General features: G+C 38.6%; 1 protein-coding gene and 1 long non-coding RNA gene across 8 annotated transcripts; one reads left to right on the plus strand and one right to left on the minus strand.

Annotated features, from left to right (window-relative positions):
• Window positions 1-251,068: 251,068 nt before the first annotated feature.
• Window positions 251,069-339,631, minus strand: LOC148216746 (uncharacterized). Of its 2 annotated transcripts, XR_015794966.1 has the most exons (4): window positions 339,474-339,631; window positions 326,690-327,144; window positions 322,726-322,926; window positions 251,069-251,295 (listed from the first exon to the last, which is right to left on the minus strand). It is a non-coding gene; the product is annotated as an uncharacterized LOC148216746 (long non-coding RNA). The 2 variants fall into 2 exon arrangements; XR_015794965.1 differs by lacking the exon at window positions 251,069-251,295 and having other exon boundaries at window positions 315,524-322,926.
• Window positions 335,498-478,863, plus strand: ADAMTS9 (ADAM metallopeptidase with thrombospondin type 1 motif 9). Of its 6 annotated transcripts, none has more exons than XM_025170168.2 (40): window positions 335,507-336,702; window positions 337,737-338,149; window positions 341,647-341,809; window positions 357,933-358,216; window positions 359,457-359,540; window positions 362,805-362,929; window positions 364,542-364,582; window positions 364,693-364,798; window positions 365,807-365,953; window positions 368,132-368,273; window positions 372,057-372,164; window positions 378,118-378,263; window positions 382,558-382,739; window positions 383,870-384,006; window positions 386,404-386,521; window positions 386,786-386,881; window positions 392,032-392,195; window positions 392,322-392,451; window positions 397,548-397,674; window positions 404,586-404,796; window positions 407,579-407,743; window positions 408,234-408,398; window positions 410,790-410,909; window positions 412,610-412,705; window positions 412,836-413,003; window positions 413,561-413,842; window positions 415,467-415,628; window positions 417,511-417,687; window positions 444,771-444,938; window positions 452,046-452,219; window positions 460,450-460,620; window positions 461,021-461,215; window positions 464,674-464,806; window positions 465,889-465,983; window positions 466,390-466,484; window positions 466,581-466,714; window positions 467,713-467,804; window positions 469,105-469,209; window positions 471,498-471,592; window positions 474,497-478,863. In XM_025170168.2, the coding sequence occupies exons 1-39, from the start codon at window positions 336,573-336,575 to the stop codon at window positions 471,585-471,587; spliced, it is 5,841 nt and encodes a 1,946-aa protein (XP_025025936.1). In that variant the 5' UTR covers window positions 335,507-336,572; the 3' UTR covers window positions 471,588-471,592; window positions 474,497-478,863. The 6 variants fall into 6 exon arrangements, 5 of the variants coding, with proteins under 5 accessions (XP_087990522.1, XP_025025937.1, XP_025025936.1 ...); XM_088134395.1 differs by having other exon boundaries at window positions 368,132-368,258; window positions 372,060-372,164; XM_007433677.3 differs by having other exon boundaries at window positions 335,508-336,702; window positions 372,060-372,164.
• The last annotated feature ends 8,724 nt before the right edge of the window (window positions 478,864-487,587 follow it).

The following is a 487,587-nucleotide window of genomic DNA, read 5'->3' on the forward strand; positions in this document are numbered from 1 at the left end:
CCGATTTTTGGCTGAAACTGTGTAATAACTTGATTTATAGATAGCTGTTTATATACAAAAATCTGGGAAAGGAAAGAAGCATAGGAGACTCTATACACAAAAGTAAAGTATTGGAGCACTCAGTAAAGAAGTCAATAGGTTAATAGCACTAAGCCTGGGGATTAGGAAGTTGGATAAAATAGGCATAGGAGTAGGAAATAGTTAGGTTTACAATTTATGTTAGGAAAACTAAAGTTCTACTTGTGTAACTGTTGAGCAGAAAATAAGTCCTTGTAAGAGAGTAACACAGTCCTATTTGTCATCCTGCTTGCATAGGTGCAATCTGGAAAAAATGGCCCATAAGAGATGGTTACTCAGAAGCCAACCCTATTTAGTGTCCTGAGGATTGCATTTATATCTGTTAATGTTTCTGAATAGAATTATTCACTGCATGAACCAGATTTTTGTCTGACCAAATCTGACCTGAGACCAAGGCCCTGAAATGAATGTTAATATTAGGGTTTCTTCAGGCCTTCCCATAGATAGGGACATAGGGAATGTTAGACTACATACAAGGCGTTATTTTCTTTTTGGAATAATAGGAAATATGGGGTACCAGTGAACATCTCTTCTTGTAGCCATGACCTCACCTTTTGATTGATTTCTTTGTAATGGGATTACCCGAGCTTTATTTCATTTTAAAATTTAAAATGCATGGAGAATTTCTAGAAATAAAAGATTGCCCCCCAAATAAAGGTCTGCCACTTTTATCTCCAGTAATGCCTTATACCATGGAAGCATTCTTATGGTGGGAAACAAGAAGGGCAAATCCCACTGACATTGTCTGCAAAATGGAATTGTAGGGATGCAAACTAGAAGGTTGAGGATATCTGGGGAAAACTGAGCAGAGAGTATTATGGGGATACAAGGGCCGGAGCCAAGTCCTCTTTCAATGATCACAATTGGGACCAGCAACTCAGTCATTAAGTGAAGTGGTCGCTAAGTGAAACCAAGACTGGGCTTCTGATCTTACTTCAGCTTCCTTTGCTTTGCAGACCTGTGAAGGTTGTAAATGCAAGGATTGGTTGCAAAGTTAATTTTTCATCAACATCCTAACTGCAAATGGTCACTAAATGAGGCAGTCACTAAACAAGGACTGCCTGTAAGAGGTGAAAGTGGAAAAACTTGGGTTAGAATGAGGAAGACTAGAAAGACCAAGAGGAAAATTTAAAGATGTTACAAAGCAATCAGACCCTAGTGAGGGATATGTTTTAGGTTTTTATGAACAGAGTTTTGGGGATGGTAAAAGGGGGGAAATAGGCAGAAACAAGTAACTAATAGATTTGTGTACTGAGAATGTGTAGCATAAGACCCTGAAAGACAAATATGTATTTTCTGAGGACACACATGTAGGTTTACATTTTGGGGCTCAAATCCCACATCTGCTATTAAGATATTAAGATTTATAGGTAATTTTTCTATATTTTAGTATACCCCAATGTGTCTTATCTGCAAAGAAAGTTTCTTATAGAGCAGAAAACTTTCCCCAGTATAATAGTTTTGTGTACTGTGACTCAGACCCCATCCTTGCCTAGTGTTCAATTCTTTTGGTCAAGTTATATATATTTTAATTTCTGTGAAAATTAAAATATACCCACCATGCCAGCCATTTTATGAATGAACATTCTGGTTTAAAAAAGGGTCAAGGTGCCAAGGATATTTTTCCAAAATTTCCAGTGAATCTATCTAAACAAGTTGGAGATCCATAAAACTAAATCAGATTTGGTGTACATCAGGTACATATTTGTTCAGTTATTCCACGGTGAATTTGAATACACAGCAAAATGTCTGGTTTTTGAGATGATTAATGTCCTGATACCAAATCATGGTAAGAAGAAATGAAAAGCAATCACCAGACTGGAAGACACAAAGACTCTGATTATGGGCCACCCATAATCTAACTGGCTACTCTGGAAAAGAGCATCTTCACTAGAAAAAACTTGGATCCTATGCAACACACTTCTTATTAGACCAGAGAAGCAAGGAGAATAAAAGAAAAAACAAAACTTTTGGGGAAAACCATGAAGAAATAGAGATGAAAACCTCTGAGTCTCATATCTGTTACATATCTCTCCTAAGAAAACAAGAAAAAGATTTTCTTGGAGTAGAAGTAAATAAAGCAAATTTGATTAGTAATTTGTTTTCTATTATCTGAAGAAACAAACAATAACAATACATGCTTCTTAATACGTATCTGTATTAAGAAACAAAATGTAACTCATTTCATTTTCTCAAAGCTTGAACAATTTGTACAGCATCAGTCTTTTCAGGGGAAAAAGTTCATGTGAAAAAGGAAAATATGTCACCCAAAGCAATACTTGTGTGCTCAGCTTTTCAAGCAGTTGTACACAGCCAATCCTCAATATCTTTAGTTAGAAGCAAGTTGTTGCACTGAATTACATGGGACTTAAGGTGAGCAAAATATACACAGAGTTGCAGCTTCACAGTCCTATCCACATTTATTTAGAAACCGCTTTCACTATATCTAGTGGCATTTGTTCCCTGATAACTGCATTGAGAACAGCACTTTCTGTTTGTAATGTTAGAGAAGCCAAGCTCAGCTTCCTATCCAAAGATGATTTAGTAGCTATGGCCTGGATTCATTTTGAGAACATGATAGAATTCCTTGGAACATGTGTATAGTCTTATTTTTATTACAGAGTCATCCAACTTTTTCTTCCCCTCAGAATGAAAGAGAACATCTTCTGCTTTTTAGAATCACCCGGCATGACTACATCTCTTTATTTGAAAATTGCTTGATTTTGATATTTATCCTGATTTATTCCAAAGAAGGAAGTTGATTTAAAATATTTCTAATAATGTTAAACTAAGCCTTGGCCTCTGTATTTGGGAGGAGGTCCCTTTTTATAGGGAGTAAAAGAATTTTTATAACAGTTCTTTTGGGATGCAGTTGGGGAGAGGTACATGAATGTTACTTTGCAGAATGTGGCTGATTTTTTAATCTTTATAAAAGCCTCAGTGTGTACATGTTGACCTAGGTCTTGCAGGTGGTTCTTCTACAGAATGATTGCCCCACCATGCAGGATTGTGTGTTCATTTGACCAACACTGCCTGGAAAAGACACAAGACACAAGCAGAGAGAAAGGTAAAGTGATTTCCCCATCCTGCCCTCCCCACTGAGAATTGAAATATTTTTCTCATCCTTCTTTTTTGTGTGTTCTGCTTTTTATTCATCCTTCCCTGTCTTCATGAATGGAATGAAGAAAGGGGCATGAACAAATTAGCACAACACTAACAATAATACTAGTAATAACAATACTTGGGGGTGGGGGTTGATGATCTATATCTATACAGAAAATATGAAAAGGCAACACATCCTCCTTTTCTCTTTTTCACTTACAAAATTGGCAGATACAGTAGATGAGGGGCCATGATAGGTTGAGAAACCCACTTCAAGAATGCTAGAAAATATTTGGCTATGATTCAAAATATCTCTAGATTTTGAGTAGATTGAGTAGAGCATTCAGATTTTGAACTTTTTCTCCATAAAAAATCATCTACCACCCCCTAATTAAGGGCTGGATATATCTACTATATATTAATTCTAAATTATATATTTGGAGTTGTATCATGGAGTCTAGTTTTTGAATAAGTAGCTGGAATCTTGACACTTTGAACAAAATGCATAAAATCAACTCAGCCTTTCCATTCCTGCTGCCAAGCTTCTGGTAGCTATATTTGGTAACTATTGTCTCTAATCAGGAAGAAAGAAACAGATTTTCCACATGTTTGTCAACTCAAAATGGAAAGTAGCATATCCTGTGCAGAAATCCAAAATGCTGCTGCTTGTGGAAAGATGCTATCCCTGTTCATAAAATGCCAGGTCTTCTGAAAATACTATGCAGAGATGGGAGAAGACAGAGAAGAAGGGGGAAAAAGAAGATTCATTTTTCCTTGACTGCAGGATGCAATAAAGAATTGTTATTGTGAAACTGGACTACTAAGGGAAGCATCAAAATTAGACTTTTAAAAATCAGTTTATGTATTTTAAAATAATAGTTATTTCTAGCACCATCTAGGATCAGCTGAGCAGATTCATGATCACAAACTTTCCTAGCCTGCAAATGTAATAAAAGAGTTCTCACTCTTCTTCTATAGGTTTATTTGAACAAATCTTCCAAGTGCTGAATTCTGTGCTAATAGGACTAATGATGATTCTGAAGCTTAAGGAGAAGAGAGGGGCGATCCATCAGATAGGCTGAATGTAAGTTCAGTATTCAAAAACCAGATGGCCCTATTGGAATATTCAGACTATCAGGGCCATGTTCCAGTCAGGCCACCTGGTTCAATGATAAACCTCTGGGCTAATATCAAATATAGTACATGAACTATACTTGTATGGCTTATCCCAAAGTGACACCCAAGTGACTGGAAGCGCCAGGAACCTCTGTGAGGTACAATGAACACACTTGGACTGACATCTACTGGAAAGGGCCCACAACCGAAAGCTGTGATCAGTGGAACAAAATTGGCCTGGTGCACAAACCATAAGAGACCAGGCTTACTTGTTCTCTAACTCTTTATCTGAGGAGTATATATATTTAATACAAAAATCATTATCAACTTTTGCAATGATACATTTCAGAATAGAATCTAGTCAAATGTATTCTCCTACATTATAATCATTATTGTACTTTTATTATTTGTATTTGCTGCATATCTCTTTATATGTTTATCGAATCTTTATTCTTTTATTCTTTTCTGAATAAAGAAATAGCCTCTTCCAAATTCCCCTCACTTTATGTGTCTGTAATATGCCATTTTTTAAATTACACAATTGTCAATGCTTCCAATGTGATTCCAATTTGTATTTGTTATTAAGGTACTATCCCCATGATGTTATTCCATTAAGTTGTATTCTTTGACATCACCCATCCCACTGGGGTCAGCTGGGTCTTGATCCAATTCCCTGCTTTATAACATTTTTTAAAAATCATTATAGACTCTAGAGGAATCATAGTAATCATGACATAAAATAAGTCCTCACAGGAAACAGTAACTTGAAAAGAAAAGAAAAGAAGCCAAAAAAAGGAATGAAAGATCAAGATCTCACAATATAAATATAAACAGTTGGGTCCCACAATAGGACCGATGCTTGTAATCTGAAGTTAAGGGGTGAGATGTTTAAATTTAATGAAAGAACCAAAGGGCTTAATTGAGATTATTTAAGGTTTTTCTTTTTCCTCCTTTTTTTAAAGGTACAGTAACAAACTTTCAAAGAATTTGTCCACATTGGCTGGATAGACATTAAATGATGACATTATGTCATTAAATGATGGTGTCAGTATAAAATGAAATATTGAGGCAAAAGAATCAGATTATCATGGATCTACTGATGAAATCTGAGCTGTCTATAACTATTCAAGGAACTGATCTTGGAGAGATGACAGCTCAGACCCTTAAACTTAATGTGTAACTGCTATGAAAAGGACTCACTGGGAATGGAAAATGAAAACAAAACTATTAGTATATGATAGTCCGATCCAGCTGGGCTCCTCTTGTGATCTTAGGCTAAGCAGGAGAAGGAAACAAGAACAAGGAAAGGTGGCTGGTGTGGGTCTTCCGGGCTGTGTGGCCGTGTTCTTGAAGTTTTGTTTCCTAACGTTTCGCCAGCACCTGTGACCGGCATCTTCAGAGGGCAGGAGCACAGACAGGAGCAGTTCTCTCTCGGGCACAGAGAGAACTGCTCCTGTCTGTGCTCCTGCACTCTGAAGATGCCAGTCACAGGTGCTGGTGAAACGTTAGGAAACAAAACTTCAAGAACACGGCCACACAGCCCGGAAGATCCACACCAGCCATCGTATGCCGGCCGTGAAAGCCTTCGACAATACAAAGAACAAGGAAAATTTGCAAAAGCATTCATGAAAACTAGGATATTAAGGAGGGATTTTATATAAGTGCAAGAGGAGTATGACAGAACGAGGAAGTTATTTTGCTTCCTTAAAATCAAAGTTGCATTGATCCATAGAGTTCAGGATAGGAGATATTTATAGATGTTAATTTCATGTACATATTTTTTGCTTAATTATCCTTAGGCTCCAGTTTTCAAGATCAATTTCATTCAAAGAATCTAACTTCTGAATACTTATCAATTAGCATACAGTATTCCATATTATTACTGTCTTCATCACTATTATTATTGGGTCTATTACTGGAATTTCTGCTTCCAAATCTAGAATCTCCACCTTTGAAATCCCCTTGCTGATGGTCTAGATTGGTAATAATCCATTTGTTTTCCAGGGTTTTCCCCTCATTTTTGTTCATCCTCCAGTCACATTGCAGTTTCTTGCTCTGGCTGCCTAGCAGAAGGGCCTGAGTCCTGAGCTCAATTGCCACCTGATGCCCAGAAGCCATAGCATCAGATTCAGCCCTGGTTGACCCAGGTGATGGCCAATTCAGTCTGGAAAACTGGTTTCTAGTTTTTACCATTGCAAATGCATTGTGAGATACCCTTAGCCCTGGAGCCTAAGAATGGCATGAGTGACCTTCCAAGAGCTAAAAAAAAAATTGATTGTTATTCCAATTATAATTGGACCTCTTGTTGCAGTACCCAAAGAATTCATGCAATTTTAAACTTACTGGACTTGACAGCACTAATTTTGCAAAAATTACTGGAAACAGCATACATACAGTGGAACCTCGGTTTACGAACTTAATTCGTTCCATGACTCTGGCCGCAACCCGAATTGGTCGCACCCCGAAGCAAATTTCCCTATAAGGTTCAATGTAATTACCATTAATCCGTTCTGGCGTGGAGGACAGGGAGGCGGCTATTGCTTGGAGGGAAAGTCCCCCTCCCTACGACCACATGTCAGGTGGAAAAATGGCTGCGGACCGTGTCACGGGAGGGAAAATGGCCGCGTATCCTGTTCATACCCCGAGGCGGAGTTCGCAAACCGAAGCAAAATTTTGTGGCCAGAGCTGGTCGTAACCCAAACAGTTCGTTAACAGAAGCGTTTGTAACCCGAGGTTCTACTGTATTACATTTTAGGACCCAACCAAGTCAACACCCAGCCAATTAGACCGTGATACTCATTTGGACAAAAATAACAGCAACAACCACAACAACATCAACAGCAATAATAATAAGGTCCCACCTTTTGTCGGGAAGTTCAAGGTGGAATCTGTCTAATTCTATCCCTCCAACAACAACCCTTTTTCTGCAAGAGAGTTATTGGATCTTCTTGGTCTAGGTCGGCAGCTTATTTACTTAATTATTACTTAAGTAGAAGTACACTTTTCATAGATGATTTTTTTATATAAAAAAACCTTTGACTAAATATCATGGAGAAAATCCATGGTTGCTAGGAGTTGAAAATGACTTGATGGCACCTAACCAATCAATCAATGACAAAATAATACTTAATTTAAAAAGTTATTACTAAAGTTATTTCCAAAACCCACTTTACTAATTTATTTGTTTCTTATCCTCTAACATTAGAACAAAAACATACAGGACATTTTTAAATAAAGGAAGCCAGTATAAAGGGATAACTATTCCCTCAATGTCAACTCCACTGACTCCAACTTTTCTTCATCCATGAAAAATAAAATAATCATTTTAATGTTTACAGGATTGATCTGTTACTGCTACAGCTGTTGACACAACAGAATTAAATCTGCCACCAAATTTATGAAGGCGTTTACTTTTCTGGCACAATTCTGCTGCTTCCTAATCTTTGGAGTATACCAACCACTTGGATAGCATTAACATTAATCTTACTCAGATTGATATGAAATAACAGCTTGCTAAGAATGTTGCCTGGGTTCACACAACATGCTTTCCTAGTGTTACCTTAACTGTGAGCCACATGCTAGGCTGAAATGAGGTTTTAGTTTTTTAGATCAATATAGCATGTAAATACAGAAGAAAGGTAGGGATTTATATTCATTTAATCTAGCTAGAAATGTCCATGTCATGTTAATATTATGAAACTATACTTAATCTTAATAATTCAGGTGACATTTCATAATTATCTGGAGATTTTTCCTTCCCGTGTGAGCAGGACTATCAGCAGGAAGGGGCCAAAAAGTTAAGATGGCAGTCATCACTATGTAATCAAAGGCCTGTCCCTTTAATGTACAAGTGACACATAGCACACACACATGAAATAGTGGGGCTTTGATTGTGTGGTCAAGGCTGCCATTTTGAGTTTTGTCTACTCTTTCTGTGGATGCTTCTCCATGGGATTGCTATTTGAGGTTGACTTTATGCTTAAGCTTGTCACGACTTTATTCCGCATTCCCACTGTTTGTAATAATCATTTTATATTTCCAACTCCTGTGATTTTCTCATGTAAAAAATTAATAAAACACTGGAAATGTTTGTTCTGAACCACGGACAAGGGTTGCTAAACCCTGGGAGATGCAGGCAAACTATCATCTTACATGAGGAGAATCTAGATTTTGTTTACCACTTTCCAATTCCCATACATACAGCATATATAAGGTATTTAACCCCTGAGAATTTAAAATCAAAGATATGGGCTCTCTTCCATCAGAGACAAACCCCTCTAACCAGCTTTGTGTATGTTCTTTATTAATATAAATCTATGATCTTCCACCATGGCTCTCTTAAAAACAAGAAGCAAGAAGAGGCAGAATAACATCATGGATCTTTTTTTATGTGGGAAAAATCTAGCACTTAGTTTCTACTTGCTCGACCGTCAAACATACCCAAGTTGTGACTGGATCAGGAAAATAATCAGTAAGGGAGAACTGCTTTTATAACTCAAGGCAGGTCCTTTAAAGGGACAGGTCAGTGCATTTCAACTCCAGCCAAGTGTTCAGAAAGATGGCAGACAATTATTGATGGACATATATTTTTGAGGTATGTGCCCTTTGTTGATAGCTTCACCCTGCCCCTTTGAAGAAAGGAAATGCCACCTATCAGTCTGCTGAAACTAAACATGTATCTTTGGATCTCCAGATGAATTATTTTGTGTTTAAAATGTGGGGGCTTGCCTTAAGAATAACAGAGAGCTTAAAAGCAGCGTTTTTAAGGCCACTTTGTTCCTCAACAAAGGAAGATGCTTTTTTTAAAAAAATCACTGATAACAAATTTCATTAGTTCACAGTCAGTGCCACAGATGACTGTCTTGTGCCATGCCAAGGTCTTAATATAAAAAGGCTGAGAGATTAAATAGAGCAGTAAACTGTCAATTTTGACTCTTAAATTATGGAGAGCTTTGAAGTCTGAGGTTTCCCTCTCCCCATTATACTGTGCACAAAAGAAATTCTCGTCTTCTGAAGCAGAACTTTTAATGTTATTTTAATTTCAATTAACATTTTTCCCCTTTCTTTCAGTTTTCTCCCATTCATCAAAATTCTTAAAGGCAGCTGCCTAGGAATGTGAAAGACTTGACATTTAGCACTTATTAATATTAACTTGCATCTTCTCAAAATTCTTTTCTGGTTCTGATCAGATTTTTTCCCCTCTACTCTGACTGGAAGAGCAATTCTGCATCCACCGTAAGTAATCATAGCCCTTTATATGGATTATAGCATGGTTTCTTCCAATTAAAGGGTGACACTTCTGCTTTGCTTTATGGAACAGGGATCTTAATCCATGTCATGTTTTATCCATGGCCTTTTTTAAAAAAGTAGCATGAAAACCCATCTTATGCCCATCTCTACACATAATTTATTTTTTTAAATGCAGATACTTACAGCTATTCTGTCATCATAGTTCCAAACTTAATCCCTCTTGAAACTGGCCTTTATTTAATAACTTGATCAAAAAACCCTTTCTGACGTTTGTTCTACAGGCCCTACCAAGCTTCCTACACAGGATAATTGTTAGAAAAGCAGGAGACTGAGCCTGGAAGTTTTTTTTTTTTTTAATCCATTCAATCATGTCTGATTCTTGGAGACTGCCTGGACAAATCCCTGCAGTTCTCTTGGCAAGGTTTTTCAGAAGTGGTTTGCCATTGCCTCCTTCCTAGGGCTGAGAGAAAGTGACAGGCCCAAAGTCGCCCAGCTGGCTTTGTGTCTAGGTGGGACTAGAACTCACCATCTCCCAGTTTCTAGCCTGATGCCTCAACCATTATACCAAACTGGCTCTCGTGAAGTACACATGAAGCACATACGAAGGAGTACCACTATGCATAATGTGTATGTTGCATCATTGGTATGACATGGAATCTCTGAAGTGTCCTGGTCTCCAGCTTTCTCTTTTGTGTCTATGAGTATTCACTTGGCCCTCCCCCCTTATTTATGCTGGCAAGTAGGCTTATTCAATATCAGAGTCGCACTGGAACCTCTGTGCTGTGTTTAAACCCATGAAAGCATGAGGGACAGGCTGGTCCTTCCCCATCTTCTCTCCAAAAAGTTCACTGCCCTGCGTAGGCTTCCCCCCATAGTACTGACGCTCTAAAGGAATCCATTGCTACCAACAGTTCTTTTATTAGCATACAAGAAGATGGCTGCTTCATCCCTTCCCCAAATGCAAGAGCCAAATTGCTGCAAAATAAGTGCACTCATAACCCAGAGAGTGCTACAGGGTGGGGAAACCACTAGTCTCTCTTTCTGCTTTCTCAGGGGCTCACTCATCTGTATAATGGGCCACTCCTATCGCAGGAGGACATAGGAGTGTTGCTAGGACAAATATGAGTTCCAGTGAGACTTGCCTTATTTTGCAGGTGCTAATATGATGCAGGTACAGGTATATAGGCAGATATCTGGATAGGTGCTTAGATTCCTACACCAATGTTGGAAGATATGCTGTACTGGTGTGTTCTCACCAGCCTTCCTCTTTGCAAACCTTCATACTGAGAGGAAGACATGTCTTTTCATAACAAGCTTCTTGTTTTTTTGGATTTCTGTCAACATAAATGGGGGTGAGGGAGGGCTGGAATGACTCTTGGCATTTGAAATACATTTTTATTATTCTCCTCCCCTCTGCCTCCTCAGGTTATTGGAACATCAGATGTTACAACCACAGCTTCAAAGAATTATGCACAGACTACATCTGGTTATAATAATGCGAACAAAAACAATATAACAAGACAAAGTAGAGCATGAACAACTTGCTTACTACAGGGACACATCAACCCAAAGGTTGTTTTGCTTTGTTAACATTTTTTTAATGTAGAAAGGGAAAGGGGTCTTTGCACAAAGTGGTCCTTCTGTAAATCTTGTATTCTTCTTTTCTGTAGCCACTAATTTCTGATTTAAATTCCAAGAAAAAGTCCAACATTGGAATAAGTAAAAGACTAGAAAGTATTTTTTTAATGTATTAATTTTCTGTAATGTCTCTTTTCCTCATGGCAGATAAAAAAAAATTACAGTCCAAGAGGATAAAAGCAACCAGCGGGCAAGTGCAGTCAGAAGGCAGCCTAGGTTCAATAGTTCTCTCTCCAAGCAAGTATGCAGAATTAATCATGGGAGAGTGTAATCCTATGGACCTTTGGCTTTGCTTACAAAATAGTAGCTATGAAGTCCCAGGGATGCTTTAATTCAGAAATGTGATTCGAAAGTGATTCAGCTGAATCTCCAAATCAGACAGTTCACATCAGACTAAGGAGTCAAACAGAATTGTCAAGTTGGATGTCTTTCCAAAAATTTGATCCAGAAAAGCAAATCTACTTGATTTTCCAACTCAATTCAAATTGGAGCAAATCAACGAGCTGAATCAAAGCAATGATTTGAATCAGATCAAATTGTTCCATACACCTTAATAGCTATTTCAATTTAACAACCATAGTTGGCATAGTATGTGAATTCAGCTGATTGTATAAGTTATTTTATTAAATTATTTCCATAATTCCAACAGACTTCCAACAGACTGTGAGTTCCAACAGACTCACTTGCTAGCTAGATCCAACCCTCTTCCATCCACTTTCAGCAGCTCCTCCCTCCACACTTCCCTAGAAAACTTTAAATGTCTCCAGGCCCATTTCTTGTAAACCTTCTCCCTATTTCCACCCTCAAAATTCCAGCCTGTGTTGGGGAGCTAAATACTGTTAGCTCCACCTGCTGCTCTTCAGAGAGAGCGAATACCTACTTCAGGAAAAAAGTTGCTTTACTAAGAGGTGTTCTATCTCAACCAGTTTCTCAACCTTGACAACTGTAAGATGTGTGGACTTCAACTCCCAGAATTCCCCAGCCAGCCATGAGGTCATGCTGCCTGGAGAATTCTGGGAGTTGAAGTCTATACATCTTAAAGTTGTCAAGGTTGAGAAACACTGATCTAAATGTTTGACTGATACAGGAAATTTTGAAAGGAAGTACTAATAAGAGAGCTGGAATTGGTGTTGTACACAGCTTGGATATGCAAAAGCTTTTCTCCCAGGTACAATTTTTCCTTTGTGGCTAAAGGAACTGAGGTGCTAATAAAATTACATAAGCATGCCTATAGAATAGAATGGAAGAATTTATCTTCCTTCTCTTAATATAATGAAATGTAATACTTAGAGGGAAAATGTTACTGGTTACCAGTAGGCTTCTGGGTGCAATTCAAAGTGCTGGTTTTTATGTATAAATCCTTCATGGCATAGGGCCTGGTTATCTAAAGGACTGTCTGTATTCATGGCTTCTGCTTGGTTGGTATGGTTGGGCAGAGTTGACATGCCTCATGTCCCATCCATAAGGCAGTGTCACCTGTTGGCAACCTAGGAAGCCAGCCTTCTCTGTCATAGCACCTGTCTTCTGGAACACTACCCCCCCCCCCAAGATACATCTGACCCCTACCCTGGCCATGTTCAAAAGAGCTCTGAAAACCTGGCTTTTTCCTGAGTTAGAGTGAGGGGCAGGTCCTGCATATTTGATTGCCTTTATTGGATGCTTTTCTTCTGGTGTTCGGGTGTAGTAGTTTTTTGAATTGTATTGTATGATTGTTTTTAGTGTATGCCATTCAGAGTCATTGCAGAGTTGTGTCAGCCCCACTAGGTAAACCAGACTAGGAAATCAACTCCACAGGAAAGTTAAAACTACTTTTATTGAGATTATCTATAGTAACATAATCTTGCGGAGGTCTTCTTATACCCTAGTGAAACAGGGAGTCATCTGCCTGAGCTGCTTTCAAATGATGTCTTGTTGGTCTAAATTTAAAGAATGTAGCTAATAGTTGATGTATATTTCTGTCAATGACATCTTCCTTACTCTCTACAAGCTGGATAGTTTTATAAATTTCTAAAACAAATACATGATAAATCAGATGACACAGTTGTATGCACCATTTTTGAGTTGTAGGCTGCATTGCAAAATTAGAAAGATGTGATTATTAGTGTATTCAGTCTTCTCTTTATCTGTATATAGGTCAAGGAAGTGTGAAAAAGGTAGGATCCCAATTAGGTTACTTCAAAAGAAGTTATATCTGTTAGTAGAACTTAGAAAATACTTCTGTATTCTAATGCAATATTGTCAAATTAACCACACATTTAAGGAGTATCACAGCTATTTAAAATGGCTGATAATTAGCCATGTTACTTAATTTGGGGTAATTTTTTTGTGTTCTCAAATATATTATGTGAACTCTGAAATAATTGATTTTGCCTTAGAGCTTGTAAAAAAGTAAAGTGCCTTTTTGAGTACAGCTTCAAAAGGACACTGGGTTCACATACTTCCTTTTCTACTCACTTTCGGAAATTGCTTCTTAACTGCTTTTCAGCCATAAGGAAGCTTTGGATCAACATGTTTGACAGCACTGGGTGAATTTCCTTCAATCCTTAGTGAAAGAAGTTATAGATAAAAGTTTAAGGACTTTAAAAAATTGGGGGAGGGAAATAAACAGCAAAGGGGTGAATAGAACTTTGATTTTGGAAAGTTACAAATGGACTAAGGGTCCAGATGGGTTTGAAATAGGATTTTGGAATTAATTATAAGACTGCTTCCCATGGGAAAATGCTTTTGTTTTGACTTCTCTTTAAAAAAAAAAAATGATAGGATGAGACTTTGGAGGTTGGACACTAGAGGGAACCAGAAGGAACTAAGTTTACAATTAAAGGGAGGGAAAACACTTAAATGTTACTTACTAACACAGAATGAAGCAAAACATTTTAACACTGGACATATTGAAGGATATTTTTGAACAATGGATCCAGAAGTTAATTTTAGGAGTGTCTGCTTCCATAAATAGACTGTGTTTAAAAGATGTTGTGAAAGAGGAAGTTTTACATGACAAGATTGAGACTGATCTGAAAATGGATTTAAAAATGACAGGCTACAAGAATGATATGGAAAAAGATGCTGTACTGGACATACAAAAGAAACTGGCTGATGTCTTAATAATTAAAAGGGATATACAAATAACAAACCAAGAGGGTTACCTGGATAATTTTTCTAAACTGGATTTGCAGAAGAAAATTCTTAAAGCTTTGAAGAATTTTGTGAGAAGGGACAAAGAAAGAAGAAAGAAAGAAAGAAAGAAAGAAAGAAAGAAAGAAAGAAAGAAAGAAAGAAAGAAAGAAAGAAAGAAAGAAAGAAAAATATTGGATGGATTCTCAGTGATGGAACAGTGGCAGAAAAATAAATCTTTCAAACTGGAAATAATTATGAATGAGTAGAGCTAAACTGTTCTTATCCAGAAAGGAGCACAAATACAGAACAGATACAGGTGATATTGTTTAAAAAGCTGGATCTTCCTGGAGAAGAGGAAGCAATGCCAGATTTAACAGTGCAACTAAGCTGAAATCCTGAAATTTAAAAAGCAGTGCAGAAGGCCAATAACGGGGATGCTAACTTTACCTCCTGAGAGAGGTTATTCCAGTGTATAGGGTCACAACTGAGAAGCATTGTCCGTGGACCTCTGCCCCTTCACTTCACATCCTGGGGGACTATGGAAAGATTTTGCCAGGCTGCATGACTATGTGGATTGGCCAGGTCACTTTTATGTGGGATAGGCAGTCCTAGAAGTACCATGAACACACCCCCAGGGCATGGAAATTGAACTTCCTAGAACTAATAGCTGAAGGGACTACCAAACGATCTGGATTACAAGGCCTAGGTGCTCAGGAAGAAGTCCCACCAGGCATCAGGACCCCCAGTATGTGAACAGGAACTTCAATTTGTTCCTATTGCCCAACTTAATACTTGGGCATTCATGACCTACCACTCCTGGAATGGAGACTCTGGTCAGAGGCAAAGTATCTCTCACACTTTGGGACAGCAAAAATCATGAGTGGAACCCAACGATTAAAAGAGTGGATCTTCAAGAGGGTCACATCACCTCCCTTACCAATCCAGTTTCCATAATGCATGCCAAGTCGAGTCTACTTACCCATAATTAGATTGTGAATGAAGAAGCCCTTAGTATAAATGGACCTGGCATTCACCATGGGCAGGTCAAGATCAGGGTCATAACGATCCAAGTACCTGGACCAAGGGCTGGAGCATTCTGGGAACCAGCACTAAATTGTTAATCTCCTTTTCTCCGCAATGCTCCCCACCATATCTCCCACATGCAAATGACATAACTAGCAAAACATTAGGTCTGTGACAGGTGGCCATGCTTTGCCTCAACTAGTCATTTTCTCCACAAAGGTGACACAAATCATCTTGTGAAGGTGCGGTAATATCTAATTCAACTCACTGAGCCTTTTTGCATCACTCCTTAACTCCAGCACATCCAGGAGCTAGAAGAGACTTCTCTGATTGCACTGCATCTAATAACTCACTGGATTTAATAGAAGATGTTTCAGAAACAACGCTAAGCAAAACAATGCCCAACGGCTTTAATTTTCTCTTTAGAAGTAGGGAATAATATTGCTTTGTGATCAACTTGGAGGGTATGCTTCACTTGATGCTTCATCCAACTGAAACATTTCTCTGAAGATTTGCACCTTTTATTCCAGAAGTTTCTGTGGTGTCCTTTTGTTTTTCTCAGATCTGAATTATGGTGATTTGGGAGGATGTCAATATGGAGAGTCAAAGAACTAATGGTGCTTGTAAGGGTGATGGTACATTTTAATTAAAAATTTTAGGGCTTCTGCTCCAGTAACTGTTTTATATTTAGTATTGGTAGGAGAGTCTTTCCATTATGATTATTTTTCTTCTCTAGTGAAACAGCACTATGCCACTACAAAGTTAAAAAGAAAATAAATCTGTAATTCCATTTCTCTCTCTCCTCCTCCTCCTCCTCCTCCTCCTCCTCCTCCTCCTCATTAGTCCTGGTAGAAAAAAAAGTGATAGATTAAGCAAGGAGTAATTTACCTCTAATTCCCTAGGAGCAATGCTTGGCAAAGAAGGGCAACAGGTGTGAAGAGGAAGTCACGAGTTACTACTGCGAGAAGATAGACCTTTGGGCCTGAAAATAGACCTTACCTGCTAAGTCACCTGTGAATATGGTCTAATTTGGCTTCAAATGGTATTTTTGCTTAGTATGCATTCCATTTAGGCTGCCAAGTCCATCGTCCTCCTCCTCAGGACAGGAAACCGAATTAAATGATCGCTGACAGATAGTAGTCCAGCCTCTGCTTGAAAACATCCACACAGGAGGATTTTACCATCTCCCTCAGTCATTAGTTCCACTTGCACTCTTTTGCAGATTAGCAAAAAGTTTTGAGCTTTTTCCGCTCAGAAACTATAATCACAAATTCCTGCCTTTATTGCATTCCTTCCATAATATTCCCTCCTGCTCGGTAGCAGATCTGGCCTTGTATTATATGTAGCATTCAACCAATTTTAATTCCACTTTGATGTGATTCTAGAAAAGCTATGCCTTAGTTGCTCTAAAGCACCCTTAAATATTTTTGAACGGTTTGAAAGGCGGAAATTATTTAGTAAAAATCCGTCTTCTACCCTCTTTCAAAAAACACACATTTTCATTTCATAGCAATTTGACTGCAATCTAGACAACAGAGATTTTTGTGAATGCCATTTGTGCATTACAGCTTCTGGCAACATTATTTAAATTGTAGCCTAGCGTGCAGGTTTCCAGTTGTGGCTTTCAGAAGTCTCCATTACATTTAACCTATATTCTGCAAAAAGGAACCTTTGCTTTAGGCTACAAGCAATAGTTGCTTTGTATAAAACTATATGAGGGGAGAAATACACACACACACACCCACACACATTCTAGGTAGGTATTTAAAAAGTGACAATGGACTTTTGCACCGCTGGACAATAATTTCTAGTTATTACTCTTTTGTAGAAAATGTCTCTGTGCTTTGATAAATAATTCATTTCCAGCCCATTTATCTATATTAGTTTAAGCTGTGTTCCTCAGAGGAAGAGAGAATTTCTTTTGTAAGATAATGTTAAAAGAGACAAAATCTATTCAGCCCAGCATAAAGGATCTTGAGTGGGAGATAAGATTAGATTACGCTTGACCAAGATCAGTAAATTTTAAACAGAAGCCCAGAAAGAGTTATGTAGGTGAAAGGCGAACACGAAAGAAGGAATACAAGCTGGCGGCTAATGAATTAAGACGACAAGGGGAAGAATCGGAGACAGCTGATCTTACGAGACAGAACAGCTCTCCTGTGACCAGTTAGATGAAAACAGCGACAAGGGCACCCTCTCTTTGCCTGAAGGAAGCACTGTTTAGAATGCAGCAATTCTCCATGTGGGTGAAGAACAACAACATACACAACCCACATTTTTAATTTTTTTTTTTTTTAAAGCACACTGCAGTCTTTAAGAGCTCCTCTTGCGTTATACATTGTGTGCAATCTCTGCAGTCTGTCCACACTCATCTTTTTTTCTCACCAAAGTTTTATTCCAGGATTCCTCAACCTTGGGAATTTTAAAATGTGTGGAAGGGCTGGCTGGGGAATTCTGGGAGTTGAAGTCCACACCTCTTAAAGTTCCCAAGGTTGAGAAACACTGGTTTATTCCATCAGGGCTAGAATTCTGTGTGTAATGAGGGCACTGTCAGTGGCTCAGAAAACTCTAATGGCTGGCTGGGGAATTTGGGAGTTGAAGTCCACACCTCTTAAAGTTCCCAAGGTTAAGAAACACTGATTTATCCCATCAGGGCTAGAATACTTTGTGTAATGAGGGCACTGTCCGTGGGTCAGAAAACTGTAATGAACAGACTCCAGTATAAACAAAATGCCCAGCAGAAAATCCTCTGTGCATCTCCTGTCAAGTGCCTTTACTAAGGGCATCTGCGTGATGTAAGCCTTCTTCATAGAATTTATACTTCCCAAGACATCTGCATGCTCTTCCAAGATGTAAAAGTTATTCTTCAGCAACTTCCTGACTTTACCTATCTAAAAACAATCAGAGTTTATCTTCTTGGTAAAGACAACAATGCAAATAATTTTCATTCAATTTAGCCAAGAAATAAACAAGTTATCCACAGTTTCTTAAAAATAAAACAGGTATAGGTTTTAGAGCACAACCACTGCTCACATGTTTTGATTTTTATTTTTTTTTCAGGCTGTAACCCCTCAGATGGCTTTTTCCCCTTAGTAAAAAGCAACTACGTTATATCTGTTTGTTGATTTTGCTATGATATAGAGATTCACAAAGCTTCAGATTTCCCAAAGGAAGACTTGGATTTGGAGTTGAGTGAAATCACGTGGCCTCTGAAGTGATCTAAACAATTGGTTTATTTTCAAAATCACCAAAGAAAGGCTTAATCTGAATCTTGCAGCTGGCTCTTGGTTCTAGAACAGTGTTTCTCAATCTCAGCAACTTTAAGATGGGTGGACTATAACTCCCAAAATTTCCACACTGTTCTAGACAGAAAATCTCTATAGTGTAAGTACTACAAATCCCAGGAGACACTGCAGCAGATAGGAAGGGGAAAGCCTTAAGAGTAGGGAAGGAGGCAAAGTGGAGAAGTGAGGGCTGTGCTTAAAATGGTTATCTAAAAAAGACTTCTAAGTAGTAACTAACTCTGAAGTCTACCTTAAAACCTCTCTAACAAAGGACACAACAGTCTTAATTCTGAATATATTTTAATCCTCTATCTACAGAATGAATCTCAAAGAGGATAGCCGAAAACATAAAATAGGCAAGGCTAGCCCTGTTGTGAGACAAATGAGCTCTCTTCCTCAGGAAGGGAATCAGCTGGGGCAGCAGATGGCAGCCAGAATCCCCATCCATTGCTGAGAAAACCATGATCCTTTATTCAGGGGAATCTGCAGTAGGGCAGATACACTAAGAGCCATGCTAACTCTACTGTCTCTGGTATGCCTGCCTGATGCCCCATTCTGAAGTCCTCAGGGCAAGCTGATCACTGCAGAAAACCATGCCAGCTTTGATGATGAATCTTTTTATCTCAGATGGTGGGACACTACTAAAAGTGACAGTTCTTTTATGCTCATGCTATGAGACATGGATTGTGAAGACCCAACAGTTTTTAAATGATGATATAATCTAAGAATATTGCTTAATGAAATGAACAGTATAAGGGCTGGGGAGTCCCCTTTCTTGTAGGGTTTCAAGTCAAGAATCAACAGCCAGTTAGTAGTTGTAGATGAATTTGTAATCTGATATGTTTCTTTAAAATCCTGGAATGAGTCCTGTTAAACTCAGTTGGTCCTGTTTCTGAGTAGACATGCACTGGGTTACATTGCAGTCTTGCATGGAAGATGCTTTATGGAAAGGAAAGTCTCCTTCAGAACAAGGAATTTGATTAAACAAATTCCTAGTAGTCTAGGATTCTATGAAAATCTTCCTTGGCTGCTGCGTATTTTAATTTTTGTATTTATGATGGAAATGTGTTTTGTTTTTAATTTTAAGATTTTCACTGCTCAGAGTCACTGGCTGAGATGGGTGGCCATACAAATGGAAGAAATAAATGAGTAGAGTCAGTAAATTCATTCCTGTGACAAAAAAGGAATGGCAGAAGTTTACAAATGGTACTCCTTCATGGAAACAATGAACACCATCCAGCAGACATGCTAACACAATATGACAATATTAATTCAAATTCATTAAAGTTGGCTTCAGGATGCGTGAATGTGAACCTTCTACAATTTAAGTATGCTAAAGCCACTGTTCTTTTGCTCACCAGTTTCTAGGGGGGAAACGGTAATTGGTTATACTGAGCAGAGGCTACTGAACCTGTCCTAAGTGATTTTAGAGAGACATCTTGTCTATTAAAGGGTTGGGGAGAAGAGAAGAAAAAAGTGACCAACTGACTCTCCAGATAATAGGTAAAAACAAGTACTGGCAGAACTGTCAGCTTTTTTCTCTGTCTTCTGCAGTTTTAGGCATCTAAGACTGCAAATTTGTTTTCTCCTGAAAATATTAATGGATGAATTAATTTATTAAAGGAAAAGGAGTAATGATACAGATTATGTGACCAAAGGGTACCATTCACTTGATGCATCTGTTCCTCAATATGATGACCAATGGTACAGAATAATTCCTTCCTTCCTTCCTTCCTTCCTTCCTTCCTTCCTTCCTTCCTTCCTTCCTTCCTTCCTTCCTTCCTTCCTTCCTTCCTTCCTTCCTTCCTTCCTTCCTTCCTGATGGGTGTCTGAAGGCTCCTGCTGCTTTGTCAAACAATGAAAACAGCATTGCACTGTTATGTCAAAAGCTCCACCCTCTTTAGATGTCCATGTGACATCACAATGCACATACATCAGGGATGGGACTTGGGTCCCATCAGCATGACTCTGCTTTTGACTGCCCTGTTTGACCCCTCCTGCAGATGCTGCTGGTGGGGTTCATATGCTGCTCCAATCCAGTGGGACTCTGAGCAGCCTACATTTCCTTCTTTCAGTGAGAAGATTAAAATCACAAAAAGACAACCACCAACAATGCATAAAATTACAAAGCAAACTATGGCCACCAAGGAATAGTAAATATCTGTACAGTATATACATAGAGAAGAATAGAGAGAAAGGAATTGGTAGGAAGAAATTCAGATAATACTGAATTTGATCTGAACACTGAGTAGGGTCTTCAGGTGGGAAGAGCTCAACCAATATACCCTCTCTGAAAGAGTAATGCATGCCAAATGAGTAATCCATTAGCAGGGCTTTGGTAATGACGTGCTTTAGCAACACCCAGTGAACATTTGGGATAAAAATAAATGATATTCCAAGAATCTTCATCTCATAAATAGTGATAAATGCATATATATGTATCTCAATGTATTGTTCTCTGAAAATTGTAATGTCAGCCACAAAAATGTTACTTTAGCCACCATTAAGATGAATATATTGCCTAGGATATTATATTTATTCCAGACAATTCCAATTCGTCTAGGGAAAGAGTTCTTTGATGACTTAAATAAAATCGTATTGAAATACATCTGGCAGGGTAAAAAAGCAAGAATAAAGCTTAAACTACTACAAGACGCAAGAGTAAGAGGTGGGTTTGCCTTGCCTAACTGGGAATTATATTATCAGGCGACAAATTTGATGTGGGTAAAGGATTGGATAACTTTAAGAAATAACAGATTATTGACCTTAGAGGGACATGGCCTGTTGTTGGACTGGCATGCTTTCCTATGGTATAAGGGAACGAAAACACAGGGCTATTTTAGAAGGCATTATATTCGAGAGGCATTGTTTTTAAACTGGGAGAAGACAAGAAGACAATATTATTTAAAAGTTCCACGATGGATATCCACTATCGAAGCCTTCTCTTATCCAACAACATATAAAAAGGAACAAACAGTTAGATATACTGAGATATTGAATGAAAAGGGTGAACTTAAAACTATGCAAGCGTTGGAAGAACAAGGTATAAAAATGAATTGGTTTTCATATTTGCAAATACAATCTAGATTTGATAAAGATTTTAAAGCAGAAGGTATCTATGATGAGCTGACTGTTCTAGATAAAATTTTGATGGGTACTGATGAAAAGGTGATTAAAAAACTTTATGGACATTTACTAGAATTTAAAATGGAGGAAGAACAGGTCAAAGAAACAATGATTGCATGGGGGAAAAATTTTGGACATGGAATTGATTTAGAGAAGTGGCAAAAACTATGGTCTCAAAACTATAAAATGACAATGTCAACTGCATATAAAGAAAACTTGTATGATGTTTTACAGGTGGCATTTACCCCCAGCGAGGATCGCAAGAATGTATAAGAACAAGTCCGATAAATGTTGGAAGTGTCATCAGATACCCGGTTCATATTACCATATGTGGTGGACATGCCCAGAAGCCAAAAGATATTGGATTAAAATCCACACATGGTTGGAAAAAATGACAAAACAACATATAGACTTTAAACCAGAGACATTTTTACTGGGAATTATATCGGAAACATATAGTAAAGAACTGAAATATCTGATTGTAAATGTTTTGACAGCGGCTAGAATTGTATTTGCTAAGAATTGGAAGAATGAAAAAATACCTATGCAGGAAGAAGTTATTAAGAAAATTATGGAATGTGCTGAGATGAGTAAATTGACATTTGAAATTAGAGAGCAAGAAGACAAACAATTTTATATGATATGGGATTTGTTTTATCAATGGTTGGATGAAAAGATATAGTAATGTAATAGATTAGGAAATTATATAATAGAAACTTGATAAATTGATATAAATTACTATATATATATATATAATCAATGGATAAAAATGATACAAATCTTATAATGAAAGCTGGTGTTATAGATAGACTAGTAACAAATGAATAATAATTGATAACTGATAAATATATAAATATATGTTGGATAGATAATATGAGACTCTATATAAATGGTGAGTGAAGACTATGGAAGGATGGCACAAATGATTGGTAACTGGCTGACACACGGTTTAAGATGGAAGATGTTTTTTATGTTTTTTATGCTCTTGTTTGTTTATGTAAGTTTGTGTTTGTTGTAAAAAATTTAAAAAGGGGAAAAAAGGTTACTTTAGTGAATTTTTGCCTTAAGCTCTTAAAGTAAAGGTAGGATATGAATCTAACTTCTGCTACTACTAACAGATTGCTCATCAATGGTTCCTCATCAAACAGGATGCCACTAGGTTCAGTCCTGTGTCTTGCACTCTTCAACATTTTTATTAATGACTTAGATTAAAAGTGGAAGGAATATTTATCAAATTTGCAGTTGACATGAAACTGGGTGGGATAGTTACTACTTTAGAAGACAGAAATAACATTGAAAGCTATCTTTATAAGTTAGAGAGAGAGGCTGAAAATACCAGAATGAAATTTTACAGGGAGATATACAAATTCTTCACTTAGGACACATAAACAAATGCCCAGGCATCAAACAGTGGATAACTGCCCTGAAAGTAAGATGATCTTTGAGGAACAGTTGATTACAAACTGAAGATGAGTGAGCAGTGTGATGTGGCTGCAAAAAAGGCATAGGCAGTTGTAGGTTGCATTAAAAATAATAGAGTTTCTACATCACAGGAAACGATTACTTCACCTTCCATTTTACTTCCCATTCTGGCCACCACATTTTTCAGGTTCAGCCAAATTGTAACATGTTCAGTGAGGATGATCAGCCATTAAAAACGAGAGCGGTGCAATAATCAGGACTCAGAGGAGAAAAGGTTTGGAACATGTCTTGGGCATAAAGAAGCTGTGCCTTTTTCTGCATTCACATGGGTGCCACTGCATGATCCAAAGATGTTTAATTTAAGGAGGTGCTGACAGGTGAAATGGGTGGTCTGAATCATCTTTTCTCCTTTGAATCTGAATCACTACACAGCCTGATTTGAAACAGTCCTATGAAGAGAGATTGAAAGAACCCGGATTGCTTAGCTTTGAGAAAAGAAACTTAGATAGGGTATGGTAGAACTCTTCAAATATATGAAAAGATGTTGCACAGAAGAATGCTAAAACCTGTTCTTTATCACCCCAAAGGGCAGAACAAGTTGACTATTAAGAAAAAAAATTCTAATAGAGGACTTTGACAGTGGAACCAATTGGCTTCCACTTCCTCAGATGTCTTCAAGCAGAGGCCAGACAGCCATCTGCCATGGATGTTTTAATTTGGATTCCCGTGCAGAACAGGCAATTGGATTTTTTGGCCTGAATGGCCTCTTCAAACCCTATAAATTTATGACTATGTGATAGCACAACAATTCAGTAAAAAAAAAAAAAAAAGTCCAATAAAAATCATATATACAAGGCAGGGAGAATTCAACAAGCTTGAGGTAATCACAGGTTTTGCAGTAATACCCAAGCATAGAGGTCCTCCCCACCCAAAACAAGGACCCAAAGCAAAGAGAAAATACTTAATGACAATTCAAAAAAAAATGTTGAGTGTTTTTGCTTTTTGTTTTTGCAAGGGGAATGGAAAATTGCAAGGAAGGTAGCATATTCTGGAAAGGACATGCCAGGTTGACTATCTGCCTAATACAAGATTTGAATATTGTTGTTAGTCTCAATTGTTATTTAGTATTGCTAAAAAGTATGATTCAGTAATGATGTTTGTAGGACAGCTAGGCTCCAATTTAACATGGAAGAGTAGCCAAATGTCTTACTTATTTCTACTCCCATTTGGGGGAGGGGGTATTCTTACCATTCCCTTCTGACATGAAGACCTGTGTTCTTCCCCCATGTGCATACCGATAATGTGTTCCCTAATTACTACTAACGTCTATTAACTCTAGTTGTTTTTAAACAGGAACAATTATATATATACTGTAGAATGATCACACTTATTACGTTACAGTTAAGATTTATATCTTCACTAGCCATGTAAATCACCACTTCCAGATGTTATTAAGAAAGCAAGCACTCGGGAGGAACTCTGGATAAGCTCTATCCTGTGCCTAGAGACTGTTGGCATGTTGCTTAATTTATTATTTCCCGATCTATCCTTTCCAAGAATCTGTATTGTGTTGATCCTCTGTGCAGTGGATTATGGAGCACAGTAAAAAAACAAAAACAAAAACAAAAAAAAACAGCAGAAAGATGGAAGAACATGGTGCCACAAGGGATTTTCTTCTGAGTTTTCTTTTAAGCACACCCACATGCATAAATAATTTTTCCCCACCCAGTAATAGCTCAAGGTTTCTGAAGAGGGAAAGATGGAATTATTAAAAAACTGAACATATTTTATTTTTAATCACAGCTAGGATTAAAAATAAAACAAGAATAAACAGGAAACTTTAGGAAAAACAGGAATAAACAAGAAACAGACTTTGGGTCAGTAGCCAAGTAGTAGTTAGAAAAGGGATGGAGAAACCAAGCAGATATGCTGAAGTGGGAAATGCTGAGACTGATACTTGACCCCCTTGTGCATTCAGTGCTTCATATACTGCCTTTTCTTCTTTAGACTTTTCATGGCTCTTCAGTTCCATCCAATCACAGTTGTCTTGGTCTTCCCAGTCTTCTTCATTCTTCTTTCATATACCTGATTTGCAGTTTGGTCCTTCCTTCTCCTCCCCCTTGCCATTTATATATAACTTGCAATCATTCACTTGATTTTCCCTGTGAAACTCAGCTACTTTGGTCTTTGATACAATCATTTTTTATTCATACTCCTCAATGCATCATATAGTTTATGTAACATTCACTGCAAATCATTTGGTTTTTCAGACATGTACCCAATAATCAAACCTCTACCATCGCCACAAGCATTCCTACAATTATCACACATCCTTGTCTTATTCCCTGCTCAGTACTGAGCCACTCCACTTATTCTCATTCACTTAATTCCATCATATGTGACTTATCACATTCAGCAGATGTCAACTCCATATTTGCACAAAACACTCTATAGTTCAAGCCTTATCGATCAGGCTTTCAAAAGCCTTTCAAAATTCAAAAGATTTTTTTCTCATAGCCATACCTGCTGAAGAGGAAAAACCTGGTCTGTATACCTCCTGCCCAGCTCAAACTCACATTGCATGTCCCAGAATTTGCTCATTGTCTCTTCTTATGCACGTTCAATCATACTTCTGCCAAACATCTTCCCAAGCATACTTAACAATTTAATCCCCCTAGTTTTTGCATTCACTTTTGCTAGCTTTCCCTTTTGCAGAAGAGCAATATCAAATTTCTTCCAGTCATCAAGCACAAATGCAGTCTTCCCATGCATATTTAACAAGTCGCACAGCCACTCCATGAGCAAACTGCATACTTAATCTAACATTTCTCCAGTTACATTAATTACACCCACTTCCAAAACATTTTTTCAGTTCCAGAAATTTTCTCTTCCTCTTTCAATCTTCATCAGCTCACGTTGACTGTATTCTTTAAAACTGTTTTTTCTCTCTCTATGCATATTATACAATATCTTTTTTCATCCACAGCATCTGTTAGTTCATCATTTCAAAAGTATGCTTTATCATACTTCCCATTAGCATAACTCCACACACTTCCCTGGCAGTCTGTAAGATAATTCTTTTCAATCTATTTCAGACTGTTGCCATATCCTCTCTCCTTATATCCATTTTCCATTTATTCTGTTGAGTGATTAATCTATCTTTTAATACATTTTTCATACAGGACTTAGGAATTTGAGGAAATATCATTGAGTGTGGGCAACAGGCAAAAGACCTGTTCATTATTCCTTGAAATGATATTATAAATACCTATGGATTCTCTTAACCTAGTGCAAATACCAAGGTTTTTTTAGTGGAAAGAAATTAAAATAGATGGTTATATTCCTGAATATTGCCTTGAAGTGTTAACAAATGATGCGGTCCATATTCTTGCTGATTAAATTCTATCTTCAGTTTCAAGTGCCATTTCTTCACTGTGTCCTCCTCCCCCCCCCTTTTTTTTTTCTTTTAAAAATGGCATTTGTAATTTTGCTTTCAGCTACATTGTCATGTCTGTGGCAAGGAATGCAAGGAACCCATTTTTACATGTAACAAATGCTTAATGTTCCTTACTGACATCTAAGGTTTGATATGGTATCTTTCCTAATGAACAGTATTTTTCAAAGCTTCGGTATCAAGCTACCAGTTTGTCTCAATTCAAATTGGTGACATCTAGTCATTAAATTTCATCAAACGGGTTTTTCTGGCTGAGGATGCCTAGCATATTAGACTGTGCATCCCAAATGTATTTAAATAAACAAACAAATGAAGAAACCTGTTTTTCAAAGCAGAAGCGGCCACATCCATAGGTCTTTTGATCCATAAGACCTCTGTGATAAATGCGACAATATAAACATGACTATAAGGACATCTTTGCCCTCCTAAAGACAGAACAATCTATGTAATATATTGGCATTCTGCTTTTTCTCCAAGGATAGGAAGATTAACAGTATTTATTGGCTTATCCTGTTTTCCTGTCCTCATTTTTCAGGTAGTTGAGAGAAACTGCAATAGAATACAGAGGTTACAACAATTAAATGAGCAACATGAAGCATGGTTATTCCCAAACTGAAACATTCTGTGTGTGCATGGGAGTGTTCCTGAGAGCAGGAATCTGACCTGAGCAGGGATTAGTGAAGTGAATGTTATAATGGAAAGGAGATTATCTACAGGAAATACAGTACCTAACTAGCTCTATTCTCCCAGGAGGACAGCCCAACACCATGTGCTCTGTATACATGTGTGTTTGTGTGTGTGTCTGTATGCGTGTGTGTGCCTGGGAAGAAAGGCAGAAAAAAGTCACCTCAGATTAGCAATCTCTTAGACAAATGAATTTCACTGCAGAAAAGTAAAGTAGCCATGACTTCTACTACACATAAAAGAGTCTTCACTTTGAAGGATGTTAAGATCTGAAAATGGTAGTAATTCCATGTTTGGTTCCTTCCTATCAGCAAGTAGTATGTTCTTTTTAGTTTCAGTTGCTTTATCTCTGAAGGCAACTAATGCTTATTAAAGTATCATTCAATTATTAATTTTGAACAAATAAAAAGCCTTCATATCAAGAGGATGATCAATCTAATTTCATCTGTGGACCACAAAACTGCAGCTGTTGTCCATCCTGTTCTCCTGAAAAGATCATTTAGCTGCTTTGGGTCTGCAAAACTGAAAGGAAGCACATTTGGCCTTTGTCACAACCAGGGCACCAAAGATGTTTTGGGGCGTAATTTCTGCATACTAAGAAGAACATAATGATAAGAGTAGAACCATGGAGACCTTGGGGTTCTCTGAGCTTGGTTGTTTTCTTCCAAATGTTACCTGGCTAGGTAACATCTTCAGTGCTAGAATGGAATGCGGTTTGCTCTCTGTTTATATGCTGTGCATTCCCTGCCAGTGTTGGTGGGGGTGGGGGTTTTGTTTTATTTTTTCCCTCTGGTAGTTCCTTGATTAGGGTATTGTTTACTGCTTGATTTTATGTCTGGTGGTAATCTTGGTGTTAATCTCTGCCTATCTGGATGATGATTGCTGATGAGGAGATGTTCTGGTCTTTTGTTTTCCTTTCTATTGTCTCTTTTGAATAGTGTGTAGATGTTGTTTATCTCTATGTGCCTGTTGATGGCTGCCTTGTCTGAATAACAAGCTTCCAGGAATTCCCTCGCATTTTTGGATTTAGTTTGGTCTAAGATGCTGACAGTTTCCCAGTTGAAACTATGGTTAAGTCTGTGTTGTGAGATTAAGGAGTTTTCATCACATCTTCTGACTGCTAGTTGGTGTTCATGGATGTGCTCTGCAAGCCTTCTGCCTGTCTGTCCTACATAGTGGTTGTTACAAGAGTAGAACCAGTTTAGCAATGTTCATCTTCTGACTAGAAATAGAACTACAACAGGCTTTGCTCCCACTAATATCTTTTGGGCATTTCTCATCAGAAGAGAATATCTGAATGCTGATAGGTAATGACATTAATTAGGCATTGGGTTTAGTTTTGCTAGAAGGAGGTCCTTGTTAAGACTATGAGAAACTCAGGGGTTAGATATTCATCTAAGCCCTATCCTCTTACCACTGTCGTCTTGTTGCAGCCCACATCAATGTAACTTTTTCCTCCATTTTCCTCCCCACCCTAAATTAAAAGAAGGAAAATCACAGTGCAAATTCCACCCCATTTGTACTTGTGCTGTGATGTCATACAACATGAGATTGCAATGCAGATTTCATCATGTTGACAACATCTTGATTTGCTGCAGATGCCCTTGGTCAACAGTCCAGTAAATGGGAATTTGTACAGAAACTCCCCAAACTAAAATAAATGTTGGAATTAACTTAGTAGTTTCCTTAATAAGTGAATGAAACCTATTGAGCAGTCTGATCATTTCAAATGTTGAATCATACTTTTGGATGGAGCAATCTCCTTCCCCTCTGTCAGACCTGGGGAAAATCACAACCCTTGTCCTCCCCCCCTTAAACAAAGGTTCTGGCTAAAAGGCCACTAAGAATGCCAAGAACCCGCTGCAGGTCAGTGTCTTCTCCAGGCTGAGCTTCCTAACTATGGAAACACTCTAAAGCAGGATTTGCTGGTCACTACACATTCATGATCACTAATAGTGTAGTAGTTAGAAATATTTTCTCTCTTTAGTTGCAATATCTTAGAGAATACTTCACAGGCAATGAAATCTGATTCCTTTTCCTCTCCAGGTTCATAGTGTATGATTAGCAATCAGTGGTATCTCAACTCGTTTGGCTGTTAACAGAACATACATTTTAGCTCCAATGCATTTATCTTTCTTATAAGGGGTGGGCTACACTCCTCTGCTGCTGTCAAAGTTGGTATTTACCAGACTCTTTTCCAAGAATGGGTCAATGAGTCAAAGTAGTTGGTAATTTTTTAGGAGTTCTTTCCAGTGCTTATTTTGGGGAAGAGATTATAAACATCATAGAAATTGCTTCTATTTACATTAACTTCTTTGCTGCAAGAAATATATGCTCTAATTCCCAATTTTTTTAGGATTAGCTATTACATGGATTAGCTATTACATCAAATGCACATTATGTTCCTTCAAATATAATTGAAACAAGCTGTCCTGCACAGTTCCACTTCCTCCACCTCTTTTTTAAAAAACATATTTACTAAATACTGTTCATTTCATAAGCCTATATAGATAACATGCTTTGTTATCCTTTGCTTCTCCTTTGCTTCAAAATGGGGTATGATTTGTAGTAATCGAATGGTAAAGAACTTCTGGGTCAATAAAAAGGCAACTGAATGGCAGTGATAGGTCAAGTGTGTGGCCATTCATGGTGATGAGGTAGAAAGCACATTTGGAAGTACCTGTTCCCAGCTCACACTTCATTTTCCAGTCATACTCTCTTTGGATTTTGTTTTAATTTTGGTGAAAAGCCACTTCCCCACTGCCTTATTCATCAGTTCCTTTAATGTTAGCCCTCTCAAGTCTGCTAATCTGATGGCCTCATGATTTCCAGATATCCTTTGAAATAATTATCTTCGCTTTAACATTTCAGAACATTTGACACTTTGCCAGGGTTTGCCCAAACCCTTTTGTGTTCCTTGACCTTGCCTGCATTCACTCATATCATAAGTTTTGTAAATAAATATTTACAACCTACCACAGAATTATTGGTAGTTTCAAATATTAGTGAATTAATCAGGTCTCAAGGTTTTTTGTGTTAAAGCAGAGTATACAAGCACATGGAAGTTATTCACTGAAAGTTTGAAAATGAATTGAAAATTTGTAAATTCATTGATTTACAAATGACAGGTTGCAAATGACACGGAAAAAGATGTTACACTGGACCTACAAAAGAAACCGGATGATGTCTTAATTATTAAAAGGGACATACAAACAATAAACCAAGAGTGAGAGCTGGATAATTTTTCTATACTGGACTTACAAAGGAGACTTATTAAAGCTTTGAAGAATCATGTGAGAAGGGACAAAAACATGAAAAGAAATAAATTTCTACAACATTATTTGAATGGACTAAAGATTAAGATTGTTAGAAGTAAAAGGAAAGACTATAAAGTTGATTTATTTGATCAAGATTAAAACAAATATTTTATTTCTGGTAACCCGTAATGGACTTTTGCTGACACCAGGATTGAAATGACGATGCTTTATGGATTTGTTTATAGGTAAGAGATGGGATAGAGGAAGAAGAGATCATTTGTTGTAATTTAAGAGGAAGTGAAAAGTTATTGAAATTGTTTATATTTGTTGTGATGAAGGTTGGAAGTCACTTCTTTATATATTTCTTTTCTTTTTCTTTACTATTGTCAGGTTAAGCCCAAAGAACTCCACAAGACAGTACAGTTACAGTTCTATTGCATTTATTAGCTTCCACCTACAAGACAGAATCTCACCAGACTGAATCTAAACTTCCCAAGCCAGCAAGCAAACACTGCGAATTCCTTAGGGTGGTGCCGGTCTCATCTTCTTCACCTTCCCACACTCATTCTGGGGGCTAAGGAAATGCTTATCGCCCCGAGCGCAGCCTTCGCCATACCATTCCATCACAATTATATACGTACTTTTCTTTCTTCTTTCTATTCTTTACATCTTTTCTTTTTTCCCTTTGTACCTTTTACTCTTTCTATTTTTCTATCTTTTTTTTAGTTTGTATTACATACAATTACTTACTATTGTAATTATAATCTTTAATAAAATTAGTTATTCATGCAAAGATTATATTCAGAAGAGAGTCTTACTCCACAAAGTCAACTATCAGCAAATCCTGAAGTACATCATCTCATGAGGCAGCCAGGCACTTCCTAGGTGATGGCAGTACTTGTAGTATTAAAGTTGCAGTCTTTCCCTGGAAGCTGGGAGTGCCAAGAGATATCCTACATTGTACGGGGTCTGGTAACATGGTTTGTACAAAATATCTGTGGTAAGAATGACAACACATGTTCGTAAAAGAAGTGTACAACAAAGTGTTGTAGTAGGCATGTGATCTCCTAGATTGATACATACATCCCTACTTAGAAGCACATTTTTCTGAACTCAAAGGTTTTTAATTTTAAAATCTGTAGTAATGTATAATAAAAAAAAAGATTTGACCCTTTTTCCTATGCCAGATTGACTTCATGGGGAAACCCAACTTTAAAAATTGGGGAAAAGATGGTGATATGGAAACATTGGATAGAAGTGGGGATATTGACTTTGGACCAACTAATAGATGATGAAGATGAACTTTTAACATATTCTGTGTTAAGAGATAAATATCATCTATCAGATGAAACCCAATATCAATATATCTACAGTTACAACATTTGTTAACAATATTGTTTGGACTAGCAGCATTTTCAGCTTCTGAGATATCTGAAATCTTGGAACATCTTCTGAACTTCTGAGATATCTGAAATCTTAGAACAACTTGTTAAAGCCTTTAAAACTAAAAAAAAAACAAAAAACCCTACCATTAGTTTTTATAGATATTTGTTATCAATAAATCAATTTGATATGCAGATGTTAAGAAATGAGTGGGATAAAGAATTAGAGGTTCCTATATTGTTTAGACAATGGGAGAGTGTTTTAACTTCTATAGCAAGAGTGGCAGTGGTCCTCAAATTATGACTTATACAACAAAAAATAATATTTAGAATTTATTGGACTTCATTATGTTTGCATAGAAAAGGATTGTCAAAACAGCATTCTGTTGGAGATGTAATATGGATAATGCTTTTTTAAACATATGTTTCTACAATGTCCTATACTTGCCAAGTTTTGGGAGAAAGTAGTAGACTATATAAATATGATTGTGTGACAAAAGCTAACATTTTCAGAGGATAATATTCTTTTGAACTATATATCTAATACATGGAACTTGACAACTGAACAGTGTAAATGGATTCTCTGTGCCCTTACTGCAGCCAAAAGACTGATGCTGCAGTATTGGAAAGATGAATGTATGGCCCCATTCACTCAATGGATTGAAAACCTGATTGCACTTGCTATTTACGAGCGGAATGCCTATAGACCTAGACTTTGTATGGACAAGTCTAATGAAATATGGGACTCATTTATACAAAATACAGCAGGTTAAAAAAAATGATAGTGATATAAATGTATTAGAAATAAATACCTGTTGCATTAGATGAGTATATATAGAATTGTAATTGTTTACTGTTATAATAACACATTAACATGTTTTTTTCTTTGTCGTATTTCTTTCACTTTTTTGTTAAAGCACTTAAAAAAAAAAAGGATTGCACTGTAGGTGATTAAACAAATCCACCTCATTGCCAAACTCTCCCTCTCTCCCCCCCTCCCCCACAACAAGGTAAAATACTTCAGTTAATGATTATTTAACTCAGAATACTACATCCATGTGCACACAAATATTTTAAATATTGAACAAATAAACTACAGAGTTAATACTGTTCTTTCTCTCCTTTTATCTTTTCAATATACACACAGATGGCAGGTGAAACTGCAGCTAATATAAGACAGATAAGGACAGTGAAGGAAACATTCATCAGGCAGGTTATTGACTGTTTGATAGAAATTATTAGCAGGCTAGTATCGATGAGTTGTGTTTTGCATCATCAGCAGTCCCTGAGAGTTGTTGCTCAGCTTGAGAAAAGTATGTCTGCACGTATAGCTGGTGGCTCATTAGCAATTTAACTGATTACAAACAGAATGCAAATAAATGCAAAGTCAGTTCAGTGCAGAAGGACAGGCAATGCTGACAAAGATCAAGAAAACAAGGTCTCAGGGCCTTTTATTTCCCATAAATTCATCTTATAAAGACTTTCTATAAGAATGGGATAGGGGTCACTCTTATTCTTTTGATGTGCAAGGAGCCACACCCCAGAAAGTAAGGAAGGCTAATACAATAACTAAATTTGATTGAGGCTTATTCAGTGACACTAATGAATAGAGATTAATATTTGAGACAGAAAGAATTGGCTCTGTGTGTGCATGTGTACATGCACCAATATTTATTATACAATAGAAAGTTGCATAGGTCTTGTAGTTCAAAATTGTTGACGCTCACTGACTGGTTCTCCATACTTCTGGGTGGTTGTTCCAGTCCTACACAGAGAAATTACTGAGCTATTTTATTTCCCCCCGCCAGAAGCTCTCTTTAGGCATGAGGCTGAACCTGTATTGAGTGACTGGAGTTAAACATGCTGCCTCTATTAGGTTCACTGATTAAATGGAAAGCCATCCTTTTTTTTTTTTTAATGCAGGCTCCTTCAGATGTCCCAATTTAATGTGAGATGGCCAGGAGGAGTTTAACCCATGCTACCACATCACTGTATTCCCTTTAGCCTCTTTGCAAAGAGAGCTAGAATAACTTTCTGTGCATTTGCCATCCATGACTACTTGTGTGTCATCCTTAAATTGATACTTTGAAAAGAAAACCTGCATTTTATCTTTTTTTCTAAATCCAGATAGATCAGGAATATGTTTCTAATTTATAAGGAAAAAAGTAACATGCATCTTCTGTTTCGGGGGGAAAAAAAACTGGGGGGAGGGCTTCCCAAATAGCCAGGCTAAATGAGTTATCTAATTCATGCATTATCTAATTAGATAACTCACCAATGACTTCCAGCATAAACATTTAGTCCTAATCACCCTTTGTGATGCTTATCGTCTAAGTCTGCATCTTGTTTTGTTACTTTAAAGATTGCCCTTGAGCTTTTTAGAGTTTGTTGTATTTGGCTTGCAAGGATGTTGGAAAGACAACTTAGGTTTTTATTCTACATGTATTCAGTTAATATTATGTTCCACTGAATACCTGAGAAAAGCTGCAAGGGTTGCATGATGAAACTATGAAGTGAAATATATTTGGATTCATACAATGCAGCCTTTAAAAACCTGGAGCAAAATTAAAAGTAGCATAGCTTAGATGTTCTCTAACATCTCTAACAACCCTTGCAGCTTTTCTCAGGTATTCAGTGGAACATAATATTAACTGAATACATGTAGAATAAAAACCTAAGTTGTCTTTCCATCATCCTTGCAAGCCAAATACAACAAACTCTAAAAAGCTCAAGGGCATCTTGGGTCAAAATACTGTAGGCTGTTTTTGCTTTCTGGTGCGTCAGTTAGATTCACATAGTCCCATGTCTGGAATCCTTGCGAAGTGAACAAGTGAAGGGGACAGGACAGAGAGAGCTCTAACTCTGTCCTCCCATGCCTTAGCTCAGTTGGGAACACAGTAATTCCTGTTGGATCAAACCAAAGACCATCTAGTCCAGCATCCTGTCTCCCACAACAGCCAATCAGATTCTTTCCACTAAGTCCAAAATCAGGGAACAAAGGCAATAATCCTTGTTGCACTTTGCCCACCAGCAACTACTGTTGAGAGGTATATTGGGCATCGATATTCAGTTTAAATTATAGCAATTGATAGAGTGTCCCTCCTCTGTGGATTTATCTGATCTTTTATTAGCACAGAGAAACATTTCATTTTGTTGGTCTTAAATCATTCCCCCTCCCAGTCACCTGATCTATAGCAATATTTAAGGTTCAAACCTGCTCCTATATGGCACATCACAAGTTGAATGCTTGCCTGCTTTTAGTACAAGGGAACCTGATTTTACATGATCCATTTTTTCAGTTAATCAGAACACAGTAGATTTTATGTCAGTTAATTTATGAACATCTCTATATTACTGGTAAGCCAGACTACAGAATATATTAGGTTAGTCTTATCTGACCTGGGTGCCCTCCAGATATGTGGACAAAACCCTAGAACTCCCCAACCAACCCAGCTATTGCTGAGAATTTGGGAAAGTGTCCAAGGTGGGAAGGTTGTATTAGAGACTTCTGTTTGGGCATTTGGAAATCAGGTTGATTTTGCTTGACCACTTCAGGTGCCAATGACTGGGTTTTGAGATGAATGCAATTCATTTGATTTACAATTTACAAATTGTAAATACTGATTTACAATTCCCTTTCTTTCTCAATCAGGTGAACTGCCTGTACTGTTTGTAATGTTAGTTTCTATGAGGTTTTTTTATAGAGTTGGATGAATATTACTAGCTTGTAGAATCTTCTGCGAGGATGAAGGCTGATAAATCTGAGACACATTTTATGAAAGGTGAGAATATGGGTTTTAAATTCACATGCCTATTTCAATATATAACGAAAGCATCATCAGTATATGCAGTGTTTTAACGGGGAGAGAATAGATTAACTAATTCTCTTGTAATATTTGGGTGGTGGTAGAGGTAACCGTTAATGAAAATGGCATACATCTTTCCTTAGGTAAGTAACTTGAAACATTTTATTCTAATAGGCTTTAGCTCAGGGAGATATGACTGATGAAAATAATACTTTGTTTACAATTTTATTTTAGAAATCTATGCCAATTATTTGATCAACTCTGGGTGGCATACAATCTAAAAATATTAATATAATCCCTAAATAATATCCCACAATTTCCCAGAAAACTCAACCTAATCAACCCCTAAATAAAAACAATACATAGCCTACAATGGCCACCCAGTTGCCATTGCTTTGTGTGTCAAATGCCCACTTAAAAAGAAATGTCTTCATTGCACCAGGAGCAAAGGGTCTAGATAGAGCTCTCTATGCATTACGTTCCCTAATGATGGGGCAACCACCATAAAGTCCTGCTTCTGGTCTACTCTCTTTCCACCTCTGGTGGAAGAGGGACTTAACAGACTGTTTTTCAAGTGTGAGTTCTGTTCATTTCGTATCAAAATCACAGAAATCATATCCTGTCTTGATAAGCTAAATAGATGATTCATCTTTCTGTGCATTCAATAAGTGACTTAGCAGTTAAATTAGTAGGAGAAGGCTACACAGGCAGGACCTGTTCATGGCATTTAGCTGTCTGAATCAAAGGCCAAGATCTTAACTCCATTTCATGTCCATCTACCTAAGCCAACTGCTGAATTTTGCTACACTGCTGGCAATGAGGTAAGATCTTTTCCCTAAGCCACAGAAAACAGGCTAGCTTAGCATGACAAGTTGTATGGTACACCCCGCTCTATTCTCCAAGGCAAGGAATAGCAGAAGTGGTTCAAAAGGACTAGCCAGGAAATACGTTGTCACTGCTTTTCACTAGAATATGTAGACAATATTTTAAGGTAACCCTAATTGGAATTTTCCTACTCATTTACTGGGTTCCTGATTGATTTATATTTCAAATTGAGTCACCACCCGTCTCAAAGAGCAACTCTGGGCAATTTACAACAATAAGAATAAAAACAATTTAAAATACCATAAAAACAGTGTTCAGAAACAAATAATTTAATCAAAGAAATTGGTGATATATAATAAGCTATCGACTTTTATTTATTTCTTATTTAGCAAAGTATGTACTTACTTTGCGAGTACAAGTAAGCCAATTAGAGACAGATGCTTACAGTCTAAAATAACAATGCTTATTTTAAAGAGTTACTTGTTATTTTAAAGAGTTGCTTCAATAAAAAAAAAAATCTGCAGTAAATTGGGTTATTTTTATTGTTGATTAAGCATGCCTGTGATCTTGTATTGTTGCTCAACTGTTTTGGCCTCCTGTATATGTTGTAATTCTTGCAGAATCACTGTAGTTGAGGAATTTCAGAAAAGCAAGCAGGAGAAAAACCTACTCCAAACTCTGGTGTCTTTTGTTGATCAGTCAAAAAGACCCAGTGCTGCTTCTCTGAGTTTTCTGTCCTCCTAGTGGGGAGAAGAAAAAGGAAGATGTAGTCTATTCTTCCTGCAAGAAGCAAGCTGAAAGGAAAAGCTTAAGAGTATCGGTCTTCCAATCAAGTGAAAATTGAGCAGAAACAAAGAGAGGTCCCTTGACTGGTATCTTACTCTTAATGCCTCCAGTGGTCAATAGGATAAAACATGATGTAATGCTTCTGGGGCTACATATTACTTTACTCTGCCTAGAGGCAGGACTAACTTCCCACATAGATAAGCCCCACCATCATCAGGACTACTCGCTACCTTCCTCCTCTTATCCAACAATGCATTCTTGTGAATGAATTTTCTGCATGGTTGGCAAGGAGCTTCTATGACAGTAGTTGCATGCGCAAGATTCATTCCTGCAAGGGTTCAGCAGGCATTCATCCAGAGATGTTGGCTTGGCATGTGGTTTTACCGGTGACCACGGCCAACCAACACAGCCCCTTCACTGCATGGATGTTCTTTGTGAGTTTCTCCACCACCACCTAAATTCACTTAGAACAGATTTTTATGGGCAAGATGCTTTCATGGTCACTTCACATTCTTCTCTTGAGCCAAAGAAAGAGTTCCAGAATTTGTTCTTCTATAGTTAAGTTGATTTTAACAATGCTACTTCAACCCTGGACTTCAAAGCTTGTTCTCACATCATCGGTCACTAACTGATGAAGATGATCAAATGTTTGTAGGAACCATTACAAAAATTACAAAAATGTTTTGCTCCTATATGGAATATGCAAATCTCTCTGATAGCTACAAGTAAACCTTCATGTGAAAATATGTGAAAGAAGCTACTGCTGGGGGCAGAGGGGAATCGAACTGTTTCTATAGTAAAACTCAACAAGGTTGTGCAGTGCATACCTGTATCTTAGCAACAGGTACATATATGGAATGTTTATTCGGCATAATGTGCAACTGTTTGACTAATGGATGAAATCAGTTTCATGTTGATGTATCACATAAGACCCATGCACATTTACATTTTTACCCCTTTCAATTATCTCCCTTTTGTAAATGAATTTTTAATAAAGAGGGAGAAAATGTGTGCGTGAGAAAGTACATTTAAACATCCAGAATCTTATAAATATGTTACACATGTGCAGACCTATTTCTGAAAATGAGAAAATCCAGGGACTGCTCTCAGTTTCCTTTTCAGTTCTGATTCCAGCACAGACTAGAACTCACCACACTATCGATCTGCTGCCATGTGCCTCCCCACGAATGTATATCTATTACTGGGCATTTAGTAAGGTTATTCCCTGAAACTACGAATATTTTGCTATGAAAGATGACACCAAGGAACCTAGAGTTGAGAATATGCAGTAGTCTGTAATCAACCAAAGCTGGGGATGAGGAGCTAAAGAATCACCAATAAGGAGCAGAACTGATGTCAATACTTGGGACTAAGAGCAACCCTCTGGGAGAAATGGGTGGCATATAAATTTAATAAATAAATAAAGCCAGAAGTCAGAGGCATGGCACAAGACCAGAAGCCAGAAGATCAGTGTGAAGGACAAGCCAAAAAATACAAGGAATGCATTAGAGCCAGGAAGTCTTGGTTGCTTTGGCAACAAAGGAGCAACACAAGCAAGAACTCCATTTATAGTGCTTCTTCTGCAGGATAAACTAGAGTCCTCAATCTTTCAATTTCCTCACAAGTAAGTGGTTGAAGAAACTGAATATATAACAGAGACTGAGTTTGTGGTCAAACTATACCTTGGTTGCAAAACATTTCCCAAGTGCTGTTGTAATCTAAGGATACTTGGATTGTATCCCACCTGGACAAGGACAGCATAATTAAATATCTGTTTCTAAAACACATAAAATACATAGTTTGTATTTTTAAAAAAGACCGTGCACTTTCAAGTGTCTTTTGCTTCCTCATTTTCACTCCCTCATTTGCCACATCACCATCTTCTTTACCAGGAAGCTACTGTATAACTGGGTTAGAAAAATCAGCTGTTGGTTTTATGGTTGGAGAAGGGTGTGGGGATTCATAGTTTAAATTCACCACATAAAAAATTTATTTGACTGTTCTTTAAACATATTTTTGTCATTTTGGAAGCAAGGCGACAGGGGTTTAGTCGTCTCCTCAGGCATTTTGAAGTAGGCATATTATAGGCACATTTTTTTTTGTCTGGTTGGCCCATAAAGTCTGTGGAGAGAGAGAGGGAGAGAGCTAACATCGTCCTGTTATGACTCATTTCTTTATAAATAGCCCTTTGTCCAGTTGCAGCTGTGGGCCCCATTGTCTCTCCTTCCCTTCTGCTCCCAAAATCTGTAACAGGCAGGTGATTCCCCTTTTCTATGCCCTGAAAATTGACCTGAAAAGAAATACACATGAACCATAGGGCTGAGGGTTTTTTTGGTTTTTTTGCCCTAGGCTTAAATCTGATCCAGAGTTTCCCAGTGTGGATGACCAGAATCACAAAGGCCAAAGATTCTTAGGGGGAGAATAAGGCCACCGATGCATAAGAATGGATGGAAATTTATATTTGTACTTTAAGGGTTAGGGTTAGGGTTAGGGTTAGGGAATATGTGAGCTGAAATGTCAGTCACCTTTTGAAGTTTGCAGTTTTCTGAATGTCGCTATACAGTTCTCCAGTCAAAAATGCAAACAGAACTATGTATATTAGGAGAAAGTATGTACAAAAAATATTAGTGATAATAACACACAAGATGCCTGATATTATGGAAAACAAATTTGTATATTTGACAAAATGGTATCAAAGTTTTATGCATTTCCATCTGAAAGAATGGAAAAATAAGAAACTAGGAGGAATCCAAGCAGACGTTTTCCCTTCTCAACTGAAGACTAAGTTTCTTCTAGCTCTAATTGGATTGGCTCAGAAATATGCCAAACAATTTCCTCAAAAATTGGGAAAGAGCTCCGTTTATTTTTGAACTGAATTCAGACTTTTAAATCTCTGTGCTGCTTTTCCTGCTCCCTCTTCTACACACTTCCTTCCCTTTTCCCATGCCTCTGAGCCCAGGAACGGGGAGGCAGAAGCAAGAGAAGACTCTTCCCTTTTCTTACTCTGGTAGATGTCAAGATGCTCCATAGCAGCAAGGCCTTGTGTTTTATTATTATTATTATTATTATTATTATTATTATTATTATTATTATTTTGTTTTGTTTTTCTTTCAAGGACTTCAAAAGCAGAGCAGAGCATAACATTTCTTAGGGTGTTACCAGTATTCTAGATATGGGAGTGTGAAGAGAGAAATCTGCCTTTTTTCATGATTCCCTCTGAAAAAGAGAAGCAACAGGTTGGTATTAAAAGCTGGGAGGAGGTGAAGGTAAAGGATTTTGTTTGCATCAGCAGTAGGAAGTGAGAAGTTGGAACAATTCTTCAGACTAAAATATGAGCTAAAAAGTAATTTAAGGGTCATAATGTTCAACTCATGTTTGAAGAAAACAGTAATCAAATAAACCCATGAACCTCAAGTAGTTGCATAAGATCTGGCATTCCAAGGCAAGAAATGGCTGAGTCCCAGGACTGATGTTCAGTATCAGGTATCTACACTGTAGTACGTGAAGGAATAAGATAGCTGTACAGTTGACAGAAAGTACAATGACTAGAAAACCAGAATGACATATGAGTTAGGGTTAGAATACCATAAAGACAAACTGTAGCCATCTGCAGGTTAGGGCAAGGGGGGTGGGGCAAACTACTAAGTGTATATCATGGTGCAACTCTTCCCTTATGTCTTGCAGTTGATATCACAACACAAGTATGAAAGGATGGAGCTTGAGTTGGTTGGGAATAAATGCCTGTCTGACACCCCCCAACCTCCCTCAAGTTTGAGCACAGCTCCTGGTAACTACATGGATATAATTCATAGCTTTTTGGCAACAGTATGGAAGTGGTTTGCCATTGCTTTCTTCCAAGTTAGTTTTTCAACACCTCAGTCCAACCTACAGCCTGAGATTTCCTGGTTGTCTCCCATCAAAGGACAAAACAAGTCTGACCCTGCTTAGCTTTTTTGAAGTCAGCTAGGTACATGCAGTAGTTACAATAGATACTTTAAAAATGACGTTCAGATGTGCTCTTTGGAGGGTCCCAGATTTCTAGACTTTTGATATTAGCTGAGAAAACAGTGCTTTGAACACATGTTGTGTTCAGTATGGATGTTTTCACTATAGTTTTAATGTTTTTTCTTTTTAAATTGGATTGTTTTCTGCCATTTTCTATCCCATTCTAATCTCAAGTTTTAAATATGCTCATTTAAAGCAGATTAAAATATTCAATTATTATTTTGTTTTAGTGGAGTAGTTGTGGAGCATGAATTCCCAAAATTTCATTCACATTCAGGAGGAAAATCAATAAAATATATGAAAAATTCACTTGGGAAATTGCAACTCATATTAAGATCTTTTCAATATTATATTTCCACCTCAATTTATTGCCTGAAGTGGTAAAATTGACAATAACATCTAATCTGAGTTCTGTATCCAGTAATATTAAATGGCTCTGGAAGAGCTAGTGGAAGCATCTGTGCTAGACATAAATAATTACATATACTCTCAAGGGAAGTAAACTAACTAATTAAACTATGAGAATTATTTGCAGTGCAGAATAAAGTCAAGCTCTTTCCAGTGGTGCTGAATATAGCATCTCAGTAAGTTGCCCCCCCATCAATATGGTGCAAAAAAATGTAAAAACAAAGTTTGAAAGAGCTTATATTGATTAAAATAAAGAGTTATACTCACCATAATGCACATAAAGCATAAAAAGTATTTTATATCCTGCTAAGAATTATATACAAGATACTGTTTATGGGAGACCTTTAGTTATTCATTCAGAAATCCTTGTATAAACTTATCCTATAACTTGAGGCTTCTCTGAAAAGAACTTCTCCAGAGAGGTTCTACCAAATCATCTTCCACCATTACTGCTATTACCCACCTACCATCACATGCCACAGGGCTTGTTGTCACAGGGCTGGAGCACTGTGGTTTTCCTATAATGAAAAGGCTTGTAATGATTGCCCATACTTTCCTGGCCCTGTATAATCTCTCAGCAGTATTTGATATCAGTTATGGTATCTTTCTGGAGCTTGGGAGTTGGACACTGTGTACATTGGTTCTCCTCCTTTCTCTGGGGTCAGTGTCTGTCACAGTGTTGGTGGCGGAGGAGAAACTGAGTCCAAGGCCCTTGTGTTACAGGGCTCAGCACTCTCCCCACTCTTATTTAATATCTACATGTGGCTACCAGGTGAGATCATTGTCAGCACAGGATCAACTATAAATAGCATGCAGGTGTTACTTATTCCAAAGCATACTATCAAGAAACCCCTGTCATAAAATCCCTGTGATTCAACTGTCACACCCTTAAACATGCTACAAGGGGTAGTAACAACTGCACCACAAATAATACAAAGAGCCTTAGTTTCAGTCAAATCAAATCTACACAAAATTGCCTTTGAGGCTGAGGAAAACACCTAGCAACCATATTCTAGCAAAGACCTAAGAAAAGCAGGATATCTATCATTAAAAGAGACTCCCAATCTGCCTCCATTGAGTCCCAGCAATACAATGCTACAATTGAAGATTTACATGGTTTACACCTATCCTCAACATATTGAACATATCAAAAATTATACCCAAGCATTTAAAATGAGTAACCAATCAAATTGGAGAACTATACAAAAACAATTCAGGAGCTTCCAAAACCTTCCCCCACATAGAGACCATCCCTAGAGTCTTATTTTGAGAAAACCTAAAACCCCAAGCATTCCCCCATTGTTTCAAATTACAAAGAGCAGTATTCAGTAATCCTACCACTTCCCTCAAATTCCCACTCCTAATCCAAATTGCACAATCATTTGTAAACATACTACAATTTACCCCTTGAGGCAAAACCTGAGGTAAATCACTATTATATTAAACAAAGAAGGACTTAACACTACTCTGAGGAATACCATTAGTCACATCCTGGAGGTTAAAAATAGAATTCTGCACCCTAACTCAACTCCATCTTCCACTAAGAAAGGACCATCATAAAAATCTCCCCTGAATTTCCCACTGATATTTACACAGCAAACCCTCATGCTAAACTCTATCATATGCCTTTTCCAAATCCAAGAATACCACATTCACAAAACCCTTGGTACAGAAGGCTCTCAAAATATCCATTTCCAATCTCACCACATGATCCAATGTACAATGCCCCCTCCTGAAAACCACATTGAAAATCCATAAGCAAACCATGCTTATCAAAGAACGCCATGAACAGTTTGTTCAACACACGTTCCATAACTTTACATAAACAAAAAGTCAAGGCAATTGGTCGATAGGATTCCAGAACTGACCAATTCTTGCCAGGCTTACCCACTGGGATAACAATAGCCCCTTCCCAGAATTAGGCAAAATGCCCCTCTCCCATACCGTATTATAAAACCTCACCAAAATTTTAAAAGATTCCTCAGGCAAATGTCCCAGAAACTCATAACTAAGCTCATCTTCCCCAGGAGAAGACTTTGAACCTAAACCAAAGCTTTCTAAACCTCCCAAAGGCAAAGAAAGAAAGAAAGAAAGAAAGAAAGAAAGAAAGAAAGAAAGAAAGAAAGAAAGAAAGAAAGAAAGAAAGAAAGAAAGAAAAGAAAGTCCAGATCTAGGATCAGTCTTCCAAAAAACCTCTTTATGCAGGTCAGAAAAACTCCTGATATTCTATAAAACTAGCCGACCAATTCTCCACACTACTTACACATTGAAAAACAGTTGCCAACTAACATCTCTTAACCATCTTTTCATTCACTGAATGAATGCCCCAAAGGAAGACCTACCCTCCTCCCACCTTCCCAAAACAGCAAACTGCAGCTCTACCAAACCACTATGCATCCTTTGTCCTTAGACCATCCTTTGTCCGACTGAGAGTCTCTGTCCATTTCCCCAACTGGACACCATCCCTTCCCTTGTCATCCCTGAACCCTCTCCCCCTTATCATCCTCTTCCTCAATGTCTTGTTCCATCCCCCTTCCCCTGCAACGTTCTGTCTCCCTCCTGGCCCTCTTTTAAATTTAAATCTCTGCCTGCTACATATGACCCAACTGCCCTCTATCTCCTCTCCTCTTGTTTCCTCAGAAGCTTGGAGAGTCTTATGCTCTTTCCCTTAAGTTCTTAACATAAATACAGAAAAACAGATGGAGGGAGGATAGTACAGTGAAAAATAGGCTGTTTAAAGGAACAGGCACTTTACCTAGATAAGTCTCTAGAAGTCTCTGCTGGATTAGAATGTAAACAGGTATAAGTGAATGTAACCTAATTTCTTCTACCTCTGGTTAAGAAGCTCAGGAGGACATTTGGCTTGAAATTAAATAACAAGGAAGGAGACTGATAAAGATTTTTTGTCTCTGAATCTTCCAGAGAAAGAGCAACAGGAGGGAGAAGAATATAAAGCCCGTTCCATGTTGGGGAAGTAAATTTTCTTGAATGTTAAGAAGCAGTTGATTGTATCCAGAATTATAGGCTTAGAAATTAATTTGGTAGACTTGTGTTAGAGTCTGAATCTTATTTCAGAAAACCTTCTTTAAGTATCCCTTAATACTTAGCAAAACTATCCTTATAATCTAAACAAAAACGATAAAGAAAACTATCTCAGCATCTGTTTGCTCAAACCGCGATGCATGTATGCACGCATCTGTAATATGCAATAGAATGTGGTTCCCTAGCTTTAGATATTTCCTGTTTTAGTCTGCTGTTTGCTTTTTTTGTGTTTACTTTTTAAAGTTTTTACTATTTGTATGTTATTCTTTGTACAGATTTATTGTAAAACATTTTGGGCGCTCGTGAAATATAGGGACAATTTAAGAACACATAGAATAAAATAAGCAAATGTATACTGTTGTGTGCACGAAAAGGGATGCAATTTGTTCAGTTTCCCTTCTAGTATAAATTTACTGAATTTGCTCTTCCCCTATAAAGACAAACACTGACATTCAGTGTCTCTATTCCTCAGAATCCTCATGAATCACAGTTTGCCAAACAAGAAAAAAATGCATTATACAAGTGAGTAAATTTGAAGAAAGTGTATATAAATATATACAAAAATGCATTATATTTGTCTTTTTGTCTTATCCCACATAACTCTCCTTCTTGAAAGGTGGTCCACAATTTGTAAGTTTGCCCTAATAAAAGACTGCCTGCCCTATTGTGGATTTTGGCACTTCTGTCATAATTTATGGATCAGATAGTAAGCTGTCCTTCCTTCCTTCCTTCCTTCCTTCCTTCCTTCCTTCCTTCCTTCCTTCCTTCCTTCCTTCTCTCTAATTTTTCTTAAACAATTTATTAAGCATGGATTTTCCTGTGCACTTGTTAACATAGTGAACAAACTGTGTGTTCCATAGAGGGTGATGACTCAATCCGGGAAAGCAATAAACTGACAATTCTAAGAATGTAGTAGATAACAAAGTAACTGCTTTGTATAACAAATTGTGTGGAAGACTAGGCCATAAAAACTTTTTTTGTCCCAGCATTTCCAAAAAAACCTGCTCTGAGAAATTTATTAAGCACTTAGAAGGTTTTTTAGAAGACGTTTCTTTTTCTGAAAAAAGGTTTAGTTTGAGACTTTGGAAGAGCCTTAGGCTGTAATTTTAAACTTGTTTCCTAAGAAGTAAGCCCCTTTAAACACACACGAACTTCCAAGTAAGTATGAATATGATTGGGGTCTACCCTGCCCAAATGTGCTAGATACTGCTTGAACAAATTTTGTGAGCACGAGTTCTTTCTGAAAAAAGGGGAAGGTCTCTTGTTTCTGAGGGAATATTAAGCACTAGAATCAATGCATACATTAAAACAAATATTGTTTAAAAAGTAACATGAGTGCCACTTAACTCTGTGCAGGCTGAAATGTCTTTATTAGGGTTGGGCATGCTTTGAACATTGTTCAGAAGTGTTTTGGTTCTTGTACAAGTACATTTGCTCTCTGCTATTTTTAAAGCAGATAGACTTTTTCCACACAAGTCTGAAGAAAGTTGTCACTTCTATAAGAAAGCCGTTCATGTTACTCTTGAGGATACATCTGCATACATCCTTACCATATGCAAAAAGGAATCTAGATAAATTGCTCCAAGTTAATTATTAATCTTTAAACTGCATTAAGTATTCCACTTTTTTAACTGAAAAAGGGAGGATCTGTCATTGTTGATGCAACAGTTTTACAGGAGATGGAACTAGATCTCCATGTCTTGCAAACCTGGCATTCATACATGACAAAAACCGGTGAGAAGGCAATCTGTTTTGCTGCTTGCCCATTCATATTTTCCTAGTTAACTTCAGAGGTGTTCTTTATAGAAGGAGAATCATGGACACCACATTTCAGTTAAATCACTAGTTATATAACTTGTATTAGTTGCCATTAATAATAAAGAAAAGGAAAATATTTTTAAAAAACTGACATTAACAATTTCCTATTTGTTCCGTGTCACATATCAGGATTCAGTCTGTAGGAAGCAATCTCTAGATGTGTAGAACCCTACTGGAGTTGGAAAAATGAATCTTTGCATCTTTGCAATGTTGTGGATAAGTTGGTACCATCTTTTCTCTCTGAGATGAGAGCTTTTTATAAGACTCTTATTTACTTATTTCTGAAAACTGCAAGAAGAAGCACCACCTGTGAAGTCCATAAAGTTTCCATTTTGTGCATGCAGTAGCACTTTTCCAGACTGGTTCTTATTTTGGTTTATGCATCAGCTTGAAATCAGCCCATGTACAGAAATTCACTGTTCTTTCTAACTCCTTGAGTTCTGGTTGCCTGTTGACATTGCTCACCCATATAGGAAAAACTGGGAGTTCCCGAGGCAATCTCTTCATTATTACACTGTTAGCATAGTTAATGACTCAAATGTTATTTAGAACCAAGTCAGATCTCCTATCAAAAATTGCTTAGTGCCCCAATTCCTGAAAAACTGTAGTCAAGTGCTCCTCAAACTATATACTTTTTCAGAATTTTAAAGTTTAAATCCAAGGCTATGCATCTCTGAAAAACATGCAATTTCTCTGGCTTTTTGCTATGACCACGGTTTTAATATAGAATTAGATTTAATTATTCTACCTGCACTGCTAAGTCATGCTGCCTACTATCAATACATTTATCCCAAACTTTCTAGCTTAAATAGATTTTCTCTCCCAGTCTTGAATGTCAAACTATTCTGGGTCACTGAAATTATTGGTATTATGTTCTGAAGGAGGTGCATAACTTGTTAATGCTTTGTGGTTCAGTTTTGGATACATTTTCTGCTTTGTGGAAATACTAGAAATAGGCTAGTATTGACTTCAATACAGAAAAAATAAGGTTCAGCTATACTGTAGAATGAGCCGATCTCAAACTAAATGAGTCTATAAGAATATTATAAGTCAAAGAAAGTATTTACAACTAGAGTTTGGCATGTAAGAAAGGCTTTCTCTGGTTTTTCTTTTTCTTGTTCTTTTCCTGATGTCAAAGCATTGTTCTGGGAGGCAAGAGAGAACAATGAAAGATCAAAAGTGGGAAATACATAACATGTTGCTTGAATCAAGTATGATTAATAGCCTCTTGCAAACCTTTAACTGCAATACTAATGATGGGGGGGGGGAATTGCCTACCCCATATTTCTTTTAAGTTTGAATTTTAAAAACCAGCATTTCTCCATATTTGAATACTTACTCCTTTATTTCTATCCCAGTTCATCTCAGAACATAACAATATTTTTAGTCCGCAGTAAGTCTATAAATATATTTCTTCCCCCACCCTGCTGCTTTGGATGTCTGTGGCATTTTTTCACTCTAGATGAATATGTGGTTTGTTAAACCAACTTTTCCTGTCTGTGTAAGATCACCAAATGGAGTCCTTATAGTATCCAGTTCTAATTGTACTTCTGAATCAATTTAGCTAGACATTTGAAGTTCTGATACTAGTGTTCATTTTCTTCTCTATACCTTTTTGTGGTGGGTCCCAACGCTAGTTCATTTGGATCCTTAAAACGTTTACAGATGAAAACAGGAAAGACAAAAAGGAAACACTTTTCCGCACAGCATTAACTTCAGAAATCAGTGCCATAAGATATGATAATTGCCTTGGGGGTAGATGATATAAAATGGGATCAAATAATTTATTGGACTGGGGTTATTAATGTTTACTCATGATGGCTTTATGCAATAGGCCAAACAGTGGGGTACCTTCTCCATCCCAGTCTCTTGCCATAATTTCCAGCCAGTGAGTAGGGCAGGGGGCTTAGAAGCTGAAGTATAACACATTGGGAGAGAAACAGGTTGGACAACACAGCAAATGGTAGTTATCACGTGACTATTTCTGTTACAAATTGATAGCCTCTGATCCTGGCTGGTCAGAAGCTAGAATTGTGTGACTATATTTTATTATACAAATTAATTCCTCCTTGAAAGTTTGACAAATGCTGATGCCAACATTGGAAGTATTATTTTTTTCCTGTTAAGATATCACATATGCATGAACACTCAGCCCAGTATTCTTTGTTACTGAAAAGGTCACATCTATTCGCCTCTGATAAATAGGCAAAAAGATTCTAATAAAATAAAATAGAGTTAAGCATCATGAAAAGTTATTGTTTGTTGTATTAAGGAATAACCCTAATTATTGGCATACCTAATAGCAAAGAATTAAGTGAATATACTAAGATGTTGGATTTAAAGATGTAATGAATTATTTTAGTGTTGGAGCAAATATAACCTGTACAATATGAGACATTTGATATGTGTTGCATCTTTTTTTATTCTTCTTTGCCTATGATGAAATGTTGCGGGGGGGGGGACACTTCTGTTGGTGGTCTAGGGCTTTATTGGTTATAACAGTAATGCAAGCTTTGATTTCTTGCCCTACTTTTGAATCAGTAATTATCTTTTTATTTCAATCCTACCATATTTTCTTCCCAGAAAAAATGTGTATAAATCCCTCTCTTTTTCAAAGCAATGTTTGTCCTCACTTAATTCATGACTTGTCTACAAAACCATCAACATTTTAGCTCAAATGTTTGCAGATTGTGTCCTTTTTATTTAAAATCAAAGAATAAATCTTAATCAGTGATAAATAGCTCTATTCTATATATTAGTTTGTGGGTGTGTAATAACAAGGAAGAAGCTCGAAGCAAGGCTTTGTGTAACTAGGTCAGATACACATGCTGTATTTCCTCTAGATAATTTAAAGGGAAAAAATGTTCCATTAACATTTGTGCCACATTTGTATCTGATCAACAGCTGTTGTCAACCCTAATCCTTTGGTTTAGCAAACAAAGCAAAGGTGGGGGCAGTGGGGAGGAATCTCCCAATGAGCATTACGCTAATGCAAATGTATTGAATGAATCAGGATTGCAGAAACAGTTGACCTGCTCAGAAAGAAAGAACTTCAGCAAAGGTATCACTGGACAGAAAGAAGGAGAACTACATTAATGAAGTTGTATTCCCTATATACTACTGTGAATGGCTTTATAATATGGGTATTGGGTTTCACATGCTGATCTTGTGAATCTGTTTAGACTAGCAGCATTCAGCAGATCTGTGTAAGATTCAGTATGCTTCTGTGAGTTATCCCTCTTTTTGAAACCTCCAATGAAAAGAATAGATTAACATTCATGGTCAGAAATGATCCAAGGCTCAACTCCCTGCCCTGGAGAGTCTGCTTACTAATTCTGGAGGATATGAATGAATTATGTTATCTTTAGCCTACCCCAGCTCATCGGGAAGGTAACCTCTGCTTATCTTTTCTTGTTTTGCATCAAAAGTTGTGTTTTCTAACCTCTGCCAGCAAAAATGGTACTGATTGTCCATCTGTTGCACTTTGTTTCATAACTGACCATGCCTCTGCTTCAATTAGCTAGTGTGTGCAGGCCCCCTCCTATCTATTCCTGGTCACTGCACTCCACTGCCATTCTGTCCTGGGCTGCTGGGCTATTGCACCAATGAACCTGGATTAGAGTCCAGCAGCATTTTCAGCTTGTTGAAATTCTCTTAAGGGCTTGCCAAACCAAAGACTGGAAGATGACATCTGTTTGGAATGTGTGCATGGGCTGAGATGAATTTGACAGAAGTTTCCCCTTCTAACTCAAATGGCAAACAAGACTAATGAACGATGAAACAGTGCTGTTTGGCCACCACCCCTGGTCCACCTGTGGACTAATGAAATTCTCATCATGAGCAAGCCACTACTGCATTAAGGTGGATTAGATGGTAAGGTCCCTTCCAACTGAAGGATTCAATCTGCCTATGACTGCCTAATATTGTTTGCTCATGCAGATGAAACTCACATGTCCTTAGAGACCTCCCCATGAAAAGGAAAGTGATTGGCTTCCTTTTCATAACATGGGTGGGAGCAGTAAAGAAGTAAGGGACACAATTAATTGAGGGGGAGTGATAACCATCATCCAGACAGAATACACAACCAACATTGTCACCCAAAATTGGGGCTGTGATTTCTTAACTCAGATTCAGTTCCAGCAGGTATCAGCATGGGAGACAAGCAGCTTAAGGCTGCCATGCAGAAGAGCCCACAATGGTAAATGTTCCATTTGGAATTACTACAGAGGCTCAATTATTGTGGTGCAAGTCTGCCCACCTGGCGTAAACTTTCCAGAATTGTAGCTTAATAATAGATGGGATAAGGGCATGATAACTCCAGATTTGCTACATGTCAGACAGGATCCATGGAGCCTGGAGACACATGCATTCTGTTTCATCTAACCTGTAAATTATATAGGCTGTCAGCACACGGTGTATTTTATTCTTACCTTTACCTCCACAACAAAGAAGACTTGCGGAGCTCTTCTTGACAGACATGCTAGGATGAAACCTTCTAGGTACCCTACCCATGGAGAGCACCCTTGCATTCTGCCCATGTGGTCTGCTTCTTAGTCAGTCTCCTCCTGGGTGCAGAGCCAGATGTTGTTGATAATGGGAAAGACAAATTGTGACTTTTTATATACATAAAATTGAAGGCACAAGGCCACAAAGCATAGGGTAAGCCTAAGAATGCCATTTATTTAATTTGTTGATTGACTGATCGATTACCTGACCGTCTGCCCTATGCGAGTCCAGGGCATCTGCTAAGAACCACACCACTTCAGGGTGCCCTCTGCTATTCTCTGGAGCTCTGGGTGTTGTAGTTCTTCTTCTGGGTTTGTGCTGCCCTCTTCAGACATGCAAGTAGCAATAAGAACCGAGGCAATGGGGCATCCTTTTCTAGCCCCCCACTCCAATGCTCACCTTTTGGGCACTTTTGAACTGAAAGTGAGAAAAAACAGTGAGTGGGCAGTAGTATCTCAGAGAGAAGAGGGCACCATTAAGCCCCTGTTGGCCCAGGACCTCCTATATGTCAGAAGTCAGCAAAATGTGTAAGGAGACGGGGTATTCATAAGTGCCTGTGATCCATTAAGAAAGGCTGAACACATACAAATAGGAAGAAGGTCTTTTAAATACAGATTGCAGACTCCCTGCTTCCTTTCTTTCTAAGAGCTGCATGGAAAACTTAGCCAGTTAGATAGGAGTGTTGACTGTTGAGGCAGTAATGTTTTCTGCAGCAGGAGTTAATGTATATGTTAAAGCACATTTCCTGGGCTGAATAGGAGAGTGGAGTATGTTTTCCTGTTTAACTGAAATAATGTAGGGAGGCAATATCACTGAATCCATTTCTCTTACATTTGCTTTAAAAAAATGACAGGATCAGGGGTTGAGAGTTAGGGGGAAAAAGCTTGATTCTAACCTTTTTCTGGAAATGGTACAATTTTAAAATAATAATCATTACGAAGTGGAAGCCTTTGCTAGTTGGTACTATCAGATCCATTACAAGGGCATTTTTTATGAACGGTGAGGAGAGTAAGTCATCTCCTCAGGGCATACAATGAGGGGAATTCCATTAGAGGCAGGGAAATGATTTGAGCTTCCTCTGAGCAAGAAGCCAGAATGTTAACAATGGACTTCTATGCGTCTAGACCCTCAATGTGCTGAATCACTTTATTTGAGCTTTAACTGCAATTAGAGTATTGTGTTACTCTGGGAAATGGCCTTCTTTTGTCTGGAATGGAAAGTACTGAAAGGCAAGTCCTCTTCCCCTTAAGGATTCAGAATTCTTCTACATCCTGGTAATTTATGTTGGCTTGAGTAACAGCCTGCGTCCAGAATTGCTCTCCCAAGGCCAGGTCCTGGAACACCAGATCTGATGGGAAGAAGTACCAAAACATTTTCCCAGGTAATAACAAAAATATCACAGCTAGCCTGATCAGAACTCAGCCCTGCTAAATTCAGTGGGATATACTCTCAGGAAAACAACCTGAGAAATAATCTGTATGTTTAACAGCACCACATGTCTTTGAATTTGGAGGCCACTCCCATACATTTTTGCCTGAATCATTGTTTCTCCCCAGTTTCAGGGATTCCTGTGCTCCTACGGGATGTGCTGATGAATTAAACATAGCAAACCAACCACTAAACTTAAATTACCAATGTACTGAAAAGACCAGCTATCCATGCATTCACTAAACAATACTTTGAAGCTGACAAGGGGAATCTGTTTGTGATAAGTTGGTGGGTATAGCCAGATAGAGGTGAAAGTTCTCTCCAGCAGCCCCAGCTAGGGAACTTCCTTCCTGTGGAGCCATGGCTAACTTGAAGTTATTAAATTTTAAATGGCAACTAAAAATGTATTTTTTCACCTACTAATGTGCCCTTGGACTTTACTGTCAAGTCTAGGGCTGTATTCTTAGAGTTCTGGCTGGCTGTATTCTTAGAGTTCTCACTTGATTGTTTTATATAAATAATGTAATTTTGCTTTGTTATGATGCACACTGTTCTGGACCCCTTTGTGAGACCAATAATAATAACAACTACTACTACTTCAACAATAAGTTATGAATTCTATACAGCCGTCCTGCTTTCTTTGATAGGGCCACATTAAAAAAGAGAAAGATGGAGAGAGAAATAATAAAGTTCTGGACAATTAAGAAGCCACCAATATAAATGAAAGCATACATGATTAGCAGTTATCCAAAGAGCATCATTGTGGATAAACAGCTTAGCAAATCCTCTGGAAGAGTTCCCTGGCTAATTGACCTTTCCGTTTTTTAGAACTGAACCATCCAGAGTGGAAATTATGCTATCTCAAAATATTTGCAGAAACAGGTAGAATAGGATCTGCCAATCAAGTGTCTTCCCTTGGGCAGACATGGCAAATATGAAAATCAGGTAAAAAGAGGGATCATTCATTCTAGTCCCAGAAGGTTTTTAATTTTAATGCTCTTTTACTTTTTCCATTTGAAATGTCCAAATTAATATGGACAGCTCAGTGACAGGCCTGTAGGGTCTCCTCAGTACAGCCTAATGGTTTCATAAGGATTGAAGTGGCTAGCATGGTTTTGGAGGTTTCAAGTAATTCTACTTTCTTTAGAAAAATCTGGCACAAAGAATGGAGTTGTTGCACTCATCCCTTAAAACTTGCCAAGAGGTGGAACTTGTCATATGAGCAGACCTTGAATATTCACTATTCATTATTGCCAACAATTGCAGAAAAAATCTAAACACATTAACTTTAAAAGATTTTCTACTGTATGAACACACCACAGTACCTTATGCTGAATCAGGGCATTGTTCTATAATGTGGATGCTGAATAGTCTGGGTCCTCCAGGATTTCAGGCAGAAGTCAGCCCAGTCCTAAACTGGGGTGGCTGAACCTTGTTTATGTAAAACACATATACTTCCAAAGGAACCTTGACTTTTTCTGGCACTATGATCAGAAATCATCATACATGTCTTCTGCACAATGCTGTGTGAATAAATGTTACGATCTAATCACAATTGTATGATATTTGAACTCTGTTTCTTGAGAAGTATATCTTCTAAGAAATATGTTGCTAAATTAAATAATTAAACCCACTCCCCTAGTGACTTGAGGAACCAACAGAGGTTTTGAACTCATGTCTATCATAATCTTTGATCTTTACATTATCAGAGGGGGGTAGAAGTTTACATTTGCTGACTACGGAACATCCCATTCTTACCATCAATATAAATATCCCATCTATTCAATAAAAACATCTATTTTGGCTTCACCTTTCGCCTAAACCATTCTCAGGCTTTCTACACTCTTTTTATGGGTGCTAGACAATGCTGCCATAGGAATATTTATTTCCAAGAAAAGAAAATAATGGATTAATGAAGGCACTTTTCAACAGCAATGCTGAGTCAGTAGGAATAAAGTGATCTAAATAGCACTTTTTAGCCAACACAGCAAAAAAATCAAACAAAGAAAAAAGAAAAAGAGGATAAACCCACATTTAGCTATAAATTAAATACAACTGTGGTCTTGTGATTCCTGTTTATTGGTCACAGACCTCTTAAAACATTTTAGTTATCTACATTTCTTTGCAAATTGGACAACTATGATAAACAAAGCTGGACCTGGAAAACATCTCAAATTTAATGGCTGGGGTGCTATTTGATATGAAATATCATATGGATTAGAAGAAATGCCACTTTTTAATGTTCCCTGTGAAGATGCTGGGGGGTATTTTGAAATTAATTAAACCCACAGCTTTTCTAGAAAAACAGTTTTGATCCCCTTGCCCTTCATCTTTCCTTGAGAATAATTTAAACAATAATCGAGGTCAGGACTGGGGAACCTCTTGCCCTCCAGTTGTGGTTGGGGGCCAGCTCTCAAAATACCAGGGCGGCAGGGCTAACAGCTAGGGATTATGAGAGTGTTCTTGCTTGTATTCTTAAGGAAAACTTGGAAAAACGTGCCCTTCTCTCCAAATTTCCTAGGAGGCATTCCTGTATATTGCCTTACCTTTAAATTTGAAAAAGCAGTAAACAGCAACAAGGGTTCACTGGGGAAAAAGAGACTGTGCTGGTCCTTCGTTAAGTGAAATGGCACTGTTGGATATATTCTAGACCAGCTTTCTTCCTGGGGGGTAATTTGATCTGTAGTCAATTTTCTTTTCTGTCTCAATTGAAATGGGAGGCAGAAAAAATTACAATCTGTATACCCAGATAATAATTCCTGAAGTATTCCCTTGTAACAATGCTAGCATTATACTGCTTGTAATCCAATAGACATTATTTCATAGCATGGTCTCATAGCATCGGACACATGTCAGAAATCTGCTTTGTATATTACATGGTTACAAATTCTACATAAAATGAAATAGGGACTCTTTAATTGAGTACTACAGGTAGTCCTCACTTAATGATGGTAACTGGGACCATAATTTCCATTGGTTGTAAAGCACGACATCACATGACTGCACCACTTAACAACTGCAGTTCCAGCAGTTCCCAGTTACCATTATTAAATGAGGACCATGCAAGTTGTTAAGCCAGGACCTCATGTGATTGCAGCTTCCAGTTTCCTGCTGGCTTCCCCATTGGTTTTGCTTGTGGGAAGCTGGCAGGGAAGGTTGCAAATCGCAATCACATGACCACGGGATGCTGCAATGGTCAGAAATCTGGGTTGGTTGCTGAGTGCCCAGATCATGATCAGGTGACCATGGGGGTGCTGTGATGGCTGGAACTTCGAGGACCAGTCATAAATACCACCCATTTAGTGCCATCGTACGTTCGAATGGTCACTGAACAAGTAGTTGTTAAACGAGGACCACCTGTATACAAAAACTATGAGAAATAATGGATGATTATAAGATTATGTGCCGTTAAGTCAGTGTCAATTTTTAGTGATCATACAGATAGACCTACTCCAGGATGAGAAAGAATTAGAAATCCACATTTTATGTACATTGATATATAGTTGTTCAGTAAATACTCTAGATTTGCATGATAATATGTTCAGAACTTGCTAACTAATTATATTGCTTTAAGGACACCAAAGCCACCAAATCTTTGGCTTAAATATAAAATGGAATTTATAACAGAAATCAGACTAAACTGGAATTTAAACGAGGACCACCTGTATACAAAAACTATGAGAAATAATGGATGATTATAAGATTATGTGCCGTTAAGTCAGTGTCAATTTTTAGTGATCATACAGATAGACCTACTCCAGGATGAGAAAGAATTAGAAATCCACATTTTATGTACATTGATATATAGTTGTTCAGTAAATACTCTAGATTTGCATGATAATATGTTCAGAACTTGCTAACTAATTATATTGCTTTAAGGACACCAAAGCCACCAAATCTTTGGCTTAAATATAAAATGGAATTTATAACAGAAATCAGACTAATCTGGAATCTAGTCCAAAAATCAGAGATATTTTACAGAAACTGGAGTTATGAAATGTACTACTTTGATTAAATAGTGAATTATGAACATAATGAGGTTTCATGATTACTTCTGAGACCTAAGAGGACATGGCTCTTAAATCTCAACAAAGAGACCACCAAATGCACATTGGAAATGAAGTTATTTTTCTACTCTCCAGAATTTGTTTTTCCTAGACAAATGGTTTATTAAGTCTGGGTTTAATTTCTCAGCATTGTGTGATCAGTGATGTTTGAAGGATGGAATAAGTAATGGCTCCCAACACTGAAATTCATTCTGGGACAGAAATGTTTTTTTTTTCTTTTTAACTTGCTTTAATAGTGGTCATGAGAACATAAGCAGTGCCCTGCTGGAAAAGACCCCTGGTCCATCTTGTCTAGCAATCTGTTTTCACAGTGGCCAACCTACTGCACAAGTATCCCAGCAAATGGCCTTCAGAGGCAGTCACGTGAATCCTCATGACTTCCATTAATCAGTCCAACCCTTTTTTTTAAGCCAGCCAAGCTGGTACCCACTTTCCAAAGTTTAATTACCTGTTGTGTAAAAAAAATCCTTTTGTCTGTCCTGATTCTTCCAGTATTCAATTCGAGGAGTCCTTGGGGTTCTCTGAGCTTGGTTGTTTTCTTGCAAACATTTCGCTACCCAGCTAGGTAACATCTTCAGTGCTGAGTGGAGTGGGTTTGCTCTCTGTTTATGTACAGTAGCTTGCCATGCCAGTGTTGGTGGGGGTGTGGTTTGTTTGTTTGCTTGTTTTCCCTCCTTGGTAATTCCTTGATTAGGGTATTATTTACTGCTTGGTTGTTTGTCTGGTGTTAATCTCTGTTTATGTGGGTGATTGCTGGCAAGGAGATGTTCTGGTCTTTTGTTTCCTTTCTATTGTCTCTTTTGAATAGTGTGTAGATGCTGTTTATCTCTATGTATGTGTTAATGGCTGCCTTGTCTGAATACCAAGCTTCCAGGAATTCCCTCGCATTTTTGGATTTAGCTTGGTCTAAGATGCTGACAGTTTCCCAGTTGAAACTATGGTTAAGTCTGTCCGTGTGTTGTGAGATTAAGGAGTTTTCATCATGTCTTCTGACTGCTAGTTGATGTTCATGGATGCACTCGGCTAGCCTTCTGCCTGTCTGTCCTACATAGTGGTTGTTACAGTCCTTACACTGTATGTTGTAGATGACTCCTATTTTTTCTTCTTGGGCTACTGGGTCTTTTGGTTTACTTAAGATGTTTTGGATGGCTTTAGTTGGTTTGTGTGCTACAGAGTTGTTGTTTTCTTCCTTCCACTAGAGAGAAAGAAAACAACAACACACTACTTTTCCTGGATATCCACATTAGCAGAGGAAATGAGGGAAAATTAGAAACACAAGTCTATTGGAAAACAACCCACACCAACCAACTACTCCATTACCAAAGTAACAACCCAATTGCCACAAAGTCCATCTTCAAGTATGTGATAGAACTGCTTCGAAATCTTCTTACACTTATAAAAGACAATGCTATGCGAGTGGAGAGCAGTCTTAGGTTCTGAAAGTCATCTTCTGGTGAGGGAGGCTGCTGTCAGGTCCTGCTTGTGCTGATGAGGAATGACCAAGGAAGGTGTTGGGTGGAGGATTCAACTGTTAAACTGCAATGGGTAATTTCTGCTGATTGGCAACAGATTCCTTTTGCCTCACACTGGCAATGTTCAAAAGCTTTCTTTATGGCCATTTACATTTATTTCAACAGATGCAGCACCTGGTTGATTCTGGTTTTACCTTGATTTATTTGTTTGTTCATTTATGTAGCCAACCATCTCACAACAAAAACATAATGCAAAAATAGAAACCTAAATCAATAATAATAATAATAATAATAATAATAATAATAATAATAATTCACCTTTTTTTTTTTTAAGGCAGAATCATAGATTTGGGCCTTTCAGAGTGTTGGATTGAGTGGCCACTATATATATTTGGAATAGCAGGGCAGAAAAGGTTTAACATAAAAATAAATCTAAAAAGCATGGGAACTTTTAGTTAAAAGATGTGTAGTGCAGCTGAGGGATATGGAATGAGGAAAAAGCAATGTGATAGCACTACCCAAAATTTAAATAGTTGACAATCTTAGTTTAAAAGCCAAATTTCTAGCCATGTTGGATACGAAAATGCATATGAAGGAATTAATCCAGCTGATATTCACAGACGATTCCAGTATTCGGACCTTGAAGCTTCTATGCCTTGGATAGCTACATGCCTGCCCTCCCCCACCTCCCAAACTCTCAATTCATGTTCTCCCAATGAAGTCTCTATCACTCCTTTTGGGTTAAACTGAAAAGTATGTTGAATCTCATATATATATATATATATATACACACACACACACATATATACATACACACACACATATACACATACTGTATATACTGTACACGTGCTCCTATTCTCCCATTATTCTGGCTCTTCCCTTTTGCAATCAACAGCTATAAATTTTCAAACTGTGACCACCTTTGCTGAATCCACAGAGGTGAAGAGAAGCAGAGAAATAATTCATCACTGAGGTTGATCATGTGCAGATAGCACTGGAAGAATTGTATTTAAAAAAGTATTTGGACAGATAAATGGCCAAGTCAACATAATTTATGTTCACAAATCACAGAAAAGAATAACACCATAGAAAATAAGACCTGCAATTGGAAAACAGACATTATTCATGGCTGAGACATGCTTTAGCAAGCTGAGTTGTGGAAAGGTTGAACCCAAGCATCCAACAAAGAAAAAAAATATTCCTTTTTAAAAGGGGGGGGACATTTACAAAAGCTAAGAAGAGAAGTGTGTACCATGTTTCCTCCAATTTAGCATCCATTTTGGCATTGGATGTAGAGAATTTTGCTCTATCAGTGGATGATATGAAATGAAGGATTGAAAGATGGTGGGAGAGGTTGGCCATTTGGTATAGTTTTGTTCACACACATTATATTTTTAAACGTAATATCCATCAGCATCTCAAGAAAAACATTGCTAGAAAAATCATGCAGAACTTTTGTCTGCCATTAGAATATACACACAGAGATCCAACAAATGCTTTTTGTATGGCCTCTACCTGTCTTCTGAATCACTTCTAATTTTAAGTTGAAATCAAACATAGCAGAGAAAGTGACTTGGGAGCATTGCCCAATGAAAGGAAATGGATGGGGTTGAAGGATCATGGTTTCTGGGGATACTCATGTGCTGATTGGGTCACACCTATTTTCTCTCTTCTTTCACTCATTTGTGCCTCACAGACATTTCATAAAATACGTATAAAAGTAGTGTCTGCTTGTGCACTGAATCAAATATAAAAGAGGTTATGTAGAGTGGGCGATATAAAGAGAACCTCGCTGTGATTGCTCCAAATTGTAGCACTGTGAGTTATTAAGGGCAAACTTGTTTTGTGGATTAGGACTGGCTAGTAAAATGTAGCTGGTGCTTGTAAGGATTCTAGAAGGTATGGCCATATTGGGGGTAATACAAATTTTAAAATGGAAGTAGAGTAGAATCTGGTATGTGGGAGAAAATTCCAGTTTACTCAGTCAGAACATTTCTGAGTAAACGTGTACAGAATTTTATTTAACAACAGCAGCTTTGAGGCCATATGAAAAGTCACTGTAAGAGGTTTCACTTAGAAAGTTTGTGTTTAGGGAATTTTATTCACTATAATATGAGTTGGTTCTTTCAGCCCTACCTCAAGGAACGCATGTTTTTCTTTGAGATCCTTTCATGAATCAGGCTCTGGACTATAATATTAACAAGGGATTTTCTCTGTGTTTTGCCAGTAGCTTGGAAATATAGTGCCTTTCTTTGGGGGGAGGGGGAAAAACAAAAAGCAAAAAAAGCCCATTGCTTCCAGATGCAGAAAACCGAAGCATGATGTATAGTACAAAATGTGAACTTGGGTTTTTATGACCAATTATGTTTTCCTCAGTAGAGAAATGGTCATGGTGAACGTCATTGTTTAAAAAGCAGTGGCGTGGAAGAGGAAGAGGAAGGAAATTGTTCATCAGAGTGTTACTGGAATTCTCAGTAACTTATTTACTTACTTACTTTGGGAAGAACAAGAAATGATATAGAAGCTACAGTAAAACACATACACACACATACATATTCATGCACATAGTACATTATAATGTGGTGAACCCAGCCATTTATGTTTCAGAATGTTATGTGAACAGAACCATTATATCTAATTGAATAAACCATGATTTAAACAAACTGTGTTACAACACAATATGTGCAACCAGCTATAATATGGGTTCCAACGGTATCAGCCAAACAATGCAACAGAGACACAACCTATCCAACTTTAATTTCCTGTGTGTAAGACTTATAGGCAACTGTAACAATGTGTTGTAAACCCTAAATTCACCCAATCTTTCAGGGATTTACAAGAAATAACATGGGATATTGGCTTTTTTGGTATTAAATGGCAACATTCTAAGTCTGATCAGGAATACATTGGGCTTTGATCATCAGGGCAGGTCCAAGACATTTTGCTGCTTGAGGTAGAGGTTGTATAAAGCCCTTCCCATTGCATGTCTAGGCTCAAAAATTCACAAGAATGATGATTGAACAAGGAAAAATTGAGTCCTTTGGATTGTGGCACCAGAGAAAATTGATGAGAATACATTGGATTACATAAACATATTGGATAATCAATATTGGGTGAAGTAAAACCAGATGGTTCAATGGAAGCTAATAATAAAGCAAAAGCTTAAACATTTAGGACATATAATACAAAGACGAGAGTCATTCGAGAAGACTCTGAGGTTTTGAAAAATGGAGGGTGATCCAAAAAGAGGGTGACAGAAGACAAAGTGGCTAGATACTATCACTAATGATACCAGCATGGGCTCATGCCCAGAGAAGCTGTTGCTCATAGACAGTCCTAGAGAAATTATGGTCATCAAGTCACAAAGATTCAGGAATGACTGAACAATTTTACAAGAATAACATGGCACACTCAGTGGACTGACAATTGAGCTTACTTCAGGTCTGGCAACAGGAGAGATCCTAAATAACAACTGAGAGTAATAGACTAGTTTACAAGGTAGGAAGGCTATGTTGCATATTCAGCCTGCTCAAGGAAGTGGAATGACTTGGGGGGGGGGTCCTCAGGAGTAAAAGATGGAGGTGTTTGTGGTTGCATCTTGGAATACACAAAATGCGGAGCAGATGTAAAGAATGAACATGGCTTGTTTTAGGAAAAAAGTTATGAAGATTAAAATCCTTGGTAACCAAAAGAAAGCCTGTGCTGTTTCTCTCCTACCCTTCACCATTTAAACCAGGAAGGAAGAAATAGCAACTGCAGCCGTGATAATCAGCATAAATGTTCTGTAGCTGGCAAAATGAGCATTAGTAACAGAAAAGGAGGAAAAATGTACTTTAATTAGTCATCTCTGCATGGTACAAAGGGATTAAAGAATTAATGTACAGTCAATCAGAGATAAGTATGTTACCAGAGCTCATCAATTCTCCCCCCCGCCCACTTCTGTATCTCTTAGCAATACATGCCCAGTCATCCTAAATAAATTTGACTAATCTAATCATATTCTACTGCAAGTATAGGACTAAAATAATGATTCAAAACCAAGTCAGTATTTGGGCCCCAGTTCAGAAGACTCTGGGATGTGCTGAAAGGTGTGTGCTCCTCATTACATGAGACAGATTAACATTCTGCCATGCATCCAAGTGGGTGGACAAACTTCCCTGACTGATATGAAAGGGCCAAGTCAGGCAGTTATGAATGCCTTATCAAGCTTCTGGAAGGTGGTGTTTTCTCTCCCGTTCAGAATAGCTTTTGAGAATCCAATATGTTATATCCCTGAGTGGAAATCTAAATCTACACTTAGATTGCATTTGATAAAACATGTGTATGAATATTCTAGCACATGCAGGTTTGTGTGAAAATTGCTTTTTAACAGCTCTGCTTTCTTCCAGTATTCAAATATATGTTCAGTCAAGGTAAAGATGGAACACGATAATGAGGAGCCCTATGGCTGGAAAACAGGTGCAAGTACTAAGACATGGATCTTGAGGACAGAATTTGTGGGTACAGAGGACAGAGATTGTGGGTACAAAGATCAATAGTAAAGCACATATTTTGCCTGCAAATGCCCCAGGAATCTTAATCAGAAGGATACAGTAGCAGATTAGGATTAGGTAGAAAGCAACATTAAAGTCATTTCAGGTGGGATGTCATCCTTTTGCCCCAAGAGTCAGGGAGAAGTAACGTGAGAGACCTAGCACAGATATCTTGTGCTGGAACTGAAAGTGGGGGCAGGATGACCCTTCTTCTTGGAAAAACTAAATTGCTCTCAGTTCTGGTCCCCTGCTTCCAAAGTAGCTGAACCTTTGCTTAAGTGTTTGCACCTCTGAAACTTCTCATTGCTCAGAAGCCAAAGATTGATTGATTGATTGATTAATTGATTTATATTTCAGATTTGCTAATGCCTGTCTCACTACAGAGCAACTCTGGGCAGTTTACAGTAAAAAATAGTAATTAAAATAGAATAAATAGTAATTAAAAACACATTACAAAAGGTCCCTATGTGAATAATAAATAGCATCCAAGAAGCTGATGTTAACTAAGAATAGACTCAGGGAGTGTCTTCAAGGGAAGCATCTTCAAGGGGCCAGCCATCCCCAGGGTTGGTTGTATCTCCTCTCGCCCCACACGATTTGGCAGACCCAAGTCTTCACCCCTTTCTGAAAGGCCAGGAGACTGGGCGCCTGCCTCACCTCTGGGTGAAGAGTGTTCCACAGGGCGGGGGCAACTGCAGAGAAGGCTCTCCTCCTGGGCCCGCCAGTTGACATTCCTTCATAGACAGGGTCCGCAACATACGTTCTCTGCCTGACTGGGTGGGGTGGGTCAACACAATGGGGATGAGATGATCTGTCAGATATGCCCATTGTAGCAGTATGTTCATACATGGAAGAACGGAAATTATATTTTGAGAAAGGAAGATTGTATCAAATTCTAGACTGCCTTTCCTATCTGGAATTTTTCCATTGAGTCCATCAGGCTCCACTTTTTAAAGTTTTAACATTTTGTTTTTTGGAAAGGAGGGTGCTTAAATTCATCATAAGAAAGATTTTTGCTGACTGAAGGCACTTGCTTTTGGTGTTTAATTTTATCCTAATCATGGCCTTCTACAGTTTCTTCCCATCATATACATCATCTCTTCTGTAATTTTTTCAATGGCATGAAAAAAAGCAGAATTTCACTGATGTACTGTAGTAGATGGAAGCAACATTAAGAAATGATAGCTTACTGGACATTTAATCAGAAAAAAAAAATTGAGGAAAATTTGCCAAATTTCATCAAAGTTTTAATATATTTTTTAAAGGGCAACTGTGTCTAAATTTCATTCCAGCTAGTTTCATCCCAGCATCCTTTGTCCCCATCAGAATCAGTGAGAGAATTTTGTTTGCATAATATTCAATATATACCATATTCATGAATACCATTATCACTCTTCTGCTACTGGTGCTTCCTTCGGGGGGGGGGGGAGACAGAGAGAGAGAGAGAGAGAAAGATTTCTGTTTATTCATCAAAATGATAATGTATACAAATAGTTATGATTTAAGCTTATAGAAATAAAAGTGAATGTTGGAATGTGTGTCAACTTTAATTGTAATCTGGGAAGAAAGACTAGCTAGATTGGTCATAAGAAATGTGAAAAGCAAAACATTTCAGCTTCCATCTTCTTCCAAGGTTCTGAAGTCTGGTTCATACTCACTATAGCAGTTACAAAAATTTAACAACTACAGAGTATTTCACGATGTGGCATTTGTTATGAGGGAGTTCATAAGATGTTAAAGTTATCTGTTAATAGATTGGAAACTAAAATACTGGATCAACTGGGGTAGAGTCCAGGTAACTATAACAATGAGGAATATTCTCTATTTATCTCTGTATTGGATGGTACTTGGATTCTACACCTAATAAAATACAGGCAATCCTTGTTTAGTGACTGTCTCATTTAGTGACTGTCTGCAGTTATGATGGTGATGAAAAAGTAACTTTATGTCCAATCTTTGCATTTACAACCTTTGCAGGTCTGCAAAGGAAAGGAAAGCTGAAGTAAATTCATAAGCACAGTTGTAGTTTCACTTAGTGACCACTTCACTTAACAACCAAGTTGCCAGTCCAAATTGTGGTCACTTAATGAGGACTATCTTTATACCTTCTTCCTTTTAGGCAGAGTGTAGTGTTTTGAGAGTCAGCAAACCTAGATCACTTTTTTGCAGTATTCCTCCCCAATGAACATGTGAACACCACTGAAATCCTTGGTCCTCCTTTTATTATGATGATATCCTTAGCTTAAAAAGTAGCTCGTTTATTTGTAGAGATGAAGGCCATTTTTAATTTAATAAAATAGAGTGTGCTGCCAAAGATCACTATTCCTTCCTGCAACAAATAATGTAAGCTTTTTGGCTCTGATCTGATCTGTAAGGGTGACCTTTTTTCGAACCATGAAATCAAAGCCTTATGACTCCCTGAAGCCTCCACCATGTGTTTGATCAAAATTATTCAGTACAAAGATTCAAGCTTTGAGTTGCTGGCAAACTCTAGCTAGCAGTAATATGAATACTTTGCTGTATGATTTTGAGGTTATCAAGATGTTGTTTTTTCACCTACTATCTCTGAGAAGGGAATTCTTTACCTTTGTCCTGTTAGATCTCTTTGAATAACCTTTTTTTTTTCCATGAACAAGGAAGGCTGAACATGGCCCTTGAAGGTCAGGAGGTGGAAAAGACCAGGACAACAACTAAATTTTATTTAAGTCGGGTGTTTTCCTTCAATGTGCTTTCCATTTCCAGATGACTGACTATAGGTGCCTATCTCAAATTTGGTTTTGGGTTTTATCCTTGCTTTTATTTGTGCTTATCAAGAATATTGTTTTGGATTTAAATATTATGGTGGGATTTCTTTTTCTTGTTCTTTAATGTTATACATCACCCAGAAACCTTTGGAAATTGGGGCAGGTTATATAAAATTAGCTACTTAATTAAAAAAAAATGTTATGATTGATCACCTGTACTTAAGCATTTCTCACTTCCATTGCATTAAAGTTCCAATTCAGTAGCAACATTTTCAGGGGAAACTGGCAGCATTTTGCAGCCCTGGGCCTTAGGATGTACATCCCACCCTACATATGAATTGTAACTGAGGTTTACCGGATAATCACTCTGTGGTGAGATGGGCGGTGACAAATTTGAAATATATATATATAAATAAATAAATAAATAAATAAATAAATTTGTTGTGTTTGCCATTTCAGCATTTTAAAGTACCTTTATATCCAAATCTTGGCTGTCCACAATATTCTCAGGAGTCTTCTCCAATTATATCCAAATACTTGTTTTTATGAATGAAAAGGGTTTATGTGTGTGCATGTCTGTACATACATGCATGCATATATGAAGCTGTTCTTACTGGACGGATGGAAAGAGAGTGCAATGTGGCAAGAATGTAAATTATGGTACTGCAGGAGTCAAGTAGATACCTGTCTTAAGCCTTAAAACCTTGGGTTGAGGGCCTTCTTGCAGATACTGAACACTTAGTCTTGGACTATAATTCCAATAGGAAGAGGAAATGGGAGAACATTCAGAAGAATCCTTCTTCTGAAGCTAGTGAAGCACCAATATTCTTCAAGACAAGAATCTGGACTTTCTCTTTGGAGTTCATATGGACAGTAATTTCATTCCTTCCTTCCTTGAAATCTAGTGGCTAAGAGTTGTTGTGTAGGGGTATCTGCAGGAGGGGTCCCCAAAAAAATCAAGGTGTGGCAGCGATTCATGCAGTGAAACCCTGCCCTTTTTTAATGTGACTTTTTTCCCACCTGCCTTGCAAATATCCCTGTTATTGTATTTGAATCTCTAAAATATAGTTTGTCCCAGTAGTTGCTTTGCAAATTATGGCTTTATAAACTCAAAAAAGTTGTATACCATTTCTACAAAAGCCAGCAGAGTATTGTATAATAAAATGAAAAAGAAAGTTAAACAGCCTAAAACTTGAAAAAAGTTTAACAGTTCTTGCAAGAGAAACACTGCTTAATGAAGATAGGCAGCAATGGCTACACTGCAAAGGAGGAGATTGCAACTATTTTATTATTTAATATTCATATGACACAGACACACTCACGTGTATATATCCCATTTTATGTCATGCATTTGCTGGAATGAGTAAGCTGATGTAAAGCATATAAAATACAATGATAAAGCATGTGTATTACAACAATGGCCATAAGTAATTCAGCTGGATTGTCATGAACTCTCAGATGCCTGAGGTATATAGAATAATAGATAAATAGAATAAATAAATAATATTTATAGATAAAAAATAATAGGTAAATAGAAACATTTTCAGCTCCTTACAAACAATGGCTTTAATGAACAGGAGAGTTTATTGTGCTGGACAGTTTAGGTACGGGAATATCAAACAGAACTGGCACTTTGCTGAACCAGGAAGCAAAGAGCCTCCACGTGCCACCATATTTCTAGGAAATACCCATCTCCCTCCTCCTCTGCCACTTGATGGCTGGAAGTAATTCTTCTTCAGTATCTGACATTGGGTAGCTCTTTGTCCTCTGGAAGTTCCATCACTGTAGCAAGCTCATCAACCTTGGTTTCTTAAGCCTGTTGACTTGCTGTACTCCTGCACTTGCTGCAAGATATAAAGGACCTTAGGATGATGACTGAAACCTGATCTACATGAAGAAGAAATGTCCTTTTAAAAATAAGAAAGAGAAAAAGAGTATTTTGTGATGAATGTCATGTCGCTTCAAGGATCATAGTAGATGACATAACCAAATTGCAAACCAAGTGATCTATTGGTGCCTTTCACAATGAAATGGTCCCACGCCAAATAATTGATCAAAAAACAGAATTCTGAGTTAAATGGAGTCATTCTCTTTCTGCCCAGACTACAAGTTCAGAAAGGATTGACATGTTCTGGGTCTCCTAACTAAAAGCATGTCATCTTGTGGGATCTTCTTTGTTGCTGTACCTGCCCTTTGGACAGGCATCTGCCCCAAGACTTTAAAAGACCCTTGAAGACCTGGCTCTTCCCACAGGCATTGGAGCCAGGATGATGAGTAAATCTGCCAAGCAGTGTGTACTTGGAGTTTGTCTTCCCCCAGTGAGGCATTTTTATTGCTGTGATTGCTTGTTTTCCCTATGTTGATGTTTGTAAATCTTTTGTAAGCCGCCCAGAGTCACTTGGAGAGTGGACAGCCTTAGAATTTGAAGAAATAAATTAACCCACAGATTTCCAGGCAGTCTCTCTTCATGTTTTTGACATGCTGGCGAGCCTTATCCCCCCCCCGTTTCCCCATCTGCATCCCTCCAGGACCTGAAGGACCAATTTCTGAAGAGGGGAGCCCTCTGGAGGCTGCTTCTGAGATTTTGTACCCTGTTTACCCTCATGGGAGAGAATGTGTAAAAAAAAACCTTTTTAAAAAACGCTTCCATAAGGAAATGTGACTTCTGACAAAAAGCCTTTTACATCCGCAAAACGTTTTGGCATGTCCTGATTAATTACCATCCAACAGAACATTGCACGTTTCTCTTCAAAATGGCTTGGCACCACACACTTTACCACACTGTAAAAAAGTTTGGATACAGAACTCAAAGTATCTGCCACACCCTTCTTTTGAACTGCAGTCTCAGTTAAGAAAACCCCCAGCTACATGCCAACCATGAGGCTGTGCATTTGGTTCAAAACTAATCTAAAAAACGACAGGTTGACTTATATTCAGCTTTCTCATGTTAGCACAGAAGAATGAAAAGCCATAGGAAAAATATGGAAAACAACTTACATTTGCTTGGCCAATTATGCACAGCTGTTGTTGAATTGAGGGGGAAAATGCTTGGAACATGCCAAAAAAGAGGCAGTGAATAAGATGAAGGAAAGAGAACTTATTGGCATTGAATGTGTTCCTTCCAGCCACTTGAGAAGACCAGTGAAGTTCTTTGTAGGAGAAGGACTGATTTGTATTATTTTATTAACTAAAATTGGACTATAAGCATTTTATGTTTGAAAAAATTATGTGTGGTTTCAGTTGGTTTCAGGAACAGGCTATGCTGATGACTGTTTATTCAAGATCTGTTTTATTCACTTTTTGAAGATATTAATGCTGTGCAACTCTTGGCTGATCTATAAATCTAAGCAGCTTGGTCCTTGTTAGTCCAGGGCCATAGGCTAGACTTACTGCTTTTCAAAAACAAACAAATCATCCCACAAGAAGGCAATGATATGCCACTTCTGTATCTTGCCAAAATATGACATATAAGGCACTAGAAGTCAAACTTTTGAAAACGTTTTCATCATCATCACCATCATCATCTCAGATGAGATTTTGGTATTGCTATGTAATTGGGCCAAAGGAATCTGCCCTGGAAATCTGCCATTCTGTCATTGCATATGCAACATTAAAAATGTCTACTAGAATTTCCCATGAGAAAAAGCCTCAATCTTTCCCAAATATACACGCATAAGCAATAAATCATATATCCAAGATCGTTTCATGGTTTAACTCTGATAAATCACCTCAGGAGTTCAGTAATAAAAGTCCTTGAACTTACTGTTAAAACAGAGCATAAACAACTGTGTTTCCTTCAAGCTGCTAATGGATCTACAGTTTTTAAACTGCTAGGGAACACCATGGGGTATTATCCTATTGGGACTGTTGATGAGAACATCCAGGGTATTTTCACATTTCCTTGGAAAATAATTTATCAAACACTAGAAAAATGTGGTCCTAGAAAATTACGGGGCTCATGTGCAAGGACTGTAGCTCAGTAGAAGCTCAGAGTACCTTCATTTCATGTCTAAAATCCCAGGTCCAACCTCTGCCATCCCAGAGGGAACAGAAAATGTATTTCCTGACATTTTGCAGAGTTGCTGCCAGTAACTGTTGATAGTTGTGTCATAGAAATGATATGATATGAGAAATTCTGTGGGAGAGTTCAGAGTTGCCTTGGAAGATACGTTAATGTGGATTAGACATTTGGAACCCACTGGCTCAACTGCAGCCAGAAGACTACATGGAGTAGGGATAGACAACTAAAGGCTCTAGGACCACATATGTGCCATCTTAAAATTGCAGGAAAAGGCTTCACAAAATAAATTATATATATGTAACATAGTTTTTCCCCATAATTTTACCTTTTTAATTATACTAATATCAGTTTCAGATTTGATCCTGGGGTCATTCTTTTTGTCCTTGCAGCCGTGGAACAGCACTCAAAGACTGAGGGTAGTCCTTGGCCCCACAACTTTGCACATTCAAAGCTGGAGTGTAAATAATCAGTTTCCCTGGCAAAAAATCATAGTGTGGGGATGGAACACTTCTCTGAGGGTAGAAAGCTCCAGAATCAATCCCCAGCCATCTCGAGATAGGGCTGGGAGAGTCTCCTAGCACTTTGTTGCTCAGAACTATTTACTCGATGAGCAATGGTGGTGATCTTTGATTCTTCAGTGTTTTGAGACAGTTTTGGGGAAAAAGGAAAAGAGTAATTTTTTTGACCTCAGTCCACAGAGTTCAAAGGGTTGAGCAAGACAAGACCTTTCAACCTTGACTAATATCTAGCCAAGTTTCAAGATATGAAACTCCCTAAAAGGAAAAAAAAATGAAAATAGACATTCAATTCACATGTATTTTAAAAGAGAAACTTAGAATGCTTCAAAGAAAGTGGTCTTATTACATTTTTATTCTACCTAATGGAGAAACACCTTTCCAAGTGACTTGGGCTGTAAATCTGAGAGCCACAGTTTCTCCCATTACGCCCAGCTTGCAGAAGAAGTGGGGGAAACATCTCTTCATAAATCTAAAGAAATCCAACACTTCACCTGCTTAGGGTCATGTTGCTCATTGTACCCAGAGTGCATTTATCTGGCTTGAAAAAGAAAGAGGCTAAAAATAAAGAAAGGAATGAAGGCTTAATATTCTGGCTCAGTCCCATACAGGCTTGAGCTTCTCCATTTCACTGCTGTCAGCTCCTTTGTTTCCCCTTCCCTTCCCTCCATCCCACACGTGAGGCAAAGTATCCAGCTAGCAGAGACATCCTGATTAATTTCACCACCTCACTGATTTCCTAACAATGTGTTTTGTCAGGGGAGCTGAGCTGAATTTCAAATCAGATGGGTCTGGAATTTGCTGCTTTGTCTGCTACAGGACAGATGATTATATACGGCCCTAATGAATTTCTGGCTCTGCATCACCTCAGGAGCCTCTTAGAAGAACCATTTTGCCTTCATCTGGTATCTGTAACTTTCCAAATGTGATCTATCACAACCCCGGGGCTCAATCCAGCCCTGAGCACATGCTGCTGTGGCCAGAGCTAGATGTGGAAAATTCTGTGAGATGGGCAGCAACTGTGCTAATCAGCTGTCTGGTGAAGCCAAAATGTTCATGAAGGCCAGAGGACTGACTCCAGATCATTGATCCCCCTTTCAAGCCAGAATGATTGCCTATTATCCAACAAAGGCTGCACATATTTATTTTTTAATGTATGTAATAGCTCATGGCATGCAAGACCAAGCTGGTAAATGATGTTGGTGAGATGTTAGCTTCAGCAGTCTGATTCAGTGGTTCTGAATCAAACACTTTGAGACTTTGTGGCCCATGGAATGGGGAGGAACACTCATTAGGTCAAGGGTTCTCAAACAGTGTGGGTTCTTGAACAACTTAGAAGGAGGGGGCATAATTAAAAAACAAACAAACAAACCTTCAGGCAGAGCTTGAACACTGTCAAAATTCACTCCTGGCTTCATTCCACCTGGGCAAGCCTGCAAAGTCTGAGAACTGTTGCAATTTATAGACTAAGATGATTAAAAATAAGTCATATTTATTTTTTGCACACCCCTTACCCTAATGAAATCCTCAGTTCACACTAATCTATTATGGGAGGAGGGAGTCAGCACAAAATTTGAGAAGCCCTGCATTAGGTCCAAAATGGATTTTTGTGAGGGTCAATACAGAATGGATAAAACATTATCTATCTTCTTGGTTGATCAGTAACTCAAGAAAAAGCAGCATTTCAGGATGAGCTAAAGCAGAGGGATGCCAAAACAAATAAGTAGGATATATCAGCCCAAGTTTTCCCAGGTCCTTGTAACAGAATTCCAACAAATCAGGATACAGTTCACTGAGGTGCTCCTTAATATGGTGATATGCCCCCTGAGGATAAATTTTCAATAAGTTACCCATGATAAGTGAAAGCCCTGGAGGCAGTCTGGGCTGCTGAGATGTCATTGCCCTTTTCTTGCTGGCTGCGTGCGTATGCTGCTGATTCAGAAATTTCAGGTCAAGTGTGGGAATGTTTAGGCTAGGAACCAATTTGCTTGATCACATTCCTCATTAGGCTGCAAGATGGGCTTCCTAACTGAGAAGCAGAATGACTCCTTCTCTCCCCTTCAACCTCCATATGTCTGTGCTATTGATTTATAGAAATAATGCCACAACCATGATTATTTTCTCTGTTTTCTTCCTATATATGTATGTATACACACACATACACAAACATATCCATAAATACAAGTACACGCTCCACATAGACATAGACATGAAATATATACAAACATACATGCCTGCATAGCGACTCTGTTCTTTTCAATTTCATATGCTATGTCTGGAGTGTTGAGTTCATAATACATGATAATGACTCCCAGAAAAAAAGAAAAAAAAGAAAGGCATGTGGTGCCTTTCTTCTAGAGGTCCATTTCTTCAAACATCCTTCCTTACTGTCAGCCGTTTGTTTGGGGAATAGGTTCCCTTCTATATTTTTATGCTGGTGCTTTTACTCAGAAATAAAAGCTGCTCAGATGAAGGGATAGCCTCTTACGTTATTCCCAAACTATGGAATGCTGTCCCCCAGGAATTGCTTTGGGCCCCCATTTTTTTCCATTCTCAGGAAAGGAATTAAGAGTTCCTTCAGCCAGGCCTTTTCCGTTATGCTAAGAAGGTTCTTACTGATTTTAAACTTGTTTATATTTTATCTTAAGCTTCTGAATACCCTCAAGCAGAAATGTGGGCTATGAATTGAATTAATTAAACAATCAACATCCAGCCCCCAAAAATAAATAATTGATTCAATTTCAGACTTGCCTTTTTACTCAGCCGAAGGCTCCAGAATGTCTTTGCATGGAACTTAGAGACACGAGAGCTTTAACGTGAATCTTTCAACAACATTTAGCCTGCATTTGAGAAACAGCTCCAAATCCATCTGGCAGTTTGTGACCTACTAAACAGCTGACTGCAGAATTGCATTTTGTTTTATCCTTTGATTTTCTGTGGCTGCTGAAACAGCTCTTCTTCTTGCCTTTTTTTTTTTTAATTGACCTTTTTTAGTAGAGGAAAACAAATCCTCATTTTGATAACACCATCTGCCCTGGTTTCTCAAGACTCACTGTAATAACTTCAGTGAAGCCACACTAAAGGAAGTGAGTAAAGACTTGGGATTTCCTCATTCCATGTTCCAGGGCTTTATCCTGAGTCTCCCTCTTCTCATATGTAAGAATGTACCTATGTGGAACTGGTATACAAGGAAACTCCACTGAAACGTCTCAGCTTTGTACAAGAACATGACCATACCAAGAGGTTCTCACTGGATTCCTTAGGAAGGCTACAACACAGAAAATGTGAAAAGACACTTTCTCATGGAAAATGCAGACAGATATAATTCTACTGCTTCCCCCCACTAACACACTTTTTAAACTGGTCAAGTGATACAGTTGTTTTTTAAATGAACGTTGTCCTTCTTTTAGAATTGGTTCTTGGGTTTGGTATCCGCCATTCAAGTCAAACTTTTGAAACTTCAGATTCATTCAAATATGTTTATTAGCCATGTAGTACTTTTATCAAGGCAATTGTTAGCTACCTGATGCACAAACCTTATTTAATTTATTTTATTCCCAAAACAAAACAGGGGGATCAAGAGTGACTGGGGGATTGTTGAGCGGGGGGTGTTGATACAGTCCAAATATTGGACTGACATCCAATATAATGCATGTGATTTTGTGACAGAGATAGAAAATTGTTTGCTATAACTGATTACTTAGCAGAAGCATAACAGTAATTCATGACTAATGCTACATTCCCTAGTCACATGCACCAAAGATGGCTTCCAAGGGGAAGAGGGAGGTGAGGAATCCTGCAGATCTTCAGCTGCCTGAAAGTTCTCAGGTGTTTGAGTAAGACCTTCTGGTCTGGAAAGATGTCGCTACATTCCAGCCTACTGACAAACTGTGTTCATCCATGCTTGCCTTGTCACTTGAAATGATTTAATCGGCTTGTGACTTTTAATTGCCTTGTGACTTTTCTGATTTAATTAGAAATAACTACAGCTTATCAAACTAGGGGTGCCTGAGTAGGTGACTGGTGTGACTGCTGAGTCTGCAATCCATAGTCTAGCTTTGAATGGGTGTTAGAGATTCTGTTCTACCTTCTTAGAGCTTTCGAAGCCTCTTGAAGCCACACAACCAGAGATGCCTTCCATTAAAGAACTTTCTTCTGTAAAGGAAAGCCTCTCTAATCTGCCTTCAAATTATTTTGGACAAATCTTTACATTGGGCTCAAAAGTGAGTTGAAAAATTAATGCTGATCATATGGGAGACTATCTCATCTGATTTAAATTTCAGATTCATTGCCCTTGGCCACCTAAAAGAGTCTCCAGTTACTTGTTCAGAAGTTCATAGTCCACTGAATTAATTAGTAAAATGGAAAGGCAGAGTAGTGTGTCATCTACTACATGTATGGATGAAATGTTAATTCAAACCTATAGATGACTGAGGACTGGGGAGAAATTTCTTCTTATTAAGTGTATATACCTGAATTTATACTCAAATTAGTACAGAATTTTAATCCCAGACCCATAGTTTCCTGAATTACAACATGAAGCTGGATAATAAAAATGTCTTAATATTGATATGTTGGGTTTAAAAAAATCTCCCAAGATAATTGCTTGTAAAAATGTATGTAGGAGGAAGTATGCACACAGAAATATATACAGTGAGGAAAAGTACATTTAAAATATATATACATTGAGAGAAATGGGCAGGAACATGCATACAGATTTTTGTGTCAACTTTTTAAAAAAAGAAATCACCAATACATGCAACTGCATTGAGAAGCTGAGTTTCTGGAAAACGATTAAATCCTGGCTTGTTGTGAGGGTCCTGAAAGTACAGCTACTGTAATATGAGCAGTAAGCCCCTTCCATGACTTTATGTTGGACTCAAAATTATTTCCCATATAAAAACAATGCAGGGCTGGATATAATTGGAGATCATTTCTAACTTTCACATAGCATTGGTATGTATTAATGAATATGTTTGGTGTCCTGCTTATATGTACATTTCTTATGTTCTTTTCTATTTTCCATTCAAATCAGAAGGTTAAAATTGAACATCTGCCAAGAGAAATTGTCCCAATTTTCTTAGAAATCAGTATTTTAAAAAATTGTGAAAGCAAACCAGGAAAGGCAATAAATGGGAGCGTGATGCAAGAGATGCATATTACTACTAGTGATAGTAGCAATATGTGGAATTGAGATGAGGGATTTAAAACAACCTTCCCCAGATTAAAGGAATACTACAAGATTAAGAACCAAACCCAAACTTCTATGAAGTTCCATGCTAAATTGTAATGAGTTTATTCAACCATAAGCCTTCCTTTTTAGCAGCAGCCCAGACCTGAAACCAAGCCCCCCTTCCAAATTTCTCTTGCAAAGAAAACAGAGAAATCATGATAACTGGGAAAGCCTGGTACTGAATGAAGAGTGATGGAGTTCTCTTCTTCAAGAATTCTTATGATGATGTTCATATGGTAGAATGTTCTATCACGTTGTTTCCCCCTAACTTGGGTTCAATGGGAAACTTGTTTTTCCTGTGTTCCCTATATGAAATAAGTCTCCCATGTATGTTCTGGAGGGCCCATGCTTTTAATGTGAGGCAGTACTAGCCATACTTCTGGACAAGCATCTCTATTTACTGCTGGAACTATGCAATACATCTGAGCTATGCATAGAATGAAATGGGAGGAAAGCACAGCTGTGAGGATTACAATGTACCCCATGACAGGTTTTAATACTGCAAAGAAAATGTGGCAACTGAAAATACAGATTTGGAGAAAGCAGCTGGAAAGTTATTTCCCGTTGCTAATCGTGAAACACAAAGAGCCTTCTGTAGAGTGGAGGGTGCTGTGTCTCATCCTAACATTAATTTGCTTTCCATTAAGATATTTATGACAGCATCAAGAATGCTAAATAATGGACAGTAAATGAAAACAAGGGGTTCCAAATAAAGAATGCTGACCTGTCATCTAAATACCTCGAATTCTTTCCCAGATGGACAAAAGTTCTGTAAAGACTTAGGGTGAAAACAACGATTTATACTTGGTTTAACTGGATGTGGGTTGCCTTAACAACTTCCACTAAGGCACATTCCAGCATTTATGAATCCCCACAGCTATGTGTGCTAACGTTAGTGACCACATAGGTCTCATTTCTGTCACATTGCTGCAAGAGCAATCTCCAATGTCCTTCCTCAACTCACAACTTCCCATATTTGCTTATTTAATAAAAAGGAGAATCTTCTTTCAAAGTCAAAGACAACTCATGCTTCCTGTTCCTTTTGTGATGAGAAACAGCCCAGAATGGGGCCACAAGCTTTAATGGGAACCCATGTGTATCTTTTACAGTACTAATATGGTCCTGATATCCATCCTCTAATTTCACCAAAGTTTTTTCTTCCCCCAGCAGAATTCAAGACAGATGTTTTGCATATGTCCTTTATGTGGACTTCCCCTAGGCCTTTTATTAGCCACTGTCAGAAGAGAGTTGGACTAAGACGACCTTTGGTCTGATCCAACAAGTTCTCTCAGACACTAGTGGGAGGAGATTGGCAGAAAGTGAATACCCCACTGCTCCTTTCCTTGACAGTCTCTGAGGAACTGAGGTTGCTAGAAATCTCCCATGAATTGGAACATTTTCAAAGAAAGTATTTTACCCAGATTTTCAGCCATATCTCTCAGCTCTCTACCCCCAAGGGAGATTGTTTAGAGGGCTATCAAGGAGGAAGAGAGCAAAAGTGTCAAATTGCCCAGACTCTTTTTGGCCAGCGCTTCTCCGTATACAAGCTAAAACAAATTTTCTAGGCATAGAAAAACAAAAGCCTATATTTTGTTTTGTTAGTAAACAAAAAGTCTATGTAGAAATTTTAGGCAAAGCCATTGCCCACACTGAATTGTCCACCATGTATCTTCATTTACAGGAAAACAGAACACCCCTTCAGAAACCAGTTTCTTTTTGCTGGTCAAAAACATGGGCTAAAAATTTCCTAAGCCTGGTCTCTTCCGATATTTTTTTTCCCTTCTTCCTAGTGTTTTTCCCACATGTGCAGGGTCCACTTAATTTTGGATCAACCAAATGTTGATCCATTGGTTGTGACAAGAATTGACTGATCAGCTTGTTGCCCGAACCTGAGGTTGTGGGCACCGAGTATGTGACTGGCCCAAAGTCACCCAGCCAGCTTTCATGCCTAGAAACTTACAGTCTTCTGGTTTCTAACCTAGAGCTTTAACCACTAGATCAAACTGGCTCTCTCCCTTCAGATAAATGAAGTTTCAATATTGTGGCTAAACTAATGATTTCCAACACTGTTTCTCAACCTCAGCAACTTTAAGATGTGCGGACTTCAACCCCCAGAATTCCCCACTGGCTGGCTGGGGAATTCTGGGAGTTGCAGTCCACACATCTTAAAGTTGCTGAGGTTGAGAAACACTGATTTACCTATTTATACCTATTTATCAGAGGTGAAATCTCATGTCCCAATATCTCACTTTATAATTAAATGTTCCTTTGCAACGTTAAGCCTACTACTCTGCAAAACAGGTGAGGTATTTCTGTTTTCAAATATCCCATGTACACTAAGATCCCTTTTCTTCTAGCAGAAGGAAAATGATCAAAACAATTTTGTAGCAATATTATTATTATTATTATTATTATTATTATTATTATTATTATTATTATTATTATTCCAATTTTTATAGCCGCCCATCTCACCACAGGCAATTCTGGGCGATGTACAAAAAAGCTAAAAACAGTAAATAAATACACTAAAAATATAAAAAGCAAAATAAAACAAAGAATAAAAGGATGTTAAAAATAAGGGGGCCACCTCATTAATTCCCCCATCCCCTGGGGTCCCCAGGCCTGCTGGCATAACCAAGCTTCACAAGCCAAATTTCTCCTCATCCAGAGGCTTCTTGGGAAGATTCTGTTTTTGGACTTGATTTCAGCTGCCAGTCAAATTCTCTTGGCCAAGTGGTTTTTTCCAAGGTCTCTCACCTTGCTTGCTTTGCATATCTCAGTATGGCAGACTCAGAACATGGTTGAATCCAATGCCTCTTTCTTTCCAAATGGGCTTCACGGCTGCTTTGACCAGTACCATGAATCAAACAACTAATCTAGGTCTTTTCTATCTGTATCTAGTTTTAGAGCACATACTCTCCAAACAGGAAGCCTCACCAACCATTATTAGTACCTCCAGTGAAAAAGGTAAGGTAGTCAATGATGGGAAAGTCCTCTGCCCGAGAATATAGAAAGCAGCTGCCAGTCAGAGCAATGTGTTACCTAGACAAATATTTTTTTTTCCTGGAAGAAGATAAGGTAGCTTCTATGCTGCATGACTGGTCCATCTAGATGATGCTACGAACTCCTAACTTTCTCTCTCTTTTTCCCTTTCTCTTATTCTAATAATTGTGGAGGGAAAATTTGGTTCATATCTGAATGTGGAGGTATGGACTTTCAGACTTTCAAACCATAGGGGATGTACAGTACATAGGAGATAATTGCAAAGAAAAAAGATAGATATACGAAAATGTTTAGAACACTCCCATTGCAGGCATTTCTCTGTACTCTAGCTGTAGAACCTTATGAAATACTTTATAGATACACACTGTGTAAAAAAATCTATTGAGGCCTATTTCCTCATTTATGTGTAGACTGCCATTCCCACGTGTCCTGTTTCACTTTCTATTCCCAAGGAATTTTCAACTCCTGGGAATGTTGTCCATCTTTTTTTCCTCATCACCTCTGCCAGGTTTATAAATAGAAGATGCCTGTGATTCTCTGGTACTGCATGCAATATTTCACTATGGAAATCCATCAGCTGTTCACCTGAATCCTGCACCTCTTCAACCAACCCCAAAGGGATGCTTTTCACTGAAGCCTGAGTCAGCTTTGATCCCATAGAGCAACAGCTCGAGCAATGTTATCAAGCCACTGTTGTTTCAAGTACGGATCTTCTGTTTTAATTGTCCCTTCGGGATTATTTTGAAGCCCTTCATTTGCTGTTTGCATACTTTGCATTTTGCAAAGGATATTGCTCCTATTTCTTCATTTGGGTTCCATCACAGCAGTTCACAATGCCTCTCAAGAAAAGAAAAAGAAAAAAAACCCCACTAACACCACCATTACACACTCCTCTGAGCTGGGTTTACTTTTCATTAGAGAAGAGACTCAGTTTATGTTTAGGATTGGACAAATCCAAGGAGTGAAGAGGAGGCATATATATAGTCCCCATGACTAGATACCTATTGTATTTCTTTTCTTTATGAACAAGATAGCAAATCTTTCTTAACAGGAGTCTTTATGCTGCCTAAATAATATGTCTACGTTGTACATACCATTACTCTGTGAATAAGCAGATTTGTTTTTTAAGTGCATTCTGAAAGAAAGGAATATTACTCAGAGTACTTTTTTGTTTTTGTTAACACTACAACCCTAGGTTTTGTTTTTATTAACATTACCACACAGTTAGTCTTTTTTAATAAAAACTTTATTAAAACTAACCAAAACTAATATTAAGAATAAAAATTAAGAAAAAAAGAAAAATAATAAAAAGAAAAAGTGGAAAAAAGAAAAACAACAAAAAAGAATTGACTTCCAGCCCATCCCACAGCCAATATAAATAACAATATAGTGTACATCAAATTCTTGCTCTAGATTTACCACATAACTTCCATTATTTCTATTAACCCATGTTATTTCTAATCATCAAACCTATACAATATAATTTCATTTTTGTATATCCCACAAAAAGTTTTAAAAAATCCAATTAACACTAAAATTACCCAGTGACTTATCCCAAATCAAAACTATCAATTTCACCATCTCAGTCAACTTCATCAACCTCAGAAACCATTATTTCACTATAGATAATATCTTTTTTTCCCACCTCAATGCATTTAAAAACCTTGCTGCTGTTATCATATATAGAAAATAAAATTATAAATAATATCATATCCTTCCACCTTTATACATATACAAATCTTTCTACTATTGTCAGATATAAGAACAAAAATTCCATAGACTTAATAACAAATATATCCTAACCTTAGTGAACTCTATACCAGAATCCTTAAAACATTGTCATTCAGTCCTGGTCATAAAAACAAATCCCATTAATAACTACCAAGAGCCTCAACTTATATGTTAACCATAGTCCAATAAGTTCACTTTGTAAACCTTCTGGTTACTTTTAAAAAGCTTAAACCTTAGTCCTTTCTTATAATGTCCCACCAGTTGGTTCCCCAACATCTTTTTGTCTTCTTGCAGGGACATCTCTAATATTTTCTCTTCATCTCTTTCAAGGAATGGCCTCACTGATGCAATACATTCCTTTTGCAAATCCAAAGTAAAACATCTTTCCTGATCACTCTTCTCCATTATTTGTATGTCCCTTTGAACATTTTAACCTCAATTAATTCCATTTGTATTTCCATTCTAACATCTTTTTCCATATCATCCCTTGGCCATCTTAAATCCATGTTTAAATCCACAACTTCGTTATTCATATAACCTTCATAATCCAACATTTTTTAAAACTCCAATTACACATTCGATTGCGTCTTCACCTTTTTTCCAGAGTTATTCATCTTGTCCACTTTTCCTCTAGCTTTTTTTCAAGGTACTTAAATCTAGCTCCTAGTTCATCAAACATTGACTGGAGTAGACTTAAAGGAGTTATTTTATTTTTTAGCGGCTGCTCCAAGGGGCCTCTTTAGCCATTTCTTCTTATTTTTTTTTCTTTCCATTTAGACAAGTAAAATGTATAGCCAGATATAGTTAATTACAAGCAAAAGTAAACTGCAGTTCAAACCTCTAGTGATTTTCTAGCTGAAATTGCAGGTGTGTGCGTTTGTTTCAAAGAGATCACACAGGAATCAAGTTACGGTCTAGCTCTGTTTCTAAAGCCCTACCAATCAGCAGACAGAACTGAACAAGACATGAAACTTTCCCATAGAAAGGACAAGCTCTGTTGCTGCAGAAAATGAGTTTTGTGAAAAAAATAAACTTTTAAGAAATAAATCTTCCTTTTTCACTATAAGTAAATTTTAAGTCTATTTTAAATCCCACTTTTCATCCAGCTTTTTGCAAATTAATCAACTTCATTTAAAACTCTATTTCTTCATTTAAAAATATAGTCCCAAAAATAAGGATAAGCCCCAAGAGATGTGTCCATTAAGGCTGCACCACAGCGGCTAACAAGGATGGTTCCCCTGCCTCCCAGCCACTCGAGTTGAGAGCTGTTCACAGAGGCTTCAGTCTGCAATTAGGTTTCGAGGAACGGCTGTCGGGAGACCAAATGGGTCAATTTCCTCCCTTCTTCCTTTATCCAGAGCAAGTTGGATGGCCAGTGCTTGCTGCTAGCCACCAATCCAGCTGTAGTGTCATCTCTCCCTGTTGTGGAGAGGAGTCACCATGTTCCCACCAGAAGTGACCATATAATTTGTCCTCCTTAATTTCATTCCATGTCTTAACATAATTATTTTGAAATAACATACAATTCATATTTGTCATAATAATGCCCAAATATTTTACTTTTTTTCTCAATCTTTAAACCAGTTTTCTCCATCAGTTCTATTTGATCTTCTATTTTCATTTTTTTTTTGCTAACATCTTCATCTTCTGATTATTAATCTTAAAACCTGCTAGCATACCAAAGTCCTTTAATTTTCCCATTAATTTTTCTACTCCCTCTAATGGATCCTCCAAAACTACCACCAGGTCATCAGCAAATGCCCTTAATTTATACATTTCTTTTTTAATCTTAATCCCACGATTCTCTCATTTTACCTTATGTCTCTATTCAGTGCCTCAAGAACTAAAATGAACAAGAGTGGAAACAGCGAGCATCCTTGTCTTGTCCTTTTTTGAATCTCACAAGGTGTTGTTAATTCTCTATTAACAATTATTTGTGCTTTCTATGAGATATAAATCAATCTTACCCATTTAATAAAATTATCTCCAAGGTTCATATCTTCCAGAATTCTAAACAAGAAAATCCAGTTCAAATTATCAAAGACCTTTTCTGCATCTAAGAAGATCAATGCAGCTTGTTTTTCATTGTGTTGCTCCAAATACTTCAGAATATCCAACACATTTCTAATATTATCTATTGTCTTTTAGGTAAAAACCCACATTGATCTTCATGAATAAAGTCCTGTAAAATTATTTTCAACCTTTCAGCCAAAATCCTTGTAAACAATTTATAGTCATTATTCAGTAAAGGTATTGGTTAATAATTCCTTTTTAAAGTCAGGTCCTGGGCCTCTTTGTCTGTCTGTCTGTCTGTCTGTCTGTCTGTCTGTCTGTCTGTCTGTCTGTCTGTCTATCTATCTATCTATCTATCTATCTATCTATCTATCTATCTATCTATCTATCTATCAATCATCACATTTATATAGCCACCCATCTCACACAAAGTGACTAATGCTATACTGGCCTCTTTCCAGCTGTCAGGAATCTTTCCATTCTGTAAAATAATATTCATTGTTTGTTGTAAAGGTTGTAAAAGTTTGTCCTCACAAGATTTATAGTAAGAGACTGGCAGACCATCTGGGCCAGGTGCCTTTCCTGTTTTAGTCTTTTTAATAGCTTTACAAACTTCCTTTATTGTTATAGGTCCATTCAAAATTGATTCTTTGTAATCTTTGGTAAATTCCGTTTATGTAAATGTTCATCCACTTTTTCCAAGGAAATTTCTTGACCTTCATATAAAGTAGAATAATAGTGGTGAAACACTTTTCACATATTTGCATTATCTCTTATTACAGTATTTCCTTCTTGTAACTTTAGTATCACTTTCTTTTCTTTTTCTTTTCACAGTTTATATGCCAACCATTTCCCTGGTTTATTTGCAAATTCAAAATGTCTTTGTTTTGAAAAATTCATCTTTATTTCCATCTCTCTCACTGTTAACATAGATAATTGCCTCTGTAGAACTTAATATGGTGGGTAATAGTTGTCCTCTATGGGGACTTCTTTTAACTTTTCTTCCTTTTTTTATCTCATCCAAAATCATTTATATTTTCTCTTGCCTTTTCTTTTTAAATTCACTGTTACCTTCTATATAATACCCTCTTATAAAAGCTTTGCTTGCACTGCAAACAGTTCTTACTTCTGTGCCTTTATTAAGATTATTGTCAAAAAATTATTTTAACTTTTTTGCAGTCCTCCACTACCATTTCCTTTTGCCGCATCTATTTCAATCTCCATCTGAAAGAGCCATTTTTCCTTTTAAAAGTTAAAGTCCCTGGGTAGTGGTCTGAGAAAATCTTTGGTAATATCTCCAGTTTATGAACATTAGTAGCCAAAGCCTTAGAAAGCCAAATCATATCTATTCTTGAAAAAAGATCTATGTCTTTCAGAAAAATAAGTATATTCTTTTGAGTCACCATTTTTATATCTCCACACATCAACAAGCTCCAAATTGCCCATTATATCAAAGAAAATGTTTGGTAGTTTGCCTTGTGTATTTTAAATATTTTTCTCAGAAGTTCTCTCTTTTTGTAGGGAAACCACCCCATTCCAATCTCCCAGGAGATACCAATTTTCATACAGAAAGTCCAATAGTTTATCCTCTATAAAATGCTGTTTTATCTTTATTTGGGGCTTATTTCCAATATCAAAGTCTTAGCCCTCTGTAGCTTAACTTCCACCCCAACATATCTGCCATAATCATCAGTCAATATAAGTTTTGGATATAGTTGAGAATTTATATACAAAACAACTCCATTTATTTTTTTCATTCTTGCTGAAATAAATTCTTCACCCAAATTTTTGTGACTCAAATATTTTATATCCTTATTCTTGATATGTTTTTCTTGTAAGCAAATCACATCTTGCTTCAACTTTTTCAAATAATATTTTTTTCCTCTTTTGAGGAGCATTTCCTCTATTTATATTCCATGCTAAGCCTTTATAATCCATAGTTATGCCAAGATTTTAGAAAAATCAATACCTGTAGTGCCCAACGTAGTAGCATCTTCCGTATCCTATTGTATCTGTTGTGGCATTTGTTTAGTCATATCTGTCGTCACTTCCATTTGTATTTCCTCCAATTCTTTGAATTTTCCCAAGAAATTTCTTACTTTCTGCAGAGTTCAGTCTGCATCTCTGCTGTTTAAAAGTAAATTCACCCCTTCCAATTTATACCATCTAAATGGAATCTTTTTCTATTTGAGTTTGTCTGTCAGAAAAAAATACTCTTTTCTCTTGCGCAGTATTCTAATTGGAATTTCCTTAAGTACAATTATATCTGTATTATCAATCCTCAATCTCGTATTAAAATGCTGCTGCAAAATTTGATCTCTAGTCATTCTGACAAAGTGCACAAGGACATCCCTTGGAACATTTTTTAATTTTGCAAATCATGTATTGCTCCTATAAACCTTATCAATCTCTGCCTCTGTGTCATCTTCATTCCAATCCCAAAAGTTAGACACAGATTTACAACTTTTTCTCTGACATCTTCCCCAAGGTATTCTGGAATTGCTTTAAATTTTAAACAAAATTCTTTTTCTCTCAGTTCCAGTAATGCCAAGTCATCCAAATCTCTGTGTTTATAACTTCTGTCTTACTTTCTAAAACTTCCACTTTCTCATTATTTTGTTTTACATCTCCAGCCGATTGTCCTTCAGATTCTTCAAACTTAACTTTTTTTCATATCCTTTTTTATCCCTGCAAATCCTTCTTCCCTTTCCTTTTTAAAAGCATCCAAACTATTGGCAACTAATAGAAGAGAATATATGTAGCTCAGAGTTGAAGTGGAGTCCTTGGGGTTCTCTGAGCTTGGTTGTTTTCTTGCAAACATTTCATTACCCAGCTAGGTAACATCTTCAGTGCTAGAATGGAGTGGGGTTTGCTGTCTGTTTATATACAGTAGTTTTCCCTGCCAGTGTTGGTGGGGGTGGGTTTTTTTTTTTTCCCCTCCTTGGTAATTCCTTGATTGGGGTATTGTTTACTGCTTCATTGTTTGTCTGGTGGTAATCTTGGTGGTAATCTCTGCTTATCTGGGTGGTGATTGCTGGTGAGGAGATGTTCTGGTCTTTTGTTTCCTTATTACTGTTTCTTTTAAAATAGTTTGCCATTGACATGCTTGAGGATCTTTTTCTCAACTTCCCAATTTGTCATACAGCCTTGCTAGTTTCTCAAGCAAGTATTAATATGTTTCAATTCTGTTTAGCCTTTCTGAGATCATTAGGAGACATCAACATTTATTTTGTGGTGGGAGGAGAGGTATTCAGGATTCACATACCCAACTCCACAATTGGGTGGCTCCAAACTGAATTCATCCCAGATTTTGGGCAACATAGGAGTTAGGCTGTTTGTAACATTATTGGAGAGTTACTGATACAGAATAGGAAAAATAATGAAAGTTAATTTTTAGAGGCAGGATTAAAGTAGTAACTCAATAGAGTGGTGTGGAATGGTAAAGGAGGGATTTCAGAAAAAGACTGGAATGTTAGAGTAAGATTAGAATTAAAACTCTTTTGCTAAAGATGAAGTAATACACACAGTTATAGGATTCTCTTTCTCTGTCCAAACTCTTCAAACTGTTCCTGGTCAGCTGAATGAATTACAGTTAAAACTAATAAAGATGCCTCAGCAGAAAATGTTTGCAGACCTGCTTTCATTCTTTCCGAAGCTTTCTGAAATGTTAAGCACATATAAAGTTTAAGCACAGTCTTAAATTTGATTCTGATCACTTCTGAGGGAAGAATGTTTTAATGCTGGAGCCAAAGAATCTCCCTGAAGCCCTGTGATTCAATTTGGAATTCAGCCAGGTCCAATATGAACCCCTAATATAGATTATGGATGTAAAACCTGAACTTTTGACTGGGTTACTGGAATAAATACACTTCTGGATTCAATGCAAGAAGCTGGTTTTATCAATATAAATGTGTCACTGACTTGGCCTCATATTTCTCAAGAAGTACCTCTTTTATATTATTCTGTCATGCAAGCTTTGATCTTCTTAGGCCCTAATCCAAATTCCAATTTCATATAAAGCAAAGATCTGTCAGGGTGAAATACAGGTTCATCATATTAATTGCCCTGAATTTGCCCCTCCCCCCAGTCTGCAAAGTCATATTTATTGGCCTTCTGGATAGAGTGAAAAACCTTTTTCAATAGCTCTGTTTTATCTTGGTTCCTCTCTTCTATTTGTCCCTCTATGGCACTTTGTGTGCTGGAAAAAATGCTAAAAAATGGACATTATGTGTGTGTGTGTGTGTGTGTGTGTGTGTGTGTGAACCTTTGAATAAATGTTGATTCCTAGGGGAAAGGGAAATATAGGTGGGTGCTTTGAATCATGGGTTAAACCACCTATCAAGTTGCCCAAACAACAGGTTGCAGGTATAGAGGTGCTCTCTAACTGTTACTTAGCAGCCAGGCAATTTCTAAACACTTGTCTAGATGGCTAATCTGTGCCCAAAATTGTAGAGGACTTCAGAGATGGCTTTGAAGAAAATATGTGGCAACTATTAGGAAAATAGGGACTTTGCCTGGGACAGCAGGAGAGCATGAGAAACAAACTCAAGATTGCCCCACCTTGACTATCTTTTGTATAAAAGGGAGAGAAGGAAAAATGCATGTTGGGATACACACACACAGACACGTACATGAAGAATTTTTTCCATAGAATAAATGAGAAATCAAAAGAAAGAGACAGAAAAAAAATGAAATTAATAAAGAGAAAACTAAAATGTTAACCAAAAATATTAGGATGGAAAATCAAAAAGAATTGATTGGAAAAACTGGGTTTCAGATTGAGAAAAAGGTAAAATATCTGGGTATTACTATGTCCAATATGAATTGTATGTTATTTCAGAATAATTATGTTAAGGTATGGAATGAAATTAAGAAAGATTTATTAAGGTGGGAAAAGTTGCAATTATCATTGTTTGGAAGAATTTCTGCAATAAAAATGAATGCATTACCAAGAATGATGTTTCTATTTCAAACAATACCAGTTTTGAAGAATGATGCACCTTTGAAACAATGGGAAAAAGATTTATCTAAATTTGTATGGCAGAGCAAGAAGCCAAGGGTTAAATATGAAATTCTGCAAGATGCAAAAGACAGAAGAGGACTAGGATTATCTGACTTTAAATTGTATTTTGCAGCTTGTTTAGTTTGAACGAAAGAATGGGTCTTGCTGAGAAATAAAAGGATGTTAGAATTGGAAGCTCATGATCTGAAGTTTGGTTGGCATGGGTTTTTATAGTACAATAAAGTTAAAGTTAATTAACTTTAATTGTGGGGAGATGGGTGGGGACAAGTCTACTAAATAAATAAATTAATAAATAAATAAAGTGGATTTTAAAAATTTTTATGAAAGTATGGAACAAATATAAACCCAGATTGTGCCCGAAGATATCTTTATTGACCTTAGCACGGGAAGCATTCTATTGAAGAGAAATAGCAGACAGGGAGAAATTACTAACATAGCAAGACTTACTAATACAGGAGGATGGAGAAATTAACATGAAGTCAAGAAAACAATTGACTGCAGAAGGATATCGATTTCAGTGGTTTTCACATACTCATTTAAGAGAAAGGTTTAATATGGATAAAAAGATAATTGGAATTGAAAAATAAAACAGAATTTGAAATCAAATTATGTACATATGATGAACATGTAATAGCCAAAATGTATAAATTTTTGTTAAGATTTGAAACAGAAGAACGGGTTAAAGATTGCATGACAAAATGGGCTACTAAATTTAGACATACAGTAGCTTATCAGGTTTTCAAGATTCTGTTATTGTAGCTTATATCAATGAACTAGAGTTTTAGTATTTCTGGTGGTAATCTAACTGAGAGATCACAAATGCAGAGGACAAAGGGCATGAGGTGAAGTGAGGCAGAACAACGACAATACAAAACCTCCAATTTGATTTGCCCTGCAAGAGAACAGCAATGCACATAAAAAAGGGCAGGGCTAAATTTGCAACTAGTCATTTTTGGGCCCCTTCCCCCCATAAACACCTGTTTTAATAGGAAATAATTTATCATAGCCTTCCTTAATACTGTATATGCCCCCGAATTGGACTATAGCTTGCATAATAAATAACTGACTGGCTACAGATGAAGGAACCTGGAGCATAGTGCTATATGTAGGTAAGGAAGGCTGATTTATAACCAAAAGCAGTGAAAACAATAATCTTTGCCATTTTATGGAAAGTTGCAGAAATGTGCAAATGAATACACTATGAAACAAAGTGTTGGATCCCTAAGCAGAATACTGAAACCGAATAAATAGGTAATTTATTTAGGGGGAGTAATCTTGGTATAAACATCATATAAGTGCACACAGTTCATGGTTATTTATATGCTCGTCTGCTATAAAGTTTGCAAATACTTCCCAAACTGTGCAGAAAATTATGAAAAAGGAGAATTTATACAAAAAATCTTGTATAAGGTACTTAGATATGATATCTGATTTGGTTCTTTCCCCCCCACCCTTCACTTTGTTTTCATTTCATTTCTTTGACTAGAAAGTGGTGGCATTTTACTTGGTACCTCTTTATATTTTATACAAGGTGCAAAACGTAAAAACCATGAGAGATCCTAATTCTACATATGCGTATTTATAAATACATCTTTCAAGTGGCATATTACCCAGTTCAAGCATATATGACTGAAACCCTAATAAAATAGCACAAAACTTCATTACCTTTTCAGTTTAACCACCTGAAATGGTCAGCTATACAAACAGCCATGTCACGTCACCCCTGATCCTAGAAAGTATGGCAGATACACAATTACAAGTTAACAAAACCCTCAACAAAGCCTCTTGTTATACATGAGCTATGAACACATGAGTTGTGTTTGGGTAGTTATATTTCAGCTTAATAAGACAAAATGTAAAAAAAAAAAAAAAAATCTTGGGGACTTGCATACAGTTGTTCCTCCCGTCTCCTTCCCCCCCCCTTTTTTTTTGCAGTAGTAAGCCTATAAAAAGTCTTCCGTCAAGATCATTTCCTATTATGTCTGAAATGGGGAACTATATTTGGGTTTTTTAAAGCAGGCCAGCGAATGAGATCATTGTCAAATTGTGTTACTTGTTTGGAAACTTCTGACCAGACTTTTCTGCTATTGCATAAATGAAAACTGCAGATAAGTGTAGTTTCAATTTGCATGAAGAGGTGAAGGAGGGGAGGAGGAGTAAAGTGGTGTGCAGGAACACAGATCTCAATTTATTGTGCTAACCATCTGAATACAACAAGAGGTGTGTCGAGAGCTATTTTTCTATAAGAAAATAACATATTTTTACTGAGCTGTTAAATCTGAAAGTCTAAAGTAGATGACATTAGTCAGTTAACTGGGGAAGTCATCCTGGTCAAAGCCCAAAAACTAATCTAATTTGTCTCTATTGGGGACTAAGGATGTCTGAAAGTGTAATTCAGATGTTTGAGCCTTGGCTTTAAGCACAAGAGTGAGGAAATACATTCAGAATACATATTCAAATACATTTTTGTAAGGATTTTTTTTTAAAAAAACAGAAATTAATATGGGAACTGAATGGAATGAACCTATAAATGAATATATATGTGATGCTGACAGAGGTGGTAAATAGAACGATTTGTCTGTCTCTAGCAGATACCCCAAATTATCAGCCTATGCATTTTTCCTACAAAGGCTGCCATGTCAATAGGGGATATGCTGTACGTGGTCATGTGAAGATGACTAATTCTTTTATTTTATTTTTCCTTTCTTATCTTTTCTTCTTTTTTCCCCCTTTTTTTCCTTTTTACATTTACCTTACTATGTATTTTTCTTTGCATGTATTTCTTATTATATATTTAAAATATTTTAATAAAAACTATTAAAAAAACAAATTATATATCTCTTTACTGCCTACTTAGTTCTCTGTAAGAACTTGTAATCATTGTAATTGTAATCATACCATCTACACAATGGGAAAACTAATCATATAAAAACAGTTTATTCATTTGTTACTTAGATGTTAAGTCTTTGGATTCCTTTTTCCATGAAGTAAAATGAACTTTATGATTTTGTCAGCCAAAAGGGATTCTTTATCCATTTGTTCTCTGCTGTGAAGGATTTCATAACACAAAAGTATTAAATGGAGGTGATTGTGACTGTCCCAGAGCAAATGATTGATTAATTGATGTATTAGGCCACCCAAAGCATAATTTATGACTCTGAGTGGAATATGGTAATAACATCTTCATACCCCACAAGAAAATTAAAACCCAACAAGTATGAAACTAGTATAAGAAGCCACAACCCTGCATACATAGTATTTATGTACTATGATATCACTGTCTTACAAATTGGAAATATACCACAGTTGTTTTTAATTCCTGATAATGACAATGACATCTTCAAGGTATCTTTTCACCCTCAAGGAATTGCGTACTGCTTAGCATCTCCTCTGGACTGAGAACAGGGGATATACTGTTATATTTTTGTGAGATTCCTTTAAATCTGTGCCCCTTTTTCTGCTCAGAATTCAAAATCCACCTTGTCAGCTAATGAATCAAGTTCAAAGATTGGCTTCAGATTACAATAAGTCTTTGACTTCTGAAAAAGTAAAGCTATAAACAAATGCTTCACATAGGATTAGATTTATGGCTCATTTTTGGATATCGGTTCTTGGTGGAGTTAAAGGCATTTTCCATGTATTTTAGCTTGGCATGCAAAGAGAACATTTGGATACTACTGCAATAGAACACACTCAAATGACAGACTACAAGGTATTTTAAAGACAAAGTTGGTAACTGCATTTTTTTTAACTCAAAAGTAAGCGTGGGCAACTTGATTCAGCTTAGTGTTGGTGGCTGGATGAAAGGTCCTACTCCATTGCCCTCCATTGCACATTAAGTTTCTTTTATACTCTGTAGAATGGCAAAATCTAAATTGTCTGGCAAAGCTCAGTTCCATTTGGAAGTACAAACAGACCTACTGTAGAATAAAACAAAAAAAAAAGGCATAGTTGTTAGTTTAACTATGAAATCCAGTGCCCTCGAATATGGTGATATTGATGGCCACCAATTTAGGTGGCTTTAAAAGGGGACAGGACAAATGCATGGAAGACTAGGCTATCAATGCTTGCTTGCTTACTTCCTTACAATGCTCCTCCATCAGTTCAAGATAGCATGCTTGAAATACCATTGGAAAGCAAAAGTGGATGAGAATGATCCCCCAAAATGGTACCCATTGTGTGAATTTCAGGATGCATTTGATTAGCACAGAGTGATACAGAAGGCTGACTAAATTGTTTTTACAGTTTATAAACTGCCCAAAGTCACTTCCTCGTGAGATGAGCGGGGTCCAAATTTGAAATGTAAAATAAAATAAAATATAAAATATAAATGGGCCATTGACTTTTCTTATGTTTTTATATATTTCTGCTAATGCCCATATTTAAAACATGTCCCAGCACTGAGCTTTACCAGGAATGTTGCTAAGAGTACAAGCCGAAAAAGATAACTTCAGTAAAAAAGATACAGAATCAAATAGGTTAGCTTTTCTCTAAGCACATCCTCAGGGAGCAGTGAGATGGCCCATAGCAGCATTATACTTTGAAAAACCTAGGTTTAATCACCTTTTAGTTCCAGTTTAAATGATCAGGAACAAGTACTCTAAGAATTTCTGCCTGAGTTCCTGATGGATTTTAATCATGTGTTTATTCATTTATTATTAAACAAATTATATAGCTGCCCATCTACCAAAAGGAACTGAGGGTGGCAAACAAAATAAAAACACAATACAATAAGACAACCATTTAAAACAATGAAATGCACAGCGGCCCTGATAAAAATTCACATTCATCCACCAGCCACCCTGTGCTAGCTCTAACAAAACCCTGGCCCCAGTGCCTGGAGGAAAAGCCAGAACTTCAATGCCTTCCGGAAAGCCAACAGGGTCTGGGCCGTCCACATCTCTTGGGGAGAGGCTGTTCCATAAGCCAGACACCATTACACAAAAGGCATGCTTCTGAGACCCCACCAGGCAACACTGCTTCACCAAGGGGAACCTGGCACATACCCACCTTGCCAGATCTAGTAGGACAGGCAGAAATCATCGGGGATTGGCAGTTTCACAAGCAGCCTGGACCCATGTCACGTAAGACTTAAAAGATGACAACCAGCCCCTTCAATTGTACCTGGAAGTCTCCTGGGAGCCAGTGCAACTTGTACAGCAGTGCTGTTACGTAGCCATACTGAAGTGCATTCATTAGTGCCAATGCCGCTTTTCAATGGCAGCCCCATGTAGAACATACTGCTGTTGAGAGATGATTGAGCCTTGAGTCACCTCATGAGCAGTGCCCCTCAATCTAGGAAAGGGCACAGCTGGTGCACTAGATGTAACTACAAAGGATCTCCTGGCCACAGATGCCACCTGCTCTTTGAGGAGGACCCCCAGACTGCATACCAGTTCTGACTAGGGGAAGTGTCACCCCAGCCAGAGTTAAAGATGTCACATCACCAGATACCAGGGACTCTAAAACCAATGGTGTGCTGATAAATGTATAATAATCAGCTTGATGGTTCTCTTGCTGCTGCTGCGCCGCTCCACGAACCATCAACCAGCTGATTGGTGCCCTAGGCATTGCATCTCAGCTTTGCTTTCAACAGGCTAGCAAAATTCCAGAAAATTTAACAATCAGCCCTCGTAAGCCAGTACATGCTGGCTCCAGCACACCACTGCCTAAAACCCACAGCCACTTGGTCTTGGGGTCTTGGTCAGGGTTGATCTGAAGCCGATTCTTCCCTATCCAGGCTAATACAGCCTCCAGGCACTAGGAAAACACCTTGACAGCATCACTTGAGCGACCCTGGGCAGAGGTGTACAGCTGAATATCATCAGCACATTGATGGTATTTAACCCCATGCCAATGGATGACTTCACCCAGCTGTTTCATGTAGATGTTAAATAGGAGCAGGGAGAGAGTTGAGCCCTCCATAAAGTAGGGGCCTAAGGCTAGACCTCTTCCTCCGCTAACAACACTGATTGGAACCAGCCTTGGAGGAAGGAGAATCACTGAAGAACAGTGCTTCCTACTCCCAACCCACTCAGCCAGTGCAGAAGGATACCCTGATTGATAGTATTGAAAGCCACTGAGATCAAGTAGGGCCAGGATGAATAAACCACCCCCATCCTGAGCCTGCCAGAGGTCAACCACATGCAATATTCATGCTGCCTCAGTGCTATATCCTGGCCTGAAACCTGATTGTAGAGGTCCAGTGCTATTCAGCACTGTACAGGCCCACAGTCTGACTGATTAGAAGGTTGCCTCATATGTTCAGCCCTGAATCTTGGTTTATTTCATCAAGTCCAACCCTCAAAAATTGGCAAAGGCATCAAATGTCATTGATGACCCTGATGACAAAAATCACAGCAAGATGTTTTGAAGGGCCCTTCCCAGCCAATTATATTTAGGAGAACAATTATAAAACTGTGACCCAGTTGTGACATTAAAACCAGATGTCTTTTCCTTTGTTTCTTTCTTGGACATAGCAAAATAGTATCATTCCAGTAATATTTTGCCTTAGGAAAATGTGCTATGTTTTTAAATAAAATATAGTTTTCGAACAGTTTTATGGCTATGCTAAGCATGTGCATATCAATTCATTGCTTTATATAAATCTTTTTTATCACTTACAATTTTGCAAAATTGTTCCACATTTATCTGGATGTGTGATAATGCCATCATTCTGGATAATCAATAGTTTAGGGTTGGACAAGATGTGGCCATGAGTCACATGCAGTCCACAATATTTTGAGGGCCTCTGGAACCCCCCAGGATTGCACAGCAAGCTACTGAATCATGGTGGAACAGTATTTAGCTTTCTCCAAAAGAAACAACAAAGAATATACTGTATGTATGTTAAGCTTAATTTACTGCTTTAAAAATAAACCCATTCCCCATCAAATAAAAAGAGTCCCAGTTTCACCTCCCATTCTGATGGAATCACTTCATCCTTATCTTCTCTTGTGGCTCTTGGAAGACTCTTGAATATATGGTTTCTAGCCAGAAAAGTTGTGGGTGCCACTGCAATAAATGTCCAATAAACATATATACAACAAACTGAAATCAATATTTGCCTTTCTCTGTCTGATTTGAACAGAGTCTAGATTGGCGGCGGGGGGGGGGGGGAGCGGCATATGTAGCCCTAGTGAGGCCAGTAATGATGTTCAATTGTTCTTAAAAATGATTCTTTCCCTTTTCAATCAATGCACATGTGCTGGAAAAATGATTGTTAATAATGCCAATCACATCACCCATAACTGGCCACGTAAGGTCATCTCTCCTTTGCCAGCTCCAAGTTCTAAGGTTTTTTTTAGGTTTTAATTTTTATAGGTTGATTGCTCCACTGCTCTGGCAATGGCTGAAATTTCTGGAAGGTTTGGATTCACTCAGGTCACATTTTAATGTGAATTTACCCAATTTCACACTTCCAGACTAACACATGAACTCAAACCTGGTTATTCTTTCAAATGTAAATGCCTCTCAATATTGCTATTTCAAATGTGTGCAGAAAAGGTGATTTTTAGGGAAAGGCTGTACAAAAAAGTACACTGATATTATGTGAGAGCAGAGTACTTGGAAAAATGTGTATATTTGATGAAGAAGGAGAACAGCTCATCTTGTGGTGCTCTGGATTTTTGCAGCCCAAATCTGATAGTCATAGTTCATCTTCACCCTAAATGACTCTGAAGACAAGATAGGAAGGAAATTAATGAGTCTCAGAATCATATGAAAAATAGCTCTTCTCTAAACACTTTCCGAATGAGGTGAAGTCCAGTTCAGTCTGATAATAGCTGGGGAAGTGCTTTGCAGAGCAAACAGATCCATTAAACAACCCACAACTGTATCCAGTGGCCCCCCCCCCTTTTCGTTTTTGCTGTTCAGCTACAAGGAGTTTTCCCAATGGAAACAGCAATTATTACATTTTAACTCCTCTGGTCTTTTATTTCTTTGCTTTCCTGGAACTTTCATCTGTGTTCCTGAATTAAAACCATACTAATTAGGCACTCCACATCCAATAAAAATAAAGCAACAGGAGGAGGAGGAGGAGGAGGGGAAAAAAGAGAAAAAGAAATTCCTCTGTTCTCTTTTTAGTTCATCTACTTTAGCCAAATTCAGAAATAATTCCCAACAGTCGAGGTTAACCTGGGTCATTTAATCCCTCAAAAGCTCAGTTTGTATTTCAGAACAGGAATATAGTATTGATTCTCATATACTGCAAATAAAATATGATTCATACAACTTCAGAGATATTTCAATATTTCAAGGAAAAAAGCTAAGAAACTATGTTATAAATAGACTTTTTTTAACCTCTCATACAGCACCTGATGAAATCAAGGGAAAGCTGGTTGGGCAACCGATCACAGCTTCGGAGTAGATAGTCAGTCAGTACAGAGGAAGGATTTGTTTATGTACCCTGATCCAATGTTTCTGTATGCTTAAGGTTTACACATTGTTCAGGATGCATAGCAGCCAATGACTGTATAGTCCAATGCTTCAACCTTAAAGAAAACCTACAGATCACACATCCAGAGCAAGTTGCATGCAAGACGTAAGTATATTTATTAACTTATGTCTTTGAAATTTTTATAGCCTGATTACTATCATCAGATACTCTAGATGCATGAAAACAATGCATAAAAGCAAGATAAATGATAAAACTAAGTAAAATAATGAATACATTACTTTAAAACCGACAGTAATGAACAAGCAAAACTGACAGAGGAACTTAGAGACAAAAGGCACAGTCGGGCTGTGGACACTAAGCTCCCAATGCAAGAATAAAAAACCAGGTCTTCACTGGGTGCCTGAGGACAGATAATGCAGCACCTGTGGGTCCTTCGGGGAAGGTCATTTCAAAGCCAGAGGCCACAATAGAGAAGGACCTCTCAGATGACCCTGCATTTTATTTTATTCACTTTATGTTATTATTTTATTTTATTTGCCAAATTTATATGGCTGCCCATCTCACACAAAGTGACTCTGGGCAGCATACAATAAAACCTATAATTAAAACATTTTACAAAACCAATTAAAACCAATATAAAACAATAAACTTGAATAAAACAAGACCACAAGAGGGAAGGAAGTGGACAGTCCTCTCAACGGTCAATGCCACCACCTGTCAACTAGATCCATGTCCCTTCTGGTTGGTTAAAGCTTCCTGGGAGGTGACATGTGGGCAAGTCCAGGCAATGATGAATTCATCCTTGAGGGAGGGGGTGTTTCCAGCTGCCTTTAAAGAGGTGCTGGTGCACCCCTCCTCAAGAAGCCATCACTGGATCCCACCATACTGGACAATTTTTGTCCGGTCTCCCACCTCCCCTTTTTAGAGAAGGTGGTTGAGAAGATAGTGGCATTGCAGCTCCAGAGGATCGTGGATTATCTGGACCCTTTTCAGTCAGTTTTCAGGCCCAGATACGGGACAGAAACGGCATTGGTCACGCTCATGGATGATCTCTGGTGGGAGTGGGATGGGGGTAGTGCATCCATCCTTGCTCTTCTTGACCTCTCAGTGGCTTTTGATACTATCAACCATGGTATACTTTGGGGTAGACTTGGGGAGTTGGGAGTGGGTGGCACGGTTTTACGCTGGTTCTTTTCCTTCCTCCAAGGTCAATCCCAATTGGTGTTGATTGGGGGTGAGAGGTTCAGCTTGCGGCTCCTCCTTTCTGGGGTGTCCCAGGGTTCGGTACTCTCTCCACTCCTTTTTAACATCTACATGAAACCACTGGGTGAGATTATCCGTCACCATGGGATAAGGTATCATCAATATGCTGATGATACCCAGTTATACAGTACATCCCCATCCCGGGTACGGTGAGTGATGCCATGACCACCCTTTCATGGTACCTGGAGGCTGTGGAGGTCTGCATGGGGTGCAACAGGCTTGAACCCTGGTAAGATGGAATGGCTATGGATTGGAGGCCCCTCTGTATCCAAGAATTTACCATCTTTGGTTTTGGACAGGGTTGCACTGCCCAGATGGATCTGGTACGTAATCTGGGGGTCCTCCTGGACTCACGACTCCTGCTCAAGGAGGTGGCAGTCGTGGCCAGGATAGCCTTTGCCAACCTTCATGTGGTATGCCAGTTATGCCCCTTCCTGGATCAGGTGGCTCTCCAGTCAGTCACTCATGCCCTGGTCATCTCTCGGCTAGACTATTGCAATGTGCTGTACGTGGGGTGACCTTTGAAGAGTAACTGGAAGCTACAGATGGTCCAAAATGTGGCTGTGTGGATAATTTTGAGTGCCCCAAAAATGGCACATATAAAACACCTTTACTGCACGAGCTGCATTGGGTCCTAGTCTGCTTCCGGGTCCAATTCAAAGTGTTGGTTATCACCTTTAAAGCCCTACATGGCATGGGTCCAGGTTACCTGAGGGACCATCTCACCCCTGTCAGATCAACCCATCCCACCTGGTCAGGGAGAAAGGGCATGTTGCGGGTTCCATCAGTGAGAGAATGGCAACTGGCAGGGCCCAGGAGCAGAGCCTTCTCTGCTGTTGCTCCTGCCCTTTGGAATATTCTGCCCCCAGAGTTGCGGCAGGCCCCTACCCTACCAACCTTCTGGAAAAAATTGAAGACCTAGTTCTGCCAGCTTGCGTGGAGGGATAACAACTCTACCCAATACTGGGGGTGTCTAGCGCCTCGATGACACTCCCTGAGTGATTGCCAGTTATTTTGGGTCTTTTTATTTTTTATTTATTATTGTAATGTTGTAATTTTAATTGATTTTAATTGTTTTGTAAACTGCCCAGAGTCATTTAACGAGATGGGCGGTGACAAATTCGATAAATTAAAAAAAAAACATATAACTTAAAACAAAGCCAACATGCAGGCTTCCTATTACCAGGGGATCCCCAGGCTTGCTGGAAAAACAACAACAACATTCTGAGGGCTTTCCAGAAGGCCATCAGGCATGGGGCCCATGTCAGGAGGGATGATGTTCCAGAGGGTGGATGTCATGGCAGAAAAGGCTTGCCTCCGAGGTCCTGTCAGATGGAACTCTTTCACAGATGGGACCCACAGCATGCCTTTACCTGATGGGATAGGTAGATGTAATTGGGAAGAGGCAGTCCCTCAGGTAACCAAGCCCCATGCCATGTAGGCTTTAAATGTCAAAAACAGCACCCTGAATTGGACTTGGAAGTAAACTGGTAACCATTGCAGCTCATGGAGCAGAGATGCAATGTGTGTCCTTCTAGGGGCACACATAACTTCCCATGCCATTGCATTTTGCACCAGCTGAAGCTTCTGGGTACTCTTCATGGGCAGTCCCATGTAGAGTGCATTACAATAGTCTATTCGGGAGATGACCAAGGCATGAGTAACTGTGAGCAGAACCTCACAGTCTAGGAACAGGTGCAACTGGTGCACCACACAAAATTGTGCAAAGGCCCTCCTGGCTATGACTGCCACCTGTTCCTCGAGGTGCATAATGCATTTCTCCTAGCTGTAAGATAGATGCTCAGGAGTCCTTCAGGGCAGATCTTAACATCCAAAGAGAGACACTTTCTTCAGTAAACTATTAAGGGTTATTATTACTGAAGCTTTGTGGGAGCCATTAGAAGCATCTGACCATCTCTGAACGTTAAGGCTAATTCCTAACTTCTAAATTCCTTGGGTTTAAACTGAATACTTAATCTTGCCATTTTTCCCTCTGAGTAATGGTAAGCTGATCTTTCTTTTCCTGTACTCATCTGTACATAGTTGTTGCCTGCTTATGTTCTCTGCACTCCTGCTCTGGGATTCTCTAGCTATTAATGAAACTTTGACAGCAGCTGCTGGAACTGGCAAAGCTGGATGCACTCCAGGCCTCCAATGCTATCTAGTCATCAAGATGAATCTAGACGTACACCATGGTTGCTCACTTGCTCTTTCTCAACCAGAAAATGAATGAATGAATGAATGAATGAATGAATGAATGAATGAATGAATGAATGAATGAATGAATGAATACAGGCAGTCCCTGGGTTAAGAACAAGATCCGTTCCGAAGTCTGTCTTTAACCTGAATTTGTATATAAGTCGGAACTTGTACTTATGAATGGGTTACCTATTATTAAAAATGGTGCATAGTGTTCTCCTTCCTCAAGCCAACAAACTGCTGAAGTTGCACAATGTTTTTGTGAACCGCTGAAGCTGCACGTTTTTAATATACAACCTGTTTTCAGCAGTGTGGTTCACGAAAACATCGCATGGCTTCAATGGTTTGTCGGCTTGAGGAAGGAGAATGCCGTCCACCATTTTTAGTAATAGACAGCCTGTTTGTAAGTACAAGTTGTCTGTAAGTCAGATATTCTTATCCCAGGGACTGCCTGTATATCCAGTTCCTGAAGAGCCTCCAAACCAAAGTGCTTCTATCTCATCAGAGTTCAGCTTCATACTCTTTCTCCCAGCCAAACCACAAAGAGTTCGGTTGGCATGGTTTGGTTGATGTGCTGGGCATAAATTATAACCCCTTCTCTGCAACTAAATTATTGTCATGGGGGGATTTTTTTTAATCAGGAAAACTTTAGATACTATCAAAGTAGGCCCATGGCAAGAATGATGTTGGTTTCTAAAACAAGGGGCATGTTTTGGTCAATATTTCAGGCACAACTGCTCTGCAGTGGATTAAGGAGATCTCAGAAGCTCCTCCATACCATTCTCACAAGCAGTGGGATTTTATGGAGGTTTGTCTTTAAAGAATAGTTTTATGTACATTCATTCACCATCTCCGCCATCCATACAAATGTAACAGCATTTCTCATAACTGGTATTTGGGCAAACATGGAATACGACTTGTCTTTCTGATGAGCAAAATAAATAATTCAAAGTATAAACATATTTGAATTTCAATTTAAAGGGGGAAATTATTAATTTCAAAGATGACAGTAATGCAGTAAAAATGTGCTAAATGGGGAAAACATTTCTCTGTTCAAAAGTGATTTGAATTCTAAGCTCAAGCATTTCTCATTTGAAATGTTCCCTAAAAGAATTAAGAATAGATTCCAGCTGACAGCCACTTTTTATAGAGTTTTGGTTATAGGACATATGATGTTTTCAGTTATAAGTCTTAGTTCACAGGAAAAAAAAAATGAGTATATTTAGGGGATCATACATGATTAAACAGAGAGAGAGTTGAACTAAACTGTAAAAATATGTAAAAGAACTCATGGGATTTTTATTTTAATGGACAGAAGCAAATAACTTCAAAATCCACAGCTTCCTTATTAAAAGAACGTTAGCATAATCACACGTTGCCCGTATATGATCAGAGAATAGAATGTTAGTCGAAGAAGATATGCAGATATTTCAACATTTAATGACATAGAGAGAGATCAAAACTGTAAACAAAGGAATATGGTGTACTCTTGTGAATCTATAATATAAATCTGTTGTTTATAATATAAATCTGATGCTTAACATTTTAACATTACAGAAGAAACCATAATATATTTGATAATACATTCTCCTTATCTCCTTGGACATGATTTGCTCAAAATTAACTACTTCCAATTCCACTGATTTCAGGGTAAGAGTTAGGTTCATGTTCCAACCTTAAAAATCCATAGGGCTATAATTAATTCACATATTGATCTGAGCTTAGACTGCAGGCATCTCCTTCTGGACACCGGTATGCATCTTTTTCTAGGATCTCTCAAACTGAGCATGTTGAGCAACATACAATCTGAGGATGTTGACCATACATACAATATGCTCAACTGGGCAATATGCACACTGCCTATCTGTTCTGTGCCATAGAAGCCAGGAAGAACAAATTTATACAAAGAGACTTTATGATAGTAGTGACAGCTCTTCCAAGGATGTTGCAGAGCCATCTGTTGCACAACCATGCCAGCTTGCTTCAGATTTTCTCAGTTCTCTGCTAAGGCAACATATTCCCATAGTTTAGCCTCTAGACTGAGAGCTATCTATAGTTCTCATCGCTACTTCAGAAAAAACTAGCTTTACTTTGACAGCCTATAAAGACTGCTTGACTTTTTCCACATTTCCTAAGAGTCTGTCTTAAATGATTAGGCAGGATGGACATAGTAACAGCTAATAACCAGGCACTGTCACTTTAAAGCATTACAAACATAAGTGGTCCAAAGTTCAGGTTAAAAGTCAACTGAAGTCTACCCAAATGATGGTGGCTGGCATCATTCCCAAATCTCCCACTACATCATAATGGTTGAATTTTCTAGGCCAAATTGTGTGCGTGTGTGTGTCTGTGTGTGTGTGTGTGTGTCTATCCAGGAAAAGCTATGTGTTCTGATCCAGATTCAGCTAGAGATAGACACTTGAGCCTAATGACTCTAAAAAAGGCTGCAATCTATTGGCTTGAACATTAAAACTGATTAACTGTCAACGGAGCATTGCCTATTTATTCATGATCCAATGGTTACATTTGTTCTGATTAGGGATTAAAGCAAATCCACTCAGAATTCTAAAAGGGGACAATTTGGATGTTTTGCTCATACACAATTATGGGCATGAGTGATGCTAACAGCAACAAATTCCACTGAGCATTCCATCCTACCCCAACAACAACAGAAAAACATGTTGGGAGACAAGAGAGGTGTTGACTTGTATGGAGGGCTGCATTTGAAGAGAGAAGGCTAGGCTAAGCTAGCTAGACAGTTCCAATTTTATTTGTTAATGTTGAGGCAGAAGCATATACGCACTGAATTTAATGTCTCCCGTGCATCTGAAGATTCCAGGAAAAGTTTGATCGTATGATCTTGCCTTTACTTACACTTAAGGCTGCAGTTATATGAAAGTTAATCTAAGAATATCTTATTAAGCATAACACCTAATTCTGACTAAATATGTGTAGCATAGATGAAGAAAATATGACCTTCTGATGTCACTTGAACCACAACTCTTAGTATCTCTCACCATCATCCATGCTGGCTGAAGTTTCAACACCCAGTGGAAAGTGCCAGGTTCCTTACCCTGAATGTACAGGTGTATAGTATCGTAGAGCTGTGCAGCACCTGTGTGCACCTTCATGAAAAAGCAGGACCTTTTGCTGAGTTTGTGAAGCTGCCCTCCAGAGCCGCCACATAATCCTGAGAAAAGATATTTGGCTCAAGCAATTCCAGATGCATGCTACATTTGTGTCCTTGAATGTTTTGAAGGATCTATTTGCCTTCAAATCTGAAGCACCGCATAGACTTATTCTGTGCAGCACCTGGTCCACTGCAATTTCTCCAGTCCAGGAATTTCTAATAGATGTTCATCACAACTCAGTTCAGCTGGAGTTAAGACCATAGGAAGTGGTTATGATGGCTGATGTTCAAAGCACTAGTCATGTCTTGGATCAAGTTTACTTATTTATTTATTCTTGCAATAGCCACTATAAAAAGCTATTCTCTGTGATGTGGTACTATTTATCTAGTCAGTATCATGAACTGCCTTCCTCCCTTGCATAACTTGAGTACTGGTAACATAATCAGTTTGTTGAACCATGTGTACATTCAAATACTTTAGAGCTTGTGCCATTGTGTAAAGAATTCTAAGATAATTTTAGTGTAGACCAATTTTAGTTTAAACTTTGCAAAACCATGGAGCAACAAATTAATGAGGAATGTTTATAAATGTTTCTTTTTTTAATGGAAAAAGTGAGATTAAACATGTTCTAATAATGCTCATTATTTTCCCTGATGTTTTATACAAAGATTATAAATCTTAATAGGATGCATGAACATGGATAGATATGTTTGGAGTGAGATTTATTAAAGAAAATTTTAAAGTAGGGATGACATTTGGCCTATTTTAGTATTTGATCATTGGTGTAGTAAGTGCTGAAAATCCATTTTCACAAAACGATGCTGAAAGTAAAGAAGTAGAACCTTTGCTACCCACTTCACTTAAAAGCTCTTCTCTGTGAACTCCATCCAAAACGTTTTTAGGGATTTTTTTCAGTTGTTTCAATGTGAGAAGAAATCTGCCAATATCTCCCTTTTAGTCATTCAGAAGGGACTTTATTTAGCTAGTGAAGTTGAATGGATCCAAAGCTTAGAAGAAACTTGTTTTGATTTTTGGGGCTAGTTCTTTGGGATAGAGGAGTGTACTTTTAAAACACTGATTATGCAACAAACATCTCTCAGATTAACAACCAAAGAGATAATGGTGAGAAAAGGGTGTTAAGAAAAATATACTATATCTTTTAATATACTGAAGAATAAACAAGTAATACAAGGACAGCTAAGCAGTGCATATACATCCTAGAGGGGAGAAATACTTTTTCCTCTAAAGTAAGCAAACCAACTTTGCCACAGAACGCGATCAGATCTAATTATTCCTTCCTAAAATACCTGCACGCTTCATTGAAATGTTGTCTCAGTTCCTTCAGCTCAAGGAAATGAAAATTGTTTTCATCAAAATAAAGAATAAACAGCTGCCTTGCTGAAGATATTAGGAGCTGGTGGTGTTCAGAGGAAGCTGATAAAGAAGCTGGACTGAGGACAGCTTCACTTCTCTGTGAAAGCAACTTCAGGTTCATGCTGGCTGGAGGATTGTTCTCAGCAAGAAATAATATAAAAGGATGAGCTTTTCAGCTTGCTAAAGTAACATCCTGGACACCCCATATCCCTGGTTATTTAGTTCTTACTTGGTGTGCTCCTTAAACCTAATTTGTCTCTGTTCTTCACCAACTCTTTGGACCAGATCATGACTCCTGGCTTCTTGTTCATTCCTGACTTGCATTGTAATCTTGAGCTTTGGATGTCTCCTGGTTCCTGGCTTCCTTCTGACTCTTCTCCAGTCCCAACCAGACAACTGTCAGCCCTTTGAGGTGGGCAAGGTCAATAAGCAGAAGCAGCAGGGATTCCAGGAATGGTCTTTATTGTTGTAGAGTTCCTCTCTGCCCCTTCTTATACTACACAAAATCAAGGTGAGGTTATTTTGAGTTTCTTTCTCACACTTTCTCACTTCTCAGGACAGAGTTATCATTTTTTCTCCCTTAACAGCTCATTACTCTCTTCCCAAGGCCAGCCCTACATGGCAGGCTGGGGAATTCTGGGAGTTGAAGTCCACACATCTTCATGTGGGCAAGGTTGAGAAACACTGCACTATGGGATGGGTGGCTCCCTGTACATTGTGTTTTGCTTGATTTTGCAGGCATAAACAGATACATCAAAGAGATATTTAGGGCAGAGATAGGCACCCCCAGGTTCCAGAGCTATAGGTGGCCTACAAACATCTCTTTTATGATCCTGGGAGTACGCTTCTTCCACGATTGCCAAAATCATGGCTTGGATTCCTGCCATATTAAATTGGAAACAACATTATAACCTCCCTAATCATCTGCATGTAGTTAAATTAAAAAGAGGGGGGACTTCAAAACTTAGGAAGAAGCAAGCAAACAAAACCGTAGCCTTGCCCATTGTGCACTCTCCTTCTGCTCCCTGCAGCTCTCTGGACAAGAAAATATTCGTGTGACCCCTGGCTACCAGAACATAGCCTACCTTCGATTGAAAATACCAGTTCACCCTGTCCGTATATAAGAAGTAACTGTTTATTGTATGACCCCCCCCATTTCTTTCACAAATAATCCCATATTTGCTTCCCCAAACTATAAGCAAGGTTCAGGTGTTGGCTTCATAGTCTAACCTGCCTCTGATATTTGTATAGAGTGATTTCGTTTTTAATCTTAGTTTGCAGAGGTGTGCTAATGGCATTACATGTAAAAACAATCACACAGCAGCTGTGGTTTGTTAGGTGGAAGGCAGTTATATCCTGTTGCATAAACGTATTTATAACTTGGCTCGTTGGTTGATTCTATAAGGTTTTGATGAGCAGATATTGTGAGTTGCTCGCTGTTGGTTCACCCTGCAGTGTCTTGTTACAGGACAGCCCAATCTGAGCAGATCTGTGACAGCAATAATAAGAACGAAGTTGTACTATGACCTTTGCTGGAGAAAAAGGATTTTTCCCCCTTTTTTGCAAACTTATTACAATACTCAATTTTGTAATATTAGGAAGATCCAGTGAAAGTCAGTGACAGCTGTATTGCAGAAACTGCCAAAGGCTCTTCTTGCTGGCTCATTTCCATAAGTCCTGTTACTACACGTTCCATCCTGAGCAGCAATATTGGCAAACATCAAAATTTGCACAAAGTTCAGATTAGTTCATTGCAGCAGAAGTTGGCTCTCCTACTTCTCCAACTGACTTGAAGTGAGTTTTTAAACTACGTGTTTAACTTTTAGAAAAGATACAACAATTGAGGTAAGCTTTCATTTCCTACTGAACTCAGAACACAAATGGGGCAAATGGGAATTATCCTCAGAAAAAAAAAGTGTCCTGGAAATAGACATGCTGAATATTGCCTATCTCACTACCCTACCTCAAACCCCCAAAATTCCTCATTCTGTGCAAATGATGAAAGGAGCTGGATTGCATCAACATTCATCTGGGTTGATGGCAGGTACTTCCTTTTCCTTTTAATTTTCTGCAAATTCCATAGGAAAGCTGATTTAATAGGAAGCCTCTAAATGTGGTTGGAATGCAAATAAATAAGAACATGGGCTAAGTTTATGAGGCAGGAAGCTCTTCATACAGGGTGCTGACATGGGACATTCTTTACCCTTTGCACTAACTATGCCTCAGAAAGCAGTGGAGGGAACAGGAAAACCATGGTGCTGGTCTCAAACAGAAATAGGCAAGATATATCAAACTGAGGGCTGCAGCAAGTCAGAAAGGAAGGCAAGTCTTAGGGGTGTGCATAAAGGAGGGGAAAATTGTTTCAAGTTCAAAATAAAATAGCCCAGAGCATATAGTGTTCTGAACTTAGAGTATAGCTCAAGAATATGGGGTGCTTTGTTCCAATCTCAGAGCATTTAAAAAGAGTGTTTCTGAGTAGAGACTGTTTTGAGTGTAGAAAAAGTTTTGCACATTTCCTAGCAAGCCCCTATCCAATATTTGTTTTAAAGTCCCCTAAAGTTAAATTCCTATAGCCTTTGATGCCTTGCACAAATTTTTTCAAACATTCATTGAAGCACAAATAATTAAAATTCAGCTTGCTCTTCAGATTATTGGCTTTGTTGCAAATGGATCTTGAATGAACAGAAAGAGAATTCCTTTGCCTGTGAAGATGGTGAGCAGATCTAAAGAGCTTTCTAATTCCTATTCAAAATGCTTTGCAATCATTTCTGATCCTGCCTTCATACATGCATCATCATCATCATCATCATCATCATCATTTTGCCTGAAGCATTCAGGAAAACTAATCTACGCATATTTACTCAGGACTTACTTTGAAGTATATGTGCATAGGCTTGCAGTTTCTGGATTGCTAGGTGTGCATAGAAGAAAATGGAATAAATTATGTTACATCTTCCCAGACCTAGCTACCATTTTTAAAAACTATCTATGGAACCTTTGCATTCCATTTTGTCCTAAATAGGCAAATTCCAGGCAATTTGGCCATCCAGATGTGGGGAAAGTGATGACGGTTGGAAACCACTGCAACTTCTTTTTTACTTTCTGTACCGTTCCTTTCTATTTCTTCTTAGCAAAAAGGATTATCAGCAAAATTTGAACTTAGTCATTTTATTGTATTTTATTTCCATGTACAGCAATATTGTGCTGGGAGACAAAGAAAAAAGAAAAGTCAAATCACAGGAGAAGCTCTGCAGAATGAAGAGAAATTTAAAATATGCAACTGGTGGGGAAGGAAGGAACCATCTTCCTGTTCTTTCTGCACATAATGGTATTAAGGTAAATGTAGCCAATGCATTCACTTTGCAGCTAACATGGTAAGTAATTGAACCCATTCCTGCCATTTGTACTTAGAAATAAATCCTGGCTCTTAAAAAAAAAAAAAAAAAGGACTGCCTTTCCTCTTTTACTGCCCCTTAGGCCTGGCACTTCCTTTTAATCTGCCTATGGAAACCTTTTCCTCTCTGTTCAATGAAAAATACCAGCTACAGATTTTTCTCAGTGCATTGATTTGCTTAACTTTCATGAAGAAACCATTTTCATATTAAATGTTTCATGTGGCTAGCTTTTGAGATCAGGGGATGGGAAACCTATGATCCTGCAGGAGTTACTGATCCAAAATTCCCAGCCTGCCTCATAACTAGCCATGATGGCAGGGGGGATTCTGGGAATTCTAAATCAGCAAGATCCAGGGGACTACAAGTTCCCTATTCCTGTTTTTAAAATAATTAGCATCTGCTGGAGGACGTGGGGCTGGAGAAATGACCAGGATTGGGAAAGGAGACTCAACCTTTCCTTCCTCTGCTATGAAAATGCAGTTGTAAATTATTTCTGTGCTGTTGTCAGGATAATAATATAGTCAGGTGTTCCTGCACACATCCCATGAAAATCCTTTCCCAGGTTCCATTTGCATTCTGCTACGATGCTGTCCATGGGGGCAAGTAAATCATCGTGCTGCCCAGAGTTTTCTTACAGCAGCAGCAGCAGCAGCAGCAGCAGCAACTAAGGGGGTATTTCTGGAGCTGCTCCTTGCTCCCTCCATGTTCTTTAAACACTGCTGTCTGGGGTGGGATGCCTCACTAGAAAGGGGAGAAATATAATATAACAAATTAAAAAGCACTGACTTGTCTCTGTGTATGTTTGTGTGTGTGTGTGTGTGTGTCTACCTATCTATGGGGAAAACTACCCTCTCCCTAACTTACTTCAACATAAGTTAATTCTTGGCAGAAAACAACAGGAACAACAAATAAGGCAAGTGAATACATTTTTACATGTTCTTGAGGAAAATGCTAGCAAAAAACAATTTAAGCAGCTTAAAATGAGGCTCAGCTGGGCAGCCAGGCAATTCGCCCATGGTTAGTTTGGTTGTGAGAAAAACTCATTTTAAAAAACCCAAGCGTCTGGCATAATGTGAGTTTGACACCCAAGACCTGCCTCTCGTGCAGCTACACCCCAAAGCGTACTTAATGCTTCATTGTTTGATTTCACGTGATAGCTCAGCTGATTTCCACAGAATGAGAAAGTTTTGTTTGCGTAATGAAATAAGCCAATGAGAGGCCTACTACCAAACCGCTCTGAGAAAGGAGCAGAGACTCTCCCCCCCTGAAAAAAATCCAAATGGTTTTCAGTGCTCTGGCATGTTCACTCTGGTGTATATGCTTTAAATGATTGAGTCCCCTTGAAATTAGGTAAAATGTCAGTTGCCCTCTGAACTCCCTGTCCCACAGTATACACAACCTGACTGAACAAAATCCTTTCACATGAATGCAACTTTAGAACCGCATGGGAGACTGTTTATATAGAGTGGTAATTAATGTCATGGGCCAGCAATTTATTCTTTTTGGTATTAGCTCAGTTTTGCTTCTTCTTGGCATAGAATGAGAGAAGCAAAACGATTTCCCCTTCCCATTATTTATAAGACTGACCTTCTAGTTATTACAGAGGCAACATTCTCACTGGATTCTATAAGTGTTTTCTTTTAGGTCACAATTCTTCACTTTAATCCATTCTTCCCTTTATATTAAATTAGAGGTGCACAGTTTTCCCTACATCTGTACACATCCCCCTCAGAAATCTTGAATGCAGCCAAGTTTCTAGTTTCTCTCCAAATGTTACCACTGAACAGGAATTTTTCAATGTGACAGAAGGGGAGTATTATTGTATCAATGGGAGAGAATCATATTAATTGAATTTAACGGATTGAACTTATTGTAATCACATTTACATTAAACTGAATCAAATCTAGGTTTTGTCTGCTTGAAAATCAAGTCTAATTCTCAGCATGAAACTGTTGGCCTTAATTGCAGGAGCAATTCAGCAGAAACTAAATCAGTTGCCTTAGATGGAAGGTAGCTTAGATCTTCATGGCACTATGGCTTCATGTAATGATTATTACTTGGAAGTAAATTTCAGTTAGGGAGATTTGCATGCAAATGTCTTTTATAAGCAAAGCTTATAGCTCAATTCGATTTTTAAACATCTCTGTTGAATGGGACTTCAGCCAGAACTAGGGGTGCTTCTAGAAAAAAGTCTTCTCATGAAATCAAGCTTGATTCATTCACGTTTTACCTAGACAAGGTCCAGATTATATATTCCAGTAGTAATCCTGCCATGTTTTTACACTGCTTTTTCTACCTTTTTGCTCATCCACAATATACAGGTTTAGTAGAATTTAAAAAAAGAGAAAAAAGCTGTCCAATACTTCCAGATTGATAGCTCCTAGCATTTTTAATTAGTAGCATGAAGAACTGTCTGGTCAGGAACACAACATCTAATAAAAGATGAAGATACCCCAGAGTGTGAATTCTGGAAAACAGAAATCTTCAGGTCAAAGGGAGTGCAGGAGAGTTGGGAACATAATGGTCAGAAATAAGGTGCTAGAAGTATGGTTGCACTCCATTCCAATAAGAAGAAAAAATGGAATCCAGCTTAGGAAGCTATTATGAAACCATGGAGAGATTTTGGTTAAGCTAAGAGTTGAAAGGGACATGTATAGAACCAGGAAGATACTTATAATCACCAAGAAAAAGTACCAGCAGGTAGCTAATATCTGCATGAAGTAAATCAGAAAAGCTAAAGTGCAAAAGGAATTTAAGCTTGCAAGGGAAGCTAAAACCAACAAAGGGCCTTTGGGACTATGTCAGTCATAAGCAGAAGAAGAGGCAGGCTGCTTTGAGAAAATGATAGGCAAATGATTAGCAAGTAACAGGGAGAGGGCAGAGCTCCTCCACTCTTCTTTCCTTTGATCTTCTCCCCAAAGAAGAACTGGATTCAAGTGAACAACTGACAGAAGGAAGGACTAGTTAAGCATAGAGGTGGTTAGGGAGCACTTAGCTACAAGTACATGAATGAGTTTAAGAGCATTTCTTACCTTCTACCTCCCCCTAGTCCATCCAGGAAGGCAACTTCTCTCCTTCTTTCCCTGCCAGGCATCAAAAATTGTGCTTTCTAATGCCGCTGCCAACAGAACTGCCCAGTTGCTATGCTTCATCTTATTGCAGGCAAAACACTCCACTCCAGCTGGCTACAGTGTACTGCAGGAACATTCCCAGTTGTGTGATCACCAATCATTGCCCTCCACTGCCATGTTTTTTTTAACAGGCTTATCAGTGGAATAGTAAAAGGCTGGTACAGTGTTGCTGTTGTTATTATTATTAACAAGTTCACTGATAGAACAGTGGAACAGTAAAAAGGTGGATCTTTAAAAAAAAAAAAACACAAGTGAAATTGGCAAGAATTCTGCCACTTTAGCCTTTTAGTCCAAGTGACAGGAAGAATGTACTGTTAGCCTGTTGTTTCTGCTTTCTTCTTTACAACTTCATTGATACAACTGTGAAACATTTCTTTCTTTTTTTGACAGGTGAAACAGACAAGAGCCATTTTCCTTTTCTAGCTCAAGTGGCTGAAGGAACAGTAAAACTGTAGCTCTTCCTTTCCCTTTTTTTCTTTTTCACAAGCTCCCTAGTGAGAGAATTAAAAGGCAGATTTTTCTTTTTCCTTTTTTTAACCAGGTGAAATTGGCAACAGTTCTGCCACCTTCAGCCCAAGAGACAGGAAAAATGGTCAAACTGTGCTCTCTTTTTCACCCATTCACCAGTCGATAAACCAGATGTTGAGCCTGAAGGGGAATCTAAGTGGGGACTTATACAAAAGGTTTATCAGTTAAAACCACATGTCTGTAAAGACCTGCCTACCAAAAGCGAGCTATTGGTGCTTAGTTATCCAGCATGGGCAGGAAGAGTAAAAAATCACAAATCAGGGGCCTGGTCAATGTGGTCCAGACAGAACATCAGGTCATCACTGTCATCAAAGTGGGGGAAGAGGTTGAGATTTAGAAAGGGATTTCTTAATCTGCCTTAATTTGCAGTCAGTTTATGAACAGGGGTCAAGCAGCTTAAGGAGGCAATGTGGAAAAGCCGTAAGTCTCCAGGATCAGATTGATTACACCTGAGAGTCTTGAAGGAGCTTGTGGATGTCATCATGGAGCAGAGCCCTTTCTGTGAGTCTTGAGAAATCATGGAGAACAGGCATAATGCCAGAGGAACAGAGAGGAACAGATTTTATCCTAACTTCAAAAAGGGGAAAAAGAGGATCTGGGGAGCTATAGACTAATCAGATTGACTCAGTATTGGGCAAAACTCTGGAAAATATTAAGCATTTGGTTTGTGAATATTTAGAAAATAATGCATTGCTTAGCAAGAGTCAGCAATTTATCAAGGACAACTCATGACAAACCAACCCAATTTCCTTTTTAAATAGTGTGACCAGTTCAGTTGCTCACAGAATGAAATGAACATAGTATACCTTAACCTCAGCAAAGCATCTGACAAAGTCTGCCATGAAATTCTAGTACAGAAAATGGCAAAATGTGGACTGTATTATCCTATCATTAGAGAGATAGAGCACTGGTTGAACAATCATACCAGACAAATATACGTCAAGGATTTGACCACAAGCTGGAAGGAGATGTGAGTGGCATACCAAAAGACTCCAGTCTAGGTCCTGTTTTGTTCAAGTAATTAATAAATGACTTATTTAAGGACTTAGAAAATGTAATTCTCAGATTTGTGGACAACATGAAGATAGAGAGAATAGCAAACACCATATAGGAGAGTATCCACATTCAGGAGAATCGTGACAAACTGGAACAATGGACAGAAACCAATTAGATTAATTTTGAATGGGAAAAATACAAAATCTTTCATCTGGGTAAGAAATATCAAAGTAATTAATATAAGATGGGGAAGACTTTCCTGGGCAGCCGTACTTGGGGAAAGAATTTGGGAACATGAGCCAAGAGTGTGTTGCTATTACTGTAAAAAAAGCAAATGGAATCCTAGACTGCATCAGTAGAAACATGGAGTCAAAATCAAGATGAATCATTGTTCCTCTCTATTCTGCATTGGTCATATCACACCTAGAATATTGCATCCCAGTTCTGGGCAGTTGTGTTTTAGGAAGAAAATTAACAAACTGGAATGTGTCCAGAGAATAACAACCAAGATGGGATGGAGACATGTAGAATTGGGATAGTCTTCTTCAGTGTAGTTCCAGAAGACAAAATAAGAAACAATTCTTAAAATTACACAGAAGCAGATTTTGACTGGACATCAGGAAGAATTTCCAACAGTATACGTTGTTCAACAATGGTACAGACTTTCTCTGAACTGAAGTATTTAAACAGAGGCTGGATGGCCATCGGACAGGGATGCTGTTGTTACAGATTCCTGCACTGGACATGGAGTTGGATGAAATGATATCTCCCCCCCCATTTATTGTGTTGTTATAAATTTCAATACATTATTTTATTTCAGTACAATGATATACAACAAGGAACAGGTGGCAGTCGTGGCCAGGAGGGCCTTTGCTCAACTCTGTGTGGTGTGCCAGTTATGCCCTTTCCTGGATCAGGAGGCTCTCCAGTCAGTCACTCATGCCCTGGTCATCTCTCGGCTAGACTATTGCAATGCACTCTACAATGAGGCTACCCTTGAAGAGTATCTGGAAGCTACAGTTGTTTCAAAATGCAGCCATGTGGACAGTCTTGGGTGCCCATATAACACCTTTACTGCATGAGCTGCATTGGGTCCCAGTTTGCTTCTGGGTCCAATTCAAAGTGTTGGTTATTACCTTTAAAGCCCTACTTGGCATGGGTCCAGGTTACCTGAGGGACCATCTCACCCCATTACATCAACCCGTCCCACCCAGTCAGGCAGAGAGGGCATGTTGCAGGTTCCATCAGTGAGAGAATGTTGGCTGGCAAGCCCAGGAGGAGAGCCTTCTCTGCTGTTGCCCCCACCCTTTGGAATATTCTCCCCCCAGCTTTTGGAAAGGATTAAAGACCTGGCTCTGCCAGCTTGCATGGGGTGACAAGAATCTTACCCAATCCTGGAGGTGGCTGGTGCCTTGATGATGCTCCCCGAGTTACTGCCAGTTTTAACATCTATCCTTGGATTATATTTATTTTCTATTTATTTAGGATTATTTTATATTGTAATTTTGATTTTAACAGCTTTGCAAACCACCCATTTTTAAATGGTTTTTAATGATATGGGCAGTGACAAATTTGATATATAAATAAATAAACAAACAAAGCTGTAAGGTGTCTGTAGCCAAATTGGTGCTCATAGAACAAAAACATGAACTGTAATGACATGAAGTTTCCAAGTTTTTTTTAAAAAACATAGTGAAATTGGGTAAAAGTTAAACCTCTTCAAAGGTAACTGAAATCTTCACTACCCTTGAATTTCTGCTGTCTTTGAATAGGACATTTTTTACCACTGTGAATATTGCCAGACTTGAGTTAGCTCATAGCTCATGAAACTCACCATGTCTACATCTGGTAGCAGTGCTGAGCAGAAGAGACGGTGAAAATGGTGGGAGCAGAGCAGAAAGGGAACATCTATCATTAACAAGAGGGACTGACCCTTGCTTCAGGAATATGTTTTTGCTTTACTCTGTGGCAATGTTCTTACTTCAGAAATCAAAGCCAGCTGTTAGACTAACACCAGGGAGACTCAGGATCCAGTTTACTCTTAGCCATGGAAGATCATTGGGTGATTGAGGCAGATACTATCTCTCAGCCTAACTACTGCACAGGGGTGTTATGGAGTAAAATTGTAGAAGGAAGCGCTATGTATGACATCATGAGCTCCAGGAGCAAAGTCAGGATGTAAAGCTACCTATCACAATCAATCAATCAATCAATCACTACTTGTAATTACTTAAAACCATCCCAGCTGAGGGGAAGAATTTGCATAAATGTTAATGGAGTCTTACTTCTTAACCTCAGCCAGTTCTTAGAGCAAGAGTAATTGCAAGCTAAAGGCCTGGAGGTGAATCCCTGGCTTTCCACTGTGGGTGGGGGTGGGGTAGTGGTATATTTTGTGTTGCCTATATGTCTGAGAACAATCTGGAGATTAGGAGAACAGCACTAAATGGATAACATCTTGGGGAGCTGGTAAACCTTAGTGGGAATGGATCATGCTTCATAGTAGTACTCTTTGCAGGGGGAAAGTATTCAAATTTACTTTATATCAGGTTTTGCCTTGTATCAGAAAAAAATTAAGTTTTTTGTTAGCATGTAAAAGCTTTTTGAAAAACTTCACTCCTTTCTCCATTCTCTAACTGAATACAAAACCTTAAATTGTTGGTCCTTCATGTCACTCATCAGTTATGCAGAATTGAAGGAAGAAGAAAAGAGAAAATTAGAGGATCATTTGTGGTTAGAACAATCAAGCTCAAATGGTGATTTGTCCCATTTTAAGCCTCAACTATATGTTATTCTAACAGTTACAACCTTGCTGAGCCAATTTTCTTGTGAACCAGTAATCAACATGTTATTTTCACGGCTATCAGACTTTTTGAAAATGACATGATGGCTAAGATCTTCAACATGTGTGATACAAATTGGTACACCCTCCAAACCATAACTTAATTTGAGATGGTTCTGCTGCTTTACAACAAAGGCAGAGCAAAGAAATCACTCAGTGAATCAATCAACCAATTATCTCTTTGTGCTCTGCATCACAATCACATGTGAATAATATTCAAACATAGGATGTACTCTTTTGCTGTCACACCTCTGCACTGAGGTTTGAGTCATTAGACTTCTTTGGGCTATCAAATCTCAATTACAAAAATCCAGATAACCACTAGATGGCAAGAAAGGGTTTCTGTATCTCTTTGCTGGTGGACTTTTGGAGAATTTGGTAGTACTAAGGTTTCCTACATAGTTGGCCTTAATCTCTGAACACCAAACATGCTAATTGGAGTTAGAGGCCATAGGGAAATTCTGTGAAGTTCATTCATGGTAATAAGTTAAATGAATGTGTGTGTGGGGAGAAGAGGCAAATGTGCCACCAAAATGTTGGAATATATACATCTTGAGACAGGTTGTGATTAGCCTATAGTTGTAACATTTTGTGTAAACAACAGACTTGAGAAAAGTACCAGTTTGGGGTAGTGGTTAAGGCATCAGGCTAGAAACTGGGAGGCCATGAATTCTAGTCCTGCCTTAGGCACAAAGCCAGCTGGGTGACCTTGGGCCAGTCCACCTCTCTCAGCCCTAGGAAGAAGACAAGGGCAAACCACTTCTGAAATCTTGCCAAGAAAACTGCAGGGACTTGTCCAGGCAGTCGCCAGAAGTCAAAAAACTTGAAATACCCCTTGTCTCTGAGGTATTTGTCTCTGAACCTGCCTGAAGTTACCACCTAGCATATCTCAGAATCTGCTTCTTCCTAATAAAATGCTTTGGCCCATTAAATTAGTAGCAGGGGTTCAAGGATTCCTTAACATCTGAATGACAGCAAGGAAGTCCCTCATGGGCTACCCCAGCCTCCTAGAATCAATTGCCAACTGAGATGGATCTGAGGCATCCATGAACATTTTTAAAGAAAGGTTCCACTTCTCATCTCCCTCATTTTGTTTGTGAGGATTGAAACATTTTCTGGGACCCTTCAGTTTAGTCTCATTTCTTTGTAGTTTGTTCAGTAGATCAGAGTTGTGGCTTGTTTTACTAAGGGCATGGATGCTTTTAGGATAATTTTCCTGTAACTTTATTGCAAACTATTTAGGTTTTAAGTGGTCAACAATGTGGTAAGTAAACAAATGGGAGCCATCTGCAGGAGAGGTTAAATCTGTGGCTTGAATGTCTTACTTTAGTAAGGACATAGCTGTTTTTAAGATTATTTCCCAATATTTTCAACTATTCGTGGTTTCACAATGGACTGCCAACAGCTTTTGCACACCAGTTCAAAATATTGAGAACATTTATGGCCCTTTGAGTACAGTCTTTCTGTACAATGCCCTGGCACAGTCAAGATTCTCATCTGAGGAACAACATATTGAAGGACTAATTTGTTTCTTTTTTTTGCAATATGAAATACAGTGTCAAATATATATTTTATTTCTAATTTGTTGCATACAAAATCCAGCTAAACCACAAGGAAATGCACATTAGTGCTGTATTTCTGTGAACAGGACAGAGTTATCCTCATGGAATAGCTTCCTTGTTTTTTTTGTTATCTCCCAAGTTTCCTAACTCTCCTCGCCACCCAAAAAAATCTGTTTTTGTGGATTGGGAAAAGTTTAGGAATGATGGTAAAATTGGTCATATTATATTATTGATTGAGACAAATGACAAGATGGCAGGTCCTTGTTGACTTCAATAAAGATGACTGTGCTTGCAATTGGATCCTACTTCATCTCACTGGAGGGCAGTTACTCTAAATCAGTGTTTCTCAAGCTTGAAGATGTGTGGACTTCAACTCCCAGAATTCCCTAGCCAGCATGCCAAGGCTGAAAAACATTGCTCTAAATACAACCCTATCCTCCACTGGCCAAGAAGTTGCTGCTGCCCCCTTGAGAGTCCTCTGCATCTACCACAGAATCATACCTCAGCCTAATGAAAGGGCCGTTCCAGAAATCTTTGTGATATGGTAGAGGGAGTTTCTAGACAGAAGGGAAATGGCAGAAACTGCTTCCTCCTGACCTGAATGGAAAAGCAACCTTGGTTCTCCCTCTTGCAATCTGCTGCAACAGAAGTTCATAAAAGATGATTCAAAAGTGCAAAGTTGTTGGTGAGTACTTCAGAAAATGGCTTTGCACACACATTCTTGAATTCAAATACAAATGTGTAAAAAGCCTTGATGTACCAGGAACAAAACAGAGTCAAGTTACAATAGGATATTTTGATTTTCTTTCAACTCCAAAGGACTTTTATTAACACCATCATAGTTAGGTTTCAGGGTTACTCAGATCTAGAAATCCAAAATTAAAGCACGAGTCAGGAAAGGAGATGGTATAAATGAGGTCCCAGTGATGCAAATTGATTATGTATCATCAAGTTGTTTCCGATGTCTAGTGACTACATATTTTTTCTCCATGACGATTTATCCCTAGCAATGGAGGCGAATATGAAATGTTTGCAAGAAAAGAACCAAGCTCAGAGAATCCCAAGGACTCCACGATTTATCCCTAACCTGTTATTCCAAGTCTCTCAGTGGTGCACTCATTGCTATTGTAACTTGATGGTTGTCCTCTTCCTCTCTTGCCTTCCTCCTTTCCTAGCATTAGAGCCTTTTCCAGAGAGCTGGTCTTCACATAATGTGTCCAAAGTAGGATCATTTGAGCCTGGTCATTTGTGCCTCAAGTAAGAATTCTTGGTTGATTTGTTTGATGATCCATCAGTTTGTTTTCTTGGCTGTCCACAGAAACAGAAGTCTTCTCCAACTTCTCCAAAGTTCAAAGGCATCAATACCCTTCCTTTCCTGCTTCTTTAAAGTCCAACCTTCATTTTTATAGAGTGTCACAGGGAATACCATGGCTTGCATGATTCTGATCATTGTAGGTATAGATACATCACATTTGAAAATCTTTTCCAAGGCCTTCATGGCTGCTCTACCAAGTGCTAATCTGCAATGTAGCTCCACCATAGTCTCTGCAACTAAAAGGGCATTCCTGCCCATTCACAATTCCCAACCTTAACCTACTTTGCCACCTGTGAATGGGGCAGAATGAAGGAGGGGGGTACATTTTGTCTCAGTGCTAGGCAGCATATGATATTCCTGCTATTCCCTAATGCCTGAGGCAGTACTAAATTGGATCTGTTACAATATATTTTCACCCAGCTATAAGCAGCAATAAATTGGCTATGTTATAATATACTGTAGATGCCAACTACAACAGCAGAAAAAAGTCCTGTAGTTTGGTTTCTGTAATACTTGCAGTGATTTCTATAGCTACTGTATTCTCCATTTCAAGTAAGCAGCAAGAGAATAGTTTAGCTCTTACAGTTTTGCAGCAACAAGATGTTGTAACCACCAGTCAGCTTCATCAATGCATTAAAAAAAAGGGCAGGGTAAAATTCTGATGGTGGTGGTGATGATGATGATGATGACGGGGAAGAGTCTCAGCTTCTGTTCCTGATGATGTACGCCTCTCCCAAGTACATTTCTTGAATGAACAAGGAACAAGGCTGTCCTCAAGTATCCATTCCAACAGTTAAAGTAAAACATTTTTAAAAATAAGAACCTATTTTATTTTTCTAAAAACATTAAAGTAAAACGTGCCTTTTGCTTTCACCCATCATGTGTAAGATTGCTTCATAGTGAGGAATTTAGGATCTTTTTGCCACAAGAGTGTACCCTCTGCCTCTACCACTTGGCAGCCTATGTTCTTTACTGTTTTACAGGTATGTTTTTATGCATAACATGAGGTGGCTGAAAAGGGCTCAGCCCTTACTCATTCAAGCCAAGATCTAACAACCATGGATGTTCATAGAGGGGGAACAAATGAGGAAAAGTATGTTGCAAAGTTGCAATGCAGACCTCGCCCTTTTTGTATTTGCATCATAACATCACACACAAGTATGACAAGGGCAGAGCTCTTTTTGTGACATTTCAATGCATGTATCATCACTTAGACCAAGCAGACATCCATGCTTGCAAAGCCTCTGTCATGACTATGGTACACTTTAGGGGCCATTGAGTTACTATCTGTTTTCCCTCTTGATTTACTACCTTACTGAAATCTGCTTTGCAATTTCTTGAAGATCTTTCTCTTCAAAAGAGGCTTGTGTGTTTCTGTTTCATTCTCGGGTGTGAGATAATTTCTTCTGAATTTCTGTTGGCGGTATTATTTACTGAGGCGAGTGACAGAGCATTCCCTCTCCTGGTGGTGGTATTTTCTGTTACAGCTCCTTCTGCCTCTCTGCAGCTGTCTGGGTAGCCCATGCTTCCCAAGCTAAGAAAGTCCAATAGGAGGCCTTCCCTTATGAATTCTTCCCTTGGGATTGAGAAATGAAGCATTGGAAATTAAGGGGGCTGGAGAGATAACAATACAATGAAAACCAGAACATTCACCTGCACCCTTAGGCATCTTTGTAACTTGCAACTTAAGTGCAAGAACACCAAATGCCACCCATGAGAATTTCATCACAATTCTCTCCTTCTTTTAAGAGAAATTTTGAAGGAAAATTCTCTTTGATGAAACTGAATGAGTAGGAGAATTTACCTCTATTGCATGGAGACTTTTTGCCATTGATAGATCATATATCAGACTTGTGTCCTGGAGTTTCTCTCTCTCACACACACACACACAATTTAAGTATCTCTCAAGACCGATGTGAGACTAAGGGTCCTTTCCCCATTCGTAGATAAGCATAGCACAGACATCTAGCAATATCTTTTTTCTGCCACATCCACATAATTTCATCACCAGCTGATGGGTCGCCCCAGCTAATCCAGTAAGCTGCCCCCTTACCCAGCTTCAATCAGGGGCAACCTCTGTTAAGTTTTGTCACTATTACCTTGGAGGGAACTCAGCTGACTGAGAACAGTGGCAATCAAGGCAGGACAGAGACTGGCAATCAGAGAAGCAAATTTCATGCCAGCGTAGTTTTCTTTTGACTTAAGGATAGATAGAGAACAACTCAGCCATGGGGAAAGGCCCTAAAAGGTCTCCTTTTTCAGTGGAAGGATAAACATGTACAGTAACAGGTAAAATGGGTTGGGGTAGATTGAGATAGCACTGTATACGCAGGAGGTTCTCCTTTCTTGTTAATTATTGCCTATAATATTGCTTTACTGCAAGAGCTGTAATGAATTCATAGTTAACAGCTTACACATGTAGCAAGGCTATCAAACTTTGTCAGGTGTTATTCCACAACATTCACTCCTACTCTGTCAATAGCTAACTGGAGAAGTAAGTGAAAAGTGCAGGCATTCAAATGGTAAACTTAGGACCTTCCCTGTGCATAAAAGATGACCACTAATCAAAAGAGTGCTGTATAACTGGCCTCATGAGATAAGAATGTAAGGACTGATTCCCATCAAATAATTTGGGTCTAATGGGCAAGATACTGAAATCAGTGGACTTTAATGCCCAGCTGTAGAAAATATCTCATGGATATTTTCATGCATCCTAAATAGCCTCTAAGTTGGAGAAACAATAAGCCCATAGACTCAAATGTGAAATAATGAAAATAAAATATGGACTCTATGACGCTCATGGTCAGAGTAACTCCGCATCAGTGGATGAATGCAATCAACAAGGTGAAAATTTAATGGAAGCACTCGATAAACTGGTAGCAGAAAATATTAAGCCAAGAGGAATGGATTCTCCCATAACCCTGATTGTCAGATCTGATATAAATGAACTATAACATTCCATTGATTTAGTCTTATTAAAATGTACAGTGTATTTAATAGCTAAAATTATTAGAAAGGAGATTCTGGATGAATATTAAGCATTTCTAGCAGATAAGAACTGTTAAATAGGAGAGCATGTTGTCTAGAATCATGGTGATTCCCCTCTCTAAAGATTTTCAGATAAGGGCTGATGATGAGGTCACTTGTTGAAGATGATTTAGTAGATTCCTGAACTGAGCAGGGGATTTGGATTAGATAACTTTTAATATCCCTTCCAGCTCCTACAGAAAATCCTCAATTTTATAGACCTTGATCAGACTTTGGAATTTAAGATAATAAAGCACTTCATTCTGTTGGATGTCCATTGTGTGGTGATACGGTTTGGAGAAAGTTCATACATTTGACATACATTATGAATATTTTTTATATGTTACATACATTTTATATATTCCAGTCACCATTTAATGGTCATTCAGCTCTAATGGACATCCCCTTCCTTCCAATTTATCCATTAAATCAAGCATTAGCTGTTTTTTTATGATTCTGTTATTTTGCAGCCATTTGGGCACATAATCAAGAGATGCCTAGAAGGCTTCGGGTGGCCCAAACTGTAGCCCCCCCGCCCCTTCACCACCTAGAAGAAGACATAGAGAAGAGGGAGACAAAATTAAAATCAATACTGTCCAGACTCACTGAATACCCTACCCCTCCATTAAAGAGTGAGTGTTCAAAGATAGAAGTAATCTTTCGGAACAGAAACAACAGCGTCCCCCTAGCTCTGAGAGTACTACTAACGGGAAGCAGCCCTAAATTAAATATTTGGTACCAGTGGGAGTAGCGATTAAATGCATACTGTATACAGTCAGGTCCAGAAATATTGGGACATCGACACAATTCTAACATCTTTGGCTCTGTACACCACCACAATGGATTTGGAATGAAACAAACACAATGTGCCTTAACTGCAGACTGTCAGCTTTAATTTAATCCAACTCAGGTGAACGGTGTAGGAATTACAACAGTTTGCATATGTACCTCCCGCTTGTTAAGGGACCAAAAGTAATGGGACAGAATAATAATCATAAATCAAACTTTCCCTTTTTAATACTTGGTTGCAAATCCGTTGCAGTCAATCACAGCCTGAAGCCTGGAACGCATAGACATCACCAGACGCTGGGTTTCATCCCTGGTGATGCCCTGCCAGGCCTCTACTGCAACTGTCTTCAGTTCCTGCTTGTTCTTGGGGCATTTTCCCTTCAGTTTTGTCTTCAGCAAGTGAAATGCATGCTCAATGGGATTCAGGTCAGGTGATTGACTTGGCCATTGCATAACATTCCACTTCTGTCCCTTCAAAAACTCTTTGGTTGCTTTTGCAGTATGCTTTGGGTCATTGTCCATCTGTACTGTGAAGCGCCGTCCAATGAGTTCTGCAGCATTTGGCTGAATGTGAGCAGATAATATTGCCCGAAACACTGCAGAATTCATCCTGCTGCTTTTGTCAGCAGTCACATCATCAATAAATACAAGAGAACCAGTTCCATTGGCAGCCATACATGCCCACGCCATGACACTACCACCACCATGCTTCACTGATGAGGTGGTATGCTTAGGATCATGAGCAGTTCCTTTCCTTCTCCATACTCTTCTCTTCCCATCACTCTGGTACAAGTTGATCTTGGTCTCATCTGTCCATAGGATGTTGTTCCAGAACTGTGAAGGCTTTTTTAAATGTCGTTTGGCAAACTCTAATCTGGCTTTCCTGTTTTTGAGGCTCACCAATGGTTTACATTTTGTGGTGAACCCTCTGTATTTACTCTGGTGAAGTCTTCTTTTGATTGTTGACTTTGACACACATACACCTACCTCCTGGAGAGTGTTCTTGATCTGGCCAACTGTTGTGAACGGTGTTTTCTTTACCAGGGAAAGGATTCTTCGGTCATCCATCACAGTTGTTTTCCGTTGTCTCCCGGGTCTTTTGGTGTTGCTGAGTTCACCGGTGCGTTCCTTCTTTTTGAGAATGTTCCAAACAGTTGTTTTGGCCACGCCTAATGTTCTTGCTATCTCTCTGATGGGTTTGTCTTGTTTCTTCAGCCTAATGATGGCTTGCTTCACTGATAGTGACAGCTCTTTGGATCTCATCTTGAGAGTTGACAGCAACAGATTCCAAATGCAAATAGCACACTTGAAATGAACTCTGGGCCTTTTATCTGCACATTGTAATTGGGGTACTGAGGGAATATCACACACCTGGCCATGGAACAGCTGAGAAGCCAATTGTCCCATTACTTTTGGTCCCTTAACAAGTGGGGGGCACATATGCAAACTGTTGTAATTCCTACACCGTTCACCTGAGTTGGATGTACATACCCTCAAATTAAAGCTGACAGTCTGCAGTTAAGGCACATTGTGTTTGTTTCATTCCAAATCCATTGTGGTGGTGTATAGAGCCAAAGATGTTAGAATTGTGTCGATGTCCCAATATTTCTGGACCTGACTGTATTATTGGTGATTTCCAACACTTCCCCTCCCCATTACAAAAGCAATGCCGGAAAAATACCTTTCTGGTGGTAATCTCAGGTTGTAAATAATAGAAACTGGCCCTTATTTGTGATGAATCCTTTGTACTGATATGACTGGCCTTCACAATAATTCCAGATCCTTTGTGTGACCTGTATCTCATTTCAGGCTGTGTTTAAATGGGTTTAATGGGAAATTTCTCTATCGGCTTCCTCTCTCTTCTAATCAGACAGTCACAGATAAACTAAATAGATTGTGTTTCTAAAGGTTCTGGCAATTTCTTCTGGAGTTTGAAACATTTATGTTAACTGCTTTGCTGGAATCTTTCCAGGTTGCTGATTTTCAAACATCTTATTTGAAAGTTCTGTTTGAAGTTTGGATTCAGTGCTCCAGAAGCCAGCCTTCATTAAAGCCATATATACAAAGAAAATATTAGGGTTCCTTTTGCTAGACACAAGTTTTCTCTGGATATGACTGAAGTTAAGGAATATTTTTATGTTGTACATGGACATGTAGACTCATAATATGTGTGCAATAGTTAACGGAGTGGTTTCCCCCCCCCCCTTATGAGTTCTTCATAAAAGTTTGAGAGATCTTGCTATTGGCCTTAGAAAAGGAAATCGGGAGAAAAATGAAGATAAATTCCAGTAAGCTATTCCTATTAAAGTTCTATCCCTATGTGTTGCCTTGGGGCAATCCCTCTTAAGACTTGACAAAAGTGGTTGATATGATATATTCAGGTGAGGTTTTTGAAAGGAGCTAAGATGGCCCAGGAAGCATCACTGAAGGATAGAAAAAGATCACTCATCCTTATTTCCTTCATCTGCTAGTTCGGTGCCTATGTAAAGGAGAAGAAATGGGATATATTGCAGCTTGAGTTAGAGAAAAATCAAGATGTAGTCAGAGAACTGAGCTGGAATTTCCCATGGATACAAACTGACCCCCCCCCCCCCCCAGTAGTCTGCTGGGTGGGGGTATCAAAGAATTTTAGAATATATGTTGGAATTTTTCAAATTATGCCTCCATCTATCTTTAACTTTTATACTTGTACAAAAATGCACTTTATTGCAAAGCATTAATAAGTTTTCAGTGCCCTCATTTCAAAGCCCACTTAGGCACAGCACCTCTGAAACTTCTCACTGCTTGGAGAATTGAGGTATGTAACACAACCAAGATGCAATCTTATGCCTTCTTATTTGGGCAATATCTGGGTAGCAGTTTTAGGATCAAGGTATAAATCGATACTTCTTCCTTTTGAACATCTGTAATAAGCTAGCTGTCCATTAAAAGTGGTCCAGATTTTTTTTTTTTTAGACAACAAAAAGTTTATAAAGTTAAAATGGTTAAAGCACATGATAAGAACATAAGACATATGCTGGATCACATCATTTGTATTACCATTCTTATAGTTTCACAGCAGTCAACAAGATGACATGTGAAGCCTAAATGCAGAACATGAGTACTAGACCAACCTCTCGTACACATTCTCCAGCTAATTGTATACAGAGGTATATCTCCACTGATACTGGGAGCAGTATGTAGGTGTCAGGTTTAGCCCAAGGAACTCCAAGAGACAATGCAGAATCAGTTCAGCTATGTTTATTAGCTACAACCTCTAGCAATAATCTTCCCAGACTAAAACCCCAGCTCCCAAGCCAGCCGGCCACAACACCATGAATTCCTCAGGGAGGTGCCAGCCTCATCCTCTTGTAGTTCCCACACTCTTTTGATGAACTAAGAACACGCTTATCTCCCTGAGCCTGGCCTTCATAATTCCATTCCATCGCAGTAGGTGTCATATTAGCATCCACTGAGATAATTGTAGATAATTCAGTTTTAGTTCAAGACAACTGATTTTTAAAAACTGATTTTTTCTTTCATTCCCTGATAGTAACACAGATAGATATTCAACCAGTTAACCAGAAGCTGAATCCATCCTAGTCGAAAAACAAAACAGCAAGATAAAGGGAGATGTTCTTGGGAGTCAGACTTAAAAGTGATTAAATAAGTGATGCTTGAAATAAAATATGGGCTATGTGAGCGCAATGCTGACATTTCAGTTAAGTCGTGAGTCAGATGTGAAAAAGTATAGTTAGACAAAAGAGGCATAAGGGGAATCGTTAGATTGCTTTCATGCAAACCCCATATTTGTGGGTGTCTTAAATTGTCCCAGGGACCTCTCTTGCTCAGTCTTGCCCAAATCAATGTTTCTGGTAGTGTAGAGACAGGTGCTTGCCCATTTTTCCTTTATCCCCTTGTCTGCAGGCTTTTCCATTATCTATTCAAAGTAGCACCAACAGTATATTTGTGAGTCCAAAGGCAAGAGTTATTGCCATCCCATTAATAATAAGAAGAATAGTATAGCTGTGCAAGAGCGAAGAACAGCAGGCTGCTTCAGTCTGTTCCTTAAATACATTCATCTCGGCTTTGTGCACTGTAGCTGCAGAGACAGTTCTATCCTATTTATGAAGACATCTGTGAATGTTATTAAGTGTTCATAAAAATCAGTTCAAAAGAAAATTTCATATACACCCCAGAACTTGTCCAGGTAAATGCTAGAGAAGTCTCTTGAAGGCTAACTTTGGAGCAAGTCCAGCTGAAGTCCCAAGAAGAAATATAAATGCAACCAAGGATGCAAGAAAGGGTCTTCTTCAACCAGTGTTCTCCCAAAAACATATTCTGCGCTTTGAATCATTCTTGTTTACTTTTTTTCCCCCAAGGAAGAAGAAAACATAGGTGAGGGATGGGGTTTTCTGCACATAAACTCATTATTATGTGGACAATGGATGTGAGTGTATACATATTCTGTTTTCCCTCATCTCTCCAGCAGTCTGCAGTTTGGGGTGTACAAGTAACATAAACAGTTCTGCCAAAAATGGTCCACTGGAGTGTTATAAATTGCCTGCTTCTTATAGAACAAAACTCTAAAGAATTTGATATTCTGGCTATAGGAAGCAACGGGGATGTGTAAAAAGCCCTTTGCTGTCTTGTTTTCATTCCCAGGGTCAACAAAAGTAGGTAGGTTGATAGATCAGATGGATTGCTCCTTGCCATCCAACCTAAAAAAATTGGCCAAAGGGTTTAGAAAAAAGGTGGAAAAATATGAGAAAGTTTCATGGGTGAAGAAAACTTTGGAAACAGGATGATAGACCTTCACCCAAAATAACTTCAGGCACAAAGTGGGGTGGGAATGAGGAGGATCACGTGGCTTCATTGCAGTGAATGGTGCCACAACATGTAACACAAACAAAGCTCCATTTCAGAGCATATTCCAATTCTAAGGACATGATTAGCTGAGGATACAATTGCATTTCTATGGCAAGAAAATATTGCAATCTGTGCTTGGAAAAGTGATAGCCCAAACTGTAAGCACTTTGTTGTGGGAGAAAACATCTGGATCTCATGCTATAACTAAGCAATGACTGCACATTTTTCAGTCTATAAACTGTTCCTGGAGTCCAAATGATAATGCTGACAGCCCATTATTTTAGGATGGAAGTGTGTACAAGCGATAAAGAGGCTTTCAAGTGAAGAAATGCAGGTTATTCTGCGGTATCATTCTTAAAACGATACTGTCCATATCTGGTTCTAAACCCAGTTGGAAAGAGGTCACACTGATTTTAACTGGATTTACTCTCAAGTAAGTGCAGTTAAATTAGTCACAAGTGAAGATGAAGAACTTGTACCTCTTCCAAAGTGGAGTCTGGTCTTATTTCCTTTGCTTCTGTTTTTACTTATACACTGTGCTATGTTAATAGCTATCTTATGATACTTTGCTTTGCCAACCCAAGGCAGATATGTACATGAAAGATCTGGAACTTTGGGGTACTTCTCTGTCTTGTTCCTTTATCTGAAGTATCTTGACAGGAGAATCGAATTCATCTTATTGTCTCTAGGACATTGTAATTCCATGAAGAGCCAAAGTTGGTGTCACTCTAGAATCTGTCACCTTCTGAATAGCCACTCCATCTTCCTTGGGTTGGATCTGAGCCTGTTTCTTCCCATTTAGGCTCTGACAGCCTCCAGGCACTAGATTAGAGCATTTACGGCATCTCCCATTCGACCCAAGATGGAGATGTATAGCTGGGTATCATCAGCATATTGATGATAGCTCAATCCTTTTGACAAATGACCTCTCCCATCTGCTTCACACAGATGTTAAACAGGATAGGGAGAGAACCACAACCTGGAGCATACCATATTAGAGTGTTCCCTGCAAGCACACATTAGACCCACACACTTAGAAAAGAGTAGAACCACCATAAAATGATGCCTCCAACTCTCAACCTTACTGATGATTCCGTGGTATGCCGTAACCTTGCTTAGAGGTCTAGCAGGACAAGGATGGTTACACTCACACCAGACATACCTAAGCACAAGTCATCAGTAAGAATGATAATTCAGTTTTTAATCCCATATGATGGCCTGAATCTTTACCTTAATCTGCTTCCTCTAGATCTTTCGGTAGTTATTGGCCCTCTCCTTTCTCCACAAGCTCCCTCAAGAAGGGGAGGTTGGTTAAAATAGGATAATTTTCCATCTCCATTGGATCCAGGACAGGATCCCTGAGGAGGAAGCAGACCAATGCCTTTTTTAAGGTCATTGGGACCACTCCATTCTGCAAGAGGCCATCAACTACAACCTGAATCCAACTCCCAGTTCTCTCCCTGGTTGCTTTAACTAATCAAGAATGATGGGGTCAAATTCACAAGTGCAGAGCTCACATCACAGAGGACTCTGTCCAATTCCTGGAAATTCACAAGCTCAAAACATTCTCAGTGAATCTTCTCTGTAGACATTACCTAATTCTTCAGTAAGTTACAGAATCCCTCTTTTGTTACTTGAGTTGAGTTAGCACCATGCCTTGGTGTAACCCCAAGGCACAGACTGAAGTACTGCCTTGGAGAAGTCTGCCCTTTCACATGTGCCTAGAAAGGAGATGCGAGTTCCAGTGGGGAGAGACCTAAGTATTATTAAAAGACTTGCAAATACACACACACACACACACGCACACACACATAAGGAATTTAATTACAGATGATTATATAATGTTTATTTCCAGCCCTACAAGTGCTTTGTGATAGGGTGTCTGAAAAATCTCTGACTGTTGTCCCTCCCCATAATAAACATAGAGGCTGTGATTAAGAAATCATAGATCAGTCTATTTTTTGTCAATGTCCATTTCCTTTGAGATTATTCATAAGACTTCCTATTTAATTTTAATATCAGACTTTTAAAAACAAAATATGCATAATGTTAACTACATTTGTTTGAACATATTTGCTTCTAAAGTGCTTTTCTAATCATTTTATGGAGAGCAGTACTTTCCATTGGCATTCTTGATGCTGGACAGGGATGCATAACTCATGGCCTTGGGCCATATCACATGTGACCCACAGTCTTTCCAAAAGTTAGAGGTGGATTAAACACGGGGGAGGAATTGTATAAGCTGTATTTAATTTAATTTAAATTACAGCTCAACTTTGTCCTTTGACCTTTCCCACTCATGTTTGTACCCAGCGCTTCAGGCCAAGATCACATGCCATCCAGCAGCCCAAACCAGGGTGCCACGCTCTTGATGTACAGTCAACTTCCTTGGATGGTTGTTGAAGACTGCCCAACATTGCTGGAGGAGGCTATCAGTGTGGGCACACTCTTAACTTGCAATGGGAGCTAAATCTTAGCTATCTGATGTTGCCTCCCAACAATCTACATGATATTTGGCACAAAAGGAATTAATCTTGCCTTTTATATGTAGATATTTTGAATTTTAGGTCAAGCTAAATGCAAATAAATAATAAGACAGCATTTCTGCATCCTATCTTAAAAATGAATGGATGGATAATTTCTCTCCCCCTCCTTCTCATTTTCCAACTCCTTATAGTAAACTGAACTGTTGACCTATCTATTTAATTTCCACATTTTCCACTAATACTATTTAAAATGATCTCTGGTGTTGTGAATTCTCACGCATTTGATGAAAAAGGAACTGATTTTTTTTTTAAAAAAAAAGCATTTTGCTTTTTTGGCTTCATTGCCTCATTAGGAAGATTTATGATCAGAAGCTGAGCAGGAAAACTTCCTTAAATTATGCTAAAGTTCTAATGATAAAACCTCTGGGAGGTCATGAACATGGAGCTTTAATACTCTTTCAGAACCATCTGGTGTTAGATTACATGCAAGAAAAGAACACATTCTGGCAGGAATATTAATCTCCATTAACCTAAAATGCAAGCCAATATAATTATGGTGAGGAAAAGACTCCTATTAGATTTGAGCTAAATTGCTTTATAAAATTACAGAGATCCTATAAGTTGGAGTTGCAAACAAAGAATACATATTTATTGTATTTTGATTTGCTAAAATAATTTAATTCATGCCATCTTTAAAGCTGGACTTAAGCAGGATCAACTTTTGCTAAAAATATAATCTCAGGAAATATACCTTCCCTCTTACAAATATTCAGGATGATTTGAATTAATCTGGTTAAACGATACAGCCAATGAGCCAAATCTATCTGTCTAGTTTTATCTGGAAGCCTATTCAGAGTGAGGACAATACTTACTTTCTTTATTCTAATTTGGTTTTGACAAATTAAACAATCATCTTCGTGTAGCCAAATCCAGTTATGGAAGATGATGACACCATTTTTGCTTTTTCATAATTAATGAATCATGAGTCTCCATGACAATTAATTATCAAAAAGCAATAATAATCTCTGCAAACCAACCATGAGAAACTGTTCACTTCTTTTAACTGGTAAAAAGGACTCTTCTCAACATTGAAATAATATTGTTAACTTATTAATTAAATAGCAGTGGTGCAAGGATACTGCTTCTTCTGACACTCCAAGCAACTAGGAAATTGTCTGATTATAGACCAATTCTTGAAAAGTCTCATCAGAATTTGCACGTAACAGTTTTGTCAAAATCAAAAGGCACCAATCAATACTGAAACTGGCTAATTGAGTCCAAAATCTATTCCTTGCAATGCAGTCAAATGCGGCATGAAAGTAAACAAATGTAACCTACAAGTTTTGATTTACTTTGCACTGCACAGTCATTAATCAAGTAGGCCAATACCTAAAACTATTATCTAAGGTTGAATGCCCAGCTCTAAAATTAGCTTGTTCTTTCAAAATATTGGAAGAATCCAGTTCTCCCAATTATGCAATAATATTCTACATATAATTTTTCAGCAATATTTATAATCTTGATTGCTCTATAATTAGATGGAAAATTGCAAATCCACTTCTAAAAAAATAGGAGCAATACTTGCATTCTACTTTGTAGAAAATTAAGCCTATAAATAGTTATTATAGTTAAACAACTTCACAAGTTTGGACTTCATTTATCATTACACTTAAATATCTTCTCAGTAATGAAGAATTCTCTTGGGCTTTGCAGCAAGACAAGGTATTAATCAAGGTTTTCACCTCTGTATGAGACAGCAGGCCAAGGATCAGTGGCTCCAAGATTTATACGAGATTGAAAACAATCCTAGATAATTTATGTGAAATAAAATTGGTAAAATGTTACTCCCAATCAGACTGGAGAGGATTTCTGATTAAAATATCTCTACAAATAACTCCACATATTCTTCCAATATGCAAAATAGCATCCTTGAATATACTGTATTTCAGATATCGGAAAACATTTTGTTCATTCAGACAAATGTTTTATTTTAGCCTGGTTCTTCTTGCTCCTGCCCTGAACCAAGAATAATTTAAGGCAATTTAAAAAGTATGAATTAATGATTCAGTCAAATCAATCAATCTATAAGTCAGGCATGTATCATAATTATTCTGGGCTCTGAGTCCGTGGAGTTTTAATATGTATTGGCTTTATCTGTAGATGTAATATTGTTCATAATGTTCTATGTGGTGGTCCATTGGTTTGGATAATAACTGTATGTAAGATCAAATTAGTTATTGGCTTAGGCCACAATTCATCCAGGAAACATTTTCCGAAACTTGTAGTAGCAAACATACAGTTGAAATGCTCTTCCACTTCAACTTACTTGGTGATAATTCCTATGGGCCAGAGCTCTGTCTAATGCTCTTCTTTCAGTGTTCAATGAAATAGTGGAGCAACACCCAACTCACAGGCAATAGCATAGAAGCAGCTGAAAGGAGTTGTCCTATTGATAGAATGCCTGCATCCATATGCTTTGAACTCGTCTTTTTGCATGGACAGATGCTCATCTGCATCTGGCACTACAGTAAACGGCTTTGCATCTTAAAAACTCCTTGGGGCACTTGCAATGAATGAAAGGAGCCCAGGGGAAGGAGAGTTCAGGGTAGCTCTTTGCTCAGAATCAAACAATAATATGGATTATGGTGCGTTCAGGTTTTTTCCTCATTTCAGATGAGCTTGAGAGGTGCCCTGTATGACTTCTAAGACACAAGGAACAGCTAAAATAGATTGTGTTCCGTGGTGTCCCCTCAAATAGGGTGAAAAATAGTGTGGAGCTAAGATGGATACCTATCCCTTGAGTGAAGGGTATTCTTGAACCTGTGGAGGCAAGACTATGATGTGATTCTTTTATGTCTTATGAGCATCGGTAGTCCTAGAGAGCCAGATTCAGCACTTTGAGTGTTTTGGGCCCTAATGTACAGCACATTCATACTGTGTCCAGTTCCATGGGCTGACCGCTCTTTTAACTCACAGCGAAGCTCTTCATCTTTCAGAATCCTATTGTATAAGGTGGGAGCCAAGCTCATACACCCTTTCCTGATCTGGAGGGCTGCTAGCACGTATTGTTAACAATATCTTGGTTTTTCTTCCTTCTTTATCATTATCATTATCGTTTAAAAGTATATGCCATCCAGCTCCCGGCAACACTAGCAGTGAAACATTGATTCTGATTGATTTATCTTTACAGTTAGAACCAGGACAGTCTGTTCCCTAATGCTTTTACTATAAATATGCACACATCACCCTTTTTTATCTGGCTCTTTTCACATACGCGCACACACACACAAACAGGTTTTTTTTTTTTTAATTATCTTTTCTCTAAAGGAATCTTGAAAGGGAGAGAAGTGGGGCCAGCAACAAAAGGAAGTGCATTAACAGGAACAAAAATGAAAGAGGGCAAAGGGCGGGAAGTTGCTAAGAGACCATGTCAACCCAAAGCAGGGAATTAATGTTAAATATCAAAGTAACTACTGGGAATGGCATGTTTTCTTAGAAGGTTTTTAAATACTAAAATGAGAATCTGCAAATGGAATCTGCTCTGCTTAAAGAACAAAACGGTGCTTTCTAATGTTTAGATTAGTTGGCTCTACATCCTACCTTTTAAGAGTGCCCTTATGGAAACAAGCACAAGAATCGGCCACTCTTTATATAAACTATTTGTGCTCGGAAGCAACGTAGCTAGAGAGTAGAATGAATATATAAATAAAGACAACTTATATAAGAGAAAGAAATAGGCATGGGAACATAAGGAAGATTATATTGTATTGATCCGTCTTAACCCAGTTTATCTTCTTTCTTTTGTTTACTATCTTCCGATGATGATGATGATGATGGAGGAGGAGGAAACAGCCTCCAAAGTGACTTCTGGACCCATGTACTTATTCTTAATTTGGAGGACAGGAAAGCAAAACTCGTTGCCTTAAACCACATGCTTCACAGTTAGAAACTTAATGGGAAGACTCTCAATGTCTGTGAGAAAAACACGTTGAAGAAATCTCCATCTGCTGTGGATCTTTCAAAATGTTCACCTTGTAGGGGTAAATAAGGTAATCCATTTGCATTTGTATGAATGTATTTCCTTTTGAATCCATACTAGTACCAGTTAAAGCATTTAACTTCCCAAACCAAGCATAGTACTTCCCTTATCTGTTCATAGAGTACATTTTCTCTGCAGCTGTGAGTATATTGGGTATTTGCTGCCATTCTCATGACACGTGCCATAACCCTGCTAGTGGGTATCATAAGGCATGGTAAATCTGGGGTTATAATGTATAAGCATCATGTTTGATGTCACCATTTTCTCTGCTTCTGTGAAAACTTGCTCACACTGTTTTATCCACTGCCGTGCCCTGCCCACCAATAAAATGTTCAAGTGATGTAGCATGTTGGCTAAATTTGGCAGGAATCTGTTATAACAACTAATCATAAAAAGAATCATAGCTTGTGACACATCTTGTGAACTTTGAGCACGCACAACTATTTGAATTTTCTCTGCATGTTTATATAGTCCTTGTGCATTAGTAGTGTGAGTGTTGTGACATGCTTGTAGGACATAGTTGCCAATCACTTAACACTGAGTTGAGGTTCTGCAGATGCATCTTACCATCTTCAACCATGTCACCTAAATAGAACTGAATGCCTAGACATTCTTGCAGTAATTGGTCCAAGGCTCTTTGCCAAACCCCTGGTGCAAATGCCACACCAAAACAAGTCTTTTATATTGATATAACCCTTTCTGTGTATTTATGGTGAAAAACATCCTGCAGTCTCCCTCAGTTTTGCAACCGAGAATAAGTCTCTGGCAGGTCTGTTTGACTGAAACGTTGTCTCCAGCAATGCTAACAAAAATGTCCTCCATTCTAGACATGGGGTATTGCTTATCCTGTGGTAGCAAATTAATGGTAACTTTAAAATTACCAGTTCCATTCTTTTTTGCTACAGGAACCCCAGGTGTAGATTGAGCTCCAGTGAACTTTTGAAAGAATTCCTTCAGGTTTCACCTAATTCAGCTCAGTTTCTACCTTTTTGCATATGGTATATGGAAGCGAACATATGTTGCAAAACTTGGATATGGTGTTCTCCTGGATCACTGTTATACTTTTGATGGAGTTCAGTGTGCCAGTGCTACAGGCACATCACCATCCAATAATTTTCCAGTTTACTCTTGATGATCTATACAATAGGACACGTAGTCACAGTCTGCTGATGGAACTTCAATCCAACATCAACTTCCTCTGACAATCACAATCCCAGAGGGCCTGTCCATCTGTTTTTACAACATATAGCATACCTTACTACTTATATTTCACCTTTTATGTTACAGATTTCTAGGTTAGGTATTTCTGTTTCATTTTCCTTATCCAATTCTTCATCTATCTAATGCCCCATTGCATTCCTTTTTGTTTATCTTTAGCAGATGGTTTGCCTTTCTTCTCTAAATGTGGCCTACTTTATAGCATTTTCTGAAGTTTCTGCATTAACTGATGCCTGTGAACCTCTGCTGCAATGATAGCACAGTTCATGGTGACCTGTTACTCTCTATACTGTAAGCTTATTCACATTTTGCTTTTATCCCCAATGCAGATCTATAGATTCTCTAGCAGCAGTTTCCATGGAGATAGCAATGTCAAATGCTTTCTTAAATCTTAAATCTACCTCTCTTAAGAGTCTTTTTTGAACACTTTCTCTGAAAATTCCACAGCCAATCTCTCAATGAATCGTTTAGCCCTTTACCACATGTGAAATGTTAAGGTATCTTTTTAAGTTCAGATGGGCATACCACAATGGATTCTTCTTCTTTTTCTCTGCCCTTGTGTAACCTGAAATGCTCTACAATCAGTAATTGTTTTGGAACCAAATGTTCTGCATTAGTTTTACTACTTCTGCAAAGCTGAATTTTGAGGGGTCTTGCAGAGCAGTTTATCTTCTCAATAAACGATATGCTTTGTTCTCATAACACTCAGTAAAGCAGGCACCTTTTATTCCAGCAAAATCTTATTTGATTTAAAAAGTTGTTTGAGATTCTCTGTTTATAATGCCTGCTGGCCTGTGATACTATCAAACACACTACTTTCCCCAATAAAGCCAGCTGTCCTGCAGTGCCCTTTTTCTCTTTGTCTTTACTCACTATAAGTATCATTGCCCTGTCTCCCTCTCTGGAGAAAAAGCAAAGCTTGAGATGTTTTGCCTTTTTTTTTTTTTTTGACTGTACTTTCATCACTACCGTTCTGCCTTTTCTACTGATCAAACATAAACAAAAGATACTTAAGTGAGGAGTAAGTTTTTCCAGTGCTTGCTTACTGATATTTCTGCAAGAATTAAACTCTGGTGAGTCTGCAAGAGTTACAACATATAAAAGCAGCTAATGGTATTCAAGCAGCAATACAAGATCATAGGCATGTTTAATTCATCAACAACAGTAATAACCCAATACACTGCATTTACTAGCTTTAGACCTACCCTTGACAGATTCCTCATTCTCTGCTAAGAATAAAGACCTATTTATGATCAGTTTTGGCACACAGTGGCCAGTAGGCAAGAAGTGCAACCAAAGCCCAGTTTTACCCCAAGCAGGCTTATGCCAATCTATGCAAGCTAAGATCTCAAATCTAAAGACTACCTTGTAAACCAACATAGTGTTGCCTGCACCCCAACAACTAGGAGGTACATGCAGTATACTGACAGTTGTTGTTTTTTTGCCTGTATTTTACATTATCTTGCTTGAAACGGAATGCCATGATAGATATATCTATATGTACTTTTGTCTCTCTTCCACATTGACTTTGCAGAATAGAAAGAACAAGCATTCTAGAAAGCTAATATAGCTAAGAAAGGACACAGAACTCACTTTCAGTAGGCCACTTGTAAAGGGACTGAGAACTACATTGGCCATCTCATTAAAGGGCAGAGGAATACAGAACTTGGAAGAGAATAGGACTCAAAGGGAAAGGATTTTTAAAAAATGGGAGAAGAAGAAACATAGCTTTGTTAGTTTGCTATCTAAAGGGAAGAGGACAAAATCTCTCATCTACTCAATCTCATCAACTTGAGAAAGTTACTGGCTAGAAATTTTGGGACTCATAAATATAGAACATCATACTGAGGATTACTATCTTGGCAATTCTTGTTCTTTCTTCCTATTCTCCTCAGTGCTAATTGCCACATTTGTACTTCTGCATGTCTGATTAAACTGTTCTGCTCCATCTTAGCATTAAACCAGTCAGTTCTCTGTTGGGAATTCTCTTTTAGCTCCAGTGACTTTGGCAAAAAATAAATTAGTAGTGACAGAAATATGTAACATAAATTACTGTTACTTCCTGTGAACCCAAGAAAGTTCACAGGCTTTAGTGGACCTTATTTTTCCTTCTCAATTTTCTCTAATACTTAGCAATTTAAGTAACTAGCTTAGTTTTGCTTCCATAAGCTTCCTTCTTTCTTCCTTTCCTTTCCTTTCCTTTCTTCCTTTCCTTTCCTTTCCTTTCCTTTCCTTTCCTTTCCTTTCCTTTCCTTTCCTTCTTTCTTTCTTTCTTCCTTCCTTTCTTCCTTCCTTTCTTCCTTCCAGATTATCTTCTTTTCATTAACAAACAGTATCTTATATTGAGCAAGAGAGTGTTCTAATGAAATCAAGCAACGTGGAAGTACTGCACAGTGATGAACCAAAGCTCTTCAAGGTTACAATATAAATAGCTCTAGTAGATGGGAAATGTTTGCCCATCTTAGCCATAAATTAAGTCAGCTGGCAGGATTGCAGGTAGATTGATTCTGTCAAGCAGCGGAAGAATCTATGTACTCAACTCCTGCTTTGATCCCAATGCCTAGGCATTGCTTTTTCTTGATAAAATGCTCTGTCAGGAGGAACCCCAGACCATCAATAAAGCGAACAGAATGACAAGCAAGAGAAATGAAGCCTACCAAAGAAAGGAATTTCAGATTGCAATGGATAATTATTCTGGGGAGAGCATAAAACAGGCTTATCTGTAAACTGGCCTTTCTGTAGGAGATGTAGACAACCTCACACTGTGGAGCATCTGTAGACAGTGCTTTGAAGATTAGGCTCTCATTATTTAAGTAATTGCAGTGGTGTAGTTTCATGCAAACTTAGATTTGGGTATCCATAAATGTAATGGTAATGACCAGCATGCTGTGAAAACTTCTACGCTTGCCCCATTTTTCTTCTGCCATTTAACAGATTTTTTCCCAAGGCAGTGAGTATGCCATGTAAGTTTTTAAATGCATCATCTAAATGTTGAGATTTCAATTAAATCTCAAGCATTGTTTAACATCACACTTCTGCAGTCTGTTTGGATTGCTACTCACTAATACTGTAATCCAAGCACAAATCACGCATATAAATAGGTAAACCTTTAAGGCTACATTAATATTAAAGTCTGCATTTTAATCCTCATCTAGTTATCTGGAAAGGCCCTAAAACAATCTCTTTGTGTTAAACAGAAATGGAAAGCAGAAGATGCCCCTGGAAATCGATCCCCACACCTCACTCTATCCTAGTTTCTATGGAGTTTCTTTAAGCAGCACACATTTTGTGCAAGAAAAGTGCAAATTCTTCCCATCTGGAAAAAGCTTGAGTAGGTCGAAGTCCTGGAAACAGAAGCCATTGATGTAAATGAATACAGGCAGGCCGGCTACCAACACCTATGCTCTAAAGCAGAAGCACCTATTTATGCTGAACTGCAAGAAATGCAGTAAGTTCCTAATTTTTCCAGTGGATGGTTGTTTTTCATCAAAATTCCCTCAGCTGTTTTCCACCTGGCATACCTGGTAGTCATATGAAAGAGTCTCTGAGCTATCTTGGGCTAAACTCTGTGTCCTGCTAGGTTCCTGCCAGCAGGGCAAAATGAGGGAAGCATAGAACTATATTCCACCTCCATCCTTCCCTGGCCTTCTATTTTATTTTTTAAAATACATTTCCTCTCATTGAAACAAAAGGTCCTGACAGCAGGTCATAAAGGAATGCTTGGTCCAGGGCTGGGGTAGCTTTGGAACCAGATTGTCTCAACTGCCAGAAATCCTAACAAGCTAGATCAGTGTTTCTCAGCCTTGGGCACTTGAAGATGTGTGGACTTCAACTCCCAGAATTCCCCAGCCAGCCATGCTGGCTGGGGAATTCTGGGAGTTGAAGTCCACATATCTTCAAGTGCCCAAGGCTGAGAAACACTGATCTAGATGTTATTTCTACTATATCCATATCAAACCCAAGGACATTCTTTTTGATAAAGATCCAACCCTGGAAACAACAGGACACAAAAGTTTTGAAGAGGTTGGAAAGGGTTTCAGCATTGGACTGTTCTCTCCAAATTCAGAGTTTCTCTCTGCTTTCAGACAGAAATCTTCCTTCTCCTCTTCTTCCTGCTAGCAGATTTGCAGCCTCCATCACTGAGACCTATTCCTATCCACCACTCTGAAGCAACTGGCAAGGTTGTGACATCAGCATTGCCTAAAAACATAACACCAAGCTGGTTTCTGCAGCAGCTTGACGTTGCTGTTGTCATCAGCAAAACGGGCCTTCCTGAGGACGAGGAAAAGAGTTGCCTTTTTGTACAGAAGGGAGAAAATGGAAAGAAAATATACATGCACAGAAGGGCGTGTGTACCAGAACCTAAGCTGCAATCCAAGTCCTGCCTTAAGTAGGGACAAAGCATGTATATTTGGCAGCAGCTGTGCCTCTGTGTGTTGCACGTAAACTGTGTTCCTGCAGGACCACACAAGCTCATGGCAGCTCTTAAAATCCCAGCCGCACAGCCCTGAAGCAGCTGCGAAGTCACATGACCCAGGAGCACCTGGAGCTCTTACTAGAGAGCTAAGACTTTCTCCATTTAGGTAGGGAATCTCTGCATGCTCGGATTTCTGATGCAAAGATTCACAACTTCCATCTTCCATCTGCTTTCCTCAGATTGAATAGAATTCATATAGAGAATCAGCATTTAATAAGCAGGTCTGCCTGCAAGTACGTACATGAAATAATAGTAAATATGCATCATAACACAACGTGGGTCATCAAAGAGCGTGCAACCCACTTGGTTTCTCCTCTTGTGAAAAGCAGGCTGCAACAAGGTGAAGAGTATTTAATTAATTAGCATTATTGATTCTTCTGTCCTATGTATGGAATTTTATCTGTTCAATTAACTGTTCAGAAAGAAACCCTCACTTTGCCTTTGCCTGGGAAAGTGACTCATCCTATAAACATTTTTCAACTCAAGGAATTCTGTTTTTCAATATTAAGTTCCAAATTGTCAACAATATAGGAAAATTAATTGTGATTATGGGCAGGTAGATGTTGGTAGTTGTGTGGAAGTGTAAAGTCTCTGTATTTATATTTCGGAAGAGAAATATTACAGTGAAAAAACAAAGACCTCATTTTATTCCTGCCATGAGAGAAATAAAACTTTTTTTGCATGGGGAACACCCTATATGAAACTCTTTCTTCATTCATAAATGAACATACAAAGAGCCTTGTGAGATAAGGGGAGGGGGAAAAAAATCTGAAATGTCTTTCTGCAGCAATGTCAGCCAAATGCAAGATAAATGTGCACGTACATATGACCTTAAAAATGCGTTCTTAGATTTGATTCATATATCTCACTAAGCTATAATATTATATGTTCAGTTTTTGGTGCACCTAAGCCCTGTGATTTTCAAATCATAGTCTGTGGCTCATGTTGTGTAAACTCAGCTAGCTCTAATTTTCTCAAAAGACTACGCGAGACAAACTTTGTAACGTTGCTCTTGCACAGCATCTGGTAAATTGACCTTATGCTGGGAGGCCTGAATAAACTGAAACACATCTCCCTGCCCCCAACTCCTGGCATCTCCCTTGGAATTATTTTATTACTATGTGCTGAAAACGGTCACTTTTATCATATGACCATATTGTCATTAAGAGGGGACAAAAAAATCAAGATGGTGTCCATAACCATACGCTCAACACTCTACTCCTCTTTTACTTTGAGATATAGAAGAGGAGTGGGTCTTTGATTGCCTGGTCATCTTGACTTTTTAACACCTCCCCCCCCCCCAAAGGATACCCATAGTCATTAGGAAGGTGAATTCAACTGCCAGTTTTTATTTTATTTTATTTTATTTTATTTTATTTTATTTTATTTTATCTGTTGGTTAGACTTGGCACAGCAGAATAAAGAATGTTATTTGATTAGGTAAAGTAATATCAAGCCTCCCCAAAGAGTCTTCCTTTCACTTATTGTCCACATTCTACAAAGGAAGGAGCAAAAAGATGAGCCTACCTAACAATGTCCAAGCAGGAAGCCCAGATCATATGGCTCAAACCATTTTCACTGCATTAAATTTTGCACATGTTCTGAAATCTAAAATCGTATTGAAAGAGGTGATATGTATCTTATTTAGGCTGACATTATTGAATTTATTTGGAATTCTGAGTTTGTGACTGCTGCCTTCCCTTGTTTTTCCATTATTTTCCCTTCTCTAATAAACTCTTTTGTATATCTAGAGATGTAGTTTCTTTGGTGTAATCAAATGAAACAAAATCTTTCCTCATGTGGAAGAATGCCCACTCTCCCTTGTGTTTTAGGATTAGCCAACAGTTAAGTTTTTTATGACTGGATTTTGAACGGAAAGATCCAAAGGATTCTCTTTTTATTTCTCCTAGAGCTGGGTAGAAGGAAGAAGGCCTTGGTGGAAAAACTAAGAATTCTCCAGCAGAATATATTAAGATATTTCAAAAAGTTCAGCCCCTCTGGTGTTAACCCTTAGAAGTTGTTTTCTTTCCTTGGGGAACCCTTACAAGAAGGGAGCTAACAGTGAACTTTAACATACATTCCCTTTCACCTCGTAACATTATGTTGAAACAAACCATAACACAACTAAAAATGTGAACTACGTTTTAATTAGTACTCTCTTGCTAAACTTGAAGACTAGCCCTGAAAGGGGACCCTCCCCGCTTCAGGTAGAAAATTATGGATTGTCCTACAAGGACTTAGATCAATATGCCAGGATGTTTATCCCAAGGCCCCCCATCAGTATTAGTCAGCTGGAGAGAAGGGATGCACCATTGTTACACCAGGTATCAGAATGTCTCAAGCCATCTTTTACAACTTTTCAAGTGGTTGGTAAGGGACTGCCATTGTTAGCAGAGAAGCTGGTTTCACATGCTGCTATTAGGATCAAACTGCACCTAACTTGGAGGCCAGGGCCCTGCTTAATCAAACAGCTGCTCTTCTCCAACTTTGAAAAGATGTTTTCTTGACAAGCTGTCCCAAGTAATTTTTCCCTGTAAGGTTTCACATGCTTAATTCTAGTAGCCTTAGCAGGTGGCTCTCCTTGTCTGAGCCAGACCTAGGTACTACTCGTTGGGTGATTACCAGGGAATGCCAAGGCTGTAGGCTATAACAGGATTTTAAAAGAATCCCAGAAGAATAGCAGATCATTTCCTTATTGTTGCCAAGAAAACTGCATGGAATTGCCAATGAAATCATCAGCCCAATTTAGAGGAATCAAGCATAATTCAAAAAAGACATTACTGTATTTATTTTTTTTTTTTTTAGGAGTAACAGAATATCATTTGAATTAACATTAAACATTTTGGCTATGTTCACATTTATTTTTTACTCACTTTTGCATCATGGTCCCCTCAGGGCACTTATTGTCCTGGGGCTCCTCAAACCATGGACATCTCTTGCTCCAATTCCTTTTCTCCACTCTAATTTTTCTCTTTATTCTGTGGCCCTGCCTAAGCTATAGAAGAACGGGCCTCTGTCTTGGCAACTGCAAGTGATATTGTTCCTTAGAAGTGATATATAAATGGAAGAGCTCATTACTGAAGAATAAGGGAAGTCTACAGAGGACACATGGTCAATTTAGTGGCTAAGAATAAGATTTCTAAAGTCTTCTCCTCCTTAACCTCAACCGACTCTGGGGTAAGTTCTAAATGAACTGAATTTTGAAAAGCAATTTAAAATGAGCTTTAAAAGCCATTGAAAATATTGTGAGAAGGAGCCTTTATTTTTTAAAGAGTGGAGGCTTTCATGTGTAATTATGTCTGCTATTCAAACATTTACCCCCTCTAACTATAAGAGTTAGCCAATTGGTATCCTGCCCACTTGGCATGGTCAGGAAATCAACATGTCTAGTTTTGCAAGTTAACACGGTGAGTCATTGTTGAAATCCAAGTTAAATAAAAGAGACACCAAACATATGGTGCCTTTATATAATAATCAGAAGGAAATCATACAGCCCAGGATGTACTGAAAATGTACCTCCGGTGAAAATATAAAGGGACTTCCTTTCTCAGTTCCAACTGCATTTATTCTCATCTCACCTTTTTCAAAGTGGTTGTGTTTATTTTTTTTCAGAAAGAGCCATCTTGGTTTTTTACAGCAAAATTACGGAAGAATTTTGTGGCACTGTGTAGGTGAAGAAATGATAGGATGGCATAGATATGTATATAGACTTATAAGTATATACTTAATCAAAAAGGGGAAAATACTTTGAATGAAAAGCAAAAGGTACCAACTTAAATTCTCTCTTTTAAGGAGTTGCAAAGGTTTTCTTGCTTAGGTTTGTCTTACCTTTATTAATGTCTGTATCTGTCAGCCCTCCAAGGTAGACCAAACTTGGAAATCAAAGACACACAAGCTAATACTACTTTTATTATAAGGTTGCAATAACAGAATCTTGCAATTCTGAATGTGTTTCCCCCCTTCCTCCCTTTTTCTTCATGAGAACTAGAGAGGGTCATGTCTGAGATGCTCTCTCAGGTTACAGTTTCTGGCCTCGACTCAGATTTCTTTTATCTGACCGTTGTCTTGGTTGCAGCTCTTCCTCCTGTACCTCAAGGTTATTCCCATTATAATGTCATATTAGATAGTAAATACTGAAACCTGAAGTCCCTCGTCCATCTGTGCTATTCTGTACCGGATAATTTTGTGTTGCCTCCATGTGTCCTTGATCCCATCTATGCACTAACTCACATTTATCTGACCAACATCTATGTTAGGATTTAAAGGGAGAGCAGCAGTCAATAAACTCTTCTGGCAAAACTGTATGAGATGTCTCACAGAACACTAAAATCTTGTTGGATCTGGTGAGCTCAGGATATTTTATTATTTTTAATTAGTTGGATGCACAGGGGCTATTTAGGGAGTAACAGAAAATCTGGTGCCAAGGTCATAGTAAAGATGCATAGAGGTAGTCCTCAGTTAATGACTGCTCGTTCAGCAACCATTTGAAGTTACGATGGCACTGAAAGCATGGTACTTACAACTGATCCTTGAAGTTCCAGCTATCCCATGAAGAAGCAGTAAGACAGGGAGAATAATTAGTGTATTTTGAAACACTCAAAACCTTATTTTTCCTATGAAAAAATGTCTGAGTGATAAAATTTGCCCAGTACAACTACTTAATGTTCTAAATCTGTCCCTTTCCACCAGCAATAGATCCTTCAGCAACCTGTATCAGCCCAGATTCCACCTGGACCCTGCTGTGGGAATAGCCTGGCCCACCTAAAAATAGCATTTCAAAAGTTGCTTGCTTTTGAAAAGTTAGTATATCTGAGTATTTTATCATTTTTCAAGTATGAAAGATTTCATTCTTAGCATACTTTGCAATTGGCTAACTGGAACAACTGAAATTTTTATACTGTTTATCAGATATGAACTCAGATATAACTATAAAATACCACAGCTATAAAACCCAGCAAAAGTTAGTGGAATGCATTGGTATATAAACAGTATATATAACCTGATGGCCCAGCAGCAGTACAAAATATTTTAAGTGACGCAAGGTATTTTAAAAATATTGTTTGTATCCTCAGATAACAGTTTCTTATAAACTATTATGATTAAAAATTATCACTTTTCATATCTAGAGAGAGAGATTGATATAGTGGGTATGTCTGCCTATCTACCTATCTATCTATCTATCTATTTATCTAGAGATAGAAAGATAGAAAGATAGATAGATAGATAGAAAGAAAGATAGAAAGATAGAAAGATAGAAAGATAGATGATAGGATATAGAGAGAGGGGGAGAGTGATAGATATAAAATCTTCATTGACAAAGCACTGTTAAAAGAGATAGCAAACTGCATTTTATTTAACTGTAATAAAATTACATTCTTAGAAAGCACAACAAAAGCAGAGTTATTTAAATAATATATTTAACCTATTTTCTGCAATATTTTTGTAAAAATGAAAGCTGCTCAAATCAGTGCTTTCTACAAAATTGACCTTAGTTCTAATATTTCCAGTACTTTTATGCAAGTAAGAAAGGGGAGAAAAGGATTACTTTTTTTCACCAAATTAATTAATGCAATGTGGAAAAAAGGCAGGCAGATAGGCAGATAGGAACTCAGTACTTATTCGGCATCTTTTTTGGTGCAAATGAGAGGAATCAAACTGTTTTTCCCCAAAGAAAGACTCAGGCATGACTCTACTCAGCACTGTTCTCCAGACTTCCTGGAGTCATGGGGGCTCCAACACTGGATGTTTTCAAGCAAAGTTTAGACAGCCACTTGTCTGGGGTGGTCTGAAGATTCCTGCCTTGGGTGGGGATCAGACTAGAACAGTTCCAAGTACCTTTCAAGATGATGATGCTATGATTTTGTAACACCACCTCCTTCCCAATTGTTACTGTAGTTTTTATGAATAGGGTTGTGCCAATCTTTGAAGGGGCACCACTTTGATGAAGGTCCATATGAAGGGCCCCTTTGAAAGTCCCTTGCAAAGTCAAAATATTTCAGAGGTGTCTAAAATGAAAAAGAGAAATTCTCAAAATGTGAGGGGTGGTGATGATGATGATTACAGTGTTACAAAGTTACTTAATGAGAGACGATGCAAGTAATAAAAGAGTGATCCCATGGTTCCTATGCTGCTTGTGTGTGCAAAAACAGCATGTCTGTACCTTTGACCATCGTTTTACTATTGGAATGCTGCATCATGAAGTCAAATGAGCCATTTCTAGCTCAGAAATGTAAAAGAGCAGAATTGTTAAATAATGTCAAGGACGTATCTGGCACAGGAAGAAGAATGAAAACAAGAAAGCAGTGCTAAAAATGTTCAAACAAAATCTTAGCAGGGTAGGAGAAACCCAAAATTAGTACTGTTGCTCTTACTACAGTCATTTTTTATTTTTCATAAAGTGCTTAATATTATTAGGAACTATAACATGTTAAAACAGAGGAAGCAACCTCTACAGAATTACAGTGCAAGATCTCTTTAGGCATTCCTTTGGCCCAATGGTGGGATTTGAACCATTTTATAAATGGGTTTAAAACCCACCTTCCACTTTCTTCATGTGTTCAGCTGGAGTGGAGCTCCACTGCTGGCTTGAGTACAGCTGTCTACATAATCAAAAATCCTAACAAAGATGGGCTCCAAATTATTTCCCCAGCAGTACTCATGTTCAAGCAGTACTCATGTTCAAGCAGAATCATCATGAGTAGTCAATTTGTCTAGTCAATTTGAAGTGCTCCGCATGTTCAGGACTGAAAAGAAGACACATTTAGGAGGAAAGGACAATCAGTAAGAAGGAAGGTCCATCAAAATAAGGAAAGGGAGTTGGATGTCAAGAGCACAGACATTCCAATAATAAGGGATGAGGGATACAAGAAGTGACCTTTTAGTTCCCACCAAAGGATGGAAACAAACAGGCTTAACTTTGGATGAATTTTAAAATGTTGTGCCAATAAAGCAAAGGATGCAAATAGGTTGAAAAAGAAAAGTACAGTGTACAGAGGAATAAGGCTATGGAAACAGCAAAGTAAAGAAACATAAAATGAAGACAAGAGAAAGGAAGCCAATAAAGAGAGTTAGATGTAAGAACATTGTAACTAAAACAAAGCAAGCAGCAACTCACAGAAGACCCTTAAAATAAGAAGGAAATTCTTTCCAGTGTTATGTCTGTCTATCTATGAAGTGGAAACCACTGGTGAAACAGATAACCTTTCTCAGCTGCCTCCCACCCTATTCCTCCCCAAATCTATTTTAATTTACAATCTACCCAGACAATCATTGATATTGGGAAGATTAAAAATGTAGTAAGTGAGTAACTAAATAATAATAATAATAATAATAATAATAATAATAATAATAATAATTAATAATAATTTGGGGATGTCCAAATTTCACTGGGTGGAGAAGAACATTGGAAGTCATACTGGACAAACGGATGTCCATTCACGTAATAGTGGATATAGATCAGGAAGATCAATAAAGAAGAATGTTACAAGAAAGTGTGGGAAATATTAAGAGAATGAAAGGAAGGAGCAAATTCTAGATATGGCTATCAATGGAAAACAAGTTTTGGCAAGGCACAGAGAGAAAAGGAATGAGAGGAATTTAAAACAGAACCTGGCAACGCTATCAAGAACAGATAGCAGACGATGGCTGAAAAATAGGATGGGGAAAAAACCCAAGTTCAGCAAATATAATTCAGAGTGAAATCCTATATGGAGAAAAGCTTGTCAGAGGGGATTCTATTCCTGCACAATATAGTCCCATAGCTCTTCAACCTATACTTGCACTTATACAAATCAGAAGTAACATTCTGAGATACCATTATCATGGTAACATGTGAAGTTCCGTCATCTTCAGTTATCAAGGAATTATTTACAATATTTTTGTATTAAAATTCTGTGCTGAACTGAATCCCTTATTCCTGCAGTTCTTAATTTTGATTCATGTCAATTTTTAACCTTTTTAATGTTTGTATCTTTTTTTTTTTTAAATGTATTTTAGTAATCATTCTTTAAAAATTCCTGACTACAAAATGTGGCTTGGAAATTTGGCAAGAAATCTTTTCGAAGGGAAAACGCTGAAGATATATTGGTGCTAATTCCCTTCAACAGCTCTTTCGAACGTTGTGAATTGTCCATCCTTTGAGAACCTAAACTATGCTCATTCTTTCTTTGGCAGACTGAGAACTTGCTGGATTTTTAGGAAGAATCAGAACTCAGTGACAATCCTTAGTAACCTGACTAATTAGGAACCAGCAAATATTAGACTTAAAAGCTAAACACTAATATCCTTATTATCTGATGTAAGAGCAATTCAGGACACTCATAGGCATGCAGATGCACTCACTCCAGAATCCACGAAGGAATAGAAGTATTTCCATTTTATTCTCCATTGGACTACTTCTTTGAAACATAATCCAAAATGACAACTCTTCCGGGGGGATAATGGATATGATTTTGTTTGCCCAACATTCTCACTTGGCTTGCAAAAGAACATCACAGAACTTTCTGAGAATTCCAAAAGATCGGTGATCTCTACTGATAGTAACACAGATTTTTCCAGGACTGATAAATGATGCTCTACTTTCTAAATGATCTTTAAAGCAGAGCTGACCCAAACTCTCTCAGAAGACTTACAATTCCTTAGAAGATTATACATTTTTGTGATGCTTGCTATCTATGTTGTAGGTAAATTTATAATTTAAAGAAAAAGAAACAAGAATTTACATCTATGAAACACATTTCCACTGCTTATTACTAATTTTTATGAGAGTTAAATGGGAATGTTGAATCCCTTGGTGTGGGGGCATAATTGTATACATGCCTATATTCCAATACTATAGATTCAGTCTCTGAATGTCTGGATCTTATCAATTTAATGTTGTGATCTTTCTCAGCTTATTTAAATGGCCAAGAACCACCGTTTCCCCATGGAGGTCATTTCCTTATTTTCACTGAATTTAAACCATTGGATAAGTGTCGATAATGTGCCTATTCTAAAAGCACATAGATATCTATTTTGGTACAAATAACAGCTATTGAGTTTCTTAATGGCCTTGTGCAATCCACTAAGCAATTAGAGATTATTCTGTGAACAAGTGCTTCTTGAAGATGTAATAAAAACACGGGCCTTACAAACATTAATGGTTTTCTTCATACTGATGTTATGGTCTGTAATAAATAATTATTTAGTGAAGCTGTTCTAAAAAGTCTGTGTTCATAGGTTAGGCATCAGAACTTGAAGTACTGCAAGGCTGGAGTTTTGACTGGAGTTCCACAGTTGTAAGTCCCACTGAATCAGTGGTATTTCTTTCCAGGGAATCATGGATGTGATTGTGCTGTAAGATCATTTTATGTAGCAGTTGATTTTCAGAGTTAAATGTTCCTGGCTACTAAGTAATGAAAGAAAAAAAAATAGATCCTTGGAATTATTAGACTCCTTTGGAGCCTAATTGTGCACAGACAATTGAATGGCCCCAACCGCTTTATGATTCTATAGACACAATACATTTAACCTGGTTATTAAATAATCTATTTTTAGGCTAACCAAAAAGGCTGTGTTCTCAGTAATGTTGTGGTCATAAAATAAGCAAAGAAAAAGCTTTAACCCAAAGTTAGCCAGGCTAAACATTCGGGGAGTTACTTAAATGTAACATTACATGAACATAGGCTATGTCTCTCAAGATGTTATTATTTTCTAGAAGTACTATTAAACGCCACTAAAACTGTGATCCCATACTTACTGAACTGAGTGGACTTACTGTCAAATAAAGCCCAGAAACCAGAACCAAATATACAAGAACGGCCATATGTGGGTTTCAAATCTCTGGACAACCACTAGAGAGAAACCCACACTCCACAACATCTGTTGCCATCTAGTGGCCATGCAGAGTTTTGCAGCTCAATAATGGTGGCCTCATGTAAAATATATTTCAAAAATGGCGTTCTGTTTCAGAAAACAAAAATGTATATATTTTTTTTTCCTTATGGAAAAACCGTTTTGAAAGACAGCCTATACATAAAGGAAAAATTGGGGGGTGGGAGCTCTTATTTCTGACAACTGCAAGAAATTCCTAAACCATACTTCGTGGCAGGGAATAGGGAGGACTAACCCTGATTCTTTCTGGACTGCTTTTGTCAGCCATCAAAGCCCCATGGAATACTTTTCAACACAAAGAAGGAAATGGAGTGGGGGTGTTAAATAGCTGATAATTGACAAACCGAAACGTTCCCGAGTTGTGGACAGATTCTTGTCAAAATGTCTCACTGAATCCTTATGGGACTTTCCACCAAACGAAACCTTTCAAGTTAGCAGGATGTATCCTTCTATTTTCTCAGCTTGTTTTTCAACCAGCAGAAATGCACAGCTCCTAGGTGGCAACCACAAGGCTAATTCTGTGTTGCAGGTGAGCAATTTGGCACTGATGTGTTCCTCATGGCTGACTTGCTTCTTCAATTTTTTTCCACCTATTTCCCTTTAGAAGGAAGAAATGTGAACACTGGATGATGGCAGTGGCTTCAGTGTTAATGTTAACAGTGGCAGGTGGCAAAGTCAGCATCTGTCCAAAAGTGTGTTAAACAATTGCTTTATTCTGGGACTCTTGTTATACGTAAATCAAAAAGAACAAAAGCCCCAGGAGTTATTATTATTTTTAAGGGTGGTATTAGGACAAATGTACAGATAAGGTGTAAAAAGAGTGCTTGGCAGTAAGCCCTAAACATTCAGTCAAAAGCAGGCTTTATAAATACTCATCTTTATAAACACTTATATATTCTGTGTTGGGAATATGCTTATGTTGCCCTTGGCCAGCCACATACAGCCCTTTATATATTCCACAAAGCTTCCATGTTACTGTCAATTCCACCCTGGTCAAAAAAAAAAAAAAAAAAAGGTATGCATCTATGCTTAGAGAAATATGTTCCTCCCTTTGTCATTATATCAGAATCCAGGATCATCCCATGATTCCGGGCTGACAGAAGGACTTATGCTCCATGTTTTATTACATTGTGGAGTTTATTGCCTCAAGATATGGTGAAGACCACCAACCTGGACAGATTTAAAGGTGAAATAAATTCAGAAAGGATGACTAACTATACCTCCATGATTAAAGTTGTTTGCTTCACAATACTAACTTTGAAGGGGGGGGGCTAGTTGGACGTGAGAGAGTTACTTTATTTCTATCTGGTTTTGAGCTTCCCAGAAGCACTGGATTATTCATGGTGGGAAGCAGAATGCTTGCCTTTGGTCAGTTCCAGTTAAGCTGTTCTTATATCACCAAGTTCTTACAATAAGCTATGTTAGTACTTTACACAATCAATGACATGCAAGCCAGAATTTTGTGAAGAGTTTAGTTCCATGGTTTCAGGGAAGGACTTCAGAAATCAAAAATTGGTTGTCCTGCAACCAATATAAAAACATAAGCAGAGAAGGAAATAAATACCCTATGGATGATGGATTGTAACATAATTCCTTATTTAAATAACTTTTACTAGGACTAGACTGGCAATCCAACTGAATAAGTTCAAAGCATATTATGGTATAGAAAAGTAGAATGCATCTTTGGATGCAATTACACACTAATGGAAAGTTATACTTCTGTGCTAGCCCTACCAATAGAACTGGAAGTTCAACTCTACTGTTATCACTCTGAATATGGGTTTAAGGCTGACCACTCCAGTATACATTCTTGGGTCAAAATGTCCTATTAAATTCTGCACAATTGCATTAGTTTTAAGAGTCCAGTCAATTGTGGTGGATAAATGCAATCAATTAATAAAATCTCTCAACAGTTAGTGTTGCAGGTACAGCTGGAGGGGATTCAGAAGCAAGCATTCACTGCTGGAGCTTCCCTCTTGTGGAGCTCACTATCTTCAGAAATAAGAATAGCATCCTCATCACTGACATTTAGAAAGCTTTTGAAGACCTGGCTGCTTAAATGCGCATTCAGTGACTGAGGACATAACAATGTGCCTAATATGTGCAGTGGGTGGGTGTGCTGCTTATTTTGGTTTGCGAGTATTATGCTTATGGGTTATTTTTGTTATGATATGTATAAATATTATTTATATTTTCTGTGAGTTGTTGGATAATATTGTTATTTACTTTTGTAAACCAGTTAGTTTCATTTGACTGAAGCAGCATAAAAGCACTGTACCAGCCTGTTCCTGCTTCCTTTGATAATTCAGTCACTAAAACAATGATAATTTTGATGCTTATTATAGCCCACTGATGAATCTTTTTTATAAACTGTTCTTGGAGTGCCTCAGTTCTGTTTGGCCTTGAATCTTGAATCGCCATCTTGAATTGAACCCTGTCTACAGGGGTGATGAAGAGTCTGTGAGATCCATACAGTTGTATATCATATACTGAACAGCTGTATGTTCCAGAATCAGATGGCTCTGAAGTGTTAAGTAACTCAAATCTTGAACTGAAAACTCCAGTTGAATTATGCCCTTCTTGAATCTTGTGAATCTCCAATACGGATCAAGTTAGACCACATGCTCAAAGGACAACTCCTCAAAAATATGAGTATTCAGTCCCCTGACCATCTTAGTTGCCACTCCTGGCTCCTGTTTCAGTTTCTCTTAATCTTTCTTAAACTTTAGTGCCAAGAACTGGACCCAATATGCAAGTAATGGGCTGAGCCATGATAATATAGTGAACCATGTACTGTGCCATCAGTGTTGTGGCTCCTGTGGAAGCATTGAAAGACTGCTTGCTGCAGAGAATCACACAGTTTTCATAAAGACTTTTGAAAAAATTTTGGCTTTTCAGGAGAGAAGTTGCGGACTACTGATCATGTGCTGAGATCTATTTCAGAATCTATTACCAGAACAAGGCTTATTATTTCCCATGAACTAGAAACTATACTTTTGTGGAAGCAGCCTAGAAAGCATTTGCCTTTTCAGCCATGTCACCCTACTGACCTATATTCTTATATATCCAAGATCCTTCTCATACACAGCATTAATAAGTCAGATGTTTTCCATCCTGTTCCTGTGCATTTGATTTCTTTTTCCTAAGTGTGCTTTTCTTTCCCCAAGTTAGGGTTTGACTACCAACTCATCTCCCTTGGTTAGGATCCAGTCAAGGGTAGCTTATCCCCTTGTGACTTTCTCCATCCTTGGAAGGAGAAGCTTGTGATCCGGACAGGTAAGGAATTTACTGGAAAGATCATGCATGGCAGAGTTTATCTCCCTCATCACTACTACTTCATAATTCTTTCTGCAGCTTGTTTTAGGAATGCAACATCTTCTTCATTGGGTGGTCAGCAGTGGGAAACAACCGCAGGACTGCTTTTATCCTTTCCATTCATTTCAACATAGTTGTTCACAACAATGTCAGCAAGTTAATTCCCTTGGATTTCTCTGCAGATGTAAATATTTTTAACATGCCATATGACTCCTTTTCCCTTTCTGTTTCCTCTATTCCTTTTGAAGGAATAGTGTTGCAATGATACAGTGAAACCCAAAGGGATTCAGAAATTAACATGTGCCTTTCAATCTCAGCCCGGTAAGTTAAATAGAAATGAAATCAACTGAAAAATGTAACCTAATGTGTGTGTTTTTAAAACCATTAACAGATGATAACACAAGGTATCAATATATGTTACTCACAAAGCATTATAAATTAACTGCCTTTTTCTCCATCTGTGACAGTCACCTTCCCTCACTTGCATTTAAAAAAAAAACCACATCACCAACTTTTGTAATATAAGCTTTAGCTGTCACAGTGGAGAGAAAACACACCAATTATATGCAAGTCTGATCTTTTGCAGCCATGCCCTGTCAATAAAAGGAGTTTTCCCCTTTTGAATATATGGGGAGAAGTAAGATAATGAACTTTCCTGGGAGTGAAAGAAATGTAAGAGTTGACTAGTCTTCCAGCTGTGCTTTCTATAATTCAACATAAACAGTGAATACACAGTCCTAATAACTGGTTTCTCTCACTGAAGGAGGTAAGTGAATTAGTCATTCTAGTGCTAATTGTTCTCCTATTTCTTAAGTTTCTGAGTCAGCAGGACGAATCAAGAGGAGTGCAAGAGAGAAAAATAATTTCTGGTCAGCCATTTTTATGCTCCAGCAAATCTGGAGAATGACACAGTCGCCAACAGATTGGAAGAGGTCAGTCTACATTCCAATACCAAAAAAAGGAGACTTAACAGAGTGTGCAAACTATTGTACAATATCCTTAGTTTGACATGCTACCAAAATAATGCTTAGGATCATCCAATGCAGATTAGAGCCCTACATGGAATAGGAGATGCCAGATGTTCAAGCTGACTTTAGAAAAGGCCGAGGAACCCAAAACATTATTGATAATGCACACTGGATAATTGAGAAAGCCAAAGAATATCAAAAAGATGTCACTATGTGCTTCATTGATTATAGAAAGGCCTTTGATTGTGTCAGTCATGTCAAGCTGTGGAAAGTGCTCAGAAAAATGGGAATCCCAGAACATCTCATTGCCCTCATGAGAAACCTATATACTGGTCAGAAAGCCACAGTATGGACAGAACATAGTGAAACAGCCTGGCTCCAGGCTGGCAAAGGAGTGAGGCAAGGATCTATACTCTCCCCTTATTTATTCAACCTACTATATGCTGAATATACTGTATATTAAGGGAAGCTGGATTGGAAGAAGATGATAAAATATTATTTTAAAATTGGAGGAAGAGACATCAGTAACTTGTGCTATGCTGATGACACTACCTTGATAGTTGAAAATGAAAAGGATCTGCAAGTCCCAGTACTAAAAGTCAAGGAGCTTTTAGTAGAGAATTCTGCAAGCCATGGTATTCCCTGTGACACTCTATGGAAGCAAAAATTGGACTTGGAAGAACCAAAATACAAAGAATATTGACCCTTCTGAACTTTGGTGTTGGAAAAGACTCCTGAGAATACTGTGGACAGCCAAGAAAACAAACCAAAGGATCATCAAACAAATCAACCCAGAGTTCTCACTCAAGGCACAAATGACCAGGCTCAAATAATCCTACTTTGGACACATTATGTGAAGACCTAGCTCTCTGGAGAAGGCTCTAATGCTGGGAAAAGTGGAAGGAAAGAGAAGAGGACCACCACCAGCAAGGTGGACTCAGTTACAGTGGTGATGGGTGCATCACTGGAAGAACTGAAGGACCAGGTTAGGAATAGATCATCATGGAGAAAATCTATCAAGAGTCAACAACACCTTGATGGAATGTAATCAATCAATCATGTTCATTTTTTTCCTATGCCAGTGGTTATAAGACAGGAGTGAGCATTCTGAATGGACCTTACACTGGGAGCTTGGAAGAAATCTACATTATCTAATAGAGGTTTTGCTTGGTACAGACAGATCTGATGGCATCTACAGAAATTCAGTCTATATAAAAACTACTGTGAGAGACCAGTCTAACTGGAAGACTGAAATGGTGTCAGAGTCATGATGAGGCTGTTTACAGCATACTAGTGCTATAAGATTTCACTCATTTTTGTTAAAACTATTAAGTGGACTTATTCAACTTGTTGAATGCTCTTTTCAGGAGAAGTTATTTAAGAACTGGGCATTTAGTTAATAGGGTGGCAGCTTTGCTTGCCCTGCTTTATTTAAATAAATAGAATAGAAGCCTGGAAAGCTTCTGAGCCCATTTTTCAAGCAGAAATAAAAACCACCAGGAGCAGTGAAGTAAAAGCAATTTAAACCTGTCTCTGCATTCCAGCAAAGTTTACCAACAGTGCAAATATTTCTGCCATATCAAGTTGATTCTTCTCCAACAAAAGTCATTCCAAGCTAATGGGGGTGGGAAAAATATTTCAGGCACCTTAAAAATTTAATAATAGAAATAATATATACAATCAATAAATCATATTTAAAATAGCCTTTTCTTTCTCTCCATTCTTCCCTGCCCCCAGAACCTCTATCTGTATTTACTTGCTGGAATTTTTTTTTTACCCTACTTCTTTGCAGATGGTAAGTAGAGATAAATGAAATTTTTACAAATGTTTGCCTGGATACAGATTAAACTTGTTTGGTCTTATAATGAGCCAGGAAATTAGCTGTTTCAAATACACTACTGAACCCTTTTAACAATATGCTCAATCTAAGAAAAGAATTGAGCATTTCAGATGAAGCACTTTAGCTAGAAGAAACCTGAGTATTTGTTAAGTATCAATGAAGTGAACTCACTTGACACCAAAAATTCACTATTCCAAAGATGTATACCTGCCAGATCCAGGAGACAATGCACAGGCTAAACCTTTCAAAATTTACTTTCCTGAGTTAGCAAGCTATTTATCTCAGCAGGAGATAATATCTGATACATTCACCTTGATTTGCTTGGAAGCAGATCCACAGATTTTCATATTTAAAAAGGCTTAGATTTTCATGCTATAAAATGGGATCCTAATTTCCTCTCTCCTTCCTGAAAGATCTTTATTCATAAGTGTCAAGTATGCTATCTTTATCCTGTAAAATCTTTTGTGGTCTGTAACATGCATGCAATATTTCTATTAGCACTATTACCAATAAGAATAGGTCACATTTTCTACCGGCATCTATATTTTACTGGGAGTTTTTAATAAATTATTCATTTTTTAGAAACACTCCATTCTTTTCAGTTCATGATTATGTAGCACAAGTAGGACAGTTTTTATATCATATTATCATGCCAAAAATGTGCAATGGGTAATGTTTACCAATATCAAAATGCCTTTCCCCCAGTTGTCATAAAATAATGCCAGCTTTCCCCACAAACATTTGAGAATTCAATTTCTGCAAACCTACTATATAGAAAGCCAGTTTGGTGTTGTGGTTAAGGCAGCAGGCTAGAAACTGGGAGACCGGGAATTCTAGTCCTGCCTGAGGCACAAAGTCAGCTGGGTGACCTTGGGCCAGTCATTCTCTCTCGGCCCTAGAAAGTAGGCAATGGCAAGCCACTTCTGAAATCTTGCCAAGAAAATTGCAGGGTCTTGTCCAGGCAATCACCAGGAGTCAAGGCTGACTAGAAGGTACAGGCACTATGTTTATACCTAATAGAATCCCTATTAAGGGAAATATTAATTTTTAGAGGGGGCAGTTAAGTATGCCAATACCCTGGGACTACTCTGAAATGTCTCAGTTGTATAAAATGTACATCAGCATATAAATAATCAAGTGACTGTTCTACAAAGATGGTTGCAAGGACATGGATGGAAAGAATAGATTTATCTCACTGCCAGCACACAGAATGGCTTACATTCCTTGTATCCTTGTTTGTTCATGTGTGTATGAGAGAGAGAGGGAGGGAGGGAGGGAGGGAGCAGAGTGTTGAAGTTGGATGTGGTTAATTTAGACTAATCTACACTAAATTGTAAACTTCACTATGTGGCTAAAAGCAAATCACTTCACTTCCAGCCTAGAGTGTATCATAAGGATGTGGTGAACTTAAAATGCTAACTCAGAATATCTTGGAAATTGGTAGGCTGAGAAATATGATTGTTTTGATTAGGGTGAGGTCAAAGATACATAAAAATTATCCTCTAAGTACAGAAAGGGTGCATTGTTTTTTATTATATTGGGGTTTAGGAGATCCTTACACTGTAATTCAATTCTCAGAGAGTTTGTCACCAAAGAGTTGGAGCAAAGAATGTGTCTGAGTCTTACAAAACTAGCAGGCTTTATCCCAATGTAGTTGAGGATATGACAGATTCAAAGAATCAAGGTGAAGGAGAGAGACATGACTACACAGGTTTGAATGAAGCAGGGAATAGGTTTCTTGAAAATATATATAGATCAAGAGGAGACTTACTTAGTGAAGTATTAAGCTATGAATGCCATGCTTCCCTTTTGGCGGGGGTGGGGGCTAGGTTAAGAAGTGGGAATGGATCAACCTGTTTTATTTCTATATAACAACTTATTTTTTCCCAGTACATTCATTCTGTCTATTTTCATCCACCACTTTGAAAATATTTTAAGTTTACACAAAAAATATTGATGCATTTTTGTGGAAATATTGTTACATATTTTCTGCTATTGTATATGCTTTTGCAAGCAATTTGCCTTCTTTTTCCTACAGAGGTAACTGGAGAGCAAAAGTGAAATGAAAGATACTGTAATTATGTTCTCATTCACATGTTCATTTTGGAAGTGTGAATTAGCTCAGCTCCTGTTTAAATGAATGTCCTGCAGAAATATTCTCCTGCATTTTAACTGCCAGTTCTAATTCCATTTTATACCTCCAAAGTCCTGAGGGAGAATTTGTCACACTGTAACCTCACAACAACCTCACAAAAATAGATATATTAGAGAGAGGGGAAAAAAAGACTTTACTTCAAGGTGCAAGTCAGAGATGGGATTCCTCAATGTCAAATAGGTTGCGAATGGCAGAATCAGTGCAAGTACGTTGGTGCAGGGTAGATACATTTCCCTTCATGTCTTTGTTTTGGTTCTCATTCAGAAAGAAAATTTGCTTTCAAGGGTCCTCTCAAAAGAAGAAATTAAATGACCTATAGCAGGACTTGGATAGTGTCACCCTTTTGATCCTGTTGGCTCTCTCAACAAGCCTTGATACTATCAGTGTTAATAGCCTTGCAAGGATACCACTGGGGGGTTGCAAGTGAGAGGCAGTTGTTCCATTCCTTCTGTAGTAGGCAGTTCCAGTTGGTAATAGTAAAGGTTGAGCCTTACGGGCTTCCTCTCCTGCATATTGTTTCATGTAAGTTGAAAAGGCTGGAGAGATCGCCTGTCAACATGGGATGAGATATCATCAGCATCCTGTTTATCCAGTTTATTTATTTATTTTAATTAGATTTCAAGCTGCCTGACTCCTCAGTGACTCTGGGCAGCTTACAATTTTTTAAAGAATAGATAAAGCAACAAATATCAAAGAACACAGCTGACTAGAAGGCAATATCACAAAAACCCAGAACAAAACCATGGGGCTCCATAACCATCTTATCCCAAAGCCTGGGAGAACAACTAAGTTTTTAATTGTTTTCAGAAAGTCATTAAGGTGGAAGCAACTCCCCTGGGTCCTGTAAGGTGATATTATTTTATCAGTGGGACTTGATTTCACCAGACAGGTGGAAACATTTGGAGATAATGTATATCTGCACTCTGGGCGGAGCAGGAGATATGATTGAAAATTGGACTTGGTGTAGATGGGGAAAAACAAGCTAAAGCTCAATCCAAAAAAATGGAGTGGCTGTGGATCCACAAGTCATCAGATTCCAGGTTATTTCTACCTTTGGCTCTGGGTGGGGCTCTTTCAAAAAGCAGGTCCAGAATGTGAAGTGGTTCCTGCTAGAAGAACAGATGGAACCCATAGCCGAGATAGCCTTTGCTGGTGCATCTGCTGTGACATCTCTTGAAATGAGAGCCACTAGCAAACGTCACTCATTAATCACGTCAGATTTGGACTACTTTGGGTTAAAGTACATGGGGCTTTCTCTGAATAGCATTTGTAAGCTACAATTGGTGCAAAATGCAGCTGTCTACCTGATAACCATTACAGTCATATAGGGCTTGGAGCCTGGGTATCTTCAAGGTCATCTACTCTAAGTAGAATCTGCATACCAGGTATGACCTAGCAGAGCCCACACCTGTGGAAGGAAAGATATGAAGCTTCTATGAGAGGTCACCTGTCAATATGGACCTGAGCGTTCTATCTTATTGCTGTCATCTTCTTGAAGAGCTTCTCTTCAGAGATGAGCGGTGTTCAGCAAAGCGGTTAAAATTATTTTTCCATGGAATCTTCATTCTTCATGACTGAAGAATGGGGTGCACTGATTTATGACAAAGTTTATCCTGGTAACTAAGAAGTGGATGCTGTTGTGATGTGGGTTATGTTATTATTTATTGACAAAGTGACTTGGATAAGAATTGAGTTTTGCTATTTTTTTTTAATTTTGCTGTATAATTCCAGTAGCACATAAGCCTGAGAAATAAATTAATAATTAAGTGAAATTCTCATGGGTAGAGAATGACATTCTTATTCTTGAATGTGAGAGAATGGCCTGCCTTTCATTATACAAACATCTTGATCTATGAACATCACAGAGTTGAGTTAAATCCCAGGGGAAGACCTCATCTGGGAATTTCTGCTGGGCTTTTGCAAACTGAGAAATATGGACAGCTAGGGAAATCTGAGAATAACGGAAGGTGCTGCAATAGATGACAATAGCAGCAATAGCACCTTCTCCCATAAATTAGATTTGAGGGTGTTTTAGCTATTCTCTTGCAACCCTTTCTGAATTCTTCTGGAAGGAAGAACAGCACGGAAAACAAACAAATATATTTCCAGCAATAAAACCACTGAAAAAACACCACCAAGAGAGTAAATAAATTCTCGAGCACCCTGAGAATGAACTAGAGAAACAGGTGCCTTTTTCTCAATCAAAGAAAGCCTCTGAGAAATTGCAAGAAAGATTTTTGCATTGCTTTAATGTGAATATGAACCAACTAAATTTAACCCAAGAAGGAAATGAATTTTGGGTGGTCCAGTTGTGTTAACTATCAGCAGTGAAGAACAATGTTATTTTGGATGACCTTTTACATCAAAATGGTATCTCAGGACTTCCCCCACCTCCTCAGTATTGCCTTTTTAAAATTTTGATCTTCCTTCAGGAACATCTGTAATTTTTTCAGTTCACTTTAACAGTATTTGAGAAAGCTTGTAGCTGGATGATTTTCAAGTCCCTTCTAGGTTTACAGGTGAATAAGATGCTGCCAGTGTTAAAGGAAAGGAAGGAGAAAAGGCCACTCTATATTGTTGGATGTGAGAATAGAAGTTTAATACCTTTTGATCAGTTCTTAAGTGATATGGTATTTTGTGTAAGAAGGACTAACGAAGAAATAAGAGAAGAAGGAAGTATTTATTGTCCATAACAATAACTCTCTTGGCTATTCCATTCTTGGTATCTTTGGGTTTGAATTGCTGATTTTTTTTAATTGTTAGGTTTTCTATGATTGTTTTTGTTTTTTATTCTACACTGCCCAGAGTCACAATTCTGTGAGATGAGTGGCTATATAAAATAGATGTGTGTGTGTGAGAGAGAGAGGAGAGAGAGAGAATGTTCAGAAGCATCACAAGCTTTGCAGAAATACAAAAGCATTTTGTTAAAAAGCATAACTTTGCCAGTACAGACTACCCAGTGAGACATTAGCATGATTACTGACCATGGAATGTAGTTTCTCAGAAAGAAAAATGAAAAATGAAGGAGAAATGGAAAATGGGGACAAAAGGTGGAAAGGAGTATGCTAAGGGGAGGCATGGTTACTCAGAACTCTAAACATTAATTTCACTTAAGTGAAGATAAACTCCATTTTGTTGCATTCTCAACTGTACCAACTAAAATGATTAATATTTATTTATTAATGATTTTAAGTGGTTTCTTAAATAATGGTGGGGGCTGCTTTAGCTGTAAAATGGAATACAACTATTTTAAATAAATAAACCATTACCCTGATCCCTTTACTAAAATCTGCCACTCTGAATATATTGATATGGGAATACGGTCCCATTTCCTCTACTGCAGACAAGGAAATCATAGAAGAAATGTAGTAACCATCATTGTAAGCAAAAGGATGTCATGGTGCATGGATATAATCCCCCAAATGAGACAATGATCTTATTTTTAGGCCAAGGTGAGCCAATCAATACTACGTTGGTCTAAGAACAGATCCACACTTTTTACTTGGCCCATTGCTATTATCAACAGCTTACTACTTCCTGCATGCAGGAATGGAGATCAAATGCACCTGGACCTGTGTTTTCTGACTTCAGTTCAGAACCATTGTTTTCTAATGGGAGCCACCTTAAACTCGTTAGATTGTCCTCACTACTTCATTCCAGTCTGCGAGCAGCCCCAGCTCCTGGTGCCTCCCTTCCCCTTCAGTGGCTAGTTGTTGCCCTGGGTGGCCATTTTGTTCCAGATGGCTATGTTTTCTGCTGATTGGCAGTTGCTGGTTTTTCTATAACCTTGGGTTGGTTTGCCAGCAAACTGTCTTCAACCCTAAAAGCTCATGTTCCATCTTCCAGTGGGCAGTCCTTCTGTTTCTGCCCAGGCTAGATGAAGCATACTTCCCTTGCTTTCCCAATCTCTGCCCCACAGTACTGCAAAATTTCCTTTCTCTATTATTAACAGCATTTTTAAGTTGCGGTGTAGGAACTGGCTTTGTTTCTATGAAGCTGAACCTTCAGTTATTTCTCGCTACATGGTTTCCACAGACCTACAAAGGAATATAGAAATGAAAGAACAATCTGTTCCCTATTGCTTTGATTATTGTAGCATCAGAACAATTATGGTACCTTAAGAGTAAAAAGAAAGAAAGGGTCTGCATTAGTGCCAAAGGAGGCAATGTGGGAAGCAGGGTGAAGGCATCCCTGTGTGCAAACTTCTGAGAAAGCAAAGAACAGGCACAGGGACTAGTGTGGAGGGAACGATCTCTAAAGAAAAAGGTGGGCATTGTCCATGCAGGACCTGGCCAAGAAGCCTTGCCTTCCCTGTATGGATGGGAAGAGCAAGAAACGGGAATAACCAATCAGATCTTGCAGTGGCCGTAGTTTAGACTGAGCGCCAACCGAATCCTGTTGCCAACCCACTGCAATTCAAACTAGATCTTCTGAAGTTGGTTTAGAGACATCCAGGAGTAGTATGGGAAACAAACAGCTTAGGCTGCAGTGTGGAATTGCCCAAAGTCTTTGCTTTAACCAGAGGGAGCAGAAGTTGAACAGTTGTACGGCAACTTGCAACATCTTATTGATACAACACCAAAAAAACCAAACCAAACCAAAACAAAACTCCATACTAATTAGAGGAAACTGGAATGTAAAAGTTGGAAGTTAAAAAGCTTCTGAAATAACTGGAAAATGCATTTATTATACTGATTTATATAGTTGACCATCTTGCACTTGTGACTCTGGATGGTGAACATAGAATAAAGCTAACAGAACAAAAATAATAAAAATAATAAATAAATAAATAATAAAAATGTAGCCTTAGTTTATGAAACAAAACAAGAGATAAAATAATAATGCTCTACCAAGAATATTCAATACTTCTTTTCCCAACAAGCCAAAAGTTGATTCTATACACTGGATGGACATCAATGAAATCAAATTGACTACATGCTCTACAAGCAAAGAATAACAATGGAGATTTTCTGTTCCGTGAGCAGAAACAGGACTTGGTGCTGACTGTGGCTCAGAATACAAATTCTTTTCTGCAAAAGTACAGCTATAACTAAAGAAAACAAATACAATTATCAGACCAACAAAATATAATATCAGCAGTAATCAATATGGTCATGTGATAAAGTCAAACAATAGATTTAATGGCTTAGATTTAATAAATACAATGCCTCAAAAAGTATGTGTGGGGGTGGGGGAAAGAAGGAACAGAGCCCTCATTATAAACAGGAACTAGGAGGAGAGGGGGTGTGAGAGAGAGAGAGAGAGAGAGTCAACTGATGTAGAGAAGCTTCAGAGCAAAGGAGAACCTAGAAGGAGAAAAGCACCAGGGAGAAGAAGGCCCCAACAGCAGCGCAGCTTCTTGGGTGATCAGTCTGAGTGGATTCAGAAGCCCCAAAGAATTTGTAAGAATTTTTTCTTTGTAAGAGAGGAGAGGTAATAAGTGTGTACCAGAAGAGCGTGTAAATTATAGCAACCAAAATTAAGAGGAATGGCCAAGTGCAGAAGCAGCAGCTTCCACAGAAACTCACCAGTTTTGTCAGAATGAGTAAAACTGCAGCAAGGAAGCTTGTGTCATGTGATGGTGGGACACTGCTGACATGATCGCCTTTGCCCATGCCCCTTGAATGCTTCTGTTGAGAAGGGGCCTGGCTGAGGTGTGCATGTGTAGACTTGTCAGAAGCTGGACAGCAATGGGCAGCACTTCAGCAAACTGCAGGCTTAAAAGACCTAGGCAAGAGAACCTGGGAAGGAAGAAAGTTGAGGGGGAGGGAACTTTTTTGTTTCTTCCAACCTTTTGTTATGCAGGGTCTATTAAGAGCAGTGATAGCTGCTGGTTCAGAAGGCTTAAGAAGAAGCCAAGAGGTAGCTGGGTGGTTCTCCAGAAGTTTGAGAGGAAAAAGAAGTTGGCGGGAGAATCATAATGTATCCAGTGACTCAGCTACAAAGAATCTACAGAGCCAAACCCAAGGCAGAAGAGAAGAGATTCCTGGATGACCTTAGAAGGTGCATGCAGGCTAAGAGGAAGGAATGACATTCCTTTAAAAGGGAGACGTTGTAGGAAGAAAGCAGTGTTAGTCTATGGTGGCAACAAATCAGGAGTCTGTTTTTTGTTTTTGTTTTGTTTTCAAAAGCTTATGCCTTTTAATCAAATTTCTTAGTCAGTAAAGGTACTACCAGGGTCCTGATTTTTTTCCAAAAGGAAGCAGTTGTTTCTTGAAATAAATACATAAAATTTCATGAGAGGTTCTATAGAGAAGCCGAGATAGCAATCAATGATCAGTCCTACAGCCCTGATACTTTGAAAGAGAAATGCTGAAAGTAGCCAGCAAGTGATTAAAAAGGGGTGGGGAGGGGAGGATTAGGTATTTAAGAGTAGAGTAATGAAGTAAAGAAAGAGTTAGTAAAAGAGACATATGGAAAAGGAGTTATGCTTACTTAAGAAGCAGAACCCAGTATGAGTAGAGAAAGAAGCTAACAGGCATCCTGAAGTTATGTCTAAAGCTTAACTAAAGAAATAAAGTTAGAATTAGTTACTAAGCTTATAAGTAAATATATAAGGTAGATTTCTAAAAGTATAGAAAGTATACATGTAGTACATCAGAATTCACAATCTGGCTTGCATAAGCATCTAGTTTGTTTTGTATGTGTGTGTGCACTCTTTTGTAATAAAATATGTGTGTCTGGCCTGGTTGCCGCCATTCCTTAAAAAGGACCTACGACATCTTGATAACTGGTGAAACCCTAGTAGGAGACACAGGCTGATAAAGGTCCTAGCACTCCCAGACCCAATGCCTGAGGGAAAAAACACAGGTCTTTAATACCTTCCAAAAGTCAGGCAGAGTTGGGGCCAGCAGGATCTTGAGGACAGTGCTGTTCTAAAGAATGGGGGCACAGCTACAGAGAAGACCTGTCTCCTGGGTCCTGCGAGACGATATTGCCTTAGGGATGGAGCCAGAGAATGCCAATCCTGTCAAATCTTACTGGATAGGCAGAAATAATTGAAGATAGGCAGTCCTGGACCTGCACCATGAAAGGCTTTATAGATAAGGAATTGTACCCAGAAGCAAACCGGTAACTAGTGGAGCTCACAAAGTAGAGGTGCTACATGGGCACACTGAGATACGCCTATTGCTTTTATGGTTTTTGCTTTGATCATGTTTGGTTTTATATAATGTTGTGAGTCATTCAGAGTTGTGGCGTTAAGATGGGCGGACAATATGAGTCTAATAAATAAATAAATAAATAAATAAACAAACCACCCAAGCCACTGCATTCTGGACTGAAGCTTTCAAGTGGTCACCAAGGCAGCCCCATGTAGAGCACATTGCAGTAATCAACCTACAAGCTTTCTAAGGTATGAGAGGCCATGAACAGGGCTTCCTGATCCAGAAGTGGGCACAACTGATGCATACGATGAAGCTGTACAAAGGCTCTCTGAGCCATGGCTGCCACCTGCTCTTTGAGCAGGAGCACTGAGTCTAAGACGATAATCAAATTGTATACCAGGTCTGTTTGAGGAAGTGCTACCCTATCCAAAACCAAAGATGAAAAAATCTCCAGATCCAGAGGATCCCACAATCCACAGCAACTCAGTCTTCAGAGAATGGAATCTGAGCCTGTTCTCCCTCATCCAGATCCCTACAGCCTCCAGACACCAAGACAGAACCTTGATGGCATCACTTGGAGGCCCTGCAGTTGAGACATAATTGATTATCATCAGATGGTATTTAATCCTATCCAACAGATGACCTCACTCAGCTGCCTCATGGGGAGTGGGAAGAGAACTGAATCCTGAGGCATCTCACAAAGTTATATCAAGATGGGCTTGTGAGAGATAGAAAAAAACCAACAGCCAGCCTGGATAGTACTGAGCCTAAACAGACTTGAAACAATAATAACTGTACAGAGAAGCTGCAGTAGTAAGAAGAAGCCAGCAATAGAAGGACTATAGCTAACTTCCCAGATGATGGCGGAGAGCATCAGAAGCTGGTCTAGGTTGTCAGAGTGGGAAGCAAACAAACAGAGGGCACTGGAGCTGTGCGATAGGAATGGACGAAAAGAAGGATTGAAGACAACGTGTGGAGCAGCTCCACTGGGATAGCACTGGGGGAAGAGAGTCAGAGGGGCTAGACCACTCAGAAAAGCTCTGGAGTTGGTGGTAGTAAGACAGCCGGGGCAAGGGAAGAGGAAAAAGACCATCTAAGAGTCATCAGTAAAGGCTTGCAACACTGGGAGGGACATGTTGACAGCCCCAGGAGGAGTGTGCTGCCTGCCTTACACCAGAGGAGACTGTCAGGAGGTGGGCATTGGTTGTGTGGGGGCATCTGCTTAAGGGAGATATGGGGAGCTTACATAGGTTAAAGGGGCAGAGATTAAGTGAATTGGCTTCAAAGTGCAAACTGAAGCAGGAAAATAAAAAACAGAAGTTCCAATCTTTGAGGAAAAGCCATGTTTGTATTCTGAACTTCAGACTGAGGAAGTGAAAGGAAAACATACAAAAAAGCTTGGAAGATTAGGAGCTGTTGAGGAACAAAAATATCTCAGTTTTTGGAAGCGAAGTTCCAGCCCTAACAGAGAATTCAGACATTTGGAGGCAGGTACAAACCTTCCTGAAAAAGAAATATGTAAAGGAGCTCAATTCTAACACCAGCCTGGGAGAAAAGGCAGGAAATCTGAGTAGCCAAACTAAGCTCAAAGTAATTAGACCAGTTGTTAAAATAACAAAAAAGCTGAAGGGAGAGTTAGGGAAATTGCCTTAGGGAAGGCAGATTTTTAACAGGTAACAGATTAGAGTTACAAAAGTAACTTAGCAAAAATAAGGAAAGCAAAGTTAGACTAAAGTTAAAGAGTGATAAAGTTAAGGATAAGAAGAAAGCACTTTATACAGACTATGGGTAATAAAGCAGATTAAGTATTTTAGAAAATAGGTTGACAGAGGTAAGAGTTAATTATAACTGAGGAGGAAAATGGAATCCAGGGACAAATGAGTTATAGCCATGTAAGAGATTTAAGAATTTAAGTAGATATAGGTAATAGAGAGGATATGGGACAGAAAAATATTGAGAAACCCATCACAAACAAGTTCAAACTTGAAAATTGGTCCCTCTCAACTCTTATAAAAAAATAGGCCATAGTTAGTAATGCAAAGAAATGGAGGGCAAAAATTGAACGGCAAAGATGATTACAGTAATCAAGAGAAAATTGTATGCAAAGATGGAGTGATAAAAGATGCAGAAAGCAAAGTTCTGCTGGAGAAAGAAAACGTAAAGAAGAGATTATACAAACATACAGAAGACCTATACAAAAACAATCCCCAAATCAATGAGGTGTTTGAAGGTTTGATCCCCAGATATTCTGGAAAGTGAAGTTAAATGGCCACTAGAAAATATTGCTAACAACAATACAGCAGGTAGTGAAGAAAGACCAGCAGTGCAAATATATCGCACTGATGATAAAGGTATATATTATCAAAGCGGTGGTTTTTCCGGTTGTAACATATGACTGTGAAAGTTGGACCAGAAAGGCTGAATGAAGAAAAATGGATGCCTCTGGACTGCAGTGCTGGAGAAAATAGTTGAAAATATTTTGGACTCAAAAAAGAAGAAGAAATCATTCAATATTAGATGAAGTAAGCCTGGACTATTCACTGGCAGTACTAAAAATGAACATAAAGTGTAAATACTTTGGACTCATAATGAGAGAGCAAGAGTCATTGGAGGAGACTCCGATGCTTGGAAAAATCAAAGGTAATTGAAAAAAGAGGTTAGGAGAATACAGAATGGCGAGATGAATCAAGATCTCAATGAATCATTTACTGACAGACACTTGATGCCTATCAAGTTACAAAAAATCAGAAGTGACTGAATGACTGAGAAGCAATCACAAAATTCTGTTAGATGTAATAGAACTCACTTCTGAGCAAGCATGCATTGGACTGCATTGTGACTAACCGTAAGTACAAACTGTCAAAAGCATAAAAGAGGCACTGCCCCAGGCTCCCTGATACCTCTTGGTTCAAACAAATATGCCAAATCCAGTGAAAAAGCTATTTACAAATATAAGCTCATTTCCATTTATGGTGTAACAGATTATTTCCTCATCCCAATGGAACCTTCATGTTTTAAGTCAGGATGATGATATTCTTTTCCAGAAAACATGCAAAGAAAAACATCCTGCTTACACCGTAAGTTCTAAAGGTTCTTGTTGGATCAACAGCATATCCAGAGTTGGCCTGTGAATTGGTCCCCTCTTTCTAAAGTAAGACAAATATCTCCCCTTGAGGTTAAATAGCAAGGGAGGAGATTGCTGTATGTGTTTGTATTTTGAATCTTCCCAAGAGCAGAGCAGGCTATGGAGAAGAACAAGACGTTGAGACCATTCCAAACTGTGGAATGTAATCTTCCATAATTCAGGAAGTGATCCAATGCTAAAACTTGTAGAAACTACACTGGAGGCTTGGTTTTACATTAAATCTGCTGAAAGCCTTGCCCAATTCTTTTGAGGTCATTTTTCTCAGAGGTTTACGCTTCATTTTGGGGATGGGACTCTATTGATACTTTGTTTACACTTGTTGTGGGCATCCAGAAGAGTTGTTGCTTTCATCAGATAAAAAATGAGTGCTGCCCTTTTTGCACATGTGATGTCACAAGTTCACATACAGTAGGATGGAGCTTGAACTCTTATGCCATGATGCTGCTTTCATTATTCTGACCACTTTATTCCCCCCATCACTTCAGTGGCACTGACCCTTGCTATTGAATCCTAATTCTTTTTTCCTCCTAATCTTATCACCCATCCATGTTTTTTAGCAGTAGTATTTGGTTTAAATGGACATTTTGGTGTCTTAGCAGAAGACCTGTAATCTAGCAATATTAGGGGTACCATATCTCTACTGCCAAAATCCAGAAAGCCACTATTTCTTCTAATGGTCCTCTGGATTCTTGGGATTTCTCATTTAGCAAAAAGGAGAACGAAGGGGTTTTTTTGGCCTTGTTCCTAAAACCCAGGTTGTGGGGAAAGAAAAGAAGGCAATGGCAGTGAATACCAGTTGAAGGCAAATAGCTGTTGCATTATCCTAGGCTGACCTGGTTGAGGGAGGGAGGCCTGTAAATGAGGGATGTTCCTTTCAGAGGGATGCACAATCACTAAACAGAAGACAAGCATATACAGTGGTACCTCGGTTCACGAACTTAATTCATTCCATGATTCTGGTCACGAACTGAATCAAATTTCCCCATAAGGTTCAATGTAAATAAGGTTAATCCATTCCGACCCCTACAAACGTGGTCGTTAACCGAATTGGTCGCCAACTGAATCAAATTTTCCCATAAGGTTCAATGTAAATAAGGTTAATCCATTCTGAACCATATGTATTATTTTTTAACCACAAAAATATGAAACAAAGTACAGTATAATACAGTATGAAGAGAGAGAACACTAACCTTGCTTGAGGCGACACCAAAAAGCTTCACAGCAAGTGTCTATCTGCGACCGTGATCTCACCTAGAGGAAGCCACGACCACGTGTCAGAGCAGGGAAGATGGCCGCGGGTCGTGTTCATCACCCAATGCGGAGTTCGCAAATGGAAGCAAAATTTTGCGAACTCTGCTGTTCACGAACCGAATTGTTTGCGAACAGAAGCATTCGTGAACCGAGGTATTACTATATTTTAAAGGTAAAACATATCCCATTTCTCATTCCTTTGACTTTTGTGGTCCTTTAAATGTTTATTCAAAAGAGTTATTGACATGAGCAGTGCAATATTACCAGACCACAATTTCCTGTATAGATTATTGTTGAGGTTTTTTTTAATATGTTCCATTGTTTTCTTATGGCTTCACATTACTTACTTTGTTTCCTTTCTTATGATGCATGCATGCATGCATGCATGCATACATACATACATACATACATACAGAGGTCTCTCTGCTTAGTATCTGTCTGGTAGCTGTAAGCTTGATTTTTCACTTTAGAATGAGGTGCTGTTGTGTTTAGGGTGAACCTCTGAGCTCTAGCAGACTGCATTTTCTGTTTTGTTTTCTCTAATCTTTCAGGAAGATGTTTCTTTCCCCTTATGGATGGATCTATTATTGATGGCTTCACTGTTGATCTGTCACTGTATAATATCTGTCAAATGAACTTTTCAACAGCTTGAGAACCTCAAGGGAAAAAAATGAACAATTCTTCTGTTTCTAAAAACATGTTTGGTACTGCCTTTAGTCATCTTTTGTTGATGTCTCATTTACATCTGAAGGGAATTGCCTTCTGCAGAATAACTGTTGGGATATTTCTAATCCTATTATACGTTATATTTTATAACTACTCCCATTAGGATGAGCAAAACTATCTTTGGAACAGACATGAGTTATTCTTTGGAAGAACCCATGGGTCTAAATGCAGCTTATGATTAGTTATTTTATTGCTTCCAAACACAGATATCTGCAGCAAATCAAAATGATATGTCTTGATGCAAATCTTGCCCTTATATGCTTACACCCTGACTTCTCGTGCAAGTATGTAAGTCATGGTATCATGAGATCATGATGCATATTTTCTCAGTTACTCCCAAGGATACCCATGCTTCGGATCACATGTTTTACTCATGAGAGTTGTTTTTACGGACTTTATGGCACATCAAGTCAGTAAAACTATCAAACCTTCATCAAACTTCCTACAGTTGGAAGAAAAGTATTTTCTTTGAAATTGCAGTGGAGCACAGTTACAACTCTTTGTCCAGCACATGATGTATTATCCTATCTGCCAAAAAACAAACAAACAAACAAACAAACATGTGATTGCTATAATGTGATTAGCTCTGCACATCATTAGGCCCTATAATCAGACTCTTGTACTATAGCAGGACTGAGCAGACTTTTGTCACGTAACTTTTGGGGAGGGGACTATTATATGTAGGAGGGGAAGGGGAGAAAGGGGAGATCAGAAACAGTGGCTGGACAATCACTGAGTCAGGTCAAGTCCTAGGGGCTGCATTGTACAACCTGCTAAACTTTGTTAGTTTTAATTATTGTGCATGGCTGGGTTGGTTTATGATCCAATGTCAGGCAATCTTGCAAAATTGATTATTTCAGTACCCAATTTATATATGGGGTGCAAACCCAACCCATGAGAGTTAGTTACAGACAGCCACCAAGAACAAAATTTCTCTGTGTCACAAAGAAGCTAATTAATATAAGAAGTATAAAAAGTTACCTTGATATAAGTTTAATTAAGGTTAAACAGATGAATTCTAGCACAGCTGTTTCACAATGAATTGATTTTGAGTTCCTGAGAAGTAGAAAGGAACAACAATGGAGTTGTAGCTCTTTGATAGGAAGATCTTTTGTTTGTTACTATTTCTTTAGGAATTTTGGCCCTCCTTGCCTTAGGCCAGTGTTTCTCAACCTCAGGAACTTTAAGATGTGTAGACTTCAACTCCCAGAATTTCCCAGTCCTCATGCTGGCTGGGGAATTCTGCGAGTTGAAGTCCACACATCTTAAAGATGCCAAGGTTGAGAAGCACTGTCTTAGATCATAGAAAGCGCATATATCTTACCACACACTAATAGAGTTGGAAGTATTGTTTTGACCATGACTTCTGCTATCTGTGTCCCACCAGTTGTCTTTTCCCACAATCCTAACACCCTCTTTTTATTTACTTTTCCACCCTTGTACAATTTCAGTTAACCACTGGGTGACTGTGAAGTACATTTGTTCAGCTAAAAAGCTTTAGAGAGACAAGATGCATTTATACCAGACACTATTGTAGTGTAGTTTAAAGGGTGAATTATCTCATCCCATGATGGATGGCACTCCCAGTTTAACAAAAGAGAAAGAGTTACAGCTTTTTCTCTGTTTTATCCATTAGTTCCTGGCTACTTCTGCCAAACCAACCTTTCTATTTCCTAGAAAAAAAGTGATATGTAACTAGATATCAATAGCTGTACACTGGAGATTAAAACTCCTCTAGCAGAAAGGCCAATTTATCTTGTAGCTTTAAATAAAACAATCGCCAAATAGTATTTCTTGGAAATGGTTTGACCTGTGAAAAATAAACTAGATCTATTGGTCATATATCATGCAATACAGTAGATAGTGTTCTGTGGCACAGGTGGGGAACCACTGGTGCTCCAGATATTGTTGAACTACAACTCCCAGAAGCCGTCACCTTGCTGGATGGAATTGCTACCTATTATGATTCACTGATACTGAAAGACCACATCTTCTTCACAAATGATTAGCCTTGGACTATAATTATTAAACTGTGGGGTCCTTGGGGTTCTCTGAGTTTGGTTGTTTTCTTGCAAATGTTTCGTTCCCCAGCTAGGTAACATCTTCAGTTGCCTAGTTACTGCTATCATTGAAGATGTTACCTAGCTGGGTAAAGAAAACTTTGCAAGAAAACAATCAAGCTCAGAGAACCGCAAGGACTCCATAGTTCAACCCTGAGCTACACATATTCTCTTCTGTTAGTAGTTATTAAAACTGTATTTTACAAGATTTTCCTGCATAGTATATGTTGCAATATATCCCATGTTCTGATATTACCATGAACCATAGACACACAAACAGTTGTTGGTGTTATGGGATACAAAAATACAGTGTCAAGAGATGTGATCATTATAGATGTTTCTTTAGCAAAAACATGGAATAATTCACACAATTCAGTGGGTGATTTTAGTTCAATCATCAACACTTAATGTAGTATTGCTTACAGGACTTTTCTGAAGATAAAATGGGGTGACTTCCTGAGATTCTTGGGAAAATGGATGACAATAATGTAATAAATAAAGATGCAATTATTCTGAAGGCAATTCTAGAAAATGTGTAATGCTGCTGTAAACTGTTGCAAATTAGGTCAACTGTCTGGACTGCTTTAGAAACAATGGATTTTGTCCATTATTTGGAGGTAAAGTCCAAACTAAAATGTTGTCCATTATATCCAAAGTCTGTCAGATAGCCAGTCCATAAAACTGAGGTTCAGTCTATAAAGATAGACAAGTGAGAGGATCCTGAAGCTGTGCTTCAGAGAGCAGGCAATCCAACCTAGTATGCTGGAGGCACCTAGCCTAAAGCCACCTACCAGCCACTCAGTACCAGGAAGATCAGATTTTCACTGAGCCCTATTAACAGGACCTTTTGAAAAGGAAAAAGTAGGGTTAGGTTACAGAAAACCTGGCCGTTGAATACATGCTATTTTTCTCCAAATTCCTTAGGGCAGGTCTTCCTTGATTTTTCTTCTAACCATCTGTTAATGCAGTGGGAAGGTGGCTACCTGTTTTCCTGATAAAGTAGGAATGTGCGTAAATTCCCAATCTGTGATATTTTGCAGACAGCTGTCTTCTTTCCCAGGCTCTGAGAAGCTGATTACACCCATTGATGATTAGCTATTCTTTTGTGCTGCTTGCCTTGTCTTGATCACTGGCAAGTGATGAGAGAATTTAATGGTATATGTCAGAGCAACCCAACCTGAAGCCTCCCCAGTGTCTGGAGATTTGTCCCCTGATGGCTATGTTGGGTGAGTAAGAGGGGGTTGGACTGGAAGCCGCCCAGCTCTCAGCCCACCATCGCTGTCCAGGCTGACGAACACTGCAGGAGAAGGTTCTTCTCAGCCTTCTCTTGTAGTCTGAGCTTTACGGAAGAAGGCTAAGTAGCATGCCAGGTCAGAACAATGTGAAGCAAAATCGTTTTGCTTCATTCTTAAAAGCAAGGGGGCCACATTGTTTTATAAAGCAGCATTCAGAAAGTGATTCATTCAGTGTTTCATCAAAGAAGTTTCACACTGTCCTACTCTGAACCCTTGATGTTCCGTTTACAAAGATGAAGATCCAGTCCACATAAGGACTGGTGGAAATTAAAAATAGGGATGAATCGAGAAAGGTCCAGGACCACACTGCCCATGCCTTTCAGGGCCTGAACCAGAGGCTGGAGAGCTAAGTCAGGAAGGCTTGTCAACAAACTACACTGCAATAGCCCAGGTGAAACACCATCAAAGCACAAACTAACTGCTGAGCCAGCTCAACAGTATGAAACAGACAGAACTGTTGGATACTCAGAAGGTGAAAATTAGAGTGGTTATATTGATTAAAGCCTTTAAAGAAATTTTCTCCTAAATAACAGCTCCCAAATCTCATATCACCGCAGATGCTGGCAGCTGGCTGCCCTGAACAGTAAAAGAAGCAAGAGGAGGGGGAAAAAGGACGATTCATATGAAAGACAATAATTGGTTCCGCTGTTAGGGAATTTTTTCTTACATTCTATCAGACCTGTCTTTCAGCACTCCGGAACACAGAAGAGCATCCTCTAGCACATCTTCAGATATTGAAAGGCACTAAGCCAGAAATAGATATAGAGGCTCCTTCCTTCATTAATGCTAAGCTTTCTTCAAAAACTGAACAAATCAAAGCTGCTTCTAAGGTGAAACAGTAATATCTTAGATGGATTCTGTTTTGATAGTTGTTTAATTTTACTGGGCTTTATTTTGATTAGCATGGATGTAATTAATAACAGAATCAGCCATTTGTCACACTTTGAAAGCTACATCTTTAACAGGACTGGGCAATGGGAATTAAAAGTGCGTTACTTATAAAAACATTAGGCCACAACAGACTGCATAAAATATTACAGTTCAATATTACAATTCAGTTATCGTTTGTTGTGCCCAACAAATTCCATTTACTAATGCGAACAGTTCAGCAGCGCGAAGAAAATAATTCCAGCCCAACAAAGACATGCATAGGCTACAGCTCCAGCAACACACTTTTTTTTTAACTTGAAAAGAAACCCCTACTTTGTGGGATGCCTCAGGGTTCGGTGCTTTCGCCGCTCCTATTTAACATCTACATGAAACCGTTGGGTGAGATCATCCGGCACCATGGGGTGAGGTATCATCAGTATGCTGATAATACCCAATTATACATCTCCATCCCAGGTGTCTTAAGTGATGCTGTGACTGCCCTCTCGCAGTGCCTGGAGGCTGTGGGGGCCTGAATGGGGGACAACAGGCTTCGACTGAACCCTGGTAAGACGGAGTGGCTGTGGGTACGGGGAGCCTCAAGATCTAGGAATTTGTCATCTTTGGTTCTTGACGGGGTCGCACTACCCCAGACAGACCCGGTGTGTAATCTGGGGGTCCTCCTGGACTCACGACTCCTGGTCGAAGAGCTGGTGGCAGTTGTGGCTAGGAGGGCCTTTGCACGACTTCGTGTTGTGTGGCAGTTACACCCCTTCCTGGATCAGGAGGCCCTCCGCACAGTCACTCATGCCCTGGTCACCTCCGGGCTGGACTACTATAACACGCTCTACATGGGGCTACCCTTGAAGAGTATCTGGAAGCTACAGCTGGTGCAGAATGCGGCGGCAGAGACAGTTCTCAGTGCTCCTAGGAGGGCACATATAACACTGCTGTTGCGTGAGCTGCATTGGTTGCCAGTTTGTTTCCAGGTCCAATTCAAGGTGTTGGTCATCACCTTTAAAGCCCTTTATGGCACAGGACCAGATTATCTGAGGAACCATCTCGCCCCGGTTATTTCAGCCTGTCCCACTCAGTCCAGCAGAAGGGGCAGGTTGCAGACCCCACTGGTCAAGGAATTTCGATTGGTGGGGTCTAGGCAGAGGGCCTTTTCTGCTGTGGCTCCCACCCTATGGAACATCTTGCCTCCCGAGGTCCGGTGTGCCCCCTCCCTCCTGGCCTTCAGAAAAGGGGTTAAATCCTGGCTCTGCCAGAAGGCCTGGGGACCGTATGGGGGCTCGCATCTGTGGAGATGGCTGGTGGGGTGATGGGGTTGGTTCCCCCCCCCCAGCATCTTGAAGGTTTTAGGGCTAAAAATTACTGGGGGGGGGGGTTAGGACATTTTTAATGTATGTTTCTATTTTAATTATTTATGGATTTTAGCCATTGTTGGAGGGATTGGTGTTTTTTCCTTTTTGTTATTGTGAGCCGCCCAAAGTCACCCATTGGGAGAGATGGGCGGCATACAAGTTTAACAATAAAATAAATAAAAATAAAAAATATTTAACTTTCAATTCTTATGAAAAAGACAGTGTTTAATTCAGAGAAAGCACATAGGAAGAATAGAGTTTTCTTTTCTTTTTTTCCTTTTAAAAAATCAAGACCATTTTGTAATTTCTATTACGAAAAATGAGTGATGTCAGAACTCAGAAATCTACCTTTTTCCTGCCTCCATGCTGCTGTAGTCCACTAAAAATCATTTGATGTCAGGAAGCTTCCACTGATACCAAGAGAAACTTATTTTCTAGGATTAATCAAAACATATGATGGAAATGTCATCAGTATTGAGGGGGAGGGTAAAAACCTCTTTTTGCTTTTCATTCTTTTTTTTAGGTAAATTTTTATTAAGAATTTTAATTACAGTAGTAAAAACTAATACAAACTAAACTTAGAGAAAGAAGAGAATGAAAAGAAAGAATAAAAAGTGCAGGAAAAAAAGAAGAAAAGGGAAAAGAAAATAATAAGGAAAAAGAAAAATATATAAAAAAGTGACTTGATCACAAGTATAAACAAATTTCACCCCCTATAAAGTTAAACAGATACGTCTTCATCCCATATCCCATCCCTTATCTATAAGCAAATCCATAAAACATCAACTTTTCAATCCTGGTGTCAGCAAAAAGTCCATAAATGGTTGCTAGAACACTGCAAAAAACCCAAAATCTTATTTCAACCTTGATAAAATAAACCAACTTTATATTCCTTCCTTTTACTTCTAACAGTCTTAATCTTTAATCCAGTCAAATATTGTTGTAAGGTTTAATTTTTCTTCAATTCTTCTTTATCCCATTGCACAATCCACTTTTGGTACTACATCTGCTTGTCAGATAAAATTTGTTCCACATCTGTCATTCCTTCATTAACATCTTTTAGACATAGTCTATCCACAGAAGCAGACATCATTATTGACAGTGTTGATATTGTAGTTACTAATTTCGGGCTCCATTTTTCAAAGATCTCCTTTAATATTTCTGATGTTATAATGTTTTGTGTCATTTTGTAAGTTCCAGTATTAATTGACATCAAAAACAGGTTTGTATTTTTTTTTCTTCTGCTTAGAATCTGTAGTCCCCTCTAGTGTCCAGTTTCTAAAATCATAATTTATCTTTGTTATGACTTGAAATAACCAGGATGGCCAAAAGTCTGTTTCCCACAAGAAGCTGTTTATTTTTTATAGTTAATTCCAAATCTTATAGTAAAAGTAAATATTCCAAATTTATCTGGACCCTTAATACATTTATAGCTTCCTTAGATCAAAATCTTATTTATCTTTTTGCTGTTTATTTCAAATTCTTTACATTCTTGGGGGCGGGGGTTAGGATTAGGGTTAGGATTGCCTTAAAGATTTGGAGAATATTTGGCAGACACACAAAGGTGCAAAAGAAGGAAATCTTTTCTGTGATATGGATGCAGCCTGATTTTACTGATGAGAATTGCCAGAATGGCAGAGAAAAAAAAAATCAAATTCCAGGAAAAAGTCAGTCCCAGTTCGAAGGAGAGCTTCTTCTAACAAGCTTCTTTTCTTCCTTGCAAGTGATACAAAATGTTCATCAAAGATGGAACCAATTCAGCGAATACATTAACATTTAGGTAATGATTTTGTGCTTGCTCTCTTGAAAGCTGTCAGCAGGCTGGCACACAGACGCAGGTATTTCTTACTCAATAAGGTGAGGATGCAAATGAAAAGCGAAAGTGCCATTTGCTCTTGGACTCTAATTATAAAGCAAAGGATAACTGATTACCATGAGACAAAGATTAACATTAGCCTTGTTACAAAGAGGTCCCTTAAAGCCTGTGAGGAGGAATTAATCACAGCCAAGGCATCAGGCTTGCAAATCAGAGATTGTCTTAAATGGGCAAAAAATGTCATCCTCAAGCTGGAGCAGGCGATGGGCTTTTCAGAAATCTACCTTGTGAAAAAGCTGCATCCATTCTCTTTGCTTATGGGAGGTTCTTTTTCTTACCAAAGAAATTTAACAAGGATCAAATTGATTCAACAGTGCAATGGGTGTGTATGAATGATAAAAATGAATTTACAAAAGAAAAAGAAAAAGTTCTATATACTGTACGTCTGCCCTTCGAGGTAAGCGAAGTCAAGAAACAGACCCATAAAGATTCCAGGAATGTTATTTTATTAAAGTTCTTGAAAGCCTGTCCAAGTTTCTCTCTACCTCATCTTATGTTAAACAAGATTAAGGTGGGGTTATTTTGAGTTTCTTTCCCATGCTTCTTTCAATCTCTGGATTGAGTAATTCCTTGTTCAAGTTCCTCCTTGGGCCCATTGATTTTCCAAAACTGAATATTCAAATCTTTATTCCAAAGATCATATTTATGTCAATAATATGTCCTACCTTCTCCATGGACAGCTCTAAATTCCTCTAAATATACTCATCCATCTTTTCATTTTTACAATGTAAAGACATTTTAACTATCAACAAAGGACACATCTCTTGAATTTATTCTTTGACATCTGGAACATTGTTTCCTTTCTAGATACATAGGATAATTTTCTTAGCCAGGTTCAATATACCTAGAGTTCTTCATAAAATGTCAAATTCCATAGTTTTGGAGTGCAGTTTAGTACCACAGTTATTTTTTATCTACTATGTTTTTCCCAATGTTGTATTAACTTCTGTAATGACTTGATACCAAATAGAAGCCATAAAAGAACATGCCCAAATCATATGAGTCTGAGATCCCTCATTTTTTTGCAAAAAAATAAATCAATTAAAATCTGATAATGTACTTTTTTTAAAAAATGCAGAGTCCAATAAACACAAAAATAAGGTTTTCTGATGAATTAACCTCATCTCTAAGTGATGTGTACTAAATGTTTCTTAAAACTTGGGCCCATTGATTTTCCAAAACTGAATATTCAAATCTGTTATTCCAAAGATCATATTTATGTCAATATTAACTTTTATAATCTTTTTTTAGTTTATTATAGAAATAAATTGTTGTTTTACTTCAAGTATAGCATCTCTTAATCATCCAAATATTTCAGGTGCCTCTGAAGTATTTGGGCCATATTGTTTTAAGAATATAAGTTTTAATTGTATATCTGTCTTCATCTGTTTAGTCATATCCAACTTTCAGAAACTATAGATTAGCTCTCACCATTTTTTCCAGTGTTTTACAACTTTGTTTGATGTTTTTAGGTTTGCATCCATATCTTGTTTTATGGTGTCTATCTGGCATGTTCTCTTCTGGCCTCATTTTCTAGTACCTCCAACCATTCCTGGCATGATTGATGTTTCTAAGGAATTTGATTGCATGACGTGGCCAAAATAAGAAAGTGTTATCTTGGTAATCTTAGCTCCCAGGATATTTCTGGGTTGATGCAGACTAAAAATCATGATTTTTACTTTCCCAGGTGTGCACGATAGTTGTCTCCAAACCCATAATTCAAAGAATTCTAGTTTCCTTCTTTGCTTTTTTTACTGTCCAACTTTCACAAGCATAGATAGTTACAGGAAAAACAATAGCATTTACTATTTTGCACTTTGTATTAAGATTGAGTTCCTTGTTTTTCCAGATCTTCTCCACCCTTGTCATTGCAGAGTGCCCAAGTGATATCTATATTTAATTTTGGCTCCAATGTCTCCTATTTAGCTAATTTTAGAACAAAGTTCTAAAAAAAGTCCTGGACTGATTCAATTTCTTCATTGTTGATCGTTATCTCCAAGTCACCATTTCCAGCTGTGATCACTGCTTTAATTTTCTTGATGTATAGTGCCAAGCAAATGATTCAGGTCAATTTATTAAAATAGCTGTTACTGATCACCTGAAGTTTTAATCCCTTGCTTTGCCCAAGACTTCCAATAAAACATTTTCCCCATCTTAAAAGTAGATTTATTCTACAGTGTCCATTTTTCATGCAAATCCAGGTCAAAATTTAATTGCTTCCCCATTAATGCCCAAATATATCTATTGATTTTCAAAGCTGAGAAGGTCATCCTTTGCTTATTGTAAATTGAGCCAAGAACTTGTCAAGATTTCAATAGTCACACATTTGTTCTCTTAAACAAACTCAGGGGATCATAACTTTTTTTAAAAAAATCATTCTACATGAATATGGATGTTAAAAGCCCAGTTGAAAATCTGGTACATTAATGCCACCAACCAAGACAACCTCAAGTAACAAAAACCTTCTAAATAATTTATTGTTTAAAAATGTCTAATAGGGATTAACATCATAATCCCTGTTAAGATATACATCAATCTAGAGATTATATTCATTCTGATTACATTACTTTTATCCTATAGGCTCAAGGATGATTTATATCCAGTACAATTCTATCTATGCATTTAGACATTCAATGTATTTTGAGGTACTTCAGAGGAAATATAGTCCCAAATATTGTATATATATATCCATGCAATTAAAAAAAATAGTTCTTACAGTAATCTATAATTATTTTTTATCATAAACAGTGATATTGTTGCACTATTTCAATAAGCTGTGGTAGTGATATTGAATAATTATCCAAATGTCATTAGCGTACACCTCATAAGAAAAGCTGTAAGAGTATTATTTATAAGTGTATGAGACATATGAACTAGCCATTTCCAAATGTTGCTGTCTCATACAGCACAAATGTCTGTAAGGAAAGATTTGTGTTGCTGATGTTGATTTCACAGGCAGGACTAGTCAGCATGTGCTACATCAGAGCACTCTTTCCCCCAGCATATTAAGAGAACATGTGAGACATTGTTTCTTCTGAATAGGGCCCAGCTTTTTCCTGTATAGTGTCCTCTACATATATTGGGATCTATAAATCTCAGAAGATTCTCATGGAGCCATTGGCCATAGTAATTCTGGATAAGGAATTGGAATTGTACTGAGTCAGTATTTTGAAGGATAGATGTTCACAGTTCATGAATGAGAAGGAAGGAAGGAAGGAAGGAAGGAAGGAAGGAAGGAAGGAAGGAAGGAAGGAAGGAAGGAAGGAAGGAAGGACCCAAATCAAGAACATTTCATTAGATTGAACTTATATGTACATTAAATTTAATCATAGTTACATGTACAGTATATTTACATTTTGTTCCAATTGACACACTTCTCTTAACAGCTCTCAAATGCATCACATTCATTTTCAACCATCTGTTCAGCCAAGGCACATAACAAAAGCCCTGCTGGATCCAGTTAGTGGCCTCTTTAGTTCAAAATTCTGAGGCATATAGTAGCCAACAAGATACATGTGACTTCCATTGTTACTCCTTAGCAAGTGATATTGAAAGTATGCTGCAACTGTGATTTCACAGGTCATAAACAGCTGTCAAGATTTGAAGCATGATTGCTTGATCTTTAAAGCAACCTAAATTGGAGGCCATCACCATATCTGATGGCAATGAATTCTACAGTTTACACGCTGTGCCAAGAAGTACTCCTTTTATCTGGTCTTTCCATCGAAGTGATGATTAGTTCATTCATTGGGACACAGTGACTTTTTTCACAACACAAATGTTGATGGTGGTAAAAGAACACTGTACAGTAGTGCACTCACAAATAGACAGTGATCAATTCCTATTTCTTACTTTCCTGGAAACGGAGCACCAAGTTGGGACTAATTTCATGTACAAATGAAGCTGAACTTGGGATTTTAGACCATTGAAGGGGTATAAATAATGTCCTGTGTCTTTTGGTTCTACTCCAACTTCCAAATCTTCTTCTGAAAGCCTGGATTGTAAAAAGCTATGGGTCTTCAATCTCATCTGTCAGTAGGAAGGAATGATGTGAGTTGAAGTTCATTGACACTGATAGCTGCAGAATCCTTATAATTAATTCTGCATTGAATCTACTTGCAGTACAAATATTTATAACCAGGCTGTGTACATATTTAAAAAAAAACATAAAAACAAAAGCCATTAAAAGCCATTAAAAACCAACCGGATTAGTTGGTGCTGTTAGTTCAAAGAGAGCAGGCTGCCTGTTGGGAAGAAAGAATTGGCTGGAATCCAGTTCAGCCCTCTCCCAAATACATAACTACCATTTAAGGAAAGAGGCATCACAGGGGCAATTATTTACAAAAGTGGGAATATAAATTTCAAGAGGGCAAGATGGGGGTGAGGAGGTGGTTTGGTTTCATATTAAGCCTGAAAAACCAGGTCCATGTAAAAGACAAATATTCAAAATTACCAGCATAATTTTATAAAAACAATAGAAATATTTAAATGCATAAAGCTGCACTTTACAAATATAAAAATAATATTAAAAGACTGTGTCAGAGGTGGGCAAAAGTAATACACATAATTTCCTCATTCAGAAGAGTTTACTGAAAACCTGCCATTTCTTGTTAGATTTACTTACCGCTGAAAATTGCGGTATTCATTGGCTGTCTACTATAACACAATTAGCACTGAACTCTGAAACTCAGTCTGGATAGCCCCTTCTATTTTCTACCATTGGCACTGAATAAGATTCTCCCAGTCCCAGGAGTGTTTGCTGTTGGCAGTTAAAATAAACTAATAGCCAACTATTGATCTGACAAAAAAAGCTGAGTTTACAAATTGCACTAAACTTTAATGTAGCTTTTTTTTTTATTTTGGCTTAGCACACTGAACTCAACCATTGTTCATTTTGAACCACAATGTGAAACAAATAATGACTTAACACAATGTGCAATCCCAAATCAGTGCAAGGTAGAAAGAAAGAACATATGACATACTTTGGGATGATAATAGTAAGTCAAAAGGCTAAGTGATCCAGGAATCATTTAGAAATGGCTAAGTGATCCAGAAATCATTTAGGCTTCTTTAAAAAACAAAACAAAACTTTGTACTGAAGGCTATTTCATAAAATTCTTTTATGCTACTCACTTTTCAAGTTGATTCCATAATTTTTCCCACTTTTTGTTCACCCCTTCTGTCTCTGTCCACCTATTCCTGTCTCTGTCCACCAGTGACAGGAGTTTCAAATCACTCCTTCTGTTCACTTGGCTTGGCTTATTTAAATCAATACATACAATTTTATTTTCATCTGCACAAAGGATTAAATCCATCTCTTTTTTTAAATAGATTTTCCCGAGTATTAGATAAATATTGATTTCCAGTAATATTCTCCGGTCATGTTGCCCTTCATTCATTTCACCCCACGTGATACTAATGGGTTAGTACAATTAATTCACTGATCATACTCACACATTGCTCGTAGATGACCTTTGCCAAAAGTATACATTTTGGAGGAGGATTTTTGAATTTTGAATTGAATTTGTCCCAAATGAAGGGCTGATTTAAGCATGAAATGAGCAGCATTTCTACCCACCTCTATTTGATTGCTAATGTATGTCATTGCCCTATTAAAACTCAAGATACACCAAGAAAACCATTGGTTCTATATAGCTGTGTAGCAAGGAGAAGATGGAGGTACCTCTCACTGATAGAGCTCCTTAACCTGGGTTCCAGGGTGCCTGATTATAACAATTCCCCTAGGCAAAAGGATTGCACCTGGACATCTCTTCTTGAATAGGGAGATCTCCAGTTCACTTGGAATCTTGATGGAGCTGAAGAGGAAATCCTTCTTTCTCAGGATTTAAGAAACGAGATTTCTCTCGTTTTAAACGAGTGGACTCAGTTTTCCTCTTTTTACCAGGCTAAAGAGATATTGGAATGCATGATGTTGGATTATAAACCTACTGGAATAGTCAAGGAAAAAAAGGATGCTTATTTTAATAAAGGCTATAAAGTAAGCTTGGCAAAAGCAGTTCGTGTTACTGACTCTGAAACCTCTAGACCAAAGTTAGCACTCAGTAATGCTTAAACAGTTTAAGCAAACCGACAAAAAGATACAGAGAGTCGGAGGAGGTACAAAAGTACCCCAAATGAAGCAGGCAGCTCTGAAAGAATGCCTCGTGTGACTAAATACTGTCTTTAGCTTACTGATTCCAGTTCTCCCAGGACTTTTTAAGTAACTTTATGCAGTGCTTTGGATCCCAAACAGAAAAGGTGCTTCAGAGGCAGTGTGGCAAGTACTGTATGAGCGCTTCCATAAAGAGGCAGCGTCTTTCCCTTGGCTCATAAGGTAGGTATGCCATTCCAGGAAAATATGCATTACATGAGTTACAAAGCACCTTCAGGGTGCAGCAAAGTACTTGAGGATGGGTGTATGTGCATTGGCAGTGCTTGGTTAATCCAAATGCATGTATTCCTCAGATTGAACAGCTACCCTGTGAACCAGAGAATGATGTAGAAGGCACCAACTGACGCAGCGTGCACTCCCATTCTGCAGCATCTTTATGGCTTTATATCTGAAGCATTCCACATTCCTACTTTGAGGCTTTAGCCTTGGATTCTTATTCAGGATTGAATTCATTTGAAATTTGTTTTCTTCAGGCCCTGGGTAAAGAAGCTTCTAACTTCATCTCGCCCTAAATCCCATCTTTCTTCCTCTTATTGGAGAGGACCATGACTGTGTTTAGACAGCCTTTAAAAGACTGCAGCTAGCCAGTAGGTTAATCAGAATTATGAGTCCCTTAATCTGCTACAGGTTGCTAAAGTAAATTCCAAAAGAAATATTTTGTTTCCTAAGGATGCAAACTTCCGTTATTTTTCTTATGTAAATTTCCCTGATGCAGACTTTTTTTATATAGAAAACTAAATTCTGTGTGATTCCTGATCCTGCCAACTTATGCCAATCATAATACTCAGATCCCCCTATTTTCTATGAACTTTCACATAGCTCTTATTAGCTTCTATGTGCATTTTTACTTTAATCTCAGTATTAGAGTTTGTAAGTAATGTCCTCTGATGAAGCCTCCTTTTAAAATGCAAAATAACCTGCTTGTATTTTTTGTTATTGAACATATTCTGGCTTTATTGATGTAAAGTTCCCAAATGAAAGCTCTTTTTTCCCCCAGTTAAGCTTATAACCAAGGCACCATAAGTTTATTTTATGTTTATTTATGTTAACATAACTTTATTATTTTAGAAAATTCTGGCAGACTAGAATAATACTACAATTATCACCAGCAGTAAAACAGATAGAATTTCTACTGATCCATACATCCCTAAAATACATTATACTGTACAAAACTTTATGCCAAAATAAAAGCTAATCTTTTAGGATTGTGAGTGTTTTGAAAATGATTCAAAATAAGTACTTCAGACCTCATACAAGAGGGAGCACAGCATCATATCTTTGCTGTTCACTAAAGCAGTCATGTCTTTTTTCTGGTTCCACACAAGTCCAGCAAAGATGCCTTTGCTTTAATGAACTGAATCGTTAAAGAAGTGAATCTTTTTTTCACATAAGCCTAACAAAAGATTTGTATGCTTTACTGAACACCAGAAACAAGCTGTACTTATGCAATATCTGAAGCACTTCTAGATAATTTTTGAAGCATGTCTAGATATGCAACACTGTGATAAACCAGTGACAATATATCACAACTTTACCCATTCTGATATCCTCCAGATGTTTAGGGACTGCTGTTCCTGAATTCCCAGATTCAGCATTGAGCATCTTTTTCAAAGGATAGATTGACATCACTTTAAACAAGTATAAATATCAATCTGTACCATTCAAAATTCAACCAGTTCTGATACTAAATTCTGCATATTGCACATCTATTATTATTTAACTGGTGTATTTCTCCCAGGTTTCTCTCATGAGCTAGATGGCTTCCACTGGGCCCTGCAAGCAGGAACATAAATAAAAACACCTTTCATTCAGAGAAAGCCTTAGAAAGTGAGAGCATTCATATAGAGTATGGCTTGCCATCAAAAACAAAACTTTCTAGATTTGCTGAGAATCCCCAGTGTGACATCATGAAATGGAAGGAATCTGCTAGGTGCTATACCATCTGTTATAGATCAAAGGAGTTGTGGAGAAAGTTAAGAAAATGAGAGAGGTGGGGGAAGTTTAATAGTTGGCCTGAAAAAAGGAGGTGAGTTGTTTAGGAGCAATGATATCCCCCAGTACTTTCATATGCCTAAATTGTAGATAGATTTTTCTACTATAATCACCACAAGCAATTGTGTCTCAACTCAACCCAATTTTGTACCAGTTAGATTGAACAGCCTCCCCCCAACTCCTGCTACCCTGCCTCATTGTGGTGGCAGTGGGGCTGTTCCTGGGAGGGATGAGCAAAGAAAGAGTGTCCGCCAAGAGTATATACTCTCACCAGGGTCATCAGAGGCATGAGTCCACTGGAGTTGGGTGGCCAATAAATTTAAAAAAATAAGTAAGTAAGTAAGTAAATAAATAAATAAATAAATAAATAAATATAAATATAAATATCATCCCAGCCAGCCAACTAAAACAACAGAAAACTGTATAGGTAGTAATAGTATAGGAACATGCTGGAGCTATGGATGATGACAACAGCAAAGGCTTCATATTGTGCAAAAGAATGCAATGGTAAACCACTCCTATATTTTACCAAGCAAATATATGGATAGACAATATAAAGTGATTGAAGGTATAGATGGACTCCTCAGGCTTATGCTGTTCAACATGCTACTGAGGAAGACCTGAGAATCTTATGGAGTATTAATTTTTTTTATATTTCAAATTTGGACACCACCCATCTCATGAGGAAATGACTTTGGGCAGTTTACAATAAAAACAACAAATAAATATTAATTAAAATACAATAAAAATAGTATAAAAATGCAATAAAACCAATACATAAATAATAATATCTTCCAAGGTGCTGGTGATCAAAAAGATATTAACATACGGGAGCATCTTCAGGGTGCTAGCCACCCCCAGGGTTGGTTGCCCTTTTTCTCACCCCATGCAAGTTGGCAGAGCCAGGTCTTGACTGCTTTCTGGAAGGTCAAGAGAGTTGGGGCCTGCCTCACCTCTGGGGGAAGGGTATTCCATAGGGCAGGGGCCATGGCAGAGAAGGCTCTCCTTCTGGGCCCTGCCAGCCAACATTCTTTCATTGACAGGGTCTGCAGCATACCCTCCCTCCCTGACCGGTGGGACAGGTTGATATAAGGGGGTGAGACGGTCCCTCAGGTAACCTGGTCCCATGCCACATAGGGCTTTGAAGGTGATAATCAACACCTTGCATTGGACCCAGAAGCAAAGTGGGATCCAATGCAGCTTGTGCAACAAAGGTGTGACATGTGCCATCTTTGGGGCACCCAAATTGCTTGTGCAGCTGCATATTGAACGAGCTGTAGCTTCTGGATACTCTTCAAGGGTCACCCTATGTAGAGCGCATATTAATGATCTTTAAAACATAGCTAGATTTAAGCCCTTGGGACATCATGTTGCTAATGTTGCCATGAAGAAAAAGAAAATCCAAAGCTGCAAAGATAGGATTACAGTGGAATATGGAATGTAAGAATGAAAACTGCAGAGTAGAAGATGAAATGAATCTGCTACATGTCCACATCTTAGGTTTTGGGGAATTGAAATGGACTACAATTGGACATTGTCAGTCAGAAGATCTTATCGTTTGTTACTCCAGACACAAAAAACAAAGAAAGAATGGCATTGTGCTGTATAATACAGTATCTCCTTATTTAGTCAACGTATATGCTGAATATACATTGTGGAGGACTGCATTGGAAAAGGATGAGCATGGTGTTAAAACTGGGGGGAAACAATATTTTTCACTATGCTGATGCCACTACTCTGAAAGGCAAATGGCCTGCAAGTTTTAGTAGTAAAGTCAAGGAGCACAGTGAAGAAATGGAGTAAGATTAAATCTACAGAAGACCAAACTAATGACAACAGATCCAGTAACTACCTTTAGAATTGACAATGGAGATACTGAAATGATGGGTAGCTTCTACCTTTTAGAATCAACAATTAAAGAAAAGAACCAACAGGCATGCTGCAGTCTAGCCCCTGGTAGAGTAACGATGAAGGCTTTAGAAAATATATTCAAATAGTGTGATCTCTCTGTACCTACAACAGTCAAAATTATGCAGGCCTCCACACTGGCCTTTCTTCTGTGAAAAGCCCCAAACATTATAGTCTTTTCCCCTGGATTAGTTACTATAACTTCTTGGATATTTGGGGTTGCCATTTTCAAGCTTGACCTTATTGTTTAATAGTGACCGAATGAAACTGCTCACTGTTCCAAATGCAATGACATTATAGACTTACCTAAAGGCAGTTTTAATTTTATACAGACAAACTCATTTATAACTGAGTTGTTTGTTTGTTTGTTTGTTTGTTTGTTTTTAATAGCATCTACTCTGCTATTTCTTCTGTGAAAAGCCCCAAGCCTTGTAGTCTTTTTCCTGGATGGGTTAAGTCATGTAGTAGTCATGAAGCTTGAGGAGTGATCCTCTTGCAATTGGTGAAGAATGGAAAACAGAGTGAGAACAAATACAGGTATTTGTCAGGCCCAGCCCAAGAACAATGGTGAAATTGTCCAGTCGAGTACAGTTCCTTTATTTGCTTACACCATATAGATAGAATCTTATCACACTAAATCTATACTACAGCAACTAGTGGATACACCCTGGGAGATTCTAGGGAGTCGCTATCCTGAACCTCTTTCACTTCCCACGCTGCACCTCCAGACTGTGTTGTCTTCTGTCTCATTTCCCTTCCTGGAATGCACCCCCTCCCTCCTGATCTCCCACATCACTCTCCTCCTCATAGATACATTCCATTGCAAGTCCTCAGTTTAAGAACAAGTTCCATCCCCAAGGTCTGTCCTTAAGCTGAATTTGCATGTATGCTGGAACAGTATTATTGCATAATACTGTATTATTGTGTAATGAACTCGAACCATTGCGTATTTAACTCAAATTTTGCTACAGTAGGCTCCATTCTTAATTATGGGTCATCCGTAACCCCATCATTCTTAACCTGGGGACTGCCTGTATACAATTTTCAGAGGAGAGGGATATATATACAGTGGAATATCTCAAGGATGTACATTGGGAAGAAAATATTATTGGTTTTAATAGCATCCTTGACACTGCTATATAATCATGCTGGCAATCTCTTGGACACGGTGGTACCTTTCTGGATCTGTAATTTACATATATACTCTACTTTTTAAATGTAATTGTGGTCTGGGGAACCAATGAACAGATTGGAGAGATTTAACCCTCTTGACTTTTCTTTTAAGCTTCCATTGTGTCTACTTCTATTAGGGAAGCATCCACGTTTGATATTAGTGTAATAGTGTTAGGCTTTTAAAACACTATTTTCTCCTTATGTTCACATTATATTTGATAGCGTTGTGATCAAGATTTTGAGCTGGTTGAACAATACACCGATTTTACACTAGGATCTGTGAGGCTACTTAGAATTATGTCCAGGGTTTCTTCACCTTTGATTAGTTCCTCAGTCAACCTTCTTTGTCAAACACATTTATGAATGTAATGGCAAGCCTATAAACCAGTGTTTTTCAACCTCAGCAAATTTAAGATGTCTGGGCTTCAACTTCCAGAATTCCCCAGCTAGCTATGCTGGCTGGAGAATTCTGGGAGTTGAAGTCCAGACATCATAAAGTTGCCAAGGTTGAGAAACACTGCTATAAACAATAACAGAAAGCTTGTAGGATTGTGTATGTATATGTGAGTGAGGGTGAATAATAATAAAAGCTCCAAGTACAGCAAGCTTGACAATCCAATTCTTTAATGCAGTTAAGACCAACAAGGATACATGAACTCAAGCAGTTTCTTTGCAGTGCAATTATTCCCAAAAAACCCAAATGTATAGAACCCTTGGCATAGGATTTCACTAGGAAAAAGGAAAGTAGAGCAAGGGGAGGGATTCCCTTGAATGGGCACATCATTTTTTTTCCCCACTGTTGGTGAATAGAACTTCGTATTTTCCCTGTGCCCCTCCCCAAGCAATGATAGAATCAAGAATTAATTAGCACCAAGACAGATATTCACAGCTGTCTATAAGATGTTAGAGATTCTCTGACATCAACTTCGTATGCTATTATGATATCAGCAGGTCCATTTAGTTCTTTCATTCTTTGGGGTCTTTTCTTTCTTTCTTTCTTTCTTTCTTTCTTTCTTTCTTTCTTTCTTTCTTTCTTTCTTTCTTTCTTTCTTTCTTTCTTTCCTCTTGCTCTCTCTTTCTTTTTACATTGTGCTCTGCTAGAATGAGTGAAATGAAAAATACTACCTGGTTGCTGAGATCAGCAGGTGATGTCCTCCTGCCAGAAGTTCCACTACCAGTAATAAAGAAAAGGGCCTCTTCTGTGTGGCTCCCAGGCTATGTCATGTGCTCCTTAAGGGGGTGCCTGGGCTCACATCCTCTCAGTATCTCTTCCCCCAAGCTTTTAATTCTAAATTATTGTAATGACTGACCTTAATTTGGTTTTCATTTTAATTGCATGACTTTTGTTTTGTTTCAGACTTTGCCATTTTTATTGCTGAAAGGAGCCTAGAGTGTGGGCATCAGTTAAAAATGGGGGGAGGGAAGGAATCATGTCAATGAGAAATAAATAAATAAATAAAATGTGCCACACATATAACAAATCTACATCTAGCCCTTGAACCTAATGCACACAAATTCCAGGCAAAATGCCTCATCCCCCAGCCTCCTTAAGCACTGACCCCTTGTGCCCAGCCCCACTGATGTTTTCCTTCCTTCACAGCTTCTTGGAGAGCAAGTATGGCTTGCTGGTAACATCAATGCACACAGCTTCCTATCCTTTCTGGCAAATTCTTCTAGGCCCATTTAGGATTCAGGGCCTTCCTGAAAAAAGGAAAAAGAATAGCTGAAGCAAGACTCCACTTTACAGGTACCCAAGATAGAAAAAACTTTAACCATTCAGTGGAATAGTCCTTTCCCTAGCAAAGTATCCGGTAATGCTAATATTTATTTTTCCTCAGTTTTTACAGTAAACATCGCAGAATCGTCACTGCTAGTGTTCTTGGGCAAATTTACAAGAGACCTTTGAATCCCTTCCCTCCTTCTCTTTATATAAATCTGCATATAAAAAGAAATCTATCCTGTTTAATGTTATGTTGTCTCACAACAATACTCCATCTGCTTAGTGTAGCTAGAATGAAGCCATTATATTCCTCATCAAGTTACAGAATGGAGTAACCTTCAAATTATGCCTATTCAGGCTTGGAAGAAAAAACTGGTGAGGTAATTAATCCATGAACCCAAAACAGATTTACTCTGGATTCTAGTTTCACAACCAAATAACAACACTCATAATGTATGAAATCTGCAGTTTTCAGGGCCATTTTTGAATTATTTTAACAGAAGCTGGTCTAACTAGAAAAGATTTAAAAGGAAAAAGCATATTAAAAACATATTCTTTCTTTTGTTATGACATTTCCATTTAATTTGTCTTTTACTTAACAATAATATGTTATTCAATAATTTCAACAATTCCTTCAGAATAAGGTGGAAGCATAATATTGTTTTACTCCTGCAACAACCCAGAAAATTAGAATATAAATATAAGCTGTGATCGGCAAAGACTTTGTTCAATCTCATATCCTATGATGGCTATACTACTCAGATAGTCCAGGAACCCATAGTTGGCCTTTATAGTTCACATCAAATTTATGGTAAGTCCACATTGTACCCTAAGTTGTTTGTCTCCCATGCTGCTCCTGTATGTTTCTAATGTAAATTTCAGAAATTCCAGTCTAGATTGCATTGGGTTGGCAATGGAGTCGGGGTGGTGTTCAGTCCGGACTATGAGCACCACAAGCCCTGATCTTTGTCCTTCTCATGCAGATAAAGAAGGCAAGCCTTACTGGCTGGGTCCTATGTGGACCACTCTACCAGTGCCCAACTTTTCCTTTTATGGATTGGTCCTTTCTCACCAGTCCCTGTAGGTTTCCTTTGCTTTCCCAGATGTTTGCACACATGGATGCCTTCACCCCCTTTTCCCACATTATTCCATTAATGCAGATCCTTTCTATTTTTTCTTCTTCTTCTGGCACTATTGCAGCTCTGATGCTACAATGATCAAAGCAACAGAGAACAGATTGTTCTTTCATTCCTATACAGTATTGCTCTGTAGGTCCATGGAAATTTTGTAGCAAGGAAGAACTGATAGTTCACCTTCATAGAAGCAAAGTAGCAAAGTTCCTGTGTTGCAACTTTAAAAAAATAAAGGGAAGAGGAACTTTGCAGTGCAGTGGGCAGGGGGTGGGAAAGCAAGGAGACAGAAATGGAAAGGGTGCCCACTGGCAGAGGTCAGGGTTGAATGGAACATGAGCTTCTAGGGTTGAGGACAGTTCATTGACTTAATAGGCTATCAATCAATCAATTGCAAGATTATACAAAACCCAGCAAGACAAAATGGCTGCCCAGACCAATGATCAGCTGCTGTAGGGAGGGTGCATGTCAGCTGGAGCTGCTACTCGGATGTAATGAAGGGCAAAAGACCATGCCCATTTGTACCATCAAGGACTTTAGATGGCTGGGTCAGAAAACAGCAGTATTGAATCAAAGCTGGAATACCTGGGCACAGTGTACATTTGCAATGGGCTGGGAGTGGAGAAGGATGATGTCACCCATTCCTATATTCTGGAAGTGGTGAGTGGCCTATGCTTGCAATGGGCCAAACAGAAGCTGCAGATCTGCCCTTAGAGTGGGAGAGATGCATCCATGTAGACATTCCAAAAGTCCCAATTATTTTAATCTCTTTTCTGAATGATTTTTACTTGCAGTTTTATGTGCTGCCATAACAAACATAACCAGCTCATTCTCATTGCACAGGTCAATCTTGCATAGAGCTACCTGCAATTTAGAAGGCTTCATCCATTTAAGAAGAAGTGACTATGCCAACAAATGTTATCCAAGTTTGACAACATTTTCAAAAAAAGAGGAGAATCAATTGTTCATTTCCCCATATGAATCATAGTGGAGACATATGAAGCTTAAACATTGCTTTAGACCCAAGGCAAAACATGTTGCACAGACTGTCCAAATCAGTCAGCCCATTTTCCAAGGAGCCAAAGCAGAAACTTAGTTGAGAATTTTCAAGGGATGAACCCCTCTGGGAGAAGAAAGCATCACAGACAGAGATGAGTGTTCATAAATAAATACAGAAAGAAACTTGGAAAGGCAGCCATTCAGTTAGCAGTCTATAGAATTAGAAAGCTGGAAGGGACCACAAGGATTGTCAGAATCCTAATTTCTGGAATTTGACTGCATCAATTTTAAAGACAAATCTCTTGGCATTGTGAGTATCTTGAAAAGAGAGAGCAGGCAGTGTTTCTTCTGGATTCCTCCATTAAAGAGAATCCAGCAGTGTTTCTTCTGGATTCCTCCATTACAATAGTTCAAAAACCTGGGAGTAGAGTTTGGTCGTGGTGGAAATAATGTAATAATATACAATCCTATGCATCTTTTCTGTATCATGTTCAGTGTTACGCTATTATTTGGCATACAATTTGTTTCACAAACATCTTTATGCAATATAATAGCCTCTAAATTTAAATAAGGGCGCTTTTTTATGCTATGAATGGAAATGGATGCAATTTGGAAAATGTGACTATTAGAATATGGAAATCAAAAGTATACTAGTGGGGTTTATGAAATTGGCTCAAGAAACAGCAGCTTTTAAAACGATCTGCTTAATGTCATGGTCCATAAAAGCTCTGAGTGATGATGCAACGGTCTGCATAAAAGAAAACTTTGGAAATTATAGATCTATGAGTTTTCTTAAGACTTGTTGTTCAAATCAATCAACAATCCTTCTTGAAAACACACATTTGGCAGCATGGTCTCAGAGCCACAGCTGTGTTCCTGGTATCTGAAACTGCTTCCAAGTCTTCTTTATGCCTAATTTTATTGTGCCCTCTCAGTAACCCAAAGATCTCATTCACACAAAAAGGTTAGCCTCATGTAATTTTAAAACTGCAATTTCCTTTTTTTCTTTCTTTGAGATCTAGCCCAAGGCAATTAAAATATTTCTAGAAGAAAAGTGTTTCTAAAGCTTTTCCTCATCCATTTTTTTTTACAATGTCACCTAGCCCAGGGTTCCTCAACCTCAGCAACTTTAAGATGGGTGGACTTCAACTCCCAGAATTCTGCTGGCTGGGGAATTCTGGGAGTTGAAGTCCACCCATCTTAAAGTTGCTGAGGTTGAGGAACCCTGACCTAGCAGGATCTAGGAGATGTACCTTCTCTGCTGCAGTGCCTGCCCTGTGGAATATAATCCCGCCCCCCCCCCCCCATGATTTGGATTGCCCTGACCCTGTGGATCTTTTGCAAAGCCACAAAAACTTGCTTTTCCCCCTGGCCATTGGGGCAAAGTGCTGGATGAGCCCATGAAATGATTGGATTGGAATATGCTGTGGTTGGCCTCAGTATTCTGTGTTGGGCAATTGAGTATTATGTTTATGGTTCCTTTTTCTAACCATATGGAAGCCACTGAGAGTTGCTGTTGTGAATTGGGTGGCTATTTAAATCACATACATACATACTTCTTAGAGAATGGTTAAATTGAAGTGTGGGTCAGATTCAAGGAAGTCTGGACATACATACATGGGAAATTCCCATCTAATGCAAACTGAGGTAGAAGATCAGGCTAAAACAGAAAAAAAAAAAGTTGATGGAGCTGTGTATTTTTTTTAACTGTAACACTCATCCAGTTAGGGTGTTCTAGATCAGCACATATGGAGTACTACTAGCAGTTTTTATAGATAACTCAGAGCAGCAAACATACCTAACACTTCTTCCTCCTCCTATTTTCCCCACAGCAACCACCCTGTGAGGTGAGTTGGCCTGAGAGAGAGTGACTGGCTCAAAGTCATCCAGCTGGTTCTTTATGCCTAAGGCAGGACTAGAACTCACAGCCTCCTGGTTTCTAGTCTGGTGCCTTCACCACTAGACCAAACTAGCTGTGTTTAGCAACGCTTGTGGCATCTCTCGTACGGAACTGCTGAATGTCCCATTTCTAGATGAATTTGAGAAATGTGAAGCCACCCACAAGGCCCACCTTGGTCCCTCAGAACATTAATCCACTTCTTAACCTTTGTGCTTGATCCCTCTGGCACAGGGAGAGAACAATTCTAATCTGCCTTCCTGAAGTTGATGCTTTTCAGATGTATTGGACTTCAAGTCCCATACTCCTTTCAGATGGGGAAAAGTTGTTCTATAATCTTCTAAAGGAAATGATACTTCATGCAATCAATGACAGCTTTCTAAGCCTCCTGTATTGAAACTTTGTGGGGTCTTTGTATCGGTCATCTTCTTTGCTTTCCTGTGGCAAGGACAAAGAGCAACAGGTACAATCTTTAGTTGAACCCTGTCTTAACATCTTGCTGTCAGAAACACTCTCTATATTGTTGACTCTCATTGCTGTTTGTTTTGCAGTTGGCTAACAAAATGTGTCATCCTTGTGATGAATATTGTGTAGATGAATATTTTGATGGTGCTGATTGATAGAGAAGGAGCCAATGACATGTCTATATTGTCTTTCCTCCAAATTTCCAGGCACTTCCCTCATGTTAATGGCACCTGGATATGGGTCTGAGCTGGTAATCTATTTACCTGAAAAGGACATTATGAATTTTGCCTATTATGGTGATATCATGAGACTCTGAAGTTTTAACAACCAATCACAGTGTATTTTGTAGTAGGGAAAGAAGCAGGTTTAGGCTGTATACATCATGGCCTGTGGAATAAAAGTCATAACTTAAGCATGTGAATCATGTGAACAGGAAATAAAATTGAAGCTAGTAGTGTGCATCTCCCAATTCATAAAAGGCTGGCTTTATGCATCTACTTCAAATGTATGTTTCCTTAGTTTCAGCAGGAATTCTGGGCCTCTTGCCTCCTACTAAATTGAGTCTTTGCTCTGAAGCAGCCATGGACTCCATTTAGCAACACAAGAAGGGAATGATTGTTCGTGGACTTCCTGCTCAGGGGGTTTCCTGAAGAAGATGAGTGGCCCCTGTAGAAAATATGCTGGCTTTTGGTGTGGTCCAGAAAAGCTGTTCTTCTGTTCTTGGTGCTTTCCTCATATTCAACTTGAGCATGTTTTTCCTGTTCCAAGGAGTCACTGTCCCCAAAGACAGGCCATAACTGAAGTATAGTTCATTTCAAGAGAATGGAATGAATCAAGAGTGCTGCCAAACAAGAGGAGGTCCTGAGCAAGTGCCGTATATTCCACACGAACATCCTATCTATCCTCCCCCCCCCCATTTTTATCTAGTCCAGTTCTTCATTTCTATTCTCATTATGCCTCCTCCTCCTCCTCCTCCTCCTCCTCCTCCTCCTCCTCCACAACTGCCATAATCACTCTTCCTATCCCTACTTTTGCTTGACCCACATTCTCCTGTTGATTCTTCTGTCTCCTGCTCTTCCCAGGGCTGCTTCACTCCTATCGCACCCTGCTCATTCTCCCAGCATCACTACCATTGCAAGAGACCAAGAGGAGAGCTCTTGGAGCACATCTGAGCTCTAAGATATGCAGCTTCTTGTACAATGCACAGATCCTCTTCTGAGAGTTATTTTTATTTAATTTTTTAAAAGGTATGTAAAAGAACTTGATTTGGGGGTCCTCTGGCAGTGCCACTGAACTGTACAGGTGAAACAGGGCCAATGCAAAAGCTAAACCCTAACTGTCAAGAAACAGTCCTGTGATGGTAATCTTTTCCCTCCTGGTCTGATATCCAAACATCAGATCAGTATACTTGATTTTGTCCTTTAAGATCATAAGCAAAAAACACTTTAATCCTTCAGTCATAAAGAATTGTATTAATACAGCTTTCAAAAGGCTAAAAGATGTATTTAATACAATCCTCCCACCATCCCCTTTCTCTTCATATATCAGCTATCTTGGCAGGTGTCACCATCTAGGAGGAAAAGCACTACACAGTACTGAATTTGTGGTTTGCTTCCTGACTCTTGTTAAAATAGGGGAAATAATACAAATGCAATTCCAAGTTTACTGAAGCCAGTTGGGTGACTTTGGGCCAGTCACTCTCTCTCAGCCCTAGGAAGAAGGCAATGGCAAACCACTTCTGAAATATTTTGGCAAGAAAACTGCAGGGACTAGTCCAGGCAGTCACCAGGAGTCAAGATAGGTCCTGTAGGCCAGTCCCAATATATTTTATTACTTCTATTGTTTAATTTTGTTTTTCAGAGAAAATGTTACTGTATTTAGGAAGGTTCAAAGATCATCGGTTAAACGAGTAAGGAAGTGTTTAGAAGAAAATGAAAAGCGTTTAGAAGAAAATTTGAACATTTGATGTCATTTGTATAATAAATTGTCTATGGGATAATTTATACACCCTTTTTCACTTGGGTACCTCATTCCCTCTGTTTCCAATATTCAGGCTGTAAGTAGTTTGGTTAGGTAGCTGAAATAGCAATACCCGCACTAAAGACAGAGAAAGCTACCCGCTCTGGTGGGCCGGAGGATACGGTTGCTTGCACACTTCAGTGAGAAATGAGTGACAGACACATGTCATGTTGCTGAATGTGGTTTTGTGGTGAAACTGGGGGTCCCAGGGAATCGGAGACATTCTGGGATGGCTTCGCAGTGGTTGACATTTTGCCCCCTCCACGTGGTTGTATATTTTAGCTTTTTTATAATATTGGGGGTTTTTTTATAATGATTTTTTATATTTTTATAATGATCATTTTTATGTATCTGTGGGTTTTTTGGATTGTCGTATGCTGCCCAGAGTCGCTTTTAGTGAGAAGGGTGGCTGTATAAATGGGATTAAGAAAACCAAATTAATAAAATAAACTCTGTGAAGATATAGTTCCAAAGGAGAGGGACAGTCACCAAAGCCTTTCTGGGTCCCCTGCAGCTGATCAGTAAGGGGTCCTTTTGCTGTTCTTTTGTAGGAATCTGCTGAAAGCGTCTGCAGTGGAATATAAAGAAAAGATGCAAGCGACTTAAAAATTATTAGCAGATGAATATGCCCTTCATGGTTTCAGGCAACACCAGATTTATTCCAACTTTATGCTGCTAGCTCAGCCTCTTAATGGAGAGCCTGTAACGGATTTCACTCTCCCAAGTTAGTCACAGGTTCTGAACTGCCCTGGAGTTTTCCTGTCTAAAAGAAAATAAAACAGAGAAAAATATTTACACTCTATAGAACTAAAACCAAAGACAAAAACAAATGCACACCCTGAATTAGAACACACACATATATACAAACAAGCCTTCCTTGCTTCATCAGGCCAGAATGCAAACTCAAGTGAAATCTTTTGATGTTCCTTACACAGATGTTGCGGCCAAGATCTTCCATGGCGATGCGAAACGAAAAGGAATTGAACTACAGGAAGTTGTGGAGACCACAAGTATCTGATACTGCAGATTGAAGCTGCAGTTGACAAAGACAAAACAGAAAGGAAGAGATGAAACCTTCTGATGAAAATGTGGAAATCTGTGCTCAATAAATATCCACTGAAGGAGCAACTGTACTGCCTGAGGGACATATCGCAGAAGCACCTACCCACAGAGATGTTTTGAAAGGGCTGCAGCCCATTATGAATGGGCAGTTTTTCTTTCTGAAGATGATTTGTCTGTTGTAGCAGATGATCAGTTGCAATACAAAAGTTCAAAACATCCTTGATGGTGCCAGTGTTTCCTATGTACCCACATGGGAATGGTATAAAATTGCTATCATAATCTGGACAAAAGCTAGAGTAGAAATTGAATTCCAGGTTTAAAAGAGGAGCATTGGCCATCTTCCTGATTTTATCATTAATTATCATTCATTTATCTATACATTTAACATTGCAAATCCCTCAAAGTTCAAACTGCTTCAAAAGTGTTCAACAAACAAAATAGTTTAAACAAATAAACCAACAAAGGCAAGTAAAATACTCTTCCCTTATTGTCCATGCTTTACAACATCTCATGTAGCAATAAGAGCTATGCAGTGACCCAATATTTCTACAAGCAGAGATGTAGGGAATAAATTTAATTATAAATAAAATAAAAGAAGCTGGTTACCTATAGCAGCCTTCCTCAGTCAGTAATCCATATATGTTAGACTACCATTCTCATAATACCCAAACATATGGATAATGAGATCTTTGTAGTCCTCCATGCTTTCTAAACTCTTACAACAGCCCACCATGCTCTAAACATGGGGGGACAGAAAGAAAGAAAGAAAGAAAGAAAGAAAGAAAGAAAGAAAGAAAGAAAGAAAGAAAGAAAGAAAGAAAGAAAGAAAGAAAATGCTGTTGAGGTTTTTAGCTTATTCTTGGAAAATCTTTTGTGTTTAGCCTCAAGCTCTAGTAGATATGATTTAGAACCCACTCCTTGCCTTGTAGAACATGAATGAGAAAATGCTAGTTATACAATACAAATGAGCAGAAACTTTATTCAAGGAGTCTTTACCAGAAACCAGATTTCAACATAAAGCAATAGAATAAAAGCAGGAAAGGATGTGATGCGCATGCAGTTTCTGATCCCAGAGAATTTTTTACTGAAGGATGGTACAGAAATTTCTAGCACTAAATAAATTGAAAATTAAACAATTGATGCGTATTTGGCATTAGCATGTACAAGAAATATTACAAAGATTAAAGCTATGGCAAATCTCAAAATACATATTCCAAAGTAGCACACAGAAGATGTGGACTAGGATGATGTAAATAAAACCTACACTGCTAAGATCATTTTTATGATTTTTATTGATTATTAAATAACATTTATTTATGTACTTACTTGCTTATTTAATAAAATTTACATACCACTTCCCAGTGTTATAAATCATGAAGTGGTAAACAGTCAATTAAAATGCAAACAATAGATTAAAACATTCTTAAACAGTATGAAATAACCTCACCATAAAGAATGAAAAGGGAAATAAGGGGAACAAAAATAATACCCAACAGGGAATCCCTGGGTGAAAAGAGAGGTCTTTAAGTAAAGTCTTTCTCAAACTGAGCTCAATTTCTATTGAAGGCACATCCATGTCCATGTTGTTTTCTTAGCCACAGCTCTGAGGTTTTCTAGTTGTTTCCATTCCAGATACTAACCAAGTCTGATGATGGTTAGTTTTCTTGAGATCAATCAAGATCAGTTAGGAGCTACCACCAGCTGAAGTTATTACAGGTGGTTCAGGAGGGGAAAGCATTGAATATGAGTTGTTGGCCATAAAGTTTAACACTTCCAATTATGATACTGCAGAGTTTTGGATATATCCTCCCTGCCATTAAAAGGAGAATTGTGAGGTCATGTAGGTTAATCCCATCTATACTGAGCCTACTGCCTCTCATGTTCTGCCTTTCATTTCAGCTCTTGATAAAAGTCTGAAAATCTTCTAAGGTTTTGGACAACACAACCTAACTAGTTGTCTCCTTTCTTCCTCTCATCCATACCAAGGCTTAGCCATAGGAAAAATGTGTCCCACATGATTTGCTTCTTCTTATTTTTGAAAGTAAAGAAATAATTTCATAATTGATCCAGTGCATTTTACTACTGTTATGTATCTCCATGAATGCATACCATTCAATTCCAACATAGTTCAGTATCAAATCAAGTGTGCATAGTATTCATATTTGTTTTTAAAGAAAATATGGAGAATGAAGAATGAATGAGCTCAGTCTACTGTCTTCGGTTGATGTGCCATCTACTGTGTAATCATATCCCCATTACCTACATGCTCAGCCATCATTGGAAAAGTCTCCATCTACATACTGATTTCCACAAGTCCCTTCCATATAAAAGCAAACCTGGGTGGTTGAGCTCCATGTGTTTACATCATCCCAGCAGGAGTGTTTTCCCATATTTATTAAATGTGTGAATTGGGCCATTTCCCCTCTTGTAGGGAAAATTCCAATCCATCCAGAATTGTGGATACTCTAGAAATGTTTCCACTAATGGTGGGGGGCATAGGGACAATTCATGGAGTTCAGCAACCATGCTAAAAACCTTCATATTATCTCCAAAACTTGTATCAGTTTCCCCCATAATGGGTTCCCTTCAGTTGAGTAAACTTCCAGTAATGAACCTACTAGATAGGATGAGAAGCAACTTGTTTAAAGGCTCTTTCCATTTTTTCTCATGCCTGGACATTCTTTCTCTCTGTTCTAATTATGGCATTGGTGTTCCTTGTCAATCTAAGTGAGCTCTTGAGGGAGCTCTTGAGCCTAATTGGACCTACCACTTTTTGATTGTTCACTGATCCTTTTTCTCTGGATTCCTGTTTCACTGCCTTGAAAGAAAAAGCAAATAAAGTGAAGTTGCTAGTCTTCTAAAGCAGTCTAATCTCTAACAATGACCTACAATATTAGCATTTAAGAGCTGAGCTCTCTCTTGGCACAGAGTTTTCCCATCCCAGCCTGTAAACAGTAAACAACATATGAGATGATTGTATATTTCTCTGCCATGCAATGGCAGAGAAACAGTAGTGTCCATGGAAAGGAGAAAGTAACTTGAATGGTGGCCATGGGCATGAGAACAGATGATGTATGGAATATTATGGGTTTCAGGAGAAAGGAGGAGGGTAGATGTTGCAGATCTGTTAAATGTTCCCTCTAATATCCCTTGCTTGGTTGCCTAACAGACGTAACTTCTGGCCATGTGATGCTGGCCAGATTAGGTCAGAAAGCCAACCTGGCATTTAGTGTAGAGACATGGGGGAGTGCATTGGGAGGACTTGGCATGACACAGTTGCATCCACCTGGTTATTCCATATAAGATCAGCATGGAACAAAAATTAAGATGGGTGGTTGATATAAGCCATAGAGATTCCATTTTTCTCACTAGGAAATGTCTCTCCCATGGCCTGTATCTTCATCTGGACCAAATGAGCAGACGGATGCCATTAATGATGGCATGGGCCACCTTATTGCCCAACTCTGTCCCTGCCTGAGGTGGCAAAAGTAGTAGTCTTGGGAATGGTGTTAAAAGGCTTCAACGTTAATCTTGAGGTTGATATGAGCAGCCAGCTTGGATTTTCATTACCTCCAGGGGGCTGTCTGTCTGTTTAGTTGCTGGTCTAATCTACACTATAAAGCAAGGCATAACTTGATTTAGAATTTATATGAGAGTCGGCTATGCTGGTCTATGACCACAGTAAAGATGGGATTGGACTGGATTACATGAATTGGAGTTTGAGACAGTGGTTATGCAGTACTTCCACTCTTATTTGAAGGGTACACTAGCTCCTTGGCAGTCAAGGGATCCTCTTATCACCAATGTTATTTAATGTCTGTAAGAAGATGCTGATGAGGTCATCAGGGGATTTAAAATTAGATGTCAGAAGGATGCTGATGGTACACAGCTCTGTTTTTCTTTAACTTCTGAATCAGGAAAATCTAGGCAAAAGCAAAGCCAGGGCTTGGCCATGGTTGTGGACTAAACAAGAATGATTAATGCGAAGGTGAGAAATGGAGCAAAGAACAATTAAGGAAGAAATGTCCAGAAATATCCCCACTTTCCAATCTGCACCCATTATCCTTTCCTTAGCTGTTTTCTCCTATCAGCGGAGTGGTATTCAGGAATTCTGTGCTGCTGTGGCTACTTCCAGCCAATCAGCTGAAGTTATCCCATCCTCTCTCCAATTTCTTTTTTAAACTGATTTAACATTGTGCCTTCATTATGCTGTTTTTCCTACCTGTTATGTTCTTTTACAAATTTTGGAGTTTCCTGAAACCTATAGCTATCTTCTGCGTGCATTCTGTTGGTTTGGCTACGAAAAGATTGACCCTCTTATGTTTTACTTGGCATTAGAGGACAGAATGATATACAAGTTAAACTGCTTTCTGCTGGGGTTATGATGGTTGTTGCAGGACACAGATTCTTGGTGAGGTTTCTTTCAGTAGCAGAGGAATATGTAATGGCTTTTAAAAAAGTAGAAAAAGGAAAGTTTCAAGGACACTCTTAACAATGTTTGGATTTGATCTTGAAATTTGAAGCTGGCAGGTTGCTAATGAGTTTTCCATCTATATGTTTGGTACCATGGAAATATGAAGGCTGTGTATGTGTGTGTTTGTGGGTACATATACATGCATACATACACACCCACACACCTCTGAAGGTCCTTCTATTATTATTGGGAAAAGCATGTGATGAAATTGGCAAATGTTAAACTCAGTGAACAGAAATGCTACAGGCCTGGTGTATTTTCAGACCTGCTGTTTTAAATTCTCAACAATATAAAGCCATTGCAAACCAGCTGTATCTGATGTAGGAAGGACAAACTTATTGGTGTCATACAAAAAAAACTTGCCTATTTAATTTCTCAGTAGTGACCTTCTGGTAATAAAAGACATTCTTTTCAAGGATGGAAGGAAGGATCCCTCACTGAATTAAAGAACACCCAGCAGCCTCTCTGATCTAAGATGGTACATTTATTTGAGAAGGGTCTAACCAGTTTGCAATACTAGATAAACTTTCTTGTGTTCCTTAATCACTTCAGCCATCAAAGACCTATCTACTGCTCTGTATTACAACTCATCCCATTTGGATGCTTAAAAGCCACGTTCAAACATTTGGAAGATTCTGTTTATAGTCAGCAGGAACGTCCATTGATAGCTAATTCTTTTCAGATGGAATTTCAACTGTGCACAATTTTTGCAAAGCTAGCAATGATGTTTTCAGGAAAATGGATTAAACAGGAAACACATGGACACAAAAAATGTGTGTGGTTTTTCTGCCCAGATCATTATCTTCTCTGACCTTTCATTATGGAAATCCCTGAGCTTGATCATATTTGGTTGTCACTGTAGACTAATTCATAAATACTAGATAATGATTCAATGGTATATGGATGGATTACATACAACTGTACAAAGGCTTCAGTTCACGTGGTCCCATTCCCCTGTATCTTTCCCTGTTACCAGGAATGAGGATTTAAACTGATTCCATTTCAACGTCTACAATTCCTAGCTTATTGTTATGAAAAAACAGGAATTCTGGCCTATGATAGGGATGGACAGCCTCCTTCTGACTATACACCTGAATTTCGATGGCACAATTTCCAAAAATTGGTTATAAATAGTGGGTAGTGGGGAATAGTTGGGGAATATGCTGTAGATAGATATAGATATATAAATGGAACACACGAGCCATCTTGAGTTTTGCTCCATCAGCTCATAAAGCAATTAAGAATCTTCTAATGGAACATTTTGAGGGGGACCCTTCCTCTGAGCTCAAAACAGTACACATTTCCCATTTCATACACAACCCTACTTTTGACTAAACTAAGCTAATAAACACAGTTGAAAATGAAAAACAATTTCCCCAGCTCTACCCTTCAAAACCCTGGGAGAAGGAAAAAAGTCCCAGTTCCATCTATCTAGTATTATTACCTGTCCCTCCTGATCCATTGCACCCCTTGGCCATCAAAACATCATCTACCCTGTCTTCAAACAAATCTGTTCAAATCTCTATCTTCCGACAGTAGGGTGGCTATGCTTCTAAGCTAGCAAACTAACTAAAAGATAAAATGATGAAAACAATTGGCCTAACTTTTTGCCTTTGCTTATTACATGAATAGAAATACCCCAAACCAAATAGAAACCAGAAATACCAGATTATAACTGAAACACAATAGGTTGAATCTTTTTATCTCAAGATTATGTGGAATCTGATTTATTGGGTTTGCACATCACACTAGCCTAAGGGAGGCTAAATGGGGTCAGACAGTTTGTTGCTCAGCATGCCTAGGGAACCCATGTAATTTAGTTTGTTAACCCAGGTTTGGGGGTTTAACGTGTATGAAACCACCCACTGGGGAGCTCTAACCACCCATCTCTTCTCTTTAATCCTAACTGTGGTATTGACTTCTCTTGCAGATTTACTGTTAAGTAGTGTTGGAACATTTATGATGCAAAATAGTGTGAACCCTCTAAAATGCAAAACCATCTAACCAGCCAAAACACTGGATAATGGCAACATTTAAGTATTCTTAATTTATAGGGTTTTGTCTATCTAAATCTGCAATCCTATGCTCACATCCCTGGGAATGAGCCTACTGAACACAGAGGCACATACCTGTGAGTAAACATGAACAGAATCGGACTCCACATCCTTTGTTCCAGAGAAGGCCCTAAACCATCCTGCACCCCATGGAGCTTACATCTGAGTCAATATGTGTAAGATGACATAGTAGTTACCTTAATACCCAATGAATATTTCTTTATTATGGTATTTAGACCAGGGTTGCAACCTAGCACAAATGGTAGCAAACGTAATATATCCACTGAGATGCAGAGCTTAAGCGCATCTAGCATTATGTTGCCTGTGTCTTCTTTGGCATAAAGAATTCTCCCCTCCTTTAATATAATTTATTCAAAGACTGCAATCTGTTCCTATTTCCCTGAGCTGTCTTTAGGCCAAAACTGACATTACCAGTTGCTCATAAAACAAAACTCTGGTTCTTGCAATAGTCTGTCTAGTTTAGAAGAAAAACCTACAGTTTTTGTGATATCCCCCATATTCCCTGCTGATCTTTTGGAGGCAACAGGAGTATCTCTTAAAAGTGGGAATGGAATGAATAGAAGGCCAAAGGAAAGATAGCGAGGCGGAGTAGAAAGGGTCCTGTCTGGAAAACAGACAGCTATCAGGCAACCGGGCTGTCTGGCCATGAGATAACAAGATCTTGCAGTGTCTGTGTAGAGGTGGAGGTAAAGCTAGTCCTTCATCACAGCAAATGCTTTTCTCAGTGACTCATATCTTAACTATCCAAATAAGTCCAAGAGGGTGTCTTGTGCTTGCATTTATAGTTTCTCTCCCCTGCTGTGAATTTATAACCTTTAAAAACAGCAGTTAGTTCCATCCAAGGAAGCTTTAAAAATAAAAATTGAGCCCGGGATCTCAGCTGCCCTTCTCCCTTCCTCCCCCCAAATTTACTTTCTTGGCTCCAGCGCAAGGCCATCTTGCGGCCATCTTGATCTGCAAGTAAACATGATCCTTTTGCTTATCTCTTCACGGTTCCTTAGATTTTTTTTCCCCCCAGAAGTTGAAAAGAAAACGAGAAAGAAAAAAAAAAATCAAAAGGAAGGAAGAACAGATAGATGAATAAGAAGTGAAAGACTTCCTCTCTCTACCTCTGTATAATTTGAGCATGAGATCTAGAGAAGAAAGATCTTTTGTGATAGTCAAAATGCTTTCATAGATTTGTTATGAAGTATCCTGGCTTACCTACTTAAACATGTGATATTTGAAGCACTTATGTACACTGACTCATTGACGCATGTACATTTAAGAACAATTTTTCCAGGAACTGGAACCAATCACAGCACCCTCGCCACATATTCAATAGTAAAGCAGCACCAGGTTTACATAATTCTGAAAAGAATGGAGAGATTGCCAATCTGCAGAGGTCCCCCCGCCCAAAGACTGAGAGCTATTCATGGAGTATAAGTGTAACCTAGACACACTCACTAAAAAAATCATTCACGCACAGAGGCTGTACAATTATTTTATTTTCATTATTATCAGAATAGCTTCTGAGGCAAAATCTTCTCTAAGTAATGGATAGTGTGCTTGTAAGTTTCCCAAGGCATCTAACTAGCCTGGGTGGGAACACAATGCTGCCCACGGTAACATATACTCTGCAATAGTTTATCTAAATGTGAAGCCAGTCAAAAGATGTGCTTTTTGGAATGTTTACTTCCTAATGGATATACTTATTCTGAGCGCAAATAGCTGTAGCTGAAACCCCTCCAGCAGTGCATGCTATGAAGAGAGGAAGTTCTGAGGACATTGAACAGAAACAGTGTGCTGGGTAGGCTCTAGTTCACCTTCACCCATGGAAACCCATGGGTGATTTGAGGCCAGTCACTCTCTCTTTGCCCAACCTATTTCACACAATTTTTGTGAGGAAAAATGGGGGCAGGGTGTACTTGGTAGGCCAGCCTTGAGCCCCTGAAGGAAAGATGTGTTTTAAATGGAACTAACAAGCAAATGTATAACTTAGGTAGAGTCACGAAGGCAAGTCCACTCCTCAGGATTTATAATTCAGGGTTATAATTGTACTTAGAAGTTAGTCTTGTCAAAGATATTATTTTCCATTAAGTAGGTATAGATTTACAGCTAAGGTGCCTACACATCTGAGGACAAGTGGTTAAAACGTGAAGCTTTTGCCCAGTTACCCCAAACCACAATAGAAATGTCTCCTCATCTTATCTTATCTCCAGTGCAAGTGTTAATGGGCATGACTTAAGTCAGCTTGGAGTCCTTAGCTGTACGGGTGCAAAAATAGCGTTTTCCCCCTTCCACCAACAATATCCAAAGGCAGCCACCCATTACTTCAGAGATAAAATCAGGTGATCAGTCCTGGGAGGGATCTGAGTGGTGGTTTCAGGCTTTATGCAGGCTTGACCTCTACCCTCTGGTCCCTGGACAGCCTGTTTGCAGCTATATGGCTCTTGTTTCTGTAAAGAGCTGGACAGAACAGGGCCATGCCAGTAAACCATCGAAATTGCACAATAGGGCTAAACTGCTCAATTAGCAGGACTAACAGTTCTTTACCTCAATGACTCCTACAATTTAGTGGAAGGCTCAAAAAACAATAGCAGCAATAACAACAACAGCCAAGGACATGGCATATCAGTGGAACAGTGTTAACAGCCTATCTCCTCCCACTGTTACCTTCTGGATAGAACACGGTGATATTTGGAAGGTGGGATCTGTTGCCTATATAAAAAAAGGGAACGAGAGGAAGAGCAACAGATTTAGACACAAGTAAAGTAGCTGCTTGTGTCTAAACCCCTTTCATGACTCTGCTGTTCTCCCCCTTTCCCCCTACCAAATCCACCTTGGGTTTTGAGTGAATGGAGTACAAGAGAAGAGGCAAAGGAAGGAGGCTAGACATGATAGACCTACCTCATTTCTGCTCTGGTGGCATGACTAGCTTTGGGCAGAAAAAGGATGTCAAAGCCCAAGATAACAACTGATTGCTTTGGTAAACAGAACAGAGGCAATAGGCATGGGGTTCCAGGGGAGTACAGTAAAAAAAAGCCAAGTTGGCCACTGCAACCATGCTAAGTTCCACCTCTTTTTTCCATGTATCACATGTAGAAACAGGGGCAAGGGTCAACATCCCAATTCAAACTTGGTCTGAATTAATTGAATTAATTTGGGTTATTAATTTGATCTGAACTGCAAACCTGACCCCTTCGCTGCTCAGCCCCTAACTCCAAGTGGCAGATGTTGGGTGTATATTCTCCCAGAAGTTCTCACTGAGTTTTTTGTTGTCCCCAACATTAGCAGACAGAGGTACGTACACTACACAACATATTGTGGTGCACCTAAGCTAGAATTGTTCTGATTTAAGACTTTAATCCATTGTCAGAAACCAGCTGTCTTCTGCATATGAAATTAGGAAAGAAGACCATCTTGCATCTTGCCTTAGGTAATGAAACATTTTGGGCTAGTCCAGAAGAGAAGGCCAATGAGTCAATAAAATCAGGGGCTGTGAGTGTTTTGATGAGTTGACTTATTCAAGCAGGCACATCTCCCCCCCCCCCCCTTCCCTGCCAGACTCAGTGGAAGACATAGGGGTACTTTAATGAGTAGTAGAAAGATGCTCTGCTCAGGTCATTGGAAGTCCAGACCCCTTTTTCTTAATCATTTTTGAAATATGTGCAACTGTATGAAACGTATCACCTGTTTTCAACCTACGAGGAAGCCCACTGTGCCAATATGGCTTTAACAACCAACCAGCAAACATATCTCAAGAAAATCAACACACTCTATGGCAGGACTGGATGAACCCTTGATTTGGTTTGGAAACGTTTCTGATCAGTGTTTACATTTCCTAAGCATTTAGCCCTTACTTTCGGAGGGCTGTATACATTTGCAGGCCCCTTTGCTCCAAGTAAAAGCTTGATGTATTGTACACATTCTTTGTTGTTTTCAGAGCTGACGCTCCCACATGTAGCCAGCTGTCTCCAAAGCAGCTTGGAGATTCAGCTGCTTTGCAAACCAGCAGAAAAGCTGTCCTTAAGCTCTTAAGGGCCAACTGCTGCCTTACATTATTAGCATTCTTCCGTAGAGTCCTTTTCACAATAAAGAGTGTGTACAGATAATCCTCATGCTCATCTCTTCCATGTCATCCTGCTGCCTCAGTCTTTTTTTTAAATCAAGAAATAGGACCTAGCACTAAAAGCCAAGACTTATTTGTTAAGCTTATATCTTACATTTCCCCCAACAACATCTTTAGCTGATCTAAAATAGGGAACAAAATAATAGCAGTGGTGGTGGTGTTACCTAAAAAAACGAATAAATGCATAAAAAGAAGTAAACTAAAATAGATTCAAAAGAGCACAATAACATGTGACTAGTGCTTATACACATAGTATAGTCAGCCTCACAGGCTAAAATTATTGTTCTGGCAGAAAGGCATTGCAGAAAGAGATAGACCAGCTTTTGTTATCAAAGAGCATTAGAGCTGGGGAGCCACCACCAAGATGGCCTTGTCTTGAGTCTCAAATGCTTCAGGTACTACATGACAGTATGAATATCATGCAAATTTTCTGTAAGAAATTGCAAGTGGAAATGGACTGTTGGTAATGTGGGCATCATTGGCTCCCTGTGAGATTTCTGGTCAATAGTCTGGTTGTAACAATAGATTTTAAATACTTTTCAAAAGCACTTTTTTTCAAACGTGGTTTCCTTATAATGATGAATTCTCAAACTGTAAAGGTAACAAATCACAGGAATTATTGGTCTTCTGTTTAAGGCAGTCTTCCCTAATCTGGTATATTCCAGATGAATTGGACTTCAATTCTCATAATACCTAGATAGGTTGGAGAAATGGAAGTCCCTAACATCTGGAAGGCACCATTGGGGAAAGGTGAGTTATAATTATCAGTAAGCCCCTGGGAGAATCATAAATGAAAAGATTACTGTACAATTGTTCTGACTTTTTCTGTTTTTGTTTTGTTTTGTTTTTTTAAGTGAAGACAATGAGATCATTTATTTCACCCTGTTTCACTTGTTCTGTCATTAAATGCTGAATGAAAGTCTGCGCCTCCTTTTGTATCTGCTCAAAATGTGTTTTACAAGCACGCTGCTTTGCACTGCCAAGTAATACTCCAGGGTCCCCTGAAGTAAAATAATCATTCAGAAAAATACTATACTTTTGCAGCTGGATTCCTATTTTGTTTTGCAAATCAGAAACAAACACTTGACGCAACTAACAAAAAGCAAAAACACTGCACATTTATATTAGTGCCCAGAGATTATGGACCTGATGCAAGACAGTGAAGAATGATGTGTGAGATTCAGCAAGGATATATGGAACTTTTGTATTGTGGGGCTAAGAGAATGAACGTTGAACCTATTGGATCAGTCTGCTGAAACTGAAATACTGGGGAGGAAACAGAAATGGGTGAAAGAAATTAGTATAGTGAAAGGTAAGATGGTTTTCCAGGAAGGCATACTGTATATCTTTGTCTTCTCTGCTTCTTTATAACTTGTACTAAGTAGCAACAAGAGGAAATTCTTGGGTCAGGATCTGAAGACATATGATATGGCAAACTGTTTTGCTGCTAAGCTGTGCTGTTTCTGGATGGGAAACTGACAGACTGAAATCTGTAAGTCAATGCCATGAGATACACAGAAGGAAGAGGGGGTGCAAATACATGATATAAATGCACTCCTCAGTAACATTTAGAGTTTGGTATGTCATATCCCCTTGCGGTACCTTGCTGGTTTATGTACTAATATCTTTCTTCAGGCACCTCTGCTCAATTCTGCAGGGATGATTGCAAGTAAAATAATCTACTTTGCCACTTCTTGTTTTTGTTCTTTGGGTAGATGCCTTTTGCAACGATTAGAGCATGTGTGGATATGTCTTAGGGCATTCCCCCTCTGCTAAGTTAAAGTGCTATCTATCCACCCTGGAACGAGCAGAAAATTACATTGGCAAAAAATTTGCTGTCTCCATTGACGATCCCGAGGCTTCCTCTATTATAAATTTCAGTATTTATCTAGCCTATCCTGCTCCATCTGGCATCCTTAACTTTCTGAAGGAAGCAATTCAAGACATCTAGAGGGCATCAGCTGGGGAAGGTGATCCAATCTCCTTAGAAGCCATTTTTGTATGAGCAGCTCCTACTGTGATCCATAGAAGTTATTTAGCTGGTTCAGTCCAATAAGAACCAGTAGTGAAACTTCTTCTAAGCCAGGGGGGCTCTCTGCTCAGCCTTCAGTGGGACTGTCAGGCAGTTCACTTCAAAGAGTGAAGGGACAGTAATACAACTCCCAAAAAGGTGACTGGCACTGCCAGCCCAGAAGCATCAGGGATTAAGCACAAGGTGGGCACCATCCTCCACTGCCCAGACAGCTAAGGAGGAGGAAGGGACCCTGCCCCCCCACAACACACACACACACTGTATGAAGCCATCTCTCAATATATTCATCTAATTGACCCAATCTCCTGCTATCAGGCTTGCCCCATCTGCTCAGGAACTGGTTGTTGCTGAATGTAGCAAACCCCTTTGCAGAGAGCAGTGGCCTGGACAGGGGTGAAACAACTGTAGAAGCAAAACAGTTTAATCATTTAAGAGTTACCCAATAAATTGTTATCCCGCACAATTTAACTCAACACAAAAAATGCCCTCCGTTCAGCTTTCCAAATGTGCCATCTAGTTCTCTCTCTGTATTATATCAAAGCTAATGTGTTGTCAATTAGTTGGGTGGCTTCTAGAGGTTTTGAGTAACTTAGGGATAAAACAAATGACTTGTTAAACAAAGATGCACAGCCTTGTCTAAGACTCTTAAATATGAAAAATAGCAGTTTAAATATCACATTGACATAGCTTCCGTTGTTTAATTCCACAAGCTTTCTAATAGCAAACATTAATGGAAGTTACCAGAGCAATTCTACAAGCATTTTTCTGTTTCTGGCCATCAATACACATCTTGTTTTATGAACTAAGGTTGTGTGTTAGAAACTTCTTGAATTAAAATTGTCCTGTATGAATGCCAATACTCACAAAGAGTTAGAATAAGAATCTGATGGGAAAAAATGACATTGATTTGATTGATTTCTGGTTGATTTCTAAATAATTCATTGATTTAAGTAAACATCAAGGAACACTGACTTGATAGTTGAGTTCATAGCATATAATCAAATCTTTCTGGACCATGCTGCTATTTGAGCAATTATCTGCCAACTTATTTTTCCTTCTTTCCCCTCTGTTACATATTAAAAGGCGTAATATTTATAGCAGAAAACGTCAGAAATCTAGAAGAGATTTTGTCAGGGCCCTCCTGAGGAGTTTTTCAGGGTTCCAGTTCTGCCATGCCTTCCTGTCAGATGGAGAACTTGTCTCCCTGAAGAGGCACCTGTATGTTATCAGCAAGGCAAACCACAGGCCTTGCATTTCATTTGGAGGGCCCTCTGAATGGGGGATGGGAATAGCAAAATAGCAAATACTATGGCATGGATCACCTTACTCCTTGCATCTGATGGAAGAGAAGATAACTATTCTTCAATACAACAAACCTTTGGCACTAGAACAAAGAAATCCCTATAAAGTGGGGGGGGGGATTAGATGAGGGGAAGGGTGAAAGCAAAAAGAATGGCAATTACGTTTTGTTAGTGTTTACACAATATAGATATCATGGTTCAATTAATATCAGAGCATTTTTCAAAGAAGCAATTATTATTTTCATGTATAAATCATGGGAGGTATGCAGCAATCACCTCACTTTTTGTGGGTTTTGCAAATTAAGGTTTGCTTGTGTCCTGGCTGTGTAATCCTATCTGATCTCAACCTTCTCCACAGATTGCATACCATTATGATTATGCATTTGCCTCTCCCAGGCTGCCAAAATTGCATACAGTACAGCATTTGCAATTTGACCTCTCGCACAAGCTGTACAATGGAGTTGATTCCTTGCTCCCCACCCCTTAAAACACACACACACACACAGAGGCCCTTGTTCTTCCCTTTCCGTGGCTAATGTCACTCATGGTTGTTCCAAGAACAGTTTGGCCTACATGAGATATGCCAGTTGCGGAGAATGCTAAATCATGTATTGTAGGGTCTGTTATCTTTAAGTAACAGACTACAAGGTAGAGCTGGTATTTGACCTGATGGTTGAGACAGCCAATAGAGATGCCTTATTATAATCCTCATAGATTATAAAGCACATTTTTCCTCTACTGTATGTTTTACACTATTAGTTATGAATAGCTTTTTAAAGAGATACAATAGACCCACTGTATTCAAACACCTGTTTGAGGGCCTCCTTTACATTAGATTCAAGATGCCAAAGGTCATCAGTCATAATTATTTTTAAACAAAACACTCTTAGTTCACAAAAGCCAGACCATGAATCATGAAAGACATAAGAGTAATGGAGAAATATAAATTAAAATCTGGCTTAAGAAAGGGAGCTTTCACCTTGGGTCCAAAATGTTTCAACTGATCCCAGGAGAAATATGAATGCCAAATCAATATGAGAAATTCAGCCTCCACTTCTCTGCTTCTAGACAGTCCTGGATTAACTGTTATGGTAAAGATGCTGTAAGTCCCAGGCCTCATTCTCAAGGTCCCTTAGTTAACCATTTCCCAGATTTTTAAGAGAGCATGCATACAAGTGTCTAGCCCTGCAGAATCCAATATATATGATTGCTTTTGGAGAAAGAAGCCTGCTCCCAATTTTCATAGTGTTTAGTCGATGATGTCTCAACCATAATGCTTGACAATCCCAGAAGCTATGGTTAAAAACAGCAGTGTAGATAAATTTAGAGTGACCACTTGTCTGCAGAAAGACTTTCTGGTTCATTTTAAACCCAGGTTTTGGGCAGCTCTTCTTGAATTGCAAATACTATTCAGAGAAAACAATTAAAGCACACAGAATATTGGCAGTATTTGGGCAGGAGCTCCCAAAACAGCAGCAACAACAATTCAGGCCTTTCTAGTTAGAATTTCTTTCATATCATTTTATTTCTCATTTTGTAGACTTTTAAAATTGTCTTGCACCATTTCAGCATGGCCATACAAAACTGCAGGTGCCAGGAGAGTGTGGTATAAAAATATGATGGACAGATGGATAGATGGATGGATGGATGGATGGATGGATGGATGGATGGACGGACAGACAGACAGACAGACAGTAATGTAACTTCTGGGGAAGGTACACAAGTCCTACAGTCTAGCCAACTATTATTATACCAGTATCGGTGAAGATAAAAAATGAGAGATTATATTCTAGTTTATATTTCGACTGCAGACAAAGGATTAGTTGTTTGTTTCTAAGAATGCATAGAAGATGGTTTCTACTTAGAGAGGTAGTTTTAGAAAGATGTTAAATTACGCTTTAAATACAATAATACTCCTTGAGTGTGTATTTGGGAGGTCCATTACAGTCCTTTAGTTTCTGGGATTAACTTGTTCTTGATGTGGTCCTGCTTCCAGGTTGCTATGACATCATGCTGCAATAACAAAATTCCCAAGTGGTAGAAAATGCCTGCTCAGAGATAGGTTGAAGACCTTATTGGCTTGTTCCCTGTCTTCCTGTCAACACTGCAAAGCAAATTCCAGGTGCCAGTTGATGAAGACCCTTTACTGGGTTGCTTTATTGCCCTATTTGAGAAACCTACCGTACTCTTGTGGATTTAAGTAGCTACCCAATGAAGTAAGCTAGCGTTTGCAGATCCACCAGCAAAGGCCAGAGTTGTACTGTATGGAACCTTATTTGACCATCTATATGGTCTGATTTTTGATAATGAAGCTCAAGCTCAGATACTTTGGTCACCTCATGCGAAGAGAGGACTCTTTGGAGAAGACCCTGATGCCGGGAAAGATGGAAGGCAAAAGGAGAAGAGGACGGCAGAGGATGAGATGGTTAGATAGCATCACCGAAGCAATGAGCATGAAACTGAGCAAACTCAGGGAGGCAGTGAAGGACCGGAAGGCCTGGTGCGATATGGTTCATGGGGTCACGAAGAGTTGGACACGACTTAATGACTGAACAACAACAACATGGTCTGATTTTCAAGTTTCATCCTTGCCTGATTCTTGTGAATATTTAAAGACCAACTGCTAATGCCTATGAACTCTGCCCTTCTCACTTTGTGTAAGTGGGGAACCACTACGAAGTTATCTTAAGATGAACATGACAGGCAAGTTGAGACTGATTGGAGGAGGTGGTTCTGCAAGTGGGTCAGTGGCAAGCCATGTAGGGCTTCAAAGATTAAATCCAACACTTTAAACTGCAGTTGGAAGCTCCATTGTTAGGTGCCAGCAGGCTGCCACAATCTGGACAAATTGAAGCTTCTGCATGGCTCACACAGGCAGTCCCCTTTACAGCACATTGCAGGAATTTAATACACACACACATATAAACAACTCATCTTACTCAGACTTATGGACTTATGTCTTGGGATAAAACCTAAATTTCCTTTTAGGGAAAAAAATGCAGATACATCTCCTTTTATGACACAATTAAAAAACAGGCCTGAAAGTAAGTTTCTCATCCTCCTTGTTTAAAACAATCTATAAGAAATATTATATAAAGTTAATTATAACTTCAAAAAATAAAATATAATTTCTGGCTAGTTTCATATTTTTTGCTCACTTGACCCAAGGAGATGCAAAACGATTGAAAAATCATCCATTTAGCAATAAAAAAGTGGAAGCATTCTGTTGTTGCCCTTCAATGGACAGTGAATGGTAGAAAATGTCTCTAGAGTAAAAAAAAAAAAATGTGGAGGGACTTAATTTTCATATATATATAAAATCCTTCAGCGAAATAGTTCCCAAAGGTGTTCACAATAAGAAACAAATTAACTGTAATAAAATCAAGTCTCTGGAATCAAAAATACCAGATAGACTAGATAGGGTTCCAATATAATGTTTTGTTATATGGTTTGCTTAATTTTGGTTTATGACTTAGTCATGCAATATGGGAATCCAGTATAGTGAATAAAATAATTTATGAAGTCCAGAATGTTGGTTGCTGTGTTCTCTATTAAACCATAATATATCTTTCTCACTACTAAAATATTTCATCCACCCTGGATCATGGTTCTCTGAGCAAGGCACAGTTGATTAAAAAAATCAATTAAAGCAAATCACAACTTGTTAACATGTTAATTTGCTTGAGCAAACAGCCAGACCTTAAATTCTCAGCATGCTATCAGGTACTGTGCACTAACTGACAAGACTTCCAATAAGGAAAAATCTTTATAGATGCTTTCTGCATATGGTTCTATGCACTGTAGTCAGACAGCAAATGTGTGTATATTAAAATAATGAGATTGGCATGCGATTTCATGGGACACTAGCAGTATTTGGCACCATTACATAAGTGATATTACATTAGATGTCATAGAAATATCAAATACAAACTTAGATAATAGGCTGCAGATTTATATGTTATGATTTAATGTCCTGAATGAAATTATTTAAATTTTCTGAAAGCAAGAATAAGAAGATAAAAGAGACAGGAAAAAAATCCTTTGTCACAACAATATGGAACAGAGTACATTAGTGTGGTTTTAAATCTCTGTGACTGAACTGGTGCATATTTTTAAAAAAAATAATAATTCAATGATGCTTCCTGAAAGAACAGATTTTGTCTTTAACATTCAGAACAGCAGTATTTTTTAAATTACTCAATAATAGGACATTAAAAAGGAAGATGTAGGATACAAAGAAGAAAGCTTTGAAACAGAACATTAGATTCCATTTGAAGGAATAGTTTGGTTCAGTGTTCATTTGTGTGCTGTAATACAAGGCAAGTACAATTCTGTTCTTGCATGTTACTGTTATCTCTTCAGTTGTGTGAAGCTGTTGAAGGACAGCCAAAATATTACTTGATAGAATAATCCTAATCATTCATTCATTCCTTAACAGATTGTGTCAAAACAGTCAAAACAGCAGTGACAGACCAATGAAATGACCAGAACGATACCAAAAGTATCCAAACAGTATGGATATTCAGAAGTATGAAGAGGATATAGTATGTACCCAAAACATGAACAATCATTTTAGTAATCTTCAGGTGGTCCAACGTATTTAAGTTCTAGTAGTTTAACTTTCCTCAAAAGAAGAGTGAATTTTTTTAAATAGATTTCTTGAGCCAAAAGAAATGTCAATTTCTCTGCCTTAGAAGGAAAAATTTCCCATAAAAGAAGACACAACTTAAAATAATCTATCAATTAAATATCAGTATATGACATTTTATAGTGTCCAGAAATATGCTACAGCTTCCTGCACTGGGAACTTTCCTCCTGTGCAAAAGGAAATTGAAAAGAGTAGGATTTCATTTGGCACCAAATTCCAAGAAGAAATGGTCAGTCCACTTCCCTACAGATCCTTCCTCACAGATATTTGCAAATATTTCTTAAAAAAAAAAATCCATAGCAATAAAATGTGTTCCTTGAACACAAAACTTCTATACATTTCTTTCTGCAGTAAACCTTTCTGCGACAGCATGTTTAAAACCATAACATGCAATAAAACAGTGATAGAACAACAATAAAATCAAGCTAATAATTAAAAGCACGGATGCCACAGCAGAAGTTTTAACTCAATGGGTGGGTTCATCCATCTTGGTAAGGCATGGATTTGTTTTAACCATGGTTTGCAGAATAAGCCACAAGCTCTGGGTGGCTAGTGTTAAGCCACAACCCATAGTTTACAAATCACAATGGCTGGTTTCATACATGGTGTAATCCACCTTAAATGCAACCAGACATTGTCCAAGGAAAGAGATAGGACTTGAAGGCCTGTAACGATGGGATCTGGCATTTATCAGTTTAGAATAGAACTTCACAAGTTGGAGCCTTCCCTATTCTTGGATTCACATAATTGCTTTCACAGAGCAGCCTAATCAGCTAGTGAATTATACCGAATTTCAATTTAAAAATGTGAAACTACATTTTTATTTTATGTATTTATTGTTTATTTATTAAGGCCACCCAGCTCCAAAAAGACTACATTTTGGAGTCAGTTACATTTGAAATCATACACCATTAGACTCAATTACAAGAGAAAATAGGAGAAAGCCCAAGAAATGATAAATAATGAAAAAGCACTAAATATGTAGAAAAGCTGATAATGGACACCTCTTTTGCTGTCCAGCAGACTCTGTGCCATAATCTACTATTTCATTTTTTAAATACAGTTTTATTTAAACAAATTTAAAAGGAAGATGATACGCTGGAAAGCAAAGTACCAGGTTTCAGAATGATTTTTTTTTTTCCAAAGAATGCCCTTGGATTCCTTATCAGCTGTTCTTAGGTATTCTTAGAACATGAAAAATGGTAATTAGCTCTTACACAGTTTGTAAATATGCCCCCTGCAAAGAAAGAAAGAAAAATCAAGGTAAGTCAGCATCTTGGGGAGGTGGCAGGAAACAATTAATCAGTTTGCTTTTTGATAAATTGTGATTGGACAGCTATGATTCTGGCAGCCATTTTTATGAATAGGCAAGCAACTAGTTACTCAGAGCACTCAAAATATGCTCTTTGCTGCCAAAAAATTGGGCACCTCAGGATAAGGGCATACAGCAAATACCACAGAAAAATCTTCATCTGTTTCTGGAGAGCCCCTACTCTCACACAAATGGCCTTGCTAACTTTTAACAGGTTGGCCTTTCAAAATTCTGTAACCTTAATTGAAGATGCTCTTTTCAGCAAGTCCTCATTATTAGATTTTAAATTTCAGGATGGCTTGAGGCAGGAGTCATACAGAAGGAGGTATTTGTTGGGATAATCAGAATCTAGACCATACAGGGTTCTGGCACTGGTTGATATCAGACTGTGGACAAGAATGTGGAGAAGTGCCACCAAGCAGCTGTTTTTTCTTTCTTTCTTTTTTTCCTGTTAAAATATTTGGAAAGGAGCAAGACACATTTGCATGGGGAAAAAAAATTGCGATGAGAATAAAGAAACTGTTTATGGGTTACATAGAAATATATAGATTTATAACTAAAGGCAAAGATATACCCTTCTGCAGACTGCCTCTACCAAGTTCCTGAATGTAAACTTGATAACACTCAGCACTAACAGAGAATGTTATACCAAATCTAATCCACTGAGAAAAAGAATTCCATTTGGTGCTTTCAGGTTCAACATATTTTCAGGAGAAAACTTGACTACAGTATCATTTAATACTTCTCATAGAAAAGAAAAGAGGAAAAAAAGAATAAAAGGAATAGTTACTGCAGATCTCCTGATTTATTGTGAAGCAAGATCCACCACAAGCCCAAACAAAAGGAGGATCAGATAGTTGCAACCTGATTCCTAAAAGAGATGTACCTGTCACGTTAAAAAGGGAAAATGTAGTAGTGATCTGATCCTTCTCCTCTTAAAGGAATGAGGTCAAGTTTCCAGCCTCTTGAGTAATCAAGTGACTTAGATTTTCAGTTACAATTCCTACAGTCATTTGCCATAGGCTAGAGTCTAAATATCATTTAAAAAAAATAGACCCATTAAAGGAATTCCATATAAAATTGCTTGACTCAATCCACTGGAAATTTCCTTTGGCCTCCTTGCTTCCAGAATCTATGTTCCTTAGCTTTTATGCCTTCTACTTATTTGGCAGTTCATTCCAGTTAACCTCATTGCCTTCCTATCATTCAAATAGCTGTATTTTAATCTGAAGTGAATCTTAAATATTATGGATAATTATATTGACCCTTCCAATCAACAGATTTATGCCTTTGTTCTGCTACATAGAAGAATATGAATTGTTTGTGGGAGACAGTGAATCATAAAATATGGCTTCATATAGGGCTCCCATGTATTGGTGTTTAATTCAACCCCTAATTTCTCAATTTTCAGAATGGCAACTTGTCAAGAATCAATCACACATCAGTGCAAGTTTATAATTGTGGAACTTAGCCACATTGTTAAAACATTTTCTATAAATAGTTATCAGCACATAAGTTATTGTTGCAGAATATTGGTTTCTACATGACAAAACTATGAATGCTCTTCAGATACTCTCCTTTGACATTTTTCCAATTAAATTTTTTAAAAAAACTTGCTACTCCTGAACAATCTGTGAAACTCAATGCTTTCTAAATGTTATTTCTGTCTGTCTTACTGCTTTTCATTCCCCATCTCTGTTATAGTGTAGAGAATAATTTTTAAAAGGATAGGCATACATACGTAGATCTTACTAAAACCAGACCTTGGTGATGCATTGCATCCTGAATAGATGAGATCCAAAAGTGATCAAATTATGGAGTCAGCAGATTAGAGATCATGAAATGAGGTAGTTCTATGAGAGCCAGTTTGGTGTAGCGGCTAAGGTGCTGAACTACAAACTGGGAGACAATGAATTATAGTCCTCCCTTAAGCATGAAAGCACTCTCTCTCAGCCCAACCCACCTAAGAGGGTTGTTGTAGAAGATAGGAGGCAAGAATATTATGAATACAACCTTGATTTTACAAAATAAAAGCAAGATATATTAATCATAATCATAATAAAAACACAACAACACAGAGACCAATATTATTCCATGGACTCTAAGACACCTAACTAATAAGCAGGAAAATGCCATGTCAAGGTTCATATAATTCAAGCAGATGAGATCAAATGTTATTTTCACATGAGCATCACTGAACACATCAGTCTAATTCATTTGGAAGCCACCAGGTTGGGGAAGACAGTTTATTTATTTTGCTAAATAGGCTGGAAGCCACTTTCCACATTCATATTTCTCTTGTAAAGTGATAATGCAGCCATTATCTCATGGTGGAAATTAATTTAGGGAATCAGACCTGATTATTCTATCTGACCATAAACTCCATGCACAGTATGATAAACTCATTAATATGTAACGTGTGATAGAATTACAGAAAGGTCTACTATGTTATTAACTGTATATAACTGTATAGAGAGAGCAAACCCCATCCCATTTTAGCACTGAAGGTGTTACCTAGCTGGGTAATGAAACGTTTGCAAGAAAAGAACCAAGCTCAGAGAACCCCAAGGACTCCACAGTTCAACCCTGAGCTACACATATTCACCTCCATTGCTAACACATATTCGCCTCCATTATTAACTGTATAAATGTAGTTCACCATATATATGTGATTCTTCAGTTTCCATGGTAGCTAAACAAAAAAAGCAAAAACAAAAAACAAAACCAAAGTTACCTTGCTTCTCTCTGGATTTCTTCCCGCAGTTACTGGATTTCCTGCTCTTTATTCAAACCCTTGATTTACATCCAGATTCACAATAGGCTACAGCATTCCAAATGATGCTGATTCACGCACATCAGGAGTGGACAACTCATGACATGCAGGCTATGTAAGGCCCTAGAAATTATACTGCTGAATTTTGGCAACAACCTGCTGAGAAAGAGAAGCGTGTGTTTCTGCTATTTTTTCAGCAAGAAAAATGTAAACAGTGTGAAAAGATCCTATTGAGGGGATCATTGGCATAGATCTTTATAACTGAGTCCAATAAAAGTCTGTGGCAGATCTTTTTTACCTCCAAATGAGATCCGTGAGGACTTTCCTCCAAGTTGTCAAGCCACTGTCCCACCCTGCACTGTTTCTGCAGTTTTCCTTGGGAAAACCATAATGATTTTATACAAAATATATTTTGTTCTGCCCTATATTGATAATATTACTATATCAAGATCAGGTTGATATAGTAATATGATCAATATAGGGCAGAACCAAATGTATTTTGTTGATTGTATGAACATCTACATCAAAATATGAGGTAACTGTGTGACCCATGATCATGAGGTGATGGGTGATGACATGGAGATTGAAGAAGTGGTCCTTAGGATGTTTTATGTTATGTCACAAAATATGTCTCAGGCATATGCTGAGATGCAGCCTGCTAGACCATCTACCTCCACCATCTAAAAACCTTTTGGTCTTACCTTTGGCAAATATACATAGGTAAGATATGCCCACCTGTTATCTCTTGTGGTCACCAGGATCCACAAACCAAACACCTCTTGGGGAAATGAATATATTTGAAGTTAAGATGGCTGGTATTAATACATACGGCTTCCTCTTTGTCTTCTAATTCAGATTAACTAGATCACATTGGACTGGGTTCCCAGGCAAAAACCTTTGCCAGCTCTCTCTCCAAACAATCTTGAATGTTTGTGAGGGATAAAGCACTAGATTTGGATAAATGTGGGTGTTTATGAATTATAATCACTTGTTTTGGATGGCTTGTCAAAATCAGCCACCTATAAAGGTCCAAGGGGTTACAGAAGGGGCTCCAGGCACACCAGCACACTGCACGGCCACTGCTCTCCTTTCCGGATGGGCCTTACTCAACAACGATTCTCAGTTTGTGAATCACATGTGTATGTACAAGGCTAAAGCATAAAATCCTTTAAAACATAAAACATATGTAGGCTCAATAACTTTAAAATAAATTTTCCTTTCTTGCATTTTGCCATAAGGCATGCTGTACCTCCTGTTACAAGAATCTCTCAACAGAGTAGCAGTTCTAAAACTTGCCTGATATATAGAACACCTTTTTTCTTTCCTTAACCTACCCACTTTACTGATATACTGTATGTATGTATGTATGTATGTGTGTATATATACACACACACACACACACACACACACACACACACTACATGTACATGTATAAATATCAACAGATATACAGTACATGTATATCCACCAGTGCACCATTTAATCATCCCTTGCTTTTCCAGTTACTTGAAGTAGACAAGTTTCACCCCACTGCACCCCATTCAACAAAACAACAACAACAAAAACACATTTTTGCCAGGTTTCAAACCACAAGCATCCTCCATAGCAGGCCAATGCACTATGCTACTGCAACGCCATTGGTAATAGCGACTGCAGCAGAGATTATGGACCCAGGTAGGAGACATTCCTGCATTTGTGCAGTAGCCAATCAAACTGCAGGGAGTTGCACAGAAGAACGTGATGTTCAGCAGGCAAACTGAGCAGTGGTGCTTGAGCCACCAACAGCTGGAAAACACTACTGTCAGTACGGAACAGGAAAACATGGGTGAAGGTTGTATTGACCGAGGGCTGGTGGTGAGTAGAGGACAGCAACATCTTGCCCTCCAGAAATGATTGGCGGCCCATACTTGCAACAGTAGTACAGATATCCCCTTAGTTACATAGTGTGCTGTTGATAATATTTATGTTATTATCAACAGCACACTATGTAACTAAGGGGATATCTGTACTGAAGAATATCTGAAGAAAGCCATAAATGGACTGTCTGGAGAATCCCCAGAAGATAAGCTAGCTGGAAAGCAGTGGAAAGCTGGCAAGGGGAATGTTAGCAGATATCACATACTGGCAGAGGAGGGCATTAGCATCAGAGTATCCCACTAAACAGGTGAAAAGAAGAAAAGAAACTAGTTTGATTTGTCCTGACTTTTTTTTTTTGTATGATTAATATGAAGAAATCAGCAACTGGACTTATTATTTTGAGATAAACATTGATCTGCTATTTTTGTAGACCAAATTGCTTTTCAGCAACATAAGACTCCACCTCCTACTTCTAAGTCTGACCTCATATTTCATCCTACGATTGTGAGCTAGGAGATTCTCCTAGTTTGTTTCACATGTTATGTGAAGCAAATAATGTTCCCCAAAGCTTTGGTAGGTTGGCTAATGTAAGTCTCCTTAACCCCCCCCCCCCTCCAGGTATCCTAACAGCAGGCAGCATTTAACAGATAAACCTGTTGCCTTTATTTAATCTCACAGAAAGTAGCATTTGCTAAATTGTGCATGTGGTTCTGTTCTTTAAGATACAGGAGCAACTGGAGGGAGAGGGCAGAAGTAGAGAATCCTAATTAATGTGTAGGAAAACAGGAAGAACAGTGGAAGGACTGTGAGTCACACTAGATTGCTTCTTGTTCATTGCAGGGTTTCTCTACAAGTTATTTGCCTGATGAAAACAGTTAAGTTGTAAACATGTACTCCCTATGAAATCCATTGACACAAGAATCTTTTTGGAGTTCGGTGGCCCATTACAAGCTGCAAACCTTTCTGTGCTTGTCTAGAAGCATGTCGTACTGAACACACTGTGACTTCTTTCTGAGTATAGATACGTGGCATTGTATTGCTAAGACCAATTGCTTAGTCATATAAGAAATGCTGGAATGAATTCAGACTCGTGTATACAGTATGTTGCCTCCCTGTTAGAACTGCTAAGCATCCTTTTCTCAGCTTGAGAAATGGAATGAAAAGACACCGTTCACACAATTAATCTGCTGCATAATCTAGCCATAACTTTTCCTGTAACCAATCTCACCTGTCATGTTTATTGACATATAAGTTGCATTTAGCAAACATGATTAAAAGCATTAATTAAAATTTTGCCCTTGTAGGTGCAGCTTGTTGTCTTGTTTCTTAATTGGCATGACTAGAATAGAAACTGACTTTGAGAACCAGCATGGTGCAGCTGTTGGTATGCTAGAAAAAAAAGAGAGACCTGTATTCAGGTCTGTAGAAATCATGGAGGATTTAATTCACTCTATGGCCATGTGCCTAATCTATCTCACAGGGCTGTTACAAAATCACTGCGCTATCATGCTAATAAAAAGCATGTAATCTTATGAGGAAGACACTGAAAAACAGGCCATGCTTAATTCAATGTCCAGGAACCCATAAATGTACACAATAGAACTTGCTTGTACTTATTGGAGTACTAGAGATCTGTTTTATTCTTTTAGAAAGTTACTCCAAATTAGGTTTAAACCGAAGTAGAAAGATAGCATGAGGTAAAATGGAATACAAGGGGACCTCGGTGATGTTACTTGGAGATTTGTAAGAAGTAAATGGACAGTTCTGGGGGAAGTGACTAAGACCCATCTCCCTGTATCAGCATGAATGAAAGATAGCACACTTGCACAAGAATTTCTGTTTAGGCTGATGAAGCAAATGGTTGTGAGGAGCTTAATAACTCTGGTGTGGTATAAATAAGCTTAGGACTGCCAAATAAACAAACAAATAAATGTTGTAAAAAAGACACATCCAATGTTATTGTAAACTTAGTGCTTACACAAATACATAACTGGAATGAATTCATGAATGCATCAATTCACTGATCTGAAAAAGATGCTCTTATTCAGTCATTGTTCCATAGGTTATCTTCACAGATATCAAGGCTACATAAGGCATCCAGGCACTCTCTCATTCATTTTGAGACCTGTTATGCTTCAATTTGACCATACTCTCATATAGAATATGTTCCAAAATCCTATGTGTGATATCAGGATCCTTAGGCACTGCTTAGAGTTATTCATGTCAGAAGTAGTATAAGGCTCTAGTTTGTCTGGTACTGTGAATGCCCCTTGATCAAGGTTATTCCTAGGACATCACCAAGTTGAAGAGGGACTTCAACATGTCCTACATGGATCTTTTTCTGTGTTACATTTTCCAAAATATCCAAAGCATTCCTCCACCCAGAAAAAAAGCCAGTGGGAACAACAATTTCAGCCATCTATGGCACATAATATTTGGACAATGTTAGACAGTAAGCAGTATTTCCCAATACAACAAAGACAGATTTTCCTTCCTAGAATTGTCACCATGAAGGAAAAATCAGGAGCCACCTGCTCCTCAAAGTTGTGAATCACCTATTGTAGGGGGAGCAGCTGGCCTTTTAAATCACAAGCCAACCTTATGTGCTCAGAGGGAGTCACCTGACCCCTGAGAGCCAATAAAGGAAAAGGAAGTTCTGGCAGGTTGGGGGTGGGAGTGATCTTAGGCAAGGCTGGAAATTGAGTTGTTCAGCTATATAGTTAGTCCTTGTTTAGTGACTGCCTCACTTAAGGAACATTTGCAGTGATGAAAAAATAACTTTATGGCCAGTCCTTGCATGTACAATTTTTGTGAGTCTGTAAAGCAAAGGAAAGCTGAAGTAAGATCACAAGCACAGTCATGGTTAGTGACTGCTTTGCTTAACAACTGAGTTGCTGGTCCCAAATATGGTTGCTCAACAAGGGCTACTTGTAGCTAGAATTGTGTTAGGATTGTATTTTATCTTTTTTTTCAAACTGTGTGCTGTGTATAGAACCCAATCTTCTTTTGATACCTGTGGAAGAGCAGGCTACTGAAGAACAATTGCATGCACCTGTATTACCTCCTTCCCTTCCTCTTTGAGCTTCTCCCCAATGTCAGCATGGCAGAGTTGCTTATAAAAGCTGCCAGCTTGAAACAGGTGGAGGAGGAGATAGGAGGAGTTGTGTATTCTGGAAGCAACAATAACAAACAGAAAGGAGCCAAATAAAAGAACATTTTTTTTTTCTTCTTCACAGAGACTGGATGGTCCACAAGAAAAGAAATATAGAGGCAGAGGAAGGAAAACTGCAAGTATAAAAGCACAACATGGAAATTGCAAGTATTCTACATGCTGGCCAGTAACAGAGAAGAAAAAAGCAAAAGAAGATTCCAGAGAGAGGAATTAAGGCAGAACAGCGTGTGTAAGAAGAAAATATTGTTATAGCTATATGATGGCGTGCTTCTGGTGAATCTTTTGAGTCTGAGTCAATCCAATTGGGTACAGTTTAAAAAGAACCTGTGACAAACCTTTAATCAAGATGATTTTTGTTTCAATCCACAAATTGACTGGATTATTATTACCATTAGACCACAATCCAAATCTACTCCATTTTGGGGGGATTCAGTCTTAATCTGTTCTTCCCCATCCAGGCCCTGACAGCCTTCAGGCACTGTAGGCACTTCTCCTACAGTTCAGCCCAGGACTGAGATGTACAACTGGATATGATCAGCATATTAACTATACTGACCCTATCCCGAACATTTGTCTCTACGAACCGTGTTTAAAAAAGTTGTTGAAAAAAACGTATTAATCAACAATGCCACCTTTTTTTCACATTTTAACTGAGAAGTCGTTATGTCGACACTTTCAATAAAACAAAATGTAACTAATTAATTAGAAATGAACATCAAAAAGACAAAGACCTTGTGCTTAAAACCATCCTATTATCCAAGTTCTTCAACAGTCACTTCTAAAAATTCTTCACAGGTTCTCAGTCAAAAGACCTTCCTAAGATTATACGATTACCAGGCCTCTCCAGAAAGCATCAGAAAAGAAAGAAATCTGTACTTTTTAAATTATTTAAGTTGGTTCTAAGTACATTGGGTTTTTTAAACAATGAGAGAGAAAGAGCGAGAGTGAGAGAGAGCAGATTCTTTGCTTATGTTCTTAAGTTTAGAAAGTAAAACCTTGATTTAATAGAGCTCCATTTAGTGGGCTTTGGATATAACAGAATTTCCACCAGGATATCCCCCTAAAATAATGGACAAATCCATCACATCTGAAGTAGTCCAGATGAGGCAATTATGTTATATTTACAATGTTTGCACTACTGTATATACTCACGGATAAGCCGAGAATTTTAGGTGCCAAAATACACCCCAAAAATCAGGTTCAGCTTATCTGTGGATGGCCTTATCTGTGAATATATACAGTAATACTTTTTAAAGGTACCTATATTTCTCGCACATACTTGTGGATAAGCCCATCTGCGACCCTCCATTTTTAACCAATATCATGAAAAATGTGGGTCAGCTTATCCACAGGTGGCACATTTTTCATGGTATTTTGGTTAAAAAATCAAGGATTGGCTTATCCACAGATGGGCTTACATGCGAGTGTATGCGGTAATTTGCATCACTTGGATAGTAGTGGCATTATACAAACGGCACAGATGTGAGTGAAGTTCTTTCAGGTTTTAGTGAATATTCCAGAGTAATGGATAGTCCTTCTTCAAATGGTCAGATAAATTAAGGTTCTGCTGGAACTACAACCAGCATCTGTTCTTATGGGAAAGTTGTTTTTTCAGAGAACAACATACAACATCTGGTCTTTGTTTCACCTAGATTTCATGGTTATGAACTATCCAAAATTGCCATGAGCAATATCCATGTTAGTGATTCTATTTAATCCTTAATAGTGTAAAGATTACAGTTAAATAAGTAATCATTAATTGTACCCTTGAATGGCCCCTTGTCAAATAAGCCTTGGCCTCTTTCAGTTATATGATTATGTTTGTATGGCATTTTGTTTAATATTATAGAATGACAAGTATTCTCTTGATCTCTTTCCAAATAAAAATCTTAGTAATATATAACTTTGGGTTTGCTATATGCTATCTTTAATTCTATCCTCCACCCAGTCCTAAAATTCTGTGCCAATTCTTTAATTAAAAAAGCTTGTGCAGCAAGAACATAGTTAAGCCATGTTGCACGTACATGAATCAATGTGCAGTTAGGGAGGATTTAATAAAGGTAGCTGACAAGGTGATTGTTAAATAATATGTATGCATCATCACAACTCAAATACATGGAGTCTTTAATTGTTTTTTGGCATCCAAGGAAAGGGGGAGGGGAAATGCTGAGCTAATAGACAACATGTAATCCATCTGTGTTTGTTTTGGTGCATCCTGGATTTGTGGAAGATATTGGCAAGAATTGTTGCCTGGGGTACAGTGACCTTTGCACACCCAGTGAAGTAATAGCTCACGAGACTAACAGCGTGTAAAACAAGAAGGCTGCTTGTCTTTAGACGATGACCTGGATCACTTCAAGCATGTGGGAAAAATGTGTTCAGATAAAAGCAACAACACCGTTAGCACTTTTAATTATACCTAGCTTACTGGGGTATTATCCAGCAAGCAAAGTTCACATCATTGAAAACCTTATCAGCTGCCATTCAGTGAATGGCCTGGCTAGCAATATCATTGGTAGAGTTTTCTGGGCACATTCATTCATGTTGTTTGTCTGTCCATTCAGCTGGATCTTAATCCCAAACCACAATAGCAGTTTCATTCAGTTCTTCATTATCACACGGTGCTTAAATCACTTCCTTGTCAGAACAGCCTGGTTTTTATGTGCTGGGTTATTTGGCACAAGTTTCCGATACAGCTGGCTGTTACTTAAATAACTCTATGCCAAAACAATCCAGGAGGAACCTAAGGTGCTCTTTCAATTTTTATAACCTTGTGACTGCCTGTTATGGGTCACTTCACATACTCTGTTTTTAGTTTTGTTTAGGATATGAGGGCCCTATTTTGTCCATCTCCTTTAGCAACAAAATATCTTGGGCTGGGCCAAGATTTCCTACTTCCTTAAACTGAATGTATATTCAGTGAACAGACTCCAACAATATGCAGAACTATGGTTTTCTTAACTATGATTTGTTAAATCACTGGCTATGTTCACTCAGTACAATGGATTATAAATCAGATATGTAGTGTAACCACAAAGCCTGTCCAGCCAGGCCTTCTTTACTAAACAATCCTGCCCTCATTTCCATTCACTTATCTTCCAGGTTGCAAGATAAGAATAGAAGTCAGCACATTCTCTGCGATGGAGGAAGAGAGCTGTATGAGCTGTTGACTTTCTAATTCTGTCCATAGATCCCATTCCAGTGAGTTATAAGAGTTAGATCTATCTGAAAAAGAAACCATTGCCAAATTACTTACTGGAGCAGTCTGCTTGTTTATTGTATAGTTGTCCATTTTCTGCTGCTTCAGCGGCTTGGATGAAGTCTGTTGCAGAATGGACACCCTGTCTCTTTTTCCTTTTCCCCGTTCTTAAATCCTGGATTATAATATTAATAGATAATGGCTGGATAGCAACTTAATGGTTCCAGGTCTTTGTAGTGTCAGCTAAATGTACCCTGGGCTGCTGGTCAATGTGATTTCAGAAGTCAGCACAGAGAAGTGGGAGTTGTTGTCTTTTTCCTTACTCATTACCAGCCCAACCAAATGGCAACCTAACTGTTTTAGAGATGTAGGTCACTCTAGGAGCCTCTGGGACAACTGTCTCTTCCCATTTTTCCACGGTATTTGCAGCCCATAACACAGTGCCGATCGTGGTGAAGGTAAGAAAAAGTGAAAGAGAAAAAGACAAAGAAAAATTGTACTTCCTTGTGAGTTGGGCGGTGTCTAAATTCAAAATATAAATAAATATAAATAAATAAATCTCCTTTCCTCACTGGTTGCTAAGACTTCCTCCGTTCCTTCCCTCCTTGACATAAAAGAGATGAAAATGCTGACCTGCCTGTGATGATATGGCTGTTTTCAATATGAGATTGATTTCAAAAGCATATCATAGTCCTTGGGTTTTTTGTTTTTTTTTTGGTGGTGGTGGTGGGGAGAGAATAGAACAATTATGAATTAAATGGGGAAAAAAATGTTTGGAAAGATTGCCCATCTGTAGCCCAGACTTTTCTTAAGCTTCCACGATGACATCCTCTGATGGTTGAGTGCCTTTTAGTTTGGAAGCTAAAAGGTTCCATTACAAATGAACTAGCCATTTTCAGGGTCATGTATTCTGAATGCTTGTGGGGAAAGATATCCAGTCTACTCATAAACTGTACATATTTAATATTGTGGCTACAAAGCTTGTAACCTGGGATGAAATGAGATACAAAACTTCATACTGTGCGCCAGTTGCGCCTGTTTCTAGATCGAGGGACCCTACTCAAAGTCACTCATGGCCTGGTCACCTCCCAATGTACTATACATGGGGCTGCCCTTGAAGAGTATCCAAAAACTTCAGCTAGTACAAAATGCAGCAATGCAAGCAGTTATGTATGAGTGTTTCTGGTAGAATGCACATTACACCTCTGCTTTGTGAGCTACATTGGTTACTGGTTTGTTTCCAGGGACCTTTAAAGCCCTTCATGGCATAGGACCAGGCTATTTGAGGGACTGCCTCTCCCAGATTTCATCTACCTGTCCCACCAGATCCACCAGAGAGGGCATGTTACAGGCTCCGTCATCTATGGAACTACATTTGGCAGGCCTTATGTGGTGGGCTTTTTCTGCAGTGGTGCCCACATTGTGGAATCGTCTCCCCCCTGAGATGAGATTGGCCTCATCACTTCTGATCTTCCAAAAGTCCCTCAAGACCTGGTTATGTCAGCAGGCCTGGGGACCTCAGTGGACGGGTGAACTAATGAGATGATTCCATAATGATTAACATCTCCCTGTCTATTTTTTTTTTTTTTTTGGTATTAGCTCTGTTTTTATAGGGTTTAATATTTTTTTAATAATTAATAATGTAAATGGTTTTAGGTATTTATTAATTGTTTTAGTTATATTGTACACTGCCCAGAGTCATGGTTTTGTGAGATGGGCAGCTTTATAAATTAGACAAATAAATAAATACACACATTTAGAATAACCAAAAAAACCCTCACCTACCGTGAAATTAGCAAACTATTTCCAAGAGTGCCCAACGAGATATTTTTAGGGATCATAAAGTAATATGAAGGCTTCCTACAAAGCATGTCTATGGAATCCTCTCTCTTTCTGAACTCTGCATTCCCAAGCAGACACAAGAAGATTAGACACATAGTTTTACTTCAGAGAATTAGGAAATTATACATACAGAGAGTTCTGCATGTAGCATCTGAAAAGAAACTTGTATATGAATGTTGATCTTCAGGTTCAAATTCTGGGCTGCTCACTCCTGCTTTTTCAAGTTAACAGACATATGGCTACTCTTTTCTCAGCCTTGAAGCTCTCTGTCAGATGTTTCTTGCTTACAAAATGGTTCTTTCTGGATGTATAACCATGTATAATCAATCCACTACATATATAATCATCATTTTAAATCATCAAAACCAATAGTGATATTCCCATTTGTTTGTTTCTTTGACTGATTATGTGCCATCAAGTTGGTGTTGGCTGTTAGTGGCCACACAGATAGATTTTCTCCAAGATGATCTGTCTCCAGTTTGCTCCTTCAGGTTTTCCAATGGTGTGTGCATCACCATTGTAATTGAACCCATCCACCTTGCTGCTGATTGCCCCCCCTTTTTTTTTTCGTATTTCCTTCTATCTTTCCCAACATTATACACTTCTCAAGAGTGCTAGATCTTCATATCATGTGTTCAGAATAATGTGATGATAACTTGGTCATTTGTGCCTTGAGTAAGGATTCTGGATTGATTTATTATATGACCCATTTGTTTCTTTTTTGCTGTCCATGGTATTCTTAGGAGTCTTCTCCAACACCATAGTTTAAAAGGATCAATATTTCTATCCTGCTTCTTCAAAGTCCAACTTTTGCTTCCATAAAGTGTCACAGAGAGAACTATTGCCTGCACAACATTGATCTTGGTAGATATCGTCACAACATGACCTCAGACTATCTTTTCCAAGGTCTTCATTGGTACTCTATCAAATGCTCGTCTGCAGTGTATTTCATTACTGCTGGTTCTTTTAGTGTTGAAGATTGATCCTAAAGGGCAGAAGCTTTTCACTTCAGTATCTTCATTATCCATTCTAGGACTGGTTGCTGTACCCATGTCAACAGATATGAGTAACAATATACATCAAATTCTTACTCTGTTTACAACATGACTTCCATTATTTCTATTAACCCATATTATTTCTAATCATCAAATCCATACAGCATAATTTCATTTTTTTCTGCTTCCCACAAAAAGTCCAAAAAAGGTTTCCAGTTAGCATTAAAATTACACAATGTCTTGTCTCGAATCAAAGCCATCAATTTTGCCATCTCAGCCAATTCCATCAGCTTCACCATCCATTCTTGCATTGTAGGTAATATCTTCTCTTTCCACTTCTGTGCATATAAAAGCCTTGCTGCTGTTATCATACGTAAAAGCAAAGTTCCATAAGTCCTTAACTTGTTCATCTTCTGTCTCTAATTTCAATAAAAGTTCATACATCTTTGCAATAGTATGTTCATCATTAATACATAATTCAACTTTGAATTCCATACTGCCGTGTTCAAAACCATGTCCTTCTATCTATTTTGAATCTTTCTTGTAATTGTAGATAGGAAAACCACTGACACATATATCTTTCTGATATCAAATCTTCTTTTGTCTTTAATTATTTAGAATCCCTTTGAGAAAATTCCAATATTTCACCATAAGTTAACCATTTATGTTTAGTTATCATTTCTCTTCTATAGAAAGCTTCTTGTGGTGACAACCATAAAGGAATGTTCGGAGACAACCTAAGTTTATATCTATTCCATATTCTCAATATGGCATGTCTAATAAAATGATTTTTAAAATCAACATTATCTTTAACTTTATCATACCATAAATAGCCATGCCTCCCAAATCTTAGGTCATGCCCCTCTAGCTCCGATAACCTCCTATTTCTCTGGACTGTGTCTTCTTGACCTTCAAGGACAATGAGATGTTCTGGCATTTCAATTTCCCTAAGCATATTCCACAGTTCAACAGAGTTGACATAATTGAAGGCCTTTCTGTAATCAATGAAGCATATATTGACTTATTTTTGGCATTCTTTGGCTTTCTCAATTATCCAACATGCATCAGCAATAATGTATTTTGTTCCTTGGCCTTGTCTAAAGCCAGCTTGAACATCTGGCATCTTCCTTTCCATGTAGGGCTCTGTGTTTGATGATCCTAAGCATTATTTTGCCAGCATGTGACCTCTCCACATGAACTAGAATAACTTCCTTGCATTGATCTTCCTTTTCTCCAGATGCCCTCCAGATATTTTCAACTATAGTTTTGACAATCTCTGATTATGTGTCATTTTGCTTGAAATTATGGGAGAAATAATAAAAACAAAAACCATTGGGGGAGTACCATTTGAAGATGATTGACATATTTTATTTTACAGTGTATAAAAAGAATGGAATATAAGAAGTTTGTACTTCCCTGAGGGAAAGAAGTTGAAATCCATATATGAATAATTTTCTTTTTAGTGAAAGAGAATATATTATACCCTTTTGTTGCTATTTGTAGCATTTCAATTAGAGAATAAGGTATCTTTTCTTGGAATCAATCTCAATATGTTCACATTCACATATGTGAGAGGTACAAATTGCTTTTCAACTGAAAATGTATCCAGTGGGGCTCTTCATCATGTAGACTTTGCATATACACAGTTAATCATGCAGATTAAATAATTAGGAACAGAACCTGAATGAGTAATGTAATTGGAAAATGTTTACCTGATTATGGATATTTTTTACATTTTACCATTTCAAAGGCAGTGTGAGTTTTGACCCCAGGGATGAGAGCTTTTCAAGGATCAATGTGGTCCATATGCTTGATTAATTGTTTATCAGAATGTTGCATGGAATTGAGTTTCCCAGAACACCAGTTCATAAGAGTAGGCAGTCAAAAGAGAAAAGAACAATTAAGATCACACCTGACAGTGAAGCAGAAGATGGGGAGGAATTTAGGAGTCCAGAAAAAGAAAGACTCATTTAAGAAAAATCCAGCATATCCATGTTTTGTTCTTTGGGTTCATTATGTTACTGACTGGGAGTAATCATGTGCCTCTCTACATTTTTTACTGTGTACGATCTGATCTACGGGATCTGGCCATCAACTTGAGGCACTACCTCAGTGTCAGCCCACTTCTGTCCCTACAGGGACATCCATGGGGGGTCACCAACATCAAAAGGGCAGACACAACCAGGCAAATATTGCATCTCCTTTTTTAGATATAATGCATGCAATACACATTAAAAAGACGTAGGGCTTTGATTGCCCAGTCAAGCTCATTATGTTGATGACATTAACCATCCCCTGTGGACACCCCCATATCCCTATCCAAACATAGGATATCATGTATCATTCATTTATTTAATTTTTAGGCCATGCCTAAATTTTTAGGTTCAATGACACTTGCATCCATGACATGCTTTTCTGAATGGCTTTCTGTTAAGGTTCTGGTAGTCATAGGAAATTTGCTTGTTTATATTTCAAATTTCTAGGCCACCCAACTTCCACTAAATGGGCCCAGTTGTTCCTGCCTTAATGCACAATAGACATTTAGAGCTGCCAGTTCTTCTCCACTGTTTTTAAGCCACGTTTTTTCATGGTTTTCAGCATGGACAGTTACAGATCATTCAGAAGACTTTACTTTTTTTCCATAAAGTATGAAAATAAAGCAGACTTTTAAAGCATGACAAAATAAGAAGCATCTGTATTCAAGAATTCAGCACTGGCCATGCTTTAAAAGTTGACAAGGAGAAGGTTCCTCCTTTCTCTCCACATTAACAACTTTTTTCATTCTTAATAATTGATTATTCCTCTCAGCCCGTCTTCATTTTAACACCCCGGGAACCTAATGAAGTTAGTGCAGCCAGAAGGCAGAGAAGGCTGATTAAGATATTTGTCAAATGGCTCCAATAATTATATAACTAATTGCTGTAAATATTTATTGCAGTGATCAGTAAAGTGGATGCCCACAAACAAGCACTCTAAAGAACCACTATTCCTTCATAATAATAAACAGCAGCTATTTGACTGCATGTTGTGAAACAGTGTCTGATAGCTTAACCAATGAAGAAATGCCTCTGTTTTCTCCTGAATTCCTTAAAATAATTCTCACTTTGTTTTTCTTTTCTTTTTGTAAAAACTATTTTCTAAAAATCCTTATTACTTTGAAGACTCTGGTTAATATGTCTTTTCTTGTCACATTTCCCAAGTTTCCCTGCACCAAATTCCCTGCAATTTAGCCTGTACTGCACGTTGAAGTACTGCAAATATAACATAAAAAGAATATCTCATCCTAAGAAGATTCTCAATTTTCATTGCTGCAGTTCATCTTCAGAAAATAGCATTTCATTCAATGGTTTTATCCCCTTCTTTCTTGTCCACTTATTTGAGGCCTTTTTGGGGGCCTGGAAAGATAAATTAGTGCAATTTAGCCTGCCATTGTTTGTAGCAGTTAGGTTTTTTAATTACCACTGATGTAATCCCAGGAAACCAGGCTGTGATTCTTCAACAGCGATTAATGACCACTGTGGTAGCAAAGGGCTGAGAGGCAAGCTAGAGACAGGTTAAACTCTCTGAAGTGCTTGTTAATCCTCAAACAACAGCTCAATACAGCTATTAACATGTTTGGCCATTTCAGAGGTCCTTTCAAATGGGTGCAGTGGTGGGAAATGGCTAGCAGTAATTGCTTTGTACAGCATTTGCCTTGAGCTTTGAAGAAAGGCCACTTCAAAGTGAAGGCACCTCACTCCTTTGTCTTGTGACTTCTTGTCAATCGCATGAGCTCTAAAGGGACTTATCTGTGGTTTTATGAACACTGGGGCTGTCAGTATCCCCAAACACTGGATGAACTCTAGCAGTAAATTGTTTCCAGAAAATCCTTGCCTCAGCTTGTTTCCATAGTGTTAACTTTCAGCTTTGCATTTTTGCTGACCAAGACTTTGATTACCAACTAAGCATCTATGGCTAGAAGCACCAAGCGTGCTTGTTTAAGAGAACCCAATTTATTCATAGATAAAAGATGCCACCAGGGCTGATTAGACAACAGCATCATAGCTGTTTCTTCTTCACCTTCTCAGCACATGATCAGTAATCACATTCATTTATTTAATGGTCTACCACATGTATAAAGTTTTTGGGACGTTTGGGAAGGGGGTAAGCAATATGTTCAAAGTGCATATATAAAAGCCAATCTGTTCAATTAAAATAGACTGTGTAAATATTAAAATTATGTTTATTTGACATTGATATAAGACATGTAAAATATAAATGCTTATTTTTAGAGGAGACAACACAGCATTCTTACAATGTTGCCGCATATGGATCCTCCAAAAAAGGCATTTCCAAAGCTTAAAGCTAGCTAGCTCTCTTCCCACCCCAGCAATTTTCTCCAAAACCCTTATAAGTAAATGTGTTATGAAAATACAGAACAAACATTAGAGAACTTTGGAAGAAGTCAAAGTCATCTACATTAGAAGTAGAAGGAATTGACCAAGAGTTCCCTTCCCTTCCCTTCCCTTCCCTTCCCTTCCCTTCCCTTCCCTTCCCTTCCCTTCCCTTCCCTTCCCTTCCCCTCCTTCCCCTTCTCTTTCCCTTTCCTCTTCCCTTTCCCTTTCCCTTTCCCTCCCCTTCCCTCCCCTTCCCTCCCCTTCCCTTCCCTTCCCTTCCCTTCCCTTCCCTTCCCTTCCCTTCCCTTCCCTTCCCTTCCCTTCCCTTTCCCTTTCCCTTTCCCTTCCCATTTCCATTTCCATTTCCATTTCCATTTCCATTTCCATTTCCATTTCCATTTCCATTTCCATTCCCCTCCCCTCCCCTCCCCTCCCCTCCCCTCCCCTCCCCTCCCCTCCTCTTTCTTTCTTTCTTTCTTTCTTTCTTTCTTTCTTTCTTTCTTTCTTTCTTTCTTTCTTTCTTTCTTTCTCTATCTCCAATTAGATCAGGAATGGGTAACACTGGGATAGTATAGCCTACCTTTAGTCCATGGCCAATCAACACTGCCAGTGCATTGGCCATAGGAAAATGTGCAAATTTATTTCTTAAGCACCGAATCCAGTTTTATGACATAGAATTTAATTAACACATGGTTCTTAGATATCTGTTTATAGAATGAAGAGTAGCTTACTACTCTTGAATAAGAAATGTTTAGCCTGATTGCATGGCTATTAGACATAACATAGCACTGCCAATTTGTTCATTTCTCTTCCCACTGTAGACCATCTTTCTCCTGCAATCTAGCTTGGAAAGAATTTATTATCCAAATGACCTTGGCTTTTTACATAATCTTTCTGTCAATTCTGCCTCATGTGTTCCTTTATACTCCACCTCCCATGAGACTACTGTGGGAAAAGAAATATAGTATGTCATAACCTGAGTAGAACAATGTTGCTATGAAAAATTATACTTTAAAGAGTTACCAATATAAATGATCTCTGGAAAGATGCTAAGATACAGTATAAACATTCTCGATCAGTTTATGCTCCTTGTGTGAATGCTGTAGATATTAGCCAGCATCAGCAGCCTACAGAAATCTGAACTTGGGACCAAATATCACATGTGCAGTAAGTTTAAAAATGGCATACATCCATCTAATGTTTTCCTTTCTTGTGTTTTCAAGCAAGTTTAATCATCAAGCAGTGCTAGGTTTTTTTCCCCCCACTAATGTGTTGCAAATGTGTTAATGCAGTTGCAAAGTCCATTGTAAAAAGCACCTTGAAGGCTTTGATTGAGTTCAAAGGTTTTTTCAAGGTTGGTTCTGGTTCATTGTATTAAACTGTAGCAACTAAACCCACCTATGATCTCTGTCCTTACAGCAGGTCAGTGAACTTTAGAGCATTTCTCAGCCAATTCTGACCTGGCTTTGGAATCGATACACTTTTGGAATCTTGGAGAATGCTTTGTAACTAGGAGATATTCCGATAAGAGTAAATATTTATTTATTTCCTCAGTTTATAAGCTACCTCAGTTAATGAAATGATTCTAGGCAACATACAATACATGAAAACACAAAAACAAAGTAAAAGAAACAAAACCCCTAAACAAAAGACAAGTTAAACATGTTTGTCTAGTTTTGAAACCTTCAGGTTTGTGAAGATGCCTTCTAAGGTAAAATCTTTCCTTCAACCTGTTGGTTTGGATACTGCTTGCCAATATGTGGCATTTGTAAAAGAAAATATTATACTAGCTGCTTTTGTTTTAGCTGCTGCATTTGCTGTCACAAAAATACTTCCACCATTCTCTTTGCTTGGAAATGCTATAAAGTTTTTCTTAGTTTGATTTTTTGGCTAGGTCTCCTGGTTGATGCTTAAGAAGATTTTGCCTTGTGGAGGCACCTCACACTACTTTAATGCAACAGAGCATGTCCTTAACTAGCTGCTCTACTGTATAGTTGCAAATAGTACACAAAAGCCATTGTTGTTGAGCAAAGCATGCCCTCTACTCTACTGATTAGAAACAGGGCACTACTTGCCTTGTGGAGGCCTTTGAAGATGACACTTTGCTCAAATCTCCTAGATACAAAGTGTCCCAGAGAAGAGTTGCACAGCCCTCTTAAGCCCCCCACGCCCACCCCAGTCCCACTGTGCTGCTTCATCAAGGTGGAGGAGTGTTTCTGGGAGGAATGAGGGGAAAATGTTGGAAATGTATGACAGGAGTATCCCAGCAGGGTCATCCAAGACATGAAGGTCATCCCAGCTACCTGGCTAAAACAAACAGGTATCTGTATTGTACAGCAGTGATGTACTGTAGGAAGATGCTGGAATGATCACTTTAGTGACAATGGTAAAGACAGCAATTCATACTACACAGGAAAAGGCATGCCTATATTTTACCAAGAAAACCATAGGGATAGACAATATAAAGAGACAGATGGTATAGTGCCAGAAGATGGCCCCCTCAGGTCAGGTGGCACTCAACAAGTACTTAGGAAAAGCTGAGGATGGTGTTTACAACACAACACGGCAACATTCAAGCCTTTGGAATGTCTAGTCACTGATGTTGCCATTCAGGGAAAGAAAATCTGAAGTTGCAAAGACAAAATTACAGTGGGAGCATGGAATGTAGTAAACATGAACATGGGAAGCTCAACACCATGAAGGATGAAATCAGTCAACTACACATTGACATCTCAGGCATCAGCAAATTGAAATGGACTGGAATTGAACATTTTCACTCAGATGATTTACTATTCAGGACATGAAAAACAAACAGTGTTGCTTCTATAGTCAGTAAGGAAATAGCAAAGACATACTTGGGTACAATGCAGTCAATGACCAAATAATATCAGTTAAGGTTTGTGGAAACTCTTTAATATGATGATTGTCCAAGTTCTAACCACTGATGCAGAAGAAAAGGAGATTGACAAATGTTATGGTCGAGTTCAATCTGAAATCAACAGAACATGCAGGCATGATAAGCTGCTTGAGGTTGGAGTCTGGAATGCCAAAGTTGGAAATATTAAGGAGGAAAACAGATGGAATGTATGGCCTGGGAAACAGAAATTAAGATAAAAAATGACATCAATTTCTGCCAAGCCAATTATTTCTTCATTGCTAACACAGTCTTCCAACAACCAAAGCAGCACCTGTATACATGTACATCAGAAGATGTAAGACACAGAAATTAAATCAATTGCATTATTGGTTGAAAGAGGTGGAAATTTTCAGTTATTAGCAGCAAAAATGCGGTCATCGGCTCACTGTAGAACAGATCACAAACTAATTATGTGCAAGTTCCAAGACAATCTAAAGTGGAACAAGAAAGAACCAATTTCCACAATATGATCTTGAGCATATACCCACAATTTTTAAAGATAGCATCAAAAATTGCTTTGGAATTCTGAATCTCACTGATAGGGAACTAGAAGAACTGTGGAATGAAATCAAAGAAGTTGTTAAGGATGAATATGAAAAGAAACTGCCAAAGATCAACAAACAGAAGAAAGCAAACTGGATGTCAGAACAAACCATGGAAATTGCCAAGGAGAGAAGAGAAACCAAGCCAAGAAAAACAAAGATCTCAAGAAGAAACTTAACAAAAAAAATTCAGAGAACAGTGAGAAGAGACAGGAGGCAGTATTACAACAATTTCTGTAAAGACATCAAAAATGGAAACAGACACAGAAAAACAAGGAAAACCTTCCGAAAGGTCTCCAAACTCAAAAGGAGGTTCCAACCTTGAATTGGTATGCTAAAAGAAACCAATGGACAGATAGTAATTGATTCAAAGAACATTAAACAAAAGTGGAAGGAGGATACAGAAATTCTATACAGTAGAGATGTCAACATACAAGATTCCATACTTATAAGAACCTCTAGTACTAGAAGATGAAGTTAGATAGCACTCTGGTCATTACCATGTTGGAAGGCTACTGGAATGATGAAATAGCTATAGAAATATAGTAAGCACAGAAGACAAATTGTAAAGGTTCTCACCAAATTATGCCAGCAAGTTTGGAGAAAAACACAGTAATCAACAGATTGGATACCATACCGAAAAAGGTATTACATACCTTTTACATACCAATATCAAAAAAGGAGACTTAACAGAGTGTGCAAACTACCATACAAAATCCTTAATTTCACATGGTAGCAAAATACTATTTAGAATCGTCCAACCCAGATTAAAGTCCTACATGGAAAGGTTCGTGCCTGATGTTCAAGTTGGCTTTAGCAACTGATTTGATTAAGGAAGGAGTAATTAAAGGTGAAATCTTCGCCATTTGCTTACTGTTCATATTTTTGGGGAGAGTTTAGTTTACACATTGTCCACTGACCATAGAGTCTGTACAATAGAATGAATGACATGTTTTCATTTCTATTCTGAGTAGTCTATATGGTCAAAAGGCCTTGTAGGATGAATGTGACTTCTTGAGTAATCTGTCCCTTGCTTTGCAAGGCTGATTAACTACAGAAACCACTTAACATTATTTCTGACTTAATGATCAATAAGCCTTGGAAAAAGATGACCATTCAGGAAATTGTAATCAGCTGCAATATCAGTATGTTGTCAAAGACAGAGAAGTGGAAGGGAATGGAGAAACTGCAGGCACCTATGACACATGTCCCTTCCTCATACAGATTGTTAGATACTGTATATATATATATATATATTTAATTAAAAATAATAATAAAAATGGTGCCGATATTATACCATGGTCTTATCAAGATAATTTCACTTGATGTAGCCATCTCTGGAGCAGGAAAGAAACAGAATAAATAAACAAAATAACCATCTGGAATAGCTGACTCTTTTTCATTTATGCTAACAACCAGAACATACCTTAATTGCAAGAGAGAAACTTATGAGCATTATTACATATTACAAACATGTGCCTCTTAGTCATACTCATAATCAGTAGCATCTGGCTGCAGCCAATGGCTTTCTTTCAAAAGGTGCTGAAGTTGTCTGGTTAACTGATCCATAGGCACAAGCCCTGGTGCTATTCAGTTATCCATTACCTGTAGCAATGGATAAGCTACTTAGTTCAGCACATGTTTACAGAGAAGGAATGGCTAGTGGATAACTCTTATAAACCACATATCAAGGACGAGAATCTATACCCCTTGACCACCCGCAGCCCCAGCTCTCATTCTGCATACCCAAGGTCATCCCAAGGCCACCATCAAAATAGTAGGATATTTGTATGGTTCAATTATTCACATACAGCAAGATTTGGTTCCGTACCTTGGCAATGATCTCAAATAGCAGTCCTGATAAATCCTCAGATTGGTAAAGAAACAAGTTGGGCAGAGGGAAAATATTGGTTTCAGGTCTGATTTGCAGGCTCCAGCTCCTCTTTTTATCTAAAGAGACAGGTTAAAAGAGAGATCTTTTTATCTGAAGAGACAGATTATCTCTTCAGAAAGCATAAGCTTCTCTGTAAATATGTGAAACTTACCTCTAAACACCACTTGCTGGTCATGTACATAAAACAGTCTTGCATTAAAGGGTTTGGAGCCTCAAACCTAAATCTGGGTCTACTTTCTGATGTGTGGAATGGCTGAAGGGACTGGACAGAGATGGTGGGGTGGGGAAAAGGAGGCCAAAGGAGAAACTGGCACCTTCCAGATATGATGACTATTTCAGCAATTCCAAATTCAAAGTTTTCATTATGACTCTGTTTATTTTGAATGTCCTAATGATAGTCCAGTGTCAAAGTCCTCTCTGAATGCAGATATATGATAGTTGATTTTAGAGAATGATATCATTTATCATTTATCAGACAAGAAGAAGTCAAATATTAAAGAAATAATGAAGAAACTGTCAGTGCAATAGGCAGTACTCTTGAACTTTGCCAAAGAATGAGAAGTTTTAATACTCATTTATTTTAGACATGCTTAGAATTTTAAAACAATGTTTGTATTAGTTATTTTTATGAATAATAGATGCTATTCTTGGTACTGGTATTTTCTACTAATATTTTATATATTTAGCATATATTTAATTTTTTTTTTTTTTTTTATCTGCGCTCAGTCGTTACCGACTCTGCAGTGACTGGTTGGACGAGTCCTTGCAGTTTTCAAGGCAAGGTGTTTCGGAAGTGGTTTGCCAGTGCCTCCTTCCTAGAGCAGAGCCCAGCTGGTGAGCACAGGAGGTGGGGTTTCGGTTGCTTTGCGCCCTTTTTTGTGCTTACTGGCAACTGCTCCCAACTCCTTTTGCAAGGCGCCACCAGCATTTTTCCTCCCACTGGAGTGAGAGTCCCCATTTATCTACTCACATGAGTTTTCAAACTGTTGGGTTGACAGGAACTGGGGAGGAAACAGGAGCTCACTCTGCTAACGCAAAGGTTGGACTCGAACCGCTGAAGCGTCGACCATTTCTGGCCGGCAACTTTCAGCGTCATTAAGCCGCTGCGCCACCGCGTCCCCCATATATTTAATATTGTAGCCTAATTATCCTGTTGTCAGGATAAAATGACTTTCATTTTCCTTGAACTTTCAAGGAAAAAAGTCAGGATCTAAATGCAATATATATATATATATATATATATTATTATTATATTAAATTCATCCCCACCCATCTCCCCCCAATGGGGAACTCTGGGCAACTCACAACTCATTAAAAACAATAAATAAATATACAATTAAAAGCCTAGACACCCAGTTACAAAAGATGAAGGAAAAAGTCCAGGAGGCCGATGGTTCAGGGCAGCAACCCCAGGCCTCTAAGGGACTGGCCAACCCCACACTTGATGACTTCCCTCCCTGCCCCAGGCCAGATGGAAGAGCCAGGTCTTCAAATCCCTCTGAAAGTCCAGGAGTGAGGGGGCCAATCTCACCTCCAGGGGCAAAATATTCCAAAGAGTGGGGGTTACAGCAGAGAAGGCCCGCCTTCTGGATCCCACTAGTTGGAGCACTTTTGCCAAGGGGTCCAGAGCATGCCCTCTCTGTGTGATCGGGTGGGACGGGTTGAAGTCATAGGTAAGAGGTGGTCCCTCAGGTAACCTGGTCCCATGCCATGTAGGGCTTTAAAGGTGATAACCAACACTTTGAATTGGACCTGGAAGCAAACCAGTATCCAAAGCAGCTTGTGGAGCAACGGTGTTATGTGAGTCCTTCGGGCCCCAAAAATAGCTCACGTGGTTGCATTCTGAGCCAGCTGAAGCTTCCAGATATTCTTCAAGGGTAGCCCCATGTAGAGCGCATTGCAGTAGTCTATCTGGGAGATAACAAGGGCATGAGTGACCATTCGAAGGGCATCCCGATCCAGGAAAGGGCGTAACTGGTGCACAACCCGAAGTTGTGCAAAGGCCCTCCTGGCCACAGCTACCACCTGCTCTTTGAGCCATGAGTCCAGGAGGACCCCCAGATTACGCACTGGGTCTGTCTGGGGCAGTGCTACCCCATCCAGCACCAAAGATACAGAGGAGCCATTAACCCACAGCCACTCCATCTTACCAGGGTTCAGGTGAAGCTTGTTGTTCCCCATCCTGCCCTTACAGCCTTCAGGCACCATAAGTGCCTGGGCATCACTTACCTCACCTGGGATGGAGATGTATAATTGAGTATCATCAGCATACTGATGATACCTCATCCCATGATGGCAGATGATCTCACCCAGCGGTTTCATATAGATGTTGAAAACGAGTAGAGAGAGAACAGAACGCTCTGGCACCCCACAAAGGAGGGGCCGAGGATGGGACCTCTTGCTCCCTATCACCACTGATTGGGATTGACCCTGAAGAACGGAGGTGAACCAGCACAAGACCGTGCCGCCCACCCCCAATTCCCTGAGTCATCCCAACAGGATACCGTGGTCGACAGTATTGAAAGCCACTGAGAGTTCAAGGAGAGCAAGGATGGTTGCACTTCCACCACCCCACTCCCGCCAGAGATCATCCATAAGTGCGACCAATGCCATTTCCATTCTATAACCGGGCCTGAAACCTGACTGAAAAGGGTCCAGATAATCTGTTTCCTCCAGAACCCTTTGGCGCTGTGATGCCACCACTTTCTTGACCACCTTCCCCAAAAAGGGGAGGTGGGAGACTAGATGGAAATTGTCCAGTACAAAAGGATCCAGGGAGGGTTTCTTGAGGAGGGGGTGTACCAGTGCCTCTTTAAAGGCAACTGGAAACACCCCCTCCTGCAAGGATGTATTAACTGTTGCCTGGATCCAACTGCATGTCACTTCCTGAGCTGCTTTCACCAGCCAGGAGGGGCATGGGTCCAGATGACAAGTGGTGGCCTTCACAGTCTGGAGGATCCTGTCCACTTCCTCAGGAACAACAGGATCACACTGTTCCCAGATAACTGGGTAAAAATGATCCCCTGGTATCTCCCCAGACCCCATGCCACACTTGGAGTCTAACTTGGAACGAATCTGAGCGATTTTATCTACAGATGCTCTGAAAATACCTCCATGCAGCCCTGCAAATGAATCCACAGATCCCCCCTACCAAGAAGGGATCTAGTGATCCCAAACAGGGCCGCCGGGTGGCACTCTGAGGATGCAATAAGGGCGGAGAAGTATTAGCACTTTGCCACTCTTATCGCCACAGTGTAGGCCTTGATAGCAGCTCTAACCTGTGTTCGGTCGGATTCGGTCTTTGTTTTCCTCCAGTGGAGCTCTAGACATCTCTTAACCCTCTTCAGCACCCTCAACTCCTCCATAAACCACAGGGAGTGTCAGGGTTGATGTGGCAAGAGTGGTGGAATAGGCATGATAGGGAGGCAGCTTGGGGCAGCCAAGGCCCCAGCTGCCTCCCTATTCCAAGCAGCAGCCAAGGCTGCTGCAGGAATACCCCCCAGCTCCCTCTGAAACCCTGACAGGTCCATCAGGCACCAGGGGCGGACCAATCACATGGGTCCTGCCTCCCTGTGGAGGGGGGTGGCATAGGAGAAACCCAGGGTCACCAGGACATGATCTGACCATGACAACAGGGAAAGCTGTAAATCTCCCCTCAGATCACTTTGCCATTGCTCTGACAAGAAGACCAAATCCGGCATGTGTCCACTGTCTCAGGTTGGGTCGCACACAATTTGAGACAGGCCCATGGCTGCCATGGTAGCTATGAACTCCTGAGCCACCTCTGAGGTCTGTCCCAGGGACGGCAAGTTGAAGTCCCCCAGAACCATAAGCCTGGGGAACTCCACCACTGGCCCCGAGACGGCCTCCAGCAGCTCAGGCAGGGAGGTTGCCACGCTGCAGGGAGGCTGGAACAATAGCAGCACTCCCAACTGTTCACAGGAGCCCAACCTAAGGAACTGTCTCACAGCTGGAGAGCTGTGGAGCAATGCCCCTGAAGGCTACCAGAGACTCTCGGATGACGACAGCCACCCCTCCTCCCCTGCCCTGGCATCTCAGCTGGTGCCACACCGTGAACCCAGCTGGGCACATTTCTGAGAGGTGCACCCCCCCTCGGGCCCCAGCCAGGTCTTGGTAATACATGCCAGGTCCGCCCCCTCCTCGGTGATCAAGTCACATATGAGGGGGGCCTTGTTTTTAACCAACCTGGCATTAAGCAGCAGCAGCCGGAGGCCAGGGCCCCTATGAACCTGCTGACCAGGGCCTGGAAGCGAGCAAGGAGGGCTGGAACATGCCACCAATAACCGGTAACCAGTAATATTTGTATGCATATGTGCTACAGCTTATTGCAGTTCAATATAATGCAGATTTTTATTTTGTTTTATTGCAAGGAAGGGAGGGAGGGAGGGAGGGAGAGAGAAAGGAAAAGACAGAGAAAAGAAACAACAAAATCACACTATGTTAGATATAAGAAATCCTTCAGTCTAATTTTTAAACATGTTTGACCACTTGGAATAATACTGATCAGCTTTCTCATTACATGGATAGAGAATCCGTTTGTAAGCAGAAAGCAAACACACATTGGCCATCCAAAATTGTAAACCTAAGGTCATATTGTTTTTCCAAAAGCAATCTTTTTTGCTGCCACTCATGCTTGATGAATCAGTGATTCTTCAGATAGTGAAAAGTTCCAAAGTTTTTCATATTTAATCCAAAACTACATTCACGTCTGTAAACTATATTAATCTTTGTAACAACATGTTGAGAAACTTATGGAAATTTAAATCAAATGGGACAATAGTAGAACAAGCTCATATCATATGACTCAGTGTCCTCTTATTCATTTTACACTTTTAATGTAATAAAGTTGACAACCAACCTTCTCTAAACATTACCCAGGGTATCTAGTAAGTACAAAAAAATAACCTTTTGTTGAATTAATCTCCTCCTCCATGCTTAGTTTTTGCAGAGCTTTAGAACTTGGCTATTTGAAAAGGCCTTCAGGGCATGTCTGTTAGGGGCTGTACCCTTTGGATGGTGCTTTTATTAGAGTATTGTGTTTGTCTCTTGTTGTTTCTATTGTGTTTAATGCATTGCCTTTTCTTGTAAGCCACTCAGAGCCGATCTGAGATAGAGCAATATAAAAATCCGAGTAATAAAAATAAAATAAAATCGTGGGATCATAAACAAAAACCTTTAGTACCCATAGCCATTGATTTGTTAATATAGGATATTCCAGCTCTTTGTTCCATGCAAACACCCCCCCATAGAATTAGAATCATCTAAAACACATTCCAATAATGTGGGAGTTTTAGATGGTACGAATGCATCTGGATTACATTGTGAAATCAATAGAGGTTTTAATGGAATATGCCACCATTTTGCAATTTATCTGGACCACATTTAACATTACACAAGTTATCTTCTTGCGATAACTGAAATGGTTTACAAATTTGATTTGGCAGCTGACCAAACATGTGGCCTCCTTTTTATTTTAATGAAAGATGAAAATAGGTAATGGGACAAGTAAAGTTGTTTAAATCACCACCCTGTCCAATAATATTTTGGAGGAGCTGAATTAAAAAATTGGATTCTGCTGAGCTTCTTGGATTTGGATTCTCAGAATTACAGAGTCTGCATATGGCTCCAGGACTTCAGATGTGTGCAAGATGACAAACTGCACTGTGTTACTGGCAGACTGGAGGCGTCTATCCTTAGCCAGCCAGTGGGAATGGGCAAAGGAAGGACGTCCCTCAAACTTGGATGTGCTTATTGCACATCCAAAAGCTCTGACAAGTTACAGACTGAAGTGGGCCAGCAATGACCTCTTCTGATGTGATCGGCTTAAAGTGTTTTATCTCGTAATAGCACTCCTCCTCTCAGAAGTCTTGCTGAAAATATGTTGCCATCAAGCATGAAGCATCGAGTAAACCAGTTTCACAAGAACCTCCTGTTCTGTGCAATCAAATGGGGCTGATTTCTAGCTTGCTGTTATCTGTTCCTCGTAACCATGTTTTTCATAGTTACGGCAGTTACAGTACACGTTTTCATGTGGTTTTCACTTTGCTCTAGTAAATAGATTAAAAAAATGTTAACGGTGCTCATGTAGGTTTTATTCACTGACAAGGCAAACTCAGAAGGAAAATAGGGATCTTCCCTCACCTCCTGGCACTGTAGGGCTAATAAGACAGACTCCAGAGTTCAAGGAGGTCAAGACTAAAAAATAAAGGCAATGTTGGAGTGAAGGACAAAAAATACAGTTCCATTTCATGAATAGGACTGTTTTTCCATGTATCTGGCCATTTGTAGTGATACATTCAGTGGCAACATAAATCAAGATTCTGATATTAAGCACAAAAAAGGTAAAACTGAGCAATATCTATTTACTGTATTGAGATCCATATATAACAGGGGTAGGCAATCTATGGCACTCCAAATGTTGCTGAACTACAACTCCCAACATCCCCCATTATCTGCTACACTAGCTGAGGCTCCTGGGAGTATCAATATCTGGAATTACACAAGTTAATTTCCTCAGATATCAGTGAACTCAGGTTATGTTCATGATTATTTTGTTAGTTGTATATAACTACTTCTTCAGGAGCTCAGGGTGGCACCAACTGTACTCTTCCTTCTTCCAAAGTTTCCCAACAACATCCACATGGGGTAGGTTGGGCTGAAAGAATGTGGCTGGTAAAAAGAGAGTCAGTGAGCTTCCACGGCTGAGGATATACTTGGACGAGGATATCCCCAATCCTCATAAAATACTTTAACCATACCACCAGATTTGCTTTCATTTGGGTTTGGTTATATAGCCAGCATGGAGACATTGTGAAATAAAAAATAATATTAGCATGCTTTAAGAGCATTTGCAATGCTAGAAAAAAAGTTTTAAAAAATTAACATGAAAGGAGGAAGGAAAAGATCCAAAATGACTTGATACTAGTCCAGAAATCTTGCATTTGCTTCTGGTTGCCCAGCTTCTGACATTCAGATTCCTTGGAAATACTACTTTTGACACATCTGGAGGGTACCACATTTGGGAAGCTAGCCCAGAAATTCTTGAGAAGTTCCTGGTATTGACATATTAACTTCATTTAGGGCCAGACACGCTTTTCGTATCTTAAAAGTAGCAGAAGTGAAAGATCATTAGGGACAGTTTTTTTGGATGACAGTTCTCTAATGTCTTTCCCTGACGTAATGTTAACCTTATGGCAATACTTTTCCTTTTTGTCTACAGTTGATCTCTTTGCCTCATGTTCTTAGCAGGATGGCTCCGCCTCAGGAAAGAGACAATCATATAGAAAATGTATAACATTTTCTTTCTTCTTCTCATGCTTGTCTGTGCAAAATCTGAAAAGTACTTCACAAGACAAATATCTTTTTCTGAGCCGTTTTTGCTATGCACGGGTATGGAGGTGTTTATTGTCTCTGTCAGATTTGATTGGGAGCATTTGAAATAAAAGTGAGGTGGGGGAAAAGATAAAATATCATACCTTGTTATGAAATGTTAAGTTTTCAACACAAGGTAAATTATGCTTGTCATATCAACAATGAGCATGCTGCAACTAAGACCTAACCGAAGTATGGAACACATGTGACTATCTTTTAACTCCCAGAACTACACACACCCTTCTCTCTGGATGATTGGGTCATAAACATTTAAGACTTCTGGAGGATCAGGCCAATTGTCCATCTATTTCCAGCATCCTGTTTCTCACTATAGCCAACAGGTGTGTCTGAGGTATCTACAAGGAGGAGACAATAGACTTCTGTTTTGCTCACTGGCAATTGGTATTCAGTGATGAACTCCCCTAGCTTGACTACTTGTGGCAGTCATAATTAGTAACTGTTGAAAGACTTCATGTATGTATGCGTGACAACATCTGATTACCATCTTATCTAAGCCACTCTAGGTGGTGTATTTTTCTAATAAACTTTGAGAAGTACTCCAGACCAGCAACCATCACAATTGTGTATCTGAGTTAAACTTTTATTTCTTTGCCTTCAGTGAATCTATGACTGACATCTTAATAATTATTTAGAACTTGAACATCTTTCTTGGATTTGGATGGAGAAGAGAATAGGAGTTGGTGATTCTGAGTCTCAAAATTCTGAATCTCATGTATTAATAATATAGGAAGCAAGATGGTTCTGACTGAATAATGAACAAGCTGTCAAATAGCTATCTCCCAGTGCCATCTTGTGAAACAACTTTTCCAAGAAAGTATGGGGTCTTCTGAATCTGTGCCTATTGTCTTCCTTTTACTTGGTTTAGAAGACATTGTGGTTTATAGGATTGAAAATTGTTGAAAAGTAAGGCAGAACCAATAGAGACATTGGTATTCAAAGTGGTCTCTATCCTTTAACCAAGACTGAAACTAGATTGAAATGGATCTATATAATTCATCTAGAAACTCCTCCGGCTAAGAATCCCATCATCATCAGTCTGGAGACAGAATGGTAAAGGACTACCAGCTCCACAGAAACAATAATAGGATAAATTTGCCACCACTAAAGCCTCCTGCAGAGACAGATGAGAGTAGACATACAGTTTAACATGGGGAAGCACAAGAAGCAGATGCCTCTTCTTGGATGTCTGCAATAAGAAGATAAAGTAGCAATAGCTTTACTTCTCACCCCAGTAGAGACTCAAATGGTTATGAATAAACCATATTTCAGTGGAAATGTGTGCAAAGCTTGATAGGAAATATATTACCCATGTATACAATATCCCAAGGTGTGAGAAACTTAAGATGAAGATGTAGCTACTAACTTTCATAAATGTATATATTATATTATTGTGTTGGTAGTGCTTTGGGTTTAAAGAAGACACACTGTTGTGAAATTCATCTGTGGACACAGAGGTGCTTCTGTAGTCCCAGCCTAGAAGTGCAGAGTCTAGCAGAATGGGTGCATTGAAATTCCATTGTTGTAGTAATTGAGGGTATTATTCTGTGACGCTGCTTACGGTTTTCTATCAGTTTTTGGCAGTGCCTATCTCCAAAGCCAGTGCAGGCTTCATAGCACAGGGCTCTCCAGCAGGTTCTGTCAGCAGCAGCAGCTTCTAGTTCTCTTGGCTGGATGTCACAGTGGCATAGGGTTTCTTTCACAACGTCTTTGTAGTGCTTGCAGGGTCAACCTCGAGGTCTCTTCCCAGACTCCAGTACACTATAGAGCAACTGGTGAGGCATGTGGTAGTCATCCATTCTGATGACATGTCCTACCCACCACACCTGGGTTCTGATAATCAGGGACTCAATGCTGGTGGACTCTGCATGATCCAAGACCTCCAGGTTGGAGACACAGTCTTGTCAACGAATGCCAAGGATGGAACGGAGAGCATGCATGTGAAATTTCTCCAGTTGTTTGATGTGCCTTTGGTACAGAGTCCAAGTGTCACATCCATATAGGAGAGAAGGGAAAGCCACAGCTCTATAGACTTTCAGCTTTGTGGAGATATGGATGTGGTATTGACTGAACACTCTAGTCTGCAGCCGCCCCAGTGCCTGGCTGGCCTTGCTGATCCTGGAGTCAACCTCTTTGTCCAAAGACCCATCTCTCAAGACGATGTTTTCCAAGTATTTGAAGCTGTTTACATTTGTCAGCATCAACTGTAGATCACTGTCTTTGTGTACTAGGAGTGCACAGTCATCAGCAAAGAAGGTTTCTTGAATGACTATATGGAGGCACTTCGTCTGAGCATTCAAGTGACAGTCAAAGAGAGATCTGTCCAATCAGTACCTGATGTATACTCCCCCTTTCAGAACCTGGACAGCATGTGACAACATACAAGAAAAAACAGATTGAACTGGACTGGGGCTAGAACACAACCCTATTTTACCCCATTGGAAATGGCAAATGCAGCTGATGTATCACCATTGTAAAGAACCTGTCCTGTCATTCTGTCATGGAAAAAAAAAATCCCCTCTCACCCCTATGGATGGTATGTGTCTTCCTCAATCTTGGGTCCTCTACCAGAGGCCTGGGAGTTTGAGGGTTCTGCGCAGTATCTTAGCCGTTCCTAGCACTGCACTCTTCTGGACAGAGAGCTCTGATGCCATTCCTGGGATATGTCGGAGCCACTCTCCCAGTTTAGGAGTCACAGCCCTGAGTGTTCCTACCAGCATTGGGACCACTTTGGCCTTTACCTTCCACATCCTCTCTAGTTCCCCCTTCAGGCCCTGGTACTTCTCCAGCTTCTCATACTCCTTCTTCCTGATGTTGCTGTCACTTGGCACTGCTACATCTATCACCATCACTGTCTTCTGGTCGTTGTCTACTACCACGATGTCTGGTTGATTGGCCAGTGCCTGCCTGTCCATCTGGATCTGGAAGTCCCACAGGATCTTAGCCTTGTTATTCTCCACAATCTTCTGTGGAATCTTCCATATGGACTTGGGAGGGTCTAGCCCATACACTGTGCAGATGTTCCTGTACACAATGCCAGCTACTTTATTATGCTGTTCAGTATATGCTGTTCCTGCCTGCATCTTACACCCTGCCATTATGTGTCTGAGGCCTCTGAGGCCTCTGTGCACAGTCTGCACCTTGGGTCCTGTCTAGTGTGGTAGACCCCTGCATCTATGGATCCTCCTAGGCCTTGAGTCTCGGGCAACTGCTCTATCTATGAGCAGCTGATGTTTTGAGCCTCTGGTGTTGTTCCCAATGCCCTTTTGAGCTGTGCTCATGTACTGGCAAGCGAAGAACAGATTGAACTGGATTGGGGCAAGAACACAACCCCATTTTACTCCACTGGAAATGGCAAATGCAGCTGATGTATCACTATTGTAAAGAACCTGTCCTGTCATTCTGTCATGGAATATATATGTTCCATGACTATATACAGTAGTCCAGGGAAGGGTAGCACTTCTGGTGGAGGGGCCTGCCTTGACATTTTTAGGGCTACTCATTCACCTTTCGTCCCCACCTGGCGCTCAGCAATCACCTGTGGCTCCAAGTAGCTATAATATGTGCAGCAGCCACACTCCGGTAAACCACCTCGGCAGACGGGCCAAACCAGATGAGGATAGCCAACGGGTCTTCAACTTTTGGTAAGATAGGGGTCTTGTCTATCCCAGCATGTGAAGTCTGGTCCTGGCACACTGAGTGGAGGAGACTGATCAACAGTCCAACGGCCAAGAAGGCAGGCCCAGCAGGCTTTGTGGAGTGCTAAGAGCATGTCAAGACACTTAGACATTTATTTATTTATTTATTTATTTTTCAAATTTGTCACTGCCCATCTCACTGCAGAGTGACATCCTGGTCATCCACAGCAGCAGGAGATATCTCCAGCTATAACGATTCTCCCTGCCACTGGATTAAGGTCCCTTATGCCGAGACAGTGGGACTGCCCCTGTGCAACAGCGGTTCCATTAAAATTCCATCATGTACAGGTTTCTGTTGTGGAATTCATCTCCATCTACAACTCATCTGCAAATCATCTCAGTCCTCCTCTAATTTGTTGAGCCCTGCAGCAATGGGGAGTGGAAAAACAACAGGTGAAGATGACTGTTGGCAGTTGTAGTCACAAACTTGCAAGCAGGAGGCCCTTGGACCAATTATTGTATTTACTCAAGAATGAGCATAGGAACTCTATACAAGTGGAACTCAGTGCATGGAGTGTGGAACCTCATTGTGCTGTAGATTACTGTCCCTTTAAAAAGAAAGACTGCTGAAATTTAATGCCCTATTGAATCCCTTGCAGTGTCTGGGGCCAACTAATCTACCTTTGGACCTGAACAAATTGTTTATCATTTTAAAGGGCTATATGAACTTTCCCCTTCATGGATCACTGCCTTGTCGTGGTGAAGGGGCTTGCGTAACTCAGTGAAGTCATGAGCTATACCGTGCAGGGCCACCCAAGACAGACAGGTCATGATAGAGAGTTCTGACAAAATGTGGTCCACTGGAGAAGGAAATGGCAACCCACTCCAGTATCCTTGCCAAGAAAACCCCATGGACAATGTTAAAAGGCTAAAAGATATGACGCCGGAAGATGAGCCCCTCAGGTCGGAAGGTGTCCAATATGCTACTGGGGAAGAGCGGAGGGCAATTCCAAGTAGCTCCAGAAAGAGTGAAGCGGCTGGGCCAAAGCCGAAAGGACGTTCAGCTGTGGATGTATCTGGAAGCGAAAAGAAGGTCCGATGCTGTAAAGAACAATATTGTATAGGTACCTGGAATGTAAGATCTATGAACCAAGGCAAGCTGGATGTGGTCAAGCATGAGATGACAAGACTGAACATCGACATCTTGGGAATCAGCGAACTGAAATGGACGGGAATGGGTGAATTTAATTCGGGTGACCATTATATCTACTACTGTGGGCAAGAAACCCTTAGAAGAAATGGAGTTGCACTCATAGTCAATAAGAGAGTCGGAAAGGCAGTAATGGGGTACAACCTCAAAAACGACAGAATGATCTCAGTGCGTATCCAAAGCAAACCATTCAATATCACAGTCATCCAAGTCTATGCCCCAACCACTGATGGTGAAGAAGCTGAGGTTGACCACTTCTATGAAGACCTACAACATCTTCTAGAACTAGCACCAAAAAAAGATGTCCTTTTCATCATAAGGGATTGGAATGCTAAAGTAGGAAGTCAAGGAGTAATCGGAATAACAGGCAAGTTTGGCCTTGGAGTACAAAATGAAGCAGGGCAAAGGCTAATAGAGTTCTGTCAAGAGAACAAGCTAGTCATAGCAAACACTCTTTTCCAACAACACAAGAGACGACTCTACACATGGACATCACCAGATGGTCAATACCGAAACCAGATTGATTATATACTTTGCAGCCAAAGATGGAGAAGCTCTATACAGACAGCAAAAACAAGACGAGGAGCTGACTGTGGCTCAGATCATGAGCTTCTTACTGCAAAATTTAGGCTTAAATTGAAGAATGTAGAGAAAACCACTAGACCACTCAGGTATGACTTAGATCATATTCCTTGTGAGTACACAGTGAAGGTGATGAATAGATTTAGAGGATTAGATTTGGTAGACAGAGTGCCTGAAGAACTATGGACGGAGGTCGGTAACATTGTACAGGAGGCAGCAACTAAAACCATCCCAAAGAAAAAGAAATGCAAGAAAGCAAAATGGCTGTCTGATGAGGCTTTACAAATAGCTGTGGAAAGAAGGAATGCGAAAAGCAAGGGTGAAAGGGAAAGATATAAGCAACTGAATGCAGATTTCCAGAGAATAGCAAGGAGAGATAAGAAGGCCTTCTTAAATGAACAATGCAAAGAAATCGAGGAAAACAATAGAATGGGGAAGACTAGAGATCTCTACAAGAAAATTGGAGATATGAAAGGAACGTTTAGTGCAAAGATGGGCATGATAAAGGACAAAAAAGGCAGGGACCTAACAGAAGCAGAAGAGATTAAGAAGAGGTGGCAAGAATACACAGAAGAACTATACAAGAAAGATCTTAATGTCCCTGATGTCCACGCTGGTGTGATCACTGACCTTGAGCCAGACATCCTAGAGAGTGAAGTCAAGTGGGCCTTAGGAAGCATTGCTAACAACAAAGCTAGTGGAGATGACAGTATTCCAGCTGAGTTCATTAAAATACTAAAAGACGATGGTGTTAAAGTGCTACACTCAATATGCCAGCAAGTTTGGAAAATGCAACAGTGGCCACGGGATTGGAAAAGGTCAGTTTATGTTCCAGTTCCAAAGAAGGGCAACGCCAAAGAATGCTCAAACTATCGCACAATTGCACTCATTTCACATGCTAGCAAGGTAATGCTCAAAATCCTACAAGCTAGGCTTCAGCAATACATGAACCGAGAACTACCGGATGTACAAGCTGGGTTTCGAAGAGGCAGAGGAACTAGAGATCAAATCGCCAACATTCGCTGGATCATGGAGAAAGCACAAGAGTTCCAGAAAAATATCTACTTCTGCTTCATTGACTATGCAAAAGCCTTTGATTGTGTGGATCACAACAAACTGTGGCAAATTCTTAAAGAGATGGGAGTACCAGACCACCTTACCTGTCTCCTGAGAAATCTGTATGCGGGCCAAGAAGCAACAGTTAGAACCGGTCATGGAACAACCGATTGGTTCAAAATAGAGAAAGGTGTACGACAAGGCTGTATACTGTCACCCTGCTTATTTAACCTATATGCAGAGTACATCATGAGAAATGCCAGGCTGGAAGAATCACAAACCGGAATTAAGATTGCAGGGAGAATCATCAATAACCTCAGATATGCAGACGATACCACCCTAATGGCAGAAAGTGAAGAAGAACTAAAGAGCCTCTTGATGAGGGTGAAAGAGGAGAGTGCGAAAGCTGGCTTGAAACTCAACATTAAAAAAACTAAGATCATGGCATCTGGACCCATCAATTCCTGGCAAATAGAAGGGGTAGAAATGGAAGCAGTAACAGACTTCATTTATTTGGGCTCCAAGATCACCGCAGACGGAGACTGCAGCCATGAAATTAAAAGACGCTTGCTCCTTGGGAGGAAAGCCATGGCAAGCCTAGATAGCATATTAAAAAGCAGGGACATCACCTTGCCGACAAAGATCCGCATAGTCAAAGCTATGGTTTTTCGAGTAGTAATGTATGGCTGTGAGAGCTGGACCATAAAGAAGGCGGAGCGCCGAAGAATTGATGCCTTTGAACTGTGGTGCTGGAGAAGACCCTTGAGAGTCCCCTGGACTGCTAGGAGGTCAAACCAGTCAATATTAAAGGAAATCAACCCTGATTGCTCATTGGAAGGATCGATAATGAAGCTCAAGCTCAGATACTTTGGTCACCTAATGCGAAGAGAGATCTCTTTGGAGAAGACCCTGATGCTGGGAAAGATTGAAGGCAAAAGGAGAAGAGGACGGCAGAGGATGAGATGGTTAGATAGCATCACTGAAGCAATGAGCATGAAACTGAGCAAAGTCAGGGAGGCAGTGAAGGACCGGAAGGCCTGGCGCAATATGGTTCATGGGGTCACAAAGAGTCGGACACAACTTAACGACTAAACAACATATGAACTTTAGACTGATTTTTTAAAATGTGCTACTGAGTTAACATTTCAAAAATCATAACTAAAGAGAGGCGTACAGGCTAAATATATTCAGTTGGGAGTCACAGAGATCTACCATACCTTGGCTGCAAAATTTTCAGAAAACCATGAGATAGCAGAAAGGAGATACAGAAAACTCTAAAACTTTGCTGCCATACAATGGCTGCCTGGATTTTTGCAGCTCAGCTATTGTGAGATTAGTGAAAAGGAGGCAGAAGAAGAGTATGGATGGCCAGGCCGTGCGGAAGACTAAATCCAAAATGCAAAATTGATTTGGAGGGTATGTGAACACACATGTAACACCTGTTGTCAACACCTTAACCCAGCTGCCTCTTTTCCTGGGCTTCTGCAGCTGCCTTCCACAGCTGGTGCATGATTCCCGGAAAAGACATGCTTGGTTTAAAACATTCCCAACGAGGGCTATGTGAGTGCACAGTCATTCTCCAAATCACACTCTGGTCTTTGGATCTCTGCACTGCCCTAGTGAGACTGTTGAAAAAAACTCATTTGTATGTCAAGATCCACTGAGTTGAAGGGGACAGAGGGGTGAATGTGCCAATTTCATATCCCAATGTCTGTACACAAGAAGCAATCTTAGAGCCATATATACATTAGTCTCCTTTACTGACTTTTTCATGCAGCAGAAAGCAGCTGTACAGAACTACTGAATTAGGGTAGCTAATGTGAGTTTGCATAAGGTTTTTTCATATCAGAAATGTCCTGGATTTCTTCAGTAGCAATACAGCTTTAGTCCAGCAGCAGAACCATGTCTGGCCCTCTCATTCCTTCATCCTGGAATGAGATTGGTTTAGGATATGGTACTCAGAATTAGTGCACAATGTGTGTGGGGAGCTCAGAATGCAGATCTTTAAGGAATGGGATCACTACCTGCCCCTCCCTCAAAGGAGGTCAAGCTTTGCATAAAATTCTTGTCCCTCCTTCTTTCTTCCCTTCCAAAGGAGGGACTTCGAAAAAAATGACAAAATTTGAAACACTTTTACAGAAGTAAGATCACCTTTAGGGTGTGTGTGTGTGTGTGTGTGTGTGTTTATATATATATATATATATATATATATATATATATATATATATTGTTATTGAACTATGATATGGAGATGGAACAAATTAAAAGTATGATGAGGTGGATGCAAAACCTCAAAGGAATAATCAGAGTATAACAATAGGAAGATTTAGGGAAAATGAATAAAATTTTATTTTATTTTATTTTTAGTATTTATGTATTTATTTTATTTTATTTTATTTTTAGTATTTATGTATTTATTTTATTTTATTTTATTTTATTTTTAGTATTTATGTATTTATTTTATTTTATTTTATTTTATTGTGAGAGTCAGTTTGGTGTAGTGGTTAAGTACTTTCCTCCCAGAAAGCAGAAGAGTGTGAGTTCTAGTCCCACTTCGAGCTGGGTGACTTTGGGCCAGTCCCTCTCTCTCAGCCCAACTCACCTCATAGGGTTGTTGTTGTGGGGAAAATAGGAGGAGGAAGGAATATTAGGTATGTCTGCTGCCTTGACTTGTATATGAAAAAAAAAAGTGGGATAAAAATACTTTTTTTAAAAAACCTCCAAATTATAATTTAAGGGAAAATTGATACAAAATGTTTTATAGATGGTACATAATCCCATCAACAATTACCAAGCTAGACAAATCATATAATAATAAATAATAACAAAGAAGGACCATTTTATCATATGTGGTAGTTATGTAAAAAACCTCAAAAGTACTGAAAAGAAATACATCAAAATATTCAGAAGATCTTAAAAATAAAATGTGAACTGAAACCACAGATATTTTTTATTAGGTGTAATCCCAGAAAACATATGTGAAAAAAATACCATAATTTATTAAAAGATATACTGCAAGAACAAATTTGACACAACTTTGGAAAAAAGGAACCTTACCAACAACATCAGATTGGGAGACCAAAACTGGAGTACGTGCAACCGTGGTAAAATTGACAGTATATATCCATAATAGAAGCCTAACCAAATTTAAGTAAGAATGGCTCTCTTATATTCAAAACATTACAGATCAGGGCAAATTTAGGTATTTGGAATAAAGCTTTTAGGAAAAGAGTTATGAGACTAAACACAAATAATAGATGAAAGAACTTAAATAGATTCTAGCAACAATCTTTAATATTCAGTGCAAAGTATAAGTATCTAGGTTGTGGAAACAAAGGGAAGGGAAGGGAAGGGGAGAATGTGTCACTATAAAGTTTTAAATTTATGTTTAGAAGCTGTTCCTCTTTGTTTTACTCTACTGTCACTATCTAATGTAGATTTTTTCCTTTGTATTTTACTATTTTAATATTTGTAAGAAAATTGCATAAAACTAGCAAATGCAGTTTTATATTTGCAGATGTTAAGTTAGGTAAATTGTGACTCTCTAAATAAAAATAATTCATCCCACTATCACGTGGGCCCATGTGACTGGACCAGGCAACACTGTCTGCCCAGGTATTAATGGGAAACTGGAGCATCCTTGCTCCTGTTTCGCCTAGATTTCTATCTTTAAATGGCTCCACAGGGAGGAAAAGCAAACCAATTTTGGGTGAGTTAAAAAAAAAAAACTTGGATGGAAGACGATGAAGATATTCCAAGGCTGTGAATTAAACTCACCAGTCGAGAAAACATCTTGGAAGTGTAGGATACTTCCTTCCCATTTTACATAAAAGAGGTCTTTTTTATTTTTAAAGTAAATGGATATTATAGAATAACATATACAGTAGATTACAGCTATGCAGCAACTTAGACTTGAAGGGGAAATGTTGTTTCAGTGCACATGTGAATGGCTCACATCACATCTGTTGACACGTCCTTAAATCAAACACTTCTTTTCCTAGGGTAACCATGCAAGCCGAAGAAAAGACACAACTTTTTTAAGGAGTTGCCGACAAACACAACATGCTTGCCCATGCTTGCTCTATATCCCCTTTTCTGTTTCCAGTCTGGATCACTGCATAGCTCAAATAAAGATTACTGTGTCTTTCAGAACCAGAAAACAGACCTTTTCCATGAGTGCACTGTTGTGTCTCCCAAGGAAGGAATTTTACAGGCCCAAGTGGTGTGACCTTTTTGCAGGCACAGCTCTTGTGTTGAACTGACCTGGTTCTGCTAGAAGATAAGTTTTCTTCTTTTTATTACCTTCTGCAAACAGAAAGATAAACATTTCAGCTGGTTACTAAGCAAAACAGTGGGCTTGGTGTTGTTCTCACTCTTAACAAAGGTCTCTTTTTTTTTCCTTTGTTCTCCTACAACAAGGGTCTTCTTTCTTAATCAAGATCTGACTTCTGAAACCAACCAAATGGACATGCAGTTTGTTCAGAATTAGATCTCACCGAGTTCCATGAAGCTTGCATCTGGGCAAGTATGCATATTATTGCAGTCATAAATGCCTTAAAAATAAATGAACCCTAAACTGGTTGGACTCATGGTACATCTCAAGCTTTGCATGCAGGAAGGGCTGGATAATCTCCTGCTTTAAACACCCAGAGAGCAACTATCATTCAGTGTTGAGAAGACTGGAACAAATGGGGCCATGCTCCCCCTAAATGTAATGCATTTTCCTACGTTCTTCGTAGTTAAAAGATTGCATGTGAATCGATAGTTTTATTCCTCTTTGAATCTAAAACAACAACAACAACAACAACAACCCTTTGTTCTGATGTGCTGCAAAGATCTATACCTTGAGGCTTCATTTGTATTTTTTCATTTACATTCAAATCACTGACAGGCATCTAATGTAGCCTTTTCAGTGGCCACGGCTTATAACAATCCCTTCATACGCATATACTACAAAATATACATCGTCCAAGCCCAGAACTGTCCTTACATTTGGCCTGCTCTGATTCTCCTCAATGTTGCATCCTTGCAGTATGGATGGTCAGCAGTGCTTCTGGTGCATTTTCTTAACTTTCTTCTTGGGCAGCAAATATTTTGGCCCTGTGCAAACCTAATTTCCCCCTGCCCACTTTAAGCTCCGAGTTAAAGGAAAGCAGATGGCAAATTCATTAATCTCAGTTCAGCCTTTTCCCTCTCCCAAATATTTTTTGAAAGGGAAGAGAAAATCTTTCCCGTTCTTGGTGCAGCTACAGCTCCCAGATCAATTAATATAAGCCCTTTAAATACAGCCAACAAAAATATGATAATTAATATTCGTGCTGGCCAGAAAAAAATCTGGCATTTTCTTCTATTGGTTGTCATTCAGTTTCATGAAAAAATGTCATTTAGAAATGTATAAAGAAGAGCCCCTGAGGATACTGATGGCATCTGGGCAAGTTTTATGTGGAAGAGGCCCACTCTCTTTAAGGAACCTCAGGTTTTGGAAGACTCTAAGAGAGAAGCCAGGATCTTGAAAGGGACCAGGACATGGTTTGGGATCCAGTTCCACATGGGTTGTGCTCCATGTGCCATCTCCAACATTTTGTTCCAGTGGATGTTTTCAAATTATCCTCAGGGCCAGACTTGGAATTTCTTCCAGGATTCCAAAAGTGACACTACCAGGACATGGATAACTATTGCTAGATCGAACAGCATTCCCCAAACTATGTAACTTTCCTCAGAACATCACTGCAATCCAAGCATAGTCCCATACAATGACAGTTAACCATGACAGAACTTAGTATACCAACGTTATGGGCTGGCCACAACGTACGAATTAGCTCAGTGTGTAGAATCAGAAATGGTTGGAAATATAGGGAATCCATCCTTAATAGATGAGAATATCTGTAGCTCAGGGTTGAACTGTGGAGTCCTTGGTGCTCTCTGGGCTTGGTTGTTTGCTTGGAGACATTTCATTACCTGACTAAGTAACATTATCAGGGCTAGTGAGTTTGGGGTTTGCTCCCTGTTTATATACAGCTTATATACTCAGTTTATATTTTTATATACAGTTTTACATACAGTTTATATATCCCCTGTTTATACAGGGAGCAAACCCCACACTCACTAGCACTAGTGATGTTACCTCGTTGAGTAATGAAACATCTGTAAGCAAACAACCAAGCTCAGAGAGCACCAAGGACTCCACAACCCCCCTCTAAGTAAACAACACATCTATGGATAACTGTCCCATTAAAAACAGATCTGTAGCAGGAGCATGTGCTAAATTAGCAGCAGGCAGCTTTTCTTTGGTGCAATTTCATGTAACCAGCAACTTAGTTTCAAATCTGCTATGGAAAATAAAATCAATTCAGGCCTTCAGTAAGAACTGTGTCTTTTCTCTTACAGCCCTTTGCTTAGCAAAGGGAGAAGAGTGCATCAAAATGAGAAAGAAGAGGATTCAGAGAGAGAATGCATGCCCCCAGCTACTTTGGATGTATAGTTCTGGCCCCTTCCACCACTGGAGCGCAGAACCAACAAATTATTCCTCAAAGAACACAGTTCATATCAGAAGAAAGGTCAAGTCCTGTTTCTAAATCCAGAGGGAAAGTGCAGCACCTTAAGAAGGCTTAGACATTCTGAACATAATCCATAAACATGGGGGTTTTTTCCCTTGAGCTGCCTAGCTCAAATGAGGTCATCAAGGAAAGCCATGATCTGTTTAAACAGTTTGGTATATATGGTTTCAGCATGGAAAAACCTGACCAAAGTAGATATACAAAATCACTCCAGAGATCTTTTTTAAAAGTGAAAAACTGTTTCCTGCACTCCCACCCCCACCCTCCCAGGATAGGAGGAGACCTACAAATAATACATGATCATTGAAAATGGAACTAGTCCATCTTTCCCCAACCTACCACCCTCCAGACAAGTTCAACTTCCATAATTCAGAACCATAGGAATTAAGAAAACCTACTGATCTGGATAACATCAGTTTAAGAAAAGTTGGGGAACTTCAATGGGAAGCTCACACTTCAGCTCAACTCTGTTTATTTCTCAGAAAATATTATTTGTGATGTAATGGTTAAGGATCTGGACTAGATCCAGGGCTTTAAATCCTCCTTCGGCTATGAAAGCTCACTGGGTGACCTTTCAGGGTGGTTATTGTGGGGAAAAATTGGAGGAGGCAGAGCTATGAATACCACCTTGAATTCCTGGAAGGAAGACAGGTTATAAATCTAACTAACTAAATCTAGCTAACAACAGAAAGCAGAAGCGTTGGAATAAATGGGCAATTTTCTTCAACAAGCACCAGTCTTGGGGATTATTTGTTCACTCAGAGTCCCTTTAGTTAGGACCAACACGAAGTTCTGATAACATACAGTGGAAAATTAAGGAAGAATTCAGAGAATCTGAAGGGGATTTTACTTTTTCACAGAAATGTATACTGATGGTGTCAAGCTTCCCATCAAAATCTTGACTGAAATTCTCAGACAGACATCTTACATGGCAAGGCATGGCTGCTCAGCTTAATTCTACCACTGTTTCTCTGACATGCAACATGACACGGCTGGATAAAAATCTTTATTGCATATCAGGATGAAGCCACTTCAACAGTTGATTGTCCTCTGACAGAGTGAGAATGCAAACTCCCTCTTCTATCCCAGGGCAGTTTAAGCTATTGCATTTACTTTCTGCTTCATTTCAACAGATGCTTTATTGTGTGCTTCAGTATTTCATAGAATCAAAGTTGAACAGTTGTTGATATACAGACATCTCTGCCCTGGAGACTGCTGTCTGTAACCAAAAATGAGACCTGGGGGTAGCTCAGCGGACATGTTGGCTTAGGATGTGGCAACTGTGAAAATTCCATTCTAGATAGTTACAAAATATATAACATTAAATTACAATTTTTTAAAAAAATAAAATCAATTCAGGCCTTCAGTAAGAACTGTGTCTTTTCTCTTACAACCCTTTGCCAACATTGTAAAGCCCTAATATGTACCTAAGGTATGTCTACAGCTGGAATACTGTATACAGTTCTGGTTGCTATATTTGGAAAGAGATATAATAGAGCTGGAAAAAATACAGAAGAGGGCAACTAAAATAATTAGGAGACATGAACACTTTCTGTACAAGAAAAGGCTAGAATGCTTGAGATCTTTATCATGAGGAAAGATGTTATTGAGGTGTATAAAATCATGCATCTCTCAAAACACTGATTAAACATTATGATGGTTACTATTGATCAATTTAATTATTTTAAAATTGTACACATTTCCATCTTAACTGATTCAAATAAATCAAGAAGTCTGCAGGCAAAAAACAAAAACTCTGACCTATTCTCTTATGCACAAACTCTAGTCCCATATACAGAAAAGGTAGTCATATGGAGCAGAAAGAAGTGGTCTGGGTAAAGGAGTTGTTGCTACTGGGGAGACAAAAATTGGCAAGACATTGGGGGCTGCACATGACAAGTCACATTTGACTCCCAGACAAGAATATGCTCCTGTAGACTGAATCAGAGGTGTGTACTGAATGTAGAACCATGCCCCACTCTTCCCACCAGAGATCCAAGGTAGCATAACCAAAATCTGGTGGCAAAATGCTCAATTTGCAATGGCACAGGATTGGGTGTTTTTGGTTTTTTTTTTGGCCAACAAGGACGGAAATGGAAGCAAGACATGTTTGGGAGCAAAAGTGTACCAATTTCCACCCTTTAAACCTCCCCAATCATACCCAGAAATTGTGCTAGCCATGGGCTAGATGGTCAAATAGAGATGATAAAAAGCAAAGAGACCTTGCTTTGGAGACAGGTAACCAAAGAAACTAAAATATTGTTCATTTCCAACCCGATTGAACATAAATTGAGGAACAATGGGAGTTGCAGTATTGACATGGTCACAGTTACCAGCCCCTGAAATAAATAGATTCCTCTCCTTTCTCTGTATCATATCTTTTCATCAATATACTTGTTATAAAAAAAAGTTCTATGTCAGATTTTCCGGTCTTTTGCCATAAAAGCTTTTCATATTACCCAAATATTGTCCTTTCCAACAAAATGTATTCGTGAAGATTGCTATTTGCCCAGGTGGGTGGGTAAAATATTAAAGTAGAGAAAATAAACAGAGAAATGCTGTTCAGCTTAGTATGATAGAACCCTGTGCCTAACTAAAGCTCTCAAAAATTGCTGCAATATTATTACATTTCTACTGTTGCAGGAATAGACACAGTGGTGCTAGTATTTGTCTCTGTTCTTCCATGTGATCCTGAATATCTAATTTCTTGAGCTGGCTTTATTTCTGTTTTATAGCTTTTCACTTCATTGCCCTTGTCTTATGTTTCCCTCTGTCTGTTCATGCGTTAAGGCATTCCTAGCTGCAAACACTGTATGTGATTTCGATGCAATTGAGTAGTTCCATGGGAACCATCTCTATAGGTGTCTTTCACTATGAATGTGTCTTTTCTCTATATAATTGCAAGCTCTAAACCAAACAGCCTAAGTGAAGCATCAGGGTTTTTTCTTTATCTGTGGCCAGCCACAGAAGGTTGGGTGTGCCTATTACATCACCAGGATTCATCAGCACCTGGAGACCTCTGACCTGCGTGCCAAGGAAGAAAGCCTCCCCATCATGTTCAAAAGTCCTGTTGCATTGGGGGAGGGGGGACAGGTGATAGAAGAGGGGAGGGTTTCACAGTATAGCACCTGCACAAAAAAAGGTCCGGGCTCAATTTCTGACACCTCCCAGTAAGGTTGGGAAAACTTCCATCTGAGAAGGTAGGGAGCTGCTACTTCTAACCCCCAGTTCTAGCCTGGTTGGACCTGGATCAAAAGCCCTTTCTTCTTTTGCAATAGGTTTTCAGAATACCTGTCGATATGTACCACAGAAGCTACAGTTTACTTTACTAAAAGCATGTACCAAAAAGCTACATGCTTTTGAACAGGTGCCATATGTTTAGTAATAAACGACATGATTTTTCTTTAAAAAAAAAAAGTTAAGTAGCCATCCTACAGCCTCTATGACAGTGTTTCTCAACCTTGGGAACTTCAAGATGTGTGGACTTCATGCTGGCTGGGGAATTCTGGGAATTGAAGTCCACACATCTTAAAGTTGCCAAGGTTGAGAAACACTGCTCTAAGATGTCACACAAGAGGAGTTCCCTCTCCAAGGTCCAGAGCAAGACCTCTGTAATCCCTCCTGGCCCCTTAGGAGCTTCCAGTGCCAGTTCTTCTTGAGGTGAGAAAGAAGGCATGTGGGGTCATGCTGCTTATTGTTTGAAAGACAGGAGACAAATGTTAAAGGGGACTGACCTTGAGACTTTTTCCATTGAAAATAGTTCTTGGAACAGTTCACACTTTGCAGAAATAATACAGTCAAGCTTCCACTTCTTACAACCTAAAAGCAATGGAATTAAAGAAAGAAGGGCCGTGCACCTCCAGAAGACTTTGAAAGGGCTCAAAGCAGCCATACCAAGCCTTGGAGCAGTGGTTGAGGCATTACAGCTTCAAGGAAGGGCATTTGTTCACAAGCAAAGAGCTCTATTGCGCAGGGCTTGGATTAAAAAGAGAAGTGCCCTCAAGAGCTGGGATGAGCAGAGCACATGTAATAGCATCACCAATGCTTGGGAGCAGCAGTTTTAAGATCCTTGGGAGGAATCTGGCTCCTGCTTCTATGGTGAAAAGCTGGCCATTGACCCACAGTGCTAGAATCAGCACCCACAAAACCAGCCATGTTGAATGGCTTTACAGCTGGGACCATGACTGGGTGGCACAGAGGGCATCAACTACTATATGTTTGTGGCTGATTTGCAAAGCAGTGGAAGAAGGGAAATTTCCCCTCTTGATTTTCTTCTGCAGTCCCTCCACCCTGACTCTTCCCCCTGCCCCCCCCCCCGCCTGTCAGGGGAAGAGATCCAGGGGTTATGCACCGGGAAAGGTTTAATGCACATCACCTGTCCAGCACACTGCTTCTCCCCTGCTGATGCCCCATTTCTCCCCCTCCCTGGCCACTTTGCTTGTAAGGAACGAGAGTGTGATGGAGGAATTGGCTGCCAAGCATGCTGTGCCACATTGGGGGTCAGCCATGGGTAAACAATCTCACCGGCTTTGTGAGGGGATTTTTCTGAATGAAACGGTGAGTTTCAAAGCAGCTGCCAGGGAGCTATAGCAACCGCAGGATCTTCGTATGGCTTCACTTCCAATGCTCGCATCCGGACAATCAGCAAAGGAGGAATGGGGTGGGGGGGAGCGCAGCAGACTCCTGAAGCACAACTTTTGCTACTGTAGCTCCCAACCTGTATGGACTTCCTGAACCTTCTCTTTCTCCAAAGCTGCTGGTTGATGGTAACATCAGTCAGCAGGAGTGTCTGGAGGGTTTGGTGAAAAAAGTCAAGAGGGAGGCCATGATGGTGCAATTGAAGTGGAGTTTTGGACTGTGCTGCCACGGCTGCCATCTTGACTTTTTCACCAAACCCTCCAGACACTCCTGCTGGTTAATCAATTAAATTCTATGATGAACATATTTAAAAAATTATTTTATGTATTCATTTTGTTTTATATTATGCCTGCCCTCCAGTAGCTCAGGCAACATAGGCACCATCACCCCCTTCCATTTTTTCCTCACAACTTTGTGAAGCAGGTTAGGCTGAAAGGTGTAGCTCAACACCTTATTTTCTGTACTATATCAAATGACTCTACTGTCCAGAATGGGGGACATTATTATCCAAAGCAAAATATGGGGCCGGGAGGGTGGAATTTGAATTTATTTATTTATTCAGATTTATTCTCTAGGTTTTTTAATGTAATTCACCAATTTTAAAAATGTGTGTTAGGGAAAACCTGCAAAAAAATGTGTATATCCAGTGAAAATACTATGCAGTACTAAACGTATTATATTAGGAAAAATGTCTTATTTTATGCAAAATTTCTAATAAACATGCTGGTAAACACACACAATTTTTTTTTTTCAAATTTTAGTGGCAAACTTAACAACAAATCTAGGACTAATGTATGGATACCATAAACCAATCTTACAAGAAACCAAAATTGCCAGATTTAACTATTCCTGCTGCATCCTGCCCTCTTCAGAGCCACACCATGTTTCTGCTATGTCTGGCTGAAAATGCAGGCTTCACACGTACCATGGACCTCAGGGAAATAACAACAACCTGGTGAAATCATCATCATCATCATTAAGAGCTATCTCACTAATAAATAGCAGTTGTAAAAACTTACATTCTGTTATAGACGTTGTTGTTGTTAAGAAATTGTGTGTGTTTACCAGCATGTTTATTAGAAATTTTGCATAAAATAAGACATTTTTCCTAATATAATACGTTTAGTACTGCATAGTATTTTCACTGGATATACACATTTTTTTGCAGGTTTTCCCTAACACACATTTTTAAAATTGGTGAATTACATTAAAAAACCTAGTCAAGAAAGCAAGATCCAGGAAGAAAATAGTAACAGGGCACAGTCAAAGGAACAAGGTTAGTGATTGCTTATAGTTATTGCTTTCAGACTTTTGCTGGGTTCACATATCACTCTAATGTTTAACCATGGGTTCTTGATTCACATATCACTATTTAACCATGGGTTCTTGAATAACCTACCATTGGTTGGATTCATCAACCTAAGTCATGGTTCACCTTATAACGTCAGCTAGAAGATTTATAGCCTGAACACACAGATTGGGTTCAGGCATTGCAGTAAATTGCTTAACCATGGTTTACTGAATAAGCTATTGAAACCTGGATTCAGTCAAAGCCAAGCAGATCTCTTTATATGTTCATATGTTGTTTAAACTAGACTTCAAAATCCTCCGCAAGGACCATCGTGATCCTGAAAATCTTATCATAATAACTGTTCTTCTCAAGTTGCAAATTATGGTTTGTTTGGGTTTGGCTTTGTATGTTTTCTGAAATTAAGCAATTATGGGTTTGTCAACAAATCATTAACAAGGAAATCATGGTTTAGTATAATTTGGGAATTTAATCAATCTTCTGACACAATTTTTCCCAGTAAATTCTGAATTTAAAAAATAATGAGGAAGCCAATGGGGGGGGTGGAATCTAACAGTGTCACTTTGTCTTTAAAAAGATTACAGTCCAGTTATGATTTATATAGATAGATCTCATAAGGGCATGGTTCTCTCATAGCAATTCATTTATCATCATTATTATAGGTGACATAGGATATATATTATTAATATATCATGACAAATTTGCTTTAGTCTCTGCTGCCTTTCATTTTTCCTTCCTTTTTATATTTTGCCCTCTTCAGTTTTCAGCCACTAATCCCCTCTCAAAATCCCATTTATCATGTATTATTTCTGCTGCTTGCTTGCTTGCTTTCTTGCACTGCTTCAGACTTTAACCCACTGCAGATTTAGATGTTTTCCTCTTGCTCATTAAGATGTTATTTCCAAGCTCTTCTGTTTAGTTTTGCTTCTCCTTTAAGAACCCACATCATTTTGTGCACAAAGATGGGCCAACAAAGTTAGGTGAAGCTATGTGTCTGCCTCAAGTTGCACATTTTAGGCAACATTTTTTTAGCTCAATCCTCGGTAGCCAAAATGGTAAGACACAACTTAATTGAAATTAGGTTGGCACATCTGTGTTGAATCCAAATCTAGTCCAGAGGGCCAGAAAATGATGGGGGTGGAGGGAGATGGACTTCTATTGCATTAGCAGTGTTCCTCAACTTTGGCAGCTTGAAGATGTGTGGACTTCAACTCCCAGAATTCCCTAGCCAGCATAGAATTTCCAGCAATTCTGGGAGTTGAAGTCCACACATCTTCAAGCTGCCAAGGTTGAGGAACACTGGGATTAGGATTTAGAATCTTCTCAATAAGACATAACTCTTTGGTGCTATTGTAGTTTTTCCCTAGTCTGTCTTAAACTGAGAAAAGTTGCAACTTGACATCTCCTTTGCTTTCCTGTTCTAGGGGTACCATATTGGGGCTGTAAACATTCAGAAGACAGCTAGATAGCAGCAAAGAGACTTTTCTGCATCTTTCTGTTTTTGCAGCCCAGGTGAGGTAGCCATAGTTGTTTCTCCCCTCCTCTTCAACAGATTTTTCAGCCAGCCCAAGTGAATTGTGAGTTATTTTAACCCAGCCAAGTCAGCCCCTTTTGAAAAGCATGACTGCATCTTACTTGGTTGTTGTGCTGCAGTTTTGCTGCCAGATATGGGGAGACAGACTTCTGGGAGGTTTCCACCTCAGATGCCAAAATCACTTGGTTGGCTCTGTACTGTACACTTCGATTTAGGGAGCAAATGTGTGTATATGTGCATGTACTTTCAAGCCGGTGTTGACTCCTGGTGACCACATGGACTAGTCCCTGCAGTTTTCTTGGCAAGACTTCAGAACCGGTTTGCCATTGCCTGTTTCCTAGGGCTGAGAGAGAGGGACTGGCCCAAGGTCACCCAGCTGGCTTTGTGCCTAAGGCAAGACTAGAACTCACCATCTCCCAGTTTCTAGCCTGATGCCTTCACCACTACACCAAATGAGGGGAGCAAATGAGGGGCACAAAATATATCCCTACCCTATTAACCTTTGGCACTTCATTCCTCTTGTCCCCTGATTTCTTTTCCTTGGGTTTGAACTTTAGCACAGCTCTCTGCCTTCTAACTTTGCACATTGCTTTGGTTTAGCAGCAGGTATGAATAGTATATCATGATGAAGAAACTTCTTTTTCTCTGAGTTTAAATACCAGATTTGGTGGCACTTACCCAAGCATAACTGAAAGTAAGGCTGCAGTCCGCTCACACAGATACCCTTGGAATTTGGGAGCTCAAGATATCCTTTTCGCATTTCACTGAGATCAGGCTCTGATGAGAGGAGCACACTTCCTGAAGTGCTTATTTAACACAACAGGAGAGAAGCAGTCAAGCAGCACTGAGCACATGGTTTTACATGGTGGGAAGAAAAAGAGAAAAAGGAAAAAGCAGGCAATAAATTGGAGGGTAGTTTTAACTGAAGTCTTATGGTGCTTTTACTACACACTTTGTGGAAGAAAGGCAGCAAAGTAGATGGCCTTCAAGCTTAATGCAGAAATCAGCAAAGGAAAGGGAGATACAGATACAGTATCATTTTTCACCATCAGAGCCCCCAGGGTCCAGAGACACAATTGACAAAATCAGTCTCAAGGTAGAGGGGCCTCAGCTCTCAGTTGTGGCAAAGAAGACAATGTTATCTCTAAAGTTGTTGGATGTGGTTACCATGGTAGGCACAGTGAGATACAGCCTTCTTTTATTCTTCCTTTCCTTTCCTTTCCTTTCCTTTCCTTTCCTTTCCTTTCCTTTCCTTTCCTTTCCTTTCCTTTCCTTTCCTTTCCTTTCCTTTCCTTTCCTTTCCTTTCCTTGCCTTCCCTTGCCTTTCCTTGCCTTTCCTTGCCTTTCCTTGCCTTCCCTTGCCTTCTCTTCCCTTCCCTTCCCTTCCCTTCCCTTCCCTTCCCTTCTTCTATAGAAATGACTTCATCAGTGGGTGATATTACCAATGATAGGCTGCATAGAATTCATAGAACTCATGAATGGTCTTAAGTTGAAACCATTCCTCAGAAACTATTCAGGAGCAGATGAATGAGGGGAACTACTCCAAGGATATTCCTGGGACATATAGAGAGACCACAGGGAGAAAGGCATTGCTTGCAGGACAGTGGTAGAGTACATAGTTTTCATGAAGTTACAGCTTCAGTTGCTTGTAAATCTCCAGTTTAAAGAATTGGTATCACGTAATGGAAAAGTCCTCTTCTTCATGAAGTAGGACATTACTGAGCTAGATGGCCTGATCTGCCATGTTCCCCATATTTAATCACAAATTAGTCAGCCACATATCAGGCTAGAGTGTTGTGCAAATCTGGACTATTCAGTTAATTTATAATAGATTGCGCCACCCCAGGAGTCTGGTTAAAGGAGTAGACCATTTTTAAGGAAAGCATGGATAAGCATATCATGAGAACAATCCAGCAGCAGTCTTGCCGAGTTCCAGACAATATCCTAAAGAGTTATCTTAAAATATCAATTCAATAAAAGCTTATCTATACTGGCTTATTTTTATTACTCAGAGGACTTCAGTCTGGGGAAAGGACAAGAATGTGAGTTCATACATTATGCTGAACCATTGTTTGCTGAACAAAGTAGAGTGGCTCGATTCATACAGCACACTAAACTATAAACCATGATTTGCAAACCAATAATGCCATATTCATGCAACTTTCTGAACCAAAACCCAGTGAAGCACATAGTGATTTAACAGAGGGTATGAACCCATTTGTAATGTACCTTTGCATATAATTTCAGACATACTCTTGTGCTTCTCACTTGGAAGTGAGTTCTACACATGGGTAACTGTTGAAAAACATTGGACAAAGCTAGAGACACCACCCCTGTTTCCCCCCAAATTTCAATAGCTTGTGAGAAAGGGCAGTGTTTAGTTCATAAACTGCTAAATACTAAAGTTAAAATCATACAGACAGTCCCAAGGAGCTGCATGGACTGGGGAAAATCTGTTCTGCACACATTCAGAATCATGTTTTTCTTCCTTATGTTTCTAGTCTTTCTAGGATTTGATTTCACAGATGTGGTCAAGGTAAGATTAGACTAAGACTGGGGAAACTTAGTTTCAAATCTCTACTCAATCATGGAAGCCCACTGGGTGATTATGGGCCAGTCACTTTCTATCATGCCATCTCACTTCCCAATGTCATTATGGGGTTAAGTTTAAAAAAAACTGTACTTATTTAAGTAAACTCCTGGAAATATAAGGGGGAGATGTGGCTGTCAGTCTAAAAAAAGGTTGTTAAACCGGGTATAAAATAACCCCCCCCCCGCATTCACAATACAAACCACAATTCAGGGTTTCTTTGGAACCACGTGTGCATGCTAGAGAGTGAAAGACTGAGAAAGAATATGTGAACTCAGCACATAGGATTTTTCTCTTTCATAGTGAAAATATATTACCTTCTTTATATAAATATGAACAGAGCAAGATAAACATTGAAATTGGCATGGCAACTAAGGAAAATACTGGGAGGTCAACTGAGACATAGATGCAGAGTTAGATGATAAATCTGTCTTTGTGTCACAGTTTGAAGTAACAAACCCTACATGATCCTCCCACTGCTATCAGACAGACATTTTTGAAAAACCACTTGTGCAGACATGCTTTTATATGCTTACATTACCCAATGTCAATATATCATGTTTTGTCCTTCTATCTGTTACAAAAGTGAAATAAGCCAATGATAGTTTAACCCTTGCCAGGGGACATTCAAATTTAATTTTAATTCCTCTCCATCTGTTTTAAAATACTCTGGTGCCATAGATGTACTTCCTGAGACATATGGCTGAGCTGAAGCCTTGTTTTATTATGTTATTAAAGGGACTATAAACCAAGCCCTGAAGATCACAACTAGAAGGAAATAAGCAGGTAAACAAACATGTCTGTAAACCATTTCTGGCCACTGGAAAGTGAATAAAGTTTCAAGAGTGGCAAGATGTTGTGATGGTTGTCATTGTGCAACAGAAATATAGTGTACCACTCATGCTAACCACTGGCACTGAATCCATTCCCTTTAGGATGACATTTATTTTTATGAGCATTACATAAACAATCAACATGCACCACTGATTTTATTTGTTCCCTTGCTGCCTTCAACAATGATCATAGTTTTGCCATGAAGTAAGATTTGAATTATCTCTAGCTTTATGATGGCATCTATGTTGATTGCTCACGTTTGGTTGTTAATTTGGCCATACATTTTATTTGTGGATAGATGCTGTCAGGCTGATTACATAGAAGCAGAAGAGCAGCTAGCATAAGAGCCCTTCATTTTGAGATCATTTATTTAGCTAGTTTAAGGTCTTGGCCTATTGCAGATAGTGGAATGAGTCTTCAGAAAAAAGGACAGAAACTGCCAATAAGGAATTTTCTTTGAGACATAAATTATAATTTCTCCAATACCAGGCAAAGTTACCAATTTATTCTTTTGGCCTGTATATGAAAAGATGTCAGCTTAGAAAGCCTTTTGGAAGAGCAGAAGAAACAAAATGAAGTCCAATTGACCTAGTATGCTGGGAAGGCTCATTTTATACTTTTGGGTTTGTTTTTTTTTGATACAAAAAAAAATAAGGCTGCACATTATAACTTTTCATTACTCAACAAAAATCACAATTCTGCTTAACTCCTTTACTTGTGAACTCCATTACTGTAATTGTATAAAACTCTTTGATTAATTCGGTTGCTTTGACTAACAGGAACACAAAGCACTTGTTCCCATACTATGAACTGTGACTAGTAGGAAATAATTCAACCAGTCAAGAGGACATGTTCATAGGTTGTAACATAAGGAAGTGTAAACTAAAAAAAGGAAAGGAAAGAGACAAAGAGCAGGTGAGAATCTACTGATCTTGTGTAGTCTTGATTTTTCAAAGTATTAACATAAGAGTCCTAACACCAGACAGGCTTGAATTGATACTAAAGATGTACCTGAAGTAATATCCTTTAGTAAATAATGCTGAAGCATCTCTTTCAAAGACTTAAGTGGGAGTCCATATTCTAAAGGGTATTACTGTATTCTGTCAGTGTTGTCCAGATGGCACAAGCACTGCTCTTATATGTGCACACATAAGTACATTTATTTGCTTGATTACTTTCTGTTTCCCTGAATTCTACCATCTGCTCTCTGAATCTTCCTTGGTTATTAAAAGCATCTGACTCTGGATTATCAGACTGGATCTTGGAGTTGGGTGGAGTCTTCTATTTTTCTAAAACACACCGTTCAATCCTGTTTAAAGAAAATAAATGTAGGCTCAGTAGGTTTGAATAGTGAAATGATACTATCAAACTCCTCATTTCTAGATAAAATGCTAAACAGAGCTTCATCTCCAGATGGTTTAGGGGGATAATGATTGTTCATATTCATTCCAGTTCTGGCCACTGGACTGAACTTGAATCATTGCCTTACTGCATGACCTTGACTGGGCGATGGGCAGAAAGCAAAGAACCTTGTCTTGCTGGAACAAAGCTTGGAAACCAGATGTTATGGGGAATAGTGTTCTTTTTGAGGAAAGAGACCAGTTGTGGAGCTATTTACTGCCCATGGGGCTGTCACGTTTGCAGTGCCTCAAGTCACTGTCCCTACTGTGTGCTACTATCTATTAGAGCTGTGTGAGCTTTGAAAATGTTCAGAAGAGTGGCAGAGACAACTAACTAAAATTATATGGTCTAATAAAAGAGTGAGGATCTAGCTTAAGATTTTATAAGACTTGAAAGAATAAAATGGATTAGCAGGACCAAATTTCAAACTATATTATTAAATTAGCTGCTTCATTTGGATTACTGACCAGGTTATATCACTTTATGGTTGGATTTTGCTTCCAACAAGGGAGCAGGACTTGCATAAACACCTTTGATTTCATGCAAATAGTAAAATGCCCAGGAGCTCCCAGGAGTCGACTTTTTCTAGACACCTTTAAGAAAGCCTTAATAATCCATCCTTTGAGCCTGCTCTTTAAAAAATTTTTGTAGCTTAAATGGTTCTGAGTTTATATTGACTTTAGTCTGTTATTACTAAAGTCAATATAAATAGTCTGTTATTACTATTACTGTTTTAATGGATTTAAACGATCTAAATATCTTGAGCCATTCAGGGCAGGTGGCATGTTATTATTGTTGGTCACACAGTCAGCCAGATGTTTAGACTGGATCTGGCATTTTTATCCACCTATCAAGTCCTTCCCAAGGACCTGGGATAGACAGATGTTGTTGTTTGATGGTGTTAAAAGTATCGTCTCATGATGTAAGCTGTTCCAAGTAAAGCTACCTTTTGCAATTGACTGATGGTGATTTTTGTCAATGCCGATGGTCTTCAAGTGGTGCTCCAGATGTTTTTGGATTGTACCTAAGGCACCTAATACTATCTTTGCTTTCTTTTGCCACAGTTGTTCTACTTCTATTTGCAGGTGTTTGTATTTTGTGATTTTGTCCAGTTCTTTCTTTTCTATTTTGCTGTCTCAGGTATTACAATGTCGACAATCTAGACTTTTTGTCTAAGTCTGGGGTGTTGTGTGGCAGATGCTTCTCTGTTTGAATTCTAAAGTCCCAGAGCACTTTAGCTTCATTTTCTGTTACTTTGTCTGTTTTGTGGTCCCACCAGTTCTTGCTTGCAGGCAGATGGCATTTCTTGCAGATATTCCAATGCATCTGTGTTGCTACTTTGTCATGCCTTGTTTGTAGTCAGTCTGTGTGATATTCTTGCAACAGCAAACTAGGTGGTCCACTGTTTCTTCAGCTTCTTTGCAGAGGCAGCATTTGTTGTCTGTTGCTGTCTTCTCAATTTTGGCTTTATACACATTTGTTCTTAAGGCTTGGTCTTGTGCAGTCAGAATTAGCCCCTCTATCTCTTTTTTTAACTTTCCTGCTGTTAGCCATTACCAGGTCTTGTTGTTACCTGCTTTCCCTGCTAGTTTTTTTTTTTTTTTAATGTACTAGTCATGTAATACTTTGCTTTGCCATGTCTCTTTTCTATTCTTCATTTGGTCTTTCTTATAGGCCAGTTTGGTCTGTTCAATATTCAGTAAGCCTTCATGGTGTACTAGCTTCAGTGCATCTTCTTCACTGTCCTTCAAATATTCTTTTAATGCCCCTTTTGCTTCTTCAACTGTCTGGTGTACTTGCAACATTCCATGCCCACCTATGCTTCTTGGTAAACAGAGTCTGTCAACATTGCTGTGTGGATGAAGGGCATGATTCATTGTCATTTTTTTTCTGGTCTTCCTATCCAGGGCTTCTAGTTCTGCTTTAATTCAGTCTCCTATTCCAGCTGTATAACTAATGACTGAACTTGCCCAGGTATTAATTGCTTTGATGGTATTTCCTCCACTGAGTTTGGACTTTAAGATCTTCTTCACTCTCATGATGTATTCACTACTAACCTTCTTCTTGACTTCAATGTCCTTGATGTTGTCAGCCTGAAGGATTTCCAGGTATTTGTAGTGATCTTCTTCATCTAGACTTTTGATGATTCTTGATGTTATTTCCATAGGGTATTTTGATTCCTTCAGCTTTCATTATTTTTACCCTGTTGATTGTAAGGGTGGCACATTTGTCCAGCCCAAGCTCCATTGCAATATCTTGGCTGTATGTTTGGACAGTGTTAAGCAGTGATTCTATCCCAGGTGGTGTTTTTCCATTCACCTTCATACTGTCTTTGAAAAGGAGGTGGGATAGCCTGGCAGATGTTTTTGATGTTTGAATACTGACTTGTTCAGTATTGTTGACAAAGAAATCAATGCAATGACAAAGAGTAGTGGTGATAGTGAGTCTCCTTGAAAGATTCCTCTCTTGATATTAACCTCTCCCAGTCTATCACTGTTGACCAGCAACCACTGATCTTTGCATAAAGCTTCTGATGTTTCTACTGACTCCCGTTATTTCTAGGCTCTTGATTATCCAATCACGTGGCAGGGAATCAAATGCCTTCTTGTATCAATCCAAGCTACATTCAAGTTGTCTTCCTTCTCTTGCAGTTTTCCAAATCATCTTGTCAATTAGGAGCTGATTTTTTTCTTCCTCTGCTGTTTGGGAAGTTTCCTTTCTCCTCAGGTGAAAAGAGTTTGTTTTCAACTAGATGCTGTTGGACTGCATCAGCTACAACACCAATTAGCAATTTGAAAGTTGTTGGTAAGCAGGTAATTGGCCTGTAGTTGCCTGGTGCTGCGCCTTTTGTTGGATCTTTCATTATCAGGTAGGTTTTGCCAGATGTTAACCGATCTTCAATTTCACCTCCTTGCAGTATGTTTTTAAACTGCATAGCAATGAGTGGGTGCACAGCAGTCAGATGTCTGAACCAAAAACCATGCAGTTCATCTTCACCTGATGCTGACCAATTCATGATCTTCCTTGCCCTTTTCTCCACCATTTCTGCTGTTATTACAAGTTCTTTCATTTCAGCTTTTTTATTCTTATCTACCTCCTTTATCCAAGCTGCATTCTTGTTGTAGTTCTTTGGGTTGTCCCATAGCTGTGCCCATAAAAGCACTGTTTCTTCTTTGTCAGGTGTTGACTGGTTCATTGCAGCCTCTCCACTGATGGACTGGTAGAAACATTTTGGATTTGACTGAAATTGGAGAGTCTGCCTATAGCGTACAATTCGAACTTTGTATCTGCTGATCTTCTTGGCTATGGCTGTTATTTGCTGCTTTATTATTTCCAGTGCTTCCTTGATCTTCCTTGTGTCTAGGTGATATTTGTTGATCAGGTATTCTTTGGGGTTTTTTTCTTTAGCTTCTTTTCTTTCATCTGTTCTAGCTTGCTTGCATCTGATCTTAGCATGCTGATCTTATTTTGTATATTATTATTATTTTACCAGGCACAATTTAAATGGTTGGTATTAACCTTAAAACCCTAATTGGCTTGGCATACAACCCTCTGACGGAAGCATCTCTCCATTAGAACCCTGTACAGGTTTTAAGATCTGCAGAAGCAGCCCATCTGAGAATGTCCCCACCATCAGAATGTTTCTCCTTTGTTGCTCCCAGGCTGTGCAATGCATGATTCCCTTGGACATTGGGCTTAGAACCCATTATCTCAGCAGTGAGACAGTTGGTAAAGATGCGTGTCTTTCACCAGGGATTTAATTAGTCAATGGATTTAATTAATATATTGATTAGTATTAGCCGTGTTGTTTTTTTAAAACATAATTTTGTAATTGTATTGTGTTTTCATAATGTTGAGTGCCTTCAGTGCTCATCTGAGTAGAAACATGGGCTAGAAGGCAAATAAATAATTGAAAAAAGGAGTGATTTTTGGGGGGTTGGCCCCTTATCTCACTAACTCATGATAATTGATTATTGTCTGTGTGTGTGTGTGTGTAGCATATGTGTGTGTACATACATACATACATACATGCACATCCCTCCCCCATCAATTATAATGAATATATACATGTTATTAATTGTTTGGCTTTTTAAAAACACATTTATTATGAGCTGCTTTGGGAGGGAGAGAAGAAATATAAAGGGATAAGTACAACTGATGTCTGTCTGATCTAATGGTATAATAAAGCAGCTAGAGCTGAGTGGGCAGGTCCAGGGAAAAGCCAGAAAAAGTGCTCTTCCTCAAATGCATTGAATAGAAATGGCCTTTTACAATTGTCTTGACAAGTTGGCAACCAAGAAAGTTCTCCTAACTTCTCCATTAGAAATAAAACAAGTCACCTTTCAGCAAATTGAATTAAAATTGGTAAGAAAAAGAAAATGCAGGTTTAAATTTCACTTCGTACTTCTGAACCTGTGTGGTGATTGGTACCACACAGGGAAGTCTGTATCAGGATGTAGGTACCTAAAAATCAAGAGTAAACACAGCTTTCATTTTTAATTTCCCTTTGAAGCCCACCATGAAGAGAAACTATTTTTGCATCTTTGTTAACAACACCCTAACTGTCTGGAATTTCTTAACACCCAAATAGCCACATTCATCTGGAAAACGGGACTGTGACCTTGTTGTAAAAAAAAAAAAATAGTGAACTATCCAGATGGTATATGAATCACTAGCCGTTTTAGGATGATTGCATTTATTATTTAAGATTTCCATGTGCTTTTCTCTTTTAGCCTTCTTTCCTGGGAAATATGAAACTTTGACGCATTAGAGGAGTGAATGATATATCGAGTGACTTTTGAGCACTGTCCCACAGACAGGGATTACTTTAAAAGTTTGGTCCTCCAGAGTATTTGCTCCTTACTGCTGCAAAATGTCATCCATACGGCCAGGAAGCTGTTATCCTGTCAAATATGCAGAATCCGAGCCAGCAGGATACAATTCAATGGATCCCTTAGCCAGCGTTGGAAAATGAATTGAATTTGTGACCCAAAACATAGGCAGTATATAGATGACCATTCAAATACAGCTGTTGTACTTGGAACTTGTCACAGAGCTCTAATTTGGTACAAAAAAAGTCTTGTGTCCTTTAAAAAACACACTGGTTGTTTGTCTCTAAATTTTTACCAAGCCTACACCAAAGTGGTTGATAAGGATGATTCCTGCACATTCTTCAAGCCTTGTGTAATGTTTCAGTTGGGAGGGTTTTTTGTCAATGTAAGGTTTCCCTTTCCAAGGGCTGGTTTTATCACTTCCGCTTCCATGAGGTATCTGAGAAATTCAGAAAGGTTTCAAGTATGCTTTGTGAAGTATTTGCCAAGAAACTAAGTTGTGCCTGTTTGCTGGGTATAGGGGGCGAAATCTTTTGCATGCTGAGATTTTATCCATGCTTGTCAAAAGCTTCACAGGGTTGTTTATTAAGTACAGTAGCATAAAAGCAAAGAACATGAATACCTGTATATACTTTCACCACCGCAGCTGTTGAGGGTGACTTTCTTTCTTCAAAGAATTATCTGTGAATTTGGGATGTGTGCAGCAATGTCCACAGGGGGAGCCAGAAAAGTTAAGATGGCGGTCACAATAGCATGCTCAAAGGCCTGCCCTTTTTTAATGTGCATGTGGGCAGAGCTGTCATCGCATGGTTATGACTATCACCTTGACTGTTTTACCCCCCTCTCTCACTCCCTGCCAATGCATACCCCTCGGTATGGGCATTTACATTTGCTGAGAATAATAGAAGACACTGGAATGGACTATGGAAATGCATTTGGCCCTTATTCTCCCAGTATTCAGGAAAATTGAATACCATTGATTCTAACTGTATTGTTTTATTTATTTATTTATTTATTTATTTATTTATTTATTTATTGAGAGAGAGAGAGAGAGAGAGAGAGAGAGAGAGAGAGAGAGTTTGCACTTTAAATTCCCCAAATGTGAATAGAAAGCCTGACCCAAATGTAGGACTGATCCAAAGGAAGGAATTCCTCAGCTATAGATTTTGGACTGTTTTCATAGAAGACCATGGCTATGATTTCTTGTGTTCCTTCATTCTTCCAGTGCCACCAGTTTTACAGTGACAACAGCAGGATTTTTAAACTTTTTGGCCAACTGGCAGCCACCATCCCCAAATTCAATAATGTCTGACCTGGCAGAAGGGCCAGGAATAATTTTGCTTCAGAAAGATATTCATTACTGCTCTTTAATTTGTATTAACAACAAAATGAAAGTTTTTTTTTCATCTTGCAACTCACTCATTAGCTATCTGAACTGAGATTCTAGCAATACTTTCCACACTTTACTAATTTTATTAATTTAATACATTGGTGATATGTTTGAGCTTTATTGTTATAGAAAGGTAGAAGTTCTGCAGCTTCTCATGCTTCCTGATCTGAAAAACCTTTGTAGAAAAAGTCCCCTCATAATGCTTTTTCTTGGATTCATCTAAAATGAAGAAGCCAGGAGTCAAATGATTGTACAACTTTTTATTTATTTATTTATTTAATAAATTTGTATGCTGCTCATCTCCCCCAATGAGTGACTTTGGGTGGCTCACAATTAGGGTAAAACCCACAAACAGTTAAAAAAGATATACCCACATTAATTAATTAAAAGTCAGGCTATATAAAACAAACCCTATACATAAAAACTGAAAACATTCAAGATGATGGGGGAAGGTAAAATCAGTTATTATATAAAATTATATAAAATTATTTTTAAAATAATATTATTTAAATAAATAATAAATTAAATTAAATTATATAAAAATATATAAACATATATAAAATTATATACAAATAAATAAATTAAATTAAAAGTAAATAATAAATTAATTAAATTAAAAATAAATAATAAATTAATTAAATTAAAAATAATAAAATTATTATATAAAATTATTATATAAAATTATATAAAAGCAATGAAAGCAAGACACATACAGAGCTAAACAACGCAGTGCTGCTTTGCTTTCCATGGCCTCCCTGAAGCAACCTGCCATCGTAATATAGAAAAGCCGGTCTCTCTACCTCAGTGCCTTCAACTGAAGGCTGGCTTCTCTGGTGTGCCTGGCTGTATGGTTTTAGTGGACAAGTTTTCTGTGCACACACACTAACCAAGACCAACAAAGAAGCTACTTTGACTTGAGCAGTCCCTTTGGTGTGGCTGCTCAAGTCAAAGTAGAAGTGGGGCACAGCTTCATGTTGTGCTGAGTTGAAGGGGCACTTGGATAAAGACTCTGTCAAAAAGAAGAAGCTTTTTGAGGCTTTTCACAGGCTTAACTAGCCAGCCACAGGCCTTTTCCACAAGGAAGGTGTATCAGAATCTTTCACCGTACCCATAAATATTTCACTTACATTTTTCTTCCTAACTGAATGTAAGTCAGAATAGATCATTGGCACAGGACTAGCTGGCACCAGATACTGTACATGCATAGGATCATAAGCAGCACTCCTTACTTCACAATGAAATGTTCTGGATTTATGGTACTGTGGAACCCTTGGCTCCCATTTTACTAGTAACAGATAACTTCTCCTACCAACTTGCCTGAAATCTGCAGAATCATTGCAAGGTTGGAATAAAAAAATAGTAACTGAGTTTAAGTGACTGTCGTGATTTAGAAATAATATTTCTTTATTCATTTTGTCAACAGTTGGAAATGATACATTTCCAGAAATAAGTTTCTTGAACAGATCATACCCAAGTTTTCTTCATTTGCTCCCAATTCCTATGGACTACTTTCCTGATCAGTTTCTCTGAACCTTCCGAAATTCTAATTTCCATTCATTTTAGCAGCATAAGCAATTTCCTTACAAGTTACTGTAATTAGCCTTCCTCTAATGTTTTTAAAATGCTGCAAGTGCTGACAGGCAATAGTCTCATTTTTATTGACTTTGTAAACACTGAGTTGCTAAGAAATAGGCAGTTGAAAAGAGCTAGGTGAAAAGAAAATACTGTAGATGTAATGAGGTTATGTCTAACCCATATTTGCAATTTAATATACTCTCTAAGGTGGGCAGCAATAAATTTAAAGTCATGAAGTAAATATGCAATTTCATGTACATAGAGAGAACTATTCAAAAATCAAGAAGTTATAAAATACCAGAATTAGAGTAAATTAAGCAGACAGGGCTGACAGGCTTGAAATACCCATGTTTTCCCATGATATTTACTAGGGAAAAAATAGCCAGAGGTGCTGAATCCTAAAACTTTTTACATGGAAACAGAGCCTTTCTGAATTAGAGTAGAAGATGATGAATAGGTGGTGGAGGAATCCAAAACATTTCCATTCTTCTATTGTCCTCTCTTGTGTTCTAAACTTTGTAGTTAGACTTGTTGATTATCCCTGCACTGGAAGAAAGTTATTTACATTTAATCTTCTTGGGAATTGCACTGTGTTTACATGTGTTTTATTCTAATTGTAGCCTCTTCTAGAAATCTATAGTGTAACAGACCAATGTGTCTAGCCTTTTTGCAAGCAAAGGCCCAACTCCGCCTTCGCTTTCAGCAAAGCTTGGTAACTCTGGATCTTTACCGATTTGGCCATATACTGAATGAATGAACGAACAAACAAACAAACTTGGGCTATTTTTTTTTTTTGCATCTTTTAACATACAGTACAGACATAATATAGAGTGGCCCCATGCTTCTTTTTAGACACATTCCCATATTTAAATGTATATCGATATTTTAAATGCATACAAAATTTATATTCAGCTTGTTAGAAGCATGGCACTCCAACCAAGTAATGATCAACAGACATATAGAGTTAAATCCTGATTATGGATTTCAAAAGACATAACCAACTACCTTAGCATTAGGCATCAGCTCAACACAGAACATCATGCCCTCCATCATACGGGAATCAGACAACACCTAGATAAACTAAAGCCATCCCTTTATCAGCATAATAACCCAAACCCAACTACAGTATCAACAATCAGAGCAAAAGAACAATACCTCCTATATTACATCACACCAATATCAACATCACTAATCAAACAGGAAGCAACCATCACACAGATAAGACAGAACTATTGTCTTATCAGCCAAATAAATAACTTACCAACAAAAAGGCTTCAATGACTTGCAAAACCGGACCATTCTTCCAAGCATGTGCAAAACAAGCAAGACAAAAGGATATAAAACCCCTGCCAACAATAAACTACACTTCTCCAAAACTCCTGAACTGATTATGTTACCTAGGAGGGTAATGGAACATCTGCAATCCAAAAACCAAGCTGAGAGAACTTCACCAACGCAGCATACCAACCCTGAGCAACACATATACACCACTACCATATTCAGCTTCAACTATCTCCTAATTTCATCAATAGAAGACAAACTGCAGGTGGTTTCCAACAATTCCTTTCCCAGATTCTGTGTAGAGATGGCCCAGTCAGTCTTGTTTCTAGTCCAGAGCATGTTCCTAATTCTGCATTAATGTGTATTTCACCCCAAAACACTACATTTAAATACATAATTGCAATACATATTTTGAAACATGTCTACTCTTAAAACAGATATTTGAGAAATATGAAAACCATGGATAATAAAGTTATGATTTCTACAACTGGCCCAGGAAGCAGACTTGTCTTCATGTATTTGCAAAGGTTGGATTCTTCAAACATCCATATTATCCTAGTCATGCCTAGCTGGACTGAGGACCACCAGGCATGAAAGAATGAACCAGAATCTATATACATAACAATCCCCAAAGACAATGGAATATTTCTGGTTTAATAGAAAAATATGTCAACAACTTCTCTGTTCTTATAATTATTTCTGTCCTTTGTTTGTCTATTTCCAAGTGTGCTTAATGCATTGGTGTATTTTTTAAAATTTTTATTTTTTTCAGACACTGATGTGCAAAATGTTAGGCTATTCCAGAAAGCAAAATTGTGTTAATATGTGATTCATTTTTTTTGGCAGCTGATGACAACACTGCAACTTAAAACCTCTTCATTTTCACTGTTGTTCTTTTTTTATTGCCTTTGTTTCAACTCATTACAGACACCCCAGTGAAAAAGATTGGGTGGCCTTCTGTCAAATGTTTGAAGATTACATATTGTGTATTGTCTTCATGAAAGAAAAAGCTGTATGATTTCTATTTAAAAAATCATTCAAAGTTGTGATTATAGTTGAAAGGAAGTTCTGTTGAAATTTGTGGATTTATTTCCAAATCAATATGTTGGAGAGAGACACTGAGAGGGGAAGATACACACAGGCTTTCTCTGCTAGAAGGATGAAGAGGAGAGATGAAAGCAAGTTGGTAATAGCTAAAGCAATCCTAGTTCGCATAGGCCGTCCCTCTTGGACCGAAGGATAGAAACTTCTGTACCCCAGTAGAAAGGTATCAATTTCCTCCTGTGCTGGCCCAAAATTTTGTTATCTGAGACAGAGCAAGGCTGTCTTCTCCATCTTGGCACTTGCCTTATGGAACAGCTTCCCCCTTGAGATCTGGGGACCCAGAAGGCCAGAAGACTTGGCTTTTCCCCAAGTATTGGGTTGGGATGTCAGGGGAGACCAATGTGCATATGTTTGTTTTGTAAATTTGTGATATGGAGCCTCAGGGTTTTTTTAGACAATGAGAATGCAAAATTGTTCCATTTCTCTGTGGCTTAAGTTTCTCACTTTCTTTGTAATTCATGATGTTCAAAGAAAACTATCAATCTTTATGGTTCCCAGCAGCTAAAGATGTTCCTAAGCATGCTCAGAAGCATCGTTTCCAGTTAAGGAGGGTCCAACAAAGTGTCCCTTTTCTCTAGCGCAGTGTTTTTCAACCTTGGCAACTTTAAGATGTGTGGACTTCAACTCCCAGAATTCCCCAGCCAGCATGCTCTAGTGTGTTCTGCTTTGCACAGCTGCTTACTTTCCCTCTTCTCTAAGGTTCTGGTTTTGTGGCTTGGTAAGTGGACAGGAGACTCAAGAGATAGAGCAGCATTTATTTTTTCACACTCTCTCACAGAATACTTGGAGGAAGTGAATGGATCCCTTTTTTTTAATTGTCTCCAGGAAAATGCAATGGGTATGAATGATGAGGAGTCCCCTTGTGGCTATTTAAGACTGGTTTGGGTAATACTGATTTGTTTGGATTCTCTCTCCTGCAGAGTCTTCAGAGGTAATGTGTTCTTAGCTTGTGCTTTCGACTTGTTCCAGTGATACGGCTTGAATCAGTGCAATGAATCACCCTACACAGCCTTCTATATTAGCATTAATTTAGCAGCTTCTATCCTCCTTGTGTTCTCTTCCCTGCCTGATTTCACTCCTTTGATTAAAATAGCAATTCACCCCAGGAAAGGGTACCTGAAATTAATTTCTTCCAGAATATGTTCCTTCCGTTCATTAATTTAGCAGGTTTATGCCATTCTTGGAACTCAGATTTCTGCTTCATGGCCAAAGCAGCACAGAAAGCCATTTTGAAAATAGTCTCCTAATCCATTAGCTGCAGTATCTCCTACATTAGGTACAGAGCATTAGGAAGTCCTTTTTCATTCTGGGACAGGATTGTACGCTGGAACATTTTCTAAACGGAAATATTGAAGCAAAAAGTGGGATGGGGCAGGAAAAATCCTCAATAAATGGATGCTGAGGTGTACACTGGCTGGATTTGTAAGTTATATAAAGCCATGTTTTGCATAACTATGGTTTACTAAACAAGTCACAACTGGCTGGATTTATACAACATACTAAGCTATAAAATATGTTTTATAAATCACAATAGCTGAATATGCACAGGTGGCTCATGAGGCCTCTGCAAGTAGGCAGATTAAAATATTAGACATGTTTTAAAATGGCCAGATCTCACAGACTTACAAATCTTGCGAGACTTTTGCATACTCATTCAAAATCTTACAAGACTGTTGGCAAGAACTCTGAAATCTCACATTAACTGGTGATCTTGTGAACTTATCATTTTTATTCAAAAATAATTATTGTTTAATCAATTCTGAGGTCTCAAGGAAACCTCTGAGGGTTCATACATGCCATGTTACTGGCCCTAAGACCCACAGATACTGATAGAGCAGTTCATGTACAGGAAAACATTGGAAACCGGCCAAAGGAACCATGTTATAACTTAGCAAGATCCTGTGCAGCAAGTTAACCTTTAGCCTGTTTATAGAGGTAGTAAGAAAGTCTTTCTCAAAATTATCAGCCAGGACTGGGGCCTGGGGGTGGGGGAGGGGGAAAGGTGCCAGAAAGGAAATGAATTTAGTTTTCTACTCTAGGATATTGCAACTTAAACATCTGGAGTTAAATTATGCATTTTTGAACCTGTTGATGGAATTTACAGCATCTTATGGTGTAGATTATAGGAGTAGTCTGGAATATGTGAGTCCTGCATGCTTCAACAAACATGTAGCATTGGGTGCTGTTCAAAACCTTTTCAGAACTGGTACAGAGTATTGGACTGTCTATTTCTATATTGGAAACTCCAAACTATTGTATCCGTGCTATAACCTTAGCCACCAGGTACAGCCATTTTCAACCTCAAAATCTTCCACGTTGAACTGTGGGCTTCAAATCCCAGAATTCCCCAACTAGCATGGCCTTTGCTGAGAATCCTGAGAGTTGAGTCCACACCTCATTTGGAACTAAGTTATGGATGAAGAACTGATGACCTGCAATCCAGATTCAGCCCTCTGAATCTTCATTTTAATCTTGCAGTCTCCCTTTCTGACCTCTCCAGCATAGCAGCTATGTTTCAAAAACAGAGAAATGCTCCCTTTTCAAATCTAATTGCTGAGATGGGTTTGGGGATCCATCGATATTATAGCTGAGAAAAGTATGTGTAGTAAGAGTTTGATTTCAGAGTGTTTAAGCACTGGTCTTTTGATACTGGAATTTCACTTTAATGTAAAACATTCAGCCCAGTATTAGCCAGATTTGTTAAAACTACAATTTTCATAATCCTCTAGCCAAGATAGCTATTGCTTAGGATGAGTGAAAGGACGAAGGTATGCATCTGTATTGACTCCAGTTCATCAGATAATGCCCAGTTGTTGTGGCATTATAGCTGTCAAGCCTTTCACAGTAAATGGGCTTGTTCTGGTTTAATTTTTTTTTTTTTCAGTACACGGTGTTGTTTGCAGACTTTTTCTTTGAGGCTATTGCTTACAATGCCTATTAATCAATGAAACAGAAAATTGGAGAGGATAGGATTATTTGAGATTGGAACTCAGGCCCAAATCTTCAACTTCTAACCTCCTTACCAGCCTTGGTGGGTGATCGCTCTGCTAGAATCTGTAGCATATGCCCACAGCAGTCTCCCACCCAGTAGACATATGCTTTCCACATGATCAGAGAATATGCAGGGTGCAGAACCTTCATATTTTGCCAATCTGGGTCTAATTTGGACCATGTATAAATATACTTACATAGCAGTCACGCTATAATTAATAGGAACAATCTCTGTAACACTTTCAGTGTTTAGAGGCCTTTTCAGTCTAACTGAATTCATCTTACTGACAATTTAGTGAAGAAGATCATTACACTATCTCTTTTCCATGTGGGAAATGAATGTGTAAAACAATGCAGAAAATAAGAAATGAAGGCAAGGCTACAACCACAAACCCTTAAGAGTATAGATTCCTATTGCAGATGCTAATGCTCAGGTAACTGCTCTGTAGAAATGGAAACTGGTCTATATTTAATACATTCTGATTTCGTTAAACCATGCCCACAATCTGGAGACCTCTTTTATGCAGTCATTAATGATGTATGTGTTTTATGATAAAGACACATTGCTCTGTCTACAGCAAAATTAGGATGATTTGGAGAAAGTCAGGAAAATGCTTGAAAAAAAGAAAGGGCATTTTGGTGGAGTGAATCAAATATAAATTCTAGCAATAATCTGCTAACAGTTCAGAAGTTCAGGAGGGAAATAGGATTTTTCTTTTCATTAGAATACATCTGCACAACTTTTGACCCACTAAGCTAAATACACTTGACTAAGTATCTTGAGGGCCAAGCAAGAAGGTTCAGCAATATGCAGAAAACTTTGCATTTACAACAGGACGATAAAATGCAGGGTCCACACAGACAGTGGGTACCTTTTAAAAAGGGGCAGCGGCCTATAAATCTTCTTGATAACACAGGCAGTTTTGTCCCTAGGTATAAACTGCTGAAGGATTATCTGACGGTATAAGAAGTTTAAGTTTGTTGTTTAATTGTATTTATTTATGCAAATTTGTCTACCAACTCAATCCTCATGGTCTCTAGGTGGTTCACAGATACTAAAATAGCAAGAATAAAAATATGTTTTTATGACAAGTAATTAAAATTATTAAAATTATAATTTAAAAATATAACAAGAAATTAAAAATATATCATATAGACATATATTAAATATTTCATAAATAAGAAAGTTGGGAATCTGAGAATTGGACTGAACTATAGGTACAGGCAATCCACTATCCCTAAAAGAAACTCAAAGAATCTTTCTCTCTTTCTCTCTCTCTCTCTCCCCCACCCAATCCTCTCAAAAAGAAAAGTTTTTATGACACTCATGATATTTGCCTTAGAGTTCTTCCAATGTTTGTTTGAGAAGGTAAAATGTTTGCATGACTTGAACTTCACTTGGGTGAAATCTAGGAACTCCCTAGAAATGCTACTAGTCTTTTACAAGCCTACCTCAATTCCTTTTGAAATTTTCAGATATATAACAGGACTGTGCATGCTTCAGAAATGCTTCAGAAGTGCTTTGGACCTCATAGTATAATAGCATCTCTTTGCTATTCATTAAAGCAGCCCAACCTTTTTCAGGCTTCCATGGGCACCTGAAAAAATCATGCCACTGCTTTTAGAATCACATTAACTTCAATCATTTGGCTCCTTAAAGCAACACCATCTTTTTTCTTCAAGTGAATATTGAAGTACTTCTTCCAAACTCTTTTCACAAAGTGCACAGCCATGATACCTAGCACACTGAGGAATTCCACCTGCCCAAAATTTTCTTATTTTCTTTAGGCGAACCTTCAGTGGCATAACTTTTCTATTTTTGCTCCCTTCCCACAACTGAAGAGGCAGGAAAGTTGTTAAACTATGTAAAGTATGAACTATGGCAAGCTATAGTTCATACTTATCAAGCTATGTTACATTTCTTCACAAGCTATCAAGTCCAGTTTTAAAATATGAAAATTGAGGGATAGGAAGCTATTCAGGTTCTTTAACAGATCGCTATGCTCAGGTACATCTTACAAAATTTGGAAGACTTTCCAATTCCTGCTGAACCTTAACATGCGTTTAGGATGTTCTGCATGTTCTGCAACTACAATTCCTCCTTGGCTCTTTAGCAAAATAGCCAGGATTTCCCCTGCATCTTTGGAGATCTGCAGAAAAGGCTTTGATTTGCCTGTTCCTCCATTCTTGAAAACATAGACAGGAGAGTAAGCAAAGGGGGTCCATCCATCATGGGTGGCCATCATCCAGATTTGCTCCCTAACAAGGCTCTTCACTCTATAGCTGTAGCATTTTGGAGAGGTAAAATTATGATGTGACCTAGACTGTGAGGTGACTTACATGTGAGAAGAACTTGGGTGTACTAGTGGTTCACAGGCTCAATATATCCCAATACTGTAATGCACCATCCACTGGGGATGGTGTAGTGAATTATGCCAGTAAAGCATGTTTTCAGTGGAGGACTTCTGTGGGTAGCAGTTAATCTGCATGTGAATGGTTATACACCTCACTTACCAACCGCTTGTTCAGTGACCATTCAAAGTTACGATGGTGCTAAAAAAGGAGATTTACAACCGGTCCTCAAAGTTGCAGCCGTCGCAGCATCCCCGTGGCCACGATTGTGATTCTGCCTCTTGGCAACCAGTGAACATTTACAATGGTTGCAGCATTCTACGGTCATGTGATCTCCATTTGCAACCTTCACAGCTGGCTTCCGACAAGCAAAATCAATGAGGAAGCCAGCAGGAAGTCGCAAGTCGTAATCATGTGATGTCATGCTTAACATCCATAGTGATTTGCTTAACAACCTCAGCCAGAATTGATTGTAAGTTGACACAGTGTTGTTTCATTTTATGACTGCATTGCTTAGCGATGGAGTTGCCAGTCCCAATTGCAGTTGGTAAGTGAGGACTATCTGTATTTTTTGATAGATCCATAGATGTGCTTTTTTGTCTGTATGCCTATTGATTGTGCCATAGTCAGAGTGTGGTGCTTCTAAGAATTCTCTTGTATTTTTTTATCCAGCTTGTTCTAAAATTTCTACTGTTTCCCACTTGAAGTTATGTCCTAAGGTATCTATGTGAACAGAGATTAGTGGGTTCATATATTCTGATTGTTAGTTGGCGCTGGTGCATACATTCTGCTAGTCTTCTCCTTTTTGTCCTATGTAGTGGTAATCATAGTCTTTGCATTTTATTTTGCATATGATTTGTATGATTTTTATTTTGCCTTGTTTTGGAACTGAGTCTTTGAGTTTGCACAGAACATTTTGCATGGACTTTCTACAGTTATTCAAAATATCAGAGTATCCTGTTGGGGGATTCTGAAAAGGTTTTGACCTAAAGGAGGGTTATTCTTTGATAGGGTGTAATCCTTGAGTTATATTCAGTTGGTACTTATGTACTTTTTCAGGAATTTGCATGGGTGTCCGCTGCATTGAAAGATGTCTTATAAGGCATTTATTTCTACTTTTATAGTTCTAGTATCCTGTAGTGTATCATAGCTCATCTTAATAGGGTTTTTACTGTCCTCTTCTTCTGTGCTTTTGGGTTGTTACTGTTGCAATTCAGGATCTGGTTCGTGAGGGTTGTTTTCCTGTGAACCTGGGTTTATTCTGTATCATTTTCTCTGTGCATCTAGGAAAAATGGCTGGCTGTTATTTTATTCTTTGTGAATTTGATTCCATCAAATGTGTCATTGATTAGATTATATGTGTTTTCTAATTATTCTTTTTTACTATGATGCACCTGTTGTCTATATAGCATATCTATCTTTTGGAAGGCTATAGTTTCTAGTCATTGGATTATAGCTTCTGCTATATGAGTCTCAAACTCCTTAGAGAAAAGATGGGTTAGACTTTTATTTTAGTTAACATTATTATATATTATATTTTTATACATATTATATTAGATTATATCTTTAGGGCACTTTTGGGTACAGATCTTTCCCAAAGCACACTATTATAATATACTAATTTGTGGTATACAGTCATATCAACGATAAAAAATAATGAAGAACTACTTGGTTCTTTCTTTCACAGGTTGACACCATCAGTCAACTTTGCTGAATGACCATCCCCATCAGCTTCCTCACTGAGTTGTCAACCCGCAGAGAGAGATGGGAAATATGATTTGTTTGTTTATTTATTTATCAAATGTGTATAGCTGCACATCTCACAAGAAGTGACTCTGGGTAGCATACAATAATCAAATAAAAATAATGCATATATAAAAACAAGCATTTAAAAATATAAAAAGTCAACATTAAAAGTAGAGATTAATTAAAACTAAAATATATACAGTGTATATGATCTCTTATTTATTTATTTATTTATATATCACATTTATATAGCTGCCCACCTCACAGAAAACGACTCTGGGCTGTGTACAGAAATTAAATAAAATAACAAATAGATAAAAGCAATCATTATAAAAGATCAAAAAGTGATTATTAAAATACAACATCATCAAAAAGTTTACAAATTTTAAATTTTAATATATACAAACCCCATGGTGAGAGAAAAGATGAATCGTAGTGGAGCCATCTAAGAATGTCTCCAGTTCCCAAAGACCCCCAGGCCTGATGACACAACCAGGTCTTGAGGGCTTCCTAAACGACAACAGGGAAGGGGCGAGCCTAATTTCAGGGGAGATTGTTCCACAAGGAGGGAGCCATGGCAGAGAAGGACCGCTTCCTGGGACCCACCAAAGGCAACTCCCTGGTTGTTGGAACTCATAGCATACCTTCCCTGCCAGATCTAATGGGACAGGCTGATGTGATCGGGGAGAGGTGGTCCCTCAGATAACCTGACAATCTCTTCCTTCCAGAACTATCTTTATTTTTTTATTATTTTCCTTCTTCATCCTCTTTTCTTTTCCATGTTTTAGTATATAAATCTGCAGGCAGATGCTGCCTTCTTTTGTGAATGGTAGGTAAGGTACTTTGAAAAGCTTTTCAGCTGAAGAGTCAGGTAGAAGTGCTTCTGACAGGACTTCAGGGATGTTGTTCAACATAGTCCTCCATACCCTCACAATAATCTTGCGACCCTCACATCTAGACTTAGAATAAGAAGTCAAGCAAAGCTATTATGATTTGAATCCAGCAATCTTAGGTCATAACGTTACACTTCCCTATACTGCACAGGCTTCTAGGATTTGCTACTTGCTTGGGGTTCTTGGGTTTTAGATGTTATTGCCTGAGATGTCTGCACTTGGTTTTAGCACATCATTTATGTGCACCCCATAAGGCTGATAAAAAAGAAGATTCTTTGTTTATGAATAGAATTTTAAAAATGATTGTGGGTTTATCTGAACAAGATAGGGCTTTTGCATAGCTTATGTATGAGATAATGTGCTGTTTGACAGGACAAAGCTCGTTATGACAAATTTAGTTTACTTTATCATGATTTTACAAAAAATTCCAGACATCATTCTGATAGAGATTAAATTGACCTCCCGCACTAGCACATGGCACTCTGACCTTAGCTCTGGATTCAAGAAATTGCTTTTGGATGTTCAAAGCCAATTGAGTAAGGCTATCTAGTCAGCAAGTTAAAAGCTAGTCAGCACAAGAGATTTGTTAGAAGTATCACAATATCCTTCATTTAATATTACCGTTTTACTTTGATAACTATGTTGATCTATGTAGTCATGCCTCTTGGTACAAAAACTGTAAACACTGAAATTAACAATGGAAATATGATGAAATGGAAAGCAAAGAAATTAATGGAGCTGGGCAGAGGCCTTTCCCAATTCCTCTACCTGGGCCACATGGGTCACACCAAGTAGATTTTAGAAGAGTCCTAAACAAGGTGCCACAAGTGGGCTGCCCACCCCCTCATTTGCCCTCTTCCTCTGGATCCAATCCACAGAGCCACCAGAGAGAGAATATAAAGCAGATGGAGGAATGATTCTTCCCATTCTCAACATGCTTTGCCTGCTTGAACAGGCACATGGAGAGTAACAGCAATAGTGACCTGGAACATGACTAAAAGGCTCCAGAGACTGCCAGTGACAGGATCATGTTATGCACCCTGTCACTGGCATCCAACCTGCTATTGGATCTGGTGGTGAGGGAGAAAATATTGTTAGTACCAAAGTAGTTGTTAGTACTGATAGAGCTGGCAGAGTCACACTGATAGAAAGAATCCCCAAACACAACCTCTTTATACAGATGCGTTTAAATTTCATGATGAGTCTAAATGACATACTATATTAAGTGTGAAAGGGGGGAGCTGTCTGTTGAAGTGGCTGAATCCTCATTCCAGTTTAAGCAAATTTTATGGGTAAGGTGGGCAGGAGAAAATATTTCATGGAAAGCCTTTAAAAGACCGCTGAGAACATAGAGAACATAACAGTTCAGCTAGATCAGGCAAGGAATCAACCTTGTTCAAGATTCTGTGTCACACAATGGCCGATTACTCTTTCATTATCAGTCCTCAGGAGCTGGTATTAAAGCACACTCCATCTGGCTCAGAAGATAATACACAGCCATCAAGACTCATGACTACTGATAACTTGATCCTCATGAATTTGCTTAGTCTCATTTTTAAAGCATCTAAATTGGCAACCGTCACTGCATCTGATGGCTGTGGATTCCACACTTACTATTCATTATTTTAGGAATTCTTCCTTTTATCACTCCTGAATCTCTGCCACATCTAGTTTCAAAGGATATTCCAAGGAGATACATGCATAATTTTATCTACTCCTTTCATGTCAATCTTTATCCATTTTAATTTTTTTTAGCTAAAAAGCTCCAAATATGAATAAGTTGGTATGCAATTTTGGGGTCCTCTTGGACTCATGGATCCTGCTCAAGGAGCAGGTAGCAGCCATGGCTAGGAGGGCCTTTGCACAGATCCATCTTGTGTGACAACTGTGCCCATTTCTGGATTAGCAGGTACTGCTCAAGGTCACCCATGCCTTAGTTACCTCCCATTTGGATTCCTGCAACATGCAACACACGATACATGGGCAGCACTTGAAAAGCATTCAGAAGCTGCAATGAGTCCAGCATGTGGCAGATTGGGCAGTTTGGGTTGTGTCACAATATGCTTATGCAACATTGCTGGTTTATGAACTACACCAGCTTCTGGGTGCAATTCAAGGTGCTGGTTATTACCCACAGAACCCTACATGGCACAGGGCCAGGTTATTTGCAAGATTACCTGTCTCCAATTGTTTCTGCTCATCCCACCAGATCTGACAGGGTGGGAATGTTCTGGGTCCCTTCGATGAAGCTGTGCCATCTAGTTGTGCCTACACACATACACACACTCACACACACACAGATCCAGATGGTCCTAATCCTGTTAGCCTTCCATAAGGTTTGAAAGACCTGGCTTTTCCCCCAGCATTAGGCCAGGATGTTATATGAGTCCGGCTGGTTTGTCCATGGTATGATATTTAACTTGCAAGATGAAAGGGATTCCTTAGACCTCCATTATATCTGATTGTTATAATTGTTTTTAGTTATTTGGGATTATTATTGCTTTTCATTTTTAATTTACTGTTAGTCTCCCAGAGTTAACATTAGTGAGATGGGTGATATATTAATTGTTTTATATGAATGTATGTATAACTAACTGCTCAATCAATCAATCAATCAAATAAATAAATAAATAATAATTCTCCAAAGAAGAACTGATCCAGTTATCTTTTCTGCATCTTCTCCAGCAACATAGCACCCTTTAAAAAAAAGTTTTTACAGCTTGCTTCACTTAAACCAGATTATGCTATGAAGTACATTTCTAATATAGAGATACAATCCTTTTGCCAGTAAGTATTGAGCACAGTATAGAATCCCTTCTCCTGTTTGTGCTGCCATATTGGATCAGGCTAAGTGTTAATTTTTTAAGTTGTAACATTGCAAGAATGTTTTGTGTGTGCAAGTTGTAATAAAAGGTTTTAATTAAGGCTACTCAATTAGAAGACACATTCTCTAAGGCCATAATGTAGTGTTTTCATTAACTAAATTATGGACTTATCCATAACTGATCTTAAACATTCAAAACCACAGATCTGATCGTACTTCATTAAGAGATTTTTGAAATCAATTCCTTGTGGAAGAAAAAGGAGAAAAAAAAATCTAGGGGCCACCTTATGATTGATCTGATTGTTCTGAGCCTGCTAGTTATTATCCATAATTGCTTTTCTTATCTAGCTCAATAGCTCTGATTAAGACCAACCCATTTTCCATTTTCTTATTTGCTGTTACAATAGAAGACTAATAGACCGAATTTTTTTCCAATCAGATTCTACACCAAATCAGTATGAATGATCAACAGGAAATTCGAAGTGGGGTGTCATCAGTATGCTGATGGTGTCCAACACTGTATTTTGTCTACCTATTCTGGAGTAGTAGTTCCATTTCTTAAATGGAACCAGACCAAAGAACTGTAGCTAGCTGTATGAAAACTAGAGCCACAACATCAACAACAAGAATAACCACTGATGTTATTTTTAGGCAAGAAGGAAGGAATAACAGGGTCTGGAAAGAATAGAATGACTTGGTATATTTGTGGTCAAAAACTCTGCCAGTCTGGCATTTATATTTTACCAGCTGTGCCTTATTTGTTAGCTCTTACTATTTCAAGAAAAAGCCTTCAAGGACATTTAAAAAAAAATCTTTAAAGTTTAACCACTGTGATGACCCTTCCATTGGACTCTTTAGCTGGGAGACAGTGCAAAGCTTACTTTCTACAAGCTATTAGAAATTGCTGACATATTCAGCTTCTGTTGCATCACCTACTTTGACTGCTAGGCACAATTCAGTGTCAGGATGCTATTATGTATCTTTAAAACTGTATGTGCCTCAACTCAGCCTAACTTAAGAAGTTCATTACTCTGGGGATAGCAATACAGGTATTCCTCATTTAGCAACAGCCTCGTGCAGCGACTGTTTACAGTTACAATGATGATGAAAAAGTAACTTTGCAACCAATCCATACATTTACAATCTTTGCAGGTCTGTAAAGCAAAGGAAAGCTGAAGGTAAGCACAGCTGCAGTTTCACTTAGTGACTGCTTCACTTAATGACCAAGTTGCCAGTCCCAATTGTGGCTATTAAATGAGGATTACCTGTATCACTCGTTTTGATATATATCCTGAATGGGTGACTGTATATCCTGCATATACCTTCTAGTTTGTGGTGTGAGAGTATGTTGGTTTGCAAATTTTATTTATTTATTTATTTATTTATTCATTCATTCATTCATTCATTCATTCATTCATTCATTCATTCATTCATTCATCAAATTGATATGGCCACCCATCTCATGAAAACGTTACTCTGGGCGGCATACAATAAAACTATAAAACAGTTAACATATAAAGAATAAGTATTATTTTAAAAAAAATAAAAATCAGAAAGGCTAAGAGAGGACAGCAGATGTTAACAACAATGGAGCCACCTCAGTACCTTGCCAGTCCCCTGGGGCCCCCAGGCCTGTTGGCAAAACCAGGTTTTGAGGGACTTCTGGAAAATCAAAAGGGATGGAGCCAGCCTCACTTTGCCAAGATGGGGGGATGTTGCATAAGGCGGGCACCACAGCAGAGAAGGCCCGCTTCCTGGGACCTGCCAAGTATAGATTCCTAGCAGATGGGACCCGTGATATGCCTCTTCTGGATCCTATCTTGCATAGAATATTGTGAGCAAGCTTAGAGTAAAAATGGACTTGTGTTAAACTGGCCAGTATATGCCAAAACTGACTGGTACTGTCCTTACCATTAGTAAGGAATGTTGCATTTGGTGCTGGTACAAGTAAAACTGTACACCTCCTCTATTTTATTAAGGATTCATCCACACATTTCCCTTAACTGCAGCATGAAGATGTCTCATTATTAGTTCTTTCAGAACATGTGCTCAGGCTGGAATCTTCTTTTTCTTATTGCAAGTCTTTTATTTCTTTGGCTTAGTATTTTTTTTATTCCTTTTCTGTGTTCTGAATGGCTGCTTGTCCTCATTTGTGAAGATACAAAGAAGGAGGAGGAAGAAGGAAAAGATGAGGAGGGGGAGGTAAAATTGTTGAGGCAGAATTTTGTGTGTGTAGTTTTTATAATCTGTGCATGTATATACACATGTATTTATGACTTTAAATGTCTGCATTCTGTCTTATTATGCTGTTTATTAGGATTTGTTAAAACCCACCTTGGGTTCACATGCAGCAATGAATTAACAAACAACTCTGTTTTGTAGAAATTCTCAAATGATGTATCAGAGATGTAGGTCAAGGAGACATTATTTTAAATCATGGTCATCTAATTCAGTCATCTAATAAAATGTTCTCCAATCCTTCCTCCAACTATTGGAGATATAAGGCAGCAGTTGCAAATTGAGATGATTAGAATTTGGAATCTCATTTTCTCTTAAAAGTCTATTTGTCTGCTTATTTGCAAGTGGAGAAGCAAGCCTATACCAGTACATTGGAAAAGCAAGTCTTTGCCCAAGTTCCACACACTCATATTTTATAAACCTCTCTCCTCCCTTGGCAAGTTTATACTATAGATTGCTGGGATTCCCTCTAATCTGAGGCTCCTTCCACAAAGCTAGTATCCTCACTCTTCTGCAGCAGTTTTGTGGGCTGTGCTCCATCCTCCTAGGGAGACAGCCAGCAGTCCTCCTAGCTGGCCAATGGAAAAGCATATAAGTTGGCCACAAGCCAGCAGCCTGTCCTTACACTCACTCTCCCCTTGCCCCATTTGCTTTTGGTGGTAAGGAAAAAAAGGGGCCACAAAAAGTCCAGCAGGCCACTGTGTCAGGAGTGGAGAAGCACTGAAGGTCATGGAAGAGTCATCACAACACTTTGGCTACCAGAGGGAGAGGGAAATCCGAGAATCTGAGGTGCAGAACAAAGTAGAACCTCTGCAGCTGCTGCTTCACAGAATTTCATCCAGAACAGGAGATGAACTGATACACCAGCCTAAAGCCCACCCAATCTCAATCTCGGGCTTTGTGAGTAGAAGGACCTGAAAACACACTGCCAACAAGTTATGGAATGAGTTCTTTCCCAATTAAATTTAGTTCAGTCCTGCTGATAACTTACTTCCATGATCACTCTATTAATACACACACACACACACACACACACACACACACAATCATATACAAGATAGAAGAAAAGGAGAATGCAGAGAAACTAAGACAGAAGGAAGAAGAAGCACCCAGTGATGAGGCTGGTAAATATAACAATGGACAAAGCCTTAAAGCAGAAACTGTATTGAAAAGTGAGGCACCTGGACACTTAACAAAAACTTGTGTAAAGCAGATTAGAAAAGGATGTTTTTCATCTCTTTAAACCACTCTTCTCTAGTGAAATGCCCCCAGATGAATAGGGCTCTGATGGCTGGGAATTACAGGAACTGGTCCAGTATACCTAGAGTGGGCCAAGCTGGGGAAAGCTATCATCATCACAAGAGACAAATTGCTTTTAGACTGATGTAATATTATTCTATTTATTGTTATGGTTCAAGTTTCAATGAGGTTAAAATGACATCAACAGATATATTAGTTAAGTAATCAGTGAATAAGCCCAATTGTTTCTGGACTGAAACTTTGTGGTTAGAAACTAGATTTTGAAATGCCATTTTTCTTTATTTTTGTCACTTCCCAGAGGAAGTGGGATTGAGATTTTCAGGCCAATTTTTTCTTATTGGGGAATGAATGTTCATTTTAAGACAAGACACCCAGTGTGATGTAATAGTTACAGGGTTGGACTATGACTAAGGAAAGCTAAGTTGAAGTCCACCCTCCCTTACTGGATGGCATTTGGCCGGCCCCTATCTTTCAGCCTACAGGGTGTTTGTTATGGGAATAAGTTGAAGATGGAGCGCTATGTATATATTTTAAGAATCTAGAGGGAAGGTATGATATAAATCAATCATCAGAGAAACCAACAAACCAAAAAATAAAGATGTGGCAAGACTATTTGGGCCTTAACACATGCATTTTTTGTATGTTCCTACTGAAAATTGGTGTGAAAATGCACCCTCATTATTCAGTAATTTGTCATCAAATATTGACAATGTAGTTTTGCAGTATTCAAGAGCTACATATGATTCCTGAGTCCTGGATTGCTGAATCCTGTCTAATTCAATATTGGTAAGTAGATAGTTATTTTTATATTCAAAGATTAGGCATCCCCACATGTGTGCAAGTGAGATGGTTGGAGCTCGCAAGGTGGAAAATAGGAGCCTGGAATCAGAGAAGACTATTGTGTAAACACAGAGCAGGTGCCATCAACAACTCAACCCAAGAAACCAGCAGCAAGCAATCGCTTCAACAAAGGACCAGAGAAAGATGTTCAGGAGTTAAACTTTGGGACATGGACACCCACAGAAAGACACATCTGGCTAGATTGTTAGTCTCTGTAGAAGCTGGTCATTGCTACTACTAGGGCTGTACAGCATCCATAATAAAGGTTTCTTTTCTACTCAAGCCAACTCCTTTGAGACTTCTTGAGTGCAGTTTGAATTCTCAGAGAGAAAGAATTACTTCATTGGCCTGGATATAACCTCTAACAAGAAAGCAGGAAGGAACGTAATTACTGAGCACTCATTTTGAGTAACAGCAAGCAATAACCACACTTTTTAAAAAATGCAATATTTCTTAGAAAAGCCATTGAGGATGCAAATAAGAGGAAATGGTGACATTTTTCATGCCCTACCATCTCCTAGGGGCTTCTAAGAGCAATATGCCTCATAAGACTTCATTCCATAGTCCTGTGAATTAGGATAATAAAATAATAAACTATCATTATCATCAGGATTTCTACTAAAATGTATGAAGCTTTTTACATATCTTCAAATGATGCAATGTTTTACAAATATGATATGAAATATTATAAATTTAATATGAAAAACCACATATATAACCATTTTCTTAAAATAATAATCAAGAATGTAACATAACCATGGTTATGGAAATAAAATCCTAAAAGTAATAAGTGTAAGACATAATACATATTCAAACTGACTATAATAAACTTTTAAGTTTGGCACATTTCAACAAGTTGATAAAAAAAACCCAATGAATTCAAAGCGGTACAGAATCAGGACATGATACTGTGGGAAGTGAGGTGGCATGTATCACCACCCACATATCTCCAGATTCTGAAGCCCCATTCAGATGTCAATAACACCATGTGAGTGCTCTTCATAAGCTCTGCCCCCTGCCAAGGTAGCTCAAATGGACTTGTGCCTACAGCATGATTCTCTGCAGAACCTAAGGTTCCATGGCTTAATGCAAGGTTCAGAGTAGCATGGAAGCCAATGTACGTAGAGTCTTACATGTACAGTCTTTCTTCCTTCAGATGTCATTTGAGCAATATTGCAGGGGATGATATAAACTCAAGATAACTGACTCACTCTTTTTCTTTTATGAATGAAAAAATGCAAATTGCCATCCCCAATGAGTTCACAGCTACAGTGTTAAACTCTTCACACAAGCACACTACTTGTGAAGAACATTCTTGCAAAATAACGTTGCTGATATATCACTGGAACTGACTCTCTAATAATGTACACTTACAACTTGCTGAAAATGAACTGCTCGTAGCCCCCATATATAATACATTGTTCACTGCATGGCAAACTATTTTCCCAAGTATCCCTATCAGAGAGCTTAAAACCAAAACTCAGAAGTATAGAATTTGTAGTGAAATCTGATACTTCAGCCTGTGAGGTCTATGAAGTGACTTTCAGCATGTGAAATCATTATCAGGAGAATAAAATTCCAAAGGCATGTCAGCTGACATCAGCCAAAATGAAAATAAGAGTGGGAATAGGTTTAACCTTTTCTTATTTATCCAGTTGTGTAGCCTTTTCCTTGTTCACCTACAAATTGGCTCCAGTGGGGCAAACCTGTGAGCAGAGGAAGCCCAGGGGTAGGGTGGAGGGGAGATACATAAAGAGAAGGCACAGCCCCAAGTCTTTCTGGAGACTGAAGGAGCTTTAAATCTAACAGACTCAAAGCTAATTCCATTGTATCGCTGTATGATCATGCCCGTGTCCCATGGAATAACCCACTTTGGGATGTAACTCTTGCTATCACCAGCAATCAGCAGAGCTGAAATTAGATTTCAACCCATGGAAATGTCTACAGACATACTTTGGCGTGGACGCAGAAAACATTTTGCCTCCGGCAAAGGGCCAGTTCTAACCTCCTTTGAGTGGCCATCCCATGGCATTAGCATCACTCTGTACGTCGCTGGTTAATTAGCAATTCTAGTTTTAGCTCAGTTTCACATTTATCTACTATGTCTGCTTTTTTTACCTATGTATCAGCAGTAGCTAGCAGGAGTTGGCAGCTCCTTCCTTGTAGCAGATTAAGGCAGAAGCTGATAGTTTGCACATTAGCACAAAGCACTTCCATGGAAATTCAGAAGTCCAATATCATACTTCAGTTCTAAATGTACAACAATATAGTCACACAGGTATTTTGACCTAAGCAGTTTAATTATTAACTCTGTGTTAACAATGCAGGTCATAATATAAATTTGATTAATAAATAAACATAAGTCAGTAGGACTGGGTTTGTGGATCTCCTATGACAGGGTTTCTCAACCTTATTAACTTGAAGATGTGTGGACTTCAACTCCCAGAATTCCCCAGCCAGCCATGCTGGCTGGGGAATTCTGGGAGTTGAAGTCCACACATCTTAAAGTGGCAGAAGTTGAGAAACCCTGTCCTATGTCCTCTAGGTCCCATCCTATGTTAGTAGCTTCTAGAAGGTCAGCCTGATTGCAGTTTCCCATTTTTTCCAGTGTGACACTAAATCAGAAGCATGTAAAAATGTAGCTATATCTACCTCTCTGTCCTGCTTCAGATGGAGGAGCTGGGACAGTAGGCTGGACAACCATCATCAGTAGACCCTAGCAGGGCAATGAGACCCTCACAATTTCTTGGAGATACCAGCTGCTGACATCAGACCTGATACTCATTAAGGGATTCAGATTGGTGATACCTTGTAAATACTATAAGCCTGTAAGGTTTCAGGCTTTTTCAGAGCCTGGTTTATGTTGAGTATGCATGTTCAGGGAGGCCGGACTTTCTCGCAGGAGGCCCAGTGACTCATAACGAAGCAAATCCAGACATGTTGCTATGCTTGGGGAAGATAATGGAATTTGCAGAGATGGCCAAATTGACTTCCTTGATGAGAGAAAAGACAATATTCATGTTTATTGCTGACTGGAAGCCCCTTCTTGACTTTTGCATGAAACGGGGAAAAAAATGAACTCATGACTTACAGTTGTGATGATTAGGAAAAAAGAGATAATAGAAAAGAGAGAGTTTGTTTTTGTAATCATAGAGTAAGAATTAATTTTGTATTTGTACTTATAATTGCTGTAAAGAAAATCGGAAGCGACTTCTATTTTTTCTTTCTTTCTTTCTTTCTGGCTTTTCCTTTGCTCTTTTTCCCTTTTCTTTTTACTTTCTATTAGTTCTTGTTAGTTTTTATGTTCTGTTTAAAATCCTTAATAAAAAATTATAAACAAACAAACAAACATGCTATGTTCACATTTTCTTCCTCTCCTCTCATCTCCGCCCCACGTTTCTGCTGTTCTTCTAAACTGTTTACATAAATAACTGCGGCCAGGCCTTGGCTTCTGAGCGCTCTTGAGCTGCAGCCTTTGAGGATTCAATCCAGCTTGAAAATGCAGGTCACCCTGACTTCCTCACTTTAGAAAGCAACTGAGAAGGGCAGTGAACTTGAAACAATGAAGATGAGGGCATTGTGCTAGAACTGCAAAAGTAGATTCATTTCCAGTGCAAAGAAAAAAGTCAATAATTTTGTCAGCATCTGTATCTCCTGCCTTCAATTATTTTGTCAAGCAATGACATCTAATTACTTACAGGATGCACCGTGCCTTATTTGGTGTCAGTACAATATATATTCCTCATCCATTCACAAATCGCAGACCCTGGTTTGGAGTCTAACCTCACTCTTACCCTCCTTCTATCATGCATTAATTATTCTACTTCTCCACCTATTGTATTCCCATATAACTGTTTCCACCATATATAGGAATATAAGGAGCTACCTTATATTATTTGCTGGCTGGGGAATTCTGGGAGTTGAAGTCCACACGTATTAAAGTTGCCAAGACTGAGAAACCCTGATCTATCTACTGAATCTACCTACTCAGCTAGTACAAGCTACCTTGACTTGTGATGACGCTTCAGTTTCTCAGTCAGATTCCTTTACTACCATATTGCCCACATTTGATATTTGAGCCTGACTGACTCATAATCCATTCTGCTGAGTTCTTCATCTTCCTTCCTTGGAAAACTCAGCTGATTTTCTTCTAGCTCTCAATAGAGTTCACATGGTAAACCTTCCATTTTGCAAACTGCATTGGTGAAATTCAGTTGAACCTGAGACCATTTCCCTACTTTTGGAAACTCTAGTCTCCCTCTGCTTCCTAGTTAGTCAGTTTCAAACTTGCTGTAAAAACCTACTGGATTTTCCATATTTATGTAAGTAGCATGAACCAAACTTGCCTCCTCCCAAAAGTTAGAGTTAGTTAAGCCATTACTCTGTCTCCCTACATAAAAGCTCTACACTTTACAACACAGTTGCAGCTATTGGAAAAACACTGGCCAAAAAAGGACAGATCATCACTACAGTTTTCACTGTAGCGTGCCAAAATAATGATGTCTTAGGTCAGGCAACTTTTCCTTCATAAGAAACTGCTCGTATTTTTTGCAAATCAGTCAGATAAATGGACACAACATGTACTGAAAATACAGGGGAGGGAGGACTTATAGTTTGTTTTTCCCTTTCTTGTGTAGACCAGTTGTGAGAGCAGTTGTGTAACTTCAGGAGCTCTAATAGCTCCTACATTAACATTTTTACACTCTTCTATTGGACCACTGGAGGGATGATGAGTTCATAGTTCATGGTCCCTGCTTGTTCTCCACATGCTAAGGTTGGCAGGAGTGAAGGCAAACACACAGCCAGCTTCAAAACATGTTGGAAGGACTGAGAACCTTTAACTGGAGAGATCAGGGACTGAATTCAATCTAAAAACCAAGTGTGTTTTATGGATACTCAGTCTGACAAAGAAAGCATATTTCCCTGCATATTCAAATACAACCTCAACCAGGGTCCTTCATTCCATAGATATTTCCAAATGGAAAACTGGTTGAATTCTTATCTTTGAAACTGAGATGTAAATGCAGGCACCTCAAAGACTGAGGGTAGGGGTGGGGTGGGGAGAGAGTTTTATGATGGGCAGGCATAATGCTGAGAAGGCCCACCTCTGAGTTCATCTCACAATGGCATTCTGCAGTTCTTGGTGCACACAGGATGATCACACTAGTCAATCTTAATGATCAGCCTGATGCGTAATGGTGAAAGCACTCTGTCAGATATCCCAGGCCCAAGTTGTGAAAGGCCTTATATGGCAAGACACTGCCAAACTACCCCCCCCCCTTTATTTATTTTGAATGAATGCCACATCATTCAGAACAGGCAATATCCCCAGTTCCCATATCTATGGATGAGCTGTGCACAAGGTCAGAATCCACTCTCAGTGTATTGGCCCTCATGTACCCCAGTACTGGAGCTAGCACTGATTTAGAGCATGCACAACCTCTTGTGTGTTAGATCCGATGGACAAGGAAATCTGAGTATCATCCCAAAACCAGAACTTAATCTGGAGAAAAGGTCAGAGTCCTCCAAGAACGTCTGCAGCTACACAGACTTCACACTGTGAAGCATTTTGCCCCAAAGGGGGCATTTCTGACTGGGAATTAGTTGGCAAAGTCCTCTAGAGTAAATGGACAAATCTGGTCTGATACAAAAGTTTTTTGGGTTTGTTTTTTTTTTTTTTTCATTATTGCAATATTTATTGCATTTATATCCCATTTCTCTCTCTGGGAGCTCAAGGTGATATACATGAGTCACCACTTCAGTTTTTACAGACTGAAAATGTTTTTTACATGATAACCTAATTATTTAAGTATGCACAAAAATGTTTCCATATTTTTATTATATTTTTATTTAACGTTTTTGAGAAAAGAGAAAAAAAAGACCAACAAGAAAAAAAAGAGGCAAAAAGAAAAAAAATTAAAACATAAAGTGAATAAACAGGGAATTTATAAGCATCATAGAATTAGGTAAGAATTTTCAATATTTAATTAGTCAGACATAACTGAATATATTATATTGTTTTAAAAACTGCAGGTCGCGGTAAAAATCCATATAATATAGAAATATCATCAGCAATAATCAGCATAGTAGAAATCATAAAGTAAGATTAGGAATTATGGTAATTTCTATACAAACAGTGAAAGATCTATCCTTGTTTAGCAAACCATTAAAAATTAAAATATGAAGATTTTATGTTAAGAGAAACCCAAATTTTGGATGTGGTACAAGTCCATATGTAGAATTCTAAACGAAAAATGGTTTCCAAAGTGAAGCAAATTCTGTGTCAGATTTATTTTTCAAAAATATAGCTATTTTGGACATCAAAGCGTACTCACACATTTAATTAGCCATTCTTCCACAGAAGGAACTGTACGTACTTTCTAATAAAAAGTTTAAAGAATCCTTGCAACAGTTACCATGCACAAAGCTAGTTCAGTATTCTTTATGGGGATATAAGGTTTAGCAATATTTAATTAAAAAGTAGCAGCCTGGAAAGGAAATTCAGCTTTTAGAATTTGTTTCATTCTATTATAATTTTTTTCCCCAAAAGGGTTGAGCTTTACAACATTGCTACCAAATATGGAAGAATAATCTAACTTCATCTTTACATTTCCAACAATTTTTTTGAAAATGAACTGTCCATTTTAGCAATCAATACTGGAACAATATGCCAGGACAAAAAAAAATTATACAAGTTTTCTCTAAGTGTAAATTTGGTGTGTACATACTGTATGTTCAAGCTCACCTCCCTATCATGTTTTTGTTCTCTAATATATTCAGTTAAATTGCGCATTTTGCTATTTCTTTGTTTGGTGGTTGTGAGCCAGCCAGAGTCATTGGGAGTCAGGCAGCATACACATTCCATAAATTATGGTTGGTTGCCCAGTCAGCCAGATGTTTAGACTGCATTTGGCATTTTTATCCACCTATCGAGTCCTTCCCAAGGACCTGGGACACACAGATATTGTTGTTTGATGGTGTTAAGGGTATCGTCACAGGATATAAGCTGTTCCAGGTAAAGCTGTCTTTTGCATTTGACTAATGGTGAATTTGTCAATGCTGATGGTCTTCAAGTGGTGTTCCAGATATCTTGGGACTGCACCTAAGGCACCTATTACTATTGGTACTACCTTTGCTTTCTTTTGCCATAGTCCTTCTACTTCAATTTGCAGGTCTCAATTCTTTCTCTTCTCTTCTACTCTGTCCAGGTATTGCAATGTCCACTATCCAGACTTTTTTGTCTTTCTTATCAACAGTTGTTAAGTCTGGGGTGTTATGTGGCAGATGCCTGTCTATTTGAATTCTAAAGTCTCAGAGTCTTCATTTTCTATTACTTCATCTGTTTTGTGGTCCCACCAGTTCTTGCTTGCAGGCAAATGGTATTTCTTGCAGATATTCCAATGCACCATTGTTGCTACTTTGTCATGCATGAGTCTGTCAATGTCGCTCCATGGGTGAAGGGCATGATTTATTGTTATTATTTTTCTGGTCTTCCTATCCAGGGCTTTTAGTTCAGTTTGAGTCCAGTACACTATTCCAGCTGTGTATCTAATGACTGGAATTGCCCAGGTGTTAATCGCCTTGATAGTATTTCTGCCACTCAGTTTGGACTTTAAGATCTTCTTTACTCTTCTGATGTAATCACTACTAACCTTCTTCTTGACTTCAGTGTGCTTGATGTTGTCAGCCTGAAGGATTTCCAGGTATTTGTAGTGATCTTCTTCATCCAGATTTTTGATGTTATTTCCATAGGGCATCTTGATTCCTTCAGTTTTCACTATTTTTCCCCTGTTGATGGTAAGGGTGGCACATTTGTCCAGTCCAAGCTCCATTGCAATATCTTGGCTGTATATTTGGACAGTGTTGAGCACTGATTCTATTTCAGATGGTGTTTTTCCATACAGCTTCAGATCATCTATGTAAAGGAAGTGGAATAACCCGTCAAATGTTTTTGATGTTTGATAACCATGGCCTGATTTGTTCAGTATTGTTGACAGAGGAATCAATGCAATGACAAACAGCAGTGGTGATAGTGAATCTCCTTGAAAGATTCCTCTATTGATGTTAATTTCTCCAGTCTATCACCGCTGCCCCACAACTGTGTCTTCAACTGTGCCATTGATCTTTGTACAAAGCTTCTGATGTTTCTACTGACTCCTGGAATTTCTAGGCTCTTGATTATCCAATCATGTGGCAGGGAGTCAAATGTCTTTTTGTAATCAATCCAAGTTACGTTCAAGTTGGTCTTCCTTCTCTTAGAGTTTTACAAAATCATCTTGTCAGTTAAGAGCTGATCTTTTGTCCCTCTGCTGTTTGGGCGGTTTCCTTTCTGCTTAGATAGAAAGAGCTTGTTTTCAACTAGATGCTGTTGGAGTGCATCAGCTACAACACCAGTTAACAATTTGAAAGTTGTTGGCAAGCAGGTAATTGGGCTGTAGTTGCCTGGTGCTGCCCCTTTTGCTGGATCTTTCATTATCAGGTAGGTTTTGCCAGATGTTAACCAATCTTCAATTTCACCTCCTTGGAGTATATTGTTAAACTGCTTGGTGCAGAGCAATCAGATGTTTCAACCAAAACCATGCAGTTCATCTTCACCTGGTGTTGACCAATTCTTGATCTTCCTTGCCCTTTTCTCCACCATTTCTGCTGTTGTTACAAGTTCTTTCATTTCAGCTTCTTTTTATTCTTATCTATCTCCTTTATCCAAGCTGCTTTGTTGATATATTTCTTTGGGTTGTCCCATAGTTGCACCCAGAACTGCACTGTTTCTTGTTTGTCAGGTGTTGACTGGTTCATTGCAGCCTCTCCATTGATGGATTGGTAGAAATGTTTCCGATTTGACTGAAACTGGAAATTCTGCCTATAGTGTACAATTTGGGCTTTGTACCTGCTGATCTTCTTTGCTATGGCTGTTATTTGATGCTTTATTACTTCCAGTGCTTCCTTGATCTTCCTCGTTTCTAGGTGATATTTGTTGATCAGGTATTCTTTGATCTTTTTATTCTTCAGCTTCTTTTCTTTCATCTGTTCTAGCTTGCTTGCATCTGATCTTAGCATGCTGATCTTATTTTCCAACCTCATCTTCCATTTTGGTGATGCACTGTTTGGCTTTTTTTCTTGTTTGTTGATTTTGCATCCAAGGTATTCAGTTATAACTGCAGCTGTGCTGTACATCAGTTGGTTTGTTTCTTGCAATGAGCTGGCCTTATATTTGATATTACAATATTGGCATCATTTAATACTTTTGCTAGCTTTTTCTTTGTAACAAGCATCAATGCAGGCAACCTTATTCTGTTGTTTTTGTGCTGTTCTAGATACTTAGTTATTTTTTGTTTAGATTCCTGTTGTTTTTTAGTTAGAGGGCTTTGTTCTTTCTGAGAAGAAGGCTCTACTATCTGAGCTACTTCTGGCAAGGCTTCGATTTCTTTGCCTGGGTGGACCTTTGCAGTTCTTCCAATTCTACTTCTGTGAATACTTTATTTCGTGTTATAAATCGATGTTGATCTGCTAGCCTCTGTTCTGTTATTTCTGATTCTGGATGTTGTTCTTTCCAGAACTGGTGCATTCATTTCAGATATCCTCTTCTTGTTGGATTTGATTTGTAATAGCAAACCATTATTTCTTTGTTTTCAGTCTTTGTATATTTGCAATAAGTAAACAACTTTTCTTCAGTAGTTCTGCAGCTGCTGGCCCTGGTTGCTCAGCCAACAGTCCTGAGGCCTGTAGCCCACTTGTCACCAGATGTCCAGGAACTAGAACACCTACTGCGGTCCTTGTTGACCCAAATGATGACTAATCCGGTATAGGTTTCCGTAAATTATGTCTTATCATATTGTTTATTGGAGAGACACTGTTTATCTGGCTCCTATGATGAGACCTGCCCAGTATGGTTGAACCTCTGGCATAGCTCTCATCCTCAGAAATGCAAGCCCCACAATCACATCAAGGTAGTACCTCACTGGGGGTCATAAATAATAATAATAATTATTATTATTATTTGCATTTTTCTCCATACTTTTTCTATAATGAACTACATTGCAATGTTGATCTATGCAGATTTTTAAGTTGACTATAGGTTTGGGAAGTTCAATGTGTAATTTCACATCTAAAAAATGAAATAAATGTTTTTTCTCCCCAGCTTTACTTATTATTGTGTGTACCATACTTGCCCAAGGCTGGAGAGATTGATTTTTTTTTCTATGTTCCTTCTCTGCAAATAGATTTAAAAATATGCTCATATATCATAGTCTAAACAAAAGTTTTCAAAATATATTCTTAATTCCCTTATAATTATTTGGTTTACTGTATTTCCTTAAGCTGTTCCCAGATATAAGCCATTGTTAAGCTATGTCCTCATTTTTTTTTAAAGTTTATTTTTCATCTTCAGAACTGTATTATTATATCATCAGTGTAAAATTAGGGCTAAATAAGTGGAGTTTATCTTGGCTTGACTTTTGACAGTGCTACCCAATTCTCTGAAGCCTCTGTCATTTAGAAATTATTTATCTAACTGACAGCTGACATTCTTGTAGTTTTGAATAGAGGTGTGGGTTCTTGTTAGACATACACAATATAAATTGTATACAGTATTGCACTTTAGAATGGGACCTGGCCTGCATCAAATTCAAACAAGAAGGAATGCTTTGGAACTGGAAGAGAAGTACAAATAAAGCACGTTTTGACTCATTAAAGTGATAGCTATGGTCTCTTTTCCAGGGTGGCATGACCGTTCCGGGGAGAGCTTACATGGTACCTGTTCTGAAACAAATCTACTTCAGATTATTCTAAGGATTTTCTATTTATAACATCAATAATGCTTACACTGGTTAAGTTAGATCAATATTATCATCTACATATTGTATCAAGGTATTCATAACCACCACACTGTGTCAGTTAAAATGTTGGACTTGGGGCAAGGAACCTAGGTTCAAGACCTCATTCAACCATGGACAATCAAATGACTGGCCCTCACTCTCTCTAGTACTATCTACCTCACAGTGTTGTTTGAGGGATAACATGAGAGGACAATCCTAGGTATACCAGCTTGGACATGATGACTTGCACCAGCTATCTGTTATATCATTGTTAGTATATATTCCTTTCAGCTGAAGATATCATGGACTGAATCTGGAAGTTTTACAAGTACACATTCTAACAAGTTGTTCCAGGCTCTCACAATCTGTTGACTGAGTTAAAAGCAAGATTCAACTTTGTCGACTCTATACATAGATAGATAGATGATAAATGATAGATAATCCCATCTTTACCCAGAAGTAAACTTTATTATTTGTAATTTGGCTTCCAGTGGTCAGTGTAGGATGATATTAGGAAAAAAAAAACCCAATAAAAATGAAAGCAGGCAAAAGGATAATTACATGTATAACACAATAAAGAACAGCTGTGACTATCTTGTCATACAGCCGTAAAGATAATACTGAAAGTTTGTTTAGCACAATAGTGTGAGAGAAAATGCATGGAATTAAGGTGGTTTAGAGTTGGAAGAAGATGGGACAATGCCAAAAAAGAGAGTTCAAAACATGTACATTTTTGTGTTTAAATTTAATGAAAGAATAGAGTAACTGAAACATTATAAAAGAAAGAAAACAGATTTATTACAAAAAAGATAAAGCTGAACAGTTGTGTAGTCATAAAACAGAAACAGGAAATTTAAAAAACCACTAAAAAGAATTATTGAGTTGATGTAGAATAATAATGATTCCATGTGTCTTTATGTGTGGAAAGAGAGAGTTCATCAGTTTTCATATTGGATGTTTAAAATATGTGTGTTCGTACAGCTCAAGTACTTCATTTGCCAAGAGAGTTAGGTACCGTGTCATACAACATGTTGGAGATGTCACTGTCCTTTTAAGAAAGAGTCCAACATTGCTGCAAAAATACATGAGGTGGTGGTTGTTGCTGCTGTTGTTGTTTTAAACTTAGTTTTATGTAACATTTCCAAATACTACAATACACATTATCTGTAGGAACCAATTTAAAAACTCTTCTTGAGCATGCAGTAGATTCCAATACAGGAATGTATTATGCAATGACAAATTGATAATAGTCATGACTGTGTATACAAAATGTCCTATTTTTAGATGTAGTAGCATCAACTAAGTTGTGGATGCAATGACTAAAAAAATTCAAATCCACTGCTATAAAACCTTCTTCAAACAAGAAATAAATCCAGCTGTAGAACTATATAAATAAGAACATGTTGCATTGAGAAAAATTAACTGCTAAAGAGAGAAGAAAATATTCCATATAATAAATCTATGAAGAAAGAAGGTGTGACATCACTCCTAAAAAATATAGGCAGAGGCAGAAATAGAAATAAGTTCAGAAACTGAAGTAGAAACTATTTTAAATCCACTTGATGGCTCACCGCTAATATATTGAAATATGTATTTGGGGCATAGAAGATCAAAATCAGTCAGAAGTGTATTTAATACTCTATTTTATCTATTTCATTTCTGTCAGATTAACAGGTGTATGTTGAATGTTTACTTTCTATCCCACTCTTTTTAAAAATTCCCAGGTTAAAAAAAAAATATAACACAAACAAAACAGGAGTAAAAACACAATAGCAACAGCAACACATTCAGGATAAAATGGTCTCTCAAAATGCCTAGACATATATATTTTTTTCATCAGTCACTAAAATAACAGCACAGAAAGATCCAAGTAATCATTCTGGAACAAGCATATTGCAATATTTGTTTATTTAAACAATTTATTAGCTGCCTCAATCTGAAGCAATTCTAGCCAGTGTATAGATCAGTGTTTCTCAACCTTGGCAACTTTAAGATGTGTGGACCAACTCTCAGAATTCTCCAGCCAGCATGCTGTTGTCAAGGTTGAGAAACACTGGTATAGATAATAAAAAATTAAAACAGTAGAAAAGCATTGATGACAAGAATTAGAAACATAACATTCTGCATCAGGGAACAATGCTGTATAATGCTTGCCAAGTAATTAGAAGGCCTGATCTCTACTTGCCAACCTTCATCATTATGATGGTTGAAGCGCCAGAAAAAGGGCTTCAACAACTATTTCAGGGAACGAGGAAGTTCATATAATGATGATGATGATGATGTCTGGATAGTGGACATTGCAATACCTGGAGACAGCAGAATAGAACAGAAAGAACTGGAGAAAATCACAAAATACAAAGCCCTGCAAATAGAAGTAGAACGACTGTGGCAAAAGAAAGCAAAGATAGTACCAGTAGTTATAGGCGCCTTAGGTGCAATCCCAAAACATCTGAAGCACCACTTGAAGACCATCAGCATTGACAAAATCACCATCAGTCAATTGCAAAAGGCGGTTTTACTTGGAACAGCTTACATCCTGTGACAATACTTTTAACACCATCAAACAACAACATTTGCCTATCCCAGGTCCTTGGGAAGGACTCGATAGGTGGATAAAAATGCCAAATGGAGTCTAAACATCTGGCTGACTGTGCAACCAACCATACTACTACTACTACTACTACTACTACTACTACTAATAATAGGATAATAATAATAATAAATAAGTACAAATAATTTTTTACAAGTCTTCTCTTGCTACCTTCATGTTTCCAGTTAACATCTGTGGTATGGCTTATGAAATTGCATGAACATTATCGTTAAAGGTACAATCTGAGACAGCTTCCCCAAATCCATAGGATATGCTGCTTCCCCTCCACCAAGGTCAAAGGTCAAGAATTCAACCTCAGGGTCAAGAATTCTTCCTCCCAAATGTCAACTGCCCTCCAAGGTCAGTTGTTTTTAGGACTGAAAATTAAGAATCCTAAAAAGCACCTACCCTCAAGCCATTGGGATTGTGAAGGAATGGGCCAGATAGCATTGAGAATTCACTGGGGGACTCCATGCTGTCTTACACTCCACTATTCCCCCTGAATGCCCTTAATATTTAAACTGTTTTTCAAGCTTACACCAGAGTTGTTTCTTTTACATACTGCACATCCTGTATTTTCATCAAGCTACTCTGACATTAGTGGGACACTGGAAATGTTGGGACACTCTAACTTCGTTAGGATTGCTCTGTTAAAGATTCTATGTGACATATTTATTTATTTATTGTATTTATATAGTTGTCTATCTCACACAAAGTGGCTTTATTATGACATGTTATTGTTTTAGAAAAAAATATAGCTGAGGTACATTTTGGCATGGATTACACATTTTTTCTCATAACAGGGTCTTTAATACAAGGGTTGCCCGTGTGAAAACTGAAGGGCTACAGTTTCTTAGAAGTAAATTGAACTGGTACTGCATTCTAAGTGATGTCAGTTCTGTGAACTTCCAGGAAGTAGAATTGTGGGGCTATGCACAATAGTCTTTGTCTTCACAGAAATGGGACTTAGAAAACCCTTTCTCCTAAGTATCTTCTTTTTTATGATAAACCTGAAGAATATTGGCAAATTTTGCCTCCAAAGAAATGCTCTGTTAAAAATATAAACACAATCTCTGAACAAATTTCAGCATGCCAGGAGAACTTGTCTTCTGTTTAATATTCATCCAAAACCATCTGGTATCTTACATTCATGGCCAAGAAACACAGTAATTTTATTTTTTTACAGGAAGATTTGGCTTTTTATCTTAAAACTCATCTGCCTCTCTTGGATACCAGTTCAGACATGTTTCAAATGATACAGCAGAGTTTATCTACAACTGAGGGAGGTGTGACTGAGCTTCTGCACTAGTGGTCAGGATGCTGTTTTAGAAAAGGGCCTAGAGAAACCACTATGAGAAATGGCCACTACCCTCTATGTGCTCTCTCTGAGTTTAATTTTATTATTTTGTTTAGCAGAAAAAGACAGTTGTCATTGTGATACTTTTCGCAACCGAGAAAAGCGTTATTGGAAGATGCAGCAGCATTCCTACATCATCAGTTCTGCAGGGGAAATCACAGCAATAAATTCAGTATGTTGAAATAGCTAATACCTTTGTGACCAGGTTGCCTGACTCTGAAGGAAGTCAACAGACCAAAAATGAAAAGCTTAATAGAGAGAGGGATGAAAAAGGCCTTTTATGCTCTTTTGCAATACAATTGTTTGTCCTACACATCAAGATAATACTTTATGTAGTTTGGGGGTAAACAACATAGTGCTTGAATGCACCAATGGGCCCGTGGATACCACCCTTGGTGCCTGCCCGGCTCACTGCATCACCAGATTAAATTTTTAGAAGAAATTTTAATTAAAAAATAATAATCTGGGAAGATGCCATGCTACAAAGCAAAGCTCCAGCCTCTAACATCATTTTATTTACAAAAATGCGTAGAGGCATTCTTTAGGAAATAATAATATTGGATGGCTGCAAGTCAGTGCTTTGTTTGGGAGTAGACCCATTAGTCCAGAAAAAAAAGGTAGTAGGATGCTAGAGAGCATCTGGGGGGAGCGCTAATGGAAGTCAAACCTCTCCTCTTTGACTTCTGATAAATTAGTGTTTTGTGACTGGCTACAGCAACCATGGCAGCCATTTTAGAAATAGCTCAAAAAAGTTTGCTTCCCAGTATAAGGTGATGCTGCTGTTTTTAAGGCAATATTGCTGCTTCCTTGCAAAGGAAGTGTTACTCTGCACAACAATGCTTTTTACTGACAAAACAAACTCTGACATTCCTGTGACTGTGTCACCTTTTTGAGATAAGCCAGCTTACAAGCAGATGCATGCGGGAACAACTCACCATTCTGTCGGAAGTCTGATTATTTGAATAATACAGTGGGAAAGTCTGAAGTTCACAGCCCATATGCTACCATATGGACCCAGATACTTAACACATGTGCTCATTTTCAAACAAAAATGAATACAATTAGAAGTCTGGTCCACTTGTTCTCTGCTGATGATAGATGATCTGTCCTTGGGTCCCAGCTGTAAGAGCAAAGCATTACTTTTCTCATGAGCTTATCTGAGTAATTTTATGGTAACATAGATTATGAAATAGTTAGTGACGAATAGATGGCCATAAGGCTAAAAGCTCTCTGGGCCTCTATATACATTCCACGTTTCACAAGTCATTTTCTGGGTTAGAGAGAAGAATTACAGTTTTTTCCCTCCACTTAACTGAGTACCATTTTTCTGAAAAAGACTCCTGGGTCATGATCCCTAGTACACATGTTTTCAAATCTTTACCATTGCTGTATATGACGGGTGACCTCAGACCAGTCACTTTGTCTCACCCTTAGACTGGAAAGTCAGAAAATATCTACCTGCAAATTCACACTAGACCAGCATGGTAGATTATGATCCATAACCTTCAACAAAGAGGCTTTCATCTTGCAGTGAATTGATTTGGATGATAATAATAATAATTAATAATAATACCTTTTAATTGGGAAGCCTGATGTGCATAAAAACATCAGATGTATTCAAATAAAGTTTTGCTAGATTCTCCAAGGATTGCTTGTTTTGTGTGTGTGTGTGTGTGTCTATGTGTATGTATGTGTACACACACACACACACACAATAAGAATGGAAAAAGGAAATTGCTGAAAAAGCAGAAATGCAGTGAAAAATGTCCCTAAGTAATAATAATTCTTTCTCTGTAAAATTGTTCCTCAATAGGTTTTAAATCCTGCATATTGTTAAAACATTTATCCATGCCACTGAAATCAATATTTCTCTTTACATTACAGTAATGTTGATACAGTATTTATATAACACTTTAAAGCGGGAGTGGCAAAAATGCTTCAGATTCTCTTCCTTTACTCCACTCATAATTCTTAAAACATAACTCTTGATGCCATATCATTTCCATATCATTTCCAATTGCAGCCTGTAGACTGAAATTTTCTGTATTTAAAATCAGTGATTAATCATACACTCACATAGACACATATCTCCCACCTTTCAGGATTACTAAAAAATCACAAATGTATTGCAAGAATAAAAGCCATATATCCCCAAGAATATAGATAAGGAAAAATAAATAATTGCATAATGGAATCAAATACAGATTAAGGAACCTAGGAATATAAAAGGTTTTTGTATGATGGTGAAAAGATTCTAGAACAGCATTCCTACCAATTGTACCAGATTAGCTGGTATGATCATAGTTTGGGGGAGGAGTTATCACAGAAGGAAAACCTGGTCCAGGAAATCTCAGATTGATTGAATGGAGCGATGGAATGTACATACTATGCTTGCCTGTCTCTTTTCTCCAAGGACATACCATATCTTGCCTGATCAACCCAACCCCATTGCTAACCCACTGCAGTCTAAACTAGAAAGTCTGAAGATGGCATGAGAAACAGCCAGGAGCAGTAGGAGAGACAAGCAGCTTAGGCTGCAGTATGGAATTGCCTACCGTCTGAATTCAAGAGATGAGTCGATTCATTTCCAGCTAAACTATAGTGAATTTTAAACTGTAATAAAGCCCCCCCCCCCCTCAGTTTGGGAAATGTAAAATGCAGCACATTGTCACTTACTTGGTTTATTGCTAAATAAATTTAAGTCCTGAAGGTATAGCATGTGAGTATACTGTATGGCAGTGTTGTCCAAACTTGGCCACTTTAAGATGAGTGGACTTCAACTCCCAGAATTCCCCAGCCAGCATGGCTGGCTGGGGAATTCTGGGAGTTGAAGTCCACTCATCTTAAAGTGGCCAAGTTTGGACAACACTGCTGTATGGCATTGAACCATCAGCTGAGGACTGCTGCTATTCTCCCCTCAAAGTGTCTTTTTACGGTAACGTAAACTTCCATGTTCCTCCAGGTCACAGGGGCAGGTTCGCTCTGCAAAAGGGGCATTATTGTACCTTCCCTCCACAGCAATGCACTGGGCAGGTAATGTTAAATAGATAATTTGCTGATATGAAAAGGTTTCCTATCTATATTCCATGTGTTTCTTAGATGTCCTTTCTACAGCAACCTGCACTCTACACTTACAACTCTGCTTATTAATAGTAGTCTGAGTAGTCCTGAGGACAACTTCATTTGCTTCTTAGTGTTGGTCAGGTACCTGAACATCTCTAGGAGAGTTGAAACATTTCTTTCAGCTGCCATTGCTTTTTCTTTAACTTTTTGGACCCCCACTAATATACACATCAGCTTTTTAAAATGGCTTTCACCTTTCATGTTTTTAGTCCTGTTACATTTCACTAAGAATCAACCCTAACAAAGTAAGCATTTTAGTTTTGTATTCACAAAGTAGTGTTACAATCCTACTAATTCATTTTAAGACTTAGATTCCTTGATGTTTTATTTTCTGCACTTGTAGCATTATTGTGAATTATTTTATTTATATCTATCGGTTTTAGAAAATGTCTGAATTTTTAATTTGAACTTTGTGACCTCTTAAATCATTGCACATAATGCTGGTCAGTGACAGTAAAAATGTTAACTAATAATAATAAAAGATAACGTAGGGAAGACCTGTTAGAATGTTTCCACACACATCATTCTATAGCCCATTTATACAGACTCAAAGTCAAGGCCACTAATACAATCTACGAAAGACAAGTTATCTTATTTTCCAAAGAATTCGTTGTGTCTATAGCCTACAATATAGCAGCACTGAAAGTCTATTTCCAACAGTGTCTGTAGAGAGCAAGGACATATGATTAAAAGATATTCCTTCATACTTCTGCTATGATATTCTTCCGTACTAGAATGATGAAGACCTGACCACAGGAGAATTGTTCACATGTACCTTCAGTAGTACATGGACCAGGCTTAAAACCTAGTGCAATAATTTGGACTCATCAGTTATGAATCTAAACCTCACTGATTTTATAGAAGTCAACCTATAACCGAATTCTCACTCACCAGCACCTTACCCCACAATTTATTTAATTACAGTTTACTAAACAAATCAAAATTGGCCAATTGAAGCCATGAACTATAAAATCAATCACATTATTCCATCACTCCTTATATGAACCCAGCCTATCTCTGGGCTCTTTGGACCATTATATTAGAGTATTTTTAATACAATTTGACCTAAACATGCCCAACCTGGAGCTCTCCAAAAGTTTGGGATTGCAATTCACAGAATTGGTTGTGCAAACTGGCATTCCTGGAAGTTGAATAAGACTGGTTTGAATATAGAAATATGTTGATCTCCCAATAATTAATCCAATCTGAAATAGCAGGAAGGATCTGGATTTTAGACCCACATAAATGAAGTTTTCCTCTCTTTGGGACTACACAGTGTGATGTTTGCACAAATATTATATCCAGAGCTGTTTGTGAGTAGAAACAGACCCTTCATGATAGGGAAGTTATTTGCTGAGTATGTATTTAGGGTTATGGCTTTGTTCTTTCAGATGTTGTATATCTATTCACTTAGGCTAGGGTTTTTCTGCAGGCTCAAGGTCTCTCGTCTGCAAAGATTCATGGCACAGAACCATATGAGACTAGTCTGCAAATCATCCAAACTGCCAATAAAAGTAATTCAAATAGTCAAATACAATACCACCCAGGAACTGGGGGCAACAGCAGGGTCTAATCTATAGTACCATTCCATAGTTGATGGCTCTTTATGTAAGCACAGAAATATGTTGATCAAGCCTGGTAACAAGAACAAAACAAACAAAAAATAAGCATTTATTTGACCTTTTTCTGTTAAAGTTGGAACACTTCTAAAGAAGAAAAAGCAAATGGCCTTTGCTACTACTACAGTATGGAACTACTCCTATTGACGACAATGAAACAACTCCATAAGTGTCTCAATGCAGTCCTGCTGCACAGAATAATGCTGTACTCTTAACAACAGATTTTAAGGGAGCAGACTGTTCTTTGGAGAAATTACTTCCTTATGTTGCATGTATCCTTTATAAAAAACATAATTGGGTAAAAGGTAATTAAGACTGCAATGTACTTACTAGGATTAAGCAAGAAGCTTACCTCTGAGTAAACAGTTTGCTGTAAAAAAGGCATCCCCTTAAGAGCCTTATGACGGTCAGCTTTTTTTCTTCTTTTCTTTGATCTTTCCTGTGTTTATTGTATTTTCTTTTCAAAAAGTGGAATTATGTGAGGATGATGAAATCAGTCAATTGTAATTACGTACTTGATTAGACATTCTAGTAAGTACCATTTGCAGTTAATATCTAACACTGGAGCTTGTTTGGAGTAGTGTTCAACTTGAGGTTTTTAAGAGCTAAAATTGGTACTTAACAAAACAGGCCAAAAATTGTTATCTAAGTTCTCTTGAGATAATTGCATGATTATTACTCAAGGAAAGGCAGTCACCCCCCACCTAATATCTCCACTGTCTTGGCATATGACCAGCACAGGTCTATTGACTGGGCATAATGGGAGCTACAGTCTGCCAGATCTAAAGGAAATACCCTTTTTTCAGTCACTGCAGATGTTGTGGGAAAACTGGTTTTTGTTCTGGTGCTTACATGGTAACGTCTTGCACATACAAACTCTCTCTGTGTATATGTGCCTTCAAGTCAGGGCTGATTCTTGGCAACTGCCAGGACAAGTCCCTGCAGTTTTCTTGGCAAGTGGCTTGCCATTGCCTCCTTCCTAGGGCTGAGAGAGAGTGACTGGTCCAAGGTCACCCAGCCGGCTTTCATGCCTAAGGCGGGACTAGAACTCACAGTCTCCCAGTTTTTAGCCTGATGCCTCAATCATTACACCAAACTGGCTCTCCACAAACTCTGTAGCTGACATAAATATAAAGTAACATGCAATTTTTTATTTACCTACAGTATTCACATATTTATTATATCTATAATCCTCCTCTTCTTGAAGGAGTTTAAGGTGGCACTCATGATGCTTCATAACAATCCTGAAAGACAGTATTTGACTGGCATAAAATGACCTGCCAATTTTTTCAGCTGAAAGGTGAACCCAATTTCCCCAATCTGAATCTAACTGCTATATGGCCCCCAGGCTCTGCATATATTGTGACAGACATGTTTACAACTGACTAGTACTTGCAATATGATCATGATCATGAACCATACATTGCTCATTCATTTACATTTCATTCAGGGAGTATTTAAGCCAGTGGCTTTCATGTTTTTTTTTTAAATTTAAGTATACATATCCTTTATGGATTATGTGGAAAAAAAATGAACTTGTGATTTATGGGTTTGATGATTAGAAAGGGTAGAATATGGAAAGAAGGGAGCCATGATATAACTACAGAGAGAGAGAGGATAAAATATAAATGCATTTATAACTGATGTAAAGAAGATCAGAAGCCGCTTCTTTATATCTTTTTTTCTTTTTTTCAGTCTTTTCTAATTTATTTCTTACTTATTTACTTATTTACTTATCACTTTTCTTTTCTCTTCTTTACATTTGTATAGTTTTTACTCTGTAAAACATTTCTTCAATAAAAATTAATATATATAGAAAATAAGTATACATATTTAGACCAGGGATAAGCTTCTACAATTGAATGGGTTGTATGCACAAGCTATACAAAACTGATGAACACTTACCCTTTCCACCCAGATCTAAGTTATATGTTAATTATTTAGCTATTTTGTGGTGCTATACCACACCTCTGCCATTTTTAATTTTGTGGTGATTGTTTTTAAAAAGACAGTTTAAAAGACTTCTGCCATTATGCTGTCGATGTTGAATCTGGACCTGTGTAACATAAACAATAAAACCAAATACAAGGTCACTAGAAGATGCCCTAATCTCTAGACAAGGTGCCAAATTTTTTGCACTTCTTTTAGAGCCTGAACATTGGTTATCTGTCTGTCCCATCTCTCTTGGCTTTTCTTCTTTGGTCAGATGTGGTTTTTCAACCATCTTCAATCACAGGAAGTTTCTTCCAATTTGCCTTCTCTTCCCTCTCTGCTCTGATTTTTCACAGATCAGCCTATTTCACAGTGCCTTACAGAAAAGAGGCAATATCTGAGCAGAGGGGCATCATCTGAGACCACAGAGTCCCAATAACCAGCCCCCTGTCAAAAGTGTAATTTTTAATGAGGTTAAAACAAAATACATTCAAATGTATGGAGTTATATTAATGGTATTACTTTAATTTAATGTTTATCTTGGCCCCATGTAATTGTGGGACTACAGCAACCCTTCCCAGCTGCCTCTCAACAGGCAACAGCCACCCTTATGCATTGCAGTTCCAAAATGGATGGAAATGCTTTATTTTCTTAAAGACTGCTTTCACCAATGTCAGCCCTCCAAAATCTGGAGTCTTCCACTTGGATTGGACTAATCTCCCATAACCTCCAATGGATGTGTTGCCTGGGAATTGTGGAAACTGTAGTCCAACTCCTCTGGATAGTCCAGACTGATCTTGAGCCAAAACAGAGAGCACAGGAACAACTGTTTTTCAGGAAAAATGGGCCCAACAGACTGAAGTAATTTTAAAAATGGATTGGTCTCTTTGCAATTCCCAGGATTTATTTTAACTTGCTTGGACATGTATGTATTACATTAGCTACTAATGAGGTTTACAAATATTGGACTTGCAGGGTAGTGTTAGCTCGCGGCTGTTAAGCTTGTTGAGCAACATCCTGTCATTCATCCAAGAACCACATCTAGTTTGCCAGCGTGCTCCTCAAACGCTGTCTACTCTTTTGTACATGTGGATAGGAAAAGGCAAACCAGTTACCACCTTGGGTTCTTGCTATCATTGTACCACTTTCATTTTTTTCTTCTATTCATTTCACTCGGTTGACTCTGGTATGCTTTTGTGATTTTGTGATATATAAGTTCTGGCTAATGCTTTATGTGTGTCTGTTAGAAAGAATGAGGCTTCATAAATGGTTTAAAAATGTGAATGTGAGAGAGAAAGAGATCAATTTCTAGACAGAGATTATGGTCAATCATGACTAGCTACAAAGTCCAACGTCTCTTGCAGAGATGAAGTCCAGTAGTTCAGGTGGCCAAGTAGGAGGAGGAAATTAGCTCACAGCAAATTGTAATCTTCTTAATACTGTTGTGCTAATAAATTCCCCTTCATTTTCTCCTGCCAGTTTATCAGTCAGTTTGATTAAATGAATTTTGGAGAAACTCTCGTGGACGGAGCTATGGAATTCTTCCATTATTTTAGTCACAAGGGCAAGGGAAATGTGTGAATGGCCTGTCTTTCACTAAATAATCATCTCTCCATCAGATTGCTACCTCTCTGACTCTCCACTCTTCAATTAAATAGTAAGTGAAGACATGATAAAAAAAAAAAAAAAAAACCTCCTCCTCTAATAGAGCCTTTTCAGATTGGGAAGGCAAAGAGGTTTCAGAGTGATAAAGACATATAATGAAAAAGAGCAACACGAGCAGTAGCAGCTCTCTGCCACTTCCAACAATATTCCCTCCCCAATTCCCTAAACATTCAAAAGGAATTCTCAGGCACTCAGGAAATAAGATAGAGAAGCAGAAGCCTCTTTTGAAGGGGAAGAAAATGTTTGAGAACGTGCAGGACAGATTTCAGTAACAGCTTATTATGCCCAAAGACATATTAAAGGTGCAGGAACTCTTTTGATATTTCTAAGCCTGGTTTCCTGGTTTACAAAGCAGAAGGCTAACTGGTTAGACATCTAGGCACCTTTTTCTCTGGTGAGAAGCAAAACTCTCTCTCTATAGCTGAAAATAAGCAGTTTTCCAACAGCTGGAAAGTAGATCCATTTCTTCTCATGCCCACTTATGAAGTTCAGATGCCCTTAGCTCCAGTGAAATCATTTGGAGCTATACAGGGTTCTGAATATTTTAAATTCATCCACATGAGTCCTTACTTCTTCCCGATTATCCTTTGTATTAGTATTAGCAGTAGCAGCAAAGAATAGTATCAACAAAATAAGAAAGCCATTAAGTAATTGAAAAGATAATTGGCATTTTTTTAAAAAAAGTATGTAGGAATCTTCCACAAATCAATAGAGAAGTACCTCACATATATTCCTTGGGAAAAGAATTCCAAAAAGATTGCAGAAGAGACCATGTTCCTGGTATTCATCAGCCTGGTAACTCTTGGTGAAAGTAAGACCAGAGAAGATTGATTTGAATGCAAGATAAACTTCAGATAAACTGGTCTAGAGCTTTAAACCCCAATCACCTTAAATTGAGCTGGAAATGAGTAGGCAGCCAATTATAAGGAGTGCAAAATGCCTATAAAGTAATTAGAGTGTTTTGCTCTTGCAAGTAATCTGCGGCTGCTTTCTGCTTGAATTGGACTTTCCAGACCACCTTTAATTCCATGTTATGCACCTCTGGGATCTTGGCCATCAAGTTAGCATCTTGGTCATAAGGAGACCTGGGAAATATAGTTTTTAAGCTGCCTAGACTTTAAGTTGTCACGGGCAGGACTCATTGCTTAGTACTGGCGCCATCTTATTTCCACTGGTAGGGAAAAATTCTAATTTTGGGCCCCAGGAGCCGAAGACTCCTGATTATTTGTATTTGTGATTTAGAAGGCATATGATTTCCCATCATCATAAACACAGGAGTTCTTGCTCTTTTCTAAAGCAGCTATTTTTAAAAAACAAAACACAATCCCTTGCAAACATGGAAAGGAGTATCACACAAATTCAACCAATAATTACTTCCTCCATATAAGGTGAAGGGATGTTGAGACTGAGAAATAATGGCTTATAAGCAATCAATTTAGCAATAATTTATGACTTCTATATTGCAGACTGCGATGGAAAGAGAATAGCATACAATGCCTTACTCTGCATTTAGCCAAGGTTCATAAAGAAAGCCAGTGACATTTGACAGATCTAGGAAGAAAAAGTGTACCCTGATAAAATTGCCAATGAGGCAAGCATAGTTAAATAACATAGTTAAGGCAAAAGCTCTCTTATAAAGAAGATAGCTGGAATTGACTGATTGATTGACTGATCATATGAAGTCAGTGTCAACTCTTAGAGACAACATAAATAGACCTTCTCTGGGGTATCTGTCCTCAGTGTGATCCTTCAGGTCTTCCAACAGAATACCCATCATGGCTGTAACTGAGAGCATCCACCTTGTTGCTGGTCATCCTCTTCTTCACTTTCCTTCCACTTTCAGAGAATTATAGACTTCTCAAGAGACAGCCTGAATTAGGGCCGTGTATAACTCACAGTACTTTTCTGGTTGAAGTTCTGTAATATCAGAACAGAAAGAGAATGTTATCTCAGCAATGAACTGGTCAGATCATATTTTATTCATTTAAGAAAGTAGTCTGGCCTCACCCTGGTCAGTGTTTTCCACAATTACCTGAAAGGCTTGAAGGCAAGGGTGTAGAGGTGGTAAGTCCACAAGTAGAAGGTAGTGTTTAGGCTGAAGAACTATACAAAACTGAAATATAGTGCAGCATTGTTGCTCATATTAATTGCTGGTGGGAGGAGAGGCTGAGTAAGGGAAATTGTTACCACAGTAAAATACAAGCCAGTGTTGTTTTTCCCACTATGGGAGGAAGTCAGACTGAGAAGGTAGTTTTTCATAATGTACAATGAAGTCCAGTGTTATTATATACTTAGAAAAATCTAAGAAACTGTACAGCACTTTATTAGATATTTGCATAGCTAATAGATGCTACATAGGGGAAATTATATCATCCGTATATCACTCCATTTCCATAGGCATAGGCATTAGATAACTTTCTTGCAGTGGCTGTCTCAATTTTTCAACAATATCTGCCTCATACAATACAAATCTTGGGTTGCGATAAAGATAATTTCACTTTATTGTCACTTTTGTTGTTCCCACCAACCCACTCCTAATTCATACCTGGTTCTTAATTAAATATAAGTAAGATATACTCCATTAATTTCTAAATAATTGGGTTACTACCATGTAAAAATGTAAAATCAAATAGGGTATTAAGCACCATGTAATTTTTAAGTAGTTTTATCTGACTTTTATACTAAGGACTCAGGAGTTCTTGAATGGTATTTCCTGTGTTATCTGGGAAATTGGAAAACCGTAATTTCCGAGCTACATTTTCCTTTTTATTCATGTTCTTACAGACCCATGGCGTGATAGAAGTGCTTCGTTGAATTAGGAATCAGAAAATAACTTTTGAGGGAAAAGCAGCAATGTTCATTGTAGTGCAGCACTGATCATTGCAAGCTGGACAAATTCATATTTCTCTGAGCCAATTAGTTACAAACTTTGGCAGCTTCAGTACATCTTTCTAATACTACATAAGCTCATCTAAATGGTTGCTATTTTAAGTACCATAAACCAAAACCATTTGAGGAGTAATGTAAGTTGAATTGGATTTTCCAAAAGCCTAGACCAAAATGGATGGATGGATGGATGGATGGATGGATGGATGGATGGATGGATTTATTTATTGATTGATTGATTGATTGATTGATTGATTTATTTATTTATTTATTTGATTTATAAAGCTGCCCATCTCATTTTTTACTTGATTCTAGTGGGTAAGTTTTTTTAAAATAACTTTATTAAGTTTCAGTAAGGAGTAAAATATAAAAAGATCAATGAGAAAAAAGAAGAAGAAAATATAGCAAAAGAAAAAAAGTAGAGAAAGGAAATTTGATGGTTCCAGATAATAAAAATATATTAGACATGATGTCAGATTTTAACTGAATAGCATATTTGTTATTTTTTAAATCTTTCATCCCATATTTATGGGAAATTTCTTTCTCTTTTCTCATAATTTACAATTCTTTTCCCTTTAAAATTAAAAAATGGAAAGATTTAGAAATATCTACAGCTGAAGAATAACTTCCAACTTTCTTTGGTACAGGTATAAATATAAAATACATTTACCTCTTACTCAAATATTTAAAAAGTTACAGAATAAATCTATATCAACAAAAATATTAAAAAGATTAATACAAAGTATTTCTATAGTTGCAAAATAAATCGGTCATTAAATCCCAAAATCAAAATTTCATTTTTTTGAGTGTGAAGTAAAATTCCATTAATTTCATTATCCATTCTTCAGCTGTAGATATTTCTAAATCTTTCCATTTTTTAATTTTAAAGGGAAAAGAATTGTAAATTATGAGAAAAGAGAAAGAAATTTCCCATAAATATGGGATGAAAGATTTAAAAAATAACAAATATGCTATTCAGTTAAAATCTGACATCATGTCTAATATATTTTTATTATCTGGAACCATCAAATTTGCATTTGGTGGGCATGATTTCCACATTTCTCTTCGATTTTATTTGGACCACTGCAGGAGCACCATTGTCAGAATCCACCTTCAAGCTAACATACCAAAGGGAAGCAAAATAGTTCTTTTTGCATTGAGAATATTCCTTTCATTTAAATTCCTGGCAATCTTGAGGATGCCAGAAGGAGTGAGTTGATTGGACCTTTTCAGCTGGACTGAGAGCCTATGCATTTGGGAACAAAGTGCGCCCCACAAAGGAAAACTGAACTGTTGCCAACTGTGCCTTGAAGAATGCCTTATTGTCAAAGATTCTGCATCCTGTCAGAAATATATCAAAAAGTCATGGTGCAACTGTTTGTCTTTCAGTGCTATTGTGAAAAAGAACGCTACTATGGTCACAAAGCTCGACTTCCATCAATTCCATACTGATCATTTCTCAGCTTGCTGTCCCCGTGTCTAAACTGATTTCAATGGCCTTTGCCTCACTGACACCGAAGCATTCATCCTGCAAGGAAGGACAGGGAAAAGGTGTGCCTTTGAGATGTTTCCTCTATGAAGAAATGTTGTTCATTCCATGGGTATGTGTGTGGCAGAACTCTCCAAAAATTGCCATGAGATATTTTGGACAAGAACACTATACAATGTAGGGTTCTAATAAAAGTAATATAAGGAATACAAGGAATATAAGGAATACAAGTAGTCCTTGACTTATGACCATAATTGGGACCAGAACTTCTGTCACTAAACAATGCGGTCATTAAGTGAGTAGCACCTGATTTTACAACCTTTTTTGCTGTGGTCATTAAGTGAATCACTATGGTTGTTAAGTGAATCTGGCTTCCCCCATTGACTTTGTTTGTTGGAAGCCCCCTGGGAAGGTCACAAATGGTGATCTTGTGACCCTGGGGCGTTGCAACCATCGTTGCAGTTGCCAAGCACCCAAATTTTGATCACATGACCATGGGGTCACTGCCACAGTCATAAGTCACTTTTTTCAGTGCCATCGTAACTTCAAACGGTCGTTAAACAAATGGTTTTAAGTCGAGGTCTATCTGTATTTCAATCTTCTAACCTCTCTTTAGAGCCTGCCTAACCTGAGGACTTTTTCTAATTGTCAGGGTCAAGCTTCTGTTTCATCTGTTGACAGGTGTACATTACATGTATCAAGCATTTTTAGGGGTGGTAGTTAAAATCTGGAATAAAGTTTCTTCATTGGTATGTCTGGCCTATTGCTCTTTATTTTTAAACTGGCAGCAAAGACAATTATATTCAGCAAGCCTACTTGTTCTTATTACAATCTGGATTGCTCTTGTTCTTGCGTTTTATATTATTTTTACTTTTAAATTGTTCGTTTGTTATGTTCTCGTTTTATGCGTTTCTGTAAACTTCCTTGACCATATTTTTTAAAAAGGTTGAGCAGAAATGTTAAAATGCATAAATAATAAATAGCAGGTTTGTTCTTGAAAATATATTTTGAGGGAGTGATATGTGAATGATATTTTCAATAACCGATTTGCTTGGTTGCGTTTGGGTATAATACTTAAGTTTTGTTTTTAACAAATATACACATGATTTGTTTTTTAACACAATAACATTACTGACAGATTAAATAAACTAAAATGTCCTAGCAATTAACTTTAGAAAAGTTATGCTAGCCCATCAAATGCTTCCCTGTTGAAGGAAACTTCATAATTATTTTTATATTTCCCTCACAACAGAGATTAGGAGTTGACTAACAGGATAAAATCAAATGAACATAAAGTGTATTCACCTCAAATTAATACCAAATATATTCTTTAATGGAAACTGCTTTTGTTGTTGTTGTTCAGTCGTTAAGTCGTGTCCGACTCTTTGTGATCCCATGAACCATATTGCGCCAGGCCTTCTTGTCCTTCACTGCCTCCCTGAGTTTGCTCAGTTTCATGCTCGTTGCTTCAGTGATGCTATCTAACCATCTCATCCTCTGCCATCCCCTTCTCCTTTTGCCTTCAATCTTTCCCAGCATCAGGGTCTTTTCCAAAGAGTCCTCTCTTCGCATTAGGTGACCAAAGTATCTGAGCTTGAGCTTCATTATCAGTCCTTCCAATGAGCAATCAGGGTTGAGGAAACTGCTTAAACTGGTATAAGGTAGCAGGTACATTGCCACCAAATTCAGTTCTGGGTCTTCTACTCCTTATCATTTTATTAGTGTCTTAGATGAAGAGGTGGAGGGAAAGCTTATCCAATCTGCAGATGACACAAAATTGGGTGGGATAACTAATGCTCAGGAAGACAGAAACGTAATTCAAATTGGTCTTTATAGGGGTAGGCTACAGGATCATCACAATATAAGCTGTGCTTCTTTCATATATGTGTGCAATATCACATTGTACTAAAGCAGTATTTCTCAATCGTGGCAACTTTAAGATTTGTGGACTTCAACTCCCAGAATTCTAGGAATTGAAGTCCACAGATCTTAAAGTTGTCAAGGCTGAGAAACACTGTACTAAACGGATGGGATTGCATCACATGACACTGCATTTGCCACCTACCCCCATCCCTCCTGCAGACACAGCTGTTAACAGCTTACAGAAATGGGCTGAAAATAACAAAATGGAATTTAACAATAAGAAATGTGGATTTTTTCACTTAGGTAACAATTAAATGCACAGGTATAGGTCTCGAAAAGTTGACTTAATAATAGTGCTTTTCCTCAAGTACTTGGACTAGTATTTGACTGCAAATTGAATATGACTCAGAAGTGTGATGAGTGGCAAAGAGGGAAAGTACAATTTTCGGCTGCATTAACAGAAGTACTGTACAGTTTCTAATTCAAGGGAAGTTCTAGTTCTTTAATCTGTATTAGCTTGTCTCCACTCTGAGTACTCTGTGCTGTGCTGCTGTTCTGGGGATCATGTTTTAAAAAGTATTCAGACACACAATAATAGGTAAAGAAAAGAGAAACAAAATTATTAAGGGGCTAAAAATATGAAAAGAGAAAGCGCTGTATATGTATAGCCTTGGGAAGACTGAGTGGGGAAAATTGATGGTATTCTTCAAGTCCTTGAAAGGATGTCACACAGAAGGAGACCTATTCTCTATCATTCCAGAATACAAAACATGGATTTCAGTTATAGAAGGACAGACTTCAGTGGAATGTTAAAAAAAAAAAAAAAAACCCTCTAATATTAAGACCAGTTCAACAGTACAGCTAGCTACTCAGGAGAGGCAGAGGTCTCCCATTCACTGGACGAGTTCAGCAAGAGACAAGACAGCCATCTGTTGCAAATGCTTTAACTTGGATTCCAGCACGGAGCAGGGGTTCGACCCTAAATGACCCCTTCCAATTCTGTACTTTGAAGCAAGAGAAGCTATAGCCCAGGTATAGGTTATAATTGCTTTGTTGTCTAAAGATTTTATTTTGATGTCAATAAATACTTTATGCAGGAGCTTATAAAAGAAAGAATTCTGAAGCTTTGCTTCAACCACAGTTAGCTCTCATTATGTAGATGCATGTTTTGGTTTGGCTTTAGGAGCCAAAAAAAATGAAATGAAATGAAATAATGTTTTGCACCAGTTAGCACTCTCTCATCATTTGGAAGTATTTTTTAGTTTGGGCAGCATAATGAAAATATATCTCTATACACATACCTAAGAATACTATAACAGAATGTTAAATGTATATGTATGTATTTCTGTGTCACACTTGGAAAAAAATAAGTTTTTTTCCCTGCATTGGTGGGACATAGATTATCTAATAGAGTAACTGGTTGGATTTAATGTTAACAAGCTTAAGAACTGCTGGTAAACTCTAAAGCCATTGAATTACAACTCCCATTATCCCCAGCCAGTATAACTAACTTGATTACCCTGACTGGCTGGGCACTGTGAGATCTGAGTCCAGTACAACTGGATTACAAGTATGTTAGCACTGTTTCACAATTATATCAATATTCCTCAGGTGTGGATTTCAACTCCCCCCCTCTGCCCAGCTAGGGAATTCTGGGAGCTGAAATCCACTAATCTTAAAGTTGCCATGTTTGAAAAACATTAGTTTAGAGCTAGAAGGGTTTTTTGTCTATTCAAGTAACTGTAAATATTGAACAAAAGTATGATAGTTACTCTATATAAACAGTATAAAGATAAGCATGTGTGTGGCAGGCATAAATAGAATCTGACTTCCATCTTCTCTGCAAATTAATAGTAATTTTTTTCTGTATATTTACTCGTCAGATAAAGCTGAACATTAGAAAAGTAGTGAAGACTACAAACTATGGAACCAGCTATTCTAACACAGTGTTAAATACAAGGTTCTAGGAATGATGGAGCTGAAATGCAGATTTACTAGTGAGACACACTTATCATTTCCTTCTGAATAAAGCTCTGGTAAAGTATAACTTCATTATTCAAAAATGATTTGGATATAACCTTTTTACTTAATGTAAACAGTAAAATATATGCATAGTGCCATGGATTATGAAGAGTGCATAAACATTTGAATGGCTGAGTTTTCCTGCATTAAACTAAGAAACAACATTTGGAAAAGGATCAAATCATACATACCCAGTGATGAACAGCCTCACTATTTAAATGAATATTCATAACTCATAACCGACAAGGCCAAGTGCATATGTTTGCTATTTAATTTGAGTACCTTCTGTACTAATTTAAATAATAAAGTGTGACTTTGCTATCAATGCAGCTGTGTCATGATGGCAGTTTCCTATGCAGATGTGACAATTAGCTAGTATGACTAAACTTTATTAGATACAAATCTAATCAACTTTATTAGGTACAAATCTTATACAAATATTGGATGCTCTTTGCCCAGTTCTGCTTTAGCTGTGTCAGGACCCTCTTTTAAGATTCTATTCCTTAAGATATGTACAGGAAGAAACACACACATATGTTAGTGCTAATATACCCATAAGCTTTTCTCAAGTGCTGGTGGAAAAGATTTTTAACTTTTAAAAGGCAGGTGTTTTGACAGGGCATCTATGCTTTTAACAAGTAGAAAGGTAAAAGGTGAAGCTGTATCAGAATGTTAGGAAAAATAAACTTAAAATTTTAACTAGTGGAACAGTTAAGGATACAAAAGGATACTGCTACCAAAGAGTCAACAATCCTTAGCGATCTATAGCAAAGTTATATAAGTTTGCATGCACACGTGTGCGCACACACACACACAGATGCATCCCTGTCCTTTCTGAATTTCTGCAGACGTCTCTCATGAATCTCAGCCAGCTATATATTCCAGGGAGTGAAGTCCTTGAAATTCATACTGGATAATTTCTAGCCAGTCTCCAATATTTCAATATGAGCATGTGGTAGATTAAACATAGCATAATTTCAGGTGTGGTTATGAGAAAGAGATTGCTTTGGTTACCATGGTAAACGATCCACTTTGCAAACTAGTAAGGGGAGTGTGTTCCTTTCGATTTTGCTGGACTTCTCAGACATTTTTCATTCAATTAACCATGACATCTTAATTGGGATAGGTCTTGGCAGCATTATTTTGTGGTGGGTCTGCTCCTTCTTGGACAAGTGGTTTCAAGAGATGGTGCTGAGGTATTCTTGTTGGTTAACAGTCTTCATTTTATTGTCTTTTAATACTGTTAGGAAATATTCTGTATTTTGGATGTTCAATGCCATTAGTAGGCTAATGATCTCTAACTTTAACTCTGCATCTCCATCTTCCAAGGAAGATGTTGAAATCCTAAATCAGTGTCCAGTGCTGTTAATGTAGTGAAGCTTAATCCAGAAAAGACAATGGTACTTTTGGACAGTCACAAGGAAATAGGAAATAGGGTTAGGGATACAATCTATGCTGGAAAGTTATACTCTACCTGAAGATTCCTAGCCTCAGGCCTGAACCTACACAGTATGTTGAAGGTACATCTGTCCACATAGCATTAATGTGCCTGTCCTTTATAATGTTAGTTATTTGGCTAGGTGATACATATTTTGATTACAACCTATGTGGACAATTGTAATACTCTCCACCACGGGGAGTCCCTAAAATGGTTTAGAAGTTCAGTTGGTTCAAACTGTTGATTGAGGTTGGCTAAAAGGATAATATGAGTTCCATGTTAAAACTACCTCACTAACTACTGATACGTTTTAGGCACAATTCAATGTGCTGGTTATGACGTATGATGTTCTTCGCAACTTGAAACCATATCCCAAGGAATCTGCCTAGGTGTTAAGATCTTTAGGAAAATACTCTCTTTCAGTCTTGCCATCATCAAGGCACAGCTGCTGGAAACATGAGAGAACCTACTCAGTGGCTACTCTCTACTCTAAGAGGAGGTAAAGCTAACTCCTTCTCTATGATCCTTATATTGCCAGGGGGGAAAATAAGCAATTTTTTCACATGTAGTCAAGGATTGGTTGATGAAGATAGTATTTTTCAAGTTATGGTTGTTGTTTTATGGTATATCTTAATGTGTTTTAATGTATGCTTTTAGTTGTACTGTACTGTATTGTTTAAATTTTTTCTTGTTAGCTGCCTTGAGCACCATCTGTTGGTGAAAATATAGGATATAAATCCTATAAACAAAACATTAAAACTCAGCTTTTCAGGAAAAAAAATGCTAAATAATTATTGGGACATTTTTGGTAATATTATAAAAGCTTGAAATTATTATACAGTGCCATAACAGAATTAAATTTGACATTTTAGAATCATAGATATTAGTTGGAGATATTAAACCTATGCTTAAAGCTGTAATCTAAAACAAATCAACAAGTTCTGCTTAAATCAATTGATTTTTTTTTTTTACAAAACAGGATTTTTTTGTAAAAATCTGTCAGCAACTCTGTGACTGAAATAAATGGACTTTAAAAGTATTTAATTTTAGTGGCTTAAACTTTAGATCCACATGTGCTATGGAGTCTAGATGAAAGACCAGAATTGCACTCTGCAACTTGCTTCTTATTAACACTAGAATCTATTCTGTACAATTATATAGTGTATAATTGCTTTCTATGACCTGCAATTGTAGTACAACGGCCTCTACAATTCAGTGTTTCTGACTGCCCAGAACAAATACTATGGATGTCAAATTGGATATGGAGAGGCTCTGTGCAAACCAATAGGCCAGACAATGCAGTAAAGTGGTAAGGTGTTGGGCAAAGATAGGGCAAATCATCTCACACAGAAAGCTCACTGGGTGTTGTTGAATCAGTCCCTCATCTCAGTGCAACCAACCTTACAAGATTATTGTTGGGTGCATAAAATTGCAGAAGAGAGGAAAGGTGGGATAACAATCAGGAGAATAAAGAAAGCACTGAACAGCAGAGCTTGCTATGACTACCATATGTCTACCCTCCATTTTTATTTCATGACATGCTTTGAATATCTGGAAAAAAGACATGGGGTACCTAGAATAGTAACCTTTATTGTAGCATAAGCTTTTATAGCTGGAGTCCATTTGTTCTAGTAAACACATGCATTACATTTTAAGGTGAGATAAGATTGTTTACTGATTTGCTGCAGAAGACAATGACTGGCTTCAGATATATGTAATTATTTTGTGGCCCAGGCCCTGATTGCCCAGTATGCTAAAGTGGGCCAGTAGTGAGGTTAGCATATTGTGCAAACGCCATAATTCAATCAGCAGTGAAGCAAGAGAAGGTTAGTTTTAATAATAGAGAGCCCCAGGTTTAGGTGAGTATATTAAGTTACCCTCATCTGATAAGCTGCATTATATGAATCCTATATTCCAGTCAAATGTGAGGTACTTTCCAAATCCTGCCAGTCAGTCCTCTTAAGAAAAAAGAGTGTATTTACACAAGACATTTAACCCATTTCCAAATTAACCCATGTTCTGGATTTCCATAATACGGTGATCCAGTGGTCTCAGTTCATATAGCAGGTAACTAAGCCATTAAAAAACTAACCAAAATTAATACTAAGTAAGCTGTGCAAAAATGCAGGAGTTAAGTTTGTACCTAACCAGCTAAAGGTGTTCTATGAACACAGACACTGAATTGAAGATACAGGCAGCTATGAAGTCCAGCTTTTCCATCTTAGGCTTCACTGCAAAAACTTGACAGCATAATCACAATTACAACCCAAACACTGATTGGCTGTAGCACCAAAGCCAGGCCTACTGCTGCCTGCTGAGCCAACAGTGAACCAAATGGAGTTGTAAAGATATTTCCTGATGCAAGGATTCATGAGATACCAAGCACTTCCTGGAGAAAGCGAAACATTGCTGTGTTGCCTGAACCATCAGTTAGAACAGTGTTTCTCAACCTTGGCAACTTGAAGATGTGTGAAGCTGCTGGCTGGGGAACTCTGAGAAGTTGAAGTCCACACATCTTCAAGCTGCCAAGGTTGAGAAACACTGGGTTAGAAGACTTAGCCAGATTAGTTGGTTCACTGACTGAAGCCTGTTGTGCAAACAGCACTGGTGTAACAACAGAGATGATTAGATTAAAATGAGAGTTTTAAAAAGTGCTTGAGTTCAAAACATGATTTTTGGCAAGTTGCTTTCATTCTAACCACCTCAAGGACTTTTCTGAAGAAAACTGAAAGTACTTCCCATGGGTACACCATAGAAAAGGTCCAAATAAAATGAATAACATTTAAGGCCCGTTTAAGAGTTTATTTTTAATTCTAGTGCTATCCTGAAATTATGTGAACTAGATGAGAACAGAGAACCAGTTTGGTGTAGTGGTTAAGGCACCAGGCTAGAACCCAGGAGATCATGATTTCTAGTCCTGCCTTAGACACAAAGCCAGATGGGTGACCCTGGGCCAGTCCCTCTCTCTCGGCCCTAGAAAGAAGGCAAGGGCAAACCACTTCTGAAATCATGCCAAGAAAACTGTAGGACTTGTCCAGACAGTCACCAGGAGTCAACAGTGACTCAAAGGCACCAAAAGGAAAAAAAAAAAAAGATGAGAATAGCATATTTACTAAATCCTGTATAATTCCGTATCACTCTGTGGCCTTTCCCCACAGCTGAGCTGAAGAGTTATCCTCCTGTTCTTTGAGCTGGTAGAAAACTGTACCAGCATTAAATTTGCTTCCCTAATTGTCAGCCCTTGTGCTGCCTGTATTGGTGCGGATCCCAGTCACCTCAGGTGCCTCCAAGGTGATGGGAACAATTATTAAATTTTCCACACCTTCACGTTACCCATGGGCAGTGTCAGATAAAGGGGCAAATATTACTTTAACACCAGTACAGATAAAGACAGCTTAAGGCTGCCTTGCTCAAAGGTTGAAGATGAGATGCATCATGAAACATAGCAGAAAAAAGGTGTTGTCCAGGCACGTTTGTACCATGGTTATTTGCAAATGAAGAGAGGCCTGTAGTTACTTCATTGTAACTTTAATTCAGCAGAGACGGATGTCATCATTTTAATGTTTACACTGCTGGTATTTGTTATATGAATTGTTATGGTTAACCAAGGGCTCATTCTACTTACTGTGGCACAAAAACACCTCAATAAGCATTTTTTAAGAGCGCTCTACCCATGACATCGCTTCTGTCTCATCCCTAACCTACTGCAGAGGGACCCTGAATAGTCTTTAGTTTGTTGGCTATTATAGTGCTTTTTCCCTTCTTCTCCAGACACAAAACTCGCAGTATAGACAATCAATGTCTTGTTAAGAATGCTGGCAGTGGCATGATCAGGACTGGGATCTGCCCAACTCCTACTGGCTATTGAAGTCTGCTGTGGGTACATTCCTCCCCATCCAGTCACCAGGCACAGACCATGCTCTGCAGGCCTTTGGGCTGAGCCTGCAAGGGAGACCGGAGGGGGCACTTCTGCAGGGGTGTCTGCCAGGCTACCTGGGTAGAGGCGCCTACATGTACACAGGTCTAAACATCTTCTGGAAGACCAGTAGGACTGTTTTTTAAATATGCATACAGCAGTCTGTCAAAAGAACAATTGACCTGTTAAAAAAAGGGACCACTGGTAAATTTAAACCAGGGAAGAGATGCGTTGCCGGCTTTGTTCCACATTCATACATTAAAAGTTTTTTGATCATACTGATGAACATGTGGGGTGTTCTCATCCTGGCTTTATGGTTGTTTATTGGAAGCAGGGGTAATGCTATTGGTTATCCCAACCCTGTTTTCCAAGTGTTGCTGATCGTGGCCTTCATCTTTCTATGTGATTACTTCACATTTCAAGAGTGAAATTCGCTTTTTTACATGGGAGTATTGATCTTCCAGAAAATCAATCTCTGTAAGTGTGTGTGTAACCTTGGTTTAGAGGTCGATGGGGGTACAGGAGAGGCACAGAGGGAAGAAGCTCTGATGTGCCCAGATGTATGTTCCCAATTATTTTCTAGCCATCCGTGTTTATCTGCCCAGTATATTCACTTGCATTGATTCCAGCATGCTATATGGTCAATCCTACACATTTTTTTTCCCTGAAAAGACTACAGTATTGAATTCAATAAAGCCTACATCAAAGTACACAAATAAAAAGGATTGCATCAGAAAAAGCTATTTTTTTTTTCACTTGTTCATGCCTAAATAAACCAGCAGAAATTCCCTAGCTTTAAAACAGCCTGTCTAAAAGTATGCTAAAATAATACAAGTAAAACTTCAAGGAGGGTATTCAATTATTTCTTAAGAGCAGCATAGGCAGTTTTTTCCTGGCCGATGGCCTACTTTCTTTTGGTGTCTCTGAAGCCAAACTGAACCCCCTCCCCCCAAAAAACCCAGGCACTTTCCAGAAAATATTACTAAAACGCTTGATTGTCCGGGGTTAATTTTTATCGAAGGGGAAGATGAATTGAGGCAAGCTTGGCTGATCAGCGCCCACACTTAAGGGGGCTCAGAGCAGAGCCAGGCGGATTCAGGAGGCAACATGCTAACGGGGACGGGGAGGGAAGGCAGGCGAAAGGCGCGCCACCGACACGACGCCTTTGCCAAGAGCGTTTACGTCCTGCCCATTTAGGGCCGGTGCCTCCTCTGCCAGCGCGCCCGGGAGTTCAGGGCAAGGCTTCCTGCAGGGAGGACGTTGCGAGGGAAAGAGACGCCGCGCTCTTGCAAGCGTCGGCTGCTTGGACGCGGCCGAGCGAACGCAGCAATGAGCTTCCCAACCCCAAAAAATACGGGGCCTCCCCGCCATAAAGCTCCCACGGCAAGCAAGGCACGGGAGCGCTGCCTTCCCCACCTTCTCCAGCCTTTTGTCCCCTCCTTCCAGGGAGGCGGGAACTCTCGGATCCCGCCTCCCCGTATCCTAAGACTTTCCAAGGACCCTGAAGTGCAGCGGCAGAGAAAAGGTGGGGGGGAGGAGGGTGAAGAGGGAGCCGCCGCCGCCGCCGCCGCCGCTGCTGGGGCTGATTTTTCCCGTTCCTCCACCAGCCCCTCTCGCTAAGCACGATGCTGGTGTATCTGATCTTCCGAGCTCGAATCCTGTTTCTCTTCTCGATCAACTGTCTCCAGGGCGGACAGTTATCGCCACAGCCGAACCCCGAGAAAACCAATTAGATGAGCGCGATCCTCACGTTTAATAAAAGTGAAGCCGAGGAAAGAGGTGTGGGGGGAGGAGGAGGAGGAGGGGAGAAAAGACCCCTGGAGTTTTGACAATAAACCCCCTCCCCTCCCCTCTCCGCCCCCCTCCCCAAGCAACTAGAAGGGAAGACTTTGGGGGGGGCCAAGGGGGGTGGAAAGCTTGATCGCTGCAACGAAGCGGCGCGAACCACCATGCAGCTGGTGTTATGGGCGGTAGGATTAAGCACGCTATTCCTACAAGACTTCTTGAATAGAGCCGGCGCAGCAGCAGCAGCAGCAGCAGCAGCCGCCGCCAGGGAGCACGGGGAGCATCTGCGACAAGGTAAGATGCTGGCAGGACGAAGAGAAGTCGCAAGAGCAGCGCGCACGGTTTTTGGAGAGCGAGCGAGCGAGCGAGCTTGGCATAACTTTGTGCGGGGTCAGGCTTTTCCCCCCTCTCCAGTGCCGCAGGGGAGGAAAATGGCACAGCTCAGAGAGCGATATTAACCCAGTTGAGTTCCAGCGTCTCCAGTGTACGAGCAGCTCCGCCTACAAATGTATGCTAATTTTATTCATGGTGGCTCTTTCGTGCATGTCCTAGAAAGCACCGATCAGTTCCCCAAATGCCCTCTCGACACCCGGGAAAAAAAAAAAAAAGTCCACCCGGCATAACTGCCAGCATATATCTATTTATCTATCTCTTGACATTTTGGCCTTTTGCATTAAAGCTAACAAGGTCTTTTTTAATCAAATTATGCGAGGGAGCACAGTTTAAAACTGTTGTTGGTGACAGGATTCTCTCAAACAGTGAGGGTCTGAGAAGCTTCTTGCAAAGTTTTTTTTTTTTTTTTAAATGCTGATTTCCTATGTGATGAGTTTATCTTATATTAATATTGGACAACTACTGTGTTCGTACCTGTAATGCTGCAGTAAGTAGTTTTGGAAAGGGCATCTGCAGGTCCTAAATGAGTTTCTTTTCATTTTGTAAATGTTGCTGATTCTACATGCTGTTTGCACTATTTAGCTTGGTTACATAAGTGCTAAAAGTCACTTCAGCATCCTTTGCTGCCAGTTTCTAACTTCCAGCTTTCTTACCTATGTGACTATATGCAGAAGGGTCAACTCTGAGAATATTACAGATCTGAGTGGGTGGTAAGGAAGGTGTTTAATCTGGAGACAGACTAGATGAAGTTTTGGAAGGACTTTTGAGTCAGTTCCAACAAGAATATTCCTTCGTGACTGGTTAAATTAATCTCACTGTTTGGGGGAAATACTGTTTGACCAGCACAGGAAAAAGTACTGTTCAACTGTTTGTGCATGCGCGCGCACACCCACGCCCCATATCCATTCATGGGGACCTATGTTAACTTTTCACAGCCAAACTGCTGGAGACACTGAGAGAGTACGAGATTGTGATCCCAACCCGTGTGAATGAGCTTGGAGAACCATTGCCTGCAAAGGTGCACTTTCAAAGAAAGAAACGAAGCCTTCCTTCAGAAGCCAAGCCCTGGATCCTGGATGCTCTTTCTTCTTCCATCTCCTCCTCTTCTTTCAGTACCACCCAAGTGCATTATAGATTGGAAGCCTTTGGGCAACACTTCGTTTTCAACCTTACAGCCCATTCAGGATTTATTGCCCCTCTTTTCACGGTCAGCTTCCTCGGAGAACCCGAGGTTAACCAAACAAACTTTTACACCGAGGAGGAAAGTGATATTAAGCATTGTTTCTATAGAGGACATGTCAATACAGAGCCCCAACATACAGCAGTCATAAGCTTGTGTTCTGGGATGGTAAGTATATATCGTCTTGCTGAATTCAGGGTTTTGTTTACAGGATGAAAATCAGCAGCTTCTTAAGAAAAGTCCTCAATTCCCAGCACTGGATCTTGCTAGGAGAGTTGGAAGCCCATCCTGCATTTTTAAGCATCTTTTCATTGTCGTCTTTTCCACAGCTTTCTTGGTTTTGATTTCAATAAAACTTGAAAGCAAAACAAAACTCTTTCTTCAAAGTTGTGCTGATCAACACTACAACAGGGTGCATTTCTTTCACCGGGTCCCCCCTTGCCTGGCCACCCTTCTTTTTTTCTTTTTCAAGGAAGATTATAAATAACTTCTATCAAGTGGCAAAGAACTTAAGAAATCATTACTGGAGTCTATGGCAAAAGAATCAAAGGCTTTGCTTTTAAGGAGTTCTCACTTTGATTGATGGGTGGGGGAGAAGAAGGGAGGGGAGTTCAGGGAGCTGCCAGAAACATGCAGTAGTAATGAACAATTTCTATACTTCCCCTCTAAAGGTCATCACAGCCAGGTAGTTTGGGAAGCTGTTTGGCAACAGCAGTGTCCCAGAAGACTTTCAATGACTTAACATGAGGGATACTCCGATGTGAGCAGAGTTTGCACTGGGAGCGGAATCGAGGAGGTGGCGTTTACCCCAGGCGGCTTTTGGGAGGAGAGGGCAGATGAGTGAGTTGGTGAGGAACATTTTTAGTCTGAGCCCCAAATAAGGGTGGCACTTTGACGCCCACTTTGTCGCCCAAGAGACATTTAAGGTGGAGGGAGACAAATAGAAACTGCGTCATCCCATTCCTCCCTCCTCACTCCCCCTAGGGATGAAAGTTTACTTCATGCAGATTTGAGTGCCATTGCTCAGAGCCAGTAACTCTGCCATCCTCAGGAAGGCTCCAGTTTAGTGGACTGGGAGTTGAAAAAGGCAAGGAACTGTCAGTATACCTACATTTTGGCTGAGGAACCATTCCAACCCACTCCCCCCCCCCATCAGACAGACAGTTCAGAGAACCTGTTGGGGGGGTAGGGAGAGGCTTTCAAAGCACCAAATCAGTAATTTCATTTTTCTCCCTTTCAATTTGAGAACTGTTCTTGAGAGGGGAGGGGAGGGGAGGGGGGGAAGTTCCCTGCTATACGAAATCATAATTTGGGAGCTATCTGCTCTGAGTGGTGAAGAGGTGGGGTTTTGGTTTTCCATAATAGATTTGCAAGACCTGTTCTGCAAATATAACTGAGTGGGGGGGTGGGGGTGGGGGGGCAGGCTCCTCTTCTTCCCTTCCTCTGTATTCCAGAGAAGGGGATGCAAGCAGCTGAGTTTAGCTATACTTACCAGCCAGGCCGAACTGTCCCAGTGGCAGTGCCCTACATCAAAGGGGAAAGGGCTGAAGGATGGGAAGCCCACATTCTCCACCCCCAAACCATCCTGACTTCTTCCAGTTTGCAGGGTGATGGTAACTTTCGGGGCTTGTTGTTATTGTGATGTTCCGGTGTTTGGTGGGTGGGGCAGAGAAGAAGGAGGAGGGCCGATACCGCCCCCGAGTTCTCCAAAGAGAGCCAGCAGAACTGGTGGGAGTGTGTTATTCCAGCCCTCCAGGCGCGCATCACAAGCAGGGTTTAGCAGAGGAGGAAAACAGTTCACACCCACTTCCTGGTAGAGAAGGCATTGCAAGATTTGGCATTCACTTTCATGGAAGATCAACCTTAAGGGAGCCCAGGCTCTTTTATAGAGACTTAAGGTGGAAAGGAGAGAAGGTTGTCAAGAGATACAGTTCCTGCTTTTCAATATCAAAAATAAATTATGGGAAATGGCAGGAAGAACCCTCCCCCATAACTTGGAAGTAGCCCCAAGAATGTGGGGGAAGTAAGGCTCTGTTGTATGGTATCTGCCTTTAGTGTGTCTGACAGACAGTCACCCCTTGTATTTATAGGATGTTCAGAGCATTTTGTTAAGGTTTGTATTTCTGAGTTTTGTGCAGGAAGACCCAATGCATCTTTCTTTCTAATTTTTATTAGAGTGGAAGGGGAGTTTTTAAGGAAAGGCCAGACAGACTAGGATCTTCCATTATTTTATCATGGAAACCCTTAGAAGAAGAGGTCCATACACAAAGTAAAATCATTCCCCTTTCCCCCATAGTCCGTATTTTTTGTTACATACAGTCTTGAGCTTGTGTTTGTGAGATATTAGCCTGATGCTCTGGTGAAAGATGTGAAGGGAAGAATTCCTTACTCAATCAACCTGTCTCAGTATAGTCACCCTTGCTTGGTACTCCAGGTTAATTTCCACTGTATTACTTACGTTCCAGTCCTCTCCAAGAAATTGGATGGGTAACTAATTTGGGAGGCATGTTGAAGGCAAGGCTGGCTAAGTAAAAGCAAACTTCCTGGGAAAATGTCCTTCTTCCTTGTTGGTTTCTCTGGTTGAACCACTGTAGCATAGTAAGTGAGTGGCTTCCAAAATGGTTTAAAGAGATAAATCCATCAAAATTCAGAACCTGATAGTGAGCCATGAGACTGGTTTTTTCATTGTGCTATCTAAAATTGTTTAAAATTGTTTCATAAATTATCCCAACCATTCCCCAAATGGTGCCCTCCAGGTTTGTTGGCCATGATGCCTGGGGATTGTGGCAGTGATTGGAGGGTGTTTTTGCTGGACAAGCTGGCATTTAAAAAAAATAATAATAATAATGTCTCCTTCAAATTGTGCTCGGCTGCTGGTGACTTCATGGACAGATCCATTTAGTAACTTCATGGACAGATCAATTTAGTAACAGCTGTACAAAAGTGGTTTGCCTCTGCATTCTTCCTGGTTAGTTCTTCAACTTCTCAAGCTGGTATACAGCCCTAGGATTCTCTGGAAGTCTTCAGTGCTAATCAGACCCAAACTTGCACACCCAAAGTTGGCCAAGTGCTGCGACCTGCTTTAAATAGAGATCAGCTGAGGTTGGCAACTGAGTGTACATTCAAGGAGCTGCAGCTAGACATGGTTCCTATGTCATTAGGCACCATGGATCACAATGTGCATTTCCAAAGGCTACAAACTACCTCCAAAGCTTGTGTGTGACTCCCAGGAGTCTTCCTAAAGTTGCTGTCAAATTATAATTTTCACATGATCCAAGGAGAAAATTATTAAATATGTGGGAGTAATTATATCAACTTTAATGTAATTGATTTAACTTTCATTGCATTTATATGAAGTAAAAGTAATTTTGTGGCTCCATTCCATTTTTTGGAGTGTAGCCTTTACCACATCATTCAGGCCAAGTATAGTCCTTGGCCCAAAAAAGGGCTGATAAGCAGGAAGTTTCGGAATGATAAAAGATATAAAGCAAATTTTCTGTGTGCCAAATCAGAAAAAAAATGCAGCCTTGTGGGTCTGAGAAATAGCTATTGTGTGGGATAGTTCTCAGCAGAAGATTTATAAATCTGTATTAAACTTTTGTAGCTTTCTGTCTTTAGCACAGATCCATTGAAAGTTATATGATGTGTCTCTCATTCCTTCTCAGTTAGGCACATTTAGGTCTCATGATGGAGAATACTTTGTAGAACCACTCATATCACCTGACCAACAAGAATATGAAGAAGAGCATAAAAAGCCACATATTGTCTACCGACACAGTGTACCACCAACATTCTCACCAAGGGACAAGCAGACATGTGACATTTCAGGTACTTTCTGTTTATATTTTCTCAGGCCTTTGGTCTAAAATAATTTTGCAACAATACTTTTATCTTCATGAGAACTATGCTCCAACATATGAGATGAAGAACTGATTATGTGAGCTGTTTCTTTACTCTAGAAATAGTTAACCAGATTGAAAAACCTGGTGCCAGTACTGAGTAGAGGTATCCTGGGGTAAAGTTCAGCCACTTTCATCTCTCATTACAGTACATGTGGTTCATTTTCTTTTTATTTCATTCTGCTTGAATTTGGAAATGAGCCCTCTGTCTCCTTCAAATGAAAATTATAGTATAATGATACTCAGTTCATAATACCCCAAAAAGGAGAGGAAGACTTTCTCCAATTGATTTGTGGCTACACCCCAGGAAAATGGGCCTGAGAAGTTCTGAGCTGGTATAATTTCGTCCCCTGATTGAGAGCACAGTGGGAACTCTGTCATCTGCAGAGTTGCTCTTTAGTGAGATGGGTGGAGACAAATTTGAAATATAGATAAATAAATAAATAAAAATCCACGGTTCCTTCCATCCTCTGTCCATCACCAAACATGTCCTGCATGAGTCTTCCTGTGGTGAGGTCTTCCCAACAGTAGACAGAGGGAACGACAGCAGGTCCCTTCCCTCAAGATCTGAGCTGAGGAACTAAACCGAGCTATGATGCTTGGGATGCTCTCCCAGGGATTATGCAACTTAAAGTGAATGATTTCTTCATTAATTAGACTAAAATAATTACATCTGCATTGCGGAGGCCGCATTGCTGTGTTTATCAGTTCAGATTAGAATACGTAAGATTACAGTTTATTTTATAAACCTGTAAAATATCATTAAAAAATCCAGATGAAACATTTTGGTTCCAAGTTAATGTTGACCACTAAAACTACACCCTAGCTATAACTGCATCTTGTTAGTAAAATAGAAATAATATGTGATGTAAATATATATATATATGAAGGATTTCTACTATTGGATGCCAGGGTAAAAAGGCATGGTAAAATTCAAATAAATGTGAGAGGAAGAGTGAAGTCAAAGGTGGTAAATAGTATTATTTATATAGTGCAGGTAGTCCTCGACTTAAGACCATTTGTTTAACCACTGTTCAAAGTTACGATGGCACTGGAAAAAGTGACTTACAACTGGTCCTCCCACTTACAACCATTGCAGTGTCTCTGCAGTCACATAAACAAAATTTGGGTGCTTGGCAGCCAGCATGTATTTATGATGGTTGCAGCGTCCTGGGGTCACATTGTCGTCATTTGTGACCTTCCCAGGGAGCTTCCAACAAGCAAAGTCAACAGAGGAAGCCAGATTCGCTTAATAACTATGTGATTTGCTTAAGGACCACAGTGATTCACTTAACAACTGCTCAAAAAGGTCGTAAAATCAGGCACTATTCACTTAACGACTGCATCGCTTAGCGATGGAAGTTCTGGTCCCAATTGTGGTCGTAAGTGAAGATCTACCTGTGTAATTGTCACAGCTTCCTGCATCATTCTGAGAAAAAGGAAGCTGGAGGCTCAGTAAGTGCTAACCTTGGACCTATATATTTATATAAATAATACTTAGAATGTATTTACATAATCTTGATTTACAACTAGAAAATAATAAACCATGCTTTAAATTTGGTCAAAATGCCTCAAATTCATCTTCTGCATCTGTAAGGTATATTGTTAATTTCCTCATATTGGAGATAGGTGAGCAGAATTTTATGGCAGCCATAAAAGTTGAACTTGAGATCTTCTGTTTCATATTTCATATTGGAACATGAACGAAACACCTGCCTATGACTCATTAAAGGAGGCTTGACTGCTTCCAGGAGTGTGTAGCTTCTAGAAATGGATATGACTGCTTTAATGAGTCACAGACAGGATGGCATCCTCATTACTGCACATTCTGAAGTATGTCTTCTAAATCGAATCTGAAGCATTGGACAGCCATAGGTAATGATCTGCATAGATAATGATCTACATCAGCCTTCCCCAAGTAGGAACTCTCCAGATGTGTAATGAGAAGGGGTGAGTAGAAGTATTAATGCAACCAGAAACAATAATGTAGAGGTGTAACAGTTTCATTGTATTAGATCATATAAGAGAACAGAGCATGCAGGAGAGAGAATGGTACCTCTCACAAGGCTTTTATTGTTCTTCCAAGGGTTGCTGCTGGACTATGCCATTCTGGTTTCTCTCTTCCAGCTGTCTCTGCTCCCTTCTTTGAGATCAGATACAGGAGATTCAGAACAGTTGGAAAGAAACATGGAATCTGGCACAATTCATCAGCAACCCTTGGAAGAGTGGATCAACAGATCGTGGACCTCAACAAATCAAAGGTAGTTGGAAGGGTCCTGGCAAACTATTAGAAGATTTTTCTTTTTTGTCTTTCTTTTTCTCCTTTTCAAGTCAATGTCACTACAAGCAGAGAGAGTGATTAGGGCCATTTTTTTTTTAGTGGAGTTCCTTGATTTTCTTTTCTTTACTTGATTTAATATTCACTTGGAGAAAATTAAAAGTTGTTTTCTTCTCGAGAAGAACTAGGTTTCCTTATTCAGCTTTTCAGTGATCATCCCGGTAGTTACTGCTATGCTAGTAACTGCTCTCCTTAAAGATATCTGGGAGGCACAACACCGACTGTGTGCTCCTCTGCTTTGACCTTTCTGTCAGAGAGTGGCTTGCTCCAAAAGCACGGGGCAATGGGGAGGTGTAGTGGCTTTTGTCAGCTTCATCACTGTAACTTGCTTGCTGCTGTCCTTTTGTGTAGGGTGACTTCATCAGTCACAGATGCCAGCCAACCAGAGACAAAGAAATAATCTCATTGTCACTTTGAAGCTCAGCTACTGTATATTCCAGGAAGACACTTTGTGTTTACAACAGTCCCAGAACAAGATATATTTTGCACATTGCTACTTATCAGCAAGGGTTGAGTAACTAAAGAAGAAAATTGCAAATGCTGAAATACCTTAAAAACTCATTCATAATAGTTCAGCTAAACTCTTGACTGCCAAGAGTTGAGTGCAGCTTCTTGAGAAATAAAAGATTTCTCAGATACTGTTATCTTTTAAGTATTTCCTAAATGTAAACATTATTTATGTGGTCATTTCCTTATATTTTACTTAGGGATCTTATAAGGAAGGTGTCTTCTGGTATAGAATACGTTACAGTAGTTCTCTTGAAGGTGCTTCTTTAATTCTCTACTTCCTAGAGATGACAAAAAATACTGACTTTTTTTTTAAAAGCACTTACATGATAGTCTGAGAATTCTTCTTTTTTCTTATCTTTTACAGTCCAAAATAGATTATAGGAACTGCAAATGGGAATCCTGATGCACAGGAGAAAAAAAAAAAACTAGAACATGATACAAATTGTCCATCACATTTATGGGCAGAAAAATTGAATGGATGCTTTTTTCAGCAGAAGGAAAACTAGCCAACAATTTCTCAAGGGCAGAACTCCACTAAGTGGAACTATTACTGGAAAAGCTCCCACCTTATGTCTTTCCTTAGGCTTTAATTGAAGTGTGGGTAGCTTGGCAGGCTACAGACCATTGGAAAGATTATTGTATAGTGCCAGGAAAGACATTCATATTCTTTGTCTACCTTGTAACTGAATAACTTCAAGAACACCACATTCCACCCACCAGAATTTCTCCACCCTCTTCTCTATTGAAAGAATTGCTAAAGCAAGATCTCTTTCCTCAAACAGAGTAAGAATTGGTGGGAAAAATGCAGCCTACTCCTAAAATTGTCTGGGAAGTGATTGAATATCAAAATGTGCTAATTCTACACACACACACACACACATACTGTACATGAACAGAGAGAGAGAGAGAGAGACTATCAGATATAGGTATCTTATGTAATATTTGGTGGGAAGTGGGAAGTGATTGGATATCAAAATGTGCTATTTCTACTATCTATCTATCTATCTATCTATCTATCTATCTATCTATCTATCTATCCATCCATCCATCCATCCATCCATCCATCCATCCATCCATCCATCATCATTCATTCATTCATTCATTCATTCATTCATTCATTCATTCATTCATTCATTCATTCATTCATAGGTATCTTATGTAATATTTGGTGGCCAAAAACACCCTTAATGTTTTTTTAGAGGGTGAGAGGCAAGGCAATAGTTTGAACTGGTTAGAGATAAGTTATGTACAAGGGCAGAACTAGGATATTTGGGGCGGGTGGGGTCTCCCTGGAGTTTGTGGTAGATTTTTTTGTTGTTGTTTATAAACTTTGTTAAGCCAATTTTAGAATGTTCCTTCACATCACAATTATCAGAAACCCTGTTACAGATTTAAACTGTGGTTAAAAGGGGCTTCTAGTGTTGCCAAAAAAAGGGGGGGTGCATAGGTGTTCCTGAAGCTTTAGTTTAATCAGTCCTGTGTTATATTGGGAAACAAAGATAGCTGACTCTTGTCGGTATTCAAGAGCAGATATATTTTGATCCATGTAGCTTTCAAGGGACCATCAGCATATTGCCTTGCTGTTTCCTAACTATTTAAATGAAAGAGCGTACTTCAAAGTTGCTACAACAAACAGAAGCAAACCATTTTGTAAGCGTTGAAAAAGGCGTACAGAATGGTTCATAGGAATGAGGTTTAGTCTGCCTATCAATAAAATTATTTCAAGAATGGGAGGGAGGGGTGACCTAAGGAAAAAATTATAAATGTGATTTGCTTAGAGAACAACTACTTTAGCACATGTTAAATCTGTGCCTGATGAGTGGAAAAATGTTGACATCGTTTCCCTACACAAAGGGAAGGGTAACAAGAATGAGTGCAAAAACTACAGGGATATTGAATTGCTAAGCTTTTCTGGGAAGATCTTTGGCAAAATTCTGATTGAAAGGATAGAAGAGGTGACAGTGAGCAAAACCTGAGAAATGCACTGCAGCTTTATGCAGAACAGGGAGTGTGCAGGCCAGAGTTTTGTTCTTGGGCAGGTCATTGAGAAATTTATGAGCACAAGAAAGTTTACTGTACTTTGTTGATTTAGAGACAGTGTATAATAAAGCAAATAGGCTTGAGTTATGAAATGTTTTCTGCAAATATGGATTTGATGGTTGTTTGCAGAATGTAAGATGAGCATAAAGCAAGCATAAGAATTAATGGAACTTATTGAATGGTTCAACACTAAGGATGCTGTTGGTTGTTTAAAATATTTATGGGTGGGAAAACAAACTTTAAGATGTGTATATGCTGGTAGAAGAATAGTGGATATGGTGTGGTCTGTTTTGAAAAATGAATGTTTCTCAACAAGGTCTAACATGGCTATATATATAAGTATATACTTATATATAAGTATAAGAAGTATAAGAACATGCTTTTGCTCACTGTGTTATGTTACATGATATTATATGGAAGTGATAGTTGGGTATGCCAGGAGTAATATAAAAGTAAGCTGAAATGCAGTGGGAATGGGGCATTTGAGAAACCAGTGAGGTAAAACAAAAAGAGACAGGAATGAATGGATGCTGAATGAATGTAGATTGAATATACAAATGAGAAACCGACATGAATGAAGTACATTGTGGTGGTTTGATCAAATAGAATGAATTAAGATGGAAGATGAAGGAAAGGTGAATGGGTGGAGAGGAAGGGAGAGACTGAGAAAGTGATATATTCTCATGATTATATGAAGCTGAGATCTCCAGAAAGAGAAGCGAGAAGTTTAAAAGAATGAACAGTTGTATGGATGTGGTGAATGCAGGGGGTAGATTGTGAGGATACGTACAGAGAGGTATAAACAGTGGTGTTTTAGCTATATTTCCTTTTCTTTTGCTTATCTCATACCTTTAATTTTAGTTACTATTCTTTATTCCTTTAGTGGAATAAATATTGCTTAACCCAAGAGGAATTGTTCAGATCAAAACAGATCAAGATTGTATGTATATTCCAAAGTCAGGTCAAGTATGGAGAATTTAAAGATGATAGCTTTTAAAATTGAAGGGAACATAATTTTTATTGATCCCCATTTATTTCAAGCTGAAAAAAAAATCTTATCTAATGAGTTTCCCATGACTCACAGAAAACTGTTGGCTCCATTTAGAAGTCACATTTCCATCCATCAGAGTATAGGCTCCTTCCTTCCTGCCTCCCCACTTCCTCTTGACTTAATAGAACACTTCCTGTTTCCTGTGCATTTCCCATCCATTCTCTCTATATTCCCTTTATCCAAATTCTTCCCGTAATTGCTATGTGACACATCTAGATCCTGTACAACTCTAGGACTTGAAATGCACAGTATTTCTTGCCTCTATCATATCAGGACATGAGTGATCTCTTGCTTTCAGGATGATATCAATCAAAGGTGTGTCTATATCTCAATTAAGCACCAGAGAACAGGCCTGGTGTGGGATCTACATGTGATCATATAGCTTGGCATTGATCCCAGGATTTGCAGTCCAGAAGAATAAATAGCATATATGCAAAACAAAACAAGCTGTCTAATATTGACAATGCAGTCTATTCACAGATAAATGCAGAGGAATTTACCATCAGTTAAATGGGTAGTCAATTTCAACCTTAATTGTCCCACATAGCTCTTTGCTGCCTACAATACCACTTGGCAGCAAGGTTCAACAGTAGTCCTTCCCACTCCTACCTGGAGAATCTGGGCATTGGCTGTAGGTGCTTCTGGCTGCAAAATATATCTTTTGTGAATGAATTACTGTCTTTGGATGCACATAGTAGATTTTAAAATTTAAATTTTGTTTTTGTTTTGACTGTATTGGTCAATCTGAATTGCCAACTACAGTAGATGTAGTTGATGTTTCTGTTCTTTTTAAGTTCCTCATGCCTTTAGCCTTGGAGCTTGTCAACAATCAATATTCCATTTTGGTGGTTGTGATGTGTTAAGATCTGGTTGCAACTGCATAGGACTGAATGTAGCTACCAATGGAGTCTTCTAGTCATAAGCTCAAATCAGTGCCAATTGTATTTCTTTGTGCCGGCATCCCTGTTGAGTGGTCTTTCAGATCAGAGCTTCAAATAACTCTGATCTAAACATTTCCAGTTATTGTAGGGAGGGGAAGTGAAGGGGACACCCAGTAGGAGGGGATTGGGAACTTAAAAATAACCTTTCATAAAGAAAGGAAATTTCTCATAGCAGATTTTAAGAGCTGAGTCTTTCCTGAGTTGTTGAGGTAGGATACTGAGAGAAGAATTAAGATTTGCTTAATGATAAAGAAAGGGAGACTAGTTAAAAGGTCAGGAATTAACTTTTTATTGCTGGAAAGACCATAGAGTGATATCAAGTCATAGCACTATGAAACACAGGATGTTAATTTCATATCCTCCTGTATTTCAGTTTAATAGTTCTGCATGTATTTTCCTTCAGGATATACCAGAAGATGGCTTCAACTGATCACACTTAAAGTAAACTCTTTGAAATCATGTGTCAGGTTATCATAGATAACAAATCCCATTGAATTCTGTGGTTTTACTCTAAACATGACTTATGCATGGAACCCTTTCATTATTTACAAAATCAGTTAGTACTAGCAGAATTTATCTTTTTAATAAATTACAGTATATCTTTGCCTTTCTAGGTTCCATTGTCATTCCCAGAATAACAACAGGTTCAAATATGTTAGTATTGGTTAAATGTATTATTTGAAACTACCAAGATGCCAGGTATATACTTTCCTTTCAAGGGGTGGGGTGTTGATCATTATGATTCTCTTGCTTCCCACAAAAATAGCAGGTCCAGAAATCTCATGAAGTTCAGTGGTTCACATAAAATACACACAGTATTTTTCTTTTACTCCTTGGACAATCAGTCATTTATGATATTAGTCTCCAGGACTGAAGTTACATTATCTGTAGACCAGCTCTAACAATACCAGGTTCATCTACTGGATTTCACAGTAGCATTGGATATTCAACAAATCCCGTAAGAGAAAGGTGTTTTTGTTTTAATTCAAATTCAGGTAATTAGTGGAACTATCATTATCAAATAGAACAAATAATGCTGTAAACTGCAGCCATTTACCTAGAAGTTACCAGTTCTGGGGCTTAGCTTCTGCATACTGTAGTTGTATAGAGAATGGTTTGGACAACATTCATAGAATATAAATGCATCAGAATGTTGGAAGGCTTCACCCGAATCAATTTTTTTCACTTAGTTTAGGATTATTTCTTTGTAAGTAAAGGAATGATTTTTATTCCCATTTTGCTTTGGCATGCCTTAAGACATGTCCATCTTATTGGTTTTTTTTAAAAAATCATTGCTATTAAGGCACACATCTGGTTGGTAAAAGAGATCCCCGTAGGATTTGTATTCCAGATACTTTCTTACTGTGGCAGTTTTCCTCTGAAGACTTTCTACCATCTTTCTTGCAGAAAATGTTTATTTGGTTTCGGTTTAATGTATGATCTCGGCCATTGTAGTTTGTAAACTATGGTTTATGACTTAGCACTTTGTGTGAATCTAGGCATCTATGGCTTTTTCAACAAACCATAGATGAATTATGCTGCTATAGTTCTATTGCAGTAGAAATCTGTATCTTCAGGTGATCAGGTGGCTAGGATCACATATCATGTTAAGCATATGATTTGTTCGGTTTTGGCTTAAGTTGCCATGTGAACCCAGCCATTGCTATGGCTTGTGACTCAGTTACGGTGTAATATGGCTCAGTATACTATGCAAATCATTAGAGAAGGGTTCATATAGGTATAGGCTTTGTTCCAGTGGGGTCTTAAAGGTTTGCTGATTTGGTCATTACATGCTAGCATAGAAATTATATCACTTCCTTTTTTCTGAGGCATGGAAATCTCCCTGAGTTTTTGTGGGGAAGTGGCTCAGGAATGGTCCACTTCCTGTAACTTCTGCAGCCTGTCTACAATGACAAGGCTTTGCATTGTCTAGCACAGTGTTTCTCAATCTTGGCAACTTTAAGATGTGTGGACCTCAACTCCCAGAATTCCCCAGCCACCAAGGGGAATTCTTGTGGGAGTTGAAATCCACACATCTTAAAGCCGCCAAGGCTGAGAAACACTGATCTAACAGCTGGCTAAAAAAATAGCAAAATCCTGTTTATATTTTTTAATTAAATATACTTAGGTTTAATGATGATCTGATGCTTCCAGATATACTGGGGCTACATCTTCCAGATCAAATTCCAAACCAGCCTGCTGCACCAGCCAGTAGCCAGAGGGCCTTGGAGTTCTAAGAGTGAAGTCCCAGTAGAGTATAGAGGGAAGGAATGGTAAGGAAGGCTTCAGAGAAGGAGTATTTTTAGTTGAAATTTGAAAAAAAAGCAAGGGTGGTGGCATGACACCTTTTTTCTGTTTCATAATATGTTATGGTCCTATGAGCAGTAACTTTTATGTGCCCAGTCTAAGGGCTCATTGGTAAGAAAATTCAAAGATAATAAACTCTACCAGGGGATGGCTGAATTATACCAGGGGATGGTTGGATTTTATTTTAATATTTTTGTAAAATTAGGGGTGCAATTCTATATATATCTACTTAGGAGTAAGTTCCATTGTGCATAGTGAGGCTTATCTCCGACTAAACACGGGTAGGGTCGCACAGTTGTAGTTTCCTTCAATTTTCCATTGCTATGTTCCTTTCATTTTTCTCCCTCTTTATGAGCTTGTGCACGATCTTTCTCTGTTTCATTCTCTCTATGTATTGACTTGAGGACATGTCCTTTTAATGAGCTGATTCTGGTTCTTTCCTCCTCCATGTCCTGTATGATTTTAAACTTCAGGTTTCTTATCAGTTGACCTTTCCTTTGCTTCCTCCGTTTTCTTCTTGGCTTCACCTTTATGTTTTTCAAACATGTCACGCAAGTTGCCTCCTCCTTCCTGCACAAGCTTTTCCTTTTGACCTTTCTTTGGTCTTTGGGGGCCGTTGGGGGAGAGCTCTGGCCGCCTTGGTCTGTAGCAGCTGATAAGGTTATTTCTCATGTATTAGCAGCAAGGCTAAAAGCCATTATCGAAAGCCGACTCCTGTGTGCGTCGTGGACTGTGTGGCGGCCTGCACGCCTTGGCCCTTTTCAGAGAGCCGGGATTCCTGAGAGAGGTGAAATGTTCACCCAAGGCCAAGCGCTCTAGTGACCTAGCATTACTCATCTCATTTATGAGCAGGAAAGTGATCAGATTTCCCTGTTCTTGAGAAGAGCCAAAAGGGGATTACAATCGGGGGGAAAAAGACCTTCCGCTGATTCCTGCAGTGGTACTAAGAGACTGAGATTGTTCCTAGCATGCTGCCAGCCTCTGGGACCTTATATAGGATCTGACGCCAAAGTCTTTCTTCCCCTTTCAACAGTGACTGATCAGGTGAAGTGTGGGTGACAGAAGTGCTAAATGCTTTTGTCTGAAGTCTTTTGTCCCCTCGCTTCAATGCACATCACAACTCTTTGAAGCTTAAACGCATGAAGAAATCACCTAGTGGTTGAATTCTCTCTCTCTCTCTCTGTAATATATGTGGTATAAATCAGATTCTCATATACTTGAGTCAGATGTGGTTTGAATAATTTAGATTCCCCCCTCCCCTCCCCATACCCTGACAGCTTGCTTATTCATACATCCTAAAAGGTAAACAGTATGCAGGATTGTGATAAACAATACAGAAACAAAGCTAAATTGAATATAAAACCATTGGCAAGAGTAGGGTGGCCAATGTTTCAGACAGGGGCTTTACAGTTCTTGTGGGTAGCCCCTGAGCTCAAGTTAGTCATTACTCTCTTTCCTTACCCCCTGCCATAGATTGTCTCCTATATACTTGGAATTTTATCTTCCTCCCCACACCCTGCCACCATAATAGCAGCATGCCATCATGGTCACAATTATTGGGAAAAGCACCTGGTTGCAAAATTGCCAGCGTGTTTATATTTCCCTTTCACAACTCATTGCCGCTTTTAAATGAAATAGAGAATTTCGGTGCTTTTTATGCATTTTTTATGATTAACTTTCTACTCACAGCTTTCCATCATAGAAACCTCCCAGATTGGTTTTTCTTTTTGTTAAACCAACAAACAAATGAACACAAATGAATATAGGATATGAAAAACGGTGGGGAGTGGGTATTGCATGTTAAGAATTTGTTTTACTTGTGTTTGAGTGTGGAGTGGGGATTCACGTCACTCCTGAACTGAATGGTGTTTTTCTCCTCTCCTGTTGGTCAATTAGACCAGAAGGATAAGCAGCAATTGCAAGATTAGCAGAAATAAAGATTATTGTGGATTGATTTCAAATTGCTTTTTGAGAGATTGAAGTGGGTGGAGGTTTCTGGAGCAACAATATTGGGACCTATTCCCAGCAATGCACTCTCAGTTTTGGAGGTCATGTTGGAAATGAATAGCCTTGGTTCTCATTCTTAGCTGTGCACTAAGCCATAGAAATGGAACTCTCTGTGGATGACCCCATTAAGTCAGGGTTGAAATACATTAGCAGAATCCTCAAAAGTTGGGTTACTGTAGCCTGTATTATCTACCTGGGCAGTTTTGGGGAAGGGTGGAGGGAAGGTGAGGCAATGGCAGTATGGAATAAGCTTCCACTATATTTAATGTTAGCAACTTTCATTAGCTGTAATCAAAAGGACCTTTGAAATAATGAAAACTATCTATAATGAAAGCATTTAGAGATAAACTGAAATGAATAGACACCTTTGTCGTTAAGGATGTTTTAGGACTAGTTCCACCAGAAGTGAAGTAAGAGTTGAATTTCATGGTGGCATAACCTCTCAGTCACTCAAAAACATAGTGTAGACTATAAAGAAAGGGGAACTCACATTGCTTCTTTTCTTTATGTTTTCTTTTCACAACCTTTATGATTATACGGATGTGATGCTTCCAGATAAACTGAGTCAAGACTGGATTGGTATATGCTTAACTTGGTTATTTAATTAACCCATTTTCTGATGTATCACGGTACTCTGAACCATAAATTAACCAAATTAGCTGGGATTGTACAATTTATAAACAAACAAACCAAAGTTAATACTAATCAAGTTTAACAAGTTGTGCAAATGCAGCCACTAGGTATTGAATTGAATTGAGTTATGTGGATCCAACCATTGAGCGAGACCATAATTTTGATTCTTGCTCTGATGGTTCCGGCACCCTTTCTTTGGGTCCTAATACAAAATATGGATAATTGTATAGTACGGTTTATTTACTTACTATATTTACATGCCACCTTTTTGCTAAAATGCCTACAAATGTAAATGTTAAAAATAAGCAAATGCTATCTCTCCTACACCACAGAATTAGAAATAAAACTATAAAGATATCTGTGGCTGACAGAGAAAAACTTCTCCAGGAGCTGATTCTTAATGGGCTCTCTGCCTTCCATGAGAGCACACAACTGTTAAATGGTGTCATAAGGAAAGTAAAGGAGAATGGATGGTCCTTCTCAGGCACTGATAGAAAATGCTCCCTGTTGTGGGCTTCCTATTATAGTACTTAAGAGATTTTTTTTCCCCCCAGCCACTAGCTTTTCTACTGCCAAAATTCCTTCTTTAAATTGTTAAAGAGAATTGTTAAAGCCTGAATAATAAATAAGTAAACAAAGCCCTCTTCTTTGCTTATGTGCAGTTGTTACCAGGACTGTTAATAGAAAGAGCACTATTCAGGGGTATGGATTAGACTAGTGTTTAATACTGAGGAATTCTGGGAGTTGAAGTCCACACATCTTAAAGTTGCCAAGGTTGAGAAACACTGGATTAGACCAATAGGAAAAGATTTGGAAAGCTCAGTAGTTGTATTAGGCTTGTTATTTTCCATTTAGCAGGACTGAAGGTTGATACACAGAATGTAGCAGTTTTTTTTCTGGCATGGAGATAAAATTATCAGTGCATGTGCCCAAACTGGGATGTTGAGGATCTCTCCCATGTGAGATTTGGTGGCAGGCAGGACATAGACTAGGGAATAGTCTGCTCCCAGGGATCTGGATGACTACCCTCCCTGATGGTGTTCAAGAAAGCAGTAAAGACAGAATTATTCCATAAAATGTTTAATGTATAGCATTGCTGGGATGTGGATTCTGAGAGAGGTTTGATTATGTTATGGTTTTAATTGTTTGAATGGTTTTATGAATATTTTATAAACCATCAGGGGACCACATGGAATTGACAATGTATAAATATTGTAAGTAAATAAATCAGTTGCACAATAGAGGACAGGGAGTTTTTTTTCCTGTCCTCTATCTCTCACTCTTCTCTCACTGTCCTGGCCTTTGCCATCTGGCTGAATTCATACAGCATAATATCTCTAAACCTGGGTTAACAATGTGCAATTTGTGTAACAGCATGACCCAGACTAGAAGACCATGGAAGATGTAGTTGTTGCAGTTTATTCAATTGAGGGATTAGGCATAGTACAAACATTCACCGTGTAATATTTTCCAGGATACTGTGGGGAAAGCCCAAGTTAATTGGGTAAAATGCCATAATTGACAGCCAGCATATGTGAGAATTAGCTATGGTGATGAAGAAACTGAGTCTGCAGTTTCTATTCCTATCTTATGCTTTCTCATATCCTTGTCAGTAATGATGACTGTAAATTCTCACTCCAACCTAAATAGCCAGCTCTGATGTCTTTTCCATATCCCTTGGCATAGTTCCAGTTATGTTGATTCAGACCTTCTAAACCCCAGAATTTGTGAGGAATTCAATTTTATTCAGTCTCTCAGTAGGCCCCTGTCAGCCTTCCCAGGTAGACCAGACAGGAAAACATGACCAGATAACCTAATTCTACTTTATTGTAAAGCTACATTAACAGAATCTTGCAAGTCTGAAAGCACAATTCTCCAACCGTCTCCTTTACAGTCCAAGAAACTAGGGAGGGTCCCTTCTGTAATGGTGTGTGAGAAAGACCTTGAGAAATGGGACAAAGAGATACTGCCTAGGGAATGGTCAGATAACAGGGGGCATAGCCTGCACTTGCATAACGAAAGAGGCTCAGAAAGGAAGATTTATACTTTCAGATTTGCAAGATTCTGTTAATGTAGCCTTACAATAAAGTAGAATTAGCTCATCTGGTCATGTTTCCTGTGTGGTCTACCTGGGAAGGCTAACACCTTCTTGCCCTGCCTACTTTCCAGCTGCGGGCTGTGCTGTCTCTTATCTGACTATTCCATAGGCAGCATTTCGTCACCCATCTCCCAAGGTCTTTTCCACATACCATTTCATCCCCTTCCTGAGTTCACTCCCAGCCATAGGGGCCCAGCACTTGTGTTTCTCATTCAAAACCCTTTCAACCAAAGTTGCTGCTTTTCCATCAGCAGGAGAATGTATGGAACCTTTCCACCATTCTCTAGATCCAGTTAGACCCAAGACACTTCTAGCTAGGAACAGACTGTACACTTTGACTTCCTTGTTCTTAGGACAAAGAGTCAGAACAGCTCTATTTTAGAACCTGCATTAAACAATAACCATACAGGTTACCCCAGGCATGATACTGTATGCAAGTCTTGTAATCCAGTTTATTGCTGCCAATCCCCAGTGTACTGAGACACACTGAGGGTGCATTTGTTACAGTTCTAAATAAAGGCAATACCATTCGAGATTCAGCCAGTAAGAAAATCCCCATCGCTTTCAGTCTACACTATGTGCAATTGCCAGAGGGAGCATTAGTTAACATACAATAAGCTCTGTAAAAGCCTTTTGAAATAACTAACTTCCTCCTTATTGTATTTAGCCCTGAGGTGGCTAAGTCAAGGTTAGTATAGAAATTCTCCCCCCCCCCCATGATCTTTCACAGACTTGAAACTGAACCACATTTGCTTTTATTTTCATGTTTAGTAGTACAAAATGCTTTAGTTTAATGTAGAAGTGAAAGGAATCAAGGTACTAAGAATATGTGATTGTCTTCTGTCCGTTTCTCAGTTTGGCATAATAACCCTAATGGACACAGGGATTATATATAGATGATTTGCAATACGGCCTGGAGATCTTAAGTTTTTAAAAATTTCTTGACCTGCCATTGTACTGCTTGGGCTATTTACTGCCTAGACTTGATTCTTAGCTGTGCTTTTCTCTCTTTCTCTATCTGGTTTTGATGTAAGTAAGACTTCATTTACTATTGCTGAAATTTAAAAAGAGCTGTGCAAACTATGCTCCGTTAAATCATTTAGTAAGAAGCAAGCTTTGGTTCTCACTGTTGTAACCAATGGAAAGCAATCCCTCAAGATGAATGACTGAGAGTCATTGGAACCACTGGTGAATAGAAATGTCCTTAAATGACATGGTTGCTAATTTTATTTGACATTCAGGAATAAGACTTATAAAATAGGTACAGAGGTATATATTCAGATTTTTTTTCTAGGCAATATGACTTTGTATAGTCTAGACTCAATTCACTACTGAAAAATTGAACAATAGCTATTTATATTAATATAATTTAAGTGTTTGTAGAATCATACTATAATTTTGAAATGTGAATGGTTTGATGATTTCACTACTATATGGTATTACCCTCTTTGTATAGTTCATTTATATGTTACTTTTTAACATTTTCCCCTGGGTTTTTTTTTAGCTTTCTTAAGTTTTTTAGCCAGTTTAGTTTACATCTCTTTTCAAGCACATAGTTTATTATATAACAGTTTAGATTTTGTCTGAAGTAAATGTACATAGATTTGTTATCAGTTCTAATTAACGTGCAATGTCTTTTATGAAAATGTAACTATAATGTTTTTAAAAAGGAATTTTAAAAAGGAAAGAAGTGTTTTTTCCCATCCAAAAAGGATTTCAAGCTATCCCATAATATGTAGAAGTAGAAAATGTTTCCTCCACCTCTTGAAGACCAATTAGGTGTGCTATGAAAATGATGCCCTGCATGTTTTCCCCTAACACCTGCGTTTTGCGTGCACATTTTCGTAATATGCACATTTTGTATGCATATTTTGAATTTCAGACTGCATCATAACATCTTTTAAAAACTATGGATTTTGACACATGACAGCATTTTGGTTTGTGTACAGATTTGGAAGAGATGTAAAATATACTCTTATTTCTCATTTCTCCACTTAAATGCCTACTTTTGAGCATGGTGTTTTGTATTACTGTATTAAGAATGAGTAAGGTTTGGATTGGTTTTGGGGTCTTACTAAGGTTTCTTGCAGAGGATACTTACTGCTTTACTTTCTTTTAAAACTGCAGGGCATGCAAAAAATCACAGAAAGCCTAAAAGACGAAGCAAGGCAAGGCAGTGGCGCCCAAATAGCATATTCTCTGACATAGAGGCTTTGAAACTTAACTTAAGGCAGTTTCCAGCATCCAGTAAAAACAAGACCAGCAACATAAGGAGAAAAAACAGCCCGCGAAGAATCAAGCGATTTCTGTCCTATCCTCGATATGTGGAAGTTATGGTGGTGGCAGACAATCGAATGGCTGCATACCATGGAACAAATCTTCAGCACTACATTTTGACATTAATGTCCATAGTAAGTATTAAAATATATTGCTATGCATGTTCACCATGCTCTTAAAATGTCATACTTGCCCACTAACCAAAAGATTGGGTCCCCTGTGTTAGTGTTTCTCCTTCTGTGGGCCTCTAAGTGTAGAACATGACTATCTGCAGAGGAATGGTTCTTCAGTCCATGGAGGTGTCATCGAGACTTTGGAATCCTGGAGCCTCCAAGATATGGCAACTTCTCTTTGTAGAGGCTGCTTACCACATGTAGAACTTACATCAAGGAAAATGACTGTGCAATTGTAAATATGCTAAATTCCTGGATTTTTCCATTGTATTCTGTGGGCAGTTCTTATGGGGGAGTCCTGAAAGTGACATTCAGCTTGGGTCCAGAAATTTCCACTGCAAACAATGAAATTACTTACTGAAATACTTCATTATTTCTATGTCCAAAATGTTCTGTAAGATCCTGGAAGCTACATGCCTTTAAGTTTAGGATTTTGGTTTACAAATGTATATAGTTTTGCATATTGAGGTAAGTCTTTGTATGTGGAAACATCTATTTTTGTGTGGTCTCTGTTTGCTCCCAGACTTATAATTACTAAATTGCCTGACCAATTTTTTCCAGAGAACAGTGATTTCTGCAAAAAAAACAAAAAACAAAAAAACACACCAACAAAACACCCCAAAACCCTTTCCAGTTTTTTTCCAGGTAATAATGTTTCACATACTGTATTTTGATGTATTACATAAAACAGAGAACATTTTTCTGTTTTCTCTTTTAAATCTGGCATATATTTCTCGAGCCATTCTTTTTGCCTGGTTCCTCATTTCAACTTTAAATTTCCTTCAGGCTTTAAAGTGGAGTGAACATGGCTTTCACTTCCTGACCACCAAGAGGGTGCTTCATACTTTCTGGATGTGCAAGCTGCATTTCCAGGCCAGTACCTGCATGGATGTTAAAAGAGAGGATATATAAATACTGTAATATGAGTTAAGGAAGATAATACTAGTCAGGATAGGAAAGATTGTCAGTCAGTCTGGTAGCCCAGGGCTGTTTTTCCTCTCTGTGCTTACTTACTGAAAGGAGCAAAGTTATATCCAGTTCCAATCTTTTATGGTGCCGCATTTCCTACTCTTTAGCTTTCCATTCTTGCTTCCTTGTATATTTGTTAATATCAATAAAGCTGCAGCTTTTTCAAATGAGCTGTCAATTCTTTCCTTGCTTGTATGCTAATTAACATTTTTGAAATTTATCTTTTATGCAGGTAGCATCTATATACAAAGACCCAAGCATTGGGAATTTAATTAATATCGTTATTGTGAAATTAGCCATCATACATAATGAACAGGTAATTGCTTTAGAGGAAGCTCCCTTTCTTGTGTGTGTTTGCTTGTTATATTTCCAGTAATGCCTTCTTCTTAATTATTCCTTCAAGGAGATGCTTTACAACGTGTCATGCCCGACAATTCACGATGTTTTATATTGCTGAAATTTGACTGGGGGAGGCAAGTAGTTTGAATCTATCTCAGTCACGGGGCCTATATGTCTTAGCTTGCATTAGGACCAAACATCATCAGCCCCTGCACTGGGTGTCTCTGGTGTGTGTGTGTGTATACGTATACTTACAGTGGTACCTCGGGTTACGAACACCTCTGTTAACAAACTTTTCGGGTTACAACCAGCTCTGGCCGCAAAAATTTACCTCGGTTTGCAAACTCCGCCTCGGGGTACGCACAGGATACGTGGCCATTTTCCCTCCCGTGACATGGTCCGCGGCCATTTTTCCGCCCCTGACACGTGGTCCACGGCCATTTTTCCACCCCTGACACATGGTTTGCGGCCATTTTTCCGCCCCTGACACGTGGTCGTAGGGAGGGGGACTCTCCCTCCAAGCAATAGCCGCCTCCCTGTCCTCCACGCCAGAAAGGATTAACGATAATTACATTGAACCTTTTGGGGAAATTTCCTTCGGGTTGCGACCAATTCGGGGTGCGACCAGAGTCACGGAATGAATTAAGTTCGTAAACCGAGGTTCCACTGTATATATAAACATATATATATATACACATACACGTATATGCATATATATAACATAAGGAGCATAGCAGATCGGTATGAGCGAGAGCGGGGCTTTTAACCTAGCCTAGCTGGAGCTGGTGTGGGGCGCTGTTTTCATTTATTTTTTTAAAAAAATCAGTACATACTAATGGTGAGAATAAGTCACATGCAGCATTCTCTTGTATACCCCCCCCCAATTTGTAGTTCAGAGCTGATCATCATTTAATAATAATAATTTATTAAATGTATATGCCACCTGACTTCAGCAACTCTGGGCGGTTTATAATTGTTAATAACATTTAAGAACAGAAATCAATACAAAAAAACAAAACAAACAGCAAAAAAAAAAAAAAAGGTGCAAGACCAAACAACAGGAAACAAGCCAAGAAAACAAACCTGAAGGGGAATTGTCAGCCCTCCCAGGTAGACCAAACAGGAAGCATGACCAGATGGGCTAATTCTACTTTCTTGTATGGCTACGTTGACAGAATCTCACAAGTCTGAAAGTACAGATCTCCCGCCATCTTCTTTACAGCCCAAGAAATTAGGGAGGGTCTCTTCTGGGCCTCTTGCTCTGCCTGTTATGCAGATGCAGGCCATGCTGTCTCTTATGCAGCTGTCTCTTCGCCCCATTTCTCAAGGTCTTTCTCACATCTCAACAAAAAAGAAAAAAAGGGCATCAGCCAAAGGCCTGGGCAAAGAGCCAGGTCCTCCAGGCTCTTCCGAATAGCAGTAGCGTGGGAGCCATTCGGATTTTGTGGGGAACCTCATTCCAGATGGCACTGCTACGGAGAAAGCACACTTCTAGGGTCCTGACAGATGGCATTGTTTAACCGATGGAACCCAAAGCATGCCAACCCTGCTAGATTGGACTGGCCGGGCAGATACTATGGAAGACAGTCAGTCCCACAACCTGACCGTGAAGGAGAAGCTGTCTTATCTCTGATGCTACATTGAACTTCAGATGGATTGTCCACATAGCACAATGTGGCTGGGCCGAATGATCTTTTGTTCTTCTCCCCATTGACACGCATGGGCAAGAGGGTTGTCCATGTTTTGTTATTTTTGGAAATGCTCTCCAAAGAGGAGAGCTATATGGAAGATCCCCAACCATCCTCTCCAGCTTCCCTCTGCTTCCCTTTTTTGTTACTCCTTGCGATTTTGTGGCTGTCTTTTCTGCAGCCTGGATGCATGAGTTGCCCTTTCCTTCCCAATACCTGTTGGTAGTAAGCTTTGAGATTTCCTAATCTCCTCTTTCATTCCCACCACGATTCAGGCAGACCCAAACATCATAATCTTACTTTCCAAAGCGTCTTGGTTAATTTGTACTGTGATACATTGATTATGTGCCATCAAGTTGTCAACCATGTAGATTTTCTTCATGAAAATGTACCAAGAATCTATATCCTTAAAATGCATATTATGTAGCTATTCTTCTATTTTTATGTAACTTCAGAGTAAGCACATAATGGCCCAGTCTGGGTTGGGCCATTATTTATGGGGAACAGAAAACCTATGTCGTTTACAGTATTTAAAAGAATAATCTCTTTTCTTCTATGGGGGCTTTTACTGTAATTGTAGCAGGGGGAGGACAGTTTTGTTAACCTTTCACCCATGCCTGTTGTTTCAGATTCCCACACCCTGTACATGGTGATCATGACCTAGTTCAGGCCATTATGCATTTACTCTGGTGTAATATCTGCATGAGAATCTTTTTTTTTTTTTTTTTTTGTAAATTGGCTATGTATGGTGAACCAGATCAAATATAGTTGATTTATTAGATTTATACAATATTCCACTTTCCTCTAGATGCTCAAGACAGTATAGGTAGCATTCCTCTACTTTCCCCCCTGACAGCCGTTCTGGAAGGTTGGATTCATCTAATGGAGAGTGATTAGTAAAAAGTTACCCAGTGTGTTTTCATGGCTAACAGTGGACTTAAACTCTGGTCTCGCCAGTCCTAGTCCAACACTTCCACTAGTACAGCATACTGGGAGTCTCAGTTAAAAAGCTAACATCTGTATTTGCTAAATTCAGTTAATTTTAACATTAAGTTTTCTTTTTGTGGGTCAGTGTGTTGTATGAATCCAGGCAATTTAATTAGTTTGATTCAGTGCATTGTGAGAAGCCAGAAAATAGGTTAATTTGGTAATCAAATGAAGTGGGTTGTGTGAGCCCATCTAATATGTAATTTAGCTCTCAGTTTTTCTTTTCTAGGGAAGTCTTTATGGGAGAGGGAACACACATAGCTCTTTTTCTGATGATTTCTAGTACGGCTGATAATTACAAAAGCTGATTGCTAGTATCGTTCATATTACTTTGCTATTTTATGATTATCCTTTTCACACTTTACTCTTTATTGAGTTTATATTTTACCGAGGCGTATTTGGGGCAGAAAAGTGGTATGTAGATATTTTATTTTTAAAATAAAATGCCTTTTAATGAAATTTGCTGATCTGAAGAGTTGGTACCAGACTCCTTCTGACACCAGGAGGAAGGACTCCTAAGGGGGATAGGAAATTGTAACCATTCTTTTTGTACATTTTGTATTTAGGATGGCCCCTCCATATCTTACAATGCTCAGACAACACTAAAAAACTTTTGCCAGTGGCAGCAAACTCAGAACCAACTCAGTGAAGAGCATCCAGACAAACATGATACTGCTGTGTTGGTGACAAGGTATGTCATGGAAAGGTTTCCTCTCTCACCCTGAAATAACCATATTATTACCATGTAGTATGTTACTGTTGCATTCTAATGCGAAATAGAATCAGCGATAACTGGAATGTTGAGACGTGGCAAAGGGAAAAAATTATTGTATTTGAGTTTTACATTTTGACAAAGATGTGTAAAGAAGTTTTCTGGAAGTAATGTTTAGTCCCCATCTTTCTATACGTTTGTTGAAAACTCAAGCTGAGTTATTCTTCATACAAGATTATGATGTGCGGCAGTTTCTAAATACACCAGTTAGCAATGAAGACGTTGCTTTTACGGCAACTTTTTCAGCAATAGAGAAAGATTTGGGGAAGAAGCAGTGGTTGTATGAATGTGTATGTGTTTCCATTCCAGCTGTGGATATGACCTGTGATCTGACACATAAACATGATCTTTTTCCTTTTTTGCTTTAACAGCCACCCAGTTGCAAAATGCATTTTAGGTGTTGTTTTTTAATGCAGTTTATCAGTGGGGTGGATAATAAAGTTTGCTGAAGTTTAAATGGGGATGTGGGTGGGACAGAGGGAGGAAGCTAGCTGTGAAAGTTTCAAGCCTTCCACTTGAGATTCTAAATGGAGAAAAATAGGATGAACATTTGTCCTTGTAACTAATTCTAGGCATATCAGTTCAGCAGCTAATACCAGTGCTCCCCAGACATTTTTTTTTTTTGGTGCCTTCAAGTCAGTGTTGAGTCCTGGCAGCTGTTTGGAAAATCCCTGCAATTTTCTTGGCAAGATTTTTCTGGAGGTGGTTTGCCCTGGCTTCCTCCTTCCTAGGGCCGAGAGAGAGGGACTGGCCCAAGGTCACCCAGAATTCACAGTTTCCTAGTTTCTGGCCTGGTGACTTAACCACTACACCAAACTGGCTCTCAAACTGGGTTCCCCAGACTGGTACCATCCAAATATATTCCCAGAATTCCCAGTCATTGCTTATGCTTGCTGGAAAATATGGAAAGTATAATCCTAACACAACTAGAAAGTACCAGGTTGGAGAAAACTGGCTTGTTCTAACATAGCAAAAATATTAAATGATTCTAGTTAAAAGTATAAGGGACTATCTGATTGTTACTGGATCGGTTTAGCGATATGTTATGGACTGCCCGTGATATGGAGAATATTTTCAGCTACCTCCATGGGCTCAATTTTGGCAAAATCCCCTATGATTCTGAAATATTGTTACCTCTAAAGCAGAAATGTACAGTCCTTTTTTTGAAGTGGGGGGTGGGGGGAAGGACCATGCACTCTGCTTGACCTACAACAGGCTAATCATCACAGCCCAAAACCTGGGTAAGGCCAGGACAAACATTTAGCATTTAAATGCATGCAGTTTAATGTTAATGTTAATTTATATTTTAGTGTGTTCATTGAATATGTATAAGTTTACTCCATATGTACTTTGCCTTTATTATTCTGACACTTTAAAAAATATAGTTCATTCTTGCCTTTGAGCCTACTGCTATTCAATCTGCATGAAAAGAAATTGAAAATTAGCATTTGGTAGGAACAATAGGTTTATGGTGTTGTAAATGATAACTTGCATGGACATTAAATGCATTAAAAGTGTGTTTTGCTTTCAGGCAGGATATTTGTAGAGCTCATGACAAATGTGATACTTTAGGTAAGCTTAATTTCCTTTTTCTTACTCTTTAAGGCGATAGTTAACATTTTTGACAGTACGTTGTATGTCTTTATAACAAGCTCTTTTTTAATTTTATTTTTATTTCCCAGGTTTGGCTGAATTGGGTACAGTTTGTGATCCATACCGAAGCTGTTCAATTAGTGAAGACAGTGGACTAAGTACTGCTTTTACAATTGCACATGAACTTGGCCATGTGTATGTTCTGTAATTTTATATGAACTTTAAAAACAACAGTATATAGTATTGGGTAATATATTTTTAAAAAGCCTGTAGAATGATAAACTGCTGTGAGTTGCAAAATTCAGCAGGATATAAACATGACTATCTAAAATAATAATGAATTATTTTTAATTGTTCTAAGACATACAGTTTTCAGGAAAGAGCTGATTAATGTAAATAAACCAGGAAAACTAGAGTGTTTTAATTAGCTATTCAAAGTGAATTGTAGAATTCAAAAATATTTCTACAATGGCTCCATAATATGTATGTTATAATACAAGGCCAGATTTACATAAACTAAAATCTTTTCAATGCATAATCGAATCTTTGAATCCCAGGAGGATGAGCTCGTTTATTTATTTATTTATTTATATGTCAAATTTGTCACCGCCCATCTTGTTAAAATGACTCTTTATCTCTGTCCTGGTGATATCATCTTGGTTGCTGGTGCTATTCTGTTTCCTTGCCTGTACAGAAATTGAAATTCTTTGTAGGGTCTCCTTCAGGTTCAGGTTAGGGACAGATCATCATAGAGAAAATCCATCTATGTGGTCACTAAGAGTCAACAATGACTTGATGACACATAATCAGTCAATCAATCAATCTTGGGTTCAAATATATTTAGCCAACTGTAGGACAACCCCCCTGATTATACAAATAAGCTACAAATCTTGGCTTTGGAATGGATATCCTGGTCTACAGACATAACCCTGTTAATAAAATACTTCAAATTTCAAAGAAACGGGGTATGGAACTGTGTGTGTTTATTTGCAACTCGTTTCTGTTTAGCACAATAAGCACTACTTAAAGCGTAAGCCCGCAGAAGTTAAGCTCTTTTAAACCTCATTGATTTCAGCAGGGGAGTTAGCATGCCTAATTCCTTTCCACTATAATCCACTATACCTGAAAGTATTTCATTTGGACAAATCAACTTTAAAAAAAATATTATATGAATGCGGTGGTCAACCTACTATCTCTCTTTAGATTTAACATGCCCCATGATGACAATAACAAGTGCAAAGAAGATGGAGGAAAAAGCCAGCAACATGTTATGGCTCCCACCCTCAATTACAACACTAACCCCTGGATGTGGTCAAAGTGTAGCCGTAAATACATCACGGAATTTCTGGAGTAAGACTTTAATGATTTCTTAATGCACATCTCGTGATTTTTAAAAATACTTTGTGAACTGCTTTTGGCACAATATTGTGGGAAAGTGACGTGCCAATAAACAGGTGATGGTCATGATGAAGGCAGATGTCTGGGGGGGGTCTGTGTGTGTGTGTGTGTGTGTGTGTGTGTGTGTAGGGTGTACTGAAAGTCAGGCCCCATAAACAATTTATTATATACATTACATCACATGTTCAAATTGATTGTCATTTTCTTCTAAACGCTTTCTTACTCTGTATTGTTGAAGGCTTTCACGGCCGGCATACGATGGCTGGTGTGGGTCTTCCGGGCTGTGTGGCCGTGTTCTTGAAGTTTTGTTTCCTAACGTTTCGCCAGCATCTGTGACCGGCATCTTCAGAGGGCAGGAGCACAGACAGGAGCAGTTCTCTCTGTGCCTACAAACAAAACTTCCAGAACACGGCCACACAGCCTGGAAGACCCACACCAGCCACTTTCTTACTCGTTTGACCCATAACTTTTGAACATTCCCAAGTGCTGTAACATTTTCTCTGGAAAAGACCTGGCTTTTTACCCAGGTGCTGGGATGGAATGGGATGGGATGGGATGGGATGGGATAGGATGGGATGGGATGGGATGAGATGTTGGAAATTACTATGGGGCATCCCAAGGAGATGGTTAAGGTGCCGGGGGGGTGGGGGGGTTGGTTTTTGTTTTATGGCTATATGGTTATGTTTTATAGTTCTTGGGTTTTACTGCTATTGTGAACTGCCCAGAGTTGGTTGAGATGGGCGGCCCTACAAATCTTTTAAATAAATAAATAAACAAACAAATTAATTAATTAATTAATTAATTTAAAAAAAAAAGACATACTGTGATCGGCCTATGGGACCTGATTTTTGGTACACCTATATACGTACAGTACGTGTGTGCGTGTGTGTATGAATGACATTTATCGCTTTTTTTTCCTTTGGCGTAAATCGCCTCGAGTCATTTGAGGTAGGGCAGGATAGAAATGTTGTTATAACTAGCGTGCTAGATAAATTTAGGAAGCACGCAGCGAATGCATATACGCACATGCAGCTCGTCTCTTGATTTGTTTCTGCGTATTATAGGTATGTGGATCATAAGGTGCATGGGGATGAATTCATATCTGAACTTTTAGTTTTTCCTTGGCAAAAATGCTGGGTAAAAAGAAAGAAATAGAACTAAGTGGCAAACAGCTGCCGCATGAAAAAAGAAGGAGCATTCCCCTGAAAAATATTGTGTGATCACAAGACCTGGACCAAAAAAGTTGCAGTGTAATTTCTTTTCCTAATTCTAGACTGTGTGCCCCGTTCTCTTCCAGGAGGGACTCTACTCCTTTCTGGTTTTTCCCCCAACTGTGTTTTCTAGCTACTAAGCAAGCTCGTTTTGCACTGGGTTGCTTCTTAAGGGGTGAAAGGACTCTTCTGCAAATTGGGGGAGGGATTCCATAAACAGAGCAATGCCTCCCTCTTTTTTCTTTGACCCCGCTTTGGCTATCCTTCTACTGATACTCAGTAGCTGAATTTTATATCAAAAAGAGTAATGAAGAGGTTCATTTTGGAGTACAGAACCCACATCTTAAGCAGGGCATTCTCACAAAATAATAGTGCTAACTAGGGTTCCGCATCCTTCAACAATGATTTGGAAGAACTCCCAAATAATTCACAGGAGCCAAATTCATTAAAGAAACTCACGTTTTTTTTCAGGAGAGTCTGAAAAATAGATGCTACTGCTTTAAAGTTAATGTGACTCTTAAAGCAGTCCCATCTTTTTCCAGGCACAGAAGTCTGAAAAAACCTTTGGCTGTTTTAATTAATAGCAGCAGGGTACTATGCTACATGAGGCCTGAAGCCCTTCTTCCAAATCATTTTTGAAACTAGCATTAAGCATTGAACTTTAATTTATACTATAAAAATAAATTGTGCTGTTGTTAGGAGCTGGTACATGTCATGAAATACAACAGTTGATGGCAGGATAGCAGTTGTTCAGTTGTCTGGCAACTATATGAACTGAATGTTCTAGTTACTGTGGGCCAAGTGTTATCTGTTCAGTGTTCATATTCTCTTGATTATCTATTAGTCGGAGATTTTAAAATAACCTTAATCTACTACTGCACTATAGCAGCGGAGATAACTGTAATGCTTTTCATTGTAGCACTGGATACGGGGAGTGTTTGCTTGATGAGCCTTCATCAAGAACCTACTCTTTGCCTCAACAACTTCCTGGTTACATGTATGATGTCAATAAGCAGTGCGAGTTAATTTTTGGGCCTGGAGCTAAGGTTTGCCCTTATATGGTAATGTGCTTTTTTACTTCTTTGGTTTGCTTATAATATGAAAGACTGTTAGGCTTATCAAAAGTAAAATGCATGTGTCTACTTGGTATGCAAGTTTCTGAACTGGAAAAAGACCTTCTGAAAAATATTGTGGCCTGCTCAGTTTGGATTTCAGTTTATAATTTCCCACACAGGTTTCTACAATATTCTGTCTTGTATATGCCCAGTCATTTGAGATAGGTAGGTGAATGGAGTCAATCACCGCCCTCAAACAAACAGCACCATCCTTCCTTTAGGACACTGTTCTACACAGAACGTTTTGTCAGCCGGTATGGCCCCATACATTCCATACCGTAGTGAAAGGAAGCCATAGCAAAGCATGGGCTATGTCTGAATAATGGTGAGAAGGCAGCCTATTTGATCAGCAACTGAGATACTTGCAAGCAATACTTTTTTAAGTCTTCAAAAGGAGTCTGTCATTGTGTGAGTACAATAATCTCTAAAATTAGGTTGTGTATTGTGTATTAGCTTAAAAAGTGGGGAACATGTTTGCAGAAATTCACAGCCACCTGTTTACACAAGGCAGTGTTGTTGTTTTATTTATACATTTGCACTAAGAACTATGAAAGAGCTGTGTTTATTGATGTCACGCTCATGGTCTGATTATTTAATCCGGATTGAGGTGACATAGAAAATGATTAATCAGAAGTGTTGCAAATTATATGCATCACTAGTTTTATCAACATGTGCTAAAGTGTCTTCAACAGTCACACTTATAGACGTAGACATACACTTTCAGCTTTGGAGGGTGGAATCTGTTTTGGTAACTTGGAAGCGTAAATTGGGACTTGATGTGACATCTTTCAGAAAGTTGGGACTTCTAGCACTAGAAGTTAAAAATTCCTATTTATTTAAACAATAAACAATAATCTATCTAATCTGACTGAGTCACATCACCCCTTATACAATCAGTACAGATATGCCCTGTGAAGTAATAAGAGTTTTCAAGACCTCCTTGAGAGTCCAAAGATTGGGGACATTCCTTATCTCAAGACACATGGTGTTCCAAAGAGCAGGGTTGGCCACTGAGAAGATGAGTCCTTGAGCTGCCACCCTCCTCATCTCTTGTGGGATGGGGAACCTCAGCATGTGCTTTCCCTCAAAGATTGCATGGCATGAGCCACATCTAGGGTAAGAAAGATGGTCCATGTAGGTACTTGGGTGCCAAACCATGCAAGGCTTTAAAGGTGATAACAAACACTTTGAACTGGATTCAGAAGCAAACTGGTAACCAATGCAACAGTCACAACATAAGTGTAGCACCATTGGATTTTGCTACCCTCAGTAAGCAGATGGGCCATGGCATTTTGTACAGTTTGGAGCTTCTGGGTTGTTTTCAAAGGCAGCCACATGTACAGAATGTTACAGTGCACAGGATGATAAGGACAAAGTCCCTAATGGTCATATCCTCCACTGATACTGTAACGGGAATCCAGAGTACCCCAAATTGCAGACCCGCTCCTTTAGTGCAACATAATCCAGAATCAAACTTGGAAAGAGGCTTCAGCCAGGACTATCACTGATAACTCTGTCTTTCAGGGATTTAATCTGAGCTTGTTTTGATCCATCCAGACCATTACAGCTAGGATGTCTGTGGTATCCCTGGTCTGCTTTAGGGCTAGCAGTATACCACTGGGTGTTATCAACATACTAATACTTTCTCACTCCAGACTTCTCCATCAGATTGTCAATATTGAACAGCATGGGGGAGAAGACCAACCCCTCTAGAAACCAAAAGCAAAACTGTTCTTCTCTCAGGCATACTTAAAGAACAAACTGTTTAAGGTTAAGTCTCCAAGCCTTAACCCTTGCGGGTAATTCAAAACTATATCATGGTTTTTATTTTATTTTATTTCATTGTATTTGCCACCCAACTCCAGTGGTGGTTGATGTCAGAGGCAACTGAGAGATCTGATAGTACCAAGAGAAGCGCAGTTCCTCCTTCCAGCTCCCAACAAATATCATCCACAAGGGCAACCAGTGGATGAAACCATTTCTGTTTCAAGCTGAAGCCTGAAGCCTTCTGCCCTGGGTCCAGAACATTTGTTTCCTCTAGAATCTCCTATCTTCCTTTAGGGAAGGCCCTAGCACCTTCCCTAAAATCTTCCATAACAAATTGGGAATTGGTCAATAGTTATCCAAAGTAGCTGGATTGAGAGATGGCTTCTTCAGGAAGGTGTGTACCTGCGTCCTTCAAGAAAGCTGTTCCCTTAATGGGGCATTAGCCATCTCCCAAACCAGCCATAGAAATAAGCAAGGTAAAGTATGAATCTAGTTTACAGATGGCAACCTCATGCCAGACAGTCTCATCCATATCCTCAGTTTTCACGAGCTCAACCATTGTCTGGCAAGATAGCACCCTGGACATCTTTCAGACCTGTCCAAATAGAGACAGAGTTAATGTGAGCAAAGCCTTGCAAACATGTCACAGTGGCCTGCAGTAGGACTTTTGGTCCCAACTTCCCCTCCCCCCCCAAGAATGGGTAACCTTGAACAGAGCTGCTGATGTGGGTCTATGGACACAATAAGGAAATAAGGCTTCCCTGCTCTTATCGCAGTGGTGTGTTCCCAGACATGGTACTCAAGTGTGATCAGGTGGTTCACTCTTGTTTATTCCTCTATCATTATTATGGCATCATTTCATCTCCTGTGGTTTTTCGATGAACCATAGAACTAGGGAGGACAGGCCACTTGGTGGCAATCTCATTCAATGGCATCGCCATCCTCATATCCCAGAGCCTGGTGAGGCATGCAGCATAAACATGCAGGATTGCTGGGAAATTCCCTAAGATTGATCAAGATATTTTCACCTTGCTTTGGTCTCTTATCAATTAAAAAAATACATAGAGATAGAAACCCTAGAAAGGACTGGTGTCACAGAATAACTCTTTAAGCAACTTATCCATGTAACTTCCCAGCATCTACTCAGAAGTAAGTCCCACTGAGCTTAGTAAGACTTACTTATAAGTAAGCATGAATTCTAAATTCTACCCACTATGTTGTATATAACAGAATAATATATGTATGTATATGTAATTATAAATCAGAAATTACAGAGGAAGGTGAGTGAAATTCTGTAGAATTGTAGCTTATATGCGTATTTTAATAAGAATATAAAGTTAATATGGAAGACAATCTCATAGGAAATGGTGATTGGTAATCTGTGTAAGAGGGCTTTGTGTTAATGGGATTGATTTGAACGCACAGTATGTTCAAGTCTTAATAATTTTAATTTTAATCTTGTTTTTCTTTTTCCTTTGCCTTTCTCAGCTGTAGCATATTCAAGTTTTTCTTAATAATCACGAACTTTAAAAACAGAAACCATTAATTACTTCAAGGGAAGAGAATACAAGAACAATTCAGATGGGAAGCAGAGTCAGATATTTCGATAAGAATCTGTCAAATCTGAGGATAGTAGAAATATTCACTATTTCTGATTTTCACGTTTTGTTCATTTTGTATTTCAATAGGAACGTTTTAACCAATTTTTCATGTCATTTCTGTGCATTTTGTATGGGCACAAGCTTAGCTTTGAAATCAGGAGGATAAGACATTTGAGCCAAACATTTCAGTGTTTGCAACCTTAGCCAAGTCACTTCCTCTAGTTTATTGTGCTCATTGTTTATACTTCCTTTCTCAGTGATGGTAATAGCACCAGGGAGATAATCTAAAATAACTATGTGGCCTATAGCATATGTTATACTGGCTGTTCAGTAATGCTGAGACCATTTAAAATCACTTAAGCAGAAGCAGTGCAGAAGACTCTGGTGCATAAATGCTGATGGAGCGCATAAAGGATGTCGTACTCAACACACCCCGTGGGCAGATGGGACGGACTGCGGCCTAGGAAAGGTGGGTCGGTGTCTTTGCTCTACCTATTGTCGTGATGGCGGTTCATTGGGAAAACCTTAAACCATTTTATTGTTTCATAGCAGCGTTTTTAAATTGCTGTATCACTAAGCTGTACTTATTCACAGACCATTTCCCATTTGCCTATTCACTAAAAGAAAAACCCCAGCCTTCTCTTTTGAATACGATGTTTTCCTTTCTCTAACATCCAGGCAGCAATCTGAACCCAACTTGATACTGGGCAACCATTTAATAATGGGATTGCCTGGAGGCCATTCCAAGGGGCAGATTATTTCTGTGTGGGATTTTCCCATATCAGCTCATAACATTTTCTTTTTAAACACTATTGAAGGCATCCTCACAGATAATTTGGAGCAAGCAGTTTGAGTGCAGACTACTGATATAACATCTGGAGCCCAGTCCCCTCAGTTGGAGCTTATCTTCCTTTAAAACATTTTCTGTGGCTTTCAGGGGTTCTTTAACCAAGGTGAAGCAAAATGTTTTGCTTCAGATCTGCAGATTTTAAAACTCCTGAGGTCTATAATCAGTCAAAAAAATATCATTTTTAAAAAAGAGAATACATTTGGACACCCAAAACCTAACACGCCCAGAAAAACCTTGAAATTAAAACAACTACATTATAGAAATGTCTGGTTTAAGTCTCTTTCCTAAAGTAGACATACTCACGTGATGTTAGACATATTTTATGTGTGAGAACACTGAGCTGGATAGTATTAAATCAAATAATAATCCAAACTCTAAACTTTTCAGACAAATATTTGTTATACAGTATTTGTTTACTTTAGTTCAGGGTTAGCGTGGTGCTGCTATGATGTAAAAAGCAGATTCAGATTTCAGTATAAAGTATGTTCATGGAGTTGGATTTGCCCATCCTAATGGGAAAGCATCTGTAATAAGCTTATCATTGAGAGTTACCACTGGTGGTGACTAGGTCATAGTAAATTTCTCACAGGAGAAGGCCTGCCTTCCACCGTTAGTTCTAATTGTGTAAAATACGTCTTGTATCAAGCCAGCTAAACAGTCTGTCCTACGGTGGGTATAATTGCTATTCAGCAGTGTTACTGTACACGGAGCTGTTCTGCAAAATATTCTTTGGGGATAGTGCCACCTCAATTAACACCATGTGTGTGTTTTATTTGTGTCAGCTGTGGTATTTACAAGCCAGTGCAGAAAGTTAGTGTATGGAATAATCTTGATTTTCTTAAATGTTCAGAGTGTCTTTTCCATTTGGAGTCTAGTGATTGCTCATAAATGGTGTGCAGCTATTTGTAGCCTTTTAGAAGGGAGATAGATTCTAAAGTATCCACATCAGAGACATGAAGCCACCCTAACTAAAAAATGCTGGGTTTACATTTTTCCCCCTCTGCACCCCAGCCCAGCTGACCCCCTTATTTACATTCTTTGCTACTGCAGTGTTTAATATGATACTTATTGGGTCAAAAAAAAAAATATTTCTGCAAACAAAGCATACTTTTTCTTTTAAGACATTGCAATATCTAACCTATAATTGAAAAAACAGAGAGATTGCTTTCCTTAGAAGCTGTCATAACTTGTATTTCTTTCTCTGGATCAGTAAATGGGCACAACCAAGAGAATACATCAGCCAGTCTTAGCAAATACATTGCCAGTCATAGATAAAGAGAATAAGAGCCATTCATATTTCCAAAATAAGTTTTTTTAAAAAATTATTGCAATGCAGGCTATAAAATTGCTGGGTTCATCTTGCACAGGCACCTGAATTATACACTTCTCTTCATTTTTTATAAAACAAAGGAAAAACTGAAAGCTTCTGGTTCTATTTTTAAACAAATTGCAATTACCTGTTATGTCTGAACTCAGGAAACTGTGGTCTGTTTAAATCCTGTTACCAGGAAAAGGATTTGACAATGTGACTTATCTTAGCATTTGTGTAAAACACATATATAAAAATAAAAGAAATAATGGTTTCCCATTAAGTATTCATCAGAGTAGATCCACATCCCCAGCATTCTAATAGTGATATGATTAATTATTTCTCTTGGTAAAACATCAAATGGCCTGATTATCATGAAAGATGCTGCCTGCTTTAAATAACGTGTTTAGAAGTATAAGTATAAAATGTGCCTGAATCTAAAATGCAGTATGTATGTGCATGTAGAACATATATTTGTTAGTTTTCCCCATCTACTGTACAAATAATAGAAGTTTCATTTTTGCCAACTAACCTCTTGGCAACATTTAATTAATTGATTAATTAATGAACTTTAACTATTTATATGGTATCATTTTTTAATGGTTCTTGTGTCTTTGGTTTTAATTGTGAGCTGCCCAGAGCCACCTGCTGGGGGAGATGGGCAGCATACAAATTTAATAAATAACTAAGTAAGTAAGTAAAAATTCTCTAATGCGATCCCAGTTCAGAATAGAAAGATAGTGGACTGATTGGGAAGGGCATTATGTCTAGAAATTGCTAATTAAATACAATAGCTTTCATTTCTTTAAAAAAAGGAATATTACTGCTTCTTTTGTGATTAGGGACAGGAAGGGTCACATACATTTTTAGAGGGAAGCAGTAATTTTGCCCTACCCCTATATCCAAGGAATACCATTGACACATGTTAGAGCATATTTTTGGTAGGGGCAAGTTAAAAGACAAGAACATTTTTTATTTATTCCCATGTCCAGAAATCCCAATTCACTGCTAATTTATATAATTAGAGCTTAAAAAGTTTCTAAGGTGATCTTAAAATATGCTAGTCATCATGGCAATAATGATGTCCCTGCAACAATAAAACTGAATAAAGCAAAAGTCTTGGGTTTGCTGTTAATAAAAGTAGCACTTGGTATTGTTGACTATCAAAAGTCTCTTGGCAATAATAACAACAACAACAACAAATCAGTAGTAGAGACATTAAAGTCAGATTTTAAACATATGTTTTAGAGCCTTTTTAACCCCCACCCCACCCCTCCCCATCCACAAAAGAAAGCAATGCCTTCAGCTTGGCAGTAATGCATACCAGGGATTGAGGGCAGGTACAGAGAAGGATTGATGCCCAAAGCCATGACAACTATAGGAGAACTTGCTCTTTACTCCTAAGAAGTAGAGAAATTATCCAGAAAAGGGCACTATCTCAAGTAGCCTGGCCTCAAGCCCTAAATGGCTTTAAAACTTATAATTTAGCACTCAGTATTTTACCCAGAAACTGATTGGCAGTCAGTGTAATGCTTGTGAAATTACAAATGTAATGTGGTCTCTGAGTTCTTCAGAGACCAACAGGGCTACTGTCTTTGTGGTAATTGAAGTTTCCAGACCAGAAATAAAGTTAATCCCATGCTGAACTTGTTTACGCAAGTCAAGCTTGGTGGTTACCATTCCAAGGACAGGACATTCCAACGTTCTCCTGAACTTTCTGTTTTTCTTTTCCCTGGAGCATGCCAGTCTGACTGCTCTGGGGACAGTTCAGCAGTTTCCTGGAAGTAAATCTTCCAGAATAAGAAGTGGTTTTCAGTGTTCCAGAAATGGCATTTTCCCTCACATTGTTCTTATGAATTATAGCCACATCACCATGTTGTCTCTTCCCTTGCCTACTTTACCTTAGAATACCTGGCTAGGAGAGTCTTGGGCCCATGCTAGCCCATGTATTTCCTCCAGAAAGATCTCCATTATACAGTCCAGATTCAGTCCCTCACATCATGAAATGTCCCTGCTTTATTTTAAGCCAACGTGACATTGCATAGTCTCCCTTGGGTATAGCTCGGTTCCCTTCCACCTTACTGAACATTTGATATCCTGTGGCTTAGCACTGTCATAGTCTGTGAGGGGTTTACATTTTAGAATTTTTAATTTTTATTTTAACATTGCAGCCTTATGTAGGCCTCTTAGAGCCAATAGGTATTTAGCAGCCTAGAAGCCTTGATTGATTGGTATGGAAGGAAGGAAGGAAGGAAGGAAGGAAGGAAGGAAGGAAGGAAGGAAGGAAGGAAGGAAGGAAGGAAGGAAGGAAGGAAGGAAGGAAGGAAGGAAATTAAAAAAAAAAAAAGCAAAATCCAACTCTTCAGGAGCTAAAAAGACCAAAATAGCTCTTACATTCCTAATCTTCCTTTCTTTTTAATGGACTGTTGACCTTCCAACAAATCTTATATTCTCTACTACAATATTCATCAACTTCTAATTTCCATTATTTTAAAAGGTACTTCTGCTTTATAACTAGAGGCAGTACAAATGTTGCTTTAGGACAATTTGATAACAATGACGATGATGATGATTAGTGCATTATTCATAGATTTATCCTACCTCATTTGTCAAATGGAGAAAGCCTTATTTGTGACATGTGAATTTCTTTTTGCCATTTATGGTGCCATCACCATTTTTTTTAGTTCTGCTCTCTGTTTCTTTCTGCCAATCTAAAGTCGATTATCCCTCCTTGCTGCCCGATAAGCACATACTACGGGATCATTGTAAAAGATGGTCTGTCTATCAAAATCTAGGCTAACCGTTTTCCCTCTGTGATTTTTATAAAATCAAAACTTCCTTCTTCCTTCTTAGCAGCTTGCCATGATGTATTTATATATCAAGGAAACTTTGAACTAGTCATAAAAGTTGAATCTTATCCATGAAATGCGCAGATGGAAGGGAGAATTTTAACATAAACGCATTTTCTAAATCGCTGTATCTTAACAAAATCTGTGAGGTATTTTATGCATAGTTTTTTATTCATTTTATGCTACTCATTTGCTGTACCCTCAGTGAATACAGTGCAGCATCAGCTAACAGCCTATGCAGATGAAAGCCATGGCAGGGAAAAATCATTAAATTTCTGTGTCTGTTACAAATTCTGGAATGCTAGTGCCACTGCATTATCTAGCATTATTAACTACACTGAGAAACACAAGTAATACTGCAAAGTGATGGAATGTTTCCTAGTTCCACTTGTTATAAGTAATCTCAATTTTCTGTAATATTTATTGCCTATCTAGTTGAGATGTTTCTAGGGAAGTGGATGAAAAAACTGTTCTCTAGCTTTTTAAAAATTTATTTTATTACCTATGTGTATCTATAAATTGCTTTTTGTATTAAATTTAAAAGCCACAAGAATTAAGAATAAAAAATTGTGTTGTAGCCGGAGGCAGGATAATAGATGGATATAATTTTGGATACTAATGAAAATTAATATACATAATTCAGAATAAGACCACCTCTCTCAACTCATTTGAGGAAGGAAGGGAATCTTATCTTTAATGAAACATTCTAACAAGTATAAATATAAAAATCTCTTAGCCCTTTGAGGTAGTCCAGACAAGAAGCATGAAAATGAATACTAATTTTGCCTTTATTGTAAGGTTATATTAAACAGAATCTTGCAAGTCTGAAAGTACCCCTCCCGTCCCTCACTTTTACTCTCCTGAAAACTAGGGAGGGTCTCTTCTGAGACTTTTTCTCCACCCCTCCTCCTTCCGACTCAAATTTTGTTTCTCGGACCGTGGTCTAGGCTGTGGCTCCCCCTCCTGTTTCCCAACATCATTCCCACATACCATTACAAAATCAGAGAAAGTTTTATTTCAAAAACATTGTAATATGTGGGAAGAAAAGATCATTTGTTATATTTAAGAGGTGGTAAGTTACAAAAATTGTTTATACTTGGTATGATGAAGGTGAGAAGTCACTTCTTTATATATTTCTTTTCTTTTTCTTTACTATATTCTTAATTTTTTTCCTATTTCTTCTACAATGTTTTCCTTTTTTTCCTTTCTTTTCTGCTCCTTCTACTCTTTCTTTTTATTCTTCTATCTTTTTTTAGTTTGTATTAGTTTTTACTGTTGTAATTATAATCTTTAATAAAATTACTATAAAAAAACATTGTAATGTGTTAGAATTAAGCCTGATTGTACAATGAAATAACATTATTGACAGTTTTTTCTCTCTTTTCCTTTCTCTTGTCTCCTTTCTGGAATTTAGCATTGCAAGTATGGCCATTGCGTTCCCAAAGAACGAGAAGTACCAGTGACAGACGGGGCTTGGGGTGCATGGAGTCCCTTTGGAGCTTGCTCACGAACATGTGGTGGGGGTATTAAAAATGCTATTCGAGAATGCAACAGGCCTGAGTAAGTACAACAGTTAAATATTTCAACTGTATTCTCACAACACTTCAAGGTAGGAGTCCTGTTTTAATAAACCAATTATGAATGGCAGCAACCTGTGTTTGCAACACAGCAAGTTTTTTCCTCCTTTCTACATGTGTAGAACTTGGAAGAAGTTCTAACTTCATCTAAGCTCCAAACCCATATTTGAGTCATTGGGTCCAAGCAGGCCAAGATAAGAACCCAACTTCAAACCAGGATTAATTGTTGGCTTAAGGATGCTGGCTTGTTGGAGTGTACTGAATATAATGCTAGATTCATATATCACATGAAATTATCTCTTTCTGCCTTGTCTTTAGTAGGTGATCTGAAGGGGGAATGAAGCTGCTGTGAATAGGCCACATGCACCAGCAAGTTGCTTGTTCGCATGATGGTTTATAATGACAGGATTCCTGGCTTTAAAACAAATGTGGGTGCAGCCTGTTAGATGACAAAAGGAATGAGGATATAGTGAACACCCTTGCCTGAAAACCAAAAACTAGCTTGATAATAAAATATGCTGCCTCACAAAACACACAGATTATTCACAGAACAGGTGGTAATGCTCTTTTTGTGAAACCTGCTTCCTAGAGATGCTTGACTGTTGGCTGCTCTGAATTTATTTTGGTGCAGTGATGCACTTTATTTTAATTTGGAATGTTTGATCGTGGTTGCGCTTGTTTTTATGCTGTTGCTAATTTACAGTATTGAATATTTTAGTATGTTTTGAAATGGTGTAATTTGCTTTGGAATTTTATTGAGGGATAGAATATAAATTTTTACAACAGGTAGCTAAATTAATAGACTAATAAATAAGATCACTGTGTGAAAAGCATTTTGGCAAAATGGATCAAGATATCACGAATGACTCATGCAAAATGATGTGAAGATGACAAACAGATGGCATGCACGCGTACATATAGAGTATGACGAACAGATGGCATGCATCTATGTACATATATAGTACGCATACTGGGGACAGCTGTAACCCAGTGAAGTATTTCGACATGTATTCAACGAAACATGTTTTATTGCATATGTTGATCCATGTAAAGGCCTGTACTTAGACTGGAAATTGCCCTAAATCAAGACCGAATCTGAAGCTGTGTTTATGAAGACTGAGCCCCCAAGACCTTATTTCATCACCAAAACTCAACCCTGAACCAGTGAAACTATCCCTTAGTCCAGAATTGCTCGAGCAAAGCTATGATTTGCATTGGGAAAAAACAGTCAATTCAGAGATTTTTCTCAGAAGTACAGCTGAAATGGAAAGTGGGAAATTTACTTCCCCTGCCTGCTGCAGTCTTGATATCTGCCATATGCACATACCTAGAGACTACTCTTAACACATAAAATAATTCTAAAAGACAAGTATCTTTGCAAGTGTCCTTTTCACTTGGGGTTGAAGGTTGTCACATCAAATCACAAACTGCTTTGAAGACTTTTACAATCTCCAAAGAGGGTCATCTGCTATGATCAGGAATTATTCCTTTTTGCACTGAGAAGTAATTGCCCTACTTTTCTGGATTTTTGTCATGAACAATACAAACCAACATTTTCAAGATAGAGTATTACAAACCAATGCAAAAATGTTGCAGTCATAAAAACAAATCAGGAAAATATTAAAGTTCTAAGTTTTTAGAAGAGGCTATAAAAGCACTTGATTGACAATCCCTAAAATTCACCGCATTGGAACAGCAGCCTTATACTGATAACTGTAGAGCCTTTCCACTTTTCAAGACTGTAAGATAGACTTTTGCATAACAATCTGTTGGTTAATGATTCACAATGAAACTTTAATATATTAAAAAAAAAATGATTTGTAAAAGTCAAATCAACTTACAAGTCGTGATTCACCAGAGATTTCACACTTCCTACAGTAGATCTAGGCCTTTTTGAAGTAGGATTAGGTTGAGATCCGGTTTTGCTTGCTTCTAAGAAAAGCAAGATTAAGCCTTAAATTCTCTAAAATCTCATAACTTTGTCAGAATATTCAGGAGCAAGCTGGAAAAGAAATCCATTTCAAAGCTGTAAATATGTATTAACCCCATTCATCCTAATTGAAAGGAAGTTTCATTATAGCACTCTGAAGCTTGTAAATGAGAGCTTGGAAGAAGAACCTGGTATTGTACAGTTTGTGACAGTTCTGCATATGCAATATGTTACCTCTGATAGTTAAAAAAAAACAATATTCTGGGAAGAATAGTATTGCTTTCAGAAGTTATTGTAGGTGGCCTTTAGACCAAGTTTCATGTGAATTAGAGTCCTATCCATTATTGTTTACTGTCTTCAGATAAAAAGTTCATGCCATCTTAATGAAAAAAGGATCATGTTTACAAGTCTTAAGAGATATTTTCTATGAGCACAAAGCTCATAGGTGTGTTTGTTTAAAAGTGGGTCCCATGTAATTATGTGATTTGTTCCAGGCATCGTTGTCTTTGGGGGAGTGGGAGGGGCAGAATGCAAATACCATGGTTTACATACTTGCATCAAACGTCAGGATGGATGTACGTAAGGGCAGGGCTTGTGTTGTGACGTCACTGCACACATGTAATTTTCCATTGTTTTTGCTCTGGATCTTACATAGATAGGTATGGAATTATACTACTGATAGCTATAGGATTACAATGTAAAATGTAATACAAATTAAGACTAAATTGGCAAACTTTCACAATAAAAGAAGGAAGTATTTCCTGTCACATTGTTAAGTCTTGAAAAGAAATTAGGCCCAGCAGATGGAGCATTGCATTTGAAATATGTTTCCATTAAGAAACTGACCTTTCATATTTTCCTGAGCAAATAATTTCTTCATAAGTGATGTGCAAGGTGTGAAGTACAACATGCAAGTTAAATATCCAGTGAGGACATGGATTGAATGGCCACATACTTGATAATCCTCACCTTACCTATTTTCATAAGTATTGGAAGGTGGCATTAGTGATTCACCATCAGATTCATGCCCCTTTTTTGAATCCCGCACAGAAAATAGAGGCCCAGAAAAGAATCCAGCTCTATCTGTCAAGCTAAGTGTAGGGTAAAGGATTTGATAATCATCTTGCTTTTGCAGTCCCAATCAAATAAGAAAAAAGTATCTTTCTTTGGCCCTTAGGGGGCTATTCCACATAGCTGGGAGGTTGCATTTGCCCTCCGTGTGCTATACGTGTTGCAGACTGAAATTAGTTGAGTTTCTCTTCCTCTCTGAAAAGATCCTGAAATGTAACCATTTCCATTACATGAAAGCATTTCAGTGCTTTCTTGGGTGGAGGATAGACTGTTGCAATGCACTCTACATGGGGCTACCCTTGAAGAGTATCCGGAAGCTACAGCCAGTTCAGAAGGTAACACCTTTGCTGCAGGAGCTGCACTGGGGCCAGTTTGCTTCCGGGTCCAATTCAAGGTGTTGGTCATTACCTTTAAAGCCCTACATGGCATGGGACCAGGCTACCTCAGGGACCGTCTCATCCTCATTATATCGACCCATCCTACCCGGTCAGGCAGAGAAGGTATGTTGTGGACCCCATCCACGAAAGAATATCACCTGCCAGGGCTCAGGAAAAAAACCTTTTCTACCATTGCCCCAGCCTTATGGAACACTCTCCCCTCAGAGGTGAGGCGGACCCCCACTCTCTTTCAAGCCTCCCCTCCCTCCCCTCCCTTTTCTTCCTTTGCACACTTTATCAGCACATTTAAGGTGTGCTAAACTAGTTTCCCATTTCATCTGAATGTGAAACAGATTTAAGCTCCAACTAAAAGGCTTGATTGCAAACAAATGTTTATCTCGAATTGCAAGTTGAAATTATGGACTAAGTTTAAATTATAGTTTCCTAGTATAAATATAACAGGACCTTATTATTTGATAAATACTTCTCCTTGCTCACTAAAACAATTGGATGTTTTAATTACTCCTAAACTGGGCCATAAGATAATAGGTTACTTACCACTTTGCTTTTGTTTGAATGTGATTTCCACAGTCTTTATAAATACCTTTCGTTGCTGTGAGAGACCGGATCCCTGACTCACAATAAGTATCAACCAAAGATGTAACATGCTGGATGGTATATAGGGCCAGCCTGGTTTCTTTCGGAGAAAGCTGCCATCTTTGTTTAAAATGGAAGCATAAAAGCTAACTTAATTCAGACACGATAAGGACTTGATATAACGGGATGAAAACAAAAGCTGAGAAAAACATCATGAACTCAAAAACTGAGGGGCTGAATCTGAAAGAATCTGAAAGCTTTTAATGTCATTCATAAACATATATTTTTTGTTTATTTCTTAGGCCAAAAAATGGTGGAAAATACTGTGTGGGACGCAGAATGAAATTTAAATCATGCAACACTGAACCATGTTCTAAACAAAAGAAAGACTTCCGTGATGAACAATGTGCTGTCTTTGATGGGAAGCATTTTAACATTAACGGTCTACCTCCTAATGTGCGCTGGGTTCCTAAGTACAGTGGAAGTAAGTGCATCAATAAGGCAGCTAGAACTAGTGAGGATTCATGGAGGACACACCTGTCCCCCCTCCCTGTACTGCTGTGTTCTTCCCAGCTCTGCGGCTGACTCTCCGATAAAATAAACTATTGTTATGAGCTGAATTACTCTGAAAAATGCTTTCCCCACTGAGTTACTTAACAAGAAATTGAATGAATAAACATTGAAAGTACAGTTGGGAAAATCTGTCAAACATAAGACTGGGCAATTTTAGTGTATAAATCAGAGAAGGAACGTCACCTTTTCCTATTTTTTTTTTAATAATATTTTATTGAAATTTTAAAATTACAAAGTTAAAAGTTAGAAATGAAAAAGAAAATGAAAAATACAAATTATAAGGAAAAGGAAAAGGAAAAGAAAACGTGAGATAAAGTAAAGAAAAGAAGAAAGACATGAAAAATAGATAGCTTCCAATCTATCTCTGGTCTTAAGAATAATAAGAATGTCATAGGTGCTAGTTTTTAATGCATTTGGTAGGAATAATTCTTTGTCAGAACATATCCCATTACATTTATAATCTAATCTTCAAATCCCCATGTAAGCTTCGCCCCGCCTGCATTTTGCAAATAGTCCATCAATGGTTCCATTCCTTAAGATAATAATTATTTGATTTTTCTTTTAATAAACAAGTCAGTTTATCATTTTCTGCCACTCCTTTTCCTATTTCTTTTCCTCTGATACTATATCTCTAGGTGTCAAAATGATTTTGTTTGTTTGTTTGTTTGTTTGTTTGTTTGTTTATTTAATCAATTTATGGGCTCCAGCTTCAAAAAAAGCTTCCTCTACCTCCTGTTTGTTTTTGGTCCTCTTCTCACGGAAAGCAAGCTCTCCTGTCTACTGTTTGGCTATGCTACTTTCAGGCAGCAGCCAACCTTGGCGTCCAGCGCCTGTTTCTCCTTTTAACTGAGCTGGAGACGGCCCAGGGTGTAAAAGATCAATGATTTAGGCCAAGCAGGTATTGGCAGTCCACGTTTCTTCGTATGACTCTAAGAAGGATGAAGCGTGAATTCAGTGCTATGGATCAATGACAAGAGAGCATTCTTAACAAAGAAAGTGGAAGACCAGATAGAAAATAACTGGATTATTTTGTTTTGGCAGTTTTAATGAAAGACAGATGCAAGCTCTTCTGCAGAGTGGCGGGAAATACAGCTTATTATCAGCTCAGGGACAGGGTTATTGATGGCACCCCTTGTGGCCCAGACACAAATGACATCTGTGTCCAAGGACTTTGTCGGGTAAATATTACTTTATTTTGTTAACAAGCTGACTTTTTTCAAACAAGGGTCACGTTTTCCACCTTCTTCTCACATGTACTGATAATTCTATTACATGTCCTTTGTCTTAATTTAAGCCAGAGCCCTATTTTATATAATTTAGACCAATGTTTCTCAACCTTGGCAACTTTAAGATATGTGCACTTCAACTCCCAGAATTCCCCAGCCAGCCATGCTGGCTGGGGAATTCTGGGAGTTGAAGTCCACATATCTTAAAGTTGCCAAGGTTGAGAAACACTGATTTAGACAATAGTATTTCTGTTTTGTATTACCCCTTGACTAATCACAGTAGTAAAGTTCCAAATTATGCAGAATGTCAAGTATGTCAGGAGTAAATAAAGGCCATCATAAGAATAGATGCTGCTAGGTCTAATGCATGGCTCCGTTAATGCCGTGTGCCAGAGCTTGGAGGCATCAAAAGCCTAAACTGAATCTACAAAAAAGCCAGTCCAGTCCAAAATAGATCTGGATTTAGCACCTAAATTCTGATTGATTCCTCCTTTAGCAGAATGTGTTGCTATTTCTCTGTAAGCAAGGACAGCTCACTATTCATAGTGTAGTATTTGTTTTCAGTGAAAAAAAATCTTCTATTTAATGCCCAGCAGCTGCAAGTTAGGGAAGATTTCAGGCTTGAGTCTTGAAGAACTGCTGTCAATTTAGCTTAAAACAGGTGACCTTTTTGATCCTGATGGCCACACCAGTTAGTGAATGGGTGGCCACACTAAATCATATCCGCTCATTCATGCAAACGCAACCAGTACAGTTTTTCTATTTACTTTTCCTCTCATTCTCAGATACTTGCTCACATTCAAACACTTATACCCCAAGGCAGGCAGAAATGCTGCTTCCCCATCTCAACCTGCAGGGATAGAGAGATTTAAAAGTCCCCTCCTTGCATGCTGACATTATTTTACACACGTCCTTTTCATCTCGGGACCAGTCTTTGCATAGGATAGGCATGAAAGTTAAATGGAGAAAATTAGGCCTGGGGAGAGCCCAGCAACATGCACCATCTTCCTCACTTCAGTTGCTTTCCTGACTATCTACCAAAGAGGCCGTTAGTGAGCTGTTGGGAGACGATTAAGTTTGAAGAGACAGTAGGTGAGAAAAATAATCGTTTTCCCCATTTCAATCAGACTTTCACTATCCTAGGAGTATTATTGTACCAGGAAGACAGCATGCCAGGATAATTCCTTCTGTGACATCATCCTTCAGAAATCAGCAGCCGCAGCAGCAGGGGAACAGGGATGGGAACCAGAAAGCCTGTACTGATCTGCACAGGAGCCCTCTGAGCACTGCGTGCGTCCAATGCTTGTTCCACATGAGATACCAATAGTACTGAGCTAAATGGGCTAATCATCTGATTCAAGTATAAATCAGCTCTATTCTCTATTGCCTGTAAATCCTCTTTCCTTTGAAAGTGATTGGGAAAAAGTGGAGAGGCTGAAAAACCATATATTACAAGCATCCTGGGCTTTCTGTTTCCTCTGTTCCTCTGTAGTATCAGAACTGAAACAGCCATGTTGCTCTTCTTTCTAGAGAGACTTAAAGGATTGGCTTGCACCTATGTCTTTATGAGAATTGTTTAGATGCCATGCTTCCCATAAAACAATATCATTTAAGTGGGGCACTTTTATATCTATAAAACTGTCATGCTGTATGCTACAAGAAGTTTGTAAATGGGAGCATTTCCTTCCCTGAATGTCTGAAGCACTCTGAAAATGCAGGGCAAGAATGAGTGTATCTTAAATGAGATTACATTGTGCTCTTGAGATTCTGGCTTTAAGCATCTAAGATCACATCAGAGTAAGTTTCTATTTTAAGAGGGAAACTTTTTAGTAGAAATCTCACTTTCTTTAGAGTTGCAGAATAGATGATCCACACATTTGAGATTGGCACTATTATGGACAAGTAACATATACAGCTGAATGTAGATAATCGGGGCAATTCTGTCATTCTGTTTGGATCACAGTTGCATCATGATTTGGCTGAAAGTCAATAAGGGTAGTGCTTAATAGGCCAGAATCGTCTGCAATTGCTGTCCATTTCCACGAGGCATAATCATCATTGTGTAATCTTCTCTGTAGCTCCAGGAGCTCACCTGCCTATCCTATCACACTTCTCTCCCAGCATGTGGAGTTGTTTTGCACTTCACGTGGCTTGAAATATGCTTACTTTTCATGTCCTGATAGGAGGATGGTTATGATTATTATAGTTTAACAGAGGATGTTGGAAAAATAAAGAATGAACGGGCTGTCAGAGGCCGTGGCTGGTAATATGGTTTTCATTTGCAACCCTGTAAATTCTATCTTATTTTCATATTTGCTCAATCTCATTCTGAACTTTCTTTCTCTAAAGCAAGCTGGATGTGATCATGTGCTCAATTCCAAAGCCAGAAGGGATAAATGTGGTGTGTGTGGTGGCGATAATTCATCATGCAAAACCATTGCAGGGACATTCAGTACAGTGCACTATGGTAAGAAGTGAAAAGCTTTTTGCTAGCAAACTGCTGAACCGTATGTAACATGTTTTTAAAAACCAATACTATAATGAACAAGATTTTGCTTTAGCTTTTTTTTTTTTATATTTGAGTTTCTTGTTATTTGATGATAGCATTAAGGTAGTAGCTTAGTTATTGTAATGCTGAATTAGAGTACAGTTTTTCTTTTCATCATTATCATAAAAAAACACAAAGGCTATAAGTGCACAAAAAGCTTGACTTTCTGATTTATCTTCTCAGGTTATAACACTGTGATACGCATTCCGGCTGGTGCTACAAATATCGACGTACGGCAGCATAGTTACTCAGGGAAACCAGAAGATGATAATTACCTTGGTAAGACGGGATGCTCTTCAGCAACTGCAAGTTAATGTTACTCCCTTCAAAGAAGAAATGCTTTTGCCATACTATCATAGGACTGTTCATTTGGAAAAGGCAGGAAGATCATTTGATCTATGATCCCGCTATACTGGGCCTTCCGATATCATTTTAGGATAGGCTCATATGAACAATTCTTAACAGACTTGGCCAAGTGTTAATTGCACCATATGTGGCCACATTAGGGTTGTTGTTTTTTTTAAAAAAATAATCCTATTCAGATGTGAGGATGGAAAGTAGACATTTTTATTGCTACCATCATTGTAGCACTTCATCTGAGGGATAAGGGAAGGCCTGTTGAGGATCCCGTCAGTGAGAGAAAGTCGACTGGCAGGTCCTAGGAGGAGAGCCTTCTCTGCTGTTGACCCTGCCCTATGGAATACTCTCCCCCCAGAGGTGATGCGGGCCCCTTCCCTCCCAGTTTTCCAGAGGGAATTGAAGACTTGGCTCTGCCAACTTGCGTGGGGCGAGGAAAGATACAATCAACCCTGGGGATGGCTGGGGCCTTGATGACGCTCCCTGAGTTTATTAACACCTACTTAACATCAGCCTCTTGGAAGTATCATATAGAAAGTTTGGTTTTTTAGCATATTTTAATTAATTAATTAATATTTATCTATTTTAATTAATGTTTATTCTGTTTTTACTGTAATCCGCCCAGAGTCACTCCACCATGAGATGGGCCATGACAAATTTGAAATATAAATAAAAATAAAGCCTGAATCTCATAGACATGGGGGCATTTTCTTGGGAAGAATTAACCCCCACTCCCCACCTTTTGTGGGTACGATGGTCAAGATGACCAGGTCTACCTCCCTCCCTTTTTCTACATTTTAAAAACTCATTTGACATGGCTTTAGAATGAATGTTGTTCTTTTCTCTATTCTGGGTTTGGAATATCTTTCAGCTTTCATTCAAAATCTAGGACAGAAAAAAGAACAAAATGTGCCCCAACTGAGATGTCTATAGAAGCTTTCAGTATGATGCATTTACATTCTTTATGCAGTTAAGACAGTGGGGTCAATTTCCTGTAATGGCCTCTGTCTTATGCATACAGATATTGATCTTAAAACTTTTGGAGGGATTTCATCTTTCTCATTTAGTCTTTCATCCTACTCAGTTTTTTTCACATTTTTCATGGTTTGGCTAATTTAAGTCTAATTAATTTCACTGGGTCTATTATAAGTATAAATCTGGGTCTACCCATTATTAGCTGACACCACACAAACATACTAGAGAATGGAATGTGAACATGCCTGGATTCTCTGTAAAGCTGTAACTGTAAAGCTCTCTATCAGTTGTGTCCTTCCTTATCTCTTGCAGTCTTGTTCAGTTTGACACTGAGCACTCCTTTAGGGCAGTATAGTAGGTGGGATAAGGAACAGGTGAGAAACTAACTTAGGAAATTAACGACATAATAATAGTGGGCTGTTTTTTTCAGGAAACAATATATTTTAAAGGAAGGCATGGTTTCCTGAACTGAAAGGGAACTCTATTTTTAAGCTGTGAAGTTTTCATCTTTTAGTGTATAGCTTTGTACAAACTTCAAGTCAAAGACAAAATATGATGCAAACCCAACTCTTTCTAAATCTCTGTTTAGAATTCAGTTTAGAATTCATTGTTCAGTTTAGAATTCAATGCACTCTGTACAAATAAATGTTTTCTTTCTTTCTTTATGATGTTGGATGAGGAGGAGGGTAGGCTGGAAGATAGGAGTAAGTGAACTAGCATAATGCTGTATATGTGTCTGGATGTGCTTGAGATGTGTTTTTTTCCTATAATTGTGGGTAGTGTGAAAGATTACAGCATATATAGTCTCTTCCCACACACACACACACACACACCCATGTATACACCCAACTACACACAAGTGCTGTAAACTATTATGCCTTTGAATTAGGTATGGATGCATATAGACTCCACAACTCTAAAACAATTCTTACTGTTGTTCTTATGTACTCAGAGCTAAAGCAAATCTACTGGAAGGAAACCCAATTAAGTTTTAGGCTTTGAGTTTATTTACCCTGTCTGGAAGTGCAGAAACCTATTAGGATGCATAGAAGCTGATTCATTTCAGAAAATCCTAGGATGGTGATGAAGCCTTGTTTCTCTGTGAGATATTGAGGTGGTTTCTTCTTCTCTTTGGCCAAGCCTCTTTGCATTGTGGAAAACAGTGGAACTAAGTCACGAAACAAAATGCTTGAATGCAGATGGAGGAAAACACATTCTGAATCTGGTTAACCAGGCCCTGTTCTATGGCACTTAAAGTAACAACAGATAATTTGCTTTCCAGTAATATAATTTTTTTGGTAGTGTAGTCCTGCAGACATTTATTAAATAATAGGAAGGAAGGAAGGAAGGAAGGAAGGAAGGAAGGAAGGAAGGAAGGAAGGAAGGAAGGAAGGAAGGAAGGAAGGAAGGAAGGAAGGAAGGAAGGATCAATTGTCTGCCATGACCAGTTTGGCATGTTTGAGGATAGAGCTATTTTGATTTAACTGGACCTAGATTACTTGAGTTAAGTCAATCAAATGATTTGCAGTGTGAGACTGCATAGCTCCATTATCCCCTTGAAAAGGGTGCAGTCTAAATTCTGAAGAAACATATTTCAAGTCCCATGATGAATTCCTAGCATGGTTTTGCACTGAAAGCTAGTGTGACTACAAGTGAGATTCATATTTGGGCATGCATCCCCTCATGCTGGCTAAAACTACTTTTTTCTTCCCACTGTGATTTTAATTGATGACTCTGCTTCACCCTGGAGTAAGACACTGCATGAGGAATAGAAATACTATGATTTCTTACCAAGAGCAATTATGATGGTGGGACGTAAGCACACAACAGCAGCCCTTAAACAGTAGGCCACGGACCTGGAAAGCCAATTAGATCTGACTGCCCTACCTACAGATGTGTTTCTGGGTAGCCATTTTACTATTTTTAAGCCAACAAGATATTTAAGCCAAATAATGGTTCTTAAATTCCGAAAAGCCCTAACTCTGGCAAGATTCAATGATCTTCCAACAGCTGTCCTGGGGAAGCAATGCCAGGATATTGCATGTGAACACAGACTTTGCTCCTGTGGTGAAAGATTGATGAAACATTAAACCATGTTTTGCTATAATGCTCTTATTATAAAGATACCCAGTTGTAGCTAATAACCTCCATCTAGTCAGATTTCCAGCCACCCAGATTAATTTTATTTATAGTTATTATTGTCCAATTTATGTGATTTTATTTCTCTGAATGTGGCTAAGTTTTGCTTTCTTGCTTGTAAAATATGATATGTTCTGACCACGTCAGTTTTCATATTATTACTTTTGTCACGATTTTAAGCTGTCTCAGAATTCTCTTCATTTCTTGTCAAATTGGCCAATGACTGTAATAAAGCTTATTGAGTAGTGGCTGAAAATGTTAAGTGCAGCTTAACCAATTTTATTGGATGAGCTTCAGCTCTTGAAGTCTAAGGATCAATCCATCCAGCTGCTTGTGCTCTGATGTTGTCCATCTTAGCTGATCTACAATATACACTGTAGATATGGTCTAAACTGCTAGAAGTGATCAGGGTTTTTTGTTTGTTTGTTTGTTTGATTGTGAGGAATGGAAACAGTGGTACAGCCTACTTGAAGGAATTGAGATTTTAACTTTAGATCAGTGTCCAGTCTTCTATTTTTCAGCTAGAAGATTGCATATCAACTCCAGTCACTACTAAATAATACTGATTATCTAGCTCATTTCAGTGAGGTTTTAGGATCAGTAGAGACTTCTTTGTTGATTCTCACCAGCTTTTGATACCACTGACTGTGCTATCCTTCTGAGGAGTGGTTCACCTCCTATTTGGATAATAGTTCTGAAAATTGATACCGGAGGACTGCTATTTTATCATATAGAGATCTCACTTTGAGGTCCTTGAGACCCCTATTTTGTCTCACATTGTTTTTAATATCCAAAACTGCTGAGATAAGTTGTCCAGAGAAACAGGCTGAATTGTCATTACTGTAATATTTGGCTAACCTGATTTCTAGACATCATTTGCAGTGTATGCAGGTGAAGTAGTAGCCACCTTGAATTAATGTTTGGATTTAGTAATGGGCAGAATGAGGGCAAATAAGCTGAATTTAGTCAGATAAGATATGGCTTCCATTAGATGATTCTGGTTGGTTAAGTTGAATATTGCTTGCTCTAAATGGGATTACATTTCCTCACTAGGATCAAGTTTATAACTTGGAGGTGCTTGAAGATCCATCTTGGATACTTGGGATTAAAATAATCTGAAGCACAATTGAAATCCTTTTATTGACTTTGGATGATGTATCTTCTACAACTAAGTATGAATAGAAATGAATTGGGAATGTACTATAGGTAGAGTTACATTTGAAGACTCTACAGATTCCATATTAAAAATAAACTTTTTGGGAGAATTATCTCGTGCTGGATTGGCCAAGACTAAATGGCACTAAGTTAGAACTTCATTTGTACAGGTTGTCTGAAATCATATAAAAAGTGTAGGTTTTATATCTCACCAAAGCACACCAGGAGTAACAGAAAATTAAGAATGACACATAGCTTTTTTCTATTACATTTTGAGCTGGTTATTGTTAGAATCACATTCAGGTGGAATGAGGTCCATTCTGGCAAAAATATGTAACTTTAACAGATATTGTTCAAACATTATATATAGGTACAGTTCAGGAATACCTTGAAAGCATTCTGCAGACTATTTCAAAGTAACTGTAGTCTAGTCCATAAAAGAGCACAATTCTACATCACCCTTCCACAATCTGGTAGGGTTGGACTAGAATTCCCATTTGCCCATCTAGTTGGTGGGTTGTGGGGTTGCATCTAGAAAGCACCAACCTCTAAGGTTATGATTCCCCAATTTATTCTAATTGGGCTGCTTTGTAAAGCAGACTGTAAATTATAGAGTTCATATTAAGTAGATAAATTGATTTCCTCACTGCCAGAAGAACCACAAACATTGGGCTGTCTAGAGGTAAAATAAATAAATCAATACAAATATAAAATTCACTTGAAATAACATCCTTCATGGTGTATACAAGAATAACACTTTGATTCTTTTTTTTTTTTTTTTTGGTTTATCTTTGTATACATAGCATTGTCAAGCAATGAAGGCTTCATATTAAATGGAGACTATGTTGTCAGTATGTTTAAGAAGGAAATCAAAATTGGAAATGCTGTGATAGAATACAGTGGCTCAGACACTCCGATTGAACGAATCAATTCTACATATCGCATTGATCAAGAAATAGTTCTTCAGGTGAAAAATCTCTCTTTTTTCCAAAATAAAATAAAATAAACACTGTTATTTTTATAACTTTTATGTAGACAAAATAGCACAGTCCTTCTCTTGATGTTAAGTTTTTCTGTATCTTTTTCTTCTCAGGTTTTATCAGTGGGTAATTTATATAACCCTGATGTTCGATACACATTCAATATCCCCATTGAAGACAAACCTCAGCAGTTTTATTGGAATGTCTATGGCCCTTGGCAACCCTGCAGTAAACTGTGCCAAGGTATGTGGCTTTAGAGGGATTGGAAAAACATTATTCATTGGTTTATCTTGAATTCTATTGACAATGCCATTTTCCCCTTCATTTGCTTTTAGTTTCTGATATAATTCATGCTTTACATTTCCAAAAGCTGTAGTAGGATGATGGATGTTGTCTTTAAGCTGCTCATAAGTCTAAGACCCTTCTTAATACTTTAGGATGACTCAAGGGAATCTTTACCTTATTCAGATAGCTTCTTAAAATCATGGCTAGCCACTCTGCATTAGAGCCAGTTTGGTGTAGTGGTTAAGGCATCAGGCTAGAAACCAGGAGACGGTGAGTTCTAGTCCCACCTTAGGCACAAATCCAGCTGGGTGAACGTGGGCCAGTCCCTCTCTCTCAGCTCTAGGAAGCAGGCAAGAGCAAGCCAATTCCAAAATTTTGCCAAGAAAACTGCAGGGACTCACCAGGAGTCAACACTGATTCTAAGATGCCAAAAACCCCAGCAGCTCTCCATTAAGTTGGCATCTCTTGTGCTGCTCACATAAGCTACTAAGCATGAGCAAACACCATAGCTTGGCTTAGAACAACTCAGTTCTTTTGGATCAAGTGCAGCTTCTTTATATATACAGTATCCTACATTTTCTACAGGACCTCAAGGTAAAATATATATCATGCTCCTTCCTGCTATTTTTCCCCACAACAAATACCTCATGAGATAGGTTGGGCTGAAAGGGAATGGCTGACCCATGGCCACTCACTGGCTGAGGGTGGACTGCTCCTTGTCCAGCACCTTAACCATTACTTCACATACTAACACTAACACATTATGTTATGGGAAACTGGAAGCTTGAAACATTATAGAAAGAATGGAAAACAGGAAGTTGAAGCAAAGTGTACAGCATATTTTAATCTTTCCTTGTAACATCAAGAATTGTGCTTCTGCCCCAATACTGTTCTCACGTTGTAAATTAAACAATTTCTGCTAGAGAGATAAAAATAAAATTAGAACAGAAAAGTGGAAGCTGTTCTGAGGATAATGTTATGCTCACATAGATGACTGATATGACTAATTAATCACAAGCAAAATGGCCTTTGCTTCATCCTCACAACCTAATTGTCTTTGAAACATCTGTAATTCTGAAGACAACTGAAGGAGTAAAGGCAGTTAAGCGTATATACCTGTAAACAGTGTATTTCACTACCTCTGTGATCCATGTGTGAGCCAGCAGACTTCCCACAGTTGCCCTTTGCACTTTTTCTAATGTGCATACTGCTGTGTCTTTATAGTTTCACTTTCACAATTAATCTGTGACTATCAAACTAGAGCTATGGCTTGCTGCTATAGTGGGAAGAGTCAGAGCCAAGGAGTAAGTCCCAACAGACACAGGCAGCCAGCAAATCTACAAAGACTTTATTGCTTTGATGAATGTTTCACAGCCCCTTCTGTCCAAGACAACTTTATTGGCTGGCGAGCGTGAGCAGACCCTTTCCATGGAATAACTTACTGCTAGAAGTTTGCTCCAAGCTAAAACTACGTTAACAAACCTGAGAAACCCATTTTACTCTCTAAAGCTCCTAACCAGTTTCACTGGTAATAAAAGCTATTACACCTTTACAGATGGGGAGCTGAGAGTGAGAAACAGTGATTTTTGCCCTACTCTATGCAATAAGTTAATGGCATTTTTCTCAATTCCAAGGCTTTCCTTTCTCTCTTTCCTAGATCATACTGGCTATAACTGCCCGAAGCCAAAAATCTTAATCCTCAAGTTGGAGTGGCAGGGAAAAAGTAATCTAATTGAAGGATAAATTAATATTAATGGAATTAATAATGTTAGGATGTATGAGAAAGGCAGGGAAGTAACCAGTTTGACCCCCAAACATGTTCTCATTGATAGTCTTTTCCTAACATGTGCAAGATTCTACTTATGTAAGTACATGCTTTTCCAGTCTTGCAATTCTGCAAATTCTGTGTCTGTATTGCAAATGAAATTAGCTTCCCTGGCCTTACTTTTTCCTTGGAGACTGATCTTTTCAACAGGCTTTTCTCACAGGTTCTGGTTATTCTTTTATATTCAAAGCACAAGTTGTTTCCTCTTTTTTTCATGTCCAGCAAGATACCAAGCTAAGTCCCCACAGTGTCCTAGGGGGCCTGGGAAAATCAGTTAAAGGCTCAATTATTACAGCCAGAGAAGGAGTATACATTTCTGAGAACTGGATTCATCAGAAATTATCTAAGGTTTTCCATGTATGAACTAATTGTCCCCAATTCACAGTATAGAAAGCCATTGTGGTGGGAGGTGGGGTGGGGAGTTACAGAGAGGAGCTAATGACAAAATGTGCATTGTGATGCAAACTATGAGACTTATGTTCTTGCATCCAACATCTGGATGCAAGTACCAAAGGCCAGGGTTTGCACTGCGAGTTTGTGCTGTTTTTCCTTTTTTCATCATTACAGTCTGTACTAGATGCCTGTATTCACAGCAAGAGTGGCATAAATACAATGAGGTAACTGCTTTGGGTCCCATAGGCCTTGTCAGGCTCCCCTATGCCTTCAACAAATCTGATAGTGTGGGATAGACTAGCATATATGGACTGCAAAACTCAGATGACCTCTAGATGTGGCAGCAAGGAGATACAGAAACTCTTAACTCTTTGCTGCCATCTGGTGGAGTTTTGCAGAGCAGACATGGTATCTCAAGCTCAAGATTCCAATAGAAATGATAACCGTGCAGAAGGAAGGAGGCAGCCAACAAGGGAGGAGCCACTGCTGCTCCCACCTCCTCCTGTGTTCCAGCCAGTTGTTGTCTCAGCAGCAGCATTCAGTGGGAGTAGAGATGTCATTGTCATCCTCCTCCTCTTTTTCATTCTCTTCTCATCTCCTTCTTGATGCTTATGAAGGAAGGAAGAGGGAAGAAACTGGTATGCAAACTCCCAGATGATCATGAGAGGACAGCAAAGGCGTTGTGTTTTCTGCCATCTTCTGGCCATCCAGAATTTGGAGCCCAGACTTTCAGGTGGCTGAGTTCGGAAGGACCTTTTAGAGGAAGAGGCATGAGTTCTGCCAGCACATGTAGCTGTATCAGTGATGGCAGGGGGAGAGGGGGTCTCCTTGGTTTTAATGGTAGAGCAGGTGGTCTGACACTCAATGGCCAGTTAGGTGCCAGTAGGTTCTTTTAGGATTCAAAACAGTAAACACAGTCATGGAACAAAGAGCCCAAAAGTTTATTGAAGTAATATACTGTAAATTACAAGAGATGATATACCTAAATACTCTTTCTGCAGACGGGAACTCAGAAAAGATTGTGATGGACCTCGTTCTCATGCCAGCTGGAACATAGCACCTTTCCAATTAGGTCTATGCTGAAGTTTCCAATCTCATCCTGACTTAAATACTTTTTCATGGGTGAGGGAGGGTACCTGGAAATGTCTGCCCAGAGCATTCCAGGAGACATGTATTTTCTTGGCATCTTTCAACTCATCCTCCCTTATGAAGAGTTATACATTTGTTCTTTAGAGCCACTTTGGTGTAGTATTTAGAGGCACCAGAGTAGGAACCAAGAGGCCATGAGTCCTCTCTTAAGCACAAAGCCATCTGAGTGACCTTGGGCCAGTCCCTCTCTCTCGGCCCTAGAAAGAAGGAGGCAAGGGCAAACCACTTCCAAAACCTTGCCAAGAAAACTGCAGGGACTTGTCCAGGCAATCACCAGGAGTCAGCACTGACTCAAAGGCACCCCCCAAAATAGTTGTTTTTTACAGTGATAAGGTTGAGGTAAAAACATAAGTTTAGCAGATATGCGTGCATCAAGGTCAGTACAAGATAAGGTTATTTGAGGGTAATGAAAAGAAATAAGAGTGCAAAGGCAAGCAAATAATACAGTATTGGGTCATATAGGATAATATGGAAGTTATATAAGATACCAAGAGAAAAGTGGATCACACCTTTATTTATTTAATTTCTATCGCCACCTATGTCAACAAGCGACTGGGTGGCGTATGGTCACAAAAACATAAAACAATGCAAAATAAATAAATATGGTTTGCAAAATACAAAATAAGTACAAAATATAAAATGCAAAATAAGTAAATATGGTCCATTTTTTCTGCCTGAATGCTAGGAGATGAGGGGGGACCCCAGTGAGACTGAAGCCTGTTTCTGCTGCAGGGAAGAAGCAACTCTGGGGCCTTTCCCTTCCCTTTTCCTCACCCATCTACATGGCTGCTGAGGGGTGGGTCTTGGCCCCTGAACTCTACCACTATTGTTGCAGAGGACCCAAATGAGTTCTTGGCCCAGAGATTTCTGTATGTGCCCCTGCACAGCACCTTGAGTTAGGAGGAATTGCATGAATTATACAAATAGTCGTTATAATGGGCAGTCGGTAGAGAGGAATGGCACTGTTAGCCTAACCATTATTGCTTTCTGGCTTCATCATTATTCTGCCCTTAATGAAACGAAGGGAGAAGAAGAGAGCACGTGGTGCAGCCAAACCATTCCCTACTTAAACCTAGCAAATGGGATCGTCACTCCTGCAATCAATGTAGATGGGTCAAGCTCCATGTTACGTTCATATGCAGTAGCAGATGGCCCTCTGGCCTTCATTTTAATTCAGCCTAAGAGCAAAAGTTCCTGCTTCAAGTCATTGCACATTGTTTGGTGGTGCTTGAACCTTCCCCCGCCAAGATACTTGATTTAGGAATTCCCTCACTTTTGATATATTTGCAGATTAAAGATGGGGGAGTGGGGGAGACTTCAGTTGCATCAGTTAGCAATTTTATTTATTTTATTTATTTATTTATTATTAAATTTGTATGCCGCCCATCTCCCCCAATGGGTGACTCTGGGCAGCTCACAATTAAAATCAAAAACCCATAAACAATTAAAAATACCCCATATATAATTAAAATTAATTATTAATTCTAAAGGAAGTTCTCAAATACAGCCAGGTTTTGAAAAGTAAACTTCAGATATCCTGGTGCTGCAGTGAGCCAATGTCAACTATATAAGAAAGGCATAAACAGTATTTAGAATTCTTCTGAATGTAGGGCTCCTTTGGAATATATGTATGGATAAAATGAGTTCCCTATCATTCATGCAATTGTGTTCATTTTGTTCTTTTCAGGAGAACGAAAAAGGAAACCGATTTGCACCCGGGAATCTGATCAGCTCATGGTATCTGACCAAAGATGTGATAAAATCCCCCAACCTGATCCAGTGACAGAGCTGTGTAATTCAAATTGTGAATTAAGGTAAGACAGTCTTATAGATGTGTTGTACTGGATTATATTGTTTTAAACGTTATGATTTAAATCTTAAATGTTATACATCAAAGTGTACAATGTTGCACCTTCCATTTGGGTTGCAGACAATCCAATTCTACCCCCATTGAACATTAGCATCAGGGTAGTTGTTTGTTCTATGCCACTTTCACTTCCTATGGAGCTGCTGTGTAATCTCATAGATTTTAATACTATTTTATTTGTAAGATAGTGATAAGAACCTTTGGGGCACAAAAAGCATCCAAAGCAAAATTCAAATTTAGAAGAAATAATCATCATAAAACGTTAAGTGGCAAAAAAACCAAAGTAAAAAAGCAATTAATTACAGAACAAAACATTAGTTTATTTAGTGACAAACCTTCCACTTATCCTTGGAGAAAGGCCCTATGTAAGCTTCCCCAGAATGCAGTTATGAAGACTGGGCACTGCCTAAGAAGGCCTTGGCCCATATACTTTCCTTTGAGGTTACAGTAAAATTTATCAAGGTAGTCATGATTGCTTTGGCAAATACTCCTCCACTTCTGATCACAAATGCTATATACAGGTAGTACCTGGGTTAAGAATGCCTGGTTTAAGGACAACCCAGATAAGAACGGAGCCTATTGTAACAAAATTCAAGTTAAATACACAATGGTTCGTGTTCATTACACAATACTACTTATACAGTATTATACAGTAATACTGTTCCGGCTTACATACAAATCTGACTTAAGGACAGACCTTGGGAATGGAACTCGTTCTTTAACTGGGGACTACCTGTATGTAGATACTATGATTCCATAAAAACCTTCTGGTTTGCAATGTTGTAGCTTGCTTTTTGGTGTGCATCCTACTATACTTAAGGTATTCATTTATTGTATTTGATGCTATTAGAGATGGCACTAGTTGCTAACTCATAGAAGTTGAAAAAGGGAATTAGAGCAAGTCATGTAGGAGTATGGCTAGAAGGCTAATAGATGATCTAGCTTTAAAGGCAGCATGTCACTGTATATAGCAGTGTTTCTCAGCCTTAGCAACTTTAAGATGTGTGGACTTCAACTTCCAGAATTCTGCTGGTTGGGGAATTCTGAGAGTTGAAGTCCGTACATCTTAAAATTGCTAAGGTTGAGAAACACTGGTATATAGTCAGGCTAGAGGAAGAGGAAGGTTGCTTTCATGTCATGCTTGTGGACTAGAAGGAAGTACTTGCTATTTCCAGAATAGTTGATTCAATTAGGGAGTGAATGATTTTGGCTCTGAGTTTACCTGCAGTATACATGTGTGTACACCCAGATTTGTTCTCTTTCTCATTCACCAGTACTGTAGTGTAGAGAGGCTTAATCATTCCCTTACCCACAAATCATGCTCTAGATTTCTATTCCCCTGATGGTAACACCAACAAGGAGACAATGGTCTTGAGGATGCTCACTCAAAGGGGGAAGCCTCATGCTGTTCCCTCTCAGTGTCTCTCCATATGGCTGTTTTTCCATTTCTACCATCCTAAGTATATCCCCACCTAATTGCAAACTGAGCAACATAGCAAAAATGTGAGCCTCTCTCAAAAAATGTATAGGCCCCCAAAAGAGCAACTGAGGCCCACATGTATCCCACAAGCTGTGGGTTAGCCCCATTAGACAATCTGGATTTGCCTTAGTCATGTAATGGGGGGGGGGATTAGGTGGGTTCTGTTTTTAAAATTAAAGGGACCTGGAATGAGGGTATTAAATGCTTCCTTTCATCCACAACTTCCTATTATTTGGTCCTTGGGTGCTCCCCCCCCAGAAAAAAGTATTTGGGGCTGTTCAGTGGTTAATAAGAATAAGCCGGGGGGTGGGGACACTTTTTCCCTTCCCTAATCAAAGTGCATAGTACTGAAAAGCAGCCCAGATAATTTACACATGAAGCAGGAAATCCCACAAGTACATTTCCTTTTCTTTGATAGTCAAAATCCATTAAGCGACTAATCATTTTCTCCCCTTTTATGATACTTAGACTTCCCCGCTGAGATTGGTAACTCTAATCTAATGATAGGTCAGGCATGATTTCTGTTTCCCCTGCACACACACTTTAAAATTGCATAATATGAATCTCAGTCACTCACAGATAAAACAATTGCCATTAAAAAATTGGAACCTTTAAGAATACTTTTTTTCCCCACCTCACATTAGAGAGTGCAGAAGGTTCATATTCCCAAAGAATGGACACTGCATATGAAAACTGGAATGCCAATTATTACTTACATTACTTACTTTCTGGGCCTGCTAGCTTCCCTTCGGATCCAGGGTCAGTACTGGATTTCTTGGGGCAGGAGTGTCTGGCCTGTCATCTGGGCTTCTTAGTGATGGCACTATAGTTATTAAAATTTATCAGCAGTCAGACCTAACGGGACCTGCTCTGCTAATTTTCATTTTTTCAGTCTTTTAATTGTTTGGATTTATGGGAATTATATTGCTGCCACTTTCTGATCGGTCACATTTTAATCATCCACTTTGTTATTACTATCTTGTAATGTTTTCTAAGTGTTGAGAATATTTCTGTTGTAGGGTGATGTAGATTGTAAATAAAAATAACCAATTTTCAATTTAGCCCCATAGAAAAATCCTTTGGTAGCAGAAAATAGTCACTTAGGTTGTCATTTTCTTCTCTTACTGTTAAAAGAATAGAAAACATTTTCTACATTTCCTAAAATTGTAGCTTTAGAAATGCAGTCACAATCTGAACAGCTTGCTCTTCAGGGGAAAAAAAACACTGCTTACAAATAGATTTACTGTTTTTTATGTAATATGCTGAAAGTTGCCAGATGCCTCTTATTTGAAAGGATAATAAGAGTTCCCTATTTTAGGTTTTTTCCATCCTCTCTCCCCAAAAACATCACAACTCCACAGATTGTAGATGAAAGTTCTTGTTTCAGAACACTAAACTTCATAAAATAAACACCCATATCGTCCTTCTCTCTCTCTATCCCCAGCACCCTTTAAAAGAAAAAAAAAAGGGGGGGGGGTCTGCATTCATTTGGCAACCACAATTGCATACAGTTAAAATTGTCCAGTTTATCAAGGACAGACCCTGTCTTTTAGCATTTGAGCTTGGTATGTTGTGTTTTTGTCTTTAGCTTTCTTTTGGGGATTATCTGGGGATTTTCAAATATTTTGTTATTTTGAGTACATGTGAACCAGTTCCTTTGTTTCTGCCCGCCTTCTCAAAAGAGAAGAGTGTAGAAACTGAGATCCGTAGCGTAAAGGGTTAGTACACTAGGAAATTTGTCAGATAGTAACCATACAAGAGTAGTTGACCATACAGATGCTTAAGCAGTAGATCAATGTTTCTCAGCCCTGGGAACTTTGAGATCTGTGGACTTCCAACTCCCAGAATTCCCCAGCCAGACATTTAAATCTTTCTATCCCTGCAGGTTGAGATGGGGAAGCAGCATTTCTGCCTGCCTTGGGGTGTAAATGTCTGAATGTGAGAAAGTATGTGTGAATGATAGGAAAAGTGAAAAGAAAAACTGTACCAGCTTGCGTTTGCATGAGTGAGCGGATGTGATTTAGTGTGGCCACCCATTTACTAGATGGTGTGGCCATCAGGATCAAAAAGGTCACCTGTTTTAAGCTAAATTGACAGCAGTTCTTCAAGATTCAAGCCTGAAATCTTCCCTAACTTGCAGCTGCTGGGCATTAAATAGAAGATTTTTTTTTCACTGAAAACAAATACTACACTATGAATAGTGAGCTATCCCTGCTTACAGAGAAATAACAACACATTCTGCTAAAGGAGGAATCAATCAGTAGAATTTAGGTGCTAAATCCAGATCTATTTTGGACTGGACTGGCTTTTTTGTAGATTCAGTTTAGGCTTTTGATGCCTCCAAGCTCTGGCACACGGCATTAACATAGCCATGCATTAGACCTAGCAGCATCTATCCTTATGATGGCCTTTATTTACTCCTGACATACTTGACATTCTGCATAATTTGGAACTTTACTACTGTGGTTAGCCAAGGGTAATACAAAACAGAAATACTATTGTCTAAATCAGTATTTCTCAACCTTGGCAACTTTTAAGATATGTGGACTTCAACTCCCAGAATTCCCCAGCCAGCATGGCTGGCTGGGGAATTCTGAGGGTTGAAGTCCACACATCTTAAAGTTCCCAAGGTTGAGAAACACTGCAGTAGACACTGCTTCTAGTAATAAGTGGTGGTAGCAGAATTGCTGTCATCTTCTTTTTCTTGGTTTTAACAACAAAGTAAGGCCAGCTGTAATGAGCTGCTCTCACCTGGTCCTCATCAAGCATTCTCCAGCTGCAAAGCAATCAGACTGAATTGAGTTCCTAGATGTATCGAGCTATTTTTGAGAATAGCAAAACTAAAGCTATACTGCCCTTCTCAAATATTGCTCATGGTCACTCCCTGTATCCTTTCTGGTACTCTTTTGCTCGGACTTATGAATTACAGGCCACTTCATAACCCTGTCATTTTTGCATTTGTTCTTCTGCCTTCCTCTTTGGTAATGGTCTGTAGGAATGACCTTGGGAGACAGGAGGGAGACTCGCAGACTGGAGAACCAGCATGTAAAGGATGTCTCAGCCCACAGAAGGGGAGATGGTGTGGGAAACATTTCAGAAGGGACCCTCCCTAGATTTCTGGAGAGTAAAAGGAGAAGAGGGGAGGAATACTTTCAATCTTGCAAGATTCTATTAATATAACCTTACAATAAAGATAGTAAGGTTCCTCCTGGATGTGCTTCTTGTCTGAAGTACTCTCAGGACTAACATCTTTGTACAACATTCTTCCAATAGACAGGCCCAAACACAGCCTTCACATGTGTTAAACAAGTTGCATACAGTAAGCATGGGCATTTTAACATTTCTCCAATTGCACCATCTACACCTACATACTTACTGTTGGACACTAATGTGTAGCATTTCTTTCAAGTCCATCCCTCAACTCTGTAGATTCCTGTACGGCTTTCTAAAATTTTCTTTCCAGTAGTTTCTCACTTCAGTTTCATCCCAAATCATGTATTTACTTTTATTTTTAATTCAGTTCACTTTGCTGGAGATTCCTCCTTCACTCACTTTCCATCAAAGCTGCTTTGAATTTTCTCTGTCTCTTTTAATCTTAATCATGCCTTTCTCTCTTTTATTATATTCATAGCAACATTATGCAATACAGTATCTTTCATCTTCATCTTTTGCAGCAGTCATTCTCTTGCATGTATTTTTTCTGATCCACAACCTCTTTGACTTCATTCCACTAAACATCTTTTTTCATACTTTGCATTAATATAACTCACACTCCTCCTTGGCACTTTGTAACATAATTATTTTTCACTCTATTCTAAGCAGCTTCTATATCCTCTTTCCTTACATAAACTTTCCATTTATTCCGTTGGGAAGTTACTCAGTCCAGATACTATTTTTCTTGCAATTATTCTACTTTCAAATTCTTATTCTTTTCTTCCATGTCCATTTTTCACAAGAGGCACTCTTTAAACTTCAGGTAGTTCCCAGTTTAAGAACTAGTTCCATTCCCAAGATGTGTCCTTAAGTCAAATTTATATGTAAGCCAGAACAGTATTGTTGTATAGTACTGTATAAGTAGTATTGTGTATTTAACTCAAATCATTGTGTATTTAACTTGAATTTTGCTACAATAGGCTCTGTTCTTAACTATGGATCATACTTAAGCCAGGTGTTCTTAACATGGAGACTATCTATACCAAATAATAGTCTGTCCCACATTCAAAAACTTTCATCACTTTTGTATCATTCATGAAATCTCTGTTTTTTTATCATAAACTTTTATCAGTCATCATGCGACAAATCAATGAAAGATTTCAATTCATTCCTATTCCAGATATACATGGAATAGACTTACATTCAAACCATGTATTCAAAACAAATAGACATTTTACCCACTAGGCAGTTACTATTCTCCCAATGATCTGATCACTTTTTTCTGTGTTCTCTTATTTCATTCCCACCCACCCTAAGACAGTATTGTTCCTCTGAATCACATTATTTAGAATGCTTCCCAGATCTCACTCCTGGGAAAGTTTTAATATCATTCACTAGAGTGTAACATGCTACTATCACTTGTCTATAAATTCCTACTTTCCCACATGGTCCCAATGATCAAGATGATACCAGTTCATACTTTCTGCAATAATTTAGCTCTTATATTCATAATGAAATGTATACCTTCATTTCAATAAATTTACTCAATAACTTCACAAGATCAGATCACTTTCATTCAGACCCCTCCCTCCCTCCCTCCCTCCCTTCCTTCCTTCCTTCCTTCCTTCCTTCCTTGCTCTTTCTCATTTACTCCTCTTACATGTCAAGATCCAATCTTCCATATGCCATAGATCTTCCATATAGGCCCATAGGTATATGTCTGTTACCTGTCATACATCTGGTGACTTGAGACATTCGTATATCACTTTTTAGTAAGTCAGAGAAGGTGCAAACTAGGTTATTAACCTTGGTCACACCTGTGCCACATGCACCATTTCCTGAAAATGGTAAGGGTAGATCTAGACACATTTTGGCTAGCATGCCACAAGCACAAGTACAGCCCAATTTTATCTCATGCTCATCTATGTAAACTGGGTTCCCTAATCTATAGACCACCTTGTAAACTGCCATGTTGTTGCCTGTATCTTAATCATTTGGAAGTACATACAGTGCATTGACTCACACTCAGATTCAAACAAATAATCTGAATTCAATATAAAGTGGCTTCCAGTATGATGAAAAAATGAAGCATGCTTACAATTGTGCTACAAACTTCCCCCTGCTTCTGTATTTGGTCTTTGTTTCAGACACATTTTTGACCATTCAACAAGCTTTCTCTTGCAGCGATTGCCTTTGCCAATACATGTTCTCTTGGTTGTACATAGGTGGCATATTGCCAGAAAGAGTGAATGCTCTGTGCAGTGTGGATTGGGGTATAAGACTTTGGAAATTTCCTGCACCAAGTACAGCAAGCTGGAAGGCAAAATTGAGAAATATGATGATCAATATTGTAGTGGCATCCCCAAGCCAAACTCTAGGGAAAAGTGTTCAGAAGATTGTAACACTGGAGGATGGCGCTATTCAGCCTGGACTGAAGTAAGTTGGTACTTTATGGGGTAAAAGTAGTAGGGCATGCAGAACCGGGGAGGAGGAGAATGATATGAAATGAAGTCAGAATGATTAGAACTGTGTGTGGTATAAACAACTTAAATTTTGCACTAAGGTAATCTATATGCTGCATAAACAATCTTCAGTTCTGTAACCACTATAAATCTATCCTATTTTAAAAAATAGGAAAAGTATTAGGTTGAGGGGAGGGAGGTTGCTTTAATATGCAAAAAGGAAAAAGGAAAAGAGGAAAATAGACAACAGCATTTATATTACATAAAAGAACTATGATTCAGTGTAACATTTAAACCAGAAGTGATTTAAGCCACTGAATTCTCTTCCCCAACGACTGGAATTTGTATTCTTTCGCCGGTCTAGCTCCACATATTTTACTTTGTATTTTACATTATTTGTTAATTTGTATGATTATAGCCACCCACCTCACACAAGTGACTCTCGGTGGCTTACAAGATTAAAACACAAAAGCCTACCACACATAATCCATCAGCATCCAAGGATAGACAATAACCCCACTCACCATCAGTAGTTAACAGAACTCATCTACCCACCTGATTCAAATGCCTGGGGAAGCAGCCAGTTCTTCGGTGCCTTGCAAAAGGCTAACAGGGTTGAGGCCATCTGAATCTCTGGTTGGGGATAACCAACACCTTGAATTACACCTGAAGCCTACCGGGAACTAGTGCAGCTTGTGAAATAACAGTGTTATGCGGGCATAATTCAAAATGCCAAACACTGCCCGCGATGCTGCATTCTAGACCAGTTGCAGCTTCAAAGTGCTCTTCAAGGATAGCCCATGGAGAGCTCATTACAGTAATCCAAATGGGAGGTGATTAAGGCATGAGTCACCATGAGCAAGGCTCCTGGTCCAGGAATGGTGCAATTGGTACACAAGACGTATCTTTTATAAAGTCCCCTTGGGCACAGCTACCATCTGCTCTTTGAGCAGGAGCCAAGAATCCAAGAGGACCCATAAAATTGTGCATCAACTCTGACTGTAGAAGCCCATATAGAGTTAAAGATGGAAAATCCCCAGAGCCTTAAGCCACTCAGTCTCTCTGGGGTTGACCTGAAGCCTGTTCTTCCCCACCCAGGCCTCCAGACTCTGGGAAAGGATCTTGACAGCATTACTTAGTCAACCCAAGGAGGAAATGTACACTGGGTAATCAGCATACTGACGATACAGCACATGTTGCCAAGAGATGACCTCACCCAGTGGCTTCATGTTAAATAGGAGTGGAGAAAGGGTAGAGCCTGAGGCCCTGCACAAAGCAGGGCATCAGGTTCTACCTGTTTCCCACTATCAGTCCTGACTGGAACTGGCCCTGGAAAAAGGAGAACCACCATATCATGGTGCTTCCCACTCCCAACCCCCTGAGCTGGCCCGGAAGAATACCATGATGTGGTACTGAAAGTTGCTGAGAGATCAGAGAGGGCCAGGATGGATATATTACCTCCATCCTGAACCTGCCAGAGGTCATCAACAAGCACAATCAATGCTGTCTCAGTACTTTAACTAGGCCTGAATCCTGACTGAAAGAGGTCCAGTTAATCTGCTTCTTCCAGGGGCCTCCAGAGCTATGAGCCAACCACTTTCTCAACAACCTTCCCCTAAAAAGGGAAGGTTGGAGACTGGATGAAAATTGTCCAGATCTGTTGAATCCAGTAATGGTCTCTTAAGGAAGAATAATTGCTTCCTTCAAGGTGAATGGAATCACCCCCTCCCACAGAGAAGCCTTCACCACTGCACAGACTTAACCATCTGCCACCTCCCAGGAGATCTTAATCAGGAGGGACAGGAATCTAAAATGCAATGGCCAAGCTCACAGCTCCAAATACCCTGTCCACTTCATCAGGGCCACAGGTTTAAACTGTCCCCAGATAAGTGGGCAGGATCATGCCTCAGGCAACTCCACAATACCTGTGTAGCTGGATTCCAACTCCAAGCAAATCCAAGCAATTTTATCTGATAGGTGTCTAGAACAATCTTCACAGCGGCCTTGCAAAAGTTCCTGTGGCTCCTCCTTATCCAGGAGGTGCTGGGTTGCCCCAAACAGGGCCACTGGGCAGTGCTTTGCAAATGCAATAAGGTCAGAGAAATAACTACAGTATGCTTCACCACCCTTATTGCCACAAGGTGGTCCATAAGAGAGGCTTGTACCCATGCTTGGTTGGGTTCGGTCTGTTTTTCTCCAGCAGTGTTCTAGGCATCTCTTATGCCATTTCATCACTTGGAATTCCTCTGAGAACCAGTGGGTCCTGAGGGATCCACGAACAGATCTATGGATAGGCAAGGCTACCCTCTCATTTCAGGTGGCAACTCTAACCCTAAAAGCCAATCATCTGATGAAGGGCTTAGAAATGTAAGTCATCACCCAAACAGTTGTCGTGGCTGGACTGCAGTTCTTTGTGTGTGATATCAACCTGTGGAGACAATAGTGACTCAAGGGTTTTCCTAGTTGTTTTTTTAAAAATTGCTATTTCTAGTACTGTTTGGATGTGCTAAATATACGTACTATCACTCATTAGCTAGAGTAGATATAGCACAATTCACCAGTTTACAGAATGGCGAGAGAGTCATGAAAGTAATAACTAGCATGTCCTTTATAGCTAGGATTTTCTAAGGAGAAATCTCTGGCTGCTCTTGTAAAGAACTCTTGGACAAACACACACTTAAAACTAGATAATATGCCGATCTGGAATATGGGAGGAATTTTCAGCTGAGTATTGACTTTACCTTTGTTTCTTGAAGTGCTCTAAGAGCTGTGGTAGTGGCACAAAGAGGCGTCGAGCGGTCTGTATGAACACATTCAATGACGTTCTGGAGGACAGTAAATGCAGTCAGCAGGAAAAAGTGACCACGCAGCGGTGCAATGAGCTCCCATGCCCACACTGGAAAACAGGAGATTGGTCAGAAGTAAGAATGTTATTACATTAATGCTGTAATTTTGATCACGACGAAATTGCACTGAAGTGGTTTTTCAGATCAGATAAACGTCTTCACACCTCCATTCCTTAATGCACGGTTAGGATTTACTTTGCTCACATCTTCCTCTGTCATCAGTGCAGTGAATTAGACAAGCTACTGCAGGCCTCCTTCCAGTTTGAGAAGCAAGTCTCAAAGTGCATTTGGCATCAGATAATAAAACAGATAAGGGGAAGATAGGTATGATGATGATTTAACTTCTGCTTTATGGATCCTACAGGGCTGTGTGGAACTTACTTGGCATGAAAGTTGCTAAGATTTATATTGGACAACATGTCTTTCGTTAGAAGATTTAATTTCAGCCTTAATGTGCCCAAGTTTGTTTTCTTCCTTAAACTCTTTTATCCCTTTATTCGCCTTTTCAGAAGTTGAGGCATTGAATGAGTGAGGCCAGCTTAAGGTAGATATGTTCTTCTTTCAGTGTTTGGTAACCTGTGGAAAAGGGCACAAACATCGGCAAATCTGGTGCCAATTTGGAGAAGATCGGATAAATGACAGACTTTGTGATCTTGAGGCCAAACCAGATTCCATGCAGGATTGCCAGCAGCAAGAATGTGCAGCATGGCAAGTGGGACCATGGGGCCAGGTAGCAGAAGCCATTTGTTCCTTTTGGTTCGTTCGTTTGTTTTCAAAATTTAGAAATCACCCTGCGATGAAAAAGTTCTCATGGTACCATGCAAAAACACAAAGCAAAGTCTATTCGTAAGAATAATAACAACTATGATGATGATTACCTTTTCTGGACCTTTTGTGGGAAACAAAAAAAAAAAAGAAATTTATGTTGTATGGATTTGATGATTAGAAATAATATGGGTTAATGGAAGCTATGTTTTAAAGATAGAGTAAGAGTTTGATGTATATTGTTACTTATATCTGTTGCGAGTCAATTCTTTTTTCCTTTGTTGCTTCTCTTTTTTCTTTCCTTTTGATATTTACTATTTTCTCTTTTTTCAATTTTCTCATTCTTCTTTCTCTTAACGTTGGTTTTCTTTAGCTTTTACTGTACCTTTTAAAAAGAAACTTAATAAAGTTATTATTAAAAAAAACCAACTATGATGATAATGATGCAATCAGTTGAGGCATTGATAGCTTCCTAGAAGAATAGGAAATGAAAAAAATATGTTCAAGTTGCCTGAATATTTAAATTGTATTTTTTATTTATATGCCACCTTTTCTCCAAGGAGCTAAAAGTGTTGTACATGACTCCTTGCCCTTGTATTTTTAGTTTGATAATGCAAGAGAAGTGAGGCAACTTAAAATCTCCTCAGCCTTAACCCAGTATTCTAATAACCGGATCATAATTGTACTGAATGTGAAAATGTCTTGCAAGAAGAAAGCCAGGTTCATGTTATTGCTGAAGTGGGTGTGATATCTCTTTAAACAATTATGTCTAACTTTGTCATCATAGGAGTTAGAGCATGGTCTTAGTACCGTTCTTAACTGTAATCCTCTTCTATGCCCTGACTTTCCAAAAAGAAAGTAAAGGGGAATTTATACTGAGTCAGATTATAGGTTCCTGAGCCATGTCTTTCAACTGTGGCAGCATAAAAATTGAGTGAATGAAAAAGTTCAGAGACAAGTACCAAAAAAAGCCTCTTGATATATTTTTTTGTCAGTTCTCATTCAGTTTTATGAAAGAGATTTTTTTTCGTTTGAAATAATTTCTAAAGCAGAAAATTTCATGGGCATTCTTGTCAGCAGAGTACGGTGTTCTCACCCCTTAGTTACAAGTTGGTTTACAAGTTGCAAGGCGAGCATATACTGTGAAAGATAGGACATTGATTGTCATATTTCCAGTAGCTGCCATCTTTCTTATACAATTCAGTTAAATAAATAAGTGAAGAAATTCATCTTACGATGCTTTTTCAGTAATTTTGGTATTGTCCCTGCTAAAAGAAATTGAGAAATTGTTGGAAAATTTCTTTCTTCCTGGAGAAAGTCACAGAAATCTCCACCTCATTTTGGTGAAGAAATGTGAAAAGCTGTCTGTGTCAAGCTGAATGTCAGACAGACAGACATAAACCCTGACACTAATGATCCTATAATCAGGGATATGGAATGAATCTGCAAAGAATATAATCTGTGGTCTTCAAGGCAGATAACCCAATGAAAATAAATATGGGAAAAGAAAGATATTCTAATCCGTAAAGCACTTAAACTTGCACATATTTATCTGAAGGAAATAAATGAAGAATTTGGGATTCTGATGAAAGAAGCATATTTTAACTGTTCAATCTGAAGCAGAAGGAACTGAAATAGTAGAAAGAGCTTTTTATTTACTGTAAGCTTCCCTCCATATTTCGGCGGGTGGGGGGATATCTTCAAGTCAGTTTTGACTCCTAGCAACTGTCTGGACAAGTTCCTGCAGTTTTCTTGGCAAGGGTTTTCGGTAGTGGTTTGCCCTTGCCTCCTCCTTCCTAGGGCTGAGAGAGAGCGATTGGCTGAAGGTCACCCAGCTGGCTTCGTGCCTCAGGCAGGACTAGAACCCCAGGTCTCTCCTGTTTCTAGCCTGGTGTCTTAACCACTGCACCAAATTGGCTCTTCCCTGCATTGGGCAGGAGAAATTGAACATATGAACATTTTAACTTCTCAAATCATCTTTATATATTGTAGTACAGGTCTTAATTAGTACTATATGGTTGCTTCCAGATAGAGATTTCCTAGCACTGTTAATCCAAAAGCATTGTGCAGCTATTCTATGTTTCACTTTTTATTTTTTAAAAAAATGTTAAACAATGAAGAAATAGAAAAGTAGAGAAGGCTTTCACCTAGACTCCCCCTTCCCCCTTAAAATTCTGTGAACTGAGGTTATAGGAAAGCCTTTCTCATCGAGGAAAGTTGGGCTTTCTCTACGCTTATCAATGCTATACTTCCTTGGACATCATCAGTGCATTAAGCTAATATGAATCAGTAAGTGTTTATTTGCAGAATTGATATATTCAGGCCTTTTTAAAATCGGGGTTTTTTTTTTCTCCAGTGCACAGTAACATGTGGGCAAGGCTATCAGATAAGGGCAGTGAAATGTGTTGTTGGTGCCTACATTTCTGTAGTAGATGATAATGAATGCAATGCCGCTACCAAGCCAACAGATACACAGGTAGGTGTGATGACAGAGTTGTTGTTGTTGTTCAGTTGTTAAGTCGTGTCCAACTCTTTGTGACCCCATGAACCATATTGCTCCAGGCCTTCCTGTCCTTCACTGCCTCCCTGAGTTTGCTCAGTTTCATGCTCATTGCTTCAGTGATGCTCTCTAACCATCTCATCCTCTGCCGTCCTCTTCTCCTTTTGCCTTCAATCTTTCCCAGCATCAGGGTCTTTTCCAAAGAGTCCTCTCTTTGCATTAGGTGACCAAAGTATCTGAGCTTGAGCTTCATTATCGATCCTTCCAATGAGCAATCAGGGTTGATTTCCTTTAAGATTGACTGGTTTGACCTCCTAGCAGTCCAGGGGACTCTTAAGGGTCTTCTCCAGCACCACAATTCAAAGGCATCAGTTCTTCGGTGCTCAGCCTTTTTTATGGTCCAGCTCTCACAGCCATACATTACTACTGGAAAAATCATAGCTTTGATTATGCGGATCTTTGTCGGCAAGGTGATGTGTCTGCTTTTTAATACACTATGTAGGTTTGCCATAGCTTTCCTCCAAGGAGCAAGCGTCTTTTAATTTCATGGCTGCAGTCTCCGTCTGCGGTGATCTTGGAGCCCAAATAAATGAAGTCTGTTACTGCTTCCATTTCTACCCCTTCTATTTGCCAGGAGATGACAGAGTAGACATGCAATAATCTCAGGGTTTTTTTTAACATTTCAAAAGGGTTGTGGAGCCCAAGATTGCATATTGGGTGCAAAGATTGCCTGTCATTGAAAATGGAGAAGTATGCAACCATCTTTGATGAATTGAGAAGGATGGATGACAGCTTTTTTTGCAATGTGGTTGGGACTCGTGGGGTGCAAGGAGGATTCATGGAGGATTTCAGCCCAGTGCAATTATTCTAACCATTTTCTAACAATCAAACATTTCCACCTATAGGGAGACTTTCTTAAAATGCAAGAGAGCATTAATAATGTAATGGTCCAGTGCAGATTAAATAGAACAATCCAAGAAAAATGGGAATGCTATTGTTGCAGTTTTAAATCATATTTTAATTCTCTCTGCTATTCCCTTCTCTCATGGTTTTTCTTTTATCTGAAGTATGCTTCCTATTCTTATTGGTCAAATCAGCACCTTTAAGTCCCTGTTCAAGAGTGCCATTTAAAGTTTTCTTCCTTAGCTCTCTCCTTATCTGTCATGAATTTATTTATTTTCTAATTCCATCTCATCATTAGAATAGTTGTGGAAATTAATCCCAGTCTTCCTGGTGTGACATAGGCTAGAAACCATTTGCAGGACTTATGAGAGTATGTTACTCTGAGACATTGGAAAAAATTAATAGTACCAGCGTATGCTTCTCTAAATTGCTCGTACTGTATATGTTTGTGAACGCTAGCTGTTTTTTGTGTAATGGGAATACAGTTAGATCCAAAATCCATCCGTAGTCTAGATTTTCAGAGGGATGTTACCTCTTGCAATAAAAGCAGCAATAATTGTGTGTGTGTGTGTATGTGTAAATAATTTGGCAGATATACCAGATATATCCACCTTTAATAGGAGATGAGTCAGTTATATATGGGGGGGGGGAATAAAAGAAATTGAATCTCTTATAATTGCACTAGTATAATCCCTAGCCTGCAATGAAATATTTGTGATATCAGTTACCTGATATTTTATTATTTTTTTTTAATGTTCTTACTTATGAAATAGGACTGTGAAACAGTGCCATGTCGTCTTCACCCCAGCAGCCCAAATATCAAGCAAAGCGGTCACAGAACCCAGTGGAGATTTGGATCCTGGACTCCCGTATGTTAAAACTTAGCAGTTGGGTTTGCACTTTTATTTCCCTTGATAATAACCCTGTCTAGGTAAAGATCCTGATATTCTTGTCAAAGGAATCTGCCTCTTCATAGGCATTCTTGTCAATCTTCTCTAGTGTTCAGCTACGTGTGGGAAAGGCACCAGGATGAGATATGTCAGCTGTCGTGATGATCAAGGCTCTGTGGCTGAGGAGCCTGCCTGTTTCCATCTTCCAAAGCCATCGGCAACAGAAGCGTGTCTTGTAATATCTTGTGGCCGGTGGAGAGCCATGGAATGGAGCTCAGTAAGCAACTTTCTTCTTTTAGTATGCCATGATCTAAATATCAGCCCACGGGTCTCTTATTAAAGAACATGCGTAGTTCATCATGTGCTTTTAAGAGGAGAAGATTTGACTTGCTCTTAGGTGGTAGACAAAGCACACATCTTTGTTGCTCCTCATGGCGGCTCTTCTTTCAGAATCTAGCAAGTTCCTTGTTGGAATGTAGCCAAGATAGTTTTACCGATGATAAGGTTAGCAAAGAGTGAGGCAGGGACTATTGTTCAATGGCAGAGTTAGTGCATGCCAGAGTTCCCAAATTTCCACTTTGGCATCCATCTCTGGTTAAAAGGACCAAGTCCTCAGTGATGGCAAATACCTGCACCAAAAGAGCTAGACACAAATACTCTGACTTGATATAGGACAGATTTTTAAGCATCAAAATAACGGGATCTGTTAAATCCACATTAGCAAAACTCCCAGTGCTTAAAATAGATGTATTTGCATGAGGGTTTTTTTGCATTTCTCAAAATCTATCTTATGGCTATGGCCAACTATTCTCTCTTCTCTCCTTATTAATGTAGTGCTCTGTAACTTGTGGGCAAGGTAAGGTCACCAGGCAAATAGCCTGTGTAGATTACAATGACCAGAGTATCGATAGAAACGAGTGTGATGCTGAGGATATTCTTGCAACAGAGCAAGACTGCTCTATGCCATCGTGTCAACAGATCAACCCGAATAACAGGCCCACTAATCCTTTTCCTTACCCTGACTATCATCAAAAAAACAATCGAGGTGGGAACCTGAACCAAAATCAAGGTCATGGACGTGGAGGCAACCAGTGGCGAACTGGGCCATGGGGAGCAGTAAGTAGCTGCTGGTTTGGGTTTTGTTCTTATTCCCTTGTGAATTGGGTTGGACACCAGATATATCCTGTTACATATCATTCCTCATTCCCCAAGCCAATAACATAAATGTTCAGGCATCCCAGTAAATGATCCAGACTAATTTTTCTATGCTTCAAGAATTCAGGTTTTTAAGGAGTTTGCATTCCCCCCATCTGGAGAATTAAGGGCTCCTGAGATGGATGAGACAGTGGCTGGTGTTGCGTGGTTTCTGAATTGGAGTAGAAAGGGGTTAAGATGAATGATACCAATCGATATCTTTGTTTTAGAGGCTTTACAAGTGGCTTTGCAACACTGACCTTAAATTGTTCTCAGTAGGCAATTGGCAGGTGGCAGAGATCTTTTGCCACTGGCATCACGTGATCACTGCACCTTACACTGCTTAGCATCATTTTGCACCAGGTGCAAATTCCAGACACTTTTCAGGGATAGCTCCACATAGAGCACACTGCAGTAGTCAAGGTTTAGATAGCTATCATCAAATCTGGCCAGCTGTGATGGAATGGAATTATGAAGGCCAGGCTCAGGGAGATAAGCGTTTTCTTAGCTCACCGAAAGAGCGTGGGAACTACAAGAGGATGAGGCTGGCACCTCCCTGAGGAATTCACGGTGTTGTGGCTGGCTGGCTTGGGAGCTGGGGTTTCAGTCTGGGGAGATTCTTGCTAGAGGTTGTAGCTAATAAACACAGCAGAACTGATTTTGCACTGTCTCTTGGAGTTCTTCCGGCTAAATCTGACACCAGCTAGGGAAGGTTTGCAGTTAGTGGACTAGCTATAGTTGGGCAAACAGTCTCCCATCCCAAACAGGTTTCCCTGCAGTCCCTGACTCCACTTTTCATCTTAATAATACTTTCACCTTGTCTGTTGTAAGAGCAAAATTAGGCCAGGATATGAAGTGAATGAATTATTAGGTAGAATCCAGCTTTGTCTTTCCATTAACAGAAGCTATTTCTACTGACAGAAGAGGAAAGACTTCCTTTCCCACTGCCCCTGCCCCTCAAAATCTCCTCCAGGAGATCTGCCAGTCCTCTAGTGTAGACTTTTGAGGATGTGTGAGGTGCTGCAAGGAGAAGAGGAGGAAATCACATAACAAGAGTCTGCAAGTGTTATGTTGCTTTTAATATTCTTTTTGTTGCATGACTTAGACCAGTGTTTTCCTCAGCCTCACATCTTAAAATTGCCAAGTTTGAAAAACACTGACTTAGACTCATGTTAGTTAGTCAAAAGGTGAGCTCAGTATGACATCCTGACCGAAGCCTGGAGGAGATTGCAAACAGTAGGAGTTTAGTTCAGAAAAGTGAGAGATTGTCCAGGCATGTAACGAAGAGCCACAAGGGGAACATTCCACAAAATCTGAGAGGGTCATTATTTCGCTATCAGAAAAGAAAGATTCTACCGCCTGCTGCAGAAGTATATTTTGGAATTTTTATTACTGTTGCTCCTAACATTTATATTATCACTGCTGCTAATAGCAGAAAGGGAGAAAAGCTTGTAGACAGTTCAGAGATCTGGATTTATAGCAAGGACGGAACAGGAGCACCACCTGTGCTAAACATCCTGAGCCTGTGATAATTACATTTTTATAGTGCTCAAGTACTTGTGCTGGTGGATTTCAGCGGCGAGCGGTCGTATGCCAGGATGAAAATGGATACACTGCTGCTTATTGTGATGCAAGGATGAAACCAGATGAGCAAAGATCCTGTGAATCTGGACCCTGCCCTCAGTGGGCCTACGGCAGCTGGAGTGAGGTATGCCATTTTCCATTGGCTTTAAAAGCAAGTGCACTCTTTTAGGTTGTACTTGATTATTATTACTATAATACATTACTGTTAGAGTACTATAAGTACACAGGCTATTTGATTGCATTTGAATTTGAACTTCCATTCATTGTTTCAAAATGGTTTCTCCAAGAATGTTAAGGCCTGGTTCAGGGATAATGATCTTGATCTGAAAGGTCGTGATTGTTAGAGTGGGAACAAGGTATGTGAATGCATTATGTATTTATTTAGCCCAGTATATCACTGACCACTAAAGTCTCCCAGCAGTGAAAGCAAATTTTAAATCAAGACATTACAAAAAGATTTATTTACTTATTTAGATTCAATTTATATAGCCACCCATCTCACCAGCAAGTGACTCAGGGTGGTGTACAACAAGGCTAAAACAATAAATAAATACATTAAAAGAGATAAAAACCAACTTTAAAAAATAGCAGATGAAGTTATATTAAAAATAATGAAGCACCTCACTAGCTCACCTGTCCCCTGGGGTCCCCAGGCCTACTAGCGTAACCAGGTCTTGAGGGACGTCTGGAAGCTCAACAGTGACGAGGCCAACCTCACCTCATGTGGGAGAAGATTTCACAACATGGGCACCACAGCAGAAAAGGCCCACTGCCTGGGGCCCGCCAGATGTAGCTCCCTAGGCGATGGAACATGTAACATGCCTTCTCTGCTGGATCTGGTAGATGAAATCAAGGAGAGGCGGTCCCTCAAATAACCTGGTCCCAAGCCATGAAAGGCTTTAAAGGTCAACACCATCACCTTGAATTGGACCCAGAAACAAACTGGTAACCAATGCAGCTCATGAAGCAGAGGTGTAACATGTTCTACCAGAAACAGTATAACAATGAAAGCCAATAAAAGCAACTGAAACAAGTAAAATTAAAACATGACATTAACAAATGAAAGTTTATTCAGGAAGATGTGTTTTTATTCTCCCCTTTATTGTATGTTATAAATGTTCTGTTTACAAAGCTGGATACGACAGGAACTATTTTAATAAACCATTATAGTAGTTGGTGAAGCCAGGCTATCTTAAGAAAGGAGTTTGGAACGTGCAGGAGTCCCCGTCCCCCCCCCACTCTCTCAACCATGTTTATGAGGCCAAGACCAAGAACTAATCCTAAAAGATAGAAGGAACCAGATTTTTTAAATGCTTTATTTATTTGTATGTTTGTTTGGGGATTCATTCATTCATTCAGTTTGTCACCAGTTTGTCCAGTTTGTCAGGTGTCACCTGACTCCAACCAATTCTGGGCAGCTCACAACAAGAGAGTGACATAAAAATAGCAAAATACAAAAAATTAACCAGACCAAGAATAACTGCAAAATAATTCCAAGATGGCAATCCAAACAATGAAGCAAACATAAAACATCACAAACAGGGGTGTCCCATCCACCCTAGCCTAAGACCTGGATAAATAGCCAGGTTTTCATAGCCTTCTTTCTATTTTCCATAGGCTTTACACTTGGGAAACTAGGGGCATATCCAACAAGTTAATTTTATTCTCTGTTCCCTTCCCTCTCTCCATATTTTTTGGCACAGTTAATACTGTTCTCCTCCATTTAGGGAACCAGTGTAGATATTAATTTGTAAGTTCTGAAAGATCCAAGGGAAAAGAAGCTATTACTGTGCAGAGCATTAATAGTCTTATGTCCCTCACGTTCTATCAGTGCAGTGACTAACTCTGTTTTGTGTTGCAAATTATTTTTTTCCCTCTTGCATCCCCTGTGATATGCCTGTCGAACAGGAGAAAAGTTAACCTCTCAACTGGCTTTGAGTCAGACTAAGGAAGCAGGAAGTAGTACTAATACTGGTATCCATCACTGTAACATCTTTCCCTTCCAGTGTACAAAGTCATGTGGTGGAGGAACCCGGACGAGACTAGTTGTATGCCAGCATTCCAATGGGGAGAGGTTTACGGATCTCAGCTGCGAAATCCTCGACAAGCCACCAGACCGCGAGCAGTGCAAGATGCAGGACTGTCCTCAGGAAGCTGCCTGGAATGCTGGCCCTTGGAGCTCGGTACGGCCATAACATAATTATTTTATTGTTGTTCACCGTGTTACAAATGATTCATAGGAATGGAACAAAGTACTTAAAGTCGTGGCCCTGATATTTGGTGGTGTGTGGTTGTTTGCTTGGGTTTAAAAAAAAAATTCTTCACTTAAAGCTCTTTCTTTTTAAAAAGAAAAATGATGAGTTCCATATAGGATAGGCATGTGGGGAAAGCTTCATCTCCCAAATCTGTTCATTTTTAAAAGCACTTTCTGCTTGATAGTGAAGTGTGTACACTTTATTAGCCCACTGCAAGTTCTGTACCTTGCATTTGCCCCTGACGAATATTTTGTAAGCAAATTCCATTCTACAACCTTTTTCATTTTTGTCATTATAGGACTGACTAAACTCTTTAGCAACAGTCTAAGCCCTCTGCAAAAGTGCCTTGGAATGCTAGTCTCAAAGTACTGCTATGTCTGCATCCTTATTTATAAGGGTAGCACAAACTTAATTGTCTGGGAATTCTTTTTTCAATGAGAAGAAGAAATAAAGGAAGGGGCCTTTCATGCAGCCACTAGCCTTGTCTCTCATATCCTCTGCAGCAGCTTCACAGCATTGGGCAAGTATCCCCACTGCTGAGCTCCAACCCCATCTTGCCAGACAGTGCCCCCTTCCAGCTGGCCAGTGGAAGGATGTACAAAATATATCCAGCTGTTACCCCACCCTATCCTCCTCCTTTCCTTGGTGCACTTTCTTTTTGTTCTGGAAAGGGGAAAAAATAATTAAAAACTCAACCAGCTGCTTAGTTGGGGGGGGGGGGATAACAAAGGTTCCTTCTGTGCAACTTTAGAGAATAAAGTAAGCATGGGAAGGCAAGATGGCACCTTGCCATCTGGCAGGAGAAGGAGAATCTCAGTGGATGGAATCAGGTGAGAGATCCCACCAACAGGGAATTGCCCGTCCTACAATTCCAGAGGAAACTGCAAAATACTTTTTCTCATGAATTGACTCAGCTTCTCATGCTTACTAGGAGATCTATACCACTGTGGGATTACAAGGGGACAGCACCACTCTCAGATCTGTGTAGCCTTCCCCCCACCCCCATATGAAAGAAGCCTAAGAAAAACACATAAACAATGTGATTGTGGAATTACATGAGGGCGAAATCAGAGGTTTACTTTGTGAAATATAATTAAGAACATATCACATAATTTTATGTCTGAATCTAAATGTAGAGATTGAAATGATTTCCTTTTAACCTCAATTTATCAGTAGACCTCATACTTAGTTTTAATTATCCCAAGCTCTTTTTATTAGATAATGTTCCAAGTACTGTAGATAGATCTCAACCACAAGGCCTTGATAAGTGATGGAGAAGCAGGCAACCTTTTTTTCCACAAGTCAGTGCTGTTGTGTTCTCATGAGATGATGAATAAACTCAATTGATAGAAATTTAGGCATATCTATGAGTAGTTCCGTATCTTAACTAGCAAAACTAGTGCCAATCAGCCATAGCAGTTAGGTTCAGGAGCACCCCCTCTTAAGTAGTCTTACCTTTCTCAAAGAAGTTTCTGTTGCCTGTGGTCCTATGTCTCTGAGCCAATATACTGCACTCCTCTATAGAACAGAAACAGTACTTGATATTACTACTTAGAAATTAGTAAGAGTAAGGAAGGGTATTAGAAGATGCAGCAGGCCTAGCCAATAACTCCTGTGCTGGGATCTGGGCCTTGTTAGAAATCCAGTGATGCCTTAGAGATCCAGTGATGACTCCAACAGAGTCATACGTGCTACATAGAGAACTTTAAAAATTCATTCACTAAGAGCTCCAAGTTCATATTCAAGTATCAATGAATCTATACAGCCTTAATTCTGAACAAGAGTCATAGTGACTCAGGATCTGACCAATTATTCCCAAACAGAGAAGCTTACAATGACTCCATTCCAGGTACATCTTTTATGCTATATTTAAAAAGAACTGAGATGTTGGCTGGGTTTTAATTTGTTGTTTTGAGAATGGATTGCCTTTCATTTGTAACATGCTGTGAAGTGCTTCAGAAGTATGTGGCATATATATTTCCAGAGGGTTTCCTTGTGAATGATCTATGGCTGGTAATGTTTGCAGATAGGAACTATCAAGTGGAAAGATTCCGTTAATTTATGGATCCTATGTTCAGGGGAAGTTTTTTCCTTACATGGCAAGTTTGGTTGATCACCACAGGCTTCTCTTAGTCACTTTCTTCAGAGAGAAAATGCAAGATGTGCTTGTTCATACCAGCTTGCATCTTGGGAATAATCCTTGGAAGTTCTGAAGTTTTGCATGTTTATCTATATTTAATTCCAGGCTGGTAGTGAAGCAAATTCATGTATTATAAGGGAACTGAGTTTCCTTCAGTGTTCCTGAGATCCCAGAAATTAAAATTAAATAAGCTCAGCTGATTTTTTCTCCAAACACATGTATGGAATGGCAGAAAAGAGCAGAATGGTCTTTTTCTCTCTCTGCTTCCTTCCTGGCTTCCCAGGCCTATCGGGGGGGGGGGGGGGGAGGCAGGCAAAAATCTTGGCTTCAGTGCAACCTATCTTCTCTCAGAAGCTCTCCAAAAAGGCAAGGCAACCTTCAGTTGTTGTTCACAAACAACTCCCTGTTGCTAGGAATTCTATTGGTAGATAAGAGTCTTTGTGGGGTAGCATAAACATTGTGGTACATAAATAAATAAGCATCTAATTTCTGTCCTGTGCAAATTTCAACAGGCCCTAATCAACTTTTTATCTAATAAACTCATCCCTCCTTCTCACAATGTTAGCGTCAGTAGGCACACAACCATTGCTGTTCTGGACCTTTTAAATTAATAGATATTTACCCCATCTGAATAACTGAATAACATGGGATAATATCCAGATAGTAGACCACTTGATGCCTCTGGTTATAGTTGAATACCAAGCAAACTCAAAATAAATTGTATTCAGTTATTATGTTAGATTTCTTTTGGCCTAATTTGACTCTATAACACTTTAGATAGAGAAGAGAGTCCTCTTCAGCCAATTTACAAACTTCCTAACCTTGCCTGGTTTTTATAGTCCAATTGCAAAAATAGTAGTTTGTTCATTTATTCACTGCCGTTTCTGAGGAGTGTTTTGTAACAGTTTTAATCTGCATACCTCAATGAATGGTCTAATAGCCATACATATTAGGGCCATGCAGTGCTTTGAATTCAGTCCCAAAAGGTGGTTTGGAGCGTGCAAGGGCACAAATGTCTCTTTGGTTGGCAAGTCTTTAAAGCAGCCACATCTTCTTCCAGGACTACAGGGCAGTTGCACAACCCTGGAATAAGGTACAGTTGCTTCCAGGAGTGGCAGACAGGTGCTACATTCATGAATTGTTTTGGGGAATTGTATCTGAAGCACTGAACAGCCGTAATACATGTGCATAAATAATATTTTTTGTGGTGCTTTATCATTGCAAGGGACAGTGCTGTAAAATATTTTCCCTCCAAGGTGCTAATGAAGCCTTTTCTATACTAAGGGGTGAATTTGTATGTTCGCTTTATTCCCAAACTATGTATTGAGAACTGCTATGGACAGTGAATTACGTTTACTTCAAGTTAAATTTTCAATAGCCAAAGGGTATGAAATAAAAAGATAGTCAGTGAAATGCAGCCCTGCCTCACTCCTGTAATTCTTCTAGAATGCTTTGGTGAATTAAATGTAGTTCCTCTTCCTAAAAATGTAATTTTTTCTTCTTAATATTTAAACAGAGGTCATTCAGTCATTTCTTAATTAGGCAACAATTTCAGGTGTCTGTGGTTCCCAGTGTCTTGTTTTGTTTTTTTTAATTAAAATGGAAATAAACCAAAGCCTCCTGATACCTGTGTATTTTTTAATGCAGGAATGAAAATTAGAAATCTGAACTTTCAGTAGACAATATAACTTAATGGGGTGATTTTCTATGTGTTGTTCTACAGCTTTAAAAATAAAATGGCCTGGTGTCATTTTATTAAATAAGTAATCACAGTAGTTTAGAAAACCTAAACCTAAAGAAGTGGGCCTAACATGCTGAAATATAAATTTTTCAGATTCTGAAACAGAAGGATATGTGGTGAAAAAGTACATTAATTACTAATTCCGTTCTCCTACCAGCCTCTATGTAAGGTTTGAAGCTGAAAAGACAAGTGATAGCGGAACTGAAATAACACTATTTTAATGCAGTTCAAGAAATCTTTCCATTATTATTATTCCTCCAAGTTGAGATATTTTAGCTTTGCACATTTCTGTTGTTATTCGAAAATCTTTGGGTTCATCAGGGAAGAATCTTGTGAAAGCCTTCATTAAAATTGCAGCGATCCTTGCATGTGAATATTCCACATACGTGTACACATTTTTTCCATACCCAGAAAAAATCTGCAGGACTGAGCCATATCTCTGTATCCTAATCAAAATGTATCACTGTTTTAAAAATGTAAAATTCACGTAAGTTAAGTTGAAGCATGCTAGATTTCTCCAGAATAACACGGATGGTGCTGACCAAAAGAAACCCTCTCCAAGTAAATAAGCTTGTTTCATATGCTTGTCTACCTCATTTTGATATCATACAGTACTAGTATAGGCAATGGAAAAAAGTAGTATTTTAGTTTTGAATTAGTACAATTTCTTTTAGCTCTGACATTTATCAGTACCTTTCTGCTGTAGATCTTTATACTTCATCTGTCACAGATGGAGGGTTGCTTCCCATGATGATGTTTATGATATTATTATTATTATTATTATTATTGTTATTATTAGGGGAGATTTTTAAACCAAGAGTATACTATTGGCTGAAGCTTTTCAGTAGAATGGATTTCTTTATGTATTTATGTTAATGATATGTATTTATTTTTCAACTACTATTTAATTTTATATAAACATTTGCATTTCCTTTACAGTGTTTGAATTTTGGTCTGAGGACAAAAGATTAAAATATGTTGTTAATGTATTTTGTTTTGTCTTGGCTTATCTATCATACATTCACAATATGTTCACATTGTAAGAGAAAGATTTCTGAACAGATTTTCTAGCTCTGATTCAGATCTTTGCAACAGAATAGATAATTTGTTAATAGAAACAAAAATGTTAATAGAAACCAAGAAAAATGTTAATAGAAACAAGAGTGTACAGTATATCCAAAGGCAGCTATATAATTTTGCTGGGGTTGCTAAAGAGCAATCCACACATATGTATGGACATGGCCTATAAACTTGTGGCACACGTACTGCATTGGCTAAGGGATTGTGCATTTCAAATCCTCCTCTTGCATGAACTAACTAGATGGCTTTACAAAATCTGTCAGCTTGACTTCTATTTTCAATATGCCAGTGGTTGGCAACCTGGAATGTTCTAGATAGTCAGACTGCAATTTCCACAGTCCCCTTCGTTTGCCATGCTGGGAGGGACTAATGGACACTGGGAGTCCCAAACAACTTTAGAGCATGAGTTTGCATGTGGCTACAATATCTAGATGTCAACAACACAGACTGTTGGATTCCAGAACCCATTTTGATCCCCACATGAAATTCTTCCTGACATTTTTTTTGTGATACAGGTACCCAAAATAGGCCTTTTGTGATAAGCCGAGTTGCAGTAAGCTGAGGTGTACTCTTTGGGAAATAGGATTAATGTATTTCAGTTTCTGGAGAGTTGTCATGTCACAATTGGAACACATTTTTACTCTGCTGCTTTAAAAAGCATGAAAACTAAATCCAATGGGTAGAAATACTAGAGATATATGTTTTGGAAAAGAAGCACTAGACAAATCCTCTTAAAAACTGAGGCTGTTCAACGGTGAAATAGTGCCAAGAATTGTTGAGCTGGAAATATTTAACCCCTCAGGGGTTCGATGGCCACATCTCTAATTGGCATCCTATATTGCAGCTTCTCCATTGGGCATCAGGTTGAGCTAGACTCCATCTATTTCATTCTCTTTCTGTGACCTGCTGGTGATTGATTAATCTATAGTTCTGAAATATTTCCTGTATAATTTTTTTGTACATTCTCAGTGGCAAGGTTATTGTGAGGGACAAGCAGTTTCTCACTAGACCCCTCCTGATCTGTGCCTTTTTAAGTGCATTATGAAGCCAAATATCAATATCTGAACTTTGCTTGTTTTGGGTACTGAATACAGTTGCAGATATTTGATAATATCTATTATTAGTAGTGTTAACATAATTAAGTTTATATTAGTAGTGGGAAGAGCAAATGGAACAATATTTTTATTTTGGACATTATGTTTAGTTCTCTTATTCGTCCTCAACATCCCTTTCATATGAGTACAAGAGACAGAGACGGATTGCTGTATAAGAATTTGAAATATGTGAAGTAGACCTTTGTTGGAAGTTACAGAAAACTTCTTAATCTTTATGACACGTCTGAGTGTTACTGTTAAGATAATGTATCACTAATCCAATAGGCAGTTTGTTCAGCTGAATGCTACTTCAGAAATTTGTCTTGAGCTAAGAAGCTGCGACTAAGCTAAAGGCCTAGGTTGCACAGCATTCATAGGACTGTAGCAGGCGTTAGTCCGAAGCTGATGGGTATGCTGAATCTCTTAAAAGAAGAAATTCAGCTAGTTTGGAACATGTTTATCAGGCAGTAAATGATGTCCAGTGCAAAGGGATTGACTAGGACTGTGTCTTATCATTTTGCTGCCTGGAGTGAAACATAAGGTGTTCCTTATTACTAATGTGTATGAGGATCAGACTTTAAAGCTGCAGCCCTAAGCATATTTTCTGACCAATGATCAACTAAATCAGTGGGACGTAAGAGAGTTACTGCACGGTCATTGGGTTTGCATCACTGGATTCCATCAGTAAATGAATATGGAAGAAGCAAATCAGATACAATAATAATACTTCCTTGTAACATGGGAAGTGGCAGTGATACTCTTCAATTTCATATCTTCCCCATGCCCAAATAATAACCAGGTTGTTACAAAATCGGATCACACATAAGCAATAATCAATCCATAGCCTATTTAGTACCTTATTTCAATGCAACTAAATCCTTTAGACGTGCGTGCATGCCTGGGGTTTGGCTTGGTGGAGATGGGTTTCATGTGTGCAACTTGTTGAAAGATTTGTAAGCTTCATATTTGCATCCATGATTTTAACCTAACTCATGTATTTATTTTTATTTATTTTATTTTATTGGATTTCTCCGCCGCCCATCTCCCCCACAATAGGGGACTCTGGGCGACTTACAAAAAAGATTAAAACTATAAATACATCTAAAACACATAAAACATCCAAAATTTAAAACAATACTAAAGAAAGGAAGATCCAAGCAGATGGAAAATCAGGCTGTGGAGAGCTGGCCACTATGGGGCTAGCCATCCCCCTGCTTGAAGTATTCCCTACCCGCCCCAGGCCAAGTGGCAGAACCAGGTCTTCAAAGCCCTTCGGAAGGTCAGGAGTGAGGGGGCCAATCGCACCTCCAGGGGCAGAATGTTCCAAAGAGCGGGGGCTACTGCAGAGAAGGCCCGCCTTCTGGACCCCACTAGATGGAGTTCTTTTACTGAGGAGGTCCAAAGCATGCCCTCTCTGTGCGATCAGGTGGGACGGGTTGAAGACGTAAGGGATCAGTCCTTGCATCCAATATACAGCGGTACCTCTAGTTACGAACGCCCCTCCTTACGAATTTTTCAAGATACGACCAGCTCCGGCCCCAAAAATTTACCTCGACATGCGAACTCCGCCTCTACTTACGAACCAGATCCGCGGCCATTCTCCCTGCTGCCACGCGGTCGCGGCTTCCTGTGGGCGAGATCGCGGTAGCAAGGAGACGTTCAGTGAGGCTTGTGGTGTGTTTTGTGGCGTTTGGAAGGTTTTTGTGGTGTTTGGAAGGTTTTTGAGGTTTAAAAATAAAATGCATATGTTTCAGAACTGTTTAGCCGTATTTACATTGAACCTTATGGGGGAAATTTACCTCGGGGTGCGACCAAATTCGGAGGGTGGATTAGCCGTATTTACATTGAACCTTATGGGGAAATTTGCCTCGTGGTGCGACCAAATTCGGAGGGCAGAATGGATTAACCGTATTTACATTGAACCTTATGGGAAACTTTACCTGGACTTGAGACCAACTCGAGTTGCAACCAGAGTCACGGAATGGATTAAGTTCGTAACTAGAGGTACCACTGTACTTGGAATTAGTGTCATAGCAGCCATAACAATTAAAAACCAAGATACACTTGGTTTTATTTTACTGTATTTGCTTTTTCACTAGGAACATGGTTATTTTATGCCACATCAGAGCACGGTTTATTGAGCTCAATAATGCCAATGTAGCATCTGCATTGACTTGGCAGAAGCATTGCAGGTTCCTAGACTTGGCATTCTCCTGTTTGGAAATACCAGGGATTGAATCTAGGACTTTTTTGCAAGACAAGTATGTGCTTTATAAATTGCTTGTTTAGGTACTCAGGATACAGTGGCTGTTACTGCAAAGTGTTGCATCTGTTCTACACAAGTGAGATGTTCCAAACAGGTGTTTTTTTTCTGCACAACTTGCACACTTGGTTTTTGTTTCTAAAGTGCATATAATTCTTTATTATAGAATCGTTTTTTTCATTCCTTTTTTTCCTGTGGTAACCCATAATGTATGCACACGGTTGCCATTTCCGAAAGCAGTATTCTTATGTTTTTCTTTTTCACAGACCTACAATTAGACAATATTACAAAATATTGTTTGTTTGTTTGTTTGTTTGTTTAAAACATATAGCCACCCACCTTATATTGAACTCTGGGTGGCTCCCAATCAACAATTAAAACAACATCAATAATAAAACAACATAATACATATATCTATTAAAACCACAAACATTAAAAAAGCTGGCACCAAAGTTAAGCTTCCTCATGCAGTCCATTGTTAAATCTTCTTGTCCATCTCACCCTATCCCAGCGCTTGGGGGAAAAGCCAGGTCTTAAGTGTGTTCTATTAATCCACCCATTCTGTACATATGGAAATAGTGTTACCACTTGGAACTGACAGCTCCACACTTCAGTGGCATTTTATTCCTATGTATGTTACTGAAAATTAATATTTTGTGGACTGCTGTGAATTGTTGGAGCTGTCACATATCAGATCCAGTTGGAGCTTCTGGCAAAAATGGAGAAAGACCTGTTGAACAAATGAAGCTCTTGTGATGTTAACAGTCTCACCGAATTAAACAATTGTGCACTTCCGTTTACAACCTGAGATCTTTAACTGGAAATGTCAGGAATTAATCCAGCAGTTTGCCTTATGTCTTGTAGCTTTTAGAGCCAAATGACATGATATGTAAGTACGTTGCATGCATCTACTCTACCATTTCTTTTCCTCTAAAGTCACTATGCAATGGCTTAGTTCACAAGTGGTATGACTGGCATTACTAAAGTTTTTTTTTTTTTAAGAGATCAACAATTCCATACTAGAAGTCTATATGAATTTGTCAGAACAAGTACTTTAGAGGGGAAATCTTAAGCTGCCCACCCTAGCCTATGATGCTTCCATTCTGATATTGGACCACAGCACTTTTCTTCTGATAACCTAGCATGGAGTAATTTGTCACTACCACCTTTTAGCTGGAGAGATGAGTTTAGTAAAAGTGTTAGCGGAGCGGGCATAAGGCAGACTCTAGGTCAGCAAACCTGGTAAGGACCATTTTGATCATAGGCCTAGCAAAGGAGCCCAAGTAGAATTACATTCAAACCTAATCGACTGGAACATGATTCCTTTCCTCCCTAGCTAATTTTGCCATTATTTCATAGCAGCTTTGTATGAGAGTTTTGGCTCCACATTGTTACCAGGTTGTTTTTGCTCTCTCTTTATTTTTAATTCATTCTCTAAAATGCTCGTGGGAACTAGGCAATTTTCTCTTTCCTACTTTCAAAGAACTCCCAAGACTGCAATATAATTTTTACTAGTATTTTGCTGTATAATCATCCAGTTTTCTCTCTTCCTGTGAAATGCATTAGGAACAGGCAAGGAAGCTGTAATTGCCAAGAGGGTTAAATTTGATTGAGTTGAAACCTGTATTGTTCCCTTTATGGAAGTCTTGATCCCTTTTCCTGGCAAGATAGACATTTTGCAAAAGTCTTTTATTCTTGTTGAAAAAAAACTTCAGTGCTCAATGCTGATTCACAAAATGCAGAACAGTGTGTGTGGTATGTTTTAATTTATCCATGTGGCCTGAATGCCCAAATATATTGAGAAATACATGCATTCTCATGTGCATTGTGTAAGTCAGTACTGAGATTAAGGAATAAAGGCAAATATTATTATATGGTTTTATAATCTTGACCAGAATAATTGCTAAATTATTCTTTTGGTTTCATGCAATAGATGGAATCTAGAATTGTCTTTCTGTGAATTGAAGGACTCCTTTAATTGACCAAGGGAACAATCTGATTGATTGATTGATTGATTGATTGATTGATTGATTATATGACATCAAGTCAGAGTTGACTCTTAGCAACCACATAGATAGATTTTCTCTGTAACGATCGGTCCCTAACCTGGTCCTTTGGGTCTTTGAATTGGGATCTAGGGTAATACAAATCCCTTAATGTTCATAAGATTTGGGAACACTTACCAAGCACTTTCCTTTGAATATTAAAAAAAATGAACTGGTGACATTTGTAGGGTCATTTAATTTGTACAGGTCTATTCTGTGTATTCAGAATTATGGAGTTATTCTGTGAAGATCCAGTCATTAAAAGCTCTTGGTGGAGATAAAGTGAAGAAATAACAAAGCAGGTGTCAGGCCTAGTCCAAGGAACTCCAAGAGACAATGCAAATTCAGTTCAGCTTTTTTATTAGCTACAACCTCTAGCAAGAATCTTCCCAGACTGAAACTCCAGCTCCCAAGCCATCCAGCCACAACAGTGTGAATTCCTCAGGGAGGTGCCAGTCTCATCCTCTTGTATCTCCCACGCTCCTCTGGCGAGCTAAGCAAATGTTTATCTCCCTGAGCCTGGCCTTCATAATTCCATTCCATCACAGCAGGTGAGGTCATACCAAGTCCTGCCTAAGGATGCAGGAAATTTAGGTAATCATATCGCATTGGCCCATAAGGATAAATCCAGGGGCCAGAATAGGCTATTCTCTCTAGTCACTGCCCAGAGTCGCTGTCTGAGTGAGATGGGTGATGACTAAATGTGACGTATTAATTAATTAATTAAGGTTAATGTCCTTATTGTAACTTTTCTGTTTAAGAATTCATTAAACACTGATTCCCTATGCATTAACTGAGTAATAGATTCATTTTAAAGAGGTGGGCAACCCATAGACATTGTGGCAAAGTCCCTCTTTTGCAGGCCTTAGAACCACCTGATATTGTATTGCTGAAATAATGGTGACAAGATTTTCTATGTATGGTTATTTTGCAAAATAAATCCAAGAGTTATGCTAACTCTCTGAAAAGCCTAATGCATCTATTTTATTTTTATGGAAGCCCATACCCCAGCGATGAGGGGATAACATTTCTCAGTCCCTTGCCCTTTAGTGACATTTTCATATCACAGCCACTCTGAATGTGTTCCTCAGTCCCCTAAAAACACTGCAAAATATGGTCTGTAATATCTGGAACTTGGGGAAACTGTAGTCCAAAAGTTATAGCTTCCACATATTCACCAGGTAGTCCTTGACTTACAACCATTCATTCAGCAACTGTTCAGTTACAACAGTGCTGCAAAAATGACTTACGACTGGTCCTCACACTTACAACCGTCATAGCATCCCCATGGTCATGTGATCAAAATTCAGGCACTTGGCAGCCAGCATGTATTTATGATGGTTGCAGTGTCCCAAGATCACATGATCACCATTTGCGACCTTCCCAGCCAGCTTTCAACAAGCAAAATCAATGGGGAACCATGTGATTCACTTAATGACTGCACGATTTGCTTAATGACCACATGACTCCCTTAACAACTACTGCAGCAAATGTAAAATTGGGTGTGGTCACATGATGCTTCACTTAACAACTGCCTCACTTAACAAATTTTCCAGACTTTATTGTGGTTGTAAGTCGAGGACTACCTGTATTGCATATAATACTCTTATTTTCTGCTTCTGGCACATAGTGGATAATATTGATCTGTCTATGGAAAAATAGTGAGGGAGAAATTTTGAAGATTGAGTTGCATAATACAGATCTTGTCTTTAATATCTTACAGAATCTCTGATTCTGTTTCAGTGCATCGTATCCTATAATGCAAATAAGAGAGGTATTTAACTGAGTATGAGCTCATTTATCTCAAGTAAGTTGTTACTGCTTCTGTTGATGTGAACTAAATTTTATCTATGATCTGATCTGTAATACTTGAATTATTAAATTAAATAAATATTTGTATGTTTTACATGGTTTATGTATATGTCTTGCATCTTACTTATTCTATATCGAAAAATAATTATGGATCTCTTGTGGCCTACCATCATTCTAATTTGATGCTAGAGCATGGAACTGTTCTTTTATGTCTGAACATATTCTCTTCAAAATAAAAATGCAGCATCATTGTTCAAACAAGTAATACAAAAAGTTTGGTTCGGTCTGAAATAATTATTTCATATTCAAAATTTATTCCAATTTGGTTTAAGAATTTTCAGAAATTTAGGTCAGAATGGTACATTTTATTATTGTTATATTATTTTCAAGTTGGTAGTTAAATGTGTAATGTGGGGAAGCTGTCTTGAAAAGTTTTGGAAAAACATGAAAGTGAAACGAACAGATTCAGAAAATCATAAAAAACATTGACAAAGACTTGATTTTCCTTATCTATGACTGCATAATTAATGCACTACTAGTAGTTGTTTTATTTTTCTGACTTCTATAACTAGTCACAGTACAAAATAATAAAATACCACAAGAAATTAATACAATAATATACTACAAGTCAATTTAAGTTTATAATTAAACTAGCCAGTCCTAGTAGCCTGTATGGCCCTCAAATCATTTAAAATGGTCATTAGAACCTATGGCTAAACAACAATAATAATAGTAATACTTTATTGATTAGTCATTAGGCCATATCAGAATGCAAAATATAAAACACAGAACAGTAATAAGACCATATGTTAAAAATATAATAAAAGAAATAAGTAAAAGAAAATGAAAATCATATTTCTATGTCACCCCCTACAATTTACCCCAATCAGATCCACATATGCAGCTCTCAACTGTACTGTTTTGTTCAAATAAAGGGCTGTATTATATGTAATTTTTGAATTCTGGCTGCACATGAATATGTTGCTTTAACGTAAGGATCCCAATAGGCCCTTCATCTAATGTGCGGTCCAAGATACTGATCACTTTCTTTCTTATACAATTGACTTTTCAGATAATATATGTGTAATGTCTTCTGTCTCTGGGGCTCTGCAAATACAAGTACATTCATTATAAGGGACTTGGTTAAACCTTCCATATTTAACCATTGTGTCCAGCTGCTCAAACCTTGCTTGAATAAATACCCCCCTAAGGTGTTTGGGCATTTCTGTGTTTAAATACTTGGCAATTTGGAAGGAATGTTTATAGCGGCTCATCCATTTCAATGGGCCAGCCTTACTAAGGATGGCTATATCTCTCTGAGCTTCAATATCCAAAATTCTTTGTGCAGCAATCTTTTTAACTTGTTTTCCAGAAACAGTTGGGCAAGAAACAGGGAGACCACAGCTCCTATTATAATTTGTCAGTTGTACGACCCAAGGGGTCTCTAACTGAGATTTTGTTTGTTGTAACAAACACAGTTTGGGGAGTCTATAGTTTCCATAGCATTGATTTTGCACCAATAATTGTATGCCCTGATTTTAGACAAAGAACAAATTGCATAAATTCCCAATTCACCTCTAGCTGCAGCAGCTGAGGTCCTTTTATCTGTACCCAAGATACTTCTCAGATGCTGTAATAATGGTACATGTTTGAAGCCCCAAACGTCAGCTCCATATAAGAGCATAGGGGTAAACTTGGCCTTATATACTTTAATAATTGGGGCTAAGGAACCTAGATAGCTCTGATTTATTAATTTGAGCAGTAAATTTGCATGTGCCCTCACTCTGAGTGAGCTCCTTTGATGAAGAAGGAACCAGGATCCAGTCTCGTACCAACTCCTAGATAAGGATAGGTGTTAACTTGCTCTGTTGGCTCACCATCTAATAGCCATCTATGACTGTGATGTCATTTTCCAAAACCCATGAATTTTTACTTTAATTTATTAATAATCAGAGAATTATTGTGACAATAGGAGCCAAGTCTTCTTAACAACCTACACAACCCAACTTGCGAATATGATAGTAAAATCATATTGTCAGCATATAGCAAGGCGTTGCGATGTGTGTTGAGTGCCTTAGGGATGTGTACTTCAGGATCCTTCCTCAATCTTGGTAAGTCATTAATATATAAACTGAATAGCAGTGGTGTGAGTATGCACCTTTGTCTTACCCCTTTGTATCGATTCTATTGTCATGGCTCCATTAACCCCAAACTGCACTCTCAAGCATTTGTGTAAAGGGCTTCGATCAGTGCCAGCAATTTGAGTTCCATACTGAGGACAGTTAATTTCCTCCATAATATTTCTGTTTACTGTGTCAAATGCTGCACTAAGGTCTATAAAGGCAGAAACAGTTGTTTCTCCTTACTGACATATTTTGTAGTTACATGGTTCAAGACAAAGCAATTGTCGATAGTGGAGCCAACTTATTCTTCTACGAGAATGCACTTTTCATCTACCCATCTCTCAACTCTACTCAAGAGGAACCTGGCATATATTTTAGCCACAATATCTATTAGAATAATGAACCTATAATTGCTAGGGTCCTTTTTATTCCCTTTTTTGTATATAGGTACTACTATTGCCATCTTCCACCCAACTGGGATATGGCAGGTATTATTTATATGTGTGAATAAACCCGGCAAAGGAGGGGCTCACCAGTCGGGCTATTTTTTTTGAATAGCTCAGCTGGTAGAAAAGGAGCTTTACTGCTCTTCAAGCCTTTTATGATAGATTTGATCTCATCTAAACAACAATAAATTTCTGCATAAAGAATTAATTCTTAAACCAGCTGCACAAAGGTCATCCTTTTAGTGCTTTTTATATTTGGATACATTAAATTACAGGCATGATCCTGATGGAAGTTAGTTCTAGAGGACTGGTATTGGGTGGAAAAATCTTCTCAGCTGTGATATGGATATTTTAGTACAAGAAGGTCCCAGTCAGTCCCTGGCTGATTATAGGGTTAAGTGCATTGACATATATTGTATGCACTATTAAAATAGAAAAGGATTATTTTGTTAAAAAAACGGATGCCAAATTTCTCAGGATTGTGATATAGATCTCTTGTACGAAATTTTGCAATGTAACTAACAGATCACCTAATATTTGTGTCCTTAGCTGGCATAGGTTGTTTGTAATATGGAAGAATTACTCATTCCAATAGTTACTAGAACATCTATCTGCAAAACTGAAATCACCAAAAGATAGTAAAATATCAGTGGCATGGACATGGAAATTACATATCCTTAAAGCTCCCTATGACTGACTTTCAAAGGATAGTTTTGGAATTTGGCCTTGAGAAGAGAAACAGGTCTTTACCTCTATACTGTGCTAATATGGAAAGCATACTAGTGCCATGAAAATGAAATTAGCCATGCCAGTTATGACAGCAAGACTCAGGATGATTTTATATTAACTTGCTAAGCTAAAGAACTCCCTGCAAAAGCTTATATTGATAAATGTCTGAGTTCTCTGTTTCACATCATTGACCAGCACCCAAAGAATCATTTCAAAGGTAACTATTCCGACATGGAATGTAGCAGTAATTGGCTATCCCTCAGTGAACTAGAAGTAATTGAAGAAAAACAAAATAGTGTAGATTACCAAAACTAGGTGGATGTCAACAGTCAGGGAAAAATAGCAAATCTGAAAATGTTTTGAGGTCCTTCCTCCCATGTTTGTAAAGTCAGATGCCTGAGCGTTCTTCCTGGTCATCAAAATGAATCTGAACAGATTCAAAAATTAGTATTACTAAGATTCTTACCTTATTTTCAGTGGTCATAAGGGCCCACAGGACTGATAAATGAATAACCTTCATGCAGGGAAAAGAATTCAGTTCAAAGCTAGGAAAACTTGAGGTATATCAAAACAGATTTCACTGAGGCAGTAGGCCTCAGTGAAACAGTAAGAAAACTTTTAAAATATAAAAATTATTGTTATAACAAGCTGCTTTGAGAATGTATAGAATAATACTCTGTAGATTTTTTTTAAAAAGCTTCCATAATCATTTTAATAATAATAATAAAATTTTAATAGAGCCTGCATTAAGACTGGGTGCTTATCATAATAATTGAGGGGACCCCTTCTAACATTCCATAAACCATGAGTGCTATGACAGAGATTTGCTTCTACAGGTCATATGGATACATTCTTTTAATTATTTCTGGAATAGTGCCTAACTCTTCCTAAAAGGGAAAGTTCTTGGTAATGATTAGTTATGCCTTTATAGTCCAATGGATTAATTATTGTAAATTAGTTATTTATTCTTAATAGGAGCCAGCAATATGGTGCCAGTGTACCACCAAATTTCACAAGACCACACACACAATTCACCAACGTCTGGGAAGATTTCTGTAATTTGCTTTGGTGCAAGGGCATCCAGGCTGTTCCAGACATGACAAACTTCCTCCTGTAGCTTCCATTAGAGATATGTAAATTGATACTTGTCATATCCTTGCTAATCTTTTAAGCATCATTTGATCTGCTGGCCCTTACCTGACTTGATTCCAACAGCTGCGCCTAATTTCTTCTTTGTTGCAATGTTTCGGACTAACTTGTACAGACTAACTTGGGAATGAATTTATTGAGCTGAATGGAGATTACTTCTGAGAAGACATGCATGTGATTGCACTGCTGGCTGGTTAACTTCCCTAGATCTTAAGGATTTGACAGCCTATAAGAATTAGCAAGTAAAATCAAAGGACTTTCAGCTTTTCAGTCGATCAAAAATCAAACTCATAATTTGAGTACAAATCAAGAAGTAATGCTGATGGTCTTAATTTGTATTCACTATTTGAAAAGTGCTGTATCATTCTTATCTGTTTATCCGTACTTTTAATGCAAATAATTAAACGATGATATCTATACTTGAGAATGATGTGATACCAAAATTAATGCATGATAGGAGTTGAGATTTGAGGATTATACTGATTTGCACAGGGTTATAAATACCTACAGGTTACAGCAAACATTTGTTAAATCCAGATCCTGAATGTATCTATGGGAACGCACTGGCTATAGTTACTCTCTTTTAATTAACTTCTAGGAAAGTAATGCATAAATATGCATAAAATTTAACCCAATTTATACATTTTTCTAGGAGTGATGGTGATACCTTCTCCTTTCATCATACAGCGTACAGTTGTTCTACCCACTCCCAGTATAAGGCAGAATCATGAGACCAATAGCTGTCGAAAAGCTTGTTTCGTGTTGTTTAACATGTTTCCACCATTAGAAAAGGAAATTTTAAAAATCCTGGTCTCTATGTAGCACTCATATGAAATACTCAAGCAGAGGCCTTATTCCACCCTGAAATAATCTGTATTATGGATTAGTAACAAATTGTGTCAAATAATATTTAAAATTTTGGGGCCTTAAATAGTTGGTAGATCAGCCTTGATTAAGTTGCTTGATTATGAAATGTTTCATAACTTCAATTTAACATTATGAAATGTTTCATAACTTCAATTTAACTCCAAGAATGTCAGCATTTATACTTTAATGCCCCATTGTAATTATCATCCATAAATCATAATCAGAAGTTCTACTGTAAAAATGAGAGTTGTGTACAATTGCCTAATGAAATGAACCCATTAATGAGTCTTCTTCTAGATCCTATTAAAGCCTTGCACTGTTTGGATCCAAAGCAAGGGAGGATGTTTTGGATCTGACATGGGACCCTCTTAGTACCTGTCAGCTCCTCCTTAAGAGGGCTTTGTATTTTCCAGGGCTTGTACAGTAGCTGTGTGGACTCAGGAAAATATGTATTTGAGTAAAGAAGTAGCAGGCCCCTTGGGTCACCCTTGTCACTGCCCACATCTAGCCACCGGTGCCCATTGCATGCCCAGCAAGTTGCCATATGAACCCAGGAGAAAGCATAGTTCCATTAAGGAGAAGCTGACAGATATGAAGAGGGTGTCCTTGGTCGATCCAAAGCATCTTTACCCACTTAGACTTAGTCATTCACTAGTCTGTATAGCTATAGAAAAATGTGCCAATTTATTTTAATGCTAAAAAGTAGAAGTGATCTCAAATGAAACTCAGTTTTCCATTGTCAACACACTTTCAGTGCTGCCCCATGTATTTCAGTCTAGATCCTTTTGTGTATCTGTTCGCCATCCAGTGTCTTCCATATCTATTGTGGGACAAAAAACAAGGACAAATATTGCAGATTTTGTCCAAAAACTCAATAAATCCTTAATGCATACACACGTATGTAATATAAGTAAATTTGTTTGGTTTAATAAATGTGCATTGATACCCAGAATTTTCATATTCTGTTTAATTAATGAGAGCCAGATTGGTGTAGTGGTGAAGGCACCAGGCTAGAAACCCGGAGATGGTGAGTTCTAGTCCCACTTTGATACAAAGCCAGCTGGGTGACTTTGAGCCAATCATTCTCTCAACCCTAGGAAGAAGGCAGCGGCAAATCACTGCCTAAAATGTTGCCAAGAAACTGCAGGGACTTGTCTAAGCAGTTGCCAGGAGTCAAGACTGACTCACACACACGCACACAAAATGTTACTTAATACAGAATTCCAAACCACCTGCTGTAGTAACATTCCTATTGTTGCTTGGAATAGTAGTATTTTAATATGACTTATGAAAATCTATATAATTTCAGTGTTAAAAGAGTTGATTAGCATTCATCTACTGTTGCCCATTCTATTTTGCTTTTCCTTAATTTAACAAAAGCAAGGTATTAACTGTTGAGATGATAATACGTATGTAAATTATATAATTGGGTCCAAATAGAGTTCCAGCACAGACTTTGCCAAGCCAATTCAATATAGTAGTTAGTTTTGCAATCTTGACTGATTCAATCTTAGAGAGCACTAAACATCAGTGGCTAAATCTGAAACTTAAATCCTATTCCAACTCAAAGAAGAGGTCAAGAAAGTACTTTCCTAACTTGATTGAGAATCTCACATTCAGAGGGCATTAAGCAAGATCTTTGTAAATCACAAAGTATTTCTAAATTCTACCATTCCTTCAGTTCAAAAATATTTTCGGTGTGTTCAGCTACACCAAGATCCACTTGGTATATGTGAGTTGCCAAGAGTCATTTATTTTATTGTATTTTATGCCTACTTATTATTTCTATCTACTGTATAATTCTAGGTATATGTGTTTCTATGTATTGTTTTCTGGCTCGAGACCATACCAAAAGGTTTGTTGTCGTTGATTGTAGTGCCATAGAAACATGTTTAATAAATGAATAAATACTTCTTTCATATGGAATTACCATAGATCAAAATTGCAACGTAGGCATGTCTTGTCTGGTCTTGCCTTCCCTTTTCTTTCTTTTTTTGCTTTCTTTTCAGGATAGTCTCTGATAGTGGCTGCTTTCTGCAGGGATTGTCGTGGGGTATGTTTTTCAAAATGTTGATCCTGAGAAATGTGTATGGGAAGTTTTTAGTAAGCCTTATCTGGTTTCCTAGAACTGAATAGAGGGGTCAGATGGAGCTAGACTGAAGATTGTGGACTGGTTTATGGAGCAGAAATAGAGGGTTGAAAAAGGAGGATGAAGGCTTTTGAAATCTGGTCGATGATGGCATATCAAGGCAGAGAGTGTTTTGAATCATCCCAATAGATTCAGCTGTATAATCTTGTTTGCGTGGCATGATGGTGGCACATGGGATTTCTGATGGAGTCACACCATCTGGCAAAGCTGCAGCTGCAGCTGCAGAAGGACATTGAAATAATGTGGCAGCTATCATTGTAATTAGAATTGTGAAGAGAAAAGAAGATGCCAGGAGTGGAAACCGCTGGTCTCCCCTGACCTGGAGGATCATGGAAGAGTGTTGCTGACAGTGTCCTTTGGTGAGAGCATATCAAAAGGAGGCCCACACTGTAGAGCTGGGATGCTCAGGGAAGGTGTGATGGCAACTCAGTGGGCTTCCCACTTGAAAGCTCGGAATTCTGGCAGGCCATACTGACGGATTTTGGTGATGTGAGGGGCCCTTGTGTAGGTTTAATCTATAAGGTTGCTCTGACCAGATTGGTGTTCCAGTAGGATTGGTTGCATTGTGGGTCAGAGGCAACCAGTCACAATATGAGATGGGAAGGGCAGATGTTGGCCTTCACCTGAATTAAGAGAACAGGTGAGGGAGGGCCTCAACTTGATGCATTAGTGGGAGGACCCCTGTTGATTTATTCAGTGGTGGGAATGTAGAAGGAAGGTAGGAAGAAGGAATGTAGAAAGAAGAGTGAATAAAAGTCTGGAAGTGCCAGCGTGAATGGCTCTGCCAAATTGTGGGCTTCTAGGGTAACTGGGTTGATTAAAAAAAAAAAACAGTCTGAGGCAGTATGAGTATGTTAGGACCCTGGTTCATAGGGGCTTGTTGACAGCTGTATTACAGTTGTGATGGATTAAGGGAGATATGGAAGGAGACATCAGGTTTGCTATTTCAGGGGAAGGGAAATCCACAGTCTGGTGTACAACTCCACTTCTATGCCAGTAACCTCATAACAGGGTTCCAGTGCTTAGATTGCTCAGATTTTGACCTCAAATTGCTGATGATACACATCAGGTCCAGGTGTAATAAGACCTTTTTCATCCACAACTTGGTAGTGAATGAACATGGGGAGCTGGCATGTATGACCAAGACCTTGTGGGCAGGAGTCACCTTCTTGAAGATCTGCCATCCTGGATTTTTAGTCTTTCAGAAGCCTCAGTCCCAAGGCTAGGGTGGGGGTAGTGTTGATCTTAATAAACACTTTGCCCTATGATCAGAAACTCTGCTCCTGAAGTGACAGGGTCTGAATGTCTGTATGCTATTGAGCCATTGGGACAAATCCTGTTGGTATATTGGCCACTCTGCCTCTCAGCAAGATCCCTGCACATGCAACATTATCTGTTCTCTGGACTGGCTTTGGAGTCTCTCAGATATTATTTCTGGTTGATGTGAATCTTTATGCCTTGGGGGCTGGATCATGATGGTGCTTCAGGCATTTGTAGGCTCTACAGTAATCTATCCCAAGTGATCACTGGCCCAACACATGAAGGCAGCTCGGGCCATTGTATAATTATCTTGATTTGGAGAGAGTCTGGATCACTTTCTGGTCCAGATAAGATTACTTGCCACCAATGACCTCAGGTGGGTGAACAGACCAATTAGAGTTTCAATAGAAGAGAATATACGTAGCTCAGGGTTGAACTGTGGAGTCCTTGGTGCTCTCTGGGCTTGGTTGTTTGCTTGTAGACATTTCATTATCCAATTAGATAACATCAGCATAAGTGAGTGTGGGGTTTTCTCCCTGTTTATATACAGTAGCTTGCCCTGCCAGTTTTGGTAGGGGTGTGGTTTTCTCCACAGTTTCTGCCAGTTTTGGTAGTTGTTTTCTGCTTGATTGTTGTCTGGTGTTCATCCCTGCTTATCTGGCTGTTGACTGCTGGAGAGGATATGTTCTGGTCTTTTTGTTTCTTTGTTAACTTTTTTTTAATCTCTTTTGAATGGTGTGTAAATATGGTTTATCTCTATGTGTTTATTGATGGCTGATTTGTCTGAATGCCAAGCTTCCAGGAATTCCCTAGTGGTTTTGGATTTGACTTGGTCTAAGATGGTAACAGTTTCCCAGTTGAAACTGTGGTTGAGTATTGTGAGATTAAGGGCATGTAGCATCTAGGAGCTATAGCACTCCCACACATACAATCAAAAGTATGGATCCAGTATGTAGACAGTGCCTTAGTCATAATAAAAAAGGAACAACTAGAGAAACCATATGAAACAATCAACATCTTCAAAGGAATAAAATTCACAAGAGAAGAAGAAAACAACATGCTACCCTTCCTAGATCAGCACAGGAAACAACATGCTACCCTTCCTGTTCTTCATCAGCACAGGAAATGACAACAAATTAGAAACACGGAGAGCACCAAGGACCCCACAGTTAGGATTTTCTGTATTGGGGATTCTGGTGAGTGCTTAGGGAATTTCGTAGCAATCTAGCAAGCAGTTCTGTTGAATGCCTAGTTACTCACTGGCAACAGGAGGCAACATAGGCACTTGACATTAATCCTCCTAAACTGATCAGCTGGCTGATCCTGGATGGCTCCCTGGTTTGCCAAGATGGTCCAAGACAGTCCAGAACTGATGTCTGCTGGGCCAGTGAAGGAAGTGTAGCTGACCAAACATGAATACTAGCTCAAGTTTGAGCCCACGCCATGGAGATAATGGTAGATCATTATACTTCTCTTTCCTTATTGTATTAATGGGCTGTCATTCAGGGGCCTTGTTTAGGATGGTCAACTCCCTTCTGGGGAAAGAGCTGCAGGTAGGTCTCCCACCTGATCACTTAGACTAGTTTCCACATTAATTAGCAGACAAGTTGGTCAAATTCTCTGGAGTCTTGATTCCTCATAGGTGGAGTCTGATGTGGTGATGGGACCAGTGTCTTGCCTTTGAACTTAGTGAAGTGGGTAGGATGGTCCCCGGTATGTCCTCAGATACTTGTAGGCTAGATCCATGTTCCTCCTGTCTCCTCCTTAGGGTTCAGGCAAGTGATCGATTGGATCTATCAGCTTATCAATGCCTCATTTTGAAGAGGGATTGTCCCAGCAGCCTTGGAAAAGGCTGTAGTGTGCTCATTCTCTCCCTGGATTCAGCCATACTTGACAACAATCAAGGATCAAGTCTTTAACTTAAGATTATTAAGTAAGTGGTCACCCTAGGAGCAGCAGATCTGGACAATGAAATGGAGATGGTATGGGTTGCTCTTATTGTCAAGATCTGGATGTGCACCTCATCCTTTTAGATTTCTTAGCTGCATTCAGTACCACTGAGAATGGTTTCCTTCTGGACTGCCTGCCAGGACTGGGGAATTAGAGGCAGTGTTTTGGTCCATCTTTAATGGGTCAGTGATAGTGGGGAAGGATAGATCAGCCCAACAGTTACTGTCCTGTGGGATGCTACTGGGTTTGGTTCCTCTCCCCTGCTGTTTAATATTTACATAAAGGCACTGGGAGTGGTCATCCATTATTTGGGAATATAGTATACATTGCTTCCCTGGCCTATGAAGGATTGATGTCTTGACTCAGTGTCGGGTGCCTGTTAAAGTCCAGATGGCACAAAACAGGCTGAGGCTGAATCCCTCAAGTCAAAGATGTGGTTAATATACTGAGGCTCTGACAGCTCTGGTGTTGTCTCTTAATGGAGTGGCACTGCTTATGAAGGAAATATTGTTTTTACATGGGTCCTCCTGGACTCACAACAATGGCTGTATGGGAAGGTGAAGGCCATAGCCAGGGTGCCTTCACCAACTCTGGCTGATACACCACTTGTGGCCCTACCTGGAGTGGGAGGATGGGAACTTACGTTGTCATCGCTATATATTTAGACTACTGCATTTGTGATCTACGTGGAATTTGGTCCAGGATGCAGCAGCTCAATCACTGATTGGTGCTCATCACCAGGACACATTATCCTGGTTTCCAGGTACAATTCAAAGTTCTGGTTTTAATTTATGACACTGTATATGGCTTGGCTCCAAGTATCTGTGGGACTGTTTTCTCCAGCTAGAAACAATCTGCCTAGTTCATTGTTTTCAGGGAGAAACTGCTAGTGGTCCTCCATATCTCCTAAGGGCTCATAGGCACTGTTTCTCCATGACCAGAATGATTTTCTCCTGAAACAATTTTCTTATGAATCATATTGTTAGCCTTCCAAAATCTATTGAAAACTGAGCTGCGTTGGAGGGCTTATGAAGACTGTGTTGATTTCCTTGATTAATTATTGTGATGTTACTTTGTCTAATTTCATGATTTCTTACCATTTTTTTCTATAGTTATTGAGTCTGGTTGATGGTGGCAGATGCACATCAAATCAATCAGGAAATGTGTCATTCATATTATGAAAACCATTTTTAAGAATCAGCTAATTATATGAGAAGTTTATGAAAGAAAAAAGAAAGATCAAGGACAGATTGCACACTCAATATGGTGTGGCCATGCAAATTACAGTAAATGTATCACAGATCTCAGGGGTAATGATTAATTAGCTTCTATATATGCATGTGGCTCATAGCATGCCAGTGTATCTGAATGAAATAATGGGAGGCTTCAGTCCAAGGTACTGATTATCACCTTTGAAGCCCTACATGGCACAGGCCAGGTTATTTGTGGGATCATTTCTCCCTGAGGGTATCTGCCCGTTCCACCAGATTGGATAGAATGGACATGATCCAGGTCCCTTTCCTTAAATGTTGCCATCTAGTGGCACCTAAAAGGTGTGCCTTTTCTGTAGCAGCCCTTGCCTTGTGGGACACCCTCCCCCTGAGATTGGGCAGGCCCTCCTCTCTTAGCCATCCAGAAGGCCAAAAGAGTGTCTCTTCCCCCAAACTGCTGGGATAGGGTGAGGGTGGAGCACAAAGATGGTGGTGTTGGGTGCATTGGAGGAGAACGGCTGAGGCACCAGGTTTTTGCTTGTTGTTTGCTTTTATTGTTTTTATTGCCAGGGTTTTTTCTGGAGGGGGGGTACTGTTGTGGTGAGCCACCCAGAGTTGTATCTCTTAAGATGGGTGGCCATATAAGTATTTTGAATAAATAAATATCCAATATGCTAAAATATCTAGTATCTGAAAAAAAATACTTGAAATATAGACACACTGCCTATCCCTGGAACCTTACAAACATACTCCTAGAGGCTGGATGCACAAATCATGGTTTGTTCCTCTTGGATTCAGCACTGATGTTGTATCATTAATGGTAAGGTGGCCTTTTATAGGCTTTGGCTTTATCCAGGTGAGACTTGGCTTTGGTGACTCGTGTGCTGGTAAGCGCAAGCTTCAGTTATTGCAATGTAGTCTTTATGGAGCAATCTGAAAATTCCAGTAGCCCCAGGATGCCAAAGTACAGGCAGTGATTGATATTCCGCGTTACCCTTGTACTAAAACATGTTCGTTGATTCTTTCCCAGCTCAGTTCAACATAGAATCCCTGGAGTTCTCTGAGCTTGGATGTTTTCTTGCAAACGTTTCATTACCCAGCTGGGTGACATCTTTGGTGCACTGAAGATGTTACCTAGCTGGGTAATGAAACATTTGCAAGGAAACAGCCAAGCTCAGAGAACTCCAGGGACTCCACAGTTCAACCCCGAACTACACATATTCTTTTCTATTGGTATCAGTTCAACATGTTTAAAGCCTTACATGGCTCATCCTTTACAATCCTTCCCCTACTCTCAGGTCATCAATGGGGCAGTCTCGATGGTCTTGCCATGGATGCTTTTAACATCCACAATGAATTTGGGTTTATTTTCCTACTGTAGAGCTCATGCTTGAAACAAACTGCCACTGGAGTTAAAACAATCTGCCCTCCTTACTTAAAGCCTGTTTACTTACCCAGACCGTTTTAGGCTTATGTTGCAGTTTTTGTGTTTTTACTTATTATACCTTTTAATACTTTTTCATCATAGTTTTGCAAGCCATAAAAGGAATAGGCAGCATTTAAACTTTTCAAATAAATAAAGTACAGGTCCAATGTGCCATGTTAGTACAGAAATGTTAAATAATGCTTACGTTGGTTAGTGTTACTTTCCAAATATGAAATCATACCCTCCAGCAATATTTAGCCAGTTTAACATAAGCCTTTCTAAATTATGCTGTGGTTCTAATATTTTTATCATGCCCTGAAAGTTTTAGATGTTCTGCATGTCAGCTAGCTAGCGCAATTGAACCTAATATCATTCCAACACTCACAAGTAAGAAGTTGGCCAGGAACAAGGACAAAAAGGGAGACCATTTCTTCTAGGCTCACAAAAATGGCTACTGATAAGCCACGGGCTGATTTCGTCATGCAGTTTGGCTGGGTATCCTGTAAACACGGCGATATATACTGGAAGAAGAGGACATTGCCAGTGTTTTGTGAAAGCAAATGTTTGGGAACAGTAATGGCACTGTAAACATGAAAAGTGGTGATGATGCAATTAATAATAAAATGAACAGTTTCCAGCTCTTGCATTCCAATATTTATGGTACCTTAAGTTAGATTTTTAAAGACCTGCCACTTAAGCCCTTGCGTTGATTATCATCTCTGTGAATCAAGCCAAGGACTTGCTAGGTGTTAGTGACCTGCCTCGTCCTGTATTGACTCCGCTCTGGAAAGAAAACAGGAGATCATTACTTCGAGAGATCACAAGAAAATGTATTTGTGTATAGGATTTAGGATTAAACAGGCACGGTGTGTGAAATAACACATAATGACTTGTTTAACATGTAATGAAGGAATAAAAAATGAATATTCTTGCATCATGCTGAGTAAGAGGCCCATTGAGCAAGGAACTGTCATATTAAATTCCTGCTCTGCCTCCAGATTCCTTTTGATTCCTAAATCTTTTGATAAATGCTAATCTAAAATCAAAATGGTTCAGGGGCCCATATGCCAGAAGTGGTCACATTTGTAAAAGTTCAATGAACCTGCAGAAGGAGGTTGAATGTCACTGTTTTACTACAAAGTTTGCGGCCAATATATTTGTGCTGTGCTTTTTGCTTTAGCTCATAATGTCCCATTGCGTCTGTTCTGCCATCTTTGGAGCTGGCTACAAAAAGTACATAAAATACCAAGCCTCTTCTGGTTACATATATGTGTAATTAGCAACCAGCAGCAAACAATGATTTCAGTCTAAAAGAAAAAATTGAGCACATTATTTTGAGAGACTGGTGACACCATCTCAGAGAGTTCCAAAAACTGAAAAAAGAGAGGTGTAATGAACAGGAGGCCGCCAACCTGATAACAGTTGGTGCGTGCTTTTGCTTTTACTTAAAACACTGCATTTTAAAAATGTGTGTAAGGATTTAATGCAACTGTGTAAGGTATATTAGCATCCCTCTTTTCTTTCAGTGTTCTGTGTCTTGTGGACGAGGACAGAAGTACCGAGACGTATATTGCATGTCGAAGGATGGGAAACTTTTAGAAAACAGTCTTTGTACACAGCTGGCAAAACCAAATGTGCTGAGGAAGTGTAGAGGTGGCAGGTGCCCCAAGTGGAAAGCAGGAGACTGGGGACAGGTAAGGTGTTTACACCCAAACTCTTGATCATTTGTATTTGTATAAGACTGAAAAGGGGGTGTAGCTTCATTGCATGTGTATGCTGAAAATACCTGGAGTATATGCTACATTGCTCCCACAGATATTGAACTTCCCATACGTTCAGCATTATATGCAAGAAACTGTGAAAGAATGTTCAGTGTTATATGTGAAAGAAACTGTTTTTAGGTAGATCTGTTTCTCTACCAATACTAAATACATAGACATCTTGAGACAGGGACAATATATAGTCAGTATTAAATGCTTCTCTTTCTGTTTATGAGTGAAGGACCCCCTCCCTTCAGCCCAACCATTCTAAAGCAGGGGGCTGATCCATCAGTCTGAGATGAAGTCTGAAAGGATACTGATCTTGTGCTAGCTGCAGTATTTCATCCACTGCTTCTCTTGTTGCACGTCCCAGAATTTGGATCTTTCCGTGTATCTGGCATTTCAGTCCACACATCTATTCAGATGTACTACATTTACCCCAAAGGAAGAAAACCCTAATTTAAGGAAGTGCCCCCTCCTTCCAAACCAGGAAAATTAACAAGTAGTTATCACAACAAATAAATTTTCTCTATGCTTTTCTACCAGGTTTTTTTTTTTTTGGGTCAATTAGGACTTCTAACTCTTAACCAAACCAATTCTGGGAAATACTGTATTTCCCCACTAAAAATGTGTGCACCTCACCCACTTTATATGTACAGTATATGCCCATTTGTATATGTATATACAGATATACAGTACATTTGTGTATGAGAATATGTGCCTGTGCGCACCAGCATAAGCCAAACTCTCTCCCCCTAAAAAGAGTAAAATCAAGCCAAAAAAAATTAATTGGATTAACAACTGCTGGTTGAAATTAATTACCGGTAAAAAAGAGACCTGCTTGACAGATTAATTGACCCTTCACATGTATATCCTTGCACACCGACAGACTGTGAAAATCTGAACATAAACCTATGCTTTAATGATATGATAGAAATGAATATGTTTTATTTAAGCAGGGGTTGATCTGGGGAAGAGATCCTTGGGTATTAAGAGTTTTTCCTTTAGTCTCTTGTTCCCCTCTGCAAGCAGAGAGTTAATTTCTGATGGTAAACCCCCATAGCCCTTTTGAGGCATTACAGAAGGATTAGAAGTTGCCAGGCAAGCAGTCAGGCTAAGCTCATTTTTAGTAGCATCTTCTGTTCTCAGAGAACGCAAGATGACTGTTCCTCTCAATGTGTTAGTAATCATTGGGGGGGGGGGGGGACTCTCATCTTCCTATTGAATAAATATAGGCATGCCCACTGAATTGAAAACTGGCTACTAACTACTGGCTAAAGAGTATAATACAGAGCTGCACAGTTAATAATCTTCCCCGCACACATACAGACATTCTTCATAACCTTCCTTGCAATAGTTTTAAAAGCTTCAGCATCATATATTGAAAAGAGAGATATGAGTCTTTGAGTGTAGCTGAAGAAAGGGCAGAAGAATCGACACGAAAGAACGTTATTTCTGCTAATGCAGCCCAGAGATTGCCTCATATCGCAGACCTCTGGTTTTGTCTGTGCTGTAACTATTCCACTCAGTATTTCAAAGAAAAGGCTGTTGTAACTTCAGTAATGTACCGTCCTTTTATAGACAGAGAGGAATGGGAGGGACCAGTGGTTGAAGTTGCTAGGCAACTGTGGGGTGGGTCAAGGAACCTGAAATAGAAGAACATCTGGCCCTAACTTTCCTTTCTTGCTAGTGGCTAGATGGGGAACAAGAAAGAGAAGTATAAAAATAGGACTACCTAGAAAAAAAGAGGGAGAATAGTGAAGAGCATGCAAATGTAAAACATAAAACAAGCGATCAGAAATACAGTTGTGTTCCAGCCCTAAAATGTGGCTGCCACTGAGTAAATAATGGCAACATGAGCAAAAATGCCTTGAATTTATGAATATAAGTTCTTTGGTCAAAATAGAAAGCTAGGGAATTACTATCCTTTTATCCAGGATCCTGAGCCAGTTTGTTATTTCATACAAAGCATCTAGACCTGCCTTTCCCAAACTGCACCCTCCATATGTGTGGACTGTAACTCCCAGAATTCCCAAAAATGCACATTTTAGTGGGGATTTCTGGGAGTGGGTCCACACATGTGGGGTGGGAGGCAAATTGTGGAAGGTTAATCCAGAGTTTAACTGTGTGGTGGGAGGACTTCCTTGAAAGAGAAGAAGGGGGGGGGGGGAGCAAGATACACAAGGAATGGAGGGTGGCTGAGTGTCCTAGAAGAACATCCAAAGCTTTGAGGGCATAAATGAGTATAGGGGGTAAATAGATAGCAGATAGATGGGTACTGCAAGGAGAAGCAGTGGATAAATCAACTAATGGCCTTCTTTCTTTCTGTTCATCCCTACATTGTGAATATAATATTTTAAACATATCAAGGAGGGAAGATAGACCTGACTCCAATTAGAGTGAGGAGGAGGGTAAGGAAAAGAAGAAGTTCTGGATCACCTTGTTAGACCCCAACATTTGCCCATCTGTTCCAGATGTTAACCCTAATTTGGAGCAAATCTGTTAAAAAGTTTTGTTCCAATAAGATGAACTTATTATTTTGTGTCTCCTTAGCAAAATAGCTGCCCCTAGTTATCAACTCATAACTTAAACAATTTGGAAGCTAATAAAAGCATAGTGGATACTGCATAACAGTCTGTCAAAAGCATGAAGAAATACAAAAAATAGACATTTTAAATTGTCTAACTATTATCCAAAATGATTGGGTCCATTTTGGAAAGAAACACAAATTAGCAAGGGTATAGCAAGATTTATAGGCTATGATAATCTGTTGTGACGTGGCAATTAAAAGATTTATGATTGCAATGTTGCGCCCAGTTGCATATGTTTAGCCCATTGACACTAGTGGGGTAAGCATGCCTAACTGAGTGTAAGATTGCATACAATCTGAATGCTAATCGTTATTTCAAGTATAAGCTTATCAGGCCTAGCCAGGAGACTGTATTTTTCAGACATTATAAATAGAAGTGTCTGTCACCTTTATACTGTGAGTGATATCAATTTAAGCCATCTGGTCAGCACTTTTTTTTTTTTTAATTTACGAAACGTATTTATTGCCACCCATGGGGAACTTGAGAATTTGCCATTAGTGCTGCTTATACAGTCGGTCTAGAAAAAAAATATTATTCATTATGGCACAATGCAGTGGCACATTTTGTCTAGCTGAACGGTTAGACAATCAAAGCCTAAGGAGGCTGAAATAAATGCCTTCTTAGGATGCTGTGCCTCTTTGTGCTAGATGCCGACGTTGAAGAAATATTTTTATTAGCTGCTGAAATATATTCCTTCTGTAGCGTTTCCAAATCCTGTTCTTCAGACGTCATAGAGAGCTGGTCATTTAAAAGGAATGTAAAAGCACCAGAAAATCTTGAAAGTCAAGAAGCTTAGATATAAGATAACATAGAGATAACATAGCTGCTGCTTGAAATTTAATCTAAGGGATTGAAAGAAGGAAGGAGAGAGACATGAAACTTCACGGTTTACATGATGTTTCCTGGGGGCAAAAGCTGGAGCAGAAAAATGCCTGCAAAAAGAGTACAACATTTGCCCATCCAGAAGCGTTTTCCCCAAATAAGTACCTCAAACAGTTTGGGGGGGAGTTGTCCTATATTAAGAGAGAAGATCCTGTTGAAAACAACAAAGGGTTGAAGATGCAAATAAGTAAAGCAAGTGGCTGCAAACATTGATGCTGAAAGCAAGAATACATTTGCTCCACAAGAGAGGGGTGAGGCTCATGCCAGGTGCTCCCATTGTGACCTCTGACCTATTTTTCCCCAGTGAAGGTACAGCTGCACAAACTGGGGGAAAGAGGTGGTTGCCGTAACTGGAATGGGGGGGCTTCGTTGTTGTTTAGTCATTAAGTCGTGTCCGACTCTTCGTGACCCCATGAACCACATCGCGCCAGGCCTTCCTGTCCTTCACTGCCTCCCTGAGTTTGCTCAGTTTCATGCTCATTGCTTCAGTGATGCTCTCTAACCATCTCGTCCTCTGCCGTCCTCTTCTCCTTTTGCCTTCAATCTTTCCCAGCATCAGGGTCTTTTCCAAGGAGTCCTCTCTTCGCATTAGGTGACCAAAGTATCTGAGCTTGAGCTTCAGTATCAATCCTTCCAATGAGCAGTCAGGGTTGTGTGTTCCCAAATGTTCTGAAGCAGTTCTTTCAGAGAATTTGCATTGTCCTGCTTATTACATTCCCATAGACGCCTACGGGAAGCCTGATTGTGGCTTCCCGTAGGCATCTAAATTGGTCACCATGGTAAACAGGTTGGATTATATACAACATTGGTCTGAACCAGCAGAATAGTTCCTAAAATCTTACTTCCTTATAAGTGCAAAGCGACGGCTGATCATTTTGCTATTCATTCATTCATTCATTCATTCATTCATTCATTCATTCATTCATTTGTCAGATTATCATCTGAAGTAAATCACTGGTTGTACCCAGTGCATTTACCTTGTACTTCTTTTGCCTCTGAATTACCAACTGTAAGCCTATCACCACTATGTCTTGTATTTAGCCCGGATAACTCACACATGCAGTCATGTTAGCAAGGCCACTTTCAAAGCTGATCATTCATTGCTCTTAGATGCCCATTAACGTCTGCAGTGTTACTCACAATATGACAGAACCAACTCTTTCTACAGATCAAGCTTCAGTCCTGAAAAGAGACTTCTATCCCAAAGCCTGTTTAAATTACCAATTCATTTCTGCATAATCTAGGTTCAGTATGGTATTAGGTCTTCTGTCCCTCCTTAGCAGGTACATTGAAGATGTAAAACGGTCTCTGCTGTTCTGGTTCATTCATAGGTCCTTTGGATTTTTGTCATTTTCAGATACATTTTTAAAACGGCAACCTTTGCACTGACGTATTCCCAATACTTCTTTTCAGCTCTCGGGAAACAGTGAACCAAACCTCCTTCTTTCATACCTTCTACTGCCTGTATAAATAAAAAAGGCAATCTGTGCCTGCATATATTGGAAGGGGAAAGTAAAATAGCAAGAAATTCCCCTATTTGAAGTTTAAGAAAACACAAAGTTGTTTAATTTTGACAGACTAAACATGTTTTAATGAACACGGAATGTAGGCATACCCCAAAAATTGAAATGCACATTTCTGTAATGCTGAAGAACGTTCTGGGAGCAGCCAGCAAAGCAGCATTTTTCATTGGGAGAAATAGTATTTTCCTTTTTTTTTTTTAAGCAAATTTTTACTGCTTTCAAGTAAAAAAAAAAAAATTATTATTATTTTTGCACGAACTGTGATCTGCAGAACAAATCTCTTTATCCACTGGAAATGTTCTAACTTCTACCTATAAAGTAAAAAGCTTGCACGTTATTCCCAGGATATTAGTTAGGGAATCATACAAGTATCAGACTCATATATTCATATATATTCTTGAGAATTAAATTTTGAATACTATAGATATGAGATAATTTCTTTTGCTGTGATTGTGTGATCCCACTATTCCCATGAGGAATGCAGAGAATAAACAGTATTATTAATCACAATAGAAAGCACAGTACCATATGGGAAACATTTGCATCAGCCAATATAGAAAGGAGACTATATTGTGTTCCACTTTTCATGTTAGAAAACTAGTTTCCATAAATATTTATAATCCAAAGGAATGTCCACAGTCAGCTTATTCTTTTGGGTTTATTCACTTTACAGGACACTCAAAGGCGAAGAAACCCTTCTGTGGAATGATTTTTTTCTGTGCATAATAATTTACAACAAACTGTAAATGCAACAAAGTTATAAGAAAGTGTAACTTATGGATGTGATAGTATTTAATTTGTATACTTGTTCCTGCTTTAACTGGAGCTTTTATATTATACCTGCAAATGACTAAATGTTATACCTGTTATTTGTGTTTCAAATATCTCACAAAGCATAGGGATATAAATTAAAAGATGTGGTTTAATAGTTTTTGCATTATTACAAAGCTTCTAAAGTTAAAAATTGCTAAATGTCAGATTATTATCTACTGTATGTTTCGGCTATATACCTTCTTAACCAGTATTTCTCAATTTTGGCAACTTTAAGACAGGTGGACTTCAACTCCCAGAATTCCCCACCTAGCTGCCTTTGAGAATATCCTAATAACAAATATATTAAACATTGCTATAGTCAGGCCGCAGAATTGTGCATAAGTACTATGAAATAAATCTAATTTAGAGTTAGGATTGATTTCTTTGTAAATATCTTCAGCATTGGGCTGCAACAGCTACCTTCAACCAACCAGTTGTTCAGAACCCTTAGACCCAAATACTCATGGTCAGTGAGCTCAATGATATTGATCAAGGGTTTTCATGCATTGCAAATATTACCTAAGACTTCACAATGATAATTAATATAAAAGACAAGATAGTTTTTAAATAAAGCCATATTTTGCTACCTGTCATGCACTGAATACTGTATGCTACATTCCTATAGAAGAAAATGAATGTGCTTCCATGTGTAAACCTTGTGGTCTTTGCATCATATTTTCCTGTAAACAGTAGACTTCTGTGGCTCAGAATAAAGGCCAGCCATACCATGAGATATATTGAGAAGTCTGCCTTGGTCAGCCCATTTTAGGCACAGTAGAGCACAAATTACTGTCAGTTATATACTTTATATGCACGCTATAAAAGTAATTTTGTATATATGATGCTATATTCTGCCCTGTACAGTACAGTGATTTGAAATTATAAACATGAATGCAAATGTATTGATCAGATGGAAAGTGGATACAACACATATGATCATTTTAGTAGTATACTTGATCACTGCAACATAAATCTGTCTGTGTCCCAATGGAAGAATATAATTTCAATATAAGAAAATGAAGTATTGTTCAGGCTCTGTGGTGCTTTGAATCAGCCCTATACAACAGCACTACATGTGGAAATAATAACTTTTCTGAAAAATTTCAATGACATATGTCTGTCTTAAGATCTAAAGAACTTAAATAAGTTCTGAATTAGGAACATTTCCCATTGAAGAGAGACTTTAAGAACATAGGCAAAGTGCTTGACACTTACTTTTTGAACCTCTCCAGTGTTCAGTGTCCTGTGGGAAAGGAATTCAGCGGAGAAGTGTCTTCTGCCAGTTTACTACTTCAAAAACAACTAGAGAGACTGAATGCAGTCAGTCAAGCAGACCAGCTTCTGAACAGGAATGTCAAATGGCAGAATGTTCTTTCTACTATTGGAAAACAGAGGACTGGCAAGAAGTAAGTGGACAAGTAGTCTGGTATAAAATAAGAGTTGTATTTAAAATGTTTAGAAAAGAGCTGTTTTTGAAGGCTTTGTTAATCTTTGCAAAGAGCTTTACATCATCTGAACCTCTGTAGGTAGGAACACCCCAGCCATGCTTAGTACTTGGATGGGGAACCACTGGAGAATTCCAAAGCTCTTGGCTACATTGGCAAGTAAAAAAAAACAACCTTCCAGAAAGAAAGAAGTGATAAGCCACTTCTATAATGTTGTTAAAAAAAAAGAAAGGAAGGAGAGGAGAGGAGAGGAGAGGAGAGGAAAGGAAAGGAAAGGAAAGGAAAGGAAAGGAAAGGAAAGGAAAGGAAAGGAAAGGAAAGGAAAGGAAAGGAAAGGAAAGGAAAGGAAAGGAAAGGAAAGATAAAGGCAGTCACCAGGGATTGTCCTTAACTTGGGGACATCTTCACCTTTTCTTCAGAAATACCATGAGCTGAATGAAATAACAGCTGGCTGGTTCAAACATACTGTTATTAAATGGCCAATTTTTATGGTACAGTTAACTTGTACCATGTCTATTTTAGAAATACATGCTACCAACCACTTCCATTTGACTTCTGCCAGTGAGAGTGACTGAACAAACCAGGAAGCCTTGTATCTCAGTCCAGATCCTGACTGTATGGATTTATTGGCTTCTTTTCTAAAAAAAATCAGCACTTGTTTTTGCAATTCTTGTTTTATGGAAGAGCTCACTTTGTACCTAACACTAAAACCAACGCAGAATAGAGATTTCTAATCTGTGTAGTCATTCTTGCTGGCAGAAAGAGCCAAATAGGTGTGACTAAAGAAGTCTATCTTATTATTATCAAAGTGGAGCTATGCAAAGTTTATTCTGTTTTATGACTTTCCCCAAAGACATGGATTAAAAGGTTCTATAAATTAATCATCAGTAGGATACATATTATAATAATCTCCCTCTGTACCCTATTCCTGTATTCAGCTTACTGTTCTCCAGAAATATGTATTTGCTACGTGATCCAAGTCTGACTTCTGTAAAACACTTCCTTTGAAAAATGCCTTATTATGAATACATTACAAAGTTGTTTATTGCTATAAATCAAAGTGTAACAATTGTGGTGAATGTGAAAAATATCTAACAGACATACTGATGTATTGATTGGGTCTGGTAGGTAGTGAAAAGGCTTGTCAGAAATTAACTAAAGCCCAATAGGATAGTTACTGGTTCTGATCCAGTTGGCTAAATCCCACCTTTGGGCATTTCATTTGGTAAAGAGGCAAGCAGAATAGAATCATTGCCATGGACAAGTATCTAGAATGTTAATTCAGGCAAATACTGAATATTAGATTCTTAAGGAACACCAAGACATTTTCAATAACCAGTGACTTGTTAATTAAAGCAGGAATCTCAATTTTTCAGAAGAAGTAGAGTATTTTGAGTAAGTTGCATTTATTTCATCCAGTGTAAGAAATATAATAAGCAGTAACTTTAACTTTAACTACTACCACGTGGGCAAATACAGTAATTTCAGGTTTCTCTTCAATGTAAACTACATGCTGATAATAGGGTAATTGTTGACAATAATTTGTTCTGTTTTGAAATTGACCGGATAAATCCAAAGTTGCATGCCTCAATTACATCTTAACTGCTTTTTAAATATTGCCTTTTAGAACAGCAAATTGCAGTATAGTCCCAGATATACTCAACAGTAAGTCTCTGGAAAGCTTGGATTCAGTTTCCAAAAGGTGCTTTGGAGCATGCAGGACCACAAATGCAGTACTTGCCATTGACTCATTAAAGCGGCATTGTCTCTTTTCTAGGATTGAGTTGCTAAAAGGTGGTGCATTCACACTACCATGCACTCCAAAGCACCCTTTTAGAATCAAATGCAAACCATTTCATAGCCCTACATGATGGTGACTAGCTACTGTGATGTCTGCATTATTAAAAAGCCCTAAAAATAGTATTTTTTTCTCAATTTTGCCACATCTTGGTAGGATAAGGCAAAATTGAGAAATGGCCACTGTGATCACTAAGTGGTATACTGACTTTCTACAAACAGTGTGTTTTGTATGTAGCTTTGGGCAAGTTAAGATGTATTTGATCAAGCAGATTTAGAAATGATTATTCAAATTTCAAAATCCTTCATAAGAAATTGGCCATGTTTATTTCTGAATCTGATTTTGTTGATCAATTTATATGGTTCTTGGCATAACCAAAAGTACTTAGTTATAAACAGGGAACAGTTGTAACATAGTGGGAGAGTAGAAAAACAACTTCAGTCCCTAATGCTTCCAAGCAAAGTTGGGAAATAGAGCCACATCCAGGCAGAATAGAAATATTTGCATAGATGGACTCACTATAAGACAGCTTCCAGTGCAAATGCATTCAATTTTAACACAGCACTGTAAGATCTAGGTGAATGTCTATGTTGTGAAAGAAAGAAGAGGAAACAAATGAAGGTCCTTCTAAAAATAAAACCTGTTTAAATCATGTCCATGCCTTAAAACCTTTCTCCAAAGCCTGTTAAAATAGGACAAGAGTCATTAAGAGGGAGATTAACATATGTGAGGTCGGAGCAAGTCAGGTGGTAATTAGAATAGTTTGTCTTTATTTGGGAACAGAAAAATTCTCAGTACTTGAAGCTGTACAACCTGACATATTAATATTGATCTAAGAGTAGAGAGTTTGGTTAGATGACCTATTAGGTTAAATACACAATACATAGCTCCCTTTTGGTTTTCTTCTGCTCAAACTAAGCATAGGAGCCTGAAACAGATAAGTGTACAGAGACCGATTTTATCCCTACTCCTTGGCCAGGCACCCACTTCAAAAATAATTGGAGCTCTCACATGACATGGGTAGTTAAAAACAAAAACAAAAGAAACAGAAAAGTCTTATTGATGTCTGGCATATAAAAGATTAAACTTCCCTCTCCATCAAATTGTGGCTCCAATCTATATCGGGGCCTGCATGCCTACCTTTGACCCCATTCTTTCATTCTGATTAAAAATTGAATAACTACACCAAGAGCCCTATTTTCTTAATGCTGCTTATTTGTCTTCCCATTTCCTTTACATTTTAAAGGATAATCAGGCTTTTGTGAGTTATGAGTTCTGTATGTCGATATATGATAGGTGCATAGTATTATTTCTATTACTGCAGGATATCTCAGAGTAGATGGAAAATATACGCCTTTATTTTACGTTTGAGTAATATCCAGAATGAAGGAACGGACTAAGGCTGTGCCATCTTTACTGTAACGTTTGCCCAGTGTAATATAATTTAGCACCATGATGACACAGTTGTATAAGATGGTTAATTATCTAATCTGATCTGGTTATGAAAGATGCAGCAATCATGTTTCACTTATTCAAAATTGCATATAGCCCTTTCCTCTCTACCCTTTCTTTGCTGAGTTTCTATTTTAGAGAGCAGGGGAGGAAAGTAATGCAATTCCCAGTTCTTCAAATTCTGAAAGAATAAACTTTTCCCTTTTGAATGATTATTTAAAGCTAAGACAATAGCTCCCTCCAACTAAACTTCTCTTTTAATATCAGCTTACTTGTCGGTTGCTTAAGCGAAGACTACAATATACAGGGCAGAAGTTCTTAACACAATTTCTGTATAAAGTTATGGACTGTGGAGATCATTTTTAAAAGAAAATTTATTTTGATGTTTTTCTGTTGATTTATAATCCATAGATGCTCCTCTTTCATGTAATGAGAAGTGAGGGTAATAGAAGTGCCAAAAAGGTTTATCTTCAACTGGAGTAAAATATATATATATTTGAGCAGTGCTGCAGTAGCTTACAGCTTCTCAGGATTTAGTTGTTGCATTATACAAGGAAGAAAGAAAGAATGATCCAATCTTATCCTGTTGGTTTCCCCCAAACTTCTGGTAAAAAGAAAGTGACATATTGTTGGAGACACAGTATGAACATAACACATCCAAGCTAATACACATATTAAAAGCACTTAAAAAGTAGGTCATCAAATAGCACGAATTTGCAAGACTTACCCAATTGAAGTAATTAGCTCCAAAGTAACTACTCCTGCCTTGTCTTTCGAGCTCTTTCTCTCTGTTTCTCACTATTTTTGTTACAACTTTCCACAACTGGAAAGCATTAGATACCCCTCCTCTGCAAAACATTGCCCACCCTTTTGTGGGAGGTGAATGTCTGATGGGCTATGCTGATTTTCTAAAGCTTTCCAGGCTCCCCCTGTGTTAGTTTGATGTGTGTGTGTGTATCTGTGTCTAGTCTGTAAATCTCTAACATGTGACGGAGGAAACTACCAGGAATGTTTTTCTTAAAAAAAAAAATCACACAACTTTTATTCCACTTTAAAGAAAACATATTCTAGATCTATCACATTGTTTTAAACATTATTCCTTTCTATCTCTTTACCAACCATTATGGAAGTTTTTGTTTGGATTTTCCTCACCTCCTTTTCCAGTTAGTTTTGCTTATCGATTGAAAAAACACACATCAGAAAGTCACCTTGCCTGACATATATAAATAGTTTATAAGTTGTTTATTGAGAAATGAGATACAGACTGAATTAAGACAGCTATTAGTAAATCCAAATTGACAGAAAAGGCCTGTTGGAAACAAGGTTACAACCTCATTAATGTCTCAACTTGAACCCTCTGCAACTTTGTTATTTACTGTCCCAAGCTGTCATTCATAATCCTTCCAAAACTCTGTCTTGTTTTGATGTACATACTGTAATTCTTTAGAAAGGCAGTTGACGCAGCTTTCCGTAATCCAATGCCCATCAGAAGAGTTCACCTCAAATCCCCAGCTGACATGGGAGGTGAAGTTTTACAATGCAAAACCTACGTATCTGGGAAGCCTGGTGTAAAGTAATTTTTGCAGATAATTTGGAAACTCCAAGTCATATTTTCCAATATAGGACATATCTTAACACTAGACTGATGCTATTGGAATAACCATTTCCAGAGAAAGTAGTAAAAATAACAGATGCTTCCATATATACCTATAGAGAAAGCTTTTAAGATATTATATCAGGGCTGTGGATTCCAATTATGAAAGCTTATGCTTGCCTTCCCCAACTTTGTGACTCCTGGACAACACAACCCTTGGACACGTTGCATCATGTTTAGCCAGCGTGATATATATGCCATAATAGATATGCTAATCTCTGCCACAAGAGTCTATTGCTTTATGGTAGTGCTTCTCAACCTTGAGAACTTTAACATGTTGGCTGGGAAATTCTGGGAGTTGAAGTCCACACATCTTAGAGTTGCCAAGGTTGAGAAACACTGTTCCATGGTATAATTCATTCTTAACACTTTTGCGGGTCTGTAGATATTTTTATTGCTCTTTATAAACCCATAATTAAATCTGAAAAATGCCTATGTGTCATAGTACTTTGTCCGCAAGGACATAGATTTCTGGAATTCCCTATTGCATAAGACCAAATTACTGTATTAAGAATTTTTAAAGGAGAGTAAAGCAAATGAAGTTCGCCAATAAATCCAACTCAGATTAGCCATTGCCATGACATATGATGTCACACTTTCCTCTTACCTAAATAATATAATGCTACTTGTGATAGTTACCCAACAATGTGCAGAAATTGGAAGCAACCAAAGTATCAGACATTGCCAGGCATCTTCTATTGACATGCATGAACCTATGAACAGCAGATTTTATACAGTAGTTTCATCAACATAAGGAATAACTGTTTCTAAATGAAGAGCAAACAGCAGAGAGAAATAATCAGGCCAATTATTCAGATTCAAAAGTAGACATTCATAAAGGGTGTGGTTTCCCCACATGTGCCCAAATAGAGTATTAAAGGAACTGGCAGCTAAAAACCACACCATTTACAGAACCAAGCTTTGGATGCAGTTGCTGTTTTAAAGCTTTCTCTCTGGTTATGCAAGGCAATGACTTAAATAGGCACAGAAGATAATTATTTAAGTCAAGAATGGTGGCAAGAATGCTGGCTCTGAAAACAGGAATAATCTTAGTGCTAGGAGAGAATGACAAAGAACAGTCCTGGAGACAAGTAGATGTTGAATTAATCCTGTGCTAAATCAGTTTGAGAGAACTGAGGCAAGGGAATGAGCAAAAAAGAGAGAAATATTGCTCATACTCGGGGGCAGTTTAGGAATTCGAGCCAAGATGACAAACCTCTGGGTCTGTGCTTAAGATGGGATAGCATAAGAGAATAATGAGCTTCTACTGAGCAGTAAAAAGACTTGCTATTAGAAAATAATTGTTCTTCACTTTGTTTAAGAAAGGATAACTGCTAAAGATGATTGCTATGGATACAATGGTATTCAGAGACACTTCAATTTCTTGATGTGTTAAGAGATAATAACTCTCCAGTACCAGACTATAGTTTTCTACCAGACTTCTGACTAACCGTTTTCTCTTGGGTGTACTATTAGAAGTCTTTCACAGTCATGTAGGTATTATTAAATATTGCACGTCTCTGAGAATAACCCTGCAGAAACACAGATCCTGTAGAAGCACATTTCTGTTCTTAATGGGGAAAGAACACGTATAATTGATTACTTTCTCTTCAGTATACCTAATGTTCCTAACAGTGTCTTGTGCTCTGACCTTGGCTGCTGTTTCCAGAATAAAATTGATGCTTTGAGCCAAGGGATCTAGGAAGTGTCCAAAGTAAATAAAAGTTATGAACTAGCGATGAAGAGAAAGCCAGCAAAACTGACTGTAAATCAAAGGAGAGACAGCAGGGAGGAGATTTTGTGTCATGGAAGAACGTAAGAGCCCTGCTGGATTAGGCCAATAGCCCATTTAGCTCAGCATTCTCTGACCTGCAATAACTGACCAGGTGCATTCAGGAAGTTCATAAACATGGGCAGAAGAGCAACAGTCATTGTCATCTGTTGCTTCTTAGCAGCTAGTATTTAAAGTATACTCCAAACAGCCATTAAGGCTAGTAGCCATTTATAGTCCAATCCTGTATAAATCTGTCCAACCCCCCTTAAATGATCTAAATAGGTGTCCATAACCTCTATCAGAAAAGAATTTGGGAGTATAACTGATAATAGATGGCTATACTATAAAGTACATAGGTAGTAAATGGTTATACTATAAAGGTCATTATTTTGTGAGCTATTGTGAAAGGAACCATTGAAGTCAAAGGAGAAAAAAATTCTTGCACTTTCATTTTGCTTCCAGTTAAGCAAATTCCCACCTGTTATCTAGTTTCAGTAATCCCTAAAGAAAGTAGTTACAAATTTGATTCTGGTGCTCATTTAATACACATAATATACGGTTAAGAATGGGCTGTACAGCTGCAGCTATTCCATAGTAATTATTACATGCTATTAAATTATTCCATAATTTAATGATGATTGGAAAGTTCTAGAGAGGCTAAGTGGGTTAAAGTAATTTAGCCTATTTAAAATGGCTAAACATGGCTATGGTGTAGGTAGTGTTTATTGGATCCACTTAAAGCTCAGCTCCTTTGTCCTGTATGGATACAGCCATGTAGTTTTCTTGGTTGTATGGTTGGGCAATGTCTACTTCCTGATTATTATTTTTTTTACTTCTGTATCTAGCTTACAGCCCTTGAATTCATTGGTGGTCTGTACATCCTAACCAAGCATAACCCTGCTTAGTTTCAAGCCCAAGCAGGGTCAGCCAGGTGCTGATTCCTGCTGAGATGTATAACTTAATAGTGATGGAACAGGTGTGTTTTTAATTCAGAGGAGGCACATGTTTTAATTGAGGATTTACTCTACGGCTCTCACTTAAGGGAGTTGGTATTGACCCAAGCTACTATATCAACTCTAGCACTTATTTAATCATTGAAAATGACATTTAAAGTGACTAAAAGGAATAAGAGTCATGGGGGCTACATGGAGCCCACCAGCATCCCTTTTGTAGTTAGAAGATTCCCTCCCATGTAATAAACAAGGCCAACATTTTGGCTCTTTTCTGCATTTGGGGAGTTTTAAAGAGCAAAATGGGTGCCATAAGCCTTGCAAATGTTTACGGCACTCATTTCACCCCTCAAAAGTCCTCCACCCCCTTCCCAGAACAGATCCTGGCCCTGCCTGTATTTGGAATACAGCCTTCAAATTGCCATGCAAAATCTGGAACAGCCCTCAAACCAAGAGAAATTGTACATCCCTGACCACGTTTCTTATGCTCCTCTTTTTTGTCATCTAACTTCACTGGTGTCACATTCTGTCTACCAACTACTCACTTTATTTTATCTTGACAGTGTAGCAAAACCTGTGGCAAGGGGTCTAGATACCGGAAAGTGATCTGTTTGGACCAAAATATGCAAGAAGTTGATAGTCCTCACTGTGATCCAAGCAAGAGGCCATCTGATGTTGAGATCTGCACCTTGCCCCCATGTGAATACATCTGGATTACAGGAGACTGGTCAGAGGTATGTGTCTGAACTCTGGGCAAAGAAAAAACAGCAAGGCTTAGGGACGTCCATGCTCCCAAGTTGATTTCCAAGTTCCATGCTTTCAAGCTGATATCTTGATAAACCAGTCCCCACCCAAAGATGAGCCCATCTAGGAAGTTTACCTTCCCCAGAAGATAAGCAAGTCAATGAACCTGCCAACTGAGGAACTGAGCCCCAGCACCAGGACCAACAAAGTAATATACTAATGGAATTTAGGCCCAAACATCTGGAAAGTACCCAAACTGGGAATGGTGGCAATGCACATTTGACTCATGAAAATTCATAGGCCACTGGGTAGCTCATTTTCTACTTTGTCAAATATTTCCTTTGAGTGATTTTTTTAAAGTATATTTTCATTTTACTTTGTATTTTTCAGTGCTCTGTGACATGTGGTAAAGGCTACAAGCAAAGGCTGGTTTCCTGCAGTGAAATTTATTCAGGGAAAGATCATTATGAGTATGGTTATCAGAACACAGTCCACTGTCCAGGCACGCCACCACCAAATGTGCAGTCATGCTATCTAGGCGAGTGCCCTGTTTTGGCATCGTGGAGAGTTGGAAATTGGGGAAGTGTATGTTTCTAAACTTTTGTTATTATTTGTGGTTTATTTTACTACATAGCCCAAAGAAACAAGATGCCCTCTTTGCTTTCTTTCATGGATTGCTCTGTGTTACTTCATGAATTAACTCTCAGTATTCCCTTGATCTTGTGTCTGTTCCATGGCTGTACAAACTTGTGCCCGAGAGCCACATGCAGCTCGCCAAAGACTCCTCCAACTTATTTATTTATTTACATTATTTATAAGACTGCCCTTCTCAACATGGTAACTCTGGGTGGCTAAAGTGTGTAAAACATAGCAAAACATGGCATAAAAGCTTTTTAAAAGGGTTATTTAAATATCTGTAGCAGAAAAACATAATAATTAAACATACATAAACAGTACAATGTGACCAGGGCTTCTAGTAAACTCTCTGAAAAGAAACTAAAGTAACTTTACATACAGAACTCAGCAGACATCCTGGCCCATGTTTACAAGAAAACCTAGATCTCTGAGGCCCTACAAAGGGCTAACAGGGTTGGGGGTTCCCGACGGTCTGGGGGGAACACTGTTCCATAGGGCAGGTGCCACGATAGAAAAGGCATGTCTCCTGGGTCCTGCTAGATGACATTGTTTCACAGAAGGGACCCAGAGCATGCCTAACCTGCCAGATTATGTGGGATGAGCAGAAATACTTGAATACAAGCAGTCCTGCAAATAACCAGGCCATGTGACATGTAGGGTTTTATAGGTAATAGCGGCCCTTTGAATTACACCCCAAAGCCTACTCTGAGCCAACACAGTTTGCAAAGCAGTGTTGTCACATGGGTGAATTGTGTTATGCCCCAAACTGCATGCACTGTTGCACTCTGGACTAGTTGCAGCTACTAAATATCCTTCAGGGGCAGCTGCATATAGAGCGCATTGCACCAGTCCACCTGGGAGACGAATAAGGCATGAGTGGCTATGAGCAAAGCCTCCCAAATCAAGAATGAGCGCAAGTTGTGCACAAGATGGATTTGTGCAAAGGCCTTCATGGCTATCACTGCCACCTTCTCCTCAGTTAAGAGCTGTGAGTCCAAGAGGATCTCCAAATTGTGTACCATCTTTGTCTGCCACCTTAACCAGAGTCAAAGGGGGAAAATTGCCAGATTCTGTGGGCCCTAAAACCCATAGCCATTTGGTCTTGCTAGGATTAAGGCAAATCTTGACCTTTCCCATCCAGCTTCCAGACACTGGGAAAGAACCTTGATGATGGCCCAAGGCAGAAATATACAACTGAGTATCATCAGCATACTAATGATGCTTCACCCTCTGCCAATGGATGGCCTCACCCACCTGTTTCATGTAGAATTGCTACTGAATTGTACATTTAACATGCAGAAGCGAACACTTATTAAATACAAATGGATTGTGTTGCATTTAATTAGTTTTAGTTTCTGTTTTGGTCCCATTCACCTCATTTTCATGACCCCATTTATGTTTTGGAAAGTGGCCTGTGCCAAGTACACCTTTTCACCCTGCAAATGTTGCCTACCCTGATGTAATTCTCCCTACTGTCAATGAATGGCCAGAAATTACAGTTTTTATGTGTATAGCAAAGGGGTATTTAAATAATTAGATCTCAACTTACATAAATTTTGGTGGCTTAGAGAACTGCACATTTGGTTCATGGCAAAAAAAATAATAAATCAGCCAACCAGTTAACATGGATAGGAAGTAGCAACAAAGGATAAAATATATGCTCCATATCCAGATTTGGCTCCAGAGAGATTCTTTTTTCCTTACCTAGGTATCCTCTCACTGCCAATCACTGTTTTTCTCCATGCATAAGAAAGAGCAATACAGACTCTAAGCGGTTGAGTAAATGAAGAAAGAAAGCTAGGCAGGCCAACACTAAATACGTAAGTGTTGACCAAAGCATGCTCAAACCAAGGTGGTCATATTGTGTGGTCCTGCGTTGCTAGGAGATATGGAATTTTGCTACTGAAAAACCCAAATTCCACTTACAAGGTCACATACAGATCTTTTTTTCCTTTTAACACCATCCCCACACAATTGAGAAGTCTCTGGCGTTTGTTTGGGGTTCAGAAGGCTCTCTCTGCTCTTGCTGTGACCAATTGTTTGTATTGCTTGGATACAGAAATAAAATCCAATCCATTTGAACTTTAGAAAAGAGCTTTTCTGACACCTCTTCGAATAACTTTCATATTTTCTACATGGATTTTCACTTGGCTTCATACATTTTATGGTACAAAGCTTATCGTGGTTGCATATCTTTGCTGAAAGAGAAATTAGTTAGTCCTTCATAGTAAACAACTGGAATAGTCAGTGGTAGTGAGATGCTGCCTGTATTTCTTTTCAATGATTATTACTGTCCTAGATAGAGAAGTGGGAAGTTTTGTTAGAGGAAAATTAGGTAGCAGAAGTTCAGAAAGTCATGATTTCTTCTATTTTGAGGCTGGAAACACAAAAGCCACAGTGTAAATCCATAGAGGCTTAGCATGTTTTTTAAAACACTAACCTTTTGTCTCCAGAATACCTGGGAAAGAATAGAAAAATTCTATCCTTGCCATGTGCAATCCCATTTATTTTGCATCTTTGTCTCACCCACCATTGGGACCCACGTACCCCTTCCACAATTATGTATGGCCACCCAAAAATTACTTCTGGGTGCTCTATCAAAAGCCTCTAATGAGCTCTTAAGTAAAAGACAATATAGTCTCTAATTTGAGCTAAAAGTGGGAAGTGTTACCCTGTGCCTCCATTTAAGCTTGTTTACTCAATAGTTGTATGTGTATTCCATCTGCATTTCTTTGTTCTGAAAATAATTTCTCTAAATAACAGCAAACAGCTGGTGCATTCTGCAGTTTATCCTGCTACTTCTTCTTAATTGTTCCATCTTTGATATGCACCTTACCAAAGAGTTTTATTGCAGGAAGATCAATGATATTTTGAACAATTAATTGGTTTTCCTTCAGCATGTCCTTCTTTCAGATGGTATATTGCTGTACCCAATGATAAATAGCTGTGATAATATGCCTGCCAGCAGGTAAATCTGTGTGTGTGTAAGCATGCACAGAGAAAGAGAGTTATATGGCAAATTGCTGTTTATAGCACTGGGTAAAAATTGCATACTGTGCAAAAAAGTTTCCTCCCCCATTTCCTCTCCTTTTAAAAATTGTTCTGCTATTTAAGCCTCAATAGGCATGTAGTTCTCACTGTTCATAGCTCCTAATATCCTTGTGTTTTTAAAGAACATCTTAATCTTCACACAGTTGTACCAAATAGGCAACAAAGAACATTTGTAGAGTTCAGAAGGGCAAAGAGGGTAAAGATGCACAAACGTTTACTTTTTTTGTCCTGCCTTTTAATTAAGCTTTGGTTTTGTTAGCATGTTAAGTTCTCGTTCTCTCTTTCTTTCTCCCCACAGCTCACTAGAACGTTATAAGAATTAGGAAAGGTCCTGAATTTGTTTCCCTCTTTTTCAGTGTTCGGTGAGTTGTGGAATTGGGGTAATGCATCGGTCAGTTCAGTGCCTCACAAACAGTGACCAAGCAAGTACCTTGTGCCTTGATGATTTAAAACCTGAGGAAAGGAGGAGATGCCACAACATTCATGATTGTAAGGGTCTTTAGAAATGAGTTTTATTTTTCCTTTTAATCCTGTCCTAGCATTAGTACAGATCTAGTTCCGCTCATTTTTATATCACAGTCCACACTTTTTCCCTTAATTAATTTAAATGTCAAAGGTCACTTTAGAGTGATTTAGAAGAACAGTTTCCTTCCACACTCACATAATCTGTCCCAAGAATTTGGGAATTCTGGTTTGAAAAAGCCTCAAGTGATCTGAAGCTTTGGCATTACTTCAGTGGTATGTTGTAAAGATGCCCTGTAGCACCTTCCAAGCCAGGAAGGCAACAACAGAAAAGGCAGGCAATGTTACTGTGTTTGGAGTCCCTGACAACGCATGCTATGGCCCCTTGCAAAAGCTAAGGAGGCCTGGGGCCCAGTCCTTGAAAGACCATCATATGTGCCATCTTGAACGAACAAGCAAGAAAAGTGGGATATATGAATATAAGACCCGAATAAAATTTCCTATCACCTACATATTGGGGAGTGAGGAGGAGATCCTAAGAGATCCTCCGCTGCAACAAAAATGGCAATTATTTTTAAAACCCTGGTGTCCTTCCAACAAATGAACAGCAACAATAATAATCTTCAAATGTAATAGTCCAAGAAAACTGTCAAAAGTGATTAATCTTTTCCATACCTACCTTTACCTGATTTCTTTTCACAATCCTTATAGACACTTTTGTTTTGCACAAGGAAGACCAGGACTGGTATCAGTTAAAATGGCGAGCAACCTGTGATACATACCCCTTAGGTGGCCATGTGAGCAAATTGCCAAAGGCTGCATTGTCACTGGAGGTCTGGTGCTGAAACATCCCAAAACAAAATCTTATCTCTTACAAATTTCATAACATCACTGAAGGTGTTTGGGGGAGGGTGTCCCTCTTTCATGCACGTCCAATGTCTTTCTCTTCAATTAAGTAACTTAAGACATTGCATGTATTTTAAAATATTCATAGTAATATTCCATTGATCAGCTGTTAGGAACTGACATTGCAGTGTTTTGACTGTTTCTTTTAAAAATGTGTTATCTTTTTGCTGATTAGAACCTCATCTTTCTTTTCTTTATTTTAGGCGAATTACCAACAAGCTGCAAAGAAGTAAAAAGGCTCAAAGTCATTACTGAGGATGGTGAATATTTTCTGAAAGTTAAAGGAAGACTTTTAAAGGTGTGACTCAAACACTTCCTGTGTCTTTCTTTTTTGGAGGGAGAAAGCAGTTTACAGGGCAGGAAGAAACCTTAGGTTCAAATGACTGTAGATTTTTCTGCTTGTTATATATTTCTGTTTTCTTGCTGAAAGTATAGGCATTTCCTCCTTAGTGACTTAGAAGCAGGGCATTCCACAATAAGTATCATTACCAAGAAAACTTCCTATTTCAGCTCTCATTTCTAGAGGGAAAAAATTGTCAGAACAATGTGAAAGGAAAATGAGCGACTGATCCTTTGAGATTCAGTTACATTTGCGTTGTGCAAGTTTTTTAGGAAATCATAATTCTGCACTCGTCTGATTTCTGCCCTTTGTGCTCATTATCAGTGTTAGGTGTTTGATAAAATGATGGCTCGTTTCCCCCCAGATATATTGTGCTGGCATGGACTCTGACAGCCCTAAAGAATACGTGACTCTGGTAAATGGGGATGCAGAGAATTTCTCAGAGGTCTACAGCTATAGGTAAGAACAGGCAGCCATTCTGTATTTTTATTACGTCTTGCTACCTTGTATAATTTTTCTTGCAGTAAGTAGAAAAGGGGCTTTCTTTTGATTCAGGTTACATAACCCGACTGAATGCCCATATAATGGAAGCCGAAGAGAGAATTGCCAGTGTAGAAAAGATTACACAGCAGCTGGGTTTTCTGCCTTCAGCAAAGTAAGGCTGGACCTGAATGCTATGCAAATAATAAGTAAGTAACAACAATATTTTTATTACTAAAAAGAATGCTGCTTTTTACTTCCTTCTTTTGTTTTCTTTGTTGGAATTGCTATTTTAAAAGAGACCAGCTTGCATTTCCTGAGTTTAACTTTTATATAACCGTATCCTCTCTTACAGCGTTTAAAAAGAAAATCTTTCACCCTGCTGCACATTGAACTTAGTTCTCTATGAATGTTTTTTCCCCTGCCCTCCCTCAGCTAAACTCAGATGCAAAATTAGAATCCTAAGCATTGTCATGGAAGTTCTACTTTACGTGATCCCAGTTCTCCATTGGGAAATTAGACTCTCACAGTATTGGGACAGTGGTCTCACCAGACTTCCCTTCAGACTGAAGTCCTGTCAGAAAGCAGAAAAAGTATACAAGAAGAGCAATCAGATCTCACAATTTAGCGACAATAATGGAGCTGGTTTTTGTATTCTAGTTGGACGTTGTCTTGGGCTAGAGACAGTTGCTAGTGATAGCTCCTGAAGAGGGGTATGAAATAGGCCAAATAAAATAGGTTGCAGTTCTTTGCAGTCTACAGGACTCCATCCAACCCTCCATTTATGTCTATGTTTAAAACAAATTGAAGGGGAAACTTGCTGCTCCAGGACAATTCTACCATTTTAGACACATTATAAAATATAAAGAAACCAACAGAAAAGAGACAAACCTGTAGTGCATTGTTAAAAGGTTAGTGCCCCTGAACATTTAGAATACCTCTAATGGTGAGTGGTTTTCAGAGAATTATTCCTCAGTTTTAATATCACACAATGCCAAGTTTAAACATTGTGCCAAGTTTCTCATTTGATTAGCTACATGAAAAATCAGGGAGGATTGCTGATGAGTCACAAGATAAATGTATAAAGGTAAGTGTATTATTTTATATACTGTAAGGGCCAAATTATACAATTGTTTCCTCCCCCCCCCTTTTCCTACCATTCCATTCCCCTTTGTCTCTCTGGTTCTTGCCAAATCTTTTTTCACAGCTACCGATTTACAGTTTGCACAGACACTTGATGGACGACCTGTTCCTTTTGCCACTGCTGGGGATTGCTACAGTGCAGCCAAGTGCCCACAGGTATCCCAACATTAATATTTATTTAGACTTGGACCACTAGTTACATTCCGGCATTTTGTAAATTATTCCTGATCAAAGCCATCATGCTGCAACCATTGTCATATTCTGTCATACCTTGTCTAACATTTCCTTTCTTAAATATTGTACATTCTGTTTTTAAAAATATATATATTGTGGTGATCAGATGTTCTTTAAATATTTTCTTGTATTTAATATATGACTGCATTTTTTGTTATTTATAACCATTTAAGCCACTATTCTTTGCAAGCAAAGTCTTTGTGCCCCATTGTTTAATCCAAATGAATTCTTAAAGAAACTCATAAAATAAATGAGAACTAATTAAAATTGCATAAATGTAGAAACACATAACAATAACTAAAAAAAGGTAGGCAAACAAAATAGTTATCACAATGAATGGGGGAAGAACCCAGAGAATGAGCCCTGTTGAAGGTCTGAGGAGCTGAATGGTTTCATATGAGAGCGAGTTGTCCTTGAGATGCAACATGCTGTTCTAGGTATGTTTGTGTCTTCAAGGTGATAGATAAAGTTTAGGTGTCTTGCATAAAGTTACAGTAAAAATAAAATACATAGAGTTCTGTTTTAGTCAATACAAACATAGTGCTTCATGCAGGAAAATAAAAATTTGCTCCATACAGATTAAGTGGGGAAAATGAAGAGATATCTCTTCAATTTTCAATTGACCAAGTGAAGGGAAGTGTTATGACATGCATTTTAAGTCATAAAACTGAACTCAGAACATGTTCTGACATACAAGTGCTAAAGGAACATTAGTTTGGTCACAGAAAATCCTGACAAGTCAACCAAGCAAATATCCTGTCTAGATAAAGAAGGGAAAAATATAGCTGTTCAAATGTAGGAAATCGCTATTTGTCTCTGAGTCCACAGAAGAGTTAAAGATCACCAGAGATGATCACTTGAAGGACAAGAATGCCCTCAGCTGGCAGGCTACAGCAAAGCAGTCTTGTGCTCAGAATGCTGCAAATGAGAATAAATGCTTAATCTCACTCCTGCTGTGATTTGTACAGTATGTGCTAATCGCTGCGAGGGCTTGGAACAATTGAAAACAGTGCCAGGGAGATCTTGTTAGAATAATGACTCTGTGGACTGTTGTTACACAGGGGACCTGAAGCACTAGAAAACTACATTGTTCGCAAATAGGTTTTCTTTCTTTTTCTTTCCTTTGTCTTCGTTTTTAAAGAAGCATGCATTTTTGTTATTTAGCAGTCATTTCAGAAAGCAAGTACGATTTCATGTGTGTCCTTTCTCATTTTTTTGAAAGGGTCGTTTTAGCATCAACCTCTCTGGAACTGGCCTGTCAGTCATGCAGACCTCAAAGTGGCTTTCACAAGGGAATTACGCTGTTTCCGAAATTATAAAATCTCCTGTAAGGAAAACTTACTTTGAATTAAAGTGTTGCATATATAAACTTGCCATTCCTTCTTGTAAATAATAAAGTGTGTGTGTGTGCGCGTGTGTGAAAGAGTTGCTTCTTGAAGTCAAAAATAAAGCACAAGAATTGCAAAGCATGCTTTGTAATTGATGTATTTAAAACCATAGATTGGAGTAAATTCAACTTGATCTGTATTATTGCAGTTAATTAGTGGATCTGCTTAACCGTGAAGGTAAAAAGACTGAGCTTTGTGATTGCACACACTTTTTTAATTAGTTGTCTGAGTCCTCCACAGTAGGCAGTTCAGTCCTTGTTCTAACAATGCCGTTGAACGTAAGTAAAGGAAAAAGACAAACCCTTTCCCCGGGTCTGAAGTGCCTGAGCTCCTCACCCTCCAGGAATCCAGAGATACATTGCACAAGGCCGCTCCATTCTGCATGAGTTATTTGCATGTCTAATAATGGTATGGCAATTTCCTGCATATATAATACGATAACAATAAATAGACATAAACCCAAAGCCATGCAGCAATTAAGCCAGGAAGGGTCCAGGTAGCAAACTTGCTCTCAAATCACGTGAAAATTGATTCTGATATTTTCAAGAATCCAATTTCTGTGCCACCTCCTAGATTCCATAGAGACTCCCAGGGAGCAGAATCATGGAAAATGAATCACCTAGAACAGGGTTTCTCAAACACTGGGGTGCCACAACCCCTAAAATAATGAATTAATGTGCCCCTCCCCACTCTGGTGCCCACTCTGCCTGGACAAGCCAGCTTGTGCACCCAAAGCCAGATTGCTGTCAGAATGTATGTATTTATTGATTTGATTTATATGGCTGCCCATCTCATCATAGTAATTCTGGGCAGTTAACAGTACTTAATACCTGTACATACATAGATAGAAACACCATAGAGCTACCACCCCCAAAAAAACCCTAATAATCAGAAAACAACCAACCTATGGCCACCAGGGTGAAAAAAATCAAATAGGCTTGCTCCTGTCACTTGTTCAATGCCTTTGCACTTGTAGCAAAGGCTTCGTGCAGCAGCCTAGTCATGAAGCATTATTCTCCTACAAGAAGTAGCTGCAGCATTCATGCTGTCTGGAATGGGCACATAGCCTCAGAGTCAGGGTCCCATGTGATGCCCACACAGACACACCCATGGAAAAAGCCCAGGAAGAGCCACCCTTGAAAGAGAGGGAAAGTGAGATTGGACAAGAGCATCTTGATTGTGAATGGGGTGCCTTGGGCATTGCTTAGGAGCAGTGTTTCAGGAGTTGTGGTGACCACTGCTGAGGCCATAGCAGGAGAGCCCCAGTGTCTGTAATCCTGTGCATGGCCCAGGCCAGCAGCTCAACAAAGGCATTCAGGCAAAACAGGAACAAGCACAATCCCTTTCCAATTTCCTCGTGACCAGCAGTTTGAGAATCTATGCACATTTCAACCTTCCAGTGATCAATGATTTGCTGCAGCAGGCAGGACAAGTTCAGCAAAAGAACAATTGGCACACTGGAGCCACTCACAATGGAGGGAGCCAAGACAAATGGAAGATAAAAGGCATTACGTTTGTCTCAAAGGGGACAGTGCAAAGGGGAACTTTCACTAGTTAATCTGAAGCAGCTGAAAGAAATCAAAGTTCAGCAGGAACTCCTAGAGGGAGTCCCAGGTGACCAACTGAAAGTAAAGGCTCAAGACAATCAGTAAAGACTACTTTACCTGCATCAGCTTCAGGCACAGATCTTGAAATTTAAGTGTCAGGAGAAGAAGTGAATAAGTAGTTGGGATCAGTATCAGAGATCAAGAGTGTCAAACACAGAAGTTTTGTAGACTACCTCTTAACAACAAGTGGGACTGCAAAGTCTTCCATGCTGTTTGTTTCAACTTTTATATTTTTTCCCTCTTTCTGAGGCAATTTCGGATTTTTAAAACTCTGAAGGCATTTGAAGCTGAAATAAAGAAAATAGGATAAAAACTGAATTTTATGTATGTGTAATCGCATGAAGTTCACCACACTTTACAAAGTTGGAGTGAGGGCCTCTTTGTTTTATGATAGATTTTTATTTTAGTATCAGTTCATTTCCATGTACCTTTTAACCTAAATATATTTTCCATTTATAATCCTCTGCATTTTCACTCAGAAATATGTTCCCTTTGCCTAATCTAATTGGGGTCAGGATTATAACTACATTTTCATTCCATCAATTGCTCAAGTAGATTTGGGTTATGAAAAATTTCATTTACTTCTCTCTGATGTATTTTTTTTCTCATTTTACCTATAGGATGGTACCAAAGTAATAGGAAAATGTGGTGGTTACTGTGGAAAATGTACCCCATCATCTGGAACTGGCCTTGATGTTCAAGTGGTATAGCAATGGTAAATTGTAATTTCTGTATCATTTTGTATTAAACACATATTTAAATATCAGTGGAGGTAATTGGGTATCCAGCCAGTAATATTTATGTATTTAATCAACCAGGTCTATATTTATTTGCAGTTAAGTTCCATTCATTTTACTGAATAGTAATTCCACCAGGCAAGCTTTGCTTTGTAATCTCTCAACCCCAAAGTTATGGTACATTGAGTCATCAAATGCACTCATGCATTTGGATATAATAACATCACTTCTGGCAGAGTTACATACTTGGATTTAGCCCTACAGTCTTAGCCCAGTGGATCAGCAACCATCAGTATGGCTACGCTGTAGAGAGAAAATTAAGTTTGCTCTGACTTGTTGGAAAATTGGGAAAAAAAAATTAATAACTTCACAGCAGTGCATCCTGATAGTTTCTGTGCTTAAAAGAAAGCTAACGGCAGCTTTGCGCCATGCTCTCTGTCATAATGGGGTCCTTTCTTTAGCGTTAATTTCCACATGACATGCAGTAGCATAGCTAGCGTGGGCATCCCCAGGAATATTTCTGGAGAGGGGACAAAGCTGGAAGGTAGGTTATGAATTCAGTTTGCCTGCAGAATGTGCCTACATACTGTATGCCCATTTTTCTTGCATGTGAACTTCGCTATTTATATTACGACAAATGTAACAATGCATTCAAAAAAATCAGACACTTCCACCTTTTCCCCTAGTTAGTCAGCTTTGTGTGATTTGTTCGGAAGAGGGTACAGATAGTCCTCACTTACCGACTGCCTCATGCAGCGACCAAAGTTACGACAGTGCTAAAAAATAACTTTGCAACTAATCCTTGCATTTATGACTGTTGCAGCATCCCGCAGTCACATGCACGCAAAGTAAAGATTCTTGGAACATAGATGAGCATTCTCGGAAAGCAGAAGTGGAATCTATAGATAATGATTCTTGCAATGGGAATGGGAAGAGATGGATATACTTGGCCAGGCATTGATGCTCTCACTTCTTTAAGTCTGAGGTGTTCCTGGTCAGTCAAAATACCAGGAATAGAACTTAACCAATGTTTTATGAGTGAGAACTCAGTCTGTGCTGGACCTCCCCTTGGCCCTACTCCAGATGCCCAGTCATACCAAGAAAGCATTGCCCTGGTATTTCACATGAATCAAGATCAGGTCTAGGTATTGACTTGGTGCCCAAGCTGCTCATTTTCAGATTACCAGAAATGATAGGCCATTTCCACCACCCAGAGTTGCTGGGAGTTGGGTGGCATATAAATTATTACAGTTGGTTGCACAGTCAGCGAGATGTTTAGGCAGGATCTGGCATTTTTATCCACCTATTGAGTCCTTTGCAAGGACCTGGGATAGGCAGATGTTGTTGTTTGATGGTGTTAAAAGTTATTATTATTATGATTGGTCGCACAGTCAGTTAGATGTTGTTTATTATTATTACGTTCCTCCAGAGATGCACAGTGACACATTTAAAGTACATTCCACTTGAACTATAAAGTGCTGTGTATGAGACTGCCTTGGGCTCCAGGTGTTTGGAAACTAGAAGCCCAGGCAGCTGATCCAGAATGCCGCGTCCACTCCATTAAAGGAGATTGCAGTCCCCTTATTAAAGCCCCACTGGCTGGCAGTCTATTTATTTGGAGTGTTGATTACTGGCGCTATGCAGTGCTTCAGAAATAATTTGGAAAAAGTGCTTGAGGGCACAAATCTAGCACCTATCCGCAACTCTTTAAAGCAGCCGTGCCTTTTTGTGGACTCACAGAGCTTCCCTCTGCATCTGCCCCATGATGCTGGGAAATAACACAGGTGCTTTAAAGATCTGCAAACAGGAGCTTTGTGCCCTGATGTGCCCCAAACCCCCTTTTGGGACTCATATGTTAAACACTTCATAGGCTTACCAATTATGACTTTTCCCATATGAACCATCTGAACTTTTATTACTGTAAGATCTTCAGAAGAGGCCCTTGTTTCAGTCGCCATTAGAGGCACATTTTGTAGAAACTTTTTCAGTGACTGCATCCACAGCTCCTCCCATCAAAATGATGAAAGCAGTGTCATGGCATAAATTCTCCTCCTTCACGTATAAAAGGGGGTGGGCTTGCATTGTGCAATACTGCTATCATCCGGCTGACCAGTTTCACACTGGTTGCCCTCAGGGTTTGGAGCTCCATTAAGCAATGTAAAGAATAGCAATGCCATCTCTTTTCCCTTGGCCAAGCAATCAGAGACATTCTTAATCATTTGGCAGTTGAGCAAGGTTTTAATTTTTATTGCTTTATTTTTCTTGAATATCAGGTATCATCACAACAGTATTGTTTACTACGGTAATATGTAGTAAAAATCAGTTTCTGAGTAGCTGTATGCACTCAAATCCACCCCAGACTGGTATTTCTGAATTGCCTTTCAGTCATTCTTTCATTCATTAGTTCCCTTTCTGTTCTGAGGATTACTCAGGGCAGCTAATCAGTTCCATACAGGAATAGTGGTTTGTTTGTTTGTTTTAAAGAAAGGTCTACCAGTTATCTTTTAAGGACACTTTGTATGTCAGCCATGCCTAGGACACTTTCTCGTTTGGAAAGTGATTCTCACAATCTTGGTGGTTCCAAAAACATTGAAGGATAATTGCTGAGTCTGCGTGTGTTGAATTTATGCATAATTCAGTTATCTGCCCACAAAACCTAAGTGGAATGAAGTAAAGGTAATTTAGTGGCACAAGGACCTCGTTCTGGAAGCTATTGCGCTGGTAAAAAAAAGTTTTATCGAAGTATACAGAGTAGCAAGATAGTGCTTCTCTGCCTGCCCCCATGAAAAGATCAGCTACGCGCACACACTCACATGCACACCCCTACCTCAGTTGTCTTGCAAGTAGAAATGAGATTTCTTTATCTTGTTTTTAATTCCCAGGATTTCTTAATGCCGGGAGCTTAAGCAAGATGGATGAAGGACAATTAAGCAATACCTCTGCCTTCCATTTTTGTATTTCTATGTTTATGTTTGTGTATGTGTGTGAGAGAGAGAGAGAGAGAAAGAGAGAGAAATGTATGTCATGTGCCTTTTTAAAAAGTATGAGTGTATGCTTGTGTGTGTGTACAGTATATTCTTGATGTTCTAATGTATTATATTTATGTCCGGAATTATTTATTTTGATTTAATATTTTTGTATGTAAAATTTTATATTAAAGCTGCTTATCCTGTGTTCTTTTTTTAAAAAAAAAGTAAACCTTGCAGTCACACCACTGCATTTTTACATATTCTACATCATATGTAGCATTTTGACAAAAGTGATGTGTTTATTGTCACTGTATTCAGTTGTGTACCTTCATTCAGTAATTTCTCTTCTTGTACAGCCTGCACTGATCTTTGTAAGGTGCTAACTGGTTTTCATTAAGGTATTTTTGGCATTTTAAAAGCAACTATTCCTTATGAGGAAAATAATTATTGTTATTAAATTTATTTAGCAATCAGTACTTTGCAGGGATTTGGTGAACACACATGATAATATCTTGGCTTTACCAATAACTGTGTCTTACATATTTTAATACCATATAACGTCCATTGACTAGTGCTATAAAAGTCACTGGTTTGGTGCTAATATGATAATATTTATTAATAACCTGTAGGCTTTAGAAGCTAAATTCTTTGCCATGCCCTGTGGCGATGGAGAATGAGTAACTAAATTTGTGTAAAGTGTGAATTGGTTCAAATATTTAGTTCAAGGCAGAGAAAGTTTTTACCTAATATTCTTCAGAAATGTATGAACGATTCTTCAGAGAAATTAATTGCAGTGCGAGGATTTGTGTGTGCTGTCATGCTGGCATCTTATGGCCACAAGCAACAGTCATATCAGTGTGGATCAGTGGTCTTCAACTGTCTCTTGAATCCCACCAATTAGTTTATTAAAGGGACCACTAATATAGTAATGAAAGGCCATGTTTTCCAGGAAGTACATAAATAAGCTAATGGAATGCCTATCTATGTATTTACCAGTTACATTAAGTCATCAGTTACAATAATATTGTGGACAATACTGCTTTAACTGTAAAATAATTATGGAGAATTAACTAGAGCTGAAGTATCATTTGCCATTGTAAGAGCAGTCTTAAGCCTAAACAAAAAAAGGCAGATGAGTAATGAGAGAGACAGAGACATAACTAGTACAAAATGTTGTTTTGTTTTGGCTCTTGAAGGCTTCTTGCTCTGCCAAGATGCTAGTTTTCTTTGCCTCAGCATTTCATCTGGAGACTGAGAGTTCTGCCCTCCTCTTTTGCTGTCCCCACTTTCTCTCATGGGCTTTTTTCTGATTTGGGGGGTGAGACACATCCCATCTAAAGAACTTCTGCTTGATGTGCATTGCCCTGGTTGAGAAACATTGTTGTAAGTCGTACTTTCATTTTCTGTGGGATATAGTGAGATTTTATAGTTGTCTGACTCTGGTATTCTATGTGAATAGTCTCAGAGAATCTTGGAATACTTCCTTGAAGTCTGTGGTTTCCAAAGTAAGCACAGTGAAACGATAAGGGATGAAGAAAGTTGGAAAGCTGTTGGTTTAAGGCAGGGGTGGGCAATGTGTCCCTTCCAGATACTGCTGATCTCTGACTGCCCTTTGTATCAGTCAACCTGGCCAACAGTGAGGGAGTTTAGCAATTATGGAAGCCCATACTTTGCCTAGCCCTCAATTTAAGGCCTAGTTAGTAGCCAATCATCAGTAAAAGTATTCCCTCTGTTGTAGCAAACCAATACCAAACTAAATATTTGATCTAGGAACTACTTCTAAAATATAATTTTGGTAGTTGTTTTAAAAACATGTCTGGAGAATGAACTTAGTTTTTAAAAACTTAAATTGATTTGCGAAGTTCCCAGTATTCATTCACTCTACGTATGAGACCATTGCTCAATTCAAAAGGCAATGACAAAATCACACATTGAAAAATGGAAGCTAAATGAATACTGATGAAAAATTCTCAGACATTTTACCTCAATTAGTTCTATACTTCAGCAGTAGCACAAAATAACTAGTGGCCTATATCCCTCTGCTATTAAAAACAACTTGATTGTTCAAACAAAATTGCAGAAACATTGACGAAAGAAAATAATATAGATTAATCCACATCCACATTAGTGGAATTTTGGGGTTGTTATACATGCTACATCACAGCATATATTCCTATTAGAAATTAAGTGAATCTGGGATAGAGACTGCATTCTGATTAAAAAACAAATACATATGGATCAAATCACATTTGCTAATACAAAGCACTTCTATTCTAGAACCGTCTAGAGTAGAGTCACATATGTGTGTAAAATCACCAGGTTTGCTCCAAAAATAATTCAGAAGAAGCAGCATGTTCACTTTGTTATTGAAAAGTCAGTAATACAAGAAGGCTCTGTTTTTTTGCCAAACATATCACATGAAGAAGAGATGTTATGTCTAATTTCCCTGGTTATTTTTTTCAAAGTAACCTTTGTTATCTGCAAGATTGATACATGCCCCCCCCTTTTTTTACTAACTTTAGCTGAATTTTATTTATTGCATGATAAGATTTAAGAACTCCCTAGTTATCTACACTTGGAGCAAAGCCATTTCTCTTGTGGCAAACCTGATCCCCCTAGTAACAATACACACATTAAATATCTGTAAGGAATAAACTTAATAAAGTTCGTTACATTTTCCAACATAAGCTGCTTCAAAAAATAAAATTATATCACCAGGTTCACTGCATTTGCAAGTCAGTCCCATGCAGATGAAATATTGTTTTAATTTTTTTAAAAAAGAAGTTTTATCTAAGCCATTTGCTTACTGACTACCAGACAGATTTAGAAAAATTAAAAAAGGATTGTACCATAAACCTCCCAGAGATATCTGTCCCCTTCACAATAACTTATGTTGGGCTCATTCTCTGAGGTGAAAAGGGTCTTCCTGTTTTTATTCAAACCTATTTCAAAATCAAGCACATTGTATCATTATCAAAAGATTAGATTAATGTAACATTTGCATACCCAAATATTGAATGCACTTTTGCTCTGTACCAGTGTGCCAGGTCAAATGGCTGGTGACCAGCCTAAGAAGACGAATGAGACGTGAGGTGCTCCTCTTGAGAGCTCCATCCCCAGGTGCTTACAAGTCTTCCAAGCTAATTATTTACCTAAGAGCCACTTCAAAACTATTATTTTGATTGAGCAAGTAACAGGATCTTCTTTACAATATGCCCAGACCACAAACTATCCATCTTTTATGCATTTAGTCTTGCTGTGGATGGCCATCAACATATGTTCAGCATCCTGAATGCTCTCACTGTCCTTGCGGAGCATAAGCTGTTCCTTGGTTCTTTTGGTTAATGGCAAAGAACTGGTTTTTAATCTGCTCTATGGTTATTGTAGGATGGTTTGTGATGAGAAGCATATATAAATACCTTCAATGAATAATGAAAATAAATGTTTCTTAAACACATTCTCTGCTAATAGACTTCGGAAGAACTGAATAAATTAAGGCAAGTCGAAGTGTTAACATACATTATAGTTTTAAACATATACTAAAAGATGTATTTTTTTTTTAGGAAAAATGCCAAAAATATCATTTCAGAGTACATTTTATAGAAATACTGTGTAGTATAAAGGAGTAGCATTTTTGTTAAAATATCACTCATTTTTTAAAATGTTCTGTAGGGAAAAGGGAAAATTGCACTATAAGCATTTAGGACAGAAATATGGTGCTTCATTCAATCTGCTTTTTCTTTCAATCATGAGGTGACTGAATATTTATACAAAAATGTATTTTAAAAACCCTATACATTCCTTTATACTAAGTAGTATTATAATAGCTATCAATGGTGCAAAAAAAAAAAGGAAAGAAAAGGAAAGGAAAGAGAAAAGAAAAGAAAAGAAAAGAAAAGAAAAGAAAAGAAAAGAAAAGAAAAGGAATGAAATATAAGGAAGTTACCGATAGTTACTAATTTTTAGTGTGAGATGGATTACTTCTTTTTTTTTTCCAACAAGAAGACCATTGAATGATTAAGCAGTTCTTGTAATGTATGCATATACTTTTGTAAGGATCCCATTATTCTTTATGAAATTCAGTAATATTTGCAAGCACTTTTGTTATGTTGCTTTCTTATTTTTGAATTATTTTTCCTTTGGGTCAGCAAAAGAAAGGGTAAATGTTTCAGTGATCTTCCTTTGTTGACCAACATTGTGCTACATTGGATAGGTGCTTTCCTATGGACAAAAACAAAGTGTACACATAGGATTAATAAAATGAATGTTAAAAAAGAAAACTGTTGTAGCCATATTTGTTCCTGAGGAAAGAAATAAATGTTGGCATTACTGGATGATACAATCAAAATTCTCAGGGGAAGATTCAGGATCTGGATGTCTGCCAAGACACACATCCCAAAAAGGAGAGCACTAGGAACTCCATATAGTCAGGATGACCCTGCGGTTGAATACTTTCCACACATAAGTGGCTCCTGTACTGAGGTTTCTTTTCAAACATCTACATTCAATGGGTGGTAGTTGGGAAAGAGCCAATCTTGAGGTTGCAATAGGGAGAGATCTAGAAGCACAGTCTAACATCTAAGTGCTGTATACATGAGTACTGCCTGAATAGCACTTCCCACAGGGCCCAATCCATACTCTTGTCTTTCTGCCCTTAGAAGAAGGAAAGACAAGCCAAATATAGGTTTAAAACACTACAAGCAAGTAATACATGAACTGGGCTGGAGAGGGGAAGAAATAGACACTAGTGGCAGTCATGAAGGGAAGATGGGGGACTGCTGAAACCTCTAAAAAATAAAAAGACTCAAATGGACACTAGAAATTTCAGTTGTAATATGTTGGTATTCCAAAATGTATCTCCGTAAAGACCAAAATCACAGTTGAAAAAACAATTTTTTCTCCGTAGCGTTTGGGGAGTGGGGCAGAGGTGACAAATATGCACCTGAGTGCATGTTGGGCCAATTGGCAGAATGACCTACAGGTCTTCACTTAACAATGGTAATTGGGACCGGCAACTCTGTTGCTAAGCAATGCAGTCGTAAAGCGCAACATCATGTGACCACACCAACTTAGGGTGGCAGTTGCAGCAGTCCCTTGCCATGTGGGAGGCAAATCCCACACAGTTGCAGCATCCCGTGGTCATGTGATCGCCATTTGCGACCTTCTGCTGGCTTCCTCGTTGACTTTGCTTGTCAGAAGCCGGCGGAGAAGTTCACAAATAGTGATCGCGTGACCATGGGACACTGTGACATTGTAACTGAGCCAGTTGCCAAGCACCCAAATCGCAATCACATAACCACAAGAAAACTGCAACAGCCGCAACTACAAGGACCCGTTATAAGTCTCCCACATTCTGCTGCTGAACGGTCACTCAGTGAGGACTACCTGTATTATCCATGGATGGGGTGGAAATTTGGAAGCTATACTTTCAAACAAGTTTTTCAGTGATAGATTTCAGTTTTGTCACTCCATTACCCAAAATGTAAAGGTGTCATACTTTAACTGAGAGATACTGAGTGGTGTTCCATGGGGTTTATGACTTGCACCATAAGATGGAGGAAATGTTTATCTGGTTTGCCGATATTTTTATACTGCTGGATTCAAAAACAATTCCCGGTAGTTTATATTATAAAAGTATAAACAGAATAAAAACATGGCATCAAAATAAAAAATAAAAATATGATAAGCTACATGTTGACCACATAAAAGAAATTTTGAAGGGTCAAACTTTGGACCCTCAACCACATTTTTTTAAATAAACAGAACTGCAAACTCAGCTAAAAGGCAATTGGGCATTTGAAATTCTTAGCTGCACCAAAGATTGCAGGAATGCCAGTCTAGCCACGAAGGATTAGCCATTAGCACTGGGAACTCAAGGTTTTTGCACAGCAGCTAAGCCAAAATAACAATCTTGGGCCCTTTGTTTAATCCAGAAGGATCCGTTGTATAGGAAAGATATGACTTCATCCTCTCCACCCTTTATAAATTTCAATACCAGTTGAATATCAATTAGCCCAATCAGTAAAGTTAACCTTCACAAATCACATCTACTGCTATGGCCTATTGCATAACTGATGAGTATCACTAACTGTAATGTAAGCAGTGAAATAAAAGTATAATTTGCATAAGTCTTTAAGAGGGTTTATAATGCAACCCCCCTTTAAGCTTCTCGTCTACCCCCAGTACTGAACTGATCAATAAACTATTTTGTGCTTCAATGTAATTGGGTTCTGATCTCCAGTTTAAATTTCCCTGGGGAAAATTGTTCAACCATTCATTCCCCAAATGCCCTCTTGGTCTTCAGTAGCTTCTGGAAAGCCAAAACTGAGGGTGCTACCCTAATTTCCAGATGGAAGCTATTGCGTAACATGGGGGCCACAACTCAAGAATATGGCCTGTGAGCCCCTGGCCCTTCGACCTCAAAGGCCAGGAGACCATGTAAAGATGTTGGTGGAATGTACCCACTTAGGTGTGTTCTGCAAGTGGATGGTATAGCTAATAATCTAGAATTATTAGATACAGAATTTAAAATTATTTTGATAGGTTAGAGAACAATGCTAGAATAGCACTCCCACTGAGGTTTGTATGGCCCTAACCTGTAGAGAGATTATAAAAACCTAGCTCTTTCAGCAGGCTTTGGGGACAAATGTGTTATGAAGTGTTCCTCTTGGAATGTGCTGTTCTCTTTGACTTGAGTTGGTTAATTGTCCTTGGCACTGAATTGACTGTTACTTGTTTTATTTTTATGTGTATTTTTAAATTTATTTTACAGAATAGGTTTTATAAGCCTCTGGGAGTTTGTTACAATTGGAGCAGCATATAAGCCCGATAAAATAAAATATTAAATAAGATAAAGCTATCAGCACTGCTTTAATTTGGATTTCTTTACTGACCAAGGGGCCCAAATTCTACTCAAAAGGATATTCTTCAAAATTAGTTATGATCAATGGGATCCAAAGTGCAATATTAAGGGTAGCAGTAAGCATCAACATATCCAATACCTTTCCATCATTCACCTCGAAAGAACATTTCCTGAGCTGCATCACAAATTGCTTTTGAAGTCAAAGAAAGCCTAAAGTTCCCTTAGGCATGTGGAATGAATCATCATAATCTTTGGAACTAAGCCTAATCTGGGCTAAATGTTTCAAATGTTTTAAAGGATATATGTGTCATTGGAAGAAATTTATCTTTCAATTGTTGTAACTATTTTCTACTTGAATGGTGTCCATTATAAGACCTCTACGTTTGGTAGCATTATATTCCATTTTCCATTTGTTAAAGAAGAAATAACTATATGTCATCTGGTTGCCATTCATTCAGATTTGTAACCATTAGTGACAGATCAGATCTACTTTTCTCAATTTGAACATCCTCCAATTGTTGAACTTCAGCTCCCCAAATCCCCCACTCAGCATGGTCACTGAGCATTCTGGGAATTGTATGTGCATGTATCTGAAGGTCATCCAGGTTTTCAAAGTCTAGAAATAATCAGGTTCAAAAGCTTATTTAACTTCTCCAGAAGACAAAATAATATCTTTCCATTAGGGTAAGACAAATTCTGAAATTCTGAGTGCTACAAAAATATTAAATGAACCTACATCCAAACCTCCCTGGCTTTTGCACATTGTAACAGCCACTAGGCCAACCCTCCAATTTCTACAATGCTGAGATAGATAGATAGATAGATAGATAGATAGATAGATAGATAGATAGATAGATAGATAGATAGATAGATAGATAGATAGATGGATGGATGGATGGATGGATGGATGGATGGATGGATGGATGGATGGATGGATGGATGGATGGATGGATGGATGGATGATAGGCAAAACGTAGAGCTGCATATCTTTGTTTAACAAAATACAAGATTAGGATTGTCAAATCAAAGAGCAGAAGACTGGATCATTGTTGAAAATACAGGCTGGAGTGATTTTCAGTTTGACAAGTATAAAATAATAACTACAGAAGAAATTCTGGGATGAATGTTGCAGAGGAAGATATTAGAGTTCTGGCAATGCTTCCACACATTTCAGCTAAACTACAATAATAAATACATATTCCATGTAGAGATTTATAAAGGAAGCAAAAGAGATTGATGTAAAAATAGCTGCACTCTGGCTTTGAGGGGGTTTATTTCCCTCCTTCTTGTCTCCCAAATGGCCTTTCTGGGCAATTTCCTGCTACACATGGATTAACTCCCTCATCCCTTATGAGTCTCTGTGGTGTTTATTGGCTAGGCTGAAACAGTTTAGGGATGGATCACCTCATTGATCATAATAAATCTCAAGTAGAAAAGCAAAGGCACTGAAACCACAAGTCACTGGAAGTTCTTCTAGCTCTCTCTGACTCCTGGATAACCTCCTCAGTGCTTCCTTTAGCATATTGTCATGATTTCACTATTCTTCCAGTTGAGTGTCTCCACTAGCCTTTCCTCATAAATTCCTGCAGAGATCAAAAATGTCCAGAGGCATGTGACATATTCAGAATAGGGCCCAAAGTCTCAAATTTGCATTTGCAGATCACTAAAATGCAAAACTAAATCCTGCTGAAGATAATATGCTCATGCTTCATGGCTCTTTCTAAAGCACTCTCTGTAGTGCTGTCTCACAGGAGCACTGATTGCATACTTTGAAAGAGGTCTAGCACAATTTCACTAGAGTGATGAACATGTGTTAACAAGGAGCCCATGTGAGTCCTGATTTATGTTTTAGAAAGTGCCAACCAGACATTTCAGTCTCTCCTGCAGTACAAATCAAAATGATCACAAAGATAAGTGCCCTGTGCCCAGAGGAGAGGCAATGTATACCCAGCAGCCAAAGGTGGCCAGCGGAAGCAGGCCAGATCCTAGCCCTTGACTTCATCATCGTGCTCTCTGCTGATGCTTATGTCAGGAGAAAATGGAAGACATCACTCTAACATTAGATAGTAAGCCCCAGCTATAACTGGAGATGAGACAAAGGCAGCATCATGAGGATATATCCTTCAGGAACAGTTAATGAGGCATTTTCAAAGTGCCATTAGGGAAACAGGGAGATAAGCTTTTTACTTGAGAACTCCCACCCTGTTGGACAAGGTACTTGAGAAGATGATGGCCAACAATCTGGGTCTAATCCAATCATGTTTCAGACCATCTTTTAGTACTGAAAATGCATTGGTCACACCTGCTCCAGAGGAAAGATAGTGGGAGTGCAATTGTTGATCATCCTATCAAAAGTTTTGAAAGTCTCACCTTACAGTAGCTCTGATTGAAAACCCACCTCCCTGGACTCAGGAGCAATGAACTGGGCTCTTCAGTTCAGTTGCCTTCCAAGAAAGCCTTCAGTAATAACTGTGTTACTTTTAAGCACCTTTCTAGAGCAGGACTATTACACAGAAAAAGACTCTAAACTTGTAGTAAAGAGGTTGATTTATTTAGCAAGCTTCAATATCTAAACAGACACTGAGTTATTGAAATTCTTTAATATGCTCTCTCCAGTTTAAATAACTATGAGAAAATTCAAGGAATTGCCTAATGCCCTACAACATTTTCTTTATCTCTCCTTCAAAAGATAAAATCATTCTGTGTGCCTGAGTACAGATCAGAACCTAATTTATAACTATTTTATAAGAGTCCTCCTGATGAACTCTGACTGCAACAGTTTAATTTTAATATGCTTGCTTAGCTTATTTGCTCAGGCAGGCAGGAACCTTGACAGTCATAAATTTGCTTAGCTATTAAGTCTTTAGATTATGTTAGCTTAAGTCGTCCCTGTTTAACCTTGGTTTGCCTTCATCCATGGTTTTATTATTTCTCACTTTGGCCATGGTATCCTACTGAGGCAACAGCTTAGAGCTGGAAGAGGAGATCCTGATCTTCAGCAGTTTCACTCCAGCTGCAAGGTCAGTTCCAGAGAGTGTCATTAGGTGAATTAACCTGGCCCCAGGATTGTTAGGCTATAGCTTGAACAGGAATCCATTCTGTCACCCTTGTTTAGTGTCTTATAAAGTCATTGAGTGAGGTCATCAGGAGGCTTGGGGTTAGGTATCCCCAATGTTCTCAGCTTTACTTTTTCTTGTCATCAAAGTCAGATAGTGAAGATGTTGAACCAGTGTTTGGAAAGTGTAATGGGAGGACAAGGGTCAATAAACTAAACATGAATTGTGATAAACAGAGAGAGACTATGGATTAGGGATCCCCTTAATGGCTAAGTCTCAGAGTTGAGATGGTGCTGTGGTACCTTTGAAGTTCTTATGGATTCATCTGTCACTCGAGAAGCAGGCAGCCTGGGGTGTATTTGGTCAGCTTTGCCTCTGGCTGGTATATTGGCTCAGCTTATCTTGGAGAAAGCTGTCCAAGCCATAGTGATAACCTCCTGATTAGATTAATGTGCTCCACATCAGTCTGCTTTTGAAGATAACTCAGAAGCTGCAGCTGAATGCAAGATGTAGAAGTGATGCTACAATCTGGAACACCTCTTAGAGACTACATAACACCAATCCTTAAAGAGTTGCACTGGGTTGCCTTTATATTACCAGATGGACTTCAAGGTTTTAGTAATGGTCTCTTAGGCCAAAATTATTTAGGACTACAGTAGTTGAGGAACTATCCTCCCCCAGTATGGATTTGCTGAAACATGAAGATCTGTAAAGAGGTCCTCCTCAGCATCCCATCATTGGGATAGATGAGGATGTAAGAAAGGATCTTCTTTGTGGGGATTCCCCTGCTTTGGAATACTTTACCTCTGGAGGCTAGTGTGGTGCCAATGCTGTTTGCTCTTTGAAACCAGATGAAGATCTCACTTTTTACTCTAGCATTTGGGACTTTTAAAAAGTCATATTGAATATGTCCTATTAAAGTTCCTTAAAAACTCTGTGGTGCTCTATTATGGTTATTGCTATTTAGTCTTTTAAAGTATTATTTATTTTTAGTATTTTTATTTAGTATTTGAGAGCCAGTTTGGTGTAGTAGTTAAAGCACCAGTCCAGAAACCAAGAGGCCATGAGTTCTGGTCCAGCCTTAGACGCAAAGCCAGCTGGGTGGCCTTGGGCAGTCACTCTTTCTTAGTCCCAGGAAGCAGGCAATGGCAAACCACTTCCGAAATCTGGCCAAGAAAACTGCAGGGACTTGTTCAGGCTGCCAGGAATCAAAACTGACTTGAAAGCGCAAATTTCCTTTTTTTCCTTTTCTTACTATTTATTAAATAATTAATCAATCAATCAATCAATCAATCAATAAATAAATGAATAAATAAAACACCCTTGTGGCTTGTACTGGACATCAGTGCAAGGATCCCCAGCCCAGACTTTGAAATGTTAAGCCCTCCAAGGTCTCTAACTGGTCTGATGATCTGAAATTTCCTGTCCAAATGCAAATTTGGGCAAGCTCTTGCTTTTAAAAATACCAGAATTCTCCCCAAGTCCTGGTGTGATTCAGTGGTTAAGTTGTCAGACTGGCAGTGGGAAGACCCAGGTTCTAGTCCACCTGCAGCCATGGAAGCTCACTAAGTAATTTTCAGCCAGTCATTCTTTTTCAGCCCAACTTGTCTCCCATGGTTTTTGTTCTGGGGAAACAGGAGGAACAGATGTGTGTTCCATCTTAAACTCCTGAATTAAAGGCAAGATATAACTCTAAAATGTAAATAAATTAGTACGTAATGCAGTGGTCAATGAAAAGCAGAATAGAATGGTGGCTTTGGAGTTTTTCAAGCTGTACTTGCTGAAGTGTCTCTTTTCCTGGCACTGTTCAGAGGCACAACAGATTTGTTTTTCATTGCACCTGGTCCTTAGATTCAACAGCTATCCCTTCCCTACCCATGTCTGTGCACAAAGTTGGTCAGCACCTTTAGCTGCTGACACAGTAAATCGGAGAGAAGGAGATTGACTGATGCTCACTAATGTTGCAAGCAGTCATCTCTGATCCATGATACTTTAGGCAGCGCTCACAGATTTCAGCATGAAGAGCTTACAAACTGGATTGGAAGTACCTCTACGTACACATGCAATGGTGCAGTTCAAAGTGCTGATCCAGTCCATCAGTTCTGCCCTTCTCCATGATATTCCAAGAAGTCCTACAACTTTTCAAGATCCCAGAGGATTTCCCCCTGCTTGGTTAATATGTTACAGGGGTCAACAACTTGAATCTCCAGATGGAGCTCTACACAAGAGTGACATTTTTGGTTCAGACTGGTTTAGCTGAAACTAAAACCTCCCACCCAGCCTGCTACACACAGGTGGCCAGTTGGAAAACTTCCCTTTGTCCTATTTTTGGCCTTCTCATTATAGACTCTTCCTCTCATCTAACCTTTACTCTATTTTTGCTACATTTTTTCCCTCCATTTTATTTCTCCCTCTCCATTTCTCCCCTCTGTTCTGTATTCCTCTATTCTTTTTTCTTTCTCTCTCTTACCCTCCCTTCCCAACTGCTTCATTCCTTTCTCTGTCTCCCAGCCTCGTGGCTGGGGCTGACCCACTAATTCTGCCCTGTTTTCCAACTGACAATAGTAATGAATTATCAGCTGGGGACAGACCAATAAATCAGTGACATCACCAAGTTTTATTCAGTAGCACAGCCATCTCCACCCGCAGGAAGTAAGGAAGATTGCTTTGATGGAGATATGCAAGATCCGTTGCCTAGGCAAAAGGAGCCAAGGCATCTTTAAGTACACAATGAGATAATATTCAGAAGTGGCTCAGGCAGACACTTCCCTAATTCACTGAACTATAAGAAGGAAGAGGAGGTACAGCACAATCAGACTTGCAAGATCCTGTAATTATAGCCAACTTCAATAAAACTAGTTTTAGCCTTCCTGTGGAATTGATTTCATGGTCTGGTCTACCTAGTAGGGCTAACATCACCCCCACCCCCTGACATCATCAGGAAACTTTTCCAAGACAACCTTTCCAAATGTGTTGGAGGAACTCACATTCAAGTTGTCCATCTAGCCCCAATTATCTTCCTTTTTCCTTTTTCCTGTATACTTAGTATACAGTATATCACCTGTATACTAAGGTGATTAGTATAC

Source organism: Python bivittatus, unplaced genomic scaffold, assembly GCF_059951505.1.
Source record: "Python bivittatus isolate LINGU-HERP-01145 unplaced genomic scaffold, Pbiv_v1 ctg000080_np1212, whole genome shotgun sequence".
Classification (NCBI taxonomy): domain Eukaryota; kingdom Metazoa; phylum Chordata; class Lepidosauria; order Squamata; family Pythonidae; genus Python; species Python bivittatus.

Excerpts from the sequence above, each read along its gene's own strand:
- ADAMTS9 (XM_025170168.2), top strand. The coding sequence starts at position 336,573 with ATGCAGCTGGTGTTATGGGCGGTAGGATTAAGCACGCTATTCCTACAA. Across the intron at positions 467,805-469,104 it reads GTGCAGCCAAGTGCCCACAG|GGTCGTTTTAGCATCAACCT; the intron begins GTATCCCAACAT and ends TTTTTTTGAAAG. Across the intron at positions 469,210-471,497 it reads CCGAAATTATAAAATCTCCT|GATGGTACCAAAGTAATAGG; the intron begins GTAAGGAAAACT and ends TTTTACCTATAG.